Raw genomic sequence first — 443,016 nt, forward strand, 5'->3', positions numbered from 1 at the left:
GTCCCAAAAATATACACATCATATCTATGTACAGAGTATAAAAACAGAGCTGTACATTTCATAGTTTCTTTTCCTATTTTGCATTTGGCTGAGATTCACATTTTAAACTTGTCTATTGGCTTGTAGATTCTTAGAATAAAAATAGTTTGGCCAACATTTAAAAAAATATGCATATTAAAAAGCAAAATGAACAATAAAGCTAAAGTTAACTTAAAACTGTGCTTTTAGACAATGCAAGTCAAATTTGCTAAAAAGAATTCTACTTTCGTGACAGGTTATCCACGGTCTGTGCTTACATAATAATTGCCATACTGGGTCAGACCGAAGGTCCATCAAGCCCAGTATCCTGTTTCCAACAGTGGCTAACCCAGTGGCTAGCTAGATCCCAAGTAGTGAAATAGATTTTATGCTGCTTATCCTAGCAATAAGCAGTGGATTTCCCCAACTTCTCTTTTAGGAAATTATCCAAACCTTTTTAAAACCCTGCTAAACTAGCTGATTTCACCACATTCTCTGGCAACGAATTCCAGAGTTTAGGAAAGACTGGCAGGAGAAGCAAGAAACTTCAAACCCTTCTTCAGGTATGTGAAAGGGAAACAACCAGCCAGAGAGGAAGTGGAACCACTGGACGACGGAGACAAGAAAGGAGTGATAAAGGAGGAAAAAGAGATAGCTGACAGGTTAAACAAATTCTTCTCGTCAGTCTTCACGAGAGAGGACACATCCAATATCCCAGAACCCGAGGAGATTATAAGCGGAGACCACGATGAAAAGCTGGTCCAACTAGAGGCGACCCGAGAGGATGTACTCCGACAGATAGACAGACTGAAGAGCGACAAATCACCGGGTCCGGACGGCATCCACCCAAGGGTAATAAAAGAACTGAGAAACGAAATAGCGGAAACACTTCGTCAAATATGTAATCTATCCATGAAAACCGGGCAGATCCCAGAGGACTGGAAAATAGCAAATGTCACGCCCATCTTTAAGAAGGGATCAAGGGGTGACCCGGGAAACTACAGGCCGGTGAGCTTGACCTCGGTTCCGGGAAAGATGATGGAAGCACTAGTTAAGGACACAATCTGCAAACACATAGAAGACAAGGGACAACTAAAGGCGAGCCAGCACGGCTTCTGCAAGGGAAGGTCGTGCCTCACAAACTTACTGTACTTCTTTGAGGGAATAAACAGCCAGATAGATAAAGGGGAATCCATGGACATCATTTACCTTGACTTCCAAAAAGCCTTCGACAAGGTACCTCACGAACGGCTACTTAAAAAGCTGTGGAACCACGGGGTGCAAGGGGACATCCACCGATGGATCAAACACTGGCTGGCAGGCAAGAAACAGAGGGTTGGAGTAAAGGGTCATTACTCAGACTGGCAATGGGTCACGAGCGGGGTTCCGCAGGGGTCGGTGCTGGGACCGCTCCTGTTCAATATATTTATCAACGACCTGGAGACGGGGACAAAATGTGAGGTTATCAAATTTGCCGACGATACCAAACTCTGCAGCAGGGTTAGAAGCACGGAAGACTGTGAAGATCTGCAAAGGGACCTAACGAGACTGGAAGAATGGGCAAAAAAGTGGCAAATGAGATTTAACATAGAGAAATGCAAGGTCATGCATGTAGGAAAAAAGAACCCAATGTTCAGCTACAAAATGGGAGGATCATTGCTAGGGGTGAGCAACCTTGAAAGAGACCTGGGGGTGATGGTGGACTCCACATTGAAAACATCGGCACAATGTGCGACAGCCTCAAAGAAAGCGAACAGAATGTTGGGCATCATTAAAAAGGGTATCACGACCAGGACGAAGGAAGTCATCATGCCGCTATATCGAGCAATGGTGCGCCCACATCTGGAGTACTGTGTCCAGTACTGGTCGCCGCACCTCAAAAAAGACATGGCGGTACTTGAGGGGGTCCAGAGAAGAGCAACCAAACTGATAAAAGGTATGGAAAATTATTCATACGCTGACAGGTTGAAAATGCTGGGATTGTTCTCCCTGGAAAAGCGGAGACTTAGAGGAGACATGATAGAAACCTTCAAAATCCTAAAGGGCATAGAGAGGGTAGACAGGGATAGATTCTTCAGACTGTGGGGAACCACAAGTACTAGGGGTCACTCGGAGAAACTGAAAGGGGACAGGTTTAGAACAAATGCTAGGAAGTTCTTTTTTACCCAGAGGGTGGTGGACACATGGAACGCGCTTCCGGAGGATGTGATAAGTCAGAACACATTGCAGGGGTTCAAGGAAGGTTTGGATAGGTTCCTAGAGGATAAGGGGATTGAGGGGTACAGATAGAACTAGTGGTAGGTTATGAAGTGGTCAGAAATCACTTCACAGGTCACAGACCTGAGGGGCCGCCGCAGGAGCGGACCGCTGTGCGCGATGGACCTCTGGTCTGACCCAGTGGAGGCAACTTCTTATGTTCTTATTACACATTGTGTGAAGAAATATTTTCTCCAGTTTGTTTTAAATCTACTACTGTGGCAATATTACAGAGGGCTTTCCTCCTTTGTGTCAGTGCTTTGGCTTATATAAACATAGAAGATGACGGCAGATAAGGGCCATAGCCCATCATGTCTGCCACACTATACTGACCCATCCCCAAGTCTACTAATGTCTACTAATATAATGTGTCTGGATCTTGCAAATTAAATTTAATACACTAAGGGCCTCTTCTATCAAACTGCGCTAGCAGTTTGTAGCGTGGTGAACTGCGCTGAATGGCCCACACTGCTCCCAACGCTCATAGAGTTCCTATGAGCGTCAGGAGCAGCGTGGGCTATTCAGTGCGGCTCACTGCGCTACAAACTGCTAGCGCAGTTTGATAAAAGAGGCCTAAGTTCTGGCCTCTCACCAGGTAAAAAGAAGGAAAAATGGAGTTCAGTTACATAGATTGTTGAAACTTCCTTACAGATTAGAGCAGTGGTCTCAAACCTGCGGCCCGCCAGGTCCTATTTTGAGGCCCTCAGTATATTTATCATAATGACCAAAGTAAAATGAAACAGTTTCTTGATCATATGTCTCTTTAGCTATAAATTATTATAATATTATTATTAAGACTTAGCCAAAGGAAAGATTTATAAACTAGAAAGAGTTTTACCTCATGCAAAATTGTCATTTCTTTAATAAGACATTAACTATTTTTTTCTGAGGCCCTCCAAGTACCTATTAATCCAAAATGTGGCCCCGCAAACGGTTTGAGTTTGAGACCACTGGATTAGAGCAATTACAAACACTGTTCTTTATATAACCTTTTTTTCATTAAGAACATACCACCACAAGCAACATTTTTAAATAAAATCATCAAGTGAGATAAATCCCACTTCCAAGATTCTAGCCAATTGAGCTACCCATTCCCATCCCCAAGAAAACATCAAACCTGCTTCACACATTCACAACCTTTCTTCTAGAAACTTCATGATGCCCATCCAGGATCTGTGATAAATAGACTCCCATACGATTCCCCTCTCCTCCCAACCACCAGATATTTTTACATTTCAGCTTCAGCTTGCTGTTTAGTCACTAATAATCTCCTTGCATAGGTTTTTTGGGAAATACTACCTTAGGAACATAACAAATTCTCTTTTTCATAGTTTTCCTGCCAACTTGACTTCCTGTCAACTTGACTCCCAGTAAAGTTGTAAATAACAATCTTGTACTTGATACCATAATTACCATCTAATCTTATTTTACTTGGTGAGGTACCCAGACCAGTGTAAGAAAATCATGTCGGTCATATTTAGAAATGATACCCAACATAACGGCTAGTTAAAAGTTAAACTGAAAGAGATGAGCATAATCTGACAATATCATAGGACTCTCCTGAAGTATCTGTAATTAAATTATATACGCATATTTTTCCTCCCACCTCCATCAGACCCTTGCACTCACTGATGCTGTCCCTCCTCAACCACACTGGGACCATTCAGCCATCAATGCTGTTTGCTGGACTTGTGACTTACATAGGCTGAATCACCGATTTACTACAGTCTTCCTCCATCCAGACTGGAGGCCAAAATTGGATCTTGCCTCCATCCTACACACCTCAGGAGCCAGACTTGTGCGCACCTTGACAGGCTGCACATATGTGCTGATCACAGCCAGACCACCCCCCAATTCTAAACATACTGAGGTCAATATTCAGTAGCATGGCTTTCATTCAGCTTTAAATGTCTAACATAAATATTTAAAGTTACACATTTTTACAGCAGCACTTTCTATGGAAGTGCCAGTTTTGAAACTCTACCTTAAGCATTTAGGCTATCTTTCCGCTGGCACTCAAATGTATCACTTATGCATTTATCCACTGAATGTACATTCTCCCTCCGTATTCGTGGTGGATGCGGGCAGAACATAGCCGCAAATATGGAAAAACCGCAAATAACTTTTTAACTGCCAGCATTTTTAATATTGAAACCGCAAATAACTTTTCCCCATCTCTCCCTCTCCAGTCCACCAACTCCCCAATGCAAAGATTGACTGCGGGCGCCCCAGTTCCTGCTAATGAATGAAGAAGCGAGGTTCAGCTGCTCCCCCAGATCCTTCATCTCCTCTGAGCATGACTCCACCTGAGCTTCAGACACTCAACGCAGGGAGCCGGGACCTGAGCCCACCCTTTCCTGCACGAGGCAGCACGAGGGACAGGGGAGCCTGCGTCACCATTGTAGGATTGGAGAACCGAGCCTGAAGCTGCTGTCACTTACCCCGAGTGGCCCGTGCTTCCCTCCCACTGCTCTTTGCACCGGCGCTCCTCTCGCGAGACCTGAGCCCGCTGTCAATTAACCCGAGTGGCCCACGCTTCCCTCCAGCTGCTCTTCTTGGTGCTGATTGCGGACAAGCAGTGATTGTCAGGCTGGAAAGCAGCGATTTTGTGGGTTAAAGCATGGAAGCAGCGATTTTCTGAGTGAATGTTGGTAAGCACTTAACTTTTTTATTGGTACACTAAAGAAAAGGAACTTTACTTTTGGGGAGGAGTCAGCAAACAAAAAATCGCAAATAAGCGAAACCATGAGTGCAGAAACTGCGAATACAGAGGGAGAAGTGTATATATTTTTGTCCTTCCCTTGGCCCAACTCAAAACAATCAATTTTTTTTGCATGTACAATTTTTAGCCGTTTTATCAATAAAACAGCCAAAGACACACATATATACAGTGGAACCTCGGTTTGCGAGTAACCCGGTTTGCGAGTGTTTTGCAAGACGAGCAAAACACTTAGCAAACTTTTGTCTCGTAAACCGAGCATGTTCCGCTATACAAGCACCTCCCCCCCGCTCTAACTGGCATCGCACCCCCCCCAGCACCGCATCGCCCCCCCGTGCTGAAAGCGGCATCCGCCTGCCCTTCCTCCCAAACATGCTCTTTACCCCATCTGCCGGTTGTGTGACTGAAAGAAATCTCCCGCCTCTTGCCTGGGCTGGGCCTTGAATATCTGCGCATGCTCAAGGCCTTCTGGCTCTCGTTCTCTCCGAGATCTCGGGGGAGGGGGTGATGAAGCAGCGCCGGTAGCCTCAGGGGGGGAGGAGGTAGAACGAATCAAAGCGAGTTTCCATTCATTCCTATGGGGAAACTCGCTTTGATATACGAGAAACTTGATTTATGAGCATGGTTCCACTGTGAGTAAATATAAATATATATATATATATAGAGAGAGAGAGAGAGAGAGAGAGAGAGATGCTACAAATTAGAACATATACATGAGGGCTGATGCCACTGCCAACTGCACAAATGTTATATATCTATATATAAAAAATAATTTAAGATATAAATTAAGAGTACTGCAAATGTTTTCTGCATTTTTGATGGTTAATGAGGCATCCTGTGATTGCAGTGCAGTCAGATCATCCTAATTTCTACATATTTTCTTATATTGTAGTCTTCTTTGAAGTACAAGATATTCAGACAAACTAGGCATCTCATGCATTTATATTTGCTATTAGTTAAATGTTATATTTATAAAAACAAGTGCATAGGGAAAACCCAGTCGGATCTGCCTGCACAGGTAGCCCAAGATATTGCAATAATTAATGCAAAACACATTATTTTAAAGGCACTATCATTTTACATAGCTTCAATCTAATTCCTATTTCTCCTCATGCACTGAGTACTAGGGAACCATTGAACAAAGCACTGGCCCTATCTGCAGAACTGAGTTCAGCCAGCCTATCAATCCCATTGAAGAAACAAGGAGAGGGGTAGCAGCAGACCAGTGATCAGAGCAGCAGGCTGAAAACCAAGGAAGTCAGAGTTCAACTCTTGCTTCTCCCACTAATACTCTTGGTGACCTTGGCCAAGTTATTTCATCCTCCATTGCCTCAGATACAAATGCAAATTGCAAGCCCACATAGGCAGGAAAATAACTTATGTACTTGACTTTAACTTGCTTTGGGTTCATAATTAGAAAAGGTGATTCATTAAATCTAATTTCAAAACACATATATTATAGCATTTGAACTGTTTGCTTGCTGCTAAGTACAAAGTACTTTTTCTGTGTTTACTAAAAATATATTCCAAATGTATTTTTTTTTTTTTTTTAACATAACATAACCCAGTGATAGTATGGAATATTACTCACTGGTGGATTAATGTTTTTCTATATGGAAATTTGAGGGTCTTATGATTAATCAAATGAACACCATCTAGAACTTGTGAGAAGTTGCACTGAAAAATACTGTACTCACTTCAAACTGGAATGACTGGTATTAGGCCTAGTCTGTTTGTACAATATTACTGCTGAGCTCTCCTTTCCAATAAGTTAGGCAGAATGTTTCAAAGAACATTAGCAAAAAAAAAAAAAAAAAAGGGGAACTAAATGCTAATTTATCCTATAAATGGAATATAGTTTCCAGGAAATCAACTGTATTAGTGTGGCAAACAGACCAAACCTCATTAGCTAAGCTGGGCCTCTATTTAACAATTCATGCTGTGAAATCAGATATAATCTTCGACCAGGAATGATACACATGTGAATCTTTAACAAACCTTGGAATAAACTTTAAAAATATGAGGTTTCTCAGGGATAGAGAATGCATATTTCTACTGAAAGTAAGGTAGTGCAATAAAAATGTTCCCTGCGTAATACATCAAGTACTTCATCATAAAAAGGCATTAATATAGCTATTAACTGAGCAATTAGTAACCAGCTGATTGCCAAAAAAAAAAAAAAAGCAGGTATACCATGATAGCTTTTTGAAATCTCCCAAACTGTTTTTTGTTTTCTCATTTAGAGTTCAAATAGTATTACATAAGCTGTTTTTGATGTTTTAAATCCACGCTTCAGGCTGTCTGGCATGAGTTTTGCTGCCAGTCTAGGTTCATTAAACACACCTGAGTTTCCTCATACCAATTATGCTTTAAATTTTGGTATACACAGTGTCCTATAGGGTATGTGATGTTGAGACACTACATTGTTTCCTGAAATGTACAACAGACAGGTGGCTGTCATGCTGAAAGGTATATTTCAAATTAAACTGTTAGAATCAATAGCCATGGGCGAGACACAACAACAGTCAATCAGTGAGGCTCCTGTGTGTTGTATTCAGTTTCTCCTGACGATATCTGGCTCAGACGCTTGCTAGATCCCCATAGTTTCCAAGAAAGCTGATTGGATCGCACCTGTACAGAGGAATCCAGGAGGAGAAGAAGAAGAAAAAGAAAAACTAGCAGTTACAAAGGTATCTGAAGCAAATCAAACAGTAATACATATACAATACAAAAATAAGTTATGGAAACATGATGGCAGATAAAGCATCCACTATCTCCTCCTCTCCCTAAGAGATCTGTAGTGATTCACCCCATAAGGGTACCGTGCAGCCTAGAATGCTCAGTATTTCTGTCTCCAGCAGAAGAATACTAGGCTAATCCTGCAGCTCTGGATGAGTTCTGGAAAGGACTCCTGGACTAGTTGGAGAACCGGTACCCAGTTGAAAAAGAAGAAGCTCTACAATCATCTTCCCCCCCCCCCAAATGAAGCTAAGTTAGGGGACATCTTAGAGGAGAATTGAGTATTCTCCCTACCCATTTCCCCACTGCTCCTACTTCTTTTATTCCTGAGAAGAAAGGAGGTCTTGTTACTTGTCTGCTAAACCTTGAAAGTAAGGAAATATTTTTTTACTTTTTCTATTCAGTTTCTTCTAAAATGTAAGCCCGGGAAGTTATTTGAGCAGCTGTTGGGCTCCTTCTCTTGTCACTTAGGCATTCCCAAGGGAGCAAGTGGATTGATTTTTTTATTCCGCCAAAAACGACAAAGACTTGACACTTGATGAAGTTATAGGGAAATACTTTTAAAACAAGCATGGGATATTTTAATACTTAGCTTGCCAGTTCAGTATCTTCCTGTTGGCCATGTAGACAGTGATATTTTGGCAGCACTAACAAAAAGTCCTGAGGTGACTAGCAGCCATAAACCTTAGTGTTTTTGGTAGGTTGCCAAATGGCCATCAGGCTTCAGCTCTGCTAGCCTTTAGTAAGAGTCTGAGTTACCAAAGATTAGGTTATTGCGGAATCCACCTTCCTAGGATTCAAAAGCAAACTAGATGCACATCTTACGAGAGGCTTAGAGGGATATGGGTGACTAAAATTACACCAGGTGTACACCTGGCTGGGCCTCCGCGTGTGCAGATCGCCGGATTTGATGGACCGAAAGACTGATCTGGAGAAGGCGATTCTTATGTACAGCTAATATAGATAATATGTGCTAGCTCTATTAACTATACCTAATAGAGCAGCAGGCTGAGAACCAGGGATGTCACTGCTGCTCCTTGAAAACTTAGACAAGTCACTCAACCATCCATTGAATCAGGTACAAAACTTAAATTGTAAGTCCTCCAGGATGATGAAAATACCTACTGTATCTGAATGAAACTTGCCTTAAGCTATTACTGAGAAAGGTGTGATCTAAACTGAAATCCAAAATCCAGTAGCAGGCAAACTGTGAAGTCACTACAAACGTCACCAAAGACCTGAAGAGCAATTCTACCGTACCATAATAGCACTAATATCCATGAGTCACATAAGAAGGACCTGCTTAGGAAGGTACAGCACCAAACACTACCTGCTAAATGCACTAAAGTCAGCAATCGTTGCTAAACATGTTTTGACAGCTTTAGTGACGATCACTTTTACAAAATACAAAATGGCTCATCACATGTTTTTCCTCTTGATTGTCCATTTTCTGATCCGGCCATGAAAATTAGTTAAAACCCCATGCAAAATAACCAAGCGATTGATACAGCAACATCACTTGGCTATGAAAAAATAAAAACAGGGGTTTTAGTGATCGGAAAAAACGGACAGGCATCGGTAACTGTGTTAGAAAGGTCTGCTTAGTTTTTTTCAATATACAGAAATAGGGTCAAAACACTTTATCACTCGACTTGTGAAATATTAAAGAAGAGAATGCAAAATACAAAAAATCACTCTTGTATTGCTTGTAAACTTACTATGTTAGTGATTGATAACTTTTTCCTTAAGTTTTAAGCTCAGAATCATGGAGGTACCATAACCCCACCGCCCAATCATCGCGTACAAAAATTTCAAATATATAAAAACTTATAGCATGCCACTAGGGCTAAACTTGTGTATGTCTAGAATGGAAAGAAAAATGCAAACTTATCTTATAGCTTGGAAACTGTATGAATCACTGTGTGTTAACTATGTGAGGTTTAGTTTTTTTTTGAATCACGCTCGCCCATTATTAGATATTTGCTGTAAATCATCATTGGTTCCCTGAAGCAGGCACAAAATTTTTGTCCATCTTTATATACGCGATGAATGGGCAGTGAGGTTATGGTACCTCCATGATTCTGAGCGTAAAACTTAGGAAAAAGTTATCAATCACTAGCATAGTAAGTTTACAAGCAATACAAGAGTGATTTTTTGTATTTTGTGTTTCAGTTTTTTTCAATGGCACAGATATGCTATGCTGTGTGTGTTCCACATGCAAAATATCTGTCCCATAAAAAAAAAATGAAAAAAGTCCCCCACTGCTGATGACGGCCCTTCCCTGATGACCCCCGACAAACATGGCACTGGGAACCTCCCCTGCTGGAGCATGCTGTGCTACTGCTATGACAAGCGGCCGAAATAGTTGAGGTGGAACGAAACCGGAGGTAGTGGCTTACCAGTCACAGGCGGAGGTGCTAGTGATGTGCTGTACCCCGCTCCTCCCTATAGCAGGTAGTATTGCATGCACTGTGGGGGAAGAGGAGGAGGTGCATGGGGTGGAAGGGGTTGCTTGCTCTGGTTCATATAATTTTTAATCCCAAAGTCTGCAGGTTGCTGTGTGCACCAGTTTTGTGAGGCCTCCGTTTTCATTCCACCTCAACTGTTCATCATGGCACTAGTACAGCATGCTCTGGTGGAATATGACATCACGCCACCTGCTTACAACCAGGGGTCATGCTGTAGGCGCTCTGCCTGCCAGGACTTGTAGTTCCTGTCTCCCTGCATGGCACCAGGGCCAATTTATATCAGTACCAAGCCATTTATTGTATCAAGAGACTGCTGTTAGTTTGATACAATAAATGGCTTGGTACTGATATAAATTGGCCCTGAAGCAGTGGATATAAACTGAATTCCACGAAACGCTGGCCACGTTGGTACTTCTATGATACATAAGCACTGTCCAAAGCTAAGTAATCTTTCCTTAACAACTTTCTAGCAATAGCTTAATGTAATAAGAAACTTGAAGAATGGTTGTTGCTGACTGAAATCAAGAAATGATAAAAACTTTTCAGCTATGTCTCACTTATATGAGATAGTGTAGATGAAAGGAACAAGTTGATAGAGTATGTTGATAAACGTTTAACAAGACAAATAATTAACGGTATGAGTTTTAGAATATTCATTATTTAATAAAACAGGTTATAATAAATGATTTAAATTAGGAATATGGCCAATGATTGGAGTAAAGGAGCAGAGCAACTACGCCGATAAGTTCAGTCTGTGAATACGACTGTGCGTAGGCTCCAGTACTGAGGCCTGTTCCTCCATACAGTTTGAAGTATTAGTAATATAATACACTTTTTCATATATATGGGAATTGTTTGACTAATACGATTTTGTTAAAATATTTCCCATTAGGGAACTTTAGTGTAGTGTGTTAACTATGATATATATAACCTATACATCGTTTAAAAAATATCTTATTTCAGAAATAGTTAAGGATGAAGCAGCCATATTCCATTAAATGTTCCTTATTTTGTTACCAGATTTTCCCTCTTTTATCTAATTTTTTTCCCCTTCTAATAGCACATTTGGTTGATACACATGCATTCTTGCAACTCAGAATAAAAGGAGGGAAGAATCTTTTGAGATTTATCCCCCTAAGTAACAGATCTCAGTAGCAGAGGTCGCTTTAGCAGAAGCAGCCATATTCCCTACTTCCATTATGTGTACAACCCTAGTCCTAAGTTTGTCCGCCAGGATAACCAGACACTTGTCCGAATATCAGCTGGTACTCAGTTAATTTCCAGATTGTTGTACTAACTTGGATATGCCTCAGCACTGAATATCTGGGGTTAATTCAGCCCGTGATTGTGAACAGCTTCAAGCTGCTTACTACCATGGGCTGAATATTAGGCTCTAAATTTCTCCATTATTCTATGCTCAAAGTTCTGGAATATGGTGGGTTGTTTTTTGTTACCTCAAATGGTTTGCCAACACCAACGATGATTAGTTTGCCATCTTGTAGTCCAACCAGAACATGGCTGTTTTCTTTGGTCACAGAAACACAATGGATTGGCGCTCGCATGGCCACAGCAGAAGCACTGATACTCAGGCTGGAAGAGAAAAGTTTGAAAGAAGATATGCTTAATAATACTTCCATTTCAATATCATGTTTCTTGTGATACTATTACTACTTTTCTGTGTAGGTAATAGATGTGGTTACAATTAGAGAATAACACGGGGACACATTTTTTCCCGTTCCCGCAGGAACTCATTTTTCCATACATGCAAGTTCTTTTCCTGTCCCTGCCCCATTCCTGCAAGCTCCATCCTCATCTGCACAAGCCTCAAATACTTTAAAATCATAACTGTTTGAGACTTGTGCAGTTAAGGCAGAGCTTACAGGAATGGGGCAGGGACAGGGATAGCAACAAAACTTGTGGAGACGAGAATCGGAAATTGAGTTCCTGCGGGGACGGGGACAAACTCTCCTAACATCCATCAACTTTAACATTTTGTCTCTTTTTTTCGAACCCGTGGGCTGGAATAAGGGTAGCCGGACTTCCTGATTTACATGAAAGGCAGAAACCATTTTTGGCAAAAAAGAAAGTACCATGCGCAGAGAGACTCCAGCCTCTGTACATTTCAGAAATGGCTCTCTACAAGAGAGTGCCTGCAACTCCAAGACTCTTTTTACCAAGGTGATAGTCACCAGAAAAACTGTCTTAACAGTAAGATCCATTAGGGAAGCCTCCTGCAAAGGGTTGTATGGAGTCTTACTGAAGCCCTGCCAAACAGTGTAGAGGTTCCACGATGGAAAGGGCTGCTGAACAGAAGGATGCAGCCTGAGCGCACCCTTCAAAAATCTAGCTATGTCAGGATGGGAAGCTAGTGGAAATTTCTCCAATTGAGCCTTGAAGCATGAGAAGGCTGCCACCTGCACTTTGAGGAAGCCCACCGCCAAATCCTTCTCAAGTCCAGCCTGGAGAGATGCTAGGACCATCGACATTGGAGCTCTTAAAGGCTTTACATTCTTATTAGCACACCAGCGCTGAAACATTTTCCAAGTCTTAGTAGAGGCTGCGACAGTTGTTGGCTTCTTAGATCTTAGGACGATAGCTATGACCAGTGGTATAGTAAGGGTAGGTAGTGCCCGGGGTGGTGGCACCCCCAGCAATCTTCTCCATCCCTGCTCCTTCCCTGCCCTCCTGCCGCATGTGCACCTTCCCTTCCCCTCTCGTACCTCTCTGACTTTTTGCTAGCACAAGCACCATCTCCAACCTGGCCTCGGTTCTCTCTCTGACATCACTTCCAGGTCCTGCGACCAGGAAGTGACTTCAAAGGGAGAGCTGAGACCGGCACGAGCAGCAGATTGGAGATGCTGCTCAGGCCGGCAAACAACCAAAGAGGTACAAGGGGGGGGGGGCAACGGAGAGGAGGAGAGGTGCTAACCTTCAACAGAAGGACCACAAGATGTGCAATGGAGGAGGAAGCTGAGAGATCCAAGATGGCAGCAACACTAATTCGGCATCTCTGAATAATACCTTTTGCTGGAGTTGTTCTTTGATTGCCTAAGCTACCCATTTGCATGGTAGTTATGCCACATACTAAACGTAAGGGGAATGTCTGAGCTGATCTCCCTGTGGCTTGGACATCTACCCCTCTGCAGCAGTTCATCGGAATAGGTTCCCGAGTTGACACCGGAGGAGCATCTGGTGGATCCCCGACTGGAAGAGAGGTTTCGCTCTTCCCCCAGTGCCTGTTTCATCGCTGCACCCGAAGTCTATCGCGGTTGAACTAGAGGAGTCCCACATTGTTTCTTATGTGAGGGAGACCCCAGCTGCAGGGGCAGAAACCGTAAGAGTTACTAAGGGGAAGTGGGAGAAATCATGAAGACTTCCTCCCACTTAGAAAAACCAGAGGCAGTAACTTTAGAGAACATCTGGGAGGCTCTCGTGAAGATCAACACTTCAGTCGACAAATCTTCACAAGAACTTGTAATGCTTGTAAGTACTATAAATGCCTTGGGTGAAAAACTCCAAGGTACTAAGGAACAATTTGATTTAGAACTTAATCAGGTTAAGGGCAAGATGAAAAATCTACAAACTTTATCTTCTGAGATGGTCAAGGATAGAGTTGAACTTAATTTAAAAATAGAGCAATTAGAAAACTATAACCGGAGGTTGAATGTGGGTTTCCTTAATTTTCTGAAATCACTGGGAGTGTCTCCTATGGATGTGTTTAAAAAATATATAATTGAAGTATTGAAATATTCCCCAGAACTCACCTCCAGTTAATTGTATATATTATATTCCTGTGAAGAACGAAAGGGGAGCCACACCTGAGGAAGGAGTTGGAAATCTGAGTATATGAGACCCTTTGAATTTCACAGAATTACTTGAAACTAGGGTTTCAGTACCACTGAGAGCTACCTTATAGGCTTCTTTTTGTTTTTTAGCAAGATGCAAATGCTAAAAAACAATTGCTATTTCTGGGGAAAAATGTTTGGATCTATCTGGATGTCACTAGGCAAACACAAGGATGACGAAAAATCTGGCTATGAGAACTGAAACAGTGACTTTGGGTACAACTTTTTTATTAGCTTACCCTTGTAAATGTTTGGTAAAATATCTTAGAGTTAAGTATGTATTTTTAGCACCAGAGCAATTACGGGTTTTTCTTGATATGAAGAAATTGTCTAAAGAGAGCATTTAGTATTAAAAGAACATTTATCTATATATCGGGATCCCGCTATTAAGCCTATTCCTTTTCTATTTTTCTTGATTTGAATTTCTCTTCACTATATTACGATCTCTTATTGATTCAATTGCGGTCTAAGGAAGATTAATTAATTAGTTACCTGGGTTTGGTGATGTAATGTAATGTTATTTTATTCTGGTTTTCTTAAGCAAGATATGCTTTGTGAATTATTGAAAATTTAGTAAAGAAAAAAAAAAAAGATGTGCTATGGAGGGAAAGACCTCAGCCAAAAAGCAGAGAAGGAAGGATTTTGCTCTGGATCATGGTGAGAAGCTTCCGTTCAATAAGAGGAGGGACAAAGACATCTTTACAAGAAATAGATAACTGTATGTACACATTTTGTGGTAAGTGTAGGATATTTTCCAAGCCTTAATGTTTGCTATGAAATAAATGTGTCATTTTGAAAGGCATATATTAGCTGAAACATTCTACTGAACACTATTACTAGTGTTGTTATAATTGTGAAATAAGAAAGATTTATATTCCTAGGTTAGTGTGTAAGTGTCACAGCTTCTGTGGAATTCATCTTTCCTCTAAAGAATACACTATGTAACACAATTTTTGTTCCTGGGTAGTAAGTGCAATTTCCTAACTGCTCATGTCTAAAAAGTATAGAAAATGTCTATAATTTCCGTAAAACTTTGCTTTTGTGACCAGGAGAATCAAATTTTACAATTTATATATTTAGAATGTAAAAATGCAGAATTTTCATCTTTTCATTCTCATAAAGTCATAAAAAGCAACATATGTATCACAATTAACACGTATTTATATTATACAAAGATGACCACAGAAGATTTAGAATTGTGTAATTTTTCGAGCATATTTTAAGTCACTTTCATGAATCAGTCCCCCAGATGTAATCTCCCATCATATTCTTTATATCATCCTTAGTAGCAGCATTCGAAATCCAGTATATCCTGGTGGAAGCACTCACCTTGCTCCTCTAAGTATGTTCTCAAGTTCTCCTTGAATGTCTCAAGATGAGCATCAAGGACATGAACTTTGAGAGACATCCTACAGTCCATTTTACTGTAATTCTTCACCAGATTCTCAACCAATTTTACATAGTTTCTGGTGTTGTGATTGCCCAGGAAGCCCTGAACCACTGCGGCAAAATTGTTCCAAGCTGCTTTCTCCTTCCTAGTCAGCTTCTTGGGAAATTCCTTGCACTCCAGGATCTTTTTTATCTGTGGTTCGACGAAGACACCAGCTTTAATCTTTGCTTCAGACAGATTAGGGAAGATGTCTTGAAGGTACCTAAAGGCTGCTGACTCCTTATCTAGAGCTCTGACAAATTGTTTCATTAGGTCCAATTTATTGTGCAGTGGTGGAATCAGCACCTTCTGGGGGTCTACCAGTGGTTCCCATTTGATGCTGTTTCTCCCCATAGAGAACTTGGTCCACTGTGGTCAGTTCCACCTTTGGTAGTGCACCTTTGTGTCCCTGCTGTTCCTCCCTCTCTCCAGGCTGGCTTGTTTGCTTTATCTGCCGCTCATGGCTGAATAAGTGCTGTCCGTCCAAAGTTACAGGTTCCTGAGGAAGGGATCTAGAGTCCCCGAAACCGGGCTGGTTGAACCTACTCCTGAATTTCATCTGATTTGGCAGTTTACAGTGTCTCCTTGCCTTTGTTTTTCATTTACGAAGTATGCCTGCAAGTTAAGTTTTCCTTTTTTATTCTGGGAGTCAGCTGGAGGGACCTTCAAAGTATTTTTCTCTGTTTCAGCACTGTGAATATGTGATTTATTATTATCACTGTTGAATTTCACCTTATTTCACCTTATGTTTTGATTTGGTTGGTGGGTGCACACAGGAGGGACTCGATGATGGTGTGCAGGTGGAGGTTATTAGACCTTTCACCTTAGCATGTGAGTGGTGGAGATGGTTTCTCCTTTCACTGGTCCTTCACACTGAGACACCCTCCTTTTTTCAATTATATTATTTATATGGTATATGACTGGTAGTCCAGTGCTTGAGACAGAAGTTAGTTACTTTGAAGATCCATCAGACCTTTTTTTGCTGCTGTTTGTGGTTTCCAAAGGCAGAGATAGCAGGGATACTTGGTAAAGCCACCTTGGAGACCCATTAGGAATGCCACCATTTTGAAGTCTCCGATGACCTCTCAGCCATACTCATCATACTTCAAGATGCCTAGTAAGGTCTTTTCAGGTGCACTGAGTGAGCCAGTGGAAGAGATGAGCAATTGTTCCCATTTTAGAGCAGCATGGCTTTGATGCTCCTGGATGAACTGTCAATGAAGAGACACCACTCTTTAGGGTTACAGGCGATTTCAATTGCCTCAAACAGACTGGTCACATTGTGGCAGAAGCAGAGCCTATGTTGATGGGTGAAGAAGGTGGAAAAAGCTTGGTGATGCTTCTTCTGATCTGTGACTTGCTCACTTTTATCCAACAAGTTCCACTGCTTGAGTTTACATTACATTACATTGGTGTCTTCTATCCCATTCTAGGCAGTTTACAAAATAATTGGCCTGGGAGATTACAAGGTTGATAGTTGGAAAATGCATTAGGATCTGGCGAGTCGGGAAGGTTTAGCTATATCAATTGACAAATTTCTTGACTAGCATGGTTTTCAATTATTTCCTGAAGGTTTTGTAGTTCGGCATTGTGGTCATCAGATTGGAGAGGTGGTGGTCTAGTCTTGCTGCCTGGGTTGCTAATAGTCCGTCATATAGTTTTTTGCTTTGTATGCCTCTGATGTCAAAAGCTTGGTACTGGACTTGGTGAGACCATGATTTCTGATTAAGTTGTTGAGATCTTTTTGGTTTGGATAGTATGGGTTTTTCTCATCAGCTGCACCACTGAAATTGCAAACTGGATCTACAATATCTCCCTCACTCTCTGACTTGCTGATCGCTTCTGAAGACAGCTGCTTTCTCTCTGGGGGAGTGGGTATGAAGAGTTTAGGACAATGTGGCATTGCATAGATAGATTAAGGAATGTCTGGTTATGTTATTGTAGATTTTTGCTTGCCAGTTTGACATTTGGAAGGGTCCACCATGCAGAAGTAGCAGTTGCTTGAGTGGTCAGTGGGCTCCTGTCAAATTCTTGGGATAACAAACTTCATGGTTTTCTTTTCCATTCTGTACCATCTTGTAGAAGAACAAAATGAAATTGTGGTAATGAAAACAATAAATTTATTTCACCTATGACTAATTTGTACAAGGTTCTCGCAACATATTTCATATATGATATATTTTCAAATAGCATTAAAATGTTTAAAATTTAAAATTCTGCCATCCTAGTAAGAAACAAAATTGTCTTACCTTCCAGAGTTTTTGGGCAGTGATCGCATGTGAAGTAAGGTGCCCAAGGTTTGTCTTGATCCCCAAAAGGCATGCCGAAATATGCCTTATATGCATCACATATCTTAGCAGAATGTTCTATGGAATACATTTCCCCCTCTTATCTAAATAAATTGGCTGCATACTTAGCAAAATGCATCTACGGATGTTTGCATCTCAGTAAAAGGGCCCCTAAGTTTATTCAGCTTGGAATCAATCTGGAATGTTTTGCATAAAAGGTAAATTTCAAAATATCAATGTCTTGGTAACAAAAGCAAAGTTTGAGGGGAATGATAGCCATTTTCTACATTTTTGTGGCGTAGGCAATTAAGAAGAACACTTATTACCCAGGAACAAACCCCCCCAACATGTTGTTACATGGTGAATTCACTTTTTAGCACAGTGGTTTGGACCAAACTGATGGAGCCATTTTTGATTTACTTATTTCCTTTTCCTTGATTAAATAAATATGTTTTCAAATGGAACTAAACAAGACTGCCCTCAGAGCTCATCTTCTCAAACATTGCCACCTCAACTTCAATCCAGAGTAAAACTCTGCTTTTGAACTTATAAAATTCACATTTCCAAACTGCTCTGACAAATTGCATAATTCACATATACTGGAGAATAGATGTGTGTTAATGACCTCTTCCTGTCTATTAGACTGGGATATAATTATTATTTAACAAGTTGCATGTACACAGATTTATATATTTATATATGGAACTCCTGAATGTTAATTGAGATTCCTTGGTAATATCAGCAGCATATTACCTGTAAAGATCACGTATAGACAGAAATCCTTGCAGGCTGCCCATCACAATATGCTCACCACACACGCACATGTCCGATATTTGTTCCTTTAGGTTCTCTGATACTAAGTACTTCCCATTCACCGAGTATAGATGTAATGCATTCTTATTCTGCAGAGAGATTTTAGCCATGTAAACCTCATAGCACAGTATAATTACAAAGACCAGCATTTTCAAAACATACACAATAAAGGATTAAAGGAATTTCAAGCTAATATTTTCCAACTTAGTGTCACTATTCAATGTAAAAAGGCTGAAAATTGGTCTTACCTGATCAATTCCTTTTCTTGTTTCCTGCTGACCAGTCTAAACAAAAGGGTTGTGCTCTCTACAGAGGCAGTCTTGGAATTTGCCTGTATAATTTTGACAAAAACAGAATTAAAAAGTAAACTATTCACACATCCATCCAAAGAGAGTCCCGTGATGAGAGGAAGGAGGGGAATTGGCATAATTTTGCAAGATATCTTTTGACAACGTCCCAATAATCAGCGAGGAACATATTACAGTAGACCACAGTCTTTTGCAATGGGATCTGGACTGGTCTAGCTTGACTCAAGGAAAGGAAATTAACATGTAAGATCAATATTTCACTTTCCTTATATCTTGCTACACCAGTCTAGACAGGAGGGATGTACCCAGACTTCACTAATCCAGATGAGAAGCCATGGCTTCCTCCAAAATTACCCTGTCCAAGGTGAAGTCTTCCCAAGCTAAAGCATCCAATCTGTAATGCATAATGAACAAATGCAATGACAACAAAGTGGTGGAACCACTCTAATTTCTGAAACTGCTGTAGCCTGGCAAAAATTGTTGAAAAAAGTGATCATCTTCAATTGACAGACTTTTTGAATACAAATCATGTCCTACATAAATTCCAATCTGGTTTTAGGAATGATTATGACACTGAAACACTATTAATTTCTTTATTAGATGTAGTGCATACAGGATTTTCTAAAGGAGAAAGTTTTATTTTGGTGTCTTTAGATGTCATCAGCATTTAACATGATTAATCATGAAATTCTACTGCAAAGATTGAATGTAATTGAGATTACCAGAAAGGTTTATAAATGCTTTCAATCCTTTCAGAGTTTGCATCAATTTTCTATATTTAATGGGATGGATAAATCTGAATGTATGGTGATATGTCATGGAGTAACTCAGGGCTTGGTCCTTTGTGCAACATTGTTTAACATCTTTACTATCTTTTTGAAGCCTCTCAAATGTCTTACTGAATAGTTTGGGAGAGGAATACTAAATTTATACAAATGACATACAATTTATTTTCAGGACTAAACATTCTCATAAAGAAACGCTTGAATTTTTGAGTATATCTTTGAACATGATATGCCAGTGGCTTTACTATAATCAATTAAAACTAAATGTGGAAAAGACAAATATGTTGTTAAGTAATTAAAGTATAATCTACTGGATTTTCCAATTTTGATTTATTATAGAGATGTTGCATTTCATTTTGTAACAACTCTTAAGACACTTGGGGTTATTTTAGACCTCTCTCTCAAGATGAAGGGACATATTTCTTATGTTATCAAACATTTTTTCCAAGCCCAGAACTTTAACGGCCTGTTTTACAAAGCCGTGCTAGTGTCCCCGAAGACCATAGAGATTTAAAGGGCTTCAGGGCTGTTTCAGCGTGGCAGCCGCTACCGTGTTTCCCCGATGGTAAGACACTGTCTTATTTTTTTTGGAAGGCCAAAATATGCTCTAGGGCTTATTTTCGGGGGGATGCCTTATTTACCCTTTCATGTCCCCTCTGTATCTCTATCCTTATTCAGTAGGTCCTGCTTACCCTTTCTCTTCTTTGTGTCACTATCTCCATTTTCAGCTTTCCCCCCCTTTTCCTTTGTTACTGCACCCTGTAGCTAGAATCTTTCCACCCTCCCTCCACTCCGGCCCAGCCAAGTATGAAATATTTCCTTTTGTTTCCCTCCCCTCTCTCTTTCTCTCTCTCTTCTGCTCCCTCACCCACGAGTCCTGCATCTGGCCCTCTCCCTTCTACCTGCACCTGGCAACACCCCCCTGCTCTGCGGCTCTCTTCAGCAACTTGTCAGCAGCGGTGATCAAGACAAGCTACCGACATCGAGGCCTTCCCTCTACGAGTCCCGCCTTTGTGGAAAATGGAAGTTGAAACAAGCGGGACTCGCAGAGGGTAGGCCCCGACGTCAGAAGCTTGTGTCGATCGCTGCTGCTGAGTTGCCGAAGAGAGCCGCGGAGCAGGGGATGTGGCCGGAAGCAGGTAGAAGGGAGAGGGAGATAGGAAGGCTGTAGATCTCCGGAGCATGACACCGACCCCGGCCAGGATGATTTCTTTTTCAGGCGTGCACCTTACAAGTCCAGTGTCGCGGCGGGAAATAGCCATGCTGAGCAGTGAGCTCAGCACTACACAGATGAAAGCCTTGCTTGCTGATTGGTCCGGCGGCACGGCCGCCGGACCAATCAGCAAGCAAGGCTTTCATCTGTGTACGTGCTGAGCTCACTGCTCAGCATGGCTATTTCCCGCCGCGACGCCGGACTTGTAAGTTGCATGCCTGCGTGACACACTACCGGAGCCACAGCAAAGGTGGAAAAGAGCCGCATGTGGCTCTGGAGCCGCGGGTTGCCGACCCCCGCGGTAGACGGAGGGACCACACGGAGTCACCCACCGTACCACCCGATTCGGGTAAGCGCAGGTATCGGTGGGTGGCTTATTTGCGGGGGGGGGGTGCCTTATTTTACAATTTTTTCTAAAAAGGGGGGGCTGTCTTATTTGATGGCCCTGCCTTATCATCGGGGAAACACGGTAGTGCGGCTTTTGTAAAAGAGGACGTAAGTTCTTTAAAAAGATGACTGCCAATTTTCTTCTTGTGGTACAAAACTTGATTTTACTACATATTGACTATTGTAATTAGGGTGTAATTAACTATTATTTCTAAGAAATATTTGAAATCCTTACAGGTTACTCTGAATACCGTGGCTAGGGTAATTAATGGAAGACAGAGCATCCTGATAGTGAGATTGCAATATAGGACACAGTAAACAAGGTTTCCTTAAATTCAGAACAGGCTGATTTTAAAGATTACTAATTATCCATGCCAACTGCTGAGCAAATTGTAAACAGATATGACAAACATTGTTTGAAATGGCTGTATGTAAATGCCAGATGCCTAAGAAACAAGATGGGAGAGTTAGAATATATTGCACTAAATGAAAAGATAGATATAATAGGCATCTCTGAAACCTAGTGGAAGGAAGATAACAATGGGACACTGTCATACCGGGGTACAAGTTATATTGTAATGATAGGGTGGATCAAATCGGTGGAGGCATAGTGTTATATGTTAAGGATGGCCTTGAATCAAACAGACTTAAAATTCTACAGGAACAGAAACACACCTTAGAATCCCTATGGGTAGAAATTGCGTGTATAAGGGGGAAAAGGATAGTGATAGCAGTGTACTACTATCTGGCTGACCAGGATGAATGGACAGATGCTGAAATGTTATCAGAAATTAGGGAAGCTAACAAATTGGGTAACATAGTAATAATGGATGATTTCAGCTACCCCGATATTGACTGGGTAAATGTATCATCAGGGCATACAAGGGAGATAAAATTCCTTGATCAAGGACTGCTTTATGGAGCAGCTGGTTCAGGAACCGACAAGATGTGAAGCAATTCTAGATCTAGTTTTTAATGGAGCACATGAATTGGGGAGGAAGGTAATGGTGCTGGAGCTGCTTGATAACAGTGATCATAACATGATCAGATTTGATATAATCCCTGGAATAAGTTTACACAGGAAATTCAATACAACAGCACTTAAAAGGAGACTATGATAACATGTGGAGAATGGTAAAAAAGAAACTTAAAGGTGCAGCTGCAAATGTCAAAAATATACATCAGGCGTAGATGTTATTAAAAATTCCATCCTGGAAGCCCAGACTAGATATATTCTATGTATTAAAAAAGGAGGAAAGAAGGCCAAACAGCAGTCAGCATGGTTAATGAGTAAGGTGAAGGAAGCTATTAGAGCTAAAAGAGAATCCTTCAGAAAGCAGAAGAAGGATCCGACTGAAAATAATTGTAAACAACACAATGAATGTCAAGTCAAATTCAAGGTGCTTATAAGGAAGGCGAAGAGAAATCCTGGAAAGAAGATTGCGTTTGAAGCAAAAACACATATTAAAACTTTTTTAGGTATATTAAAAGCAAGAAGCCAGGAAGAGAATCAGTTGGACCGCTAGACAATCGAGAGATATAAGGGGGTCTCAAGGAAGACAAGGATATAGCAGAGAGATTAAATGAATTCTTTGTCTCAGTCTTCATTGAAGAAGATGGGGAGATACCAGTGCCAGAAATTGTATTCAATTCTGATGAATCATACAAATCTCTGTAACACTGGATGATGTAATGGATCAATTTGACAAATTGAACAGTAGTAACTTGCCTGGATAGATGGCATATATCTCAGAGTGTTGATAGAACTGAAAAATGAATTTGCAGAACTATTGTTAGTAAGATAGCAGGATGCTAAAAAATACAATTCAAAAGAATTTGCGTCAACTGATATATATAATGTACTCTACAATTTCAGCAAGGAAAAACAATTACAGAAGTATTTTTAAAAAGTTAATAAGAGACCAAAAAGTCTTCACATCCCTGGACTGAAGGGGGTAGAAGCTCCTTCTGCAGCAATAGTCACGAGTCATTTGAGATTAAGTACTACAAGTAGAATCTCAGTTATTCGGCACCCATGGATTGGTGGTTGCCTGAGAGTTACTGTACAATACTGTACAAAGGCCAGATCTCAATTCATTCCCTCCCTCCTGCCCCAAAGAAGCAGAAGTGGCAGCTGTCCTGAGCCACAAATCCCCCCTCCCTCCAGTCCTGAAGCAGCAGAAGCAGGCAGCGGTCCTGAGTCGTGAATCCCCACTCCCTCTCTCTCTTTTCCTTACCCTAAGCAGCAGCTGGTCAGCAGGGGGCAGTGCTAATAATAGGTTGTTCACGGCCCCGTCAGGGCCTTTCCTCTGACGTGAATCTCCTACAAGGGAAGACACATGCTGGGACAGCAGATGTATAGAATCTGATCTCCAGTCACCTCAATCTGATCTTCTGGAAAAGGGAACTTCTTCTGGGTGGGTTTGCTTAACGGCTGTAAATCCCCTTGCGCTGCCACTGGCTTTCCTTCAGACAGTGCAGAAGAACCCCGACAATTTTTATAGGCTTTCCATGCTAGACTTACAAAATCTGGGGTAAAGCCCTGACCAGAGGCTCCTAAGGTCCCCTTCAGGGCTCTTTTAGTCTCTTCCTGGGTTCCATGGCATCCATGCATTTGCGCTTCACCAAGTCGCTGTCCAATGGCTCCAGAGGGGGTTTCCTTTTATGAAAGGGAGTCATCTGTGATCCACAAAAATACCTCCCTTTTATTCAATTTTCAAATTCTTAATTAGAAACAGTGATGAAGTTTTCTCATATCAGACTTATCTCCACTGATCACACATTTAAAGTTCTTTATAGAGGAGAGGCCTCAGATCCCCGTGCGTTGCCAGTGATTAACTATACAACACTAGATAGGGAACTAACCGCATTGGCACTCTCCCCCTCCTGCCTAATTTTAAGATGATATATATCAAAAAACTCTCAAAAAAACTGATTATAAACTTAGCTTCAATTAGGCAGGGAGTTCTTATGAGTTCTTATATCTCTCAGCTTCTGTTCGTTCCAGGAACAGACCGCAGCAAAGAAAACAGAAGCTGAGAGATAAAAGAACTCATAAGAACTCCCTGCCTAATTGAAGCTAAGTTTATTATCAGGTTTTTTTTATATACATCATCTTAAAATTAGGCAGGAGGGGGAGAGTGCCGATGAGGTTAGTTCCCTATCTAGTGCTGTTGTATAGTTAATCACTGGCAACGCACGGGGATCTGAGGCCTCTCCTCTATAAAGAACTTTAAATGTGTGATCAGTGAAGATAAGTCTGATATGAGAAAACTTCATCACTGTTTCTAATTAAGAATTTGAAAATTGAAGAAAAGGGAGGTATTTTTGTGGATTTATGATTGATCTCTCTTTATTCTATATACATTATTTTAGTCATCTGTGATCCCCCAGCCCTAGAGGTACTAGGGGAGGCTAAGCCCAAGGCTTCCACCCTCCCTCTCACATGCCCTGTGACACACAGTACACGGATGCTCCGCAGCCAGCGCAAATATGGCATTATATAAGGATATATTGGCCTGGGGAGTCCATCAGAACCAATTTTGCACAAAATTGAGAGGTATTGAAGCAGATAGAGGCTTTTAAAACAAAATTGGGAAAACTAAGATAACTGCTGCAGCAGCATGGTTGTGCCAAAAATGGCTCAGGGAGCCCAAATCAAAGGCCCAAAAAATTGAGAGAAAGATTTTTTTGGAGGTGGACCCTAACTCTGGCTCTAGAAATGCTGAAAACTGTCCAATTCAACCCCCCCCCCCTAGTTTTCCTATAGACATCAATGGGCTGTACTCACAGTCAGTGCTGGTGTTGTGCCTGCTTCAGTTTTCTCACTAGCTATAATATGGAGAAGAGAACACAGGGACAAATCAATTTCCCCATCCTGTCCATTCCTGTAAGCTCTACCTTAACTGCACAAGCCTTGAACACTTATGATTTTAAAGTGTTTGAGGCTTATGCAGATGAGGACAGAGCCTGTAGGGATGAGGCAGGGACAGGAAAAGAACTCTCCAGGAGGGGATGGGAAAATGAGCTTCTGCGCAGATGGGGAAAAATTTCTCCCTGTGTCATTCTCTAATATGGAGAAGACACTGCCTCAATCATTAACTTCAGTCCAGCACTGCAATCTTTGCGCTGCCAGTCAGACTGAAGTCAGAGATCCATGCAACAGCGGGTGGAGGGAAACGCAGTCAGCACCAAGTCAAGCCCACACAGATTGACACAGGAGCCAAACATCCTGTGCTCGAGCACCCGATAAATTTGATTGCAAGCTAGCTTCCAGGGGAACAGTCCCTGAGATCCACATGAACTAATGCAGGCTGGCTGGACAGGTACCCTGAGGGTAACCCTGCCAGCCGCAGACTCCTCTTCCAGGCAGAGCTGTCCCAGGGTCACTGGGAACCTCTTAGCAATGAAAAGCCTGACAGTTCAGATTAACACCCCCCCAAAAAAAAAAAAAAAAAATTATAATTAAGATCAGAGCAGATCAGAAATACACCTTTCTCAACTCACTTGACGAAGGAAAAAAATGAAGGGGGCACTACAACTACTGGTGAAGGAGGCAGAATTGAAGAATGTAAATTTCATCCTTCTGCAACACAACTTGCTAGAAGGGGGATATTACCTATAGTCAGGACTCCTAGATACATTGCACCAGAAATATAATGTATTTATTTATTAAAGTCATAGCCTGCCTTTATTCAAGGTGGATAACAAAAATTATATATAATAAAAACAATACACAGACACATTTATATAAGGGGCTAGGAAAAAAAGGTTCATAGATGTATAGAAATATAACCACAAACTCTCTAATTCTACAGTATAACAGGCAGCCTAAAATTAAGTACCAATTGTATGCATAAGTACACTCAGCAGTATTCTACATATATGTATACAAATACCTTAGCGCATAAATGTAAGGGGAGTATTCACGGGAGATGAGTATGGGTGGGACAAAGGTGGTGGCCACCATTTACACACATAACTTACAGAACACATATAAATTATGCATATTAAAGTGCTGCATTTGGGTACTAACACTTTTGCCAGTCATAGACCTGGCACTAATGGACATGCCTAAATGTAGGTGTGTTGCTGGTTTATGCTACTAATTCTATAATGGAATTTACAAACATAATTTCCATTACAAAATTGGCAAACTACCTGCTTAATTTTGGTGAAGCCTGATTGAAAAGTAATGAGACTACCTCTGGTTTTTTTCCACGAAATAGATGTGGCAACTCAGTGCTGGTTCTTGTGAAGCTCAAATAGAAACATAGAAACATAGAAAGATGACGGCAGAAAAGGGCTATAGCCCATCAAGTCTGCCCACTCTACTGACCCACCCCATTAAGTCTGAGTACTAATGACCTAGTTCCTTAACTCGACCCTTGTAAGGATCCTACTAGGGCATCCCATTTATTCTTAAAGTCAATAACGCTGGTGGCCTTGATCACCTGCTCTGGAAGCTTGTTCCAGTGATCTACAACCCTTTCTGTGAAGAAATACTTCCTTATGTCACTATCGAATTTCCCTCCTCTGAGTTTGAATGGATGTCCCCTTGTGACCGAGGGTCCCCTGAGAAAGAAGATGTCTTCTTCCACCTCGACACGTCCCGTGATGTATTTAAATGTCTCAATCATGTCCCCCCTCTCCCTGCGCTCCTCTAGAGTGTAGAGCTGCAATTTGTTTAGTCTTTCTTCGTACGAGAGACCCTTGAGCCCCGAGATCATCCTAGTGGCCATCCGCTGAACCGACTCAACTCTAAGCACGTCTTTACGGTAATGTGGCCTCCAGAATTGCACACAGTATTCCAGATGAGGTCTCACCATGGTTCTGTACAGTGGCATTATGACTTCAGATTTGCGGCTAACGAAGCTTCTATTGATACATCCCATAAGTTGCCTTGCTTTGGATGAGGCCTTCTCTACTTGTTTGGCGGCCTTCATGTCTGCACTGATGATTATTCCCAAGTCTCTTTCTTCTGAAGTCCTAGCTAGTGTTTCTCCATTTAAGGTGTAAGGTTTGCATGGATTTCTGCTACCGAGATGCATAACCTTACACTTCTTAGCGTTGAAGCCCAGCTGCCATGTCGAGGACCAGTTTTCCAACGTAAGCAGATCCTGCGTCATACTATCCTGCAGATTGCTTTCACTTACTATATTACATAGTTTGGCGTCATCAGCGAATAGAGTTACTTTACCCTGAAGCCCTTGGGTCAAGTCTCTTATGAATATGTTAAAAAGGAGTGGACCCAGGACCGAGCCCTGTGGCACTCCGCTGGTCACCTCCGATATCTCAGAGAGGGTGCCGTTGACCATCACCCTCTGACGTCTTCCACTCAGCCAATCTTTGACCCATGCAATTAGTGTCTCGCCTAACCCAATCGATTTCATCTTGTTTAATAGTCTACGGTGTGGGACGCTGTCGAAAGCTTTACTGAAGTCTAAGTACACTATGTCCAGAGACTCTCCCGAGTCCAGCTTTCCTGTTACCCAATCAAAGAAGCTGATAAGATTGGATTGGCATGATCTACCCTTAGTGAATCCATGTTGACTAGGATCCCTTAGATTCCCCTCATCCAAAATCGTGTCTAATTTACATTTAAGTAGAGTTTCCATGAGTTTACACACTATTGATGTGAGACTCATGGTCTGTAATTTGCAGCCTCCGCTCTGCAACCCTTTTTGTGCAGAGGAACGACGTTAGCTGTTTTCCAGTCCAGGGGGACTCTCCCTGTACTTAGGGAGAGATTGAAGAGCATGGTTAATGGTTCCGCCAGGACATCGCACAGCTCCCTGAGAACTCGTGGGTGCAATTTGTCTGGTCCCATGGCTTTGCTTACCTTGAGTCTTGACAGTTCGCTGTAAACATCAGCTGGTGAGAACCCAAGATTCTGAAATGGGTCTTCCTTGCTTGGCTTTGCTTCCAGCTGTGGCCCGTGTCCAGGTGCCTCGCAGGTAAAGACTGAGCAGAAGTAATCGTTCAGTAGTTTGGCTTTTTCGGAATCTGTTTCCACATAAATCCCATCTGCTGTTCTAAGACGTACTTTCCCATTTGTGTTCTTCTGCCTGTCACTAATATACCTGAAGAAGGATTTGTCCCCTTTCTTAATGTTCTTTGCTAGAGTTTCTTCCACTCGAAGTTTGGCCTCCCTGACTGCTGTTTTGACCGCTGCAGACCTTGTCTTGTATTCAATTTTAGCTTCTTTCTCCCCGGTGCATTTGTATGAAAGAAATGCTCTTTTCTTGTCCTTGACTAGGTGTGAGATCTCATCAGTGAACCAACGGGGTTTCTTCTTTCTTTGTTGTTTATTTACCGATTTTATGTAGCGGATAGTTGCTTCGTGTAGTGTCCTTTTCAGTGTTGACCACATAGCTTCCACATCATCCGTTGTTTCCAGAGCCTGTAGCGTCTGATGGACGAAATCACCCATGCTTGCGAAGTCAGTGCCCCGGAAATTGAGTACCTTCGTTTTTGTTTGTGATCTAGGGAAGCCCTTTCTAAGGTTGAACCATACCATGTTATGGTCACTGGTTGCCAGCGTTTCTCCCACCAAGACTTCCGTGACGCTTTCCCCGTTCGTAAGTATCAGGTCCAGGATGGCCTGGGCCCTAGTGGGCTCTAGTACCATTTGTTTGAGCTGTACTCCCTTCATGGATGTTAATATCCTCTTGCTACTACAAGTTGTTGCTGAGAATGTGTTCCAGTCTACATCAGGCATGTTGAAGTCCCCTAACAGGACAACGTCCCCCCGTAAGGTGATATTCTCAATGTCTTCAATTAATTCATTGTCTTTGTCCTCCGATTGTCTTGGAGGTCTGTATACCACACCGAGGTATAGGCATTTCTCTCCGCCTCTGGCCAGGTTTACCCAGATGGATTCCCCAGTGTACTTGACATCTGTGATCCTAGTTGTCTTGATGTTCTCTTTGATGTAAAGTGCTACCCCACCTCCCAATTTACCCTCTCTATCTTGGCGAAGCAGGTTATATCCTGGTATAGTTATATCCCACCCATGAGAGTCAGTGAACCATGTTTCGGATATTGCTACCACGTCTAGGTCTGCATTTACTATTTCTGTTTCTAGTTCTAGAAATTTATTCCCTAGGCTGTGTGCATTTACATACATAGCTCTCCACTCTTTGTGTCTAAACCCCTTTAGAGAGTTACCCATCTGAATTAGAGTGTCTCCTAGCGAATCTTTTGCAGCAAGGGTACTTACCTCTGACTTAGAAGTGGAGTTTTGGTTCACCTTATTAGGATTGTTACTTACTGCTCCGGTATATAAATGGGTACCCTCCCCCAACTTACCTAGTTTAAAGCCCTTCGAAGCAGGCGGGCTACTCGGTGTCCGAAGACGTTCTTACCTCTGTTGGTCAGGTGGAGTCCATCTGATCCCTGGAGTCCCTGTAGTGCCTCCCCGTGATTCAGGAATCCGAAGTTCATTTCCCAGCACCATCGTTGTAGCCACTCATTTGTCTTCAGAATACGTTCGTCCCTGTCTCTTCCCTTGCCCCTAACAGGAAGAATTGAAGAGAATACTACCTGTGCTCCTGTCTGCTTCAGCCTCTCCCCCAGAGCTCTGAAGTCTCTAGCTATGCCCTCCAGAGTGTTCTTGGCAGTGTCATTCGTTCCGACGTGGATGAGCAGCATCGGGAAGTGGTCCTTGGGCCTGAGAAGCCTATCAAGACAGGCTGTCACATCTCGTATTCTGGCTCCAGGCAGACAGCAGACCTCCCTCGACTGCACATCTGGTCTGCATATTGGTCCCTCGGTGCCCCTCAACATGGAGTCCCCGATGACTATTATTCTGCGCTTCCTTTGGGGATGTCGATCAGATGTCCCCGGAACTGGAGTCGTGTGATGGGCGTCTTCCTGATTCTCGTCGGCCGTTCCTTCCTGAACCTGCAGTTAGACTGCCATAGTCTTCACTGTTGGTCACAGCGAGAGGAAGAACTTTGTTAAGTTTCGTCATGGCAGATGAGGAAAATGTATATGTGAGAGTATGCCAGAGGTGTGTGATTGAATTTTGTGTTAAACTTGGAAAGAGCAGCCTGTGATTTCTGGGCATTCCCAACCCTGAAAAAACAACTGCATGGAAAGAAGTTCTCTTCAGATGATGAAGTGAAAAATACCACAGCACTAAAATGATGTCACAAAGCAGTCTACTGCATGTCTTTGAATTGCTTCAAAAATTGTATTGAATGTGAAGGACACTACTTTGAAAATTAAAAATGTTCAGATCCTGTAGAGTTATCTGATTCTGAATAACAATACCTGTCTCATTCCTTTTCAATCAGCCCCCATACAGTTCATCTATAGTGCACAAATTCTATATTATTAAGATTTTTGACTAATACCTTGAGTGTGTTTTTTCCTTCAATACATGTGTGGACAACAATGTGTCCATCCCAGGATACAGCCAGGTTGGGAATGGTCAGCACGAGGGAGCTTTCACAAGGAGGCCGCAAAGTTCTCATGTACTGACCTCTGCGAATTGAATGAATGATCACAATGCCATCCTGAAAGCAATAATGAAAACAAGAAGTAAGAATGTAACAGGATAATTTACATCCTTAGATACATAAATAGGAAATGCAAAGATCAAGAATTAAGCAAAATTTTCCAGTTCAGATGCACATACCACTTTGCAGGTGCATGCATGTGTGGCATTGTGTATTTTAAGTGTCATATGAAAAATCAAGTATTTATATATGTACTTGAATAATCACCACATGTACCAGTGAACGCTGCCTATGCTCCGCTCAAACTGTATCTATTTACTACACATCTACCAGCAAAGAATACGCTATGTATTCTGGTTGGATTTTATACGAGACCATTTGTGTGTATGAAGCCATGTACTGTACATATGAAAATGAATTTATAAAATTAATCCTTTAGAGCAGGGCTGCCCAAGTCCGGTCCTCAAAATCTACTGGCAGGCCAGGTTTTCAGGATATCCACAATGAATATGCATGAGAGAGATTTGCCTGCACTGCCTTCTTGGTATGCAAATCTCTCTCATGCATGTTCATTGTGAATATCCTGAAAACCTGGCCCTTCAGAGGATCTCGAAGATCAGATTTGGGCAGCCCTGCTTTAGAGTGAGCATTAAAGTTCTGGATCTTTTTTCAATACTGATATGGTCATAGAAATTTTGACCAAAAGAAAAAGAAAAGAAAAAATATGGGGAGAAAACCCTGAATCTGAGGTGCAATTTGAGGGACCCGTTTGCTGTGCCTGGATAGCAGTGCTCAATAACACCAAAGCAGGAGACTTCGGGTGCCGAATCTCGGCGGGCACCCGTGAAGACAGACTCCCTGACGTCACTCGGGTCCTGCACCCGCGAGTGAAAAGGACGCTGCGACTGCGGTGCGTGGCCGCAGGGAGTGGCCCAAAGGGGCATGCCCTAAGGGGCAGGTCAGACCCCTTGGAGACACGGGAGATATTTGTGATATGTATGTATGAAATTTTCTTGATATATTATGGGGAAAAGAAAAGGGAAGGCAAAAGTTTCCACACCTATTATGGCTGGCCCCATAGATAGACACCTTGTGTCTACCAGTGCCTTAGGTCACAATCGTGGTACCGATTCACTATCAGGGGCCTCGCTCAGTCCCCTAGAAAGAACTCCCTCTTCTCCACCTAATACCACTGTTGTTCTGGAACCCAAGAATGGTTCCAATTCTCAATCTGTGGGAGTATCAGACCAACAGGAATCTACCTCACTAGTTTATGGGGAGATGCCCAAAGCCTTATCTTTCAGGAGGAGGCTTTAGTTGTAAGAGAAACACAGGATGAGCCACAGGAAGTTTCCCTTAAAGATTTATGGCATATTAACACTAGAGTGGAGGGGTTATTAACATCAGTGGTGACCCAAAATAAAAAATTTTCAAAGGAAGTAGTTAATAAGTTGCAAAATGTTGATTCAAACTTGAAGATTATGGAAAAACGTATTACAACAACTGAGTCCCATGTTGTTACATTGCAAGCGGTATCTTCATCAGTTGGTAAAGATTTTCATATTACCCACATGAAATTTGAGAAAATGGAAAATATCTTAAGGGCAAAAAAACTATGATTGGTCAATTTCCCCAAAACCCATTTATATCTCCAGAAATTTTAATGGTTGGAAATATTTCAAAGAAGTATTGGGGTTGGCCGACGTAGAGAAATTGCCCATAACAAATTTATATTATATCCCACAGAAAAAGAAAATTCCTGCAGATTTGGGAGTAGACCAGTTGGAACAGATAGAGTTTGGTTTAATGAATAAAATTGGAAAGATATGTTAAAAAAGCAAAGAACGTTAAGATACCAATCTGATGAATAGTTGAGTCTTTAGCAATTTTCTAAAATCTAAATAAGAGGAAGCTTCTAACATCATTTTGCCGATCCATGTATTCAATTTGGCGGCCTGAAATGAAAACAGATACTACGGAGACTGTTGTGTACAGGAAGGGTGACTCATGAAACTTTAAAATAAGTTCTAATCTCTGAGAGAGCTATTTTATGTTGCCCATTCAGTTGTATGCCTGATTCAATCCTACTTAATGATGGGAAAAAACTGCAAAATTTGGGTCTTGAAAAGAGGACACATGAGGAAAGAAATTGACGACCCTTGAGGATTAATTTCAACTTCTTCTTTAAGAACAAGCAGAAGCTTACCCTAGCTCCTGACACTGTCATGTCTAGTTCCGTGCTGATGCTAACACTGGATATCTCATCAGTATGCCCATATAGAATCTGCATAGGTTTGGATGCCATGCCCGCTGGTGCTCCACCCTGGTGTTTACAAGTAAAAGATACAGGTAAAATTAAAAATTAAATTTTAGATCCAGTATCATGCTACAATCAGTATGATTCACTCAGTCTAAAAGACCACAAGAGCCAACAACAGGAAATGTTTCACCAAGAATTGGCAGAAACGCTTCTCACCATCATGAAAACAAAAGTTTCAGATTTAAGATTACATTTTTCAATAGTTCCAGTAGGGTCACTGAAGACTGGTGTCACTAAGGCACTAAGGCAGATGTTTTCAGCCCAGTCATTGGGACATACCAATCCAGGCAGGTTTTCAGGATATCCACAATGAATATGCATGAGATAGATTTGCATACAATGGAGGCAGTGAATTCAAATTTATTCATGTATATTCATGGTGGATATCTTGAAAACCAGACTGGCTTGGTACATCCTGAGGATTGGGTTGAGAACCCCTGGTGTAGACAGAGCATATAGTGACTCTGGACTCTAGAAGTGAGATCATTGTTATCCACAATTGAAACTTCTGTAATCTACTTCAGAGAAGCCCTCTATCTCATCCATCCTTCCAAGAAGAGTTTTACTGTTGTGGCTGCACAGTCTTTAGGTAAAGTGACAACAAAGTAGGAGTAGGTGGTACTACAGGGACGTTTGGGAAGATTACCAGATGAAAGTTCAAGTTCAAGTCCATCCAGTGATCACTGTATGGTATGGTTTAATATTAAGACGGGTATAGGGAGGGCTCATTCAAAGGAAAGGTTCTAGACTTTAAGAAAATTGGATGGAAATGTCTGGAAGGAATAGAAATGCAACAGGCAAAACTGAAAGGAGTTATTGTAAGGGCAACATACCTTTTTGTGAGGCAAGTAAATAAAAGTAAGAAGGCTGCTTTCATCTTAAAAGTAGTAGATGAGAAGGTAAGAAATAAGAGGTTAGCTTTCATAAACTACAAAAGATTGCAGAAAGAAGAAGATAGGCAAAAATATCTGGAATAGTTAAGAGAGGCTGGTCTAGTAGTCAGAAAAGCAAAGATACAAAAGGAAAAAACTATAGCTGACACAGTAAAACGGGGAGAGAGAAGACAATTTTTTTTAATATATCAGTGATAGGAAGAAGTGCAAAAGTGGCATTGTGAGACTCAAAAGTGAAGAGGAGGAATATGTAGAAGGTGATAAAGAAAAGGCTGAATTGCTTAACAAATATTTCTGTTCTGTGTTCATGGCTGAAGCGCAGGGAGTGGGACCGCAGAAGACAAATGTGAATAAGGATGGAGAAGTGTTAGACCCTGATTAATTTTCAGAGGGTTGTGCTTATGAAGAGCTAGCTAAATTAAAGGTAGACAAAGCGATGGGGCTGGATGGTGTACATCCGAGGGTGCTGAAGGAACTTAGGGAAGTTCTGGTGGCTTCACTGACTGACATTTTTAATGCTTCTCTAGAGTCAGGAGTGGTACCGGATGACTAGAAAAGGGTGGATGTGGTCCCTCTACACAAAAGTGGAAGTACGGAAGAAGTAGGGAATTACAGGCAAGTCTGACTTCTGTGGTAAATAAATTAATAGAAACACTTGAAAATGGAGAATGGTGAAGTTTCTGGAATCCAGTGGATTAAAGGACCTGAGGCAACATGGATTGACTAGAGGTAGGTCTTGTCAGACAAATCTGATCAATTTCTTTGACTGGAAGTGCGCTAGATGTGGTGTATTTAGATTTTAGCAAAGCCTTTGACAGTAGGGACAGGCCCCAAAGTGACAGGCTGAATCAAGAACTGGTTGAGTGGAAGACGATATAGTGGTTAATGGAGATTGCTCTGAGGATAGGGATGTTACCAGTGGTGTGTCTCAAGGCTCTGTTCTTGGGTCTGTTCTTTTTAACATTTTTATAAGGGATATTGCTGAAGGGCTGTCAGGAAAGATTTGCCTCTTTGTGGATGATACAAAAATCTGCAATAGAGTAGACGTCCAGGATGGTGTGAATAACATGAAGAAAGACCTAGCGAAGCTTGAAGAATGGTCTGAAATTTGGCAGCTAAAATTTAATGCTAAGAAATGCAAGGTCATGCCTTTGGGCTGCAAAAACTCGAAGAAACGATACATTTTAGGGGTAAATAACTTATATGCATGACAGAAGAGCGGAACTTGGGTGTGATTGTATGTGATGATCTAAAGGTGACCAAACAGGTTGAAAAAGTGATGGTGAATGCTAGGTGCATAGGAAGAGGTAAGGCTAGTAAGAAAAATGATATATTGATGCCCCTGTTAAGACCCTGGTGAGACCTGATTTAGAATAGTGCATACAATTCTGGAGTCTGCACCTTCAAAAAGATATAAAAAGGATGGAATCGGTCCAGAGGAAGGCTACTACTATCTTAATTTTATATACTGCCATCAGAGCGGTTTACAAAATATTAAAAAGAAGGAATTAACTTAAACCAAATTTGATAATTACCAGTAGCTGAGAGTTTTTTTTGAAACACAGCATAAGAGACAAAGCAAAGATAACCATTCTAAAGTTATGGTAATAAATATGCAAAAATAGCTGCACACTATATTCAATTATGTAACAGCTACAAGATTATTAAAAAAAAAAAAAATTGCTCATTAACTTACTTGCTGTACTATCTGCCAAATCATACATGTGGTATCCCTGGAGCCAGAAATTAAATGGATTCCACAGTAATCTGTGGCTAGGCAAGTCACAATATCTATATGAAAAGAGAGAGTGTTCCAGTTATGACAGCATAAATAAAGGGTAAAGGGGATGGGACTTGATAAACCGCTTTTTCTGCGGCTACAATCAAAGTGGTTTACATATTTTAGATATATACTTATTTTGTACCTGGGGAAATGGAGTGTTAAGTAACTTGCCCAAAGTGACAAGGAGTACCTGGGGATTTAACCTACAACCTCAGGGTGCTGAGGCAGTAGCTCTAACCACTGACATTAAGGTTACCCTTAGTTAACTTACTGTAACTGTAATTGGGTAACAATGATAGCAGTAGTCCAGATAGGGAATAGAAGTCTTCCTAGGTGGCGCCTATCTATATAGATAATAGCTAAATATCATTGCTAGCCATATAGCTGGGCAAAACACTCTTGCCCCATCCCAGTAGTATCGAGATAGGGGGAATTTTCAGCAGCACTGTTGGGGCAATTCTAGAAGGGGTCCTGATACCATATGGTGAAAGCCTATTTCATAATGGCATCTGAGTGCCCAGATTCTGTCATAGAATAGTAGCATAATCCAACATGGTGCACCTTACATTTAGGCACATGTAATTACACCAGCTATAGACCAGATGTAATTGGCTGAACCTAAATGTGCCAAGGGCGCACATAACTTATAGTACAGTAAACTCTCAGTTATCCGGCACCCATGGGGATTGGTAGATGCCAGATAACTATAGTTTCTAGTTGCTTGAGAGTTACTGTAAAAATAATTTTGTCTCCCTTTCCACCTCAATCATCTCCCCACCCCCATTTGTAGGTCCAGCATCTGTTCTTCCCTTCTGTTACTTTCTCTCACCCCTTCTCCCCCAACTTATGGGTCCAGCATTCATCCATCTCCCTTCCCCAGCACCTTGCTGGACCCTCCTCCCATAGGCCCACACACACTTCTGTCCACCTCCCCACTGGTCTGCACTCCCTCCCTTCACGTGGGTCTGGCCTCCTGGACCCAACCCCCCCCCCCCCCCAATCACTTACTGAAGCAGCAGTAGCAGCAGACAGTCAGCAGAGGCAGTGCTGAAAACAGACTGTCATGGCCAGCCCTGGCAGGGACTTCCTCTGTTGCGTCAGAAGTGATGTGTAAGAAGAAAGGTCCTGCCGAGACTGGCCATGAGCAGCCTGTTTTCAGCACTGAATCTGCTGCCCAACTGCCACTTCAGTATGTGAGGGAGGGATGAGGGGAGAGGGAGTTTCATAGCTCAGGACTGCTGCCTCCTTTGGGGCTGGAGGGAGGACTGGAGGGAGGGGGTTCGCAGCTCAGGATCACTGCCTTATTTGGGGGCTGGAGGGAGGGGGTTCAATGCTCAAGACCGCTGCCTTGCTTCAGGGCTAGAGGGAGGGGGTTCATGGCTCAGGACCGCTGCCTTGCTTCAGGGCTAGAGGGAGGGGGGTTCACGGCTCAGGATCACTGTTGCTGCTGCTTGCTTCGGGGTTGGAAGGAAAGCTGGAGGGAGGGAGATTCGTGGCACAGGGCCACTGCTGCTTTGGGGATTTTTTTTTTTTGCCGGTGATTTTTTTGCCAGTTGGGTGAGAGTGCCAGTTGCTTGAATACTGGTTACTGTATTCTGTAAAGTTATGCATGTAACTGGGAAGCACACCCATGTCTTTGCCATGCTCTGCCCAAATATATGACCCCCTTGCATTTGTGTCCTCTGCTACTTATGCACACCCTTAAAGAATAGCACTTATTGCACTTATGCGCATAAGTTCAAATTTTTTGTGCATTTACATGTGCAAAGAAGCATGCATTCTTGAGCACCTTGCTAACAGAATTGTCTTTCACCTGTATAGTGTTGCTGAAAATTCATGGTTAGGAGACTTGTACATTTAAGGCCAGATTCTGTAAATGGCGTCTAAATTGGCAGCTGCCTACAAAACCGTGTGTCAATCACACTTAAGCGCTGTTTGTAGAATTGTGGTTAATGGCACTTACCAGAAAATGTAGGTGTCTGCAATATAGGGTTTTCCTGGCCTACACTGCAGACACCTAAGTTCTTTAATGATTTGTGCCTAAGTCCCACTCCACCCCTAACCATGCTCACTTAGGCATAAGGCACCATTAGGCATCCTGCAGTAGATGTGATTTCAGTGCCTACTTTTTTAAGATGAGTTTTTAATCGGTTTTAAATGACAGTGTCAATTACTGTGCCAATTAAAACAATTAAGTTAGACAGCAGTAGGGCGCACATCTTAAGGCGTTGTCTATATAATATGGCGCTTAGTAGCTGCTGCTCATCAAATAGGACCCTCTGAATATTAGCCTGTTAGTTTTAGGCAGAAGTTGAAGACATTTCTTTTCACACTGGTATAAAATACCAAGGTATTTAGCTATAGGGTAGTGGATAAAGACTGGACATGCACACATGAATAGGTTGTCTTTTGGCAAAGTTGCACTGACAGAGGATAAATTTATTGTTTGACAGGTAATTTAATTATTAGGATTTGTTTGTGGTGAGATGGTTAATCCACAAGTGGTTAGGTGAAGAGATAGGCTGGAAAATTTAAGGATAAAGGCCCCTTTTACAAAGGCACGGTAGCAAGTCCTAGTATAGTAAATGCGACACATCTCATAGGAATTGAATAGGCTGCGTCACATTTGTTGCACAAGACTTGCAACTGCAGCTTTTTAAAATGAGATCTAACAGTTATGAATTATTTTGTTTTAAAGAATTGCTACAGTTCTGCAGTATTTGTTGATGTATATTGTTATGCCCATATTTAAAAGATTTGTCCAGATGAACTTGGCAGTTAACCAGACAAATCTGAAATTTTCATTTTTAAACTCTCCCCCAGTTAAATTTAGTCCACACCAAATTTACCTGGGAAAAAAAGGAAGCTTAGGGGGCATTCTCAGAGCACAGTTTAACCTTAGCAGAACAGGCTGTACAAATAGCTGTCCTAGTTAGTGTAGTTAACTTTAGACCAGACATTCAGTTGAAACATATTAACTAAAGTTAACCAACTGTAGCTGGTTAATTTTACTTGTCACATGCTGATTGAATCTTGGTTTTCAAGTAATATATAATGTCACTCTTCGCAAAGAGTGCCTACGTGACTCAATTCCATTATAGAATACTGGTATAAAACCTGCACTGGCATGCCTAAATGAAGCACACCCACTTAAGCCAGGTCAATGGCAGACATAAATGGGCGTTCCTAAGTACATCATGCGTAATTTACAATTTTTTGCAAGTTACATGTGTTGATGTCAGGACAGGCACTTATACTGAAGCACAGCTATTTAGGGGATCATTTGATGAATGTGATGTCTGATGGCATGTTGATTATTTTTTGTCATTGTTTTTGAGTTATTATAATTACTTATATATGAAGGTTTTTATGTCTTTTATGTAGTTGCTTTTATTTTGAGATTTATGTAATGGTTTTGCAAATCCTCCCAACTTCCTGATTTCCTCTATTATTGCATATATATATATCACACTGAATGGTTTATATCTTTAAACAAAATACAATATTAAGGGAACCTGAATAAATACACAATACTGTTTTTACATTACTATTGCTTTATTTTACCGAACAAATCTATCCAACACTCAAATGAAAAAAGTATCTGTACTCCTAGTTACTCAATTAACCAACTGACCACATTTTTTGATTATTGATTTGATTTCAGCCAGCCACATTCACAATTCTCTCTTTCCTTATACTCTAGCCCAGTGTTTCTCAACCTGCCGTACATGTACCCTAGGGGGTATGCGGGCTGACTGCCGATTCCTCCTTTCCACCCCCGTTGCCCGCAACCCGCTCCATTCAATTATCCTCTGCTGCTGCCGCAACTCCGGACAAAGAAGAGCCAGGTGCATGCAGTGATTGAATGCCACCAGCCCACAAGCCTTCCCCTAGACGTCAATTCTGACGTTGGAGAGAAGGTTCTGGGCCAGCCAATCGTTGGGACAAAGGCTGGAAGGCAGTGAGGGGGCACGAACCCGTGACATAGAAGGAAGGGGGTATTAATAGGGGCACAAACTCGGGACACAGAAGGAAGGGGGCATTAATAGGACAGAAGGAAGGGAGAGGCATTAATAGGGGCATGAACTTGGAACATAAGAAGGAAGGGAGGGGGCATTAATATGAAAAACAGTAAATGTGGCCATTTTACACAAGGGAGGGAGGAAGGGGGCACTAACTTGGGACATAGGAAGGAGAGAGGGAGGGAAAAGAAAGGGATAATTGTTGGGCTTAACTGTGTGAGTGAGAGGGAAAGAGATGGTGCGCATGGGGAAAGGAAGAGGAAAATTGGGCATAGAGACGAGTGAGGTAGAGATGCATGGGGAATAGAAGGATGAGAGGGAGAAATGTTGAATATGGTGGTGGAGAGGGAACAGAGGGATATATTGAAGGGGATGCAAGGGGCAGAATGTTGGGCATAGTGATGGAGGGAGAGATGTGGCATGGTGTTGGGGAGGGGTGATAGAAGGAGAAATGAACATGGGGCTGGTGGGCATTGGTGAAAACTGCTGCACATGATCTGGGGGATGAGAGAGGAAGAAAAGTTGGACTCCTGGAGGGACAGAGAGAGTTGTTGGTTGGGGATTGGAATGAGGTCTGGAGGAGAGGATGCATGCAGGAGGCAGAAAGAAATATTGGATGCACAGTCAGAAAGAAGTGCAACAAGACTCATGAAATCACCAGACAATAAAGGTAGGAAAAATGATTTTATTTTCAATTTAGTGATCAAAGTGTGTCAGTTTTGAGAATTTATATCTGCTGTCTATATTTTGCACTATATTTGTCTATTTTTCTATAGTTGTTACTGAGGTGACATTGCATATTTTAAAGTCATCTGCCTTGCCATCTTTGAAACCCTCCCCGAATATAAATGATAATTAACATTTTCTCTGTGTACAGTGTGCTTTGTGGTTTTTAAATTTGTGGTTACCATTATGTATTAATAAGATTATATTGTGTGTGTATATGAAAAATGGATGGAGAAATTGCATTACAATTAGTATTATTATTATGGGGGTGGAATAAGGGGCAGAGTTTGAGCGGGTCTGAGGCAGAGAATGGGCGGGGATACGCGGATGGTATTTGTTAGCCTTAGGGGGTACTTGTCTTGAAAAGGTTGAGAAATACTGCTCTAGCCTAATGCTTTCATCAAGCTTTGGCTATGGCCCCATGACTATGGTGAAATAAAATTGTGTGACTTCCCATGATGTAATCAATCAGGTTATAACCCCAAATGCAGGTTTTGTGACCCTATTTTGGGTTTCAAACCACAATATAGGAAGCTCAAATCTACCCTCTCTCTCATTATCCCCTCTTCCAAGTTTCCAAGTTTATTGTAAAACACTTATCAAAATACTAAGCGTTTTACAGCAATAAAATAGGGATAAGAACAGAGATAAAAACAGAATTAAAAACAATATTATCTGTATATATCAGGGGTGCTCACACTTTTTGGGCTTGCGAGCTACTTTTTAAATGACCAAGTCAAAATGATCTACCAACAATAAAATTTAAAAAAAATCCACAAAGCACACTGTACACATAGAAAATGTTAATTATCATTCCTATTCCAGGGTTTTTCAAAGAGGTCAAAGCAGATGACTCTATGCACTATCACCTCAGTAACAACCATACAAAAATAGACAAATATACCCCCCTCCCTTTTTACTAAACCACGATAGCAGTTTTTAGCACAGGGAGCTGCGCTGATTGCCCAGCGCTGCTCTTGATGCTCATAGGCTCCCTGCGCTAAAAACCACTATTGCTGTTTAGTAAAAGGGGACCATATTGTAAAATATAGACAGCAGATATAAATTCAGACACATTTTGATCACTAAATTTAAAATAAAATCATTTTCCCTACCTTGTCTGGTGATTTCATGAGTCTCTGGTTGCACTTTCTTCTTCTGACTGTGCATACAATCTTTCTTCCCTTCTTTTAGCCTGTATGCTTCCTCTCCTCCAGACCTCATTCCTTCCCCCAACTTTTCCTTCCTCTTCCCTTTCTTTCTCTCTGCCTCCCTTTCTTTTTTTTCTGTTTCTCTTCTTTCCTTCTGTCTCCCTGCCTGCCCTTTTTCTTTCTTTCTCCCTGCCCTCCCCCAAGCCACTGCCATCGGGGACCAGGACCCAAACGCCACCAATAACAGGCCCCAAGCTCTCCCTGCTTCAGCCAACCAGCATTCCACTCCCCGACGTCAATTCTGCCGTCGGGAAGAGGAAGGCTGATCAGCCCAAGATCGTGATCAACCTATTGGGGGAAATGCTGCCGGGTCCTGCCTTCGCGGAAACAGAAAGTAGACAGGACCCGGCAGGAAGAAGAACAAATGCTTCACTAACCTGTCTCCCGCATTAGCCCGTAGCGAACGCTTGCTTCAGGGCTCTCAACATGTGCGTGCCGGCTTCCCTTCTCTCCCCCCCCGGACATAACTTCCGGTTTCGGAGGGAAGAGAAGAGAAGCCGGCACGCATAAGTTCGCTACTGGCTGAAATCTCCAAGCCGTTTTTTTGGGGGTTTTTTTAATGTTCAGCAGCGGCAGATGACAGCTGGGCAGACCGCCCAGCTAAAAGGCCCTAGGGAGAACACTGGAGAGGAAGACTGATCAGCCCGTAGATCAGGACGGCAACACGAGTCTATCACGGAGCCCGGGATGGGCTCCGCGATCGACTCACGTTGCCTTCCTGAGCTACTGGTCGATCGCGATCGACGTATTGGGCACCCCTGATATATATTATATGTATCAGACATAGGAGTATCTAGCCGATGATGTTATAAGGAGGGAAGACAGTAATTTATTTCTCTCTTAAAGCAATCCCATTTTGGGAAATAGGTGCTCCTATGTCTGAGGCTTGTCCCCATTAGTTTAAGTTGATTATAAGATTATAGTTTAATCAATTTACTTAATGAAAAGTTGAGATTTTCATAGGGAATCTAAAATCAGTGTCTACTTTTGATCTTTTGCAAGTGGTTCTCAATTTTGGTATATTTTGTCAATACAGTACCATTTTAAATTTGTATTGTTTTATTTTTTTTTTTTTAGACATGGCAAATTTGTCAACAACTTTAAAAATGAACAGCTATACAATAAATCATCCTGCAGGTCTTTTTTACTCTTAAAATTTGCAAACAATCCCATAATTTAGGCCACTTCATTTTCAACTTTTGCCTGAACATTTCTAGGCTTATATTTTTTTTCCACTAATTTTTATTCAAATATTTCAAAATAATCCATTAACCTCCCCCTCCCCCCCATGCTGCTAATTTTTACTGCTTAATTTTTTACTATTATTTTAAACACAGATAGCAAAAACACAATCAAATAGATAATGTTATCTGACAGTATAGCAGTTACAAACAGGTGTTATTTGAGGACAACAGATAGATATTCTCACAGGTGAGTGACATCATCCATGAGGCCTGGTATGGACAGTTCAAAAAGCGTACTGTCACTTTAAAAGTCTTGAGGATCACCCGTACAGTGCATGTGCCGGTGCCTTCCAGCCCAACGTCGACTCGCGGGACCATCAATTCAATAAAAAAGCTAAGAAGCCAACTAGGAAGGAGGGAGGGTTGTGAGAATATCTGCCTGCTGTCCTCGGATAACACCTGTTACAGGTAAGTAACTGTGCTTGATCCTAGGACAAACAGGCAGTATATTCTCATATGTGGGACTCCCTAGCTGCCAGGATCATGTGAGAGGTAATAATCTTTGTATTAACAGGAGTCCAACAAGTTTAACAGGGTTGGAGGGGAATTGGCATCTAAACAGAGAATAAATTTTGTAGAACTGCTTGGCTGAACAACTATCTCGTCTGGAATGATTCTCCAAACAATAGTGGGATGTTAAGGTATGAATTGAGGACCAGGTGGCTGTCTTACAAATGTCCTCAATGGGAGTGGAATGTAGGTATGCTATCAAAGTGGCCATTGCCCTAACCTTATGTGCAGTGACACAGCTTTGCAGTGTCAGCACAGCCCGAGTATAGCAGAAGGAGATACAGTCTGCTAGCTATGTGGAGATAGTTCCCCTGGTGACAGGTGCTCCAAATCTGTTAGGATTGAATGACAGGAACAGTTGAGTGGAAATTCTGTGAGGTTTAGTCCAATTCAATAATAAGCTAATGCATGTTTGCAGTCCAACATGTAAAGTGTGGCTTCACCAGAATGTGTGTGTGTGGTCTTGGGAGGAAGACTGGAAGCACAATGGATTGGTTTAAGCCTAAGTGGCTGTTTTTGCAATTTAGAACAGCAGGTGCAAGAATCAGGAGAGTGTTAAGGACCAAAGCACTAGACACACCAGTTGTGTGGATCAGTGACAGATATAGTCTGGTTATACCAAGTACACTGCTTAAAGCCATTGACATCAAGAGGAACACTGCCAATGTGAGATCAACGGACTCAGTGGTCCAAGAGTAGTTGTTAAGTCGAAAAAGGTTTGATGCTTCTGGCCTGAAAACAGGCAAAAAAGAGCCCAAAGAACCAAAAACGAAAAATGGTCAAAAGTTAAAAATTTTAAACCACAGTAAAAGGAAAATAAACACTTATGAATTAAAAAGGAAACAGGAAGGCAAAAAATCCTGAAGGGATGGAGGCACCTTGAGCAACTCCCATGAGTGTGATGCCTTAACAGTGCCTCCTTCATGCCCTCCAGCTGCCCTCAATCCCGGCATGCTGCCCGCAGCCGACTCAGAAATCTTCCCTCTCACTTCACAGCTGACATCAGAGGGAAGGATTCCGGGTCAGCCAGGTGCAGCGCGCAGGAATCACTGCCCGTGGCCTTATGAAGGAAGAAAGAGAATTGCTGAGCATTGGGAGGGAGAGGAGTGAGGTAGAGATGCATGGGAAGAGAAAGATGAGAGGGAGAAATGTTGTATATAGCAGTGGAGAGGGAACAGTGGGACAGATTGGAAGGGATGCAAGAGGTAGGAATGTTGGACAAGGTGGTGTAGGGTAGTGCTGCCTGATTCACCAATTTGAATCGATTCACTTTTTAAAAAAAAAATCAGATTCGCTGATTCAGTGAGTTCTGACCTGTCATATCTTTGGGCATCCTAATGTAGCAGCAGCGGTGGCAGTCACCGGTGTGGCAGAGGCAGCACAATGAACAGGCTTCTCCTAGCCTGCCCAGCCATGGTCTTTCCTCTGATGTGCCACTGATGACGCGGCAGAGAGAAGCACTGGCAGGCAGGCCACAAGAAGCCTGTTCACCGTGCTGCCTCTGTCAGGCCGGTCACTGCTACCACTGCTGCTACTTTAGGAGGCCCAAAGGAGGAAGGGGGTGTGTGTGGCAGGAGGTGCTGCATAGGGGATGGGGAGGAGAGATGAAAAGCAGTTGCAGAGGGGGATAGGAAGGAAGAAAGCTGCTTGTGAGGGGACAGTTCCAGGCCAGTAGGAGGAAAGGGTGGTAGATGTGTGGAACAGTCTCCCGGAAGAGGTGGTGAAAACAGAGACTGTGTCTGAATTCAAGAGGGCCTGGGATAGGCACATGGGATCTCTCAGAGAGAGAGAAAGATAATGATTACTGCAGATGGGCAGACTAGATGGGCCATTTGGTCTTTATCTGCCATCATGTTTCTATATTTGACTGCCAACATGAACAGTACTCATGACATAGGGAGGAGAGAGGAAGAATTGGTGGTGATGGGATGGAGGAGAGGAAGGGAGAGATGAAACAGAGGTAGAAAGAGTGAGAGGGAGATATCCTGCATATGGTGGAGGAGAGGGACACGTGCATGGAGAAGAGAGAGGGAAACATAGGGTAGAGAGAGATGGTGCATGGAGAGAAAGAAAAGGTACACATGTAAATGGAGGGGAAGAAGGGAGAGATGCTGCATGGAGGGGAATAGAGAGGTCTTATCCAGGGCCGAGAAAGAGAGAGATGGTAGACAGTGGGAAAGAAACAGAAATGTTGGATATGGTAGTGGAAGGGAAGGCACAGAGGTACAGAGATGGAAGATGTATGTTGAGCGTGGAGAAAGAAGAAAATGTCAAATGGGCAGGAGACCCTGGCGAGCGAGTTAACAGAAGACAAACAGAAACCAGAGCCTGGGACCAACATGATTTGAATAATAAAATGACCAGACAACAAAAGGTCGAAAAATAATTAATTTTTTTGTGAAATTTGTATCCTGCCAGAGCTGGTGTTAAGACAGTAAAAATGGGCTAGGATCTAACAGAGAGAGGAAAAGTCTTTTTTATTTTGTTTACACTATAGTGTTGGCATGGGCTGGAGAGGGCAAAGGGGGCTGGGGTGTGTACACTACAGTGTTGGCATGGGGCTGGAGAGGGCAAAGGGGGCTGGAGTGTGTGAAAAGGATATATAATAAACCTGTCAGGGCATTTTAAAAAAACGCCCTATGTGCGGAAAAAGTGAATCGAATTGAAAAATCAATTCAATAGGCCAAATCGAAAATCGAATAAAAAAACTTTTCTCTGAATCAGGGAGCATTAGTGGGGAGAATGGAGAGAGAGAGAGAGAGAGATAGCATGATGCTGGAGAGAAGTGATGGAAAGAGAAATGTGCTTGAGGCTGGTGGGTAGGGGTGAAAGATGCTGCATGTGGTCCAGAGGATGAGAGAGGGAGAAATGTTGGATGTGGCAGTAGAGGGGATGGAAGCGATGCACCCTGGATTCCTCCCTCTCTCTCTCTCTCTTTCCCCACTCCCTTTAAAGCAAGAGAGGGAATGAGAGAAAGAGAGATGGTGGACAGTGAGAGAGAGGGAGACATGTTGCACATGGGGGTGAAGGAGAGAGGAAGAAATGCTGTGTAGGAATGGGAAGGGCAAAAAGAGGAAGAATGATCCAGGACAGAAGGGTGTAAGGATGCTGTACAATGGAAGGGAGGGAAGAGAGAAATGCTGGACTATGGTAGAAGGAATCAATTTGCAGAAGCAACCATTTGCAGAAGACAGGAAAGCAGAAAAAAAGAGAAACTGGAACCATCTTGATGAAAAAATAAATCTCCAGACAACAAAGGTAAAAAAAAAAAAAAAGGAATTTATTGACTGAAATGTGTTAGCTTTGGGAAATGTACATAGCTGATGTCTTTGTATTGTGTTCTCCAGTGCTGAAGTACTTGCTGACCTTTACTGTGGCTGGTGGGAATCCCCAAGTACCGCCAGCTGAGGACCTGCTCCAAAGCAGTCAGAACTTCCGTCCACTAAGCGTATCAATTGCTTGGCAGCATCCCTGAACAACTGAGGTGCCAGCATTTGTGACTCAGGGATGCTGCTGCTGCCTGACAAGCTTGATATAAGGGACCCCTGGTCACCTTCAAAGAAAATCCTCAGCTGACGTAGCTTGTCCTCATCAGATGGAGTATTTATATTTACATTAGAGGCTCTTGCAGAGACCCATTTACAAAGTATGTATTCTTCCCAATAAATATTTCCAAATTAATAAAGCGTCTTTGCTTATTTGTAAGTGGGTCACTACTTTTAATTCAGTAGCATAATTAAATGAAATAACTACAGTAGCAACATTTATCCACAATATAGATAACAAGTTGTTCAGAAAAGAAATAAAAACTATTCTCTTCAAGAAATCCCTGAAACAGTCTTAACATCACAAATACCTCCCTTCCTCCCACCTTCTTCCTGCCTCACAGATTCCACCTGTGCTACTCCTTACCCTCTCTTGAAATCACCAATGATTTTCCACTATAACCCACCGTTTATAACTCTTGAACCACAAGGTAAAGGCGGAATAGAAATTTCTAATGTAATGTAACGCAACTTATTTCACAGAACCCAGTGTAACCTTTCCAGAAGAATTTGAGAGCAACATATAGCACATGTGCATATCCCCCCCCCCTCCCATGTAGCATGGGGGCCAAGTCAGTCTATTTCTATAGCTAATAGAATATAACTCCAAGGGGAGATGGGCAGGGCAGACAGAATAAGCAAACATTGTTCTTTGAGAACCCTACTATAGCTTTCTCTGAGGACAGGCAGGATGTCATTATTCTACCTGATAGGACTCCCTAGATATCAGGCTGTCTAAAATAAAGATGGTAAAAGAGGCCTGTTGGGGACAGTGGAGCTGGATTCTGGACTCTAAGTAAATTCTGACTGTAATACTGGCCGTCATATTAGGAGTCCTGTTCCAAACAGTAATGAGATGTGAAAGTATGGACTGAAAATCTCCTCAATGGATGCAAATCTCAATGGAGGTTAACCCTGCGTGGGCTACTGATGCAGCCATGGTCCTAACATTGTGAGCTATGACATGACCTTCCAGAGACAGCTCAGCCTGGGCATAAGTATAGTACAGGAAGTCTGAAGTTAAGGGGACGGGCGGGGACAGATGAGATTACTTTTGGGTCAGGCAGGGACGGAAATGATTCCAGTGCAGATGGGCGGGAACAGATTTGATTCCAAAGGAGACTTTGATTTCTATCAGCACACAACTCTCTACTACAAAACTCAGTTTCTCAGCTCCATGGAAAACTGAGAACTGATGGTTCTGTGAGCTGTCGACAGGCAGGAAAGCACCGGTGCATGCATGGTATGCTGCAGACCTCAAGACTTTTAAAGTGACAGTACACTTTTTGCACTGTCCGTACTGGGGTCTGTGGATGATGTCACCCACATGTGAGAATATGCTGCCTGCTTGTTCTAGGATAACTTTCAGACTTGTTACACAGAATTAGTTAAAATAAACCCAATACATTAGTTTTCTTGTTTTTATACTGCTAAACATTCTTTAACATTATACTGGTATCATCTCTGCCCAGTTACCTTGCTCTTTTTCTGCATTCTTATATTTTTTGCATTTTAACTTTTCCTATATTTTGCATTTTAACTTCCTGTAGATTTTCTTCATTAAACCTTCACCAAAGAACCAACAATAACATGCTTAGTTTGCTCAATATCACCGATACAAATATGTTTGCTAGAATTTTAAATAAAGCTGATAAATTTCTCAGAAATTAAGTGTCCTGATAACAGGAAAACCAAGTAGTACTGATTTCAACAGGGTAACCATACCCATATTGAATAAAAAATTATAAAACATGTTAATTTCTAGTAGCCATATTGGTTCTGGCAAAAGTTGGCTTCTATGAAGTCTGTATAAAAGGTTTTTAAGATCACTTACATTTCATCTTTAGATACTATCATTTTAAATTCATATGCATATCAACTTTCAATAATTCTTATATTTATCCAATTAAGCCCCTCTACCCTCAACACAGTAAAGCAGCCTGCACTTGCTTCTTCCTGCAATTTTGTTCAGTTCCTTACCCATGTGACTGATATGGTGTCCAATCAATTTTCCTTTTGTGACGGATGTCACTCTGATACTGTTGTCCCAATGTCCTGCACTGAACAGCAATTTTCCATCATGTGAAACAACAAACAACTTTGTGGTGATTTCCAGACCAGGTGTAAATGGGCCACTTATAGTACGCTGGGTTCTAAAAACAAGATTTACAGTGAATTTGACTTTATTAAAAAGATTATAAACTTGCACCAAGGATCAGTTACTTTTAAATGAATATAACCATATCATATTTTGATCCATTGTGTCCTATTTTTGGCCTCTTCATAAATAACCCATGTAAAAAAACCCCAAACAAAACACACCTCCCTCCCCCTACCCTGGATGCAGTGGAAAAAAAAAAACAAGCAAAAGTATATATTTTGCAGAACTATTCCGTTTTTTACTGATTAAGTTAAATTGCAAGACCATAACAACCTGACCTTCACACTAAGTACATTTCATCTAATAGTCAAATGAAATTATATATTCACTGCTAGCCATAAATGTACTATTTTACTATCTGTATGTTTTAAAAACTATATGGATAGTATGAATCCAAAAATCTAACTGAATAGATCGATACCATTCATATACTGTAATATGGGCTATGCATGGGGAGGAGGAGAAGACAGTAGAAATATTTACTGTTTATTCAAGCTTATATGCTGCTACTAATGACTGGAATAGTCAAATCTGAGCAGTTTACATTAGCTTTTTCAATGGTGTCACAAAGCATAGCCTTCTGTAGTGTGTAATAAAACAAGCTAATTACATGGGCTGTTGATATGGTGTTACAATGTATCCTCCTGAACTAATCATATTATATTCACCCTATGCCAGGGATCTCAAAGTCCCTCCTTGAGGGCCACAATCCAGTCGGGTTTTCAGGATTTCCCCAATGAATATGCATGAGATCTATGTGCATGCACTGCTTTCAATGCATATTCATTGGGGAAATCCTGAAAAAAGGTAATGGCGGAACCAAAATCTCTAATGTAATGTAACTTATTTCACAGAGCCCGGTGTAACCTTTCCCCAGCATCTTTCTAGAAGAATTTGAGAGCAACATATAGCACATGTGCACATTTTCCTGCACCCCCCCCCCCCCCAATGAGGAATGGGGCCAAGTCAGTCTATTTCTATAGCTTATAGAATATAACTCCAAGAGGAGATGGGAATAAGCAGCCGTTGTTCTTGAAGAACCCTGCTATAGCTTTCTCCGAGGACAGGCAAGATGTCATTATTCTTCCTGATGGGACTCCCTAGATATCAGGCTGTCTGAAATAAAGAGGGTAAAAGAGGCCTGTTGGGGGAAGGTGGAGCTGGATTCTGGACTCTAAGTAAATTCTGAAGAACTGTCTAACCATACTAGCCGTCATATTGGGAATCCTGTTCCAAACAGTAATGAGATGTGAAAGTATGGACTGCAAATCTCCTCAATGAAGGCTAACCTTGGATGAGCTACTGATGTAGCTTCCAGAGACAGCCCAGCCTGGGCATAAGTATAGTACATAAAGTCTGCAAGACAATTTGAAATGGTGTCTTTAGTGATGGCAGCCCTGCATTCTGTTGGGGTTAACCCCCCCACCCACCCCCCACAAAAGCTGAGTGGACTTTCTATGGGCTATAGTCCTCTTTAGATACAGTAGAAGGCCAATGATCTTTTACAGTCCAGAGTGTACAGTGCATTTTCACCTCATTGGGCCTGAATTTTCAGGAAAAATGTTGGTTTGATCAACTGAATGGTTAAGTCAGAACTCTAACATTACCTTAAGAAACTTTGGTTGAATGCACAAAAACACTCATGATGAAATTTTGTGTAAGATGGATTGGCTACTAAGGCTTGGAGCCACCAAAAATAAGACCTTTCAGGTCAGGTTCCTCGGGTAATAGGTATCAAAGTACAGTAATTCAAAAGAAGCTTTTGTCAGTTGATTAAGGACAAAATTTAGATCCTATGACATGATGAGGGGCTTGATGGTGGATTTTTTGCTTAAGCCCTGCATGAAGTAAACAGCTGAGAATAAGCAGAGATGGGCCTACCCTTTGCATGGTGTTCAGAGTTAACTGCACTCGGATGAACCCTTACAGAGTTACATCTTGAGACATTGCTCAGAAAGGTGGAGAATGCATTTAAAGCATTTTTTGTGTTGGACAGAAGAAAGTATCAAGGGCTGTGCATTCTCACCAGATGGCAAACTTCTGATTTGAAAGTGTATAACCTCCTAGTGAAGGGGTGGGCAATTAATTTTCCCAAGGGGCCACATGAGAAACTGGGACTGGTTTGGAGGGCCAGACCAATAGGCTGAACTCAATTCTGCTTGGAGAAGTTGACTTCGAAGTCTAGAAGCTGAAGAAAAAGAATTGTCTTCTGTGTTACAGTGTGCACCACTGGAGGCGATGCAGCTTTTATCAGCCAATCGTCTAGATAGGGAAAGACTTGGAACCTGTTTGTTCTTAGAGTTGCTGCAACTACCACAAGGCACTTAGTGAACACTCTTGAGAAGAAACCAGTCCAAATGGTAGAACTTTGTTCTGAAAATGTTGGCAAGTTATCTGGAAACAAAAACATTTTCTGTGGTTGGGATGGGTAGATATGTGAGTATAGGCCTCTTTGAGATCTAGAGAGCATAGCCAATAGTTTCACTCTAGAAGAGGATATAGGATTCCCAGAGATAGCATGCAAAACCTTTCTTTCACCAGGTATTTGTTGAGTTCTCAGAGGTCGAAGATAGGATGAAGACCTCACGTCTTCTTTGAAATTAGAAAATACTTGGACTTGAACCCCTGATTTTTCTGGGAAGGGAGATCTACGTCTATGGCATTTAACTGAAGCAGAGCTTCAATTTCCTGAAGAAGAAGGGATGTCTGTAGAGATGTGAAAGAAAACTCTCTTGGAGGGTTGTCTGCCGGGATGGTGATAAAATGGAGTGAATAACCCTCCCTTATGATTTTTAAGACCCAGGTGTCTGAGATGATGAGAATCCAACACTGATGGTAAATCTGAAGACGTCCTCCTATAGGATGGAGAGGAGGATGAGGTGGCAGAAGTTTGCTTATGCTCTCTAATAGCAGGTCAAAAAGACTGAGCTGGTTTCTGAGCAGATGTGGGTTGAGACTTCTGAGGTATTGCTGCTTTTGTCTCTTTTGTGGAGGAGGCTTGAAGGAAGAGGATGCTGACGGATAGCGCCTCTTGAATGGTACAGATGTAGGTCTCTAAGAAGGCTTAGATGCTTGGGTATTAGCCTTAGAACCTGTTAATCAGTTCAACTCTGCTGATGTTTAGTAAGCCTCTGAATAGTGTCTTCAACCTTGTCACCAAAAAACTCTTGACCCAGGCAAGGAATATCTGCTAAACAATTCTGGATATTGACATCCATGTCCGAGACTCGGAGCCATGTTAGTCTAATGCAAAGAAATGCAGAGTAATGCATTTGGGGATTAATAATAGGAAGGAACCGTATATGCTGGGAGGAGAGAAGCTGATATGCACGGACGGGGAGAGGGACCTTGGGGTGATAGTGTCCGAAGATCTAAAGGCGAAAAAACAGTGTGATAAGGCAGTGGCTGCTGCCAGAAGGATTCTGGGCTGTATAAAGAGAGGCGTAGTCAGTAGAAGGAAGAAGGTGTTGATGCCCCTGTACAGGTCATTGGTGAGGCCCCACTTGGAGTATTGTGTTCAGTTTTGGAGACCGTATCTGGCGAAAGACGTAAGAAGACTTGAGGCGGTCCAGAGGAGGGCGACGAAAATGATAGGAGGCTTGCGCCAGAAGACGTATGAGGAGAGACTGGAAGACCTGAATATGTATACCCTAGAGGAAAGGAGAGACAGGGGAGATATGATTCAGACGTTCAAATACTTAAAGGGTATTAACGTAGAACAAAATCTTTTCCAGAGAAAGGAAAATGGTAAAACCAGAGGACATAATTTGAGGTTGAGGGGTGGTAGATTCAGGGGCAATGTTAGGAAATTCTACTTTACGGAGAGGGTGGTGGATGCCTGGAATGCGCTCCCGAGAGAGGTGGTGGAGAGTAAAACTGTGACTGAGTTCAAAGAAGCGTGGGATGAACACAGAGGATTTAGAATCAGAAAATAATATTAAATATTGAACTAGGCCAGTAACTGGGCAGACTTGCACGGTCTGTGTCTGTGTATGGCCGTTTGGTGGAGGATGGGCTGGGGAGGGCTTCAATGGCTGGGAGGGTGTAGATGGGCTGGAGTGGGTCTTGACGGAGATTTTGGCAGTTGGAACTCAGGCACAGTACCGGGTAGAGCTTTGGATTCTCGCCCAGAAATAGCTAAGAAGGAAAAAAAAAAAAATTTAAATTGAATCAGGTTGGGCAGACTGGATGGACCATTCGGGTCTTTATCTGCCGTCATCTACTATGTTACTATCTCATAGCAATAGCCATTGCTGAAGCTTTTGATGTTAATTTGAAAGTACCAAATTCCGAGTTTGAAGTAAGTTGCTGGTAGTCTCTTGAAACTCAGGAAGGCAGTCCACCGAAATATATTGTTCAAAGTCAGACAAGTGTTTGATGAGCTGCTTTAGATAAAAGATCATATAAAAATTATAATTAAGAACTTTGTTAGCCAACATTGAGTTCTGATAAAAATAGTGACTGAACTTGTCCATAGTATGTCCCTCACATCCTGGTGGTGCTGTAGCATAGGCTCTGGAGCTGGAAGATTTTTTCAGAGTGGACTCTACCAGCAATGATTGATGCGACAATTGCGGTTTATTAAATCCAGGGCAAGACTGAATTTGTTATAACAAGTCAATCATTCTCGGAGCTACTACAGTAGAAAGAGGTGTTAACCAATTCTTAAAGACAGCTTCCTGTAGCAAATTATGAAGAGGTAATTTAAGAAGCTCCTTAGGAGGCTCATCATAATCCAAAGCGTCCAGTTCAGCTCTAGGTTCAGTACTGAACTCCAGCTTGACAAGTAGAGCCTTAACTGTCTGATATATTTGATAAATGACAGTCCTTCTGGAGGAGATCGATGTCTAAGTGGAGGAGAGGAAGGATCCAAGTGAATACCATACGATTCAGGTGCAGATAATGTATGCTCCTGTTCAGTGCCAGTGTTGTAGTGTGAAACATCAGAATCTACAGTAGGCATAGAAACATAGAAATAGACGGCAGATAAGGGCCCACGGCCCATCCAGTCTGCCCACCTTAATGTCCCTCCCCTACCTTTGCCCTGTGAATAGATCCCATGTGCCGATCCCATTTTGCCTTAAAATCAGGCACGCTGCTGGCCTCAATCACCTGTAGTGAAAGACTATTCCAGCGATCAACCACTCTTTCAGTGAAAAAGAATTTCCTGGTGTCACCTCGTAGTTTCCCGCCCCTGATTTTCAACGGACCAGGAGATTCTCTCGATGGTGGAGGAGAAAGGTGCTGTCTGGAGGTTGGAGTTCAATGACAATGAGAACGTCGAGAAGAGCTCCTCAGACTTCTCTGGTACTGGTCTGAAGATGATGATGAAGATGTGCGTCAATGCTTCAATCTTGAATGATGATGTTTAGACTTAAAGCTTTGATGCATCAAAGGGGAACGTTAATGTTTCAATGAAGCGCATTGATGTAGATGAATTGATGGAGAACGACAATCCGATGCAAGAGTAGCAGTAGTACCATGTGGTCCTGACGTGCTATGCTCAGGTTGGGCCGATACATTGGGAGTCAATGTAAGCAATGGTGTGGATAGCTGCAGAAGGATATCACCGAGCTTCCTTTGCAGGAAATCCCGCAGTTAGAAACATAGAAACATGAAGGCAGATAAATGGCCCATCTAGTCTGCCCATCCGCAGTAACCATTACCTCTTTCGCTCTCAGAGAACCCACGTGCCTATCCCAGGCACTCTTGAATTCAGACACAATCTCTGTCTCTACCACCTCTTCCAGGAGACTGTTCCATGCATCTACCACCATTTCTGTAAAAAGTTGCTCCTTAAAGACCTGCATCAGTATCATTGGCTCAGCAACCAATACCATCAGTGCCTCAGTGTGTCAAGGGGTGGGTGACAATGATGATGTGTCACGCCCTTCAGGAGACACAGAATGCACTGAGGGAGAACACCAGTGTCGACGTATGGCCTGCATCGAGGGACTTGATGCTGCAGAGGCCTGCAACGCTTGCTGGGAAGAGGATGGCTTCCTTAGCAGGCTTCCCAGATGGTGGAACACCTTGTGATGTTAATGGAGGGGTAGATGGCGGTACCGCCGGTAATGATGATGTAGACCAGGGATCTCAAAGTCCCTCCTTGAGGGCCGCAATCCAGTCGGGTTTTCAGGATTTCCCCAATGAATATGCATTAACAGCAGTGCATGCACATAGATCTCATGCATATTCATTGGGGAAATCCTGAAAATCCGATTGGATTGCGGCCCTCAAGGAGGGACTTTGAGAAACCCTGATGTAGACTGATCCTTGGAGTCCATAGTCAGCCCAAACAGCTTCTCTCAAAGATGAGTCTTTTGGGAGCACTGCTGAAGGGTAGAACACGCTCAAGTTTCAACACGGTGCTCAGGCTCTAAACACTGGATACACCAACTATGTGGGTCAATTAGTGATATAGGGTACTGACACCTATAACACTTTTTGGAAACTGGACAGGAGCTTTGACATCAAAAGAAAAATTTCAGCAGCAAAGTCAAAGGACTAGTTTGCAGAGAAGGAAAAAACAACCGAAGTGGGCCCATATGACTGGACTGAGGAGAGAAGAAATAAAGTTGCTCTTTCCCTCTTCTTATTTATTTTTTAGAAAATAATAAAGGAAAAAACAAATAAGGGTTTAGGAAACCCTAGTCAAAAAAGAGCGTTTGACGGGAAGGCAAACGAAGTATGTACGGAGTCCAAAAATACACTATTTATTTGTTCTGTGGAAAAGAAAGAACTGAGGAACTGCGCGTTGAAGGCAATCACGCATGTGCGGTGCGGGCAGTCTTAAAGCTTCAGAAAGCTTAAAGTGCCAATGTACTTTTAGCACTGTCCGTACTGGGCTCCGTAATCGACGTCACCCACATGTGAAAATATGCTGCCTGCTTGTCCTAGGATAAAGCACAGTTACTTACCGTAACAGGTGTTATCCAGGGACAGCAGGCAGATATTCTCTTTATGTAGGTGATGTCATCTATGGAGCCCCCTAGCGGACGTTCTAGCAAGCAGACTTGCTTGAAGATCTTCTAGCTTGCGAGTGGACCGCGCATGCGCGAGTGCCCCTCCCGCCCGACCTAGGGCATGCATCTCCTCAGCGTGACCTCAGTTCAGATAGCTAGCAAAGAAGCCAACCCAGGGAGGTGGGTGGGTTGCGAGAATATCTGCCTGCTATCCCTGGATAACACCTGTTATGGTATGTAACTGTGCTTTATCCCAGGACAAGCAGGCAGCATATTCTCTACATGTGGGAGACCTCCAAGCTAACCAGAAAGGGATGGTGGGAGAGTTGGCAAGTTAGGAGAACAGATGTTGCAAAACCGACTGACCAAAATGGCCATCACGCCTGGAGAAAGCATCCAGACAGTAATGAGAGGTGAATGTATGAACTGAGAACCAAGTGGCAGCCTTGCAGATTTCCTCAATCGGAGTCGAGCGGAGGAAAACAACAGATGCCACCATCGTCCGTACCCTGTGGCTAGTGACTCGACCCGGCAGGGAGAGTCCAGCCTGAGCGTAACAGAAAGAGATACAAGTGGCCAACCAGTTTGAAATGGTCCGCTTAGAAACAGAACGCCCCAAGAGATTAGGATCGAAACAGATGAACAGCTGGGGAGCGGTACAATGAGGAGCGGTGCGCTTCAAGTAGAAAGCTAGCGCACGCTTACAGTCAAGGGAATGCAGAGCCATTTCTCCAGGATGAGAATGGGGCTTTGGAAAAAACACAGGCAGAACAATGGATTGGTTGATGTGAAAATCCAAAACAACCTTAGCAAGATGGATGGATATGGAGAACCACCTTATCATGATGGAAGACAGTGAAAGGCGGGTCCACCACCAAGGCCTGAAGCTCACTGACCCGACGGGCAGAAGTGAAGGCAATAAAAAACACAACCTTCCAAGTGAGAAACTTCAAGTGAACCCGCGCCAGCGGCTCAAAAGCAGGCTTCATCAATTGAGCAAGGACCACGTTGAGATCCCAAACCACAGGAGGAGGAGGTTTAAGGAGTGGATGAATGTGAAAAAGGCCTTTCATGAAGCAGGAAATCACAGGATGAACAGAGAGAGATTTACCATCAATCAGTTGATGAAAAGAAGCAATGGCACTGAGGGGGACTCGAATCGATGAGGATTTGAGTCCAGCGCCAGATAAGTGCAACAGATAATCCAGGACAGAAGACAAGGAGGCAGACTGCGGGTTCTGGCGCAGCTGAGCACACCAAGAAGAAAAACGGGTCTACTTCTGATAGTAACATTGGCGAGTGGACTCCTTCCGAGAGGCCTCCAGGACCTCCAGAACAGGCTGGGAGAACTAGAACGAGGGCATCAAGTCTCGAGGAACCAAGCCGTTAAGTGCAGAGACTGCAGGTTGGGATGAAGTAGAGATCCCTGATTCTGCGTAAGCAGAGAAGGAAAAACAGGCAGAAGAGGAGGCTCCCTGGAACTGAGCTGCAACAGAAGGGAGAACCAGGGCTGTCGGGGCCACCGAGAACTATCAGAATCATGGTGGCGTGCGTGGACTTGAGCATGACCAGAGTCTTCAGAATCAGAGGGAATGGAGGAAACGCATACAGAAACCGGTTCGTCCAATCCAGAAGGAAGGCATCCGCCTCGATCCTGTGAAGGGGGTAAACCCTGGAGCAGAAGCGGGTCAACCTGTGATTGAGGGGGAACGCGAACAGATCGACATCGTCGTTAGGACCTTCTGCAGAGGAGGAGCATGAAATAGAAAACTTCTGGAAAGATTGGAAGAGAGCATCCACCAGTGGAGAGACTGCTTCAACAAAGGAGTCACAACAATGAGTTGAGAGACAGGATCCCGATCCTGGTTCCATTGGGATGCCAGGGTCCACTGAGGGATGCAGAGGTGAAGTCTGGCAAAAGGAGTCATGTGAACCGTGGATGCCATGTGGCTGAGCAGGACCATCATGAGCCAAGCCGGGACCGAGGACAGGAGGGCCACCTGCTGACACAAATGAACAAGGGCCTCCTGACGAGGCCGAGGCAAGAAAGAGTGGAGGTGAACCGTGTCCAGGACCGCTCTGATAAACTCGAGGGACTGAGACGGACAGAGGTAGGACTTGGGAAAGTTCACCTCGAATCCAAGACTCTGAAGGAGGAAAATAGTCTGATTTGTCGCTCGCATAACCTCCAGGCGAGAGGACGCTTTGATCAACCAGTCGTCGAGGTAGGGAAACACCTGCAGCCCTCGGAGATGCAGGGTCACGGCCACCACTATCAGGCATTTCGTGAAAACCCTTGGTGAGGCCGCCAGGCCAAAGGGAAGAACGTGTTATTGGAGGTGGAGATCCCCCACCCGGAATCTCAGATACCGGCGAGAGGCTGGATGGATCAGAATGTGCGTGTAAGCCTCCTTGAGGTCCAACGAGCACAGCCAATCATCCTCGTCTCTCAGGGGATACAACTTAGGAAGGGTGAGCATTTTGAACTTTTCCTTGACCAGAAATTTGTTCAGAGTCCTGAGGTCCAGGATCGGACGCAGATCTCCCGTCTTCTTGGGAACCAGAAAATACCGGGATTAAAGCCCCATATTCCACTGATCCAGAGGAACCTCCTCGACCGCTCTGAGGCGAAGGAGGGCCTGAGCTTCCTGTAGAAGAAGAGATAGTTGAGACCTGGCAGAAGGAAACTCTCTTGGTGGAAGGTCTGGGGGTACATGACTGAAGTGAAGAGAGTACCCCTCCCGGACAATGGAAAGCACCTAACTGTTGGTGGTAAGACTCTCCCACTGAGGATAGAAATGATGGAGACGACCCCCGATGGGAAGGGGGGAAGGCTCCAGAAGGAAAGGAGCCAGCAGGCTCAGACAGGAATTGTCAAAAAGACAGCCCAGGTTTCGCCCCTTAGCAGGACGCTGCTGCTGTTGCTGCGGACGCTTCGAGGGCGGCCGAGAGAACGCAGGAGTAGATTTCTGCGGGTACCGCCGAGGAGGAATTTTGTACTACCGAGCTGGAGGAGTCTTCAGCTTAAGCCTCACCAAAGAGGCGAAAGACCGTTCATGCTCTGAGAGGCACTTGTGGCTGCCTCAATGGAATCATCAAAGAGCTCATGCCCCACACAAGGGAGATTGGCCAGACGATCCTGGAGGTTGGGGTCCATATCCACAATCCTGAGCCAGGCGAGGTGACGCATGGCGATCGCAAAGGCCATGACCCTCGAGGACAACTCGAAGGCGTCGTAAGCCGCCTGAAACATATAGAGGCGGAGCTGAGAGAGCGTCTCTTTGAGAAGACGGAACTCCTGATGCCGAGAAGCCGGTACGTCTGCCTGGAACGAGTGGAGCGCTTCCATACAGTACCCGAGATAGGACATGAAGGTAAAATTATAGTTGAGGACACGGTTTGCCATCATTGAATTTTGATAAAGACGGCGACCAAACTTGTCCATCGTACGCCCCTCCTGGCCCGGAGGGACTGCAGCATATAACTTGGAGGGATTGGACTTTTTCAAAGAAGACTCCACCACCAAGGATTGTTGGGAAAGCTGAGCATTCTCAAACCCCTTGACCGGGACCGTCCGGTAACGGGACTCCATTTTGGAGGGAATGGCAGTAACAGCATAAGGTTTCTCCAGGTTCCGGAGAAATGTCTGACGGAGAACCTGGCAAACTCAGCGCCTCGCAGGGCGGGTGAGGAACACCCATCTCCGCCAAGTATTCCTGGGTACAGCAGGACTCAGACTGGAGATCCAGTTGCAGCGCCTTACCCATATCAGAAATAAAATGAGTAAAGGAGGAGTTTCGAGAAGAAGACTCGTCCTCCGGAGGTGACCCAGAGTGAGATCTGGGGGCAGCAGAGAAAGAGGGGGAAACCTCCCTCAAATAATAAGCAGGAGCCTTGGAGTCTTGAGAACGAGATACCGAAGAGGCTCGACTGAACTGCCTCAGGGGCTACGAAGAATGGCCCCGTGGAAGGCGAATCGGGGAGGACTCCGGCGTCCAAGGCACCAGCTTGCGAAGCATCGGCGAGGATGGGGCAAACGAAAACTCCCCTGCAGGCCTCGAGGAAAGCACCCGGGAGGCAGACTTGTTTCACAATGTGGTTTTCTCAAGGGTTCTCAGGATGCTCTGCCAATATTTATTTGTGCATCCTGCTTCATTTAGGGCTATTTTTGCTGATATAAACAGAAAATATTAACAATAAATAAATATATAATACAGTAAGAAACAAGATTAACAGGTTTCTGAGACTCCTTATCCTCCATTCTCTCCAAGAGTACCCTGTAATGAGATTCCTTTGTATATTTGAGGATCGTCTCTGAATAATCCCACAAACTATCTTCTCTGATTTCTTCAGTGATCCCCAAGCCTTATCAATGATGACCATTTTAGATTCAGCAAGCAGAGCTTTCCAAGTTCTGCAGCTGGTAGCAATATTTCAGAGCTACTTCTGCTGCTGCCTCCCTTCCACCATGAAAGCAGTGGCAGCTTGATGATACTGCCACTAGCTGCAATGCTTAGAGATTTCTGGTTGCTGGAACAAAGGAAGTCTTCAGTATGCAGGGCTTAGGGATCCCCATCAGCTCAAATATTTATACTTTGCCTTCAGGTGGGGAGAAAATTTAGTTCCCATCCATTTTGGGCTCCAGTCCCTCCTCCCAAATCAGCTGTGTGGTTATGTCACTGAATACAATACAAATACATTTGTGATGCACACTTTTTTCTACCTTATTGTCTGTACATTTTGTTTTTACATCATCTTGGTCCCAGTTTCTCTTTCTGCTTTTTGTCTAACTTCTACTAATTATCTTCCCAGTGTTTGCTATCCATTTTTTTCTCCTCTTCTCTCTTGTTCCATTCCCTCACTATGCTTGTCTCCAACATATTAATTTTTCCCTTTCTGCTTTCCTTCCTTTTTTCTTTTCTGCCTCTGTCCACTCAAATCTCACTCTCTCACCTTTTTCCTTCTTTTTAAATATTCAGCTACCTATCGATTTTCCATCTCCTCTCACTCTAGTTCTCCCCATTTCCTATCTTGCTTCTTTCCCCAGACTCCTATTTTCTTCTTTCTACTCCCCATTACCCCATTTCTACTACTGTACTCACTATTCTCTCACTTATCTTCTTGCCATCTCCTTTTGACCTCTTTCACATAGCTCACCACTTCCTAAATCTCCCTCTCTCTCCACTCTTGTCAGCTATATCTCCCTTTCCCTTTCTCTCAATCCCCTGGAATCTGCTTTTCTCACCTCTCTTCCCTCCTGCCCTCTCAGGGGTCCATCTCTCCTCCACTCTTCCCCTGGTCCATTTCTCCCTCTCTTTTCTGTTATTCTTTTTCCTCCCCTTTTAATGCTGAATAGGATGGAGGGGAAAAAAAAGATGATGATTCTTTCTCCCTTCCACTCCCAGACCTAACATTTTTCCCTCCCTTCCATATTTCTCCCTGCCTCCCTCCTCCTCCAGATCCAACCTCTCTCTTTCTCTTCCCAACTACCCTGCCCAAGGTCCACTATCTTTCTCTTTCTCTTCCCAACTGTCCTCCCTTCAAGTATCTCTTTCCCCCTTATTCCACCCCATCCCACATCGAACTTCTCTCCCTTGAAACCATTGCCTACCATCTCTCTCTCTCTCCCCCCTTCATCTCCCCATACCTCCCCACCCCTGGTTTGGCACTTCATTGAACCCCTTCCCCGTTCTACTTTTAAAAAACAAACAAAAAAACAGCTGGTCCAGGGGACTTCCTCGGTCCAGCATGTCATCCCTCTTCTATCTGCACCAGTTCGACGTTGCCCTCACTTTTGATCTACTGACAAATTCATTTTTGTTGCAGGGTACTGCCGGCTGTGATAGCAATTCTGAAGCACTGCTGCAGCCCCCCTCTGTGCTTGTCTTCTGCTGCGGTCTATCCCCAATGACCCAACTTTCTTTTTCTACCTGGACAGACCACGGCAGCTGGCAGACCCCTGTAACAAAAAAAAGATTAGTCAGCAAGACCGAACGTGAGGGCAACATCGGACCGGCACAGTTAGAAGGAAGAGTGTGGATACAAACCTGAGTGCAAATTTTGTCAGTCCCCCAACATATGAGCCAAGGGCCTGATAAACTACTGCATCTATCCAGGTCTACTTACTTTGCATGTGTTAGAGTTTGGTCTTTAAGGAATGTAAAATAGTTGGAGATATTTTTGTCATATGGTAGCCAGCCGTGGATTCCAACAATGCAGTTCTGATTTATTGTTATCTAGCAAGGACAGAGAAAGCAGCAATATTGAAGGTCAAGTTGGCAAATGACATTGCTAACTTTAGAAGAGCCAGAAGACATATGAAAGATCATTTTCGTTTCTGGACATGCACTACATGGATTTTTTTTTTTTAATCATCAAAATTGGAGCAAATTTGATGCTTCTGGAAGCTAGTGATACATTTCCAGAGCAAGGCAGCGATAAAAATTTCTAACATAATCTTTATGCTTAATATCTAGGTACATAATAATATGACTGTCATACTTGGGAACTGATTTGCTAAAAGACATTGATATGGGACATTTAATTGTAGGTCCTATTTTATGCAATGGGATTTACTTAAAATGTACATTAAGAGGATTAGCATACCTTAGCCCTTAAAATGAAAAGATTATTAAAGCATCAACATATGAAAATAGATTATTATTAGAGGTAATTCCTGACAACCCTAGCAGCTTGCCTCTGAAAAACTGCTATGGAGTGGTTAACAAAACTGGTGGTGCTTTTGTGGAATTGATGAGGAAAGACTGTAGAGGTGGGTGGTGATGGGAATAGGAGATAAGGAAGGAGTTGGGTTATGATATGGGGAGAATAGGGGATGGTGTGAGGGGTTAGGGTTAGTTTGTTTTCACTTATGTTATTTGTTTTATTGTGGGAGTTAAATTTCAATTGCATCTTGCTTCAAAGCATGTATTGAAATGGAACTAAAAAAATGCATAAAGCTTGCCAAGCACTATCTTAAAAAGTAAATAATATGTCCTTAAAAATTACTTTTGACTCTATAAATAACTTAAGTAATCAAATTTTCACAAGAAAGGCAAGTCAAACTCACCAGTATCTCTGGACTTCCCTGCGATATGAAAGAGCGGGACTGGTTCTTGGGGACAATTGCCTTTACAATGGGTTTTTTGTCACTGATTCCCTAAAATTAAAGAGGGAGAGATTTATAGCAGCAGCAACATAAACAGTCACAGCTGATGATGCATTTCATTAATTCCATTTTCCTACAATTGATGATAAAATTTACCACATAAACAGCTGCAGTTAAGCAAAGATAAGATGCCCAATTTGAATTATAAATAAAAAATTATTTGCTTTATCTGAAAGAAAAAAGCAGATGGATCTCCCTCTTACTCTATCTTTTTCTCTACACAGAATCACTCTTTCCCCCATCATCCACCTATCTGAACTAAGTAAGAGAAAGAAAATCAAGCTTATCCCCTTTCTGGTTCTGTCAACAAATAAATAAATGCAATTTAGTTTACAGATTCGGAATTGAATGAGAGTTTAAAAGAAGCACACATCTGATGATCTGGACAATATAACAATTTTACAAGTATACTACCAACATAGTTTGTTCTTTAATAAACTGTATTTCATACTAGGTTTAAAGGTCATATAGGACTAAATACATGTCAGGTGCTACCTCTATGAAGAAGCTCTTGAGCTCAAGGAGATTCAGGAAAAGATTTGAGATGTCTGTTTTGACTTGTCTCTGCATGATTTCATCTACAGACAGCCTTACAGGATGAGGTTCCTGTCACAGGTTTTAAAACAAACAAGTGTTACAAATTTTATATATGAACTGCAAAACAAAACACAATTCACTAACTTCACAATTTCATTCAGTGCTTAAACCCACACATGCTCAGCACCCATTATAATCCATAACTTACAGAGGATCAAAATTATCTTGACCTAATTTGGAACAAGTGGGGAAAACATGTATGACTACATTTTTTTAACCCCTCTGCATGTAGGGCATGTACATGTATGCAAAAGACAGAATGGAATTGTCCAGATCAGAATGATGTGCACTAATAAAAGTGTCCTCCAACTCATCTGATAATATAAGAATCTTTATTCATCCAATAGCACAATGATACATCCAACGACTCAATGACTCGACATGTACATGTTTCGGCCAACAGGCCTGCTTCAGGAGTCTTAAGAACCACCATTGATACTATCTGGAATGTGCTTCCGCTCAGATAGATTTTACCAAACTTCAAACAAAATGAGCTATCATATAGAATTTCTCAGGAAACAAGTGCTAACATCAGGTGATGAGCAGGACGAGTGGAATGTAGATGAGCTACTGAAGTTGCTATTGTTTGAACTTTATGTGCAGTTACATGGCATACCAGCATCAGCCCAGCCTGAGCATAGCAAAAGGAAATACAGCCACCAGCCATGTGGAAATGGTTCTTTTGGTGACAGGAACTCCATGTCTATTAGGATTGAAAGACAGGAACAGCTGAGTAGAAGTTCTGTGAGGCTTTGTCCGATATAAGTAATAAGCTAGTACACGTTTACAGTGCCATGTGTAGAGTGCAGTTTCCCCAGGGTACAAATGTTGTCTTGGAAAGAAGACTGGAATGACTATAGTCTGGTTAAGATGAAATTCTGATATAATTTTACGGATGAACTTTAGATGAGTATGAGGAACATTGTGTAAGGAGGATCTGTCACAAGTGCTTGAAGTTCAGTGATTCTTCGTACAGAAGTAAGAGCTATGAGGGATGAAGTTGAGAGCAGTTCAAATGGAGGCTTAATGAGAATAGAAAGGATAACATTAAGGTCCCAAGACACTGGAGGAGGTCTGATAGGTGGGTTGGTATGGTAATGTATGTCGGTATCAAAAATCCCATACACGAATACAAGATGTCCGGGGCGGTACTTAGAGATACCCCAGGAAAGAGACTTGGGAGTATTGGTCGACAAGTCAATGAAGCCGTTTGCGCAATGTGCGGCGGCGTTGAAAAGGGCGAACAGAATGCTAAGAATGATTAAAAAGGGGATCACGAACAGATCGGAGAAGGTTATCATGCCGCTGTACCAGGCCATGGTACATCCTCACCTGGAATACTGCGTCCAGCACTGGTTGCCGAACATGAAGAAGCACACGGTACTACTCAAAAGGGTCCAGAGAAGAGCGACTAAAATGATTAAGGGGATGGAGGAGTTGCCGTACAGTGAGAGATTAGAGAAGCTGGGCCTCTTCTCCCTTGAAAAGAGGAGACTGAGAGGGGACATGATCGAAACGTTCAAGATAATTAAGGGAATAGACTTGGTAGATAAAGACAGGTTGTTCACCCTCTCCAAGGTAGAGAGAACGAGAGGGCACTCTCTAAAGTTAAAAGGGGATAGATTCCGTACAAATGTAAGGAAGTTCTTCTTCACCCAGAGAGTGGTAGAGAACTGGAATGCTCTTCTGGAGTCTGTCATAAGGGAAAACACCCTCCAGGGATTCAAGACAAGGTTGGACAAGTTCCTGCTGAATCAGAACGAACACAGGTAGGGCTGGTCTCAGTTAGGGCACTGTTGTTTGACCTAGGGGGCCGCCGTGTGAGCGGACTGCTGGGCGCGATGGTCTGACCCAGCAGCAGCTGCTCTTATGTTCTAATGGCTTGTTGTCCAGAGGAGTATGAAAAGCATTAATATCACTAAGAAGGACTCTAACTGAATACGTTTTCAGACCAGAGTTGGAGAGGTGTAAAAAAATAGCCCAGAACTGATGGCAGAGGACAGGTTTTTGGATTGAATGAGTTAAGGTTACACCAGACAGTGTACCGCGTCCACTTAAAGTGATAGCAGTGCTGTGTGGAAGGTTTTCTAGACACCTCAATGATGGCTGACGCTGGTGCAGATAGTGTAAAAGTATCTATTGGTTGAGAGAAAGATACCATGCTGTAGGAGCTAATGAACATAGATTGGGATAAAGAAGAGATCTTTCACTCTGTGTTAGTAGCGCTGGAAAGATCTGAAGCGTGATGAGCACCTGTACACTGAGTTGAAGAAGGAGAAGGAGCCATGGTTGCTGTGGCCACTGAGGTAGTATAAGAATCATGGTGGCCAGTTCTTGACAAAGTCTGAGTAGTCTTCCCAAGTAGAGGTATTGGAGGGCAAGCATAAAGAAGTAAAGTGTCTGACTTTAGATGAGTGGGAGAGTAGATTCTGGAATAGAGAATGACACAGGGGCAAATTTTTCCTGTGTATAGAGCATTGTGGATTGCTCAAAGCTTGAGATTGATGTGGAGAGTTTTCTCATGAGGACTCCAGCTGAATGTGGAGGTCATTGAGGTAGGCTTCTCAGCTGAGCATAGAAACATCTGTTGTATTTTTTGATGTGGTGGAATGTGGAATAGAAGGCCTCTGGAAAGGTTGGCCAGTTATCATCGCCACTGAAGGGACTGAGAAAGGTCTGAGGTAACTTGTATTTGTTGGGATAGTGGATTGCTGGCTTGAGACCACTGTGTGAAAAGAGTCCACTGATGTTCCCCGAGATGTAGATGGGCAAATGTAGCTACATGAACTGTTGATGCAATGTGACCCAGGAGACACATCATTTAGCATGCTATAATGCATTGAAGAGACTTCCTAACAGATATGAATCAGTGTTGAGCCTGTATTGTGGTAATAAGGCATGAACTTGAGTTGTGTCCAAAAATACTCCAATGAACTCTAGAATTTGGGTGGGTTTAAAAGAGAACTATCACAATTGACTGCAAAGTTCCAGAAGTTCTAGAAGGCGTATGGTTGAATTCAAAACCTGGTAAGCTTGTTGAGATGTTGGGGCTTTGATCTACCAGTCTTCTAGGTAAGGGAACACATAACAACTGACTGGTCAGAGGATTGCAGCCAATACCACTAAGCATTTTGTGAATACTCTGGGTGATGATGCTAGGCCAAAAGGGAGCACCTTGTTTTGGAAGAGGTGTGTTCCCATCCAGAAGAAAAGTTATTTCCTTGTGAGCAGGTAGGATGGAAATATGGGTGTAGGCTTACTTGAGGTTGAAAGAGCATATCCAGTCATTCTTCTCTAATAGTGGCAATAGGTTTCCCAGATAGACCATGCAAAATTTCTCCTTCACCAAGTATTTGTTGAGATCTCAGAGGCTTAGAACTGGGTGGATACCTCCAGTCTTTTTCGGTATGGAAAAGGTATGAGAAAATACCTGGAGTAGAACCCTTAGCCCCTCTCCTGTGGGGGTACTTGTTCTATGGCATTGAGCTCTTGTTGAAGGAGGGTTTTCTGATGGGAGTTGACTTATGACTCTTTTGGAGATTTTATTTGCAGTCAAAGGGCATAGCCCTGTCATCATTTGAAGAACCCAGTGGTTTGTTGTTATAAGGGACCAGCGCTGATAAAAGTGAGTTAGATGACCTCTTATAGGGAGAGCTGAAGGTAGGGGTTGAGGAAGACTGGTTAAGCTCCGAAGAATGGAGTCAAAAAGATTGCTGAGATTTTGACCGAGTCTGAGATCTTTGAACTCTTTATTGTCTGAGATGTCTTTACATGGGAGCTTGAGAGAAAGAAGGTTGATTATATCTTCTTTTGGTGTAATAAGAGGAATATTTAGGATTGTAAAACCTTTTTCAGGTTTAGATGACTGATGAGTCCTCATGTCTTTTTATTTTCTGTTACTTCCCTTATTTTGTCTCCAAAGAGGTCATCACCTAAACAAAATATGTTGAAAAGACATTCCTGTACATTGGTATCAAGATCCGAAACTCAAAGCTATGCTTGCCTCCTCATGGCAATGTAAACTGCCAATGTTCAGGAAGTTACATCAAAGGCATCAAATACTGAGTGCATCCTGTATTTCCTTGTTTCTAGGAGGTCATTGGAAAGATGTTGGTAAGAACTTCTCTCAAAGCCATAATTCCAGCTTTTGATGCTTTCTCAATATATTTCTCTGCCATCTGTGTTGATTATTAATTTCACAACTGAATATGTATTATTCATGGTCTGTTATAGTGTATTTCATCATATTGTATGATCTTATCTAATGGTTATTCTCTTAAATTTTTTCTTAGGCATGTACGTGGGCATAACTTTTTTTTCTGGCTTATGCCTCTACATACTTAGTTTTCTGTTTTAATATCTGATTCTATATATATAGATTATTGTACTACAGATGTATCTGTTATTAATGTTTATGTTGATGTACTAAAATCTTAACAAAGAGATTTAAAAATGAAATGAAGAACTTAAATGTTCTGCAGGAATATATTGGTCGTAACATTTTTTGAAGAGACTAGGTAAAATGTCATATAAAAATTGTAACCGAGTATTCTTCTTGTTAGCATAGAGCAGACATGTCAAAATCTGGCCCGCGGTGCAATAAAATTTGGCCCGCCAGACAATTCCTGCCGTCGCTGAGATTTGGCCCACTATTCCATCCCTGCCTGCACTCTGCCTGCGACCGGCATAATCACCGCTGCTGCCGCTGCTCTTCACGAGCATCTGGGAACTCAGGAGGAAGATGAGCTTCGGACATTAAAGCAGCCGTCAGCTGTAGCAGGTTGCCGTAGCCTCCTCAGCACGTTCCCTCTGCCATGGTCTACTGTACGTCAGAGGAGGGGCAGGACCACAGCAGAGGAAATGTGCTGCGGAGGCCGACTGCAGCCTACTATGATCGCTACAGCTGACAGCGATCCTTTGCAGGCTGCTTTATTTTATTTAAATGGTAGTGATCAAAATGGTGATGAACAGAAGCACTCTTAGGACAAATAAAGCAAGTGGCAATAACAATGAGGAAGAGAGGTGGTTGGAGATTGAGTATTAAGGTCTAAGGTGGAATAGTAGAAATGATGCAACTGGACAGGTTAGTAAACCAAGAGGATCTTTTTTACTGATGAGGTTTACAAGGTTGGGGGATTGGGGATGCTAGTATTTGGGGGGAGGGGGAACTGGGGAGGAGAGATTGAGGTAAGAGGAAGTTTTCTCTGTAGAGAAAACAGTGGGAGCAATCTGGATAGAGGAGAATTGAATGCGGAAGGGGGAAGAAGAAAGGAGAGGACAAATGACTGAGCTGTTTGGAGAGTGATGAGTTGGAGAGAGTCAGGAATAGGGGGGACAGATGAGTTAACAGCTTTACAGTTGTAATTACTATGTCTAGGTATGGTGAGCTGGAGCAGGAACACGAGCAAGAGCAGGATGTGACATCACTAAGTGTAACAAAAGGAAGACAGCATGAAAGAAAAAGGGATGTGATGAGAAAAAGGAAAGATGCCAGACCTCGGGGGAGGGAAGGGAAACAGAAGAGGAGGACAGAGATGGAAGATGAATGGTTAGCACGGAGAAACAAGAAAGAAGGAGACCCTGGCAAGCGAGTTATCAGAAGACAACCAGAGCCTGGGACCACAACATGATTTGAATAATGACCAGACAACAAAAGGTAGAAAAAATAATTGTATTTTCTGTTTTGTGATTACAATATGTCAGATTTGAAATGTGTATCCTGTCAGAGCTGGTGTTAGACAGTAGGCGTTAACTAGGTCCTAAAAGAGAGAGGAAAAGTCTTTTATATTTATTTTGTTTACATTACAGAGCCGGCGTGAGGTTGTGACCCTATACTTCTACTAAGATTAAGGGGTCCTTTTATTAAGGTGCGCATTTAGCGCATGCTAAATCGGTTAGCGTACCTTAATAAAAGGACCCCTAAGTATCTTAATAAAAAATTTGGCCCGCAACTTAGCCTATGTTTTAGATTTCGGCCCCTTATGTGATTGCGTTTGATACCCCTGGCATAGAGCATGGAATACTCTACAACCAAATTTATCAAGAGTTCTGCCCTCTCTCCCAGGTGGAGTACTGGCATAAGTTCTTGAAATGTTGACTTTCTTTAATGCAGACTCAACAAGATTGGATCCTATAGAGCTCATTTTCAAAGCACTTAGATACACAAAGTACCACAGGTTTCTATGGAACTTTGTGTGTCTAAAATGTTTTGAAAATGGGCCTCTATATAAGGTATCCTCTGTATATGGTATCCAGCTTGCGTGGAGCAACTGGTACGAAGTGTGGTGGTTCCTAGTTTTTAAACATGGCATCCTTCATTAAATTGTGAAATTGTAGTTTAAGACAGTGCTTAGACCATTCCTTATAATCTAGAGCATCCAACAGTTCTGCTCAAGGCTCAATTCCCGATTCCATTTTGATTGGAAGAATGTGCCCCCATCTGTCTAATGAATTTTGTGAAAGACACTTTCAGATGGAGACCTTTGACGAGGAGATGGATCTGAAGGAATACCAAAGGCTTCTTCTTCAGAGTTCTGGGTACTCAGAAGACAAATGCTGAGATAGGTTAGAATCATACTCATTGATGTCATGCCTTGGAGATGGAGATCATCAAGGTGAGAGTAGATGAGTATGCTGAGTATTGCATTGAGGAGGGCACTGAGGAGTGTTTTGAGGTGTTCATCATCAGGAATATTGGTGTCGAGCAGAGGAGTGTCAAGAATGGAAGAAGACCTGGTCTAGAATACTTTTTATAACTCAATTAGGTGGTAATCTTCCTATGTCTTATAAATCCATTATAATGTGCTTCTCAAACCCAGACATCTCGATCCCATCAATGTTCATCAAAATATTTGACACTGATTGCTTTAGCTATCCACCACATCGCCATTAATTGGAAAGATAACTCTAAACTTAATTTTCATATATGGTGGAATTATTTGTGTATAATTAGAAAATATGAAGAAATAATAGCTTTCAAACAAAAAAATATTGCTAATTTCACTAAGAAATGTGCCCCGCTAGATGGTTTCTGTAAAAACTTAATTGATAATCTCTCTTGACTCCCTTATCTCTGAAATGGAAATTTGCAGCTTAGGGGAATTTTGTTTTATTTTATGTTTAATTTGTTTTAGGTTGTTTCCTTTATAATGTTGTCTTCTTTACAATGATGTAATAATATATGTATCTATTGTTGATATTATTGTATGTAATGCATGTATTTGATGTTTTATTTCTGAAAAATAATAAAACATATTAAAAAAAGAATGGAAGAAGAATTGTGTTCTCTGGAGGAAGCAGGTCTCCACGATGGGGAACGTTGATGTTCTGGAGTCCAAGATCGATACCTTGATGATTTTCTGGGGGCTTTTTGAAAATGTGATGAGGCTGGATGCAATGTAACAGGTTTCTGCACTGTATGTGACTGTAGCATGCCAGCTAATTCTTTCTGCACAAGTTTTCTGATCTAGTATTGCAGAGACTGTGTTGGCACCAATATTGCATGCAGTACAAAAAGCGCAGACTGAGAGGCATTGGTGACTCTATGTTGAGGCACACCTCAGAGGAGACACCAACTGCAGTGATGGTGATCTAGTTTTGAGTGCACTGATAGTGTGGACACCTGAGACGATGCCGATGCATGCCTGGAGGGGGAAGGCTGTTCATGCTTCTTAGCTTTTTTTTTTTATTTTTTTTACAAACTTCCCCTGATGGAGACAGGGCAAACAAGGTAGAAGGTGACTGGGACTTCGATAATATCAGTACCAGTAGTCTCTGAACATTGGCACTGGAGTCGGCAGGCATCCTCGATGTTCCTGGAGTTCCTCGATGACCCTGGCGTTGACCTGAAAAGTTTCTTGTATTGTAACTGCCTAGCTCTTAGTGACCTCCTCTGGAGTTTAGAGCATAAGAATAGCCCTTCTGGGTCCATCTAGCCCAGTAGCCCATCTTCACAGTAGCCAATCCAGGTCACTAGTACCTTGCAAAAACTCAAATAGTAGCAACATTCCATGCTACTAATCCAGGACAAACAGTGACTTCCCCCATATCTGTCTCAATAATAGACTATGGACTTTTCATTCAGAAAATTGTCCAAACCTTTCTTAAAACTAGCATGGACACTAATACAATAAAGTAAGCATACCGTTATCAGCTGGCAAGGAGTTTGCCCAAAATTGTTTATTATCCCTTCCAGTGCTTTCCTTTCTTTCTCATCAACTATGGAGTCTAGATCTACACGTCCTAAAATAAATAGTCGAGGGAAGAAAAGAAAGTCAGAACAACAGAAAATGAATAAATTGCCATGTGTATGTTCAGTATATGAAAATTACAATGTACTGGCAAAACAGTCAGTGGTTGTTTTTGTTTTTTTTAAACAGGTGCTGGGATGAACTGATGGGAAACATAATGAGGTAAATCTGAGCAACCAAATATCTTATTTTAAAAAAATATTTTTTAATGAAGTCACACTCTTACCTATATTAATGATTTCACATAGATTATCTCCATACTCCTCATACTGCAACTCATGTGTTACAAATTTTCCTTGCACTATCAAACTTTCAGTTCTACCTACTATATGTTACCGTATATATTCAAATATAAACTAAGATTTTTTTTGGCCAAAAATAAGGTCCAAAATGGGGGTCTTGGTTTATATTCAAGCCACCTGACCATAGGCGACAGTCCTCCTCCGTTCAACTCTTGATGGGCTGTAGGCTTCCATGTGCAAGTTTCCTCCCTGCTGCCACAGTAAACAGCATAGCGGCTGTCCACCATACACCCTCCCCCCCAATTAATACAGGCACCACCATCCTTAATGGACATCCCCCCCTCAGCCAACATTACACTTACGATTGGAGAAAGCTGTTGCTACAGCCACCGAACCTGAAGAAATCAACTGCCGCCGATGCTATATGCTTATCTAGTGTGGGGCTTTGAGCATCTGCGCGTGCTCAGGCCTGCCAGCTTCCACCCTCTCTGAGATTCTCAGAGAAGGCAGGAGCCAGCAGACCTTTTTCTTTGGACAGGGAGGCTACTAGTTCTCTAGGCTGCTCCACAATCGGTTCATTCCTGCAAGGGCTGTTACCTCTCCTCCTTTCTACTGTACCCCCTTTTATCTCTCTTCATGTTTACACTCTTCCTCACCGTTCATCCTCCCCAACTATGCATATTTGTCCCAGCTCAGAAGGCTGGGTTGATGGATCAAGTTCTCAATGGCTGGCTGAGCAGGGGCATCCATGAAAGATAGTGGGCGGGGGTTGCTGCAAGTGTTGATGTGTTTGTTTAATACATCGAGGGCAAGGTGTGGATTATGGATCTGAGCAGTTAGTATGGATGGGTGGACTAGATAGGACATAAGGGTTTGGAGGGGGGGGTGTTCTGTTTATACCTTCCTATTCTACAATTTATACCTTCCTATTCTTCTTACCTTCAAGCTCATATAGCCACTAGGGAACCTTCATGAGCAGACCCCAAAAATATATTTTTCTCAAAAGTTTCTCAAGATACCAGGGGATGTGGGAACAAAAACCTAGTATCAAAGAAACTGTTTAAATTGCTGTTATTGTAAATGTTGTGTTATGCTAATAAAAATATTTAAAGTTAAAAAAATTGTGTTAAAACTTATGGCAAGAATATTTAATCTTTGTAGACTTCCTCACCAGGATCACCCAAATTTCTAATATCAGTTAATATTCAAGTCAACCTTTTCTCCTCATTTTTTGAGGGAAAAGCTCACCTCGGTTTATATTCTGATTGGTTTACATTTGAGTATATACGGTATCGCTTGTAGATTCAAGCGAGTCAGGTGAAATTACTAGCAAGAAAATCCTTCTGTTTGAAAATGCCCATAGTATTTTTTTCATTACATTAATGTTCTACGTATTTTTGTTTGGGCTCTTGCAGTTTCTTCCTGCTTTGTACCTTCATAGCTGCAGTAATAGAATACATTGAGAGCCTCCTCCGCAGCTGGTCCACTCTGCTTGTAGCCAAAAATCAGATTAATCCATTCATGGAGATGAGCAGACACATAGTCAGACTCCTGGACAGATATGAAAAGCTTCCATCAGCAATAGGTGCCTGATAGGAGGTAAGCTCCTTTCAGAATAAAATAATTACATATTCCTCAATTGTCCCCTAACAGAATCTTATTTTAGATGTAAATTCATGCCTGATGATATTCATTTTATCATGGTAATGGAAGTGATGGCAATATAGAAACATTAATGAATAAAGATCAATATATATATATTTTAAAATGTCATAATATGACACACAAAAAGAACAAAAATTATCCAATTCAACCTGCACTGCAATTACACATATGGCCTCTTTTACAAAGCCGCACTAACGGCCCCGAAGCCCATAGAGATTTAAAGGGCTTCGGGGCTGTTGCTGTGCAGCAGCCGCTAGCGCAGCTTTGTTAAAGAGGCCGATAGTACATTACATTCAACTTAGTTAATGTACGGATAACATGATACATTAAATATTGTAAACTACAATCAAAATATCAAAGACAAATCTTAATGCTGTTTATTTATAAAACTCTGACATGGTTATATTTTGTCAAATCAGCCTGCATTAAGGTAAACCTGATATTTCTTAAAGATATAAAAATCTGGGTAAGGAAACAAACAAGTTAAAAACACAATCAAATTCAGCAAGAAATGCTCCAGACAGAGAAAGACAGGACTCTGTCTGAACTGCTATTGTTAATCCAGGAGAAATTCACAATTTACTTCCAAAGATTCTTATGGAGATCTATCAATGTCTTATAATAATTGATGGTCTAAAATATGTTTTCATACATAATTTGATGGCAGACAGCACAAGAAATAATACAATCATACAGTAGCATAAAAAGGTGTCAAAGATAGAAAATGATTTATCTTTATAACATTATATGAGAATAAACTGAAGTAAGAATTTTTCCTGGGTCAACATGAAGTTTAGACTGAACCTTATTTCTAAAATGATGAGTGGGTTCTCTAGAAGGAGGATTACTAGGAATAATTTCTCCTTAGAGCTAGGTAAAAAATAATAAACTTTTGTTTATAATGACAGAAGTTGCCATGCAGCTAATTTTGAAGAATTGGAAAAATTGGGATAGATTACGTTATTCATTCTGGTGGGAATCCCTGTTATATCTTCAAAATGGAAAAGTTTATGGCCATTCAGAAGGGTTATTATAAAAAATTTATGGAAGTGTGGGAACCATTAACTAAATATTGTAAAGATTAATCTAATTGTATAATTGTGGAAAATGTGCACATCCGGGGTGGGGGGCAGGGCTGTGGAGTCGGTAGATAAATGTTCCGACTCCGACTCCTTAGTTTTTTGTACTTCAGACTCCGACTCTGACTCCAGGTACCCGAAATTTCCTCTGACTCCGCCTCCACAGCCATGGTGGAGGGGGGGGGTATGTTTTGGCATTTGTTAAGAAGTAAAGAAGGGTTGATTATAAGTATTTTTACGAGATGTTTTTAAATTGGAAGGGGATGGGAGAAAATAAGTCTTACCTTTTTTTTATTAAGTATATTATGCTGTAATAATAATAATGTATGTAAATGCATCATTTGTTGTGCACAATTGAAGTTTCAAAAATTAAGCCTGAATCACAGAGCTCCAACATTCAGATAGTCTTATCTCAGGATTATAGGGTATAGAAGCTACAAGTTTGGACTGTCCCATTGCTGTTTTGAGAGAGACCTGGGCAGTGAGGAACTGCTGCTGATCACCAAAATTATATACAGGAATGAGAAAGAACAAATAATTCTTCAAAAAAATACCCTTCTCATAAACTTTCAAAAAATCTTAATCAGAATCACTCAGAGGTGTTGTTCTACTGTGAGAAGCTCATAACCACTTAAATTGATTATTTCCAAAACCCTTTAATTATTTTCAAAAGGGGGCAGAACCTCAGATTCCCATGCGTTGTACAACTTTAACAACCATACTAGAAAGGGAATTAACCTCACTGGCTCATACTCCCCCTCCTGACCTTGTCTGTTATGAAACCATAGACAATGCTCAAAAAATGTTAGAAAAAGCAAAGGACTTAACTTTGAATCTCGGGCAGGGTTTGTTAAATGTTGAATTTTGCAGTGCAGACAGTTGTTACGTTATCACTCCTGCTGTCTCTACTAGTCCTGTCCCTATGCCCTATCATTCCAGAGCTTCCTCGACTCATGCGCATTTATGCCACGTAGGTATTCAAACGTCTCTATCATATCTCCCGTCTCCCACCTTTCCTCTAAAGTATACATATTGAGATATTTAAGTCTGTCATACACCATTTTAGTAGCCTTCCTCTGGACCGACTCCATCCTTTTTATATAATTTTTGAATTGTACACAATATTCTAAATGAGGTCTTACCAGAGTCTTATACAAGGGCATCAATACTTCCTTTTTCCTACTGGCCATACCTCTTCCTATGCACCCTAACATTCTTCTAGCTTTCGCCGTCACATTTTAAATCTCTTTGGCCACCTTAAGATCATCACATACAATCACACCTAAGTCCCGATCTTCTGTCATGCCCATTCTTCAAGCTTCGCTACGTCTTTCTTCATGTTCTTCACACCATGCGGGGTGTCTACTCTATTGCAGATTTTGGTATCATCTGCAAAGAGGCAAAACTTACCCGACAGCCCTTAAGCAATATCTATATAATAAAACCGTAGGCGGCGCATGCGCAGTCTTATCAGCGTGCTTCCATGATCCGTATGTCCGTGGCCGCCAAGACTGCAGCATGCCCCGCGCTTAATACGGCCCCACCGCAGCTCAGTTCGGCACGGCGGTTTCCCCAGATAGGGGAAGCCTAAAAACTCAATCCCGCCTCATGGTCCTGCGGTTTTCCCTTCCCCTCCAGGTCCCTGCTGAGTAGTTGAAACATTTTCCCCCACCCCCCATTCCCTTCTTACCTTGAGCTGCCCTGCTCCGTTCGGCCCCTCCCCCTTCCCTTCCCGTGTGCTGGCCTGCTGCGGCTGAAGGTTTTTTTCGGCGACTCCTCCTGTTAAAACTCCCCCCCCCTCCCGCAACCGCTCCTGTTCAAAGCGGCCTGCTGAGGTTCGCGGCCGCTGTAACGAACCTCGCAGGCCGCTCTCCACATGGTAGCACGTTCCCTCTGACGCAATCGCGTCAGAGGGAACATGCTACCGAGTTGGAGAGCGGCCTGCGAGGTTCGTTACAGCGGCCGCGAACCTCAGCAGGCCGCTTTGAACAGGAGCGGTTGCGGGAGGGGGGGGAGTTTTAACAGGAGGAGTCGCCGAAAAAAAACCTTCAGCCGCAGCAGGCCAGCACACGGGAAGGGAAGGGGGAGGGGCCGAACGGAGCAGGGCAGCTCAAGGTAAGAAGGGAATGGGGGGTGGGGGAAAATGTTTCAACTACTCAGCAGGGACCTGGAGGGGAAGGGAAAACCGCTGCTGCTTCTGCAAAGGAAAGTGGTGGTAGGGGAGAGAAGGGAATGGGGGGTGGGTGGGGGAAAATGCTGCTACTGCTTCAGCAAGGACCTGGAGGGAAAGAGAAATACCGCTGCTGCTTCTGCAAAGGAAAGTGGGGGGGGAGAGAAGGGAATGGGGGGGGTGGGTGGGGGGAAATGCTGCTACTACTTCTCAGAGATCTGGAGGGGAAGGGAAATATCACAGCTGCTTCTGCAAAATAAAGTGGGGGGGAGAGAAGGGAATGGGGGGTGGGGGAAAATGCTGCTACTGCTTCAGCAAGGACCTGGAGGGAAAGAGAAATACCGCTGCTGCTTCTGCAAAGGAAAGTGGGGGGGGGGGGGAGAGAAGGGAATGGGGGGTGGGTGGGGGGAAATGCTGCTACTACTTCACAGGGATCTGGAGGGGAAGGGAAATAGCACTGCTGCTTCTGCAAAGGAAAGTGGGGGGGGGGAGACACAGAAAGAAATACAGACAGACAAAGGAGGCTAGGGAGAGAGACAGACAGAAATAAAGACAGACAGGGGACCAGAGAGACACAGAAATAAAGACAGACAGGCAAAGGGTGCCAGGGAGAGAGAGAAAAAAATTGCAGGAGGGAGAAAGACAGAAAGAAAGGAAGAAAGAAACAGGAGCAGGGAGAGAGACATAAAGAAAGAAATACAGCCAGCCATATATTCTAGCACCCGTTAATGTAACGGGCTTAAACACTAGTCACTTATAAAAATGTTAAAAAGAACAGGCCCATGAACAGAACCTTGAGGCACACCACTGGTAACATCCCTTTCCTCAGAGTGATCTCCATTGACCACTGTTATCCATTGACCTCTGTCTTCTTCCACTTAACCAGTTTCTGACCCAGCCCATCACTTTGGGGCCCGTCCCAAGAGCACTCAGTTTATTTATTAGATATCTATGTGGAACACTGTCAAAAGGCTTTGTAAAATCTAAATATACCACATCTAGCGCATTCCCTCTACCCAATTCTCTGATCATCCAGTCAAAGAAATTGATCAGATTCATTTGACAAGACCTACCTCTAGTGAATCCATGTTGCATCTGGTTCTGTAATCCACCAGATTCCAGAAACTTCACCATTCTCTGTTTTAAAAGCGTTTCCATTAATTTGCTTACCACAGAAGTCAGACTTACTGGCCTGTAATTCCCTACTTCTACTTTTGTGAAGTGGGACCACATCTGCCCTTCTCCAGTACTCTGGTACCACTCCTGGCTCTAGAGAAGCATTGAAAAGGTCAGTCAGCGGAGTCACCAGAACTTCCCTAAGTTCCTTCAGCACCCTTGGATGTACACCATCCAGCCTCATCACTTTGTCTAACTTTAATTTAGCTAGCTCCTCAGTAACACAACCCTCTGAAACTTGATCAGGGTCTATAGCACTCCACCATCCCTATTCACACTTATCTTCTGTAGTCCCGGATCTTCAGCCATGAACACAGAACAGAAATATTTGTTAAGCAATTCAGTCTTTTATCAGCTTCTACATATTCCTCCCCTACACTTTTGAGTCTCAAATGCCACTTTTGCACTTTTTATCTCTGATATATCTAAAAAAAATTTTGTATCCCCGTTTTATCGTGTCAGCTCTATTTTCTTCCATTTATATCTTTGCTTTCTGCAATCTTTTGTAGTTTATGAAAGCTGTTCCTTCTTCTTTATGATTTTGGTTGCCCTTTTCTTTACATTTCTAGCTCCTCTGCATATTATATGAGTTGAAATGGTCAGAATTGCATATACTATTCATGGGCTGGTTGCATCATAGACATTATGATATTCTTCTTTCTCCGTGCTAACCATCCATCTGCCATCTCTGTCCTCCCCTTCTGTTTCCCTTCCCTCCCCCAGAGGTCTGGCATCTTTCCTTTTTTTTTGTCTCCATCCACAGATTCACCTTTTCTCAATTACCCTTTCATCCAGCATCTCTCCCTCCTTTCCCACCACCCCAGGGTCCCTTTCTCTTCCCAACTATCCTCCTATCCAGTATCTCTATCCCCCCTCCACACCATCCCTTGTGTTCAACTTCTCTTCCTTTCTGTTCCTTCCCTCCCTAAATCCCATTATCCACCATCTCTCTTCCACGCCTCTATTTTTAGACCCATTATTTTTTCCCCCCAAAGTCTGGCATATGCATATATCTTTAAACCCCCCTTCCCTCTCTCCCTCCCTCCCTCTGTATACTTCTACACCAGGACTCCCTCCCCTGAAGGTCTGTCCCCCCTGAAGGCCTGCCCTCCCGAAGGACCACACCTCCCCCCAAAGGTCTGTCCCCCCTGAAGGCCTACACTCCATCCCTGAAGGTCTGCACCCCCGAAGGACTGCACCTCCCCCCAAAGGTCTGTCCCCCCTGAAGGCCTGCACTCCCACCTGAAGGCCTGCACCCACCCCCCGAAGGTCTGTTTCCCCTGAAGGCCTGCACCCACCCTGAAGGCCTACACCTCATCCCTGAAGACCTGCACCCCCCCTGAAGGACTGTCCCCAATGAAGGCCTGCACCCCCCCTGAAGGCCTAAACTCCATCCCTGAAGGCCTGCACTCCCACCTGAAGGCCTGTACTCCGCCGAAGGACTGCACCTCCCCCCTAAGGACTGTCTCTGCTGCAATCAGGGAGGTGCGGGAGGCCATAGGGGAAGCCGGACACTGCAGCACTTCCCGACTGACCCTCCCCCCTTGCCTTCTAAAGCAAGAGTGTCAGCGCCGGCCAGCAAGAGGCAGAACTGCCAATCCTGCTTTAGGGGGCGATGGGGGAGGGTCAGATGGTGAATCGGGAGGCCGATTTTTGGGGGTTTTGAATTGATTCAAATCCATTCACCCGAAATGAATCGGTGAATCAATTTGAATAGTGAATCAGGCAGCACTAGCACAAACTCCACAAAACACCACCAATAGCGAACAAAGCAGCTCAGCAGCAATACTTACCTTCGGTTCAGCTGAAAAACTGTTACTGCATGCGCTCCCTTTCCTGCTTCTGCCTCTGCTGCGATCCACCCCACCGGAAACAGGAAGTTGGTCATTGAATGGCAGACACACGCAGCCGGATGACGAAAGTGTGCCGATATTAGAGCGCAACAACTAAGTTTAAGAAGCTCCGACGGGGAGGGGGAACCGAATGGAAGGTAAGAGAGAAGGCTGCCACTGGACTACAGTCGGGGACTACTGAAAGCCTTGGGGTCGGGCCATGAGAGGGGAAGTTCCCGGGCCATGACTCCAAGGCCGGGAGCACCCCCCTCATGGTTTGCACCCTGGGCGTACCGCTCCCTCCCCTGGTACGCCACTGTCTCGACTTATAGTCGGATCGACTTATATATTATAGTCAACTTTCAGATTTAAATGATGGGGAAGGTCAGGATGTGTGGTAAAAGAGTGATGACAGTCAAGAGTTCAATATTTTATAGCAGTTGTGCCTTGTACTTCAGACATGTGTATCCTGACCCTGTACTCAAATGTGTGAAATCTCTTTATATTGTTGCACACTGAAGTGAACAGTTTTTATTTATATGCCTAGCATTTTAACTATATGCATGAAATTTGCTAAAGTTGAGAAGTGCATCCAAATTATTGCCATGTAACAACTACTAGGTAGCACAAGTGCTTGCAATTACTGCCTGCATTGGTTGAAATATTAATTGATTCCAATAAATATGTTGCACCTTGTGTAATTATTTCTGCTTACTCTCTGTTTACCCCAGGTATATTGCAGTAATTATTGCTTTCTGCTTTTCTTTTTGTCTGCTGGAGGCACAGGTTGTAAAACAGGGGGAGAGATTGTAAAATGTAGTCAAAGAAAACAGAGAAGGCAACCAGGTGGTACTCAATATTTTTATTCTATGAAGACTAGACATATACATGTTTCGACCCGAAGGCCTGCTTCAGGAATCTTAATGCTTTGATCAATACAGTATATGCTGACTGTTCTTAAAATGTAGTAAAAAACAAAAACAAAAACAAAAACCAGAGAAGGTGGTACGCAATATCTTTATTCTATGAAGACTAGACACATACGTGTTTCATTCACCAAACACATCAGTCAGAATGATCACTAAAACATTTTGTCCACGATGACAGAAATGAACGAGGACCAGGTACAAACAGTGAACAGCCCATATTTTGCTTATCTAAAGTCTAGAAGATGCTATAGAGGAGCTATTCCTGTACTTTACCAAATCTTGGCTATGCTGTGATCATAGCGCAACTAGAACTATTTTCTTAGTGTTTTCTAGAATAAAAAGTTTTCTTTACAGCCTGCTTTATAAATCAGCTCACAAAAAGTTCATGCTTTTAGTTTGGAGCAAGATGATGATACTGGTCTTGGATCTCATCTTGAAGAAAACATGTGAGCTTAATCATTTTACCCTCTTTGATATTTCTAAGCTGGGGAGGATAAAGTACAGAAATAGGATTCTTCAGTAATAACACATATTAACTTGATGATTTTTCTTTTATTTTCTTTTTTGCTCTTCTGTCTCATCACTGCAGCTCTGGGTGTGGTTGTGTTTAATATCATGGTGCTTTGCTTTTGGGGTCCAGGATTTATTTTTCACCATTGAATGAATGGACACTTACTTGGGGAGGAGGAAATATCATTAACCTTTGGGTAAATATTTAATGCATATGTCTTTTAATACAGAATTTTCCTATTTAATCACATTGAAAGGTGGTTTAAGTATGTTCTTGATACCTGTTGTAAATTAGAGTAGGTTGAAGATTATTAGAATCTTATGGTTAGTTTTTACATCCTTTTTTTCTTTTTCCAATAACATATTTATACGAATATTGTTCACAAAGGGATCTATTCGAACTCCAGGTTTGAAATTAATTAAATTGTCATCTACAAGAAGTAGGGTTTTCCCTTATGCCGGTCCAGCTCTTTTGCATAAGTAGTTTTCATGGCAATTGCTCTTATTTAACTTTTCATAAAATGATTAAATCTATCTTATGTCAGCAATATTTTATGTAATTGCTATTTTGAGGGCTGCTTGATTATGATCTAAGCTATAGACTCATTTTTATTTGTTTTTTAGACTAAGATCTTTTGGTTTTGTATTTGTCTTTTACTAATGTAATTTTTTTGCTTGAAACTTGTTTATATTGTACACCGCTTAATACCTGGTTGTCAATAGCAGTATATAAAAAAAAAAAAATCCAAATCCAAGTCTAATCTTTTGTATTTTGATTGTGGTTGAATTTCCTTTCTAATGAGTATGGTCTGAGCTGAATAATGGAAGCAAATACACCATGCATTTGTTTTCTGCTGGCAAAAGCAAGAACAAAATTCTCAGGTCTTACCAGTGCTTTCCTGTGCTTATAGATGAAATCTTCAGGAGACGTAGCCCACTTAGGGAGGATAACATCATTAACTACTTCTTTGGAAATCTGTAGACGTCCCAAGTCAAATTCTGTGAAATTAAATTAAGTAATAGACTGTTCAATTTTTGGTTATTAGAAACAACAGAAAGGAAATATATTTCCTTTTACATTAACAGAAGAGAAAAAGCATTGACTAAAAATGATTTAATAGATATAATCAGGGTAGATTTGTACTCGAGATTAAACAAGCAATATTTAGGGCACTTTTCAAAGGGACTTCCACAAGTAAATTAAGTTCTGTACATGTAGGAAAACCTTTTAAAAAATGATCCTGAACCCTCAGTAGAGGAATTATGTGCACTACTGACCCCATACCTACTTATCTCCATAGCGAAAAGTAAGATGTGGGCCAGGTAAACCTGGAAAAGCATGCATAGGAATGCCATTTCCAACATCCCATATCTGCCCTTGCTCTTAACCTGCATATTTTACACCTCAAAATTATATTGGTGAAATATTCCCCTCAGGCTGTGGCACAGCCTGAGGGGAACCCTACTGGTGAATTTTCAAAAGAAGACTCTGAAAGGACAATGTACCCCCATAACCAGCAAGCTGCCACCAGCCATTCAAACTGTTCTCCCTGAAACAAACAGTATGCCAGCCAATCAGGAAATTGCTTCAGTTAATGTCATATAATTTCTTACAACTTTCTCCAACTTTATTTAATGTTTATCTAGCACCTTTATGTTATTTATTACATAGTTTACAAGTATAATTTTATGTTTACGCAGATGACATTTCAATACTCATCCCTTTAACCGAATTCACGTCAGAAGTGTTAAATTACATAGCTTTTATTCATACTCAAGTGGAAACTTGGATATCTACATTTAGGGCACCTTTTACAAAAGCGCATTACGGTCTTAACGCGCGGAATAGCGTGCGTTAAAATGCCCCAAGCACTAGCCACTACCGCCTCCTCTTGAGCAGGCGGTAGTTTTTCAGCTAGCTAAAAACGCTAGCTCACCTTCGTAAAAGAAGCCCTTAGATTGAAATTAAATCCGGGTAAATCAAAATTCTTTTTAGCTAGTCCTAATGAAAAAATTACTGAAACAACTCTACTTTTAAACGGTCAATCTTATTCGATTTCTCCTATGCTGAAAATTTTAGGGGTTATTTTAGATCAGAGTCCTTATCTTTGGAGATCCATACAGATTCACTGGTTAAGAGATGTTTTATTGTTCTCTGGAAGCTGCGTACTATTAGTAAATATTTTGATTTTATATCATTTAAAATCCTGGTCCAATCTTCAATCTTTTCAATATTGGATTATTGTAATGTTATTTATCTGGGATCATATAAAATAACCACTAGCCGATTAAAAATCATACAAAATACAGCTATTCATTTGATTTTTAATCTGAAAAAACACGATCTTATCGCAGTGTTCCCTCTAAGCGGGCGGGTGTTGTGAGCAAACTTTTTTCACTGTGAGCTAAAAATATCGGGCGCCAGCAAGTTATGAGCCAAATAAATATGTTGTCAAAGTTGCTGATACATGAGGACGAGGTATTCAAAGGAATTTTAGGCCTACACGCTAAATTAAATAACGTTAAATAATATTTTTAAGAACACAGAAATTGTAGGGATGAAATGATATCTTAATAAATGTTTTACAACAAATGTAGTTATGTCTGTTACATCCATATGTGTAAACTGTAAATTAAAAACAGTCCAGAAGACAATACGTTTGATGCTTTCAATTTCTAGACCAGTGTTTTTCAACCTTTTTTGGGCAAAGGCACACTTGTTTCATGAAAAAAATCACGAGGCACACCACCATTAGAAAATGTTAAAAAATTTAACTCTCTGCCTATATTGACTATATATAAAGTAATTCTCTTGAATAGGAATCAAATAAACACAAAGAAAGTATTTTATAATTACTTTATTATGAAATAAAAATTATAAAAATTATAAAATACTTTATTCAGTGCGAAACCTGGGCCTGTTTGGCTGAACACAAAGCTGATATTCTGGCTGGAATGGAAGAAAGACACACATGTAGCTCTTCGTCAACAGCTCTCAGTCTCTCTCTGTATTTGGTTTTTATAGCATACAAAAATAGACAAATATACCCTCCATCCTTTTTATTAAACCACAATAGCAATTTTTAGCGCAGGGAGCTGCGCTGAATGCCCAGCACTGCTCTTGACGCTCATAGGCTCCCTGCGCTAAAAACCACTATTGCGGTTTAGTAAAAGGGGACCATATTGTAAAATATAGACAGCAGATATAAATTCAGAACTGTGCATAGTAAGTGAAGGGAAGTTTTCATCTCTGGGAATTTACCCAGTTAACTATTAAGTTATTTGGGCAAATTCCTTTGAAAACTGTGGTAATACTGCCTCCACTTTGCTAAATTTAAAATAAAATCATTTTTCCTACCTTGTCTGGTGATTTCTGGTTGCACTTTCTTCTTCTGACTGTGCATCCAATCTTTCTTCCCTTCTATCAGCCTGTATGCTTTCTCTCCTCCACACCTCATTCCCTCCCCCAACTTTTTCTTCCTCTCTCCCTGACCTTTCTTTCTTTTTTTCTGTTTCTCTTCTTTCCTTCTGTTTCCCTGCCTGCCCCCTTTCTTTCTTTCTCCCAGCCTCCTGTCCAGCAGTAACTCTCTTCCCTTCCTCCCCTCCCAGCAGCATCTCTCCGTCTCCCTCTCCAGTAGCAGCTGTCCCTTTTTTTTCCTTGCCCAGCAGCTTCCCAGATTCCTTTCCCTCCTCCCCTCCCAGAAGCATCTCTCCGTCTCCTTCTCCCTCTCCAGTAGCAGCTGTCCCTTTTTTTCCTAGCCCAGCAGCTTCCCAGATTCCTTTCCCTCCTCCCCTCCCAGAAGCATCTCTCCTTCTTCTCCTTATCCAGTAGCAGCTGTCCCTTTTTTTCCTTGCCCAGCAGCTTCCCAGATTCCTTTCCCTCCTCCCCTCCCAGAAGCATCTCTCCTTCTTCTCCCTCTCCAGTAGCAGCTGTCCTTTTTTTTCCTGGCCCAGCAGCTTCCCAGATTCCTTTCCCTCCTCCCCTCCCAGAAGCATCTCTCCGTCTCCTTCTCCCTCTCCAGTAGCAGCTGTCCCTTTTTTTCCTAGCCCAGCAGCTTCCCAGATTCCTTTCCCTCCTCCCCTCCCAGAAGCATCTCTCCTTCTTCTCCTTATCCAGTAGCAGCTGTCCCTTTTTTTCCTTGCCCAGCAGCTTCCCAGATTCCTTTCCCTCCTCCCCTCCCAGAAGCATCTCTCCTTCTTCTCCCTCTCCAGTAGCAGCTGTCCTTTTTTTTCCTGGCCCAGCAGCTTCCCAGATTCCTTTCCCTCCTCCCCTCCCAGATGCATCTCTCCTTCTCCTTCTCCCTCTCCAGTAGCAGCTGTCCCTTTTTTTTCCTGGCCCAGCAGCTTCCCAGATTCCTTTCCCTCCTCCCCTCCCAGAAGCATCTCTCCTTCTCCCTTTCCAGTAGCAGCTGTCCCTTTTTTCCCCTGCCCAGCAGCTTCCCAGACTGATAGTGGTTTTCTCCCCTCCCAGCAGCTCTTCTTACTTCCCAGCGCAGCGATTCACGAAGGCAGCCTCGGGTCCTTTGTTGTGTCGCGCCGCCTCTGAGGAAAGAGGAAGTTGCATCATCAGAGGCAGCCGCGACTCAGCAAAAGCCCCGAGGCTGCCTTCGTGAATCGCTGCGCTGGGAAGTAAAGGAGAGCTGCAGAGAGGGGAGAAAGCCACTGTCGGAGGCTCCCCAAGATCTCTCCGGCCCAGCGCACGCTTCCGATGCTGATCTTGCAGAAGTTCAAATGAGTCAATCTTGCCGGTCCTACGCTGTGACGAGAAACTTGTGCGCTGCGACCTAATATTTTGTGCGCCAGCGCAGCTTAGCAGGAACACTGTTTTATCAAAAGCTTCACTGGCTTCCATTTGAGGCTAGAGTGTTATTTAAATTTGGATGTATTTGCTTTAAAGTTTTATTTGGGTTTAGCACCGGCTTACCTTGTTTCTCTTTTTTTTTTTTTTTTTAAGAAAAATATCCGTAGATCTGGCTGGTTTTATTTTCCTTCAGAAAATGCATGTAGTTACCAAAAATTTTTGGATAGGACCCTAGCATTACAAGCAGGATTAATGAATTCATGTTTGAATCTTCTTGTTTTTCCATTTCTTACTTACTATCAATTTTGAAAAGATCTTAAAACCCATTTATTTAAACAATATAATATACATTATTGATTTTCATATTATTATGTAGTTATAATGTACTTTTTAGCTGCACTTATTTTAGCTGATATCATGTTTTCCTTATTCATAGTTTTAATGCTTGTATTAGTTACTTTGATTTTATTATATATGATGTTATTATCATATTGTATACTGTGTACCTAATTGTGTAAACCGCTATGAACTGCTGGTTAGGCGGTATATAAAAATAAATTATTATTATTAATATTACCGGGCCTTTCTTCTGCGCAGCATAAATTTGATGTTGTCGCCGTTGTCTCATCAAACATGATCTTCAACCTCCAACCCTGCCCATCAGCTGCTGCCTAAATGGGTGGTACATCATTAGTCTGACATCTCAGCTGAAACCTGTCCACTTTGGGAGTCCCTGCTGCTAGTGAAACTACCAATGGCATAGCTTTTAGCTTCTCAGATGTGGCATGCCAAGCTCATGTACCATGACTGGAGATCTCCATAATACTGCTCAAAAAAAGGAATCCTTCAATTTTTTTGTGGAAACTAAGTAGTTGTTTCTCAGATTTTAGAGAAAACTTTCAGAAGAAAGGTCCCAAATATCTGAAAGAACTATTCCTTGTAGAGGAGAGACAAATCAAGGACAAGGGAGGAAACTAAAACAAGTGGGATTATACCTGATGAACTGCCTTGCTTATGTTTATTAAAAATATGCTATACCGCCTTTTGAAAAATATCAAAACCAGATATTGGAACAATCTCTTTTACCAATATTTATTTGAGGAAAAAAGTTGAACTTTGACCTGAAGTTTAAAAAGGAAGCCAGTGAAATATATAAACGACTAGGAAAATATGACAGAAACATGATGGCAGAAAAAGGCCAAATGGCCTATCCAGTCTGTGCCCATTAGCAGCATCCATTATCTCCTCCTCCCCCTAAGAGATCCCACTTGCCTGTCCCATGCTTTCTTGAATTTAGACACAATCTTTTTATCCACCACCTCTACTGGGAGACTATTCCATGCATCTACCAACCTTTCTGTAAAAAAGTATTTCCTTATATTACTCCTGAGCCCATCACCTCTTAACCTCATTCTATGTCCCCTCACTCTGGTTTCCTTTCAATTGAAAGAGACTCACCTCATGCATATTTATGCCACATAGGTTTTTAAACATCTCTATCATATCTCCTCTTTCCCGCCTTTCCTCCAACATATACATATTGAGATCTTTTAGTCTGTCCCCTTATGCCTTATGATGTAGACCATAAAACATTTAAGTTGACTTCCTCTGAACCAAATTCATCCTGTTTATATCTTTTTGAAGGTGTGATCCACTGGTCTCAGCAGACTAGGTCCTTAAGGTTTTTATGTGGATTGCTAGGTTCATTTCTTAATCAAGTCCATATCAGGAACATCATTTCTCCACAGTGTTTCTTTGGTTTTTCTCCAGAATTGTACATAATATTCTAAATGAGATCTTATACAGGGGCATCAATGCTGGGTTTCTGCAGCCAAAATGCATGACCTTACATTTCTTCACATTATATATTAGCTGCCAAATTTCAGACCATTCTTCAAATCTTGCTAGGTCTTTCTTCATGTTATTCACACCATCTGGAGTGTCTACTCTATTGCAGATTTTGGTATCATCTGCAAAGAGGCAAAGCTTACCAATATCATTTACAAATATATAAAAAAGAACAGGCCCAAGAACCGAACCTTGAGGCACATCACTGCTCTGTTATGTTTCATTCAGTTTCCTTTTCCTTCTTGGACTTGCAAACTGTTTTTTCACCGCTCTTTTTCAAGACTACCTGAAATAGAGATACCACTATAATATCCTGCTATCAGTTTGGTATGTCCCCTGAGGAAGGCAGTGTTCTGCTGAAACCAGGATCCTAGTTGAGACTTCCCATAGGAACTTTTAATAAAATCCCTTCTGTTGTATTGTGACATCGGCTTTGCCTTTCTTTTGTTTTGCTTCATGCTGTGCTGGGCAAAGGAAGACTCCCTTTTTTCTGTTGAGTTTCTTACTATGTTTGCCATGCATGCTATTTTGTCATACAATGCTTGTCATGCTATGATATCTCATTATACCATGTTATGTTTTATCATGCTTTGTTGTTTGTTTGTTTTACTTTAAAATTTCTTTTATTAAAGCAGCAAGGACAAGAGCAACTGAGGAGGCTCAACAATCATTTTGAAGCAGTTGCTGGCCATGCGCAGGAGCAAGCGGGGATTGCTCCTGTGCCCACTACCCACCAACAAAAAGTAGGTCCAGGAGGGTGCTGTTGCTTGGGGGTGGGGGGGGGGAGGGTTGGAGTGAGTAAGAGTGTTTAGTTTCACTTTTGGATTTGGTTTTGGTCAAACAGAGTGGCTAATTTTGGTCACAGATTCAGTTTTGTCTGAATCCGAAGATCTTGGTTTCAGTTGGGCTCTAAGAGTAATCTTTCTTTACTCTGCCCCAAGTTCACCCCCCCTTTGTCCTGTCTCAAACTCATCCTATTCATAGGACAAAAGGGGCTGAATTAGAAAACAATAAGCTCTTTCTTGTTCTGTGCTGTCTACTCCAGCTTTACCTGTACAAGTTTCAAGTTTATTAAAAAAAAAATTTAAACCATTTAATCAGGGTTTCTAAGCGGTGTACAATATAAAAACAAATTTAAAAGTTAAGGATACTAAACAATACACTGTCTGAGAGGAGAGGAGGAAGCAGAGGGCTGTTCTCAACTGCAGGGCCACCGAGAGACAAAGCCAGGCTTGAGGCAAACAATCATAAGGGCTGCTACCCCCTGCCCTGCCCACCCATCCCCTCCATTCACACCATCAGTCAAAGTTCACCCCTCACCACATCTATCTTAACAAGCTTCTCTTTCAAGGGGTTGCTGGAAGCAGTGATAGTAATTCTAATATTTTCACACCTGGAAACCTTCTGCTAAGGAAGTTACATTAAAGGGGGGGCTGGGGTGGGATGTGGCAAAGGGGAGGTTTCTGGGTCAGCCGCAGGCAGCAAGAGAGTCGTTGCTGGTGACCCCTTGAGTGAGAGGCTTGTTAAAGGAAGGAGAGGAGGGAGATGCAGGACTGTAGAGCAACCCTATTAGGATGTCTTTCTATGGTTGGCACCAGGCCCCCCTTGGAAGCTGGACCCAGGGGAAGCTGGACCCAGGGGAATCTTGCCCCTCCCCCCTGCTCCGCCATCTCAGCAGCCCTGCTCTACTGAGATTTACCGTAAGTGCAAGATAACAAATCTTAAGCAAAGCAGATCTGCACAGTTCCATGATTTGTATTTCAGAGTGTCTTTTTCCTTCTCCCCCCTCCTTGCTCTCAGATAAATTCTAACTTCTGAGATCAAAGAAAGCTACAGGTTTTCTGCTCCGCTCCAGCCTCTCTTCTGTTTTGCCTGCTGACATGGGGGACAGGAAAACAAGAAGGACTCTGAAGTCAACATAGTTGAGCAGGAAACAATTACTCTGCTCCCTTCCCCAGCAACTCTCTTACCGTTCCCTGAATGCTGTCTGGAAGGGAACATGTTTTCTGCTGTTTGACATCTCAGGCACTAAATAACAAAATCAGAACTGGGGCACCATGCCTAGTGACAATCCTAGAAAAGAGTTAATTATTTGAAACCATGTTGGTCCAAAAAGTACTAGCAAATTTTCAGTATGCTCAGTCATTGAACATTTCATATAAACTTTTTTTTGCATACTTTTATCACAGGATGCTCAACATAATTTCACTGTTGGATTTCTCTATCAACATGTCACAAGATCCAGATTATTAACTTACTTACTTACTACCAAGTGCATCTGGGAATGTAGTTCTTCAATCTAAGAAGGGCAATGACTATTCAATAAGGTTCAGGAAAAATTAGCTTACTATTTTGGTTTTCCAAGAATTCAGGAAAATAGAAGAACTCTGGAATCAGCTCCTTCACATCATTAGGGTTATCCATGAGAGCTTGCCAGGTGGCAGCAATGGAATGGAACTGTCGATCGGCACAATCAAACCTATATAATTAGAAGAAAAGCATCACAGTGAAAGCCAGATTCTTACAGCTGACAAGAAAATACATCTTGAGACAGCACAGGGATGGCACCTCACTAGTAGAGACACTTCCAAGTAGCAATGCCATTCTTGTGTTTTCCTCCTTTTTATCACCATGGCTGGTTTTTTTGTATCAAGCTTTTTATTGTTTGAAATGGGAATGTTCTAAGTGACTCACTATCCAAAAACCCTTTCCAAATAAATACCATTTAACAGATATCACCAAATGTTATTCAACAAGATTCTACACCCCCATAAAAAACTTTATTAAAGTTCACTTATCTCAAATTTTCAATGGGTGTCATCTTGTGAAATTCAGCATTTCTATCCATCAAAACTTTCAATGGATGCCAATTTATGAAATTCAGCCAAAGCCAGGCTTAACTGCAATTAAATTTCAGCACTTCTGCTCTGTGCTTACCAGCGGCTGAAAGGAGGGACTAGGCCAGAGAAGGTAAACACCCGCAGGAGGGAGGCACAAATTTGGGACACAGAACAGAGGGAGGGAAGGACGATGAGGGGTACATTGGGACAAGGAAGGGAAGAAGAGGGGTGCTTTGGCACAGGAAGGGAGATGCAGGAGCCCAGTTAATAAGTATGAGTCCGATGTAAGTCAGACGTTCTTAACTTGGGGACTGCCTGTACTTTATTTCTTATCAATTGTGTATTAATAAGTCCTACCTTCAAAAGACACTTATTTGTTTTGGGTCATATGTTTTGGGTGTGTAATAAATTCATGGTGTCAAAAGAGGTCCCTGTGGGAAGAGGGGTGCCTCAAGGGTCGCTACTTTCAGCTCTATTGTTCAATATTTATATGGCGTTGATAGGATTATTGTTTGACTCACTAGGTGTATATTACAGATGACATGTAGATGAAATATTATTTTTCTGGTAGATGCTTGTTTAGATTTTTATGAGGAATGTTGTGGATTGGATGATTGCTCACAGATTAACTTTGAATGTGGAAAAAACAGAAGCGATATTTGTTGGGAGGAGTGGTGAAGAATTGTGACCAGAGTACATGAATTTGTTGGGTGTCAATTTACCTGTGATGAAGGAAATGACTATGTTAGAGTGAGACTTAACTCTGGTTTTACTATGAAATGCCAGGTCGGTTTTACTCAACTTTTCCATTTTGATTTTTGATCAGTTGTACAGGGAATGGTTTTGTCAAGGTTGGACTACTGTAACATCCTGTACCTTGGAATATCTAAGACTAAATGTTGGGCAATACAGTTGGCCCATAAAGCAGCAGCATGGCTTGTTATAGGCTTGGCAAGAACAGTTCATATAACACTGGTACTGTGACAATTGCATTGGTTGCCGGTGATATAGGGTCAATATAAGGTGATATCTATTGTTCATCAGACTCTGTATTACCCAATACTATTGTATTTTAAGCAGCTGTTGGCAGTTTATCACCCAGGCAGGTTACTGAGATCTGAAAATTCTATGCTATTGGATATGGCTGTTAAAGCAAGGTATGCAGATACCAGAGCATCTGCTTTTTATATTGCAAGTGTCAAATTGTGGAATACTCTTTTGAGTCAGCTGTGGTTGTGTGCCAGTATGGTTGGGTTTAAAAAAATAATTGAAGACTCAACTCTTTGTATCTACATTCTTGTGAGGCAGCTCCTATTTTAAGTAAAGGATCAGCTAGCAAGTAGAATATCATGAAGATACAGCTTTTCTTGTCTATGCTGTATTTTTATTGTGTATGTTTATACGGAAACCGTTGAGGTTTAGACGGTATATAAATATAAAAAATAAATTAAAAAAAAAACAAAATTAAATTAAAGGCGATTCTCATATCTTTCTCCTTCACCATTAAGCTTGGTGTTCTTGTGTCAAGTTTTATAATGGTTAGAATGGGAATGACCTATGAGATCATGGCCTAATTCTCATAGGGTTGTAATCTCAATGCTTTTCCAGTACAGAGATGCTACAGTGTTTACAAAGTTTCCAGTGTTTGAGAAGTACTGCTTTAGTATGCATTTCTATATAGAAGTTTTCTCCCATCAGAACTTCACAGCCAGCTACTTTACAAGATGAATAGCAAGAGAGTCTCTTACTTATAGAACATGCATTTGTCAGTCTTACCATTTTTTTTCTAAGCTTTCTGTGAACTCCATCTCAGTTATAATCTATTACCCATGTATTTGGTTTATACTGAAATATAACTCCTGTAGTAATACTTTGCATTTTCTATGCTGTTAGTACATTTGCCACTTGATTATGTTTCTCATTTGCAGATGCTGTTGGGTGTAATCATTTTTGATAAAGCATGTAAACAATATTCATTAGGGAACAGTGAGGTCAGCTGTTAAACATAAAAATGTACATCTTGATTTTAGTGATTTGGAAAAGGCACTTCAAGAGCTTTCAGTTAACACCTTGTTTGTGCATTTTTAAAATCAGGTTGTTTTGAAAAAAATCAGGATTAAATCATCATTATTTTGATTCACTTTTTAGAATCTATAATTTTTATTTGTAGAACTGTTGGATGTTTAAAAATGCTATCAGGAGGTTTTTTAAATAATATATTTTGAGATACCACCTTTCACCTCTTCAGCAGCTCCTATAAACTTGATGATACCATCAAGTTAGGCTGTTTAGTCTGATTGAAGAGACAAAGATTCTATAAAAGGCGCTGAGCAGTGCCTACATTGTAGGCACCACTCATTGCAATTGTCAATCAAAAAAATGGTGCCATTTATAGAATCACACCTAGTGGCACCAAAGCAGACTTAGGCATTGCTAGGCATCCTAGACACAGATGCCATTCCATTAGGCCAGCTTTTCACTGGGCTAATTTGGCGGTGCCTATTTCGGACGTCTAACGATGTCTAAGTCAAGCACACCTATTCTCTGCCCATAACTATGCCTACTTTTTAGTATAGGCATCATTAGGCGTCCCTAAGCATTGGATGGCACCTCCACTTAGGTGTCGTTAGGCATCCTAAGAGTTCGGCATCGAACTATTAAATTGCTTATTTTTTTAGTTTTTGATTGGCTGAAAATCAGCATGGTCAATTACCACACCAATTAAGCCAATTAAAAAATAAAGTTTGGTGCATATCCTGAACTTAAGCATTGCTAGGCCATGATTAGGGCATCTAACGATGCCTATACAGGGCACTGTTTATAGATTATGGCTGTAAGAGCACAACATGTTAGCTGTAGGTAACAAGCTCTCTATTAAGTTTTCAGCTGCTTTTCATTCTTTTTTAGCTGAATGCTTCATTCAAACTGTTATTTTTTATTTTAGATTCTACCATCTAGAAACATAGAACCAATACAGCAGATAAAGGCCAAATGGCCCAGCCAGTCTGCTCATCTGCAGCATCCACTATCTCCTCCTCTCCCTAAGAGGAGGAGATAGTGTCCCATGCTTTCTTGAATTCAGACATAGTCTTTGTCTCCATTACCTCTGCTGGGAGACTACGCATGTATTACTCTTTCTGTAAAACATATACCGTATTTTTTGCTCCATAAGATGCACCTGACCATAAGATGCACCTACCTCTAGAGGAGGAAAAACCAAGAAAAAAAAATTCGGAACCAAATGATATGCCCTGTACCCTGTCCCCCCTCTGGTGGTTTAGTGGTAGGCCGGGACAGGGTACATCTAGTGGTGGGCACGTCTAATGGTAAGAAGCCCCAAGCCAGCCTGCCAGTCCCAAACCAGCCAGCCTTCTCCAAGCCAACCCCAAACCAATCAGCCAGCCCGCCAGCTCCAGGCCAACCAGCCTCAGGCAAGCCTCCCCCAAGTACCTTTTTAAATTCTGTCCAGCAGCTCCAGCTGGCTTCTCTCCCTCCCTGCCTGCTGCTGCAGCCTTCGCTCTTCCGGGCTCCGTAGGTTCTCGCAGCAGCCATTCGGAAAGCAGCGTGGGGCTGAGCAGGAGAGGGTAAAGCTTGCTCCTGATGTCTGCACTGATCTCTGCGCTGCAGGCCAGGAAATAAGACAAAGGATACATACTGAACCACCAGGGTAAAAAGGGGGGAGAATGACTACGGACGAATGGGTGGGTGGTGGCAGCGGGCGGGCGGGCTTAAAAAGGTGGTGAGGCGGGGTAACAAAATTTGTACCTTTGCTTCATGAGACGCACCGAGATTTCCACTAGAGTGTTGCGTGGGGACAGAAATCCCACCCATCCCGCCCGCCCCCGCCAGGATCCTCTCCGTCCCCACCCATCCCCGTCAGGATCCTCTCCGTCCCCACCCATCCCCGCAAGGAATTACCTCCATCCCCGCCCGTCCCCATAAAAAGCAGCAATTACTTTTGACAGGATCATCAATTCCACAGTTTCTTTTGTGTTTGCGCTGCTGTTTCCTTGTGGAATCTCTTTGGTGGAACCCTTTTTTTGTTTTCTGTTCAGGTAATTAGCTTATAAATCTCCTCTTTTACAAAGGCTGAGGTGTCCTTTATATTATATGGATGAACCCTGCTTCCAAAGCCTTCCATCCCCGTGGGAGTCCTGTTGGCTAGAGGGTGGTCCCCGTGGGAGTCCTGTGGGCCAGAGGGGTGTCCCTGTGGGAGTCCCGTGGGTTAGGGGGGATTCCCATGATCCCTGTGCAGGCCTCTAATTTCCACCCACTTTTGTGTGGGAAAAAAGTGCATCTTATGGAGCAAAAAATACGGTACTTCCTTGGATTCTCCTGAGCCTATCACCTCTTAACCTCATTCTCTATCCTCTCATTAAGGAGTTTCCTTTCAAATGAAAAAGACTTGCCTCATGTGTATTTATGCCACATAGGTATTTAAATATCTCTCAAGAATCCAAATCGCAATAACAAAATATAAATACAATAAGCAAAAAATTATTATTAACCTAGTGGTTATATCAAAGTGAACAGCGGTCTATCTTCTTTTTGAAAACTATCTGGCCTAATGGACTTAATCAGAAAGTAGAATGGTGTGCCTTCTACTGACGGTGAGATCGTTTGTTCCAGTGAATAAAGTTTTTTGACATTGACCCCCCAAGAAACCGGAAGTATAAATTCTGAGCCGTGTGTGTACGGAGCAGAAGAGAAAGTGATTGCCCTGACGCAGCCATTGTTCGGCGAAACAAGAGCCTTGTTGGTGACATCCAGTTCCTTGTCTTTTGTCAGTGTGAGAAGTGCTATAGCAAGAAGATCTACTCTCTGCTGTTGTTGCCATCATCAGAAGATAAGTGAACTGTTTTGTTCTTTTTCTGGCTCCCTGTGCACAGTGGTGGCTTTGGTCCCGTTTTGAAAAATTACATTTTGAAACATGTGGAGTTTTTTGCCTATGATACAGAATAGGACTGGCTTAAGAACTCATTGGCTTGCCGCCCGTATATTGTTGATAAGTTGAGGCTTTTTCTCCACCTATTATAAATGTACTTTCATGGGGTATCTCCACCACTAGGCTAATAACAATTTTTTGCTTATTGTATTTAAATATCTCTATCACATCTCTTCTCTCCTGCCTTTCCTCCAAAGTATACATATTGAGATCTTTAAGTCTGTCCCGTATACCTTATGACATAGATCATCAAACCATTTTAGTTGCCTTCCTCTGGACCAACTCCATCCTCTTGAAAGTGCAGTCTCTAGAATTGTACACAATATTCTAAATGAGGTCTCACCAGAGTCTTATACAGGGGCATCAATACCTTTTTTTCCCCTACTGGCCATTCCTCTCCCTATGCACCCTAGCATCCTTCTAGCTTTCGACGCCACCTTTTCAACCTGTTTGGCCACCTTAAGATCATCACATACTATAACACCCAAGTCCCGCTCCTCTTTCGTGCACAAGAGTTCTTCACCACCTAAACTGTACCATTCCCTCGGGTTTCCACAGCTCAAATGCATGACCTTGCATTTCTTCACATTAAATCTTTGATGCCAGATTTCAGACCATTCTTCAAACTTTGCTAGGTCCTTCCTCATGTTTTCTACACCATCAGGGGTGTCTATTCTATTGCAGATTTTGATATCATCTGCAAAGAGTCAAATCTTACCCAATGATCTTTTCAGCATCATTTACAAAAATATTTAAAAGTCTAAGAATCGAACCTTGAGGCACAGCACTAGCAACATCTCTTTCTTCAGAGAGATCTCCATTTACCACTACCCTCTGTTGCCTTCCACTTGAGGAAATAGGTATAATTCTACCTTAAAGAAAATGGCAGCGACAACATCTGAACTTGGAGCTGGGGTGTACAGACTGTACTGTAAGGACTCTGAGTGAACCTTTCTAAGCAACAGTGGTAGAGGCTTGCAGAAATGACCAGAAGTGCAGAAAAACAAAATCAGGAAAGGGTGGATGAGAAACTCAGCTTATCGGTGGAATGCACTTAGAGTCTGGTAAGGGTGGCTATAGCCAGCAATCTTTAAAAGAAATCTCTCGAGCTTGGGCAAGGGCTGTTTACTGCAAAGTGTGAGTTCTGTTGAAAAATTCCCTGAATTGGGTGGAACATGGGCAATAAACAATTTGCTTCTAAGAAATTGTAACTAGATGTAAGTAGGTGGAGTAAATGTAAAGTAGAGGCTATGTAATAGGGCGTTTAAGGAAATATGGCTGATGTTTCTGTTATCATTCCTTTTTTCAATGCACATTGTACAAAAAATCCTCATGATAATATACATGCAAGCAAATATTTGACATGTTAAAATTATTGACTTTTTAAAGTTTATATTTATGATTTACTATGCTTTAGTTATGATTTTATTAAGTATTATTTTTTATTGTATTTATTATATTTTAGTGATGTTCATTTTTATGTTTAACAGCTGCCTGTATAGGCAAAACATGGTTAAAGTTTTGAAACTTACTTCCAATACAGCTATATCTTCTATTTGGTGATCTTCCCTGTGTATGTGTAGCAATAGTAATTATTTTTCTGTCAGCCATGTCATACCTTCCACTTTGAAGTTGGATATGTAGTGAGGTAAAAGGTTCTACACGCATAAGATAATGCATCACGCCAGCAGCATTCGAGTAGTGTGTACCATAATGAAACTTGTCAATGACTGGGTCTTCGAAATTCTCAAACCTAATACAAACAACAAAACCTATAAAACATCTGAAATCACCAAATTCTACAGCTATTGGAAAAATCAACTTCCTAAACAAGGCAATTTGCAAAGCCATTTCTGTGGATACACTAGTGTTTAACTCACAAAAATGAGCTCTCTGAAAACTGTCCACACAAACTTTTGTGCTTTCAAAAAGTTATGTTTATAGTTTTTGAGTAGAAATAATAGTACCTTCAGAAAAAAAAAATAGACTCACAGGTATGCTGGTACTTTTTCTCTAGGAAATTTTCAAAGTGATAAGTACATGCATATAATACCTTTTACATGGAAAACTGGTGCAAAGTACTCATGCACTTTGCAACAACATGGACAGTATGAAAATTGACCTTGTATGTAGCAATTTCATAACAGAGTGTCTAAAAAATTTTTCAAAGCAGCACCTGTTTTATAATGGCAAAATAGATGTTATAAAATAGGCTCTCAAAACTTCCAAATACTATTATACAAATTTACACCTGCTCCAAGCAGGTATAAATGTGTGCATGTACTTTGTGTTTACAAAACAGTTTTATAAAACATGTGCATACAATTCACGTCTGCTTCAGCTCCACTCAGACTATGCCCCAGGGAATGCTTACATACAGATCATAAAAAAGTAGGCATCTTCTTATATGTGAACTCCTCCATGCATAGCCATTTGAGTGTGTAAAATGTGCTTTACATGATGCTTTATAAAACTACTCCCATAAGAGGCAGGAATGGACTTTCTAACCACAGTTTACCAAATTCAACACATTTTTTTTTTTCAATTCCAATGGACAGAAGCTTTATCTATAATGAAAACAGCTCAAATGCAGCTTGAGGCACTTCTTTTTCTGAGGAAAGAGCTCCTTTTGAATAAGGAGTAAACAATAACAATAACACTCTGACCAGACAGCAGATACAACTTATTAGAAAATCATACTTTTCTTTTACAGCTCTAGCATTCTTCTTGTTCACCACACCAACGGGCTTAGAAAGATCTCTGAATACAGCTGGATTATTCAAGTCCAACTCTTCTGATGTGTAATCCTGTAGAACCCAGGGAAACTGGAAAAATCAAAGGTCAAAATCAGAACTGGCATTTTTTTCAATTATAAAAAATGGAAGGGGAGGTTAAAAGACTGAACATGTACTGCCAAAAAGCATTAATTTTATGAGCCAAAAGTGACAGAAGAGGGACTTCTTTCAATTTCCTTTACAGGACTGATATTATTCAATGTAGTTTTTTATTGTTAATTGAACATAGCATTATAAAAAGTGTCTTTTTTCCGACTGTATTTTTCTCAATTTAAAATCAATTCTCAAACATCTATTTTTAGAAACACCATGTTTTTTCCGCATATAAAACAGTAATTTAAAGAATTTTTCTGATAAGCTACTGGGTAAACATGAGGCCTGCTGCTCATGTGTCACTTCCAGTTCATATCTGTTGTACTGTTTAGTTAAAATAACTATTTTAGAAATTCAGGTCCTTCAGGGCCAAAATAGAACAAGAGGCTCAAAATGTATTCTTGTAACAGAGAAACAAATCCCTGTTCAATGCTGTAAGCTACTGTTTTAACATCAGCTAAACAGAAAATATAGTCTGAGTTTTATTGTGGATTGTGTATTTTGACTATGTAAAATCTGTGATTGTAACCTTCATGGCCAGAAACTCAGCAAATAAAAAACACATACCCTCTTTGACTAAGGTGCGCTAGCTGATTTAGCACGTGCCAAACGCTAATGCGTCCACAGAATATAATGGATGCGTTAACGTTTAGCGCGCACTAAATCGGCTAGCACGCCTTACCTAAAGCAGGTGTTCGCTGAGGACAGCAGGATTCAAATCCTCATAACATGAATGACATTAACTGATGGAGCCCAGATTGGGAACTTTTCTCCAGAACAGAAATGGACCACACTAGTCTGTTCCAAGATTAAGAAGAATACACCTCCTTGGGTAGATGGGAAGGTATGTGAAGATTTATGTCCTGCTGTCCTCGGAGAATACCTGTTATAAAGTAATTCTGTTTTCTCTGAGGACAAGCAGGATACACTAATCTTCATAACATAGAACTCTCTAGCTACAGGCTGCCTTTTTAACAGACAAAGGAGAAATTAGGCCTTGTTAATTTTCTTTTAGTCCCTCCAGACTCGCACAGATGAATGAGTTTATGCACCTCTACCAGCAGGTAGAGAATGAAAATAGATAACTTCTAAGATAGCTATAAGTGGGCTGAGCAATCCCCCTAAAGTCAATCCCCGAATAGCCAAGCAGCCGAAATCAAATTCATGACGAAAAAAAATAATTTAAAAAAATATTATCTTTGAAACTGAGAAAAAAAGGAACAAACTACACATCTCAGTGACAAAGGTCTGCCAAGCATTCCAGTCAACCAAGTACTGCTGTACAGAAAGGAATGCCAAACTCCCAATAGACCAGGAACTCTGTTTCTTTTGTTTTCTGGTTTTTTTCTTTAATTTATGCTCTTCTGAATTGTGCTGTTATTCCATTTGACTATGTTCAGACATGCCTAGGCATAAAGAAACCAAGGCATAAACTGCCACAACAAAAACTGCCACCAAACACCACTGCAAACTACCAAGAAATGGAAGAACTGAGAACGGGAGGGCCCTATGCCAGTCTGGAGGGGCTAAAAGAAAGAAAATTAGCTGGTAAGACCTAATTTTTTCTTTTATAATATCCCTCTAGACTGGCACAGATGATGGGAAGTACCAAGAAAAACTGGATGCTACATCACATGCACCCTAAAAAATTTGAGAAAGGGAACTCAACAATAAAACACCTGCAACTGCAACACCCACCATACAGATGTAATGATGTCTAGAAAAACCACGTTCAAAGTGAGGCCCTTAAGAGTAGAGGACCCAAACAGCTCAAAAGGGGGCTCAACAAAAGCCGACAAGATCAGGTTGAAATCCCAAGAGGGCACTGGAGAGCACAACCCCCAAGAATGTTGCTAGAGCTGCTACCTGGACCAACAACAAAGACCAGGCCAGGCTTTTCTCCAAACCATCCTGAAGAAAATCCAAAGCAAGCAGTAATGATGCCCCAAAAGTAAGCCCGTGCAGTGGAAGTCTTCTGAGAGCCCAAAAGGAACCTGTGTTGGCCATTGTTGGAAACAGGATATTGGGCTTGATGGACCTTTGGTCTGTCCTAGTATGGCAATTTTTATGTTCTTAAATCACCCGTTCGGAGTAACCTCTCTTTGCTAATCGTGTCCTTTCAAGAGCCAAGCCATAAGACAGAATGGAGCCAGATCGAACATGGGACCCAGAACAGGACCCCAAGTACAGAGGGAGTCCGAGAGAGAGAGAGAAAAATGGGCTCACTTAGAGTAAGATGGATTACATAGTAACATAGTAACATAGTAGATGACGACAGATAAAGACCCGAATGGTCCATCCAGTCTGCCCAACCTGATTCAATTTAAAAATTTTTTTTTTTTTCTTCTTAGCTATTTCTGGGCAAGAATCCAAAGCTTTACCCGGTACTATGCTTGGGTTCCAACTTCCGAAATTTCTGTTAAGACTTACTCCAGCCCATCTACACCCTCCCAGCCATTGAAGCCCTCCCCTGCCCATCCTCCACCAAACGGCCATACACAGACACAGACCGTACAAGTCTGCCCAGTAACTGGCCTAGTTCAATATTATTTTCTGATTCTAAATCTTCTGTGTTCATCCCACGCTTCTTTGAACTCAGTCACAGTTTTACTCTCCACCACCTCTCTCGGGAGCGCATTCCAGGCATCCACCACCCTCTCCGTAAAGTAGAATTTCCTAACATTGCCCCTGAATCTACCACCCCTCAACCTCAAATTATGTCCTCTGGTTTTACCATTTTCCTTTCTCTGGAAAAGATTTTGTTCTACGTTAATACCCTTCAAGTATTTGAACGTCTGAATCACATCTCCCCTGTCTCTCCTTTCCTCTAGGGTATACATATTCAGGGCTTCCAGTCTCTCCTCATACATCTTCTGGCGCAAGCCTCCTATCATTTTCGTCGCCCTCCTCTGGACCGCCTCAAGTCTTCTTACGTCTTTCGCCAGATACGGTCTCCAAAACTGAACACAATACTCCAGATTAATTACTACAGACTGGATCTTACTTACTCTGTGAGCTGGTTGCAACTAAAACTTTCCACGCTAGGTACTTCAGATGGGATGCATTAAATGGCTCAAATGGAGCTTTCATCAGTTGGTTTAGAATAACATTGAGCTCCCATAACACTGTGAGTGGCTTGTGGGAGGCTTCAAAAGATGCAAGCTCTGCATAAAGTGAAAACTACAGGCTGTAATGAGATGGAGGAGTTTACCTTCTACTTAATAATAATTAAGCTCCAACTGCAGTATCATGTACCCTAATTGAGTTGGGTCTTGAAACCTGACTCTGAGATATGCATTGTAGGAGGTATTCAAGAAGTTTTTATGTGGGACAGGATCAAGGATCTAGAGCCTTTCTGGCATACCAGATGGCAAACTTCTGCCATGTAAAATTATATGACCTCTTTGAAGAATCTCTTCTGGATGCCAAGATTTGAGAAACACCGTCAGGCAAATTCATGGAATCCAATGCTATCCTCTCAACATCCGTACTGTGAGGGCTAGGCATTGGATAATGATATGCAGTATAATTCCCTGATACTGCATGATCAGTACTTGAAAACATTCTAGTCTCATGGGACTTCTCATAGAATGATCCAAAAGGGGAAACAAACTTGGTTCGGCCACTATAGAACTATTAGATCCCTGATACTGTCTTAGAAGAGGCTTTCCTATTAGGGGCATTAGAGAATACCCATACAGAAGAGTACCTCCTGAATGATGGAGAAAGACATCTGAAGTTAGCTTGTTGTATATTCCTGTCCTCTCTATAAGAACTGAGGTATTTTCTTGTTGAAAGGAATGGCAAAAAGACCTGTCAAAGGGTTATCCCACTCTCAATATATCTTGTGGGCTGCAACCTTGCCCAAAGATCATTTTTAGATTTGTAGAATTTGACTCAGTTTGTCTGCTAGGTAATTGTGGTGGCCCACCAGATATGTGGAGTAGAGAAGAGCCTAATGGTTAGTGCAATGGGCTAAGAACCATGGAATTGGGCTTGATTCCCACTGTAGCTCTTTGTGACCTCAGGCAAGTCACTTAACCCTTTCCATTTATGCAGGTTAAAAAAAAGGCGAGCCTGCTAAGGACAGAAAAAGTTAGAGCTTAATTTCTGGGGAAACAGCCTGCAATTCAATTCCACCACTTCTTTTTAAACTCCCGAGCTTCAGCCCCTCCCTTTTAGTCTGCCTTCAGGGATGAAGAGGGAAGAGCTTGGAGCAAGGAAGAAAACAAAAATTTAATACCTAATCCAGCTCCCCTATTCCTATTGCTCCTGGCCCTCCTACCCCATCATCCTTAGCTCATCTGTCCCCACCCAGCTTCACTTCTTTTTGTTCTATAAATTAAGCTCTGGGAATAGTGCCTGGATATAATATGTAAACCACTGTTAAGAGGCTGGCCTTTATGCTTATTCTTTAAGCATAGGGAAGGGCTGCTTTTAAACTGTAAGATCAGATTGTGTCCTGATGTTATTAAGCCATGGAGAAAATTTTTGTTCCCTTAGGCTCCTGCGGCTGGCGTCATGATTGTTGCTGTTGTCCACGTCTCACCATGTCGGGGTAGGTAGAACCGACGTATACACACCCTGAAGAAATCCAAAGTATGGATGGCTGAAATGTTGGTTCGACCTACCCAGATGCAGCGAGACCCGGACAAGAGCAAAAATTGAGAAATATTTTGTTAGTAAGACCTGGTGTTCATTAGCTAGGGGTCACTTTCTTCTTAAAATGTCCCTGTAAATGTATAATTAAATATAGATCTAAAAAGTATATTTTCGTTGAACCTACCCATTTAGCTTCCTTTCTGAGCACTAATTGTCAAGTGGCTTCTCTGGATATTATTTGAGATGTCTGTATTAATATTTAACCTGAGGTTAGAATGTATGCTTGCCTGTAATTTTCTTTCAGAAGATTTTAAAATTTCTTGCTAGCTAATTATCTGCATGCTGCTTTTCTCCCTATTATTTTGAACTTTGATGCAATGATGAAAATTTTCTTACGGAATTCTCATCACTGCACTTTTCTGTACAAACTTATTGATTATTCTATATAAACATGTCAAAAAATATTTCAATGGAAAGTTTTGAGTTTCTGCCTATCTTGATCTACTGACTTTTGTGTCAGGCCTTTGGAGAGAGGGCATCTAGACACCAGGGACTTTCAATGCACCAATGAAGTTTCCATGCTCAGTGGGGATCCACACTGGTGTTTCAGACACTGAGAGAATCCCTTTGAGGCCGCAGTGTTGAAATGTCTTCCACAGGCAGTGCATAGGTCTTGAGGACTGGTTCAATTACCTCCAATCTTGATATCAATGATGTTGAAGAACTCTGCATTGAGCAAAATGCTCCGTCCTTTTCTCAAGCACTTTCATAAATTGCTCTTCAAAGGCATGGGGCATCACAGTAGGAGTGGCCATGTCTGCCTGAGTTATTTGAGGTATATCCAAAGTGGGATCATGGGTTCATGGAGACTTATGCACCTTCTCCAATGACATGGAGGATGAGTAGTCCTTATGTTGGGGGCATTTAGGGGACACCAGCAATCTCAATGCTCTTAATGCTGTGCTTCAAAGACTCACAATGTGAGTCATTACAGCCTCCACTTGATAACCAGCATTTTTATCTCTCAGAACTGATGAAAATAAGGATGAAATTTTCCTCTTCTTTGGGCAGGAATTAGAAGAGGATCAACTTTGATGGTTTCATTTGACATTCAGTGTTGAGGCTGATCAAGATACTCCTAATGTCAATGCATACCCAGAATCAGTTGTAGCTCTGGAACACATGGAAACTGATGCTTCCAATGCAGATATCAATGGACTAATTTTATCTGTGCAAAAATTCTTCTTACAGTGCTACTCACAGATACAAATTATTTTCCTTGACATCTGTGAATCCAAAATAAAATGAGATATGGTTGAGTCCCAGGCATTGTAGGCATCAATTGTGTGTATCCCATGATGAATATGGTCCTGTTGCACCGGGAGCACTCTTTGAAGCTGCTAGGGACTCTCTTTTGGGACATTTTGTTCAGGAAATAGCCTCAGGGAAATCCAATGATTCATTGATGAAAAAGTATCTGAAAGGGAGCTTGAGATTTAAAGAAGGCTACACTGAGCAGACACAAAACAGAAATTTCAAAACCGAAAAACTTAACTAGGGAATAACACCACATGACAGCAAAAGGAACTTATACAATTTGACTGAAAAAAATTCTAAATAAAGCACTGAGACAGCAACTAAAAAATGTCTCTTACTAGTTCCATGAATAGGATTAATATGGTTCTGCACAACTGAGGCATGTGGGAAATGGTGTGCAGGTACAGTTGAACTGATTCAGAAGTTCCATAGTTCAGTACTAGAGAAAAGTTCCCATGTAGGGTTCACTGAACAACATCACCTGCTTGCTCTCAGAGAAATGCTGAAAATTGCAGCAGTAGTCACCCACAGAAAACACAAGAATCATTTATGCACATACAGTATATCTGAATCATTTGGGTGAACTTAAAGCACCTTCACTTACCACAGGATATTGAGCAAGGTCATTGTATGTTCTCCCAGCTATTGTGTTCAGCTGGATGAGGTAGTCAAAGTTAGAAATCTCTCGGTTTACCCATTTCTGTTGAGAAGAAAAAAAAGCAACAATAGAAGGAAAGAGAATGTTCTTTTGGGAAGTGTGTAAGTGCTTTCCTAATGAAGCAGGAAGGATGGACCAGTGAAAACTGGCAGTGCAGTGAACTTGCAGACCCCTAATATGAAAAGTTTTTTGCCTGTCTTTGGCATGGACTAACAAAGGAGTCAAAAAATGGAAGAAGAGGTGTATCTGCTCCAGGGGCAAGTATTCCAATGGGAAACACATTTTTCTCAACTTTTGTTATTTTCTCAATTTTAATTTCTATTTCTCAATAAAATTGAACCAACTCATCCTAGTCTCTTAATAAAGAATGAACTATATCACAACATACCAGTAAAATCATTTGTTTCAGCAATACAAAAACCAATGCAGAAAAAAACCAAACTTGACAATTCTATATTAGAATACAATAGCAAAAGAATAGAACAAGGGGAAAAGGGGCTTGTAAGAAAGAAAATAACTCTCTGGACAAAGAAAGGACAACAAGAACGAATTAATGCTATTGAAACCAAGAAAGGAAGACAGGCAAAACCTGAAGATAACCAATACACAAAGGGGAAAAAAAACACAATACAGTAAGAAGCTGAAGACTACTAGCAAATTCTAATGTACTATAAAGATTAAATCAAAGCCTGCTCAGAGAATGTATAACAGTACTGTATACAGTATATGTAGTACTTTAAGGCAGGCAAATATGAAGGTTGAGGTTGCACTCTAAGGGGCGCTATGGAATGGATAATGAATAAGATGTGTTTGTGGAGTATTTTGTAGATTTTTCCTACAAAAACGCCTGTTTTCATATGGTTCTGGATAACTCTAGTTAGATACAAGTATATGTGTTAGTTACGGCCACGCTTAATAGAAGCGTACGAAAAGTTGGTGGATAAAAATCTGAATATGAATGTTGCCAAGGCCAGAAAAAACACACTACAGATTAATATTAAGGAAAAGCATAATAATATTCTCTTTATGTATTTTGCTATTAAGCCAGACCATAAGGGAAATCAGGACACACTTCTGGAGATATGAAACTGCCTCCATGTTTCTTTCTCTTTCTCTCTACGTGTCTTTGTTCATTTCCTACTTTGAGCCTCGTGGTTCTAATTGATAACAGATGTGCTTAGGCCGGTTAGGAAGAGCATATTAGACTCCATATTCCAAAATGGAGTATAACATATATTAAGTATGAATGTAATATACTGTGTTGGATGTGTGAATGGGGCCCCGAATGAATGGTTAGGTTAAAGCCAGAACACTGATACCATGGAAACCCTCTGACCTCTAGTATAGGAAGGGGTCTGGGTCTTCTGTGTGTGTGTCAGTGAAACTTGAAACTGTCAGTTTTTGCAAAGCTCAGAGCAGGGGGGAATAGCCCTCCTCCTTTCTATGGTGCTGATAGAGACATTAACTTTTCAGCAGGTTGACTTTCACACAGACGAACTGTCTGAAATAAGTTTTGAGAGTGACAAAAAGAGTACTAGGTATGTTATAAAATGTTTATGCATATTCAGAAATTAATGTAAACAATAATATGACTTTAAAAACTATATCTTTGAGTTTGAAAAAACTTGTAAAGGAATTTCCTTTGTCCAAAGCTAAGGACAGCCTCTGTTAGTGGATTGGCAGACAAGTAATGATGTCATGCAGGACAAAAGGTACATATTGGGGAGCAACAAATTATCAGATTGAGATTCTTTGTCAGAATGCCAGTGTTTGGCATCTGTAAAGATCTTCCAGATAACGCAACTAATCTTTTGATAATTCATTATGGCAATTAATAAACGAAATAAATATTTTAATAAAATTTGTGTCATCGTGCCATTTTTCATGTACTTTTTACCCACCTATGAGCAAACCTGGCTGCTCAAGGTGTCTTGTGGAAATTTATTAACTTATTGTCTATTATGAACCGTTCAATGTGTCAGAAATGCATATTGTAAATGGCAGAATTTAGTTTGTATAAGTTAAACATTTTCACTGCCTGACTGAATTGGGAAGGGAAGAGGAAAGAGATAGGGAGGGGCAGAAGAGATCTATTATTTTGGTCTGAACATCATTCTGGTGTCCTATAAATTTTCAAATGCTGAACCCAGGCCAGTTGAGGAACACATCACCAAGCTGCTCTGTTGAAATTACTGGCACTGCTAGGAGTGGCTACATTTGGAAAGCCAGTTATCCAAAGTACTTCACTTGAAATGTCAATTTAGAAAATAATCACATTTCTCTACAAATATGTTTTTTCCATTTATATTAAAATTTCCTAAACAAGGTCCTTAAGAGCTTACTGTCAGAATACAAAGCCCATTCAAACTTAAACAAGATAAGGGTAAACATAAGAGGTGGAGCTGGCCTGTTGCTGCAAGACAACCTGAATCCCAAAATAGGACAATTTATTGAAACCGTTCTAGGATATACAGTATAATCACTCAGATTTTTCACTGCTATAAAGTTTAATATAGTGAACTCTTATGAAAGGAATTAGGAACTCTGTGTTTTATGGCCCAAAGATTATCACTCAGAAGATCACTGAGCAACTATTTCATTTTGTGTTGAAATACTTTGGGAAGAATTGATCAGTGTGTCCTGTTCTAGCTGGTCAAGCCCAGCACTAAGGGCTCCTTTTACAAAGGTGCGATAGGGCCTTAATGTGCGGAATAGCGCGCTCTAAAATGCCACGCGCGCTACCCGCTACTGCCTCCTCTTGAGCAAGTGGTAGTTTTTTGGGTAATGCGCGCATTAAAAACGCTAGTGCACCTTTGTAAAAGGAGCCCTAAGTATACTTAGCTTTGCAATATCTACTGAGTATGGCCATTGAGGCTGCTCTATTGATGGGGGTAGGGGTTGGGAGGATTTTTGGGTATACCTTTGAGTTATATAGTTGGAGTCACTTTTTCAGAATTTTTTGGAAATTTTTTAATAAAGATTAAAATTAAAAAAAATTATAACAGATAAAATTAAGATCATAAATTAACTTTATAATCATTCAATGTGGAAGACTATCATTTTGGAAACAGCATTGGCTTTATACTTGTCAATATGATGCTTTTAGTGGATTCCAGCAATAGCTCAAAACTGGAAACTGGCATTCTGAAGTCACTGCAGAATGTAGATTTATAATATCACTTCAAGATTTTCATTTACACAGTATCATCAGAAGTCCCATTCCCCTACTGCTACTAATAAATATTCATTATAAATATGAAAAGGCAGCCTCTTTAAAAGCAAATGCTGTTCTCAAAATTGCATTCTCCTATGTTAAATGATTAACACAATCCAAAATAAGGGAAGTATTAAACTCTGCATAGCTGCAAGCTAGTCCAACAAAAGAGCAAAGACCAGGTCTTCAAGACAAACAAATCTTTAATAGCAACCCAGTGGCGTACCAAGGGTGGGGCGGGGGGGCGGTGCGCCCCGGGTGCCAGCCCTGAGGGGGTGCTCCCGGCCTTGCCGTTCAGTCCCCCCCACCCCCGAAGGACCGCTCGCCCCACTGCACCACCTGTGCAGCAGCCCGCAGCAGGATCGCGACGTCAGCGATCCCTGAGCTGCTTGGGCGCTGCTTCCTGCGCCGCGGTCCCGCCCCTCCTCTGACATCAGAGGAGGGGCGGGACCGCGACTCAGGAAGCAGCGCCTAAGCAGCGCAGGGATCGCTGACGTCGCGATCCTGCTGCGGCTGCTTCATATGTGGCTTGGGGAGGCCAGGGAGGCGAGCGGTCCTTCGGGGTGGGTCGGGGCATCAGGCCTTCAGGGTGGGGCGGGCGGGCAGGCAGGCAGGCTTTCAAGGAGAAGGGGGGTGACAGGCAGGCAGGCAGGCCTTCAAGGGGGGGACAGGCCTTCAAGGGGGGGGGACAGGCCTTCGGGGTGTGTGCAGACCTTCAAGGGGTGCAGGCCTTCAAGGGGGAGGGACAGGCCTTCAAGGGGGGCAGGCAGGCCTTCAAGGGGGGCAGGCAGGCCTTCAAAGGTGGGACAGGCCTACAAGGGGGTGGGACAGGCCTTCAAGGGGGTGGGACAGGCCTTCAAGGGGGTGGGACAGGCCTTCGGGGGGGATGCAGGCCTTCGGGGGGGTGTAGGCCTTTGGGGGGGTGCAGGCCTTCAAGGGGGGGAAGGCCTTCAAGGGGGGGAAAGGCAGGCAGGCCTTCAAGGGGGGGACAAGCCTACAAGGGGGTGACATGCCTACAAGGGGGTGGGACAGGCCTTCAAGGGGGGGACAGGCCTTCGGGGGGGTGCAGACCTTTGGGGGGGTGCAGGCCTTTGGGGGGGTGCAGACCTTCAAGGGGGTGCACGCCTTCAAGGGGGTGCACGCCTTCAAGGGGACAGGCCTTCAAGGGGGGGACAGGCAGGCAGGCCTTCAAGGGGGGACAGGCCTACAAGGGGGGGGACAAGCTTCAAGGGGGGGGGACAGGCCTTCGGGGGGTGCAGACCTTCGGGGGGGTGCAGGCCTTCGGGGGGGTGCAGGCCTTCAAGGGGGGGACAGGCCTTCAAGGGGGGACAGGCCTACAAGGGGGTGGGACAGGCCTTCAAGGGGGGACAGGCAGACCTTTAAGGGGGGACAGGCCTTTGGGGGGGACCCTGGTTTAGAAGTACACGGAGGGAAGGGGGTGTTCAAAGAGACGTGCATATGCCAAACTTTGGGGGGGGGGAAAAAATAATGGGTCTGAAAATAGCCAAACCACCATCAGCCAATCCTCCTTTGAACTTCTTTAAACGTTCTGCTACATTTACAGGGCATTCATGATAGCAAAGAACTACTCATCACAACATATGCTGGATCTAATTATGTAAATCAGGGGTGCCCACACTTTTTGGGCTTGCGAGCTACTTTTAAAATGACCAAGTCAAAATGATCTACCAACAATAAAATTTTAAAAAAACACAACGCACACTGTACGCATAGAAAATGTTAATTATCATTCCTATTCCAGGGTTTTTCAAAGAGGTCAAAGCAGATGACTCTATGCACTATCACCTCAGTAACAACCATACAAAAATAGACAAATATACCCCCCTCCCTTTTTACTAAACCACGATAGCAGTTTTTAGAGCGCAGGGAGCTGCACTGAATGCCCAGCGCTGCTCTCGACACTCATAGGCTCCCTGCGCTAAAAAACTCTATTGCGGTTTAGTAAAAGGGGACCTTAGTGTAAAATATAGACAGCAGATATAAATTGAGACACATTTCGATCACTAAATTTAAAATAAAATCATTTTTCCTACCTTGTCTGGTGATTTCATGAGTCTCTGGTTGCACTTTCTTCTTCTGACTGTGCATCCAATCTTTCTTCCCTTCTTTTAGCCTGTATGCTTCCTCTCCTCCAGACCTCATTCCCTCCCCCAACTTTTCCTTCCTCTCTCCCTGCCCTTTCTTTCTCTCTGCCTCCCTTTCCTTTTTTTCTGTTTCTCTTCTTTCCTTCTGTCTCTCTGGCTGCCCTTTTTCTTTCTTTCTTTCTCCCTGCCCTCCCCCAAGACACTGCCACTGCCATCGGGGACCCAAACTGCCATCGGGGACCAGGACCCAAACCGCCACCAATAACAGGCCCGAAAGCCGACGCCAATAACACGCCCAAAAGCCGACGCCGCCCCAACCTCTCCCTGCTTCGGCCGACCAGCATCGCGAGGAACTGTTGGGGGAAATGCTGCCGGGTCCTGCCTTCGCGGAAACAGAAAGTAGGCAGGACCCGGCAGCAAGAAGAGGAAATGCTTCACTGACCTGTCTCCCGCCTTAGCCCGTAGCGAACGCTTGCTTCAGGGCTCTTAACATGTGCGTGCATGCTTCCCTTCTCCCCCCTCCCCCTCCCCGGGCATAACTTCCGGTTTCGGAGGGAAGAGAAGAGAAGCCTGCACGCACACGTTAGAGCCCGGAGCATAAGTTCGCTAGGGGCTGAAATTGTAGATCAGGACGGCAACACGAGTGCGATCGACTCGAGTTGCCTTCCTGAGCTACTGGTCGATCGCGATCGACGCGTTGGGCACCCCTGATGTAAATCATAGTGATTGCGGAATACACCACAGAAATCTGCAAAAAGCATAATAAATGAGATGCACCTTGTAAAAATCTATAAGGTTATAAGGAAACTGTAGGTGAGAAGCTTAAAGATATTAAAAGCCGACATGACTAATTTCTATGTGGTAAGGGATATTATTTCTTGCAGAGATATTTTAAAATTTCACTGTAGCATCTTTAAATCATCTGGGTAGGAATCACTAAACTGAATGCTTCTATACCAAGTAGCTAGAAATTAGAGTTGTGGGCTAAGAACCAGAAAGCCAGGGTTGAAATCCAGATTCTCCAAGTAATGATTCTTGTGATCTTGTGCAAAGTCATTTCACCCTCAATCACATCACATACAAATTACCATATTTTTCGCTCCATAAGATGCACCCTAGATTTAGAGGAGGAAAACAAGAAAAAAACCCCATTCTGAACCAAATTCTCCCTACCAGGCTCTGCACCCAACCCCACACTCCTTGCCAGGCTCTGCTCCCTGCCCCCCTCCCTGCCAGGCTCTGTACCCTGTCCTCCCTCTGATGGTCTAGTGGTAGGCCAGGACAGGGCAGGCTGGCCTAGTGGCAGGCAGGCAGGCTGGCCTAGTGGCTTATTGACAGACAGGCAAGCCTAGTGGCAGGCAGGCAGGGCCCCCCATGTAACCCCCCATACCTTATTTTAGTTCCTCCAGTGGTCTTGCCCTTCCTTCTGGCTGACCCCCAAACAAGCTGCAGCAGCATCAGAGCGGCGCAAAAGGCAGAGGTGAGCTTTTTGTATGCCTGCCTTGTCCCGCATCGCTGCATGAATGGCTGCCGTCAGTTCTTGTGCCGTTGCACCGTTGCCTTTTGCTGCTGCAGCTTGTTCAACCCCAGTCTACCCTTAACTTGGCCTCCAAGCCTATGCATACAAAAAATTATTTGTAGAACCAGTGTGAATGAGAAAAAAAAAAATGCATCAGCATCGGTGCCGATCTTTTAACTCCCATTGCATTGTTGGTGATAAACCATGGTTAACTAGCTCTATGCAACAAATCCTCGGAGTCCTGGCTTCAATCAGACAACAGAGGTCATTCCCTGGCCTCACCTACTGGCACAAGGATGCGGCAACCTCCACGTGCACTGATGAGTTGCAAGTGAAGGTCGCCATATGTATGCCCCAATAGATCAGGTGGCCTCCGATGCTGGTGGCCCATGCACCAGTAGATGTGAAAACATAGCTGCATTCGCCGGTGCAGAAAGTAAGAGTGGCTGCTTTGAATTTATGAAAGAAGGTGGTAACTTAGACGTTTTGGCGGACCCTGGATATGTAGTTGATCTGATCACAGAGAGGCTCCTGCTCTCCCAAGTGAATCCCACAGAGCCTGTTCTCTTGTGGCTCTCTTGTCTCCAACGTGTCTTTGAGATCGTGCGCCACAAGCCCAGCGCCTTTCTTTCTCTGGCGTCCCATCCTCCTTTGATGCAACTTTTTTTTTTTCTATTCTCCAGCATTCTACCTTCTGACGCAATTTCCTCTTTCTGGCCAAGCAGGATTCATCCGAGGGAGAGAGGTTGTGTCGGAGGGGGATGGGAGTTAGTTTGGGAGTCAGCCGGAGGGAAGGGCAGGACCGCCAGAGGAACTAAATAAGGTAATCTGGGGGGGAAAGGGGGGTCTTCGCTTCATATGACACACTCTTATTTCCATCGACTCTTATGGAGCGAAAAATTCGGTACATTAACCAGTACTTCTATTTCACCCATACCAAAATTGGTTCAAGGTAGATTACAGATTAAGAAAACTGGAACAATATTCTAGGAAGAACTCAAATTAAATTGTAATCACTCTACAGGAAAATGGCTTGAGTACCTGCTGTAATCAAATTAAGCTTGGATTTGGAATAGGCATGTAATTAAAATTCAAGTTAAAAAAAAAAATTCCTAAATTAAGTAGTTTTTATACCAGCTGAGAGAATATAGCAGGTTCTTCACTCAAACACCACTCTGTTCTTTATAGGCAAGAATGTTTGAACACCTATTTTTCACAACATGTTCTTCTATACTAGCTAATCTACTTCCTACCTGTGTTAGCCCCGATGCTTTCAATAGCTCCTGTGGTGATCTGGCCCCATAGAGATTTGGAGGGCACAGAGACAATATTCGACTATACACTCTGTTTCTCACCTGTAACAGAAAAAAATGTGAAAACTTCACTATACAGTAGAAAATCTTAGTATTAAAGATGAAGCAGATAAGGATCTTTCTTGATTCAAATTGTACTCTAAGTCAAAAAAGGCACAGTTCGACACATGTTCTGTCTGAGTGTTTGAAGAACCACAGCATTAATAACTGAAGCTTTGCTACCCCTGGTAACGTCACATTAAATGCTTTTAGACTGCAGGATTACATTTGATACTAAGCATGTATTATGTATTTTTTTGTCTGTCTTATTTGGCTTGCTCTAGCATGGAACTGGGCAACAGAAAATATTTTCTCTCTTATGTATTAGATAGCTTTTTCTATATGGTTTAAAAAATGGTCAGGCAATTCTAGCACTTTTTAAGTTCTTACACTGGCAGAATCTACAACAAATAGGAAATGATCATCCTATTGGCCATAACTTCAACATACCATAGCTACAGATGGTATAGTAAGTTCAAAATAAATAAAAAACAAAGTGAAAATAATTAACCTTATATTCCCTCATCAATAAAATGTTTAATTATAACAGATTTCTTAGGCAGCAATTTCAGAGTTTCCTACAGATCTCCACAGAAGCAAATTATTCTTAAGACAATAGGCACCAAAGGGGGTAATTCTATAAAAGGAGCCCCCCCCTTTTTTTTTTTTTTTAACAAAACCACACAAGACGTTTTTAGCACCAGCCAGCATGTTGAATGCTCTATGACTGTTGGAGCAGCATATTCAGTACGCTGGCCAGCGCTAAAACCTCTTGTGCGGTTTTGTAAAAAGGGGGGTTAATTAGTAAATTATCTTCAATAATGAGCTCTAACAAGCTCATAATTTAAAAAAAACAAAATTTAATTGAGGGACAGGCACCCATCTTCTTAAGTACGATTTTACAAAAGATAGGCACGTATCAGTGATAACACCAAAGCAGTGTTTTTCAACCTTTTTACACCTACGAACCAGCGGAAATAAAAAAATTATTTTGTGGATCGGCAAACTACTAAGACTACTTTCTCTTGATTATTATCTTTACCTCTTTTAAAAAAGGTTAAAAGGTTTTGCTGTTTGCTTTTCTTTATTTCCATTTTGTAGGGTTTCAAATTTTATGAAACAAAAGAACACAATGTTAGGTAGGAAAGAATACATGCCAGCACAATAAAGTAGGGAGCCAGACTAGCCAAAAGCCCGCGGATCGCGAACTCAACATGTGTGCGTGATTTCGTCGTAGTGGAGGTGGCGCCAATGTCTACTGCACACATTGCCAATTTACATGATTTGATTAAAATTCTTCATGGACCGGCAGGAAATTTTTGCAGACCGGCACTGGTTCACCGGTTGAAGAGCATTGCTCTAATGTAGGTCTTTAAAACTAAGTGTGATTCTGTAATGGGTGCCTAAGTGTGATTGAAATGCAATAGATGCTTAACTTTAGGTGCTATCTGTTTTAGATGCCAAATATAGAATCTGGCCCCAAAAGTCTTTCAAGGATATTTCCACAGATGATTTTCCAGGACATTGGATCTCTAGGGGAGAGGAAGGCATAGTAGATGGCATGGATTGGCAGACTAGATAAGCCATATGGTCTTTATCTGCTTCCATTTTTCTATATTTCCAGAAGTAGATGTTTGTGATTCCAAATCCTTTGAAACCCAAATAGGATTTGGTAAAGGCTTCCGTTCAGAAGGCTCTGGGGAAGAATCAAAAATGAAGGATGGGTGGGGAGTCCCAGGGTGATATATATTCACGAAGACCTCTTATCCAAGACCCACACTGAAAAAAGTACTAGGAAATGGCAAGCATAGTCTGAAGCTGGGGCTCAAAGTAGCTCCAAAGTAGAGGGCTAGCTATGATTGGATCACTCACCTGTTTCTGAAGATTCACATGTCCCTCTGTCCATAGGCCCCATAACAGGAAGTACAGATGATAAAGCGGCCTTAATTTTAGCTTTCCTTTTGCCCAAAACAATGGGTTATGCTACACAGGTAGTTTTAGAATCAGCATTTTAAATTAAAAATAAAAAGAAGAAAAAATAGCTTCCCCCCCCTCATATGTAAGGCTACATTCTGGTGTGCCAGGACACAGGTAACAGCTCTCTTCACTACCCTCTTGGGGGAGACTGGTTTTATCCTCCCCAGGAGGTCGATGACATCATAGGCACAAACGGAATTTATACCAAAGTCTCCTTTCCTGCTTACAGTGCACCAGGACACAAGTAGTAGCTCTTGCCAACAGCAGCTTTTTATAACTAGGGCTTTTGATTAACATGCTTTTTATAACTAGGGCTTCTGATAAACATGCCCAGTATATAAATAAAATAGATGTAGCATAGCAACGACCGCAAAAGAATAGCCCCTAGCTGTCAATGCCGCGCACTCAAGAGCCAAGCCATAAGACCAAAGCGGTCCAGATCTTGGAGCGCTATGGGGCCCTGCGTGAGCAACCTCCGATGACAGGGCAGCCGCAGCCCTTTGTCTGTGCTCAAGCACATCAGATCTGCGTACCATGGCCACCCAGGGCAGAACACGCCCTATCATGGGCCATGGCGGAAAAACATACAGAAGTTCTTCCCGAGGTCAAGGCTGGACCAGAGTGTCCAGACCCTCGCTGCCGACCTCATTGTATCGGCTGAAGATTTTATCTGCCTTCCAGTTCCAGGCGGATGCCATCAGATCGAAGGCCAGCCGGCCCCACCGCCGAAAAATGGTCTCAAATGCCATCCTGGACAAGGACTATTCTCCCAGGTCCAGAAATTGACGACTAAGAAAGACTACCTGAACGTTGTCCATGCCTGCCACGTGTGCCGCGGACAAGGCCACCAGATGCTTTTCTGCCCAGGAAAAGAGCATCTGAGCCTCCATACTCAGCAGAGGACTCTTGGTGCCCCCTTGCCAGTTGACATAAGCTACCACTGTCGCATTGTTGGAGAACACCCAAACCACCTTTCAATGGAGACCCCGTTGAAATTTCAACAAAGCCAGCATGATCCCTCGGAGTTCCAGGCGATTGATGGACCAATGGCTTTCCAGCACCGTCCACTGGCCTTCCACCGGGACAGTGTTGCACACAGCCCCCCACCCGGAGAGGCTTGCATCCATAGTCAGGGTCACCCAGTCCAGGCCTTGCAAGGGAAGCCCTCTGTCCAGCATTACAGGATTCAGCCACCACTGTATGCTGCTGCGGGCTGCTGCCAACCAAGGCAGCTTCATACTCAGCGAATCCCACTGGGGATTCCATTGGAGCCAGTAGAGACAACGGAAGAGGACGAAGCTGTGCTCTGGCTCAAAGAATCACATCTGTGGTCAAAACCATGAGATCCATGCCTTGTAGGTACTGCCAAGCCATTGGCGCCTGAACCTGCAACATGTCCTAAATGGCACTCCACAATTTGAGCTTCCTGGAGTCCGGCAGAAACACCTGGTTCTGGCCCATGTGGAACCGGACTCCCAGATATTCCAAGTCCTGTGTTGGCTCCAGATGGCTCTTCCTGTTGATCATCCATCCGAGACGCTCCAGCAATTGTACCACCTGGTGAAGCGCCCGGCGGCCATCCTTCAAAGAGGGGGCCCAGATCGGCCAGTCGTCTATGTAAGGATGGACCAGTACGCCCTGCAGATGGGCAGCTACCACCACCATGATCTTCGTGAAGGATTGTGGAGCCATTGCCAGCCCGAAGGGGGAATTGAAAGTGCTGACCAAGAACATGAAATCGTAGAAACCTCCTGTGTTCCTGAAAGATTGGAATGTGGAGGTACGCTTCTGTGAGATCCAGGGAAGCCAAGAATTCCCTTAGCACAACTGCAGCCAGAACCAAACGCACCGTTTCCATCTGAAAATGGGGCATTCGCAGAAAGGCATTCATGGATTTCAGGTCTAGAACAGGCCTCCAATCTTTGGAGCCTTTCGTTGGAATGACGAAGTATATCGAGTATCTCCCGGAGCCCAAGTCTTTGGTTGGAACCGGTTCTATGGCCGCCAGATCGAGCAACCTCTGAACTATGGCCTGCATGCGCCGGGCTCGTTCCGGATTCCCCGCGAGTGAGATTAGGAAGAAGTCCGCCGGAGGACAGAAAAACTGCAAGCGGAGACCCTCTCTGAGCACGTCGAGGACCCACTGATCCGAAGTCACTCTCTGCCACTCTGAAAGGTAGGATGAGAGATGTCCCCTGATCTGAGGAAGAGGGGCCAGAGGTTTAGTGTCAGAACTTCTTGGGTTGAGCAGGAGGGCAGGGGTTGTAAGATTGAAGTCGCGCCTGACTTCCAAACCGAATTCTGGAAGGTGCTCCGAACCTTTGCCCTGTAGCCGGAGGTCTGGAGAACTGGTGAGGTCTTCCTTTAGGAACGAAAATTTGACCGTCCCGATCCCTGCATAGGATGCGGTCCTGACCCAGGAGGCACCTTAGGCTTATAGTCCTGCACACTGGCCATCTCATCCAACCCTGGGCCAAACAAAAGCAAACCCTTGAAGGGTAACCGGCTCAGCGTCGCTTTGGAAGAAGAATCTCCTGACCACTGGCGAATCCACAGCATTCACCGAGCCGAAACCGAATATGCTCCTAGTTTAGCAAAAACCTTCATTATGTCATAGAGAGCATCCGCCAAATAATCACCCCCGAGACCAGGAAGTCAAGATCCTTAAGGACATCCTCTTCTGGATCCTTGCGGAGTTTTGTGTAACATGCACAGGCAACAAAGGAAGTGGCCACCGTGGCTCTCACTCTTGCTGCTGCAGAATGAAAAAGGCGCTTCAGGACAAAATCCACCCGTCTGTCATGAACATCTTTCAGGACCACCCCTCCATCAGAGGGCAAAGAAGTGCCTGTGCCACAGCTGAATCCACCTTTGGCGGGGCCAGGTGCTTGGCAAACTCTGGGTCCATTGGATACAAGCGCGCCATGGCCCTAGCACATTTAAGGAGACCCTCTGGGGACTTCCAAACATCTAAAAGTATTCTGGCCAAATCCAGATTATCCAGAAAGGAAGCAAATAGCAGACATTGATCACTCATCACAGAACATTCAGCCTGTTCTATAGGGTCCGCATTTAAATTCAATGTCCGAAGGGACTCTGAAATCATGTCAGGCAGGCAACTAAATTTAAAGAGCCTGTGGATGGTTGGATCCTCTCCCAAATCCCGGGACCCACTGACTTGGGTGTCATCAATATCCACTAGGTTAGCCACATTAGTGGATGACACCGAAGCAACCTGTGATAGCAAAGGCATAGAAATGGTCGCAGAAGCAATGGCGGGAAATGCCCGTCTGCTATTGGGAGATCCAGAAAGGGAACAAAGCAACATGCTGCAATCCAGAGGAGGGGCAGACCCCAACGGCTGCACTGGATTCTGAGTGGAAGAAGCAAGCTTAGACTTATTACGCATAAAAGCCTGATTCATCATATCCACAAATTCCGGGGGAAAATAATCTCTGGTGGCAAGAACCGCTCGGTGAGACTCAGATTTAGAATACTTAGGAGACTTGTGAGACTTTTCCCCTGAACTGTGCTTGCGTTTCGCGGAAGCACCCTCCGTGCCCTTCTTAGGCGCCCCGGATGCAGCAAACACGTCTCCAGTCAAATTGGAGGAAAACAATGCCTCTTCAGAGGAATGCAGATTTTGCGCACGGATCACACCCCTCGCGGGCCACGGCACACACAATGTATGGCTGCAAATCAGACAGCCATCTGCCACAATCACAGCAATAATCCATGCCATCCTGTTCTGAGGTGGCCATTTCTGAAGTTTGGAGCGAAAACGAAGCTCCTAAGGCCAAAAAAATATACTTTTAAAACTTTTAATAAAAATCCAAGATGGCTACCGCGGGTGCTGATTTTGCCCTAAAATGGCCCAGGAAAATCACAGGAAACCCAGAAAAATGGTGATTTTTAGATTTTACAGGTGGGAGGACCAGGGCATGCAGGGAAACCACCCCAAAAAACCCTTTCCAGGACCCCCCCCAAATTGCCAAACTTGTGGGTACACAGACACACACAGAGACATGTGCTACAATAGAAATCAATGGCAGCCAGCTAACACAGAGCCCCAGGAGCTGATAAAAGACTGGATTTCTGATCTTCTGACTGCCTCACCTCCCCAGACAGGGACTCCCAGGACCTCACAGGAAATCAGGGAGGACCCGTGGTCCGGTTCCGATCCAGGTGTATCTCCATGGAACTGCGCAGCCTGCGCTCTACCCTTTTGCGGACGAACTAAGGGTGAGGTGGCTCCTGATCCCAGAGACCCGATCTAACCTGCAGGCTGTCTGAGGGTTTTATTGCAGGTCTGCTAACAGTGCCTCTCCCAGAGGCAGACAATGAAATTACAAAAGTCTGCAATGTCTCACCAAAGGATATCCCTGAAGGAAGAATCCACAGTACAAGGGCAAAACCCCCGCAAAAAGTCCAAATTAAATGAATTATAAATGTAAAATAAATCACGAGCAGAAGAGACAAGACCAGCCGTTAAAGCTGCAGATTCAGACTGGACTCTTCAGGGCATGTGACAAGAGTGAATACATCTAGGGAGGGGCTAAAGGTTTGTGTTGAAGTACCTGTAGCTCAAAGCTAGAGAAGATTCACAAATCCCACTAGTGAAGATTCCAGAGTTTATTGTACAAGAATGACTTCATCATAAACTGTCACCAAGAAAAAGCCATTTCTCTCCCACCGCATAACTAATTAAGAATTGAGGCTGCTCTTATTAGTAATTATAGTTGTAGCCAGTGAATCATTTACTGTTTATGTTGTGAACCAAGATGTAATGGTAAGAAATGGGACTAGATACCAAAATTTTTTCCATAGAGTAATAGTTGATTAAATGCAAAAGCCTCAGTCCCACCACTCCACCGCTGTTAGGATTCTGAACCGCAGGAAGAAATTACGTGGTGACTTTCATCATTGGCTCTTGTGCATTTACCAATAGTCCAATACTAATATCTCTAGTTTTTTTTATATATATTTAAATATTCATTTCTATTTTTCTTCAGTTATTTTATCATATATAATGTGCACTTATCTCTGCATTGGCCAACATCTGGTATCTAGTCCCTAAATCATTGCAGTATATGGACGGATATTAAGGTTGGAATAACACAACTAACATAGCCATTATTCAAGTGCTTTAAGTGAACCAAAATGTGGCATCTAAAACGGGCATCTTACCTCCTTCTTAAAATTCAAAAAGTAATTAGTTTGGTCAATGAGGAAGATCTCTAGAGCTGATCTTCGCAAGTTGTATCTCCGCAAGTGGACCTCTCGGATTTGAGGCAGAGGCCATTTAAAATCAAATCCCACTCCTAAGGAACAGAAGTAGTCATGCTATTAATAAAGTGCAATGCACATGAAAGTAAGTTCATTATACAAACCCCCATATAGTCAACATTTTAAGGTAAAGCAAAAATGTTGTATGTGCTCTTGATGTGAAGCAAAGAAAATTAATGTATCAAAATAATTTTTTTAAACAGTGATACAGTCAAGTATAAAAACAGTTTGGCATGCAAGATGATCTTACCACAGTGTACTAAAATATGTCGCTTTCATTTCATGCAAAAATTACACCGACACCTTTGCTTTCAGGGGTTGGTTTACTTATGGGGAGGATGCATGTATATATAAAGGGTGTCTATGTAAAATTTCCAAAAATGCTCCCATCTATTTTGTAAAGATAACATGGGTGTTCAAGTGCCTTTATAAAATAGGCACCTGGAATTAGCTCCAGTATTGCACAAATTGTCATACATACATTTATACCTGCCCTAAAAGTGGTGTAAATTTATGCATGCATTCTATGCATGGGCACATGTATTTTTTTTTTAGGCGAGACTAGGTTGGGTCCAAAATTAGGACGTCTTTCTTTTTTCCCAATTCTTTATTTATTTTTCATCTTACATCAAGTACACAACATTACATCAATTGAATCATACACATCACTTGAAATTCTTTCTATTATCATCTTAAATACATAAATTATCTCCCTCCCCCACCCACTCTTCTCACAAATATTGTAATAAAAAAAAAATCATACATGTGTTATATTCCTAAATATTGATTAAACCTATGATATAATTATATACCACCCCCTTCCGATAATTATAATTTCAGTATAAAAAGGCGTCTAATCATTACAATAAGTTATCAATGGCCCCCCAATTTTTTTAAAATTATTATAATTCCCTTTTTGTATGACAATTGTTCTTTCCATTTTGTATATATGGCACAACGAATTCCACCAGAAGGTGTAATTAAGTCTAGTGTAATTTTTCCAATTTCTGGTGATATGTTGAATGGCGACTCCTGTCATTATCAATAGAAGTTTATTATTACTTGATGAAATTTGACTTTTTATTCTCATTGACGTCCCAAATAGAATTGTATCATATGATAGAGCTACATGGTTTTCTAATAAACAATTAATTTGAGACCAAATTGATTTCCAAAAGGCCATGTTACAGGAACAAAAAAATAATAGATGATCTAGAGTCCCTGCTTCCAGATTACAATGCCAGCATCTATTAGACTTAGAGCTATCCAACTTCTGTAATCTAACTGGGCTCCAAAATGCTCTATGTAACAAAAAGAATCAAGTTTGTCTCATAGATGCAGACACTGTACATCTCATTCTCCAAGACCAAATTTGTGTCGTGGCCATTGATATGTATTTTAAAAAATATACATTGTATATTATGTTCTGATCATATTATATCCCCCATGAGCACTTACATACAATCTTTTCAGTGTGCATCAGTGGTGTACCTAGCATATTTGACATCATTTTTTAACACCCCCTTCTATGAAATTTATTTTTTACTAATAATCCACAAGTCGCACAAGAAGGGTGTATCTAGAAAAATGACAGCAACTTGAGCATTGTAAAACTAAGCAAGTCAGTTTAATACATATTGATCCTGCAGTCAATGTTAACAGAAAACCATGTCTTTTTCAAACAGAACACAGATGTACCCCTCACTCAGTACAGAATAAATTACCACAAACTAAAATAGAAATATGTAGACAAAAATAACACTGAACTATCAATAAGTCAGATTCTGCATACAATGCCAACATCACATAAATAGGAACAGTGATGCATGTCCCATAGTATTGTGCAAATATCAATCACCACTTTAAAATTAACAATTAGAAATAAAAATGGAAAACAAGATAACACCATTTTATTGGACTAATATATTTTTCAATTATGGTTGATTTCAGAGGCCAAAACTTCTTTCCTCAGGTCAGTACAGAATACTGCTGTTACAGTATCCTGTCGACCTGAGGAAGGGGGGTTTTGGCATCCGAATGTTAAGTCAAAAATGTATTAAAATTAATCCAATAAAAAGATCACTCTATTTCCATTTCCTATTTATAAACATTTATTAGTACAGCTATTTTATGCTATAGCAAGAAAAAAAAGGATTTTAATTTTTTTTACCTTTGTCATTTCTGGTTTCTGCTTTCCTCATCTTCTATTCACTCTTGTCCTTCCTTCCAGCATCTGCCCCCTCTTTGCCCTTTCTCCCCCCCTTCCGTATGGTGCCTGCCCTCTCTCTCCTTTCCATCTACTGTCTGTCCTTATACTATGCCCCTTCCATCCAGTGTCTCATCTATCTTTGTTTAGGCATTTTTTTCTTCCTTTTCGTGCTAGCCTCAGTCTTTCCATTCCTTTGCTAGATTTGTCTGCCACTAATCTTTCCTTTTTATGTTTTTCCCACTTTTCTCTGTGTTTATATCTTCCCATTTAATTTTACCCTCATTTTTCCTTTCTTTCATCCTTTAGTCTTTAGTTCCCTTTTCATCTCATCTACCCACCAGCTATTCCCATCTCTCTATCCATTCTCCAGCACTCCCTATTGCTGCCTCTCTCTCCTTCTCTAGTCTTCTATCACCCTTCTCTCTAGTCCTGCATTTCCACTCTCTGTACTCATCCTTCACTGCCTCTCATTTCCTCACTACACATCACGTCCTAGTTATCTTCTGCTGCTATCCTTCTCCCTTACTCCCTAGACCAGGGGTGTCAAACTAAATCGCTTAAGGGGCCGAAATCTAAAACATAGGCCAAGTCGAGGGCCGAATTTTTAATTAAGATACTTAGGGTCCTTTAATTAGGGTACACTAACCGATTTTGCGTGCGCTAAATGCGCTCCTTAATAAAAGCATCCCTTTGTCTTACTAAAACTTCTACTAAGAGAAGTATAGGGTTACCCCACACCAAAATTAAAAATGTGGACAAAGTATGGGCCAACATTTATATTTATTTTAAAAATTACCATAAATATATGTGAAATCCAGGCAGCAGCAGTAGAGTGCTGTGTACGCATTTAAATTGCTACAGAAATTATAAATAATAATGGGGATTTTAAAAAAATGACGCTGCAGAGGGAATCACCAGCAAAAGGCTGCGAACTGCGAAGCAGCCTGTTTAGGGTGCTGCGGCTGCCGACGAGTGCTGGAGGGAGGTTTGTCGGTCTTCTCATGGTGGGAGGGTCAATGGGTAGGGCCCAGGACGATGATGCTGGGGGGGGGCCCAGGACGATGATGCTGGGGGGGGGGGGCGGGCAATGACTCTGCTGCGAATCCAGTGAAGGTGAGGGAGATGCCCAAAAAGCCCTACAGCACTGCACTGGTGAGCCCCCCTGACCATTTTGGGCCCTATCTTTTAATCCGGCTCTGATGGAGCTGTGCTCACAAACTGCCAGCGGCTGCCCTGAAGCTTTCCCTCTGTGGCGATCTGCCCTGTCAGAAATGGGAAGTTTCGGCAGAGGGAAAACTTCGGGGCAGCCGCTGGCAACTTGTGAGAACAGCTGCTGTGTTGGGGCCCTTCTGTGCAGGAAAATTTTGGTTACTAGCAGAACCGCACTCAAGTGGCTAAAGAGCTGCATGCGGTTCGTGAGTCGTGATTTGCCGACCACTGTTCTAAGCCAATAGAAAGGACTCTAAAAGGCAGCTGTACTCTATGTACCTATGATCTGGAGGCATAGCAGTAGGAGGCAGCCAATAAGAAGGCAGTGCATAGGGTGATAGAGACTGTGATTGGTCGTGAGGATTAAATGCAGGGAGAACAGTGTCACACAGTATAGCAGTGGTGGCCACAGCCGTGAGATGCACAAATCTTTATCTGATGACTTCTGGCAGGCCAGCTTTATCGTAAGTTGGTAAATGTCTCACAGGCCAAATTATATGACCCTGCGGGCCAGAGTTTGACACGTCTGCCCTAGACCTTTTCTTTTTTCTGCTGTCCCCCCCCCCCTCAGGCCATTCCGTCTTCTGCTCTGCTCCCCAATCCTTGTGCGACATCCATCTTCTGCTCATTTATTTTTCTCTCTCCGCATCTACCATCATTCCCTCTGCATCCCTAATATTCCTTTCCAACCTCTTCCCTGTGTCCTTGTTTCTGTCCCTGTTCCCTCCCCATGTTTAACATCTGTGTCCTCATCCCCACCTGTGTCATTTTCTCTCTTGTCCTTAACACTGAAGATTTCCAAAAGGATAGTATGTGGCACATGTATTTCTGGAGTGGAGGAGTGGTCTAGTGGTGCTGCCTCAGCACTCTGAGGTTGCAGGTTCAATCTCCATGCTTATCCAACTGAAAGGTATTGGCAGGATAGAAAACACTAATGTAATGTAATATCCCTGTGACCCTGGGCAGGTCACCTAGCCCTTCATTGCCTTAGGTACCATAGTTAGATTGTGAGCCTGCCAGGACAGATAGGAAAAATACCTACAGTACCTGACTGCTATTCAATATAAACCTCGTAGGATATAAGTAGTATATAAGAAAAATAAATAAATATTGCCGGAGGTAAAGCAGCAGTGCTCACTGTATTCCACAGCATAAGGTTCCTTCCTCATGTTTAAAGGTTTGGCTATAAACTTCCTTACTCCCGCAAGAGAGATGAGGAGTCAGTGATTGTCACTAGCTATTCAGCAACATAATGAAAAGCTTGAACATCCAGCACTCTAATTAGAAAGTAAATGAGATACAGTACATTAACATTTAATCTGCATCAGTCTCATACAAATTTTGCTTGATTTACTATGGAAACAAAAACCTTCATTGCTAGAAGTACGGGAAAAAAAGGGATAATTTCAGAAACAGCTGATCTCATTTTGTTTATTGCCACAGTGCACATTCAGTACCCATCTAGAAAGCAAGATTACAAACAGTATCTTTTGCATTACAAGATCAGTACAGATTGCCTCACTTGACAGGTTTTAATATTTTTTTGTATGAAATTATTTTATTTCCCCTTCCCCACATCTTTTAATGTGCTTTTTTATTATTTATTTATTTATTTTTTATCAGAGCTCAACTGCTCTAAGTGGGAAATTATATTTGAAATAAGACACTGATTGCTGAAATAGGTAACCGAAGACAGGAACATTCCAAGTCGGAATTGCACCGTGTGCAACAAACCCCCTAACACTCTTGCCCTATCTATTGTGCTACAGCTACCAAAGGGGAGACAATGAATGGGAAGTGATTTTGTTCCCCTATCTCCCTTACGCTTTGTATGATTGCAGTGTTCACAGAGCAGACAAACCTGGCAAAGATGCATGAAAAATGGCTCACCTTCTTCTTTTTCAATGCTACTATCATAGAAGTAGATATGCTGAGTTGTGATCTCCAGCTTCCCAGAGATTACATCCATTATGGTGATGAGTTCACAGTCTTCAGAAAGTACCAATTTTTCCTTCTGACTTGGTTCCTCCTTCTCATTTCTGTAACCAAATTACCCAAAATCCCACAGGTTTTAGATAAAAGCTTCAAGAGGAATTTTTGTGCATTTTAACATCCAAGCATCCAACTATATAACTGGCTATTCTAGCAGACTTTCTTTTAATGTTTTTATTGATTGTAAATCACTCTGAAAGTTATGACTCTAAGACAGTATATCAAAGTTTTAATAAACCTGAAATGTAATATCTAGCTAGACAGTATAGCAGCTGGTCTCACAAAACATGGCACACTTGTGTGCCACATAGTGATGATAAACAGTGGATAAATTAAATTTTATACTGGCTCCTGGTTATGTGGCCAGATGAAGGTTTCCACTTTGTTGGTAGGGCCATATATCCAGTAGTTACCATATAATCATGGATCCTCAGACTGTTTCATCTTTGCCCCAAGATTGATCATGGAGGAAATGGATAAAATGCATTTTATAATTCAGCAGGGAAATATTGAAAATCAGACATGCTTACAGTACCTGAGATTATTCCATAAACTATTTCTGTGTGTAAATGGCCTCTTCTAAAATACTGATCAGCATAAAAGTAAGTGTTATGATATGATGGTATGTACTGAATTGGAATTTGAATAGTGCATGGATGGTGTTTGCAGGTACATATACATTAGAAGGCAACTAAAACTGGGGTTTCCAGGCAAAATCATATTTGCAGCTGAAATTCACCACACAGTTTCAGCTGAAAACAAAGACAAAACTGGTTGGCATACCTTGCACGTCCCCCCTGCCCAAAAGAAAGCCCTCCCAGGGCCTACCTTAGAAGCCTTGGTGGTCTAGCGGCCTTGTCAGGCCAGGAACAACACATTTCTGTCAATGCCAGCTCTGCAGTCAAAATGGCTGCCAGGGCTTCCTGCGGCAATTTCACAAGACTGCTACAGAAGATCACAACAACCATTTTGAGACTGACATGGGCAGGAGCCCATGCTGGATGAAATCACAAAATGACTGCTATGTGACTGCTACAGGAGGCCCCAGCAGATATTCTAACTGTGTAGCTCACATGGGTAGGATTGTTTCTGCCCTTCTGAGGCCACTAGATCACCAAGGCTTTTGAGATAGGCCCAGAAGTGTCTACAAATAATGGGCGGGTGGTGGCTTTCAGCTGGGGTTGGCAACAGCAGTAACAGCATTCAGTTAGGAGAAAGGGGCCAGAGTCTGAGGTGTCCTGATACTTGGGGGGGGGGAGGACTTTAGTTTTCAAAATGGCCAAATGTGAATTTCAGGTCATTTTTGGAGCCAAAGCTGAAACCAAAACTCAGCTGACTTCTAATATAGATTACAATATACTCTAATCTAAATGTAGATATTTACACCAACAGGCTAAGTACAATTTCAAGCGCTTACACTAGTGTTTCATAGTGTGGTGTTAATGTGCATGAGTCGAGTCTCTTTCATTTACTACTATTATTAATTATTTCTAGGCACTACCAGATACACACAGCATTGCACAGAGTCACAAAGAATAAGAAAGGAAGCTCTGAAATGAGAGGGCATAGAATAAATTTAAGAGATGAAAGGCTCAGGAATAATTTAAGAAATACTTTTTTACAGAAAGGGTGGTAGATGTATGGAACAGTCTCACAGAAGAGGTAGTGGAAACAAAGACTGTACGTGGGATCTCTTAGAGAGAGGAAGAGATAATGGTTACTGTGGATGAGCAGACTGGATGGGCCATTTGGCCTTTATCTACCATCATGTTTCTATGTTCCTATAAAGATACATAGGTGCCTATGTGTCTTTATAAACTAGCACCTAAGTGGGAATCTACTCACCCTCCTAAATCATGGACCCCATTATAAAATTACCCTATTGAGGATAATGTATTATGTATTATGGTTTATGTATTATGTATTATGTATTAACCACTGTATTATGGTTAAGAAAGAGAATTTTTGAGAAGAGAAATGAAGGGAACGGCTTGGTTGGCAGATGGGAAAGGTATACTAATATTATACATTTTTCTATTTTTATAAAATATTTTTATCAAATAATAGACTGAACAACATCTCTTTTGAGGAATCAGAAACAACTTCAGATTCTGTTGATCAAAGAAAAGTAGAAAGGGATAGATACTACTACTATTTATCACTTATATAGCGGAAGGCCTGAGAGTAGCAAGTTACAGTAGTCTAAGCGTAAGGTGATGAGGGCATGGATAAGTGTTTTGGTAGTGTGCTCAGAGAGAAAGGGGCAGATTTTGGTAATATTATAGAGGAAGTAGCAGGTTTTAGCCTTATGTTGTATCTGGGCAGTGAAAGAGAGAGAAGAGTCAAAGATGAGCTTGAGATTACAAGCAAACAAAAGAGGAAAGATGCGAGTGTTGTCCACAGAGACAGAGAACGAGGGAAGCGGAAAGATGGGTTTAGATGGGAAGATGATCAGCTATGTTTTAGCCATATTCAATTTTAGATGGCGGTGAGACATCCAGATGGCAATAGATACTTAAAAAGCAACTGAATGACAATATCAACCAATTAATTTTTAACAGGTATCTCTGTTCAGATGTACAAGTGCAGCTCAAAAGCCTCAAAAGCATGATCAGTTAACAGCAAAACTTATGCTCTTAGATTTAAGGCAACCATGTGAAGCCATATTTAGAAAGACGAATCTAGCCAATTAAAAATAAATATTGTGCAAACAGGCTCTCTTTTACTAAACCATGATAGAGATTTCTACAGCGGCCTGGAGCGCTAAATGCTCCGATGCTCATAGGAATTCCATGAGCGTCAAAGCATTTAGCGCTCTGGGCCACAGTAGAAACCTGTACCGCAGCTTAATAAAAGGGGTTGGGAGTACATTTGTAAACCTTGTCTTGGCCAAAAAATAGACCGAACGTGACCAACTAAATCTATGCATAAAGTGATTTTGTGTAGTCTGAGACAAGTCACCAAGCTAGGGCGAGTGGAATTTTTTTTACCAGTTACATTTATAATGTTAAAAGTTGAATGTAACCATGTAAATCTTTTGAATATTGACCTTTAACAGTCCACCTTTATCAAGCTCTTTTCTCACAGACACATATAAAAGCCTTAATAAGTCAAGCCCTAAATTTAGGCTTTTTTCCATTCATGATTGGAAGGATAATGTGGATAAATTTTGGTGAGAATTCTGAACCTCCATTTCTTACCCCATGGAATTTTTTTTCTATGTCTCATTCTTATCAGGATAAATTATCTCAGATTTTCCATTTATCTTACATACATGCTTGCAGCAGATGTTGGATCCTCTTCTGGCATTTCAAATCTATCATCTTCCATGTCACTAATCTTCACCTGTTTTGCCACCTCTAGAAGCAGTGATTCACTTGATGGCTCTGACTGCTGTATCCCTGTAAAGATTTTTTTATTTATTTATTATGATTTTGTTACAATGTTGCACAAATACAGTTTGGTGGCTATATTTTGATGCATTTGGCATATATGTTTTCCCCCCAGCACAATGATTAAAGAGCTGATCATCCACACACTTTTGAATTTGGTCAGCTTTCTATAACAAAGGTTCTCAATGATATCAGTCAGCTAATGTACCTGGATTTCACACAAAAAAATGCACCTAGACTGGAGTGCGTTTCTTTAAAATATAGTTTATCAAAGTGAAGTCTAATCAAATTGTTTCGAGGATAGTCAAAACTAAAATTATAGCAAGATGTTATTAAACAAGGCTATTACTGCAGTAAGTAATTTTGTGAAACAATATCTTACCTCTACAAGAAAACATTTTTATTTGGCACGACTATGAGAGCTAAATGTCAAATATCTGCTAATAATAACAAGCTTTTATTGATATTAACAGGAGTTGCCATCCAACAAATAACACATAATTGGAAGGACTGTAGAAGACTGAATTATTGTTTTTGGTGGTCTTCAGTTTGTCATGTGTATAAAATGGAAAGAGCGTTGGCTGTTCAAAAAGGTTATTATAATAAATTTAAGGATGTTTGGGGACCTTTATTAAATTATAGTAATGAATAAGTTACACTTTTCCCAATCTTAATACACATGTGGATTTGGGGGGGGGATTTCTTGTTTTTACATTAAGAATATATAGATGATTGTCGTAAGATATTATTTTCATGTGGTATATATTAGTTGTATATGAATTTGGGAGGGGGGTGGAGGTTAAATCTTCTTGGTGTATGATATTGAAAATTTTTCAAGTGATGTTGTATTATATTTGGTTGATATTTACTGTACACTTGATGTAAGTTTAAAAATGAATAAAGAAATTAAAAAAAAAAAAAAAGAAAACATTTTTATATGAGATCCCAATGTATTCTGGTTTTATCAAAATTGTGCATTTTTAGCACATCTTTTTTATTCAAAGCGCATACAAGGAATACAACAGTTTTCAATTTATAATTATGCATGTACAAAGTATTATTAAAGAGCAAAGAGGATCAAAATAATATGCCTTGAGAATTTTATGGCTACTTTACTACCCGCCACACCCTATTCCCCATTCCCCCAAACCTGTATTTAATAAAATTGTGCATTATTTCTCAGTATTAAATAATTCACGATGATGTACAGAAAAATTCTAAAAAGCAACAATCCTAGAGTTATTGGTAGTGAGGGCAGAAAGCAAATCTAGAGGAACCAATTTTCTTCCTTTTTTTTGTAAACTATCAATTTTACAAACATAACCAATTTCTCATCTATATTTCTTATAAAGATATAAGAACAATCTTTCCCTTCCCATCTCCCCATAACTCCCAAAATCAACCACACTCTCTGTAGGCTTTCACCAAAAGCAAAACAGATCATAATATATGCTGAACTAGAAGGTACTATCACCCATCATCTGGTTACTTTAAGTCTTAAGAAAATCCAAGATTTTGTAAAATCGTATTATAGTGCATTGCCCTGAGTTTAGTCATTAAATTTATACAATCCAATTTTATTTGGACCTACTCGTTGAAGCTGTAACATAGTAATATAGTAGATGATGGCAGATAAAGACCTGAATAGTCCATCTAGTCTGTCCAACTTTACCCACTCTTAAATTACTGATTTAATTTAAAATTTCATTCTTCTTAGCTATTCATGGGCTTCTGGACTCATCTTTGGACTCTTAAAATTAAGCAAGTAGCACTCCATAGATCAAACACACTGAACTTTAGTGAGCTCATTCATGAGTATCAAAGTTTCAGTTCAAAAAAGTTCAATCTTAACACAAGACCACCAGGTGTGTGACAATCCCTCCACTCTCCACATTCTTTCCAACGTAATCACATCCCTGGATCTTAGATTTGTTTAAATTGTTCAGGGATGTAGTACCATTTCTATAGAATATTTTGTAGCTGTTTTCTACTAAGTTGCTTGCTACAGATACAGATATGGAACTGGGCAAGTACTTTACAGAAGTAGGGTCAATAAGGTCTAGAAATGCCTCCCCTCCTCAATGTTATTTCTAATTAAGTTTTAGAAAAAAATGAGTTCTAATGAAAGATTAGGTTCTTACCTGGATAATCTTTTTTTCTGTTAATACATACAGGAGTCTGTACATTAGGTGATCAATCTGTGTTCGCAAAATATTTGCAGAAGGATGTCAATCACATCTTTCAGCTCCTCCTCCTTATGGAAGCTCCGCACCATTAAGAAGTTTTTTGATGAACCATCTTTTCGTTTGCTGGTGCAGAAATCCATTTTGAGTATTTTGGATTATTGTAATATTATATATTTAGGGGCCTACAAAAAAATACTTAAAAAATTGAGACTGATTCAGAACACTGCGGTTTGCCTCATTTTTGGACTAAAAAAATGGGAGCACATTACCCCTTTCTATCAAAAACTCCACTGTCTGCCAGTGGAGTCCAGAGTTCTGTTTAAGTTTTCTTGCATTTGTTACAAAGCAGTTTTTGGGATGCTACCAGACTACCTTGCCTCTCAGTTTTCTTTGAACTATTCTAATAAGAGAACACGTAAAATAAAACTATTTAATTACCCTTCTCTAAAGTCATGTCAATATACAAAGTTTTTTGACAGAATTTTATCATTCCAGGCTAAACTGAACATATGGCTTAGAAAACCTATACTTGAGGCTACTTCTTTTTTTTTTTTAATTCTTTATTCATTTTTAAATCTTACATCAAGTGTACATACATTAAAACAATACAATTAAACACATCACTTGACAATCTTTCTATTTTATCTTATAATAAATAAAATTACAACCCTCCCCATCACTCCCTCTATTTTTTTCCCAATATGAATATTAATATATAAAGCCCCCCCCTTCCTAACATACTTGAGGCTACTTCTTATTTTGATTTTAGAAAATCACTAAAGACACGCCTGTTTGACATGTTTACATTTTAGTTGTGATACTGTTTTAACTTCTTCTTGCTTTTTAGTTGATGTATTCTTTTTTATCGACTGTGTTATTATGTACTTTATATACATTGACCGTATGTATCTTTTCTGTTGTGAACCGCTTTGAACTTTTGGTATAGCGGTATACAAAAAAATTAATTATTATTATTATTCACCAGTGGAATATAGTGACCTCTTCAGTTTGTACCAAAGCAACTGATCTCCAATGTAACCGAAGAAGAGAGAAGGAGGGGTACGGGGAACTTCCCCAGAGATGATATACATTTCTGTTCAGCCCTGTAACTCATGAAAAAGGACAATACTAGCTTGTGCTAGTCTGAGGTGAGTTACATTCAAAGTACAGCTGATATTCCTCTGTGCCCAAAGCTTACAATCTAAGAGTCTTACTAACCTACACTAATGCATTAATGTGCACAATTATGATTAATGTGAGTTACATTAAGGGGGAAATTCATCAATGGGCGCTAAACGCCCCTGTCCCTCCTTTCCTCTAGGGCAGACATGTCAAACTGTGGCCCGTGGTATGTTAAAAATTGGGCTGCCAGACATTTTAAATTTTATAGTAAATCTGGCCTGCCAGCACGAACCGCTGCTGCTCTTCACTTGCATCTGCCTTCACCTAATCTCCTCTTCAAAGTAGCCTGCTGAGGATCGCCAGCCGGCTGTAGTGAACCTCGCAGGTCGCGGTCCACCTCAGTAGCATGTTCCCTCTGACGCGATCCCGCCCCTCCTCTGACATAAGGGATAGCGTCAGAGGGAACATGCTACCGAGGTGGACAGCGGCCTGTGAGGTTCATTACAGCTGGCCAGTGATCCTCAGCAGGCTGCTTTAAAGAGGAGGCCAGGTTAAGGAAGACGTGAATGAAGAGCAGCAGCAGTTTGTGCCGGCGGGCCAGAGGAGACCAGGATGGAGGGAGGGTAGGAATGGTGGGCCAAATCTGAAGGTGAAACCGGGAAGAAGAAGGGGGAAAAACATACAGGCCTTCAGGACAGGGGCGGGCCCTGGTGTAGAAGTACCCGGCGGGAGAGAAGAAGGGGTCCAGATGTGCATATGCCGGACTGAGTGGCAGGTGGGGTGGGGAAGAAATAAAACAGAGGAGAGGGAGAGAGGGAAGGAAGAGAAAGAGAGAGAAGTTGGACACAAGGGATGGTGTGGAGGGGATATAGAGATGCTGGATAGGAGGGTAGGTGGGAAGAGAAACGGAGAGATGGTGGACTCTGGGGTGGTGGGGAAGGTGAGGTCCATCGCTGCAGCTGCAGATATGGACACGAAAAAAAGGAAAGATGCCAAACCTCCGGGGGATGGAAGGGAAATGGAAGGGGAGGACAGAGATGGAAGATGGATAGGTAGTATGGAGAAAGAAGAAAATGAGAAATGGGCAGGAGACCCTGGCAAGTGAGTTATCAGAAGACAACCAGAGCCTGGGACCAACAAAAGGTAGAAAAAAAAATTATTTTCTGCTTTGTGATTACAATATTTATTTTGTTTACACCACAGAGCTGGTGTGGGGTTGGAGATGTTGTAACCCTATACTTTTACTAAGAAAAGCCTTAGGGGTTCTTTTATTAAGGTGCGCATTTAGCGTGCGCTAAATCAGTTAGCGTACCTTAATTAAAGGACCCCTAATTATCTTAATTAAAAATTCGGCCTGTGGCTTAGTCTCTTTTTTCAGATTTTAGCCCCTTATGTGATTGAGTTTGACACCTCTGCTCTAGGGTATACATATTGCATTAATATGTATAGTGAAAACATAATTATATGGTCTGTTAGGCAAAATAGCCCAAATCAATTACATAAGTTTTAACTTGCATGTACAGATTTAAAGATAAATTCATTGCATAGCTAATTTGACTAAAATAAAACATTTCAGCTTTCAAGTGCTTTTAACACACCAGGGTACATGCAAGGCATTAGCACCTCTCAAAATGGTATTAGCATCTCCTTAAATAAATGATAAGATTTTTACACTAATGCTACAGGAGCTTTAACACTTACCTAAATTATCCCGCAATGCACTAGCATCCAAATGAGAGTCAAAGTTGTAATTCTGCACTAGTTTGAGCCTCATCCGAGAATAGTTTTCAACACTGGAAAGTTTCCAATGATTAGAATTTTCTTTCCTAAAAAGCGCCAAGATACAGAAAAAAGTAACCAAATTCAGATAAATAACTAATAACTACAACTGAATCCAGAGCTTCATACAATGGAACAATCTTAACTAGACTTTGAACAAGCTAAAAAAGTAAAATATTTTTTTAAAGGCTTATATAAAAACCATTGACTAACATGGATATGACAAAACAGATATCCATGATCAGTACTGCATAAAAATTTAGGCCCTCTTTAACTAAGCCATGGAAGAGGTTTCTACTGTAGCCCAGAACGCTAATTGCTCTGATGCTGCTCTGACAGTCATAGGAATTCTGAGCATCAGAGTAGCACCAGAGCATTTAGCACTCCGGGCCACACTACAAACCTCTACCATGGCTTAGCAAAAGAGGGGTGTTTAGTGTATCAAAACCTGGGAATTACAAAAGTAAGATGACAATCACATACAAATAGTTATAATATTCTGGAAGATATTTTAGTTGTCATAAGGACATCGGGTTGGCGTGGGAAACCAGCTCCGCCTCCCGACGCCTCCTGCGACCCTGCACAGACGCTCTCCAGACTCTTCAGGGCAGCTCCACTGAAACCGGGAGCTGCCCCAACAGAAGCCCTGCCTCTCCGCCGCAGGGAAGGACATCGGGTCAGTGTGGGAGACCGCCTCCACCTCCCGACGCCCCCTGCGGCCCTAACATTAACTCCCAACCTCTTCAGGGTTGGGATGGGTTCCAATAGGCATTAGAACTGTTACCAAGACCTGGAGTGTACTGCTAAGAAAAAGTTCCCAATTAAGACTTGCCCCAGACGAACTATGCGAGATCTGGGCCAAGGGAATTAACCCCCTCAACATAACCAATACGATCAGAATTCAACTACTCTTAAGGGCCGAGCAAACCGCTCAGTATCATTTAAATAATCCAAAACTGACTATCACTTAAAAAACTCAGAAATTAGGTCAGGCCAGGGAGATCAATATAGTTATTGCAATAGGAAGGTGTCACATTAATCTGCAATCATGAATTTTCTACTGATTCTATTGATCTACTTAACAACTGGTTGCATTAAGGATATTAATGCACTCTATCAACAACTACAAATAGTCCATTACCCTGAAGAACCTATCAGGCTCCTAACTAACCAACGGGAAGATAGAGAAAATCTTATTAATGTAATTACTAGCAAAGGAAGACACCAACGTACCCTCAAAAAATGGACAAGGAAATAAAACCTATCAGAACCACCACATCCGCCAGACCTATTACACCCACTTATGTTCCTTGCGCATACTTTAACACCAGATCCGTAAGAAACAAAGCTTTTTTTAAGATTGGATCATCAGCAAGCAAATAGCCTGTCTTTTTCTAACAGAAACATGGTTAATGTCTAAAGAAGATCCAATAATAAATGACCTTCTACCAAATAACTACAAAATTCTCATGCTAAATCGGGATGGCAAAAGAGGGGGAGGCTTAACAGTTGTTTCTAAAGAAGGATTTGAACTTGAACTATTGGATTCCAAAATGACCAATCAATTAGAAATACTAGCATGCAAAATTAGCAATAAGGAACTAGAAGAATCACTTTCTTGCATACTATTTATGTCCCATTGAAAATTTGTACAAAAGCTAGAGAGGATTTCTGCGAATTTGTTCTACATAATTCAAACGCTCCTTCATATAATATTATCGCAGGAGACATAAACTTACACTTAGATGAATAGGGCAACCGAGAAGCAAAAGATTTTAAAAACTTCCTATCTTTGCTTAATTATAACCTCCCTCTAACCACACAAACACATGAAAAAGGCCATCATTTAGATTTAGTAGCTATGTCCACAAAGGAGACTCTGGATCCTTCCATCTCTTTACCGGAGGGCACCTGGCGTCGTGATATCTGGTCTGATCATTTCACTTACTATTTTACCCTATCCTGGACTCATCTAAATTCTAAAACACAATCAAAGATAAAAAAAGAATATCTCTGAAGGGGCCATATCAACCCAGAGGAATATTGGTCTCAATATGAACTACAAGCAGAGATAGAAGAAAGGGTTGATTTCTGGGATAACTGGATGAAAATGAGCACAGCCATCCTAGACAATACTGCCCCTAAACGTAATAGTAAACGCCACCCAAATAAACATAATAAATGGTTCGACGCTGAACTTTTGAAAATGAAACAAGTAGTAAGACGCCTTGAAAGGATCTAGAAAAAAATCGGGAAAACTGTCAGACCGGAATATCTGGAGATAAGAACATAAGAAATGCCTTCACCGGATCAGACCAAAGTCCATCTTGTCCGGCGATCCGCGCACGCGGTGGCCCATTTAAGTACACCTATTGGGAAACCCGGATTTCCCGTATCCCTCAATATGGTTTTCAAGAAGATGTGCATCCAACTTGCGCTTGAAACCCAGAACAGTAGTCTCCGCCACAACCACCTCCGGGAGAGCATTCCAAGCTCCAACCACTCGCTGTGAGAAACAGAACTTCCTGACATTTGTCCTGAACCTGCTGCCACTCAGCTTCAGGCTGTGGCCCCGTGTACGTGTGACTTCCGAAAATGTTAACAATGCTTCTTAACATAAAAAGTTATAAACAATTGATAAAAGATAAATGCAAAGCATTCTACTCATCCAAAATTGACCCAGCCAATACTAGCTCGACAGGAACCAATACAAAAGAATTGTTCAACTTGGTTACAAATTTATTCGATACCACACGCCACACTCAACCCATGCATAACATTAAGTTACCTTTAGCAAACGATCTAGCACAACACTTTCACTCAAAAATTAAAAACTTAAGGAATAACTGCTTAGCAAACGATATACATGAACATCAAATAGTTAACAGACAAAGGAAATGAAATACCAGTGGATGATCTGGAGCTCCTTTCAAAATTTAGAATGGAATAATTACATCAAATTATACAAGTACACAAAATCGTACTGCTATTTGGACTTCTGTCCCACAGAAATTATGAAAACAGCCCCATTAGACTTTAAACTAACATTGTTGAATTATTTGTCCGAAAAATTTAAAAATGGAAAATTCCCTACGAATAATGGTCACATTATAATAACCTCAATTCTAAACATCGTAAAGAATCACTAGCATTAGTAACCAACTACAGACCAGTAGCATCCATTCCATTGTTTGTAAAAATCATGGAAGGATTAGTGCACATCCAATTGATGGAATATCTTGACCAGTTCTCTCTCGTACATGAAACCCAATCTGATTTCAAACCTTTATTTAGCACTGAGACAGTAATTGCAGCCATATTAGATAACTTACGCTCCTTGTTTAGTAAAGGCATCAATGCCCTGATTATGCAATTTGATATGAGTTCCGCCTTTGACTTAGTAGACCATGGGAAATTGCTACAATGCTTAGATGCAAGGGGAAGAAGGGGAAAGCCAACAGTTGACCAAGGGTCGACGATTCGGAAGACGGTATCCTGTGAAGATACTGAGGGGAAAAATGGCTGGGAAGAAACAAGGGACAAAGTGCAAGAGTCGACTAACCCAGAAGAAGTAGTTACAATGTCTGCAGCAAAAGAGAAGAAAATATGAACCGAAGCACAGGGAAAGGAAAGGAGGACAGCAAAATACCAGCATCTAAAGTGCATATATGCTAATGCAAGGAGCCTAAGAAACAAAATGGGGGAACTAGAAGCCTTGGCCAACGCAGAAGACATCGACATCATTGGAATCTCTGAAACATGGTGGAATAAGGAAAGCAAATGGGATACAGCACTACTGGGATACAAGCTCTATCGCCAGGACAGATCAGGACAAAAAGGAGGTGGAATAGCTCTATACATAAAAGAAGGCATACAATCCAAAAAATGGACACAGCAGAGACGGCCAGCAAGCTGGAATCTCTATGGGTTAAAATACCGGGAAGGAAAGGACCTGAAATAAAGATGGGCCTATTTTATCGCCCACCCGGGCAAACCAGAGATATCGATGAGGAAATGGAAGCCGTGATGAAGCAAGAATGCAAAAACGGCAACACGGTTATTATGGGAGACTTCAACTACCCTGGGATAGACTGGAGTCTTGGAAGCTCGAAATGCGCTAGGGAGACAAAATTCCTGGAAGCTACACAAGATTGCTTCATGGAACAGATTGTTAGAGAACTGACGAGAGGAAATGCCACTCTGGATCTAATCCTAAATGGGTTAAGGGGACCTGCAAAGGAAGTAGAAGTAGTGGGACCGTTGGGAAACAGTGATCATAATATGATCAAGTTCAAGGTTGAGGTAGGAGTGTCAAAAGTCAAGAGATCCATTGCGACAACCTTTAACTTCAGGAAAGGAAACTACGAGGCAATGAGGAAATTGGTAAGGAAGAAACTTAGGAACACTTCCAAAACATGGCTAACGGTAAATCATGCCTGGTCCTTCTTCAGGGACATGGTGAGCGAGGCGCAAAATCTGTATATTCCCAGATTCAGGAAGGAATGCAAAAAGAATCGAACAAAAGACCCGGCGTGGATAACCAAAACAGTGAAGGAAGCGATAGGCAATAAGAAAAAATCATTCAAGAAATGGAAAAAGGACAAAACTGAGGGGAACTGGAAAGAGCACAAGAAGCATCAAAACGAATGTCACCGTGAGGTTCGGAAAGCCAAAAGAGAGTATGAAGAGAGGCTAGCCAGGGAAGCAAGAAATTTCAAACCATTCTTCAGATATGTTAAAGGGAAGCAGCCGGCTAGAGAGGAAGTGGGACCGCTGGACAACGGAGACAGGAAGGGAGTGGTGAAGGAGGAGAAGGTAGTGGCAGAAAGGCTTAACATGTTCTTCTCGTCTGTATTTACAAACGGTAATTAATTGGTATCAGAGGAAAGGTGTTAGACTGGTTCTGAGGCTTCCTTATATCCTGCACCTATCAAGTTCATTTTGATTGCAATCTCTCAGACACCTGGAGTAACCCATCTGGCGTCCCACAGGGGTCACCACTAATCCCAATACTTTTCAATGTTTACATGTCAACACTAGGTGCACAAATGTCCCAACTAGGAATAAAACTATTCAGTTATGCAGACGACTTTACGATCATCATCCCATTCGCCACCTCTCTCTCAGAAGTTACTCCCATGTCAACAGAAGCACTAAACTCGATAGAACAATGAATGACTGAATTTAGACTGAAGCTCAATTCAGAAAAAACAAAATTCTTCATAGCTTCGCCATACCCACTAGATACTACAACTCCACTATGCATCAACAATCTTAGTTACTCCATTGAACCCACTCTGAAGGTTCTGGGAGTAACGCTGGACCAGAGCCTAACCATGAAAGACCAGGTAGACTCTTTAGTCAAAAAATAGTTTTTTACTCTCTGGAAGCTTCGGTCCATTAGAGCATATTTTGACGCACCATCATTTACAATCCTAGTACAATCCCTCATACTGAGCCAACTGGATTACTGCAACATCGCCTATCTGGCAATTTCCCAGAAGAATATGAGGCGATTGCAACTGGTGCAGAATACAGCAGTCAGGCTGATCTTTGGGTTGAAGAAGTTCGATCACATAACTCCCTCCTACCGACTCCTGCGTTGGTTGCCAATGGAGGTGCATGTGAGGTTTAAGCTCGGCTGCTTTTGCTTCAAGGTTCTATTCGGTCTTGCCCCCAAATACATAACCGACCTATTCTCCTTTTTAACCAATAGACAGAAAAGAAGCTCAAACTTGAATTTTGTTTCCCCCCGGTTAGAGGATGAAAATTCAAAATTCATCACCAACATCTTCTCTCTTATCAAGCAGCATTATGGGGCAATGATCTGAAACAACTACTTACGCTTGACAATACATATAGGGAATTTAGGAGACAACTGAAAACACATCTGTTCCTAAAGTACATAGGAAACTGATTCGCACAATCTCTCTCTCAATACCAGATCTCTAGAACTGCTAAACAATAAATATTAACTATGTCAATTCTACTCAATTTGTAACATTTTTTATAATCACTGTAAACCGCATAGAACTTCACGGTCCTGCGGTACATAAACCCTTATTATTATTATAACATTTTTAAGACCTTAAGTTTATATTTACTGTATTTTTCGATCCATAAAATTCACTTTTTCCACCCCCCAAAAGGGAGTAGAAAACTGGGTGTGTCTTAAGGAGCGAATACAATTTTTCTCCCCCCCCCCCCAGTACCTTTTTAAAAGTTGTGGTGCTCTCCTGCCGGACAGCTATCTTTGGAAGCAGAGCAGAGCAATGCAGGAGCGCGACTTTTGCGCTTCCTGCCTGGTCCCACGCCACTCATTGATTGGCTGAAGTCAGATTCTGGTTGTGGGCTGGCTGCTTCGGGTGCAGTTGGCTTCAGGCTGCTTAGCACCAGATGCACCAGACGCACCCCACTGTAAAGGAGGAAATTTATTTTCCTTGGGTTTTCATCCTCTACAGGGAGGTGTGTCTTATGGACGGGTGTGTCTTATAGACCGAAAAATATGGTAGTAATAGGTTATACACAAAAACTACAAAAGGAACAATAGCTACTTCAAATGCCTTTTAACTTTGAGTGGTGCTCAGAATCCAAGATGGAATGTAAGGAACTCGATGTGGGGATAAACCCCTAAAGAGCTTCTTATGGTATCTATCATTGCACCATTATGTAGTAAAAGGTGATTCAAAGTGCTTATTGAGAGTGCTCATAACTTTCATTAACTCATATGTTGAAAAATATTGTCCAACTCTTAAATAACTTCAAAATTGTGACGTCAAAGATAGACTTAGCTTCAAAGTTCAAACAGCGTTAGTTCAGCTAGGTTCTAGTTCAGCTGGGTCCTGACGCGTTTCGCCGCCCTGGCTTCCTCAGAGAACCCACTAAGCTGCCTGTAAAGTTCAATTTGATACGTTTCCTGATCCGAAAAATAATTTTTCTGTTTCCTGTGACAGGGGGGGCGGACATTGGGGGGAGGGGGGATTGTGTCGAGGGCAGGAGGGCCTGGGATCCCTCCTGCCCATATTGTATTGGGGGGTGGGGGATACGGGGCATCCACCTGGGCAGGAGGGGTTGGGCTCCCTCCTGCCCGATCGTGTAGGGGGGTGGGGGGGCAAGAGGTAAGGAGGGCTTGGGCTCCCTCCTGGCCTGATCATAATCGGGGGGAGGGGCCCGCGGGGCAGGAGGGCTTGGGCTCCCTCCTGCCCCGAATGTAATCGATGGGGGGGGGGGGGGGGCGCGGATCACTGGGGCCAGGAGGGCTTAGGCTCTCTCCTGGCCCGATGTTAATCGGCGGGGCAGGAGGGCTTGGGCTCCCTCCTGCCCCGATGTTGTCGCAGGGTGCCGCAGATGCCTGGGGCAGGAGGGCTTGGGCTCCCTATTGCCCTGATGTTGTCGCGGGGTGCCGCGGGTGCCCGGGGCAGGAGGGCTTGGGTTCCCTCCTGCCCGACCGTAATCGGGGGGGGGGGGGGAGGAGGAGGAGGAGGAGTTAGGGATCGCAGAGCAGGAGGGCTTGGGTTCCCTCCCTCCCTGATGTCATGGGGGGGGGGGGGTTGGGGTGGATTCTGTAACCGGTGTTGTTTTTGACAGACACTGGTTACAGACTCCAGCTTTTAAGCGAAGGACTGGCTCCTCCTTCGCCTAAAAACCCTTGTGTTGGACATTTGGGGCTTAGGCGTTTTTTGGGTTCATTATGGGGTATAAGTGTAGACGTCATTTGGTTACAAGTGTAGACGTAGTGTGGTCTGGGCGTTTAAACAGCTGAATGTAGAGGCAGGCCATTATCAAAACAAGGATGTTTGTTTTGGTTATGGACACTTTCCCTGCTTCTGCTTTCAATGTTTAAGGCCTTAGGCCAAAAAGGGACTTAGACGGTTTTTTTGATTATGCCCCTCCACGCGTTTTACAAGTAAGAACAAAATTAAAAAACAACAATGATAAACATACCAATTTTACTAATACAAACACAAAATAAATGTACTAAGAACGAGCAGGAAAGGGGAAAGAACTACAATAAATACAGGAAAGAGAACGTATATATGCATTGTATATGGGAGAAGAACAAAAGGACTAAGGGGATCAATGAGAGAAGAACAGTAGGATCATTAGTGAAAAGCATCAGTGAATAGGAAGCTTTTTAAAGCTCCTTTAAATCTGTCTAAACTTTGCTCTGCCCGAAGATGAGTAGGTAATGCTTTCCAAAGTATAAGATTTTTGTCAAGGAAAGCCAGTTCTTTAGTTTTGAGGGTTTTGAATATTAAGAGGGCAATCTTATAAGTTATCCTGTGTTGGATTGGAATATTATTAATACATATTGGAGATGTAATTTGAATGTTATCTTTCTACAAAAAAAAAGAGAGAGTGAGAGCTAGAAGGCAGATGCTCAAGGCCCTGGAGCAGCCCAGCAGAGAACCAGCGGCAGGCACTTTCAGCACTGGCGCATGGGTAAGGGAAGGGCCAGTCAGAGGGTGGAGGAGGCGATCTCGGTCACCAAGGGAGGGAGAAGCCGGTGGCCTCGGGGGAACAGCAAAGCCGGTTCCTGGGGTGGGGTGTCAAAGTGGAGGACAGCAGTGGGAGAAGACAGAGGAAGCAATATGGGTTGGGTCGGGTGTCAGCTCAGGGATTGGGTCGGGTCGGAGAGAGAACGAATCATCCGAGTTGCCATTATGGCCTATGGGGAACTTTGCTTTGATATACGAGCTTGCTTCTGGAATGAATTATGCTTGCAAACCAAGGTACCACTGTATTTCACATCAAAATGGAGGGGAGGAAGGGAAAATGATAACCTGGTTAATTCATCTTTTATTTAGATACTAGTCTTTAAGCCCGTTACATTAACAGGTGCTAGAGTAGATGTCTGTCTGTTTGGGTATTTTTTTTCTTTGTCTCTCTCTCCTTGCTTGCTCCCTGTCTGTCATTTTTTCTGTCTGTGAATCTCCCTGTGCCTCCTTCCTATGTCCTTAGTGCCCCATCCTATGTCCGTAGTGCCCCTTTCTATGTCCTTAGTGCCCCCAGTGCCTCCTTCCTCCCCCCCCTCCGATGCCAGCCTGCCTTCCATTGATAACCCCCCACCCCCTCCGTTGCCTCCCATCCCCCTTCCATTGAAACCCCCCCATGCCAGCCTGCCTGCCTCCCATCCCCATGAGCAGCATATTTCCATGGAACCCCCCCCGAAGCCATCCTGCATGCCTGCCTTCCATTGAACCCCCACCCCCCTCCAATGCCAGCCTGCCTGCCTCCCATCCCCCTTCCACCGAACCCCCCCCCATGCAAGTCTGCCTGCCTGCCTCCCATCCCCCTGAGCAGCATGTTTCCATGGAACCCCCCCTCCCCGATGCCATCCTGGCTGTCTGCCTTCCATTGAACCCCCCACCCCCCTTCCGATGACGTCATCAGGGACGCAGCAGAGGAAATTAGGCCAGTAGAAGAGCCGAAGCAGCGTTTAGTGTGCCTGCGACGCTGCTGCTCCTGCCGGGTTTGTCAGCCTTGTAGCAGTGGGAGGGTCAAGGGGGGGTCCAGCTCCGGTGCGTTGTTAGCAGTGGCTTGAAAAAAAGGAGACTGTGACGTTAGGCGCGCATGCGCACTCATGCCGTCGCGACGGATCAGGGAACACGACTTTTGAGTGCGCATGCGCGGCCTAGCATTTTATTATATTAGATATTTAACTTTATAGCCTGTCTTCTCAACGTAGCCCAGAATGGGTTACATGAATACATCTATATTTATCTTGACAAACACATAAAAAATTATGTTAATACAATATTACAGCATAATAAATCTAAATTTAAATTAAAACATTTTCATCAGAATTTAAAATCCAATGTATAATTTCTAATTAAATTATATTTACACTACTTCTAAACAACGATCTCAGCCACTTATCTAGAAACTAAATAAATTTGTTTTAACAGCTCTTTGTAAAGACAACAAATTGTCTAGTGATTTGATGTAAGAAGGGAGTTCGATCACAAATTAGGAGTTGGAGTGTTCACAAGCACACTCTAAATGAAGTTTTTTCACAGAGGGGATATAGAAACATTTCTCTTATTGTGAATATAAAGGGCTCCTTTTACTAAGCTGTGTAGCGTTTTTAGCGTGCGCAGAATTGCTACGCGCGCTAAACCCCCGCTACGTGGCTAGAACGCCAGCTCAATGCTGGTGTTAGCGTCTAGCGCGCGCTAAAACCGCTATTGCAGCTTAGTAAAAGGAGCCCAAAGACTGCTTTGTATGATATATGAATAGTGTTACCATATGGCTCCAGAAAAAAGGGGACGGATTGAGACCTCCGGGTTTTACTTCCATTGAAAGCAATGGAAGTAAGGAGAACAGATTGAGACATCTTGGTTGCTTTCAATGGAAGTAAAACCCGGATGTCTCAAACCGTCCCCTTTTTTCTGGAGCCATATGGTAACCTTATATATGAAAGAGTTTAAAAGCTATCACCAAAACCTTAGAAATACTTCCTCTTTTTTTTTTTTTTTTAAATCAAAAGCCAATGAACATCAATCAAAGCCCAGATGCCTAGACCTAATATTCATAACACCTACATTTCTTGTAAATCAGCATCACTGTATATATAGAAACTGACCAGTTTATCTGAACTAAAGTTGTTTATTCATATGAAAAATAAATTAGTACTTTAAACAGATAGAGTTATCTGGTTGTTAGCTTAATGTAAGGCTTCAAACCTGTTAGCCCAGGGACCTCGTTCACAAGTCAGGTAGCGCTGGGCTGCTTTCCACTGCCTGAGAGTGGCTGTGTTCTGGCTGTTCAGCTGCTTTAGCATGCTGTTGTAACGAAGGTTCTCTTGGCGTGCCCTTCGATTAAATGGCTCCACAAAGAACTCCTACAATAAAAATACAAAAGCTATTACAAGAGTTCTTTTTATAGTTCTAGATTTTACAAATAAACCATATAAGCAGACTAAAAGAGGAAGTCAGGTATATCACTGGCCTGAGAGTAAGTAATTACAGAATGAAATACAAAGTAGAAATTTCCCTGACCAGCATTGTTAGTCCATAAATCATGAGAGAATCCAAATCATTATTCAAAGGAAAATTTAATTAATAAGACAAAACCTTAAAAAAAAAGGCAATGGTATACAATTTGGGGCTCATAATCAAAACTTTAAAACGTCTAAAAACCCGCCTAAGTCAGCACTTTGACATCCTAATAGACAGGATGTCCAAGTGCTGATAACCAAACTGACATCCTGGACATGTAGCAGGATTTCTTATGCTTCTAAATGCTGCTGTGCACCCAGAGCTGAAAGGGGCGTATCTGGAGGAGTGGTCAGGGTGGTATTTGGGTGGGATGTGGGCCGACAAACTCAGACATCCTGCAGGGATAATTGAATGTTTTACTAGAAGGTTGGACTGTAAAAGCTGTAATTATAGTCTGCCATGGCGTTGAAGAGCCAGAGGTAGGTGGAGGGAAACCCCTCTGTTTCCCCCTTCTTTTAGGCATAGAAATAGGTCCTACCAATGATTTAATTCTGGAAAATTCACCTGCAGCTTGGGGGACGCTCCTCTCAGCAAACTGCTCAGGATGCCATCTTGCCTCTGCTAGAAATTTTAAGTGGAAAAGATTTCTGGTGGAACATCTGTTGGAGGCACCCTGGAGTAGGATGGTCAACTGTGTTAGGTAGCTGGAGACGTTGCCTGTCAGGATCTTAAAGGCAGTAATGACTAATTTAAACTTGATCCTTGCAGTTTTAGGCAGCCAATGTAGTTTCATAAAGTAGAAGTATTCTGATTTCCATAGTTTGTATATGAGTCTTGCAGCTGCATGTTGAACTAGTTGTAGAAGCGATAGTGACATTTTAGAGCTAAGAACTAGTGTTTGATTACAGTAGTCTAGTCAAGATAGGATTAGGGATTGCACTAAAATTCAGAAAGCCTCTGTTTCAAAGTACTTTCTGATGCACCTTAGCTTTCTCATTCAGGATTGTAGTTCTAGTGGAAAGTCTCTGTTGTCTACTGCAATCCTTGGAGTGGAGTGTGGGTCAATTGAGGGTCCAAGCCAAAGGAATTTGATTTTGTTCTTATTTAATTTGAGACAGTAGGTTGAATACCAGTTTTCTATGATGTGGACATTTTTTTTTTTTTTTATAGTGGTGAGGGTGTTGGCTAATGTAGCCATTACAGATAGCACAATTGCTGTGTCATCTGCATAGGTGAAATGTTTTATTCATGTAAGATCTAGGTTGGATCCCAAGGATTGCATTAGAAGGTTGAACAATGATGGTGAAAGTGGGGATCCTTGGGGGACCTGCTGGGAGGGGGCCAGGTGTCAGAAAGTTCACCATCCTTATGAACAGCATAGTGCAGAGTGTTTAGAATCCTTGAAAATAGGAGAGAACTGGGCCACTAAATCCAAAATTACTAAAGATCTCAGACATTTGATTGAAGTCTGCTAGGTTAAATTGCTGCTTAGGTCAAATGGGATTATGATTGCGCTGTGACGCTTGCTTAGTAGTTCTTTGTCATGTATTGCTAGTGCTGTGATTTTTCCTGAATCACAATTGTGAAGGGTGGACATAGCCTTCCATCATTTTGATAAATAGGGGGATAGAAGCTACTGGTCAATAATTGATCACTTCAGAAGGGCTGAGTTTTGGGTTCTTTGGAATGGGCATCAAGAGAATTCCTCTTCCTGATTTAGGGAAAAGGCCAGTGTTTAGGTGGCAGTTGAGCAACTGTGTTATTTCTCCTATGGTTGTTAGGGTGGCTGCTTTGATCAGGTAAGGTAGGCAAGTGTTGATGCCGCAACATACTTTGGAGTATTTTAGGAGCCATTATGGGGCTGATTCTCAATCCCGCCTCAGGACTACCTCCTCCATAAAGTATATGAGCAGTGGAAGTGCACATGTACTTTATTTACATACAGGGATGTGTTCCCTGTGCAATTATTTTCCCTGCCTCTTTACAAATGGTTCAAGAAGTCCCCCAAGTGTGTTGTTTTTTAAAAATGGAGAAAGAAGGTGGTAAAGCATTTCATAGCTCTTACTCAACTCCCATGACCTGGTGGCTAATATAATTTGTGCTTTACTGCCCAAACTCTTGCATTTAAATGCAATTCTATATATGTGTACGTGTAGTTAAGTGCCACATATACATATAAGTGTGAGATAACTGAGACATGCACATGTGTACTACCCTCTATTCTATAAAATAGCACATTAGTATTAGTATGTAACTACTAGAGAGTGGACATGTGGGTGGTGCATGGAAGGGACATGGTCTTCAAGTTCCTACCAGGTCAATGACAGGTGTGAGTGAATGCACTAACATTGTATGCATATCTTTGGGCTTATGGCTATATTCTATAAAGCACCTGTGCATACAGATAGCATTTCAAAATTGGCGCTTGGTATGTCTCACCTTGACACCTAACACATGGTGCCCAGTTAAAGAATTGTCCCCATTCAGTCTTTAATGTCTGGGAAGAAATCTTCAAGGTTCAGCTTACCCAGATGTTTTCAACAGAAGTAATAAATACTAATAATTACTATCAGAAACCTGCTGAAAAGCAAGCAAAGGAATCTCTTCATTAGCCTTGCTATTGGAAATTCACCACAATCCCCACCTATCACTCTATCCCCTCAAGTCCTCCGCCCTGTCCCTCGCATGCTCCCTCTGTCTGGCCCCAGTACTCACTCACTCTTTCAGTCTCAATCCCTCCCCCCTGCCCCTCAACCTCTTTTTTTTGTGTATATCTCAATCTTTCTTATCTGTCCCACAAATATAGTGGTAAACAAGTGCTTTTTACACTATGGAAATTAAAGACCATCAAAAAATACTTTGACCCTTTATCATTTAGATTACTAGTGCAATCTTTGGTGCTATCTATATTAGATACTGTAACATCATCTATTTGGGCATACCTAAAAAACAGTGAGGAAATTAAGAATTGTTCAGAACACGGCTGTCCGTTTGATATTTGGATTGAAAAAAAGCGACCATGTTAGTCCCTACTACAGACTGCTGCACTAGTTACCAATGGAGGCACGAATAATGTTTTAAGTTTTCTTGCATTTGGTTTCAAGCTGGTTTGGGGACTAGCTCCCACCTTCTATCTCATTTCGTGTTGTATAGTTCTACAAGGATTACCAGAAACTGTAATCCATTTGCATACCCAAGCATTACTGGTTGTAAATACAAATCCTTTTTGGATAGGACTCTTATGTACCAAGCAAGTAAACAGCAATTTTGGTTAGGCAACTACATTAATAGAGCTAGACTGACCTAGGGCGCCTTTAGGAAAGAAATAAAAACTGCATTGTTTAATAGATTTATCTCCTAAACAGAAGTTTCACTAAATCTAATACTGCTATTGTGTCCACTCTTGTGTAAAATGTTGTATTTTAATAATTTGCATATTGTAATTCGCTGATTGTCCAGCTCTCTTCAATGTGAACCGCCTAGAAGTCATCTGATTATGGCGGTATAGAAGAATAAAGTTATTACCGTATTTTCGCGGATATAACGCGCACCCGTGTAAAACGCGCACACGGGTATAGCGCGCAGAAATCACGATGACATGTACAAAAACTTTTGTATACCGCGCTCACGGGTATACCGCGCATGATGCCCGACGCTCCTTTCGCCCGCCCTGACTTTCCGTGCGCTATCCCGACTCTCCGTTCACCCCCCCTGACTTCCGTGCACTGCCCTGACTTTCCATGCGCTGTCCCGACTCTCCGTTCACCCCCCCTGACTTTCCGTGCACTGTCCTCCCTTGAAGTCCTGTCCCCCCTTGAAGGTCTGTCCCCATCCTGAAAGCCTGATGCCCCCCCCCGACATCCGATACATCCCCCCCCCGGCAGGACCACTCGCACCCTCACCCCGAAGGACCGCCGACTCCCCAACAATATCGGGCCAGGAGGGAGCCCAAACCCTCCTGGCCACGGCGACCCCCTAACCCCACCCCGCACTACATTACGGGCAGGAGGGATCCCAGGCCCTCCTGCCCTCGACGCAAACCCCCTCCCCCCAACGACCGCCCCCCCCCCAAGAACCTCCGCCCGTCCCCCAGCCGACCCGCGACCCCCCTGGCCGAACCCCACGACACCCCCACCCACCTTCCCCGTACCTTTGTGTAGTTGGGCCAGAAGGGAGCCCAAACCCTCCTGGCCACGGCGACCCCCTAACCCCACCCCGCACTACATTACGGGCAGGAGGGATCCCCGGCCCTCCTGCCCTCGACGCAAACCCCCCTCCCACCCAACGACCGCCCCCCCAAGAACCTCCGACCGCCCCCCCAGCCGACCCGCGACCCCCCTAGCCGACCCCCACGACCCCCCCACCCCCCTTCCCCGTACCTTTGGTAGTTGGCCGGACAGACGGGAGCCAAACCCGCCTGTCCGGCAGGCAGCCAACGAAGGAATGAGGCCGGATTGGCCCATCCGTCCTAAAGCTCCGCCTACTGGTGGGGCCTAAGGCGCGTGGGCCAATCAGAATAGGCCCTGGAGCCTTAGGTCCCACCTGGGGGCGCGGCCTGAGACACATGGTCGGGTTGGGCCCATGTGCCTCAGGCCGCGCCCCCAGGTGGGACCTAAGGCTCCAGGGCCTATTCTGATTGGCCCACGCGCCTTAGGCCCCACCAGTAGGCGGAGCTTTAGGACGGATGGGCCAATCCGGCCTCATTCCTTCGTTGGCTGCCTGCCGGACAGGCGGGTTTGGCTCCCGTCTGTCCGGCCAACTACCAAAGGTACGGGGAAGGGGGGTGGGGGGGTCGTGGGGGTCGGCCAGGGGGGTCGCGGGTCGGCTGGGGGGGCGGTCGGAGGTTCTTGGGGGGGGCGGTCGTTGGATGGGAGGGGGGTTTGCGTCGAGGGCAGGAGGGCCTGGGATCCCTCCTGCCCGTAATGTAGTGCGGGGTGGGGTTAGGGGGTCGCCGTGGCCAGGAGGGTTTGGGCTCCCTTCTGGCCCAACTACACAAAGGTACGGGGAAGGCGGGTGGGGGTGTCGTGGGGTTCGGCCAGGGGGGTCGCGGGTCGGCTGGGGGACGGGCGGAGGTTCTTGGGGGGGGAGCGGTCGTTGGGGGGAGGGGGTTTGCGTCGAGGGCAGGAGGGCCTGGGATCCCTCCTGCCCGTAATGTAGTGCGGGGTGGGGTTAGGGGGTCGCCGTGGCCAGGAGGGTTTGGGCTCCCTTCTGGCCCGATATTGTCGGGAAGTCGGCGGTCCTTCGGGGTGGGGGTGCGAGTGGTCCTGCCAGGGGGGGGATGTATCGGACGTCGGGGAGTCGGCCGGGCAAGAGGGCTTGGGCTCCCTCTTGCTCCGATCGTGGATGCGGGTGCGGGTGGGAGCGCGTGCGAGCGGTCGTTCGGGGTGGGGGTGCGAGCGGTCCTGCTGGGGGGGTGAATCGGGCGTCGGGCGGGGTGGAACTATGTTTAAAAACTTTTGTATACCGCGCTCAGGCATATAACGCGCGAGGGGTATGCGCGGTAGGTAAAAACGCGTATAACGCGCGCGTTATATCCGCGAAAATACGGTATTATTATTTCTTATGTCTAGTAGCCACACACACATATATATGATCTCACTTTGCAATCCTTCATCATTCACCCCATCCCCCATTCAAGACAAGTGCTCTAAATATTTACAAAGATGTATTTTCTTAAGTGAATGAAGGTGGGGAAGTGGGGCATCTGTATGTGTGCATCTCCAACATTGCATAGGTATTAACTAGGGTATATATCAGTAGCCAGCTGGGCTGTGTGTGCAAGAGTAGGGTGTGGAGGCTGTGTGTATCGAGTGTGTTTGAGTAGGCTTATGAATAGAAGGGAATGCAACTACAGAGGGAGGGCATAGAAGGGGGTATAGCCCCTTGTCCCTTTCCATTTCTGTTCCCTTCCATCTTTCACCCAAACAATTCTCCTCCTTGCCATTCCTACCTCACAACCACTTGTAGTGGTAATGCTGCAGAGCCATCCACTTGTGAGGACTGCAGGGTAATAGGCATGAAAGCAAGCTATAGATGCCTTGTGAGCTAGTAGACAGCAACAGCATTAACTACAAAGAGCAGGAGTAAATGAGAGAAACTATGTCCATGGCTGTTTGAACTGGAGAAGGCTAGAGGTGTACAAGAAAAATGGGAGCAATTAAGAGGATTTGCATAAAAGATGCATGAATTGAAGGAGGCTGGCACTACAAGCTCCTGGAAATCAAGGGTGTGGTGTCATTGTAAGCCAATTGCCCCACATCATCCTATTATCAACTCTGTCAATTCATTCTGGGCCTAGTCAAATAATACTTGCAACAGTAGTAGCAGCAGCATAACAAAAGCTCTGCATTTGACAGTGCAGAGTGGAAAGGCACAATGAAAGGCTTGTGAAACTAAGCACAGTGGGTACTCAATTGTGCCCTGCCTGCGCAGATACCCAGACTCCTTCGGCTATTAAATATATAAAAAGATTATTATTGCTGTTTTCATTTCTTTTGGGAAATGATCATGCAGAACAAGTACCAGAAAAGTACTGCTACAGCTTCATGATACTGAAATATCACTGTAAAGCACACTAAAATCTTGTTGGTTTGAAAAGTGCTGTTTAAATATGAATCACATGGGAGATAGCATAAGAGTCAGCCTTTATGAATATGCACAATCAACATCTGATAGTTTTTCATTATTGCTTCTGAAATTGCCTCTAAATAAGAAGTGGTGCATCAGTATCTTTAGATTTTACCTGGAATCTTAACTTGCTTTCTCCCTTCTCTCTCTCTCGCTTATGTATATTCACCATTAATGCCTCATAACAGTTCTTCCAATAAAGTGCCATGTGTTCATGGTTACTGCTGAATGTATTGACTTCATATTGCTTCATATACTGAACAATCTGTATAAAATCAGACACAAAAATTTAACTTCAAGGAAATGATTCATTGTGAAGAGGGTAGGTAAGCAACAGAACAGACTATAAGAACATAAGAATAGCCATAATGGTCCATCTAGCCCAATATCCTGTTTTCACAGTGGCCCTTCAGGTCACAAGTACCTGCAGACAATCCTGGCTACACAGATTGGTACACTGTTCACTCTTGCAGCCATTTCTGAGTCTTTGGTCATTATAAACAAATAATAAAAATGAATAAATATCAACATAAAGAGAATAATCAAAGATAACACAGCTTACATATCTGTCAATATAAATTCGCCATTCATCGGTACCGCAATACTCCTGGAAATCTTCAAAGAAAGATGGGCTGCCATTGGTGGAAGGCAGAGAGGGCAAGTGCAGGTTCATAAACAGAAGGTGGTAAACCTTTGATAACAAAGTTCGTACAATAGGAATTAGAAATGAGTAGGTTTCTGTTTGTTCCTTGATGGATGTGCTAAGGATCCCTTCCAATTTTCCCAAAAGGTAACATGCCTCTTCCTGGTTCTCTATCACCTTGGTCTGAAGAAGTGTGTTCAACTTAGCTGCAGCCATTGCACAAACCTAGGCAGAAAATATTAAAATTTCAACAGATCTCATCTAAAAATGAATTAAAATCAACGTGGAATACTAACATCTGCTGATTGTATTTTGATGTGAAGTGTAGCTCATACTGTTGTATATAAAGAATTAAAACTGCTCAATATATTTTGTAATAACTGTTTAAATGGCTGTTCCAAATGATCCCAAGATTGAGAGAAATCTTTGGTCATGCCAGGCATGAAAATGCATTTAAACCTTAACTGGGATGGATTAATAATACAGTGGACCTTAGTCAAACATATTTGAAGACCCCTAAGATGGGCCTCTATTTACTTCATTTTCCCCTGCAGATCCACATTAATACTATCCCTTCCTCCTCTGTCTAATCCACTAAGAACCTCGATTCAGTATGGATTTGGATTTTAGGTTTGATAACTCACCTTCCCAAATCAAGTAAGTATTTTCCTTTGCTGGTTTGGTCCTGAAACAATGGAGGGTTGATGTGATTTACCCAAAGTCATCAATTGGGGGGAGCAAACATGAACCCTGACTTAAACATGTTTCTCTGTGTGCTGTTCTAATCCAAAAGCTACTCTTCCATATTTTCATTTATGATGTTCTCTTAGGTTTCTGCAGCTGGCATCATGATTGTTGCTGTTTTTTGGGTCTCGCCATGTCTTCTACAGCATGATTGCTGATACGTTGGTTCTGTATTACCCAGACCCAGAAAACAGCAACAATCTTCATTTATAATCTTTCCTCTTCCTTCCCAGACTGCATACTCCAAGTTCATCTTTCCTGAAGTGGCTTAGGTGAACCTTTAAGGACCAGGTCTTAGCGTGGAGGCAGGAGCAGGTTGCACATGAGCAATGGGACTCTACAAGTACATATTTGGTGTGGAGGAACAGCCTATTGGTTAAAGAAGCAGGTTGTAAACCAGGGAAGCCAAAGTTCAATCCTGGTTCTCCCAAGATATTTCTTGTAACCTTGAGCAGGACACTTTACCCTTGTTTTAGGTACAAACACAGGACTAAATTCATTAACATGATTTAGCCTAAGTCCCATTATTATCAATGAGCACTATTTACTAATAACTCACATTAATGCATGTCAGTGTACAATAATGTACAATAGTAAATCTAGGTCTCAGACTGATCCTACTAACCTTACCTCACTCATTGAACTCAAACTTAAAAAAGAAAATAATGAAATCCAGTGCTCACAGGTCCCAAGAAAGGGTCACTATACATGTGTATTGTATAACTGCTGCCATACTGAGGCCAGTCTTTGCAGCTTTTCTGCACTGTTCTAGAGAGTTGAGTTGGGGGGGGGAGAGAGATGCTGAGCAAGGATGGAAGGAAGAATATCTGGATTCAGGGGAGGGGTAGAGCTTGCTAATTATTAATAATGCAGGTGGCTTGCAGATTACTGACAACTATACAGTATTACTGATGTAAAAGTATTGCCAACCACTGGACTCACCTGTTTAAAATGGCTGTTTGACAGCCCTGCTTAGACTCCATCTGTCTCATATGTGTCAGAAATTACCTATCGTCAGGCAAGGGACTAGCCAAATCTATAGAACCCCTCCTTACTTTGGGCCATAATTTACCTATTTATTAATCCTGCAGCAGCTCACAAAGGATATTACCACTAGACAACAGAACACATCCCACAGTAAGCCTTCTAAGCTGCAGAAAATATGTGCTAGCGCTTACCGCAGCTTTAGTAAAAGGATCACCTTATTCTTTTGCTTCTTGGCTTTGTGAATATCTTAACTTTAACCTCCCTTTTACTAAACCACGATAGCGGTTATTAGCACACGGAGCCATGCTTCATGCTCTTCGATGCTCCCAACGCTCACAGGATCTCTATGAGCGTTGGGACCAGCGTGGAGCATTCAGCGCGGCTCCCTGCGCTAATAACCGCTATCGTGGTTTAGTAAAAGGGAGGGGGAGGGATGTTTTCAATAGGAAATATGAACTCTGTACTTTTAGAAAGTTGGTTAAATGTTATCATTCAAAATCTAGAGCATGATTAGTATTGTAATAAAATTTAATATTGTACATATTATACCAACCAGTATCCAAGTACTTTGTTTTTTAATGTTCTAGTCGAGATGACTGTCTTAGGAAAAGGAAGTTTTGTTTGCTTTTCTCTATGCTGTTATGAAGGCACAGAGTTTAAGAATCTTGCTGCTGATTAATAGCTAAGCAATTAATATGAACTATGGATGCCTTTATTCTTATCTGGTGGAACCAATTCAATGTAAAATGCAGGTTATGTTAAAAATTAACACAACTCATCTATGGAGGCTTTGACAAAAATTTTTTCCTGATTTGTAGTTCATGAAAAATCATTAATGATTAATACAGACAAATTTTTTACAGCTAAATGCTATACTGCTTAATATGATTGTTAAGAGATCTGTGCATTCAAACCACATGCTAAAATGTATTTTTGATTTTATCAGATAGAGGGTTGCCAGAGGGTTGAGAGTAGGCATTTATGTGCTAATCAGTTAGTGCAGCTACATTACCATGTGCAAATTAGCTTGTGTTGGTAAGTACTCACATGCTAATATTTTTTTATGTGGCGATAGTAAGTTTGAACACATAAATCCTTTGCTACGGCAATTACATTGGCTACCTGTTAAATCTCACATAGTATTCAAGCCTTGGGTTTTGATTTTTCAAGCCATCCATCATGGCATCTATCATATATTATGACAATGTATCATCCACGTCAATCTTTGAGATCAAAAGTAGTGATGCATTTAGCTGTGGATGGTTTTCAGCAAGTGAAGTATGCTAGTACCAGAGCTACAGCTATTTCAATAGTGAGAGTTAAACTGTGAAACAATCTGGCTGGACAAATAAGATTAATGAATATACAATGTTTTAAGAAATTGTTGAACACGTCTATGTTTGTAGAGGCTTTATAATGAGTGAGTATGAAGCAGTATTAGAAGAAATGAAGTAGACAATGAATATTGAATGAAGTTGTTATTTCAGTAAGTTCCATTGAATTTAAGGTTTGTATTATAATTTTGTATATTTTTTGTAATCTGCATAGATTTAGGCAGAACATAAGCTTTTTAAATAAAAAGAAACAAATATTAGGACATGGCTGTAACAGCTGGATCTGGAAAGGCCCCTCGGTCTTCCCCCCCTCCTATTCCGCATATCCCCAACCCAGACCCCTACCATATATATATCCCTTAAATAAATCACATGACAACAGTTTGAAAAAAACGAGTCGCAGCTCTGTTTATTATAATAACAAATAATCAATTATACAACCATCAAGCTACCACACAGTAACCAAACAGCTTTTTGGCCCCATGACCCCACCCCTGTCAGCAAGGGTCAGGGAAGTGGCAGGTGCCACCCTGCCCCTTCAGCTGGGTCACCAGCCCACCTGGGACCCGCTTCCGAACCAGCTGCCCTTCTGCTGCTCATCTCCAGATGAGCCCCGGCTTTTTGTAGCTCTAACCCCGCCTGCGACTCTTGAGCTCCCAACCCGGGAACCAACCAAAGCACAACAAAGGGAGGGAAGGTGGGAAAAACCGCCACCGTGAACCCGACAAACCCCAACCTCCGCGGCTGTTCGCTATATGAAAATTAACTAACCCCGCCTCGCATCCTATTCCCCAATTCCCGACTCCCAAACCTGGAAGGACGGCACCTACCCCAATCATCACAACTAACACTCGCCTGTCCCTCCTTTTTGCCCTCCCAGAGCCAATCCTGAAGGGTCGCCACGAGAGCCTTCCAGCCCCATGTTACACGTGCCCATCCAGACTTGCTCTCGGGTTAACTTTTAATGAGAAAAACAGAAAATCTGTCATTTTACTGCTGCAGTAAAAATAGACAGCATGTAGGAAAATCCCATTTATGGGTGCACTAAGGCCACTTTATACAGCAGCTTAGTAAAAAGACCTACGGTATATGATTTGCCCTACTTACAAAAGATTTAGGGCTTTTTTTAAAAACATATCTTTATACACAGGCTTACCAATAAGAGAGAGAGAAAGGTCTGTCACGCATGGCTATAGCATTATGATTGAATTATAGTGTTTTCTGGCTAAGACTGTGTTAGTTCATTTGTGGTTTGAATGTGAGAGCATGTTTAGGAATGAAAGCTTAGATTTTAACTGATTAAAAATGGAGTTCCTTTCCTTTCTTTAACTGTAAATATTTTATAATTTGTAATCCGTTCCAACACATCTATTGAGAACAGTACAGTACTCCCCCGATATTCGCGGGGGTTCCGTTCCAGGAACCCCCGCGAATCTTGAAAAACCGCGAATACGGTTTTTCATGGGGGAGACTGGAGAGGGCAGCAGGAGAGAGCAGCCGGAGCGCCAGCAAGTGCAGGAAATCACTCGCTGTATGCTCCGACTGCCTCTTCCTGCACTAAGTCGGGCCTTACCAATCAATTTAATAATCATCTTTATGGAATTTGAAGTTTGGAGGTTGAAAAGATGCCAACAAGGCTACAGAAACCAGGGTGGTTGAAGAGGAAAGAGGTGGGTCAATAACAGCAGAGGGGGAAGAGGGTAATGATTGTCTAATATTAGCAATATTTTTTGAAAGCCTGAGGCAAAATCTTCAGCAGTGAGGGGAGAGAGGATGTTAGGGGAAGACGCATCTATGAGTGAATACAGAAGACATTAGAGGTATTATGAGTTCTAGTCGTACTTAAGTACTTTGAAGATGCATGAGCGTTTTGCTTCTCGCAGCTTGTAAGAGCAGAGCGTCAGGTTATGAACTTAAAGTGGTGCATTGTAAAGAAAGAAGGATTTCTGCACCAAAGATGCACTTTGTAGTTGGCGCCTCAAAAGGGAAAGACCTGAGTGATACCAGGGTTGTGAAGAGCGCCTCTTAGAAGAAAGAGAGTGCAAAGGTGCAGAGTGGTCAAGGGCAGATGTTGATTTGCTTAGATAAGGGATTAGTGAACAACTCATTGAAGCAGGCAACACATTTGTCAAAAAAAACTTCAGGTGTAAAGGACTGCAGATTTTTGTTTCTTGGGGTAGGAAGAAGTGGGAGTGAGAATGTTGACTATAGTGCTATTTGAAAATTGCAAGAGAGCATGGTCGGATCAAGGTACCGGGTGAAGAGCTGGTACAGAAAGATGGAAAACTAAAGAGGAGTGAGTCATGACAATATTGAGCAAGTGACCAGCAGAATGGGTTGGTGCATGTACTAATTGCTGAACAGAAGAGTCTTGAAGAAAAGTTGAGAAATCTTGAGCAAAGACATCTGAGGAATCATCAAGGTGAATGTTCAGATCACCTAAAATTAGGAATGGAGAGGACAGAGTGGCATAAAGACTAATGAGATTATATGAGCTCAGGAGAGAGGAACGGGTAATAGAGGGAGGTTTATAAATTAGAAGGAGCATCAATGGGTAGGAGGAGGAGATTTGCAGAACTAAGTGTTCAAGAATAGTTAGTGGATAAGTTGCAGGTTTTTGAATGAGCAACTACCGAAGGAGAAAGAAAAAATGCCAAGGCTACCATCTTTCCTACATTTGTGGTATTGATAGAAAAATGTATGTCCTGGGGGGCAAGACTGATGCAGAATTGCTTCATCTCCAGGGGATAGCCAGGTTTCTACAAGGGTAAGAATGTCAGGGTGTTCTTGGTCCAAGAATGTATTAATAAGATGTACCTTTGAGCAGAAAGGACAGACATTAAGGCTAGCAATTTGTAGGACCACAGATCAAGAGGAAGGGAGAAATGTAAAAGTAGGAGCCAGGGGAATGAAAACCAGAGTCCTTACCTGAGCAAAGATGGGTTGGTGAAGGAGAGAAGAGGAGTGTATCCTGCGTCCTCATATCACAGGAATAAATGATGTTGAGAATTCCAGAATAGTGCTGGACAGGATAACCAGAAAAAAAAACCCAACAGAAAAGTGCAAAGGAAACTGGGAGGCACCCACAGAAAGTGTATGAAGGAGTATACAAAGAAGCATGACATGCTCCTTTGTTCATGCTCCTTCATCTCATGCCACTGAGAAGTAGAACTTGTTAAGTGGGCTCTGGAAAGTGAGGTCACCTTATGGGTGAAGCGTTGAGGAGTGTGGGCAGGAACATCAGAGGGCTGCCACATTTGCACCAGCCTATTGGTAGAGTTGGAGGCTGGAAAACGCAAGGCACCACAAGTTAGATAAAATAAAACAAGCACACACGAATAATCCACAGGAGTGCTAAGATCCTAACTTAACAATATGCCCTTGCAAAGAACAAGATGGAGGCCTAAAGCTGAGCTCTAGTGGCGGTGACTCTGCTTACCTTCATGATGCCTTTGAAGCATCGTGGGAAAATCAGAGAAAGGTAGGGGAGGGTGATTGGGGTGGGCAGACTAGATGGGCCGTGGCCCTTATCTGCCGTCTATTTCTATGTTTCTATGACGGCAGCGCCTAAGATTACTTCTTTAACATCAAACTTTTCCCAAACTACCATAGAACAGTTTGCCATTGGATCATCATCCAGAGGTCTGCTGAAGGTCGGTAAGGCTGAGGTGTTATCGCTCCTGCTTCTGGAGAGCAGCATTTCGCTGTACCCAAAAGCTAGCGTATGCTGGCAAATCCAGTCAGTCAATGCAAGGGAGCAAAAGTGCTGGGAACAGCACATTTGAATTATATCAGATTAACTCCTGGGTTGCGTGTGTCTGGTGCCACTGCTATGGGGGCCGTGGCAGAAGTGAAGAGCAGTCAAGTAGCAGTGGAGAAAGATCCTAAGTGATAGTAGTGCAGAGAGGCACTACAAGTGGCTGCAAGTTCAGGTTCATCTTTGGTGAAGCAGGAGAATCAGCAGTACCTTCAGCTATCTTCTCAACAGTGAAATCAAAAGTATTTCATTTAGAGAAGATATGAAAGACCATAGTAGCACTGGAATAGCCTATTACATCTCAATTGGGCTTGAAAGTGGCAGAATTTATAATGTGGAGCAGCAAATGGACTCAAATGATTTGCAAGTTGTTACAAAATTCGGTACAGACTTTGGAAATTGAGAATAAGTCTACAGGTACTCTGACATCAGCTGTGGTTTAAGGAACTTCTGCTTTAGATTTAAAGTGTAAAAATTTGAAAAACGTGGTATGAAGATGAAATTTGTGTCTGATTAATTTTCCTAGAATTTCAGCACAGGAAATGTGTAAGAAATATATGCTGGAAGTATTGAAGGTGCCTACTCAATCTATTCTGCCTCTTTCTAGAGTTTTCTACTTGCCAGTTTACAAGAAAAACCCTGAATTAGAAGAAGGGCTAGTTTCCCTTTTTTCTATTTCATAGGATAGCTTGGATCTTTTTGGGAATCCTTTAAGGAAAGCACTGCTATTCCCTCTACATTACTTGTGACTTACTTTGGACTATGATAGGGATTGGATATTAAGATTATAAATATCATAATTCCATGTTTTGTTCTCTGAAAATACAGTTGTTACCAGATGTAGCATAGGCCAAACAAATATCATAAACAAATATCATAAAATTTCTTCTGAGACCTAGGTTTTTGGCCTTAGGAGGTCTTTTCTTTCTTAAATTTCCATATAAATGTGTGGTTACATATTGGTCACAAACATATCTTTTCAATCCCTCTCTATTAACTTTGTTTGTTAGTGATATGAGTGGAATCTGAGCAGAATCTTGCCTCTCCTGTTCTGGATCTCAAATTATAGGAATGTACTCAAATAAGCAGATAAGCCAGCATTAGGATTATTTCCTTTGTATTTAAAATAGCAGGGGTTTTTTCTCCCTTTGATCTCTTGTCTCTCTTTCAATGGAGGTCTTGTATGGAATTTCAAAATTAGTATTTTAATTATTGAAATGTAGGTTTTTTCTTCTTTGTGGTATAGCCATTGGAATTCTGTCTTTCTATATGAATATTAGCTTGTTGTATGAATAAAATTTCAATAAAATGAAACAAAGCAAAACAAAACATAACTGAGCAGTTAGGATGACAATAGAGTAGATTGGATTAAAAATGTTTGAGCAGACTGGATGAACCAATAGTATTTTTCTGCTGTCATATAATGGGATGCTACATTACATTTTTGAACTTTTACTAAAATGTATAAGCATTAAGTAATGGGTTCATGTGTGCCTAGAGAGAGTCTATACAAACACCTGGATTTTGTTTGTTTCATGCTATACGTCAATCAAGAAAAGTACCATTATTTTTACTACAGAACTCCCAGGTGTGGCTTTACTTCGAAAATAAATCATAATTAAACCAAAACCTACAAAGCATATTTTAAGTTTACTTAATGATCTATCCATAAGCAAGCATAGTGCTTTCTATCAAGGTCTTCATTTTCTTTTTCAGGACTATTATATACACTGCATAAAAATTGTAATGGTTTTCTAATATTTGTAGGACATATTTTGTAATGGACTAAGATACCATAGAAACATATAATTTCAGAGAATAAAAGGCACAAGAAATCTGACATTCCTAGTTCAATACAGTACTCATCCAGTCATTCGTGGTCGGCCATTTGCGGTCCCAGTCATTCACGGTATTTCCCAACCGCGAATGACCGGGTAGGAGAGGGCAGCCGGAGAGGCAGGAGAGAGCAATCAGAGCACCGGCGAGTGAAGGAAATCACTCGTGGTATGCTCCGACCACCTCTTCCTGCACTAATGTCGAGCCTCACCAATCAGGAGCTGCGTGTCAAAGCAGCTCCTGATTGGCGAGACCCGACTTTAGTGAAGGAAGAGGCGGTTGGAGCATACCGCGAGTGATTTCCTTTACTCGCCAGTGCTCCAGCTGCTCTCTCCTGCCTCCCCTGCTAAAAACCGTATTTGCGGGAGTTCCTGGAACGGAACCCCCACAAATATCGGGGGAGTACTGTACTGCAATTACAGTTTTTGTCATGTTTCACTCTATCATACAAATGATCTATGTCAGGGGTGTCCAATGTCGGTCCACGAGGGCCGCAGTCCAGTCGGGTTTTCAGGATTTCCCCAATGAATATGCATTGAAAGCAGTGCATGCAAATAGATCTCATGCATATTCATTGGGGAAATCCTGAAAATCCAACTGGACTGCGGCCCTCGAGGACCGACATTGGACACCCCTGATCTATGTGATCAACAGAACAAAAAACAAGTATGCAAATTTTGTTTCTAAATAAGAATCCAGATCTACTGGGACTTATAAGACTAACGACATACAAAACTTTTCTAAATGGAAAGTGACATTACAGAGGATCCAGTAGAAAGAGCAGCTCCTCAGAAGCACGAAACATGGGCAAAATTAAACTAATCAATACATTCAAAAATAGAGGAAATGAACTATGTTATTCACTGAAGCTTTAACTTTTTCAGGGTGGTTGCTAAAACCTTCATGAATTCTGTTAATTTTGACTGACATTTTGCCTTGACAAGTAACATTATTTCAGTAGTAGATGCAAAGAAAGGATGGCACAATGCTGACCACTTGTCTTTCTAAACTGAGTGGGAGTCCCCCAACTGCGATGGGTGGTGGTGTTTCACTATCACATTTTCAATTGCTAGGGATAGGCAGGTTCCCTGGAGTCCTGCAGAGTTTGCCTGCCCCTCACTATTGAAAATGTGATAGTGAAATAGCACTCCTCACTGGCAGGACTGTAGGTGGAGGACTCCTACTCAGCTTAGAACAGTGGTCTCAAACCCGCGGCCAGGGGGCCACATGCGGCCCACCAGGTACTATTTTGAGGCCCTTGGTATGTTTATTATAATCACAAAAGTAAACTAAAACAGTCTCTTGATATGTCTCTTTAGCTATAAATTACAATATTATTATTAAAACTTAACCAAAATGAAAGATTTATAAACTATAAAGAGTTTTACCTCATGCAAAATTGTCATTTCTTTAATAAGACATTAATTATTTTTTTCTGAAGCCCTCCAAGTACCTACAAATCCAAAATGTGGCCCTGCAAAGGGTTTGAGTTTGAGACCACTGGCTTAGAAGGAAGTGCTGTCGAGTCAGAGAAATTTCACTAAGTAGTCAAGACGATTAAAATGAGTAATCAAATCAAACCATTTTACCATATTACACATTCAGCATATTCAAATACAATGCACATGAAACAAACCTGTAAGTTGCTTTGTCCTATGAATCCAAGAAGAAGTCTGATCTCCACCTGGGAGAATTTCTCCCATTCTGGACTAGCAGAGTACCACACAGAGAGGCTGTCCATGAGGATTACTATCTCTTCTAAAAGCTATTGCAAACAAAAAGGAGAAAGAAAAACAAAATTACAGAAATTTTATTACAAAACTATGTATATAAAATCTAAGACATTATTCGCTTGCTCCTTACCAATACTTGTGTAGCTTAAGAGTGAAAGGCAATCTTCCTAACTTTATGCATATTCTGATTTACACCAAATCAGTAAGCTGCTTGACTGAACACTATCTCTGTACTGAATAAGAAGTCTCAAATAAGTGTGGGTTGTTTGTTTTTTTTTTACAGAGCAATAACTATGTAATGAGGCATTTTTATAAATCAGCTAGTTTTCCCAACACACAGATAATCAAATGTTTTATGCATCAAAATAGATTTCTTTCTTAGTGTACATACAAAAAAAATGTTATTCACTTTGGTCAAGTGTTAAAAAAAAGTCCAGGTTTTTGGGATATCATCAATGAAAATGAATTTATTCATGAATATACATTAGGGATATTTTGAAAATCTGATTTATTTGGAGCTCTTATGGATATCAATAAATACTACTGGCATTATTTCAAAATTGTACTTGGTAGAAAGAGTAGAAACCCCACTACCCCATGCCTCTCCCACATTCACCCATATTCTCTTACTCCTTTCTCTTGCTCTCTGCTGGGGGAAATCAATCCCAATCCTACCAATCAACCCTCGCCCTATTCATGTTGGTCACACCACAGTGTAATCAATCTTATTCCTGTTTTTCTCCGCTTTCTCATGTACCCTGTGGAATGCCTGTTCTGTCTCCAACAAATTTATTGTACCTTCATCCATAAGCTCTTTATCTCCTGGAATATCCACCTGCTAGCACTAATTGAAACCTGGATCTGCCCTGAAGACTCTGCTTCAGCTGCTACCCTGTGTCATGGAGGCTACCTTTTCTCACATACACCTCGCCCAGCTGGTCGTGGAAGTAGTGTTGGGCTCTTACACTTACTATCCTGTAGATAGCAACTTCTCCTTCTGCCTCAATCTCACTGCTCTCCCTCCTTTGAAGTCCACTCCATCGATCTATTCGCTCCTCTTCCCCTCCAAGTAGCAGTCATTTACCAACCCCCCCCTGATAAATCCCTATTTTTTCCTCACTAACTTTGACTCTGGGTTCTCTTTTTTTCTCAAACCCTCATTTCCTTACCTCATCCTTGATGACTTCAGCATCCATGCTGATAACCCCTCGACTTCTACAGTTCTAGGTTTCTTGCTTTAACATCCTCATTCAATCTCCAGCTGTGCTCCACCATCCCCATGCACCAGAATTGTCACTGCCTTGACCTTGTCTTCTACCATCAATTTCTGCACCTCAATTCTTATCTTATCTATCATCTTTTGACATTCACATTTCACAAGTCATCACCCTCTTCCCCCCTTCCCCCCCAGCCAATCACTACCAATATGTTTAGGAACCTTCAGGCTATTGACCCTGGCACCCTCTCCACCACTGTCTCATCCCTCCCTTCAACTACTATGTCATGCAAGTCTGTCAAGGAAGCTGTCTCCTCCTATAACACTATCCTCTCCTTTGCACTAGATACCCTCACTATTTCCATCTCACATCCTATAAAGTGTGCCAATCCCCAGCCCTGGCTGACCTCCAACATCTTCTACCTGCACTCCTGTGCCTGATCTGCTGAATGTCTTTGGCTTAAATCTTGCACACATGCTGACTTCATACACATCAAATTCCTACTGATATCCTTCCCATCTGTTCTCTCATTTGCCAAACAAAAATACTATGGTGACACCAGGAAGTATTTCTTCACAGAAAGAGTGGTAGATCACTGGAACAAACTTCCGGTGCAGGTAGTCAAGGCCACAAGCGTGCTCGACTTTAAGAATAAATGGGACATCCACATGGGATCCCTACGTGGGTCGAGCAGCACTCAGACTTAATGGGGTGGGTCAGTAGAGTGGGCAGACTTGATGGGCTGTAGCCCTTTTCTGCCATCACCTTTCTATGTTTCTATGCCCATTGCACCACCATTACAGTCTTCAAGGAAAGATGATAGTTCAATATCTGAGAATTTCTCGTTTGACATTTTATCTACCTGGTCAAAATTTACACTCCCTTCTCTTGCTACTTTAGAACAGACACTGAATTCGATGATCCTGCTTACTTGATCCTCTTCCTTCATCATGGATACTTGAACATAAGTATCGTTTGTCTTCATATGGTTATCAACAATTTGAAATCTGGAGTCATTCCACCAGAATGGAAAACAGCAGTTTATCCTATTCTGAAAAATCCTACGTTAGACTCTTCACAAGTTTCTAATTTTCATCCAGTCTCTAATCTTCCTTTCATTTCTAAGGTTCTAGAAAAGATTGTATTTTCTCAACTTTCAGAACACACAAAATCCTCTTTCATGCTGCATCCATCACAATCTGGCTTCAGAAGATTTCATTCTACTGAAACAATTTTAGCATCTTTGCTTAATGACTGCTATACAGCTTTTGATCAGGGTAAGTCGGTACTATTAGTGTCTTTGGATCTCTCGGCAGCCTTTGATCTTGTTAGCCATTCTCAGATGGAGAATATCTTCAGAATATTTGGGGAGGTATTGGAGTGGTTCAAGTCATTTCTCAAGGAGAGAACTTTTAAAGTTTCTTTTTCCTCTGTTTGCTCCTCTATTTCCTGTGGTGTGCCTCAAGGTTCTATACTTTCACCTTTATTATTTAATATCTTTTTGAGTTCTCTGGCTTTGAGAATTCAGGAATATCAAATTAAATGTTACTTTTATGCAGATGACATATTACTGGTTTATCCAGAAACAATTGTTAATCCAGATCTAGAACCTTTACAATCATGTATCAATATGATCAGCGATTGGTTAACTGAACATATTTTGATTTTGAATCCACAGAAAACAGTTGGGATGTGGGTCACTAGTTCATCATAAACATCATCTTTGTCACCTCTTTTGGATTCCCAACCCATAAAGCTTTCATATCATTTGAAATATCTAGGTGTCTATTTAGACTCCACGCTTACATTTCATTTACAAATTTTGTCTGTTGTGAAATCTTGTTTTTTCTCTTTATCAAAGATTCTTACTTACATTAATACATCGATCTGTGAGTCTCTCATTTATGCCTTAGTAACTTCCAAACTCGACTATTGCAACATTGCTTATATCAGATTACCATCGGTATCTATTAAGAAACGGCAAACTGTACAAAATACTGCTATCAGATGCTGGCCAATGCTTGGAGATACAATCACATTTTTCCTTTTTTAAAGGCTTCCAGTTAAATTTCACCTTATGCATAAGACTTTAATGCTTGCATATAAAGCATTACAATTAATTTAATTCTTTAATTTAATTCTTATATACCACTAATAACTGTGAGGTTTCTAAGCAGTTTACAAAAATGAATGCATTAAAAGATACAATAAATAAAAATAAATAAGATAGGTACTTAGAAATTCCCTAACTCTCCCAAAGGCTCACAATCTAACTAAAGTACCTGAAGAGATAATTTATGAAAAATAAAGATAAAATATAAAGATAGAGATAGAAATGAATATTCTACCAAGTAATGAATAAATAAATTTAAAGATAGAATTAAAAATAAATAAGTAAAATAAATAAAAAAAATAGAGATAAAAAATAAGTATCAAGAGAAATAAAAAATATATATTTAAAGTGTTCTCCCCTGCTGGATCTGGTCAACCAGACTACTTAGGAAAATTATTAATTCCCTATAAGCCTGCTCGTACTCTACGTTCATCAACTGCTCACTAACTGGCTTTGCCTGCAGTTTATTTTGTGAGTTTAGCATCTTCGCAAAAGTCTGCATTTTTTGGCAGTAGTTCCTTGCCTGTGGAATTCTCTCCCACTTTTGATTTGTTCTGAATTATCCTTTGTAAAATTCAGATCAGTGGTTAAGATGCATCTTTTTGGTTTAGCATTCTTATGAGAAGATTGGTATATTGGGATCCTGTATTTTTTTGGCAACTATTTAAACAAGATTTAAACAAAATTATTTGCCTTTTTTAGGTTTTTAGATTACCCCCTCTTCTACAAAGCCGCGTGGTAACGGCCCCGAAGCCCATAGAAATTTAAAGGGCTTCGGGTCTGTTGCCGCACGGCAACCACTGGCGCAACTTTGTAGAAGAGGGGGTTAGATTTAATTAATTTTTTAATTTCATTTTTGTGTTTCTTTTTATTGTCATTTTTTTTTTCTTTTGCTTTCCTATCTTACATGGTGTGCCTTTCTTTTTAAAATATATTTTGTACACTGTGCTGTTGATAAACCGAAGTGCGGTTAAAACTTTTAATAAACAAACATTTAACTCTCGTAGCTCTAATCCTCGCTGTCTCTTTACCACACTAAATTCCCTAGTCAAATTGCTCTCACTTCCAATCCGTCCTTCACTTTCTCCACAGACTATGGCCAAATTCTTCTACAACAAGGTTCAGAAGATCCACCTTGAATTCTCAACCAGGTCACCTCTCCCCAACCCCCTTTTACATCTGTCCTTTCTGCCAACCTACCTTCAACCTCTGACACATTTTCCTTCTTTTCTGAAATCAATGAAGATGAAACTGCACATCTTCTCTCCTCCTCCAAACCCACAACCTGCTCCTCTGATCCAATTCCTACCCACCCACGCACCCACTTGGCGTTACCTCGCCCACTGACATCCTCAACCTATCACTCTCCACTGCAACTGTTCCCAATGTCTTTAAACATGCCGTAGATACAAAAAAACCCTCACTAGACCCCCATATGCCCCTCTAACTATCGTCCCATCTCCCTTCTTAGCCAAACTACTTGAACTTGCTGTTCACCACTATTGCCTGGTCTTCTTTTCATCTCAAGCTATTATTGACCCACTTCAGTCAGGCTTTTGCCCACTACATTACACAAAACCCACCCTTGCTAGTGACTTGCTCTTGGTCAGATCCAAAGGCCTCTCTATCCTTATCCTTCTCGATCTATCTGCTACTTTTGACACTGTTGATCACCACCTACTCCTTGATATGCTTCCCTCACTGGGATTCCAGGGCTCTGTTCTCTCCTGGTTTTCTTCCTATCTCTCCCATCTCACTTTCAGTGTATACAATGTGGGATCCTTCTCCATTGCTATACTATCAATGAGTATACCTCAAGGCTTTGTCTTATGACCTCTCCTGTTCTCCATCTATACCCGCTCTCAGTACTCTGATCTCCACCCATAGTTTTCATTATCACCTCTATGTTGATGACTCCCAGATCTACCTCTCCACACCAGATATCTCTACAGGAATCCAGTCCCAAATCTCAGCCTGATTGTCTGACATTGCTGCCTAGATGTCTCACCATCATCTAAAACTGAATATGGGTAAGACCAAGCTCCTTATCTTTCTATCTAAACCCATTTCCCACTTCCCCCATTCTCTGTGGACAACACTCTCCTTCTCCCTGTCTTTTCAGCTTGCAAACTCGGGATCATCTTTGACTTTTCTCTCTCTTCTTCTCCACTCAGATCCAATAAATTGCTAGACTGTCACTTCTTACGCTATAATATTACTAAAGTCCTACCTCTCCTTTCTGAACATACTACCACAATCCTTATTTATACCTTCATCACCTCTCGCTTAGATTATTGCAACTTGCTTCTCTAAGGTCTTCCACTCAACTTTCTCTCTCCTCTTCAATCTATTCAAAATTCTGCTGCACAACACATATACCGCGAGAGCTGCCATACTTATATTACCCTTCTCTTTAAGTCACTCCATTGGCTCCCCATTCATTTCTGAATACAGTTCAAACTCCTCTTACAGACCTACAAGTGCATTCATTCATCAGCGCCTCAATATCTCTCTCCTCACTTATTTCCCCCTATGCTCTCCTGTGCTCTATTTATCAGGTAAGTCCCTCCTATTCGTACTCTTCTCCTCCACTGTTAATTACAGACTACGCCCCTTCTATCTTGCTGCACTATATGCCTGGAACAGACTGCCTGAGTCAATATGTCAAGCTTTGTCTCTAGCAGTATTCAAATCCACTTTTCAAGGCTACTTTAAACTCCTAGCTCCCACTCACCATAAGAAACCCATGTACATCCTTTCATTCTCTCTGCAAGAAACTCCCCAACCACAATATGAGGGGCCACTGAAAAGTTAGCAGCCCAACTAAGAGAATGATGTGGAGCCAAGAAATTTACAAGATATTCCACACTTTTCTTGACACTTTTTGTTTCAGTGATATGAAATGAAACAAAAAGTTCAAGAAAAGTGTGGAATAACTTGTAAGTTTCATAAGCTCTACATCATTCTCTTCTTGATTAGGCTGGGAACTTTTCTGTAGCCCCTTATATGTCCTGTCTCTCTGTCTATATTAAATTGTAAGCTCTTCTGAGTATGGACCATCTATTACATGTTCAATGTACAATGCTACATAAGCACTATAGAAATTATAAATAGTAGTAGTAGTAAAGTGAGGCATGCAGTAAATTATTATAGTAACATATACAAGCTAAAACTGACAGCATAATTTGTAAGCTTTATACTTTTTAAATGTAAAGTCTGAAATTTATAGTTCTGTGCAAATATTTAGACCTCCCTGTTTAAACTATGCTTTACCGAATCCCTGACATAACATCTAAATGGTACAAGGTTAAACACATATCTGCACATTTTAATACACAAATATTAGTTATTTGCTGATTTCTGAAAGATTAAATTAATAAAGAAACGTAAGCTTGCTGGAGAGTGTTACATTGTATGATTTCCTTTGGAAAGGGATATTTTTGGGGAGTATCTTAGTGATCTTGGATGTGCATAGGGGAAGATCCTGTTTTTCATGTACTTTGACCCATTATCTTTAAAAGCCATGAAGATCAGTTTTAAATTTAGCCCTGTTTTACACCAGTAGCCAGTGAAGATTTTGCAGAAATGGTGTGATGTGATCACATTTCTTGCAACCTTTTATCAGTCATGCTGCAGCATTCTGAATCAACTGGAGCTGGTGCAAAACTTTTGTAGTTAGATCAATGTAAGAGTGCATTGCAGTAATCCAACTTCAATATTGGTGGCAATATTGGTGGCATGAACCATCAAGAGAAAACTTGCCTTTATCAAAGTCAATGTACAGAAAGAGACAGTGTAGTTGTGGAAGGTGACAGAGGCAGCTCTTGAAACTTGCTTTGGAGCAGGGGTGTCAAAGTCCCTCCTCGAGGGCAGCAATCCAGTCAGGTTTTCAGGATTTCCCCAATGAATATGCATGAGATCTATTAGCATACAATGAAAGCAGTGCATGCAAATAGATCTCATGTAAATTCATTGGGGAAATCATGAAAACCTGACTGGATTGCGGCCCTCGAGGAGGGACTTTGACACCCCTGCTTTGGAGGATCAGTAAGTGTTGAGTCTATTTGTACCCAAAGGTTTCTAAACTGCGATTTAAGGGAAGTTTGTAGCTCCCCAAAAGGATTATATTGTCAGGTGTGTGACTGCTTGTGCTAGGGACTCATGAGAGTTCAGTTTTACTTGGGTTCAGGCAAGGCTTTTTGTTTTTAGCTCATTCTTAGTAGCTAGCTTATTCAGATCTATACATAGGTCTGTTTCAAAGGTTATGAGTAGCTAAATGTCATCCAAGTAGATGTAGAATTGAGTATCAGTCCATCAAATCAGCTTAGATACTAGCTTAAGGTAGATGTTAAACAAAGACGGTACCAGTATTAATCCCTGTGTTACCCCGCAGGTCAGGGTGGTGATGAGGTGCTCCCAAACAATATGAAGTGTTGCCTATCTGATGAGATCTGAACCAAGTATATACTGTACATTACTTTGCCACTGATACCTGTTTTTGCCCTCTATTGACTTCCTTTCAGAGCTGTTTAAGTGTGTCACTTAGAAACAGTCACACCTTTTTACCAGCCACATAGTAAATAATATTAACAAGGTATCTACTATATTTTATTTGAAGAGTTAGTAAATCAGGTAGTCACACATTGTTTCTATAGATGCAGAACCAAAAAAAGATGTTTTTAATTATGGGGAAATAAAGTTTTGTTTCTATAGTACTAGAGAAACAAACATTCAGTAGATAGCTGGCTCAGTTGCCCAGTATTTTCTCTTAAGATAGCAGAAGGTATAGATGCAGAATGCCACTTGGTTGCTAAAAGTTAATTGTCAAAACTCACAGTGTTATCAAATGCATTGGCTTACTGTACCTGACTACTTCACACACAAATTTGTAGTTAATTTCACAGCTGCAGGTCATTCACACACAAACTCTAGTCTTTGGAGACTGCTATCACCAAATACCTTCTCAGTCCACAGACTGGAATTGACAAGTCCCTCAGCCTGCAGGAAGTCCTGCACAATGTGCAGAAGCTGGATAGCATTTTCAGCATGGCCCAGGAGATCTTTCACTTCTTTGTTATCAGTTACTGCCCATTCTGGCATCTTCTCCAGCAAACTGAATAAAACAAATTACATTTTAACTTACGTATTACAGTCTTTATATGTTCTTTCTATCTACTTCCCCTGCACTCTATTACTTTCAAACTATAACAGAATCTTAAACCAGCTTTATAAAAAATTTTTTACCTAAATCCTGAAGAGTGAGACAGTCAACAATGTGACTATGTGGAACAAAAAAATGTATCTTACAGGAACTATAATTGCTCCCAAACTGTCTACATTGTCACTTTCTATTTACTCAAATCCCTCCCCCCCCCCCACCATAAGCAAGAACTCTACTGCAGGAATCTCTAAAGATTAACAATGAGTAAACTGAAGTAAAAAAGTATCACTTAATAATGTAGGAGACCATGCTTTCCTGTATCTATACATCTTTTTATTGTATTAAAATTTTAATACATTGAATACAGATCCTCACAAGCTCCACAATGATAATGCCCATTCAAGAGTAATTCCAAGGATGTGGAATGCCCTCCCTTTAGAGATAAAAACATCCAGAGAATTCACACTTTTCAGCATCTTTTAAAGACTTGATTGTTTGATGGATTTGTGGATAGGTGAGGACATGTGCATGAAGTCTAGTTTTACAGGAGTACTCTAGGGGTGTGTTGCGACTGTATTCTATTTTTAAGTGATATGTTTATTTTATTTTAATATGTTTTATTTATGCTTTATATTATTTTATGTTTTAGAGATGCAGTGATTTGCTTTATAAGTTTTGGTGAATGAAACAGCAGAATATAATTTTTAAATGAAATTAAGCTTATTGATTTCTGGAAGATTCTGAACATTTACTCACTTCAGTTTAATTCTGTCTAAGGGTCGTAGCAACTCATTGGACATCCCTAGTTTGGTCAGGGCAGAAAATACTTGTCCCCTCTCAATCCAAGTGGCATCATCAGATTTGTCTAGACCTTTCCACATCACACAAAGCAGTATATCTGTCAACAACTGTACCAACTCCTCTTCACAGCCCTAAAAGAAAGAGCAAGAAAAGACCTATTCTGTAATGTCAGGGTTAAATAGATAGTATCACATACACAACCTTAGATAGAGGTATTATTCCCGTTTAGGACCTCAGCGGTGCAAGCTGTGAGAACATTTCATTCACAGAATTGTTTGCACTAAAGTCTTCATCGGTCTTATTTTATATATATTTTTTAAAATTATTTATCTTATTTAAATATTTTAATTATAGATAAGTTAGAAAGGTACTCATCTCTTTTAGAGAAGCATAGCAGGGGCTCTTCACCAACATAGTTTGTGGAAAAGTTAACCAGATACAGTAATTACCAGGTTAAAGTGTTCCAGAATATAATTGGCTAAAGTTAACTAGGCAAAGATAAAACTGATTTGGATAAGTTTAGCTGGATAATGCCAAATTAGTGTTATCAGATAAACTGAACCTGCACTCTCTTCTCAAAAAGATATATTTTGTGTGAGTAACAAGTTGCCCAGATGTCTCTCTTTCCTATTGAATATTGTATTTCTTTCTCTTAACCCCCCTATATGTATTAGTTTGTCCTGTCTCTTGCGATTACATTTTATTATATATATTTTAATCCTGTATTTATGTACACCGCTTAGATATTTTTTATAAGCGATATATCAAATTTTAATAAACTTGAAACTTTATCCAGTTTGTAGAAGAAAGGTGAGTGAATTTTTAAAACCAAATCTTTATCTAGGTAACGCCAAACTTTACCTGGATAAATCTTTGGAATATTGGCCTTAATGTTTCTATTTAACCATAGTATATAAGGCAAAATCAAAAATATTTCTTTTCCAAGGTTAAACTTCAGATAGTATCACATACACAACCTTAGATAGAGGTATTTTTTTTTAAATTATTTATCTTATTTAAATATTTTAATTATAGATAAGTTAGAAAGGTACTCATCTCTTTTAGAGAAGCATAGCAGGGGCTCTTCACAACATAGGCTATGTTTCGCCCAGGGGGCTTTATCAAGGTATTTTCCCCTTTGTTATGCCGGTTCCATGAATATTGCCGATAACACTATCGGCAGTATTCATGGAACCGGCATAACAAAGGGGAAAATACCTTGATAAAGCCCCCTGGGCGAAACATAGCCTATGTTGGTGAAGAGGCTCACTGTAGAGGTGAAGGAAGTGATCAGAGACAAGAAAACTTTGTTTAAGGAATGGAAAAGGTCAAAAACGGATGAAAAGTTGATTAAGCACAAACAACATCAACGTAGGTGCCATAAGGCGGTAAAAGGGGCCAAAAGAGACTACGAGGAAAAAATAGTCAAGGAGACGAAAAACTTCAAGCTGTTCTTTCGATATATTAAGGGGAAATACCCGCAAGGGAAGCAGTGGGACCGTTGGATGACCGTAGAATAAAGGAAGTGCTAATCGCCGACAAACTGAACACATTTTTTGCGTCTGTATTTACCGAAGCATACCAGAACCCATCAGGCTATATACTGGAAATGAAGACAGGAAACTGACAGGGTTGACGGTCAGTCTAGAAGAGGTATGCAAGCAGACTGATAGGCTTAAGAGTGATAAATCCCCAGGACCGGATGGCATCCATCTGAGGGTCATCAAGGAATTGAAAGGGACTATAGCTGAACTGCTTCAGCTAATAGCCAATCTGTCGATCAAATTGGGAAAGATTCCGGAAGACTGGAAAGTGGCGAATGTTATGCTGATCTTCAAAAAAGGTTTGAGGGGAGATCCGGGAAACTACAGACTGGTGAATCTAACCTCGGTACTGGGAAAGATGGTAGAGGCACTGATAAAGGACCGCATCATTGATCACCTTGACAGACACGATCTGATGAGGACCAGCCAGCACGGTTTCAGTAAAGGCAGATCTTGCCTGACGAACTTGCTGCACTTCTTCGAGGGAATAAACAGGCAGGTAGACAAGGGCGACACGGTCGACATTGTATATCTGGATTTTCAGAAGGCATTTGACAAAGTTCCACATGAACGACTTTACTTCAGAAAATTGCAAGCCATGGAATTGAGGGTGAAATACTCACGTGGATTAAAAACTGGCTAAAGCATAGGAAACAGAGAGTGGGGGTAAATGGACAATTCTCAGACTGGAAGAGCATCACCAGTGAGGTGTTGCAGGGCTCAGTGCTTGGACCTGTGCTCTTCAACATCTTTATAAATAATCTGGACATTGGTATGATGAGTGAGGTGATTAAATTTGCGGACGATACAAAGTTATAGAGTAGTGAAGACACAGGGGGATTGCGAAGATCTGCAACGTGACATAATCAAGCTCAAGAAATGGGCATCGACATGGCAGATGAGGTTCAATGTAGATAAGTGCAAAGTGATGCATGTCGGGAACAAAAATCTCATGCATGAATACAGGATGTCTGGGGCGGTACTTGGAGAGACCTCCCAGGAAAGGGACTTGGGAGTTCTGATCGACAAATCCATGAAGCCATCTGCACAATGTGCTGTGGTGGCGAAAAGGGCGAACAGAATGCTAGGAATGATCAAGAAGGGGATCACAAACAGATCAGAGAAGGTTATCATGCCACTGTACCGGGCCATTGTGCGCCCTCACTTGGAGTACTGGTTGCCGTACATGAAGAAGGACACGATACTACTCGAAAGGGTCCAGAGAAGAGCAACTAAAATGGTTAAGGGAATGGAGGAGTTGGCGTACAGTGAGAGATTGGAGAAGCTGGGTCTCTTCTCCTTGAAAAGAGGAGACTGCGAGGAGAGTGTTAGAAAACTGGAACGCTCTTCCAGAGTCTGTTATAGGGGAAAACACTCTCCAGGGTTTCAAGACAAAGTTGGACAAGTTCATGCTAAACTGATGAGACTGGACTCATTTGGAGCACTGGTCTTGACCTTGGGGTCGCTGCATGAGCGGACTGCTGGCAAGGATAGACCATTGGTCTGACCCAGCAGCGGCAAATCTTATGTTCTTATGTACCAAATCAGGCGATAGTCCTAAATAGAAACACATAAGAAGGAGGGGTGTAGAGAGACTCCCCGAACTACAAAGCTCTTCTGCTCTGAAAGTATAACAAACATGTTAAACATATTAATTGAACAATCGAAACATCAAAATAACCATACCAATCAGAAACATTTATGGAGCGCAAACATTCTCCTAATTTGTTAAAGCAATAGATTATTTCCCATATCCTTGAGGACAGACTGACATCAGAGTCTCAGTTTTGACTTGAACTTCCTGATTGAGACAGTAGTCAGGCAGAGAAAACAACTTACAGTGTGGGATTCCAGAATGACACACCTATCTGCTAGGAAAGATATTAGCAAGGTAAGAACCTAATCTCTTTTTCTAGTGCAATAGATGTGTCATTCTGGACAGTAGAGATTCTTAAAAGCAGTCCAAGAAATCTAGGGTGGGATCTCTGTGCCTGCTTTTAACACTGAGGAGCCATAGATAGTGTCCTCTAGTGCTTCCACGTCCACTCTGTAGAACTTGGAAAAGGTATGCAGAATGGACCAGGTCACTGTCCTACAAATTTCCTCGGATAAAATCGCCCAAACTTCTGCCCATGCTTCATGTGGAATGTACTTTCAAGAAGACTGGCAATTGCTTACAATATATGCTGATGAGATGGCCATCTGTATCCATCTCGAGATGGTTGCCTTAGACACTAGTCTACAGCATCTAGCCTGACTGGTGAGCACAAATAGATGATCTGACAGTCTGAACTCATTGGTGACCTCCAGATAACATAGGAGGACTCTCCTCATATTCAGCTTTCTCAAAATCTGGTCTATTTTCTTTGACCCTCTGGTCTGGAGCACTGCCAATCTTACTTATTGATTGATATGAAATGTTAAAATGACTTTGACGGAGAACGTCGTAGGCTTCTTAGATCTGAGGAGAGTAGCAATGACTACCTCTGAGTATTCTTTGACCTCTAACGCCATGCACTAAGACCAAAGTACTCCGGATCTTCTATGATCACTGGGCCCTGAGATATAAGATTGGGCTGTATCTGCAGTCTGAGACCCTGGTCCCTCTGAAGACGCCTTAGGTCCACACACCAGATGGTTTGCTATTCAATGAAGTATTTACCCCATCATGAGATATGAAGGAAACACATACAAGAGCTTGTTCTTTGGCCATAGCTGGATTAGGGCAAACAGATCTTCACTTCTGAGTTCAGATCTTAGATTGAAGAACCAGTCTGCCTTCTTGTTCCTCGCCGTAGCCATCAGATCAAAAGTTGGCCAACCTATCGAAGAACAATGGACTGGAATGCTGCTGCAATAATGTTCATTCTCCCGTGTCTAAGGTCTGTTTGCTGAGGAAATCAGCCTGGACATTGTCCCACTCCCACTACCTGTAGGTGAAGCTCTGCTAACCGGAACAATAAATAAGTTCCCAGGCTCAGCTGTACACTCTTGGTGCCTCCTTGGTGATTGACATCTAATGTACCTGGAGTGATTGACATCTAATGTATCTGGAGCAGTGGATGATTAAGTGACCTGCCCAGGACATACGCCACTGCTGTAGCATTGTCCAAGGCTTGGACCACCTATCTTTCCAGACACTTATCCAGCTTCTGTAGTGCCAACTGAATGGCCTGAAGCTCCAGTCTGTTGATGGATCATTTTCTCTGGGAGGCTGACCACTGTCTCTGAACTGGATCTCTGTTGCAATGGCCTCCCCAGCCAAACAAGCTGGCGTCTGTAATGAGAATTACTAACAAAATATTCTGAGGGACATGCCCCATAATAATAACTGTGGATGGAGCCACCAACTCATACTGCAGCAGGATTCCGGAGTCCATGGGAGAGTCTTTTGAAGAGATTCCATTTGTGGGGCCCACTGAGACAGTAGTACATTCTGGAGAGGACGCATGTGAGCCTTCGTCCAAAGGACTACATCTACAGTATATTGGCTGCCATGGAGCCTAGTACTTGAAGATAGTGCTGTGCCACACTTGGCCATCATGTCTTTTATCTGAGTAAAGAGCTTCTGTCTGCGTGCCTCTGGAAGACAGACCCTGGCCTTCCATCGTGTTGAATATTCCAGGGATTGGGTATTCCAGGGATTGGGATGTAACCAGTTGGCTCTTTCAAAAACTCACTATTCAGCCCAAGCTCTGCAAGACCTGGACCACTTGAGCCACTGCTTGTTCCCCATCCATGACGACAGAGCTCTAATCAACCAGTTGTCTAGAACAGTGTTTCTCAACCTTTTCAAGCCAAGTACCTCATAAGCCTAACAAATACCAACCGAGTACCCCTGCCCAAGCTCCACCCCAGACCCGCCCAAACTCTGTCCCTGACTCTACCCCCATAATAATAGTACTAATTGTAATTGTACTAATGTCATTTCTTCCATTTATTTTTAATATACAAACAATACTATATAACCTTATTAACAATACATAATGGTAACCACAAAATTAAACTACATATCAAAAACAGTTATGTTTCACTCTCATAAAGTAAACTGTCTGGCCTCTTGTCAACTGGTATGTTCTTACTGATCATATGACTAGTCAGATTCCTTTTTTTATTTTCCCCCACCTTGCATCCCCTTCAATCTGTCCCCCCTGTTCTCTCTCCACCACCATATCCAACTCAATAAACAATTAATCTGTGGAATTTCTTGTCAAATTATCCACCCATGCCATGCCCCCTAACACAAAAAGCACTTAAACCACAGCAGAACCAGGTTTGATTTCCCCTATGGCTCCTTGTGACTTTGGGCAAGACTCTTAACCCTCCATTGCCCCAGATATAAAACTTGGATTGTAAGTCCATTAACGACAGAGGAAGTACCTGTATGTAATATAAATATGCAAACCACTTCAGCTGCAATGTAATACAAAGGTCTGTTTCTACTACTAAGTCGAACGGTCACAAAACATCATGTCCCCCTTGTCTGAATTGCACTCGCTGCTCCTTTGGTCCTCAGCCCCTAGCCGCACTCCTGCAATGGATGGCGCAAGAAGCAACCCACATGCTGCACATGACTGACCCAGAAGCCTTCTCTCCGACATCAACTCTGACATTGGAGAGAAGGTTTCTGGATCAGTCACTTATGTGTAGTGCCTGAACCACTGCGTGCACCGCCCACTGCAAGGAGCGAGTGTCGAAGGCTGAAGGAGCGAGTGCGGCTCCAAGATTGTCGTGAGAGTAGCAGGGGTGGGCAGGAATGCGAGAACCCGAGCGGCAGCAGATGGATGGGCGGAAATTGGTGGGAATTGGTGACCAGGCCGTGTACCCCCAACAGGCAGCCCGCGTACTCGCGGATTAAGAAACACTGGTCTAGAATTAGAGAATGACACAGGGACAAATTTTCCCCATCCTCATGGGATCTCTCTATCCCTGTCCTATCCCCACGAGCTCTGTCCCTGTGCCTGCCCCATTCCTGCAAGCTCTGTCCTCAATCTGCACAGGCATCAAACACTTTAAAATCATAAGTATTCAAGGCTTGTGCGGTTAATGCAGAGCTTGCAGGATTGGGACAGGGGCAGAACTCGCAGGGACATTGCATGTTCGATTGGCGCAGTGACAGAGGTAAGGCATTCCACAACGCAGGGCCCTGCACAGAAAGTATGGATTTGCAGTTCCCCGCAAGCCTTACGGCTGCTAATGATGGAATTTCTAATCTCAAACTGTCTGAAGACCATAGCTCACGCGAATGACAATGCCACTACAAAAGAAAGTGAACACTTGATGGACAATTATGCTGAAGCACCTTAAACATCACACAAAGAACTTTAAATTCGACCCGCATACCAACAGGCAGCCAATGAAGCTCTTGAAGTATCAGAGTAATGTGATCAAATTTTGAGGCATGAGCAATAAGGCATGCAGCAGCATTTTGTGCCAAATGCAGAGCGCACAAAACACATTTAGGCAAACCTAAATAAATGGAAATACAATAGTCGAGCAAAGGTGTTATCATCAATGTGATAACTGTTCGAAAATTCTGGTTAGAGAGCTAAGCATGCAACCTCCACAGTAAACACAGTTTAAAAAACATGCTGTATATTACTGCCTTAATTTGAGCCTTGAAAGACAAAGTGGAATCAAACGCAACTCCCAAATACTTACACTGCCTCACACTGGGACAACCTCACCTGCAAGGGAAATCTCAGATGGACAAGATGCCAGGTTCTTCCTACGGCCTATCAACTTGCAATCAAGCTCCTGCAATTCAGTAGGCGAGCTAAGCTACTAGGGATAAGGACCCCCGAGCGCCACAAAGTTTTCTGCAGGCTGGCCAAACAGGTCTCTAAGGAATTAACCTGCCGGCTGCAGACCCAAGTATACAGAGCTGTCCCCTGCACTGGGAAGCTCTGGTGCACCGATAGCCACAAAAACTGTGAAAAATGCTGAAAATAATAAAGAAATGCACAGAGGAGATCAGAAAGACACCTTTTGGCTCACGTTCAGCAGGAAAAACTGAAGGGGACAGCAGAGCCTTCTGAAGGAGGAGTTGAAAACATGGAATGGATTCCTTCTGCATGGCTCAAGAGCATAGGGAGAATACTTTACTGTCTAGATGACACACCTATTGCACTAGAATTTATATTAGAACTGTAATCCGCTCAGAGTTCAAGAGGGTTGTGGCAGAATATAAATGCACCTGCTTTAACCCTTTCTAAGATGATATTGTAATTTATCTATCATATTGATATTAGTGAAAGAAAATTGCTGCAGTAGTTAGTCTATAAATGAGAAGCGATAGGAAAGAAAAATCAGAAAACTGGATGACATACACAATGGGTCTCAAATAGAACAGCAGGAAAGATAAAGAAACCCAAGACTGAAAACATGTAAATGCTTCCGATACTCTGGTGTAAGAACTAATACTAATCTATGCTGAGCTCCATTCCCCTCATCATATCCATCCACTTGAAGAACCATTTTACAGAGGGTGTTATGTGCACAAGTGTAGAGAATTATGTGGGATTACTCACCTCTTGGTTTTCACAGTTTTCATACAGTGAAAGTTCATCACTAAAATTCATGTCACTGATGATGTTGGACTCTCTGTCAGGCTGACTGACGTAGAATGACTTTGAGTATTCATCGGATGACGGTGTACTAGGCAAGCTGGCGGGTGTTTGGTTCCCACTGTCTTCAAATTCAGAAACAGTGCTGCAAAAATCCATTCTCAAAAAAGAAGGGTCACTGGGCCAAACATCTTCTTCTTTTTCTAACTTGAGAAGGGTTTCATTTACAAAGGTTTTGTCATCCATTGACAACATATTAAAAGACTGGGTACTGGCATCCAGGGATTTGTTATCCTCTAAACCCCAAGCATCACAAGACATACTGGAGATAGTGATGCCATCGCCTTTGTCTTCATCTGCCTTCTTAGCATAACATTTCGGTAGTTCCTCGGCAGAAAGTCTCTTTTCATCTTCTTTTGTGGAGCCAGACTTGCTGCTCTTTCGGCCACTTCTGACCTCAGAGTTCTTCAGAAACAATCGAACCAGAGTCTCCTGCCAACAGAGCTGCTGAGAAATCTGCTGTGCTGCATCTAGCTGCGTTTGTAAAAGCTGCAGAACCTGTACAGAGCAAAATAGGTAAATTAAAAGACAATAAAAGGGAATCTCTTTACACAAAGAAATGTTATTGAACAGCACAGTATGATGGAGCCAAGATATCATATTTATAATAGGCTAATGAAATAAGAGCACTAATCCAGCTTTTGATAACTGGGTAAAGCGAAAGCTGACCTGTAACCTTATAAAATAAACACAGTTTTCAAATTCCCTGGTATTTGTTAACTTGAACTCTTTTTAAATGTATGGATTCCCAATACTGACATAAATCCAGCAAATCTCTAAAGTTCAGCCACGTCCTAAACTTCCCAAGAAGGTTTCATTTGAGAATATGCAAAATTCAGGGGCAACAGAAAGCAGTGTTGAAAATCATCCCAGCCGACAAAGAAATCTACCCTGACATGGCAAATAAAAAAGGTTAACAGAAACAAAAAGAAAGTCCAACTTGGTCTGCAGAAAAAAACACCAACCAGGAGAAACCAACAAAACTGCAGACTGTGTACAAGATGCAGGCAAATTTATTGTATCAAAATTAAAATGCAAAAAATAATATAAATAAAACCTTTTTACCAATCAAAGGACCCGACATGGTCCATGGTAAATAAGGTCTAAAACATACCACAGAAAAATTGAAGATAACAACAAAATGCCTTTATGTTATGTTTGCCGAGAATTGCTGACGCTTTACTTCTGTCAGCAATTCTTGGCAAACATAACATAAAGGCATTTTGTTGTTATCTTCAATTTTTCTGTGGTATGTTTTAGACCTTATTTACCATGGACCCCTGACGAAGGTTTGTCCGAAACACGGACCGTGTCGGGTCCCTTGATTGGTAAAAAGGTTTTATTTATATTATTTTTTGCATTTTAATTTTGATACAATAAATTTGCCTGCATCTTGTACACAGTCTGCAGTTTTGTTGGTTTCTCCTGGTTGAAATAAAAAAGGTTAAAAACTTATTTTCCAACTTCAAACATGGTTTTCCTCAGTTTCCTACTTTGTTTCAGTCTGTTGACTGCTAAATACAACTTGCCCAATAAAATTGTTATCATCTTTCTTCTATATTTTGTGGTAACCTCAATTCAAAGGAACAAACATGGTAGAGATAATGCTCTATTCTGTATCACTTGGTAGACTGGTATAGTCCTTACGAATGGGTTATATGCAGCATTACTACCTGCAGGTGGAGAATGAGCACAAACTTGAATATCAGGCTAGAATCTGCCCAGCAACTCAGTCTGTCTCAGTCTCCATAGTAGGTGGGTAAGACTAGATTGGCTCCCTTCTTAGTACTGCTAGAATTTTGTTTTAGACTTCTGGGGTCCCCTTTTATGCCGAATAGAGCTTGGATGGTTCCTGTTTGGGGATCCGTCCGACCTCGGGGGTGTTAAACCCAGTGGGACTCGTGCTTGTTCCCTCCCCCCACCTCCCCATATTTTTGTAGAGGTGCCTCAGTCGGCGGCCTGGCCCCCTGGTTGGTCAGCCCTCCAGCTTTGAGAGCCTTGGAGTCTAAACTAACCTAAACTAAACCTTAAGTTTGTATACCGCATCATCTCCATAAAGATAGAGCTCGACAAGGTTTACAGGTAATTCAATAAATGAGGGAAGGACATAATAAGAAATTAGAGGTTATGAAGAGGATAGCTAGCTTGTTCTGTAAAAAAAAAAAATCCTGAGGTGTACCAGTCTAAAGGGCTCATTTCACTTTAAAACCGCCTTTTTACTGTATTTTCTCATCTAACCAGCACTTTTCTTTCAGCTAGGGCGCTTTTCAGCACAATGAGCACTTTTAAAGGGAAAAAAAAATGCTTATTGTGCTCCAGATGCGAGTTACTCACGACCGGCCTGTGCAAGCGTTGTGCAAACCGGAGCGGTGGGGTAGCCTCATCAGCAGCGGATGCTGGCAGCCAGGGCACCCCAGGATTCCCCCAATGCCCATGAGGAGGATTCCCCAGCCACCGACGGTCATGGAGAAAAGGATTCCCTTGCTGCCGGAAAGGCTGGGGATTCCTTTTCGCATCGGTTGGTTCCTCGGCCTTAGCGTCAGGAAAGTCCCAGGCTTTTCAGATGCCGCAGGCTGCAGGAGCTCCGATTTGGGCGGATTCAGGTCCAATTTCGGCGGGAACCTCTTCCTTCATCTCAATTACCTCAGGTGATCTTCCCCCTGTTCTGGAAATACAGAGGCAAGGTATGGCAGGGTCCCCTGCTGGGACAGGGAGTCCCTTGGGGCCACCAGGGGGTTTTCTCTCTGAATTTATGTTAGCACTTTGTAAAGCTTATGTGCTGGAGGCTGGAGGTTCCGTGTCCACTCCGGGGGTCTCGGGGGGGGGGGGGGTTGCCCTCGACGTCTTCCCTGGTGAGGCTCCACACAGCGGCATTTTTTTCCCCACTCAACTCCTCTCTCATCCAAACACCCAAGGATCTCTTGGGATGAGGATTTTTGCCCAAAGCAAGAAGTTATTGATGAGGACCTGGACCCTTGGGGAGATTTCCAGAATCCTCTTGGGGGGGTCGGATTACACCAGCGAGGGGTTCGAACACCCCCCAGCTGGTGAAGATGCATCTGTGGTGCGCATTTTTCAGCGGGAAGAGCTTCATGAGTTAATTCTTCAGATCTCCTCGGTTTTGCACTTTGAGGACACCGTGTTAGAGCCCCCGCGTATGGTGGACCCTTTGCTTAAGGGGATCCGCCATGCTTCCCGCTCTTTTCCTATGCATCAGGATATTCGGGATATTATGCTCGCACAGTGGCAGGTGCCAGAAGCTCCCTTTCGTTTTGCGCGCTCCATGGCCCGTCTGTATCCCATTCCTGAAGGGGATAGGGACACTCTGAAGTCACCTGTAGTGGACGAGGTGGTCTCGGACATCTCTAAGAGGCATACTGTGCCAATTGAGGGCGGTGCGGCCTTGAAGGACCCAGAGGAGCTGAAGTTGGAGTCCCTCATTAAACAGAGTTTTGATGTGACAGCTCTGGTGGTCCAAGCGACAATGTGTGGTGGGCTCGTGGCATGTTTTCACTGAGCCGAAAATGTCCTTGACTGTAAAACTGAGGATAAGGAATTGCTCAAGCGTGAGGTGGCAAAGATTGAATTGGGTGCTTCTTATCTTTTAGATGCCTTGTATGACTTGTGAGCTTCAGCCAAGTTGTTGGCGTTTGCAATGGCAGCTCGCCGTATCTTGTGGCTTTGTGCTTGGTCGGTGGACTTGGCGTCCAAAGCTAAATTAACAGTTTCCTTTTAAGGAATCTTTCTTGTTTGGTGAGGACCTAGAAAGGTTGGTCCAGACTCTCACTAATTCTAAAGTGCCTCGTTTGCCTGAGGATAGGCCTAGGCTGCTGGCTCGAGATGGCACTGCTCTTGGGCGTGATTTCTGTCGTTTCCACCCTGGTCGTGGGGCTGCCTCTTTTCAGTCCCCTGGGCTCTCTAGAGATAGGTTCTTCCTGTGCATGCAGTCCTTTTGGGGGGCCTGCCAGGGTGTGGGTAGCGCCACCGCTGGGTCCCCTGCCACCCGTCCTGCCCAATGACTCCTTGCCGGCACCCATCGTTGTTCCGGTGAGGGCTTGACTGAGGGATTTTTATCCAAAGTGGGCAGACATCACGTCCGATCAGTGGGTTCTGGAGGTGATTCGGGACGGTTATGCTCTGGAATTTGTCCGTTCCTTGCCAGACCGGTTTCTCACTTCTCCCTTGCAGGTGGCGTGGAAGCAGCCCTTCTAACTCAGGGTCCCATTTGTCTTACGGCTTGGCTCTTGAAAGGGGTCACCTAGGTAAGATGGGGTATTCAGTTAAAGTGATCTCAACTCTCTTGGGGTCCTAGAGCCTTTCCTCCTCTCGGGCTTATGTGAAGGTTTGGCGTCTATTTGAGGAGTGGTCTCTTTTCACGCTTCCCTGCCTAACATCTTAGAGTTCTTGCAGAATGGCCTGGATAGTGGACTGGCTTGGTCATCTCTCCGGGTTCAGCTTGCAGCCTTTCAGGGTTTATTGAAAGGTCAGCGTTTGACTGCCATTCCTGATGTGATTCGCTTCTTGCGGTTGGACATGTTGCTCAAGCCTCCCGTACGACCCTCTGTTCCATCTTGGGGTCTGAATCTGGTTCTGTCAGCTCTAGTGCGCCCTTCTTTTGACTGCTCTTTGAAGGACCTTACTCTTAAAGCGGTCTTCTTGGTGGCTAGTACTTCAGCTAGATGTGTTTCTGAGCTGCAGGCTGTCTCTTGTAGGACTCCCTTTTTGGAGTTTTCTAAGGAATGGGGTTTTCTTGAGGCCTATTCCTTCCTTTCTGCCAAAGGTAGTTTCTCCTTTTCATGTCAATCAGGTAGTGGTCCTCCTGGTGTTGGGTAGCCGGGAGGGCTCTTCCTAGCAGAGACAGCTGCGCAAGTTGGATGTCAGTCGGGTCCTTCGCTTTTATGTGCAGAGGACCCAAGAGATCAGGAACTCAGATCATCTCTTTGTCCTCCTAGCGCAGGGGTGGGCAACGAGGGCCACAACCTAGTCGGGTTTTTAGGATTTCCCCAATGAATTTGCATGAGATCTATTTGACTCCCATTGTATGCAAATGGATCTCATGCATATTCATTGGGGAACTCCTAAAAGCCCGACTGGATTGTGGCCCTCGTTGCCCACCCCTGTTCTAGCGGGTCCTCGTAAGGGGGATGACGCTTTTAAGGCTTGCTTGCTGGATCAAGGAGACTATTGCTTCCGCTTATCTTCTGAAGAAAATGCCTGTTCCAGAATTTCTTAAGGCTCATTCCACTAGAGGTCAGGCAGCTTCTTGGGCTGAATCTTCTCTGGTGCTTCTGAAGGCGTCTGGGACTGGTTTTCTTGAGTCTTGAACTAAGTTTTCTCTTTAATAAAATGCTGAATTATGTTTAATTGCAGACCTAACGTATCTCATGTTCTAGCCTGCCTGCATTGGGTGTTTTAGCTTGGGCATTTTAGCTTCTTATGATTATTTCAGCATACACAATAGTGTATTCTGCCCTCCTGGACATGTAACAAAAAGACTGCAGGGCTTAGATAAGTGACCTGCTTAGGACCAATGATTGTTAAGAAAAGTAACACGTGAGAAGTTTTTTCTAGAATTCAGTTGTATAGCCAGAAAATTGTATAAATATCACTGTAACTTCCTGGTTTCGGGACTTCTGAAACTGCCAGTTAGGTGCAAGGGAGTCGCATAAGTATGCTAATAAAAACAATGTTGCTTTCTTCAAGTCTCTAAGTTTTGTGGCTGACCAAAGTGACCTTTTACGTCCAGTGGATATTTGCAAGGCTGCAGTTTGGTCTTCTCTGCATTCCTTTATACAACACTACCGTGTGGATGTTCAAGCACATTGGGTCCCGGTATTTGGTGAACGAGTTCTGGTGTTAGCCCTTTGGGGGTCCCACACTTAATGGGTATGTCTCATTTGTAAGGACTATACCAGTCTACCAAGCGATACAGAAGAAGAAATTAGGTTCTTACCTGCTAATTTTCTTTCTGTTAGCTTGTAGACTGGTATAGTTCCCCACCCTGTCTGTCTTTGTGCGGTGATTGTGGGTTTTTATTTTGCTCGCTTGCAAATTTTGTTTTTTTCTGCAGGTTCTAGAATTTTTAGGCTGGGGAGAAGTAAGAACAGCGGCTATGGCTCAGCTGGCTTAGCTGGTGAGCATGTTTTCTATACCAGGATTAAATTCTACACATGTTCCAACAGTAGTTTATAAGTTTTTGTTGTTTATTCCACTCCTGTTCGGAGTGTGCTATACTGTTTTCAGTTGAAGTCTTTCCTAGGTTCTGCTTGGCTATTCGGCAGACTGAATTGCTGGGCAGATTCTAGCCTGATACACAAGTTTGTGCTCAGTCTCCACCTGCTGGTAGTAATGAGGCATATAATCCATTCGTAAGGACTATACCAGACTACAAGCTAACAGAAAGAAAATTAGCACGTAAGAACCTAATTTCTCCTTATCACTAATAATAAAACCCTAAGCGCGCATGCGCACTTAGGGTTTCGTGTTCCCTGCCGCCGTGTTTTCTGATCCGTGGCCGGATTCTATTTTAGAACCCAGCGGCAGGGAACACTCTGGCCAATCCCCTCCTCCCGCCCTGACTCACTGCCAGAGAAACCGCTGCTGCCGCTGATTCAGAACGGGGGGCACAACTGCCGGCATCTATTTCTCCCCCTGCTCCCTCTCGCCTGCTCACCCGCTCGCAACGTTTAACTGAAAAGCGCTGCGCTAAGCTGCCACTGGCCTCGCCGTCTTCTCTTCACTGCGGCCCGCCCTCTGACAACTTCCTGTTTCTGCTAGGGCGGGCCGCAGTAGAGAGAAGACACCGAGGCCAGCAATAGCGTGGCGCAGCACTTTTCTTTGAGGCAAGTAGAATTCTGCAGAGCGTATACACAGGGAGAGCAGGAAAGGGGTGCTGCTGACGGGGGGAGAGAAAAGGAAGGGAACAGGGGGAGCAGGCAAGGGGTGGGTGCACATGGAAGGGGGGAAATGCTGCTGCTGCACAGGGAAAAGGAGGAATGCTGCTGCACAGGGAAGGGGGGAATGCTGTTGCTGCTACACAGGGAAAGGGGAATGCTGTTGCTGCACAGGGAAGTGGGTGGAGGGGGGATAGGGAAAGGGGCCAGGGAGCAATCTTGGTTTGCTTTGGGGGGGAGACAGAAGGAGGACATGGAGAGAGACAGAAAGGTAGGCAGGCAGCACATGAGAATGAAAGACAGACACAAAGAAAGACAGCAGGCAGGGAGACAGAAAGAAAGAAAGAAAGACAGACAGACAAAGGGGGCCAGGGAGAGAGACAGACAGAAAGACAGACTGTGGGAGGGAGAGAGACAAAGAAAGGAAGAAAGAGACAGGGGCAGGGAGAGACACAGAAAGAAAGAAAGACAGACATATTTCTAGCACCCGTTAATGTAACGGGCTTAAACACTAGTTCTTGCATAAAGTAATGTTATCAGTCTATTACAAAAATATAATTCCTGGGAAGACAAAAATGAAAGCTTCCAATTTACCCACCCTACAAACAGGAAAAACATCATTAACCAGAATTTTGTTGATTCTAAATACTATATCATACAAATGTGGTTAGAGTTAAATACTATATTATATAAATGTGCTTAGAGTTAAATTTCTACTTACATAAGGCTCCTTTTAGCAAGCAGCAGTAGAGCTTTTTACCATGGGCTGGCGAGGTAAATTCTCCTATGCTCATTCAATTTCTATGAGTGTCTGAGCATTTACCTCGCTGGCCCACGGTAAAAGGCTCCACTGCTGCTTGATAAAAAGAGCCTATGCTTATTTATCAATCACAGGTGCATTTCCAGCTTCAACATTACATAATGTTGCAGCCCGCTAGGGACATTCATGTGGCCTTCTGTATATAAAGATTGCCCACACCTGCTATGTGTCAACAATGTGCACACTTTTGTTTCAAGATTCTGGAGGTGTTCACAGGGTGGGATTTGCTTAAGGGAACAAATAAGCATTTAATTTTGCCTCAAATACTTGCACAAAAAAAAATGTGTGCAGCCATTTTTTTCATGGGGAAATAAAGAAAAAGTATATGCATAGTTTTTCTTTGACTACTGCAGCAAATCATGATAGGAAAAACTATCCATAGAGTTTGCCTAGTTGTGGGTACCAAAAAATATAGACAACTGAATTATTTGGTTTCCTTTCACTCACATTCATTTTAGTTGAATCCATCCAGCATCATCCTATCTCTTTATGTTTCTGTTATTTTAGAGGCACTAACCTTCCTGCATATAGCCACTCGCATTGTTAAATCTGCTTTATGGGCTAAGTGCACCACGGCGACAAGATCTTTGTAATTCACAACAGGATCTGTGGATAGGAACATGGATTAACAAGTATATGAAAAATTGCAATTCACAAACATAAGATTTAAAATCATCTTTCCCGTAATAACAATTTAGTGGTGTAGTCAGACCTTTACATTTTGGGGTGCCTGAACCTAAAGTGGGTGGGCATAAAATGTTGTCCCCCCCTCCATCCCTGTGATCCCCCAATTCAAAGTGCCAACTGCCAGCTTTGGGGAATTTCTGGCCACTGGAGGACCTTTTCTTCTTGGGGATCCCCGATAGCCACAGCAATGGTGCTACAATTTTGAAGGGGAGCCTGAACCCAGTGGAGGAACAGGTACCCCTAAGCCTACCTCCCTGGGGCTCCACCACTGATTTAAACATATAAAAATTGTTCATCCCCACTGATTAGAATTTCCAGCAAAATTTATTCAATGAGTTGATAAAAATGTCAATATCCTAGGTCTAAAAAAAAGATGCAGAAAGGCCCTGAATATCTAGGGTAAGGTAAAGGATAAAGATCATGTATATGATAAACCACCTTTCTGTGGTATAAGCAAAGTGATTTACATATTATATACAGGTATTTTCTCTATCCCTGTTTGTTCACAATTTAAGTTTTGTACCTGGTTTCCTTGGTTCTCAGTCCACTGTTCTAATCATTGGGCTACTCCTCCACTCCAAGAATCTCTCAAAGACTTTTACAAACCCCAGATTTTAGGATGACCCCTGCTCTCCAGTGTACATATATTGCCAGCTGCATCAAACATGCATGAGTCGGGATTGGTACCGGAGGACTGAAGGGTGGATGTGGTCCCTCTCCACAAAATGGAAGTAAGGAAGAAGTAGGGAATTACAGGCTGGTAAGTCTAACTTCTGTGGTAAGCAAATTAATGGAAGCGCTTTTAAAACAGAGAATGGTCAAGTTTCTGGAATCTTGTGAATTACAGGACCGGAGGCAACATAGATTCACTAGAGGTAGGTCTTTTCAGACAAATCTAATCAATTTCTTTGACTAGGTGACCAGAGAATTGGATAGAGGATGTGTGCTAAATGTGGTAAATATAGATTTAAGCAAAGCCTTTGACAGTGTTCCACACAGCCGTCTAATAAATAAACTGAGTGCCCTTGGGATGGGTCCCAAAGTGACAGGCTGGGTCAAGCTCTGGTTGAGTAGAAGGCAACAAAGGGTAGTGATCAATGGAGATCACTCTGAGGAAAGGGATGTTACCAGTGGTGTGCCTCAAGGTTCTGTTCTTGGGCCTGTTCTTTTTAACATTTTTATAAACGATATTGCTGAAGGGTTGTGAAGTAAGATTTGCCTCTTTGCGGATGATACCAAAATCGGCAATAGAGTAGACACGCCAGATGGTATGAATAACATGAAGAAAGACCTGGCGAAGCTTGAAGAAATGTCTGAAATTTGGCAGCTAAAATTTAATGCTAAGAAATGTACGGTAATGCATTAGGGCTGCAAAAACCCAAGGGAACAGTACAGTTTAGGAGGCGAAGAACTTATGTGCTCGGCAGAAAAGCGGGACTTGAGTGTGATTGTACGCAATGATCTTAAGGTGGCCAAACAGATTGAAAAGGTGGCGGCGAAAGCTAGGATACTAGGTTGCATAGGGAGAGGTATGGCTGGTAGGAAAAAGGAGGTATTGATGCTCCTGTATAAGACTTTGGTGAGACCTCATTTAGAATATTGGTATAATTCTAGAGGCCGCACCTTCAAAAAGATAAAAAAAAGGATGGCGTCGGTCCAGAGGAAGGCTACTAAAATGGTGTGTGGTCTTCATCATAAAGTGTATAGGGACAGACTTAAAGATCTCAATCTGTATATTTTGGAGGAAAGGCAGGAGAGGGGAGATATGATAGAGACGTTTAAATCAAAAACAAATGTAAAATATGTCACTCACCAGCAGTGGACTAACTCTCTAAGATACAACATTAAATTTCAAAACGGGTGGAGAAAAAACCTCAAGAAAATTTGCATCACGCAGCAATCACTGATGATTTACAGCTGGCGTTAATATCGTCATTGGCAAAAAAAAACAAAAAACCCTCACTCTCCAAAATGTAAGGATCTAAAGAGGAACAAACCCCACTACTGTTTCATTGCAAATTTGTTTATGAACCTTGTTTAGTTAATTGTTCATTTACCTTTTGTGCTTTGTTTTTGGCTCAATAAAAATCATTTAAACATCCCTTTTATCATTTTTGTCACCCTTCTCTGTACGCTTGAACCAATGAGTTCAAGAGATTCAAACAACTCAGACAACTTAATGCAAGATAGGCTGTTGCTAGTAAGGAAGGTGGAAAATTTGAAAATTATACTAAAATGTTGAATTTAAGAATACTTAACTTTCCTAAAACACTAGCAATGTCTTCTAGAGATTTATTTTATAAATTTCTGAAAGTTTCAAGTTTATTAAAAGTTTGTTGTACACGCAAAATCAAATACTTCAATGTGGATGACAATTATAATTAGGAGACAAAATTAAAATAATTTGTACACATAAACATACAATGTGTGTACACAAGTAATTAGCGATACAAAAGGGAAGAGAGGAAAGTAAAAGTACATTTAAGGAAAAAACAACATCAGGAGGGTGATGAAAAATATTTTATAAATATGGCTAAGCCTAAAAAGAGGATAAGGAGGTTGTGATTAGACATAAGGTCTGGTTAAAATTAGGTATTTGAGCTTGGGATTAATGATAGATGAATTATCCTATCTATGACTCAAATACCCAGAGACTGGTTTTCCACCTCTACATAAGATATACTATCTTCCAGTTTCTAAGGCGGCTTCTCTATCTGAGGCTCCACTTGAATTACCAAGTCCTATGAATATAACAAAAATACTGGAAACCTCAGACGTTGAAGTTATTTCACATTCTATACTTCTGGTGACATTTGTCTTTCAACAAGACAAAGAGGCACTTCTTAGCCTTAAAGAAGTGACCTTTATGGATTCTAAGATCTCCATGTTTCCAGATGTTTCTAAACTAACTCAAACTAGAAGGAAAGGGTTCCTAGAAACGAGACAATATGTACTTTCTTTGGGGGCTAGATTTCAGCTTAGATATTCCTGTAAATGTTTGGTCCTTTTGGATCATCATTCATATATTATTTTTGATCCCCCACAGTTACGATTTTTTCTTGAGGCAAAAGGAGTAATACTTTCCAGTGCCTCCACAGTGTAGTAAGGTCCTAGTGATTAATGTAGACGATGTACCACTGTACTAATGATTTTATTTTATTTTATTTTCCTTTTAATATCAGGTATGGAAAACCTTTCATACGCAGACTGGTTGGGAAGGCTGGGGCTCTTCTCCCTTGAAAAGCAGAGACTCAGAGGAAACATGATAGAGACTTTCAAGATCATGAAAGGCATAGAGAAGGTAGAAAGGGACAGATTCTTCAGATTATTGGGAACCATAAGCACAAGGGGGCACTCAGAGAAGCTGAAAGGGGACAATTTTAGAACCAATGCTAGGAAGTTCTTTTTTACACAGAGGGTGGTGGACACCTGGAATGCGCTTCCAGAGGTTGTGATAGGACAGAGTACACTACGGGGGTTCAAAGAAGGATTGGATAAATTCCTGAACGATAGGGGGATTGAGGGATACAGATAGAGGTAGAGATAGGTTTTAGATAGAGTATGGATAGAAGGATAAAAGGGATCAAAGGGCTTAGAGAAGGATCACATTACAGGTCATGGGCCTGATGGGCCGCTGCGGGTGAGAACTGCTGGGCACGATGGACCTCTGGTCTGACCCAGCGGAGGCAACTTCTTATGTTCTTATCCCTTGATAAAATGAATTGTCTCTCCCAGAATGTGGGCTTTATGAGAGATTGGTAATATTATATTGAATGTTATTTGACCTAATTGGTTAATTGACTTTTCCTTTTCTTTTTATTTGATATGTAAAACCTCTTTTCCTTATATATACTGGTTTAAGTATATTTATAAAAGTATAAATAAATATATTTTAAAAATTAGACAAACTCAATCCTGCTTAAGTTTTTAAAGACATTAAAACCCACTGATTGGATTAATAATAATTAGTATCATGTTTAATAATAATTAGTATCATGTTGGCTGTTATATTATCTTTGGTATATAGATTTATTTTTCTTTTTTTATTCTGCCTTGAATCTTTTCATGGAATTAGGTGATTATATTGTATATTGCTGAATACTGTAGAAGAGAATAAAATAGAAATTACATGTGATCTACTCCCATTCCAAACTCAATACAGTAGGAAGTGTCAGCCTAGCTATCACTACCATTCAGCATTTTTAGTTGGCATTACTTATGTCAGCGAAGGCCTATGGGAAATTATATCAATCTGACTCTGGCATGGGAATGCAGATAGACCCTGAGGACAGGAAGACTATTTTAAGTATCCCTGATATGTTTTAAGCAGCCCTGATTGAATCATGACTAGCTAAAAGGTGTTAATGTCTGATTAAGAGGGTGCTTAGGACAATGGGTCCAAGTGCACAGATCAAGCACAGAGACTAATCCCATGTTCCATGCTTGCAGGTATCACACCCTCCTTTGTCAATTAAATTGACCATTGTCTCAAACAGTTTGCAAGTTCTAAACAGAAAGATACTGGGGCATACAGGTTTCTATATTCAGCCAAACTATAAAAGCCTGCTCTCTGCAACACACATCTATCTTTTTCTATCTAGCTATCAATCTATCTATCAATCTGTGGAGGAGAGGGGTCTTGGCTCTCTTTCTCTCTCTCTCTGCCTTTCCCTGAAACTTCACACTTCCTTCTGGACTCTGTAAAGCAGGGAAACTGCTTTGCTCTCTGCTTAATTGTAATGCTTATAAATATTGCTTTTCTGTAAGCCTATTTCTATAATATATTCTTTATGCAATCACCTCTGGCTGTGCCTATTATTCTACTTCCTGGTGAAACTTCAGTGAGGGAACTGAATCTGGGACCAGCGTTTGTCAGTATGCCTTTAACTTAACCCCTACCACCATACATTGGGGGGGGCACAAACAAAACTGACAGGAAGAATGACAAGTTGGGTTCAATATAACAAGGTAACCCTTTAATTAAAATAATGATGTGAGAATACTCTCAATGGGCAACAACAGATCCACACTATTACATCCCTTCAAATCAAGGAGTGGATTTGAGATATATCTGCTCTTTCACCATATTTGTACTTTGGGATAAGTCTGGGGAATACAGTGGCCAGGAAGACAAAAAAGTTAAACATTTATTTATTACCATACCTGCATGCAACACTTGGTTGAGAAGATTTTTGACAAGTGAAACAGTAACTGGTGCTTCATTCAGGAGGAGACCCAGTCCTGAGTAACCAACTTCCCTTAGCCTGATGCGCTGCTTACTCTTCTCATAGACCTTATTGCACTTTAGCATCTGTTCTATGATCTGCCAAGATCAATGCACACTAAGTTACATTCCCACAAAAAGCCCACAGCAAAACAAAAAGCATGAATGACATTTATGCTATATTTCCTATTAACTCATATTGAAATGTTAACATTTAAAAACCTATTTTCATTTTTTTTTTCATGTGCTTTCTTGGGCTTTTTTTCAAGAGCTTCATGAACTTGGCATTCTGATTTTGCCAAGCAATCTGTTAATTACTGCCTCACATAACTTGTAACCTGTAAGATAATTAGTCACTTTTTATATTCAGTAGAGTGTACAGGAGAAATCACAACCATTATTTGTCTAGTAGCATTACATCATGCAGCTTATTTCTCTGATGCCAATAAGATCGAGGATCACATTGTATCCGACTCTGAAGTAAATACTTTCTCCCCACTTAACTCATGCTCAGTATAAATAAACTAGCTTCTTTCCCTTTTATCCCTAATGTCACAACTTTGTTCAGCAGTAATCCCAAGTTCTGTCTTATAATGTGGCCTAAATATTGAACAATCATAATAACCCTGTATTCTTGGGCAATTCTACAATCAGTGTATCAAAGTATCTCTCCTTGTTCAGTGCACACCTAGCCCTTTGTGAATGAGCTTGCAAAAAACATATCCTATATAATATTCAATATTAGCATTCTCTCAAATCTGCAATAGAAACTAGTCCCAGTATTTACTTTAGGTAAGAGAGCACATTATGGTTTCCCCAAGTATTCCGGTATTTTCATTCATTTGCTATTTAAGCTTCTCTGATTTCCCAACTGTTCTGCTGCTAAATGGACTTTGCGCATTTTCAAAATCCCTGTTTCTTCCCAAATTTAGAAGAAACATTCACCGTGTTTAAAATACCTAGGCAATATTGAACCAGTACATAGGCATAACCTTCTTGATCTTACCTGAAAATGCTTTTGTAATTCAGGAAACTCCATAACCTTCCCCACCTCATCAATCAGGTTCTCTAGCAAAGTAATCTCTTCCTTAGCTCATCTTGTGAATGCTGCATTCTCGTTACTGAGGGGAAATCTACATTGACCCTAACAAACAACTAATCCAAGCTTTCTCAATTCCTTCCATATCTCTCTCAGAGGGGTTTAAGATAATACTACAGGTACACCACCGATTTTCTGGCAACTGACTACAGGGTGAAACTGAAAGAAGCCAAGAGAGAGATATGTCTGGCAAAAGCGCAAATGGCCTGGAATGTAAAAAAGGGAGACAAAAATTTTTTCAGATATAATAGTGAAAGGAAGAAGAAAAAAAATGGAATTGCGAGACTAAAAGATTATATGTATCGATATGTGGAGAGTGATGAGGAAAAAGCAAATATGTTAAACAAATACTTCTGTTCTGTGTTCACGGAAGAAGATCCTGGAGAAGGACCAAGATTGCCGAGGTCTGCTGCACGAGGTCTGCTCGCTCGCCGCTTGACTTTCCCACCACTCCTTTTGTTTCTTCCAATATAACTTCCGGTTTCGTAAAACTGGATGTTACATTAGATGGGAAGAGTCCGGTGGCCGGCGGCATGAAATATCCTGAACTCGTCTTGCGGCTGAATCGGTGAGTCCGGGTTTTTAATAAAAACAAACCGATTCGAATCGGTGAACCAATTAGAATCATGAATCGGGCAGCACTACTGCCACACCTCTATTCCACACCATCCTTCACAAATAATGTGTTTCAGCCGTAAGGACAAAAAAAAACCAGAAGATGACCTGTGGTGCTCAATAAAAACAGTTACTTACCGTAACAGGTGTTATCCAGCGACAGCAGGCAGTTATTCTCACATATGGGTGACGTCATCCATAGAGCCCTGGTATAGACAGCTTCAAAAGTGCATCGCCACTTTAAGAACTTGAGAAAGTTTGTGAACTGCCTGCACCGCGCATGTGCGAGTTCCTTACCGCCCGATGTCGCTTGCGGCTCCTCAATTCGGTAAGCAAGCTAAGAAGCCAACCAGGGGAAGTGGGTGGGTTGTGAGAATATCTGCTTGCTGTCCCTGAAAAAAACCCGTTTTGGTAAGTAACTGTGCTTTATCCCAGGACAAGTAGACAGTATATTCTCACATGTGGAACTCCCTAGCTTACTATGATGAGATGGAGGGAGTGTTGGCTATTAGGAAAATAAATTTTGCAATACTACTTGGCCAAAGTGACCATCCCATCTGAAATAAGATTCCAGACAGTAGTGTGATATGAATGTATGAATTGAGGACCAAGTAGCAGCTTTACAGATTTCATCAAATAGGAGTCGAGTGAAGGAAAGCAACTGAAGCTGAAATAGCTCGGACTTTGTGGGCTGTGACATGACTCTCCAGTTGTAGCTGAGCCTGAGCATAACAGAAAGAGATACAAGAGGCAAACCATGTGGAAATCATTCTCTTGGACACAGGACATCCCAACTTGTTAGGATAAAAAGAGACGAAAAGTTGAGGAGATGTTCTATGCAGTTGAGTTCTCTGCAAATAGTAGCCAGTGCGAAGAGCCATTTCCCCAGGGTAAGAATGAGGCTTAGGAAAGAATACTGGAAGTGCAATAGATTAAGGTGGAATTCCGTGATGACCTTTGGAAGAAACTTGGGATGGGTGCGAAGCACCACTTTGTCGTGGTGGAAAACTGTGAAAAGGGGATCCATTACCAGCGCTTGAAGCTCACTGACTCATTGAGCCGAAGTAAGGGAGATGAGAAAACCCACTTTCCAAGTAAGGTACTTGAGGTGAGTCATAGACATTAGTCCGAAAGGAGGCTTCATCAGTGCAGCAAGAACCACATTAAGATCACAAACCACTGTAGGTGGTTTGAGAGGTAGTTTGACATTGAAAAGTCCTTTCATGAATCTGGACACAAGAGGATGGGCAGTGAGAGGTTTATCATCAACTGGTCTGTGAAAAGCATTTATAGCTCTGAGATGAACTCTAATTGAAGTGGTTTTGAGACTTGAATTGGATAAATGTAGAAGATAGTCCAATACAGAAGATACTGAGGTAGATTTAGGTTCATGATGATGAAGAGCACACCAGGTGGAAAATCGTGTCCATTTTTGCTGGTAGCACTGCTGCGTAGATGGTTTTCTGGATGCTTCCAAGATTAATCTGACAGGCTGAGAAAGATAAAGCTAAAGATAAAGGCCGAGAGGTACCAAGCCAGGTGCAATGCTGGAAGATTGGGATACAGAAGAGATTGTGATTCTGTGTGAGAAGAGACGGGAACATTTGAAGATGTATTGGTTCCTTCATAATGAGTTGAAGTAGAATGGAAAACTAGGGTTGTCTGGGCCACCAAGAGGCTATAAGAATCATGCTGATTCATGCTTGAGCTTGACAAGTGTTTTGAGGTTGAGAGGGATTGGAGGAAAGGCGTAAAGAAATTTGTGAGTCCAATCCAGCAAAAAAGCATCTGCTTCCAGATGGTGAGGAGAATACTGCCAGGAGCAAAACTGGGGCAGCTTGTGGTTTTGGGGGGATGCAAACAAGTCTATCTGAGGAGTCCCTCACTGAGAAAATATGGGATGCAGGACTGCAGAGTTGTATGTCCACTCGTGTAGTTGAAGAAACCTGTCGAGTCTGTCTGCAAGTGAATTCTGTTTCTCTTGAATGTATATTGCTTTCAGGAATATATTGTGAGTAATGGCCCAGGTCCAAATCTTCTGGGCCTCTAAACAAAGAAGGAGAGAACCTGTGTCCCCTTGTTTGTTTATGTAATACATTGCGACCTGATTGTCTGTGCGGATGAGGAGGACAATGTTGGTCACAATGCACTTAAAAGTTTTGAGAGCATTGTAGATCGCTCTGAGTTCCCACAGATTTATATGACAAAAGTGATCCTAGGCAGACCAGTGACCTTGAGTGTGACGACCGTCCAGATGAGCTCCCCAAGCATAAATGGAAGAGTCCGTGGTCAGAACTTTCTGATGAGGAGGGTTATGGAACAAAAATTCTCTGGACAGATTGGAAGAGTTCATCCACCACTGTCAAAGTAAAAGTGTGAATGTAATCTTTTGAGATAGTGGGACGAGAGATTGAAACCACTGAGAAGTGAGAGTCCATTGAGGTATCCTGAGATGAAGTCTCACAAAAGGAGTAACTGAAACTTTTCTTTCACTAGAAACTTATTGAGACCCCTGAGGTCCAAGATTAGATGAAGACCTCCTGTCTTCTTTGGAATGAGAAAATGCAGGGAGTAACCCACCCTCACCCCCCAGTCCCTCACCCCCCAGTCCCCCCCCCCCCGTTTCTCTGAGCTCGCAGGCCTTGAGCATGCGCAGATGCTCAAGGCCCAGCAAGAAGAGGAGGCCGATCTTCTGGCACCAGCACCAACACACAGGACATGCCAGTGCTGGTGCCCAGGCCCAGATGACAGTAAGAAGCGGCGGGGGGGGAGGGGGGGTGCCGAATCGCGGGAGGGGGGAGGGTGTCGGATCACAGGGGGGCCTTCTGGGGGGAGCAATGCCGGTTCTCGTGGGGAGGGGATAGAGCAGCGCCGCTGGCCTCGTGGGGTAGGAATGTATCAAAGTGAATTTCCATTATTTCCTATGGGGAAACTCGCTTTGATAAACGAACATTTTGGATTACGAGCATGCTCCTGGAACAGATTACGCTCGTACATTTTTTTTATATTATTGATATTTTTACATTCGTTTATAGACTCCTGAGGCAGGCCTTACAGCTAAAACACGTACGTATCGAGTCTTGATAATAATAAAGATACTTAGCACCACTAAGTCTAAAGTCTGATTGGCCAATCAGGCCTTAGATTAAGTGGGGATGGGCGGACCCGCTATGCCTAAGGCCTGATTGGTCCAGGCTTCTAGAGCCTGGGCCAATCAGGCCTTAGGTTTCGGCGGGATGGGCTGGGAAGGGGCGAGCCCGCCTCATTTCGACGAGGCGGGCTTACCGGCTAGACAGGCAAGAACCGTCTGGCCTGAAGAACAGGTTAGTTTGGGGGTTGTTAGCGCCGGGGGGGTGCCGTCTTCGGGCAGGAGGGGGGGTGTGCCTTCTTCGGGCAGGAGGGGGGTGTGTCTTCTTCGGGCAGGAGGGGGGGTGTGCCGTCTTCGGGCAGGAGGGGGGGGTGCCGTCTTCGGGCAGGAGGGGGGGTGCCGTCTTCGGGCAGGAGGGATTGGACACTCTCCTGCCAGCATCGGTAGTGTCGGGGTGGGAGGGAGATCGGTAATGTCGGGGGGGGGGGCGGTTGGTAGTGTCAGGGGGGGCGGTCGGTAGTGTCAGGGGGGGGCATCCAATCGGACAGGCCGCGGCCCGCTATACTTATAGCGGCAGAGAGATCCCTTGCCGCGATAAGTATAGCGGCTGCGTCTACTTAAAATGTAGACCAGCATTTTGCTGGCCTACATTTTAAGGTTTCTTCCTCTACTAGGGAGACGCGTAGGGCCACCTAGGTTCGCCTAAGGCCCTTAGGCGAGCTTAGGCGTCTTGCGGGTCTCCCTAGGCTCCCGGAGGTGCCTTCAGGCCTGCCTGGGGAGCATTTTTTTTAAAAAACGTGCATCCCGATTGGCTGATTAGACAGCTGTAAGACGCCTACAGCTGCCTAAAATCGGGACGCACTTTTGGAGAATCAGGGCCTTACTGTTCAGCTGGTTCACAAACGTTTTCACTTCCTTGACTGTTATGAACAGGAATCTCTTCCTGGTGGTTTATTCTCAAATTCACTAAACATAGAAAAAAATCTTACTTTTAATGCAGAAAGTTTGGAACAATACAATACTTCTTGTATCCCACAATTTTCTACATGGAATCAATGTGGCTTACAAGAGGATTTTACTTTACTGACTCAAGGCTTAGAGATAACCAAATTTAACATTGATGACTCAGGTTAGAACAGTGGTTCTTAACCTGGGTTCAACCGAACCCCAGGGGTTCGGTGAGTCAGTCTCGCGGGTTCGGTGGAGGTCAAAACACACCTCCGACTCATATAGCTCTTCGGTCACGTTCAATCATCTATCAGTTATTCAGTGAGCAGCAACATTGTCATGCAGATTGCTTCAAAAATTATGAGTTCATTCTCATTTTAGCTTACATGGCTGATATCTTTGCAGCTCTCAATCATCTCAATAAGCAGATGCAGGGTGGTGGAGTCAACATCATCGAAGCAGAAGAAAACCTGAAAGCTTTTCATAAAAAGCTACCATTATGGAAACGACGAACAGAAAATGATAACTTCGCAAACTTTTCCCTGCTAGACAACTGTGTAAGTAAGATCGAAGATGTATCTGGAATCGGAGACATTTCTGTACCCGCGGAACTGAAGCAAACTATTGCCACGCACTTAGATGAGCTTGCAAAGTCTCTCGATGGATACTTCCCTACAAGAGAGTCATATCCAGCATGGGTGAGACAGCCGTTCACGTTTAGTGTTGAGACAACAGATGTCAATGATGAATACCTCGATGAAATCATTGAAATTCAGCAGAGCCAGGTTCAACAGCAACTCTTCAGAACAACAACGCTCTCAACGTTTTGGTGTCAACAATTGGTAACGTACCCTGTTATTGCTAAGAAAGCTCTGGAAATTTTCATACTGTTTGTTACAACATATCTTTGCGAGCAATCCTTTTCGAGGATGCTGGACATAAAAACGAAGAAAAGGAACAGACTTTGTTGCGAAAATGACATGAGAGTGGCACTTGCCAAGGTAAAGCCGCGCATTTCTGAACTGGTCTCTGAGAGGCAACAGCAGAAGTCACACTGATTTGCAGTAAATTTCATTATTATGTTATTATTATTCGAAATATAGGAGAACTTTTTTGTTTTCAAAATTGATATTTTTTCCCTCACTGTATACCTATGTTTTGAATTTGTAAAAATCATATTTTATTTTTCCAATAAAGAAGGGTTCGGTGAACACGCATATGAAACTGGTGGGGTTCAGTACCTCCAACAAGATTAAGAACCACTGGGTTAGAAGTAACAAGGAAGGAGATGAAGTCCGAGAACAGTTTTTTGTAGCTACAAGGGGAAAAGGTATGTCTTTAACACAATCCATGCCTCAACAAAGATACTCACTGAGTAATCTGGAAAGCACAGCGCTTGCTTCCCTTTATCTTGCAAAGTTTTACCACCACTCAATGCTTGTGGAATTTCCAATTTCTGAGCAAAATTCAAAAGCTTAAATAGAACCCCTCACATTCAATTCATGTGTGCCTGCTCCGTATACAAGGGGTTAGCTGTACTTTTCAATGGTAAACTCTGCCCCAACTAAGAGTCCCTCAAGTTATTTCTCCTTGAGTGGTTTTCCAGGTGATCATTTTATCTTCAAGTTGAGTAAGTTTGGCTTGCAAATGGGTCCCTCTCCTCCTGTCGTGCTGCTGTTGTCCTTTACTACAACTGGTTTCTGTTGACAGTCACTTAGTCCATTCCAAAGCCTTCCAGCCTATTATGCATTGGTCCCAACTTCTCAAATATCAATTTAAATTTATCATCCAATGCTTGCTCCAATGCTGCTGTACTGTAGCTTCTATGATAATTTCTGCAGCCCACACCTACCCAATTGATGAAGATGCAGGACTCTACTGAGCTGTCATCTGAGATTCTGGTATATGTCCCTTCTCTTTCTCTCCTCAGGGCTTTCATAATCATATTTTTTCTCACTTCTCCAGCCTCCTGCTATCTTCCAACACTAGAATAATGAGTTGCTTTGATATTGCTGCAGGGAAGTTATGGGGATGAAGTGGCTCTACAAGCAGGGCCAATCACTGCTCCACTAATACTCATCATGTCACATTATCTTATGACTTACTGGTTTTAATGGGGGGAAAGCTATTTTCTCTGATAAGAATCTGCCATGCAGGAAACAGAATTAGTTATGCAAGCTATTGCTGACAGGTGAATAATGTAATATTTTCATATTGTACTCAAAGAAGTGTTTCATTCTAGCAGGTTTGCTAAGGTGCAATCCTGTCAAACCCGAAAATCAGAAACAAGCATCTAAAGAACTGCTTGCAAGTTGAGTGAATTTTGCATTGAAATCATCTTTCTCATGGTCTAAAAACTTTCAGTGTTTCAAGTGACTGTTGTGATATAATCAATGCACTCAGTTCTTCCTAAATTTATAGGGCCTATTTGATTTTAGCTCCCTATACTGGTGTCTATTGTATAACATTTGGGTCTACTGATACTGAATGATTTTTATTCATTTAAATTTATGGTCTTGCTGTAGATGTTATGATATAATGCTGTGATGTTTTTCGTTATTCATTTTTTTGTATATCCCTTTATAGGTCTTTGGGGAGAGACAGTTTTTTAAGTCTGGTAATAAATAAAATAAAAAGTCATTGCATACTAATGTTTCATAGAGCATTCAAGTAAAAATTATTTAAAGGCAGAATAGAACTTTGCTGAAAAGCCTACAAACTAAGACTGTTGGGGTAGACCCAATGGGCTATATGCTATAAGCTTTGTCTTATTCCTTTCAGGCCTGGCTGAGGTAATGGGAAGGTTGTTTGTACTGCAAGGACAGCCACCAATCAAAGAATGCCATTGAAAATTTGTCTTAAAATGGCCTTTCAGGCCTTAGGATAGCTGAAGATTCCTAATACCACTAAGTTACGCTCGGGAGAAGGGGGGACATAAGAAAATAAGAATAGCCTTACTGGGTCAGACCAAAGGTCCATCAAACCAAGTAGCCCGTTCTCACCGTGGCCAATCCAGGTCCCTAGTACCTGGCCAAAACCCAAGGACTAGCAACATTCCATGCTACCAATCCAGGGCAAGCAGTGGCTTCCCCCATGTCTTTCTCAATAGCAAACTATGGACTTTTCCTCCAGGAAATTGTCCAAATTTTTCTTAAAACCAGTTATACTATCCGTTCTTACCATAACCTCTGGCAATGCATTCCAGAGCTTAACTATTCTCTGAATGAAAAAATATTTTATCCTATTGGTTTTAAAAGTATTTCCCTGCAACTTCATAAGTCTTCATAATTTGTGATGGAGTGACAAATTGATCCACTTGTACCCATTCTACTCTACTCAGGATTTTGTAGACTTCAATCATATTTCCCCTCAGTTGTCTCTTTCTTTTCCAAGCTGAAGAGCCCTATCCTTTTAATCTTTCCTTATACGAGAGGAGTTCCATCCCCTTAATCATCTTGGTTGCTCTTCTTTGAACCTTTTCTAGCGCCACTACATCTTGAGATAAGGAGACCAGTATTGAATGCAATACTCTAGGTGAGGTCACACCATTGAGCGATACAGGGGCATTATAACATTTTTAGTCTTGTTAACCATCCCTTTTTAAATAATTCATAGTATCCTGATTGCTTTATTGGGCAGAAGGTTTCATCGTATTGTCAACAATGACACCCAGATCACAAGGTGGACCCTAGCATCCGGTAACCATAATTTGGATTGTTCTTCCCAACATGCATCACTTTGCATTTGTCCACATTAAATTTCATCTGCCACTTGGACGCCTGTCTTCGAATTTCCTTAGGTCTGCCTGCAATTTTTCACAATACACATGCATTATAACAACTTTGAACAGTTTAGTGTCATCTGCAAATTTAATCACCTCACTTGTCATTTCAATTTCCAGATCATTTATAAATAAGCTAAATAACACTGGGCCCAGTACAGATCCCTGCAGCACTCTCCTTCATTGAGAAAAATGACCATTTAACTCTACCCTCCGTTTCCTAACCTATAACCAATTTCTTATCCACAACTCAACTTTGTCATCTATCCCATGACTCTCTAGTTTTCTCAGGAAACTCGCATGAGGAACTTTTATCAAAAGCTTTCTGAAAATCTAGATACACTACATCAACCGGCTCACCTTTATCCACATGTTTATTCACACCTTCAAAGAAGTCAAGCAAATTGGTGAGGCAAGATCTCCCTTAGCTGAACTCATTCTGACTCTGTCTCATTAAATCATGTTGTCTATGTGTTCCACAGTTTTATTTTTTATAATTGTTTCTACCATTTTGCCCGGCACTGAAATCAGGTTTATCAGTCTGTAATTTCCCATATCTCCCCGGAACCCTTTTTAAAAATCGGTGTAACATTGACCACCCTCCAATCTTCAGGTGGTACTACAGACAATTTTAGCAACAGGTCAGCAATTTCATGTTTGAGTTCTTTTAGTACCCTGGGATGTATACCATCCGGTCCAGGCGATTTATCACTTTTTAACTTGTCGATTTGGCTTAGTACATCTTCCAGATTCACCGAAATTTCTTTCAGTTCCTCCACATCATCAGCCTTGAAAACAATTTCCAGTTCTGGTAGATCTTTGGTGAATCTCTTACATCTTAACATAGAAACAAAGAGTATGATGGCAGAAAAGGGCCGGCGGCCCAACAAGTCTGCCCACTCAAGAACCCTCCCTCCCTTGAGAAACCATCTTTTAAGCATAACTCTATAGCAATCCCACCTGCCTGTCCCATCGACTCTTGAAGTCGAGCACACTACTGGCCTCGACCACTTGTCGTGGAAGACCATTCCATCGATCAATCACCCTTTTGGTGAAGAAGTATTTCCTGGTGTCACTATGAAATCTTCCCCCCTTAAGTTTTAGCGGATGCCCTCTTGTCGCCGTGGGACCCTTAAGAAAAAAGATTTCTTCCTCCACTTCAATGCGGCCCGTGATGTATTTGAATGTTTCTATCATGTCTCCCCTTTCTCTGCACTCCTCAAGAGAATATAAGCGCAATCTGGTCAGACATTCTTCAAATGGGATATCTTTAAGTCCTGAGACCATTCTAGTGGCCATTCTCTGGATCGACTCCATTCTCTTCACATCCTTTTGATAATGTGGCCTCCAAAACAGGACACAGTACTCAAGGTGAGGTCTCACCATGGATCTGTATAACGGCAGTATGACTTCAGGCTTTCGGCTGATAAAGCTCCTTCTGATGCAACCCAGCATTTGTCTAGCCTTTGCTGAAGCTTTCTTCAACTGATTGGCAGCCTTCATATCTTCCCGGATGAGTATTCCCAAGTCCCTTTCTGCAGTAATTCTTGTTAAGTTTTCACCGTTCAAGGTGTATGTTCTGCATGGACTTCCGCTTCCAAGATGCATTACTTTACATTTTTTGGCATTAAAGTTCAGTTGCCAAGTACTGGACCATTGTTCCAGTAAAAGTAGGTCCTGCTCCATAGTGTTGGGCCTGGTTGCGCTGTCAGGTTCTGTTGCATAGTTTAGCATCATCAGCAAATAATGTAATTTTGCCTTGAAGTCCCTGAGTTAGATCCCTTACAAAGATATTAAATAGCATTAGGCCCAAGACCGAGTCTTCTTCCATAAAGACTGAAGCAAAGAATTAATTCAGTCTCTCCGCTATGGCCTCATCCTCCCTAAGAGCCTCTTTTGTTCCTTAATCATCCAACAGTCTCGCGGATTCCCTCACAGGTTTTCTGCTTCTGATGTACCTAAAAAAGTTTTTGCTTCTTTTGCATATTTCTCTTCATATTCTCTCTTAGCTTTGCAACTAACTTGCCAGTGCTTTTGTCTCCTCTTATTTTCTTCATTCAGATCCTTTTTCCATTCTTTAAATGATGTTTTTCTGGCTCTAATAGCCTCTTTCACCTCGCCTTTTAATCATGCCGGCTCCTGTTTCCTCTTCTTTCCACCTTTGCTGATAAAAGGTTATTCAAATCTTGCAGTTTTGGAGATACAAATGGCCCTAATATTTATTAGAGGATATGTGTTTATAAATAAATTCTTACTTATGAATGTACAATGTTTATATTACATTTGCATAAGAAATGCTGAAATGATTACTAAATTTGTTTATAAATTCATGTTAATTCTATATAAACATATTAAGAAAACAATGTACTATAAAGTAGAATAACCTCATTAGTAATAATTAAAGAAAGAACAAGAAATCAATAGAGCTAGTACCTTAAATACAAGTTCTTTTAGTCGGTCAGAATATCTCTGGTTCAGCAGCAGGGCATAGAGTGTGTCAGCATTCCCTGGTTCAAAAAGTAGTAGAAAAAGCTGGTCTTGGGTTGTGCTAGTATGCAGCAAGTTATACAGTACCTCCAAAATCCCACAAAGCTAGAAAGATAAACAAAACTGTTGTTACCTTAATAGAGGCAAAACTCAAAGAAATCTTCTCATATAAATGAAATCTTATGCCTTCAATCAAACTGCTTAGAAACTGTTCACAAGGTTTCTAATTCATTCAGATACACTGTATTCTGGAGTTTAAAATTACCTCTTTCTTATCGCCTAAATTTAATATAAAGCATTTGTCATACCAAAATTTCCTTGTCTTCCCCAACCAGAAGTGATTTTGCTAAAGCTTTGTTTCCTATTACTGATCAACTAGAGTTCTTACATGGAGTAATAGTAATACACACAGTTGATCATCTTGTTCAATAAATTTCAAGCCTAGAGCTTCACAATTTTTTCCATTTAAAGTAAAGCACACATTACATTCAGTATTTACTATTTTAAAAATAAATCTATTTTAAAGTCACTCTTGAGCTGTTTTTATTTCCTTCTAATTTATTTTAAAAATTTATGAATCGCTTAAATCTAAGCGATGTACATAACATTTACATCTACAATTTCAAGCACAAACATTATAAAATGCAGTAAGCAAATAAATCAATCTTCCCCACAAAATTTCCTTAATACAGAATTCTTTAAATCCAAAACAAATAATAACCACAGAATTAGAGAAAGGCATCCAAAAACAATTGTGTTTTTAACAATTTCTTAAAAGACATACAATCTTTGCAAAATCTCATCATACCTGGAATTGAATTCTAGAGATTCTTACCGACAATTGAGAAAATTGATATTCTAGGTACAAAGGAGGATGGGGAAATACATGGAAGGACAAGAAGCTATATTGTACCGACGGACTACATATTATATATTACTACAGCAGGAAAAAGAATCCTTGCGGAGAAATTTAGACAATATGTTTCTGGGCATTTAAACTAGAAGGTGCGGGTGGTATATGTATGAAAGACAGTTATAGAGACCATCCCCTAGCAAAAGATAAGATGTAATGGTAGTAAAGATTGCAACACAAACAATATTAGCAACGGGAAGAGAAACGAAACAAAAATCTATACAAAAAAAGATTACCGCTGGAAAGCGATGACCACAAATGCTCGCAGTCTAAGCAACAAAGTTCATGATCTGCAAGCCCTGATGTTAGAGGGATACTGTTGCTATCACAGAGACATGGTTCAGTGAATCCCATGGATGGAATGCAAACATACCGGGATATAATCTTTTTAGAAAGGACAGAGATAGTCAAAAAGGTGGAGGAGTAGCTCTCTATGTAAAGATCGTTATCCAAGCGACTGAAATGCAAGGGGCTTGGGGAGAGGAGGAAGTGATATGGATCGCTTGAAAACAGAAGATGGAACTTCTATCTATGTGGGTGTAGTCTACAGAACTCTGACTCAATCACAGCAAATTTAACATAGTGAATCCCATTTTCTTTTAAAATGATGAGCAACATCCCTCTGAAGCTTCCTCTGAAAGCAAACTCACCAAGTGCCATATGGATGCCAGTCAGAGTTGTCCCACCACCAAAATACCTACATATCATGCATGCCAAGAGCCTAGAAATCCAACTGGGCCTTCCTGTGCTGTTGTGTGCAAGTGCTACTGCCAAACAACATGGCTTATGCTGGGTTTTACTAATGGCACTAGAGGTTTGGTAAATGCTCTATGACAGCAGTTTAGTTTAGAGCACAGTTCTTCAACCGCCGGTCCACGGACCGGTGCCGGTCCGCAGAAAATTCCTGCCGGTCTGCGCAGGACCGGCGAGATTAACTTCTTCAATTTCCTGCCGGTCCGTGCAGGACCGGCAAGATCGAGGAGCGCAGGGCCGGAGATAGAATGGGGAGCCTCCGACTGTGCTTTCTTCCCTCCCAGCAGCTCTCCTTACAAGTGCAGCGATTCAGGAAGGAAGCCTTGGAGCTTTTGCTGAGTCGGGCCGCCTCTGATGATGCAACTTCCGCTTTCCTCAGAGGCGGTGCGACCCAACAAAGGACCCGAGGCTGCCTTACTGAATCGCAGCGCTGGTAAGTAAGGAGAGTTGCTGGGAGGGGAGAAAGCTGCTGGCATGGTGAAAAAAAAAAAGGGACAGCTGCTACTGGACCTGGAGAAGGAGAGATGCTGCTGGGAGGGGGGAGGGAAAGGAGTCTGGGAAGCTGCTGGGTAAGGAGGAAAAAGGGCAGCTGGTACTGGACCTGGAGAGGGAGAAGGAGAGATGCTGCTGGGAGGGGGGAGGGAAAGGAGTCTGGGAAGCTGCTGGGTAAGGGGGAAAAAGGGACAGCTGCTACTGGACCTGGAGAGGGAGAAGGAGAGATGTTGCTGGGAGGGGAGGAGGGAAAGGAGTCTGGGAAGCTGCTGGGTAAGGGGGGAAAAGGGACAGCTGCTACTGGACCTGGAGAAGGAGAGATGCTGCTGGGAGGGGGGAGGGAAAGGAGTCTGGGAAGCTGCTGGGTAAGGGGGAAAAAGGGACAGCTGCTACTGGACCTGGAGAGGGAGAAGGAGAGATGCTGCTGGGAGGGGGGAGGGAAGGAGTCTGGGAAGCTGCTGGGTAAGGGGGAAAAAGGGACAGCTGCTACTGGACCTGGAGGGAGGGAGAAGGAGAGATGCTGCTGGACAGGGGGAGGAGAGAAGGGAGAAGAAAAAAGGAATGAAACAGCTTGCAGGGAGATTAGAGGAGGGGAAGGAGAGAGATAGGAATGAGATGGGAAGGGAGGGTCAGCAGAGAAATTGAGAGGGACAAAGATGCTAGATCTGGTGTAGGAGAGATAAAAATGAAGAGAGCAGTGAAGCTGGAGTGAATCGTGTAAAAAGGAGAGAGGGGCATAGGCTGGATGGAAAGGGGAGAGGGGCATAGAAAGAAGACAAATACCATATGGAAGGGGGAGAGGTCAGACAGTAGATGGAAGGGGCAGATGCTGGATTGAAGAGACAGAGAGGGCAGACGCTGGAAGGAAGAGAGTGAAAAGAAGATGAAAGCAGAAACCAGAGAGAACAAAAGGTAGAAACAAATAATTTTATTTCTATTTTGTGATTAGAATATATCAGATTTGAAATATATATCATGCTAGAGACATAACTGGGGACTGCAGTATTCTGTTAGCATGATATTTCTATGAACTTGGCTTGTTCAGCTTTCTTGATAGTAGAGGGGATATATGTGAAGGGGAGGGGAGACAGGGGTTTTGTTGGTCCGTGTTCTGTATATTTGTATTTATAAAATCACAATTGTTCAGAATATTGTTTCTTTTTATAATTTAATTAAATACATTCAATATAAAATCATAATTGCGGCTTGTGCAGATGGGATCATATGGTTTGCGGGGACCGAGCTCGCGGAAATGGAGCGTAAACGGGGGTTTTAAATTTTAGTCCTATTAGTTTGCCGGTCCACAAAATAATTCTTTTATTTCTGCCGGTCCACGGGTGTAAAAAGGTTGAAGAACACTGGTTTAGAGTATGACAGCAGTTTAGAATTTAAGAATGTACCCGGAACAGTTGCAGAGTTGAATTTTTGCCACCATGCAATACAGATAAGTAACAATCTTCTTATCTATGTAGAGTTTTTAGGTGTATTGAGAAGCAGGTGGCAGAGACAGTGAACATGCTGTGATGGTCTCATTTGCAACTGGTTCCGTGAAAAATCACTAGAGTTCAGGTTGTGGATCTGAGCGTTCACTTAGCACTTTTTGAAGCCAGTTTGATAGTGTAATTTTACTATATACAGTGGTACCTCGGTTTACGAGTGCACTGGTTTGCGAGTGCACTGGTTTGCGAGTGTTTTGCATGACGAGCAAAACATTCGCAAAATCGGCGCCTCGGAAACTGAGTGCACTTCGATTTGCGAGCACCCCCCCTGCGAACCGGCACCCTCCCCCCCGCGATCCGGCACCCCCCCCACCGCCATCGGGCCCCCCGCTGCCATCGGGCATCCCTCCGCCGCAACCTGAGGTCTCCCCAACCCACCCGAACCCTCTTCTTACTTTTCTGTAGCCTCCGCAGCGGCACCAGCATATCCTGTGCGTGGTGCCGGTGCCTGAAGATCTGCTTCCTGTGCAAGGCCTGAGAGTTCACGTCGAACGTGAACTCTCACGTCGAACGTGAACTCTCAAGGCCCAGCACAGGAAGCAGATCTTCAGGCACCGGCACCACACACAGGACATGCTGGTGCCAGTGCCGCTGCGGAAGCTACAGAAAAGTAAGAAGAGGGTTCGGGTGGGTTGGGGAGACCTCAGGTCGCGGCGGAGGGATGCCCGATGGCGGCAGGGGGGGTGCCCGATGACAGCGGGGGGTGCCGGATCGCGGGGGGGAGGGTGCCGGTTTGCCGGGGGGGGGGCCTTCGGGAGGAGCAATGCCGGTTCTCGTGGGGGGGGAGCAGCGCTGCTGGCCTCGGGGGGGGGCGGAAGGTGGGGGGTGGAAACATATCAAAGCAAGTTTCCCTTACTTCCTATGGGGAAACTTGCTTTGATATACGAGCATTTTGGATTATGAGCATGCTCCTGGAACAGATTATGCTCGTAATCCAAGGTACCACTGTATATCATATTTATTATTATCTATTTAAGGTGATCAGTGATAGGGCGGATAGTTTATCACTATTTGGTAATTTGAATTTCCCTAGTATATAGGGTAGTATAACGTAAACATATTTCCAAGCATTATAGATTAGTTTTACTGCTGTGTTCTGTGTGAGTTGTAATCTTTTAAGTAGATAGAGTGGAAGTTTGGTCAAGAGTTTTGTTTTCAATAGTCTTGTGTCTGTTAAATGAATGCATTATCAAAATCTTTGCCCAATCAGGCACTCAGAAATACATATCAAGAGTTCCATCTTTATCCAATATAAACATAGATCAACCACTCTGAGGAATAAAAAAAATTCAAAGACCTCAGTGGTGCTGCTGCTTAGTGAACAACTTTTATCATGCAGACTAATGCACCAAAGTTGTCACTAGTCAGCCAAAAACTCTATATTTAAACGTCATATTTTCTTCACTATCAAAATATTTTAATATATACTCATCTTGAAAGACAGGGCATTATCCAACACTATTCCAAGAGACAGTAGCAGGTCCTTAGCTCATACAGACTTATGATTTAATAACAGGCATGGCAGAATATTGGAATATTTATGATTTACTCTGGGGATAACACCTACAAAAATATTGTTTCTACTCTTCAGTAATTAAAAGTTTGTACTTAAATGTAAAATAAAAATGTCATTATTATACTGGCATTAGAATCAGGTAAGTACAGTGGTACCTTGGTTTACGAGTGCACTGGTTTGCGAGTGTTTTGCAAGACGAGCAAAACATTCGCAAAATCGGTGCCTTGGAAACCGAGCTTGCCTCGATTTGCGAGCAACGCCACCCGCGATCCGGCACCCTCCACCCCGTGATCCAGCACCCCCCGCTCGCGTCGCGCCCCCCTCCCCCGCCGCAATCTGAAATCCCCCAGACCCACCCGAACACGCATCTTACCCCTGCTCGGAAAGAGCGTGAACTCACAGGCCTTGTGCATGCACAGATGCTCAAGGCCCAGCAAAGAAGAGGACGCAGATCTTCGGGCACCGGCACCAACGCACAGGACATGCCGGTGCCAGTGGCCAGATGGGGGTAAGAAGCGTGTTCGGGAGGGTCTGGGGGATTTCAGATCGCGGCCGGGGGGGGGGAGGGTGCGACACGAGCAGGGTGTTGCCAGATCGCAGGGGGGGAGGGTGCCGGATCATGCGGGGGGGGGGGGGCCTTCGTGGGGAGCAATGTCGGTTCTCAGGGGGGGGCAGAGCAGCACTGCTGGCCTCGGGGGGGGGGGGAACATATCAAGCGAATTTCACTTTGTTCATATGCGGAAACTCGCTTTGATATACGAGTATTTTGGTTTACGAGCATACTTCTGGAACGAAGTATGCTCGTAAACCAAGGTACCACTGTACTGACATGCTGGTTTATTACACTAATCATCAGCTGGAGAAGTAAGATTAGTTTTTAACTAGCTGATTAAGAATGGGGAAAAAATTTGCATCCCAACTTTCTAATTCACATTTGAGTTGACAAATTACCTTAATGACAGAACACTGCAACTGTTCAAATGCTCAGTGAATACAAAACATGCTTATTTAAATTAAACAGAATCAGAACCTGCTCCTCTTTATTAATGGCTGCTATGTATCCCATGATGCTTTGTATTTCTTCCTGGGTTGCTCCTTTGCTAAGGAAATACTTGACCAGTCCATACAAGGATGTTTTTATTGTCATCAGATCTTCGAGAGACAGGTCATTCTCTCCAGTACAACTTCAAATATAAAGGAAAAAGATAATCAACCATATAGCAGTATATCAAAATAATTCTATATTATGCTATATTTGTATACTGCTTTCCTTAGACATAGTCCAACCCAAAGCAGGTTCACAAAACATAAGAAAACAATTTTGGCAATTTTGCAATACATACTCAGGCCAATATTTAAAGGGATTTGTACCATATTTTTCGTTCCATAAGACACACTTTTTTTTCCCCAAAAAGTGGGTGGAAAAAAGGGTGCATATACCCTCCCCCATTACCTTATTAAGACCGCCACCCGCCCCTCGCCTGCCACCGCTACTGGTCCCTCGCTGCTGCTGCAAGTAAAGGAAGGGAAAGGCTAGGCGGGTGCAGCGATTGCACGCCGCCGGCCCAGAAGCCTTACCTCCAATTGATGTCAGGAGTAAGGCTTCTGGGCCGGCAGCGAGCAATCGCTGCACCTACCTGGCCTTTCCCAGCAATTCGTTCCATTCGTTCCTCGCTCTTGGGCTGCAGCATGGCCATAGCTTGCAGTGCCGCACTGATGAGTTTGACCCGCTGCTGAGCCAGGAGTCCCTCCCCCCACCGCTGCTGCTTCGTCGACATGTCCTCACTGCGGCAGCAGCGGGAGGTAATTAAATCCAGCGGACAGATGGGCAAGCTTGGGGGAGGGGAGGCGGAAGAGGACAGAGACTGGAAGGAAGTGAGGGGAACATAGGAAGGAGGGAGGAACAATTGTTGGGCCTGAGGAAGGGGGGGGAGAGGACAAAGGCTGGAAGGCAGTGAGGGGAACATAGGAGGGAGGGAAGGTAGGGACAATTGTTGAACCTGAGGAAGAAAAGAAAGAGAGAAAGAAAGAAATCACCAGAAAACAGGGGGAGGGGGGGGAGGAAGAGGACAAAGGCTGGAAAACATTGAGGGAGACATAGGAAGGAGGGAGGGAGGAAGGGACAATTGTTGGGCCTGAGGAAGGAAGGAAAGAAAGAAAGAAATCACCAGGCAACAAAGGTAGGAAAAATGATTTTATTTTTAATTTAGTGATCAAAATCTGTCAGTTTTGAGAATTTATATGTGCTGTCTATATTTTTCACTATATTTGTCTATTTTTCTATAGTTGTTACTGAGGTGACCTTGGTTTACGAGCATAATTCGTTCCAGAAGCATGCTCGAAATACAAAATACTCGTATATCAAAGCAAAGTGCCCCATAGAAAATAATAGCAACACCAACGATTTGTTCCAGAACTCGAGGTCTGTACCTGTCGGGTGCCAGGTGCTGCAGCACCATCTCCTCCGTCTGCCTCCTCCGTCCGTCATCCGTTGAAGAACCCCGCAGTGCCGCTTCTGGGGGATGCTTCTAATGTCTGCCAGCCGATGGAGAACCCCGCAGTGCCACTTTGGAGGGATGCCTCTTCCATCTGCCGGCCAGCCTTCCACGTTGGGTGCTTCCGCATGTTGGAGAGCCTATGAGAGCCCACGCAGCCGAGTGCCGTCCCACCTGCACGTTGCGTATGACACGCACGTCGATGATTGACATTGTGCGTATCATACGCAACGTGCAGGTGGGACGGCACTCGGCTGCGTAGGCTCAGATAGAGGCTCTCCAACTTGCGGAAGGCACCCGACATGGAAGGCTGGCCGGCAGATGGAAGAGGAATCCCCTGAAGCGGTGCTTCCTGGGCTGTAAGTGCTCGTTTATCAGGGCAGTGCTCGGTTTGCGAGTCAAAAGTTTGCTAAGTGTTTTGATCGTCTTGCAAAACACTCGCAAATCGCATTAATCACAAACCGAGGTTCCACTGTATTTTAAAAAGTCATCTGCCTTGACATCTGTGCCCTATCCCTGCCTGCCCTGTCCCGGCCTACCACTAGACCACCAGAGGGGAGGACAGGGTACAGAGCCTGGCAGGGAAGGGGGACAGGGTGCAGAGCCTGGCAGGGGAATTTGATTCAGAATGTTTTTTTTCTTGTTTTCCTCCTCTAAATCTAGGGTGCGTCTTATGGTTAGGTGCATTATGGAGCGGAAAAGTATATTTAGTGGTTGTCACCAAATATATGGCTTTCCAGTAGCACTAAATGGATAGTGCCACTGAATATTCTCTCTAAATGCCCCATAATGGTAGTATAAGGGAATTCTGACTAACTAGACATACAGTAGTGATAGTCATCCACTCTCTATAACAGCTAAGTGATTTATGTAATATCTGTGAAAAACTTTCTTATATTAAATTGCTTAGCTGTAGGAAGAGTGGCTGAATATTGCTGCTCATTGCAGTACACAAAGAAGGGCGTTTTTGAAAGGATGTCCAAGTCAGAATGTCCCAAATGGAGGTCCATCTCATATGTATTTTTGAACAGGGGCCTGTTTGAAAATATATGAGGTGAACATTCATGCACTACAAACATCCAGCATGAGCAGCTATTTTACAAACTGAAACTTTCAAATTTTGAACAGGGGAAAACAATGGGCATGGATGTCTGTTATAGTAGCATTCTTTGAAAATGGCCATAAAGACATCAGTGCTGACAGACCAGTAGTGCTGCCTGATTCACTTTGGTGAATTGATTCAAATTGATTTGTTTTCTTAAAAAAAAAAAAAAAATTGGACTCACCAATTTAGTAAGTCTTGAGTCTCCTGAAAGGCATCCAGGTCTCCTAAAGCAGCAGAAGCAGTGAACAGGCTGCTCCTGGCCTGCCCCACCAGTGCCTTCCCTTTGCCACATCACTGATGACGTGGCAGAGGGAAGCCCTGGCGGGCAGGCCATGAGAAGCCTGTTCATCACTGCTGCTGCTTTAGGATGCCCAAAAGTTGAGGTCTCATGTGGGGTGTAGGGGGGGGGTGTTGATTGGGAAATGCTGCACAGGATAGGAGAGATGGAGGTTGCTGCTCAGGGGATGGGAGGGAGGGATAGAAAGCTGCAGTACAGGAGGATAGGAGGCATAGGCATGCTGCACATGCGGAGAGAGAGGAGAAAAGAAGAATTGTTGGACATGCGGTGGAGGAGATGAAAGGAGAGATGCAACAAAGATGTAGAGGGTTGAGAGGGAGAAATGTTGCATATGGTGGAGCAGAGGGAGACATGCATGGAGGAGAGAGAGAAATGTTAGACAAAGGGTGAAGGGCATGGAGATCGTGCATGGGGAGAGAGAAAGAAATTTTGTGTGTGTTAATGGAGGGGAGGAAGTGAGAGATGCTGCATGGAGGAAAATAGAGAGGTTTGGCACAGGGCACAAGGCAGGGAGAGAGAGAGAGAGATGGTAGGCAGGAGGAAAGAAACAGAAATGTTAGATATGGCAGTGGAAGGGAAGGTACAGAAATGAAAGATGAATGGTGAGAGCATGGAGAAATGGGCAGGAGACCCTGGTGAACAAGATAACAGAAAAGAAACCAGAGCCTGGGACCAACATGATTTGAATAATAAAATGACAGGACAACAAAAGGTAGAAAAAATTATTTTATTTTCTGTTTTGGGATTACAATATGTCAGATTTGAAATGCGTATCCTGCCAGAGCTGGTGTTAGACAGTGAGCATGAGCTAGGACCTAACAGAGAGAGGAAAAAACTTTTTTGTTTATGTCACAGTACCGGCATAGGGTTGGAGAGGGCAATGGGGGGATGGGAGCTACAAAAATAAACTCGCCAGGTCTTTTGAAAAAAACAAAACACAAAACCCACCTGATTGGGCAGGAAAAGTGAATTGAATCGAATCAAAAAATCAATTCAATAGGCCGAATCGAATTGAAACATTTTTCCCTGAATCAGGCAGCACTATCGAGCAGAGGATTAGCATAGCGGTTAGTGCAATGGACTATAAACCTAGGGAACCAAGTTCAAATCTCACATCAACCCTTTATTAAAAATTGTGAAACCTCCTGGAACAGAAAAAAATACCTTCTGTACCTGAATGTACACCGCTTCACTAGCCTTCAGGCTTGTAGGTGTCATATAATACAGTTACTTACCGTAACAGGTATTATCTGGGAACAGCATGCAGATATTCTCGCATGTGGGTGATATCATCCACGGAGCCAGGTATGGACAGTGTTAAAAGTGAACTGGCACTTTGAGTTTTAAGAAACTTTGCAACTGCCCACACCGCAAATGCATGAGTGCCTTCCTGCCTGACATAGGCTCACAGTTCCTCAGTTCCGTAAGCAAGTTAAGAAGCCAACCAAGGAAGGTGGGAGGGATGTGAGAATATCTGCCTGCTGTCCCCGGATAACACCTGTTACTGTAAGTTACTGTGCTTTATCCAAGGACAAGCAGGCAGCATATTCTCATATGTGGGACTCCCTAGCTTAAATGGGATGGAGGGAGAGTTAGCCATTAAGAAAAAAATGAATACTGCTTGGCTGAAACAACCATCTCATCTTGAATAGGATTCTAGACAGTAGTGAGATTTAAATGTGTGAACTGAGGACCAAGTAGCTGCTTTGCAAATTTCATCAATGGGAGTGGAACGTAAGAAAGCTACTGATGCTGCCATAGCTTTGACTTTGTGTACTGTAACACGTCCCTCGAGCTGCAGTCCAGCCTAAGCATAGCAGAAAGAAATACAGGCCGCTGGCCATGTGGAAATAGTTCTTTTGGATACAGGCTTTCACAGTCTGTTAGGATCAAAGGAGAGGAACAGTTGACATGAAGTTCTGTGTGGTTTAGTCCGTTGTATGTAGTATGCCAAGGCACGGTTACAGTTCAATGTATGAAGGGCTGTTTCTCCAGGATGAGCATGAGGTTTTGGGAAGAAAACTAGAAGCACAATGGATTGATTAAGATGAAATTCCGTGATCAATTTCGGGAGGAATTTAGGATGGGTGCGGAGTGCCACCTTATTATGATGGAATACTGTGAACAGTGGATCCAAAACTAAAGCTTGAAGTTCACTCACTAGACACGCAGAAGTGAGAGAAATCAGGAAGATCACTTTCCAAGTGAGAAACCTGAGTGACTAGAAACCATTGGTTCAAATGGTGGTTTCATCAAAGTGGCTTGGACTATATTAAGATCCCAGACAACTGGAGGCAGCTTGAGTGGAGGTTTGGAATTGAAAAGTCCTTTCATAAACCTGGAAACAAGAGGATGAGTGGTCAGAGATTTATTGTCAACAGGAGTATGAAATTCACTGATGACACTAAAGCGAACTCTGACCAAAATGGTTTTCAGTCCAGAATTTGAAAGATGGAGAAGATAATCCAAGACTGAGGCCAGAGAAGATGGAGCATCTTGGTGATGAGAGTACACCACGCAGTGAAACGTGTCCACTTCTGTTGATAGCATTGTTGAGTAGGTTTTCTAGAAGCAGCTATAATAACTTGTACTGCATCAGAAAGCAGTGTCTCACTTCTGGCTCACCACACAATTGTTTCCCACATACTCACCTTTATAGGACCCCCAGGGATCCCTGAAGAATACTTTTTGTCGAAACACGGACCGTGTTGGGTCCTGTATCCCTAGCGGACTAGGTCCTTTAAGGCTCTTATGTGGATGATTTGCTTTTATGTGGATGGAATTATTTTATGTGGATGATTTTAGTGTACCTTTGGAACTTTGATACTTTCAAATAAAGTCCATTTAGGAACATCGTCACTCCACAGAGTTTTTTGGTTTTTTATGTGCACTTTTGTTGCCAACCAACACCATAGCTGCAAAGCTATTCAAGTCTTTGAATGATTACATGTCAGGAAAACTGAATTGGTCATTTTGTGTTGGTATATGCACAGATGGAGCAGCTACCATGACTGGACTGCTTTCTGGTTTCACTACTCGAGTCAAGGAGATTGCTTCTGAATGTGAGTCTACGCATTGCGTCATTCATAGAGAAATGCTGGCTAGCCGAAAAATGTCACCTAAACTTAACAACGTTTTGCAGGATGTGATTAAAATGATCAACCACATTAAAATACATGCCCTTAACACACATCTGTTCGCACAGTTCTGTGAGGAGATGGATGCAGAGTACACACATCTTCTCTTATACACAGAAGTGAGATGGTTTTCTAAAGGTAGATCGCTGAGTTTTTGAGTTAGAGAGCTGCTCCAGAGATTTTTTTCAGAAAAACACTCACCACTGGCAGCACATTTTAGTGATGCAGAATGGATCACAAAACTTGCCTACTTGTATGACATATTCAGCCTGCTCAACGAACTTAATCTGTTATTTCAGGGAAGAGTGACCACTATGTTCAAGTTGGCAGATAAAGTGGCTGAATTCAAAGCCAAACTTGATTTATGGAGCCGACGAGTGAACATTGGGATTTTTGACGTTAGCAGAGATTGTTAAAGATACCAAGCCAGTGCCTTCTTTCTCCCAGCTAGTGTATGATCACCTATCTCAGCTTTCAAAAGAGTTTGAGCATTATTTCCCCACCACAAAAGACCCCCGAAATGGGAAGGAATGGATTTGTGTCCCATTTGTGAATAAGCCAGGTGAATCAACTTTGTCTGTGCTTGAAGAGGATCAACTGCTTGAGATTGCAAATGATGGTGACCTTAAAAGTATATTTGACACAACTTCAAATCTCCATACGTTTTGGATTAAAGTAAAGGCAGAATAGCCTAAGGTTGTCACAAATGCATTGAAAAGTCTGCTTCCATTTCCAACATCCTATCTTTGTGAGGCAGCGTTTTCTGAAGTGACAGCAACCAAAACGAGATTACAGAGTAGACTGAACATAAGCAACACATTTCGCATGTCACTGTCTTCCATTGTTCCCAGATGGGATTGTCTGGTTGCAGGAAAACAAGCTCAGGGCTCCCACTGATTCTGCATTATGATAGGTTGTATAACTTCTATTACGATATTATAACTTAATAATACTAAAAATGTAATGTATATTTTGTATAAAACTGTCCTACAAACCCTTCCCAAATCCTTCTCTCCCCCCCCCCCCCCTTTACCGGTCCCTGGAAAAATTTGCTTCTATAAAAGCGGTTCTTGGTGTCAAAAAGGTTGGGGACCACTGTGAATCAATTTTCCTTGTAGCTGCAGAAACAGAAAGAGAAGTCTCCCAGTTATGCTGGTCAATGACTGAAATAGATGGTTGGCACATACAGAACTTTTTAGGTGAAATCTGTTTTTATTAAGCAGCAAACCACAAGCCCGTCAATGGTTTCAACATGGACGGAAAAATTGTGGCAGCCAAATTAAACTTAATGACTGAAAAGAAGAAAAAGCCCACCAAAAAATAACACGATGGCTAAAACCCCCACATGGGGCCTGAAAGGCCCAAATGAGGGAAAGCCAAATATATATATATATATATATTTTTTTTTTTTTTTTTACTAAGGAAACAAACTACGTTGAAGTAAAAAAAATAACGGCCAAAGGCCAATCAGAAAAACCAATATGGGTTGACAGCAACGCAGACTAGCCAAAGTCCAGAAAAACACATTTCTTCACACCGCGGAAAATGAAGAACTGAGGAACGGCGAGCCTATGTCAGACAGGAAGGCACCCGTGCATGTGTGGTGTGGGCAGTCATGAAGTTTCTTAAAACTTAAAGTGACAGTTCACTTTTAACACTGTCTATACCAGGCTCAGTGGATGACATTACCCACACGTGAAAATATGCTGCCTTCTTGTCCTAAGATAAATTTAGGTACAGTAGATATTTTTCTGTTTCTGGAGGACTCACAATCTAAAAAAAAAGGATTGAATTGGGATTTGAACCAGAGTCCTTTGGTTTATAGTTCACTGTACTAACCACTAGGCTACTCCTCAGACTTGCTTCCTGCTCTGTTAAAAATACCCATAAATACCTGAAGCTAGCATGCAACCTGACAAACCACTCTGGTTTCACTTTCAGGTGTGAGGGAGTAGGGGCAACAACTACTGGGGGATTAAGGAGGTGTCATGGTTTTAATTCCTCCAGTGGACAGCCTTTCTGTAACCTGGGCATTCCTGAAAACAGGTCTAAATAAGGATGTCCTTTTTAGAAATGGGCATTTCTTCCCCTTCAATAATTGCTACTGGACATCCAGATTTCAGGCCCTCCTTAGTGCCACCCAAAACACATCTCCCTTGCTATTTGGATCTCCTGCAGTATTGATGCAGTATTCTGCCTTTGTGAAATCAGGATTTGGACATTTCAAGCATGTGGACACTCATATGCTTCAAAAATGAGTGCCAAAGCTACTATGATATTCTAAGAAAAGAAATTCACACAAGTCATCTCAAATGGAGGAAATTTTATTCCTTCAATTAAACTAGTCACAAGCCACTGTCTAGGTCTAAAACCCATTAAATAAAATAAATAATTAATGCCCGTTCCAATCTTAAAATAGCCAATGAACAAAAGAAAAGACCATAAGTCATTATTGAGATGGCTTGGGGAAATCCACTGTTTATTCCTAGGATAAGCAGCAGAAAATATGTTTTACTCCTTGGGATCTTGTCAGGTCCTATTGACTACTGTTGGCCACTGTTGGAAACAGGATACTGGGCTTGATGGACCTTTGGTCTGTCCCAGTATGGCGACTCTTATGTTCTTATGTCCTTAGTGTGCTGTATGCAGGAACAGGCAGATTCTCTACCATCAGAGCAGGCCAAATCTCATCACCAGTTAGCCAGAAGTGACGGAGAAGACCATCATGAGACTGAGGGTTAAGGCTCTCATGAGACCCCCAGAAGAGACATTTAAGAAAGACATTGTGCTGCTAAACTGGACTTATACTAGATTTATTAACACTGCAGAAAGTATTTCTTTCCATCAGCACAAATAACATGTTTTTGAGAGAATTTCATCTTTGCCCTAGAAGCTGGCTAAAATCTGCTGACTATGACAAGTGTTGAATATTCTATTCTGGGACTTTCCAAGAAATGCTTGGGTCACCAGAGATGCCAAACCACATAACTCCAGGTCAGGATGACATGGCCACAGTAGCATTAACCACAGGTGGAAATAGCTGATAGATCTACAATCAAGCCCAGGAGGGAGGGGGGCCCACTCTCAGTGATTATTGACCTTAGTATTAAGAATGCATTGTCAGGGAAAATAGAGAAGTCATATTTGACACCAAGTGACACCATGCTTCATTATGACTCAATTGCTAGTATGTATACCATCCAAATAAAAATGACAAGTGTCATAATCCAATAGAAACTAAGTATGTAATTAGTAGCCAGGTAGCAGTCTTAACCCTATGCTACTAAACTAGGGTATAAAAGTAGCATACCTGCTGACTTATGTTTTAGGACGGATCTCATATAACAGATGCTGGCACTCTGTATGTTACCATTCATTGGCCTAACTGCTGTACTATATCTCATTTCATGTAAGCTGACTTCTGTTTATTACTAATAAACCTATATTATATACAGCAATTAGGCTTTCAGTGTGAGGTCATTTAAATTACTTTGGAGGGGCTAGCAGTGGCTTCTCCAGAAGGCATAAGAACAGCCTTACTGGGTAAGACCAATGATCTATCAAGCCCAGTAGCCCGTCCTCATGGTAGCCAATCCAAGTCACTAGTACTGGCAAAAACCCAAAGAGTAGCAACATTCCATGCTACCAATCCAGGGCAAGAAGTGACTTCCCCCATATCTTTCTCAATAACAGACTATGGACTTTTCCTTCAGGAAATTGTCCAAACCTTTCTTAAAACCAGCTACGCTATCCGCTCTTACCACAACCTCTGGCAATGCATTCCAGAGCTTAACTATTCTCTGAGTGAAAAAATATTGCCTCCTATTGGTTTTAAAAGTATTTCCCTGTAACTTCATTGGGTGTCCCCTAGTTTTTGTAATTTTTGACGGAGTGAAAAATTGATCCACTTGTACCTGTTTTACTCCACTCAGGATTTTGTAGACTTCAATCATATCTCCCCTCAGCCATCTCTTTTCCAAGCTGAAGAGACTTAACCTTTTTAGTCTTTCCTCATATGAAAGGAGTTCCACCCCTTTATCATTTTGGTTGCTCTTCTTTGAACCTTTTCAAGTGCCACTATATCTTTCTTGAGATAAGGAGACCAGAATTGAACGCAATACTCCAGGTGAGGTCGCACCATGGAAAGATACGACCTCACCTGGAGTATTGCTTACAGAAGGCATACAGAAAATTTCTGGCACAGGGAGCTTATAACTCAGGTTTGCTCCTGCCAGAGGTCATGGCTCAGCAGACTTGGGAGTGGGGAGAGATGGCTGGAGCTACTCCCCGTTTATATTGCTAATGCTGTTAAAACAGTGATTTTCAACCCAGTACTCAGTTGTAGAAGTAAGACTGTAGAAAACACCAAGAACACCATAATATTACTGCCACCATACATTTTAAGGCCTACATTTAAGACCAATTTTCCTCAAAGCAAAGCAATGCAACCTACCCATAATGAATTCGGAGTGTGTCTAACAGGAACTGTATGCCATACTTCTTTCTGAAAAGCTTCCTGCTATCTTTAATAATAGTGGAGATATATTGTATATGACCTGAAAAACAAAAACTTTTTCTCCAATTATGGTAAACAGATTATGACAAACCATAATAGATTTTCTATTTGGGGAAAGGTGAAAGGATAAGACAGCACTCTAGCATTTCTTCTGTAAACAAAAAACACTGAAGTAACAAATAGCAGTTGTAATGCAAGACATTGCCTATTCATTCATTCATTCAATTCACAGTAACAATTCATAGCACACTGACCAGCACTGAGCAGTTATATGCAGGGAAATATTTATAGTATTTGCTAGTTGATTTTTCTGCTTGACTTTAGCCACAGTTATTAATTCTTCATGCAAAAAGTGCATAGTATTTCAAATGAAAAAGAAAGAGATTATATTTTGGTCCTACCTATCTGGAAGGGGAAATCTCCACGGTTCCAGATGCGAAAGTCAAAGAGCAAGTACTGGTACATCTGTTGTAGAAGTTGCACATTTGCCTCTATGGACACCTGCTCTATCAGTAACTGCACAGCCATTAGCACATTTACATCCATTAAATAACTTGGCACCTATAACCCAAATGAGGTTGAAGTCACTATTAAAATGTGATGCGAGTTTCTCTCAATGAAAGGATAATAAACAGTTTTATAAGTTTAAACAAGCTAAACTGGAAAATAAAGGGATAACGGATTAAAAAAAAAAAGCAGTATGCTAGTGCAGACTTTGTAGGTACTTTTACTCATGGGGTTAACATCAATAATCAAAGCAAAGGTTCACAGAGTTTTGCATTACTGCCCCTGAAAAAGACTCTCTCTCTCTCTCTCTGAGACAGTCTTTTTTGCTGCAAACAGTTTTTCCTTCAGAAACACATAGAACTTTGATTATACAAAAACTTTGCATGTTATTCAATACCCTGTCCTCTTCTCAATCTCAATATCACCTCCAAAGTCTGCAGGTAAAAGTACATGCACTGTGGACCACCACGCATAACCACACACATCTGTTAACAACCTAAAGGGCCCATTTCTGTGGGTAAACAATATAGTTACTCACCTGAAGTAGGTGTTCTCCTAGGACAGCAGGCATATATTCTCACATTTGGGTGACGACTTCCATGGAACCAGGTATGGACAGTCAAAAAGTATACAGTCACTTTAAAACTTTAAGACCACCTATACCATGCACATGTTGGTGCCTTCCTGCCTGACGTCAGTTCGCGGGACCATCAGTTCAGTAACAAAGCTAATAAGCCAACTAGAGGAGATGGGAAGGTTGTGAGAATATATGCCTGCTGTCCTTGAATAACACTTGCTACAGGTAACTATGCTTTTTCCGAGGACAAGCAGGTGGTATTATATTCTCACATGTGGGACTACTAAGCTGCTAGGATCATGCCTCTGAGAAGAGGGTTATTGACAACTACCACGAGCCTAGTGAAATGAAAAGTTTGGAGGGAAGCTAGAGAATTAATTTTGTAGAGGTGCCTGACTGAACCAACTGTCTGCCTGGAATGATTCTCCAAACAATAGTGGGATGTGAAGGTATGAATTGAGGACCAGATGACTGCATTACTGATGTCCTCAATGGGAGTGGAACATAGATGAGCTACTGAAGTTGACATTGCTCGAATGTTATGTGCAGTGACACGGCATTCAAGAATCAGCCCAGCCCAAGCATAACAAAAAGAGATAACAGTCCGCTAGCCATGTGGAAATGGTTCTTTTGGTGACAGTTCAAAATGACAAGAACAATTGAGTGGCAGTCTCGTGAGCTTTGGTCCAATCTAAATAATAAGCAAGAGCACATTTACAGTCCAATGAGTGGAGTGCTGCTTCACCAGGGTGAATATGTGGTTTGGGAAAGACGACGGAAATCTGTACCCTGGTTCAGATGAAATTCCGATATGGCTTTTGGGAGAAACTTCAAATGTGTACAAAGAACTATCCTATCATGGTAAAAAGTTGCATAGGGTAGATCTGATACTAACACCTAAAGTTCACTGACCCAGCATGCAGACATAAGAGATATGAGAAAGACTACTTTCCAAGTGAGATGTTTGAGAAATGAAGTCGAGAATGGTTCAAATGGAGGGTTCATCAGAGTGGAAAGGATAACATTAAAGTTCCAAGCAACAGAAGAAGGTTTGAGAGGTGGCTTGGTATGATACATGGATGTACAGATAATGGCTTCATGTTCAGTGATATATGAACAGCACTAACAGCACCGAGATGAACTCTGACTAAAGTAGTTTTGAGACCAGAGGAGGAAAGGTGTAAAAGGCAGTTTAGAACCAATGAGAGAGGGCAAGTGATTGGATCTAGTGAGTGGAGATTATACCAGATTGTGAAGCAAGTCCACTTGAAATGATAACAGCATTGTATAGAAGACTTTCTAGATGCTTCAATGATGGCTGAAAATGACGCAGAATGCGCAAAAGCATCTACTCAGTGGGAGAGATACCATACTGTGAGTACTAATGAGCTTAGTTTGGGATGAAGCAGAGAACCCTCATTTTGGGTCAGCAGTGTTGGAAAGATCTAAAGTATGATGGGATCCTGTACATTGAGATGTAGGAGGAGAGGGAACCACAGTTGATTTGGCCACCAAGGTGCTATGAGAATCATGGTGGCCTGCTCTTGGTGAAGTTTGAACAGAGTCTTCCTGACTAGAGGAATTGGGAGGGAAAGCATAGGCAAAGAAGAAGGCATCTGACCTCCAGATGATTGGGAGTGTAAAATCTGGAACAGAAGAGTGGAAGTTTGTAGTTATAGGGGGAAGCAAAGAGGTCTATTTCCAGGGTTCTCCAATCCGAGAATATCTGTCATAAGATGGTTGAGTTGAGTAACTACTCGTGAAGTTGAAGGAGTCTCCTTAAGTTGTATGCTAGGATGTTTTGTTTTCCTACTAAACTGCCTTGAGGAATATGTTGCGAGGAATAGTCCAGAACCAAATTCTGATCACTTCTTGGCAAAGTGAGTGAGACCCTGAGCCCTCCTTCTTTGTTCACAAAAAACATGGTGACTTGGTTGTCTGTTTGAATGAGGACTATTTGATTGAGGAGGTACTCCTGGAATGTTTATATGGAATGTGGATTGCTCAAAACTCTAGGAGATTCATATAGAAAGTATTCTCATGAGGAGTCCAGCTGCCTTGAGTATGATGGTCATCAAGGTGGGCTTCCCAACTGAGCATGGAAGCATCCATTATTAATATTTTTTTATGTGGTCGAGTTTGGAAAAGAAGGCCCCTGGAAAAACTAGACGGTAGCTGCCACCACTGAAGGGACCGATAAAGGTCTGAGGTCACATGAATCTTTTGGGAAAGTGTCATTGTGACTTGAGACCATCGAGTTGAGAGGGTCCACTGAGGTTCCCTGGAATGTAGACATGCAAATGGAGTCACATGAACTATAGATCATGTGTCCTAGGAGATGCAACAATTGATGTGTAGTGATGCATTGAAGAGAGGAGACTTGTTGTCAGATGTGAATCAAGAGTGTCAAGTCTCTGTTGCAATAGAAAGGCTCAAGTTTGAGTTGTATCTAGGAGAGCTCCAATGAATTCTAGTGTTTGAGTAGATTGAAGTTCCAATAGACGAACTGTGGAACTAATGGCCTTGTGAGCTTGTTGCAATGATGATGTTGGATTTGATTTTTGTACAAGATCAGCACTCTTTTCCTATCCATCTTGAGCCAATTGCAGTAGACATTCCGTGGACTGATCATAAGCTTGTTTCATTCACAATTTCTTGCAATACTTTGTGGTATGTACTGCGAACACCAGTTGTGAAGTACAGGTGACCGACATATGAGATTAATTATTTAAAGCATTCTTGGATTCCAAAATTAGATGTAAAGTCTGAGGTTAGTTTGTTGGAGATGGTAGAACAGCAGCATGATTCCTTGATGGTGACATTGGAAGAATTAGCACCACTTCAGATAGTTTAGAGTAATGGACGGTCTGTGGAGATTAGAGCGAAGATGGAGGAAATGTCCTGACTCGTCTACTAAACATTCATAAATGGTAGCTTTAGCGGGCTTTAAGGAAATGGTGTTTTCTTTGAAAAAGCAATATTATGATCAACAGATTGCTATGGCCCTTTCTGGGATCAGGGAGTTGTTCTCAATTGTGAATGGATTGATTTCACCTAGGACTAGTAAGGATAAGCTTCCAACCTGTGAGCAGTTTGCAAGTTATTTCTTAACTAAGATACCTATACCAGGCAATTCTTCGTTACTTCAGGAGGAATGTATTAGTACAGAGAATGCAGGTATACGGAATGATTTTCACCGATTACTACAGCAAATGTGATGCAAGCCATTGAGTCAGTAAAGGCCTCTAATTATGTATTGAATGCATGTTCCACTAGTGTATTGAAGGCTTTAAAAAATGATACAGTGTCTTCTCTTGAAGCCATTGTTTCCCACTCTTTAGCAACGGGGCAGGTTCCAAATCAGTTAAAACGAGCTTTTGTACGACCTACTCTTAAATGTGTGGTCTTCGTGATAATAAGTATGGGGACAGACTTAAGATCTCAATCTATATACTTTGGAGGAAAGGCGGGAGAGGAGAGATATGATAGAGAACTTACGTAATATAAATGTGCATGAATTGAGTCTCTTTCATTTGAAAGGAAACTCTGCAAGGAGAGGGCATAGGATGAAGAGGTGATAGGCTTCGGAGTAATCTGGGAAATATTTTTTTACGGAAAGGGTGGTACCTTGGACTTGGTCCTAAATGGCATTACGGGACCGACAAAAGAAGTAGAAGTCACGGTCCCGCTGGGGACGAGCGATCACAACATGATCAACTTTAAGCTTGACATCGGGAAAGTGAAAAATACCAAAACCTTAACCACGACCTTAAACTTCAAGAAGGGAAGATACAATAGCATGAGAGCCATGATGAAACAACAGCTCAAGAAAAAGATGGACAAAGTTAAAACGGTAGATCAGGCATGGTCCCTACTGAAAAATACTATAATGGAAGCACAAAATCTCTACATTCCGCAGATTTCCAAAGAAAGGGAAACTAAAGGCAAAGGAGAACCGGCATGGCTTACTAGAGAGGTGAAGGAAGCCATAAAAGAAAAGAAGGATTCTTTTAAAAAATGGAAACGCACGAAAACAACCGAAGCATGGAACAAACACAAAGATGATCAGAAGAAATGTCACAAGGCGGTGAGGGATGCCAAAAAGGACTAAGAGGAGAAAATAGTGCAAGAGGCCAAAAATTTCAAGCCCTGCTTTAAATACGTAAAAGGGAAAAAACCCCGCAAAAGAGGCGGTGGGAACGCTGAAGACCAGGGAAGAAAAGGGTACATCAAGAAAGACAAATTGCAGACAGATTAAATTCCTTCTTCGCGTCTGTCTTTACGAAGTAGGACACTGTAACAATACCAGAAACAGTGAAAGTGTTCAAAGGAGTAATAGAGGACAGCCTCACCACAGTAGAAGTGGACTTGGACAAGATATACTACCAAATCGACAAACTTAAAAGTGACAAATCCCCTGGACCAGATGGAATTCATCTGAGAGTCTTAAAAGAACTGATGGATGAAATCGGAGAACTATTGCAAAAACTTGCCAACCTGTCAATTAGAACTGGACAGATACCGTATGACTGGAAGAACGTCGCGCCAATTTTCAAAAAAGGATCAAGAGGAGAACTGGGCAACTACAGACCTGTGAGTCTTACGTCTGTTCCTGGAAAGATGGTCGAAGCACTGATTAAAGATAGCATAGTCCGGCACTTGGATACACACGACCTGATGAGAGCCAGTCAACATGGCTTCAGGAAAGGGAAATCATGTTTGACGAATTTACTTCAATTTTTTGAGACAGTGAACAAACATATTGATAGTGGAGAACTGGTGGACATAATATACTTGGACTTCCAGAAAGCATTCGACAAGGTTCCACATGAAAGACTTCTCAGGAAACTACAAAGCCATGGAATAGAGAGAAACATACTAAGATGGATAGGCAAATGGCTGGAAAACAGAAAGCAGAGAGTGGGCATAAATGGGAAGTTCTCAGACTGGGAGAAAGTGACTAGTGGTGTACCCCAGGGCTTGGTACTTGGGCCCATCTTATTTAATATTTTCATAAATGACCTAGAAGAAAGAACATCCAGTGAGATCATCAAGTTTACAGACGACACAAAGCTATGCCGGGCAATCAGATCGCAGAAGGATAGCAAAGAACTCCAGAGAGTGACTTGTGTCAGTTAGAGAAATGGGCTGAGAAATGGCAGATGAAATTTAATGTGGAAAAGTGCAAAGTAATGCATTTAGGCAGAAAGAACAAGGAACACGAGTATAGAATGTCAGGTGCAACTCTGGGTAAGAGTGAACAAGAAAAGGACCTGGCACAATGCACGGCAGCGGTAAAGAAAGCAAATAAAATGTTAGGCACGATAAATAAGGGAATCATGAGTAGATCAGAGAGGGTTATAATGGCACTTTATAGAGCAATGGTCAGACCACACTTGGAATACTGTGTCCAACATTGGTCTCCCAACCTAAAGAAGGATATAAAACTGCTGGAAAGGGTGCACAGACGAGCAACGAAGCTAGTAAAAGGTATGGAGAACTTGGAATACGAGGAACGACTTAGGAGACTGGGATTGTTCTCCATTGGGAAGAGGAGACTGAGAGAGGATATGATCGAGACTTTCAAAATACTGAAAGGAATCAACAAAATAGAGCGTTATTTACAATGTCCAATGTGACACGGACAAAAGGACATGGATTGAAGCTGAGAGGGGATAAGTCCAGGACAAGTATCAGGACAAGTATCCAACGAGTGGTGGACACCTGAAATGCTCTCCCAGAGGAGGTTATTGCGGAATCCACTGTTCTAGGATTTAAAAGCAAACTAGATGCACATCTCCTTAAGAGAGGCATAGAGGGATATGGGTGATTAAAATTACGCCAGGCTGGGCCTCTGAGTGTGCAGATCGCCGGACTTGATGGACCGAAGGTCTGATCCGGAGAGGGCTGTTCTTATGTTCTTAGATGTATGGAACAGTCTCCCGGAAGAGGTGGTGGAAGCAGAGACTGTGTCTTAATTCAAGAGGGCCTGGGATAGGCACGTGGGATTTCTCAGAGAGAGAAAGAGATAATGGTTACTGTGGATGGGCAGACTACATGGGCCATTTGGCCTTTATCTGCATTCATGTTTCTATGTTTAGATGTCTCTAAAGTGGAACATTTTCACCCCATCTTGAATTTGATGTTTATGGCTAAAGTTCTGGAGAAGGTAGTGCTTTTGCAGTTAGAGGATTTTGTTACATCTCATGGTTGTTTGGATGATTTTCAGTTTGGGTTCCAGAAGGATCACAACACTGAGTTGCTTTTGTTATCACTTTGTGAAAAAATTTGGAAACGTTTTGACAAAGGGAAATGTTTCTTGTTAGTATCTCTTTATGTATCTGTCACATTCGATACAGTCAACCATTCAATAGTTTTGCAGCGTTTGTGGACGATGTCTGGAACTGTGCTTAAATGGTGTACTTCTTTTCTTGCAAGTAGGAGATTTTATGTGTTGGATGAGTGTGTGTGCAATCCGAGTTTTACACCTTGACCTGTGGAGTGCCACAAGACTCAGCCTTGCCAGCACTATTGTTTAATCTGTTTATGGCATCAATTAGAAGCATATTTCTGCATTTAGGAGTTCAGTACAGGTTATTTGCGGATGGTCTGCAGTTTTTATTTGAAATACCTGACAATCTTTTTCAGGGTTTTCAAGTGTTGTCTTCTTATCTGGATGTTATTGTTGCTTGGATGTCGAAGAAAGGGCTTCGAATAAATATAGCAAAAATTAAAATCTTGTGGATATCATCTGATGGAATACTTGATACTCCAGTGAATTTTACCTATGATGGAGTCACAATTTCACTTCAACAGGAAGCCAAAAGCTTGGGGGTTCTGTTGGATTCCTCTTTATCTTTTCAGGGACATATTGCTTCAGGAGTCAGGACAGTCTTTTTTAAGATCAGCCTGGTACTGAGATTGCATAAATTACTTTCTCCAGAAAATGTAGTGTTTAGTGCTGCCCCGCTTGGATTATTGTAATGCACTTTTTTGTGGCTTGCCCAAAAAAGCATTGCTTGCATTGTAGATTGCACAAAATGCATCAGCAAGGATAATTGGTGGTATTACTCGCACTGAGCATATAACGCCACTGTTGGTTAAGCTGCATTGGCTTCCAGTGTTAAGGAAAGTTAAATTTAAAATCTTAAGTGTTGGTATTTAAAGCTTTCCAAGACATGTTGCCAAAGGTCCTGAGCTCTTTGATTAGATCATATGTTCCATTTCGTTCTTTGCAATCCATGTCTCAGCATCTTTTGGAAGTTCCAACTTTGCAGACTATTACAAAAGCTACAATCCGTTCTAGGCTATTTAGTATCATGGCCCATGGCTGTGGAATGCACTTCCATATGCAATACATCAGATCCCTCCATTTTTCTCCTTTCAAAAAGCCTTGAAGGATTACTTTTTCCAGGAAGCTTTCATTAACTTATGAAAGGGAAAAGTGTACAACAAAAGTGCATTGATGGTGTCCATTGCAATTTTAATGTATGATTGTTTGTTTTATTTTATTTGTATAGATCTTTGTGATTTGTGGAATATAAATGTTTTAAAATAAAAATAAATAAATAAGGCCTTGATTAACTAGTCATCCAGGCAAGGGAACACATGATACCCGAATGACTGAAGGGCTGCAGCTACTACCACCAAGCATTTTGTGAATACTCTTGGTGCTGACGTCAGTCCAAATGGTAGCACTTTGTACTGTAAGTGGTGTGTTCCCACTCGAAAGCGATGAAATTTCCTGTGGGCAGGTAAGATGGAAATATAGGTGTACACATCCTTTTAAGTCTAGAGAGTAGAGTCAGTCATCCTGTTCTAACAGTGGTAACAGGGTTCCCAGAGAGACCATGTGAAACTTCTCCTTCACTAAGTATTTGTTGAGAGCACAAAGGTACAGAATTGGAAGGAGACCTCCGGTCTTTTTCGGTATCAGGAAATACTTGGAGTAGAAACCTCGGAAATGACACAGTGACAGAATTTGTCACTGTGCCCATAGAAAACCGCAGTAAACTATCCCATGTCATTTTTTAGTGTCTTTCTCAACCTCAGTCCTTCTACAACAGCATTCTTCAATGCAAGGCTTGAGGGTTAGTGGTTGTGCCAATTCATACTCTGGTTCTTCCTTCTCTCCTTAAAGAATTAAATGTGGATGGTTTCCTGCAGTTATCCGTGTCATTCTGTACCAGCCCTTCTCCTGCAGAGGAATTTGTTCTATGGAATTTAGCTGGGGGGAGGGCTGAGAGCTCTTGGTGAAGAAGGACCTTTTGAAGAGAGTTGAAAAGAGTCTCTTTTGGAGGATGATTCAGAGGTTTTTGCTGTAAACAAACACATAGCCCTAACTCACCATTTGGAGGACACAATGATCTGTTGTTCGATGGTAAAAGTGATGGAGCTAACCTCCTATGGGTACAGTCTGAGGTAGAGATAGAGATACATTTGCAATTTCTCTATTAGGGAGTCAAAACGACTGCTGTTATTTGGATTGAGGCTAAGATTGAGTCTTCTGCTGCCTTTGCTGCCTCTGATTTCTTGAGTGGATGTAGAAGGTAGATATAGAAGCATTATACTGTAATCTCGTGAACTGAATGTATGTATGCTTGAAAGAAGATTTATCTGAATGTTGAATTTGAAATGATTATCATCCATGATTTATCTTGCATGTTCTTTAACTTTTTAGAAAATAAAGTCTGGCACTTCTGAAAACTGCACAATACAGCTACAGCACTTTAAGTTGTGACTGAATTTCACGTTAGTGATACTAGTAAAAGAAAGGGAAAAAATGACCAGAGGAAAGTTTTTATGCCAATTACTAGAAAAGGGAGTTTAGAGAAATCTGCCAATTTTTCTGAATGGCTCCTGTTTAAAACTGAAGCTTTTCCTACCCTCTAGCCATTTTCTGCTGGGAGCTTGATTAGTATTTATTAGTAGGTTTGCTCAATGTGAGCTACTTTTGATAATTGATTATATCCTACTACCCTATTAATTTATATTACCAAATGCCAATTTACTATCTCCTAGACCTTTTTGATCAAATGCTCATTGAGGATTATCAAAACCACCACTTGAGGGGCAGAAGGGGTAATAATTTGCTGGGTTATTTGAGGTATAATAGTAGCTGGACCCTGGAAGGATGTTGAGAAGGATGAGCAAACTTGTCTGTGGGAATATTTTGCAGGACAAATGGCTACTGCTTGGATCTCCTTGCTCCTGGCATCATTCACCAATAAGGGTCAATGCTGATGCTTCCTTGTAGTCACTCAAGTTTTCTTCACACACATCAGATAAGACTTCAACAATGAGTGATTCCAATGGCCTCTTGAAGGGAACTGATCCCTCCATGATGTCATAGAATTACCAGTGTCCAATTCATTTACAGGCACTTTGAAAGTTTTATATCTGATGGACTTAAGCTGCACCTGATTGAACCAAACAGTTTTTGCTTCTACTCAACTCCCACTAATTACAAAAATCATTAGGTGTCATTTTCTGCCATGTGGAGCGGCTAGATATTATGTTCAATCCCAAGGCGTACATACCAGCTGTAATTCTGAGTTTCAGTGACTGATATTGACCTCACACATCACCTGAACTTCTTGAAGTCACTGAACTTTGGTTTCTAGAACATCAGCTGAAAAATAATTACTATGAAATCAAACAACTTAACACTGAAAATTAGATGTCTTTTGTTGCTCAATAAAGCAATGACTATACAAATTTGTATCTGTACTAAAAATCAAAGGACAATTAAAAAATAAATTAAAATAAAAAACAAAACAAACCTTTTGAAGATGGATAAAGAGTAAAACCCAAAGTAGCTTAATGTGAAATTCAGACTACATATATATCAAAATTTTATTCATTTGTAGCTGTGGAAAACCACAATCCTTGGGGACTACAGAAGAAAGAGAACTAAAGTGGCCCCCATGCAATTTCACAAGTGTATGAGGACTTGCATATGTACAGCTCACTACTCAAAAAAAATTCTGACACCTTGAAGAGCTTTGTTTACATTTCTCTCCTCTGGGTTCCATCATATGAAGTCACCCACTTGTGAGGACTATGCATCCTACTTTTTACTTGAAGAAATAAATATAACAATTGAATGAAGAATTCATTCAGGTTTCCACTCACCTTCTGTAACAAGGCTCCAAGGGTGGCAATGCCATAGGAGTGAATGAGGTTTTCCTGGTTAATAGGATACCTTTGAATGAAGTGTTTAACCATCAAAATGAAAGTAGCTACAATATTCTTCTCCAGGCGAGCCTCTATAATAACAAAGCATATACTTTGTTTTAAACCTTTTACTCTTATAAAATGCATCAAAGGATTAACTTCAAAAGGTGACAAATTGAAAGCTATATACTATAGAATGAACAAAGGCCTCTCTACTTCAGCCTTCACAGTGTTCAATAACCCATTTTGATTCTACATTAGTGCTCAGATTGTCGAACTATATATTAGAGGTCTGCAGGGGAACGGGGATCCCCCCAGGTCTACAGGACTCCCAAGGGGATCCTCCCAAGTCTAAGGGACTCCCACAGGGGTGGACACTGGTCCGGGGTTCCCACAAGGCCTACCTAATGTTCCCTCTAAGTTTGATCCCTCAAGCAACCAGTTGCTGATTGCCATACAACCACCAATCAGGGAGACAGAACTGGAGCTTGATGGCCAATCAGGAGCACTTCCTTGTAGAAGTGCTCCTGATTGGCCATCAAGCTCCAGCTCTTTCTCTCAGATTGGTGGCAATCAGATTGGTGGAGAGCTCTCCCAGTAGTGAGCCTTGGCATCACGTGAGACATACCCTCAAGGCAGCCTGCCACCACTCACTGTGGCTATGCAGCAGAGACTGGGCAGCATACAGTGTGCTCTGGAGCAGTACCAACTTAAAAAAATATAGGGTGGGCGAACGGCATGGTACGGTCATGCTCCGTGGTACGAACTCCGAGAGCTGGCAGCAGCAGCATTCACTTCACACAGTCACACTCAGGCCTTCCTCTCTGCTGGGTCCTGACTATTCTATTTCTTTTTTTTAATATAATGTACTTCAAAGCCATTGACAACGCAGAAACATTTGTGTACAAAAATATATCAGATCAGATATAACTGAACCATCCTGAAAGGCAAGAGAGAAATGAGAATAAACAACACATGTTCAGGTCAACAACCAAAGAAACAGTGAGAAAGAACATACTGTAAACCTTAGTAATCTTCCACCTTTTTGTTTTACCCCCTAGATACACCCTCAAATGTCCAATACACCAATTATTTACAACCATTCATCTTACCAACATTCACTCCCTCACCTTCATGCATACAACAATCAGCTACCAACCCCCCTCCACCACCAAACCCCCCTTAGGATCCCCAGATATAGGAGAATAAAAAATGACTGGTAAGAAAAAAACAGAAAGAAGAAAAAAGGTAGTAGAGCTGAAAATAGTGAGCTGCATTAGAGGTTGTCCCCTGAAGCAATGAGAAAATTCTATTTCTTTAAGCATACATATCATAATCATAAAAGGCTTTCCAAGAACCACCTTTTGACAGATGTCTATGAAGAAAGAATTATGTACATCCCTTGGTTCAGCATACACCCCTGTAATTTTTAAGGGGGGGAAACAAGGAGATTCCTCATGGGGATGGGCAGGGACAAGGGGGATTCCTTACAGGGAAAGAGGGAGGGAGGGGCGGGATGGAAGAGATTCTGGTGGAGGCGGGTGGGTATGGGCAGAATTCTGGCAGGGATGGGTGGGAATGGGTGGGATACTGGCGGGGATGGGTGGGGATGGGCGAGATATCTGTCCCCGTGCAATTTTCTACTGTATATGACCAAGCAGCACATACCACAGAACTTTTGAGTCTTATATTAAAATATCCAAAAATTTAAATTATTCTTCCCAAAAGCATTTTCATTCCAGCAAGGACAAACATGAAGCCTACAAAGAGAGCTCTTGTCCTGGTTCTGTGAAGAGGAGGTGTTTTCATTGGAGAAGACAAACATGTAAATCTCAACTTTATTCAACTACTCTAGCAGAGAAACATTTTCTCACTTAAAGAGTATTTCCCACAAATTAACAGTAGGACTCTGTATATGAAGAAGTAAAATGTAACCAATGGGAACTCATGGCAGCCATTCTGATGACAGCTCTGCACGGGGCAGGAGTGTATGAAGATCGCTCCTGCCCCGTATTACCGCTAGACCACCAGGTAAGGTCGGGGACACAGGAGAGAGGCAGGAGGGAGTGGGTCAGAGCCAGCCCAAAAACATATTTGCGATTTTTCCCTATTCACGGGCCGGCTCTGCACTTAAACCCCCACGAATATTGAGGGCCTGCTGTACCTTTATAATATCTTTTCCAGTAATTAGGGATGGTATGCTGAACCAAGGGTCTTGTATCTGATCCCACAAGTCCGTTGCAGGAGGTACTGATCACGTTTTCATTACCTCCTCCTTCTCCCTGCTGCCCCATCAGTTAGTTTCAAAGCTGGTGATAGCCCTGCAAGAGAGAACAGGAGAAGGAGAATGGGGAGACCCCCTAACAAGACTTTGATCTGCTCATAAATATAAACGCATAGCTCATAAAAACACCATGGAGAGGAAGGGAACAAACAACAATCTTTATTAGTAAAAGGCAATAAAAAACTGTGGAACTCTGGGGAAACCCTAAGTAACTGTATTCAGGCAATATACAATGTCTTCCAATATACTACAGTTGGCATAAAAGGTCAGAGACGCAGCCTTCAAGCAGCAGGTTCAGGCAGGTGCATTGACAATGATGGGCAGGAGGTTCAGCATACTATTCCTATCTACTGGAAAAGATATTATCAAGGTAAGAACCTAATTTCTTTTTCCAGTGCAATAGGGATGGTATGCTGAACCAAGGGACGTACCTAAGCAATCCCAGAAACTCTGGGTGGGAGAGATAAGCCTGCCTTCAAAACTGAGGCTCCAAAGGAGGAATCCTCTTGAGCTGTTACGTTCACCCTATAAAACTTGGTGAAAGTATAAAGAGACAACCAAGTCGTCATCTGGCAAATCTCATCCAGAGGAATCATCCTGGTTTCAGCTCAGGAAGAGGCATTTCCTTTCGTTGAATGCGCTCAAAGTGCAAAGGGAGGCTGCCTACCATAGGCAATGTAGTAGGACGAAATAGCTGACCTGATCCATCATGAAATGGTAGCCAGCTTCTCCTTCTTAGTCGGATTCGTCAACACAAAGAGGTAATCCAACAGATGAAAGTCACTGTAATTTCCAGGTAATGTGAAATAGTCCTCTGGACATCCAGCACCTTCAGGACTTTGTCCGTTTTCTTTGAACACGAGGGCTGGAAAGCTGGATGGCGAACTTTCTGGTTGATGTGAAAAGCTGAGACCACCTTTGACAAGAAAGAGGAAACAGTCCTCAAGGAAACCCCGGCCTCTGTGAGGGAAGTGTGTGGTGCAGTGGATAGAGCCACAGCCTCAGCACCCTGAGGTTGTGTTTTCAATCCCACACTGCTCCTTGTGACCCTGGGCAAAGCACTTAATCCCCCATTGCCCCAGGTACATTAGATAGAGTGTGAGTCTGCCAAGGACAGATAGAGAAAAATGTTTGAGTACCTGAATGTACACCACTTAGTTTATAAGTGGTATATAAATACAAAAAATAAATAAATACCAAGGTAAGAGTCATGACAAGACTTGCAGTTCAGAGACACATGACAAGACTTGCAGTTCAGAGACACATCTCGTAGAAATGATGGCAACCAGAAACACCGTCTTGATACTCAAGTCCATTAGAGTGACATTCTGTAAGGGCTGAAATTGAAGAGCCTATCCAATGCAATGTTCAGATTCCAAGATGGACAGGGCTGTTGAACTGTGGGCCACAGTCTTAAGAGTACCCTTGAAGTACCTGACAACATTCGGGTGCGCAGAACGAGAATATCTGGCACCCTGGGACCTAAAACAGGAAATTCCAGCCACTTGAATTTTCAGTGAGGAAACATCCAGCCCCATTTCCAGTCCTTCTTGAAGAAAGGATAGGACAGCAGACATCAAAGCCATGACAGGATCCAGCTGATCCTTGCAGCACCAGCATTGGAAGGTATCCCGTGCCTTGGCGTATGCCACAAACATGGCAGGCTTCTTGGCTTTCAAAAGAGTACCTACAACCAGATCTGAGTAGCCTTTCCGGCTCAAAGCAGAGGGCTCAAAGGACATGCTGTGAGACCAAAGAGCTCCAGATCTTGCAGGACAATCAGACCTTGAGAGAGGTGTCCTAGAATGGCTAAAGCCTAAGCAGGCAGCCAATCTGAAGATGCACAAGGTCTGCATACCAGGGGCATCGAGACCAGTCCTGGGCCAATAGGATAACCCATCCCTGATGCCTGGCTACTCTGCCCAGGAACTCCCCCAGCTGCAATGAGTCAGTAACCAACCGGAGAGTCTCCACACAAAAATGAGGCACTTTGACAGCTGCATTGATATACTTGAGGTCCAGTACGGGCATCCAATCCTCAGAACATTTATTGGACATGACAAAGTATATGGAGTATCTGCCAGAACCTGAGTCTGCATCTGGCACCTGTTCTATTGCCTGAATGATGAGAAACCTTTGGACAGACGCCTGAATCTGGGCTGCTTTCTCCAGTCTGCCCACAGGTGAGTCCATGAACTTCAGAGGGTGGTAGTTAACGGTACCCTCTCTAAAATGTCAGAGGTGACTAGCGGAGTGCCACAGGGTTCGGTCCTGGGCCCACTCCTCTTCAACATATTCATTGGGGATCTCACTCAAGGGCTTCAAGGCAAAGTAACCTTATTCGCTGATGACGCCAAACTATGCAATATAGTAAACGGCTATAATCTACAGGATGCTATGGAGCAAGACCTGCGTACTTTAGAAAGTTGGTCCTTGATATGGCAGCTGGGCTTTAACGCCAAGAAATGTAAGGTCATGCATCTCGGTAACGGAAATCCTTGCAGAACTTACACCCTGAATGGAGAAACTTTAACCAGGACTACGGCAGAACGTGACTTAGGAGTAATCATCAGTGCTGACATGAAAGCAGCCACTCAAGTGGAGAAGGCTTCATCTAAAGCACGGCAGATGATAGGTTGTATCAAGAGAAGCTTCGTCAACAGGAAACCTGAAGTCATGATGCCATTGTACAGAGCCATGGTGAGACCTCATCTGGAGGACTGTGTGCAATTCTGGAGGCCACATTACCGTAAGGATGTGCTCAGAATTGAGTCGGTTCAGCGGATGGCCACCAGGATGGTCTCGGGGCTAAAGGGTCTCCCGTACGAGGAAAGACTGAGCAAATTGCAGCTCTACACTCTTGAAGAGCGTAGGGAGAGGGGAGACATGATTGAGACATTTAAGTACATCACGGGACGGGTCGAGGTGGAAGATGATATCTTTCTTCTCAGGGGACCCTCGACCACAAGAGGACATCCGCTCAAACTCAGGGGAGGGAAGTTTTGTGGAGACGCCAGGAAGTACTTCTTCACGGAGAGAGTGATCGAGCATTGGAACAAGCTTCCAGTGCAGGTGGTCGAGGCAAGCAGCATCCCAGACTTCAAGAACAAATGGGATACCCATGTGGGATCCCTACAAGGTCATGCCAAGGGATAGGGTCACTAGGACTTGAATGAGCGGGTCAGTAGAGTGACAGTATAATTACAATTATACTTAAGGGGTCAGAAGACTTAAGAGGGTGGGTAAATAGTGTGGGTAGACTTGATGGGCTATATGGCCCTTATCTGCCGTCATCTTTCTATGTTTCTATGAACCAGGCAGAGAGAGGACGAGCAAACTCCAACTTATAGTTGTCCTTGATGATTTCCAGAACCCATTGGTTGGTTGTGATAGCTTCCCAAGTTGCTAGGAAGTCCTGCAGCTTGCCTCCGATCTTTGCTCAGGAAGGCTGGGGCATTTCCTGGGGAATCTTTGATCAGGAAGGCTGTGGCATCATTGCAACTTCTTAGGCTGACCCCCTGGGATTTACTATTTCCAGAGAATCTCTGCCATGGGCTCGGAAAGGACCTCTGGGACAAAGTAGAATCCCCAGCCCAATGTCTTATCCATAGGATTCTGCAAGACACAGAATAAGCTGAGACTTTGCCCACTACCCAAAGCAGATCATACAAAGCATCAGCCACATAGTCCATGCCCACCAGCAACACCTGGAGGGGGGATCCGAAAGCGCACCACTTGGGTCACACAATTTAGAATGGCATGCTCACAATGGAGGCTGCCACAGCAGCCTGCATCGCTAGAGACAAGGCCTCTTTAAAGGAGTCCTCTGGGTTTTTCCAGTGCTCAGAAATCAGGACTTCCATATCTGGGTGCCACAGAAAGGAGGTATGCTGAGAGCGAATCCCGCTCAACAGGGAACAATGGGAAGCAGGCTGTGGATCAATTTTGAGCTCCTTCAGAGACTCAATGAGAAGATCTATTAGAGCAGCATACTTAAACAGTCCTCACCCTGGTCCACAGCAGCACTCAGACCCTGAGCCACTTCACCCAGTGTTGCATCATCTTTAATCAAAGCTTCTCCCTGGAAGAGAGGATAAGCATCCAGATCATCATCTTCAGGGACCCTGTCCAACCAGCTGTCAGTGTCTGGGAGAGACACAGGCCTTCGTGGAGAAGCAGATGCCAGAACATGGGGAGGCTGAGTAGGTGATCGCACTCTAGCTGACCCAGAAGACGCCGCAGTGCCACGAACATAGGCTTGCCAGAGCAAATTCACAAAGTCAGGCATAAAGGGCATAGAGGACTGAGAACCTCCTTCAAGAGGAAGATTAGAGCACTTTCTTTTTGCCTTGGGATCATCAGAACCTTTACTAGGCACTGGTGCCGCATCATGGGACCCCAAGAGAGTAAACGTGTCCCTATCCATCCAAACAGGTGTTTGGAAGCATTAATAAGATGGTCAGAGGCAGAACCCAAGGTTTCTTACTCCCCAGTATGTGTAGCAGAATACGCAGTGCAAGGGTGCTCTTCAGGTGCCCAATCGGCACAAACTTTACAAGAATTCATGTCATCAGATCATGAGGACTCCATCGCTGGTGGTTAGAATAAAAAAATGAGGCTTTTTGAAGAAGTTTGAGAATTTAGAGTTCAAACCGGGAAAATATCCAAGATGGCTGCCGCTGAAAAAAAAACAGCTGAAACTCCGCCAGAGGATTTAAAAAACAGCAATTTTAGGATTTCTGGGGTGGGGGAACAAGGCTGCAACAAAATATAACCTCAAAAATAACAATTTCAGACCCCCTCCCCAAACTGACCTGTAGGTTGTGACAGCCCTACTCACAAACCGGACACTGGGGAGATGTGTTGCAGCCTGCGACAGCCTCTCTCAGGGTAGCTGAAATTAGGTTTGCTAACTCTTCAGCTGCCAATTGGGCCACACCCAGACTGAGCCTCAAACCCTGGGACCAGAATCCAAACGCTGCAAAGACGGGGGAAGAAATTGAAGCCAACATCATGTTTGCTCTGAGGAAACACAACTGGTGCCCATACAGCCTGTACTAGCACTCCTGATTAAATCAAGGAGGGAGCAAACAGCAGAGGAAACCCCTGAGCTCCACAGTTCAAGTAGGCTGGCTAAGCAGATCCCAAAGTCTGTTTCTCTCACGGAAGCTAGGCAGTCACTGGAGCTGAACAGGAACACTAAATCCAGCAAAAAACAAAAATATATGAAAAACAAAAAAGAAGATCAAGCAGATCAAAGTTGTTCCTGCGGGCTCACTTGCATAAGAAATAAATGACTGGGGACAGCAAGGAGAAGGAGGAGGTACTGAAAACAGTGATCAGCATCTCCTGCAAAGGAATCGAGGGAGAAGATGTAAGACTCTTGGTTCAGCATACCATCCCTATAGCACTGGAAGTATTTTTTATTACCTTTTATATTTTCCTACCTGATGCCTTTGTGGAGGATACCACCACCCAGTCTCCTGATGGGGTTATAACTTCAGGAGCCCCAAGATCCTCTTCTAATCTATTGGGTATCTGTTCACTCAGACAGCTGATCTGCTCCAGGAGTGGGAATAGTACATTTAATCCACCCATGCAATTAATCATATCCTATAAAAATAAAAAAAAGAGAACACACAAATTATTTCTACATCAGGTTTAATATCATACAGCCCCTGGATGTTTTTAAGATTTGTTGGAGTTGTATTATCTAAGAAAGAATTATGATTTGCACAGGATATAAGATTCTAAACACACAAGGGATACTTAATAACCAAACATGTCACCAAGGACAATGTGATACAATGTAGCAACCAAAAACAGAGTCCTCATTGGTTATTAATTCAAATACAATGTAACATGTTTTTTTGAGTGCTCAGAAAAAATTTGTGTGAGACCAGACTTAGAGCTGAACTCCAGCAGCAGGAAAAACTCTCCTTTTTCAGTCATGACACATAACATGGCTTTGCATTTGATAAGTTTTCAAAATCTTGCTAGTTAAATCTTGCAATAGTTATTTTTAAAATCTTATCTGCGCTGGAGCGAAGCAAAGGCTTAGGCGAGTCTTGAAACCAGCTTCGCTATCCGCACTTATCACAAACTCTGGCAATGCATTCCAGAATTTAACTATTCTCTGAGTGAAAAAATATTTCCTCCTATTGGTTTTAAAAGTATTTCCCTATAACTTCAAGTGTCCCCTAGTCTTTGTAAATTTTGACAGAGTGAAAAATCGATCCACTTATACCGGTTCTACTCCACTCAGGATTTTGTAGATTTAAATCATATCTCCCCTCAGCTGTCTTTTTACCAAGCTGAAACGCCCTAATCTCTTTAGTCTTGTCTCATACGAGAGGAGTTCTATACCCTTTATCATCTTTGAACCTTTCCTAGCGCAGCTATATCTTTCTTGAGATAAGGACACCAGAATTAAATGCAATACTCCAGATGAGGTCACACCATGGAGCGATACAGGGGCATTATAACATTCTTAGTCTTGTTAACCATCCCTTTTTTAATAATTCATAGCATCCTGTTTGCTTTTTTGGTCGCCACCACACATTGGGCGGAAGGTTTTATTGTACTGTCTATGATGATACCCTGATCCTTTTCTTGTGCACTAAGGCCCTAGCATCCAGTAACTGTGATTCAGGTTATTCTTCCCAATGTGCATCACTTTTCATTTCTCCTGAACCCCCCCTCCCCATAGCGGGAGGGGCCTTAGGCGCCTGGATCAATCAAACCCTAGGATCCTATGGGTTGGGCAGCGGAGGGGCGGGCCCGCCTCATCTGGACGGAGGCGGGTCTGCTGGCTGGACGGTGTGAGTTGCCATCCGGCCAAATTGTAGGTAAGCCCAAGGAGGGGTTCCGGGGTTGGGGCTTTCATTAGGGAGTCCAACAGGAGAGGTTGGACACCCTCCTGCCAGCGATCTTTGGAGGGGGGGCTGTTGAGGGGTCCGGCAGCAGGGGTTGGGTACCCTCCTGCCGGCGATCTTAGGGGGGGCTGTTGGGGGGTCCAGCAGAAGTTAGGCACCCTCCTGCCAGCGATCTTCAGGGAGGGGGGCATCTAATACAGAATCCGGGCCTGTATGTGTGTGTTTCTGCCCCTAAAATCCAATGTATTTACTGTTAAAATTTGAGTTTCTAGGACCCAGGAACGGATTAATCCAGTTTCCATTATTTTCAATGGGAAAAATTGTCTTGGAACTCGAACGGGGTTCTGGAAAGGATTAAGTTCGGATTCCAAGCCATCACTGTATCAGCTATTTTTTTCTTCCATTTGTATCTTTGCTTTCCTGACTACTCGACCAGCCTCTCTTAACTTTTCCAAATATTTTTGTCTGTACTTCTCTTTCTGTGATTCTTTGTAGTTTATGACAGTGTTCTTCAACTACCAGTCCACAGAAATTTCCTGCTGGTCCACAGGGCCAGCACGTGCATCAGGCCCAAAACAGTGTTCTTCAACCGCCGGTCCACGGTGCAATCGATGCGGCGTTATCTTCGAGCCAGCTCCCTCTTCCTAACTGATTCAGTGCACAAAGCCACGGACAGTGGCTCCTACAGGCATCCTGCGCCTGAACCGGAAGCCTTCTCTCTGCAACATCAGAGGGAAGGCTTCCAGATGAGGCACGGGACGTGCATTGTGCAATTAGTACTATAATGGGCGTGGGGTCTGGGGTGGAGATTGGGTAGAGATAGGTAGGGTCTGGCCCATGACTTAGCCCAGTGTTCTTCAACCGCTGGTCCACAGACTTGTGCCGGTCCACAGGGCACCAGGCCCAAAACAGTGTTCTTCAACAGCTGGTCCATGGTGCAATCGATGAGGCATTATCTTTGAACCAGCTCCCTCTTCCTCACTGATTCAGTGCACAAAGCCACGGGTAGTGGTTCTTCAGGCACAGGACGCGCGTAAGAGCCACTACCCATGGCTTTGTGCAATGAATCAGTGAGGAAGAGGGAGATAACATCGGGGGTGACTGGAGGAAGGTCACGAGTGGGGTCCCGCAGGGCTCAGTACTAGGGCTGCTGCTATTTAATGTATTCATAAATGATCTGGAAACAGGGACGAAGTGTGAGATAATAAAATTTGCAGATGACACTAAACTATTTAGTAGAGCTCTATTTAGTAGAGCTTGTGAAAAACTGCAAAGGGACTTGAACAAACTAGGGGAATGGGCAACGAGATGGCAGATGAAGTTCAATGTTGAGAAATGTAAAGTATTACATGTGGGAAACAGAAACCCGAGGTACAACTATACGATGGGAGGGATGTTTTTAAATGAGAGTATCCAAGAAAGGGACCTGGGGGTGATGGTGGACTTGACAATGAAGCCGTCGGCACAGTGCGCAGCGGCTGCTAAGAAGGCAAATAGAATGCTAGGCATCATCAAAAAGGGTATTACAACCAGAACGAAAGAAGTTATCTTGCCATTGTATCGAGCAATGGTGCGTCCGCATCTGGAGTACTGCGTCCAATATTGGTCGCCGTACCTTAAGAAGGATATGGCGATACTCGAGAGGGTTCAGAGGAGAGCGACACGTCTGATAAAAGGGATGGAAAACCTTTCATACGCTGAGAGATTGGAAAAACTGGGACTTTTTTACCTGGAGAAGAGAAGACTTAGAGGGGATATGATAGAGACTTACAAGATCATGAAGGGCATAGAGAGAGTAGAGAGGGACAGATTCTTCACACTTTCAAAAAATAAAAGAACAAGACGGCATTCAGAAAAGTTGAAAGGGGACAGATTCAGAACGAATGCTAGGAAGTTCTTCTTTACCCAGCGTGTGGTGGACACCTGGAATGTGCTTCCAGAGGGCGTGATAGGGCAGAGTACGGTACTGGGGTTCAAGAGGGAATTGGACAACTTTCTGCTGGAAAAGGGAATAGAGGGGTATAGATAGAGGATTACTGCACAGGTCCTGGACCTGTTGGGCCGCCGCGTGAGCGGACTGCTGGGCACGATGGACCTCAGGTCTGACCCAGTAGAGGCATTTCTTATGTTCTTATGTTCTTATGGGTGGCATAAAATGGCCAAGCGGGAGCAGGCCAGAAGGTAAGGCATAGCATGGAGGGAGGGAGACAACAAAGGTAGGGGGGGAATGATTTTATTTTTGAATTTAGTGATTGAATTATGTCAATTTTGAGAATTTATGTCTGCTGTCAGTGTGCTTTGTGTAGTTTAATGCTGTGGTTAACCATTATGTGTTGTTAATAAGATTATATTGTGTATCTGTGAAACATGAATGGAAAAAATAGTGTTACAATTAGTACTATTCTGGGGCGGGGTCTGGGGTGGAGATTGGGTAGAGATGGGCGGGGTCTGGCCCATGACTTAGCCCCGTGTTCTTCAACTGCCGGACCACAAAATAATTATTTTATTTCTGCCGGTCCATAGGTGTAAAAAGGTTGAAAAACACTGGTTTATGAAAGCTAACCTCTTATTCCTCACCTTCTCAGTTACTACTTTTGAGAACAAAAGCGGCCTTTTTTTCCTATTTTTACTTACTTGCCTCACAAAAAGATTTGTTGCCCTTACAATAACTCCTTTCAGTTTTGCCCTCTGCATTTCTTCTCTTTCCAGATGTTCTCATCCAGACAATTTCTTGATGTAATCCCCATCCGAACAAAGTTTTTAAAAAAGTCTAGAACCTTTACTTTTGAATAAGCCCATCTTACAATGCAGTGATCACTGGATGCCAGATGATCACTCACTGTAACATCAGAAACACTGTCCCCATTTGTAAGCACTAAGTTCAGTGTGACCCCCATCCCACGAGAGTTCCATTACCAACTGCTGGAACAGTTTTCCTTGAAGAGAATTCAAGATCTCCCTACTTCTAGAAGAGCTAGATGATTATTGAGGGATACCTCAATCATCATCTAGCATGTTAAAATCACTTAGTAGTAAAACTTTCCCTTTTTTAGATATATTCTGAATGTCTACTATTAAATCTCTGTCCTCTTCTTCCATCTGTGAAAGAGACCTATATATCACACCAATATAAATATATTTACCATTCCCTCCTTCCAAAATTGATCCACAGTGCCTCTTCCTTGCCCTGCAGATCTTGCAATTGTGTGATTTTAATATGGTCTTTAACATAAAATGTTACATCCCTTCAATTTCTTCCTACCCTGTCTTTCCTGAACAGATTAAACCCAGTTTAAGCACATCCCAGTCATGGTTCTCCATGTCTCTGTGTCACCACTATATTCAATCATCTTCTTCCATCCTTCTAGATTCAGAATCTTGTTTTCTGTACTACTGGTTTTCAGACATTGTCCCCTTTACCCATCCATGTAGAGCAGGGGTGTCAAAGTCCCTCCTCGAGGGCCGCAATCCAGTATGGTTTTTAGGATTTCCCCAATGAATATGCATGAGATCTATTTGCATCCACTGCTTTCATTGTATACTAATAGATCTCATGCATATTCATTGGGGAAATTCTGAAAACCTGACTGGATTGTGGCTCTCAAAGAGGGACTTTGACACCCCTGATGTAGAGGTATTCAGCGATACTCACCCAGGGGCTTATACTCACCCAGGGGCTTTGATCACCCTGCCCCATCGCTTCTAGTTTAAAGTCCTCTTCAGTAGATTAACCAGCCTGCAGCGAAAAGGGCAAGCAGAATGCTAGGAATGATTAAGAAGGGGATCACGAACAGATCTGAAAAGGTTATCATGCCGTTATACCAGGCCATGATATGCCCCCACCTGGAATACTGTGTCCAACACTGGTCACCATACATGAAAAAGGACATAGAACTACTCGAAAGAGTCCAGAGAAGAGCAACAAAAATGGTTAAGGGACTGGGGAAGTTGCCGTACAATGAGAGGCTAGAGAAACTGGGCCTCTTCTCCCTTGAAAAGAGAAGACTGAGAGGGGACATGATCAAAACATTCAAGATATTGAAGGGAGAAAGAGAGTTTGTTCACCCTCTCCAAGGTGAAGAGAACGAGAGGGCACTCGCTAAAGTTAGAAGGGAAAAGATTCCGTACAAATGTAAGGAAGTTCGTCTTTACCCAGAGAGTGGTAAAAACCTAGAACGCTCTTCTGGAGACTGTAATAGGGGAAAGCACCCTTCAGAGATTCAAGACAAGACTGGATAAGTTCCTACTGGAACAGAACATATGCAAGTAAGGCTAGACGCAAAATAGGGCACTGACCGCAAGAGCGGACTGCTGGGCACAATGGACCACTGGTCTAACCCAGCAGCGGAAAATCTTATGTTCTTATGTATACCATCCCTGCTCATTAGCCCTTGGAAAATTATTCCATGGTCAAGCAGCCAAAATGCTCTCAATGACACCATTCACATAGTCACGTATTCATCTCCAGGATGCATGCTTCTCTGACCTAGCCCTTACCCTCGACAGGGAGGATGGACAAGAATACCACCTGTGCACCTGGCTGCTTTACCTTCTCTCTCAGAGCCACAAAGTATTTTTGATACATTCACAGGGGTACCTGGCAGTATCATTAGTGCTAATGTGGATGAGCAGCATCGGATAATAGCCATCAGGCTTGATGAGTCTTAGCAATCTTTCTGTAACATCTTGTATTTTGGAACCAGGCAGACAGCATACCTCCCAGGACATCATGTCTGGTCTGCAGATGGATGCGTCTGTACCCTTCAGAAGTAAATCACCAAACACCACTACCTTACGCCTCCTAATGGTCATGGATCCAACAATTTTAGGGATTTCAAGCTTTGGTCCTTCCTCTCCCTGGGATGCTCTCATCTCCTCCACTTCCAAGGCAGCATACTGGTTCTTCAGTTCAAGGGTGAGTGGAGTCACAGTCCCAAGCCTTCAGGGTTCCAAAATCCGAGTCCAGGTGTCTTCCCTCAGCACAGCCTCTTCTTCCCCACTGCTGGAAATCTTTGATGCCTCATGAATCATTTCATCAATGTACCTCTTTTTCTCATGGATGCTTCTCAGTTTTGCCACCTCCTCTCTCAGTTTCTTTACTTCCTTCATGAGAGATTCAAGCTGACAACAGCTTGCACATGGAACCATTGCCTCTGCCTGGGTAACATTTTCTGTATGCACAGAGACAGAAGCTGTAACCTGAGTAGCAGCTTTGGAGATGCAATGTTTCCCAGCCGTACTGTGGTTGAAGAAGTACTTATACCTGGAAGAAAAAAGAAAGAACAGAAAAATCCTACCAAAGCAATGCCCTGTTCATGGCTGGCTGAAGAGCCAAAAAAAGCTCCGCCTTGGGGTGGGCGATTGGGAATTAAGCTCAAGGGTCACTTATGGAGTCTTATCTCTAAGAAGATCCTCAGAGTTCATTTTCAAACTAAGAGGCTGAAACAAGCCAATTTTCTCTCTTCAAGGGGTGCTTTTCAGTTAGGGTGAGAGGATTCATACCCTCATGAAATATAGCACACTTGGCCTGTTTTCCAGGTCTCAAAGATGCCTTTTGGTCAACAGCTCTTTCCTCAAGCAAATATATGCAGATTATATATGCAGTTCACAGGTTGCTGTGAAAACTATCTTTAATGCCGAGCCTCTACAACCTCCCTCTTAGAACCAGGCTTACTGAGGGTTAGGCACTAGGTCAACATTCCTCCCCTCAAGGGTCATTAGTGGAGTCTGATCTCTAAGAAAGGAAGTTTGAGGAGATCCTTAGTAGGTTCATCAAAGTCTAAGGCATCCAGCAATTTGGTTCTCAGTTCCACATCTGTCTCCATTTTCATAGCCTTTCCCCATTTGATGAATAAATTTGGTGAATGACATGGAAGGTAGTGAAGTCGACCCAAACAACTTCTGCTGCTGAAGGACACAAGCCTTGAGAGAACGCTTTTGTAAAGTAGCACAACGGAGTTCACTCAATGTTCCAGCCGGTTGCACTGTGTACACTCCTTAAAACCAGATGCTGGTTTGGACATGAGAGGAAAAACAGTGTCAACTAGATCGAAAAATGCAATGGCTGCCGATGCTGTGGAAATATCTATAAGACCACAGTGAGACAGTAAAATAACAGCAGTGAAAAAACCATGAAAAGTTGGAACAGATGGTTATGAAGGGTAATAAACAATAATACAAACTTCGTAAAACAGAAAGAAATCCCGTAAAGGACAAAAACACACAGAAGACACAAAAAAAAACAACACTAGGATGCAGTCCTGGCAGAACTTCTTTGCTCCGCGGAAAAAGAGGAACTGAGGTACTGTGAGCTGACGTCGGGCAGGAAAGTACTAGCGCATGCATGATGCAGACGATCCAGAAGCTTCATTAAAGCTTGATGTGACCTACACTTTCAGTGTCCGTACCGTGCTCCTTGGATGATGTCACTCACATGTGAGAATATACTGCCTGCTTGTCCTAGGATAAAGCATTTTACAAAGCATTTTCCACAAGTACAACATGTTTTACACATGGAAAACTGCTCTTATAAAATTCACCTCAAGGCTCAGGGGCCAATGATGGCCCTTGGAGACCTCTGGGGCGGCTCCCATCATCTTTCTATTTTTTTCTGCTACTATCTATTTCTCTAACCAAGCTCATGACAGACTAGGGTGAAGTGCTTGGGGAAAGAGCTATTTAAAAGGACAAGACATTTATCAATATACAGTACAGGACAAGGAGAATGTATTTGGAAATGCTTGGCCGTAGTGCGCCCTCATCTGGAGTACTGCGTACAGCACTGGTCGCCGTACATGAAGAAGGACACAGTACTACTCGAAAGGGTCCAGAAGAGCGATTAAGATGGTTAAGGGGTTGGAGGAGCTGCTGTACAGCGAAAGATTAGAGAAACTCGGCCTCTTCTCCTTCGAACAGAGGAGATTGAGAGGGGACATGATCGAAACATTCAAGGTACTGAAGGGGATAGACTTAGTAGATAAGGACAGGTTGTTCACCCTCTCCAAGGTAAGGAGAATGAGAGGGCACTCTCTAAAGTTGAAAGGAGATAGATTCCATACGAACGTAAGGAAGTTCTTTGTCACCCAGAGAGTGGTAGAAAATTGGAACGCTCTTTCGGAGTCTGTCATAGGGGAAAACACCCTCCAGGGATTCAAGACAAAGTTAGACAAGTTTCTAGTGAACAAGAGCGTACGCTGATAGGGCTCATCTCAGTTAAGGCGCTGGTCTTTGACCAGAGGGCAGCTGCGTGAGCGGACAGCTGGGCATGATGGATCACTGGTCTGACCCAGCAGCGGCAAATCTTATATTCTTATGTCCCCTTGAGGATATACCCGCGGCCCTGCATGAAAAGATTTTTGGATGTTCTCCTTCATCTCATTCAGATCTGGAGTGTCCCTGACTTAAAAATTAATGAAGACCATTGACCTATGCTATACACATGTAAACATTAGGTGTACAGAAAGATGGCAGAGCAAATACATAGATACAGTATGCATGCATACAGTACTTGTATACATTTAAGCCCAAGCCTGGCTAAATTATTCTAAGGGCCTTTTATAAAGTCCTATAGATGCCTTTATTGCTTATTTAAAATCTACATGTTTTTAGAATCTTTGAATACCTCCACACTATGAAAACCATACAAAGATTCTTCTATGCTGCTGCAAGTGGAACAGATGATTACCTGAATGTAAAAACTGTCTTGATGGTATTGCGAAAAGTAGTATAGTACTCCCCCCAAACTTCACGGGGGTTCTGTTCCAGGAACACCCACGAATTTTGAAAAACTACAAATGCAGTTTAGGAGCTCATCGAAGGCAGGAGGGCAGCTGGGGTGCCAGCGGGTGCTTAACTCTTCTGGTAAATTATACTTATAAAGTCGGGCGGGTGTTGAAAATCATTCTCATTATTTTCCAACCGCCTCTTCCTGGTACTAAAGTCAGGCTACACCAATCAGGAGCTGCTTTGACATGCCAGATAGTGTGTCAAAGCAGCTCCTGATTCGTGTAACCATGACTTTACTACCAGGAAGAGATGGTCGGAAAATACTGCGAATTACTGAGTCTGCGATTCGCAAACCGCAAATTTGCGGGGGGAGGGTTACTGTATATCAGTACCTTAATAAACATTGTTTCTTTGTGCCCTCCTACTATATCATTTCTTATAGTTCTGCTAGACATATGTGGCTCTTTACAAACACATAAGAGACCATCCCTGCTCAACAGTATTTATAATCTATGAAAAGGATAAATAAGAGATTAGGGAGTTTGTCAGAATTAGCATATCTTAGATAATCAAAAGCTCTCCATTTTCCACAGTTCTGTCAAGGGTCATGATCTCAGTGTTTTGCTGGCACAGTATGTAAATAGCATTTATACAGATTCAATTGGACAAGCTGTGCTAACTTAAGAGACTTATTTCCTGTTCTGTTTTACCATTATTTCTGCGCTTGCTGTAAACAGAAATAATACAGTTTGTGAACAATGATTTAATTAGACAGATAATTAGTATCAGAACCCTAAGGGATTAAAAAAAGCACAACTTAAAAAGAAGAGAGGTACGATTTATAATATAATACAATAAAATGTTAAACCTATGGAATTTCAGATTAAGGGTCCACTTTTGACATGCCACAAATTAAGAGAACTATAGGAATAAAGAAATTTTGGACATTTAATTATAGATGTTTGATTTAGGTGAAATTTTCATTCATCAATCTTTAGTTCTTATGTTAATTGGAATTTACTATTTCCAATCATTTGAGTGTCATAGGCACATCTCTTTAAAAAAATAGTGTTTCCTTAATTTTCTTATATAACTGAGATATGCTACATCCATTATTATGTATAACATCCCAGTGTACATACAATGAATTGCAACAGACTGCGAAATGTCTCAAAATACATAACAACTTCATTAGGGTTACAGACTGACATTAAGCAACATGACTTTACCTTAATGTCCCAATTAACAACTTTGTGGCCAGTTAATCTTCCATGCAAAAGATTGGTAGACAAGTCAAGGCAGATAGGATTTCTGCAGGCCTATGAAAACATGGAAAAAGATGTGCACCTCAACACTGCATATTTCAAAAGAAATGTCTTTCATTGAAACACAAAACATGAGGCTTTCTTATAAAGATAGTTCAGTTATGTCTTTCTGTTGCTAATGCCAACATTCAGAAATACATCAATACATAAGGAAATAATATACCATGAAGCATATAAATCTGAAAATACAATATTAAATTAATTCAAAATAATAATTACTAAATACATTAAGCAAAAAATTAGGGCTGTACATGATTAAAATTTTTAATTGCATGATTAATTACATAAAGTAACCCCCCCCCCACCCACACACACATTTCCTCCTGTATAGTGCAATAAATACATAGCAGACAAATTCTCAAAACTGACACATTTCAATTGTTCCATAGAAAGGCGGAATATCAACAAAAGATTAGGTTACTTACCTCTGCTAATCTTCTTTCTTGTAAACAAAGAAAAATCAGAACCATGGTCCAACCACTGTGGCGTACCCCAAGGATCGCCATTATCTCCAATACTCTTCAATCTCTACATCGCATCCCTCAGCACCTGTCTAGACAAAATAGGCTTAACCTCCTATAGCTATGCAGCCAAAATCACCATTCTCCTTCCTATTGATCAGCCAACACCCACCATGACAGACACACTACACAGAACTCTAGAAACAGTGGCAACATTGATGAAAGACCACAAACTAAAACTGAATCCAGACAAAACAAAAGTCATATTTCTCAAAAAAGATAAAACCCCCAACCATAACAAACCTAGTAATAAACTCAATCACATACCCCATTCAACCCACTTTAAAACTTCTGGGAATGACGATAGACAGATGCTGCACCATGCAACTACAAATCAACAAAACAATACAGAAATCATTTGTGGTCATGAGAAACCTAAGGCAAGTTTGAAAATTCTTCGACAGAAAACAATTCTAGCTCATGGTCCAGTCCCTAGTCCTAGGTCTCCTTGACTACTGCAACATCCTATATCTCCCCTGCCCCACAATGATAGAACAACTACAAACAGTACAAAACACAGCCCTGAGACTAATTTATTCACTAAGAAAACAATCACCGATGCATACCTCGACTCACACTGGCTCCCAATTCAAGCAAGAATACTATTTAAATTCTACTCTCTATTATTTAAATCCATAAATGGTGACAGCCCAGCCTACTTGAACAACTGCCTAATCCAAACTATCACAACCAGACACAGGACAACCCAGACACCATTCATATACCCTCCAATCAGAGACATCAAATGGAAAAAAAACTGTACGATGGCCTACTAGCCACACAGGCAGCAAAACTAGACCACCAACTCTCCAATCTACTAATCATGACCCCAGACTACAAAACTTTCAGAAAAGAAATAAAAACCCTGCTATTCAAAAAAAATCCAAGAAGACTAACTAACATCGTATGAAACATTTCAATCCTCTAAAGCAGGGGTGACCAATAGGTCGATCGCGATTGACCGGTAGATCGCCAAGGCAAAGTGAATCGATCGCGGAGCCCATCTCTGGCTCCATGATAGACTCACTTTGCTTTGTTGATCTACCGGGTCAATCAGCCTTCCTCTCCCCTACGTCAATTCTGCCATCATAGAGGAAGTTCGGGCCAGCCAATTGCTGCCTGGCTGGGCCAAACTTCCTCTCCAACGGCAGAATTGACGTCGGGGAGAGGAATGTTGGTCGGCCCGACGCAGGGAAGCAGGGAGAGCTTGGGGCGGCGGCGGCTTTGGAGCCTGTTACCCGATGACGGCGTCGGCTTGGGGGCCTGTTCCCCGATGGCGGCGGCAGTGGCTTGGGGGAGGGCAGGGAGAAAGAAAGAAAGGGGGCAGGCAGGGAGACAGAAGGAAAGAAGGGAAAAAGAAAAAAGAAAGGGGGCATGAAGAGAGAAAAAAAGGGAGGCAGGGAGAAAGGAAGAAAAAGTTGGGCGAGGGAATGAGGTCTGGAGGAGAGGACGCATGCAGCCTGAAAGAAGGGAAGAAAGATTGGATGCACAGGCAGAAGAAGAAAGTACAACCAGAGACTCATGAAATCACCAGACAACAAAGGTAGGAAAAATGATTTTATTTTAAATTTAGTGATCAAAATGTGTCTGAATTTATATCTGCTGTCTATATTTTGCACTACAGCCCCCTTTTACTAAACCACAATAGTGGTTTTTAGCACAGGGAGCGAGAGCTGCGCTGGGCATTCAGCGCAGCTCCCTGCGCTAAAAACTGCTATTGTGGTTTAGTAGAAAGGGAGAGGGGGTATATTTGTCTATTTTTGTATGGTTGCTACTGAGGTGACAGTGCATAGAGTCATCTGCCTTGACCTCTTTGAAAAAACCCCAGAATAGGAATGATAATTAACATCTCTGTGTACAGTGTGCTTTGTGTTTTTTTAAAAATTTATTGTTGGTAGATCATTTTGACTTGGTCATTTTAAAAGTAGCTCGAAAGCCCAAAAAGTGTGGGCACCCCTGCTCTAAAGCAACCCGCTCTACTCTGTAACACCTCTGGACATGTCCGGAAATTCTCTTCTGTAATTCTGAAATCCTCTTCTGTAATCCGCCTTGAACCGCAAGGTAATGGCAGAATAAAAATCACTAATGTAATGTAAATAGATTCTGGAATCTTCATCAGCAGGTTTGGGCATCCTCTCTAGCTCTGAGCTGCAGGCACTCCAAAACAAACCTTTAGTCCCTCCCTAGGTAAATACATCCTGTCACGTGCCTTAAAATTCCAGTCTGTACACAAGCCAGTGAGACCTAAGAATAACAGAAAATACCAGAAACAAAAGAGAGAGGTGCGGGGACTCCCCACTACACGTTAATTCTGCTCAGGAGAAACAAAACAGAATAATTAGTGCCAACAGCCAAACATTGCATAACTTTAAATTGGAACAGTATAACATTATGAAAACATTCCTGCACAGGCCATCTCCTCCCTTACGAGACTCATTAACTCTGCTCTACTATCAGGCTTGTTCGCCACAAAAATGGGCCACATTGCCTTGTCACCTATTCTGAAAAAAGCCGATCTCGACCCCTCCCTACCATCAAACTACCGTCCCATAGCAAATATCCCTCTACTTACCAAACTTCTAGAAACCATAGTTGCTACCCAGCTCTCCTCCTATCTCGAGAGATTCTCCATTCTTCACCCCTACCAACATGGCTTCAGAACCTGCTTTAGCACTGAATCCCTCCTAGTTTCCCTAATTTCAAAGGTACAACAACTACACTCACGTAACAAATTCGCTGTCCTACTACAATTCGATCTTTCCGCTGCTTTTGATGTCGTCCATCACGACATACTACTTTACCAACTTTCCGAGATTGGAATCGACTCCACCGTCCTAATGTGGTTCTCAACTTCTTACGCTCCCGTTCCTACACCGTCAACACAAATGGCACCATGTCCACTCCTTGGACTCCATCTTGTGGTGTCCCTCAAGGATCACCTCTTTCCCCTATTCTCTTTAACATCTACATGTCCTCCCTGAAACTCTTTCAACTATCCCCCCTGGAAACAATCTACACTTATGCAGATGACATCCTTGTCCTCCTTGAGACTGACCAGAACCTCACCAACCTCCACGAAAACATTACAGCTTGCATAATGAGACTCCGTACCTGGTCCCTCTCGGTACAGATGAAACTAAACGAATCTAAAACAAAACTACTCTGGCTCGGCCCAAAATTCGAACACCTGCCCACACTTTTCACACTACCCACAGGCGATACACTACAGCTCGAGTTCTCATACAAGGTCCTTGGTATCACTATCGATTCTTCTCTCTCCCTCAATGACCACCTCAACTCCTTGGCAAAATCATGCTTTTTCAGCCTTCACATGCTGAGGAAAGCTAGATCCTACTTCAGCCAACAACACTTTGCCATCCTTGTCCAATCCATCATCCTCTCCAAACTAGATTACTGCAACGCCATCTACTTAAATCTATCAAAAAAAGTATTCTAAGACTCCAGCTAATCCAGAATACTGCAGCCAAACTGATCTTCTCAAAACGCAAGTCTGACCATGCCTCCCCACTCCTTGCCAAACTTCATTGGCTCCCAATAATCTCCAGAATCCATTTCAAATGTTCCTGCCTGGCTTTCAAGATCATTCACGGAATCCTGCCTCCTCTTATCCCACTGTCTTTCAACTCCTCCAGTCCCGAATCCTCCAGAACTGCCCAAAGGCTTAAACTAGCCTTCCCCTCTCCACGTGGCATCCACTATTCAGGCAAACTGGGAAAATCCCTTCTCTTCAAAATCACAGGTCTTTGGAACGACCTCACCACCCCGCTGTGGAACCTGAGCTCCCTTCAGTTATTCCGCAAACAACTGAAAACCTGGCTTTTCAGCAAATTGTAGCTCTATCCTTCCCCCCCTTTCTCTCCCCCCTTCTACACATAAGTTCATGTAATCCTTTTTCTTCTTCTCTACCCACTATTTTAAGTTCTTGTAAACCGTGTAGAGCTCCATTCTCATGGAGATGATGCGGTATATAAACTTAAGGTTTAGATTAGATTAGATTGAAAAAGAAACACAGCCTGAGGGTGCAGACAGGGTTATCACCCCGGGATCCCCCTAACCCACCAAATTACATAGAAGGGACCAGAAGGGAGTCTCAGGGAGGCTGGTCAAGACAGACATCCACTTACCAGGTACCATCAGGTGGCCTGCGAATTGGACAGACGAGATGGGAGGGTGTGAAGATTCCAGAGTCTATTTACAAGAAAGAAGATTAGCAGAGGTAAGTAACCTAATCTTTCGTTCTTGTACAATAAACTCTGGAATCTACACCAGCGGGACGTATCAAAGCAGTCCCAATACATCAAGGGGGGCCCGATGAGCTCGCTGCCAGGATTGAAGCCCCCAAAATAGCATCTTGCTTAGCTGCCACATCAAGTCAGTAAAGCTTGGTAAAGGCAGGAATCCAGACCCAAGTGGCTGCTCTGCAAATCGTCTCAGGAGAAACAGCGGAAGATTCGGCCGAAAAGAAAGCCATTCTTCTGGTAGAGAGAGCCCGAGCCCCAAGGGGAGGCCTCTTCCCTGCTGGCACACAAGCAGCAGGAATAGCCACTCACATCCATTTAGTGATGGAAACCCTGCCAGGTTGGAAAAAAATTTAAAGCGGAGACTTGGTCTGAGCACTTCCAGGACCCACAGGTCCAAAATCATCCTCTACCACTCTGTCAGGTAGGCCGAGAGGTATCCCCCAATCCGAGGAAAAGGAGCCAGAGCCCTTGCATCAGAACTCCCTCGCGGGATGGGCAGGGGGACTGCTGTCACGCCTGATCTCCAAAACAAGATCCGGAAGGTACTCTGAATCGATATCCTGTAGATGGGGATCCGGAATACTGGAGAGGTCTCCTGTAAGGACAAAAAATCTTGGTTGTCCAGATCCCCGGGCAGGTCGAGGTTGCGACCCATGAAGCACCATAGGCTTTCGGCCCTGCCCACTGGCCAGATCAGCCAAACCTTGGCCAGACAAGAGCAAACCTCTGAAAGGAAACCGGCTCAATGCAGCTGTAGAAGAAGAAACCCCGGACTACCGGCAAATCCACACTGGTAACAAAGGAGGAGGTCGCTGTAGCTCACACTCCCACCACTGCGGAATCTAAAAGGCATTTGAGGACAAAATCGACCCACCTGTCCTGAACCTCTTGCAAGGCAACCCCTCCAACAGAGGGCAAGAACGTGCGGTTAGTGACTTGTGCCACAGTCGAAACCACTGTCGGCAAAGCTATATGCTTGGAGAATTCTGGGTCCATAGGATGCAATTGCGCTAAGACCCCGGCACAATTAAGGGGACCCTCCTGGGACTCCCAAGTCACTAAAGGCATCCTATCCCAGTCCAGAAAGGAAGCAGATAGCGGGCGCTGATCACTCAATAAGGAACATTCTGCCAGCAGCCGGAGGTCCGAAATCAGGTTCAGGACCCTGAGGACTCAAAGGAGGGCAGGTCACCGGACAGAATGGAAGAACCTGCACACAGCCGGGAGAACCCCAAGTACTGGGGACCTGCTGTCAGTGGGATCCCGAAGATCCGCCAGAAAAGCCACACTAGTGGACGATGAAGAAAAACCAAGGGATAGAGACCGGGGCAGAAGCGATGGCAGAACCACCAGTCTGCTCTCCAGTGTCACTGAAAGTAAAATCCAAAGGCATGCTGGCATCCAGAGGGAGGGCAGATCCCATCTGCAGCAGTGGATTCAGTGTGGAAGAAGCAGGCACAGCCTTTTTGAACCAGAAAAGCCTGACACCTTATCTGACACCTGCAGCGGGAAATAGGCACCGGCAGCGAAAGTCGCGCTGTGAGCCGCAGTATTGGTGCTCTAGCCAAAGAATGGGATATTTTCCCCTGAAGCTGCGCAGTTCGCACACATTTGAGGGGGACAGGATGCACCAAAAGCATCTCTGGTAGAAGTGGTGGCTAAGGGGGATTCTCTGAAGGAGGAAAAGGCAGAAACAGCGCCCGTCTTCCCCCCCCCCCCCTCCACGCATGCCACGGCACATGTGAACTGCATCCACGAAACTGCCATCCATCCATCATAAATGACACATGAATCCATGCCATCCTGTCCTGAGGTGGCCATCTGTGAAGTCTGGAGCAAAAACGAAGCTTCTAAGGGCAAAAAATATACTTTTAAAAGTTTCAAAATAATAAAAATAAAAAAAACCAAGATGACCGCCAAGGGAGGCCAATTTTGCCTTAAAACAGCCCGGGGAAAATCACAGGAAACCCAGAAAATGGTGATTTTTAGATTTTACAGGTGGGGGGGCCTAGGGCATGCAGGGAAAACACCTCAAAATCCCTTTTTAGGATTCCCCCCAAATCGCCAAATTTGTGAGCACACAGGCACACACAGAGACATGTGCTGCAATAGAAATGAATGGCAGCCAGCTAACACAGAGCAAGCAGAGAGATCATACCTCAGGAGCTGATAAAAACTGGATTCCAGATCTTCTGACTGCCTCACCTTCCCAATAACCCCAGACAGAGACTCTCCAGACCTCGGAGCAAAATTAGGGAAGATATGCAGTCCAGTTCTGGTCCCAGCGTACCTCCACAGAACCGCAGCAGCCTGCGCTTTACCCTGTTGCAGATGAACCAAGGGTGAGGTGGCTCCCGATCCCAGAGACCCGATCTGACCTGCAGGCTTTCTGAGGGGTTTACTGCAGGTCTGCTAACGGTGCCCCCTCAGAAGCAAACGAAGTAAATACTAAAGTCAGCAATCTCTCGCCGAAGGGTGAATCCAAAGCACAAGGGTAACCCACGTCAAATGATGAAATAAAAGAACTAGAAATGTAAAATGAAGCCCTTCTCCCAGCCGGCTTGAACTTTTGTGTCACAGACAGCTATCAAGCAGCTATGGGTTCCTGATAAAGGGACGCTGAATTTCCAAAACCGGGCTTGGTTGAATCCAGGGGTGTTTGGATTATCGTGTCAATTTCAGTGATCAATTTCAGTGTTCAGTTTAGTTCCCTAATGCAGCAGTAAAAATTTCACTGCAACACAGCCATTCTTGGATAGACCTGTGCAGCAAGATTATGAACAGTTAAGTTAAAAATTTAAAAATTTCAGTACATTAACGGTCTGATTTTGGAAACAGCACCTGCTGTGTGGTATGTGCCTGCAAAATGGGCGCCTACTGTATATCAATAACTGGTAGGCGCTATGTTCAGAATCGCAATTATTTTTCTGCTTAGATGCCTTAAATGTAGGCCAGCATTTTACAGGCCTACATTTACAGCATCTAACTTGCACCTAGGCATACCTGCAGACGCCTAAGGCCACTTCCGGCATAAGCCATGCCTACGCTGCCCTTAGGCGTGTCTAGATGTCTCCATATGTGCACAAACGATGCCTACATTGTAGGCATTGTGAGCTGCATTGATTTTTTTTTTTTTTATACCATGCATCCTGATTGGTCTGTTAGGATGCTTTGAGAATCAGGCCCTAAATGTTTAAATATAAAGAAGGCCTGAAAACTGGGCACAAGCCTGTATCAAACAAGTTACTCTGAAGCTTTTCCTTCCTAAAAATATAATACTGAAATTATGTTTTACATCAGTATTACATCACTTGGAATAGTGGAAGCTGTATATTTTTTGATGTGTGTAGAGTTTTAAAATTATCCTCTCACCTATTTACAATCATGATGACTTAAAATCTAAAAACAAATCTATGTTTTTAAGAGACAACATTGGTTAATAAATAAGCTGATTATGACATACAAGAATATAGGGTATAGATGTAACCCTCAGATAAACAAATAGATTCTTATAATACCTTTGGAGTATAATGAAGAAGAATTTTACTTGGAAGATCTGCCATCTCTGATTCTAGTGTTTTCCAAGGACACAAAGAATTTGGACCTGAAAAGAGAAAGATCTTTTAATATTGTGTATGTCTCATACCAACACATACCGTTGGCCTACTGCTCTATCTACTAGGCTACTTCCATGCACGTGTCAGCTGGGCGCTGTATGTGCTACAACTCAATTAGATTATATTTAAGTTTACAGAAATATATGTCAAAAATATTTCAAGATAGACCATCAAAGAATAACTATTTCATATGCACTGAATATTTCTCAGAATATATGTTTGGTCATTATCAGGATATCAAATCTCTATTACTTAAAAACACTCACCTGCAAGGTACAATGTTTTCACTTGGGGGAGCTGCAGGGCTTCATGGAAGACAATAACAGACCCAAGCTGACCCTCCAGTGATGTTGGAGATCCCCACTCACTGTCCTGGGTTCCTGCTGAGATCAATTTAGTGGCAAACTCAGATTTTCCAAGCAGACTACCCCAAGTGGGTGAAGAGAGAATGCCACCCAATGATGTTCGGTTGGTGGTAGGAGGAAAGGAGAAGGGTGGATCTGGGATCTGAGATGGAGGAGGGGTGGTTGTTCTCTGACCAGCTGATCCAATGCAGCAAGAAATAAAAGGCTAAAGATCCAAGGAAAAAAAAATCAAGTATGTGAAAAATTAAAAAAAGAAACTTCCATACAAACAGGAGCAAGATCAACATATATGAAAGGAAGTAAAGTTGCTTACCTGTAACAGAGGTTCTCCATAGACAGCAAGGGAATACAGTCTGTACTGCGCTGTGTGCATCTGATAGCGCTATAGAAATAATTAATAGTAGTAGTAGTAGTCACACTTGGTGAAGTCCTCAGACTAAGCCTGTGTGTCGGTGCTCTCACCAAGCAATAGTAAGCTTTTAGGCTGAGCATGTGCAGGGACTCCCTGTTCGATAGTCTAGTCTGTTTTATTTGATATAATGATGTCTGCCATTGAGGCATCTTGTATGCCTTATGTAATTTTATATTTTGATGTATGTTAGGGTTTTGCTAGTTTTTGCCTTAAATGATATTCATCGTTGATGCGACGTATATGTCATATGCAATTTGATTTCGTATGTAATTTGTTATAGTGTGTTTTTGTATTGATTTGTACAAAAATGTTAATTTCTTATTTTGTATGTTCATATGTAACTCGCTCTGGATAAGGGTGGGGGAGAAATAAACAAACAAACAAACTCCCGCCCTCAGTGGCTCCTCCTCTTGATAAACACTTTGTTCTCTAGCTACAAAAAAAAGAAAATATATACATATATATATATATATATATATATATTTTTATACACACACACAGTTATGCAAACGGAACAGAGAAATTTTAAAACCTTTTAGCGGCTAGTAGTCAACCTTGTTGTCTAAATAGGCACACAGCATTGATCAAAGATGAATAATTTCTCCACGGGTGAGCACTAAGCATATAAGATGTATTAATTATTGAGAGAGGTAGATTGGATGATAATTTAGAAGATTCACTATATTTAAAGTCTCTTTCATTTTTTTATTTTAAACAATATTTAATTAACTAACAAAAGCAGTTACCAGTTTCCCTCCCGTAATGTGTGGTTCTTTTTCTGACAGAGTTCGTTGGGCTGTAATTCTCCTGATGAAGCTCAGAATTGAGTGAAACGAGGACGCTCCGTTGAGCAAATCTAGATTTAAATAGCCCTGTAACACTGCTTTCTAGTTGGCAAGTATGGTTTAAAGAACGGGTATAATTAATGGGGGTTAGACTCCTGATAGCTCGAAAGTAGCAGTCCTGTTAAGACTAGTTGTAAAAACAGGCTGCTGTGAACCCTTGAAGTCTTTATACCCCTCGGGTTAATTATAAGCTAAATACTTGAAGGTGGATGATATGGTGAGACATTTCCACACAAAACCATTGAAGTGGTTACAGATGTCTTATATACCAGGACTGAGAAGTGATCGCATATGTAAGAGTCGGTGGTAGATGTCAGTAGTTGAGTGTTCCTGAGTGGTCTTGGCTGCTGCTACTGACTTCTACATCTCAAACAGCAGTCACCTGTAAGGGGCCGGTGTCACAATCTATTATTATTAGAGTAGTGGACATTGCTAAAGATAGAGTAATAATGGTCCGTTTGGGGGGGGGGGGTTACAGTATTAGTTGTCTACATGTGCATTTCTAGAACTCCTTTTATCACTGTGATCTCTGTACTTCTATTGCTTGTTTTGAGTCAGAGTAAACTGTTGGCTACAAACTTTACCTGTTGCAATACCATATGAATACAATATAGTATGGTATTGTGAAAGAGTGAGGCAGCTTGCTCAGGAGAAGGGTTGCATAGCCGGACAGACAGACCACACTTTGGGCATTCAAGGAAAAAAACCCGCTTTTATTCAACAGTAGTGCAGAGCCTGTTTCTTCACAGGCTCATATAAGTTTGTATTCTTTAAAGGAAACAGTTAGGCTTTTCCCCAGTCTTTCTCAATCACAAGTCCCGTTCTCCATAAGGCGTGCCATGCCCCAAACAGTCTTTATTCCATGTGCAGGGAATAGTTAGGCAGCATTAGGTCCCAGGTCTTAGCAGGCACTTAGCCAAGCAGATTATTTAAACAAACAGTAGAGTCTTACTTCTTACCACTCTGTCAGTGCCAGACCCCTTCAACCCACTTCTCCAGCTCCTAGGTTCCCTCTAGCAGACCTCCCCTCCTGGGTCCGGCTCGGCCTTTTAAGTTCTCCTAAGTCACTTCCTGGTTTCCTACTTTTCTCCCCTCCCCCCTTCCTGAGGAAAACTCATTCTCATTGCTGCTGTGGTTGAGAGACAATTTAGCCAGGAGGGGGCGTGCAGGGTTTTCCTGAGGTTTATTCTGAGTCTGAGCAGAAGGTCAAACAGGGGAAGGGACAGGGTTTCATACACTCTGTCAAAGGTGTCTCACACACTTTCTGGCCAGCGGCACACTAAATCCAGTGCCCTGGCTGGAAGGCACCTGGAAGTGCACAGAGGCCTGTGACCCACTTCAGTGGAGGGATCCAGGAAGTGTAGGGAGAGGAGGAGAGATGCTGGCCAGGAGGAGAGTCATCTGCGCCGGCTGCCTTCCTACAGGACATGCCTCTCGCCACGAGAAGCATGTCCTGTAGGCAGTCCACCAGCGTGGACGATTCTCCTCCTTGTCAGTGTGTCACGGCACACCTGAAATCTCAGGAGGCAAACTGCCTAACAGGGAAAAAATCATAAGGTATGATTTGAAAGTACATAGACATCTCATAATCTGAATTGGTCCTATAAGTTATTTGAGCACTGATTTTTCTGAGCAGACAAGACCAGATATAACATGCAGAAAATCTGCTTGGTACTGGCTCTGTTTCTGACTCTGGCTCAACCAAGACTACTCAGATCTATAAATCAGCATTTACTATATGTTCCCTCATTAAAGAGTATTAATACCCATCGAACTATGATATTTTCAGTAACTGCCCCTTCAATATGGAATTCTCTACCCTCTTTTCTTGGGGAAGAAAAAAAAATTTACATAAATTTAAAGGGGCATTAAAATCCTTTCTTTTCAAAGATGCTTTTGAACAATAAATACCTCCATATCTAGTCACTTCTCCGACATCCACTACTGCCCCTGTAACATTGTTCTTTTCAAATAGATTGATTAAAATCTTTGAAACCTATCCTCTCGTTTTTCTCTTTGCATGTTTATTTTCTATTTTTTTTTTGTAGTTCTATCCTCCTCCTTTTGTATCTGTGTATCATGCCATCTGTTTTTTTTATATACTGTATTTTTCGCTCTGATGATAGAGACTTACAAGATCATGAAGGGCATAGAGAGAGTAGAGAGGGACAGATTCTTCAAACTTTCAAAAAATAAAAGAACAAGAGGGCATTCAGAAAAGTTGAAAGGGGACAGATTCAAAACGAATGCTAGGAAGTTCTTCTTTACACAATGTGTGGTGGACACCTGAAATGCGCTTCCAGAGAGCGTAATAGGGCAGAGTACGGTACTAGGGTTCAAGAAAGGATTGGACAATTTCCTGCTGGAAAAGGGGGTAGAGGGGTATAGATAGAGGATTACTGCACAGGTCCTGGACCTGTTGGGCCCCCGCATGAGCGGACTGCTGGGCACGATGAACCTGAGGTCTGACCCAGCAGACATTGCTTATGTTCTCTATAAGACTCACGAGAACTGACTGCAGCCAATTGGAGAGCACACTGTACACAGAGAAAATGTTAATTATAATTTATATTTGGGTTATTTTTCAAAGAGGTCAAGGCAGATGACTTTAAAATATGCAATGTCACCTCAGTAACAACATAGACAAACATACCCTCTCCCCTTTTACTAAACCGCAATAGCGGTTTTTAGCTCAGGGAGCTACGCTGAATGCCCCGCGCTGCTCCCAACGCTCATAGGCTCCCTGCACTAAAAAACGCTATTGCGGTTTAGTAAAAGGGGGCCATAGTGCAAAATATAGACAGCAGATATAAATTGAAAATAAAATCATTTTTCCTATCTTTGTTGTCTGGTGATTTCATGAGTCTCTGTATGCACTTCCTTCTGACTGTGCATCCAATATTTCTTCCCTTTTTTATGCCTCCTGCATGCTTTCTCTCCACCAGATCTCATTCCATTTCCCAACCAACATCTCTCTCTGTCCCTCCATGCGTATAACTTTTTCTTCCTCTCTCCCTGTCTGTCCCCTGCCACCCGACACACTCCATTCCCTCCCCCAATTTTTTCTTCCTCTTTCCATGCTCCTCCTCCCCTTTCTTTCTCTCTCTCTCCCTGCCCCCCTTCAAACTCCCCTTAAGTTCAAAACTCAATCTATCAAAGTGGTATCTTCATTAAAGTTACTAGGAATCACGTTTGATAGTAAACTAATATACCATCTACATATCAGCAGTAGTCCAACGTTGCTTTTATCGATTGCGTATGATAAGATTTCTATCTAAACTATTAGAACCTGCTTCTCTGAACATTTTGATTCATTCTCTTGTGTTCTCATGTATCGATTATTGTAACGCCCTCTTTAAAGGCACAACAAAAAAATAAATAAGACGACTCCAACTAGTACAAAATACTGCAGTAAAAATTTTATTTAAAGCAAAAAAATATGATCATGTTTTTACATAAAGCTCACTGGTTGCCTATACAACATAGAATCACCTATAAATTTATTTTATTAACATTTAAAACCAGAGAAAATAATCAGCCTGAATTCATTAATAACCTACTTATCCCTTACAACCTTACAAGGACTCTGTGATCTACAGCTCAAAACCTTCTTGTTATCCCATCATTGAAACATATAAATACATTAAGGTCCGCAATTTTTTCAGTTAGCACCCCTTTTCTTTGGAAAAGTATTTCAAACTACTTACGCAAAAAACTTACACTAACGGACTTTAAGTCCAAATTAAAGACATTTCTCTTTCTCGACGCTTTTGATACCTAATTGTTCTTTTAAGGACAACCTAGCACCTAGAAGGAGTCTTAATACCTTTTCTACCTCCTATTGTTCTTCTCCTTTACATGTTTTCTTTTTCTTTACATATTGTAGTTCCAGCCCTCCTTTCCTTCTCGTCTCTGTTAATTTTTTGTTAGTTTATTAGTCCTTAAAAGCTAGTATTTTCCCTAGTGTTTTTAAGCTGTATTTTAGTTAGTAGATGGTTTTAACATTTTTGTATAATGCCTAGAAGGTTTGATTAGGCGGTATAAGAAATTTTAAATAAGCTTGAAACTTCTGTCTTTCTTTCTCGCTCCCTGCCCCACTTCTTTCGTCTTTCTCTCTCCCTGCTCCCCTTTCTTTTTTTCTGTCTCTCTCTCTGCCCCCCCCAGCCACCTCCACCATTGCCAAATGCCCCCAGCAAACACTTCCTCCTGTCTGCTCCTACTCTTATTTCTTAGTTCACTTCCCCCACTACAGCTCATGCTCCCTCTCTGAGTTCCTGTCACCCTCACAGCCTATTTCTTCTCCACTGCCACAGCTCCACTCTAAGTTTCTGGCTTCATCAGTCTGTCACTCTTCCCTTTAGAACTTTCAGACACTTCTGGCTCTTCATAGCAACATTCTCTGTCCCAGCTATTAACTCTTTCAATTCACTTCATCCCTTCAAAGTCCCTTCTATTCCTTCCCATGACTTGACTTCCAACCTGTGTTTCACTCCCACAAGCCTTTCTCCCTCCCCCCCCCCCCCCCCAACATCAATTCTGACCTCAGAGAAGAAGTTCCGGGGCAGCCAGGCAGCGATTGGCTGGCCCGGAACTTTCTCTCAGAATTTACGTCGGGGAGGGGGCGGGAGGCTTGTGGACCCGGCACTTGTGTAGTGGCTGCACTCGCCTGGCTTCTGCGGCATCTGGGAAGCAGGGAGAACGCAAATAAGCAGGGAGAACACAAAGGCAATGCAAGTCTATCACGGAGCCCAGGATGGGCTCTGCGATTGACTTGTGTTGCCCTTCGTTCTACTGGTCGATTGTGATCGACCTTTTGGGCCCCTGCCTCATATATTCGAATATAAACCGATCCGAATATAAACCAACGGTATATAGGGGAAAAGAAAAAAAATTTCACAGAATAGAAATTTATATATATATTATATTAAATTATAAATTAAAAATTATATTAAAATGCCTTCATTAAATAAATGAAAACCTGAGAAGAGGAATGATGAATAGAAGGATACTTACTTCATTCATGGAAGGAAACTTGAGGGGAACAGAAATCATCTGCTGTCCATTAACATAGATATAAACAAGGCTCTGTCCAAAAGGCCTCTTTCCAGGCACATGTACAATTGCTATATGATGCTGGTTATATGTCCAAAAAACAAACAGAAAAAAAAGAAGGTGACAATGCATCAGATTTAAAGATGTGAGAAGTAAAAGTTACATGCTTCTAGCAGGTATTCTCTGTGAACAGCAGAAGTCCTCAGAAATACAGCCTACGTGCAGGAAATCTCTCCCTTAGCTTTAGTGCTGTAAGAGCTTTGAGTAGAGGATGACACGGGGACTGTTTCCTGCAGCTAGTTGCGGCTAACCCACAGGAATGAGGTATTTAAAAAAAAAAAAAATTGGCCCTTTGCCTCGGGTATGGGAACAAAACTAGAACAGCCTATCTTTATCTGTTATTCTGAAATCTGAACAGAGATAAAAAGGCATAGAATTCCAGAAAGTGGGAGCCATGACAGAAAATGAAGAATTCCTATGGAAATCAAGGAAGAGTTGTCGAAATGAGGGAACAGCGTAGGGTTCTTTGTGGCGAGTATGGAACCAAGGGACTGTATAAAAAGGAGGGAAGACCACTTGATAGAATCTGATGAGAAAGAATATTATATTTAAAAGTAATACAATATGACATCGGGAGGATGTGTTCTGATTTTAGAAGTGGTGTGACGTGATCAAACTTAGAAATAATCTTACTGCAGTGATGAAATAATCTTACTGACGTGATGAAATAATCTTACTGCAGTGTTCTGGACTAATTGTAATCGATGTAATTGATATTTTGGGAGTCCAATGAAAATGGAATTATAATAGTCAAGTTTGCTAAGGGCATAAACCTTGTATGACTAGTGTGGAATAGATTACCCTCCAGACTGCTGGGGAAATTATCATCTGTTTTTTGGTTCTCCCCCAATAATCAATGCTATTTGCAGGTTTGCTCCAAAGCAGATGGATTTTTAGAACATCTACAATTAATATGCATGAGCTAGATTTGCACTGCATGCAAATTTAGCTCATGTATAGTCATTGCAGATACACCAAACAAAGGATCAAGAGCTAATCTACCAAACTAGAAACAACAAGATAGAACTAGGAAACAAAATACAGTGGTACCTCGGTTTACGAGTGCACCGGTTTGCGAGTGTTTTGCAAGACGAGCAAAACATTTGCAAAATCGGTGCCTTGGAAACCGAGCATGGCTCGATTTACGAGCACCCCCCCCCACAATCCGGCACCCCCTGCCTTGAACCAGCACCCCCCCCCCCGCCATGATCTGACCCCCCCCGACACGATTCGACCCCCCCCGACACGATTCGACCCCCCCCCCGACATGATTCGACCCCCCCCCCGCCGCTTCTTACCCTCATCTGGGCACTCTTGAAGATCAGCCCTCGTCTGCTGGGCCTTAAGCATCTGAGCATGCTCAAGGCCCAGCAGACGAGGAGTCCGATCTTCTAGAGTTCCCAGATGAGGGTAAGAAGAGGCGGGGGGGGTGCCCAATTGTGTCGGGGGGGGGGCCCAATTGTGTCGGGGGGGGGGTCGGATCATGTTGGGGGGGTGCCCAATCGTGGCGGGGGGGGTCGGATCGTGGCGGGGGGTGCCGGTTCGAGGCGGGGGGGGTGCCGGATCGCAAGGGGGGGTGCCGGATCGCAGGGGGGGCCTTCGAGGGAAGCAATGCCGGTTCTGGGGGGGGGGGGGGAACGCATCAAAGCGAGTTTCCATTATTTCCTATGGGGAAACTCGCTTTGATAAACGAGCATTTTGGATTACGAGCATGCTCCTGGAACGGATTATACTCGTAATCCAAGGTACTACTGTAATCTAAAAAGGATTTACAGAGTTTATTCATTAAAAAAAAAAAAGAGGAGATTCAAACTTTATTCATAAAAATATGCCTGATGTGGCCATGTTTCACCTAATAAGGCTGCATCGGGGGTCAGTTTATGTAATCAAAATCCATTCCTTGCTTTTTGTTTTAAGTTTTAGCAGTAGCTGTTTCCTGCCTTTGTTTTATGAGAGAATGATTGATTAATTCCTTTATGTTGGAAGACTTCCGTCATACTGTCCTTGTGCTTAAAAACATCCACTACTGTCTTAAGAAAAAACATAGCCACACAGGGCATATTTTTGGAACTCTTTTTGCATTACTTTGTTTCCTGCTGCTATTTGTTGTTTCTAGTCATTGTGGATATCCTAAAGATCTGATTGGCTAGGAGTATCCAGATGACTGGGATGAGAATTACTGTACTAAAGAATGGAAGTCCTTGCAATGGCCAGATATACCTTGCAGATAAAGCAGATATAGATCACACCTGAAACAAGTAGTTCTATAATATCTACAGTAAAATGAAATATTGATGATTGGCATCACTACTGCAAATTTCCAAATCTATGCTAAATTCAACCATTTATTTTGTATTCGGTAACATATCAATGCTTGTTATCAGACTTAGCCCCAGAAATTGAGACTATTTTCAAACAATCTTTCCCTTATAGTCATACAGAGAAGAGAACATTTTATCCATTTTGTTTTCTTTTATAATAGATGATGTGAATAATCATAACTGTATGATCTTACATGCACTGTTCTCCTTGAGAGCACACAAGCTACACAAAGGTCTTACCCAAAGGGAATCACAGAAACAATGTTCTGGCAGCATAACAGTTGCATATTCTTTCTTTGTGCACACTGCTACCACTAGCATACCCGATGATGTGATGAATCCTTCAAACCCCGTTCCACTCCCTGTAAAAAAGCTACAAAAATGCAACAAATGTATGTTTTCCAGTAACTGTTATAAAGAAAGGCTTATCAAATGGTATTAAATGTCTGTGAAAAATTCAGTTGATGTGTTTCTAAAAATGTCCTCCTTAATAACTTTTAAACTGACTGAGCTAAATCAAAATGGACAAGAGGCTTTTCTAGCTTTCAAAGTGTGGGAGTGATCTGGTGAACCAATTATCTCATAGGAAAGGCATAGAGGGAGATTCAAGTGGATAGCCTGAAAAATCAAACTTGCTGAGGTCCCCCCAACAAGGGTTTGAGAATACACTATTTGATTGAATATTTTGGGATAAAATTATTCCTCTGCTTGTTTAAAATATAAAAGTGATGTTTATATGTGCTTTACAAATTTGCACAAGGTACTTCATGCTGGTAAGATTGCTATTATGCTCAGGTTAGTAAGAGGAACCATAAGGCAGCAATACTTTAAAACATTAGGGGGCATGCATACAGTATTCATATATGAAACCTCCAAGTTTATTATAATTTTGGTATCTCATGTTATGGTTAGAAACTCCAACGTGGCTTACAGTCTAAAACATTTAGGGGCGGATTCTATATAGGACAGCCGGTCTCAGCAGCCGCCTAAGCGCTTTTAAGAATCACACACAGGACTCCTATATAAAATTGAATTTGTCCTGATGGACAGATGCCTAACCCAACCTAATAACCCCAATTCTCTAACCGGCTATGTCCATGTCACAGGCGCTGGTTAGAGAGTTGTGTTGCCGCTGAGCTGATCGCCGCAAGGGTATCTCCCTGCAGCAATCAATTAAGCGGCCGGGAACTTGCTCTCCCCCCTATGAAGTTGGCCAGCAAGAGGGATGCCCACTCCCTTCTGCCAGAGCCCCTGAAGCCTTCCTCCCCCCCCCTCGAATGTCTGCGACAGGAGGGGTGACCAATTCCTCTTGCGGTCACCCCCCGAGACATCCCTCCTGCCTCTGGCCCCATCATCCCCACAAACATTCCCGAACACCACCCCACACTAACACCCCGAGATCCCCCTGACAGTCCCCAAACACTCCCCCAACACCCCAAGATCTCCCTGTCACCCACCGTACCTTACTCTAATGGCTGGCAAGAGGGATGCCCACTCCCTCCTGTCAGCAAGCCCATCACTTCCAAATGGCAGGCTTTGCATCATATACCCATAGTTTGGATTCCTCTTCCCAACATGAATCACTTTGTACTTGCTCACATTAATTGTCATGTGCCATTCGGAGACCCAGACTCCCAGTTTTATAATTTTTCACATCCTACTGTGATTTAACAATACAGTAAAACCTTGGATTGCAAGTAACTTGGTATGCAAGTGTTTTGAAGACAAGTAAAACATTTTATTAAATTTTAACTTGATATAAAAGCAAGGTCTTGCAATACAAGTATATATATTATACACACAACACATCATCACAACTGAGCCAATGCCACTGGTTCTTCTCTCTCTCTCTGACACTGCAGGAGTGTAGTGACTGTTCTAAACAACCAAGGTCTTGCAAAACAGATACATACAATATACACAAGTCACATCACCACATCACCGATGGTTCTCTCTTTGACGCTGCGGGAATGCAGTTACTGTTCTAAATGAGCAAGGTCTTGCAATGCAAGTACATACAGTATTTTGTATTAAAGTTTTTGGGCTATGGAACTAATCGTTTGAGTTTCCATTATTTCTTAAGGGGAAATTTGCTTTGATATATGAGTGTTTTGGATTACAAGCATGTTTTCGGTACGAGTTATGCTTGCAAACCAAGGTTTTACTGTAGTTTAATTTAGTTGGTATTGGATATACTGCCTTTCACTTTAAAATCAAAGTGGTGTACGCATTGCCAGAGGTTGTGGTAAGAGCGGATAGCATAGCTGGTTTTAGAAAGGTTTGGACAATTTCCTGGAGGAAAAGTCCATAGTCTGTTATGGAGACAGATATGGGGGAAGCCACTGCTTACCCTGTATCGATAATATGGAATGTTGCTACTCTTTGGGTTTTTGCCAGGTACTAGTGACCTGGATTGGCTATTATTATGTTCATAAGTTATGTTCTTACCCTGTCGTAATAAAATCTTGTGCATACTGTAGGGAGGATTCAATGCAAAGGCTTGAAGTTCACTCACCTGGCATGCAGATGAGATGGCTATTAGGAAAACCACTTTCCAAGGAGTAGTTTGAGATAGCAAGATGTAAGTGTTTCAAAGGGAGATTTTATGAGAGCAGAAAAACACATTAAGATCCTAAGAGACAGGAAAAGACTAGAAGGAGGATCTGTGTGGAATAGGCCTTTAATGAAATGGGCTACTAACGGATGTACACAAAGAGGTTTTTTTGTCCAGCTGGAAGCAAAATACACTGATAGCACTGAGATAAACTCAAACTGAATTGGTTTCTAAACCAGAATTAGAGAGGTAGAGAAGGTAAGGATGGACAGAATTGGATATGAGACGGGCTCCAGAGATTGCAATGCACATCAGGAAGAAAATCATGTTGAAATGATGACAGCGCAGAGTGGAAGGTTTCTTAGACAGTTTAATGACAGCATCCTCCTTCTCGGCTGCAGAATTTATTTGGTGAAAGAAACCATGGATGCAATACTGTTGTGCTGAGACCATTCATGAAGTTGGAGAAATCTGTTCAACCGTATGCCAACACATTCTGTCTCCCTGCCAAATTAACTGCCCTGAGAAGAATACCATGAGTGCTGGCCCAATTCCAAACCTTAGGAATGTCTCTATACAAATAGGATAAGATCCCATACCTCCTTGTTTGTTCAAATAGATCATGGCAACCTGGTTGTCTGCAGAGTCAAGTGCTACCTGTTGAAAAAGGCAATCCTGTAATGTGTTGAAGGCATTCCATACCATTCTTAGCTCTAGGATATTGATATTGAGGGCCTGTTCATGGTGATACCACAAATCTGGATGAGCTCCCCAACCCAGCATTAAAGCATCTGTGGTTAGACATTTTTGGTTTGGAGAAGTCTGGAAAGGGAGACTCTGGGTAAGACTGTGGGCTACCATCCACCATTGGAGAGAGTGCTGAATATCTGGGGTAAGTTGTACTGGAGCAGAAAAGGATCCTTTAGCTTGGGACCTTTGGGTCAAAAAGATCCATTGAAGAAGATATGCAAATAGGGTCACATGAACTATCAATGCCATGTGAACGTGAACGAGTAACATCTGGCATGTGGAAGTGCACTTTGGTGGAGATTATTTGAACGATTGTCATAAAATTATGAATAATCTTGTTCTTAACAAACATTATTTATGGTGAAAGAAGTGCTCAGAACCATAAAATCCTCTTAGATAAAGGAAGCAAGAGAAAAGATAGGACATATCATAGCCCTTCTTGTGTTCCTAACCACCACCAAATACACCAATGTACTCCAAGAGAGAGTTAGCCCTTGCACAGCAATTCGACTAACAGAGTTGTTCAATCCATGAGAGTTTCACCAATGGACAAAATATAAGTGGTTTGTTTAATGGATTATTTAAGAACATTGATTTGATTATCTGATAAATTTCATAGTTTTGGTAGGAAGAAGTGCTTGTAGTTTTTGGTATTTATGTTTGTTCCATATTTCAAGTATAAGAGGGCTTCTCCTCCTGAAGAAGCCAATGGTGAAACCCAGATCTGAGTTGAGGAGGGCCGTGACACTGTGATGGGAGCACACTGTGATGGGATTCTATATAACTATAATAATAAAATGCTAAGCACGCATGCGCATCCCTGATCCATCGGGATGTGGCCGGAAGAGTGCACATGCGTGCTTACAAGGATCTTTAATAATAATAATAATAATAATAACTTTATTCTTGTATACCGCATTACCATAGAAGTTCTATGCGGTTAACAAATGAAAAGAATGTACATTTACAGCGAAGTTACAATTTCAGTAATGTTACACTTACATTTTGGATGATACATTTTCAGTGATGTTACATTTACATTTTAGAAAATAAATTTACGGCAAAGTTTTTTTTTTCCGCTAGGTTGACATATACTGAGTAGTTACATTTGCTGTAAGTTACATGCTGTGGTGTTACAATAGTAGTGTTACATACGGCGGAGAAGAGTCTGGGGGAGAGTCGAGGTCAGAGGAGGAGGCAAGTAAGAGGGTGGATAGATCAGAGGAATTTGTCAAAAAGGTAGGTTTTGATTAACTTCCTGAATGTTTGATAGGGGGAAGGGGGAATTGGAGATGAGAGTTGAGAGGCATTTGTTCCATTTGCCCGCTTGGAATGCTAGGGATCTGTCGAGGAATTTCTTATAGAGGCAACCCTTCAGGGATGGAAAGGAAAACAGGTAGGTATTTCGAGTACGAGAGGGGCCAGCAATTTCAAGGTGCTCAGCTAGGTAAATTGGTGAAGAGCCTGCTAAGGTTTAGTCCTTCCCGGCAAATGGAGGAGCGAGCGAGGAAGGGGGAGCGGCGAATGGAGGGTTAAAATCAGCCCCTTCTACTGACTGGACAAGTCACACCACCGTGTCTCTTCCCAAGGCTCGGAGGACGCCTCTAAGGGTGATTTCCAGTTGGGGAGGGGGAGGGGAAGAGGATGGCCGTGGCCCGGGCTGCTCGGTCCATGCGTCTGGCTGGCTCTCCCACCAAAGCCCCCTACGGTGGCGGCTCCTCCCGCAAAATGCTACCCTTCCGTTCAAAGCGTGCCGGCAGCCCCCCCCCCTCCCCCAAGAGCCGCATCAGTGTCGGAAACCCCTCCGACATCACAACGTCAGAGACAAGGCTTCCGATGCCGGTGCGCCTCCGGAGAGAAGCCGCCACCGCGGCCCCGAACAGCAACACAGCATTTTCATGGGAGCCAGCCCTCGGAGAAGCCCTGGACACAGGGCAGGATGCAAGAGGAGCCGCCACCGCAAAAAGCTCCAGCAAGGGAGCCAACCAGACTGCGAGTGCGGGCCCGCTGTAAGCGGGGATCGGGTGAGGAGCTGCCGCTGCCTGCTGCTTTGAAATTTGGCAGGGGAGCTGGCCTGAAAAGAAAATAAATGCTGCTGCCCTGCTGCACAGGGAATGGGGTGGGGGACTTCTAAAATGTAAGGCTGCATGGTGGTTTACAGATAAGGAACAGTGGGGAAGGTACAAGTAAGGGAGAAGGGCTACTGCTGGACAGGGGGGAGCAGGAAGTAAAGGAGAAGAGCTACTGCTGGACAAGAGGAGCAGGAAATGGGGGGGTGCTGCTGGACAGGGGGAGATAAAAGGAGAAGGGCTACTGCTATATAGGGGGAGCAGGGAATAGGGGCTAAACAACTAGTTATTATTATAAATTATTGGAATGCAAGATTATATACAATTGGAAGACTGAACAGCAACCTTAAAAAGAGATAAGTGCTACTTTCTCTTGGAGCACATTGGTGTATTTGGTGGTGGTTGGGAGCACAAGAAGTGCTTTGATGGTTCTTATCTTTTCTCTTGCTTCCTTTATGTAAGAGGATTTTATGGTTCTGAGCACGTCTTGAGTGATATTCACTCAACTATCAGACTTTGCTAATTCTACCAATACATTACATCCCAATCAAACAGGCTTCAGGAAACATCACAATACAGAGTATTCTTTAATTGGGCTCACTACCAACATCATATATAACCTTGATCACCACAACTCGGTAATTTTATTTTCTCTTGATTTGTCAGCTGCATTCGACACAATTGACCATTTTCTTCTTCTTGACAGACTTCAATCTATAGGCGTTAGCGATCTAGCCTTGCAATGATTTACCTCTTTTCTTTCTAACCGTACTGCTATGGTACGCTTTAATAATACAATTTCAAAATCTTTTTCCCAAAACTATGGTATTCCCCAGGGCTCAATTTTGTCTCCTCTCTTATTTAATATTTTTTTAGCTCACTTATTAAACCTAAGTCAATCCATAGGTTTTACCACCTATGCTTACGCAGATGACATCCAGTTGACTCATGCATTCAACCCGGAAAATCCAAATGACATAACTCAAATTAACCAAAAATTAGAACAAATTAAAAGTTGGCTAGCACAAAATAAACTTGCACTAAATGTATCCAAGACAAGGGCTTTATTTTTTCCTTCAAAACAAGACCTAAAGCTCTCAATCCCTTTTTCGATCAACAATACACCAATTGAATTAGCAACTTCACTCAAGATTTTAGGCGTAATCATCGATAGTAAATTTTCTTACCAAGAACATATTAACAACACAGTTAAAAACTGTTTTTACCGCTTGCGTCTAATCCGTTCAATGGCTAAGTACTTAGAGCCAAAATCAGTAAATATTTTAGTCCACTCACTTATAATATCCAAATTAGACTACTGTAATTCATTACTATTAAACATAACTAACAAGGAACAAAGACGTTTACAAATAATTCAAAACACCGCCATAAAATTAATACATCATGGAAAGAAATACGATCACGTGACTCCATACCTGATGAAATCTCATTGGCTACCCATTAATCAAAGAATAATATATAAAATAGCATTACTAGTTTTTAAAACAACAACTACAAACGAACCTCAGTTTATTAACCGCTTATTAATCCCACATTCCTTAAATCGCTCTCTCCGGTCTAATACTCAGGAGTTACTTATGGTCCCATCATTGAAAATAATAGGAACTAGGCGACACGATATTTTTTCAGTCAAAGCCCCGCTTATCTGGAATTCTCTCCCTTTACACATTAGAAATATTAAAGATCTCACTTTATTCAAAACTAATCTAAAAACATTTCTTTTTAAAGCTTCCTTTAACCTTTAAATAGGAATCACCTTTCATCAATTTAAAATATCATAAATTTTGAAAACTTTTTACCTTCAGGTATCCCAATCCTAATGTTCTATCCTAACCTATCCAATTCTCTTCGCCTATCTATGAGGAAACAACAATATTGTAACTTTCCATCCCTCATGTTTTTCCCAACCTCTCCAAGTAGTGTCTGTTTTGTTATGTGGTCACGAATATGTTTTTTTAATTCACAAAAATGATCTTAACTGTTTTTACCCCAATATTTATTGTAATGTTATTCGCTTAGAATTCTTAAGCGAACCATTAAATTTAAATAAACTTGAAACTTTACTAAGAACAAGATTATTCATAATTTTATGATAACTGTTTATTTAAGGGTAATAATGTACTGGATTTTTTTGTTATCAGTATTAGTATTGACAGAACAGATTGTTTTAAATTATTCCCTAATTCTATTTTTGAGAGATTACTTGACACAGGTGAATGAGATTGTCAACTCTCTACTTGGGTAGAAAAGCATGATTCTGAATTGTGTTCAAGAATGCTCCTACAAATGCCAAGGATTGAGACGGCAGTAAATGTGACTTTTGGTAGTTGATGACAAACCCTAGCAGCTTGAGAAGATGGAACTATTGAGGTGATGGCAAACTGAGCTGCTTGTGATGTGAAGCCTTGATCAACCAGTCGTCTAAGTCGGGAAACACATACAATTACTACAAGGCATTTCATAAAGACATGAGAAGCAGAGGCTAGTCCGAAGGGCAAGACCTTGTTCTGGAAGTGTCAGGGGCCTACGCAGAAGCGTAGGTATTTCCTGTGAGCAGACAGGATGGATGTGTGACTGTAGGCTTCTTTGAGATCTAGAGATCAAACCCTTTTCTAATAGGGGTCGAAGGATTCCTAGACAGACCACTAGAAACTTCTCCTTCAGCAAAATGTAGGCCTTGGAGATATAGAATAGGTTAAAGGCCTCCGGTCTTTTTTGGTATCAGGAAATAGTTTGAGTAAAACCTCTGGGCCCTCTTCTGCAGAGGAACAGGTTCTATTGTGTTTAGCTGGAAAAAGACTGAGAGTTCTGGAGGGAGCTCTTTTGGTGGGTGGTTTAGAGGCTTTCTGATCAAACATAGGGCATAGCCCTGAGTGATGACTCAAAGCACCTACTGATGTGTTGTGACAAGAGTCCAATGTTGGTTAAAATAGACAAATCTTCTGATATTTGGAAGAAAGAAATACATTATCTATTCTACCGCATCCATCTGTGCATAAACTACAAATGTCATCTATAAAGCCTTCCCTAAACAAGCAAGCTGCAGATACATGCACACCAGTAATCATTCCATACCTGTATAGTTGTTTTCTTTTTTCTCCCATACTGGAGACAGAGAGTATGAGTTGGTCCTGATCCAGGCAGAGCCAAGTACAGAAGGTAAATGCTGAGCCGGGCCATTTCTGAATAGTGGGCACAGCTATTCCTGCCATGCTATGGGATAAGTTGAAATACTGCAAGGCACTGACCAGACCCTGCTTACGAGCCATAGCAAGTACTGCTCGTGTGACAGGAATGATGTAGGGATGACTTTTGTGGGGTATATCAGTTCTTAGCAACCTCATCAGTTGATGTAGCTCTTCTGAGCTAACTGACTGACTGCCCAATGAACCCAAAAGGCTAATTAAGTTCTCTGCACAAGAACAATGGAGTGACAAATGAAAGTTCAATGTTTCTATAATGCAGATAACCATGTTGGCATTAACGCACATTGTGCGAGACTGTCTGTTGATGCAGCAAATTCGTTTCAACCAATCAGATATGAAGATTTGCAAGTCATATGATTGTAGCTCTGGAAGCCATTGGATAAGTAGCAATAGGGGTTGGACATTACTAATACCCAAAATTCCAACTGAAATGTGATCACCTTCAACAGCCTGAAATTAAAAGTTAGATACCTATTAAAATGCAGAATGTCAGTCAGAAATATATCACATTTGTAATAGCTATGATTACTATAAAAATCAACAGGAAAAAATAACATTTACACAGTAACATAATAAATGATAGCAGATAAAGACTAAAATGATGCATTCAGTCTGCCAATTTGAAATCTATCCACTTTTAAATAAATTCACATATACATTTTTTCTTACCATATTCATAAGTTCTTCTAATAACTTTCGGGAAGGCTGGCCCAGAGATTTTAGCACCTCAAACATATGGGCATAACCAATTCTTTCCTTAAACACTTCCTAAGTTTCAAAAACAATCAATGAAAAGGAAGTTAATCAATATAAATCTTGACATCTTATAGTGCTGCAATAAAAATCAATTTAAAATGCTATTTCTGCATTACACTCTGAGATAATCAAAATGCTAGGTAATGGAAAAAATTAAGTAACCTACACTGGACTCCAAGGTATTTGCATAGCTGATTCAACTGTAGGTTATTTTACAGATTCTACTGTGAACAAGAACAAATTATAGTGCTATCACACACAAACATTCAGCTGTGTGTATATGCAGACATTTACCTTAGCAGCAGGTGAATTGTGCTTCACTGCAGTGAGAGCTTGAATGGTGGACACTGCCAAGCAGTCCAACTGCTCCTGAAAAGCCTAGATAGCATTTGTGGGAAGATCAAACAAAAAAAAGCATGATACCTATCTTCTGTCACATCTGTTTGCAAAAACTTTGGAGAATGAAAACAACAGTTAATTGTCTTAAGCCTCAGCTTTCTTCAGCAGAATGGATTTCAAGAGGCCACAACCTGTAAAAGAGTTCACTTACAAATGATTGCCAGTGATGTGTTTTGAAAAAAGAAGAGTGGTATTCTCACACACATGCTTTTTAACGGACAGACTTAAGCAGGAAGGTGGAATGAAACTAGTTAACTGACTTTGCTGGACAGTTTGCTTCCAATTTGTAGCAGAAACTGGGATTAGGTTTCAAGTTTCTAGTCTTCATATGCAGAAAAAACAGAGGTATGAAAATATAGCTATTCTTCAATTCCTCCCTTCCCTTTTATACTGTAGATGGAATCCTTTACATAGACGTTTTATCGAATTAAATACATCCTAGGATAGAGTAGACCAAGACAGCACAAACCTATGAGTGAAAACTAACTACATTTGAATCCAAAGGTGAAGAAGGCAGGCTATATTATCTAAACTATGTGATTTAAGTACATTTTTCGAATTTATCTCTGTCATCCAGTATTCAACATCAGAAATATGCACATATAGGCTTCTGATTATATAGTGTTTTCAGAATTTTGTTGGCAAATATCAACCTCCCTCAATAGAAGAAATGTAATATAGTAAGTACTACAGGTATGCACCTTACGTTACATTGTATGAAAGTGGATGTTATGTGATTTGGACTTTTTTTTACGCTTTAAACACCTCCCATCCCCCCCACTGAGGAACACCGATGCTGCTATCTTCCACTTTAAAAATCCCCCAGCTGCTCTTCTCCCTTTCGCACCCAAGATGAACGGCACTGCTGACCACCTCCACTCCCAACCCGACACTTTACTTACCATACATGTACCAGTACTGAAAAAAGCTGTTATATGCTAGGCCAGTGTGGGGCCTTGAGCATCTGCACATGCTCACGGCCTCTGGCTCTCAATCTTGGAGAGGGTAGGAGCCAGGTGATCTTGGACATGTGCAGATGCTCAAGGCCCCACACCGGCCCAGCGTAGAACAGTGGTGTTAGCCTCTTTCAGCACCAGCACACATAGTAAGTAAAGTGCAGGAGGGGGGAGAAGGTGGACAGCAGCACTATTCATCTTGGGTGCAGAAGGGAGGAAAGCAGCCCTGGTGGCCTTGGCACCATGGACGTTAACGTGAATGGACATTACCCGGAATGATGTTATGTGGCACATACCTGTACTCTTCCAACAACAGCAAAGAAAGACTGACAAATTAAAAATGCTCGTCACAGTATTAAGAGAAAGGGAGGAAAATTATCAAAAATCGAGCAGAATATACAATAGCCAGATCCAAGTCCGTAAGCCAACAATTATACGTAACTATGAAAATATTAATATTTTTACTGATGCATTACATTCTCCTCCTTACCTTTCCACTTCAGATCATTCTCTAGCCTGGCTAGACAAACATGTTAGTCTTGAATCCAAGTTTTCCATGTATATTGCTAGCTTCTCTTTCCTGGCATATCAAGAAAAGATAGCAGTGATACAAGGAATGATTCACTCCAAGACAGATTACTGATACTAAATTATGAAATGGATTTTTTTATATATATATATATATATATTTACTGCTATTGACAACCAGGTATTAAGTGGTTTACAATATAAACAAGTTACAAGAAAAAAATACTACATCAGTAAAAGACAAATACAAAACCAAAAGATCTTAGTCTAACAAATAAATAAAAATCAGTATACAGCTTAGATCATAATCAAGCAGCCCTCAAAATAGCAATTACATAAAATACTGCTGACATAAGATAGATTTAATCATCTTATGAAAAGTTAAATAAGAGCAATTGCTATGAAAGCTACTTAATAACGAATTCAAAAGAGCTTCACCGGCATAAGAGAAAACCCTATTTCTTGTAGATGACAATTTAATTAATTTCAAACCTGGAGTTCGAATAGATCCATTTGCGAAGAATATTTGTATAAATATATTATTGGAAAAAGAAAACTAGGATAAAAAAACTAGCCATAAGATTCTAATAATCTTCAATCTACTCTAATTAACAACAGGTATCAAGAACATACTTAAACCACCTTTCAATGTGATTAAATAGGAAAACCCTATATTAAAAGACAAATATGTTGTCAAATTGATATATTTACCCAAAGGTTAATGATATTTCCTCCTCCCTGATTAAATCTGTCCATTCAATGGTGAAAAATAAATCCTGGACCCCAAAAGCAAAGCACCATGATATTAAACACAACTACACCCAGAGCTGCAGTGATGAGACAGAAGAGCAAAAAATAAAAGAAAAGAAAAATCATCAAGTTGAGATGTGTTATTACTGAAGAATCCTATTTCTGTACTTTATCCTCCCCAGCTTAGAAATATCAAAGAGGGTAAAATGATTAAGCTCACATGTTTTCTTCAAGATGAGATCCAAGACCAGTATCATCATCTTGCTCCAAACTAAAAGCATGAACTTTTTGTGAGCTGATTTATAAAGCAGGCTGTAAAGAAAACTTTTTATTCTAGAAAACACTAAGAAAATGGTTCAGAGCATAGCCAAGGTTTGGTAAAGTACAGGAATAGCTCCTCTGTAGCATCTAGTCTTCAGATGAAACAAAATGTGGGCTGTGCACTGTTTGTACCTGGTCCTCATTCATTTCTGTCAGTAATTTGTTGGCAAGGTCTTTTTCACTCTTGGCTGCCACCTTACTGTTAGCGCTTATAAAGAGCTGTTAAACAGAGACAACAATGAAGAAAAGTGCATTACAGAATCAATGAGCAGCCAGGAGTATGAAGGCTGGGCTTATGTTTCTGGTGATACAGAACTGTAGCACAGCAGTTTGTATTTGTGGCCAATTCAGTTCTTAAGATTGGTTTACATTTTACAGTCTCTCCCTCTTTTACAACCAATGCCTCCAACAGACACAGAGAAAAGCAGAAAGCAATAATTACTGCAATATACCCCAGCTAGGGGTTTTTTTTTCCAGTCACTAATATAGGTGAGCAAACATTCAGCAAAAAGAAAAAAAAATGCTTTTTCCATATGTTATGCAAAACAGGGAGACATTGTATACTTTTAGTTGTGGAACAATAACATTACAAAACAAAGATGGCCTCCATGTATGCCAGTCTCTATTCTAGGGATTTGTGCAGGCAAAAAGAAAATTATTAGTTTTAGTTTTCATTTTCTCCTGAATTAATTTTCTTCAATTTTCAGGTATTTCTCCATTTTTTATAAATGTGTTTTAATGGAGGGCTAACAGTGCACTTTAAATTTAGTGTGCATTAAATTTAAGGCACACATCAAACCAAATGCATACTAATTCACATCCCTGCTCTATTCATCTCAAACTTCCACCCCTTCTCCCCTCTAGTTTTTGAGACAAGAAACCATTTATGTGTTATTCCCAACTGTCCTAGTTTTTTTGAGTGGAGAGTAAACAGAAATAATTACAAAAGGTGCAACATAGTTATTGGAAGCAATTAATATTTCAGCCAATGCAGGCAGTAGCTGCAAGCACTTGTGCTACCTAGTAGTTGTTATGTGGTATTAATTTGGATGCACTACTCAACTTTAGCAAATGTCATGCATACAGTTAAAAAGCTAGGCATATACATTTTTTAAAAACCTGTTCACTCCAGTGTGCAACAATATAAAGAGATTTCACACATTTGAGTACAGGGTCAGGATACACATGTCTGAAGAACTGAAGTCTCCATCAAAGCTCACTCCAACCCATCTAAACCATCCCAGCCATTGAAGCCCTCCCCAGCCCATTCTCAACCAAGTGGCCATATACTGGCACAGACCATGCAAGTCTGCCCAGTACTGGACTTAGTTCTTCAATATTTACTATTATTTTCTGATTCTAGATCCTCTGTGTTCATCCCATGCTTTTTTGAACTCCATCACCATTTTCCTCTCAACCACCTCTCTCAGGAGCGCATTCTAGGCATTCACCACCTTCTCCACAAAGAAGAATGTCCTTACATTGCTCTTTAGTCTACCACCCCTCAATCTCAAATTATGTCCTCTGGTTTTACCATTTACCTTTCTCTGGGAAAAATTTTGTTCTACGTTAATACCTTTTAAGTATTTGAACGTTTGAATCATATTTCCCCTGTCCCTCCTTTCCTCTAGGGTATACATATTCAGGGCTTCCAGACTCTCCTCAAACATCTTTTGGCGCAAACCTCCTATCATTTTTGTCGCCCTCCTCTGGTTCGCTTCAAGTCTTCTTATGTCCTTCACCAAATACGGTCTCCAAAACTTCAGCCCTTCAAGTATGTTCAAGAGCCTTCTATGAAGAACCATATCAAAGGAAGCTCTTGAACAAACTTGAAGGGCTGAAGTTAGGACCCAAAGTGGTGAACTGGATTGGAAACTGGTTGTTGGACAGACGCCAGAGGGTAGTGGTTAATGGAAGTCACTTGGAGGAAGGAAAGGTGAGTAGTTGAGTCTCTCAGGGTTCGGTGTTTTGGCCAATCCTGTTCAATATGTTTGTGAGTGACATTGCTGAAAGGTTTGCCTTTTTTGCGGATGATACCAAGATTTGTTTGAAATTATTCAGAAAGAAATGAACAATAAGATGCAGAATATCATAATGTCTATGATGCAACCAGCCCATGAGTAGTATATGCAATTCTGGTCATTCCAACTCATATAATATGCAGTGGAGCTAGAAATGTAAAGAAAAGGGCAACCAAAATCATAAAGAAGAAAGAACAGCTTTTATGTCAAGAAAAGTTAAGGTTAGAGCTCTTAGAGAAGAGATGACTGAGAGGTGCTATAAGTTTATGAGTAGGATGGAACAGTTAAATAGGCAATGATTTTTTTAAATCCTTTTGAAAGCCTAGGATCAGGAGACACTCAAAGGTACTAACATGCAGCAGACTTGAACTAGATAAAGTATTTTTTTTTCACTCAATGCACACCAAAGCTGTGGAATTTGTAACCAAAAGGATGTGATACAGGCATCTAGCATACAATGCTGAGAAAAAGTTTGTGAACCCACTTAGGTGGTCTATATTGGATTGGATTTATTGCATTTGACATACCGCTTTAACATAGGTATTAAGCAGTTTACAATACTAAATATAGGCACTGAGCTATTCTCTCTGTCCCGAACGGGCTCACAATCTAATTAAGCATACAAGAAAAGACATCACTAACATTACAGAGATATATAATAAGAGGGAGGAAAAGAAAGTACCTCATGGAAAGTAAAGAACACTGAAGGTAAAAAAAAAATTACCCTCAAGATTCAAGAAAATGAGTATTATACTTACATTATAAGGAAATATAGAATAGTTAAACAATCTAAATGTATAAATATCAGTAACAGGAAAATGAGAAAGATTAAAAATTAAACTAAAGTAAATTCTAGACAGTTTATAGTTCTGAGTTTCATTCTGGTCCAATACACAGAACAAGCACCTCAATTTATCATTCAAGAAAAGCTAGAGCCAGATACAATATCTAGCTAGAGACATTAGTCCCTCGAAGTCGTCATAAAGTATGGAATTCCAAAGGCAGGGGCCAGCTTGTGAGAAGGCTATTTTCCTTGTTGCTTGAAGTTTTATCACTCTAGGACCTGGGATTTCAAACATTAGATACTAATCTAAACCCTCACAAATAAGAAAGATAACCTCGGTGACAAGAGTACAGTGAGGACTATATAGGCTCAAGGCTTCCCTCTGAGATGGGCAACTTGTTAACCAAGCCATCTTCCAGCTATAACTTACATTGAGTCTACATGATATTCAGCCCCTTTTCTGAAAGTCTCCCATGCAACTTAAGATTTGAATCTAATTATAAAAGTTCAAGTCAGGTCTAAAGACATTTTTTTAGAAGGCTTATTGTAATACAAAATATTTCTGTATTATATTTATGAGTTTAACTGTCCTTGCAGAGTACTGAGTAAAGGCTGACAGCTTGAGGCATTGAGAGTCCTCTGTTTCTCAGTTTGAATCTCTTTCTTTCATCCCTTTAAAATTTGTTACTGTAAATTATGGCCTTATTGAAAAGCTGTACATAAAGACCCATTAAATTTAAATGCCAAGATGGGCCCCTAGGAGAAAGCAAAACTGATGTACAGTCTATCAACATGAATGCAGTGCTAAGATTTAGTAATCAGGATGGTCCTGGGGCCTTGAAATATTGGTAGGCTGAGATATATTTTATTATAATGATGGTTACATGATTCTAAGACAATGAAAGAAATCCATGTAGTCTAGTAAATTCATGTTTTACATATTTGAACAAAACACACTGCAGAACCATTTCACTTGTCCATCTGACTGATTTCTACTTCTCACAGTGCTTTATCTCAGATTTATTTTGTTTTATTACTAGCGCATAATACAATCTTTACATTGGTATTCTGAACCAAAACTGTCCTCTGAGAGCTATAGCGAGGAATATCCAAAGATTTTGGATTTTACAGCAACCAAAAGGAACTGAAAAGAAATAGAGACAGTGCAAGGGTAATGGGTACCAGGTGAAACTTCAGCCTTATGCCCAATCCCCACCCCAGTTAACTTTCAGGTGCTACCCTTCCTGCAGGTAAAAATATATATTGACAGTTTTTTGAGTTTGTGTGGCTGTTAAAATCTACTGTTTTGCTTTGATTGAAGCTGTCCTTTCCTGCCTTCTAAAAGCTGTCATGCTAGGTGACTGCCTAGTCTTGTCTAATGGTTGGGCTAGCCCTGGAAAAGAGAAGTTATTCCATATTCCTCTCTCCTAAGTCAATACTGTGAATAGATGCACATAGGGAAAGGTGGTAGCAGCAGCAGTGTGTCTAGACAAAAAAATTTTTATACAAGCATCAGGAAGTAAGCTGGAAAGCAAGGACAGCTCTTCTTCACCATCGGTCCTCAATCTTTCTCTTCTAACTTATTACCTTCCTATCAGAATAGCCCTATTGGGTCAGACCAATGGCTGTAGCCCATTCTCACAGTGGCCAATCCAGGGCCCTAATACCTGGCCAAATCCCAAGGAGTAGCAACATTCCATGCTACCGATCCAGGGCAAGCAGTGGCTTCCTCCATGTCTTTCTCAATAACAGACTATGGACTTTTCCTCCAGAAAATTATCCAAACCTTTCTTAAAACCAGCTGTGCTCTCCGCTCTTACCACAATCTCTGGCAATGTGTTCCAGAGCTTTTCTCTGAGTGAAAAAACATTTCCTTCTATTGGTTTTAAAAGTATTTCCATGTAACTTCATCTAGTGTCCCCTAGTCTTTATAATTTTTGATGAAGTGAAAAATCAATCCACTTGTACCCGTTCTACTCTACTCAGGATATTGTAGACTTCAATCATATCTCCCCTCAGCCATCTCTTTTCCAAGCTGAAGAGCCCTAACCTTTTTAGTCTTTCCTCATACGAGAGGAGTTCCATCCTCTTTATCATCTTGGTCACTCTTCTTTGAACCTTTTCTAGCGCTGCTATATCTTTCTTGAGATAAGGAGACCAGAATTGAATGCAATACTCCTGATGAGGTTGCACCATGGAGAGATACAGAGGTATTATAACATTCATAGGAATAGATTCACTAAACTTGCCAATCCTGTCCAGACGATCGCAAAACCAGTTTTACTAGTTTTGTGATCGTTCCCTGACCCAATTCATTAAACAGCTTCCCGATCAATCTCCAATCCAATCCAATCCACCCATGCAAATGAGGGAAATGGCATGCAAAGTAGGAAGCCATCGATTCACTAAGCAGAAGAAGAAACACCGATTGAGTTTGACAATCCGAAAAGAAGCGACTGCTAAGGACCAGTTGCTTACTGTCCTTGTCGACTCTCCTGCCTTCTTCTGCCCTGAAATATCAGTATCGAGATTACAACCCCATATAAAACAACTATCAAAATTAAAAATAAAACTGTAAAATATCTTTACACATGCATAAGAATTCCTTTTTTATATATATTCTGTAAAAAGCGCATTGTGAGTCCATGGTTTTAACCCGCGGGTTTAAAGTGTGTTCTGTTTGATAATCTGGTTACACAAAATAATTCACTGTGTCGGTCATAATCATTCCTTTTGAAAAATGTACAACTCTTAGGGCTAGCAAAAGTAAACTGCACCCCGCCCCCTTTCTTTTGAGCTCACTTGTGCTTTGCCGCCAATGACGTGTGGGAATAAACCCTGCCCACTAACTAAGTAGTAAGGGCGAAGATCTAGTGCATGCATAAATTACAGCAATAAACAAAAAAGATATTCTGCGCATGTGTTTCAATCACTCTTACAGTGATCAGTGGGATCGCTATAGGGCATGCATTTGCATGTAGAATCTGTAGTGAATCGGTTGCTCAGCAAAACTCGGCCAAGAATCGCCCAACAATCCAGATCAGTAAGTTTAGTGAATCTAGGCCTTAGTCTTGTTAACCATTCCTTTTTTAATAATTCCTAGCAACCTGTTTGCCCTTTTGGTCGCCCACACATTAGGCAAATGGTTTCATCGTATTGTCTATGATGATACCAAGATCCTTTTCTTGGGCGCTAACCCCCAAGGTGGACCCTAGCATCTGGTAACTGTGATTTGGGTTATTCTTCCCAATGTGCATCACTTTGCATTTGTCCACATTAAATTTCATCTGCCACTTGGATGCCCAGTCTTCCAATTTCCTATCTGCAATTTTTCACAATTTGCATGCGTTTTAACAACTTTGAACAGTTTAGTGACATCTGCAGATTTAATCACCTCACTCGTTGTTCCAATTTCCAGATCATTTATAAATAAGTTAAATAGCACCGGTCCCAGTACAGACCCCTGCGACACTCCACTATTTACTCTCCTCCACTGAGAAAAATGACCATTTAACCCTACCCTCTGTTTTCTATCCGATAACCAATTCTTAATCCACAACTGAACATTGCCACCTATCCCATGACTTTTTAATTTTCTCAGAAGCCTCTCATGAGGAAGTTTATTAAGACATGCTACTTTGCTTCATTAAATCATGTGTGTCTACATGTTCCACAATTTTATCTTTTATAATTGTTTCCACCATTTTTCCCGGCACTGAAGTCAGGCTTACTGGTCTGTAATTTTCCAGATCTCTCCGGAACCCTTTTTAAAAATCAGCATAGCATTGGTCACCCTCCAATCTTCAGGTACTACAGACAGTTTTAGCGACCAGTTACAGATCACTAATAGGAGGTCAGCAATTTCATATTTGAGTTCTTTTAGTACCCTGGGATATATACCATCCGGCCCAGGCGATTTATCACTTTTAAACTTATTGATTTGGCTTATTACATCTTCCAGATTCACTGAGATTTCTTTCAGTTCCTCTGCATCATCACCCTTGAAAACCATTTCTGGTTCAGGTAGATCTCTTACATCATCTTCCGTAAAGACCAAAGCAAAGAATTCATTCAGTCTCTCCGCTATGGCCTTATCCTCCCTGAACGCCCCTTTTGCTTCTTGATCATCCAACGGTCCCACAGATTCCCTCACAGGTTTTCTGCTTCTGATGCACCTAAAAAAATTAAGAGTTTTTGCCTCTTTTGCAAGTTTCTTTTCATATTCCTTCTTTAGCTGTCTTTATCAATGTTTTGCATCTAACTTGCCAATGCTTGTGTCTCTTCTTATTTTCTTTATTCAGATCCTTTTTCCATTCTTTAAAGGATTTTCTTTTTTGTTCTAATAATCTCTTTCACTCACCTTTTAACCATGCCGGCTCTAGTTTCCTCTTCTTTCCACCTTTGCTGATACGTGGAATACATCTGGTCTGGGTTTCCACAATGGTATTTTTAAATAACATCCACGCTTGGTTTACAGTCCTAACCTTTGCATTTGATCCTTTTAGCTTCTTTTTAACCATTTTTCTCATTTTCTCATAGTCACCGCTATAGTAGATTTATTTTCCGACATCACTCCCAGTATCAGCTCAAATTTGATCATGTTATGATCACTGCTTTCCAGTGGACCCAATACAGTTAACTCCTGTACTATGCCTTGCATTCCAGTAAGGACCAAATCTAAAATAGCTCCCCCTCTTGTCAGTTCCTGGACTAGTTGCTCCAAGAAGCAGTCATTTATGACATCTAAGATTTTATCTCCCTACCATACCCCAATGTAACATTTAACCAGTCAATGTTGGGGTAATTGAAATGAGTTTCTTCAAAAATCCTTACTCATATGAACAGGGAGTAGTCTACTTACTCCCTCGGGAACAACATATTGCCAATCCTCCTCAATAATGATGACACCTTAGAAGCCCCGAGTGTCACAATCTTAAAATTGGGAGAAAAAGGCCTCAGTTATGCTTCATAGGCCAAAAAACTCCCAATTTGTGTCTGTAAAAGGCTTGTCATATATTATCATTATTAGTTCACAATTAAGAGTTCTGCAAAACAGCTCCCTGTAGAAAAATCTTCCTGCCACATAATACAGCAGCCAGTATTAGAAACAAATGTCACTTACCTTTTGTTGATAGCTAGCCATTCTCCGTTCCCACTGTAACTGTTACAGCCTTCTGCTCATTTCTTAGTTTGGAGCAGGTTTTTGTACTATTTTGATTTTTCTTCATCCAAATTGAAATCACCCATTATTATACTGTTGCCCAATTCTCCAGCTTTCCTGATCTCTGAAAACATTTCTTCATCTGTCTGCTCATTTTGTCCTGGGGGACAGTAGTATAACCCAACCTTTATATTCCTTTCCTTCACACATGAAATTTCTATCTATGTCGTGCAGAATGTTTATTTTATTTGATTCAATTCCCTCTTTAACACATAGCACAACCCCCCTCCCCCCCAATTTGATCTACTTTATCCTTGCGATATAATTTGTACCCAGGTAACACAGTGTCCCATTGATTGTCCTCCTTCCACCAGGTCTCTGAGATGCCTATTATATCTATCTCATCATTCAGTGCTATATATTCTAATTCTCCTATTTTATTTTTTAGGCTTCTATCATTTGTTTACAGACACTTCAAATTGTGTTTTTCCCTTGCAGCTACAGGCTGCTGAGAAGACAGGGAAAATTTGAATCTTTTACTCTGCCTTCCTCTTAAACACTCCTAGCTTTCTTTCACCATTTTTGATACCTCTCTACTAGGACTCCCCAAATATCCTGTTTCAATAGTATCCTCCCAAAGATACCTCACACCGAACCATCCGCTCCTGGGCAACTGTCGGCTTTCCCCCACATCTCAGTTTAAAAGTTCTCTAACTCCTTTTTAAACGTTAGTGCCAGCAGCCTGGTTCCATCCCAATTAAGGTGGAATCCATTCTTTCAGAACAAGCTCCCCCCCTTTCCCAGAAGGTTGCCCAGTTCCTAACAAATCTAAATCCCTCATCCCGGCACCATCTCAACCACGAATTCAGAACTCTGTCTGCCTCTTGGATCCTGCGCGTGGAACTGGAAGCATTTATGAAAATGCTACCCTGGAGAATCTGGATTTCAGCTTTCTACCTAAGGGCCTAAATTTGGCTTCCAGAACCTCCCTCCCACATTTTTCTATGTCATTGGTACCTATATATACCAGACAGCTGGTTCCTCCCCAGCACTATCTAAAATCCTATCTATGTGACATGTGAGGTCCGCCACCTATGCACCAGGCAGGTAAGTGACCAGGTGATCCTCACACCCACCAGCTACCCGCTATCTACATGCCTAATGATCAAATCACCAACTACAACAGCTGTCCTAACTTTTCCTACATGGGCAGAAGCCCCTGGAGACACTCCCTCAGTATGAGAGGATATTGCACTCCCTGGTGGGCAGATCCTAGCTACAGGATTATTTCCTACTTCACCAGGGTGATGCGCTCCTTCTAGGAGACCTCTCTCCTCCAAGACAGCACAGGAACTACCAGAATGAAGTTGGGACTTCTCTACAATATCCCTCTATTTCCTCTATGTACTTCTCTGTCTCCCTCAGCTCCTCCAAGAATGCTACTCTAGCCTCAAGGGAACGTACTCATTCTCTGAGAGCTAGGAGCTTTTTGCAGCGAGCACACACATATAACTTCTCGACAATTGCGAGAAAAACATACATGTGGCACTCAATGCAAAAGACTGGATAGCAACCCTCTTGCTGCTGAACTACTGTCTGCATTTTGTTATTGAGCTGATTGATTAATTAATTACATTACATTAGTGATTTCTATTCCGCCACTACCTTGCGGTTCAAGGCGGATTACATTATTACAGTTTACAGTAGTACATATTATATATGAGGTTGTAGGTCAATTGGAGATATATAAGAAGTAATCTGGAAATTTACTAAGATGGTAAGGATCAGGGAGTGTTGCAGGTGGTGTGCATTTGGTTGTGTTAGTTTAGTTTAATGTTTTTTGAATATTAGGGTTTTTGTTTCTTTTTTGAAGGTTTTGAAGTTTGTGGTCGTGATTAGTAGGTTGGAGAGTTGGTGGTCCAGTTTTGCAGCTCTAGTAGCTAGGAGGTTGTCATACATTTTCTTTCGTTTGACATTTTTTGTTGGCGGATACGTGAATGGTGTGTGGGTTCTCATGTGTCTGGTTGAGGAGGATTGATTTAGTTGATTATTCCAGTATTCTGGACTGCCTCCCTTTACGGCTTTAAATAGTAGGCAGTACAATTTGAAGAGTACTCTTGCTTGAACTCGGAGCCACTGTGTTTCAAGGTATGCCTCTGTGATATGGTCATATTTCTTAGCGAGTAGATAAGTCTTAGGGCTGTGTTTTGTATTGTTTGAAGTTGTTTATCAAGGTTGCTGAGCATGGGAGATATAGTATGTTGCAGTAGTCTATTAGTCCTAGGACTAGGGATTGTACCACGAGTTGAAATTGTTTTCTGTCGAATAATTTTTGAACTTGCCTTAGGTTTCTCATAACTGCAAATGATTTTTTTTTTATTGTTTTGTTGATTTGTGGCTGCATGGTACAGCATCTGTCTATCAGCACTCCCAGGAGTTTTAAAGTGGGTTGAATGGAGTATGAGGTTTGTTATGGTTGTGGTTTTGCTGTTTTCTAGTAGAATGAAGTTTGTTTTGTCAGGATTTAATTTTAGTTTGTGTTCTTTCATCCATGTTGCTATTATTTCGAGTGTTCTGTTTATTGTGCCTGTCATGGAGGGTACTGGTTGGTCGAAAGGAAGGAGGATGGTTATGTCATCTACATAGCTGTAAGAGGTTAAGTCTAGTTTATCTAGGTGGAAGCTGAGGGAGGTAATGTATAGGTTGAATAATGTGGGCGATAGAGGTAATCCTTGGGGTACGCCGCAAGGGTTGGACCATGGTTCTGATTTTTCATTGTTTGTTTTGACTCTGTAGGTTCTGGATTGTAGGAATCCTATAAACCATGATAGTATCTTGCCGGTGATTCCTATAGAGTCTAGTATTTGTAGAAGGATCAGCTTCTTTGACTGGGTGACGAGGAAGCTAGATGTTGGGGAGTCCCTGGACATCATATACCTGGACTTTAGCAAAGCATTCGATAGTGTACCACACCGCAGGTTGCTAAGCAAGATGAGTTCTATAGGATTGGGCGAGACATTGACAAAATGGGTTGGGAACTGGCTTGGAGGTAGGCTTCAAAGGGTAATGGTGAATGGCACCCCCTCTGAAATGACGGAGGTGATCAGTGGAGTGCCCCAAGGCTCGGTCTTGGGCCCGATCCTGTTCAATATCTTCATAAGTGACTTGACAGAAGGGCTCCGAGGTAAAATAACATTATTCGCCGATGACGCCAAGCTAAGCAATGTAGTGGGCAAAAGCACAACGGACAAAAACTCAATGCCCGACAACATGATGCACGATCTACTCCTACTGGAGCGCTGGTCTAGGACCTGGCAACTCAGTTTCAATGCCAAAAAATGCAAAGTTATGCACTTGGGTAGCCAAAATCCATGCAGGACTTATACCCTTAATGGTGAGATCCTAACAAGAATGGTAGCAGAGCAAGACTTAGGGGTGATCGTCAGTGAGGACATGAAGGCTGCCAATCAAGTGGAGAAAGCTTCATCCAAGGCAAGACAAATCATGGGTTGCATACGCAGGGGTTTCGTCAGCCGTAGGCCGGAGGTCATTATGCCATTGTATAGATCCATGGTGAGGCCCCACCTGGAATACTGTGTGCAATTCTGGAGGCCGCATTATCGCAAGGATGTGCTGAGGATGGAGTCGGTCCAGAGAATGACCACCCGAATGGTCTCGGGACTCAAGGATCTCCCGTACGAGGAACGGTTAGAAAAATTACAGCTATACTCGCTCGAGGAACGCAGAGAGAGGGGAGACATGATTGAGACGTTCAAATATCTCACGGGTCGCGTCGAGACAGAGGAAGATGTCTTCTTTTTCAAGGGTCCCTCAGCAACAAGAGGGCATCCGTGGAAAATCAGAGGCGGGAAACTGCGAGGCGACACCAGGAAGTTCTTTTTTACTGAAAGGGTAGTTGATCGCTGGAATAGTCTTCCACTTCAGATGATTGAGGCCAGCTGCGTGCCTGATTTTAAGGCCAAATGGGATCGACACGTGAGATCTATTCACAAGGTAAAGGTAGGGGAGGGTCATTAGGGTGGGCAGACTGGATGGGCCGTGGCCCTTATCTGTTGTCTATTTCTATGTTTCTATGTTTAAGGATTATGGGTCCACCAGATCAAAGGCTGCAACTAGGAATATATTAGACTAGTATAGAAAGCCTTAGGATTTTATTATATGCTTTATTTAGTGTTTGTTTCTTAGTTAGTCTTAGGGTTATATTGTATGCTTATTAATTGTTTGATTCTTTTCAGGTAATGAAATATAAAGAGTTCTCCTGTTGGCCTAATTAGAATAATTGAGAATAATTTAAGATTAAAAGTAAAGAAATGAGCTAGGGGTGGGCGGGAGAGGGGAGGGCTTTTCATTTCCCCAATCCTCCCTAGCTTTCTTTCCTCCCAGGCTTTCTAGTCTTGCTCCTATCATCCACTCCGTCTCCTAATTCTACTCTCCCCCAACCTCTTTTACCTTTCTCTGCTCTTATCCAATGATGAGCTCCAATAAATTAGAGAATGACACAGGGACAAATTTGTCCCCATCCTCAACCCCTCCACGCTGGCCCTGTCTCTGTCCCCGCAGGCTCAGTCCTCATTCCCACCCCATCCCTACAGGCTCTGTTCAACTGCTGGTTGTAAATCACAAATAGGGCCTTCCATTTTGATCTGGTTTTGGTACAATTTTCCTAAAGATTCAGTTGCCTGTGTTTTTACATCATCTGTATGTAACGACCTTTATTTCACAACTATTTGTCTACTTCCTTTCCTATAATGCACACTGGCATAAAAATGTAAAGCTCAAACGACAAAATCGCCTTTGTTCTGTTATATTACATAATCATGTGCAAAAAATTTAGATGGTAAACAGTTTTCTTAGACTACATAAATTTGTATTTCAAAGGTTTCTCAACCTGATCTGTTTAAAACAGTTGCACATAGATTTAAATTCTAACGGGTTTTTTCAACTTTGTCTTCTGTGCCTGGTCTTCATTTGTTCTTGTTGTGGAAAACTTTCTTGGTAACAAGAAGGCAGACAACTACATACAATTAGTAGAGGATATGCTCTTTCATTTCAACAGGCTTGGCTGTAACATGAGTGTTAAAGTCCATTATCTGCACAGTCACTTAGATCGTTTTCCAGAGAACCTTGGTGACTTAAGTGAAGAGCAAGGTAAAAGATTTCACCAAGATATAAAAACAATGGAAGCCAGACACCAAGGAAGATGGGATGCACACATGATGGCAAACTATTGTTGGAATCTTATGTGGGATTGCCCTGGTAGAATCCACTCTCAGAAGTCTTACAAAAGGAGCTTCTTGTGTATCGAATGACAAATGTTTATATCATAAACTTGTGCTTTTGGTATGATATAAGTAGATCTTTATGTTGTACACTTTTCTTTTAATAGGTTTCCTTCATGTTTAAAAGATATTAATTTAAACACTACATTAAAATATCCTGATTTTTTAATGGGCGAGCAGAGTGTATATGGCACATGTCCTGTATCTCAAAATCTAGAGCTGATAGGAGAAAACTGATGTCATTTTTTGGAATCAGCAGGTCAAATATACCCAGAAACTAGTCTAACATTTGAAGCACCAAAATGAGTGTTGGCCAGTGTTATTATTACTTCTTCCTCCAATAAACCATTCTTAATAGGAAAAATAGCCTGTATATCATTTGCAAATAAATGATAATGATCTTCTAAAATAAGATACAAATGGTAATATACAAATATTAAAGACAAAGTGATCAAATATATCTCTCTGGCATTGCATATAATAATAACCATGATATAGAATTAACATCTGAATAACTACCCCCCCACCCACTCCAGGGTATGTTCTCAAGATATGAGGTAAACCAATTCAAGATCTTTCCTCCCAAGTCAGCTGCCTTCATATTAACTGATCAAAAGAATATAGTCAACCATATTAAAGGATAAACAATGCTATTCAACATTTATAATTTGGAAATCATGATAAGCAGATGTGCAAAATATCACTCAGCTGCAAAGCTATAAGCTTTGCTTATAAAAATCAAATTTGAGATAAAATGATAATTACTATAAATCAACAGCTTCAAATTAGCTTAAATGTTTAGAACTCAGAATTTTTTTTATTGTGGTATGCGGGTTTCCCACTTTATGGTGATAGACCAAGCTCAAAACCCTTTGGATATTCAAAGAGTAAAAGATGCAGAAACTCAAGTGGCTACTCATTATTTAAGCACCTGATTCTAATTAGCTAATTCACTGTACTAAGAAAACTAGGGTTTTACTTACTATTTCACATACTAATTATAGATTAATCTTACTGTTTCTGCTTTGCAAATTACTATGTCTTAAGCAACATGATTTTATTTAGTTTATACCCTTTTAACTGCATGAGAAAAAAAAAGATCAATTTCAATTGAATAAGGGTATCATGATATGAACTTGAAATTCTCATTATTATACTTGGGGTTCACAAACTTCTTCTCAGTGTTGTAGCTGGGTTTAAAATGAATACATATATATTTTCTTGGAAAAAAAGCCCATAAAATGATGATTACCATGTGAACTTGGGGAAAATCACCCCTTATCCTTTGGCAACAAAAAATAGATTTATTCTTTGAGATGCTAGTGACCATGGGAGACAGGATGCTCACATTGACCTAGTCTAACCTAGCACTGTACATTTTCTTTTCTTGTTAAGCAATCTCTTTCACTATACATTATTCATCTTGATTCAAAACTTCTATGTTACAATTTCTACATTTGTACATAACTAATAATCCCTACTTTGGTTCTATTTCACAGTATCTTTTGTCCTCTTCTCTGTAACTCAAAGCCTCAATGTTTTGTTAATAAGCAGTGAATGTCAAAGTGAACCCTGGTGCATTTTGGTGAAAATAATTTAAGTATTGATTATGGAATGTTTACCTTGCAATTTTGGAGGAGTCGGATGAGATGTTCAAAACAATTGCTGTTCAGAAAAATTGCCTGGAGAACAGGTCTATCTGGGCAGTCTAACATGGCTGTGACAGTCTCTGTCAAAGTCAAATAGAAACACATCATAAAAACACAGGCCTGCTCTTTTAAACACTAAAAAACACTAAACATGGGAGTAGATTTACAAATGGAGACAAATGAGCATACAGAAAAATGCTATGGAACTACAACAGTATAAGCACAGCCAGAGATCCAAGGGTCTGGCACCAATTTGTCTGTCATCTATAAGAATTTGTTATCACTCATGCTGAAACACATTCACCAGTGGAAAAACCAAGACTGGTAGAAAAAAAGATCGCTAACAAATCCTTTTAAGGAAATGGAAACCATGCATTGTTTCAACTGCTTGAACCAAAACAAAGTGGCATATCAGAGCAGCTTTAATATTAATAAAATAATTGGGAAAATTATAAAAGCCATTATAAGGCAGAACACATTGAACATGATTAACAATCAGCATGAATAATCCTGAAATTATTTCACTACAGTTTGGTGAGAAGACTAATGATATTGAATAAACTTAAAACTGAACTATTCTGCTATTATACTAGAACAGATTTTCACACAGCAGATATTTTCTGTTATTGTACTTTTATATATCCAAACCAACTGACATTAGCTATGCTACACTTTTGTACTTTGGGATAGCCAGGGTTCATGGGAATATTTTTTATTATGTACACAATTAGGAGCTTAAAGATTACCAAAGTAAGTCAGACCAGAAAGTCATCTAGGCTAGCAGCAGCAGACGGAAGCCAGAGGTATTCAAGGGAAGCATAAGAGCCCCTTTTGCAAAGCTGCGATAGTGATGCTGCGGCAGTAAATGCCCTGAAGCCCATTCAATTCCTATGAGCTTTGGTGCATTTACCGCAACAGCATCTCCTACTGTGGCTTTGTAAAAGGAAACCTAAGTAGTCAGAAATACACTTAGGAAAAAAAATATCGGAGGTCCTCAAAAGAGTAGTGACTCTTATATGCAGTAAAATTTAAACTTGCTGCAAGCAGGAGAAGAAAAATACTAGAGAAAGGGAACAGCTGACATAGAATAGACCTATTTAAATTTAAATTTTTAGTCATCTGGAAAATGCTAAATTAGCTTTCACTTCTTATTACTCATCAAATCTCCAGCAACCAAATAAGAGTTTTTGAATCAGCCATTAAGCTATACAAGAAACAAGGAGATGAGATGCTACGTGTTGACTTAAATAAACTTATGGATCTAATATCTAAGTGTAATCTATAGGGAGCTAATAGTATCAACATAACAGAAGACATCCAAAATTGCTCAGCAAATTGGACCTGGAACTGGTATAGAGAGAAAATTTCATACATTTTACAGTAAGAGAGTCACCCTAGAGTTCAGTGATAAAAGTACCATATTGCCCAACAGAATCAATGGATCAGAAACAAAGCATACTTGAATAAATATTCCAGACTTCAAAAGGGTTGACATCTAAAAAATGAATGATTATGTTAAAGACACCAAGCCAGAGCTAGCACGTGTAGCAGGCGGAAAGACACAAACAGAAATAAAGCAAATTTGTTTATCTGTAACTACAATCTGAAGACTGTGGAACCATCAATCACACAGAGGGATGACTAACTCAGTACCAATCTGACTTTTACCCAGAGCTTTCCAGGAATTTCTCAACAATGCATCTAACCATGTGCAATAGCTCCTAATGTTCTTTGTTCTTCCATCAATTTGCCACCTAAGTTGAGAAATTTCAACACACAAGTTCCTCAGAATGCCACACTAGATATTCGTGTGGTAGCCGTCCTCATAGGAACTTTTAAGTATGTGAGTTTGTTGTTTTCTAACGTTTCATAAAGTGCAAGTGCTTCAATAAATAATTATCATTTTTGTTGTATTTTTAAATCGTTATCATTTTTGTTATATTTTTAAAGAATTACTGCAAAAGCAAATACTTAGCTTTATAAAACTGGGTCTGCCTCAATCCCCACCGACGCGTTTCATAATTTCATCAGGGTCGGGGATAGGGAGAGCAGAGCAGTTTGAAATCTGAGCATATTGCTAGATCCCTGTTGAGAGTGCCGGGTACCCAACTCTCAACAGGGATCTAGCAATATGCTCAGATTTCAAACTGCTCTGCTCTCCCTATCCCCGACCCTGATGAAATTATGAAACGCGTCGGTGGGGATTGAGGCAGACCCAGTTTTATAAAGCTAAGTATTTGCTTTTGCAGTAATTCTTTAAAAATATAACAAAAATGATAACGATTTAAAAATACAACAAAAATGATAATTATTTATTGAAGCACTTGCACTTTATGAAACGTTAGAAAACAACAAACTCACACACTTAAAAGTTCCTATGAGGACGGCTACCACACGAATATCTAGTGTGGCATTCTGAGGAACTTGTGTGTTGAAATTTCTCAACTTAGGTGGCAAATTGATGCTTAGTGGGACTTTAGTATTGTTACTTTGGTGCACATTTTGACTTTGTTCTTCCATAGCACCAGAACACAGTGAGAATCCATGGTCCTTGTACCTCATCTTCAGCTTTGACACTGGATTGGTTGAGCCCACCTTCCTTTTTGCTTCAAGATAAAACAGTCTTATGGATCTGGATTTTCTTTGCTTCTTTAAGCAGATCACAAAATGATGAGCTGGACTTAGGGCAGGATTAATTCTTCGAGGGCCCCTAGGCACACAAGTACACTGGGCCCCCCTGGCCTTGCCCCGCCCCATTTATCTGTTTTCTTATTTACTTCTTTATTTCCACTTGTATTTCTTTCTTTTTTTAAATTCAAAACAAACAAAGATTAGCATACCAGTGCACAGTTTTTCTTCTATGCCACCCCCAAACATCTCTAAACAAATTCCCCTTCCTTCCCTTCCCACCTACTTACCCAATACTTTAACTCTGAACCCTTTCCATACATATATACAAGTGTTCAAATATATTGTAAAGCAGTAATACTATCCAAAATATAAGTCTATATTAATAACCATGTTTACAACGCCTCTCAACTGCCTCACTCTACATCAGGGATCTCAAAGTCCCTCCTTGAGGGCCGAAATCTAGTCAGGTTTTCAGGATTTTCCCAATGAATATGCATTGAAAGCAGTGCATGCACATAGATCTCATGCATATTCATTGGGGAAATCCTGAAAACCCGACTGGATTACGGCCCCCAATGGGGGGATTTTGAGACCCCCTACTCTACGTCAACCAACTATAACTCATATGTATGTATAAACAACCAAATTTGTAACTCCTCTAGTATGTTCCACTCCATGTATGTTAACTTGTACCGAAACAACAAGGCAAGCGGTCCACCAAAGAATCCAACTTGAAACAAAAGAAGATTGGTAGGAAAAAAGGAGATTCAAATCAGGTTTATTCAAGGTGCTTCCAAGAACCATGCCCAATGCATTTTGTCAAACAAGACTAGTCAACGCTAACAGAAAACCATGTCTTTCATATACACAGAACACAGATACACCCTCACTCAGTATGGAATAAGTAATCACAAACTAAAAATAGAAATATGTAGATAAAGGTTAAACTGAACCGCCAAGAAGCCAAACTGCAAACAGTGAAACACAACAGAACAATGACACATAGCCCCCTAATACTCTGCAAAATGAAAATATAGCAGATGTAAATTTGAAGACACATTTTGATCACTAGTGAAAATAAAATCATTTTTCCTACCTTTGTTGTCTGGTGATTTCATGAGTCTCTGGTTGCACTTCCTTCTGACTGTGCATCCTTTCTTTCTTCCTCCTGCATGCTTCCTCTCCTCCAGACCTCATCCCAACCAAAATCTCTCTCTGTCCCTCCATGAGTCCAACTTTCTCTTCCTCTCTCCCTGCCCCTCCCCTTCTTTTTTTCTCTCTCTCTCTCCCTGTCCCTTTTTTTTTTTCTTTCTCTCCATGCCCCCTCTTTCTTTCTCTCTCCCTGCCCCTTTCTTTCTTTCAGGCTTTCTTTTTTCCTGCCCCTCCCCTTTCTTTCTTTCTTTCTCTCTCTCCGCCGCTGCTGCTTTCACCAAGCCACCTCCCTCGATTTTCCCCTGCTTCCCCGACGCGACAGGCTCACAAGCCTTCCTGCCCAACATCAATTCTGACGTCGGAGAGGAAGTTCTGGGCCAGCCAATTGCTGCCTGGTTAGCCCGGAACTTCAGAATTGACGTCCGGGGGAAGGGGGAAGAAGGAGGCTTGTGGGCCCGCCGCGTCGGAGAAGCAGGGGGAAAGCAGACGACCATCGCGGCTCAAAAGAGAAGGCAAGGGCCGGGGCAGCTGCTCTGCTTGCTCCCCCCTAACGCCGGCCCTGCCTGCCAATTTAGCCAAGAAGGGAGGAAGAAAAACTGCTGAATTTCTTGGGGGGAAAGATGAGGTGCTCTGACAGCACAGGGGAGGAGGCGAGGCAAGAGATCGCTTCTCCCCTGCAGCCAAAATTGTCCTTTTCAGAGGGGCCCTGACACGGTAGGTGTTCTCAATAGCTACTGGTGGTTGCCCCGAAGTGTTCCCTCTGCCGCAAATTCCCATTTCTGACAGGGCAGATCGCAGCAGAGGGAAAACTTCGGGGCAGCCGCCGGCAGCTATTGAGAACACCTGCCGTGTCAGGGACCCTCTGAAAAGGACAATGTAGGAGTTCAATCAAGAAGTTCGGACCATGGGGCCCCTGGATCTGTTGGGCCCAGGGCAGCTGGCCCGTTTGCTCCCCCCCTAGCGCCGGCCCTAGTGCCCCCTGACAATTCTGGGCCCTCGGCACGTTCCTCCTGGGTCTATCCTTTAATCCAGCCCTGGCTGGACTGAAAACTGATTGATTGACAGAGAACAGAGGGTGATGGCAAATGGAATCTGCTCAGAGGAAACAGAGAGTACTGGAAAGCCTTAGGGATCAGTACTAGGGCCGATTCTATATAATAAATGTCTGTGTAATAAAGTTGTGATTCTATGTAATAAATTGCTAAAGGGTTTGCCTTTTTGCAGATGACATGAAGATTTCGAATGGAGTGGACACCTCAGAGGGAGCAGAAAACATTAGAATGGCCCAAGGATTGGCAGTTAAAATTTAATGCAAAGAAATGTAAAGTGATGCACATAGGGTGCAGAAATCAAAGGAGATGTATGAGAAACTGATAAGCACAGTTAAATGCAAAGAAGTGCAGAGTAATGCACATTGAATTTTTGCACCCTAAAGAGATGTATGAGAAAATGATAAGCAGAAGGTCAAGATAAGTTCAAGACAGGGACCTTTGAGTGATGGTGTCTGATGATTTTAAGGCAACAAAATGTAACAAGGTGGTGTTCATAGCCAGAAGGATGCCAGGCTGCAAAGTGGCAGGTATAACCAGCAGAAGAAAGGAGGAGTTAATGCCCAAGTACAAATCGCTGATTAGGCCCCAACTGGAGTACTGTGTTCAATTTTAGAGGCTGGATCTCACCAAGGACAAAAAAAGACCAGAAGCAGTTCAGAGGAAAACAAAAATGGAATGGGGTTTGCACCCGAAAACATATATGTACAGTATATCTTAGTGGACTAAGGGAGATATGATACAGATATTTAAATACTTGTTTTTTCTAGAGACAGGGAAACAGCAGAATTAAGAGGATATGAATTGAATTTGCAGGGGAGTTGTTTAATAGTAACATAAGTAAGTACTGTACTTTTTCATATAGACTGTGATGGATGCCTGGAAAGTGTTGGAGACAAAAATTGAGAGAATTCAGGGATGTATGGGATAATCACAAAAGGAATCCTATATCTGGAGAGAGTATGGAATCAAAACAAAACTTCACCATATTTAGACAGCAACTCCAGTAGCTGGGAAGTAAGGTCAGCACTGGGCAGACTTCTCCAGTCTATGGAATGATTATAGCAAGACAACTACTATTACTACTTATTTCTTTAGTGTTACTAGACATATGCAGTGTTGTAACATTATATACAGGTACTCCTTCTGTACCTAGTGGGTTCACAATTTATGGTACTTTTTTGTATCTAAGGCAATGGAAGGTTAAGTGACTCTCCTAGAGTCACAAGGAGCTACAGTGGAAATCAAGCCTAGCTCCCCATGAGCTTAGCCCACTGCACCACTCTAGATGGGCTGAAGTAGCCTTCGATACCTAAGGTGCCTTTATAAAACAGGCACCAGGAGCCAGAACTAATATACAAATTCAGATGTTCAAATTTACCACTGTTCCAAAGAAGGTATAAATGTGTGCATGTAGTCTATGGGCCTGATTCTGGAAACAGCATTCTGATTGTAGGCGGTGGTAGGCATCCTACCACCTTGTAACGGACCAATCGGGACGCATGTTTTTAAAAAAATCAGTGCGGTGAAGAACACCTACATTGTAGGCATCCAACTCATGACTATGGAGGTGTCTAGGCACGCCTACAGATGCTTAAGGCCAGCACAGGCGTGGCTTACATCAGAAGTGGACTTAGGCGTCCTCAGGCATGCCTAGGTGCTTCTGTAGGTGCAAATCAGATACCTTAAATGTAGGCCTGTAAAATGCTGGCCTACATTTAAGGCATCTGTCTGAAAAATAGACATGATTCTGGGCGCAGCGTCTACCAGTGATCGATACGTGGTAGGCACCTATCGTGGTAGGTGCCGTTTCCAAAATAAGGTCCTATGCATGTACACATGTTTTATAAACTATGTATATACATTATAACCCTGTCTTTGTTCCACCCAAATCATGCCCCTAGAAATACCTACATGCAGATCGTGAAAAGGTTTGCTGACACTTTCTAAGTGTGTACTTTGTATGTGTGTTTTATGATCACAAAATTTTATGAAAGCCTTTATCTGTGAGTACAACAGGTTTTGGTGACGCGTCAAAAGCATGGAGGACAGTGGTGCGCCGACAATCCTGTACCATTTGCGTTCAGGACAAATGCACGCTGCCGCTTCCAGGCCTTCCCTTTTGCACTCTAAGAGGGGGTGGAGGGGGGAACCCCCCCACACTACACTGAAAACTCCCAAACAGCAAAAACAACGGGAGTTTTCAGTGTACTGTGGGGGGGTTCCCCCAACCCCCCCAATGGGAGCGCGAACAGTTCTAAGTGTATTCAGGGGGTTCCCCCCACACACCCCCTCACAGCATAAAATGGAAGGCCTCAAAGTGGTGGAAGCGGCGGCGCACTTTTGTCCTCCACGCAAATGTCAGTGTGGGATTGTCGGTGTGCCGCTGTCCTCCGCGCTTTTGACGGTGTACCCAGGTTTTATATAGGGAAAATATTACTCTCATACTGACCTGATTTTCAAAGGCAACTTGTATATATACTGCAGTCACATGCACTACTAAATATTTAGGTATTTATTTTGGGTAAATATTGTTCAAACAGCTCCTCTTTTTTACTATGGCTTGTTTTGCATGCAAGAAAGGTTCATTATGACATGGAGGGACATTGCTGCTGTATGACATCACTTTCTATAAAACAAACAGACTCCAGAAAGGCAATTGTGTGTGTGCGGGGGGAAGAGACTTAGGGGGAGTGTGGGGAGGGACCTACTTCTTTTTGTATTTCTATTTAGCTTGTGCTGTGTAATTAAACTATATCAAGGTTCTGAAACAAGATGTTTGTATTCTTTAAATGTCTTCCCTCTACAAGAATATTGTGTTCACTGCGTTTGGCTTTTTTCAGTCACAACTCAATAAAGAAAAAACAAACCACCAGAAAGGCAATTGTGTGTACTGCCTGGTCACAACTACACTGACAGAGAAAACTGGCTCCAGGGATTATTTGGTCAATTCGCCCCATGGACATCTACAGCATTCTTACAAAGATATAACATCCAGAGGCAACATTCAAAGCCCATGGGGAAAGGAAGTCTTAAATATTCTGGCTTTGCAATGGTAGAAGGAAATACTAAGTCCATTCTGGATGATTTGTAGGAAAAAAATATTTTGCTTGGATTTGCCTTCACCTCCTGTGCTTCCCCTTCACCTTGTTTTTTTTGGGGGGTTATAAGCAAAGAGAAGATGCCATTTTGCAGGACAGAATTACCTCAGAAACTGTCTACAAGCATCACTTACTTAACATTTGGATCTGTAGTGCTATGAATCTGCTCTCCCAGTATCTCGACTGCCTAGATTTGGGTAAAGTCGAGTGGTCTGAGTTCAACAGCTTGAAGTAGTTCTCCAGTATGGTGCTCGTCTCCACTTGCCGCTGATCTGAACTGCTGGTCAACAGGATATGTACCACTTCTGTTAGGCACTTAAGGGTTAGCTCGGCCTTCCTGCTTATTTCCTTGGGGTTCCAGTCATCCCAGACATCAGAGTCTGCCAGAACACGCATTAAGACTTCCATAGTGGCTGGAGATATTGCTTGAAGAGCATTTCTCTGAAATACACCCATTACAACTATAACTTTGAGAATACCAGGACAGAAAGATTCAAGTAATTTGAGAATCAGCTTTTAAAATTTAGAGGCCAATATTCAAAGGATTTATACGCCTAAATTTGTGCATACCTAGCACATGCGATAACCAGAGATGTTCATTTTATAATAATAATAATAACTTTATTCTTTTATACCGCCATAACCAAAAGTTCTAGACGGTTTACACTAAAAAGAGCAGGAAAATCAGCAAAATACAATAAAAAATGCAAATATTTGTAAAATAGAATTTCAATAATAAAACTCGCTAAGTAATAAACTTATCGAACAAAGTGGTCTTAATTAATTTCTGAAAACTGCAATAGGATATCAGCTTGCTGAATACATTTACCTATCCCAGATTGTTCCCTACCAGCTTGAAATGCTAGGGTCCTATCTAAGAAGGCCTTATATCTATACCCATTATTTTTTGGATAAGCAAATAAGTAGAAGTTTTTAGTTTCTCTTGATGGTCTATGCAACACAAAATGAGGAAAAGGGTAAGCTGGAGACAATCCCGATATCAGCTTAAAGCAGATATATGAAAAACATGATTTTTAGTAAGAATCCACAAGTTACATAACAAGAGTGTACCTAGGAAAAGGCAGAATCTTACATACTGCAGTGAGCACTAGAACATCAACACACCCATTGTAAAACTAAACAAGCCAGATTGATCCTGCACAGTCAATTCTAACAGAAAACTATCCCCCTCCTTTACTAATGCTTAATGTGGGTTTTAGTGTTGGCAGCAGCGGTAACTGCTCCGAAGCTAATAAAATTCCTATGAGCGTCAGAACAGTTACCACCGCTGCCGGCACTAAAACCCACACTACGTGTTAGTAAAGGAGTGGGTATATCTTTTTCATACACACAGAAACAGATATACCCTCATTCAGTATGGAATAAGTAAATCACAAACAGGATGCTGGGAATTATTAAAAAAGGGATGGTTAACAAGACTAAGAATGTCATAATGCCCCTGTATCATTCCATGGTGCGATCTCATTTGGAGTATTGCGTTCATTCTGGTCTCCTTATCTCAAGAAAGATACAATGGCGCTAGAAAAGGTTCAAAGAAGAACAACCAAGATGGTAAAGGGGATGGAACTCCTCTCGTATGAGGAAAGACTAAAACGGTTAGGGCTCTTCGGCTTGGAAAACAGACGGCTGAGGGGGGAGATATGATTAATGTCTACAAAATCTTGAGTGGAGTAGAGCGGGTACAAATGGATCGAATTTTCGCTCCATCAAAAATTGCAAAGACTAGGGGACACTTGATGAAGTTATAGGGAAATACTTTTAAAACCAATAGGAGGAAATTTTTTTTCACTCAGAGAATAGTTAGGCTCTGGAACGCGTTGCCAGAGGATGTGGTAAGAGCGGATAGCGTAGCTGGTTTTAAGAAAGATTTGGACAAGTAAGTTCCTGGAGGAAAAGTCCATAGTCTGTTATTGAGAAAGACATGGGGGAAGCCACTGCTTGCCCTGTATTGATAGCATGGAATATTGCTACACCTTTTGGTCAGGTTTTGGCCAGGTACTAGTGACTTGGATTGGCCACCGTGAGAAACCCACACAAAGTCAAATACCAAAGAACAAGTAGGGAGTAGGATAGACTGCATCAACCTGGATTAATCACTCTTTATTTATGGAATTCAACTTAAAAATATAATACATATGAAAATGCAATACATTTAAAATAACATAAAAAGTCCAAGATAAATGTCCTGTGAGCAATGACCCAAAAGGACCTGTATCCAAAGACCCAACATGGTTTGTGTTTCGGCCTCCAAAGAGAAGACCTACCTCAGGGGTATAATATGTCACTGCAAATGATGGAAATACACTGTTAACTATGGGTGTGTACATAACTCTGGACAGCCAATCAAAGTAAAAAGCAAAGCTCTCGAACAGTTGCAAAAAACGAGTACACGAGATAGCAGATGTAAATTTGAAAAATAAAATCTGAGAAATAATAATTACTTTACAAATTAATAAAAATAAAACAAAAATGGAAAATGGAAAATAAGATAATACTATTTTACTGGACTAACACATTTTTCAATTAGCTTTCAGAGGCCAAAATCTCTTTCCTCAAGTCAGTAAAGTACGAGTATATTATTGTTACGGTATCCTGTCCTGACCTGAAAGTTATCCTGTCCTGCTGTTACGGTATCCTGTCCTGATCTGAAAGTTAGCCCAAAATGTATTAAAATTAGTCCAATAAAAGGGTCACCTTATTTCCATTTTCTATTTAAAAGTATTTATCAACACAGCTACAATACTAAAGAAAAAAGAAAAAAAAAAACAACCCAAAAGAAAAATAAATAGAAATAGAAAACTTCTTTCTACCTTTGTCATCTCTGGTTTCTGGTTCTGGTGTTTGGTTTCTGCTTTGCCATCTCTGATTTCATCTTCTCATCACTGTCTTCCTTCCATTTACTGTCTGCCCTGCTCTCTGCCTCTTTCATATGGCATCTGCTCTCTTTCTATGCCCCTTCCATCTCTCCCTCCCCCCACTGGTCTGGCATCCATCTTCTTCTCTTCCCTTCCCTCCCCCCTTGGTCTGGCATGTCTGTCTCCTTCCATCTCTCACTTCCCATCCCCATGGATTTTAGCATCTCTGCCTTCTTCTTTCCTCCTCCCACATATGGTATCTAATTCCCCTCCCCCCATGCTCTAGCATCTCTCTCCTCTCCATTCCCTTTTCTTCCATAGTCTTCCTTCTCAATTTATTTTCTGCCTCTGTATAGATAAATTCTTTCTTACTATCCTCAATCTCCCTCTTTTCACTGGGTCTACATACAGCTTGCCACCTCTTCCTTCACCGTCTCCAGCATCTCATTATCCTCTTCCCCCATCCAGCATGTGCCCTCTTGCTCTACCTCCCTCTTCTCCTCATTGCCATCCAGCATCTGCTCCCCTCTCTCTCTCTTTCCCACTTCCATCCAGCGTCTGCTCCCCTATCTCTTTCCTCCCCACTTCCGTCCAGTGTCTGTTCCACCACTCTCCCCTCTCCACTAACATCTGATGTCTGCCCTCTTCTCTCTCTCTCCATCCACCCCACTTCCATCAGCATCTGCCCTCTCTCTCTCTTCCTTCACCCACTTACATCAGCATCTTTTTTCTCTCTCTCTTCCTCCAACTGACTTCCATCAGCATCTGCCCCCTCTCTCTACCATCCTCCACTTCCATATCAGCATCTGCCCCTCTCTCTCTCCCTCCACTTCCATATCAGCATCTACCCCTTTCTCTCTACTCCACTTCCATCAGCATCTGCCCCTTCTGCCCATCCACCCAATTCCATCCAGGATCCTGCCCCCTTCTCTCTCGTTCTCTCTCTCCCTCCACAATAATTCCTCCAGTATCTTTCCCCCTCATCTCTCCACCGCTACTGCTGCTTTCATGAACCAGCAGCAGGGGCTGTTAACTTAAATGCAGCCATTGCAGAACCTTCCTATACCTCCCCACAGCTGCCAGCTCTGTGACAGAACAAGAAAGCAACATCAGAAGTGGTAGACCAGCAACTGTGGATTTACGTTTATGGTTCAGGAAAGCAGCAGTGGCAGAGTAAGAAGGGAGGTCCCGATGTGCTGGCTGTGCACCCCCTTAGCTCTTGCACCCGGGGCAGACTGCCCCTCCCCTCCCCTCCCCCAGGTACACCACTGCCTTTTACAAAGCTGTGCCAGTGATTCCTGCATGGCAAATGCAATGAAGCCCATTCAATTCTTATAGGTTTCATCGCATTTACTACATAGGACACACTAGCCCAGCTTGGTAAAAGGAGCCCTTTGAGAGTTATACTCCTAAATTGACCTTTTGGAAAATTTATTTCAACTGAGTGCCAAAATTAATACTCAAAATTTCACTAAACTCCTAAATTTAGGAAAATAAAAAGTGGGCGACAACAGAGATGGATTTTGGGCAGGGAGGAAAAAAAACAACTTAAGAGCTCAGCACCGATTCTCTGCATTAAGCACATAAATTGAATTCAAATCTAGATAAATGATTATAAGGACTAAATTTATAAACATAGAGGGGTAGGAGTCACGTGATGTAGTGAGCTTGGACAGACACGTCTGTGTTGAGCTCCTGCTCCCTGGGTCTTAACCGACTTAATTTATTTTTTATTTACACGCAACAGATTCTTTAAATTAGGGTATCTCCCTTGTATTGATAAATTGATAAATGTTTGGTATTTGAAATCTAGCAAGTTTGTGAACGCAAGGATGGATGAGGCTGTCTGAACATCTGATCAACGCTCCTGCTCTCTGAGCCCTAGTCACTCCTTGTAAACTTCATTTGTCTTCTGTTTGTGATTAGAGGTGAGAAGAAAAAAAAAATTTTATTGAAATAATCAAGACCATAACAGAGTGGAGAGCTGATTGCCTTTGAGGGCAGTTGAAATCAGCTGATTGTCGGCTTCACTGTTTAAATAAAAAGAGAAGAAAATTTGAAGAGGGAGTTTGTCACTGTTCATATTTGAAATTGCTGCCACTGAACAGAACAGATGATAAAAGATGAAAAGTTTTTTGAATTATTAAGCCTAAGACTGAGTGAACTGGCTGATAAGAAACGGGAGTTGGCAGCTGACTAACACGAGCAGGAAGCTGACAGTTTGAGGGCAGTTGAGATCAGCTGATTTACCGACTTCCCTGTTCACAGTGAAGTTGCAGCAGACAACAGCTGATTTACCGACTTCCCTGTTCACAGTGAAGTTGCAGCAGACAAAAAAGAAAGGCAATTCAGAGAGGGAGACAACTGCTATTAATGCACAAAATTGCTATTACAGTCAGGAAGCTTTTTTGAACTATTTAAGGTTAACACACAGCAAATTGACTAAAAAGAAACTTAACCGTGCACAGTGGACTTTTTCTACAGAGGTGGTTCTCTTGTATTGATAAAGATTTAAGACCTAAGTAGTTTAAGATCTCAGATGAGTGCTAAAAATTCATGTAAGGATCGTGACAAGGGCCAGGCAGAGACTAATAACATGGCAAGTCGTTCTGGTGGCTCATAGCCTCTGATGTCCCCAGACTATATAAAAGAGATAACTGCTGCGGTGGTTCAAGCACTTGAACCACGCTTTCAGCAACTTTCTGGGCAACTTGCAGGAGTGGAAGCAAAGCTTTCGGAGATTTTCTGTCGTACGGGAGCACTGGAGTTGAGAGTAGCCGAGGTTGAAGACTCTGTGAAAACAGCATCGGGAAGTAAGACAAAAATGCAAGAATTACTTCGTGTGCAAGGAGAAAAGTTAGAAGATTTGGAAAACCGATCTCGCAGGGATAACATTAGACTTGTAGGGCTGCCAGAGTCAATTGCTGAATCCAGCCTTATTGCAACATTAGAGACATGGCTACAATCAAAGTTACCACTTCCTTCTGGATTAGGCCTTATTCGATTTGAACAGGCATATCATTGGGGGCGACGATTGGAAGACTGCATTCGACCAAGGGTGGTAATAGTAAAAGTACATAACTATGCATGTAAAGCTGTATTAATGCAAAAATACCATCAGCAGAAAGATGCTCTAACCTATGATGGACATAGGGTACAACCCTTTCAAGACTATTCTTCAGCTCTATTGGAAAAGTGATGTAAATTTTATCCTCTCTGTGTTGCTCTGTCTCAGCGCAAACTGCGGTTTACATTGGCTTATCTAGCAAGCGTGGTCAGGCAAGTTGAAAATGGCACCATTTTCAACTTGCCTAACCACGCTTGCTGCCTTATTGAGAGAGTACAGTGATAGCAGAGCTGGTTCCTGAGGAAGGGGTTTTTTCCCTCGAAATGGAGCCCCATTGGATGGGTTCAATTTATGCTGGCTACTCATTTATTTACTCCAGATTTCTACGGAGAAGCTAAGTACTTCAACTTCATGTTCAGTTTGTGATTGTGCTGGCTTGGACGATTTTGGATGCTGCTGTACCCTCGGATGAGGGGCAGAGACAGCCCAACTAGCTTATTGTTTTGTTTATTTAATTATTTTCACTTTTAGCACACTAGTTTGTGCCCTAGTTAATTCACATTAAAGTTTCACTTTGGTTAGACTGGGGATGTTTCACAGATAATACCTTTCTGGGTGCATGACTGACAGCTGGTGCATTAGGGGCTAGTTCCTCACTGCAGGCTGTGAGAATGAGGGCTTCCCATTCACCTAAAAAATTTTTGTAGGTTGCCTTGAAAGGCTGACTCTTCCCGTCACCCCCTTTTTGGGGTCAGGGGAGACTTGTTCTCTCAATATTTTTTCTGTACTCCTCTTACTGGGTTTCCTTGTTGCTACATATATATTTAGTCATTTATATTTATTTAATCAAATATATTTTGCATATATCTCTTTGTATTTATATATATATTTCTGTACTTATATATTATTTATTAATTTGATATTTTGGGTTTTAATTTAATTATTCTATTTCCTTTTCTTGAGATTTGTACTTTTATTTTATTTATGAGATATTTTATTCATGAGATATTTCTATTCATGCGATATTAATCTTGGTTGGTTGAGACCTGGGGGCAGGTTTCATCTTTGTGACTCTAATTCCCCGATTTCCTATTTGTTCAATAGGGAAATCAGAGATGCCATGGGAAATATTGAAAGAGGAGGGGTGTTATGGGAAGAGGGGATGTGTAGAATACTGGAGGGTTGGGTGAATTCCCAAGACTGCATATTGGCTATTGGTTTTTCATATATCATTGATATCTACTTACATGACTTTGATGCGAATTTACATCTGGGGAATGAGCTGAGCCCCTAGATCAGTGGTCTCAAACTCACGGCCCGGGGGGCCACATGCGGCCCGCCAGGTACTATTTTGAGGCCCTCGGTATGTTTATCATAATTACAAAAGTAAAATAAGAGTTTCTTGATCATCATATGTCTCTTTAGCTATAAATTACAATGTTATTTTTAAGACTTAACCAAAAGGAAAGATTTATAAACTGTAAAGAGTTTTACCTAATGCAAAATTGTCATTTCTTTAATAAGACATTAACTATTTTTTCTGAGGCCCTCCAAGTACTGACAAATCCAAAATGTGGTCCTACAAAAGGTTTGAGTTTGAGACCACTGCCCTAGATGTTTTTATTTTGTCTTATTTAAAATTACTTTTTCTTCTGTTTGTGATGATGGTGGTTAAATCGCCTTCATCACTGCATATTGCTTTTTGGAATGTTTCAGTATAAACTCAGCTGTTAAGCGTGCTAAATTACTCTCTTAAATCAGGCGTCAGGATATAGACATAGCCTGTTTGCAGGAAACAAAGTTGTCTGAAACGGAACATATGAAGCTCAAAACCAGTTGGGTGGGAGAAGTACCGTATTTTCGCGGATATAACGCGCGCGTTATACGCGTTTTTACCTACCGCGCATACCCCTCGCGCGTTATATGCCTGAGCGCGGTATACAAAAGTTTTTAAACATAGTTCCCACCCCGCCCGACGCCCGATTCACCCCCCCAGCAGGACCGCTCGCACCCCCACCCCGAACGACCGCTCGCACGCGCTCCCACCCGCACCCGCATCCACGATCGGAGGAAGAGGGAGCCCAAGCCCTCTTGCCCGGCCGACTCCCCGACGTCCGATACATCCCCCCCCCGGCAGGACCACTCGCACCCCCACCCCGAAGGACCGCCGACTTCCCGACAATATCGGGCCAGAAGGGAGCCCAAACCCTCCTGGCCACGGCGACCCCCTAACCCCACCCCGCACTACATTACGGGCAGGAGGGATCCCAGGCCCTCCTGCCCTCGACGCAAACCCCCCTCCCCCCCCAACGACCGCCCCCCCCAAGAACCTCCGACCGCCCCCCCAGCCGACCCGCGACCCCCCTGGCGTGGGCCAATCAGAATAGGCCCTGGAGCCTTAGGTCCCACCTGGGGGCGCGGCCTGAGGCACATGGGCCCAACCCGACCATGTGCCTCAGGCCGCGCCCCCAGGTGGGACCTAAGGCTCCAGGGCCTATTCTGATTGGCCCACGCGCCTTAGGCCCCACCAGTAGGCGGAGCTTTAGGATGGATGGGCCAATCCGGCCTCATTCCTTCGTTGGCTGCCTGCCGGACAGGCGGGTTTGGCTCCCGTCTGTCCGGCCAACTACCAAAGGTACGGGGAAGGGGGGAGGGGGGGTCGTGGGGGTCGCCAGGGGGGTCGCGGGTCGGCTGGGGGAGCGGTCGGAGGTTCTTGGGGGGGGCGGTCGTTGGGGGGGAGGGGGGTTTGCATCGAGGGCAGGAGGGCCTGGGATCCCTCCTGCCCGTAATGTAGTGCGGGGTGGGGTTAGGGGGTCGCCGTGGCCAGGAGGGTTTGGGCTCCCTTCTGGCCCAACTACCAAAGGTACGGGGAAGGGGGGTGGGGGGGTCGTGGGGGTCGCCAGGGGGGGTCGCGGGTCGGCTGGGGGGGCGGTCGGAGGTTCTTGGGGGGGGCAGTCATTGGGGGGAGGGGGGTTTGCGTCGAGGGCAGGAGGGCCTGGGATCCCTCCTGCCCGTAATGTAGTGCGGGGTGGGGTTAGGGGGTCGCCGTGGCCAGGAGGATTTGGGCTCCCTCCTGGCCCGATATTGTTGGGGAGTCGGCGGTCCTTCGGGGGGAGGGATGTATCGGACGTCGGGGGGGGCATCAGGCTTTCAGGATGGGGACAGACCTTCAAGGGGGGACAGTGCACGGAAGTCAGGGGGGGTGAACGGAGAGTCGGAAAGTCAGGGCGGGCGAAAGGAGCGTCGGGCAGCATGCGCGGTATACCCGTGAGCGCGGTATACCAAAGTTTTTGTACATATCATCGTGATTTCTGCGCGCTATACCCGTGTGCGCGTTTTATACGGGTGCGCGTTATTTGCGTGAAAATACGGTATTGCATCCTACTGAACGAGACTATACACATCTTTCTCGTTCTCAATCCACTTGGTCCCGAATTGATTATATTCTTGTATCTCAATTCTTGTTTCCTCGATTACTCTCTTCTACTATTGGCCCAATGGCCATATCTGATCATGCTTTGATATTTATAGACTTGGAATTGGGTACTCATAGAGGTGGTTAGCGTTTTCCAGCTTATCTATATGAAGATTCCCATTTCTGACAATTTCTTGTGGAGCAATGGGCAGATTATGCCCATTTTAATTCAGAACATAAAGCGGATCAGATCCTTTATTAGGAAATTTCCAAGGCTGTGCAATGTGGGGATGTTATCGCCTATGTTACGGGGGCGTAATCGTTGAATTGCTTCTAAAATTATATCTCTGGAACATCCATTTCAAACTGCAAAAAAAAACTTACCTTCGTCATCCTACCTTGGCTCATAAAGAGGGTATGTTGACAGCACGAGTGGCTTTAAATACTCTTCTTCATGAATGGTTCAAGCGCAGTTCCTTTTATCGCAAATTTCAGTTTTTTCATTTTGGTAATCGACCTTGCCATTACCTTGCTCATCTCACTAAGGCATGGAGTGGGTCTCGCTTAATTTCTTCTATTCGGCTTCTGGATACTAATGACCCTATTCAAATTTCTTGGATTTTTTGTGAGTATTTTTCTTGCCTGTATACTGCAAACTCCTCTTCACAACTCTCATTGGTACAATCATATTTAGAAGATTCTGTTTTGCCATGTTTAATTTCCCAGATGAGAGACTCTTTAAATGCCCCATTGCGAGCAGTAGAAGTTCAGCAGGTCATTAAATCATTATCTACCTGCAAAAAACCTAGTCCTGATGAATTTGTGGCTGAATATTATAAGATTTTGCTTTACCATCTTCCAGGATTGTTGTTGCGATATTTTAACTCATGTGTGGAAGAGGGTTCTCTTCCCTCTTGGTGTTAAGGATGCTTTAATCACTTTAATAGCAAAACCTGGGAAGGATCCACATATGGTTGACTCTTACCGCCCAATATCTCTGCTTAATGTTGATCTATAAATTTTTGCTAGAGTTTTGGCGGATAGGCTCGCTACTCACTTACCTATGCTTATTGGTCCGGAGCAAGTTGGGTTCGTTCAGTTTTGCATGTTCATAAAGTTCTAATGGCGTTGGTGACGGGTCAGGTGCAAGGAATATCTGGACTTTTGGTTAGTTTGGATGCTCAAAAAGCCTTTGACAGAGTGGAGTGGTCTTTTCTTTTTTCGACGCTTCATCGAATGGGTTTCTCAGGTTGGTTTCTTCATTATTTATATGCTCTGTATACTGGCCCGCACACTTCTATTCTCATTAATGGGATTCATTTCTCGCATTTTAATATTTCTCGAGGAACTCGCCAGGGTTGTCCTTTATCCCCCATTACTTTTTATTATTTATTTGGAACCCTTACTGCGTACCTTACTGCGTGACGTTCATATCACTGGCCTATCCATTGTGGGTAAAGAATTGAAAGTTCTGGCTTTTGCAGACATCTCATGGTCATATTAACTAACCTGGAGTGCTCTTTATCGTGTTTGCTTGATGCTTTAGCCAAATTCAGTTTTCATTTGGGTTTTCCCTTTCATAGGCATTACCCTCTCAATGGAATGGCTCAGCTTCATGAGGTAAATATACAACCTTTGCTGGATATTAGACTAAATCACGTTTTTTGTTGTGGCGTCATTTTCCAATTTCATTGATAAGTTGTATTGCTCTTTGTAATATGATTATATTACCTCAGTGGTTGTATATTTACCAGACGCTCCCTCTAGTTTTTTATCGAAGAATTGAGATACAATTGAATAAATTTATTCGAGGATTTCTTTGGCAAGGGGGTTGGTCTCATCTCCCCTTAAGTACAGTAGCTCTATCAATAAATAAGGGTGGTCTTGGTTTGCTATCTTACGTCATTTTGTGGAGTCTTGTCATATAAGACATATATACATGATTAGATTCTTTCTACATCTCATTTTTCTTGGACTCCAGTAGAACTTGTATTCCTGTAGATTAGAATCTGCTGTCCTGAGGAACCCTTATTACTTTTTGTTGGCCCCTTTAAGAATTACTTGGCATCAAGTTTGTGACAAACTGTCAATTAATTTTCAATTGCTATCTATAAGTGGTAATGGATCATTTCAGCCTGGTATATCATCAGCTGGTATTAAAGCAGAAACGAGGGGGACTCTTACTTACTTGTATCAGATTCTTAGAGATGATGGTACTTTGCCAACTTGTTCTCAGCTGCATACTGAATATGGTGGTCTCATTTGGATATTTTTTCATATCTTCAATTACAATTTTTTGTATCCTCGCTGAATTCTAGATTTTTATGTTCCACAATTTTTGATACTCTATCAGAGGTATTTTGGTTAGAAGCTCAATTGACAGTACCTTTAAAATATTTTAGACATTCAATGTTGGAATTGTCTTCTTTCGTGGATTACAATAAAGTGGCCTCTGCTTGGAATATTGAATTACAAATAAATTTGCAAGGTACTCATATTAAACGTTTTTTGCAATTATTAAATGGCTTACTACCTGGCATTTCATTTTTTTGAGATGGGGTACAAATTTATTTGTCGCTTATATATAGTACCTTGGAGAAACTTTAGAGCAACTATCATATCTGTGGGCTCTTGTTTGAAGTGTAATCATCCACAAGAGACATTATCCCATATGTTTTGGGAGTATCCTTTGGTTCGCAGTTTTTGGTCAGAGGTTTTTTCCAAAGTCAGCAATATGTGGCAGGTACCATGGTATTGTAATAGTTATAACCTATTTTGGATTTTTGATATTCAACGCTCAATATCTAAAGGTTATAAAGGTTTTTTGAAAACAGTTATTCTTATGGGTTTAAAAACTATTCTTTATTTATGGATATAATCTGCAGGTCCGACTTATGGTTATTGGAGAGCTCGTATGTTGCATCTTGTATGTATAGAGGCTATGTCTGTTTCTGATTAGGAATGAAACAGGGAGACTATTTCTCATAATTTGGCAACCTTTTTTAAATACATTAACACCTGCAGCTCGAAGTCATATTTTATTGAGTAGATCTTAATTTTATTGTTTATTTATTTTTTCTTATTATTAAATTTTTTTTGCAGTCTTGGGAAGGGGAATGGGTGGGGGGTTTGGGGGGAGGGAAATTAGTTAAATAGTCTTTCTTTTATTATAATTGTATTTGAAATATAGTTTATTTCATTATTCTATGAATTGTTTACTTTTGTATTTATATTTATATGTTATACATGATTATACTCACTGCCTAGTAAATCAAAGAAGGGTGTTCTTTAGCATCACCATTTACAAGCACATAAAAACTAACACTATACAAGTATTTTAATATTGTTAGACTCACTATATAGGGTCAATTTAAACCACTTAAAGACACTGCAGGTTGCTTTAAAAGTCAAAAGCATACTAATTAAGATAAAGAGAAAAGGCCCAGAAAATAATATGTAAATTACTTTTCATCTATCTAATCCAGTGGTCTTCACTCATTTTAAAGTCAGGGCCACTTTGGGCACAAATGAGCTGAAGAATAGCCACCAAATATGGGTGTCAGGTCAAAAGCGCGCCGGGACAAAGGCGCACCCAGACAATTGAGCGCAGCGCGGAGGCGCACGCCGCTCAAAATTACTGTTTTTAGGGCTCTGACGGGGGGTGTGGGGGGGAACCCCCCACTTTACTTAATAGACATCGCGCCGCGTTGTGGGGGCATTGTGGGGAGTTTGGAGGGTTGTAACCCCCCACATTTTACTGAAAACTTCACTTTTTCCCTGTTTTTAGGGAAAAAGTTAAGTTTACAGTAAAATGTGGAGGGTTACAACCCCTCAAACCCCCCATAACGCCAGCGCGATGTCTATTAAGTAAAGTGGGGGGGTTCCCCAACAAAACCCCCCATCGGAGCCCCTAAAAACAGTAATTTTGAGCGGCGCGCACCTCCGCGCTGCGCTCAATTGTCTGGGCGCGCCTTTGTCTTTCGTGCCGTTGTCAATGAACCCCAAATATGTTCCCATGCAAGGCTGTGGGCTGTGACACTGCAAACCAGTGTATGTCAATACCATTTGCCCCACCAGCCCGCCTTCAAACTTTTTATTAAGGGTATCCTCAAGGATTTAGGCATTTTAAAATGCATTTTCTTCATCTATTGAGAAATGCCTTGTTCTTCAAGCAGGAAGCTTTTTCTCCCATTACCTTGGGTACAGAGGCAAAGAGTAGCAGAAAAAAAAAGCCAGAATGATGATGAGGGTTGTCATGGAAGCCTTCAGGGGCTATAATAATAGGGAAAAATGGAATTGTCCAATAAGAAAAGGTGCAAACAATAAAAAAGTCTTTCAACTCATCTGAACAATCAGGTAATCCTTTATTCTTCCAAAAATACTCGACCCGACATGTACATGTTTCGGCCCTACGGCCTGCGTCAGGAGTCTTAGAGATCTTTGGGTATATAAAAAACTTTGTACATGGACCACTCTAGAGGGCTGTATTTATCACGACGCCGTCATACAGATACAATATCACTTTACAGCCAGCATCTGTATGACGGCGTCGTGATAAATACAGCCCTCTAGAGTGGTCCATGTACAAAGTTTTTTATATACCCAAAGATCTCTAAGACTCCTGACGCAGGCCGTAGGGCCGAAACATGTACATGTCGGGTCGAGTATTTTTGGAAGAATAAAGGATTACCTGATTGTTCAGATGAGTTGAAAGACTTTTTTATTGTTTGCACCTTTTCTTATTGGACAATTCCATTTTTCCCTATTATTCTATCTGTTGTGGATTTGTTTCCCCTGTGTGTTGCGCGCCTTCAGGGGCTGCCATTGGCCCTTGGGCCTTGCACTGAAGAACACTGATTTAATCCATTTTTACAAATTGGCATACCAACAATACTTCTTTAGTTTAACCTGAGGAGAAAAACTAAAAAGTCTTATGAAGAATAAAAATGGAAGGAGGGATTCTCTAAACTAGAGAGAAACTGCTAAGCCAGAGGCATTAGGAAAATCTTTTCTTCTTCTGTGCCAAGCAATGTCATTTTACACACACAAACTTAGGACTTCTTTTACAAAGGTACGCTAGCGTTTTTAACGCAAGCACCGGATTAGCCGAAAATCTACTGCCTGCTCAAAAGGAGGCGGTAGCGACTAGCGTGCATGGCAATTTAGCACAAACTATTCTGCGCATTAAGGCTCTAGCACGGCTTTGTAAAATGAGCCCTTAGTTATGACTATTACATCACTACCATAAGGCTAGACCAAGGCATTAGTGTCACTGCAACTTTTATTCTCTAACTGGAGATCTCCAAAAATCTGCCTCAAGGTCTAACTTATTTTATTTCACATTTGCTACTTACCTGCCCACCAGCCACAATGGCTCCAAACAGATGTAACAGACAACATTTTAGACTTTCTTTGAGGTGCTCACTCTCCTGAAAACACTCTAGGGAAACGAAAACATTGAAGTTGGGATTGTGTGTTTTAGACCCCAAATTTAAAACACAGATTTAGATATGCAATTCTTAAACATGTATACATGATGCATTCAAATACGTATTCCTTCCATAAAGAAAAGTACTGCAGGCAAATTCAGCAGCAAACAGGAACAGGAAGCACAGAAGGGAACTGTTAATTGCAAAATAATCTGAATGTGAAGACTGGTTAAAAAATAAATAAATAAAATAATCAGCAAATTTCCCCCAAATTAGAGCAATTCTAAGCTGCTCTAGACTGGATTATAATTATAATTTCTACAACTACCATATTTGTCGCTCCATAAGACGCACCTGACCATAAGACGCACCCTAGATTTAGAGGAAGGAAACAAGAAAAACCCCATTCTGAATCAAATTCTCCCTGACAGGCTCTGCACCCAACCCCACACTCCTTGCCAGGCAATACACACTGTCACCCCTCCCTACCAGGCTCTGTGCCCTGTCCCCCTCTTGTGGTGTAGTGGTAGGCCGGCACAGGGCAGGCGGAGACATAGGCAGTGCCTAGTGGCTGGGAGGCAGGTAGGGACAGGGCAGGCAGGGAAGTCTTTCAGTTTCCTGCTCAGCTTTGGAAAATGCACATCTCTAATACCTTTACATTTTTATTTCCTTTTTTAATTTTTAATTTTTTTTATGCTGCAGGAGTTCAAACAATACAAGCACACTGCCATGGTGTATAAAAGAAGCTTCAACATCCTGTCTGTCCAGCAGCTTCCTCCCTCCCCACCACGCCAAGGGAATAGGAGAGTAGGTTTCGATACTGCCATTAGTGCAGTCTTCCTTGAGTGAGGGCAGAATAAAAGACATACCATCTTCCCACTGGCTAGAGGGAGAGCGCACCCCAAAATTCAGACCTAGCCTGTACAAAGGAAAGAATTATTCTCTGTAATGGCCCTTACCCAGTTTAGAACAAAAGAAGCAGACAGTAGTAGTATTTAATAATCAGACAGAAAGCTTCAGTTCCAAGGCACATTTAGCAGGAGCTTTTTCTGTCCCTCAGTTTAAGTCCTTAGTGATAAGAGCAGCTCAGGAGGCAGCTCTGATTTCCGATGGTTTCTTCTAGGGGGACATGGAATCTTACACCCTTCTGCATGGTCCACACTTCGAAATTCCAGCACTCAGGACAGCAGGTAGATGACAACGAAGAGCAGCAGGTCAAAAAGGAGGAAGCACCACACGTCGAACCAGTAGGCGTGTTGGGCGAAGGCGGACAGGCAGCCCCAACGCTCCACTCCTGCTCTCTCATTCGACAGCTCGTCTGCCTCGGGCAGCAGGCGACGTTCCCGGACACCTTCCATCTTTGCTTCCACACCAATGGATTCTCTCTCCCAGTGTGTGTGGGTGGTGGCAGTGGTGCAGGACCAGGTAGGCGCGCTCGGGGCTCACGCCTGCCTTTCACTTCCATGGCAGATGGGGGGAGCCTGCTGATGCAGCGCTGGACCGAGCTGATGACAGCATTTGGGTAGCAGCACGGAACCAGGCAGGCGCACTCTGGGCTCGCGCCTGCCTCTCATTGCCATGGAAGATGGGTACTCGGGCGGCCGTACAGTAGGGGAGCCTGCCAATGCAGCGCTGGACCATCAGAATTACATCAAGGTACCGTGGGGGGGGGGGGGCACATGGTATTCACTGCATAAGACCCACCCTTATTTCCACCCACTTTTGGAGGGGAAAAAGTTTGTCTTATGGAGCAAAAAAATACAGTAATTTATCAAGTTAAATTAGAATGTTGTTCCCACCATGATCTCCAATGGAAAGGCAGGGCTCTTCAATATGGTTAGCAATGCATCAAACCTTAGTAATAGCGTGTGTGACTAGTTTCAACTTGTTCAGTGCAATCAGTTGGTTGTGAGCTACGGTGGAGAGAAGGTGTGTGTTTTAAAGTGTGCTGTAAATCATGGATCGATCACAAACAACGCATTAGCACGAAATTTTGTTTCAAACTGCAAAAAATTGCTAAAGAAACATACACATGTTAAAATTAGTTTATGGTGATGCTGCAATGACCATGAAGATGGTTTACAAGTGGTTCAAGCGATTTCATAATGGTTATGAATCGGTTGAAGACGAGGAGAGATCGAGACATCCTTCAACATCAAAAACCCAAGAGAATGTTGAAAGAGTAAGCAAAATGATTCGATCAAACAGGCGATTGACTGAGAAACTGAACATCTATTATGGTTCAGTTCAAAACATTTTAACAACAGATTTGAACATAAGAAATGAGCAAATTGTTTCATTCTCCATCATGAGAACACTCCATGTCACACATCGCTTCTGGTACGGCAATTTCTGGTAAATTAATAACATTATGGTGTGTCCTCATCTACTTTATTCACCAGATCTGGCACCATGCAACTTCTGGCTCTTCCCCAAAGTCAAAATGACCTTGAAAGGTAAACAGTTTCAATTGATTCAGGACATCAAGGCAGCCACAACAGCGCAACTAAAAACACTCATGAAAAAGGACTTCTAGAACTCCTTCAGAAAGTGGCAAGAACGATGGATAACTGTGTTTGAAGTGAGGGGGTTTATTTTGAGGGGAGTTAATGGCAATATTTCTTTTACTGTAATATTTTGTTAAAATTAAACATTCACCATATTTTTTTTTATCACACCTCATATATAGAGCAGAGTATCTGTTCAATGGGTCGCTCACTGCTGTAGTCAGTATTGACCCTACCTCTAAGCAGACTATGGGAAAGAATTTGAGGCAGAAGCCTGTAGAGCAGCACTTAAATGTTATTGTCAGCATGATGGTAGGCTTTTCAACACAAGCATGTGCTCAAGACCAGCCACATTCCTCCTCTAAACAGAAAATCTGTGTCAGAGGGGACAGGATGCACAGCCTTTGCTCAAAACCCTGTGTCATGCTAAGCTCTGTTTTGTTCAGCTGTAGGTATGGCAGCAGGCTCAAGTGGGAGGGGTGGAGAGAGGAGAAAGATGCAAGACTACAGTGAATGGGGAAGGGGAAGAAAGGTGAGAGCTGCTGGCATGGAGCAAAGTGAAGAGAAAGAAGGGAAAACATGCTGGACACAGGAAGTAGGAATAGATTTATTTATTGGTATTTATTGCCTTTTTCATGAAGAGATTCACCAAAAGTACAGTAGTTTATAATACATTGAATAGTAATCAGGTACTCTGCAGTATTTTCCCTATCACTCCTAACAGGTTTACAATCTAAATGTAGTACCTAGAGCAATGGAGGGTTAAGTGACTTGCCCAGAGTCACAGGGAACAGGCTAGGATCAAACTCACAACCTCAGGGTGCTGAGGCAGCAGCTCTAACCACTAGGCCACTCCTCCCTAGATTATTAGGTGGGGAACAAAAGGAGAAATGTTAGACACATTACAGCAGAAAAGGGAAAGGAAGGGGAGAAATGCTGGACAAGGAGAGATCCTAAACTACAAGTGGTAATGGAGAAGAGGAAGGAAAATGTCAATGTATGGGGGAAGGAGAAGGAAAGGTGCTGGTCACCTGGTATAAAGGGGAAGAAACGAGAAATGCTGGGCACAGAGCAAGAAGAGAAGATTGTTGGATATAGGGTTGGGTGTATTGGTGGGGGGGAGAAAGACTGAAGAAGGAGGAAAAGAGATGGGGAATCGGAGTACTGGGCTGAGGGAAACGGAAGTGGTAGGTAGATGCAGGTGATCTGAGGACTGAATGGTGAGGAGGAGTGAAAACTTGGTGGTTAGAGAAACAAAAATAAATGGAATAAAGCAGTCATGTCAGAGAGATACAGATACAGAGGAGGAAGTGAAGACCTCAGGAAGAAAAAATAAAGAGGAGATCTCTAGAACAGAAACAACCACAATTCCAATAGAAGCTATTATTAAATACAAATATGAATTTTTAATTTTCATCATTATTTTTTTACTAATATTCATTTGTCAATAAATGCTCCCACATCAAACAGCTCATTACATGCATAATCATGAAAAATCACATCAAGAGCATGTTTCATTTACATAAAATGGACATTCTAAATTGATTCACATGTACAACAATAACTTATGCAGTCCATGCTTGTTAAAGATGTCAAATATGCATTGCACTGAATCCTTAAGATAGCCTTCTTTTTCTTTTCACCACAATCACAGCAAATAGCTTGACACAAGATTGTTTCGCCCAAAAGCGTCTTTATGACTAAAGCTAAATACAGCTCCTGATTTGCTCTAAGCATTCATAAATACTTTAATTACCATCACATAATCTCTTCATAATCAATTCTACAATAGTAGAAACAACATTATATAAATAATACCTGAAAACATTCTTTAAGTATCACTATTGCAACAGTAAGGAGGAACATATGCCAGACCATCACAGAACCACGCTAGCTTCCCACAGGAACTTCAATTCTCATTTCCTGTTCATTTAAATCACCCATTCTCTAATTCCTTTCATCTGCCTAAAACCCAATTAAGACCCTAACTTATAATACTTGCAACTCCATCTCCCGATTGAGCCTCTTGGGTTCAATTATTTCCCTCTGAAAAAAAAATCAATTGCTGTTCTTTCCTTACCTAATATAATGAAAATTAATTATAAGATCCGGTGACGATATAACACGTAAAGCTCTGTGTAATGAAATGAAGTGAACACAGAATGATGTTGCTGAGGTGTTTGTGGAGGAGGATACTATAATGGTGGTATCTTTCACTTTGAGGATTTATTGAAGTGAAGGCATGCAATCTATGCCCCCAATGATTTTCTCTGCTTCCATTTAATGAATGATTGATTAAATGCTGGAGTTCTCTCTCACAAGCTACTTTCAGTGTTTAGATGAAGAGGAATTCTCAAATATTATAGATGCATTTCAACAAGGAGAAAATTAGCTAATCTTTACTCTCTCTTTCGCAGCCACACTGAAATCATCCATAAACTAAACTGAACCTTTAGAGGCCAACTCATTTAGCTAAATCTTAGTATAGAAGTCAATGACTGAAATCTACTGAAAATTTGAAAGATTTGAGACAAGTTTTTTAGGTCCACTGTGAATACCAATCTGAAGCAATTTATGGCAGACACTAGCAAGAAAAGAGAAATCCAAATCAGCATAAACTATGCATCCTGAATGGCAATTCTTAAAATTAAAAAACAAAACCTGGAAAACAGTACTTACGATAAAAAAAAGGAATAAATTCCACAGTGAGGGCAGCTGGTTTATATTTCTGTCGGCTTCTTTCCACAGCACTCAAGATTCTTCTATAGGAAACCAAATCAATAAGGAAAAATCAAAAGTGAACAAACATTTAACTACCTGGGTAGCAAACTGCTTTCTCATTAACTTTCCAGGTATTCATGTACAACTTTCACCAGTCAAGGAAATACAGACCACATCAAAGAACGAGATTTCAACTTGAAACACAAAGTAGTTTAATTAATGACGTAGGATGCAAGCTTATTTAGCTTCCCAAACCTATTTGGGAACCCCACGCCAAGCTTTCAAAATATCTGCAGTGAATATACACGAGAGATTTTTAATGTATGCAAATTTATATCAAGCATATTAATTGTGGCTATCTTGAAAACCCATCTGGCTCTGGGATCTTAAGTTTTGGTAAACCCTGTTCTAGCATAACAGAAGTATTATCTTTACCAAACTATTGCAGCTGACTTTCTTGCAATAAACTATTTTTGCCTGGTAAACACAGTGAGCCTGATTCTCAAAAAATGTGCGTCCTGATGGCAGGTGGCGGTAGGTGTCCTATCGCAGTCTGGCAGCCAATCGGGATGCACATTTTTTTTAAAAAAACAAACTCTCAGAGGCAGGATGCCTACATTGTAAGCCTCCGGAGTGCGTCTATGTAGATACATAGCAACACTTAAGCTTTGCCCGGAAGTGGCCTTGGGCAGGCTTAAGCTTCGCTACACATCTACGTAAATGCAAGACAGATGCCTTAAATGTAGGCCTGCAAAATTTCGGGCATCGGCCTGGGACTGTAGACACGATTCTCTTTTGGACACCAACATGTGATTGACACACAATCAGTAACCACTTCTTAGGCAGCCGCCAATATAAGCGTCTAAATAAGAATCAGGCCCAGCAAGTTTACAGTAATAGCATAAATAAGCATGTTACAGATGGAGATCAGTGCTGTGTAACTGAACTGAAATGGTAAGTATGACATGTAAAAACAGACAAGGTAACATTTTTAAAAATTATATGGGATAAATAAGACTACAGGTGAGATATGGAGCAGTCGCGTGAGGAGATAAATGTGATCTATCTTTATTCCATACTTAGGCCTATACTATGATGTGAAAGGTTAATTTAACTATACTATGATAGGTAACTGAACAGAGTAAAATGTGAAATTTTGTAGTGATACTGATACAAGAGCTTTTCATAAGAAATCATTTAATTACTGTATAAATGAAACTTATGACCAGCTACTACAGTTTCAAAAAAAATCAGACTTTAAAAAAACTAGAAGTTGTCAACAGGAGGAATTTAATAAAATATGGTGAGGGTCATTACCTAGAAGGAAATCTAACTGATAGGGAAGTCAGTGATAAATAACATTACTTCATGTAAGTTCACAAAGACAGAGAAAATAAAGACCTTGTGAAGCTCACTTCTGCCATCTAGTGTTAAATGTCTTAATTACACTGTATAGCTATATGCATGGAGAAACAAATTAAAGTTGGAGACAAGATTTATATTTAGTAAGATAAATTAAGAGCTAAAGTAGGAAGTAAACTTACTATGTATTGTTTCAGAGCAATAAACATAAAATGCTGCTTGAAGAAACGTTGCTTATTAATGAACTAGAGATAAGAAATATGTTGTACACTAACCTTCTAACAGAGAGATATGTCAATGTACACGTTGTAATGCTATGGAAGTACTAAGATATAGTAATAGTCAGGATAAGATGAAATAAGGAATAAGATCACTAAAAGCTTATATTAATAAATGTATGTTTGCAATTTAAAGAGGAAGTATCGCAGATGATGTTTATGTTGTTTTCCAACAGTCAGCTCTTAGCTACGTTCATGTGATCTGTTTTGTTATTGTGTTATCTATCTACCTGTGCTTCATTGATTATATCACATGTGTCAAAAACAAGGCCCACGGGCCAAATCCAGGCCACCTGGCCATTTTATGTGGCCCGCCAGTGACTGTGTGCCTGACACTATACTCTCCAGAAACCTCCTTGAGTCCCAACTCCCCCACCTACCACCTCCCTGCCATTGAAATTTAAAATCTTCGGGCAGCCGACACTACTACTACTACTACTACTACTACTACTATTAATTATTTCTATAGTGCTACCAGACACATGCAGCACTGTACAGAGTCACAAAGAGTAAGAAAACAGTCCCTGCTTGAAAAAGCTTACAATCTAACAAGTAAGACAGACAATTAGGGTGTCATGGATACAGTTAAGGGGAACGGTAGGAGGAGGATTGAAAACTATATCAAAAAGGTGGGTTTTCAGTCTGCTTTTAAACAAGGGAAGGGAAGGGGCTTGGCGGACAAACTCGGGTAATTTATTCCAGGCATAGGAGGCAACTAGATAAAAAGAATGAAGTCTGGAATTGGCAGTGGAGGAGAAGGGTAACGTTAAGAGTGACTTATCTGAAGAACGGAGTTCTCTGGGAGGTGTATAAGGAGAGAGAAGCGAGATATTGAGGGGCAGCAGAATGAACACACTTGTGGGTCATCAATTAGGTGACAGATAGGGAGCCAGTGAAGTGACTTAAGGAGAGGGGTGACATGAGCATAGCGAGGTTGGTAAAAGATGAATCATGCAGCAAAGTTTTGCACAGATTACAGATTGCAAGGGGGAGAGGTGACACTGAGGGATACCAGTTAGGAGTAGATTGCAGTAATCTAAGCGTGAGGTTATGAGAGCTTGGACAAGGGTACAGGTAGTGTGTTCAGAGAGGAAGGGGCGAATTTTGGTGATATTGAATAGATAGAAGTGATAGGTCTTAGCAGCTTGTTGGCTATATATAGAAAATGAGAGGTCAGAATTGAAGATGACTCCAAGGTTGCGAGCAGAGGAGACTGGAACAATGACAGAGATGGAGAGACGGGTGTCTTTTTTCAACATCAAGTGTTTAGACCAAAGGACTCAGGCACTGCAAATAAAATCAATATAAAAAACTTATCCTTCCAGCTTCCTGATATAGCATAGCGAAACACAGCCTGTGTTGGAGCCGTGAACTGACCATTTCAGATAAGTGGTCTACTGTTAAACAGCTTTTATAGAGCCATAACATTTGCCACTCCAGTAGAAGCGAGAATCCTTGCTCCATGCAATGCGTTATGATTAAAATTCAAGCACCTTTTCAGTGACATTGTACCGCTGCTGTGGCACCTTGCTAAAGAGCTTATGAGCACATTTAAATATTCAAAAGCCTTTAAATGTTATATGATGATATTATTTGAGAAACTTGCCCAGTATTGATGAGAGGGGGGGTCTTTTGTGTTTTGTTCTATTTTGAAAGTATTGCCCCTCAAGTGGACTGTAATTTAAAATCTCCAGTCTGATTGGATGAAAGATTGATGTATGGCAGAAAGTGAAGGAGAGAAAAAACAGCAAATGGATAAAGTGGCCCTGGATACACAGTTAAGAGCTCAGACAGAAGGAAGAGACTGGGAAAAGATGGTTTGAAAAACAAAATCACCAGACAACAAAGGTAGGGGAAATTATTTTATTTTCACTTTAGTGAATGAATTGTGTCAGTTTTGAGAATTTACATCTGCTGTCTATATATTGCACTATTCAAGAAGAAATGCATTTGTTTTTATTTCTCTGGGGTTGTACTGCATGCAGAGTCTTGCATCTTAATGTTTCATTTGTATATATTAGTACTTTTAGTTTGTGGTCCTGTATTTGCATAGGGGTTATCTGTGTTCTGGTAGGCATGAATGTTGAGAAGCATACAGTGTGCTTTGTGTAGTTTAATTTTGTGGTTAACCATTAAGATTATATTGTATGTATATATGAAAAATGAATGGAAAAAATTATATTACAATAAAGCACAGTTACTTACCGTAACAGGTGTTATCCAGGGACAGCAGGCAGATATTCTTGACTGATGGGTGACGGCACCGACGGAGCCCCGGTACGGACAATTTTAGAGTGATTGCACTCTAAGAACTTTAGAAAGTTCTAGCTAGGCCGCACCGCGCGTGCGCGAGTGCCTTCCCGCCCGACAGAGGCGCGCGGTCCCCAGTTAGGATAAGCCAGCTAAGAAGCCAACCCGGGGAGGTGGGAGGGACGCAAGAATATCTGCCTGCTGTCCCTGGATAACACCTGTTACGGTAAGTAACTGTGCTTTATCCCAGGACAAGCAGGCAGCATATTCTTGACTGATGGGTGACCTCCAAGCTAACAAAAAGAGGGATGGAGGGAAGGTTGGCCATTAGGAGAATAAATTTTGTAAAACAGATTGGCCGAAGTGTCCATCCCGCCTGGAGAATGCATCCAGACAATAGTGAGATGTGAAAGTATGAACTGAGGACCAAGTAGCAGCCTTGCAGATTTCCTCAATAGGAGTGGAACGGAGGAAAGCTACAGATGCTGCCATAGCTCTAATTTTGTGGCCCGTGACAGAACCCTCCAGTGTCAGGCCCGACTGAGCATAACAAAAAGAAACGCAAGCAGCAAGCCAATTGGACAGAGTGCGTTTAGATACAGGATGACCCAACTTGTTAGGATCAAAGGACAAAAACAGTTGAGGAGATGATCTGTGAGGTTTGGTGCGATCAAGATAGTAAGCCAGAGCACGTTTACAATCCAAGGTATGCAAAGCCTGTTCACCTGGATTAGAATGAGGCTTTGGGAAAAAAACAGGTAGAACGATGGATTGATTAAGGTGAAACTCAGACACAACCTTAGGAAGGAATTTTGGATGTGTACGAAGGACAACCTTATCATGGTGAAAAACAGTGAAAGGTGGATCAGCCACCAGTGCATGGAGCTCACTGACCCTCCTGGCAGAAGTGAGAGCTATCAGAAAGACCACTTTCCAAGTGAGAAATTTAAAATGCGTTGTGGCCAGAGGCTCGAAAGGAGGCTTCATTAACGCAGAAAGAACCACATTAAGATCCCATACAACAGGAGGGGCCTTAAGAGGTGGTTTTACATTGAAAAGGCCTTTCATGAACTTTGAGACTAGGGGATGAGCTGAGAGGGGTTTACCATGGATCGGCTCATGAAAAGCTGCAATGGCACTAAGGTGGACCCTTATCGAAGAGGATTTAAGACCAGAGTCAGATAAGGACAAAAGATAGTCCAATACCAATCCCACTGCTGTAGATATGGGATCATGGTGATGTAACAGGCACCAGGAAGAAAACCGAGACCACTTCTGCTGGTAACATTGAAGAGTAGACGGTTTCCTGGAAGCATCAATAATAGAACGGACAGGCTGAGAAAGGAGAGCATGAGGTGCAGTCAGCCCGAGAGATACCAAGCTGTCAGGTGCAGAGACTGTAAGTTGGGATGAAGAAGCGTTTGCTGATTCTGTGTAAGTAGTGAAGGAAACAGAGGAAGAGGTATGGGTTCCCTGGAACTGAGTTGAAGTAGAAGGGAAAACCAATGCTGTCTGGGCCACCGTGGAGCGATGAGGATCATGGTGGCTTGTTCCCTCTTGAGCTTGAATAAGGTGCGCAGCATGAGCGGAAGAGGAGGGAATGCATAAAGGAAGAGATTGGTCCAATCCAGAAGAAATGCATCGGGTTCCAGACGGTGAGGAGAGTAAAGTCTGGAGCAAAACAGTGGCAGTTGATGGTTGTGGGGAGCTGCAAAAAGATCCACCTGAGGAGTGCCCCATTGAGAGAAAATGAACTGGAGAGTCGAGGGGTCGAGAGTCCATTCGTGAGGTTGAAGAATTCTGCTGAGATTGTCTGCTAAGCAATTCTGCTCCCCTTGGATGTAGACTGCTTTCAGGAATAGGTGACGAGCAGTCGCCCATGTCCAAATCCTTTGAGCTTCCTGACATAAAGGACGGGATCCTGTCCCTCCTTGTTTGTTGATGTAATACATTGCAACTTGGTTGTCTGTGCAAATGAGAAGAACCTGAGGAAAGAGGAGATGTTGAAAAGCTTTGAGGGCGTAAAATATCGCTCTGAGTTCCAGGAAATTGATGTGGTGCTTCTTTTCCTGGGTGGTCCAAAACCCCTGAGTTTGGAACTCGTTCAAGTGAGCTCCCCATGCATAGGGGGAGGAATCCGTGGTGATGACTAGTTGATGAGGAGGTAGATGGAACAGTAGACCTCTGGATAGATTTGATGAGTTCAACCACCAAAGAAGCGACTGTCGAAGAGACGAGGTCACAGATATGTGTTGTGAACAAGGATCCGTCGCTTGTGACCACTGAGTCGCTAGGGTCCATTGAGGAGTACGCAGGTGGAGACGTGCAAAGGGGGTGAAATGCACTGTGGATGCCATGTGCCCCAAAAGTACCATCATTTGATTTGCTGAGATGGAAGTTTTCTGGAATACCTGCTGACAGAGATGAAGGATGGTGTGAAGGCGGTTTGGAGGAAGAAACGCCCTCATCTGAACAGTATCCAGAATGGCTCCAATGAATTGAAGTCGCTGAGTTGGAATGAGGTGTGACTTGGGTAGATTGATCTCGAACCCCAACAGTCGAAGGAAGGAAATTGTCTGATTGGTGGCTATGTGAACGGACTGAGGAGAAAGAGCCTTGATGAGCCAGTCGTCCAGATAAGGGAAGACTTGAAAATTGTGGGAGCGGAGATAAGCTGCGACCACAATCAGACATTTGGTGAATACCCTGGGAGAGGAGGCTAAGCCGAAGGGTAGCACCTTGTATTGGTAATGATGTTGGTTGACAAGAAAGCGAAGGTATTGTCTGGACATCAGATGAATTGGAATGTGAGTATACGCCTCCTTTAGATCGAGGGAACATAGCCAGTCTTCCTGAGAGAGAAGAGGGTATAGGGTGGAAAGAGATAACATCTTGAACTTCTCCTTGACCAGACATTTGTTGAGATCTCTGAGATCTAATATTGGTCTGAGATCTCCGGTTTTTTTGGGTACAAGAAAGTACCGGGAATAAAATCCCAGGCCTTGCTGGTCTAGAGGAACTGGTTCGATGGCATTGAGAAGGAGGAGGGATTGAACCTCCTGACCGAGAAGGAGGGACTGAGCCTTGTTGGAAGCAGACTCTTTTGGTAGACTTAACGGTGGAGGAGTCTGAAAGTTCAGGGCATATCCGTGAGCGATGATAGCAAGTACCCACTGGTCGGAGGTAATTGCTTCCCATCGAGACAGAAAAACCTGGAGTCGACCTCCTATGGGCTGAGTTTGAAGGCATGAGGGAGGAAGACTGGCAATGTTCTCGAGAAGAGAGTCAAAAGGGCTGTGTAGACTTAGGTTGAACAGCCGGTTTTACAGCAGGCTGTTGTTGTTGACGAGCCTGTTGCTGCTGTTGACGCTGCCTGCGAGGTTGAGGAGGATGAGTCTGAGCTGGGCGAGCAGAAAACCTTCTTTGATAAGAAGGTTGTTGCCTGAATGGACGAGGAGGAGGAGGTTTCTTCTTGTTTTTCAACAAGGTGTCCCACCTAGTCTCATGCGCGGAGAGCTTTTGTGTGGCGGTATCCATGGACTCCCCAAACAGCTCATCCCCAAGACAAGGCGCATTGGCCAGTCGGTCTTGATGGTTTACATCCAGTTCTGAGACCCGTAGCCATGCCAACCTTCTCATTGCTACAGAAATAGCAGTGGCCCGTGACGTCAGTTCAAAAGTATCATAAATGGAACGGACCATAAACTTCCTTAGTTGCAATAGACTAGAAGTACATTGCTGAAAAGCAGGAAGTTTACGGTCCGGAATGTACTTTTGAAAAGAGGTCACCTGTTGAATGAGATGCTTCAGGTAAAACGAGAAGTGGAATGCGTAATTACCTGAACGGTTGGCCAGCATGGCGTTTTGGTAAAGGCGCTTTCCAAATTTATCCATGGCCTTTCCTTCTCTGCCAGGAGGAACAGAGGCGTAAACACTGGCACCTACAGACTTCTTCAGGGTTGATTCCACTAACAAGGATTCATGGGGAAGTTGTTGCTTGTCGAATCCTGGAATTGGAATGACTTTATAAAGAGATTCCAATTTTCTTGGGGCTCCCGGGATGGTTAAGGGAGTTTCCAAGTTCTTATAGAAAGTTTCCCTCAAGATATCATGGAGGGGCAACTTTAAGAACTCCTTAGGAGGATGATCAAAGTCCAAGGCATCTAAGAATGCCTTGGACTTTTTAGAATCAGACTCCAAAGGAATTGAAAGGGTGTCTGACATTTCCCTTAAAAATTTAGTAAAGGAGGAGTGCTCTGGCTTAGTAGCAGGGTCTTGCACAGATAGATCCTCCTCTTCAGATGAATAATCTTCCTCGGTACCGAGGTGATCATCCGAGTCATCCCACAAGTCAGGGTCCCGTACCGATTGGAGACGGCCCTGAGAAAGTGGAGTCGAGGTGCCAACATGTTTAGTCTTGCGTACCGATTTCCCCGAACGGTTGGAGACGGTACCAGGAGAGTGTAGAACGGTACGGGGCTCAGAGAACGGTACCGGTTCAGAAGTGTCCGGAGCAGAACGTCGTTTCGGCTCCGCTGATAGAATAGGCATGGACATGGATTTGTGCGGTGCCGACAAAGTCGATGTCAATAAAAGGGGTTGATCGACGGTCGGCACCGAAGGCTCACTGGGTACCGACACTGGAGGATTCGGTGTCAACAGAGCCGGGAGCAATTTTTGTAGTTGCTGTTTAAGCTGGACCTGGAGGATAGAGGCAATGCGCTCATCCAACGTAGGTCCCGATTGCACCGGTACCGGTCTTTTCTTGCTCGGTACCTTCGGTGCCGCTCGACGCTCGGGTGAAGTCGATGCCGATGACGAGGCAGTGACTTCAATGGGAGCGGAGCGTTTACGGGGCCGGCGCTCAGTCTGCAGGACTTGGCTCACTGCATGCTCGACTGGTGGCCCTAGGACAGTAGGGGAAGGCTTCTTAGCCGGCTTACCTACAGGGATCGACGTCGGCGATGTATCTGTCGGTGCCGAGACAGTCGGTGTCGATTTGGATGAAGTTGCCGATGTCGATACTGGTGCAACTTCCATGTCGGTGCCGAACAGAATTCGTTGTTGAATTTGTCGGTTTTTTAAAGTTCTTTTTTGTAAAGAACTACAGCGGGTGCAGGTGTCAGCCCTATGGTCCGGACCCAGACACTGAAGGCACCACTTGTGCGGGTCGGAGAGAGATATAGGGCGCGCAGACCGCTGACACTTTTTGAAACCCGGTGACGGGGGCATGAAGGGAAAAACCGCTGTAGCAAAATCGAAGCCGGAGGCTTCGATGGTGCCAACAGGCCCCGCCGGGGTAGTCAATAAAAAGTGAAAAAAAAATAAAACAATTTTTTTTTTTTTTTTTTTACAAACGGTAAAAGAACAAGAAAGAAATAAAATGAAGAGAAAAATACGCGCGAGCGGGAAGGCAAGTGAATAGTTTAGGAAAAAACTTCCAACAGCCGTTGGAAACACGCGTCTTCTTAGCTCCGCGGAATTAAGAAAACTGGGGACCGCGCGCCTCTGTCGGGCGGGAAGGCACTCGCGCACGCGCGGTGCGGCCTAGCTAGAACTTTCTAAAGTTCTTAGAGTGCAATCACTCTAAAATTGTCCGTACCGGGGCTCCGTCGGTGCCGTCACCCATCAGTCAAGAATATGCTGCCTGCTTGTCCTGGGATAAGTACTATTATGGGGGCAGGGTCTGGGGCAGATATTTCGCCGCCGCCCACCCCTCCCCTCCCCCCCACCTCTAAACAAACAAGTGTTCCGCTGTCTATGTCTAGAATGACTATTTGAATAAAGTTGGGATTAAGTAGCATAGTATGGTAACATCTATGAGGTGAAAATAACCAGGTGAATCACTGGTATGGTGTCTCAGGGTGAGGAAGGTCCAAACTTCTACTAAATATCTTAATAAAAAATTCAGCCCACAACTTAGCCTGCATTTTAGATTTCAGCCCTTTATGTAATTGAGTTTGACATCCCTGGATTATACCAAGGGTTTTGACTATGTTGAGCATGACAACCTTTGGGAAGCACTGAGTGAGGTAGGAGTGCCAGCACACCTGATTAGGTTAATCAGATCATTCTACTTCAATCAAGCAGCTACAGTGCGAAACAAATATGGCAATTTTTAATGGGTCAAGATGAAAAAGGATACAAGACAAGGATGCATCCTCTCTCCTTTTTTTAACCCCTATGCAGAAGTAATCATGAGGAAGCTGGACTTAGATAATTCAAGTGTTGGTGTAAAAATAGGTGGAAGAACCATCAGCAATCTGAGATACACAGATGATATTACCCTGCTGGCAGAGAATGAGAAGGACTTCAAGAAGCTGATCCTTAATCCGAAAGAAGAAAGCAAGAAGATGAGACTTTAACTGAATATCAAGAAGACCAAAATCATGACTACTGCCCACAAGAAAGTCCACATAAGGATCAACAATGAAGAAATAGAAGTGGCTGACAGTTTAATTTGCTTTGGGACCCTCATTGATTACATTGACAGTTTGACAGCAGAGATCAAGCATCGATTAACACTGGGGCATGCAGCCATAGTGAGCATGGAGCAAATATGGAAGTGCAAATACGGCTCGGTCACCATCAAACAAAGACTAATTACTGCCATTGTGTTCCCAATCGCGATATAAGGCTGTGAGACATGAACACTCACAAAAACAGATAGAAGAAAAATCAACACCTTTGAGCTGTGGTGCTGGAGAAGACTTCTATGAATCCCATGGATAGCTAGGATCACCAACAAAGATATTCTTGATCATATAAGCTCAGAGTTGTCCCTTTAAGGCAAGATTACCATACAGAAACTGACTATTTTGAACCTGTAATGAGGATGAATTCACTAGATGACCCGTTTAGTAATTTCGAGTTTACACCCAGCGGTGTCTACTGCGAACTGTCAAAGCTTAAGGTTAACAAGGCAATGGGGCCTGACAACCTACACCCCAGGGTGCTCAGGGAGTTGTGTGATGTCTTGGCGGAACCGCTATCTGCGCTCTTCAATCTCTCCCTTAGTACGGGTAACGTCCCGTTGGACTGGAAGACGGCTAACGTCATTTCACTCCACAAGAAAGGCTCCAAGATGGAGACAGCAAACTACAGATTGGTGAGTCTCACATCAATAGTGTGCAAACTAATGGAAACTTTAATCAAATGCCAATTGGATACGATCCTGAACGAGGAGAATCTATGGGATCCCCGTCAACATGCATTTAGTAAGGGGAGATCCTGCCAATCCAACCTGATCAGCTTCTTTGACTGGGTGACGAGGAAGCTGGATGTTGGGGAGTCCCTGGACATCGTATACCTGGACTTCAGTAAAGCATTCGATAGCGTACCACACCGCAGGTTGCTGAGCAAGATGAGTTCTATAGGATTGGGCGACACATTGACGAAATGGGTTGGGAACTGGCTTGGAGGTAGGCTTCAGAGGGTAGTGGTGAACGACACCCCCTCCGAAATGACGGAGGTAATCAGTAGAGTGCCGCAGAGTTCGGTCCTGGGCCCGATCCTATTCAACATCTTTATAAGAGACTTGGCAGAAGGGCTGCGAGGTAAAATAACATTATTCGCCGATGACGCCAAACTAAGCAATGTAGTGGGCAAAAGCACAACAGACATAAATTCAATATCCGACAACATGATGCACGACCTACTCCTACTGGAGCGCTGGTCTAGGTCCTGGCAACTCAGCTTCAATGCCAAAAAATGCAAAGTCATGCACCTGGGCAGCCAAAATCCATGCAAGACTTACACCCTTAATGGCGAAATCCTAACAAGAACTGAAGCAGAACGAGACTTAGGGGTGATTGTCAGTGAGAACATGAAGACTGCCAATCAAGTGGAGCAAGCTTCATCCAAGGCAAGGCAAATCATAGGTTGCATACGCAGGAGTTTCGTCAGATGTAAGCCTGAAGTCATTATGCCATTGTATAGATCCATGGTGAGGCCCCACCTGGAATACTGTGTGCAATTCTGGAGGCCGCATTACCGTAAGGATGTGCTGAGACTGGAGTCGGTCCAGAGAATGGCCACCCGGATGGTCTCGGGACTCAAGGATCTCCCGTATGAGGAATGGCTGGATAAGTTGCAGCTGTACTCACTCGAGGAACGCAGAGAGAGGGGTGACATGATCGAGACATTCAAGTATCGAGACATTCAAGTATCTCACGGGCCGCATCGAGGTGGAAGAAGATATCTTCTTTTTCAAGGGTCCCGCAGCAACAAGGGTGCATCCGTGGAAAATCAGGGGCGGGAAACTGCACGGGGACACCAGGAAATTCTTTTTCACTGAAAGGGTGGTTGATCGCTGGAATAGTCTTCCACTTCAGGTTATTGAGGCCAACAGCATGCCTGATTTTAAGGCCAAATGGGATAGACACGTGGGATCTATTCACAGAGAAAGGTAGGGGAGGTCATTGGGGTGGGCAGACTAGATGGGCCATGGCCCTTATCTGCCGTCTATTTCTATGTATTTCTATGTTTCTACCTGGAATGGTCAGTAGTAAAAGGAATCAGGGGAGACCAAAGGCTGGATACCATCAAGAATGACATAGGAATGAACATCAAGCAATTGAAAGAAGCTGTGGAAAACAGGGAAGCATGGCGAGGACTGGCCTACAGAGTATCAAAGGGTTGGACACGACTGACTGAATAAATAATAGTAGTAGTAGTAGTAGTAGTAAAGATGTCAAACAGCAGATGTAATGTAAAAGAAGCTATAAATAAAATAGCCTGAAAGTTAGACTCCAGAGTGTAGAGACAGGAAAAAAGCGTCACTACACTCCCAGGCAAAAATACTGGTTTTTGATTTACCATCTTTTATTAATAAATTGGATACTGAATGATTATATTGCAGTCTTTAGGCCTGATTCTGTATAGGACGCCCGGTCTCAGCAGCCGCTTAAGCAGCTTTTGAGAATCACACACAGGCGTCCTATATGTGTTCATGTCGCAGGCACCAGTTACAGAATCACGCTGCCACTGAGCTGATCACCCAATCGCAAAGTCAGCCGGTAGGAGGGATGCCCAGTCCCTCCTGTCAGCATGCACCCTACCCCCCCGAATGTCAAAAGCAGGAGAGATTCCCACTCTCTCCTGCTGGCACCCCACCCCCCGAAGATTACCATCAGGAAAGATTTCGACTCCCTCCTGCCAGAACCCCCGCTCCAAAGATCACTGTTAGGAGGGATGTCCACTCCCTCCTGCCAGAACCCCCTGAAGACATGCCCCCAGCCCGACATGGAGGGAGGCCTAAGGGATCTGGCCAACTGGAGTCTTAGGCAACTCCCAGTGCATTCCAGAATCAACTGGTAGGGAGGCCTAAGATTCTGGTTGGCCTAGGTGCCTAAGGTCCCTCCTATGGGAGGGGCTTTAGGAACCTGGGCCAATCAGGGCCTTAGGACCCTCCCCGTTCATCCCAGGATGTACCGAGAAGGGAAAGGCCCACCATTCTGTGGAGGTGGGCCTGCTGGCCGGAGTGAGTAAGCATCCCTCCGGCCAGCCTGCAAGAAATAGGTCCGGGGGTCCAGATAGGCTTGGGGGCATTGGGATGGGTGCAAGTTTTCAGGGGGGATTCCGGCAGGAGGGAGTGGGCATCCCTCCTGCCAAGAGATGCCTTAGGGTGTGGCGGCAGGAGGAATTGGGAATGCCTCTTGCCGCTGACTGTGTTGGAAGAGTTCACCATTGTGGCAGGAGGAATTGGGCACTCCTTCTGCCACAGACATTTGGGGGGGGTCCAGCAGGAAGGAGTGGGAGTGCCGGATGAGTTTGTGGGGGACGGATTCTAAACTGAACATGGGAGATAGATTCCCTCACCACAATCGGCTCAGCGGCCGCGTCTATTTGAAATATAGATCCAAATTTTGATGGCCTACATTTCAGGCACCTATCACCACCTAGGGCCACCTAAGCTCATGTAAGGCCACTTCCTGGTGAAACCACACCCACACCTAGCTTTGGATGAGTTGATGCGACCCTATGCTACTATCTAGGCTCACGAAAATGCCTACAGTGTAGGCGACCTGCCTTGGGGTTGTTTATTTTTTTTTTAAACATGTGTCCCGATTGGCTGGTTAGACATCAGTAGGATGCCTACCACCGCCTACAATCGTGACATCCTTTATAGAATTTGGCCCTTTGTGTCTAATTAATATGTAACTGCAGGCTGAGAATCCTTTCCTTTAGGAAAGGACATTCACCCTGGAAATTTCCCTCCTGTCCCACTGACCAGGTCATGCAGCCCTCTGGGCAGTACTAATCTTTTTTTTTTTAGTGATAAAAATCAGGATAATTTTGAATTAGGACCTAGAGAATGACATGAGGACAAATTTGTCCCCATCCCTGCAGCTCTCAAAAACCCTGTCCCATTCCCGCAAGCTCTGTCTTAACCGCACAAGTCTCCAACACTTAAGAAGTGTTTGAGGTTTGTGCAGATGAACACAGGGTTTACAGAAATGGGGCAGGGACAGAACTCACGGGGTCGAGACAGGGATATTGAGATCCTGCAGGAACAGGGAAAATTTGTTCCCCATATCCTCTATGGACCCTGATGTACACTCTAATTTTCATCAAATTGTACCATTTATCTTTTTCATAGAAACAGAAACCTTAGGAACCCATTAACTTAAGAATGAATAATAAAATACAGAGACAAGTAAGATCTAGTAGATAGGGAACACAAAAGCACATGAATTCAAAGTTCTATTATTGGCTCATTCATTGAGACTCTAAGTAAATCAATTATAACCACTGAAGGTTCAGTATATAAACTTACATTATCCTTTAGAGTAGTGTTTTACTTTTGATTTCCCTGGATCAACATTACTCCAAATGTATGGTTTTAGAATGGAAATTATCCACAATAAAATAACCACATAGAAACAGAAAAATGAAGGCAAATAAAAACCACAAGGCCCATTCAGTTTGTCTAACCATGCCATCTACCATCCTCTCCTTTCCCTTAGAGATCAAATGTACTTGTCCCAAGCTTTCTTGAATTCAGATACACTTCTTGTCTACCACTTCCATTGGAAGGCCACTCCAAGCATTTACCACCCTTTCCATGAAAAAGTATTTTCTGAGGTTACTTCTGAATCTATCACCTTGCACTTTCAACCCATGCCCCCTCGTTCCAAAATTTCCATTCAGTTGACAGAAACTCACCTCATACACATTTTTGCCATGTAGGAATTTAAATGTCTTTATTATCTCTCTCCTCTCCTGCCTTTCCTCCAAAGTAAACAAATTGAGATCTTTAAGTCTATCCCCGTATGCCTTATAATGAAGACCACCAACCATTTTAGTAGCTTCTCTCAGGACTGACTCCATCCTGTTTATATCTTTTTGAAGGTGTGATCTCTAGAATTGTACACAATATTCTAAACCACAGTTCTTCAACCGCCGGTCCGCGGACCGGTGCCGGTCCGCTGAAAATTCCTGCCGGTCCGCGCAGGACCGGCGAGATGAACGCTGTTAAATTTCCTGCCCTGGTGATGTTCGGGGAAATCTTCTGTTCCTCCCAGCCTCGGGCGATCAAGACAGGCTGCTGACGTCAGCCATTCCCTCCGAGTCTCGCCTATGCGGAAACAGGAAGTTGAAACAAAATAGGCGGGACTCAGAGAGGGAAGGTCCCGATGTCGGCAGCCTGTCTTGATCGCTGCCCCGACCGAGTCGCCGAAGAGGGCCGCGGGGAAGCTGCAATTAGAAGGGAGATGGTCAGCGTGCGCGGTGGGGGGCAGCGTGTGGATTGGGGCCATCAGCAGTGTCTGTGCTGAGATTCTGCCCACGTGCAGGATGCGGCGGATAGGGGCCTCCGGCTCGTCTTGGGCGGCAGGGCCTGCGGTGCAAAGCTGTTTTTGCCGGGGGGGGGGGGGTCGCGAATGTGCAGGGAGCCTTCAACAGTGGCTGTCTCCTCTCCTAGCAGCTCTGTACTTACCAGGGCAGTGATTCACTTTGGCAACTTCCCCTTCCTCAGAGGCAGCAACGACCCAAGGCTGCCTAAGGAAATCACTGCTGCAGGCAAGTACTGAGAGCTGCTGGAAGGAGAGGAAGCCACTGTTGGAAGCTGGGAAGCTGCTGGATAAAGGGAGAGCTGCTACTGCACCTGGAGGTAGAAAGAGAGATGCTGCTGGGAGGGGAAGAGGGAAAGGGATGGGAAGAGAGCTACTGTTGGATAGGGAGGAGGAGGGAAGGGAGAAGGAAAAAAGGAAGGAAACAGCTGGCAGGGAGATTAGAGGAGGGAAACGGGAGAGACAGGAATGAGAAAGTAGAGAGAGATTGATGCTGGAAAGGGGGTCAGCAGAGAAATGAGAGAGGGATAAATATGCTATATCTGGTGTAGGAGAGATAAAAATGAAGAAAGCAGTGAAGCTGGAATGAATGATGTAAAAAGGAGAGAGGAGGCACAGGCTGTATGGAAAGGAGAGAGGGGCATAGAAAGAAGTCATATACATATGGAAGGAGGAGAGGCCAGACAGTGGATGGAACGGGCAGACGCTGGAAGGAAGAGTGGAAAGAAGATGAAAGCAGAGACCACAAAAGGTAGAAAAAAATCATTTTATTTCTATTTTGTCATTACAATATATCAGATTTGAAATATATATCCTGCTAGAGACATAACTGGGGACTGCAAAGCCTAACACTATTCCTATCATGTGTGACTGCAGTATTCTGTTAGCATGATATTTCTGTGTAGCATTCTGTAATAATTTGGCTTGTTCAGTTTTCTTGATAGTAGAGGGGATATATGTGAAGGGGAGGGGAGACAGGGGTTTTGTTGGTCCTTGCTGTGAATATTTATATTTATAAAATGACAATTGTACAGAATATTGTTTCTTTTTATACTTTAATAAAATACGTTCAATATAAAATCATAACTGAGGCTTGTGCAGATGGGATCAGATGGTTTGTGGGGACCGAGCTTGCGGAGACGGGCGAAAATGTGTTTTTTTATTTCGGTCTTAGTAGTTTGCCGGTCCACAAAATAATTCTTTTATTTCTGCCGGTCCACGGGTGTAAAAAGGTTGAAGAACACTGTTCTAAACTATTGTTTAAGCCCGTTACATTAACGGGTGCTAGAATATATGTCTGTCTGTCTTTCTTTCTTTCCTTCTGTCTCTCTCCCTCCCGCTGTCTGTCTTTCTTTCTGTCTGTCTCTTTCCCTGGCCCCCTTTGTCTATCTGTTTTTCTTTCTGTCTGTCTCTCTCCCTGGCCTCCTGTCTGTATCAGCAAGGCTCTGCTTTATATAGGCTGGCAGAAGAAATTCACTTTGAAAAGTAACAATAAGGAAAACTTCCGTCATTATCATTCAAAGTTACATTGAATAACATTAGATGTTCACTTACCCTGCAACTTTCTGTCTCCAGTTTCGATATGGATCATAGAGACTCTCACAAAAGACCAATGCATGCCTTACAAACTCTTCAATAAGGGTCTGATCTGTAACTTCTTTCTCTTTTGTTTTGCTTTTTAACTGAGATTTAAAAAAAAAACAAAAAAAAAAAAACACCAAAGAATATTACACAGGGTAAACCTCTCTATAATGATTAACTTAAAATTTATTATTATGTCAAAGAAGAATATTCCTTTGGAGGACATGAACTTTTATCTTTGAATTTTGCAGTAAAAATACTTTGAAAATAGTCTAATATAAAGGTGCCTACACACACTAGTAGCTCCTCCTTCTGCAGAGGATTCTGAAGACAAAAAACATTTTTAAATACAGACAAGTATGTGTATTGTTTCTGTTGCAGAAAAGAGAGCAGATTGTGTGTAGTAGATAAGTTTTTTTTTGTTAATTAAAGGAATTGGTGATTTCATATAAAATGGCTTGACATGACATTTCCCAATATTGACCCGTGTCAGGGGTAATTAAAAATAAATGAATACATGAAACCAATAATGACATTTAAAATAGAAAATAAAATATATATACTGTATATACTCACACATACACATTATGCAGATGATATGTATGTACTGTATATACACACATACACAAAATGCAGATGATATGTATGTACTGTATATACACACATACACAAAATTAAATATGCACATAAATCAAATTGCATACCTATCTGGAGATCAGATTGCACTTAGATTCCATTAACAACAAACAACACTAGTACATAAAAACTAACAGCAAGTGCCATTTCAGAATAGTAAACAATAATCACAAGCTCCAAAAACCATATGATTAAAAAATATAATAACAAATATGCAGCTTACCAAGTAGGACAAAGTCTAAATTCTAAATTCCATCACTTTTCCAGCAGCATCAGGTCTTGGCACCAATATTAGATCTAACTACCTTGCTGCTACCAAGCTTATATACCGTATATACTCGAATATAAACTGGGATTTTTGTGCCAAAAAATTGTCCTGGTTTATATTCGGGCCAGTGCCTCCTCATTGCACCCTGCCCCTCTCCCTGCCCTGTCCGTCATACCTCCTCTGCCAAACCCTGGTGGTCCAGAGGTGCAGCGGACTGGAGTGAGCTTTCCGCTCACCTGCCCCACTGCTAACCCAGTCGGTTGATGGCTGCCACGAGTTCTGGTTTCTTCAGCCGCTGAGTGGCACCGAGCAGGAGTGCGCTTTGGTGGTGCTGCTCAGCGCTGAGTGGCTTCCTGACTGGCTCCCGTGAATTCCCGCTGGGTGCAGAGCCTGACAGGGGAGGGAGGGAAGGGGGCTGGGTGCAGTGCCTGGAAGGGAGGGGTCTGGGTACAGAGCCTGACAGGGGATGGAGGGAAGGGGGTTGGGTGCAGAGCCTGACAGGGCATGGCACTTGAATGTCTATAAGATATTGAGTAGAGAGGAACTGTAGATGTAAATTGCTTGTTTACTCATTCCAAAAATACTAGGGCTACGGGGGCATGCAGTGAAGCAAATAAATAGTAAATTTAAAACAAACCGGAGAAAATATTTCTTCACTCAACAGAAAATGTGAGGGTTTAAAAAAGGCTTGAATTCCTAAAAGAAAAGTCCATAAGCCATTATTAAAATGGACTTGAGCAAAATCCACTTCTTATTTTTGGACAAACAGCATAAAATCTGTTTTATTCTTTTGGAATCCTGCCAGTTACTTGTGATCTGGATTAGCCACTGTTGGAAACAGAATACTGGGTTTGATGGACCTTTGGTCTGTCTTTGTATGACAACTCTTATATTGTTATATATATTCATCCCCAATATGAGGATTGGTGCAGCCGTGGAACCTGGGAGTTTTCTTTGCCTCCAGGAGATGGTTGCAATGTGGATTGGTACAGCAGGATTTCCCCAAGACAAAGTTATGACCTGTGGAGCCAACACTTAACTTCAGTGCCTTGTCCCGGGCTCTTAGGAATCAATCTACAAGCCTTTACCATATTGAGTTAGTGAGTAGCCCCAATGCCAGGGGTCCATCCTCTGGGTCTTAAGCCCTTTAGGGACAAATAAGTGAAGCATTTTTAGCTCTGCGAGGCCACTACCTGGAGGATAGGTAAGCAAGAGCCTCTGTGTGTGGTTCCCAGTGTTCCTCCCCGCCCCCCTTCCTCCTTCTCCTTTGATGTTGTTTTATTTTTTTATATTTCTCTGCCTTTTTTGTTTCCTGTGCTGGATCACATCTAGGAAGCATCTGCTCCATAAAGCTGTTTAAGGAGATATTGAAAGACTGAGCCTATGGGATGCCAGTAGCAGCTGTGAAGGAAAGGGTGGACGTTTCCTCATAGAAACTGTAGTGCTTAATAAGGCATCCTCTGGTGGCCAACCATTTAAGTGGTTCACCTTGCAGGAACATAGTAAATGACGGCAGATAAAGACCTGAACGGTCCATCCAGTCTGCCCATAAGTTATACTCATTAAAAAATACATGATTAGATTAACTTGTCTCTTCTTTGATATTTCTGGGCCATAGACTGTAAAGTCTGGTATTGTCCTAGGTTCCACCAGTCATCATTCAAGAAGATTTCCTTATTTGAAATGTGTAATACCCCTTGAAGAGTGTGCTCTCAAAGTGATCAATGGTTGCTTACCACACCCAATATACACTGAAGAATGGTCTGAAATTTGGCAGCTAAAATTTAATGCTAAGAAATGCAAGATCATGCGAGAAAGCGGCGCGGGCCCAAGCGGGAGCATGTAAAGCTTGGGCCTGACCACCACACTCCTGACTCGTGCTAAGAAATGCAAGGTCATGCGAGAAAGCGGCGCGGGCCCAAGCGGGAGCATGTAAAGCTTGGGCCTGACCACCACACTCCTGACTCGTGCTAAGAAATGCAAGGTCATGCAAGAAAGCGGTGCGGGTCCAACCGGGTGCATGTAAAGCTTGGGTCTGACCGCCACACTCCTGACTCGTGCGCCCGCTGCCGGGAAATGATACGGAGCCGTCGAGGGAGGGATATACGCTGAACCACCAGGCTAGAAAAAGGTACGGCGGGGAACGACAGCAGCAGTGGGGCATTTGTTTTAAAGTTGGTGCGGCTGTGGCGCGGAGGGGGTTGCAATTGTATGGGGGGGCAGCGAGGCGGTGTTTAAAGGTGGTGCGGCCATGGCGGGGGAGGCGTTTTGCATTTGTACGGGGGGGAGCAGTGGACGATGTTTAAAAAGCTGGTGCTCAGGGGATTAAAATAGTGCACCTTCGCTTCATAAGAGATTTCCACCCACTTTGGGGTAGAAAAAAAAGTGTCTTATGGAGCGAAAAATACAGTAAATATGCATGAGTCGAGTCTCTTTCATTTGAAAGGAAACGCTGCAATGAGAGGGCATAGGATGAAGGTAAGAGGTGATAGGCTCTGGAGTGATCTAAGAAAATATTATTTTACAGAAAGGATGGTAGATGCATGGAACAGTCTCCCAAAAGAGACTGTCTGAATTCAAGAGGGCCTGGGATAGGCACGTGGGATCTCTGAGAGAGAGAAAGAGATAATGGTTACTGCGGATGGGCAGACTAGATGGGCCATTTGGCCTTTATCTACCATCATGTTTCTATGTTTCTATGTAATCCACTTAGAAATAGAAGCCATAAAGGCTGACTTATCCAGGGGACTAGGGCTTGTTAGCACAATAGTGATCTAAGAGATGAAATCCATTCGTCACGTCTAGCAACACCAAAATTTTGTCTTTTTTTTTTAACCCACTGGTAGTTGGACTTCATGATCTATGTGGACGTCCGAGAGACGGTGCGGAGGGAACCCCTGCCTCCTTTAACCTGAGGAAAGACTCTTTGCACGACAGAGCTTGTAGCTCCGAACCCTTCTGTGGAAGCAATCACTGCTAGAAAAAACATCATAATGGTAAGATCCCTCAAAGGCTCCTCTAGCTAATGCTCATATAAAGCCTGAGAGCCTGCAAAACCAATTTAGAATTCCATGTTAGAAACAGCAGAGCAGGATGTAACTGCAAAGCTCCTTTCAAAACATCTGGATGAAAGGCCAAAGAAACTCTTCCACTCGAGCCCTAAAACACGAGAGTCCTGCCACTTGTACTTTGAGGGAGCCAGAGGCCAAACCCTTCTTGAGACTATCCTGGAAAAATGCCAGGACCATAGGCATTGGAGCCTTCACCAGCTCCATATTCTCCTTAGCACACTAGCGCTGAAACATCTTTCAAGCCTTAGCATATGCTGCGACAGTCGCTAGTTTCTTAGATCTGAGGAAGGTAGCTATAACCACCTCCAAGTAGCCCCTTCGCACTAAGGCTGTGCTCTCAAGAACCATGCCATCAAGCCCAAAGTGTTCCGGATTCTCCAGGGCAACTGGACCCTGCAAGAGCAGATACGAATGCAGTGGCAGTTAGAGATGCTTGTCCCTCTGTAGACAGACCAGATCTAGGGACCACGGCCAATGCGGCCAACCATAATTACTGACCCCAGATGGTTCACAATTTTTTGAATGACCTGGTTTACCATGGGCCACAGGAAAAATGTACAACCCTTTCTCTGGTCACTGTTGTACTAGAGCATCCAAGCTGGAGCTTCTGGGCTCGAATCCTCGGCTGAATATTTGAGAGACTTTTCTATTGACTGTTGATGCCGCCCCCATCAACACACAATGCTGTCAAATGTCTTCTGAGCTAGGGACCATTCCCTTGGGTCTAAGGTCTGCCAGCTGAGATATCTGGCTTGCACATTGTCCCCTCCCAATACATGCACTGCTGATAAGAGTTTGCAGGTGGGCTACTGCCCAGTAAAACAATAACTGGGCCTCCAGTTTCAACAGAGCATTCTTGGTGTGTCCCTGCCTGTTGACGTAGGCCACTGCTGTGACACCCCAGAGACACCCCAGACCACTTTGCCTTCTAGGGTATTCTCCAACATCTGTAGGGCCAGACGAATAACATGTAACTCCAAAACTCCAAGCAGCTGATAGACCACTTCCTCTGTGAGGGTGACTATTGGCCCTGAACTGGGTGACCCTTGCAATATCCCCCCACCCCCAGCCATAAAGCCTGGCATCTGTTGTCAGGATCAAGAGGATATGCTCCAACCAGAGCCAATGAAGCAAACTTTTGATGCGCCTCCACATCCAGGTCAGGGTTTCTGCAGAGAATTTGCCTGTGGAGACCAGTGGGACAAAAGTGCATCTTGGAGAGGACATGTACGTCTATATCAGAAAAGCACAGCCTTCCACCATGTTTAAGAAAATTCCCAAGTATTCTAGGGATTGCATAGGCTCCAAGTGATTCTTCCAGAAGTTGATCCAACCTAGATCCTGCAGTAATTGGACAACTTGTGCTACTGCTGGCTCTCCCTCATGCTTGGACAGAGCTTTGATCAGTCAGTCATCCAAATATGGATATACCTGGATCCCTGCTTTGTGCAGGTGTGCTGCAACAATGACCATCACCTTAGTTCAGGTGCAAGGCGAATGGGAATGCTGAGAACTGGAAATGTCTTTGCAGTACATGGAATTTCAGGAACTTCCTGTGAGCCAGAAGTATAGGAATATGTAAGTAAGCCACTGATAAATCTAAAGAGGCCAGAAATTCACCTGGTGCCACCGAAGCTATGACTGAATGCCCAGACTTTATTCGGAATCGGGGTGCCTTCAGCACTACATTGACCGACTTCAGATCCAAGACCAGTCTCCAGTGTCCAGTTGGCTGAGTCTTTTCTGGGTAAGATAAAATATAAAAAGAGTATCTGCCCAAGTTTACAGGTTGTATGGCCTGCATATCCAGAAGCCGTTTCACCATTGTTTAGACTCTGATCGCATTCTCTGGCTGGCTGGCAAGTTCACAAATAAGTCCAACAGAGGAAAAAAGAATTTGAGCTTGTATTCCTCTCTAATGACATCCAATACCCAGTGGTTCAAGCACACCCATGCCCAAGCCTCTCAATAAGCTGACTACCTCCCTCCAAATCAGAGAGAGTTTGGCTACCAACCTGGTGTCACTGGAATTTCTTGGAGGCTGCTGTGGGGCATGCACTAGAGATCTGAGCTCTTGAAACTATCTACGAGCAGAGGACCCCGTTGAGGACTGACCTGATCATTAGAAATCCCAAAAAGAACGACGACATGACCTCCCAGGGGCCCGCGGTCTGCTATCTGGCAAGGACTTTGGGTGACAATCTGCAACACTGGCCATAAGATTGTTCAGCCCTTTTCCAAAGAGCTTTGGCCCTTAAACACAGCCTGTTGAAAGTGGCCTTGGACTCCGAAACTCCCGACCACTGCATGAGCTAGAGCATTCTATGGGCGGAGATCAAATAAGCAGAAACCTTGCTCATAACTCGGAAAACATATAGAGCATCTGCTACATAATCCACTCCTGATATTAAGAACTAGAAGTATGCGCCATCCTCCGCCAATGAGGATTAACACAATCTGGTATGGAAGGCGCGTACAACAAAAGAAACTCAGCCGCTACCTTTAGACCTAAGACCAGGAACTCAAATTGCCTTTTGAAGACTAAATCCACTCTATGGTTCTGTGCATCCTTTAAAATTACTCCACCTTCATTAAACAGCAAAGGATCTTACACTTGCATCACAAATTTTCTTGGACAATTGCCCACTACAAAAAGTGACGACAACAAAAATATTGGAAGTATTATTGGCCATGAATTATCCTTCCATGATCAGATTTGTTACGTAGTTAAAAACTGTTTTTATAAACTACGTCTCATTAGCCAAAGTCTTAGAACCCAAAGCTCTTAATGTTCTGATTCATTCCTTGGTTATTTACAGGCTGGATTACTGCAATACATTATATCAAGGCATAACTCAGAAAGAAATAAGAAGGTTACAAATTATACAAAATACAGCAATAAAAATTATTACTAACTCCAAAAAATATGATCATGTCACTCCACTTTTGCAAAAAGAACACTGGCTACCTATCTCACACAGAATAATATATAAAATTGCATTGCTAACCTTCAAAATTCAACAAACCAATACACCAATATTCTTACATCGTTATTTAATAACATATTCTCCAGCTAGATCTCTAAGATCAACAGATCAGCATCTGCTTACCATTCCGTCTTTGAAAATAATAGGCACTAGAAGAGCTACAATTTTTTCTATCCTAGCACCCCAATTTTGGAACAAGCTACCAATTTATCTACGTGCTGAAACCTCTTTAGAAAAATTTAAAAACACACTAAAAAGCCACCTACACAAAGATGCATATGAGTCATAGATTGGATAACTTTTTCTATCAACAATGTTAGGATCAAACAATTAAATTTAACCAGATCTGTATATAGGTCACAATCTCTCCTATTCACTTTTAGGCCTAGTTTTATTTAAAATATTTTTTTAATTACCCTCCTGATGTTGTTTCCCCTTAAATGTTTTTCTATTCCTTAAATAATTGTAGTTCACCCCCTCTTTCCTTATGTATCACTATCTAGTATGTATATCAATTGTATGTTTATTGGTATAAATTGTTTTATCTTGTCCCCTAAAATTATTATTGTTATACGCATTGAAAATATTTGATATTGCGTTTACATAAAAATTTTAATAAACTTGAAATCACTTGTACTACCAGCGAATCCACTTTAGGAGGGACAAACAATTGCTGAAAATTCAGAGCCAACAAACACAGCTTTGTCATAGTCCTAGAAACCTGCAACGGGCCTTCAGGAGTCTTCCAATGCTCTGTCAGCATCTTGGTAATATCTGGATACAAAGGAAAAAAATGTGGTCTGAGCCTTAGAGTTGCTTATAACTGAAAGCTGATCCTCAGAAGTCTGCAGGGGCTCAAGCTTTAATTCCCACAAGGATTCTGTAATTACCTCTAGCAATGCTGCCAGTTTAAAAAGGCGGCATGCCATTGAGTCTTCCCCCTGATCCATGGCTGCCACAGACTCATGGCTTGTGGCCTCTGTCTGAGACCCTGCATTCTCATGATTGAGGATTCAGATTGGGGTATTAAGGGCATTGATTTTGATTCTTATTCCTCCCAGTCCTTCATCAACTGGACCTCTGTGTACTGCAGATGACTCTTAGGCAAGAGAACCACGGTCTGAGAGAGTAAATCTCCTTGTACAATCACAAGTGTGATCCTAGATGGTACTTGTAGCCCTCAAGAATTTAAATAGACTGTGAACATTAAACTCACAAAATCTAAAGTAAACCCCTGAACAGGGAGCCCTGAGAACTCCAGCAGGAACTCACCTTTTCTCCTTGCGGGTACAGACGCATCAGCACTTCACCAAATCCACCAAATTGAGCCACCTACGAGTGGGACACCCTACAAAGACCAGAGGGGGCTAAGCCCAGCACTCCCACCCCGCCCCCTCACGTGTCCCACGGTATGTGGAACATGGACGCTCCTCAACCGGCTATCCAGCACAAATCTGGCATGAATCCATATTAAAACAGCCTTAGCAGTCCATCTGGAATGATTTAAAGTAAAATTGAGGTGTCATAAGGCAAATAGAGGCTTTAAAATCAAATCAGGAAATCCAAGATGGCCACCACAACAACATTTTAGTGTCAAAAAAATGGCCCAGGCAAGAAATAAAAGCACAAAAAATTCAAAGGGGTTTTTAGAAATGGGGGACCCAAATACCAAACCCAGAAATCTCTAAAACTTTGATTTGTAGACCACTCTGATGTCTCTCATAGGCTGCAATAACCTGTACATACTGTTATGCTAGTGCTGTGCCTGCTTCAGCTCAAACTGCAGCTGAACAATGAAGAAGAAAGCTGCCTCAGACAAGCATGAAATTCCACACCAAACGCTTGTTTTTTCAGGCTGCCAGTTAGTCTCTGAGCGAGCCTGAGACCCCATACCCCCCCTCCCCACTTTTTACACGTCTTCAATTGGGGGGGATGCAGCCAGCAACCACTAAAGCATTCAGGACAGACACGGGGCAACACAGCCTGTGCTCAAGCTCCAGTAAAAACCAGGAGTGAGCCATGCTCTTAGAGGAACAGTCCCGCAACCCCAGGCTGGCCAGGTAGGTTCCCTGTAAAAAGGTTGCTCTCCCGGCTACAGACTTCTGACCACAGAGTCTGTGTCTTCTTCCAGGCAGAGCTGCCCCAGTCAAACTGGGAACCTCTGGAGTGCCACAAACCTCAGAGTTTGGATTAAGACCCAGAAATAAAAATCTAAATCAGAGCAGATCAGAAAGACACCTTCCAACTCACTTGTAGAAGGAAAAACTGAGAAGATGGGACATAGCCCAGAGATGCAGGAGGCGGATCCGAGAGAAAAAGGTAGATCATTCCATCTACAAACTTGCAAGTAAAAGAGAATAGCCCAGTGGTTCAAGGCTCATATGCCTTTTGCATTAGAAGTAGGATTTAACTCACTAATCTACACGAGTTTGTCATTTTTTTAATGTCCTGCTAAAGAACAGTGTGCAGACCTACAGTTGCTTGAAAGACAAGGCATTTTTCATCAACAAAAGAAATACATTTGAAAATGCTCACAACCTTGAGCATATCCCCCCAATGAAGCATGGGGATGGAGATCACGGACACATAGGGCCGGATTCTGTATAGGACGCCAAGTCTCAGAAGCCACCTAAGTGGCTTTTGAGAATCACACATGGGCATCCTATATAGAATCGCACCTGTCCATACAGACAGACGCCTAAACCTGCCTAACACCATGATTCTCTAACTGGCGTTTATGTCACAGGTGTCAAATAGAGAACGTCCCCACCTCTCCCGCAAACATCGCCAGGGGGATCTGGATAATTGGAATCTTAGGCCACTCCCAGTGCATCCCAGAATTCACTGTGAGAGGGGCCTAAGATTCCGGTTGGCCCAGGTGCCTGAGGACCCTCCTACAGTGGGCTACTTTATGGGGTTGGGAGGTATCAGCAGGAGGAAATGGGCATCCCCCTGCCTGTGATGTTTGCGGGGGAGGTGGAGGGTTCCTGCTGGCGATGTTCAGGGGGAGGGTCCAGGATTCCGGCAAGAGGGACTGGGCATCCCTTCTGCCATCGATATTTGCGGCGGAGGTGGAGGGGGGTTCAGCAGGAAGGACTGGGCATCCTTTCTGCCAGCGATGTTCGGGGGAGTTCTGGCAGGTGGGATTTGGCATTCCTCCTACCAGCAGTCTTCACAGGGGGGTTGACGGGTTGCCACGGCCGCTAAACTTATCACAACAGGGAGATCCCTTGCTGCGATAAGCTCAGCGGCCACGTCTGCTTGAAATGTAGGCCAACATTTTGTTGGCCTACAATTCAGGCATCTACCGCAGGCCTAGGAAGGCGCACAGGGCTGCCTAGGCCCACTTAAGGTCGCCTAAAGTCATTTCTGGGTAAAGCCACATCCACGCCTAGACTTAGGCAATCTTAGGTGGACCTAAGCGCCTCCCTAGGCTCCCGGAGGCACCTACAATGTAGGTGGCCTGCCTCTGGATGTTTGGTTGGGTTTTTTTAACGGGTCTCCCGATTGGCTGGTTAGGCAGCAGTAGGCCGCCTACAATCTGGACATTTATAGAATTTATAGAATTTGCCCCATAATGTTCAGTAGTGTCGTGGCCCTGCATGAGAAGATTTTTGCCAGCTCTCCTTCATTAGAATCCAAAGTGGCCCCAGCTTTAAAAATTAATGAAGACCCACTGAACAACACCAACATAAACAGATGTCTATAACCTTAAATGAAATATACTAAAATATATATATAAAATATATATAAATTATAAAATATATTAAAATAGGATGATCACATAAGGTTTGTACTCATAATGCAGCAGTATCTTCAAGTTAGATTTTGTCAGATTAAGAAGAGGACCTTAGAATGTCAGAGTAATACACAAAATGAGGAGGACAGACAATATTAAATATAATAGTTGCACACATTTTTTCGGATCTAGCTCCTAAATTTTTATCTGAGCAACATATGTTTAGCTATGTTGCAAATGCTCGAAATATATAATAAATCTTTATAGCTGAATCTTCTTTCCTACTACACAGCATTTTATAAACTGCAAAGTTTACATCATCTTATTGTAAACAGAAACCCAAAAACAATATTGGAAGATGTAGGAGAAAGGTAAGTGTTCACATCACCCACCTGCTGTATATAAAGTGTAGTCATAGTAATGATATGGATAATATAGGAGCAGCTCCCAATCTCCTCCACATTAGACAAATTTCTGTAAGATAAAGATCCCAAAACAAATCAATTTATTGGAAACAATTTTTTCTGCATTCAACAGGTAGATCTAAAGCACATGGTGAAGATAACATACCTATGATATGAGGGAGCACTCAGCTATCTAAGAAAACAATATTAAAAGAGAAGCTATTATAGAGAAACTATAATAGTTTTTAGAAGGAAATTAGGAAAAGTTGTAATGATCAGAAGTCTGCATGAGGCATAGAAACTACTTAAATATGTACAGCTACAAAAAAAATCCCAGCAAACAATTTCACTTTAAGCCAGGGGTGTCCATCTCATTCATATAAGGGGCTGAAATCTAAAACATAGACTAAGACGCGGGCCAAATTTTTTATTAAGGTACATTAACCGATTTAGTGTGTGTTAATCTTTTGTGCGCGCTAAATGTGCACCTTAATAAAAGGACCCCTTAGACTTAGTAGCAGTATAGGGTTACAACCTCTCCAACCCCACGCCGGCTCTGTGATGTAAACAAAATAAATATAAAAGACTTTTCCTCTCTCTTTTAGGTCCTAGTTCACGCTTAATCTCTAACACCAGCCCTGACAGGATACACATTTCAAATCTGACACACTGTAATCACAAAACAGAAAAAATAATTATTTTTTCTACCTTTTGTTTGGTCATTATTCAAATCATGTTGGTCCCAGGCTCTGGTTGTTTTCTGATAACTCACTTGCCAGGGTCTCCTGCCCATTTGTCATTTCCTTCTTTCTCCATGCTAACCATCCATCTTCCATCTCTGTCCTCTCCTTCCATTTCCATTCTCTCTCCCGGAAGTCTGGCATCTTTCTTTTTTTTTTCGTCTCCATCCCCACAGCTGCAGCGATGGACCCTACCATCCCCAGATCCACCATCTCTCCTTTTCTCAACTACCCTTTCATCCAGCACCTCTCCCTCCTTCCCCACTACCTCAGGGTCCACCATCTCTCCCTTTTTCTTTCCAACTACCCTCCTATCCAGTATCCCTATCCCCCACTCCACACCATCCCTTGTGTCTTAACTTCTCTCACTTTCTGTTCCTTCCCTCCCACCATCCCATTTTCCACCATCTCTCTCTCTCCTCTATTTTTAGACCCATTATTTCTTCCCTCCCCCCCTCATTCCGGCATATGCACGTCTCTTTGGACCCCTCCTTCCCTCCCTCTGTATTATTCAGCCTCCACAGCACATTCCCTCTGCCGCGGTCCCACCCCTCCTCTGACGTACAGGACCGCAGCAGAGGGAGCATGCTGCAGAGGTCGACAGCAGCCTGCTAGGTTCGCTACAGCCAACCGACGATCCTCTGCAGGCTTCTTTGAAGGTGAGACCGAGAAGCTGGGAGAGAGATGGTGGACAATGGGATGGAGGGAGGGAAGGAACAGAGGGCATTTACTCGCAGGACCTGAGTTTGACACCCCTGCTTTAAGCCAATCATGTGCAATCACAAAAATATTTTTGATAACAGAAAGGAACTTCATTTCCAGAAATTGTCAGTGAATCGCTGCATTAGGTTGCTGGGTCAGTTGAGGCTGCTTATTGCTTAAGAGTATATCAGGTGGCTATATTAAGGGTTCATGATTGTATGCCCCTCCCCCAATGGCCAACTAGATATGCTGGAAACCCAGGCATATAGATTAGAATAATAAATCTCCAGGTAATTGCGAATGAAGACTCATGGCACCATACTCTAGTCTAACCCTATTTCCAAATGATCTGAAAATACAGAGGTTTAAGGAACATATTTTTCCAGATAATGCATAAATTAAGCTGTAAAATCTGATTCTTGAAAATGTGGTCAAAGTTAACAGTATGGTTAATTTTCAAAAAAGGGTTAAAGAATAGATCCAGTAACAATTATCAGCCAAACTGATTTGGGAATTGCCAACCATTTCTTTTCTGGGAGTGAGCAATAATACATGGATGTTCCATTAACATCTGCCAGGTACTTCCTTTTGACCTGGACTGGCCACATTAAGAGACAGGATGCTTGGTTTAATGGACCATTGGTCTCACCCAGCCTGGCACTTATGTTTTGTATTAAAGGAGGGTTAGTGTTTTAGTTGAAACATAGTTATTAGAAATGTGCATCATTTTCATCTTAACAGTTGGATATGAAGAACTAGTTAAAGCACAAATCCCTTTGCAGCTGATTTAAAAAAAAAAAAAAAAAATCATCGGGCTGATATAAACACAGCAGTGTTTATTTTAAATTAGTCACAGATATTTACTATCATTATCCATCTCATAGTGCTATTCAGTCTGCTATCCAGATAAACCTAGGGTACCTGTTTTGCTGTCCTAAATTAATACAGATACACTAAAATACTGCTATCCAGAAAACTTCAGAAACATCTGTGTTATTCTGCAGCATTTCACAGACTGTGGCCTGGAAGATTTTCAGCAGCACTATCCATACAGCACTGCTAAAAATCCATGAATAGTGCCATCTGTTTCTGAATATCAGGGCTTGAGATTCTGCTTCCTAAGGAATGACTTATCTATCGCAGACAAACTCTTTGTTCATTCTGCCCTAGAGCCAATATAACAGCATAAAACCATTAGAATCAGTTTGATACAGCTATCATTATATTTGCTGGACCAAAAAGCAAAAGTTGCTTACCTGTAACAGGTGTTCTCCAAAGACAGCAGGGGAATGCAGCCACACCTGATTGGTGAAGTCTCTGACTGAGCCAAACAGCATTGGTACTCTCTCCCATAGCTACAGTAAGCTTTTGAGCTTACTGAGCATGTGCAGGATTGCTACTCCTCGAGCCCCCCTCCCCTCCAACTGTCAGTTTATTCTCTAGCAAAAGAGATGAAGGGATGATGGGTGGGTAGGCGGGCAAGTGTGGCTGCATTCCCCTGCTGTCTACGGAGAACACCTGTTACAGGTACGCAACTTTGCTTTTTCTGGCGACAAGCAGGGGATATGCAGCCCCACTTGATTGGCGAGTCCCAAGCTGAAGAAGTGTACAGGAGGTGGAGACAGTCTATAATGCAGAGGTTACGCAAACTTCTTGTCCAAAGCGAACATCTTGAGCTAACCCCTTGGTCTAAGTAGTAATGCTTGGTAAAAGTATGTACAGATGACCAGGTATCTGCTCTGTAAATGTCCTGGATTGGAATGGACCTCAAGTTTGCAATGGAAGTCACTGCAGCACGTAGTCGATGGGCCCTAATTGGATCAGGAAGCTGTAGATGAGCTCTAGTGTAGCAAAAACGTATGCAACGTGAGATCCAAGCTGAAAGTGCTCTCTTAGTTGCAGGTTGACCACAGGTAGGTGAATTGTAAGACACGAATAACTGAGATAATTTTCTGAGATGAGAAGTAGCTTTGAGGTAAAAAAGCAGTGCTCTTCTGCAATCCAAGGAATGAAGTTTTTATTCCGCCTCAGAGGCATGCGGAGATGGAAAAAATGAAGGCAAACTGATGATTTGGTTGAGATGGAAATCCGAACCACCTTAGGTAAGAACTTCGGATGAGTTTGGAGCTGTACCTTGTTAGGAAAAAATTGCAAATACGGATAGTATATAACTAAGGCCCGAAGCTCACTTACTCTTCTGGCAGACGCAAGCACTATCAGGAAGACGGTTTTCCAGGAAAGGAAGGTGAGAGAGGCAGAACCCAATGGTTCAAAGGGTTCGGACATCAGTTGATCTAGCACTACATTGAGGTCCCATGCTGGAATAGAGGTTGTCAATGGAGGTCTAAGATTGTTGAGACATCTCAGGAAACGTGCCATGAGAAGGTGTTGTAAGATTAGTTTACTGTTGATCAACAAATGGTATGCTGAAATTGTTGATAAATGAAGTCTGACAGAGTTTGTCTTGAGCCCTGAATCAGACAAATGCAGGAGATATGTGAAGACATGGTCCAGCGGGCAATGAAGTGGTTGTAAACCATGATCCTGAGCCCATAGTGTAAAACGTTTCCATTTTTCTGCGTAGCAGGGCATCGTGCTGCAAGAACTTTTTCACAGATTGGGAAAATGGGAGATCAGTTAGGAGTGAGCTCTCAATTTCCATGCCTTGAGGCTCAGATTGCAGAGATTGGGATATAGCAGCTGGCCTTGGTGTTGAGACAGAAGAGATGGATGGTAACCCAAAGGGTATTGGGGGTGCATCCAGTAGACCCAGAAGAGTGGAAACCAGACTTGTCTGGGCCACTTGGATGCAATGAGAATGAGATGTGCTTTGTCCGCTGAAACCTTCTGAAGCACTCTTGATATGAGAGGGAACAATAGGAACACATAGCGTAGAATGTGGTTCCATGTAATTGAAAAGGCATCCCTGGCTAGAGCTAGTGGCGCCGGACGCAGGGAGCAAAGAAGGTGCACTGTACATTGATTGGAAGAGATCCACTTGAGGAGTTCCCCATTGATGGAAGATGGATGTTAGCACAGCAGGATTGACAGCCCATTCGTGTGGGTTGAGTTTTCTGCAGAGGGAATCTGCTAGGATATTTTGATCTCTTGGAATGTAGACTGAATGAAGATCGATGCTGAGCATCAGGACATAGGGCCAGAGGTGTTACGCTTCTCTGCAGAGTTTGAGGGATCCAGAACCGCCCTGTTTGTTTATATAGAACATGGTCACTTGATTGTCGGTCTGAATGAGAATGTTCTTGTAACCTATTCAGTGTCAAAAAGCTTGAAGTGCCCTGAGTTCTAGATGATTGAATTGAAGGAACTGATCGGATGGGGTCCACTGACCCTGCGTGTAAAGATTGTTGAAGTATGCTCCCCACCCCCTGAGTGGAAGCATTGGTAGTGATGGTTAGAGGAGGCGGTGGGAGTTGAAAAGGACATCCTGCCTGAAGGGAGGTGGAGTGAATCCACCAGAGAAGGGAATCCTGGATGTTGGACAGCAGGGAAATCATCTGTGACAGCAGGTGTAGACTCTGAGGTGCCACTGCAATGGCCGCATGTGGAGCCTGGCATGTGGCACTAATGCAAGCGAGGCTGCCATGTGGCCTAGCAGTCGTAAAATCTCTCGAGCTGGCAAGAGAGGTGACTGTCTGGCTTGGGTTGATAAATAGATGATTGTCTGATGTCTTTCTTGAGGCAGATTGGCTCTTGCGCAGTGGTGTCCAGAAGTGCTCTGATGAAAATTAAGGTACGCACTGGAATGAGTTTAGACTTTTCGAAGTTGATGATGAAGTCCAGACTTTGCAAGGTATGTACTGTGGGTTGAATGGTGAAAAGAAGACGGTCCTTGGAATGAGCTAGTAAGAGCCAATCATCTAGGTATGGAAACACTGTATGATGTTGAGTTCTTAAATGCGCTGCCACCACTGCTAGGCATTTGGTGAATACTTGTGGGGCTGACAAGAGGCTAAACGGTAGGACCTTGTATTGAAAATGGCGATTGAGAAATTTGAATCTGAGAAATTTCCAATGGGAGGGATGAATGGGAACATGCGTGTAAAGCATCCTTGAGATCTAGGGCGGCTAACCAATCGTGCTGATGAAATAGAGGCAGAATCACCAAAAGGGAGAGCATTCTGAACTTTTCCCTTTTGAAGCAGACATTGAGAGGTCTGAGGTCAAATATCGGATGAAGGCCCTGTGTCTTCTTGGGAATCAGAAAAAACTTTGAGTAGAATCCCTGATTGATTTGACTGGGTGGTACTTCTTCTATAGCATTGTTTTGAAGAAGATGTGAGATTTTTGCTGCCAATTGAGACACATGTTGAGGAGGAACTGTGGATGGAGGTGGAGTTCTGGAAGGCAGGGTATGGGATTGGAAATTTAGTCAATACCCCTGAAGCACAATATTTAGGACCCATTGGTCTGTTGTGCTCTGCTGTCAAATTGAGTAAAATTTGGTTAGCTGCCCCCCTACAGGAAGATGGTCAAAAACTAGGAGCAGGCTTGAGTGTCAGGAGTGGAGAGACGGCCTGCTGCTTACCACTCCGAGGACGTTGTCTAGGATACTGAGATGTTTGCGTACACTGCAAAGGAGCTCTGCGATAAGATGTAAATCGTATCCTTGGATAATATTGCTGGAAGAACTGTTGTGGTTGATATGTTCTTCTGTAAGGATAATTAGAAGAAGGGCGATAAAATTGGTTAGACTGATCTGAGGGAGTAGCCAAAAGCTCTTGGCTGGCTGAGGAATCTTCCTTTAGTTGAGAAATGGTGTCCTTCACCTTTTCACCAAAAAGGCTGTCTCCTAAGCAAGGAGCATCCGCCAGCCTGTCATGAAGATCTTCTCTAAGATTTGAAGCCTTCAGCCATGCAGTGTGTCTGGCAGCTGTGGCCAAAGATGCTGTCCTGGTGATCATGTCATAGGCGTTGTAGTTCATTTTAATTAGATGGTAAGTGGATTCCTGAAGAGCCACCTGCAAATTGGGAATGGACTCAGATGAAGCTGATTCCAGCTGTTGTAAGATTGAGTGCTGAAAATGTAAAATTTGAAGCTGATGGGCCATAACTCTGGCCGAGAGCATAGCACCCTGGTAGACCTTGCGGCCTGTAGAGTCCAAGAGATGACCATCTTTACCAGGAGGCGCATTAGTGATAAATCTGGTAGCTTAACCCTTTTTACTGGCTGACTCCGAAACCATAGAATGGTGAGGAAGCTGAAGGGAAGCATACCAGGTGCCTGCTGCACCCTGTATTTAATTTCAAGGTGCTTGGAAGCCGTGGATACTGACAATGGCTTTTGCCAATTAGTAAGCTGAAGATTCTGTAGGATATGGTGCACTGGCAGGGCAACAAAATCTTTCACTGGAGACTTACAAGATTGAAGGATGGTGTGGAAATCCTTACTTCCTGAGGGTGTTGTATCTGGAGGAGGACTAAGAAGAGAAGATACCTTTTGTAAAAACCGTGGGTAAGAGTGCTCCTCTGTGATGGCTTGCTGTGGCACAGGCTGGTCAGGTTCCTCAAAGTCCTCAGGCAAAGACTCTCGTTGGTCTGGCCAGTTTCTGGAAGATGATGGACAGGAACAAATGGGAGTGTCAGGACTCCAATCCATAACAGAGAGTATGGATATCTCAACTGGTGGGGTATATGATTCACACACCTAGAACATTGTTGAGGCTCCAAAGCAGGAATAGGAGAAGCAGGGACTGGTTGTTGGAAAAAGTCTGCACTCTCCTGCATAAATTTTTGAAAAATGATGAAAAAAACAGCCATTGACTGAAAAGACTGAGGAGCAGTAGGAGCAGCAGCATGCAAGGCTAACCATTTAGAAGTACCTGTGACTGTGCCATATCCAACGAAGGAGTCAGCCGCTTAGGTTTGGAAGTCTTCTTTACCTGCTGTGGTCCAGATGCTGCAAGCAAATCTGTCAGGGACAGCAGGGGAGAGGAGCACGAGGCTCCCAGCTGAGCCCGCTAAACTTCATTTTGAAGAGGACACCGCTGTGAGACTGGATACTGAAGCCTGTTCAGTGGGGCGTACCAAAGTCGCTGCCAACGGTGGAGAGGGGGTGTTTTGCCTCTGTCCCACTGGGAACTTTTTCTGTTCCTTGTCCTTTTTTGTATTCATTGCCATAGCTGAACCTTTATAATTTGTCAGGTTTGGAGGGTGAACTTTACCCTCCCCCGCTAGAACCGAAGCAGGGCCCTGAGGGGAGGGAGCTTAAGAAGTCAGTTGTTTGCCTGGCATCTTTTCCTTGCCGGCGTGTAGCATCATCGAAGGCACCAACATTGAAGAAAGAGTCTTTGCGGTCCTAGCAACTGCCATGAGAGGAGACAAGCAAAAATAACCACCGGCTTCCACACACGAATCACTAACTATTAGTTATTTAGGAGGAGTTGGGTTTTTGGGGGGTTTTTCACTGCTGTTTGCTGGGCAGGAAAAAATACTTGCGGTTTGTTGAAGCAGTCTGTCTGCCAGTGGCAACAGTGAGTAAACTGTCACTCGTAGACTTTTTTTATTTTTTTACAGTATACCCTGGCCTAAGGGCTTGAAAACTAAGGTTTTCTGACTAGAAATTGTTATTTTAGTAAATTATTATGTTTTTATCTGAAGAGGGAGAGAGAGCCGCCCGCGACTGTTGAAGGAGCCGGTCAGAAAAAAAACTGACAGTTGGAGGGGAGGGGGCTCGAAGAGTAGGCAATCCTGCGTATGCTCAGTAAGCTCAAAAGCTTACTGTAGCTATGGGAGAGAGTACCAATGCTGTTTGGCTCAGTCAGAGACTTCACCAATCAAGTGGGGGTGCATATCCCCTGCCTGTCTCCGAAGAAACCTAGGTATGAATGCAAAAATCACTGCACTTAGTAGCAAAAACTAGATGTAAACTAGCAAGAGAGGAAAGATATGATGAGGACATTTAAATACCTCTATGACATAAAGGTATAGGAATCAAGTCTTTTTGAATTATAAGGAAGGTGAAAGGGGACAGACTCAGGAGTAACCAAATGAAATACAGTACTTCTTCATGGGATTGGATAGCCTTCCAGTGGAGGTGGGGGACACAAAGACTATCTAAATTCAAGAAAATTTGAGACAAGTACCGGTACATAGGATCCCTAATGGAGAGGAAGGGACAGTAGCTAGAATGGATAATCAGACTGGATAGGCCATTTGGTCTTTATCTACCTTTATTTTTCTCTGTTTCTATCCAAAGAAGCACTTTACTTCTGTTTTTAGAATTGTTTTCAGATTAGCAAAAATGTGTCCATCAAACTAGAACCAAAATATTTAAGTAACTTCCTTGAATATTAATATCTATACTAAAAGAAAAAAAAAAAAAAATCAAACCTACTGACAGATCAATTGATAAATATAACTTTGCAGAAAGGATTACATTGTAAGGTGAAAACTGAGCAGAACTGAGGCTGGGAGATTAATTCAACAGATACTAAAACAGGGTTGAACTATCTCTCCAAACCAGGAAACTTAATCCTGCTAGACTACTTCCTTGGTCTCTTCCTCATGGTTGCCTACTGCAACCACTCCTTTCTTTGAGCCACCCTTGGCAGTTTCACTCTTATTGGAACCTCCCTCTTTCCACCACACAATTGCTTTTGTCTCACCATTTTTTTCCCAGGCTCTTCTGTCTCTGGCCTCCTTCAACATCCCTCTCTTAGTCCACAGCTTCAGCCTCTCTCCATCTAGCTCACTCTCTCCGACTCTGCCACAAGGAATGCAGCCTTTAAATCTTAGGGTTATCAGACATCCGGATTTAGCCAGACATGTCCTCTCTTTAGAGGACTGTCCGGATGTCTGGACGGCTTTCTCCCATGTCAGGAGTATTGTTCCCTGTCCCCCACCTACATCCGGTTCTAATGAAATTTATTCTTCAGGCCGGTCAACAGCAGCAGCGATGTGAGCCAACTGCCATCAGCCTGTCCTGGAAGCCTTCTCTCTGGAGTAACTTCCTGTTCCCGCTTAGGCAGACACGCCAGAGAAGTGGCTTCTGCTGTTGTCAGCTGGCCTGAAGATTAAATTTCGGCAAGGAGATAGGTAGGGGACAGGGGAGAGCCATAGGGAGAGACAGAAGCACTGTTTGGTGCAGGAGGGAGGTGGGGTGAGGGAGAGAGAGAAGAACCTGCAGGGGTAGTAGAGAGTGAGTGTGAGAGAGAAAAGCACCTGTGAGGGGATGGGGTTAGGACGGAGAGAAAGAGAGAAAATAACCCGCTGGGAGGGGTGTTGGATGGAGAGAGAGAGAGATAAGCACCCACAGGGGGATTGGATGGAGGGAGAGACAGAAAGAAACATCCATGAGGGGGTTGGAGGAAGAGAGAGAAGCACCTATGGGGGTGGGTTGGAAGGAGGGAGAGAGGGAAGCAAACATAGGGGGATTGGAGTCAGAGAGAGAAGTACCTACGGGGAGTGGGGGGGTGGAGGGAGGGAAAAAAGAAAAAACACCTGCATGGGGTTGGAGGGAGGGAGGAACACAGAGAAGCACTGGTGGGGGGGTGGATAGAGAGAAAAAGAGAAGCACTATAATAGTACAGAAGATGGGAAGAGAGACTAAGGAAATGGGTAAAAGGTGGTGCAGGGCAGGGGCGAAACTGGTGACAGGTGGGGTGAGGTGGGTTGGGGTGGAGCCATGGCAGGGTTACCGTATATACTTAAATATAAACCGGGATTTTGGGGTGAAAAATTTGGCCCAAAAATGGGGGTCTTAGTTTATATTCGAGCCATTACACCCCCTTCCAAAATTATTGCAGGCTGCCGCCAGGCTCTGCACCCTGCCCCCCTCCCTGTCCTAGCCTCATACCTCTACTGCCGATCCCCAGTGGAGGTGCAGCGGGCAGGAGCCAGTAAGGAAGCCACTCAGCACCGAGCAGCAGCGCCAAATCGCGCACCTGCTCGTGATTCTCAGCAGCCAAAGAAACTCACGACAGCCAATTAGCAGCGTGGCAGGAACTTGGAAAGTTCGCTCCTGCCGGCTGCACCTCCACTGGGGATCGGCAGTAGAGGTATGAGGCTAGGGCAGGGAGGGTAGGCAGGGTGCAGCGCCTGGGAGGGAGGCAGGGTGCAGGGTCTGACGAGGGACAAAAGGAAGGGTGCTGGGTGCAGAGTCTAAGAGGGGAGGGAGGAAAAGAAGGAAGGAGGCTGGGTGCAATGCCTGAGAGTGGAGGGAGGGAAGGGTGCTGGGTGCAGTGTCTGACAGGGGAAGGAGGGAGGGAAGGAAGGGTGCACAGCCTGATAGGGGAGGGAGGGAGAGAGAGAGGGAAGGAAGGGTGCTGGGTGCAGATTCTGACACGGGAGGGAGGGAAGGAAGGGGGCTGGGTGCAATGCCTGACAGGAGAGGGAGGGAAGGGTGCTGGGTACAGTGCCTGGCAGAGCCTGACAGGGCAGGGCGCTTAAATATTAAGCCGCCCGACTTATATTTGAGTCAACCATTTTTCCTCCTTTTGGGGGGAAAAAGGGGGGTCTTGACTTATATTTGGATCGACTTATATTCGAGTATATACAGAATGGGGCTCATAATCCAAAGAGAAAAACGTCCAAAAACCAGGCTAAGTCGGCACTTGGACGAACATTTCCCAAATACGTCCAAGTGCCAATAATAAAAACGGGTTTTGGACGTATTTCTAAACGACTTAGGCCTTCATAGTGCCGCAAAACGACCAAAGCTAAGCGGGCATTTCGGGAAGAGTGTAGAGGGCGGGAGTTGGGCGGGACGTGGGCCGGCTTAGACTTAGTCGTACAGCATGTATAACCGAAAGTTTTACAGGCTGGGATCGATGGAACTTGGACATTGTGACTTAGACCATGTAAAACATGGTCTAAGTCACAAAAATCCACCTAAAGTCACCAGATAAGCACTGCAAACACATAAAACAGAGTCCACACACTACCCCAGTGATCATCGACCCCCCCAACCCCATAAAAATTGTAATCACACCTTTAAAATTCAGCCTCCAGACCATATCACCTGGCATAGGAAAGCCTAGTTGTCCAGCACAGAGGCAACTTAAGTCATCTTGGGGGTGGGTTAGGGACCCATAGAGAGAAGGAATCATGCCCATAAGCCCCTGTAATCACTGCATTGATATTGAAACATGTGCACTGCCCTATACACCCCACAACTCTTTTTTACTGGCATATAAGTGGCTCCTGCAGCCATAAGGGCTATTGGGGTGGTAGATAAGTGGGTCTGGGGGATTCTGGATGTGGTTTGGGGGGCTCACCATGACCTATAAGGGAGCTGTAGTGAGGAGAAGACATGGTACCCTTTATGTGAAGTTCACAGCAGTGCCCTGTAAGGTACCCCACTATTTAGGTTGCAGGTCTGGGTGTTCAGTCCATCACTTTGCAGACCCCTCCCACGTCCAACAGGGCTTGTTCTAGGCGTTTTTGACTTGGACAAAAAGTTGAACGGAAATGTGGTATAAAGATGGACGATTTAGCGGCTTGGACGATCAGATCGGCAGGACGTATAATTAGACGATTTTCTAAAGAAAAATATTTTAGACATATTTTTCGAAAATGTATACTAGGCTGCTTTTTTACTTTGGACGCAAACGGACTTAGACGTCCCTTTCAATTATGCCCCTCCACATGTCCTCTTTTTGGACTTCACAAATATGGTAACCCTAATAAACCTCATTGTAGCTGACAGAAGGCTAAGAGTCAGGTGACCAGTTTTGTAGGTACACTATTTATCTAAACCTACCAAGCTTTCTGTGGCTGCAATTCCATTTTAGCAGCCACAGACAAGTACATGACGCCCAAGTACTACTTTGCTATCTCTGCCAATGCTCCTGGTTCTTTTATAGCATCAGCTGAAATGCTACCATCATCCAACATTTTTCATGGACCCTATGCAGGCCTAGCTATAGCACAAGCTCAATGGGAAGCCTAAGCTGAGAGGTTTTGGGTTTTTTTTTTGTTTTTGTCCAGCCTGATCATGATCTCAAGTGTGGATTTTGATACCTAAACTGGGGTCCCAATCCACACTTTGAGACATGCAACTATGGCCTTTGTAATTCCAGTCCCTACTGTTGTTCCATCTCTCTGCAGCAGATGCTACCCATCCATCAAAGAAATATAGGGGTTGGAGGAGAAGGTGATTGCCAGGAGACTAGCCATTCAGTATCACTCACTTCTTGTTACTCTGACATTCAAATCCCAGACCAGAGTTTCTAATAAAGTACTGGTCTGTGGGGAAAATTTTTGAAGAGGCAGTCTAACTATTCACTGTTTTGAGCAGCTGTGGACAGCATCTTGCTTGCTATATTCACATGTATTACTTTGGCCCTGTGTTTACTTTGACTTTTGGCTATATTCGTAATCTATGTGATTTTTTTTTATGCATTTCGACACATTTACAACTGCCATTCTTTAACATCTTAATACAAAAGCAATTTATTTTATAATGACATCCACACATTACTCTCAATTTACTACTGGTATACACATAAGTATGTATTTAGCAAAGTGTAGCAAACTATACAGAACAAAGTAAAGTATCCATTCAAAAAATCCCAAGAGAACGACTATTTTTCATATAGTTTAATATATAGTAAATGATTCATTAATTTTAAGGAAGTAATTAGAAATCTCTTACACTGTTAATAAACATTGCAGAATAAGAAATGGAAGGGGACTATTAAAATGAGAAACAAAATAAACGGAGCTACAAAAGAAGGCACCTGCAAAGGATAATGAAGAATTTGACAAGAAGAAGTGATAGGGTCTGCTGTTCCTCTTCCAATCCATCTGCTGTTTTTTGCACGCAGTGTAGCAGCTGAAGCCTTAAAACCTGCAGAATGTTATCAGGAAGAAGTGATAACTCGGGAGGCATATTATCCACCCTAAGCAAAAAAATTAAAAAGTGAAAACAGTAAGAAGTCATATGAATAGCACAAAAAGTAGACACTGTTTATTATACAATATTTACAAAGGCCCTGATTCTGTCACAGATCTCTGCTGGTGGTCCTTGGGGAGAAGGAGACATTTTTCATAAAGGATATCTGATGCCCTAGGAAACCTTTATCTGTGTCTCCTCCCCCCAGGGGCAGCTCAAAGTTCTACTATCCTTTTCTCCCTGTCAGAAGTTCAGCTTTTATATCAACCCAACCCTCCTCACCCCATATCCAACATCTCATAGACAAAGGAGAAGCCACTGCTTGCCCTGGGATGTTGCTACTGTTTGGGTTTTTGCCAGGTACTGGTGACTTGGATTGATCACTGTGGAAACAGGATACTGGGCTAGATGGACCATTGATCTGACCCAGTATGGCTATTCTTATGTTATGTTATGGTATATATTCCCTTACTAACCCTCCCCACCACTGTGTCAAGCATCCAGAATCCCCCACCCTTCTCCTCCACCTGCCAGGCTCATGCCATTGCCACAACCACCACCCTAACTCTTCCCAGGCTGAAGCTTCAAGAGGACGCAGCACCAGCATGGGGTCTTTCAATAGATCAGCACTCAAGTGCTGCTGCATCCTGTCAACCCCTACAATACATGGCTTCTGTCAGAGGGGCAGTAGGACAGAGCAGTACATGAGCATAGACCTCTGCTTAAAGGCTGGCATTGTGTCCTCTTGTCTTTTCAGCTTGGTAAGGCTGTAGCAATGGAGGCATACAAAGGAAAAAAGGAGGGAGGTGCCTGGTCATATGACAGGGGTAGAGAAGGGTAGATCCTGCTCTCCTGCCAGACCACCATCTCCAAAATGCTACCACCCTAGACAGATGCTTTCTTTATGACTGGAGAAGGGTGGATGTGATCCCTCTCCAAAAAAAGCAGAAGGAATGTGTAGGGAACTACAGGCAGGTAAGTAAATTAACAGAAATGCTTTAAAAAAGAGAGAAGAGTGAAGTTTCTGAAATCCAATGGACTATAGCAGAGGTTCCCAACATGCGGTACCACAAACCACTGGTGGGAGGCACACAGCACCGCTTGAGTCTCCCGCCTTCCTTCCTTCCAACTCCCAACTCCCTGTGAAGCCACTGCTGCCACTGAAATCGTTTTGCCTCTTGTATTGGGGGGTAGGCTCAGTTGAGGACTTGGAGAACCGATCGCAACGCAATAATTTGTGTTTTAAAGGTATACCTGAAACCGATCGCTACAAAGATGCGTGGGAAGTGGTAAAGGACTTTTGCAACCAACTGCTTTTGGAGGAGGACCCGGCGGATCAGAGTTCTATTGCCCTGCTGGGGGCCCATAGAAGCTTGGGACCTGCCCGAGGAGCAGGAAATAGAGACATCATCGCCTGTTTTGGGGATTTCATCTTGAAAGAACAGATTCTTCAAGTGGCCCAGCATCATCCCAATTTTACCTGGCAGGGAGTAGCAGTTGGGGTGTATCAAGACTTGGCTAATACAACTCTGCAAAAATGCCGCGTATTTCGAGATGTTACTCAACTTATGCACGCCGAAGGCTACCGCTATCGTTGGCTTTTTCCGTTTGGATTGTTACTTACTGTGAACGGGAAACATCACAGAGTGGATAATTTGGCGGATGCCTGGATTGCCCTGAAAGACCTGGGCTGTAGACTGCCCGAGGAACGACGCAAGCGGAGCTCTCCAGGTGTTATGGCAGAGTCCAGTGCTAGGGATTCAGACGTATTGCAGCCATCAACATCGGGAACTTGAACTGTTTCATTTTCATAAGCTTTGATTTTTCCTGCTATTTTTGCATACTGTGGATTATTCTTTTCATCACCCAAACTTGGTGCCTCAGAATGTTTGCACTGTTATATTCACCGTTGTGGTTTGACATGGTTGCTAGAGCTTAGTTTTGAAGAGCTCTATATACATTCTCTACCTGGGTACTTGTGGTTTCTTTAGTGGGGGGGTTTGTACTACTGAGTTTTTAGTACCTTGTTTGCAGGATTTTCTTTGCGTTTCTCATCTGGGTGCTTGCCACTCTATCAGTGGGTGCTTTGTATTACTGTGGGGGAAGATATGATGTGTTCAATGTGTAGATTGAATGCTTGGGGGCAATGGATGGATTGAATGATAGTAGAGAAAGAGGGGGGCACACTAACAGAGCCTTTTCAACATGATTCCTTTTTCTCAACCTGGCCGATTCAAAATTTATAGGATCGGCTAATTGGAGGGGGCTGGAGGGGTGGAGGGGGGGTTTCTGGAAGGCGGAAGATAGTTAAGCAGAGAAGCGATGACAAGGAGCCTGAGGTTCTCATAGTTTCCTGGAATGTCAATGGCCTAAATAGTCTTGGTAAGAGGAGCATGGTTTTTCGAGATTTGAAACGTATGCGCTGGGATATCTGTTAATTACAAGAGACCCATTTGAGACCCAGAGATGTTGGCCTTCTTCAAAGACCTCAATTCGATTTGATTTGGACACATCAGGGTGCGGCTGCCAGTAAAAGGGCTGGAGGGCTGGCCATTCTGGTGCGAAAAGGTTTAGGGCTACAGTGGAACAAGTATATAGGGATATAGCGGGTCGATGTTTGGCCCTAAAAGGAGTACTGCAAGGTCGCCCGTTGACCATTATCAACATCTATGGACCTTGTTCTGCTCAGGCTGCTTTCTTTCAGGGCCTACAATCAGATCTGGGCCATTTTGTGCATGGAGCAGTTTATCTTGGAGGGGATTTTAATGACCCTCCGGATCCCATTCTAGACCATTCGAGTGGGGGGCGTAGATCATTACAGAGTCCGGCTAAGGCACTTCGGAAACTGATGCTTTCCCTGGACTTAGTGGACTGTTGGCGCTTGCTTCATGGCTCCCAGAGATCGTTTACCTTCTATTCTCATGCCCAAAATACATATACTAGATTGGATGAGTTGTGGATTCATAGGAACCAGATGGGAGGGCTCACTCGGGCAGAAATAAAAACGATGCATATCTCAGACCATGCTCCTGTTTGGGTGGCTTGCACTGGAATGTTAGACCAGGGAGGTCCCAAATACTGGAGGCTTAATGAGTCTCTCTTGAGCTCTCCACAAGTAGTGGCCGCTGTGGAACGAGTTATGAGGGATTACTTAGATCTGAATGATATTGGGGAGGTTTCCAATGCCATCTTATGGGATGCCCTAAAAGTGGTGTTTCGTGGGGAACTTATTAAATGGGGGGCTAGATATAAGCGCCAGAGAACCCAAAAATTCTTCCAAGTCCATCAGGAACAGGTCCATCAGGATAATCAAGATGCACAAACTCTGGCTCAATTGCTTCGGGTGAAAGATGAACTTTATCAACTTCAAGTGGAAGATATGGAACGCATGCGTGAACGTTTCCAACTTAATATTTATGAACATAGTAATAAGGCTAGTGCTCAGTTTGCCAGATATATATGGATCAAACAGAATCGGGCTACTATAGTTCGTATAAGGGGTTTAACCAGTGGTGAGACGCAGGTCACGGATTCGGCGATCCAGCAGGAGTTTTTGCACTTTTATTCGCAGCTCTATGGTCCTCCTGGTCCTGTGGATGAGGGGGCTCAGACTCAATTCCTTGACTCGATTCCGCTCCCGAGACTCTCAGTTGCGGAGCAGGACTATTTACAGGAACCCGTTAAGTTGCCTGAAGTTCTGGGCATGATCAGGGCAATGAAGAATGGCAAAACTCCGGGACTAGATGGGTACACTAGTTGCTTTTATAAACAATTTTCAGAACAATTGGGGCCCCTTTTGGTCAGGATGGCAAATGGGATTCCACAAGGGGGTAGCCTTCCAAAAACAATGGGAGAGGCAGGAGTGACTGTACTCTTGAAACCAGGACGGGATCCCTTGTCTTGTGGGTCATATCGTCCCATATCTTTGTTAAATCTGGATGCTAAAATACTGGCTAAGGTTTTTGCTCTGCGATTGGGAAAGTTATTGCCATCCTTGATCCACCAGGATCAGGCTGGGTTTATACAACATAGACAAGTGAGCGATAACATTAGATGAACACTTCATCTGCTCTGGGGGGCTGGTACCCATCCGGATAAATCGGTCCTGATATCTGTAGATGTTGAAAAGGCCTTTGGCTGGGTTTTATGGGGATTTCTTTGGGACGTGATGGGTCGTATGGGCTTAGGACACATTTACATTGCATGGATTTGTGCCCTGTATGATGGACCAAGGGCATGCCTGCAAATTAATCAATCATATACGGATTTTTTTCCTATTTATCGGGGGACCAGACAGGGATGTCCGCTTTCGCCTCTCTTATTTGCTTTGTCTATAGAACCTTTGGCCTTGTGTATTCAAAATCACCCTGACTTGGTTGGGTTTGTGCGGAATGGGGTAGAACATCGGGTAGCGCTTTTTGCAGATGATATTTTATTATACGTGAGACAACCTGAAGTCACAATTCCACATCTTTTACAGCTTTTTGAAATGTATGGGAGTTTTTCGGGGTTTAAAATAAACTTGGATAAGACAGAAATATTGAATTTGACCCTGACCCCGCTAGAGGTGGCTGGGCTTAAGGGCTGCTTCCCATTTCATTGGGTGACCCATGGGATTAAATACTTGGGCATTTACATCCCTAAAGATCTTACTCGAATTTATGAGAAGAACTATCCGCCCATATATCGCCACATACGAGCTGACTTACAACGCTGGAACGGCCTTTGGCTGTCCTGGTGGGGTAGGATAGCTATTGTAAAGATGAATATACTTCCCAGATTGCTGTTCCTCTTTCAAACGCTGCCAGTGCCAGTGCCTCCAGGGGAGCTGTGGGGGCTGGGGAAGGAGCTGCGTAGTTTTATCTGGCAATGCAGGTCTCCTAGATTATCTCAAGCTTTGTTATGGGCTGCTAGAGAAGTAGGGGGCAGGGGACTTCCGAATCTCGAGTGGTATTATCACTCGGCTCAGATTAAATTGGTGCTTGACTGGGAATTAGGGGAACATAAAAGTGGAGTCCAGCTAGAACAGGAATTTGGGGGTTGTGGGTTGTTGAAGCATAGGCTTTGGGAGTCTGGACCACCGCGCCAATGGATTCAAAGTATTTCTAACCCCTTTGTACAACACCTGGCCAGGGTATGGCACCAAGCTCATGCTAAATTAGGTAATGGAGCTTGGGTGTCCTCTCTGGCCAACATACAATTCGAACCCAAATTTCAGGCAGGGAGAGATAATTGGGTCTTTAAATCAGTGGTCTCAGAGGGACCTGAGTGTCTTTCGAGATTTATTGGGAACCTCCGGGATCCTATCTTTTGCCATGCTCCAGATGAAATTTGACTTGCCTGATGGGGACTATTTGGCCTATTTCCAGATTAGGCATTTCATGCAGGCCCAGGGTTGGTGTTCCCCCTCATCCCTAGAGCGAGAACACTTAAGAGAATTAATGGGTGCTTCTATAGAAGGTTCCTAGGCCGCTCTCAGTGCTGTACCAGTACAGGAGAGGTCATTCCCACGCTCCTTTCTCCTTTCAAAGGCATTGGGAGGGAGATCTGGTGTCACCCTTAACTACTAAGGATTGGGGAGTAACGCTGGACCAGAGCCTAACCATGAAAGACCAAGTAGACTCTTTGGTCAAAAAAGAGTTTTTTACTCTCTGGAAGCTTCGGTCCATTAGAGCATATTTTGACGCACCATCATTTACAATCCTGGTACAATCCCTCATACTGAACCAACTGGATTACTGCAACATCGCCTATCTGCCAATTTCCCAGAAGAATATGCGGCGATTGCAACTGGTGCAGAATGCAAGCAGTCAGGCTGATCTTCGGGTTGAAGAAGTTTGATCACATAACTCCCTCCTACCGACTCCTGCATTGGTTGCCAATGGAGGCGCGTGTGAGGTTTAAGTTTGGCTGCTTTTGCTTCAAGGTTCTATTCGGTCTAGCCCCCAAATACATAACTGACCTATTCTCCTTTTCAACCAAAAGACATAAAAGAAGCTCAAACTTGAATTTTGTTTCCCCCCTGGTTAGAGGATGTAAATTCAAAATTCATCACCAACATCTTCTCTCTTATCAAGCAGCATTATGGGGCAACGATCTGAAACAACTACTTATGCTTGCCAATACAAATAGGGAATTTAGGAGACAACCGAAAATATATCTGTTCCTAAAGTACATAGGAAACTGATTCGCACAATCTCTCTCTCAATACCAGATCTCTAGAACTGCTAAAACAGGGCTGCCCAAGTCCGGTCCTCGAGATCTACTGGCAGGCCAGGTTTTCAGGATATCCACAATGAATATGCATGAGAGAGATTTGCCTACACTGCCTTCTTGGTTTGCAAATCTCTCTCATGCATATTCATTGTGGATATCCTAAAAACCTGGCTTGCCAGTAGATCGAAGACTGGACTTGGAGCTCAATTCTACTCAATTTGTAACATTTTTTATAATCATTGTAAACCGCATAGAACTTGATTAATAGATTGTTTTGTTCTGATAATATAAGTACTGGCTAGAGTGGCTTGCAACCTAATGCTGAAATGCTCCATTTATAATTAAATCTGTTTTACTTTTTTGTCCTCTAATGATAAACTCCTTCCCATCAAACATGAAAAACACAAAATATTCCTACCTGGTGGGCATCTTCTCAAAGTCTACATCCAAAAACTGTTCATAGCTGGAAACAAATCCATCCAACCACAATTTCAAGTAGTCTGGGTCCTTCTACAGGAGAGAAAAAAAAGAACATAAAGAGAATCAGTCTACAGTCTATATATTATATCCCAACATAACATAACATCAAATTTCTAGACCGTATAACCATAAGTTCGATGTGGTTTACAAAAGGTTATGAAATGAAAAAGTACAATGAAATCCAAGTTTCCAAGTTTATTTAAAAATTCAATTAAACGCCTATCAAATACTAAGCGTTTTACACATGTAAAAATTAAGGAGGAGAAACAAATTTTAAAAACAAATAATATTTAAAAACAAAACATAAGACAACTCGCATAAAAACAGGTACATTGAACACTAGAGATGCTAAACAAACATTTTGTTGTAACTGGAGAAACCAGGTGTAGGTTTGTTTATTTAAGCTGGTTAATTATTTAACAAGCCAGTTTTAGTTTCAGCACAAAGAGATTAATTGTTCCAACAAGTTCATCATTTTATTAGGTGTCAATTTAGGCAAGGTTTTACTTTGGGAAAGTTAAAGATGACTGGTTCAGCAAGTTTGTTCAGCTATCTTGTTTTCAATGTGGCAAGATTTTTTATATACTGTATATTAATTTAAATGTTGTTTTTGCTTGCTAAAAGTAAACACTTTTGTTTGGGCTAGATACTTAAGTAAGAAGCTGTGCAACAGCCTGCAGGTGTATTAATTGCCCATTTACAAGCTTTGAACCACTTTTGCATGTTTTTATAAGTAAAATGCTCCACTTGCTTGGCAACCTTCATATCCTCACTGACAATCACCCCTAAATCTCGTTCTGCTACCGTTCTTGTTAGGATCTCACCATTAAGGGTATAAGTCTTGCATGGATTTTGGCTGCCCAGGTGCATAACTTTGCATTTTTTGGCGTTGAAGCTGAGATGCAGATCCTAGACCAGGACCAAGACTTTGAAACTCAATGAGAGGCACATTGGGAATATGTGCAAATTTCAAACATTTAAAAAAATTACTAAAGACATGCCTGTTTGAGAGCCTTCTCTAGATTTAAAGTACACACAGAGCCAGAGCATCAGCATTTAGTATCAACATTCAACAAATTGGGAATCTGACTGCAAGTAACTGGGGATTTTTAACAAAGGCATGCTTCATCCAAGGCAAGACAAATTATGGGTTGCATACGCAGGGGTTTCATCAGCCATTTGCCTGAAGTCATTATGCCATTGTATAGATCCATGGTGAGGCCCCATCTGGAATACTGTGTGCAATTCTGGAGGCCACATTATCGCAAGGATGTGCTGAGACTGGAGTTGGTCCAGAGAATGGCCACCCGGATGGTCTCGGGACTCAAGGATCTCCCGTACGAAGAACGGCTAGATAAATTACAGCTATACTCGCTCGAGGAGCGCAGAGAGAGGGGAGACATGATCGAGACGTTCAAGTATCTCACAGGCTGTATCGAGGCGGAGGAAGATATCTTTTTTTTCAAGGGTCCCACGGCAACAAGAGGGCACCCATGGAAAATCAGGGGCGGGAAACTGCGCGGTGACACCAGGAAATTCTTTTTCACTGAGAGGGTGGTTGATCGCTGGAATAATCTTCCACTTCAGGTGATTGAGGCCAGCAGCGTGCCTGATTTTAAGGCCAAATGGGATCAACATGTGGGATCTATTCACAGAGGAAAGATAGGGGAGGGTGATTAGGGTGGGCAGACTGGATGGGCCGTGGCCCTTATCTGCCGTCTATTTCTATGTTTCTATGATCCACTTGTACACGTTCTACTCGACTCAGGATTTTGTAGACTTCAATCATATCTCCCCTCGGCCTTCTCTTTTCCAAGTTGAAGAACTCTAACCGTTTTAGTCTTTCCTCACACAAGAGGAGTTCCAACCCCTTTACCATCTTCTTTGAACCTTTTCTAACACTACTATATCTTTCTTGAGATAAGGAGACCAGAATTGAGCGCAATACTCCAGATGAGGTTGCACCATGGAGCAAATCAGGGGCATTATAATATTCTTAGTCTTGTTAATCATCCCTTTTTTAATAATTCCTAGCATCCTGTTTGGCCGACGCCACACATTGGGGGGGAAGGTTCCATTGTATTGTCTACAATGATATCCAGATCCTTTTCTTGGGTGCTACCCTAACATCTGGTAACTGTGATTCAGTTTATTCTTCCCAATGTGCATCACTTTGCATTTGTCCACATTAAATTTCATCTGCCAAGGTCCGCCTGCAATTTTTTCACAATCTGCATGCATTAACAACTTAGAACAGTTTAGTATCTGCAAATTTAATCACCTCATGCGTCATTCCAATTTCCTAATCATTTATAATTAAGTTAAATAGTACCGGTCTCAGTACAGATCCTTGCAGCACTCCACTGTTTACTCTCCTCCATTGAGAAAAATGACCATTTAACCCTACCCTCTGTTTTCTAGCCAATAACCAATTCCTCATCCACAACTGAACTTTGCCTCCTATCCCATGACACTTTTATTTTCTCAAGAGCCTCTCGTGAGGAACTTTATCAAACGCTTTCTGAAAATCTAGATACACTATATCAGGGGTGCCCACACTTTTTGGGCTTGCGAGCTACTTTTAAAATGACCAAATCAAAATGATCTACCAACAATAATTTTTTTTATAAAAACACAAAGCACAATGTACGCAGAGAAAATGTTAATTATCATTTATATTCCGGGGTTTTTTCAATTAGGTCAAGGCAGATGACTCTATGCAATGTCACCTCAGTAACAACCATACAAAAATAGACAAATATACTCCCTTCCATTTTACTAAACCGCAATAGCAGTTTTTAGCGCAGAGAGCTGCGCTGAATGCCCCGCACTACTCTCGAAGCTCATAAGCTCCCTGCGCTAAAAAACTCTATTGCGGTTTAGTAAAAGGGAGCCATAGTGAAAAATATAGACAGCAGATATAAATTCTCAAAACTGACACATTTTGATCACTAAATTGAAAATAAAATCATTTTTCCTACCTTTGTTGTCTGATGATTTCATGAGTCTCTGGTTGCACTTTCTTCTTCTGACTGTGCATCCAATATTTCTTTCCTTCTTTCAGCCTCCTGTATGCTTCCTATCCTCCAGACCTCATTCTTTCCCAACTTTTTCTTTCTTTCTCCCTGCCTCCTTCTTTCTTTCTGTCTCCCTGCCCCCTTCTTTCTTTCTCTCTCTCTCCATGCCCCCTTTCTTTCTGACTCCCTTCTTTCTTTGTCTCCTTGCCCCCCCCTTTAACTCCCTGCCTGCCTCCTTTCTTTCTTTCTCCCTGTCCTCCCCCAAGCCACTAGGTTTGCCGCCGCCACAATCGGGGAACAGGCCCCCAAGCCACCGCCGCCCCAAGCTCTCCCTGTAGAAGTGGCACGATGACCAGCATTACACTTCCCGACGTCAATTCTGACATTGGAGAGGAGTTCTGGGTCAGCCAAGCAGTGATTGGCTGGTCCAGAACTTCTTCTCTGACATCAGAATTGACGTCGGGGAGCGGAATGCTGGTCGGTCCGACGCTTCTGGAGGGAGGGTGGTGGGGGACGACGGTGAGAGGAAGGCTGATCGCCCAGTAGATCGGGATGGCAACACGAATCTATCACGGAGCCCGGGATGGGCTCCGTGATCAACTTGCCTTCCCAATCTACCGGTCGATCGCGATCGACGTATTGAGCGCCCCTGCACTATATCAACTGGCTCACCTTTATCCACATGTTTATTCACACCTTCAAAGAAGTCAAGCAAATTGGTGAGGCAAGATCTCCCTCGGCTGAACGCATGCTGACTCTGTCTCATTAAATCATATTTATCTACATGTTCCACAATTTTATTTTTTATAATTGTTTCTACCATTTTGCCCAGCACTGAAGTGAGGCTTACTGGTCTGTAATTTCCCAGTTTGGAATGTATCTTCTCAATAGTCAAGTAAAGTACTCCAGTGCCACACCATAAAGTACATGATGTATTATTGTCAGAATCTTATACTCGATTCAAAATTCGATAGGTAAAACAGTGCAATTTTTTACATACGGGAGTGATATGATCATATTTTGACATCCCAGTAATTAATCTAGCATCTGTATTTTGTATTACCTGCAGAGCATGAATTCTTGCCTTTGTAATGCCTAGAAATAGAGCATTACAACAATCTGAAAATCTAACATCGATAACTTAGGTCTGACTCTTGACAGAACCCTCATTTGCATAAAAACTCCCTTAATTACATGCAATATATGATTCTCCATCGATAGGTGACTATCAAGGTACACACCCAACAATCTTTTTTTTTAATCTATTTATTAAATTTGTAATAGAAATACAGCAAAATACAAAGCATAGAAGTAACAAACTGCAAAAGCAATAGCAAACCAGGCAAAAACCATATTGTAGCTCTTCAGTATGTGACAAAAAAACCCTCCAAGCAATCCCTCCACACCCTAAGAATCCCCCCTCCCTCCACAACAACAAAACCCCCTCCCCAACCTCCCCCCAGGCCTGAGAGTGAGAGATACCAACTACTACACAACTCGTAGCAACTGAGAGGATAAAAGGTCCCCCCCCCCTTACAAGGAGAATCTTCAGGTAAGCACAACAGGAGTAGTTTCTTTCCAAGAGATGTAAGCAGACCAAGTTTTTCTACTTAATGCAGTCAAAACAGCAATTAGGGAGGCCAAACTTCGTGTGGAAGAAACTCTAGCAAAGAACATTAAGAAGGGAGACAAATCCTTCTTCAGGTATATTAGTGATAGGAAAAAGAACACAGACGGGATAGTACGCCTTAGCAAACCGGATGGGAATTACGTGGAAGCAGATTCAGATAAAGCTGAACTACTGAACGAATACTTCTGCTCTGTCTTCACTTGCGAGGCACCAGGACACGGTCCTCAGTTAGAGGCTAAGTCAAGTGCGGACGGCCCGTTTCAGAATTTTGAGTTCACACCAGGTGAAGTTTACAGCGAACTGTCAAGACTAAAGGTAAATAAAGCCATGGGACCAGACAATCTGCACCCAAGAGTGCTCAAAGAGTTGTGCGATGTCCTGGCGATACCGCTAGCCGCACTCTTCAATCTCTCCCTAAGCACGGGGAGAGTACCCTTGGACTGGAAAACAGCCAACGTCATTCCTCTGCACAAAAAGGGTTGCAGGGCAGAGGCTGCGAATTACAGACCGGTGAGTCTCACATCAATAGTGTGTAAACTCATGGAAACTTTAATTAACATCGGGATCTGGATGTGCCCCTTTGCTCCCTGACTAATCACCCCTACCCTACAAATGTCACCCTGATACACCTCCTACCTTTTAATAAAAACACGACAACAACTTTGGGAATTAGCCGCAGCTCAGTTTATTAATAAAATTAACATATTATAATTTCCATCAAACAGTGATTAACATAAATCCAAGAGCTCCTCCCGAGCTACCCCAAAAACCAACTTTCAGTGCCCTCGACCCTGCCACCTCAACAAGGGTCAGAGGGGTGGCATGTCCCTCATGCCCCTTTATCCGGGTCACCTGACCCCCCGGGCACGGCACCCCGCCGGCCCACCGCTCATCACCCGATGAGCCCAAAGACCGAATAGCTCGGGAGATCCGCCCCCGAACTACTCCCAAAACACCAAAAAACAAAGGGAGGGTGGGAGGGAAAAAACGCCCTGGAGGACCCAAACGGTTGAGTCCTCCACTGCCCCCTCCTTAAATCCCCTCGCCTCCGCACCTCCTCCGGCACGCACCCAATCCGCTTAAAAGCTGGCTGACGCCTTTTAACAGGCCAATCAGCCGTCGGGCGAATCACACCGCCCCCCCGACCGCCCCGGCCGATGAGCAACACGGAGGCCCACCAGCCCCGTATTATATTTTGCCCATCGGCACGAGGCCTCGGGCTCCCATTAAACGCAAATTAGACACGATCCAGTCTGAGGGAAATCTACGGGATCCCAATCAACATGGATTCACCGGGGGTAGGTCCTGCCAATCTAATCTCATCAGCTTCTTTGACTGGGTGACAAGGAAGCTAGACTTGGGAGAGTCTATGGACATCGTGTACCTGGATTTCAGTAAAGCATTTGATAGCGTCCCACACCGCAGGCTGTTGAGCAAAATGAAATCGATGGGGTTAGGAGAAACACTAACTACTTGGGTCAATGATTGGCTAAGTGGAAGACTTCAAAGGGTAATGATTAACGGTACCCTCTCTAAAACATCGGAGGTGACCAGCGGAGTACCGCAGGGTTCAGTCCTGGGCCCACTCCTTTTCAACATATTCATAGGGGATCTGACTCAGGGGCTTCAGGGTAAAATAACATTATTCGCCGACGACGCTAAACTATGCAATATAGTAAGGGAATGTAATTTACAGGATAGTATGGCAAAGGACCTGCTTACATTGGAAAGATGGTCCTCAACCTGGCAGCTGGGCTTTAACGCAGGGAAATGTAAGGTTATGCACCTCGGTAGCGGTAATCCATGCAGAAATTACACCTTGAATGAAGAAACTTTGACTTGTACTTCGGCGGAACGAGACCTAGGAGTAATCATCAGTGCAGACATGAAAACTGCCAATCAAGTGGAGAAGGCTTCATCTAAAGCAAGGCAGATGATGGGATGTATCAGTAGAAGCTTTGTCAGCAAGAAGCCTGAAGTCATAATGCCATTGTACAGAACCATGGTGAGACCTCATCTGGAATACTGTGTACAATTCTGGAGGCCACATTACCGTAAAGATGTGCTTAGAATCGAATCGGTTCAACGGATGGCCACCAGGAGGATCTCGGGGCTAAAGGGTCTCTCGTACGAGGAGAGACTAAACAAACTACAGCTCTACACTCTAGAAGAACGTAGGGAGAGGGGAGACATGATTGAGACATTTAAATACATCACGGGACGTATCGAGGTGGAAGATGATATCTTCTTTCTCAGGAGATCCTCTGCCACTAGAGGGCATCCGCTCAAACTCAGAGGCGGGAAATTTCATAGCGACATCAGGAAGTATTTCTTCACAGAAAGAGTGGTTGACCATTGGAATGAGCTTCCAGCGCAGGTGATCGAGGCCAGCAGCGTGCTGGACTTTAAGAATAAATGGGATACCTATGTGGGATCCCTATGAGGGTCGAACTGGAATATCGGTCGCTAGGTATAGACTTAAGAGGATGGGTCAGTAGGGTGGGCAGACTTGATGGCCTATAGCCCTTTTCTGCCGTCATCTTCTATGTTTCTATGTTTAAATTTAGACATAGTATAGACATAATTCACATTCTGTTGCACCACACTCAGCGCAGAAAGGTCAGGCTTCTTCCAAGATGCTGCTAACAAAGTTGGATTTTCTGTGGTTGCCAAGTCTCATATAGAGTCCATAGGCAACCAGGGAATAACTTAAAGCGGCGCTCACTGCAAAAAGAATTGTTTCATACGTACCCAACCTTTCCACATCTCCCATTTCCAACTAAGCAGATATCGTAATTGGTAGTAAGCTCTAAAATGGGGAACCGCCACACTTCCCTGTTGCTTATGCTGATAAGAGCATATTACGCTGAACTCTTGAAGGACTATGATTTCATATATACAAAAACACTCACTTCTCCAACCACTTAAAGAAAGAAAGTGGCAATGGTATGGGTAAAACAGAAAATAAATACAATAATTTGGGAAGAACCACCATCTTAACAGTGTGGACTCATCCCATCCACAAGATATGCAAATGCTTCCATCTCTCAAGTTCTTGCATTATATGTGCAACCAGGCCAGGATAGTTTGCAACATACAAATCAGAAAGAGTTCTAGTCAAATTGACTCCCAGATAGCACAGGAGGTAGAAGCCCATTTATAAGGAAAACTTGCAGCAATATGGCTTCGCTCCACTTCCGTAAGTAGAAGCTCCAGCATCTCAGATTTAGTGCCATTAAAACCTGCCCAAATATCCCAAATAAAGTCATCACCGCCTCTAAGGAAGTAAAGGGAGTGGCCAGAGTAAATAACACATCGTCTGCAAACAACAAAACCTTTTGTTCCACTCTGCCACCCTGAATGCCATGTATATCAGGATGCTGCCTCACCAACTGCACTAAGGTTCCATGGCTAAGCACCGGGGATAGGGCACACCCCTGGTGAGTTCCCTTCCCCAATTGAAAGCTTGCCGAATACTGACCATTGATCTTAAGACCTGCCAAGGGATAAGAATAGATAATCCGCAACCAGGTCATATAAGAGCCATCAAACCCCATCCTCTCCAATAGCCTAAATAGATAGGGCCAATAGATCCTATCAATGGCCTTTTCTGCATCAATCTATAATAATAAAATGCTACGCGCGCATGCACACTTTCGCCGCGTGTTCCCTGATCTGTCGGGATGTGCCAGCAAGAGTGCGCATGCACGCTTACGTCACCACAGGCGAGCAAATGCGGAGTCCTGCCGTCGCCTTCCCAAGCCTTCTACTTACTGTTCCCCCCTCCCCTCAGAGCAGGCCGCACCACGCTGCCCCTTCACAACGCCAGCCACAACGGTGATGTCCACTGGCTGGCTCGGCGGCAGGTTGGAGACAGCGCCGATCCTCAGGTCCCCCTCCCACCCTACCGGCCAAAGTTTCTTTTTAACTGCAGCGGCTCCTCTCACGAGCCGCTCCTGCGTCGGAGAAGGCGGTGATCGTGAGAGGAGCCGCAGGAAAGTTAAACTGGTCGGGGCTCGGGCTGTTCGGTCCATGCAGGCTCCTCTCTCGCGGTCTTGCCAGCGGACAGGAGGGGAGCAGCTGGCTGGAAGAGAGAAGGGGACGAGCTGGGAGATGCAGCTGTAAGGAAAAGAGCGCCCATGCCGTAGCCTCATTGAGGAGCTGGCAAGCCCAGGCAGGAAGGAAACTGCAGACTATGGGAGCACTGGCAATCCTGAAAGCCTGCCTCAGTGAGTCGACGCTCATCACTCAGGAGCCTGCCTCTGTGAGTATTCTCCCCTTTGATGCCTGTCTCAGAAAAGTTTTTCCGGGACGTTTACTTATGAGCCTGCCTATGGGGAGTTTTAGTGGATAGACAGTCAGTAAAAGTAGTGAGTGTAGGAGGGGCAGGAGAAGCTAGACTGAAAAAGAGTAAAGTCTCTGTTCTTGGAAGGGCTAGATAGGAACCCTCTTGTTTATCTTTTATGTTGTGCTTAGTCACGATCCCCGCCTGCATCGGACTTCAGACGCAGGTGGGGATCATGAGAGGAGCCGCCGCCATGTCTTTCAACTAAAAAATACACTACAGCAAGGCGAGCAGGGAACAGGCCAGACCGAAGCATCAGGGAAATGGAGGGGGAGGGCATGCTGCGGCTGCTGCAAAGGGAAGTGGGGGGGAGGGAAAAATTGCTGCTGCACAAGGAAATGGAGGGGGAGGGAATTCTGCTTCGCCTTCTGCACAGGGAAGTGGGGGGGAAGGGAAAAAATGCTGATGCACAGGGAAATGGAGGGAGAAGGAATGCTGCGGCTGCTGCACAGGGAAGTAGGGAAGGAGATAAGAAGAAAGACACAGGGGCAGGGAGAGAGACAGAAAGAAAGACAGCGGGAGGAAGAGAGACAGAAAGAAAAAGACAGGGGTAAGGAGAAAGACACAGGGACAGGGAAGACACAGAAAGACAGACAGACAAAGGGGGCCAGGGAGAGAGACAGACAGAAAGAAAGACAGCGGGACAGAGAGAGAGACAGAAATAAAGACAGACAGACATATATTCTAGCACCCGTTAATGTAAAGGGCTTTGAATTAAAAAATGAACTTTGTCATCCGGAGCCGGCATGCTCGATGCCAATCCTGATCCAAAACTTTTTTTACACTGAATTCTGTGAGCTTTAAATGATCTGATTTGCATGCCACCTCCCCACCTCACCCTTGAAAATCAATGTATATTGTATATATCATCACAGTCCCTGGAGATCACAACTCACCCCCCCCCCCCACCTCCACCCCAACACCACACTAACCTTCTCTACACACCTGAACCCCTGTTGACTCTCCCATCCAAACCTCCCACTGCAGTCTGACCCTACCATCCAAACCTCCCTTTCCACAATCTGGCGGGTTTCCTTAGTCGCTTGCCGGACCCCCCACCTTCCCTTATCACGGTCTCAAAAAAAATTACAACTGGTGCACAGGAAAATGGACAGGGGAGGGAATGCTGATGTAGCTGCTGCACAGGGAAATAGGGGGGGAAGAAAATGATGCACAGGGAAGTGGGGTGGGAGGGAAATGCTGCTGCACAGGGAAATGGAGGGGGAGAGAATGCTGATGTAGCTACTGCACAGGAAAGTGGAGGGGGGAAATAAATGATGCTACATAGGGGGCAGGGAGAGAGACAGACAGAAAGAAAGACAAATAGTGGGAAGGAGGGGGAAAAAAAGAAAAGAAGAAAGAAACAGGAGCAGAGAGAGAGACAAAAAGAAAGAAAACCAGCGGCAGAGAGAAACAGAAATAAAGAAAGACAAACATACATATATTCTAGCACCCGTTAATATAACGAGCTTAAAGACTAGTTCCTAAAATAATAGCAGACTCCTTGGCATGCTGAGCTTTCCAAATTAAATGACATACCCTTCTGATATTATTAAAGGTTTGTTGGCCCCGGACAAAACCCGCTTGATCGTCCTGAACTAGGTGAGGCATGTATTTTTGCAATCTAGAAGCTAGAATTTTTGTGAGGATCTTATTATCAACTCCCAAAAGATAAATGGGTCTATACAATCCACATTGGGCAGGATCCTTTCCTGACTTCAAAAGCAGAGTAAATCCCACAAGTTGCCAAGAGTGAGGAAGGAAAACCCCCGGTTCAAGGCCATTGAGAAAAGCAGCCAAAGGTTTAACTACATATTGCTTAAAAACTTTACAGAATTTGGTTAAATAGCCATCTAGGCCGGGTGCCTTTCCCACTTTCATATCCCCAATGGCCCAGAGAATTTCCTCCTCGCTTATAGGCATAGGTAACTGCTCCAACTCTCCTTCTGACAAATGAGGTAAAACCACCCTGTCCAAAAAACCATCAAAAGCATCAGAAGACACCTCACTCTCAGGGGTGTACAATTGCTTATAATAATGGGAAAAAGTATCATGAATCTGAAACGAAGTGGTGCAATGCAACCTCTGGTGAACTACACGAGTGATATAATTGCGTAGAGTTCTTTTCCTCAAAGTATGAGCCAAAAGCTTCCCTGCTCTATTAGCCAATTCAAAATAAATCTGAAGAAGAGATTGCAATGTCACACTCATGTCAGCTAAATCAACTTCCTGCAAGTCCAGGCGTAGCTGTTTAAGCCGCAACTCCAGCTCCCGATCATAAGACCTGTACTTATGAGAGTTCTCCAACTGATAAATCTGAGATAACAGCTCAATTCTCCGCTTCTCTCGTTCCCTATAGACATGAAAACCCAAAGCAATAAGCTTCCCTCGTAGGACCGCTTTCAACGCCTCCTAAATAACAGCGGGTGAAACCTCCTCAGTGACATTCAGTTGCAGATACTCCTGAAGATCTTTACCTATAGTTTGAATATGCTGAGGATCTAAAAGTAAACTATCATCCAATTTCCAGTACTTTAAGCCCCATTCGTTCTGTAAAAATCAAATGGAAACACCAACAGGGGCATGATCCAACCATGATTGATTATCAACAGAGGAGTCACCCACCTGTGCAACAAGATCCTTGCTCACCAACCATAAATCTATTCAGGAATAGGTAGTATTGGGATCTGAAATAATGCATATAATCCTGATCAAGGGGATGCTGAAAATGCCAGATATCTATGAGGTCCCAGGTCTCCATAAATAGTTTTAACTGCTTCCGATCTTTTTTGCTATAAGTTGCCGACCGTGTGGAATTATCTCACTCTTGATTAGGTGTTACATTAAAGTCCCTCCCACTATCAGCGTCCCCTCTGCCCGAGAACGGAGGAGCTCACCAATCTTGACAAAAAAGGACAGGAAACAGAGGGTAGGAGTAAAAGGGCAATACTCGGACTGGATAGGGGTCACAAGTGGGGTCCCACAGGGGTCAGTGTTGGGACTGCTGCTGTTCAATATATTCATAAATGACCTGGAAACAGGGACAAAGTACGAAGTTATAAAATTTGCGGACGACACAAAACTCTCCAGTAGAGTCAGAACTGTTGAGGAATGCAAAGAATTACAAGGAGACCTGAACAAACTGAGTGAGTGGGCAAAAAGATGGCAGATGAGCTTCAATGTAAAGAAATGTAAAGTCTTGCATGTGGGGAAGGGGAACCCAATGTACAGTTATACGATGGGAGGGAGGGTACTGGGGGAATGCTGCCTAGAAAAAGACTTGGGGGTATTGGTGGATAAAACAATGAAGCCGGCGGCGCAATGTGCAGCGGCCTCAAAGAAAGTGAACAGAATGTTGGGCATAATCAAAAAGAGTATCACTACCAGAACGAAGGAGGTTATTCTACCACTGTATCGAGCGATGGTGTGCCCACATCTGGAGTACTGTGTCCAATACTGATCGCCCTACCTTAAGAAGGATATGGCGATACTCGAGAGGGTCCAGAGAAGAGCGACAAGGATGATAAAAGGTATGGAAAACATTTCATATGCTGAAAGGTTGGAGAGGCTGAGGCTCTTTACCCTGGAAAAGCGGAGACTTAGAGGGAACATGATAAAGACTTATAAAATCATGAAAGGCATAGAGAAGGTGGAGAAGGACAGATTCTTCAGGCTAACCGGGCCACAAAAACAAGAGGGCATTCAGAAAAATTGAAAGGAGACAGATTCAAAACGAATGCTAGGAAGTTCTTCTTCACTCAGAGTGTGGTGGACACCTGGAATGCGCTCCCAGTGGAGGTGATAGGGCAGAGTACAATATTGGGCTTCAAAAAGGGATTGGATGACTTCCTGAAGGAGAAAGGGATTGAAGGGTACAGATAGAGGGTAACTATATAGGTACTAAATGAATAGGGAATAAAGAATTTAGGTTAAGGACCACTTACAGGTCACAGACCTGGGGGGCCGCCAAGGGAGTGGACTGCTGGGCACGATGGACCCCTGGTCTGACCCGGCAGAGGCAATGCTTATGTTCTTATGTTCTAACTGAAAAAACTGGGATCGATTAAATTATACTTTTTGGTGGGAATCTCTATATCACACTTTTAAAATGGAACATATGGTGGCCATACAACAGGGACATTATAGGAAGTTTATGAATATTTGGGAGCCATTGACAAAATTCTGTAAAGAGTGATTGTTGATTTTCCCCTTTTGATAATACATATCCAGGGTAGGTAGATGGGAGGGGGGTGGTAAGATTTTTTTTTTTTTTTAATTTGAGTGCAAATTTTTGGATAAATAGAAGGTGGGATGATATATGTATTTGTCATAGAATATAATTCTGAGTGAATTTAAGTGCTGTTAAAGTGTAAATGACTGTATAATATGTTGCACTTATTTTTGGCTTTAAAATGAATAAAGATTTACAAAAAAAAAAGAATTTATCCTTACTGCTTACAGCTGTTTCCTACAAACACTTTAGAAAACAGCTAAAGACCTATTTTTTTTTTCTAAATTATTTGACTACCTGATTCATTCATTTTTAATAATGTTCTGCGTTTATAATTTTTGTAAACTGCGTAGAACTTTTTGGTAATGCGGTCTATAAGTACAATGTTATGTTATGTTAAGAGCACCTCTTAGTTGTTGTACATTTCTTAAAAGGACTCTTTTGCACTCTGATATTAGTAGCGGTTACTATTCATTATATGAGATACCATTTGAGAAACAATCAAGAAAAAAACTTTTTTGTTTCTTTAATACATTTATTGTGAAAAGGAATAGAAAAGAAAGAAAGGAGTAAAGCCAAAAAGTTTTAGAAAGTATTAATACATCTTTAAATGATTCATTGAAGGTTTGTTGGATCAATGAAAGAGAATTCAAACCAGATATAACCAATAGACATCATTGTAGTCTATGGTTTGGATTTCTGAGGTACTTTCTTTCATATACATTTATGATCTGCGCTATAGCAGCATGCATTTCTAACTGGATAGACCTTTAGTTGCTTGATATTTTGTAAACTAGGGGCTCCTTTTATCAAGCCGCGCCAGTGGGATTAATGCGCGCAACGTTTCATCATGCGTTAACCCCCGCGCTGGCCTAAAAATTACCACCTGCTCAAAGGGAGGCGTTAGCGGCTAGCGCAGCCAGCAGTTTAGCGCGTGTTAAACCGCTAGCGCAGCTTGATAAAAGGAGCCCTAGGTTTATCACCTTTTTCTTCAATCCCATGGGATGTAACACAGGTAATCGGTCTTCTTGGTTGACATGAAAGGCAAAACTGACAGAACAATGTGTAAAGAAAGCCTTGCTTCCATAATCTTGAGGAACGACTCCCTGCATGAGAGGGTCTGTTATTTATTTAAAAAATTTCTAGTCTCAGCTATACTGCAACTCGGCTAGCAATGTTGGCATTTCATCTTATGCAAATCAAAACTTTGTTTAGGAATAAATAATCTCAAATATCAAGTTTATTAAGTTTATTATGCAATTTGATTAATCGCCTATTCTACATTCTAGGCGATATACAAACATAAATGAATAAATAAAAACTTGGGTTAATTATTACATAGACAAATAATATTACATAATTACAAAAACTTACAATCATGAAACACTAGGAAATATATATTTAAAGGGTTACATTCTGTATCAAATTCTGCTCTACGCATGACAATCGGAAGACAAAACAAATTCTAAACCATAATGTTTATATACAAACTACAAACTGTGTACATCACACTTTTGTACCCCCATTACCAACACACAGTTCAGCTGGCTGTCAAAATATTGTCTGAAAATATCTTTGCCATGACTAACATCATTAGCCCTTGCATACCAACAATCATGCAGGGCTTTTATTCACATTGCCCACCTGCTTGGAATTGTTGCTGTAGAAACTGTGTGGAAGCTCAATAAGCCTAAAACAAAATCTCTGCCCTGTTAACAAATGTACTCTGAGGCAACAGGAGAAAACATATTTCTTCTAGAAACAGTTATCTTTACTGCCATGAACAAGAAATCTTCATGGAAATAAAAAGGTTATTTAAAACTAAATACTGTATACAGACAGTGATATCGTTTTATCGGACCAAGAGAATAAATAAAAGATGATACTACAGTGGTACCTTGGATTATGAGCATAATCCGTTCCAGGAGCATGCTTGTAATCCAAAATGCTCGTATATCAAAGCAAGTTTCCCCATAGGAAGTAAGGGAAACTTGCTTTGATATGTTCCCACCCCCCCCTTCCCCCCCCCCCGAGGCCAGCAGCGCTGCTCCCCCCCCCATGAGAACCGGCATTGCTCCCTCCGAAGGCCCCCCCCCGCGAACCAGCACCCTCCCCCCCGCTGCCACCGGCACCCCCCCCCCACTGCAACCTGAGATCCCCCAACCCACCCGAACCCTCTTCTTACTTCCAGTGTAGCCTCCGCATCGGCACCGGCACCAGTATGTCGGGTGCCCGAAAATCTGCTTCCTGTGCCAGGCCTTGAGCATGCACACATGCTCAAGGCCCGACACAGGAAGCAGATTTTCGGGCACCGGCACCAACGCACAGGACATGCTGGTGCCGGTGCAGATGCGGAGGCTACACTGGAAGTAAGAAGAGGGTTCGGGTGGGTTAGGGGATCTCAGGTTGCGTCGGGGGGGTGCCTGATGGCGGCGGGGGGGGGGGTGCCGGATCGCGGGGGGGAAGGTGCCGGTTCGCGAGGGGGGGGGCGCTCGTACAGCGAGGCAAGCTCAGTTTACGAGGCACCAAGTTTGCGAACGTTTTGCTCATCTTGCAAAACACTCGTAAACCGGTGCACTCATAAACCGAGGTACCACTGTACTAGAAAATGTATGAATCATGAAAAGCATTGCAATGACATTGTGAAGGACTAGGATGGAAAAGTGATGGATAATTAAATGTGACAGGCAATAGAATTTTATGGCTCATAATGAGTTAAGAAACCCTGAAATAAATGGCACTGAAAACTGTGCTAATACCTTATACAGGACTCTACAGTCACCCACACGGGATCAAACTTGTACTCCTTCTATAGTGCAGTGTTGTTGTGTCTGTTACTCAACATAGAAAATATGCTACACTGGTCAAATAAGCTAGAGATGTAATGGAGATACTGCTGAAGGAAGAGTCAGTATTTTTACAGTCCAGAGGGTTGTTGGATCCAAGACAACATAATGGCACATGCTAGGAGTAGTATACTAGGATTTTTACAAAGCCTTTGATACAGTTCCTCATAGGAAGCTCATAAGTAAACTACCCGTATACACTCGAATATAAACTGGGATTTTGGAGCAAAAAAATCTGGCCCAAAAATGGGGGGTCCCGGTTTATATTCGAACCAACAATAACACCACCCTTCCAAAATTATTGCAGGTTGCCGCCACCAGGTTCTGCACCCTGCCCCCCTCCCTGCCCTAGCCTCATACCTCTACAGCCGATCCCCAAGAATTTGCGGGAGCCAATAAGGAAGCCGCTCAGCGCCGAGGAGTAGCACCAAATCACATGCCTGCTCGTGCCACTCAGCGGCTGAGGAAACTCGCGGCAGCCAGTTAGCAGCAGGGCAGGAACTCAGAAAGTTTGCTCCTGCCCACTGTACCTCAACCAGGGATCAGCAGTAGAGATATGAGGCTAGGGCAGGGAGGGAGGCAGGGTGCAGCACCTGAGAGGGAGGGAGGGTGCAGAATCTGACGGAGAGGGAAGGAAGGGAGCTGGGTGCAATGCCTGGAAGGAAGGGAGCTGGGTGCAGTGTCAGACAGGGTTGGGAGGGAAGGAAGGGTGCTGGATGCAGAGTCTTACATGGGAGGGAGGGAAGGAAGGGGGCTGGGTGCAATGCCTGATAGGGGAGGAAGGGAAGGGTGTTGGGTGCAGTGCCTGACAGGGGAAGGAGGAAGGGGGCTGGGTGCAGAGCTTGGCAGGGAGTGGGCTGGTTGCAGAGCCTGACAGGACAGGGCACTTGAATATTAAGCCACTCAACTTAAATTCGAGTCAACCATTTTCCTCCTTTTGGGGGGAAAAAGGGGGTCTCCACATATTCAGATCGACTTATATTCAAGTATATACTTTAAGCAGCCTGAGGACAGGCCCTAGGATAGTCAACTGGATTAAAATTAGAACATAAAAACATAATAGCAGCCTTACTGGGTCAAACCAATGGTCCATCAAGCCCAGTAGCCCATTCTCACAGTGACCAATCCAGGTCCCTAGTGCCTGGCCAAAACCAATGGTCCATCAAGCCCAGTAGCCCATTCTTACAGTGACCAATACAGGTCCCTAGTGCCTGGCCAAAACCCAAGGGTGACAAGAGGGCAGTATTAAATTACATTCAGTCAAAAGAAGAAAAGGTGAGTACTGAAATGGCCCTAGGAGCCACTGAGACAATTCTGTTTAATATCTCTGTAAACAATATTGCCAAAGTGTTAGAAAGGAAAATGTGCCTTTTTTGCAGATGACACAAAGATCTACAACAAATCTGTTAAGCCTAGGAGCAGCCCTTAGGCTAAATCACACTACATGGTTGTGACCAGCAAAGCAGGGAGCTAGGCCAGGGACAAAGGGGCACCAAACAGTAACCTACCGCCTGCTGAAGGTAGAGAAAAATACTGGAACCTTCCAAGGGGCAATATAGCTTATCTGGGCCAATATTCTGACTGGCGGGGAGTCACGAGCGGTGTGCCGCAGGGATCGGTGCTGGGGCCGCTACTCTTCAACATATTTATCAATGTCCTGGAAACGGAGGCAAAGTGTGAGGTTATAAAATTTGCAGACGATACCAAGCTCTGCGCCAGAGTTAGGACCAGGGAGGAGTGTGAGGAACTGCAAAGGGACCTCGATAAGCTGGAGGACTGGGCAAACAAATGGCAAATGCGCTTTAACGTAGATAAATGCAAGGTCATGCACATAGGGAAAAAGAACCCGTTGTTCGAGTATAAAATGGGGGGGAGATTGCTGGAAGACACCGGACTTGAGAGAGACTTGGGTGTGCTAGTGGATCCATCCATGAAACCATCCGCACAGTGTGCAGCAGCCTCGAAGAAAGCCAACAGGATGCTGGGCATCATCAAGAGGGGCATATCAACCAGGACGCGGGAAGTCATCATGCCGCTGTATCGAGCGATGGTGCGCCCACATCTGGAATACTGCGTTCAATATTGGTCGCCGCACCTCAAGAAGGACATGGCAGTTCTTGAGAGAGTCCAAAGGAGGGCAACGAAACTGGTAAGAGGGCTGGAAAACTTCCCATATGCTGAGAGGCTGGATAAACTGGGGCTCTTCTCTCTGGAAAAAAGGAGGCTCAGGGGGGATATGATAGAGACCTTCAAAATACTTAGGGGCATAGAGAGGGTGGACAGGGACAGGTTCTTCAGACTAAAAGGGACGACAGGTACAAGGGGGCACTCAGAGAAACTGAAGGGAGATAGGTTCAAATCAAATGCAAGGAAGTTTTTCTTCACCCAAAGGGTCGTGGACAAATGGAATGCGCTCCCGGAGGAAGTGATCCGGCAGAGTACAGTACAGGGATTCAAACAGGGATTGGACAGATTCCTGAGGGAAAAGGGGATCGTGGGGTACTGAGGGAGGTGCTGGGGTGTTGCATAAGTATAGACAGCTCACCAGGTCGTGCAGGTGCAAGGCCGGAGGGTTAGGACATTGATGGGAAGATAGGACTTCGATGAGAAACCTAGGGGGCAAGGGGGCCCCTTCTGGTGATTAAGGCAGGTCATGACCTGTTGGGCCGCCGCGGGGGCGGACTGCTGGGCGGGATGGACCTCTGGTCTGACCCGGCAGAGGCACTACTTATGTTCTTATTATGTTCTTATGGTGATGTCACTGGTAGAACTCAGTCTTTCTCTACCTTCACTTGATGGCAGAAAGGATACGGTAACTCATTTGTTCAGAACGGTAAGCTGACACTACAAAAACACTTTGATTGTAACCACAAAAAGTCTGGCATTCCCTTTCCCCTTTGTTCTAAAATAAAAGGTTAGCATGGGTCGGCTTTGCGACTAACATTACTAATGAGGTGTTGAAGTTTAACTAACACCCAAACTCAAAGTCTGAGATGAAACTTTAAAATGGAACCTTAAAGTTAGCAGATCAACTTAAAAACAAAATTTCTAGCTCCCAGCATGCCCCGTGCTCTTCTTTTTCCTCCATCTTGGACATCGGGGCAGGCTCTTCTGCATCAGACAGTAGCATACCAAAATGTCTGGAAGGCTCTGGTCCAAGACCATTTTTGCTAGCTATAAGCGTGGACTCCAGAACCAGCGGGAGTATACTGTTTTGCTGAAAATTGAAGGGGTCTATGCCCATAATGAAACAGACTTCTACCTGGGCAAGAGATGTGCATATGTGTACAAGGCTAAGAATAACACCATAACTCCTGGTGGCAAACCCAACAGAGCACGTGTGATCTGGGGAAAGATAACCCGTTCCCATGGCAACAGTGGTATGGTACAGGCCAAATTTCAAAGTAATCTGCCTGCCAAGGCAATTGGCCACAGAATCCGTGTGATGCTGTACCCATCAAGAATCTAACTCATTGCTGAAACTAAAAGTAAAAGTTAAAAAAAAAAAAAACCCCAAAAAAAACAAAATTTCTAATTTATTTAAATTAAAAAGCAAATGATTTCTACCAATCCAATTAAAAATGATAAAAGGCAAGACGCTATCAAATTATAATCTATTTAGCAGCAACAGCCCCCCCCCCCCCCAAAAAAAAAAAAAAAAAGAAGTAGATGTCCATCTGTTTAGATCAGATAGAAAACATTCATATCTTGGATGTGACACAAGGGCACAAGATATATGTTAAACACAAGAGCAGAAAGTGCTGCTGATAACAGCAATTAATGGAAAACTAGAAGAGAGGCCGAAAGGATGCAATCTGGCAGTTAAGATTTAAAACAAAAAAGAAGAACAACATAAATATATATAAAAACACTAAACCCCTCTTTTATTATGAGCTTCGGAGCTTTTAGCGCCCCAGGCTGCGGTAGAAACCTCTACTGCAGTTAAGTAAAAGAGAGCCTAAGTGAAATCAATAAGATGTAAATTACTTAAACAATGGTGCTATTAACCTCCTTACTAAAAGCGCAGATAATGAAAACATTCAGGCATCATAGCACCTTCTCACTAAATATCATAAAATCTTGGATATGGCCAAAGATGCTTACTTATCTTGATAATATAGTCTAATGTTGATATCAGTTTTCATTATCAAAAATAAGTCATTCTCTCTTCTGTGAAAAAAAAAATCCAAACCATCAAATAATCTCAAAATATCCCAAGCAAGAGTCCATATGCAAGTGTAAAGCATTCTTATAAAAAGTTCTTAAGAGTCCTATTATAAATCCATGTCATCTACCGAGTCCTTTGAAGATAAGATTTAACCCAGAATAGGACTGTGCATTCAACCAGATTAACATGGTAACTTTATCCAAGAACTTATCTAGCATTCCTCAGTGGGACCTTCATGAAAAGCTATTTCATTATAGTGGAGACCTGACTTTTTGACACACTACAGAAGACAAGAGTTAAGATTCTAGGATAAGCAGCATAAAATCTGTTTTACTCTATGGGATTTTGCCAGGTTCTTGTGAGCTGAGCTGTGTTGGCCACTGTTGGAAACAGGATACTAGGCTTGAGGGACCTTCGGTCTATATGACAACTCTTATGGTCTTATAATCTTATTCTCAATAGTGTTTTCTGCTTATACATAACAAGTAGTAGAACTGATGAACACAACAGGACAGGATCCACTGCTAACTGACTCATAGAAACATAGAAGATGACGGGCCATAGCCCATCAGGTCTGCCCACTCTACTGACCCACCCCCAAGTCTACTATCCTAGGGATCCCATTCCTGGTGACAGACAGACAGACTTATACCGAGCCATAACTTGATTAAATAAAAGTAGCCAAAAATCACTACTCATATATAGCACTTGGCAGAATACTTAGTAAATGCATATTCTATTGCTACAGATGCCAATGAAAAATCCAAACAGAATGCTGTTAAACTACTGGGTAGCCTGTCCCAGGCAGAAGAGTTTTACTGGCAGAATTTAACAGGATCTGCCAGGGCGAACACAAGCACTGAATAGAGAAGGAGGAATTTTAAGTTAAACAAACTCTCACATGTACTACCGCTGACTGCCTGCCTTTTAAAGTAGGTATCTAAAACACTGAACAGAAAATATTGCAAGCAGGTCCTTTCCTTGAGTCCTGCTAGAGTCCTGCTAGACCAGTCCAGATCAATGAGTTAAGTCCCCAACCAGCAAATGGAAGCAGAGAATGCCAATGTTTCGGTGATATTATCACCAGTATATGAAGTGGTGCAGCCCTGGAACTCACAAACATACTACTGATAAAGCAGATTTAAATCACCTGAACCACTATTATACATGAACATCATTTTCAAGTAATATACTTGTATACAGCAGCAATATATAGCAGTGACAAAGAGCAACCACATAAAAGAACAGCAGCATGGAACTCCATAAAAAGAATGAACAGAATGACAGCACAGCTTGATTGAAACAAACAGATTAACAACAACCCGATTGCCCAGCACGACAGCACTACACAGACGGCTGGGCTGAAGCAGATGAGCACGTGGTAGGCAGAGAGAGAGTGGAGGGGAGAGGACAGAAAGGCAGGCAAGGCACAGAGAGGGCCAACGGCACGGAGACCACTGCAGCTAGCTTCGGAGGCAGCCAGGAGAGTCGGGAGGCGGCTGGGCTGAAGCAGGTGAGCACGTGGTAGGCAGAGAGAGAGCGGAGGGGAGAGGACAGAAAGGCAGGCATGGCACAGAGAGGGGCAGAGGCGAGAGATAACTCCGCCTAACCCTCCAACGTCAGCAGCACCCTGAAGCCGAACTCCCCCATAAAAGAGACTACAGTAATGATCCACATTGGGACAAATGTCAGCAGGAGAGACTATAGAAGAAGCATGCTGATAGAACAGTTCAAGATTCTGGGAAGGAAGTTGAAGATGAGGACTCAGAAGATAGTGTTCTCAGAGATCCTACCAGTACCGAGGGCTGATGTGAAAAGGCAGGAGGAACTACAATCAATAAATGCATGGATGAGGAGATGGTGTAAGGAAGAGGGGTTCCAATTAGTGGGGAACTGGATAACGTTCTGGGGGCAAGAGCAAGCTCTCAGGAGAGATGGACTGCACCAGAGCGCGGCGGGAACAACGTCAGGAGAGGAATAGAACAGGCTTTAAACTAAGAAGAAGGGAAAAGCCGACAGTCGAGCAAACGTCGACAATTCAGAAGAAGGTATCCCATGAAGATACTAAGGGGGAAAATGGCTGGGAAGAAACAACGGGCAAATTACAGGAGTTGACTAACCCAGAAGAGGAGGTTAGAAGGATTGTAGCACAAGAGAAGAAACTAAAGACCGAAGCACAGGGAAAGGTAATGAAGACAAGAAAATACCAGGATCTAAATTGCATATATACTAATGCAAGGAGCCTAAGAAACAAAATGGGAGAATTAGAAGCCGTGGCCAATGCAGAGGACATAGACATCATTGGAGTCTCTGAAACATGGTGGAATGAAGAAAACAAATGGAATACAGCACTGCCGGGGTACAAGCTCTATCGTCAGGACAGAAAGGAGATGGAATAGCCCTATACATAAAAGAAAGCATACAATCGACAAGAGTGGACACAGCAGAGATAACCAACAAGCTGGAATCGCTATGGGTTAAAATACCGGGAAGGAAAGGGCCTGAAATAAAGATAGGCCTACACTATCGTCCACCCGGGCAAACCGGAGATATCGATGAAGAAATGGAAGCCAAGATGAAGCGAGAATGCAAAACTGGTAACACCATTATTATGGGAGACTTCAACTATCCCAGGATAGACTGGAGTCTTGGAAGCTCAAAATGCGCTAGGGAGACAGAATTCCTGGAGGCTACACAAGATTGCTTCATGGAGCAGCTTGTTAGAGAACCGACGAGAGGAAATGCCACTCTGGATCTAATCCTAAATGGGTTAAGGGGACCTGCAAAGGAAGTGAAAGTAGTGGGACCTTTGGGAAACAGCGATCATAATATGATGAAGTTCAAGGTTGAAGTAGGAATACCGAAAGGAAAGAGAACCATAGCGACAACTTTCAACTTCAAGAAAGGAAACTATGAAGCAATGAGGGAAATGGTAAGGAAGAAACTTAGGAATACTTCCAAGAAATGGCAGACGGTAGAACATGTCTGGTCTTTTTTTCAAGGACATGGTGAGCGAGGCGCAAAATCTGTATATCCCCAGATTCAGAAAGGGGTGCAAAAAGAGTCGAACAAAAGACCCGGCGTGGATAACTAAAATAGTGAAGGAAGCGATAGGCAATAAGAAAAATTCATTCAGGAAATGGAAAAAGGACAAAACTGAGGAGAATTGGAAAGAGCACAGGAAGTATCAAAAAGAATGTCACCGTGTGGTTTGAAAAGCCAAAAGAGAGTATGAAGAGAGGCTAGCCAGGAAAGCACAAAATTTCAAACCGTTCTTTAGATATGTTAAAGGGAAGCAGCCAGCTAGGGAGGAGGTGGGACCGCTGGACGACGGAGACAAGAAGGGAGTGGTGAAGGAGGAGAAAGAAGTGGCAGAAAGACTTAACATGTTCTTTTCATCTGTATTTACAAATGAAGACACAACCAACATACCGGAACCTGAGCAAATCTTCAATGGAGATCAAGCAGAAAAATTAACATCCATGGAAGTAAGCCTTGAAGACGTATGCAGGCAGCTAGAAAAATTAAAAACTGACAAATCCCCGGGTCCAGACGGAATCCATCCAAGGGTTCTGAAGGAACTAAAGGAGGAAATAGCGGAACTACTGCAAATTTGCAATCTATCCCTGAAAACAGGAGTGATCCTGGAGGATTGGAAGATAGCCAACGTTATGCCCATCTTTAAAAAAGGATCAAGAGGTGACCCGGGAAACTACAGATCAGTGAGTCTGACCTCGGTTCCGGGGAAAATGGTGGAAGCACTGATAAAAGATAACATCGATGAACATTGTGAAAGAAACAAACTTCTGATAACCAGCTAGCATGGATTCTGCAAAGGGAGATAATACCTAACGAACTTATTGCACTTCTTCGAAGGAATTAACAAAAGGATGGACAGAGGAGACCCCATAGACATCATATACCTAGACTTCCAAAAAACCTTTGACAAGTTACTCCATGAACACCTACTTCGGAAACTGAAGAACCATGGGGTGGAAGGAGACATACATAGATGGATCAGAAATTGGTTGGCGGGTAGGAAACAGAGGGTAGGAGTGAAGGGCCACTACTCGGACTGGAGAAGGGTCACGAATAGTGTTCCGCAGGGCTCGGTGCTCGGACCACTGCTATTTTAATATATTTATAAATGATCTGGAAACAGGGACGAAGTACGAGATAATAAAATTTGCGGACGACACCAAGCTATTTAGTGGAGCTCGGACTAAAGAGGACTGTGAAGAATTACAAAGGGACTTGAACAAACTAGGGGAATGGGCGACGAGATGGCAGATGAAGTTCAACGTTGAGAAATGTAAAGTACTACATGTGGGAAACAGAAACCCGAGATACAGCTATACGATGGGAGGGATGTTATTGAATGAGAGTACCCAAAAAAGGGACTTGGGGGTAATGGCGGACATGACAATGAAGCCGACGGCATAGTGCGCAGTGGCCGCTAAGAGAGCGAATAGAATGCTAGGTATAATCAAGAAGGGTATTACTACCAGAACAAAATAAGTTATCCTGCCGTTTTATTGGGCGATGGTGTGTCCGCATCTGGAGTACTGCGTCCAATATTGGTTGCCGTACCTTAAGAAAGATATGGCGATACTCGAGAGGGTTCAGAGGAGAGCGACACGTCTGATAAAAGGTATGGAAAACCTTTCATACGCGGAGAGATTGGAGAAACTGGGACTCTTTTCCCTGGAGAAGAGGAGACTTAGAGGGGATATGATAGAGGCTTACAAGATCATGAAGGGCATAGAGAGAGTGGAGAGGGACAGATTCCTCAAACTTTCGAAAAATAAAAGAACAGGAGGTCATTTGGAAAAGTTGAAAGGGGACAGATTCAAAACAAATGCTAGGAAGTTTTTCTTTACCCATCGTGTGGTGGACACCTGGAATGCGCTTCCAGAGGGCGTAATAGGGCAGAGTACGGTACTGGGGTTCAAGAAAAGATTGGACAATTTCCTGTTGGAAAAGGGGATAGAGGGGTATAGATAGAGGATTACTACACAGGTTCTGGATCTGTTGGGCCGCCGCATGAGTGGACTGCTGGGCACGATGGACCTCAGGTCTGACCCAGCGGAGGCATTGCTTATGTTCTTATGTTCTTTCCTCAACTTGTGAGCAAAGGTGTCCTCCTCTCCTCATATTGTTGCCGATTTCTTTGAATTTTCTGTTTGATATATGGTAGACTTTTTGTTTTTTTCCTATATCATAAATGGCATGATGGGACAGCATCAGAGACTATTCTCATGGAAGTGCATATTAGAATACAGTACCACAACTTAAGGGCCCAGCCCCCTTTGGACTGGAATCCTCTAGCCCTAGAATCCTTTCCCTATCACAAACCAAACAGTAAAGCAAGCACTATTCTCAGCCTACACAGGTAGGTTTTGTACTGATCTAGCAGGGTTCAAGGAAAGGAAATTTGCAGGTAAGAGTAAATTTTAACTTTCTTATCAACCTGTTAGACCATTCCATAAGAACATAAGAGGTGCCATACTGAAGAATGGGTGGAGGGATTCAGATTTTAACCTTGGTTTTATATTGATGGTATATCAAGTAAATTGAACTTGAACCTACAAGGTATTCTCCCTATATAAAATTAGGCAATAATCCTAAATTTCTGCTGATTAATTCATTCTTTAAGAAGTGGCAAGGAAAGGGACACACAAGTTAAATGGTGGTCAGTTCTCCTCTGGTGAACAAATCAAAAGGATGCAGAAGATCCAGAATACTCAAATTCTATAGTACTGTCAGGCAGATCAGGCATAGTGTGGTCTCCCTGCCAATTGGTTGGTATGAAAGGTAAGGTGAGAAAAGTGGACAGAATATGCATCATTGCCTGCTAGATTTAGACCCTCATTTTACAAGCCCTATTTGTGGTTGATACATGCATAATCTGGCACTTAAATAATCCTTATGAAAGATAAATAAATACTTGGGGACTTGTTTATTTACAGCACTTTCTAAACCACACAGTCACTAAAGGTCTTGGCAGCTAACAATCAAAACATTCACAATCAAATAAAAATCATATCAACTCAGAACTGACCATGAGAGACCAAGTCAACTCACTGGTCAAGAAGGTTAAGGCAGCTGAGAACAATCAGATCAGCCCTAAGCCCGAAAAACTTCAGGATAATGGCCCAAGCAGTCTGCCTCCCCTACTTGGACTACTGTAACTCCCTCTACTGCCGCATCGCAGAGCAAGACCTTAAGAAACTGCAGGTACTCCAAAACATAGCAGCAAGGCTTATCCTTCGCAAAACTAAATATGCGAGGGCAAGTCCACTACTTAAGGAATTGCACTGACTAACAGTCAAAAAACAGGGTTCAGTTCAAAATTGCATGTATGGTCCATAAAGTCATATACAGAGAAAACTCAACTGGACTCACTTCTGTTATCCTCGTCTTCAATGACTCGAGGACAATTCAATGCTGGAAGCTACCACTCCCCTCCTCACGCAGGTCCGGAGAAAAGCTCTCTTCAAGACCACCTTTGAATTCCAGGACCCAAAGTCTGGAACTAACTCTCAAGCAACTTATGACAACTTACCACATACTTCCAATTCAGGAAGACACTGAAAACGCATCTATTTTCTTCACTGCAATGAGCTGTTATAACATATTTATGTGTATGTGGTCTACACCTCTGTATCATTTTTAATATTATGTAAGCCGCAATGATTCCTAGTTGACATTTGCGGGATACAAGAATCAGTATGGTATGGTAAAATACATCAACAAATATTATTATACTTGTATAGGGCCTCTTTTGCTAAGCCACAATAGAGGGTTATACCACAGCCCGGAGCACTAAATGCTCCGACGCTCACAGGAATGCTATGAGCATCGGAGCAGCATCGAAGCATTTAGCGTTCTGTGCTGCAGTAGAAACTTCTATCACAGCTTACTAATAAGGGGGTATAATATTTTACTTCAGTCCAAAAGCCTGTTTAAAGTAGTAGCATCTTCAACTTTCTTTAAAATGTCCAAATTTTATGTTAAGGATAAGAACATAAGCTGGTTTAAAAAGAGTAGTCTTCAGCTCTCTTTTAAAAGTATCCAAATTCCAAATCCAACCCCACCCCCATTTATCAAGCTGCACTAGAGCACTGTTCTTCAACCGCCGGTCCGCAGAAAATTCCTGTCAGTCCGCACAGAGCCAGCAAGATCGGATTGGGGCCATCAGCAGCATTTGGGCAGAAACGGCGATGAGCGGCATCGCCCCCCCCCCCCACGACACAATTCATGATCCGCAACGGGCCTCCCTCTCCCCTCGGCATCAACAGCACTTCAGATTGGCAACGCAGTGCTCAGTCCAAAGTTTCCCTCAGCTTCCTGTTCGAGTCAGAGGGAAGCTTTGGACTGAGCACCGCGTTGCCGGACCGACGTCCTGCGTGCTTGTACATGGTGAGCATGTTGTCGGGGCAGTGGCTGACTTAGGAGAGGAGAAGAGAGGTGCATGCTCTTTCAGGATGGCGGCCGGCTTGGATGGGGCCGGGAGGCCCTGACGGATGGCAGAGGCATCGGCTGAAGCGGGAAGGCAGCCACACGGGGACCCCGATGGAAGGAAGGCATCACTTTGGAATCGCTGCAGCACCCGCAGGCAGGTATTCACCCCTGGGCCACCATTGCTGAGTGCTCGTTTATCGAGGCAGTGCTCAGTTTATGAGACAAAAGTTTTCTGAGTGTTTTGCTCATCTTGCAAAACACTCGCAAACCAGTGCACTCATAAACCAAGGTACCACTGTATTTGTATTTATAAAATGACAATTGTACAGAATATTGTTTCTTTTTATACTTTAATAAAATACATTCAATATAAAATCATAACTGAGGCTTGTGCGGATGGGATCAGATGGTTTGCGGGGGCCGAGCTCGCTGGAGTTAACCTCAATGGCGATTCCACTACATGGCACTGGAACGCAGTGAAGCCACTTCCTGGTTACAGAGGAGCCACAGGACTCAAAAATGCCCCATCCAAACTGCTGCCCGAAGCTTCAGTTCCAGGTTCAACTGAAGGGGAGGAGGTAGTCGGTCCTGCTGAGACTCGATATCAATCAAATGAAGACTCTTTCATCCCAGAGTGGAATCTGATGCTGGAGGAGGCTCTTGCATCTTCCCTCTCCTCCTCCCCATTCCACCAAAGGCAGGGGGTTCAATTCAGCAGCTTATTGATCAAAAACACAGAGCTTCTCTGTTTGTGCGTCTATCCACTATGATGCAATCTTGGATTTCTTATAGTTGCAAAGCCTGTTATGTTGCTATTCTACAACATGTTTCTATAACGGGGTATGTACTGGCTTTGAACCTCTCAATATTATGTAAATCTATTTTCCTAAAAACCGATGTTTATGCTAAATGCACCCAGTGCACAAACATCCATTGTTATTTCTTTTTAAAACAGGCAGATTCATGTTCTAAAATACTAGTAAAACTTGAGATGCATGACCTGCATGTTTCAATTCTTATTTTTATGACATGTCTAAAATGGGGCTGCTCATAAATTGCCAGTGGTCTTCAATACAAGACCTGCGAGCCTATGGTGGCTCACACACCTATCTGGAGTCCGTCCCCCCCACCGCGAGATCCAATGTCTGCTCACCATTCTCATTATGGCAGCACTGCTCTTACTCTTCGGACTGCCTGTAGCGTAAGTGAAGTAAACACACTGCCTTCATCACTTGGACTCTCTTCTCTCCCAGTCAGTCATCCACTTCAGCCAGCCCTCACCATCTAGGAAGATGGTCAATTACCTCCAAGCCTCTACCTCCCCGCATAAAGCCAGCCATTTTTCCATCCCAGCTATCCCCCCTGCCCCATTTAGCCAACCTCCAGACCCTACTCCCTCATATAACCAGCTAAATCTTTCCTCAGCAAGCAAATAGCCCTTCCCCTTTTGGCAGTTCTACCAGAACAGGAGCATCCTGTACTCTGCACTATACAGTAAGAGCCACACTGAGTAAGAATTCCAGCATTAAGTCCCAAGCCTTGCAAGACTGGTACAGGAGTTCTTAACAGTGTGGCTCAAATTCCTAGAGGGCTGTATGGTTCATTGCTCAGGAAGTTCCTAAGAACATAAAAGCTGCCATACTGGGACAGACTGCAGGTCCATCAAGTCCAGTATCCTGTTTCCAACAGTGGCCAACCCAGGTCACAAATACCTGGCAAGATCCCAAGAGTAAAACATTTATGCTGCTTAAAATAAGCAATGGATTTTCCCATATTCATCTTAATAAATGGCTTATGGACTTCTGTTTTAGGAAGTTATCCAAACTTTTTTAAACCCTGCTAAGATAACTGCTTTCACCATATTCTCCGGCAACAAATTCCAGAGTTTAATTACACTCTGAGTAAAGAAATATTTTCTCCTGTTTGTTTTAAATCCACTTAGAAGCTTCATTACATGCTCCTAGTCCTAATATTTTTGGAAAGTGTAAACAAGCGACTCACATCTACCCACTCCACTCCATTCAGTATTTTATAGACCTTTTTCATATCACCCTTGAGCCATCTCTTCTCCAAGCTGAAGAGCCCTAGCCATTTTAGCCTTTCCTCATAGGGAAGTCATCCCATCACCCATATATCTTTTTGGAAATACAGCAACCAGAACTGCACACATATTTGAGGTGTGGCCACTAGAGTTACCCGATTCGAATCGATTCACCAATCCAATTCAGCTAAATTGATTTGAATCAATTCATTCTCGGAAAAAAATCAGACTCACCGATTCAGTGTAGGCCCATAAGAGGGTGTTCCGAGGTCTAGCGCTGTCATGGTCGGGGACCTTCTCCCAGTGGCAGCCTTCACAACATGCTGCTCTTGCTGGCATCGGGCCTTTCTCTCTCCCGGGGTCCTTCTGTCATGGAAATAGTAAGTAGGTGGGACCCGGCAGAGAGGAAAGCCCAAACACCAGCAAGAGCAGTGAGTTGTGAAGGCTGCACTGCCGACAGTGTGTATGTGTGTTGGAGAGGATGATAAAGAAAGAGAGCAAGGGAGGGGGGAGGGAAAAAAAGATACCTTACTACAGAGTAGGCAGGGAAGGAGATGACCTGGAGACAAGAGAGAGAGAGAGATTAGATAGGGCAGTGGGGAAGAGTGAGAGAGGCTGAAGTCACAGAAGGAGGAAAAGAGAGAGATGCTGGAATAGGGGAACTGGGAGAGCAGAGGGAAGAGACAGAGAGAGAAATAAAGAGAAAAGAGTGGAAAACAGGTTGTCAAGAAGACCACTGATCAGTAAGGATTAGTGGTACTAGCAAAGCACACAGCAGCTACAACCCCCACACAAGACAAGTCTATTACAACATACAATCCAGGTGGATCAGTAAATCTTATGCCAGTATCTTACATGTTTTTATAAGGTCATCAGCATTGCACCAAATCATTTTTCTTTAGAGATTGTCTGTACATCATCCATTTTCCTCCTAAATCCTATACAGATCTTGAATTTCTACAGTCCACATGCTAAATTCTGCACGTTTTAATCCATTTAAGACAGCGGTCTCAAACACGCGGCACACAGGCCGCATGTGGCTCTCCAGGTTTTATTTGCGGCCCGCGGTCTAGAGGCGATCATTCTCTTCCTTTTGGAGCAGCAGCCGGTTCATTCGTTCAAAGTCGCGGGTTGGCAGCTCCTTGCGCTATCCACTCCTGCATCGGAAGCCTCTCTGATGTCACATGGCCCCATGCAAAAGAGAAGCAGGGAGATCTCGGCCTGTTCCCGATAGCGGCAGCGGCAGCAGCCTATTCCGTGGCGGCGGTGGCATGGGGGAGGGCAGGAAGGAAGGAAGAAAGAAAGAAGGAGGGGGGACAGGGAACCAGAAACAAAGCAAAAAATGGGGCACGGAGGAAGGAAGGAAGAAAGAAAGAAGGAGGGGGGACAGGGAACCAGAAACAAAGCAAAAAATGGGGCATGGAATCAGAGAAAGACAGACATAGAGAAAGAAAAAAAAAGTTGGGGGAGGGAATGACGTCTGGAGGAGAGGAAGCATACAGGAGGCTGAAAGAAGGGAAGAAGTATTGGATGCACAGTCAGAAGAATAAAGTGCAACCAGAGACTGATGAAATTACCAAACAAAGGTAGAAAAATGATTTTATTTTCAATTTAGTGATTGAAATGTGCCAGTTTTGAGAAAGAAAAGATATTGAACTTTAAATGTGAGTGCTGCAGAAAAAAATAGAGTACTTGGAGAGCCACAGAAAAAATAGTTAATGTCTTATTAAAGACATGACAATTTTGCATGAGGTAAAACTCTTTATAGTTTATATATCTTTCCTTTTAACTGTTAAAGGAAAGTTTTATAAACTATAAAGAGTTTTACCTCATGCAAAATTGTCATTTCTTTAATAAGACATTAACTATTTTTTCTGCGGCCCTCCAAGTACCTACAAATCCAAAATGTGGCCCCGCAAAGGGTTTGAGTTTGAGACCACTGATTTAAGATGTCTGATGGGAACGGTAAAAACACAACTTTGTACTATCTGCACACCCCTTATCTTGCCAAAACAATTAACCTCAAAGGTTCTTATCTAAACCAGCAATGTGACTAACAAAATTCTCTTCTTTATTTCCAAACTGCAGGAAGCAAAAGAGAGAAAAGCCAGTGAATCAACCCTGTAAGATAAAGATATCTATAACAATGCTTGTACTGTTCCTGAAAGAAAAAAGGGTAGGCAAATAAAATAAAACCATAAAGACACAAACCCTAAATACTTATTAAAGTTTAACACAATCAGATTAAATAACATATCTAGCCAGTACCAACTCCAGAATATGAAAGTAAACCCCAAAGAACCTCACAACATCATTCAAAGCTCATTCAAAGTCATGCCAATATAGCAGGAACATATTTTTCTTCTTCATTGCTCACTAACAATAAAATATACAAGTATGAGACTGCTTATTATGAAATTGTTTAAAACAAACTTTGATTTAAAAGTCTCTTGTAACTCAAAGCATTATTTACCTTATTGCAATAAAGCATCCAGAGCTCGTACAGTCTCTCCTTCGATGCCATTCCTTCACCACCTCTCCTCTTTCCCATACGTATTTCAAGACCTTAAGATCTTCATCACTAGTCTTGGGGTGGCATAAAAGAGAACATTATGACCCATAAAATGTTCATTTCCACCTCGCAATGAAAAGAATAGTATAATCCGGCATTTAGAGATTTCTTCTGCCCAAGCTTCCTTATGTCAACAGAAGACTAAGTTTTATCAGGTCACCCTAAATCCTCCTCAATTGCTGCCGCTCACTTAGCCCAAGAGAAAAGTTTACTTCTCATTTAAACAGAACGTTTCACTCCATGAAGTCCAATCGTGCTCTCACATAACCAGCCTGGTAACGAAACGGGAGATTCGTGCCCTCATTCACCTGAGAGATACAAAAAAAAAAAAAAGAGGAAAGTGACTCCCACCAGGAAACAGGTGATAGATAAACCCACAACACTTCCTCCTGCCAATAAGTGGCGCACAGTAGGCTGCCCATCCCCTTCTGCGCAGAAAACACTGTCTATAGCTCAGTCCCGGGACAAGTGACAGCGACTACCAGCACGACCTACCAACACCAATCTCTGCCTCCAGGTGCCGGCGTCACCCCTTCCTGTCCACGCCGAACCCCCAACCGCCAAGGGGTCCCCGGCCCTCCGGGCTTACCGCCGCTTTCCAAACCAGGGCTACGAGCTTTACAGAGGCAGCTTGGGGCGTGAGGAACAGCCAGGGCCTCGCTCCTCCCCCCTCCACAACTCCCCACCCACATTCCAGCCCTGCTTCTCTCTCACTCTCGGACGACCTCGGCCACCGCCGCGGGCCTGGGATGCGTGACGTGAGCGCGCGACGTCAACGCCATGCGCCGCCTGCCGAACCGGTTCGGGACTCGGGACGTGGCGGTGGACTCTGGGGGAACTGTGGGCGGAACCGAGATCTCCTTAGTAGGGAGTGGTTTCGAGAGGGGAGGTTGTGTTATTTTAGGTTTTTTTTTAAAGAGCTGCTTAAAATGGGACAATGGTATTTATTTGGCATATGAAATGATGAGCTGGAGGAGGAAAGGCCGGACAAGCATTGGGTTATTTATAGGACTGAAGGCGTGTGTTTCCTCTGCTTCTCACTTCATATTTCGGGCGTTAGTTTATGAGCTCCATTTTTTTTTTTTTCGTTGGCTGTTGTGTTCTAAAGCTTTTATTTTGTTTGCTTGTGGAAGAAGAGGCGTTGCTTGGAAGAATAGTTAACTGTGCAGGGCTGAAACTACGTATTTTGGTATTTGGGGCATGGAATGTGTCGCCGAATTATGCAACCGGTGGGTGGCGGTGTCTCTAGACAGAAAATTTCAGGGACGCATCGGGACTTCAAGCTTGGTATGTGGGGAGCGGCAAGTTAAAGTGACTTTCTGTAACCATTATACCCAACTCACAAAGTACAGCTCCCAGCCTTGCCACCGTTAAATTGGCAATTGAAAGCACTACAAGAAAAGGTCTCGAGGGTTGTCTGTAGGAAACGGCTTCTCAGGATAATTGCATCCACTCTGCAAAACTATTATTAAACTTTGGTAGTGGTGAAGTGGATGAATAAGTCTTAAAGTCTGCATCTGTAAGTTCTCTTTACGACCATACTCGTATGTTCAAACTATATTATTAGGGCTGTACATCAATTAAAATTTGTAATTGCACGATTGACTGCATAAAACGCCCCCTCCCATTTCTTCTGGTACAGTGCAATAGAGAAACAGCAGTGTAAATTCTCAAAATTGACATATGAAACTAAAAATAAAATAATTTATCTTGCTTTTGTGATCTGGTGATTTTACCTTTCTAGTTATCTTATTCCCTGTGTTCCTAGCACACTTGTTCTCTCTGAACTCTGTTTCCAGGACCTCCTGTGTATTCACTATGAGGTACATAATAATTTTTTTTTTTTTTTTAAGTCTAAAAACCTGCCTAAATCGGCATTTGGACGATCAAAAAGACAGGTCGTGCAAGTACTGATGATCAAACAGGGTTTTAGATATATTTAAAACCCCAGAGCAAAAAGGGGCATTTTTGGAGAAGTTGGTAGGACAGAAGGAGGGCCAACCTAGACTTAAGGCTAGATTCACTAAGGACACCGATCGTGTCCAGGCCAGTTTGGAAACACTTTGCGACCCCGACCCGATTCATTAACCTTACTCCCGATCCAATTCGTGCCCGATCCAATCTGTGCATGCAAATGAGTGGGAACGGTATGCAAAGTAGGAAGGAAGCGATTCACAAAACAATTTCAGGAACTCCGACTGGGCTGCCCGATCAAAAAACAAGCGACTGCTGAGGACCTGTCGCTGGTGCAAAAACCCCTGCTCTCTGCCCCAACTCTCCTGCTTTCGGCCGCTCTGTTCTGTGCCCCAACTCTCCTGCTCTTAGCCGCGTTTCCATCTCTGCCGGGCACGGAGGGCCAGCGCATGCACAGACCATCTACAGGCAAAGAAGATGGTCTGTGCATGCATCAGGATCACTCTCCAGTGATCCGTGTGGTCGATGGGGGTGTTCCTCCGATTGCCCTCATTTGAATAAGGACCTGTTGTGGATCAGTTGGCCTGCCACGGATCACACACGATCTGGCAGGTTAGTGAATCGGGGCCTTAATCGTCTGACAGCCATAATCGAAAAGTTTAACATTTTGCCTGGACAGAACTTACACGTTTTGACTTAGACCAAGTCAAAACAGGTATAAGTTCCAGATCCCCGCCCCATAATGATTGCAGCAGGAGGAATGCCTAGTCCCTCCTGCCCAAAGCCGCTGCGACCCTCCCCAAAATGATTGCCAGCAGGAGAGATGCCCAATCTCTCCTGCCGATACTCCCAAACTCTCCCCTGGCAGGAGCAATGCCCAGTCCCTCCTGCCGTGATCCCCCAAACCCTCCCGCAAATATATGTATTAAGTTAGTCCAATAAAAGAACATTACCTACAGCTTATTTACTGACCTTAATGTTTCACACACAAACTAAGGATGGTCCTCTTATTATATCCAGCTGTAAGGCAAGGATCACTATTTACGGTACTTATAGTTGTGGGCCGTGAGCTGGGACCAGACATTTCTTCTCTCTCTTCTGAATAATACCAGGTTACTGTACTTAAGTAACACTTTTGTTACTTTTACTTGTAAAGAAGTATAGGAAATATTTTTTACATTTACTTTTAGCAAAGTAATAATTTCACCAATTTTTGCTTCTTTTACTCAGTTACAGCTGATGCAGTTAAAAGTAAAAAGCAAATCAGAAGCAAGACAAAAAAGTATTCCTTAGTAAACCAAATGAAACAGTAAAACCTGGAATAGGATTTTTTTTAAATTAAACCATGTGATCAGGATAATTGCACACAAGCGTACTTATAGCTATTCTAGGGTTGTAAAATGAAATGACAAAAAATAATGATGTAAAATATTTTAATAAAATCCAAAATCTTATTTTTTATTAGTTATCAATATTAGATCATAAGAGTACTCAATTCCTTTGATTATCAAATCAATTGATTATCATTTGCATCATGAGAATTATTCCAGAAGCCAAAAGCTGGCCTTGCTCATAAAAAATTCCAACGTTTTACCAGTTACACGTCCATATATATCCTAAATGACGACATTCCTTCATTACAATCCATCTGCAATATAATTGGTCCACATTATTTCCATATAAGGCTAGCTTCATATAGGCATGTCCTAAAATTACATTCTTATATCTAAAAAGTTACATTCTCACATTAAGCTTACATATTTTATAAAAAGAAGAAATACATAGACAAATATTGTAATATACTTACAAAGCTCCTCAGCTTTTATATCCTTTCCTGTAAATATCGGTGTCCTTTCTATACTGAGATCTTTGTCTCACTAAGACTGAACAAAGAAAAGATGGAAAGAGCAGATACCCCTCCCATCAAGATTCTACGAAGTAGAAAAAAGTTGCTCAAGGTCAGAGGTCAAATACCATCTGTAGCCTTATCAGGATCTCTTCAGGATTTCAGATATATGAAAATCAAAATAAAATATATTCACTAATCTATGTTTGTTGTTAACTTATATTTGTTAACTTATTACCTATAGCTACCTAAGTAATATTTCTATTATGTAATTTGACTAACTTACTGACACTTAATTTTGGATCAATTCATACCATGATACACATGTGGTTTAGATTTGTCTTTCCCACAGCAAAACTCAAGTCATGGCAAACTTAGAGCCCCCTGGTATGTGGATACCAGGTCAAAAGCCAACTCCTGTCTGCCTACATTTCCTTGAGGATTGGCCTAGTTCAGGCTGGTCACTCTTTAGGACAAAGAAGCCCTATAAACTTAAGCTTTTCCATCTGTTGGTATGGTGGTTATTAATCATAGAATGTCTCAGCTTGCCTTCCTGTACCAGTCCAGCACATGAGACATGTGTCAAATCAATATGTTAACTTAGAATTCCTGTCTTAAACTTTTGTATTTCTGATTATTTCATTCCAGCTTATCCAATTTTCATATATTTAGCTACCAATATCACATTCTCACTTGCTCTTGGATTAGGCCCTATCTATCAACAGGTTTTTCTAACTAGTAAATCCTGAGAAATGTGAGAAAGTGTAATAGCTGATTTTTTATTATTTCATGTTTGCTCACTTTGCTCACCCGTACCTGTCCAGGTAAACCAAGCTGGCCCGCCTCAGAACTACTTAAGGCATAGGACAAGGTCTTTACATGTAACACAAAACAGTGGGGAAAAAAATAAAATACAAAAGTGGGGACATCAACCAGAGATAAAACAAATGAATAAATATTTATTAAAGAACCAACAAAACAGTATCTATTGTATAGCAAATTAAGCTATATTGTAGACCCGACAAAGTCCATATTTCGGCATTGGTGCCTGCCTAAAGGGTGCAAAAGGCATTGTGTTATAGAAAGGAAATCCCAACAGGGAACACGCAGCGATTCATACTCGGGTCCTTTTACTAAGGTGCGCTAACCATTTTAGCATGCAGTAAATGCTAACGCGTCCATTATAGTATATGGACATGTTAGCGTTCTGCATGCGCTAAAACAGCTAGCACGCCTTAGTAAAAGGACCCTTCTCTATTTGTAAAAGCATCTGAAAAAACAGTAGATCATTTCATCTTAAATTTTGCTGTTCAGTGATAATAGTCTATGACAGGGGTAGGCAATTCCGATCCTCGAGAGCCAGGTCAGGTTTTCAGGATCTCCACCATGGATATGTATGAGATGGATTTGCATGCACTGCCTCCTTGAGATGCAAATCTATCTCATGCATATTTATTGTGGATATCCTGAAAACCTGACCTGGCTCCAGCTCTCGCGGACTGGAATTGCCTACCCCTGGTCTATGAGAACAAGTGGTGTCGCCTGTTTGTTGAACTGGTACCTGGTCTTTAGCCAAACCAAGTAGTAGTAAGTTGAGTCACTTTGAAGAAGAAATGAAGCTGAAACTGGGTTGCTGGTGAACAGATATGTCTCTACCACAACAGACTACTAGTCATCTAATGAAAATGTTTATGTTGGGGTAACTGTTCACTAGACTGATAGAGTCTTTAGAGAGAAAGTCTGTTTGACTGGCCCTATGACTGAAAGGCTCCCACACGTTTGACGTTATTGCATCAGTTCTCAAAGATATTCAGAATTTGCCATCAGATGAAAAATTGTTAGAACAGCAACAGATAAATGATTCCTAACTTTTTTAAAAGTTTTCTCTGTAATTGGATAGTATAACAATGATAATGAAGATGAAGATGCAAGTGATGAATTAGACTGCACAGAGTCTAGCAGCTACGACCTGGTTTTATAGGCCCTTATATAACAGTGATGCCAAGGGTGAGCTATTCCAAAGAGTGAGATTTATCGCCCTAAAAAGTTGGATTTTTTTCAGAAGTTGATCCAGAGAATCAAGAAAGATTTACATGTAGTATTGCTTTGCAAATAAAAAAGGGAGCATAAATAAAATTTATTTTACTTTGGAGCAGAGGTGTCCAATGTCGGTCCTCGAGGGCCGCAATCCAGTCGGGTTTTCAGGATTTCCCCAATGAATATGCATGAGATCTATTAGCATACAATGAAAGCAGTGCATGCAAATAGACCTCATGTATATTCATTGGGGAAATCCTGAAAATCCGACTGGACTGCGGCCCTCGAGGACCGACATTGGACACCCCTGCTTTGGAGGATCTGAAAGGATGCAGATATAGAGGAGGCAAAATGGATAAGTTCTCTAGACTGAAAATTGTTCTTCAGTGGCAAAATGTATCTGCATCAGGGGGCAGGGGGAGATAGTATGCAGAAAGGAGTACTCAGATTTCTTCCTATTGGTTGGGCCACCTAGATTTTTATTTTTTTTTAATCTTAGGCTTACCTATCATGAAAGCAATCAACAGGGGTGTAGCCATGGGGAGCCCAGGCTCCCCCAGTGGCACTGCTTATGCTGTCTGACATTCTCCATACTCTACAACCTATGCAGTCCAGTGTTTCCCTATCCTCCCTGCTACCTCTCCCCACCCACTGCCTCTGCAGTTCTCCCATGTCAGCTCTCAAAGCACTCTTGCCGGCTCCAGAAGCTTTCTTTTTGTGGTAAGAAAGCTTCCAGGACCAGCAAGAGACAAGGCTGCGTTGAGAGCTGATGCAGAAGAACTTCAGCAACAGTGTGTAGGATGGGGGAAAGTGAAAGAGATGCCCATTTGTGGGGAGTAGGGGAAGGAGAGACACATCAGACCATAGGAGGTGGGAGAGGAAAAAAGAAATGCATAATTACCCTTGGGGGAGAGAGGAGGAATGTGTTGCCTCCTCCAGTTTATTCCTGCCCCACCCCCAAATTGGAGGGCTGGCTACTCTACTAGATCATCAACATAACTGGAATAACATAAAAACTCACTTCTGTACCGCAACACTGTTCTATGCAGTTTACAAAAGAGAAAAGTGAATACAATAGATGGAATGCTTCAGTTACCCAGAAGATCTAGTAAACAAATGTTTTTAAAAGTTACCTGAATTTTTAATAAGTGTTGGAAGACATAATTAGACAATTCAAATCCTTATACCAAGATGCTACTTGATAAGACAGAAGGCATTGATGCTATCTTTTAAATTTACAGCCTTTAACAGATGGAAAAGTGAATAACAACATAAGTGTACTGGCACCAAGAAAGGGAGCTTAAAGATAGTGAGATTGAGAAAACCTTCCTAATCAGTGAGACTTGGCATCTATAGGTGGTTACAATACCATGAACCTTAATTTGCAGCTATTCAGGGGTTTCACTCCCCTTTTAAGCAGCTTACATTAAATGAAGCCATTGTAGTAACAGTCCCTATGACTGGGAATTCCAGCTAGCCAGTAAATGTCATTACAGGGGAAACAAATCCACAAGGAACAAAGCAGCAAAAAAATGAGTGGAATTGTCCAATCAGAAAGGTGCACAAATAAAAGTGTCTTTCAACTCATCTGATTGATCTTTATTCATCCAAAGTCACTCGGCCCGACATGTACATGTTTCGGCCCTAAGGCCTGCGTCAGGAGTCTTGAAGATCTTTGGGTATATGAACTATGATGTGAACCACTTGAAATGCCGTTTGTGTCTAAATAAAGCAAAACGCCGTCGTGTCGCGACCTTGCAGTAAGTGAAAATCTAAAAAGCTGTATTACTCTATGATAGCAATGATTTCTTATCATCCCTTTTCCACAGGACTGCGAATACTACCTTTGTAGAACTTCCGCCCCTGATGTAGAGTCAGATGATTTTGGCAATCAGTCCATGTCTTCACAGGCATGTATAAATACTGCCACTGACGTACACCAAAGGCTGACCTAGTAGGCCTTAGAAGTTTTGTTTCTTCCTTGTAATTACATTTTTATTATTTTTCATGAAAATGTACAACTCTGAAACATTTTGACATATCACAGTCTCATAATATTCATACACACTCATGGATGAATACACTCAAAAAAGGGGGTGAATTTGAAACTTACGAACAATAGCTTCAACCTATTATTCAGCTCAACTGAAAGGAAACAGAGGTAATTCACAGTGTGCACAGGCAGTACATTCACAATAGTCAATGGTGTAGTAAGGGGAGGGGGCAGACCACCCCCTGGGTGCCATGTCGATGGGAGTGTCAGCACCTCTCCACCTTGCCACCACACCAGGCCACGCTTGCACCATCCCTCCCTCCCACTCTGTACCTCTGTAGATCTTTGCTAGCATGAGCAACTTCTGCCTGTTGCTCGCGTCAGCCTGGTTCCCCTCTGAATCACTTCCGGGTCACGGGGCCAGAAAGTGATATCAGAGGGAAATCCAACGCTGGTGCAAGGAGCATGCTTGCAGAAGCCACTTTCGCTGGTGAAGATTTAGAGGTATGGGAGGAAGGGAGAGCACGAGTGTGCAGTAGGGGGTGGGAAAGAGCAGGGGTGTAGAGAGGAGGGCATGGGGGGCGCCACCACACTGAGGTGCCTCCTACCCATACTACGCTGCTGACAATAGTCACTCTTTAAATGTTTTCTGCGTCATCTAGGGGCTCACAAAGAGTTATTCACCATACACTTATATGATTTTTAATTACTAACTTTAACTCCAAGAGCCAAATATATTTACTGCTGCATACAGATGGAATTTCTTTGGAAAAACCCTTGCTATCACCACATAGCTCCCATTATAGAACATGGTAATGTTCTCATTTTTATTTTACTGCCATGGTCAAACCCACAAACCTAGCTCAGACAAGCTGTGCACTTTTACTGAATTACATGGATTGAGAAATAAAGGCAACATTACCTTCTGGTCTGAAAAAAAACCCATATAGGTTGCATTTTGTTAAGGGAAAATCTACTTTTAAAGAGACAATACCACTTTTTTTCCACTGCAGTGCATAGAAATTGTCTTTTTATAATTATCAGGGCAGCCACCCCGACAACCATAGGAAAAATAACCCAATGGCTCAACTACACTATGACCTAAAAACTGGCATTTTCCCCACATTAGGAGGAATTATCTTAACGCCCATTCCCAAGAACACAAAACTCAGTCCTTCTGACCAATTAGGCCAGTAGCTTCCATCCCCCTATTCATCAAAATGATGGAGGGATATGTAACAGAACAATTTGAATGCTACCCACAAAGCTTCTATATTCTTCACCCTTCACAATCAGGATTCAGGAAAAATAACAGCACTGAGACAGTGGTCGCAACACTAGTAACATATGGGAAAGAACTACTAAGCAAGGGTCACAGTGCGATGTAATTCAATTTGACCTAAGCAGCACATATTTGATCAAATGTCTGAGATCTTCAGCAATTTTGGATTCAGTGGCCCAGTCCTTTCCTGATTCCAAGGCTTCCTAACTGCTCAGCACTATGTGGTACGTAAAGATGGAGAACTTTCTGATAGCTGGCATCCTCCAAGCGGGGTCCCCCAAGAATCCCCACTTTCACCATCAGTGTTCAATCTCCTAATGCAATCCTTGGGAACTGACCTAGATCTCTCACGAATAAAACATTTCACCTATGTGGATGACATAATAATCATAAGAACATAAGAATTGCCGCTGTTGGGTCAGACCAGTGGTCCATCGTGCCCAGCAGTCCGCAGCATTAGTCAATACACTCAGCACTGTCAAAAAATGTGTCCGCATCATAGAAAACTGGACCTCGATCCACCACCTCAAACTAAATAAGAACAAATTCTTTTGGCTAGAACCCTCAACTGACCCTCGCTACACTCCAAGTATCACAGTAGATGACACAGACTTTCCATTAGAACTACAATCCTGAATCTTAGGAGTAGAAATAGATAACCTCCTATCCATGAAAAGCAACATACAATCTTTCCTTGTGATGAGAAAGCTAAGATCCATTAGAAAATACTTTGAAATAGAGGCTTTCTGAATTTTAGTGCAATCCCTAATCCTATCTCTTCTAGACTGCTGTAATATTACGCTAGTTCTTTTCTCCAAAATATTACTATCACGTCTACAACTAGTGGTAAGACTCATATGCAGACTTTGGAAATTGGAACATCTGCAACCATACTATATGAAACTACATTGGCTGCCGATAACCACATGGATCAAGTTTAAATTAGGCATCACTGCTTTAAGATCCTAAAGGGAATGCCCTCGCTTACTTAACAGAGTTAGCACCCTACTCCAAGGTGCCTCCAACAGATATTCCACCAGAAATCTTTTCCACCTAAAATTCCCAGCATGCAACAAAATTAAGTCTACTAGGCAAATTAACTTATCCATTCAATATCAACTAGCAAAATGCTGGAACCAACTACCAACTACTATGATCTTGTGACAACTATCTCAGGTTCAGAAAACTTTTAAAAGCATTTCTCTACCAAAACAGGATGCCAACCCTGATGTAACTAAATGGCAATTATAAAAGCCCATATCTAAACTGTCTAATGCAACTCGGGCAAAATTAAGAGCCAATGGAAGGATCCAAGATGGCGTCTGGTACCTGCTGACTGGAGAGATGCTCTGAGAATCATTGCTCGTTCGAGTGGTTTTCTTCTCTTATTTTTGCTACAAAGGGGTAGGAGTATTGCTGCAGCCTCGCAGCACTCTGGAAATCCTCCTCTTGCTACAACCAAGCAATTTCTACAGCGTCTTCACAGCGAGCCTGAAATCTCGGGGAATTGCTCACTGGATCCATCAGCACGGAGTGACACCGACCTGGAAGTCCTTGGGCTAGAAACCAAGCTGAGCCCCGACTTAAGGAATCCACCACCTCCGCCGCTGAGTGCTAGATCACCAACAAAGGGAGTGAGCCAGAAGCGGTAGCACCCTCCGATGGAGAGGCTGAACCATCTGGGAGCCAGCTTATAGATGTTTCGATGGACTTTTTAAGTCCAGAGACAATACCAGCGGCCAGAACAACAACAACGGGAGGAGAAAACCAGGAACAGTAGATTAAAGGTGGACAAGGTGAGCTGACTTTAACCTTGCATGAAACTTGCTTTTACTCTGAGAAGCCAGCTGAAGTCACCCTGGAATCAATTTGGGACTTGGTTTCCAAATTAGGAGACTCACTAACTAAACAGATTAAAGATGGTGAAAAGAACTTAAAAATCCAGAAACAAGAAATAGAAGAAAATAAACAAGAAGTTTCCAAAGTTAAAGTTAAAATAGGAGATATTGAGAAAGAAGTGACTATGATTAAACAAGTTCAATCAACAATAATAAATGATAACCAGATTATTAGAAGAAAATTGGAGACAATGGAAAATAGTTATAGAGCCAATAATCTGTGCTTACTGAATTTTCCAAAAGTTCCTTCAATAAGTCCTAGAGAAATGATAAAAAAGGTACTTCATGGAGATTTTGAATATTCCTGAGGACTCAATACCCTCCTTTACTCGGGTGTATTATTTGCCTGGTAAAACACTGGAACGGCAAATAGAGGATCAGAACCAGGCTGAACAAGAACCTCAATTAGACTTGACAGCAATTTTGGAAGTGTCAGATAAAGATTTGGCTAAACCAGAAACTCTTCTATTATCCGGGGCATTATTGTCAGATAAAGAATGGATATTAAAAATGTTCTGTCCCCACCCATCCCCGCGAGGAATCCCCTCCATCCCCACCCGTCCATATAAACTACAGAAATAGTTATTTCATTTAATTATACTACTGAATTAAAGGCTCTGGTAGAAGCCCATTTACAAATAAGCAAAAAGACTTTATTAATTTGGAAATATTAATTGGGAAGAATACATATTTCGTAAACGGGTTTCTACCAGAGCCTCTAATGTTTATAAATTTTTATCAACACAACTAATAAACTACTTTATCCTAAAGCAAAAAAAAAAAAATTTTTCCTACCTTTGTTGCCTGGTTTCTGCTTTCCTCATGTTCTCATTCAATTCCTTCCATCCACTATCTCTCTTCTCTCTGTGTCTTCCATTTGCTCTGTTACTGTGCCTCTCCCTTTCTCCCCCCTTCCAAATTGGTCTGGCATCACTGTCTTCTTTCCTGCCAGCATCTTCTCCCCACTCTCTCTTCCCCATTTCCTTTCAGTGTCCTTCTCCCCCCCCATCTTCCCCATGTCCTGTCAGCGTCCTTCTCCCCCTCTGTCTTCCCCATGTCCTTTCAACGTTCTTCTCACCCCCGTCTTCCCCATGTCCTTTCAGTGTCCTTCTCCCCCTTCCTCGTCTTCCCCATGTCCTATCAACGTCCTTCTCCCCCCACCCCCCGGCTTCCCCATGTCCTTTCAGGGCCTTCTCCCCCCTCATTTTTACCTTATGCGTCTTTTCCTCTCCACTCCACCTTTCCTCCCTTTCTCCCTCCCTACCCCTTACCTTTGTGGCGCTTCCCCGCCCGACCAACAGAACAGGCCCGGTCCAACAAACCTCCCTGCCCTGTAGCCGCGAATCTAAATTACCTTCTTACAGCAGCTGGAGTATTGAAGCCCTCCCCGCCGCCGCCCCCCCTTGGTACGCCACTGCCAATCGCAGCACACATCCGATCGGAATGGAAGTCTTCCCGATGTCAGCGCTGACATCGGAAGGAGGGAGGCCTTTGCTTAAGCCCTCCCTCCGATGTCAGCGCTGACATCGTGGAAGACTTCCGTTCCGATTGGCTGTGTGCTGCGGCAGGGCAGGTATGGAGAAGACGAGCCTCGCATCTAACCCCGCAGGAACCCCGCGACCCTTGAAGGCATCCCCACGGGATCCCCGCGACCCTAGGGGGCGTCTCCACAGGATCCCCGTGACCTGAAGGGGAAATTCACGGGATCCCCGCGTGCAGTGGCGTACCTAGGGGGGGGCGGGGGGGAGGTCCGCTCCAGGTGCACACCCCAAGGGGGTGCACAGGAGAGAGCTGGACGGGGGACCCGCGGAGTTAAATACATCTCGAGCTGCGAGGCTCGTCTTCTGTTCCTACCTGCCCTGCCGCTCACATATAGCCAATGGGAAGTCTTCCCCGATGTCAGCGCTGACATCGGAGGGAGGGCTTAAGCAAAGCCTGCCCTCCGACGTCAGCGCTGATGTCGGAGAATACTTCCGGTCAGCTCTTTGTGCGCAGCAGGGCAGGCAGGAAACAGAAGACAAGCCTCGCAGCTCGAGATCCGTTTTGCTGAGAAAGTTGCAAAGATGGGCTGGGAGGCAAACGCGGAACACAAAAGGGGGGAGGGAGTGCGTTTTGGACATAAGGCATGAACTTGGGAGAGAGGAAGGGAGGTAAATAGATGCTGAGGTGGGGGATGGAATGGGTTTTTGGACACAGAAGGCATGGACTTGGGAGAGAAGAAGGGAGGGAAAGAGATGCTGAGGTGGGGGAGGGAATGGGTTTTTGGACATAGGAGGCATGGACTTGGGAGAGAGGAAGGGAGGGAAAGAGATGCTGAAGTGGGGGAGGGAATGGGTTTTTGGACACAGAAGGCATGGACTTGGGAGAGAAGAAGGGAGGGAAAGAGATGGTTGTGTACACAGGGAATAGAAGAAAGGAGAATTTTTGGTCATAGGGAGGGAGTGAGGTACAGATAGTGGCATACCAAGGTGGGGGTGGGGGGGATCGGTCCGCCCAGGATTTACGTCCCAAGGGGATGCACAGCTGGCCACCCTCCAGTGTTCTCCCTAGGCCGGCAAACTGCGGCTCTTTAGCCACTTGAGTGCCACCGCCGCCATCGGGAACAGGCCGGCGCTGAGTTCTCCCTGCTTTTCCCTGTGGGGCCGACCAACTCTCGCCACCCGCGTCAATTCTGACGTCAGAGAGGACATTCTGGGTCAGCCAATCGCTGCCTGGCTGGCCTAGAACGTCCTCTCCAACGTTAGAATTGACGTCGGGTGGCGAGAGTTGGTCGGCCCCGCGGGGAAGAGAAGCAGGGCGAACTCGGCGCCAGCCTGTTCCCAATGGCGGCAGTAGCAGCCTATTCCCCAATGGCGGTGGCAGCATTTTCACAATGGTGGTGGCATAGGGGAGGACAGGGAGAAAGAAAGAAAGGGGGGAACAGGGAGCCAGAAAGAAAGAAAGAGGGCAGGGTGAAACAAAGAAAACTGGGCCATGGAGAGAGAGAGAGAAAGACAGACATACAGAACAAAAGAGGGTATGGAGAGAGAAAGAAAGAAGGAGGCAGGGTGAAACAAAGAAAGAAATGGGGCACGGAGAGAGAGAGAAAAACAGACATACAGAAAGAAAGGGGGTATGGAGAGAGAGAAAAAGAAAGAAGGGGCAGGGTGAAACAAAGAAAAAGTTTGGGGAGGGAATGAGGTCTGGAGAAGAGGAAGCATACAGGAGGCTGAAAGAAGGGAAGAAATATTGGATGCACAGCCAGAAGAATAAAGTGCAACCAGATATGATGAAATTACCAAAGGTAGGAAAAATGATTTTATTTTCAATTTAGTGATCAAAATGTGCCTGCTTTGAGAATTTATACATGCTGTCTATATTTTGCACTATGGCCCCCTTTTACTAAACCGCAATAGTGTTTTTTAGCGCAGGGAGCCTATGAGCGTTGAGAGCATCGTGGGGCATTAGCGCGTTTTAGTAAAAAGGGAGGGAATATAAATGATAATTAACATTTTCTCTGCGTACAGCGTGCTTTGTGTTTTTAAAATTTTATTGTTGGTAGATCATTTTGACTTGGCCACAAAGGTAAGGGGGAGGGAGGGAGGGAAGCTGCTGAAAGACATCTAGTAATCCTTGCAGGCTTGACTGTGCAGGGAATTATTTTTGTAAAATCATGTTTTGTTATGTGACTGGCATTATTTAGACTTTAATTTCTATGAATGAATAGAATGAAAATGATATAAATTACTTGCTTGTTTTTATGTGCGTGCGCTGAAGGAAAGTGGAGAGAGAGTGGGCTGAGGACGCTGAAGGGAAATGGGGAAGAGAGAGTGGGGAGAAGACGCTGATTTATAAATTGGCAATTGTACAGAATATTGTTTCTTTTTATACTTTAATATAAACAGTTCAAGGCTTGTGTGGATGGAATCAGGTGGTTTGCGGGGATGAGGACCGAGCTTATGGGGATTAGTCCAATAAAATGGTATTTTTTTATTTCTCATTATTTGTTTTATTTTTATTTGTTAATTTGTAAAGTGGTGATTGTTATGTATCAGTTTTTTCAAAATTACATCTACTGTCTTTATATTTTGCACTGTATTAGAGTGATTACTCAATAGAGAGATAAGTTCCTTAGTAATCTGTGGCTAACAGGGACTATTTTTCAATTTTTCACAGCTATAAATCATTTAGAATACAAAATACTTGTGGGTGCAAAAATTATAACGGTAATAAAATTATATAAATAATTAGTGAAGTGCTCAGACCTGATAACCCATTTAGTAGTGATGTCACCACTATGAGGTTAACTAGGGGACCATCATTGCATTCACTAGTCCCCTGCCATCCCTGAATTTTAAATACTGTGTCTTAACTAGTGGTGGTACTTATCTTCGTTCAGGGGTTGTTCATGTTGAAGGTGTTAACTCTCATTGGTGACTGGTGTCTATTAAAGTGCTCGTGCTTCTTTAAAAATGTTGTTAGTTTCTTAGGTGATCTCCCGTCCCCCCGACCCGGATTTCGTCTCTTCGTCAGGGAGGGACACTAAGAAATTTCAAACAGCAAACTAAAAATAAAGTATACTAGGTTAAATTTTTACCATCTAAGCAATAATTAAATACTTGAAATCTCTTATATCCAGTTTCTAATATACATTTTATTTGTTATTAAATTACCTGATATCGGCTCGCTATAGTCAGAGAAGTTCAGAATGGACTGAGCGAATGAGGCTCACTTCACTGGGTGAGTAATATATAGAGAAGCTGGCCGGAACTTAACTTATAAACTTATTGACAACAACCGGAAGTGAATGCAACATTGTAAGATTACTTCGCTGGATATGGATCTATATTGCCAACCATTCAATATCTAAATTTAATCCTGCTGGCTGCAGGGTCTGCCAGTTATATATCAGGCGTTGTTCTTTCAAAATTAAAGATCTTGATATGTCCCCTTCAGTTTTGCGTGTGTGAATTAACACTGTGTACTTTAGATCTTCCAGTCTATGTGAATGCTGGGACCAATGGGATACGAGGGGGGCGGTAACCCTATTGGTTCTAATGTTGCTTAAATGTTCCGTAATTCGGGTTTTGATTTTACGTATCGTTTGACCAATATAAACTTTTTTACATGGGCATTGTATGTAATAAACCACTCCCTTAGAGTCACAGTTAGTCCCAGTGTTCAGATAGAAATGTCGTGATCGTGATGGTGGGATTTCAATAGAAGTAGCGTCTAATACATAACTGCAGACCCTGCATTTACCGCATGGTTTGTGAGGTAATTTGTTTATGGGACTTTGTTGATGATAGTTATATTTGAGTAATTCGCCCAAATTGGAGGCCCGTGAGTACGCAAATTTAGGTGGATTTTGAAAAGAAGAGTAATATTGCAATATTGTCCAATGTCTTAAAATGATATGTTTTATGGCATTGCCTTTGCTTGTATGTGGCATTACACAAACCATATCCTGCTGGGTTTGTTTGTTATGATCGTTGAGCATTAACCAGGGGCGGTGACAATTTTTTGCTCTTTTCCACGCTTTTCTGACGATTTTCCCAGGATACCCTCTCTGAATGAATTTGTCATACATACCATGTGCCTCTTTATCAAAATCAGATTCATCAGAGCAAATTCTTCGAATACGAAGGAATTGTCCAATTGGGATACTGTTCCTAAGGGCTTTAGGATGAAAACTTTGATATTGTAACAGTGTGTTTCGATCAGATTTTTTCTTGTGGAGAGTGGTGGAGATTTGTTGTTCATTTTTAACAATCTTTATATCCAAAAAGGATATTTGATGTTTATGATATGTATATGTAAAAGCTATATTGACATCTTTTTGATTTAATTCTTGCATAAAGGTTTTTAAAGCTTCTTCTCCACCACTCCACACAAAAAATATGTCATCGATGAAGCGTTTCCAGCAGGAAACCAGATGGAATTGTAAAGAAGTATAAACATAGGTTTCCTCGTACTGAGTCATATAGAGGCACGCTAAAGTGGGAGCTACAGTGGCTCCCATAGCAACTCCTTTGGTTTGGAGATAGATCTCATTCTCGAATTTGAAATAATTATTGAAAATAACCAATTCAGCAAATTTTATCAGTAAATTGCGTTTAGATGTGGAACAACACAATTTTGTAACTGATGACTCAACCAACCGTACTGCTTCCATTTGCGGGACGTTAGTGTATAACGCAACCACATCAGCTGTAACTAATAATACTTCTTGGGAGTCAATTTGTTCAGCATATTGCTGTATAAATTGCAAAAAAGGGTTGAGTCCTTTATATATGACTCAGCACGAGGAACCAAATGCTTTAATTGACTGTCCAAATATTGGGAAACTGGCTCAAGAACGCAGCTTCAAAATGACCCTACACCCGAAATTAAATGCAACATTGACGATATATTAATGACAGCTAGAACTGAACAGAGTTTAACCCTTAAAGAGATTAAATTCCTCACGAGCGATTTTCCCAGGATACCCAGAATTCATTTTATTCCTAAGATTCATAAGTCAGACACTACACCTCCAGGACGACCAATAGTCGTAGGTACAGGCTCAGTTCTTGAGCCAGTTTCCCAATATTTGGACAGTCAATTAAAGCATTTGGTTCCTCGTGCTGAGTCATATATAAAGGACTCAACCCATTTTTTGCAATTTATACAGCAATATGCTGAACAAATTGACTCCCAAGAAGTATTATTAGTTACAGCTGATGTGGTTGCGTTATACACTAACGTCCAGCAAATGGAAGCAGTACGGTTGGTTGAGTCATCAGTTACAAAATTGTGTTGTTCCACATCTAAACGCAATTTACTGATAAAATTTGCTGAATTGGTTATTTTCAATAATTATTTCAAATTCGAGAATGAGATCTATCTCCAAACCAAAGGAGTTGCTATGGGAGCCACTGTAGCTCCCACTTTAGCGTGCCTCTATATGACTCAGTACGAGGAAACCTATGTTTATACTTCTTCACAATTCCATCTGGTTTCCTGCTGGAAACGCTTCATCGATGACATATTTTTTGTGTGGAGTGGTGGAGAAGAAGCTTTAAAAACCTTTATGCAAGAATTAAATCAAAAAGATGTCAATATAGCTTTTACATATACATATCATAAACATCAAATATCCTTTTTGGATATAAAGATTGTTAAAAATGAACAACAAATCTCCACCACTCTCCACAAGAAAAAATCTGATCGAAACACACTGTTACAATATCAAAGTTTTCATCCTAAAGCCCTTAGGAACAGTATCCCAATTGGACAATTCCTTCGTATTCGAAGAATTTGCTCTGATGAATCTGATTTTGATAAAGAGGCACATGGTATGTATGACAAATTCATTCAGAGAGGGTATCCTGGGAAAATCGTCAGAAAAGCGTGGAAAAGAGCAAAAAATTGTCACCGCCCCTGGTTAATGCTCAACGATCATAACAAACAAACCCAGCAGGATATGGTTTGTGTAATGCCACATACAAGCAAAGGCAATGCCATAAAACATATCATTTTAAGACATTGGACAATATTGCAATATTACTCTTCTTTTCAAAATCCACCTAAATTTGCGTACTCACGGGCCTCCAATTTGGGCGAATTACTCAAATATAACTATCATCAACAAAGTCCCATAAACAAATTACCTCACAAACCATGTGGTAAATGCAGGGTCTGCAGTTATGTATTAGACGCTACTTCTATTGAAATCCCACCATCACGATCACGACATTTCTATCTGAACACTGGGACTAACTGTGACTCTAAGGGAGTGGTTTATTACATACAATGCCCATGTAAAAAAGTTTATATTGGTCAAACGATACGTAAAATCAAAACCCGAATTACGGAACATTTAAGCAACATTAGAACCAATAGGGTTACCGCCCCCCTCGTATCCCATTGGTCCCAGCATTCACATAGACTGGAAGATCTAAAGTACACAGTGTTAATTCACACACGCAAAACTGAAGGGGACATATCAAGATCTTTAATTTTGAAAGAACAACGCCTGATATATAACTGGCAGACCCTGCAGCCAGCAGGATTAAATTTAGATATTGAATGGTTGGCAATATAGATCCATATCCAGCGAAGTAATCTTACAATGTTGCATTCACTTCCGGTTGTTGTCAATAAGTTTATAAGTTAAGTTCCGGCCAGCTTCTCTATATATTACTCACCCAGTGAAGTGAGCCTCATTCGCTCAGTCCATTCTGAACTTCTCTGACTATAGCGAGCCGATATCAGGTAATTTAATAACAAATAAAATGTATATTAGAAACTGGATATAAGAGATTTCAAGTATTTAATTATTGCTTAGATGGTAAAAATTTAACCTAGTATACTTTATTTTTAGTTCGCTGTTTGAAATTTCTTAGTGTCCCTCCCTGACGAAGAGACGAAATCCGGGTCGGGGGGACGGGAGATCACCTAAGAAACTAACAACATTTTTAAAGAAGCACGAGCACTTTAATAGACACCAGTCACCAATGAGAGTTAACACCTTCAACATGAACAACCCCTGAACGAAGATAAGTACCACCACTAGTTAAGACACAGTATTTAAAATTCAGGGATGGCAGGGGACTAGTGAATGCAATGATGGTCCCCTAGTTAACCTCATAGTGGTGACATCACTACTAAATGGGTTATCAGGTCTGAGCACTTCACTAATTATTTATATAATTTTATTACCGTTATAATTTTTGCACCCACAAGTATTTTGTATTCTAAATGATTTATAGCTGTGAAAAATTGAAAAATAGGCACTGTATTAGAGGACATGTGTTACTGTTTTTGTGGTGTTGCATTGTATCCAGGGTCTGGTTTCTTGTCGGTTCAGTTTAACTTTTGTCTACATATTTCTATTTTTAGTTTGTGATTATTCCATATTGGGCGAGGGTGTATCTTTGTTCTGTGTGTATGAAAAGAACATAGTTTTCAGTTGGCATTGACTACAGGATCAATTGACTGGCGGGATATGGCTTGTTTAGTTTTACAATGTATGTGTTGGTGTTCTAGTGCTCACTGCAGTGTTTAAGATGCTGCCTTTTCCTAGGTACACTCTTGTTGTGCGATATGTGGATTGTTACTAAAAATCATATTTTTCATATAGATGGGGGGGTGTCAAAAAATGATGGGCCCCGGGTGCCACATACCCTAGGTACGCCACTTCCTGTGTGTTCTGCGGGATTCCCATCGTCCCCGTTCCTGTGCAGCTATCTAGTCTGGAGTTGGCAGTTGAAGAGAAGGGCACAGATAGGAGGGATTTTCCAGCTGAGCAGCGCTCATGGGAGGGGAGATAAGTGAAGAGAGATAGTGAGGGGGCAGCTGAGTGAGTGCATTTGTAGGTCAGTAAGAGGAGTTTGAATTGTATTTGGAAATGGATGAGAAGCCAATTAAGTGACTTTAGGAGAGGGGTAACATGAGTATAATGGCTCTCCCAGAATATGAGTTGTGCAGCCGAATTCTGGATGGATTGGAGGGGAGCGAGATGGCTAAGTGGAAGGCCTGAGAGTAGTGAGTTGCAGTAGTCTAAGCACAAGGTGATGAGAGCGTGGATAAGGGCTTTGGTAGTGTGCTCAGAGAGGAAGGGTCGTATTTCGGTAATATTATAGAGGAAGAAGCAGCAGGTTTTAGTGATGTGTTGTATCTGGGCAGTGAAGGAGAGAAAGGAGTTGAAGATGACCCCGAGATTATGAGCAGACAAAACAGGAAGGATGAGAATGTTGTCCACGGAGACGGAGAACGAGGGAAGCAGAGAGGTGGGTTTAGGCGGGAAGATAAGCAGTTCTGTTTTAAGAAGGAATAGCAAGAAGAGGCACTGGAGAGGTCATAACCAGCCATATTCAATTTTAGATGGCGGTTGGACAAAATATGCTATGGTAAATCTAAGTTTAGAAATCAAACAGGAGAAACTGCCTTCATATCACTGAGAAGCACGAAAACAACGAAGGAGACCAGATGATGGTCAATCTTTTTTATTTTATATCAGACTCAACAAGATCATGTTTCAGCCCAAGAAGGCCTGCCTCAGGAGCCTTGTTGTTAAATGATAAAACCCTAGATGTATTGATCCATATGTCCAAGTATTGCAATAAGTTCTCTTTAAAAACACCAAGATAATGGCTGACAGCAAGTGCAGCGAAACCGCAAACAACTAAAAATGAAGCTTCATTTTCAGTTGTATGCGGTTTCGCTGCACTCGCTGTCGAGTCTGTTATAAAATAAAAAAGGATTGAGCAAAATCTAGGTTTCACACACAGGAAAGTTAGCATTTATCGTGAATTAGTAAGGTGCCTTTAATGATTTAGGGGAGTTTACTAATTTGGGCTACTGCTAAGTCATGTTATTTTACAACAAGTTTGGTTATTTTAGCAGAGGGTCACATTTTATAAAATTAGACCCTGTGGTAAAATAACCCAACTTAACAGTAGCTTATATTAATTATTGCCTCCCTAAGTGTTTTTACAGAATTGTTGCAGTGGGGAATTTAAATGTTGAACTTAATTATTAAAATGCCAAGGGGACTTGTAGGTGTGAAATTTAATTGAGTGCATGGTTGGAAATTCATCTAGAGTACTGGTTCTCAAACTTATTCTGGTGAACCCCCAGCCAATCATGTTTTCAGGATACTCACAATGAATATTGATGAGCTAAATTTGCAGTGCCTTTCTCAGGCATATTCACTGTACATATCCTAAAAAGCTGACTGGTGGGGTCCACCAGCAAAGATGTAAGAACCAGTAATGTAATCTCCCTTGCAATAGCCCAGCTCATAATGCAAGTCTTTTGACACAGTGCTTATGCCAGACCTCACAAGCCCAAAGAAGGAAAGTTCCTCACACTGCATTTGCATGTGTCCATGTGAACTAAAAGAAGATAAAGGTGTTTGTGTTAGGCTGTGTAAGCTGGAAGATGGTGGAAGTTGGCTTTTATTGGCACCACGTGGGCAGGATATTGTTAATAAATCTTTATTAATTTTCAATCTTTGACAGCACATTACAAGTAATATAACATAAAAAGATTACATAAAATGCACCATACTCACACAAATATTAAAGATAACAATCATTTTCGCACCCTTCTCCCAATTATTTATATACCAAATCATATTATGTATTACAACATTATAATTAAATAATTTTTAATCTTCAAATAAAAATCCCTCCCCTCTCCCCCCCCCACCCTGGATGTGCAAGGAAATCTAAAAAAGAAAAGATACATTACCATTTTTGTATGTTAAGAAATTCAGTCAATGGGCGCCATACTTTATTAAATGCATTACTAAAACCCAAACGTTCCTCATGCATTCTTTCATATTTATATGTATTACATACACTTGCCCACCAGAATGTGTAATTAAGTCTGTCATGACATTTCCAATGGGCAGGATATTGAAGGACGGAGAAAAATAATGATATTGGGCAGAGTGAGTGGAGGGGGAAAGATGGGGATGATGCAGAGCAAGAGTGAGGAGGACAGAAAGTAAGGGGATATTGGGCAAGGGCTTGGGGAGAGGAAAAGAAGGATGCTGTGCAGGAAGAGAAAGAGAGAGAGGATGTGCTTTGCTGGAGCCACTACCATCTGAATGACAGCTGTGTAGGAACAGCCACAGGTCTGTGAAGGGAAGGAGGGTGTAGTTCTCCATATCTGCACCAGGTGCAGAAAGTGCTGGTTCCAGAGCTGGACAAGCCAGAGGCTAAAGGAGTGAAGAGGAAAAAGAAAAGAGGCAAAAATGTTCTTTTTTATTCTACATACATACATACCTTTAAAAAAAATGTACAAAGGAAAACTATTTTTCCATGACTCCTAATTTACACCCCCCCCCCCCCCATACACTTTCTTGAAGCCACATTAGGAATTCGATGAGCGTCAGAGCTTTCACTGTCATGGCTGTCAATAAAAAACCCTAACACAGCTTCATAAAAAAGAGGGTTATTTTGCTGTTAGCGCAGCTTTCTAAATAATTCTAATAGCCTAGTACAGTATTTATTTCCTTCCTTTCTCTGACACAAATAGATGCATCTCTCCTAATAACTGCGCCATAGCAATGGGAAGCTGTCTTTCAGTTGGGCTGCATTGTTTGTTGACTAATGTACTCCACTGTTACTTCAAAAACAGAGTTATCCTTTTCTTGTTTGTTATTCATTTATTTTTAGTCTGCTTATCTACAGTACTAAGTGAAGTACAATAAAAACATAAGCAATAAAAACACAAATGAAAAATGGCCTAAATCTAATTTAAAAGCTTTTGTATCCTTATATGGTGACTGCAAGCTAAATACTACTGGGGTATGATCCAAGATGCCGGCTAATCCAACGTACTCTTTGCACTAATAATAAGAAATAATACAATCTTGACATTATTTCATGAAGGTTAGATATACAAGTAAAATGGTTTACATTAGGGCAGGGGTGTCGAAGTCCCTCCTTGAGGGCCGCAATCCAGTCAGGTTTTCCACAATGAATATGCATGAGATCTATTACCATGCAATGAAAGCAGTGCATGGAAATAGATCTCATGCATATTCATTGGGGAAATCCTGAAAATCCAACTGGATTGCGGCCCTCGAAGAGGGACTTTGACACCCCTGCATTAGGGTTATCACAGTTGAACAATTTGTACAAAATATGGGGACCTGTCATGAATTAAATTAAAACTGCTCAACAAGGTATTCTATTAATTTCAAAATATGGGACCTTGGTAAATTCCTGAAAACTTTGTTGTTCTCGCAATTTTTAAATGGTTTAACTACAGCCTTAAAGAAATGATAATATTATAGTTATTTTTCATATGCTTTTCTTATGTACTTTAGTTTTTAATTAGTTCTTTCTTCTCTTATGTTTTCTGCTATGTACTCTAGTCTTAATTATATGTGAACCGAGTCGAGCTCCACTGGGAGATGACCCGATATATAAAACAAAGATTAGATTAGAAATGTTATGTTTAAACTCATCTTTACTGAACACCATCTCTTAACAGAGCATTCCAACTTGTCTTTTTCACAGTTCTGTATATGTTTTATAGTTTCAATTTTTTTTTGTTTTATTTTCCCCTTCTCCCTTTCCTTCCACCTAAACCCCTCTACCTTCATGTCAGTCAGTGTATAACGCCCAGTTTCAACTGTACATTTTCACTTTAAACTGTATATTTTACCATTCCTATTCTCCACTAAATAAACAATGAATTAAGGAGGGTGCTATAAAGTCATTTTGTATTGCTTTTCCTTCCTATTTAATAGCTCTTAATCTTTCCTTATGAGTAACTTATACATTTGGTTTGGGATTGAAATTTTAAACAGAAACTCTGTAGGGAACTACAGGCTGGTAAGTCTGACTTCTTTGATAAGTAAACATTTTTAAAATAGAGAAGAGTGAAGTTTCTGGAATCCAGTGGCAGGTTTTACTGATATGAGGTATCTGGGTGGAGAAGGAGAGGGAGGAGCCAACAAGCATAATGCCATTCATCAGTATAACATCATGCAGGTAAGTACAAGCAATGAGAGTGGACACACCACAGTCACTACATTCCACTGCTGTCTGTAAGCCCACCTTGGTGCAAAGTACCACAGACCTTTTCTTTAATTTTCAAATCTATCAAGTTAATATTAAAATGGGAGGTGTATGTCACTAGTAACCAGTAAATCTGTAATTGTTTATTATAATTTGATAACGGGCCAGGTCTATAATTGGCACCTAAAAAAAAAGATAGGTGCCTAAAGTTAGGTGTCTAGTGCAGGTTACTCACACTTAGGTGCCCATTACAAAATCGTGCTTAGTGGCACCTAACTTAGGCGCCTGTAATATAGGCCAGGGTTTTAAAGGCCTATATTATAGGTGCCTAACTCCTTTTGAGAATCATGCCTAGCGGTGTCTAAGTCTTTCTCTACCCCTAAAAATGCCTACTTTGGTGTTAGGTGCCCATCTTTTGTAGAATCACGCCTGAGGATAGACACCTATCTCCCATGTAATTTTTATTTGTTTTCCAATTATGAGCTTGTTAAAGCTCATAATTGAAGCCAATTTACTAATTAAGTTACGTGTCTAACTTTAGACACCTATCTGTAACACCTCTTATAGGATTTCCCCAAATTACTTTTTTTAGAAACCAAAAATCAAAGCGATGTACATACAGTTAAAACAATGGGAAATAGAAAAGGAATGTCACCGGCAGGAGGGGTTGGGTACCCTTCTGCTGCGATTGGCAGGAAGGGTTGATCTGACAAATGAGGAGCACGGTGAAACACAGGTAAATAGCGGTTCCTAGAAGGGGGTACATTGGCCCGCGGGGACAAACCTGTTCACCGTTTCCGCGGTCGGTGAATGGCCTTGTCCCCGTCACCGCAGCGACTGCTAGTTTTCTTCCCCGTTTTCGGCGGTGACCCGCGGCTTAAATGCAGTGGCCGCGGGTAAACCGTCACCGTGTCATTCTCTAACTAGACAGCTGTCCTCCCTCTATCATGAAATTTCCCCCCCCCCCCCCATTTAAAGCTGAACTCTTCAACTGGGTTTCTCTATGTTTGTCCATTGGCCACTTTCTGACAGAACTCGGCTATATCCTTGTATCTCCTATTATTAAAAACGCCAAGGAACCAACCTCTTCGGTTACCAACTACAGACCCATTGCCAATATACCACTCTTCCAAAAAATTATCAAAGGTCTAGTTAATCATGACCTCATGAATTACCTAGAGAAGTTCAACATTCTTCACGATTCCCAGTCTGGCTTCCACACAAATCATAGCACAGAAACCATCTTAGCTTCTCTGACTAATTACCTCTTCCATTTATTTTCACTGGGAAAAAGCACCCTGATACTCCAGTTCGACCTGAGCAATGCCTTTGACCTGGTTGACCATGACATTTTACTCAGATGCCTCGACTCCATTGGCATCACCGGACAGGTACTAAGCTGGTTCACAGGCTTCCTAAAAAACCACACTTACCAGGTTCACTGTAACGGAACCTTCTCCCAATCCTGGTGCAATTCCTGCGGAGTACCTCATAGCTCCCCTCTATCCCCCTCCCTATTCAACATCTACATGGCTTCGTTGAGCCATATGCTATCTGACCTAAAACTGAAATCATTTATATATGCAGATGACATCACTATTATCATTTCCATAACCTCTCTTACACAAGAGATTGAACAATTCACCTCTTCCGTCCTCACCAAGATAGAACAATGGACCACATTATTCAAATTAAAACTGAACCCAAAAAACACCAAAATTTTCCTGGCTAGTCCCACCAGCAAGCTAACAAATACCTCCTTGAAATTAAACGGGTTAGACTACCCAATTAACCCCACTATCAAAATCCTTGGAGTCATCCTACACCGATGCCTGACTTTCGAAGTCCATACTAATGCTCAGGTTAAAAAATGTTTTGGTACCCTCTGGAAATTTCGCACCATCAAACACTATGTCGACTTCCTCTCCTTCTGACTGCTGGTCCAATCACTAATCTTAAGCATCCTAGATTACTGCAATATTATATATTTGGGATCCTTTAAGAAAACCATCAAACACCTAAGAATCGTTCAGAATGCTGCCGTACGCCTCATTTACAATCTCAAAAAATCAGATCATGTAAGCCCTTATTACAAAAAACTGCACTGGCTGCAGATGGAGGCAAGGATCATCTTAAAATTTGCTTGCCTCTGCTTCAAAACCCTAACAGGCTCATCTCCAATCTACCTGTCGGATCACTTCAAACTTTCAGGCCCCACCCACACACGTAATACCCACCTATTTGCCTTCCCATCCCTAAAGGGCTGTGTCTACAAGAGATTCCTTGATAGATCTCTGGCATTCCAAGCAGGCAAATGGAATAAATATCTATCCACTCTCATTTCTAACTCACCCTCCTACCAAACTTTCAGAAAATCAATAAAAACCTATCTCTTCGATAAATTTCTCTGACTCCCTCCCTACCTTGTAATCCTGCCTTGTATCTCCGATATGCCTCCGGATATCCTGACTACTCCCGATTTGCTAAGTTAAGCTGATTGTCTTGTTTGTAACATCGCTGTCTATGTACAGTCTCTTACTCTGTTAACCGCTCTGAACTGTTATGGTATTGCGGTATATAACAATAAAGTTATTATTATTATTAAAACAGTTAACAAAGGAATGGATACCACTGTGTAAATGTGATACCTGTACATAAAAGAGTAGAACATTGGAATAGGGCATTGGACATGGTAGACCTGGAATAGATCATCAAGGTGAGAGAGGATTATGTGCTGAAGTTATGGAGTTCAGAGGCAATTTGTCAGGTACAAAAAAACAGTGAGAAAGGCAGAGAGACAATGGAGGAAAACGAGAGATACAGATGATTACAACAGCTATAAGATTGGGCTGTTAGAGTATTTGAGTCTATGTGAAAAGAAAAAAATTAAATTCTTTCAGGGGAAGATAAATAGTGTAGTAAATAAACCGCGAGAGTTACTCGTATATCACACTCTCTGTTATTTAATAAACATAAGAACATAAGAAGTTGTCACCACTGGGTCAGACCAGAGGTCCATCGCGCCCAGCGGTCTGCTCCCGCGGCGGCCCATCAGATCTGTGACTTGTGAAGTAGTTCCTAACTATTTCTGTAACCTACCTCTACATCTATCTGTAACCCTCAATCCCCTCATCCTTTAGGAACCTATCTAAACCTTCCTTGAAACCCTGTAGTGTGCTCTGGCCTATCACAACTTCCGGAAGTGCATTCCATGTGTCCACCACCCTCTGGGTAAAAAAGAACTTCCTTGCATTTGTTCTAAACCTGTCCCCTCTCAATTTCTCCGAGTGACCCCTTGTAAAGGTCAGGAATGAAATAGTGAACCAGATGTTGAATGCTATATGAAGTTTTTGAAAGATAGGTTGAAGTGTGATGTAGTTAAACAAAGAGAAATATCATCAGTAGACTTACAAGTAAGATCAGAATTAAAAGGGTGGTCTGTATTTGAAGATGTGGTGGAGGAGGAGTTGGTAGGTATAATTAAGGGTTGTACACTAATTCATACTCTGATGGATGCATGCTCTGTGGGGATTTTTAAACAATTGGCAGGAAAAGTTACCCCTTTCGTTAAAGATCTGGTGAATAAATTACCACAGGAGATTGTAAACAGATGGTTGTAAACAGTCCACAGTAAAGCCAATAATGAAGAAACAAGACATAAGCGTTAACCAGGCGGTCAACTTTCACACAATATTTGAGGTCCATTTTTTAGGGAAAGTTCTAGAGAAAACTGTTTTATCACAATTGGTTAAGTATGTTGAACAAGTGGAGTGTTGAAATCCCTATCAATTTGGGTTTAGAAAGGCCCATAGTGTGGAGTTATTGTTATTGTCTGTTGTGGATGTTTTACAACAGGGAATGGATCAACATGTACCACATATACTCAAATATAAGTCAATCCGAGTATAATACGAGGTACCCTTTTTCTCCCCAAAAAAGGAGAAAAAAAGGTTGATTCGAATATAAGATATGGGGGGGGGGTTAATATTCATGTGCCCTGCCCCCCTTCCCTCACTCCCTCCCTTGCCCCCCTCACTCCGCATACCTTTTTTGAATCCCTGGTGGTCCAGCGGTGTACCAGGCAGGATCGAGCTTTCCATCCTAAGCCCCTCACCGAATGGTCACCTCAAGTTCTTCTGGTTCAACAATGTACCAGGCATGAGCGAGCTATCGTTGCTCCTGCCCGGCACTGAGACACTTGCTGAATAGCTGCCGTGAGTTCTCAAGCGTTTACATCATATGTTTTTATCATATTTTTCAGGTGTATGAAGGTATTAAGGCCTCAAAGGATCTCAGAGATCTGCTTCATCTGCACTCTTATTTAATATCTATGTGGTGTCAAGTGGGGAAGTATTTGATCAACTTCAGGTTTCTTATCGGCAATATGCTGATGATATTTTGGTTTTCTTCCCAGTATATGGGGAATGGATTTGCAGCAGTTTTTGAATCATTTTATGTCAAGGATAGAAGGTTGGATTGGTGAACATGGACTGTGTTTAAATCTGGGGAAAACAGAGGTGATGTTGTTTGGGAGGAGTAGGGAAGATTTATGGCCTGATTCCCTAACTGTATTAGGAGTGACATTACCTGTAAAGAAAGAAATAACAGTTTTAAGGGTTGTGTTAGACTCAATCTTAACTATGAAATGGCAAATAGTTAAGACTGTGAAGGCATGTTTTAGCCAACTCCTCATAATACATCTTCTGAAATCATTGATTTCTCCTTCAGACTTTAGAGCTGTTGTATGGGGGATGGTTTTGTCAAGACTGGATTACTATAATGCTCTCTATCTTGGTATATCAAAGACGAGGGGGAAAGCATTGCAGTTGGTACAAAATGCTACAGCTAGGATGGTTATGGGTGTTCATAGGATGGCACATATTATGCCAGTTTTAAAGAAATTGCATTGGCTGCCAGTAGTATTTCGGGTTCAGCATAAGGTGATTTCTGTGGTATACTAAATTATTTACCATCAAACACCATGGTACTTTCGCCAAGTTATGGTCCCGTACCAGTCAAATAGATCTTTGCGATCCAAAAATTGAAAGTTACTAGAATTGATAGTGCAGGGAAGATATGCCAACATTAGGGCAATGGCTTTTTTATTACTGGTATTAAGGACTCCTTTTACAAAGCTGCGTTAGCGGTTTAACGCGCGTAATAGCACGCACTATGCGCTAGCCGCTATTGCCTCCTCTTGAGCTGGCGGTAGTTTTTCAGCTAGCGCGGGGGTTAGTGCATGCTATAAATGTGCATACGATAAAGCCACTAACACGGCTTTGAAAAAGGAGCCCTAAGTTGTGGAATGCTCTTGTGAGGCAGCTACGACTATGCTCAAATAAGTTGCAATTTAAGAAACAGTTGAAAACCCAGCTCTTTGTTGCCACATTTCTTTGATGTACTTTGTTAATCTTGAAGCAGAACAATTTAATTAAGGATGAAGATATTATTTATCTATTTTATGTAAGTTTTACTCCTGTAAACCGCTTATTTTTTTTTTATGGGGGCCCGTTCAAGCTGGACTTCAGTTTTGACTGTTTTGATTTTATTTTCAATTCTTTTTAGTTTATGATATATTTTTTAATCTCACTTATTGTTTTACCACTTATTTTGTTTTATTTTATCATTCAAATTTCATTTAAATTTCCCCAGAATTCTATTGCTTCAACGGTTCTCCCTCTGCATCTATTCTTATCTCCCCTCTTTTTTCTACCTTTCAAAGTCCTTTAGATCATTGTAGTCTTATTAGAATGCTTATTTTCTTATTTTTCTCATCTATTCTCTATTTTATTTCTTCATTACTCTACTAATTGTCATTTTTCCAGGTACTTTAGTTAGATTGTGAGCCTTCGGGACAGTAAGGGAATTTCTAAGTACCAATTTTACTTATAATTTTAATGCACCCTATTGTCTATTTTTCTGTAAACCGCTTAGAATCCTAACGGAGTTTAGCGGTATATAAGAAATAAATTACAAATTACATTACATTCCTTTTTAAATAAGTAAACAACCAATAAACAATAATCAGGGTAAGCAATTAATGCTATCTCTCTTCTCACCAATAGCTCAGCATGTAAAAACTACTAGTTTGGAAACCAGGTATTGCTGGATCAAGAAAAACAAGAACATGTCACCAAAAAAATTTTGTTTTAAACAATTCAGCATTGCGCTAAAAGCCAATTTTGTTCATATTTATTTATTGCTTTGTAATACTGTTGCAATTTTCTCATATTTAGAAAGCTATTTACATACAATTTTCCAAGATTGAATAGATGATCCCTGCAGAGATTTCCAAGCCCCTACTAATGTCATCTTTGCAGCTAGATGTAAAGTCATAACCAAGGAGCCCCAAATATTTTATTTCTTTGATGATAAACAAATTTCTAGTATACTAGCTGTATTAAGCATTAATAAAATGAATGCAAGACATAAATTCTCACAATAGTTGCACAGCCATTCTGCTCTTTGACATAATACATAGTAGAGCATTATCCATGCCCCCCAGCTTGGGTGGAGATACAGAGTCAAATCACCTCTGCTAAGAGCATGACTCAAACTAGAAAAAACAAGGAAGGCAACCAAGTCACATCAAGGTCTGCGTGGGGGAAGCCCACAGAGCCAAACTTGTCTCACAACTTATAAGTCAAATACAGTGTAACAAGACAAAAAAGCGTGTCACACTGTATAATGTTGTAGGGCGCTCTCAGTGTGAACCCTCAGTGATAGGAGCACAGCTCCGACACTTCACTTCTGGGTCAAGGCAATAAGCCTCCACCCACACACCATCATCGAGCGCCCTGTGTGTGCAAGAATCAAAGCAATCAACAATCAAAGTGAGTAAATAAAACTCAACACAACACAAGCAAGCAACCTGAGCGACCCCCACACAAACCCTGCCAGCCGAACCCCCTCAAAAAGCACGCACAAAATCACAACGAAATCAAAAACCATACCAAAAAGTGAAAAACATATCCAGAAATAAACAATACTTATCCAAAACTGTCACACCGAAGGAAAAACCGCGCCAGGAGGAAAGGTTCAACCGCGCTGGTTTCGGGAGGAGCCCTTCTTCAGGAACCTGGCCTCCAACAGAACACGAGCAGAGAGGACGGCTGGAGGGCGGGGTGCCCGGGAGGGAGAGCACACCAGCTAAAACAGATCTACAGGTGACATCATGCACGAACCAACCAATCATACTGTGCCAGCACTCAACACAAACATAACTACAAAAAGGAACAGAAAAAGAAAAAGGGAGGGAACAAAGAACACCCACCAATAGAAACACCACAATCAGAAAAGTTGGCACACACATAATATGCTCAGAGGCAGGTGTAACGATATACATATATGTGCCAGTAAGAATCAGAACATTTTTTTTTCTACATGTATGCCGATTCAACCTCTGCACCACCAATTATGCATCCCTGGGAATGTCTGGTCATGTATCAAATGAAAATGCTCATTATTGGGTCTATATTCAGAAGCATTTATTTAGGGGCATAATTTTTTTTTAAAAAAAGTCTGTCCCTTTTTGGCCTAAGGCACTAGGTGCCCATAGTCGGCAGCAGGGAAATGTCCATTCTCGAAAAAAATGTCCAAAATGTGAGTTTTTTCGAGAATGGCCTACCTGTACGTTCAGGCATTTAATTGCCCAGACCGCCACTACATCTATCTTTAAAACATATTCCCAATCAAAAATTTGCCCAAGTCCCAAATGCCTAAACCAAGATCTTTTAGGTGTAGGAGGGGCCAGTCCTTCACCTAACAGCACAATTCTCTAACCGGCGTCTGTCATAAGCGCTGATTAAAGAATTGGGATCCCCCCCGAAGACTACAGGAGAAGGGATGCCCAATCCCACCTGACAGACACCCCCAAAGCCACCCGCAATGATCGCTGGAAAGAGAAATGCTCAATCTCTCCTGATGGACACACCCCTGAGACCCCCCCCCCCCCCCCGCAATGATTGCCGGCAGGAGAGATGCCTAATCTCTCCTACAGGACACCCCCCAAACCCCAAAATGATTGCCGGCAGGAGAGATATCCAGTTCCTTCTGCCAGGATACCCCTCCCCGCCAAAGATAGCCCACCTGGACCCCCTAACCTTTTTTAGATGGCTGGCCGGGTCCTTCTTGCGTCCAGCAAGCAGGCTCACCTTCACTGGAATGGGCATCTGTAAGGGTCTCTACAAATCTCCTTAGGCATGTGACATACACCTACATTGTAAATGTCCTTCCCCTTTAACCCCTCCCCCCCAAAAAAAAACCAAGCATTCTGATTGGCTGTGAGACGGTGGTAGGATGCACCACCCTCTCCGATGCACAGACTCAAGTGCTGGAGAAGGGACTGTCCTTTGTTCCCACTACTGGGTTGGATCTTTTTACAGCACATAGGGTTATGGCTCGGTTTGTGAGGGGTCTCCAGATCAAGCTGCTTTTTTCTTCTCAGGTGGGTACCCGGGATGATTCTTTATTTAGGGTCAAATCTCATTGGACCCCTCCGGGACCCATGGATGCTCACATCAAAGTATTCCGTGACTTGATATTACGTGATATTGATCAGCTTGGACAGATTTCTCCTGGTCGTCACTTTGTCAATATGACCAGGGTGCAACAGCTCGCTCTGGAGTCCCTTAGAGAAACCCCTGACTTGGACATCAAACCCGCTGATAAGGGCGGAGCTGTGGTTGTTCAATCTTTGACCCAGTACAATGCTCAGGTGGACGCGCATATCTCCAACGCAGACTGGTATGTTAAACTTGAGGAGGATCCCTCCCCCGTTCTGCGTCAGGAGATTGCAGCTGTGGTGCAGGAGGCTCTGCAGAACAACATCATCACTAAATCTGAGGCCAGATATTTATCCCAGGCACCCAGCCGCAACCCCCACTTTTACACTGTACCCAAAATTCATAAAACTCTTAATGACCCCCCGGGTAGACCTATTGTGTCGCTCCGGGGTACCATCCTTGAACCCTTGTCTAAATTGGTTGACCATTTTTTGAAACCCCAGGTTGCTCAGGCACGGTCTTTTGTACTTGACACCACCAATTTTCTTAATAAAATTGATACTATCCAGGTGCAGCAGTCCGATCTTCTGATAACCATGGATTTGGAAGCTTTATATAGCAATATACCTCAGACTGAAGCCTTAAAGATTGTTGAACATCATCTATCAATGGAGCCTCACTATCGTATAACCAAAGCCTTCCTCATGCAATTGGCCACCTTGGTGTTACAAAAGAACTTTTTTGAAGTACGTGGTGAGTTTTATCTCCAAACTCACGGGGTAGCCATGGGCACAGCCATGGCCCCCAGTGTGGCTAATCTTTATGTCACAAATTTTGAGGAACGCCTGCTATATCCATCTGCATGGATGATTCATATCGCCACATGGCTCCGCTTCATTGACGATGTGTTCCTCATTTGGACAGACACCAAGGTCAGGTTTTATGAGTTTTTGACTTTGCTCAACACCCTTGACAGGCATTTAAAGTTTACTGCCACTGTCAATACAAGCAGTGTTACCTATCTGGATACCAGGGTCAGCAAGGAGCAGGGTAAACTGGTTACTACTGTGTTTCGCAAACCTACGGATCGGACTTCATATTTACATTACACCAGTTGCCACCCTGTCCGGTTGCGCCAGTCGGTGCCCGTGGGGCAATTCCTCAGGATTCGTCGGATCTGCTCAACATTGAGAGACTATAAGGCTCAGGCAAAGGCTCTGTCTTTGCGTTTTAAGGCTCGTGGCTATCCTGATTGGATCATCAGAAGAGCGTACCGTAGAGCCCGCTATGCCAACCCTGAATTGTTAAGGGCTCCTGCCATTCGGCCTCCTTTAGAGTAACAGGTGTGTGTTATATCATTTTCCAATCAAGCCCACCAGATAGCTAATATTGTGAGGAAGCATTGGCATGTTTTGGGACATCATACCATTTTTAAGGAGACCCCGTGTATTGCTTTTGCTCGGTCTAAGAACTTGAAAGACCTTCTGGCTACCAGGAGTCGGGCCCACAGTGGGGGCAGCCATCAACCATGTGGACATTGTGATATGTGTCATTTATCTCTGTCAATCTCTACCTGGCAACATCCCCGGACTCAACGCACTTACCATCTCAGAGCGCAAACTTCGTGTGATTCTAAATGGGTAGTTTATGTCATCATCTGCCCGTGCGGTTTGTGCTATGTGGGACGGACCAGCAGAAGTGTTAGGGTCAGACTGCAAGAACACAGAAGCCGGATCCGTACTGGATCTCAGTCTGCCCCTTTGGTACCCCACTGTGCTGATTTTGGTCACTGTTTTACTGACCTATCTTGGTTCGTGCTTGAGCAAGTCCCTTGGGACTTTAGGGGGGATCGACAGGCTCATCTGAATCTCAGGGAACAATATTGGATTTTTCAATTACAATCTGTTCAGCCGAATGGCCTTAACGAAAGTGTGGAATGGAATACCATTGTCTAATAGGGTTCTTGGCTTCTTTTAGATAATGGATTTTGGATACAGGGTATGGTGTGCTTGTGTGCGTGCGGGTGTGTGTGGGGGAGGAACTTTTCTGATTGTGGTGTTTCTATTGGTGGGTGTTCTTTGTTCCCTCCCTTTTTCTTTTTCGGTTCCTTTTTGTAGTTATGTTTGTGTTGAGTGCTGGCACAGTATGATTGGTTGGTTCGTGCATGATGTCACCTGTAGATCTGTTTTAGCTGGTGTGCTCTCCCTCCCGGGCACCCCGCCCTCCAGCCGTCCTCTCTGCTCGTGTTCTGTTGGAGGCCAGGTTCCTGAAGAAGGGGCTCCTCCCGAAACCAGCGCGGTTGAACCTTTCCTCCTGGCGCGGTTTTTCCATCGGTGTGACAGTTTTGGATAAGTATTGTTTATTTCTGGATATGTTTTTCACTTTTTGGTATGGTTTTTGATTTCGTTGTGATTTTGTGCGTGCTTTTTGAGGGGGTTCGGCTGGCAGGGTTTGTGTGGGGGTCGCTCAGGTTGCTTGCTTGTGTTGTGTTGAGTTTTATTTACTCACTTTGATTGTTGATTGCTTTGATACTTGCACACACAGGGCGCTCGATGATGGTGTGTGGGTGGAGGCTTATTGCCTTGACCCAGAAGTGAAGTGTCGGAGCTGTGCTCCTATCACTGAGGGTTCACACTGAGAGCGCCCTACAACATTATACAGTGTGACACGCTTTTTTGTCTTGTTACACTGTATTTGACTTATAAGTTGTGAGACAAGTTTGGCTCTGTGGGCTTCCCCCACGCTGACCTTGATGTGACTTGGTTGCCTTCCTTGTTTTTTCTAGTTTAGGATTTGTTTGGCAAATCAGGAGTGTCTTGTTGTTGAAGAGCATGACTCAGGCAGGATTTTACTGCCTAGGCAAGTCTGCTACAAAACACAGCTTCAGGTTTGCACTCCATAACTAAACTAACATCAAAGTACTAGGTCAAAGTACTTAAGTAGAAGTAAAAACAAATGTATATTTTAATATTTAAGTGTACAGTTAAGAACACATTAATAAATGTATTTAAGTGAAAGTAAAAATGTTATTGCCTAATATAATTTTTGAGGAAAAGTAAAAGTACTGCAACTATAAGAAATACAACCACTGTTAATACAACTTTATTGCTGTACAATTCAATCCACTTTGCTATTAGTAAAACTACATTTTGAAAATGACTGTCACTCTTGCGAGTGTGCTTGTGAGTCATTATTCTAGTACAGCTAAAGAGGGGATCCTTTTGCTAAACTGTGTGCTAGCAAGTGCTTATCACACATTAAAAAGGCTAACTGTGGGATGTGCACTACTGTACCAAGGTAAATTTTCCAACTCGTTTGCACACCACACACTAAAAATATTTTATATTTTCTGGAAGGGATGTCTTTGGGGGTGGAGAGTGAGTGTGACAGTGCTAATCAGTTTGGTCCTGATTCTGCAAACAGCATCCCAATGGTAGGTGGTGGTAAGCATCCTACCACCGTCTCACAGCCAATCAGAATGCATGGGGTTTTTTTTGGGGGGAGGGGTTAAAGGGGAAGGACATTTACATTGTAGGTGTATGTCACATGCCTAAGGAGATTTGTAGAGACCCTTACAGATGCCCATTCCAGTGAAGGTGAGCCTGCTTGCTGGACGCAAAAAGGACCCGGCCAGCCATCTAAAAAAGGTTAGGGGGTCCAGGTGGGCTATCTTTGGCGGGGAGGGGTATCCCGGCAGAAGGAACTGGATATCTCTCCTGCCGGCAATCATTTTGGGGTTTGGGGGGTGTCCTGTAGGAGAGATTAGGCATCTCTCCTGCCGGCAATCATTGCGGGGAGGGGGGGGGGTCTCAGGGGTGTGTCCATCAAGAGAGATTGAGCATTTCTCTTTCCGGCGATCATTGCGGGTGG

At 42.6% G+C, this 443,016-nt stretch overlaps 2 protein-coding genes across 4 annotated transcripts; one reads left to right on the plus strand and one right to left on the minus strand.

Moving 5' to 3' along the window:
* Positions 1-6,507: 6,507 nt before the first annotated feature.
* NBEAL1 (neurobeachin like 1) lies at positions 6,508-406,839 on the minus strand. Of its 3 annotated transcripts, none has more exons than XM_033945971.1 (56): positions 406,760-406,839; positions 406,072-406,478; positions 373,795-373,886; positions 367,006-367,167; positions 353,853-353,934; positions 342,733-342,860; positions 325,455-325,537; positions 320,194-320,279; positions 305,616-305,922; positions 297,522-297,628; positions 282,766-282,852; positions 279,974-280,057; positions 279,593-279,691; positions 278,793-279,373; positions 270,564-270,696; positions 267,904-268,023; positions 261,535-261,838; positions 261,170-261,255; positions 252,773-252,862; positions 242,391-242,556; positions 234,618-234,751; positions 223,801-223,960; positions 223,337-223,439; positions 212,879-213,032; positions 206,622-206,780; positions 194,597-194,756; positions 189,264-189,352; positions 180,938-181,531; positions 172,819-172,994; positions 171,861-172,014; positions 163,475-163,603; positions 153,100-153,405; positions 152,653-152,802; positions 145,656-145,813; positions 134,893-135,017; positions 129,766-129,892; positions 126,390-126,538; positions 120,983-121,116; positions 113,720-113,821; positions 105,575-105,670; positions 98,864-98,988; positions 97,782-97,916; positions 90,727-90,857; positions 82,619-82,728; positions 73,802-73,919; positions 72,021-72,118; positions 63,776-63,886; positions 63,182-63,271; positions 62,239-62,348; positions 48,967-49,139; positions 35,642-35,736; positions 32,939-33,055; positions 30,628-30,789; positions 18,516-18,664; positions 11,655-11,790; positions 6,508-7,624 (listed from the first exon to the last, which is right to left on the minus strand). In XM_033945971.1, exons 2-56 carry the CDS (start codon positions 406,147-406,149, stop codon positions 7,523-7,525), a joined length of 8,196 nt encoding a protein of 2,731 aa, XP_033801862.1. In that variant the 5' UTR covers positions 406,150-406,478; positions 406,760-406,839; the 3' UTR covers positions 6,508-7,522. The 3 variants fall into 3 exon arrangements, with proteins under 3 accessions (XP_033801862.1, XP_033801861.1, XP_033801863.1); XM_033945970.1 differs by having other exon boundaries at positions 406,666-406,834; XM_033945972.1 differs by lacking the exon at positions 282,766-282,852 and having other exon boundaries at positions 406,666-406,834.
* On the plus strand, positions 393,062-393,394 carry LOC117361097 (60S ribosomal protein L35a-like). The gene has a single exon (XM_033945973.1). The coding sequence runs from the start codon at positions 393,062-393,064 to the stop codon at positions 393,392-393,394; it is 333 nt and encodes a 110-aa protein (XP_033801864.1).
* Positions 406,840-443,016: the final 36,177 nt, after the last annotated feature.

This window comes from Geotrypetes seraphini, chromosome 5 (assembly GCF_902459505.1).
Source record: "Geotrypetes seraphini chromosome 5, aGeoSer1.1, whole genome shotgun sequence".
NCBI lineage: Eukaryota > Metazoa > Chordata > Amphibia > Gymnophiona > Dermophiidae > Geotrypetes > Geotrypetes seraphini.

Bases quoted from the DNA above. Each gene is read 5' to 3' on its own strand.
- LOC117361097 (XM_033945973.1), top strand. From the start codon at position 393,062: ATGTCTGGAAGGCTCTGGTCCAAGACCATTTTTGCTAGCTATAAGCGT.
- NBEAL1 (XM_033945971.1), bottom strand. From the start codon at position 406,149: ATGGGAAAGAGGAGAGGTGGTGAAGGAATGGCATCGAAGGAGAGACTG. The intron at 242,557-252,772 runs GTAAAGTCATGT...TTATTTTTATAG, and splicing joins TTGTTAATTGGGACATTAAG to GATATGATTAATTGCATGGG. The intron at 129,893-134,892 runs GTAAGTGTTAAA...AAATCTTTACAG, and splicing joins TGCATTGCGGGATAATTTAG to GGATACAGCAGTCAGAGCCA.